General features: G+C 38.5%; 1 protein-coding gene and 2 pseudogenes across 5 annotated transcripts; 2 read left to right on the top strand and 1 right to left on the bottom strand.

Moving 5' to 3' along the window:
• The first annotated feature begins 285633 nt into the window (after positions 1 to 285633).
• On the top strand, positions 285634 to 286572 carry LOC129135918 (survival motor neuron protein-like; annotated as a pseudogene).
• A 13336-nt stretch (positions 286573 to 299908) lies between these two features.
• Positions 299909 to 573852, bottom strand: MLLT3 (MLLT3 super elongation complex subunit). 5 transcript variants are annotated; one of them, XM_016960673.4, is made up of 11 exons: positions 572934 to 573852; positions 571337 to 571517; positions 410663 to 410745; positions 402094 to 402237; positions 367673 to 368380; positions 319595 to 319670; positions 317415 to 317544; positions 314690 to 314789; positions 308776 to 308847; positions 307494 to 307565; positions 299909 to 300855 (listed from the first exon to the last, which is right to left on the bottom strand). In XM_016960673.4, exons 1-11 carry the CDS (start codon positions 572943 to 572945, stop codon positions 300724 to 300726), a joined length of 1710 nt encoding a protein of 569 aa, XP_016816162.2. In that variant the 5' UTR covers positions 572946 to 573852; the 3' UTR covers positions 299909 to 300723. The 5 variants fall into 5 exon arrangements, with proteins under 5 accessions (XP_016816162.2, XP_016816163.2, XP_054513951.1 ...); XM_016960674.4 differs by lacking the exon at positions 572934 to 573852 and adding an exon at positions 572456 to 572832; XM_054657976.2 differs by lacking the exons at positions 571337 to 571517; positions 572934 to 573852 and adding an exon at positions 537751 to 537877.
• Positions 486189 to 487009, top strand: LOC134807701 (large ribosomal subunit protein eL8-like; annotated as a pseudogene).
• Positions 573853 to 576716: the final 2864 nt, after the last annotated feature.

Genomic DNA, 576716 nt, shown 5'->3' with positions numbered 1-576716 from the left:
CTGTGCACAATGTGTTCGGGGGGCAGTAAAAGGAGAAAGTGAACACTCAGAGTTCAAGTGAACCTCTATAGTCTTCAGAATGAGAGAAAAACAGTTTGCAAGCTAAGAAGCAGAGATGGAAAGGAAACCGACTCTGTGGTGGGACACTGCCCACTTTTTCACAGTGGCCCTTACTCATCTCCCTTTACCCCCAGAGAATCTCATTAGCTATTTGATATTACTTATTGCCTTTCAATTTTTTAAGCAAAGTTTTTCTCTCCTCTTAAAACTGTTTTCTTCCTAGTGACCCTCCAGGTACTGCTTCTTTCTATCTACTTACTAATAAGACCCAGGATTCTTTTTTTTTCCCTTTTCTAAATTCTTCTTTCCAGTGTCCAGATGGAACAACCAGGAAGACCACTTAGGGATCCCTTATTTTTACGGGACTACTATTCCTTTCCCTAATTATATAACTATCTAGCTCTTTGCACTAGAGTTTGGGAAAGAGCCGGGTTCAGCAATAGCCTATCAGGACCAGAGACTCAGAACAGCATCTGTCCAGCCTGAGGTTACAACAGGTTACAACAGGTGATGTTGACATGAAGGCCCAAGGGAACTGGCAACAGGACCTAGCATTTGAGAACACCAGCTTTGGAGTCAAGTTGCCTGGACCTAAATTCTAGTTCTGCCACTTTCTAGCTATGCAGACTGTTTGCTCAATCTTTCTAAACTTCAGTTACTAATAATAAAAAAGGGAGGGTTATAGGGTCTACTGCATAACATTCAATAAGATAATACTTATAAAGCATTTAGCACCATACCTGACAAAGGTCAGAGTCAGGTTAAATGTCAGCTATTTTCATTATTAAGATAAGGGGATGAAAAGCAGTATCTTATTCAGTTTGGGGTGCTATAACAAAATACCAAAGACTGGGTGGCTTCTGTACAAAAGAAACTTATTTCTTATGTTTCTGAAGGCTGGAAAGTCCAAGATCTGCAATGCAAGATGGCCCTCCATGAGGAAGTGGGCCCTCACCAGACACTGAATCTTCACTGTGTCTGGTGAGAGCCCACTACCTCATGGAGGGCCGCCTTCTCATTGTAAATGTACATAGAGGAAATGGGGAGCTAGCCCTCTGGGGTCTCTTCAATAAAGAAACTAATCCCAACCACGAGGGCCCTTCCCTCATGACCTGATCACTTCTCCAAAGCCCCACCTCCTAATACCATCACCTTGGGGGTTAGGATTTTAACATGAGTTTTGGGGAGACACAAACATTCAGACCATAGCAGGATGAAGGTTAAAGTAGGTAGGTTTGTTTGTAATAGGTAAATAATAGTTAGTAGTAGATAGATAATAGTAGTCGTAGGCAGATAAAGTAGATAGGTTAGTAGTTAGGTTAAAGTTAATATGGGAAGCCAGTAGAAGCAGGGTCAGGATCACATGGCATATATACATATCCTATCCTATCTTGATTCTTTACAGCAGGGAAAACCCAGGATTGGGATGCAAGACAGCAGATTATTAATAACAGCTACCACTTATTGAGCATTACTACATGCCAGGAACAATGCTAAGTGTTTTAAATAACTTGTTTAAATACAGTCCCCTTAGTACTATGAGTGTCACTGTTACAACTCTGTAATGCTTAGCACACTGCCTAGCACATAGTAGGCATTTAGTAAATAGTTGTTGACATTAAAACATTTTGCAGCACTCCTAGTTTATCCCTTTTCAATATACATAATTTGCTTGATAAGTCAAATGAGAAGGCAATATTATTGGCACTTGACCTTTAACCACCTGAAGCACAGTAGAACATATGTATGTGATCAAATCTATTACTAGGATATTTCTACATTGGCGAAAACACTTTTCTACATTGGTCTAGACTGAAAGAAATCAGCCCAAGCCAATGATGTGTCAAATGGGATATTATTGAGAAAAACTGCTTCATGTTTTACAGGCTCACAAAGCTAGACTGAAAAATATTCTTCTTGGCAAATGTATAACAAAGTAATTAAAGGAGTCAACATTCAAAACAGGGAAGTGAAAATCTGAAACCGGCACTGAGACAAATAAAATAAAAGTATACCTTCAGCTGGGTGGGGAAATACCAATTCATTCAGCAGTCCTAAGAGGGAAAAATGGAATTCCATCAAGTAATTCCTTTTAGTACATTAAAAAAAATCTCAATATTTCCAGTGTGAAAAGATTTTATAAGTAGCAAAATCAAAGTTTAAAAAAAGTTTAAAAATCTTCCCAGAAAAATTTAGATCCAGGCCTTTCCCCACCCCCATCCTATTTTTAACTATTAGTATTTTTTTTCTTCTTTCCGCTTTTTTTCCTTTTTATTTATTTATGTATTTTTTATTTATTTTTATTTTTTATTATTATTGTACTTTAAGTTTTAGGATACATGTGCACAACGTGCAGGTTTGTTACATATGTATGCATGTGCCATGTTGGTGTGCTGCACCCATCAACTCGTTTTATCAGCAATCCAAAGTGTTGGGTGACTTTAGAGGACAAGTATCATTAAAGAGCAACTATATATGGAAAGGGCTTCCCTTGGCTTATCTAGCAACAGACAGGATATTAAGATGGGCAGCAAACTCTATTTTCTCTCAGAGAATGAGGAAGTAGCCCAAACAGGAAGGGGATTCTTTTCTATTTTGTAATGGTTATTGTACCAGAACCATCACATCAATCCATCAATGACTCTACGTTTGAACACCTATGAAAATGTCCATATAATTCATAGTGTAACACTCCACTGAGTGAGCGCATTAAGTTATTGCGTGACTCCAATGAACTTTTTTTTTCTTGGAGTATCTAGCTAGCTAAACTAAATAGTTTACTAAATAGTATACTAAACTAAATAGTTTAGTTATCATTTTTGGATGTGCATAGGAAGCCACAGTCACTATAGTAGGTGACACCCTACTTTAATTCACCTCTAAATACGAACACTGAGACACTCACACACAACTAATCACTCACATTGTTTCAGTCATGGTCAAACTAGAAAAAGCTACACTAAGTATTTACAAAAGAAAACATTTAATCCAGGTGACTGGTAACAAAGATGATATATATGTTAAGTATTAAGTTAAATATGTTAAGTATTAAGATAAAATAAAAATTTTATCTTAAGTATGATAAAATACTTAAGAAATCACATAGAAGGGACATAGAGGAAACCAAAAAGTTTAGCAACATCAGGAAGCTGTTGTCACCCATAAACTACAGGGATTAAGGTAAGTTTTGGCAGCAATCACTGGGTAGAAGCTAGAAACGCACTGCATCTGTTACAGAGGAAGTTAGCACAATGGAACAGACACGGCCACTCAGGAAGATGTGCCCACATACGAAGAAAAAAGGGGAAAACAACCTACTTCTTCCTCCCCTCTGCCCATAATCTTGCTGGTGTGCCACATTGGTTAAACCTAGCAAGAAACTAGGACACAGGGAAATACAGCTTTCAGGTGTTAGTCACCGTATGGACTGGAGCAGAGCAGGAAAATGGTATGAAATATATCTGTTATCAACAAGCCAAGAACTGCTCCCCACCGCCCCACCAAACATACACACAGAGATAACTTGGTTTCAACATCAGAATTGTCACTCTCTGAATTTGAAGCTAACTGAATCAGTGTAAAATAAATGAAACCAACCAGCCTGGCCAACATGGTGAAACCCCGTCTCTACAAAAAAAAAAAAAAAAAAAAAAAAATTTAGCCGGTCATGGTGGTGCATGCTTGTAATCCTAGCTACTTGGGAGGCTGAAGCATGAGAATCGCTTGAACCTGGGAGGTGGAGGTTGCAGTGAGCCTAGATCGCACCACTGCACTCCAGCCTGGATGACAGAGGAAGACTGTGCCTCAAATAAATAAATAAAGCCATCCATTAGCAAGACAATTTAACTTTCCAAGTCTACTTGACTCTAAGAATCTATGATGTCTTTCAATATGGTGAAGGTTAGAAAAGACAGAGGAATAGAGACCTCATGCTTATTATATGTTAGAATCAGTGTTTAATGCTTTTTGAACATCGTATTTTTATCCTCACATCAACTCCATAAGTTTATTACAGGGTTCAAGGTTATAAAGATGTATCAACTCTATTTGATAGGTGAAGAAACTCAATGACGTGAATACATTACCCAGCATAGTACAATAAGCAAATATTGGAGTCTGGTTTTACATAATGTTGGGTCTGACTTAAAATTTTCACTAACAACACAATCAGTGATGCAACTAATATAAAGCTGTAGCCTAATCAATTGCTTTGTGTTTTACTGTCTGTTGTAATGATGTCACGATTGGAAAAAGGCGAAGAACAACTTGAACTAAAAAATAATTAAAGGGGGCCGGGCGCGGTGGCTCACGCCTGTAATCCCAGCACTTTGGGAGGCCGAGGCGGGCGGATCACGAGGTCAGGAGATCGAGACCATCCTGGCTAACACGGTGAAACCCCGTCTCTACTAAAAATACAAAAAATTAGCCGGGCGTGGTAGCGGGCGCCTGTAGTCCCAGCTACTCGGGAGGCTGAGGCAGGAGAATGGCGTGAACCCGGGAGGCGGAGCTTGCAGTGAGCCGAGATCGCGCCACTGCACTCCAGCCTGGGCGACAGAGCGAGACTCCGTCTCAAAAAAAAAAAAAAAAAAAAAAAAAAAAAAAAAAAAAAAAAAAAAATTAAAGGGTGATGATGACTTCCAAATTAACAGAAGAAAACTAGAAAAAAGGTTAAATAATCAAAATAAGGGAATAAAAGATAAAATACGTAAAAGAAGAAACGTTAGAAGGTACATAGTGAGATGGTAGATCTAAGCCCAAATATATCACTAATTATATTAAGTGAACTAAACGTACCAGCTAAAAGACAAAGATTGTCAGACTAGATAAAAACACAAGATTCAACAATATTTTGTTAACAAGTAACACAATGAAAACAGGATATCATTTAAATATAAAAGAGTAGGAAAAGATATACCATGCTAACACTAATCAAAATAACAATATTAATATCAAGCAAAAAGTTTACTGAAAACAAAGAGGGTCACTTCATAATTATAATGCTTTAAATCATAGTAAAGATTTATTCAGACTAACTTTTGGTAGACCTAACATAAAATCTTTAGAATATATAAAGGAAAATTGACAGAAGTAAAGAAGAAACAGATAATCATCATGAAACTGGGACATTTTATATATCTCAGTATTTGATAGAACAGACAAAAAAATCAGCATGGATAGACAAGATGTCAACAACATGATTAGCAAACTTGATATCATGGACATACAGAGAACAGTACTGCCAACAACTGCAATATGAGTATATTCTAGTCAAGCATACATTGAAATTTACTAAAAATTACCACATAGTGAGCCATAAATTAAGACAAAGGCATTCTCTATCTTTGTTACTGTGTTTCTGTGATGTTTTTTCTTTCTTTTTCTTTTTCTTTTTTTTTTTTTTGGTGCTTGCTCCCAGCCCAACCTTCCATTTGCCTGTCTTGGTCTGTGTATATCATTTCAAAGATTTTCTGAAATGTATGGTGCTCCTTGGTGAGCTGTTAATTTTTAGGACTCGAACACTAGTGAGCTGGTTTCAAGCTCCAAGCATAGGAGGCAGGGCTTTCATTGTTCACAAGGACCCCTAACGTCACTGTCAATGGTCTTTTCTCTGGGCTGGTTTAGTCTTACTGAGAAGAATCCTTTAATCCCCCGTTTTCTCATATGTAAACTCTGGATAATAATTGTTTCTAGCTCGCAGGACAGTGTAAGCATTAATGAGATAATCCATATCAAGTGCTTAAAATAGTTCCCAGAACATTGAAACATTCAATATGTATTAGCTATTATTATTCAGAACCTTCAACTACCCTCATGGTTTCAATATTGCTGATTAGATATGTTGATTATGCCCAAATTTATATATTTAATTGCTTCCTTAACATTTCCACTTGGATATAGCTCAGCCATCTCAAACTTAACCACTCTTCTCTCATCTCAGTAAACAGCATTGTCATGTTTGCACTTGCTGAAACCAGAATCCCAACTCCCCTTCTATGAGTTCATGGCCTTTCTCCCCCAACTAAGATGGAAGCTACTAGGTGGCAAAGACATTCTCTGTCATCTTCTCCTTTGGCGTTATGATCAGTGTGTCTCTGCAATGGCTGTAACTGAACCAGTGTATAAAATACAATGAGGCACTGAAATAAGGAACAATTGCACCAAATTAACACTGTAGTTGTAAAACTGTATTCTTTGAAGGTTCAATTTGTTTCTAACTCCTTGATCTTCTTCTGTTCCCATTTTTTCCATGGGTTTTCTTTTTCTTGCTTCAACCCATCTTCAGTTATTTTCAGATAGAGCCTCATTCTCTCCTCCATTTGGATTTTGCTTCATTTCATTTTATTTCCATTTCCTCATGAAATTGCTGGAGAGGACTCTACCTATTCTCCAATTGTCATGCCCTGACTGCTGTTTCCTGGGATCCTGGGCATCATAAGATATCCTTGGATTCTTCACAGCAGACTGTTAAATTTGGAAATGTAGACTCTTATTCAGATATTTGTGTTTTTTTCTTTCAGACTGCACTGTTAGGCCTTTAGGACTTGATGTTGTTTATTCTTAGAGACTTCCTGGGGCATCAAAAACAGCTTAAAATAATTACTATGTGCGCACTGGCATATATGACATCCAATCGCCCTATGTTAAACTGAATTTCAATGAGTTTTCTGTAAATGAATCAGAAACATATGGATTTCATCCTCTCTATCTCCACTTTTTTAAAAGCAGGAACTCAGTATTTGGGTTTCATTGAATATAAAATATTTGAAACTGACTGAGATATGACAAATCAGGGAAGAGAGGCTTTCCTAATTTGATAGCCATCTTGTCTCTAATATTCTAGTTAGTAATGATGTGTTTGTTGATTTCTCGTCAACTTCACTTTCCTCTGCTTGCTTCTAAGTTTTCCTTCGTTATTCTAAATCCCTATTTATCCTTCTGCTTCATCCAGCCATCCTATAAATAATTATCTGTTGACCACTACTCTGCCTTGCCTGTGCTACCTCCCTGGAGGGCTATATAACCAGAGATTTCCAACACACTGGGAAAGTGCCACAATAGAGGGGCATAAAACAAGCTTTGAGGAGAGGGTAACTTTTTATCCATTTTGCATTTTCCTCCCTTTTGTTTGCCTTTCTTTTCATTCTCTTCACAAAGATGCTCTCTGTTTTACTTTATTTCCTTGCTCTGATCTTCGTTTCTAGTCTTTTTTCTCCTTGCTACCATGAATGTTTGTGTCTTCCCCCAACCCTGAAAATTCATATGTTGAAACCAAAATCCCAATGTGATGGTATTTGGAGGTGGAGTCTTTGGGGATGATTAGGTCATGAGGGTGGAACCCTGATGAATGAGATTATGACCTTATAAAACAGACCCCAGAGACCTCCCTTACTCCTTCCATTATGGAGTTTTACAGCAAAAAGATGGCTGTTTATGAACCAGGAGGCAGGCCTTCACCAAATAACAAATCTGCCAGGGCCTAGATCTTGGACTTTCCAGCCTCTAGAAATATGAGAAATAAATTTCTGTCGCTTAGAAGCCACCCCGTGTATGGTATTTTGTAATGGCTGCCCAAACATACCAAGACACTCCTGCGTTTTCTACAGCCACATTAGCTGCTTTCCAATTCCCCATTGTATCAATGTTTAGGTCCACCTGGCACTGCATGTGCATGAGCAGCTTAGTGCTTTCCTCTACTTCACTTTTATCCATTGTCCTGAATGGAATCCCCAGAGTCTGAGCCTTTTGCTGCTCTTAGTCTGTGTCAGTTTGATAGGGGTCTTTATTTAATTTTAATTTTAATTTCAATAGTCTTGGGGGAACAGGTGGTGTTTAGTTGCATGGAAAAGTTCTTTAATGGTGATTTCTGGTTTTCTTTTCTTTTTTCTTTTTCTTTTTCTTTTTCTTTTTTTTTTTTTTTTTTGAGATGGAGTCTCACTCTGTCATCCAGGCTGGAATGCAGTGGTGTGATCTTGGCTCACTGCAACCTCTGCCTCCTGGGTTCAAGTGATTCTCCTGTCTCAGCCTCCCAAGTAGCTGGGATTGCAGGCACCCGCCACCACACCTAGCTAATTTTTGTATGTTTAGTAGGACAGGGTTTCACCATGTTGGCCAGGCTGGTCTCAAACTCCCGACCTCAGGTGATCCACCTGCCTTGGTCTCCCAAAGTGCTGGAATTACAGGCGTGAGCCACTGCACCTGGTCGTTTAGTGGTGATTTCTGAGATTTTGGTGCACCCATCGCCCAAGCAGCATACACTGGTACCCAAAGTGTAGTTTTTTATACCTCACCCCCCTCCCATGCTTCCCTCCTGAGTTTTCAAAGTCCATTATATAATTCTTATGCCTTTGCATTCTCATGGCTTAGACCCCTCAGTTTAGAAGAGGTCTTGAGAGAGCAAAGCCACCTCCTAATAGGGTAAAGCTGTGTGAATGCATTGAAATCTCCAATTGCACTGCACAAAATATGTGGCCAAGACTAATACAACTCTAACATGGTGAGGAATTAGTATGAAGTGTTAAATTACGTAAGTAAATAGATACCCAGTAGATAGAACAGTCAGCCACTCTGATTAATGTTGTCTCCTCCACCTTCATAATTGCATTAACTTAGTAGTGATGCTTTCAATCATAAAAAACAAGTGAAGACATAATCCTTCAAATAGTTTTCCTTTAACTACTTTGGTGAATTAGTGTCATTCTGTTTACCTGTACCACATTTTGAAGCATTCTGCTAAAGACAATATAATCCTATCAGTAGTGAATATGACAAGCAAAAAAAGGAGATATTTGAGGGGCAGGAATGTATAGTTATGAGCATTCAGACAGGCTCGAGTGCTCATAAAGCTCCCTTCCATCCACCTACACATCCCCTTGCTGCGTCAAGACTTTTACCATCCCAGAATGAACCAGTTAAATAAATAGCTACAGATCTAGTGCTCTCGTGGGAGCACAAAAAAAGTCTTTACTTCTGCAAAATTTTTCATTAGGTAATTCACAAAACTAAAATTTAGGCAAAATTGAAGAAAAATACATGATATAAGGGAGAAATTATGTTTTATTTTAAACATTTTATCTAGTAATCATAAATATAGTGCTTAACTACTTGACAGGCACTGTCCAAATCATCTTATAAATATTAAGTAAGTATAATTTTCATGACAGCTGTTTAGTAGGGGGTGTAAATTTCATAACAACTCTTCAGTAGCTATTATCTGTAACTTTTAGATGAGAAAACTGAGCCACAGTAAGATTAAGTGATTTGCACATGGTCACACTTTTTTAAGGGGTAGAATCAGGATTTGAACTTAGACATACCAGGCCAGGCGCGGTGGTTCATGCCTATAATCCTAGCACTTTGGGAGGCCAAGAACGGAGGATTGCCTGAGCTCAGGAGTTCAAGACCACCCTGGGCAACATGGTGAAACACCATCTCTACTAAAAATACAAATATTAGCCAGGTGTGATGGTGGGAGCCTGTAATCCCAGCTACTCAGGGAGGTTGAGGCAGGAGAATCGCTTGAACCCAGGATGCGGAGGATGCAGTGAGCCAAGACGGCACCACTGCACTCCAGCCTGGGTGACAGAGTGAGACTCTGTCTCCAAAATATAAAAAATGAAATAAAAAAATAAATAGACATACCAGCTCCAAAGCTCATGTTCTTACCGCTCCACTATACAGCTATGCTATGATAGAAATAGAAGATGTGTGGAGTATTTAAAAATTTAGAAATTGAAGTTTACCTACAAATTCTAATAAGAACCTAACATGTTCTAGAAGACATCTGCCTCAAAAAGATCATATGTAAAATGGTAATAGTACCTATCACATGAGAAGTTGTGGGATTTAAATAAGCTTATATATTTAGCAAGGAGCCTGGCATTTGCTGATAGTATCCATTGTTCCCAAGAAACAAAAGGCAAATTGAGCACTGCGTGTGTGTACATGTATATATTCATGAATAAATTGGTGGATGGCTGTATAGAAGACTATTATAAATAAGAAAATCTATAAATGACTATATTTTTCAGATTCAAAGGGAGTGAAAAGAAACTCCCCTATTGAGGAGAGGAAATCAAAGTCACATTGTTAGACAAGGATGTGGGATGGGAGATATCGTGACCATCTGCAAAATACAATCTACCACAAAAGGTTCTATTTCTAATCCTGTGAATGACCAACAAATGTTTGGATTAATAATCTGAAGTTCTTACAGTGTTGATCATCTTGAGTACACAGCTTTTCTTAATGAATTAATTACGTAATAAGCACTAGAATTTTATTTTAGCTCCTCAGTATCAAAAAGTTTTCCTAACCTGTGTGAATTCCCTGTTGAATAACTCTCAGTGGAAATCAGATTCTAACCTTTCACTATTGCATCTGCTGGCAACCAAAGCAAGGGCATATGACCTGATCTCTGCCACTTCAACCCCCTTTTGGTCTCTGAAGCTTGATTGCATGGCATCAAGACCAATAGATAGGCAGATGTGGCCACAGGGCTGCAATCCAGCAATGTAATGTGAGGGAAAGTGATACATGCATCTCCATGCTCTTGAATGACACTAAAGAACAAAGGAGTTATATTTTTCTTTTGCCCCTCCTTTCACAAAATAAAAATTTTAAAAACCCCTCTCTTTACACCATTGCATTCTCTCAATCATTTTAAATTGTTTGGAGAGAGATATTTTCCTTAACTCTTCTTGGGTAATACTGGGAGAAATTCTGTCTCCCTAAAGCATTAATTTTATTTCAAACCCAGAGTGGAAAGTACAGACATAATTTTTTAAATCCCAAGTAATTTTTTGTTCAGTTGATTGAACCCCAAGTGGGTATATGTGTGTGTGTGCATGTGCACATGCACACATCACCTATATATTCACAAATATTGGGCCAGAAGATTCATATTCTCAGTGAAATTCTCTCTGAACTACTCATGCTATCCCTATAACTATCATTTTTTTTAAAAAAAGCTAAATTTGAGTGTGTGATGCTCATTATGTTATTAAATAATTCTTTCTAAATATTAGCAACCCATTCCCTAATCTTTTGATGTACCTGGCCAAGTATTTTGTTTTACTGATGTAAACTATGCACTTCTGACCTATCAATAAAGGAGCTTGTGTCTTCAACTCCTTTCTCCTGCAGTAGGGGTAGATTTATCATATTTACCTAGTCCTTCCTAACCAGACACCAGTTATTTGTGAGATGGCTGGTCAGAGTTGGAGCTGTGGCTAAAAAATGGAGAGAAAACTCCACTTGCTTACATGGAGATAAATAGAAACAAAATGTTCACATTTGTCCCATCAGCCTCATGAGCTATGGGATATTTGAAACCTATCAAGCCGTTGGATGGAGTACTTGTTCTCACCAAATACATTCATTCTTAATAATGAAAATTTACATATGTGCAATCTATTATTACTATTCAAGATGCAGAGGTTCCTCTTCTACTTGTAAGTAATAGTAATCCATCTCATTTGTTTAGTACGTTACACTTTTCAAAGCACATTCTAGTAACTTAAAACTGTGTGAGGTAGATATTATCTTCATTTTACAGGTGAGAAAACTGAGGCTCATAGAGAATATTTGACTTTTACAAGGTCAAGTTGTAAGTATCAGAACCATGATATGAAACTACATCATCTGACTGCAGTTCAGTAGGCTATCAAAACTATTCCCATGTTATTTTCCATTGGATTTTGTGGTCATCCTTCAGAAGCCCTTTCTTTGGTAAACAAACAAACAAACAAACAAAAAACTTTAAAATAAAGCCTAACAAAGGAGTGTCAACATTTAACATTGAACTCACTGGTCAGAAACTTCCTGGCTCACAACTAGAGATTTCTAAATGATGGAAAGAGGGCAGTTAACATGTTGTGATGTTCTTTCTTTCAGCCATAACTTTTCTTGTAGGTTTATAGTTATGGTTTGGCTGTGGAGTACAAAACCATAAAACTTAATTGAATAGAAGTCAGATCAAGGTCTTTCAAGCTAGACATAATGTAAGTCACACAAATAAAGATGAACAAACAAATTTTTTAAAATTCATGACAAAGACCCCAGTGGAAAACATAACCCTAATTTATAAAATCTCCCCACTGTGAAGCATATTTTGTGTGACACACAGAGGAATAAACCCATAACTATTACTATTGGGAATGAAAACTATATCATAAAACTTATATCCGGAGGCTCAAAGTATGCTTCTGATACAAACCCATGCCCTTCATACACACACACACACACACACACACACACACACACACACACACAGACACACACACACACAGACACACACACACAAATATTTGGGAAAGACTCAGATTTTTTCTACATTGGAGCATAAGTAACAATGACTCCCCCATGTAAAACCTCTTGCCAAGACGCATTAAATACAACAAATATATCAAATACAGGCTGCATGTAGAGACTCACGTCTGTAATCTTAGCACTTTGGAAGATCACTTGACCCAGGAGTTCAAGGCTGCAGTGAACTACGATTGAGTCACTATACTCTCTTCTGGGCGACAGGGTGAAACCCTGTCTCTAACAAAACACATACACATGCATACATGCATACGTATGTATGTACAGTTTTCCACCCTGATTTCCATTGTCTTGTAAGTTGAGTCCCCCTTTTATTCTGATAGAATAACATCCATCATTCAGTTTTGGAATGCTTCAAAATGCTACTTTGATACTGTGTTTTTCCCCCATGCTGTTGTAGTTGCACACTCTTCTCCCTATTTCTGAGTTAATCCTGTCCTACTGTGCAGTTAGTGAGTGCATTGACTGTAGATAAGTATTTAAGGCAAGACTATATAGTTAATATGAGAGGCTGAATAATGGCATCCTAAAGATGTCCACTTCCTAATCCCTGGAATTTGTAAATATCTTCCCTTAAAAGGTAAAAAGGGACTTTACAGATGTGATTAAGAATTCCAAGACGAGAAGATTATCCTGGATTATCCAGCTTGGCGAGCGTATTCACAAGGGTCCTCATAAGAGGGAAACAAGAGAACATTTAGAGAGAAGATCAGCAAGGATAAAGATAACTTGAATAATAGTATAAACCAGCTAGACTTAATAGACATACATAGAAAACTCCATTTAACAACAGCAGAATGTACATTCTTCTCATGTCTATATGGAATATTTTCCAGGATGGACCATATACTAAACCATAAAACAAGTCTCCATAGATTTTAAAAGATTGAAATCTTACAAAATATCTTTTCCAACCATAATGGAATAAAACAATTAGAAATCAATAACATAAGGAAAACTGGAAAATCCACAAATATGTAGAAATTAAACAACATACTCTTTAAATTGGGCAGAAAATAAATCACAAGGCAATTAGAAAATACTTTGAGATGAATGAAAATGAAAACATAGCATACCAAAACTTAGGAGATGCAGTAAACATAGTGCTCAGAGTTAAATTTATAACAAGCTGTAAATGCCTATATTAAAAAGAAGAAAGATCTCTTGCAAATTGAGAACCCTATTTTACACCTTAAAGAACTAGAAGAAGTTCAAACTAAAACCAAAGCTAGCAGAGAGAAGAAAAGAATGAAAATTAGAGCAGAGATAAGTGAAATGGAGACTAGAAAAACAATAGAGAAAATCAACAAAATCAAAAGTTGGTTGTTTGAAAAGATTAACAAGTTTGCCACACGATTAGGTAAGTTCACTAAGAAAAAAGGGAGAGAAGATGCAAATCACTAAAAGCAGAAATAAAGATGGAGACATGATTACTGACCTTACAGAAATAAAAAGGACTATAAGAGAACACTATGAACAACTGTAAATGAACAAGTTGGATAACCTAGATGAAATGGACAAATTCCTGAAAACATACAAATGATTAAAATTTGCTCTTGAAGAAATACAAAATCAGAACAGACTTATGACAAGTACAGAAACTGAATTAGTAAAAAAAAAAAATCCACTTAACAAAAAAGAGCTCAGGACCAGATGGCTTTGCTGGTGAATTTTACCAAACATTTAAAGAAGAAAAACATCAATCCTTTTCAAACTCTCCCAAAAAATAGAAGAGAAGGGAACATTTTCTAACCCATTCCAAAAAGCCAGCTTTATTCCTGATACCAAAGTCAGACAGAGATATCACAGGAAAACTATAGTTCAATATTCCTCATAAACATAGATGCAAAAATCCTTAAAATATTAGCAAACCAAATTCAGAAACATATAAAAAGGATTATTATTAACACCAAGTGGGATTTGCCCTAGGAATGTAAGATTGTCTTAATATATGAAAGTCAATTACTTTTATACACCGTTGTAAAGTAGTAAAAGACAAAACCCAAATGGCCATCTAGTAGAGGCAGAAAAAACATTCAACAAAACCCAACACTGATTCATGATGAAAATCTCTCAACAAACCAGGAATAGAAGGGAACTTTTCCAACTTGTTAAAGGGTGTCCATGAAAAATTTTTGGCTAACATACTTAATTGTGAAAGAAAACTGTGCCCCTAAGAAATTAAATACAACCAGATTAGAAAGAGAGAAGTAAAACTATATTTGTAGGTGATATGTAGAAATTCTTAGGGAACACACACACACAATGTGGAGCTACTATAACGATTTTAGTAAGGTCACAAGTTGCAAGATCAACATGCAAAACTTAATTGTATTTCTATAAACTTATAGCAAATAACCAGAAAGTAAATTAAAAAAAATAATTTCATTTACAAAAATGAAACAGAGTAAGATACTTAACTGTAAATTTAACAAAAGAAACTCAGGATTTGTATACTGAAAACCACAAAGCATTGCTAAAAGTAATTTAAAAATACATCCATAAATGGAAAGACATTGCATGTTTATGGATTATAAAACTCAAGGATTATAAAAATTGACAAGATAATTTTAATATTTAAATGGCAACGCAAAAGACCTAAAATAAAGCAATTTTGAAGAAAAACAAAGTATACTTACTATAAAGCTACAGTATCAAGACAGTGTGGTATTCATATAAAGATAGACCTATATGGATCAGTGGAACAGAAGTCTAGAAATATGTCTTATGTTTATGGTCAACTGATTTTTTTTTTTTGAGACAGAGTCTCACTCTGTTGCCCAGGCTGGAATGCAGTGGTGCACGATCTTGGCTCACCACAACCTCCGCCTCCTTGGTTCAAGTGATTGTCCTGCCTCAGCCTCCCAAGTAGCTGGAATTACAGGCATGTGCAACCATGCCCAGCTAATTTTTGTATTTTTTAGTAGAGATGGGGTTTCACCATTTTGGCCAGGCTGGTCTTGAGCTCCTGACCTCAAATGATCCACCTGCCTCAGCCTCCCAAAGTGCTAGGATTACAGGCATGAGCCACTGCACTCAGCCAGTCAGTTGATTTTTAACAAAAGTGCCAAGACAATTCAATGAGAAAAGGATAGTCTTTTCAATAGATGGTTGTGCTAGCACCACATACAAACTTTAATTCAAAATGGATCATCAATCTCAATGCAAGAATTAAAAGTATAAAACATCTGGAAGAAAATACAGGAGAAGATTTGTATGGCCTTTGGTTAGTCAAGGAGTTCTTAGGTTAAAACCAAAGCACAAGCCATTAAAAAAAAAATACCTGGTAAACTGGACTTTATAAAAATTAAGAGTGCTTCAGAAGACACCATTAAGGAAATGAAAGGGCAACCCACGGAGTGGATGAAAATATTTGCAATTCATATATCTGATAAAAGCCTTGTATCTAGGCTGAGCATGCTGGCTCACACCTGTAATCCCAGTGCTTTGGGAGGCTAAGGCAGGAGGATTGCTTGAGGCCAGGAGTTCAATACCAGCCTGGGAAACACAGCATCTCTCCAAAAAGAAAAAGAAAATACCCAGGCGTGGTGGCACATGCCTGTAGTCTTAGCTAATATGGGGGCTGAAGTGGGAGGATCACTTGAGCCCAAAAGTCCAAGGTAGCAGTGAGCTATGATTGTGCCACTGCACCTTAGCCTGCATGACAGAGAAAGACCTTCTCTCGAAACAATAAATAAAAATAAAAGACTCAGTAACCAAAACAGCATGGTACTGGTACCAAAACAGAGATATAGATCAATGGAACAGAACGGAGCCCTCAGAAATAATGCCACATATCTACAACTATCTGATCTTTGACAAACCTGAGAAAAACAAGCAACGGGGAAAGGATTCCCTATTTAATAAATGGTGCTGGGAAAACTGGCTAGCCATATGGAGAAAGCTGAAACTGGATCCCTTCCTTACACCTTATACAAAAATCAGTTCAAGATGGATTAAAGACTTAAACGTTAGACCTAAAACCATAAAAACCCTAGAAGAAAACCTAGGCATTACCATTCAGGACATAGGCATGGGCAAGGACTTCTTGTCTAAAACACCAAAAGCAATGGCAACAAAAGCCAAAGTTGACAAATGGGATCTCATTAAACTAAAGAGCTTCTGCACAGCAAAAGAAACTACCATCAGAGTGAACAGGCAACCTACAAAATGGGAGAAAATTTTCACAACCTACTCATCTGACAAAGGGCTAATATCCAGAATCTACAATGAACTCAAACAAATTTACAAGAAAAAAACAAACAACCCCATCAACAAGTGGGTGAAGGAAATGAACAGACACTTCTCAAAAGAAGACATTTATGCAGCCAAAAAACACATGAAAAAATGCTCACCATCACTGGCCATCAGAGAAATGCAAATCAAAACCACAATGAGATACCATCTCACACCAGTTAGAATGGCAATCATTAAAATTTCAGGAAACAACAGGTGCTGGAGAGGATGTGGAGAAATAGGAACACTTTTACACTGTTGGTGGGATTGTAAACTAGTTCAGCCATTGTGGAAGTCAGTGTGGCGATTCCTCAGGGATCTAGAACTAGAAATACCATTTGACACAGCCATCCCATTACTGGGTATATACCCAAAGGACTATAAATCATGCTGCTATAAAGACACATGCACACGTATGTTTATTGTGGCACTATTCACAATAGCAAAGACTTGGAACCAACCCAAATGTCCAACAATGATAGACTGGATTAAGAAAATGTGGCACATATACACCATGGAATACTATGCAGCCATCAAAAATGATGAGTTCATGTCCTTTGTAGGGACATGGATGAAATTGGAAATCATCATTCTCAGTAAACTATCGCAAGAACAAAAAACCAAACACCGCATATTCTCACTCATAGGTGGGAATTGAACAATGAGAACACATGGACACAGGAAGGGGAACATCACACTCTGGGGACTGTTGTGGGGTGGGGGGAGGGGGGAGGGATGGCATTGGGAGATATACCTAATGTGAGATGACGAGTTAGTGGGTGCAGCGCACCAGCATGGCACATGTATACATATGTAACTAACCTGCACATTGTGCACATGTACCCTAAAACTTAAAGCATAATAATAAAAAAATAAAAATAAATAAAAGACTTGTATCTGGAATATATAAATAACTCATAAAGCTCAATAGTAGAAACACAACCCAATTAGAAAATGAGCAAAATAACATGTGAATGGCTAACAAGCACATTTAAAAGTGCTTGACATCATTACTTATTAAGGAAACTAAAACTACAGGGAGTTACCAATGCATATCAACTAAAATGGTATGTGAAAAAATGGTATCCTTATCAATTACTTGTGGAAATGTAAAATGGTACATCCACTACCCAAAACAGCTTAGCAGTTTCTTAAAAAGTTACACGTAAACTTACCAAATAACCCAGCCATTCTACTCTTAAGAATCTACCTGAGAAATAAAAACATATGCATAAAGATTTGAACATAAGTATTCATAGCAGCATTACCATAATAGCCCCAAACTAGAAATAACCCAAGTGTCTAACAATCTGATAAATGAATAAATGTGGTATATCCATATAGTGGAATATTTGTCAGCAATTGAAAGGAATGCAAACACTGATACATGTTAAAATATGGATGGACCTCAAAAATATGGTAAATGAAAAAAAAAGTGAGATCCACAAGGATACATACTGTATGATTCCATTTATAGGAAATGCACAAAAATGCATATTTATAAAGACAGAGAGTAGATCAATGGTTGCTGGGGCTGGGAGTGTGTGAGTGGGTATTCATTGCAAACAGATTTGTGAGGAACTCAGGGAAAAGTTCTAAAATGGAAATGTTCTAAAATCAGATTGTGCTTGGGGTTTGCACATCTTTATAAATTTACTTAAAATTATTGAATTATAATTTACGGTAAATAAATTATTGCCCAACAAAGCTGTACATTTTTTATTTAAATTTTTAAGGGAAAAAAAAGCCAAGAAAAAAATTTAGATAAGGTTGTTATTTACACAGGCTACTGTGCTTACTTTTATTGTAGCACTTAATTATACTCTTCAAATCAGCTATTTCTCTGACTTTCCCATTGGAAATGTAAACAGGATCACAACTGATGGATTTAATAATTATCCTTTACTGCATTAGGTATTTAGATGGGGGCTACCTTTCTTGGCCAACTGACATCTCAAGCACCCAGTGCTGAAGCTGAAAGAAGAAATCAGGAAGAGCCAGGAGATTAAAGAGAATAAAAGGCATACAATATGCATATGAATCCATGAAGACATGTTTCATGGAACTGGTCAATGCATCCAAAGAGCCCAGTGTGAGAATCCCACTGGAATGACAGATGATGTGCCTGCCAGTCACCCTGGGGCAGGGAAGTGATACCAGCCTAGAGGAGAAGAGGAGGGACAGGCAGGTGAAAGTGAGTAGTGAGAACAAAATGTGAGCAAACAACCTTCATTACTGGCAATCCGTGTGATTCCAAAACTGGTATCCAACCGATGAGCTGCTGGAGACATGTGTTTGTATTCTCAAACCCCAAACGTTTGTTTCATGGTCCTAAAACAATGAATCCTACAGCTCACTATCACATTTCATAGCTCTGGGGAAAACCAGAAAAGGACAGATTGGTCAAGGGTTCAAAGAGGAAATGTCTTCTGCCAAACCGAGTGGCCCCACTTCCTCTCTGCGTAAGAGTGGGGTCTGAGATAGACCCTGCTTCCAGCAGTCTTCCAGACAAGACAAAGGGTCTCACTTGTGAATCAAAGTTCACTGCAACAGCACAACAGGCTGGGACAGGTTCCCATCTCATCCAGACTTTCCCCATAAAAGGCAGAGGACAGAGTAAAAATGCCAGTCCCAATATCCTGTAAATGCCTGTGGATTTTGATGTGGACTGGACAGAGGAATGGAGAGAGAAAGGGGAGGTGACCCTCACAGGAAGCTAACGTTTCTCAAGGGCCCACATGACAAGCACTATTAGGTACTTTTATTTAATACTTCCAGCAACACTGTGACATGGGCATTGTTATAACCTATATTGTTATACCTACAAGAAACTGGGGTTCAAAAATCTTTTTTGCCTGTAAAATAGCTAATATTATACATTATACCTATATACAGGTAAGAATCTAAGGCTTAAAATCTTAAGTGACCAGTGTTACACATTTGGTAAGTAGCAGATATGGGATTTAAATTCAGGTCCATATGAACCCTGAACCCCTGTTCCTTTTTATTACATATGCCACACTGTCTAATCATGTTTAAATAGTTTAAAAACATGTTCAGCCTTTTAGCTTAGGCTTTCTGATTTCTTGTTTCTGGATGATAATAAGCCAGCCAAAAGTCCTCCCGGGAATTCTTTTCTCCCCAAGGGCTGGAAGGATAAAAACACACCACTGTGCCCTTGAAGCTTCACTAACAATCACAACTATAAAGGCTGGAGTCAATGCTGAGAGGATATTATTAACAAATGGCTTTAGAAAACCTTCAGAGGGTTTGCAGCCACCCACATCATTTGTAAAATCTTAGGGAAGAAACCTGATCCAGTAAATGACTGGGAATAAAACAAACCCTAGTATCAGAAATATAAAGGGAGGAGGATCATTGCCTTTAGACAATTTGCTTTATTGTGAACAATAAAAATGTTCCAGTTGATTCAACAAAAAATAATAAAAAACAAGGCTATTTTTAAAAAGGCATTTATAGCACTGCGGTTTCATTTCCTTTGCCTTTAGATCTTCAGGCTCTCATTCTGAGCAGCAGATGCTGTCATATAAGGAAGACCACCTGCTTTCCAGGGCATCTCTGCAACAAATAGCTTTGAGGGAGAGAGAAGAAAGATCACAGGATGAAAAGGAAAGAATTAGAAAGGGGGGAAACGGGAAATTAAGAAGTTGGCTTAATGCACATCTTCTGAATTATTCAACTGCTAAAAAGCCGACAGATTTCTTTTGACACTTGACTGTCTCACTCTGTGTCTATATCCATATTCCACTTTTTAAGGACCTACTTTAAGAGAATTCTGTCCATCTGCACAGCCCAGCTTTATGACATATTTATCTTTCTTTGCAAAATGGAAGCATAAAAAATTTATGGAACATGGGTATTAATTAAATGGTATTTTAGTTCAGGGAAGTTGCCCAGCTTAAAAAGGACTACTAGGAGTGAATCCTTTGTAAAGAAATATAGTTTTGGAAATAAAAATAGCCCACACTCACTCACTACCTCCCCTCAGCAAAATGACTTAAGCAGTGTTTCTGAGTCCCCAGGTTTCTAAAAGCTTGTTAAACTCTTATTTAAAGCAACAGGTAATGACTTGTTTCTGTTGAAGTGACCTCAAAGGCTAATTGTTTGGAGTGATCTAGGTCCCCACATGCAAGGAAAAGAAGACATTAAGGAAATCATTCACATAATTCCAACCCATTTAACACACTCACCTGAAACATATCAATAATAAAAGTGATAACAGGAAAATGTTTACAGTTTTGAAGTCTCAGGAAACAATTTGTTCTAGATGGTATTTTTTATATATCAAAGGTTTCTTTTTATTAAACAGATGTTATTTTAGATTTTAACAGGTTTTAAAATCTTTGTCAAATATATTATTCATTTCTTTGCCTTCTTAAACAGTGTTTACTTAGTTATAATGCATTCCATTAAACTTCCAAAAAAGGGTTTCAGAGAACTATTACATGATATTTTAAACATAATTTGAACTCTTCATGATGTCCCAGGATGCTTGCATCAAACACTAGTGACAGGATGGGGCTAAAATAAAGTAAGGCCCTTAGGACGATAAGAAGACTTGGTCTTCATATTCTGTGGTGACCATATCCTCCTGTGTTATTTTAATTCTATGTCTGATTTTTAAATTTTTTTCAACTTTTATTTTAGATACAGGGTGTACATGTGCAGGTTTCTTACATGGGTATGCTCCCAGGTAAGGAGCACAGTACCCAATAGGTAGGTTTTCTACTCACACTCTCTCTCCTTCTCCCATCTAGTAGTCCACAGTATCTATTGTTCCCATGTTTGTGTCCAGGTGTACTCAGTGTTTAGCTCCCACTTGTAAGTGAGAACATGCAGTATTTTGTTTTCTGTTCCTGCATTAATTCAGTCAGGTTTATGGCCTCCAGCTTTATCCATGCTGCTGCAAAGGACGTCATTACATTCTTTTTTATGGCTGCATAGAACTCCACAGTGTATATGTACCACATTTTCTTTATCCAATCCACCACTGATGGGCACCTAGGTTGATTCCATGTCTTTGCTATTGTGAATAGTGTGGCAATGAATATATGAGCATATGTGTCTGTTTGGTGTAACTATCTATTTTCCTTTGGGTATATACCCAGTAATGGGATTTCTGGGTCAAATGGTGGCTCTAAATTCTTTGAGAAATTTTCAAACTGCTTTCCACAGTGGCTGAACTAATTTACATTCCCACCAACAGTGCATAAGCATTCCTTTTTCTCTGCAACCTCACCAACATATGTTATTTTTTGACTCTTTTTTTTTTTTTTTTTTTTTTTTTTTTGGAGACGGAGTCTCGCTCTGTCACCGAGGCTGGAGTGCAGTGGTGCAATCTTGGCTCACTGCAGCCTCCGCCTCCTGGGTTCAAGCAATTATCTGCCTCCATCTCCTGAGTAGCTGGGATTACAGGCACCCAACACCACGCCTGGCTAATTTTTTGTATTTTTAGTAGAGACGGGGTTTCACCATCTTGGCCAGGCTGATTGTGAACTCCTGACCTCGTAATCCACCTGCCTTGGCCTCCCAAAGTGCCGGGATTACAGGTGTGAGCCACCGCACCTAGCCTTCTTGACTTTTTAATAATAGCCATTCTGACTACAATTTTCACCCAATTATTGTACCTCTTTGAACCTCTTGGCTCTAAATCTGCCTTGTTGGGTTCACAGATCCTAACATATTATGATTGCTACCCAATCCTAATCAAGCCTCCACACTGAAAACCCTGCCTTAAACAAAACTCTAAAACTCTTGCCTCCTGAACAACTGGTAACATTCAAGCTAAGTCTCTCAATAAATGCTCTGGGGATACTTATATTGCCATAAATTAGAAATAAAGTGATTCAGTGGTATTCCCTGGGAGTTGCTCTTGCTTGGGGGTGCTGGATGATGTCTCCGTGGAAGTGTCATGACCCTAAAATACAGGGGATTTGTTTCAACTGTCTGCCCAAATTAGGGCTGAAAGGAGGTAGCAATGGCCATGCTCTTTCTCATACTAATATGGACAAGTTTTGAAAATGAACTGATCCTGCTGTCAGCCTGTTCATCTTCTCACGGCCCTACTCATTTTTCTGGTTTCAATTTTTCATGTTTATTCTGATGACTCCTAGTTCTTTATTTCCAGTTCACAGCTTTCACTGATGCATCAAACCTACAAATATAACAGCTGATTACACATCTCCATTGGATATCCCAAGAGTGCAAGAAACTCAAAATGTTCCAAACTATACTCATCCTCTTTTCACCTCCCAAAACTACTCTTGTTTTTCCTACTCCAGCAATGATCCCAACATACGTTTACTTTGATAAGCCTCTTATCCTTGACTTTTTCTTCTCCCTTATCCAAGCAACCACCAAAATGTTTGATTGAAAACATTACATTAAAATTATGTAAATTCAACTCTACACACTTTGCTGAACTTAGTAAGGGATGCTTTCATATGCACAGAATTACATCGTTTTATTAGCTTTTAAGAAATTTTTATCAAATGTAAATTTTCGCCTCCTATATTGATTTAAATTTTCCATAAAGTACTGCTTTAGTATCAATTGGTCTTTCAGTAATCTTCCCATGACAGCACTTATAAGATAATACCATATATAATTGGCTATTTAAAAAATATTTTTATTATAAACTATAAACATGCAAACAGAAAGTGTATAAACTTATATGTACAGTTTAACAAATTGTCCTAAAGCAAATACTTGTATAATTACAATGCAGGTCAACAAACAGAACATTGCTGGCACCCCAAAACCATCCAGGCATCCTTTAAAGATCACAATTCTCTTTCCCTCCGAAGGTAGCCACTATCCTGATATCTACGGAAATAATTAGTTTCTTTTATTTTCAGCACCTATGTATACATCCTTAAGTAATACAGTTCAGTTGCCTTATGATCTTCTTTTTACATTTTATAGAAATGGCACTATGCTGTTCGCATTATTTTGTTCCTGCTTTTTACTCAACATTATATTTGTAAGATTCATCCATATTATTTTATGTAACCAAAGTTTTCTTATAAATGACTATTTACTTATCTGTCTCCTCAGTGGACTCTCAGTATCTATCATGTCCCTTCTATTCACCACTGTATTTCCACCACTTCCTAGTATGTGTTCAGAAAATATTTGTTGTAAAAACCACAACCATCTGTATCTACACAACTTACTGTCTACATTAACATGACCTTATTATGCCACCGTCTTCATCAGTATGACTTTATTATTCCAGGAAAATCTTTGACTTTTTTTATTATTTATTATTTATTTCAGAAACTTCCTTTAAAAGCCCTTTAAATGAACATTAAATTGTCCAACTCTTTAATCAATGGCATCAAACAATTGAAACAACTTCTCATTCTCCGAGATTCTTTGAACCTCTTGGCTCTAAATCTGCCTTGCTGGGTGCACAATTCCTAACTTATTATGATTGTTACCCAATCCTAATCAAGCCTCCACACTGAAAAACGTGCCTTAAACAGGACTCTAAAACTCAATAAATGTCTCGATTTTGCTCTCTGTCTTCTGAGATGCACTAAGATTCTGTCAAGGTAGTGGCTGGCAATTGTACAAGTATTTGCTTTATCACCATTTATTACTCTTATCATTGTAAAAATAAGCTCAGCTTTGTCTCATAAACAGGTTGTTTCGATTATATTTTCAGGGAGCCATCATTGTTCATATGACTGAGTTTGTAAATGAACCAAAGAAACCGCAGGCAGCATATTCAGGTTAGAAAGGCGGTGTGCTTTGGCACAGCACAGCATTCCTGCTAACTGCTAAAGCATCTAGGACTTTGCACAGAATAACAGCAGAGGCAAAGTCTTCATGAAAATCAGTTTATAAAGGCCTGCTACTTAAAGATTGTACTTTATGCAAGATCATTAGGATAACCTAAGAATAGACCCTCAGAACAAGGTAGGATTAATGCTCAAAAACCCTCTAAGGATTTACAAATAGACCTTCAGAACAAGATTGATTAGCCCAAACCTTATGCTTTCTAAGAAAAGGTAGAGAGAATACTCCCAGGGTGTCTGTACAAATATTTGCCATGGCCAGTGATATGGTTTGGATCTATGTTCCTGCCCAAATCTCATGTCAAATTGTAATACCCGGTGTTGGAGGTGGGGCCTGGTGGGAGGTGATTGGGTTATAGAGGTGGTTTATTATAGTTTAACACCATCCTCCTTGATGCTGTTGTTGTGATAGTGGGTTCTTGTGAGATGTTATTTAAAAGTGTGTAACACCTCCCCATTCTCTCTCTTCTTCCTCTTTGGCCATGTGAAGTATCTCACTCCCTCCTTGCCTTCCACCATGATTGGAAGCTTCCTGAGGCCACTCTAGAAGCAGAAGCTGCTATGCTTCCTGCACAGCCTTCAGAACTGTGGGCCAGTTAAGCTTCTTTTCTTTATAAATTACCCAGTCTCAGGTAGTTTTTTTTATAACAGTGTGGGATAGAATAATGGAGCCAGCAAGTCTGCCAAAGCCTTGAGCAGAAAGAACTGAGATATTGGAGTTCCATTCATTAGAAGAGGTAGGGGATTCAGGGTTTCCATTCATTTCCATCATTACTACCATGAACAATGCCTTACTCTTCTCTCAAAGAATTGTCTCATGATCAAAACAACAGTGCAATGGTGAGACTTTGAGCTCGGCATGGAGGAAATGTATTTTGCATGTGCAATGGATGTGACTCTTTGAAGACTTGAGGGTGACTGTGGTAGGATGAATAATGCCCCCCAACATGTGTCCATGTTCTAATCCTCAGAATTTATAAATGTTACATTATATGGTGTTTCAGGAAAAACTCTCTCAAACCATGTTTTTCCTCTGCTCATACCACCAGAACAATTATCAACACAGAAGATGACTAGAGGGGAAAACTGGGTGGTCTTGTGGAACCAAGCCCCCAACCTGTGGAATCCAACACTATCTCTGGATAGACAGTTTCAGAACTGAACTGTGGACACGCAGCTGGTGTCTACTGCAGTCGCAAATCTGGGCCTCCAGAACTTCTGACCAGTAGTCTTCAAGTTGGGGTTCCTACAACCTCCTCTTTGGGTTTAATTTGCTGGAGCGGCTCACAGAACTCAAGGAAACACTTACTTTGGCTGACTGATTTATCATGAAGGATATTTAAAAGCATACAAATAAACAAGGAGATGAAGAGATACAGACGGCAAGGTCTGGAAGGGTCCCAAGCACAGGAACTTCTGTCCTTGTGGACTTAGGGTGTGCCACCCTCCTGGCAGGTGGATGAGTTGTTCTTTACCTTTCTGCCAGCCTCCACGTGCTAAGCTCTCTGGAAGCTTCCCAAACCCTGTCCTTTAAGCCTTTCATGGAGACTTCATAGGTTATCTATGATTGAAGCATGGATAATGGTGTCAAAATGTGATTGGACAAGAAGTGTATGATGTAAACCCAGCAACGCCTATCTGTTTAGATCCTTCTTGGTCTCTCTGTGCAACATTCCTTCCTCCAGAGTATGGGGCAGGACCCTCTGTGCAATGAGGGTCTTATGACCCACAAGCAGATTAGAGTCTTGCCTTGAGTGGGTGAAAGGAGGACAAGAGAAGGTCAGAAAGATTTTGTTTCCTGAAGCCTGCTTCTGAGGCCTAAAGTACCCGAGGATTATAATAAAAGACTGTAACTCCCTGTTATGGGAGTTCTTATCTAGGAACTATGGACAAAACCATATATATGTATATGGTTATATAGCGATCTATATAATATATTGTGATCTGTATATAATATATAATCATAATATCACATATCAAAAGAGACTTTGCAGATATGATTAAGTCAGATATCTTGAGATGGGAAGATTATCCTAGATTATCTAGTTGGCATGATGTAATCGCAATGATCTTTTTAAGAGAGATGCAGGAGGAGTCAGAGTCAGAGGAGAGGGTAATGTAATGATATAAGTAGAGAGTAGAGTCTCACCCTTTGAAGATAGAGAAAGGAGCCATAAGCCAAGGAATACAAGAAGCTGAAGAAGGCAAGGAAACAGATTCTCCCCTCACAGCATTCAGAAGGAAGCAGACCTGCTAATACATTAACCTTAACCCACTGAATCTGATTTTGGACTTCAGACCTCCAGAACTGTAAGAGAATAAACATGTTTTGTTTTAAGCCACTAAGTTTGTGCTGATTTGTTATAGAGGTTACAGGAAAGTAACACAGAGACATCACACACAGCCCCACTCACTAGATTAAGATACATTATACACAGCCCCACTAACTAGATTAAGATACAATTTTTCTATGGTTGTATTACAAATGATCACAAATGCTATGACTGAAAACAATACATATTTATTATCTCAGTTTTTGTAGGTCAGGAATTCAGGCACAATTTAGCAGGGTCTGCTGTTCAGGTCTCATCAAGCTGTGATCAAGCTGTTGTCTGGGGCTGGAGTATCATCTGTGGCTTAGGATTCTCTTTTAAGCCATAGTTATTAGCAGATTGCATCTTCTTCAAGCTGTAGAAGTTATGGTGTTTTGGGGAGAGGGTCTCTGGCTTCTTTATCTTTGACCTCTAGATGCTCTGTTTAAAGGGCTCATCTGATTAAGTCAGACCCACTCAGAATAATATCTCTTTTAATTAATTCAAAAGTCAACTGGTTTGGGACCATAATTTCATCTTCAAAATCTTTTCACCTTTGCCATATAACATAACCTAATCACAGATATCCCATTCTATTCATAGATCCCACCAACACTTAAGGGGAGGGAATTATACTGGGTGTGTACATCAGGGGGTGGAAATATAGGGGACCATATCTTAGAGTTTTGCCTAAGTTTTGACATTTTGCCTAAAATGTCATTTATTATATGTAATGTACCATTTTAATGTTTTCAGAGATATTAATATGTGTATATTTAACTTCCACAGGTCTCGTTAAAACTCATTCACCATTTCCATTTTTTCCATAAAGTCTTAGGATCTTAAACTAAAATTCTCATCCTTCTAGAGTTTGCAGAAAATCTAATGGAGAAAATTATTTTTCTATATGCATATATGTATACATTGTGTATGTATATGTGCATAATACTAATACAAACTTCATATATGTGTGTATATTTGTGTGTGTATATGTGCGTGTATATATATATATATATATATACACATACATATATCCTTGTGGGGAGATATATATATATATATATGTATGTATATATACACACACATATCCTTGTGGAGAAAATTATTGTTCTGAAGATTAGGAATCTTAGAGAAAAACAAGTTGAGAAACTGAGCTACCCAGAATTATGAAAAAAGCAAGACAGTAGAAGCCTGGCATCAAAATCCAGGTCTCAAGAATTCTCATTTGAAGCTCTACCCACTGGTCCATCATATTATCAGTATTTGCTTCTCAGAAAACACATTATAACCTCTGTATTAGAATTCTGATTTATATGCCATTAATGCCAATAATTTCCAGCAGGAGACTGTGGTATGAGTCCTCACAAATGATAGTGTTTTTCCTTCACACCTCCAGGGAAGCTTTCATTTTCTAACATTATCAATTAAGCACTAATACTCTGTTCTCATTGCTTTGTGTGTGTGCCTAAGAAATTGACATGGCATCATTGCTCAATGCACACATACTGTTTATAAGGCTCACATCCTTGCCACTTAACCATGGAGTCCAACAATTTATTATCTGTTTCATTTAGGACAATTAATGGTATTGCTGGCAACCATTTTGCAGCTATAATTTGGCAGTTCTTATTAGGTCATGCCCAGTAGCCTCATGGAAATAATAGGAAGAGAAGAAGGCAGGAAGGAAGGAAGGAAAGAAGGAAGGAAGGAAGGAAGGAAGGAAGGGAGGGAGGGAGGGAGGGAGGGACGGGAAGGGGGTGAGGGGGAGGGGAACAGCTTTTATTTTGTAGTTGCTTTATTCAGGTCTCTTTCTGGTAGAAGACACACGTCAATATAGATCAAGCTGCTATTTAATATGCTGCCCCTATAGTGCTGGCAAGGATCTAGTAAGATTAGAATATTAAAATATTTTCTAACATTCTAAATTATAAATAATGCTTCTATTTTTCTATTATCATTTGCCTTCTCTTGGAAATCAGGTTTCCTACTGCAACAGACAAAACTCTAGGATATGAGCTACAGGGGCTATGGCTTGTAGTCCTAACTCTGCCTCTAATATGTTATGTGATTTTTGACAAGTTTCTCTGAACCTTGGTTTCTGCATGTAAGAAATAATGGAAATGTATAAGCTCCATTCAGCTCTAAAATTCTGATTTTCTGTTGAACTAAATCCAAATGAAATTCAGTATCTTTTTTATGTAATATTTTTTCATGTCACTACTTTGGCCTTACTACTTTTATTGCTTTTTAACAGCCTGGAAATAACTCATATTAACTGTTAACAGCAAAGTAGAAATGAAATTGGGAACAGGAATAATGATAAAACTGTCAGCCAGTGAGCAATTAGTATGTGCCTAACACCATGTTGAGTGCTTTACATATTTTATCTAATCCTTGGGACAACTCTCTGATAGGATTATTACCTCCATTTTACAGATGAGAAAATGGAGGCTTAGAATAACTGGATAACCTTGCAAAGTCATATTCCTAAGCTAGTTAGCAGCAAAGTTCAAATGTGAATCTGTGTCACTGGACTCCAAAGACTGTAATTTTAAGCATTAGGCTTTTACATCACCCCTAACTTGTGGATGGCCAATCAAGCCCAACATTGTTAGACTGTAGGGTGACCCAAAGGGGCAATGTGGACTGCAATTCACACCTCACACTTCCCTCCTTCACCCTTTTTATAGGCTATGAGTAGGAGATCAGATGGCTTGTAGGTGTGGGTTCACTCCCTTCTGCTTTTAAATTTTACACTCCCCAGGGTCTCTGTTTGTTAGCATTCTCCCATGGCTTGCTTGAACAATCGGGGGGATACACTTGCACTACTGCATCCCCAAATATTCCCCTTTACTAGTAAACACTGCTGGAAAAAAATTGCCTACTTTCTACCACCACCCGCCACCCATTTTAAGAGAAATTGTTGTAAAATTAATACAGTCATCCCTCGGCATCCATGAGGAATTGGTTCCAGGACCTGTCTCAAATAGCAAAACTCATGGATACTCAAGTCCCTGATACAAAATGGTGTCGTATTTGCATATAACCTATGTACATCCTCCTGTATACTTTAAATCATCTCTAGATTACTTATAATAGCCAATACAATGCAAATGCCATGTAAATAGTTGTTACACTCTATTGTTTAGGGAATAATAACAAGAAAAAAGTCTGCATGCTTTCAGTACAGATGCAATCATTCTTTTTTTTTTCTGAATATTTTTGAGCTGCATTTGGTGGGATTCACAGATGCGGAACCTGTGGATACAGAGGGCCGGCTACATGATACATAAAAATTCAAGACTGAGCAAAAGAGTCAAAGCAAAAAGTTCCCTAGAATTTCACAGTTAGATGAGCATTAGAAATCATTTTTAGTTCCTAGATGATAAAAAACTAGAGAGAGCTACCTAGTTTATAAAAGTCACCCATCTACTCAATGTGATAGGAATGAGATTGGCACCCAGTTTCTTGACTCTCCTGGTGTGATGCTTTTCCTACTGCCAGGAAGTTCTGATTACAGAAGACAGACACATGAAGGGAGAACCCCTGTGACAATGGAGGCAGGGATGGAAGGAGGCCAATTGCAACTGCCAGCCAAGGGATGCCAAGGAGCACCAATAAACATCAGAAGCTGGGAAGAGGCAAGAAAGACTCCCCTTCGGGATTCAGAAAGAGTATGGTCTTGTGACACCTTGATGTAAGCCTCCAGAACAGTGAGAAAATAAATGTTAAACCAACTGCTTTGTGACACTTTGTTGTGGGAGCCCTAGGAAATGAATACAGAGAGCTAAAGGGAAGAGCAAGTTCCTGGGCTGGGGGATAGGGAGCCACAAAGGGGCAGGTGGAGAAAAGTACCAAAAAAAAGTAGTTAGATTGTTTCCGTATCTTGACTATTGTGAATACTGCTGCAATGCACATGGGGACACAGGCACATTGATAAGAAAATGTGATATATATATACATATGATATGTATATATATATATCATATATATACATATCATATGTATATATGATATATATACATATGATATGTATATATATATCATATATATACCACATTTATATATATTTGTATATATATTATATAATGAAATATTATTCAGCCTTAAAAAGGGGGTTCTACCATTTGCCACAACATGAATGGACATGGAAGGCCTTCAGCTAATGAAATAAACCAGACACAGAAAAAAAAATTGCATGATCTCACTTATATGTGAAATCTTTTTAAAAAAAGGTTCAAATAGAGAATAAAAAAGTGGTAATCAGGGGCAGAGCGTGTGGTGAGGAATAAATGGGGAGATGTAGGTCAGAGGATACAAAGTAGCAGATATGTAGGGTGAAGGAGTCTAGAGATCTAATATAGAACATGCAGACTACTTAATAAATTGTATTGTGTTAGGGATTTTTGTTAAATAGATTTCAACTGCTCTTGCCAAAAAACAAAAAGTAACTATGTGAGATGATAGCTATGTTAATCTGCTTCACTATAGTAACTATGTTACTATCTACATGTATCATATATAACATTCCTTCATAAACCTCAAATATACATAATACAATTTATTTCTTAAATAAAAAAAAGTTTTAAAATAAAGTAGCTAGAATTCCAGAGGCACTTGTGTTCTACCTCACAGTCGGCGCTCTACAGTGTGGGGCCCCTTCTTTAGTCCCAAGAGAAGACCAGCTTTCAGATGAGCACCTGCTGCTACTGGCTGCCCCCAGCTTTCTGGGGAGCTATTAGATGGGGAGAAGCTCAGAAGTGCCTCTAGGGTCTCATACTAAACTTGACCAGAATTAATACCAAGGAGTTAATCATTCTTTGCACCTTAAGAATTTAGAAGAAGAAACCACTATTTACTTGAGAAAGCTCCCAAGAGCATGTGATAGTTGCAAGCTTGACAACTCTGATTCCCAAGTCATCCTTGGTAATCCTTTCTGGTTTTTTGATTGTTTATTTCTTCTCAGATAACCCGCAATAGTGAAAAAAAATAGGGTGACTTTTCTACCCATTTTATCTGTAAAACATCCCTTCCCAAGTGACAGGAAAATATATCATAGATGCAAACTAAATTAGAACTATATTAGAACTAGAGGTTAGGCTCCACTAAAGAGAATATGTAGGGAATGTGCAGATGCTGGTGAGGAGGGGCACAGGGTGGGCACAGGGCTGGCACAGCTCTGGGATGGGGTTGGGGGATACTTTCTGGTACTGGTTTACACTTGGTCTTTCAGTAGCACTTGAGAAAAAAATGCTTGATTAACCTATAGGCTGCCCCTTTTTCTTGGAAGAGCACCAACGCAGAGAATTCCCTGAGAGGCTTCAGTGCCAGACTGTGCACTCCATAGTTGCTGTAGGAAGTGGGAGCAACTCTGAGCAGAACCTCCTCATGAGCTTGTTTCTGTTGCTATTAAAGGACTGCCCAATTCTTCCAGCCTCCCCACTTCCCCACCCCCACTCCCCAACCCCCAACCAGAGCAGGTGCCAGAGAAGTTAACTAGAATGGCGGCATCAGCTGAGACTGCCCTACCCACTTCAGAGCCTGATTCAGTGGTCAGCATAGGTTTCTGGGGCTTTTGACCATCTCCCCACTGGCTGAAGTGAACTGTGAGCAGTACAAGAACAAGATGGTCATGTTTATCTTGTCTCCCTTCCACCCTTCCACAAACCAGAAATAGGCTTCAATAACTGTAGCTGTGTGAAAGCCACAACAATCCCACCCAGGCAGGCCATGACTGTGGAGAAGCTGCTTCCAGAACCATTCCACCCACCTCCATCTCCCTTCTGGCTACTCCTTCAGCTCTAAGCTGGGCAACCATCCTCTTTCTTATGCCTTCCAGTTTAGCTCTGACCTTTCAGAGCCGCCTCTCCAGGTTGCCGTAACCTAAAGAATCTTTCCTCCAAAAGAATGCCTCCCTATCCCAATCCTCATCAAAAAGCATTCCCTATGGCAGCCCTCAATCAATACTTAGGAAGAAAAAGGGACATAGATAAATAGAAATGAAGAATTGTATGTGCTTTCTAATAAGCTTTGTATAATTATACTTCCTGGAATATTCATGTCTTAAAACACTAGTAACTTTTTGTAGTGGATTGAATGGTGACCTCTAAAAGAAATGTTCGTATGCTAACCCCTAGAACATGTGAATGTGACCTACTTAGAAAAAGAGTCTTTGCAGATATAATTAAGAACCTTGAGATAAGATCATCCTGATTATCCAGGTGGGCCCTAAATCCAATGATAATTGTCCTTACAGCAGCCAGAAGAAGGGAAAACACAGACACAGCAGCAGAGGTTGGAGTTATGCAGCCACCAGAAGCTGGAAGAGGCAAGGAGGGATGAGAGCCCTGCTAATACTTTGGTTTTGGACTTCCAGCCTTCAGAACTCTGAGAAAATAAAGTTATGTTGCTTTAAGCCACAAAATTTATGGTAATTTGTTATGACACCCCTAGGAAAACATACTCTTGTTAAAGTTGCACAGCCATGCAACTACCTCTCTGAATGTAAACATACACAGTTTTTTGCATTACTTTTCTTGCAATTTTCTGTGCAAATATAAACATACATATGCTTTGCTTTTCCTTTTATTTAATGCAAATGAAATACTATTTTGTTTTCCCACTTATTTTTTCCATTTAATATGTCATGGACATACTGCACATTGGCCACAAACATGTTAACTCCTCCCTGTAACAGGACATTTAGTTTGTTTCTGTTATTTTGCAATTTTGAATAACGGAACAATGACAGCAGTATACATACATCTTCATGTACTTGGCAAGCACAGTATGTCTGTGGGATAAATTCTCAAAAATGGAACCTGTAGCAACTGTGAATGGGAGTTCACTCATGATTTGGCTCTCTGTTTGTCTGTTAGTGGTGTATAAGAATGCTTGTGATTTTTGCACATTGATTTTGTATCCTGAGACTTAGCTGAAGTTGCCTATCAGCTTAAGGAGATTTTGGGCTGAGATGATGGGGTTTTCTAGATATACAATCATGTCATCTGCAAGCAGGGACAAAGAGAATAAAATACCTAGGAATACAACTTACAAGGGACATGAAGGACCTCTTCAAGGAGAATTACAAACCACTGCTCAATGAAATAAAAGAGGATACAAACAAATGGAAGAACATTCCATGCTCATGGGTAGGAAGAATCAATATTGTGAAAATGGCCATACTGCCCAAGGTAATTTATAGATTCAATGCCATCCCCATCAAGCTACCAATGACTTTCTTCATAGAATTGGAAAAAACTACTTTAAAATTCATATGGAACCAAAAATAAGCCTGCATTGCCAAGTCAATCCTAAGCCAAAAGAACAAAGCTGGAGGCATCATGCTACCTGACTTCAAACTATACTACAAGGCTAAAGTAACCAAAACAGCATGGTACTGGTACCAAAACAGAGATATAGACCAATGGAACAGAACAGAGTGCTCAGAAATAATGCCGCATATCTGCAACTATCTGATCTTTGACAAACCTGACAAAAAGAAGAAATAGGGAAAGGATTCCTTATTTAATAAATGGTGCTGGGAAAACTGGCTAGCCATATGTGGAAAGCTGAAACTGGATCCCTTCCTTACACCTTATACAAAAATTAATTCAAGATGGATGAAAGACTTACATGTTAGACCTAAAACCATAAAAAACCTAGAAGAAAACCTAGGCAATACCATTCAGGACATAGGCATGGGCAAGGACTTCATGTCTAAAACACCAAAAGCAATGGCAACAAAAGCCAAAATTGACAAATGGGATCTCATTAAACTAAAGAGCTTCTGCACAGCAAAAGAAACTACCATCAGAGTGAACAGGCAACCTACAAAATGGGAGAAAATTTTCACAACCTACTCATCTGACAAAGGGCTAATATCCAGAATCTACAATGAACTCAAACAAATTTACAAGAAAAAAACAAACAACCCCATCAAAAAGTCGGCGAAGTATATGAACAGACACTTCTCAAAAGAAGACATTTATGCAGCCAAAAGACACATGAAAAAATGCTCACCATCACTGGCCATCAGAGAAATGCAAATCAAAACCACAATGAGATAACATCTCACACCAGTTAGAACGGCGATCATTAAAAAGTCAGGAAACCACAGGTGCTGCAGAGGATATGGAGAAATAGGAACACTTTTACAATGTTGGTGGGACTGTAAACTAGTTCAACCATTGTGGAAGTCAGTGTGGCGATTCCTCAGGGATCTAGAACTGGAAATACCATTTGACCCAGCCATCCCATTACTGGGTATATACCCAAAGGATTATAAATCATGCTGCTATAAAGACACATGCACATGTATGTTTATTGCGGCACTATTCACTATAGCAAAGACTTGCAACCAACCCAAATGTCCAACAATGATAGAGTGGATTAAGAAAATGTGGCACATATACACGATGGAATACTATGCTGCCATAAAAAATGATGAGTTCATGTCCTTTGTAGGGACATGGATGAAGCTGGAAACCATCATTCTCAGCAAACTATCACAAAGACAAAAAACCAAACACCGCATGTTCTCACTCATAGGTGGGAATTGAACAATGAGAACACTTGGGCACAGGAAGGGGAAAATCAGACACTGGGGCCTGTTGAGGGGTGGGGGGAGGGGGGAGGGACAGCATTAGGAGATATACCTAAGGTTAAATGATGAGTTAATGGGTGCAGCACACCAGCATGGCACATGTATACATATGTAACAAACCTGCACGTTGTGCACGTGTACCCTAAAACTTAAAGTATAATAATAATAATAATAATAAAAGAAATGGAACCTGTAGGTCAAAGGGCATGTGTTACCTAATTCTCTTCCAAATGAATTGTTCCCAGTGTCACTGTCACAGGGTTTGAGAGGACCTCAACAGATGACAGCCACAATTTTAATCATTACTGGCCTATATTTTTCATATTCCTCAGATATCATTGGGTGGGGATGGAAAGAGAAATTTCTATGCCTGAATTTATAACCTAAACCCAACATAAATATTGTAATTAATGTTATTTCCCTAACCTAAGGGAAAATTTCCTCCTCAGATGGATTGTATTGTAGCTTTGTTCCCTCAGCCCTGATATGTACTACTGGGTTAATTCCAGCCATCCCTCATCACCTTTCAGGGGATTCTCACTCTAACCTGAAAAATATTTTGACTTTTGAAACCCTGGCTTGATGAGGTGAGTGAATTTCATGTGCTCCATCAATCTTATGCCAAATAAATTTGTCCATAGCATGAGGTAGCTTAAGTCTCTGTTCCAGTTGACTCAGATTTTATTTGGTGATTACTTGACATTAATTGACAACATTCCAGGAATTAAGAATACAAACTTGATACCCTCAACCAGAGTGCTTGTCTGAGCAGGCTACGGTATTTTTTTGGGATAACTCACCCTTATTAACCCCAATTTTGTATGCCTGTGCATTGTCTCAGTTGTGTGGGAGATCCAGGTCCTTATCTTCTTTGGCTAATTCCTCTTCAGGAAAATCACATGGAGAAAGTGTTTTGGAAGGATCCACATGACCCTCTTCTCCAAGTTTATTCAATGTCTATTTGCAGAGTTCTGTCAGTGATATTCAAGGTAGCGGATTTGCTGTTCTCCAAATCCACTATTCTCATCGCATCCTTGCCAGGAGCATGGTGGCCTGTGATCCCACCAGCCTCCCATGCTCTGAGGTGGTTTTCTCTCTGCATGGCTGCTCTGAGGCACCATCACCAGCTGCTGCCTGTCAGCAGCGTGAGATGTAAATGTTCTTGTGCCTCCAGCCCTCCTTTACCACTTCTTGACATTTTGCTGTAATCTGGAAAGGAAAGTGGAAGATGCTCTGTGCTTCCCACCTCTATTCCCCATGGTGGGGGAGCAAGAGAGGCAGAGATTGTAGCTTGGAATTGATTTCAAATTATTTCTAAAAACAAGAATTTTATATTATGTGCAATTTACCACAGGAAAAACAAAAACAAACAACAACAAAAATTAAGACCTGGAAGCACTCCATTATCTTCCTTTCAAAAAAGCTACCCAAATAAAGCATTTTTAATATAAACAGTGTCTCTCTCCTCTCTGAATTATTCTGTGTCTCAATAGAGAAACACACAGGCAATGTGCCTTTCCTTGGCATGAATGCCCTGATTTCCAGGGTGCTGATAAACCATTCAGTGTCATACTACAGTGCCGGGGACATTAAGCATATCTCCTTGTATGTCTCACTCAGGCAGCACATGATTCAGTGAGGAATTCAGAGCTTCCGAAACTTTTGTTTCAACCTCAACTTCCACTGTACCTTATGTGATTGGAGTACGTATACTCAGGGGAGAGACATGATGAACAAAAGTGCATTGCCAATACCTTTCATTCTTTTTAGCCTCTCAGCCTAGCTACTTGCTCTTTGGGGCTTCAGGGAGGACTCCCTGCATCTCCAGTTCCACCTTCCCAGCAGTTGCACTGCACCTTACAACTGACCAAATGAGCAAATGGAAACAAAACAGTGGACACCATGCTTTTCATGTCATAGACCAGGTCTGAACAGGGACCTGAAAAAAGGTGGAAATAAGTGAGAGGTGAGGCAGAACGCCACAAACTGGCTGGGGGTCAAAGTTGGAAGCAAAAATAACCATGGTGAAGGATTTCAATCCCAACAATGTGACTTCATTACCGTGCTTCTCACATGCTGTACTAGAGATGCATTAGCAGCGAATTGCCATTCAGTCAAGTCTGCCAGTGTCTGGAAATCATTTTAAATACCATTTAGTAGCATTTAGATTATTTTATGATAACACAGTACCCATTGAAAGGATTATTAAGCTCATATTTGCAGTGGCCAGAGAAAAAAATAAAACATCTCTTCGCAAGATGACTCCCACCATTGCCCCCTCAGCAATTATTCATTTAGGGGCCTCTCTGCCTACATTAGAGCCTGATATAAATTGGCATATGCTAATGCAGGCCTCTACTGTGGGTTTCTCCTTTAGGAGTTCAGGCTCTCATTACCTACCAATTGATGCACAGGATCCCAGACCCCGTTTCCTCTAGTTTGATGTCGCTGTTACACTGTTAGCTCTGAGCCAAAGTAATTTCTTTTCCTTTCCATATACCTATTGCTCCTTTGGTAATGGGTTTCCAGAGCAATATTGCAAATAATAACCCAATGGTCAGAGCTTGCTTGCTTGCCTCCAAAAATAATACCTCATTAGGCAGCAGATCTTGGCTTTTCACTGTGGAGCAGGAGATTTACAAAAAGCATCATTTCTCACGGCCCACAGAAGCCTGTAACTCACTTAAAGAAGATAGTGTTGCCAAGTTAAACCTGGTGAGCTTCTCAGCAGGTACCTGAAAGCTGAATAACTAACATTTTAATTACACAATCATGTTGTTAAAACAAATTTTCAAGTAGCATACTTCAAGTGTAGTGGTGTGCTACAGTTGATTTGTCCTGGCTAGGGAGAGCCAATGGTGTCCATCTCTTCCCCACTCCAGGTTCAACGACCTGATGTCAGCTTGGGAGGCTGAAATTGGCCATAACAATTGGGAAACACTACAAATCAGAATTCCCCTCCTTTCTTCCTTTCTTCCTTTCTTCCTTCCTTCCTCTCCTTCCTTCCTCTCCTTTCCTTTCCTTTCCTTCCCTCCCTCCCTCTCCCACCCCTCTCCCACCCCTCTCCTTTTTTCTTTCACAGAACTTTTTATTAAACATTCACCATATCCCACCACCTCAGTGGACTCTCCAGAGTGAGACAGTTCCCCAGACACCACTGGGTAACAAGACCTCATTCACTGCTGGAGGCTGACCATGAAAGTAGTCTGGCTGTTCCCTGGGTAGCACCAACTCTGACCCCAGGCTCATTATTTCTATGCAACTCATTCAGTTCAGTTTCTACACCTTCAGCTTCTCACATATTCCCCTAGATCACAACCAAGGGGCTTTAACAATGAAAGTACCATGAGCCTGATTATGCTCAGTTTTGAAAAAGAAAAAAAATTCTTCTTTTCAGGAATCTAGTTATGAAAGATATTAAGAGGTTGTGTGTACAGTTGAGGGTTTTGAGAGCTACAGGAGATTGGGAAAGGATTGCTTCTGTTATTACATCTGTAGTTTTTCTGCAAAAGACAGGGCAAGTCTCAAGGTCTGTTTTGTTTGTTTTGCTTTGAGACAGGGTCTCACTCTGTCACCTAGCCTGGAGTGCCGTGACATGATCACAGCTCACTGCAGCCTCAACCTCCTGGGCTCAAACAGTCCTCCCACCTCAGCCTCCAGAGTAGCTGGGACTACAGGAGAGCACCACTATGCCCAGCTAATTTTTAAAAATATTTTTGTAGACACAGTATCTCCCTATGTTGCCCAAGCTGGTCTCAAACTCCTGGGTTCAAGCAATCCTCCTGCCTCAGCCTCCCAAAATGCTGGGATTACAGGCATGAGCCACTGCAGCTGGCCTCAAGGTCTGTTTTGAATTATTTTAGCTTAAGGCTTTAATTATTAATGAATAAAAATTTCATTATGCAAACTCTTATCAGCACTTACATTCTAATATGAAGGATAAAGGTTTTGATGGGGGATGTAAGATCTAGAGGAAAGAGAGTCAAGAGAATGATGCTTCCAAATAGAAATGTTCTCAATTCTTCATTATTTCTAGGACTAGCCTAGACTATAATAGCGTTGTTTGACTAACATTTTAATTACATAAGCACGCTGTTCAAAATATTTAAGTAGCATGAAGAGTACAAAATGGAAAGTAAATTTTCTTTCTACTCATTCAGTTCACCATCTCACTGTTACAGCTAGTAAATGGCAAAATTTTATTGTATTAATATATGTTTCCAATTTACAATAGTGTATTTGAATGCTAACTATGCTATTGTATTTGATTATTAAATATTCAGTATGAGCCCATAATAGTTTCCAAAATTTTTTCAAATATGCTTTTGCTCAGACATACAGACATCAAACAATGCTCATTAGTATTAAAAACCTGACTTGTTCACTACATTAATTTTTTTTAAACCTGTGTTTTTACTGCTTTCCCTTTGAAATTTTTTTTCCCTCCAATTTAACCTGAATATAGTCGAGCAAATGCATGGAAAGTGAGAGTCCAGAGTTGATTTAACTTCTATTGGCAGGATTTTCTGCCCAGAAAGATCCATGCTCCCTGCAAATTGCACACTGCTTATCTCCCATGTCCTCCTTCATCAGAGCTCACTGGATGCATAAAACCAGATGACTCTGTTGCTCCTCCCTCTCAGAGAAACTCTTTGTTAGAGTCAAGTCCATCAAAAATCTCCTAATATGTTCATAATGGCAGCCTTTGAACATCTCCTCTCCAGCAACACCAAGGACCCAGATTTGGTCCCTGATATTGCTGTTGTTCTGTATATTGTTGGTGTTCTCAAATAGCCCATCCTCCCCATTCTCCACTGTTTCATTTATTGGACCACATGGCCCATATTTCCAGTGCACCTTCTCAGGGCTGCTCACCCCCGTCTCCTGGGACCCTGAGGCTCGAGATTCATTGCATAGCACAGGACTCACCTTGAGCCCCCAGCCTCCAAACCCTAATGTGTTTGTGTTTGCCTATTATGGATTTCTGACTAAGGAGCAAAGGGTAGAATCCTGATCTTGTTATAGTGGCCTTTGCTGTGTCACTTCCTTAACCACTGGCCTCTGACAGTTCCCTTGTCAAGAGAAGTGGATGTGCCCAACCAAGTTTTTTGATAAACACTACTCTGGCTGTGGGGTCTCCCCTCACAGGTTTTGTTTTTATCGTCACAGTCTGAGTCTTGTCTCAGCCTCATGTATCTATTTCTAGGTCACTAACCTTTGCTCCTCTGTTGCCTCTTTTTGGTGTGCCTCTTAGTTTCTTGTACCACTTAGTTCCCAAAGCCTAGGAAATACTAAGCTATTTGAGAAAATTATTATGCTTTTCTTTTTGTTCCTGCCCGTGAGAACCTTCTCCCAGAGCATCTGGAGCAGCTGAAGAAGACACTCACTGGTGTTGCAGTTATATGCATGAGCCTTGTCTTGAGCCACACTTACAAGAGGTTATTTGAGTTTTTGACACACAGGCCCCTACACATATTCCCATCTATGCTCTTCCCTAGAATGATGTTGCAAGGAAATGACCACCTTCCTAAATAGAATACAACTCAGATACTTCAAAGGTGGCTGTGAAGATTATATTTTCCATGTGGAAATGGCAGCTGGACCATATATACCTGGCTCTTGCCTGAATTCTGTGCAGAGCTTTATCCTTTCTCCCCGCTCTTCCCCTCATGCTAGTCTGAGGATTGGAAGTTAGAGACAGACATTAGTTCATTCTGGTCCCAAATGTGGACATTAACTAATTAATTCATTAATAAATATTTATTGAGCACCTACTATATGCCAGACATTGTTCTAAACCCTGATGATACTGGGGAAGATTCTTGATCCTCTTCAGCTTTTCTATAGTACAGCTAAAACAAGAATGGAATGTTTACATAAGAATAGATATTAACAATAGGAACGTAAACAGAAGCCAAGAAATCTAAATGATATGGTTTTCAAGATACACTTGATCTCTGGGGCTCATATATCAGGCCTCATGTGAAATCTCAGCCTCAAAATTAGACTCACCACTCAAGAAATAATTTGTGTAAATCTGCTCTCAAAGTATAGATCCAACTGCTCAAATCTCAAAGAGAGATAATATTTCCTCTCTCTACCATGAAAGCCTGTCTTGTTCCACAGGAGGCAAAAATTATATAAAATTAACATCTATTATTTGGATGTTCTAGAGCTGGCCTTTCTTTTTTCCTACTTGATTTTAGCAAGATCAAAACAGATGTGTTGGAGGCTGACCAAGATGGCTGACTAGAAGCAGCTAGTGTGCACTGCTCTCATGGAGAGAAACGGAAGGAGTGAGTAAGTACAACACCTTCAACTGAAACATCCAGGTACATGCACTGGGATTCATCAAGAAAACAACCCAACCCACAGAGAATGGAGAAAAGCAAGGCAGGACGACCACCTACCTGGGAGCAACATGGATCTAGAGGAGCCTCCCCTACCCAGGGAAGCGGTGAGTGAGTGAGCGATCCAGGGACCCATGCTTCTCCCACAGGTCTTTGCAACCCCAGGTCAGGAGATCCCCTCGTGAATCCACTCCACCAGGACCTTCAGTCTGACATGTAGAGATATGTAGAGTCTTGGAAGAGAGGCCTCTTAGGTTCACATGGAACCACAGGAGCTTTAGATACCTGGGCTTCCCAGGAAAAGCGGCTGCAACTCCAGCAAATCAGGAGGTTAGACCCCCATACATACTCCTAGGAAAGGGGCTGAATCCAGGGGCTGAGCAGCCACAGGCGGTAGGCCGCACTTCCATGGCATCTCACAGGATAAGATCCACTGGCTTAGAACTCTGGCCAGCCACAGGTAGCAGCTTTACCTCCACCTGAGATGGAGCTCCCAGAGGGAGGGGCAGGCTGCCATCTTTGCTGTTTTGCAGCCTTAGCCGTTATTGCCTTTGGGCTCTAGAGAATCAGAGGCAACTAGGGACTGGAGCAGTCCTCCGACACAGTGCAGCAGCTCTAGGAAGACGTGGCCAGACTATTTTTTTATGTGGGTCCCAGATCCTATTTCTCTTCACTGGGAAGAATTTCCCGGCCTAGGTCTACAACCATCCCCACCAGGGTTTTCCAGTCAGCAGCAGTTCCAAACTTCCTGGGACTGTGTTCCCAAAGGGGAGAATGGGCCACCATCTTCGCTGTTTTGCATCCTTAGCTGTTGTTGCCTTTGGGCTTTGGAGAGTCCACAGTGACTGGAGGTTGGAGCAGACCCCCCATAGCAATAAAGCTACTCTACAAAAAAAGGGGGCAGACTGATTTTTTTATGCAGGTCTCTGATCCCATTCCTCCTCGTTGGGCAGGACCTCTGCATCAGGGTCCCCAGCCTCCCCCACTGGTGTGTTTGGGCCAGCAACAAGTCTGTAATTCCCTGGAACAGAGCTCCCAGAGGGAGAGGCAGGCTACCATCTTTGCTGTTTCACAGCCTTCACTGTTGATACCTTCAGGTACTGGAAAATCCAAGGTGACTAGGGACTGGAATAGACTCCCACCATATTGCAACGCCCTAAAGAAAAGTGGTCAGACTATTATGTGGGTCCCTGATCCCATAGCTTCTCACTGGGTGGGTTCCCCCAGCCTGGGTCTCCAGCCATCCCCTGCTGGGGCTATTGAGCTAGTAGCAGCTCTGCAACTCCCTGGGATAGAGCTCCCAGTGGGAGGGGTGTGTTGTCCTCTTTGCTGTTTCACAGCCCTTGCCCTTGCTGTCTCCAGGCTCTGGTGAGTCTGCAGGGACCAGAGACTGGTCTGGACCCCCAGCACAGAACACACACCTCATGGAAAAGTTACCAGATTGTTCTCCATACAGGTCCTGGTCCCGGTTCCGGTCCACACTTCTCACTGGGGAGGGCTATCCAACCTGGGACTCCAGCACAACCACTCTGCCTCTGTCTGATCACCACAGAGGCAGACCAGCATTTCTCCAAGGAGGAAATCTTAGAGTCAAACCACAACCCCTGTGCCACTGCAATTGCAGTGCTACTGCCCTAACAGCTCTCAGCCTGGGGAAAGGATAAAAGGCACTACCCAGGCACCTCCAGCACACCATAGCCACCATACAAAGAGGAGTCCAGCCCCTCTTCCCTGGGAACCCCCACTCCCACTCTTCACCAGGCAGGGCCCCTAGCTCATGACCACAGAACAGTCACCCCACCCAGAGTGAACATGCCCATTAGTAGTGTCCCAGAGTTTCCCTGGGGAGAGGCTCCCAAAGGCATCTGACAGCCCCCCCGCCACCCCCTGCCCACCACTGCCACAGTAGCAGTTCTATCCCTGCTACCTTTGGCCTGAGGGATACACCTATGCTTACAGCACCCCACAGTCACCAGAACTTACAGCACACCACAGCATACCACAGAACACCACAGCACAGAGAGGAGACCAGTTTCTCCTCCTAGTGAGCCCTTGACCCCCTGCTCCCCAACAAGCGCAACCCCAAGCTCACACTGGTAGTGCAGCTACCCCTCTCCACTGGCTGAATACTCCCAGTAACTGCAGCTCCGTGTTTCTAAGACAGGGCCCAAGGAGGAACCAAAAGCCCCTCTGCCCCTTTCTCTGTGTTGGTGCTACCCAGCTATCTTCAGACTAAAAAAGGAGCAAAGGCCCTAAGTGCCTTATCCACACCTCCAACAAGCAGCAGCTGACCCAAGGAGAGGAAGCCACTCTGTCTCCCATGGCTCCTACCCACACTCCTGCTCATTATTACCAGGAAGGGAACCCCTGGCTTAGGCCCACAGCACAGAGCCCCCATCCAGGGCTGATTGTACTGAGTGATTGCTGACCTGAATCTCTCTGGGGTGGAGCCCCCAGGAGACAAGAAAAAACCCTTGGCCACAACCACTTCTAAGGTTCCTTTCTTTGCTGCTTCCAAGTTGGGGAGGGCACATAAGCCCTGAGATCACCCCAGAGCTGTCGTGGGTAGCCTGGGAGTGCCAAGTTGCGATCTACAGCCAGCACTCAAGTGGGAGAGGAGCCCACGCTTTCAGAGCATTGAGAGGGAGCACGATTGCAATTGGTGAAGAAATATAGGGGTACAGGGGAGCCCCACGCCTGAGCAAGAGTCTACCAACCGACCACTATAGCTAAGCGTCACCTACTGGATCACACCGTCAAACCAAAAGATTCAACAGCAAAATTACCTAACACCCCCACCCCCAACCCCCGCCGTGAAACCAAAGACAAGGGAGCTACAAAGACCCTGCACAAATCCTTGGCCCTGTGAAAACATCAAGAAAAGAAGCCTACTGACTATAGTCAATCTATATTGCAGTTAAAGGAACACCCACATATAGAGATGAGAAAGAACTAACGCAAGAACTCCAGCAACTCAAATGGCAAGAGCGTCTGATGTCCTCCAAACAACTGTACAAGTTCTCCAAAAAAGGTTTTTAACCAGGCTGTGTTGACTGAAATGACAGAAACAGAATTCAGAATATGGATAGGAATGAAGATCATCGAGATTCAGGAGAACAGCAAAACCCAATCCAAGGAAACAGAATCACAATAAATGATACAGGAGCTGACAGACAAAATAGACAGTATAAAACAGAACCTAACTGATCTGATAGAGATGAAAAACACACCACAAGAATTTCACAATACAATAGCAAATATTAATAGCAGGATAGACCAAGCTGAGGAAACAATCTGAGAAATTGAAGACTGGCTCTCTGAAATGACAGAAAAAAAAAAGAAAAAGAAAAAAAAAGAATAAGAAAGAATGAACAAAACCTCCGAGAAATATGGGATTACATAAAGAGGTCAAATCTATGAATCATTGGCATTGCTGAAAGGGATGATAAGAAAGCAAACAACTTGGAAAACATATTCTGAATGTCATTCATGAAAATTTCCCCAACCCCACTGGAGAGGCCAACAGTCAAATTCAGGAAATACAGGGAACCCCTTGCAAGATTCTATATAAGAAGATCATCCTCAAGTCATATAATCAGATTTTCCAAGGCCAAAATGAAAGAATATTAAAGGCAGCTAGAGAGAAAGGCCAAGTCACCTATAAAGGAAACCCCATCAGGCTACCAGACCACCTCTCAGCAGAAACCCTACAAGCCAGAAGAGACTGGGGACCTATATTCAAAATTCTTGAAGGAAAAAAAAAATCTTCAACCAAGAATTTTATATCTACTAAACTAAGCTTCCTCAGTGAAGGAGAAATAAGATCCTTTCAGACAAGGATAAGCAAATGTTGAGGGAGTTTGTTACCACCTGGCCTGCCTTATAAGAGATCTTGAAAAGAGCTCTAAATATGGAAAAGAAGGACCATTACTAGCCAGTACAAAAACACATGTAAGTTCACAGACCAGTGACATTATAAAGCAACCACACAATGAAGCCAGCATAATAAACAGCAAAGACATGGAATCAACCTAAATGACCATCAATGGCAGATTGGATAAAGAAAATATGGTACATATATACCATGGAATACTGTGCAGCCATTAGAAATAACAAGGTCATGTCCTTTGCAGGAACATGGATGGAGCTGGAGGACATTATCCTTAGCAAACTAACATGGGAACAGAAAACCGAATACCACCTGTTCTCATTTATAAGTAGGAGCTAAATGATGAGAACACATGGACACAAAGAGGGGAACAACAGACACTGGGGCCTACTTGAGAGTGAACAGTGGGAGGAGGGAGAAGATCAGAAAAAAATAACTATTGGTTACTAGGCTTAGTACCTGGTGATGAAATAATCTGTACAACAAACCCCCATGAGTTTACCTGTGTAACAAACCTGCACATATGCCTCTGAACCTAAAATAAAAGTTTAAAGAAAAAGATGTGTTAATTGATCATTTCTATTCTTTTTCTTTCAACTTGTATTTGTATGCTAGCTTTTATTTTAATATGTAATATAAGCTTGTCCAAACTGTGGTTCATGGGCTGCTTGAAGCCCAGGGTGGCTTTGAATGCAGCCCAACACAAATTCATAAACTTTCTTAAAACCTTATGGGATTTATGCATAGACTTTTTTATATTTTTTTAAGCTCATCAGCTATCATTAGTGTTAGTGTATTAGTGTTAGGGAAGCCAAAAGATTGGACACCTCTGCTACAATATATTTGGTTCATAAAGGTTTTAGACAATAGTTCCTTCCTTTTGCTTTTCTTATTCTGATTAAAAATATTGACAAAAATTGTTTATATTCAACGTGTACAATGTGATGATTTGATATATGGATACATTGTATGCTTATTACCAAAGTCATGTTAATTAACACATTCATCACCACCCATAGTTACCATTTGTGTGTGCAGGGCAGGGGGATGAGGACACAAAATTTGCTGTCTCATCAAATTTCTAGTAAACAATGCAGTGTTATTAATCATGGTCAGAATGCTATACATTAGATCCCCAGAACTTATTCATCTTAAAACTGAAAGTTGAACTCATAGAAGAAGAAAGTAGAATGATGGTTGCCAGGGACTGGGTGGTAAGGTGAATAAGGTGATATATGGCAAATAGTTTCTTTTTTATAGAATGAAATCATGGCCAACATAAATAACTGCCTTAGTTCTGTTTAATGATTTCTTATGTGAATTGTATTTATATAATATTTTGATTCTTACTTTATATTTTCAGGGTTTTTTTGTTTTGTTTTTTGTTTTTTTTAGACTGAGTTTCGCTCTCGTTGCCCAGACTGGAGCGCAGTGGCGCAATCTCGACTCACCACCACCTCCACCTCCCGGGTTCAAAAGATTCTCCTGTCTCAGCCTTCCTGAGTATCTGGGATTACAGGCATGCACCACCACACCTGGCTAATTTTGTATTTTTAGTACAGACGGGGTTTCTCCATGTCAGTCAGGCTGGTCTCGAACTCCTGACCTCAGATGATCCACCTGCCTCGGCCTCCCAAAGTGCTGGGATTATAGGCGTGAGCCACCACGCCCGGCCTATTTTCAGGTTTTTGAATACATTTAGTCTCCTTTTCTTTTTATCTTTTTTGAGTTACTCTTTTTTGTCTGTCTCTTTAAAATAGTATATACATGAGTTTGGGGTTTTGATTCTCATGAAATATTTGTCTTTTAATAGAGAAATACATTTACCAAAAATATGTAAGACTTCTTGGGTCATAAACTTTATCTCTCAAAATTTCTATTGCTCCATTATATTGTCACATTTATTATTATAGAGGTAACATGTTTTATTCCTTTGTAGAAAACTGTTGTTTTTCTGTTTGGATGCTTACAGAACAATGGTTCTAAAAGTGTGGTCCCTTGGGGATTGTTAATGGGTACAAAAAAGTAGTTAGAAAGAATAAGACCTAGTATTGCTAGCACAATAGGGTGACAATGGTGAGAAATAATTTAATTGTAAATTTTAAAATCATTAAAAGTGTATATGATTGTAACACAAAAGATAAATGCTTGAGTTGATGGATACCCGATTTACTCTGAAGTGATTATCATGCATTACCTGTTTGTATCTCATGTAGCCCATAAATATATACACCTACTATGTACTCACAGAAATTTGAAATTAAAATAAATTAAAAATTTAAAAATAAAAAAATAATGTGGTCCCTGAGAGTTTTCACGGAGTCTATGAGGCCAAACCATTTTCATAATACTAAGACGTTATTTTCTTTTAAGGTGTTGATATTTGGACTGATAGTCCGAAGCAATGATGCCTTAACAAGAATCAAGACAGTGACATTAAATTATACTATATGTCATTATATATTCTATTTGACAAATGGGAAATACTCATAACACACTTCTGCATCACATCACAGAAGAATGACTATCTTGAGGAAAATCACATGGGCAACTGTTTGAGTTGCAAGCTAAACTAACCACATTTTTCTGGAAAACCCTTTTTTACTTGAAAGAACAACTAACAGATAAACTATGCTAAATTAAACAATTATTTGTCAGATGTTTTCTTTAAATGAACTAAATGAGCCTGTCACTACAACAAAAGGAACTGCGAGTATTTGTGGTCAATGATAAAATTTAAGCTCCCACATGAAAAACAGAATTTTGGAAAACTATTAACCCATGGTGAGCTTGTAAGCTTTTGAATAGTTAGACTTTTCTAATGAAGTTTGCAATGAAATTAACAAGTGTGATTTTAAAAATTTGTGAAAACAGTATAGCAAAAAAGAAAAATCCCCGGTTACTGATGTACTAGATTTGTGTATGTCTTTTGAACAGTTCTAGTTTCACCTTACACAGAATAATCAGGAAAAGTGTAAAAATTCAAAAGTGAAATAAAAATTTTATCAGTTAAAAAAAAATTTGTATAACTAAATGTGTCAATATTTGGAAGATCTTAATTATTCAGGGAAACAATGTATTTCCAAATGACCAATGTATGATGTTAAAATATATAGGTAAAGATCTATTTGAAATGGTAAACCAGTGGATTTTACTGCAACTAAGTATGAAAAGTTATTTAATATTTCAGTTTTCATATTCTAATCAACCTTTCAAAGTTACCACTTTTCAAGTTTGGGTGTAGTAGTTTTAAAATATTAATAATTATCTGAAAAAGCTATCAAAAAGCTACCTTTACAACTACATATTTGTGTGATGACAGATTTTTAAATATACTTTAACCAAAAAATATTAAAACAAATTAAATGTAGTAGATATGACTTCCTGTTTTCTAAGCCAAACATTGAAGACATTTGCAAACTGGAAAAAAATCCAATTTTTGTTTTGTTTTGGAATAGTTTTTTCATTAAGGTATCCTATCTATGTTAACATGTAATGGACTTATTACTCAAATGAACACATATTTTCCTTAAATTCTCAAATTTAATTTCTAATATGGTAAACATTGATGAAGATAACCTATGTAAACAAAAGTTATTTGGAGCCTGTGATGGTTAATTTTATCCGTCAACTTGATTGGGCCACAGGGTGCCTAGATATTTGGTCAAACATTATTCTGGGTGTTTCTGTAAGTGTGTTTTGGGATGAGATTAATATTTAAATAAGTAAACTGAGTAAAGCAGATTGCCTTTTCTATTGTGGATGGGCCTCATCCTATCAGTTGAGCCTGAATAGAACTAAAAATCTGAACTTTCTCCATGTGAGAGAAAATTCCCCCTGACTGCTGGGACATTGGCTTTTTTTTTGCTTTCAGATTCAAAGTGAAACATTGGCTCTTCTTGGTTGACCAGCTCACTGACTCACTCTGCAGACCTTAGGACATACCCACTTCCACAATTGTGTGAGCCAATTCCTTATTTTTATGTATCTATCTATGATATCTATATTAGTTCGTTTTCATGCTGTTAATAAAGATACCCAAGACTGGGTAATTTATTTAAAAAAAAGTTTTAATGGACTCACATTTCCATGTGGCTGGGGAGGCCTCACAAGCATGGTGGAAGGCGAAAGGCATGTCTTACATGGCAGCAGACAAAAGAGAATTGAGAATCGAGCAAAAGGGGAAACCCCTTATAAAATCATCAGCTCTTGTGAGACTTATTCACTATCACGAGAACAGTATGGGGGAAACCACCTCCATGATTCAATTATTTCCCACTGGGTCCCTTCCACAACATGTGGAATTATGGGAGCTACAATTCAAGATGAGATGTAGGTGGGAACACAGCCAAACCATATCTGTATCCATCCATTTATCCATCCATCCATCTATCCATCCATCCATCCATCCATCCAACCGTCCGTCCATCCGTCCGTCCATCCTATTGATTCCTGTATGGAGAACCCTAAAACAGAATCCTCAGTAATTTTTAAGAGTATAATAGCATTGTGAGACCAAAAAGTTTGAAAACTGTTGTTATAGAGTATGCAACCTTGTATCATAGTATTACCAGGTATCACACAAAGTGAGTCTCTTTTTATTTACTTTAACTCAATGAGCCACCTTAATCTATAACTCATTCTTTCTCTCAGGAATATCTTCTTATATGTATCACTGATTATTGATTTAGTCTCCTATAGGGACACCTATTATCCACATGTTATTGACTCTCCATTCCCTGTTCTCCATGTCAGTTATCTTTCCTGTCATCGGTTTTTTCTTTTTACTTTTCTGTATGTTTCAATTCTGTTATACTAATCTTTCTTTATTTTACACATCTCTCATTGCAATTATTTCTATTGCCTTTTTATCTTGGCATTTTATCTCTGAATCTCTTTCTGTTTCATAAAGGCAATGGGTTCTACTTCTCTATTGCTCATTCCAAATAATTTCCTGGTTGTTTCTTTCGGATTTTACAAGAAAACATTATTTTAGAAAGATACTTTTCTTCTCAGTTTTTTCTTACATTGGAGTTTTATTTCTTTGGCTTGGATTGAATATTATTCTTTTTTTTAATGTTTCTCTTTGTTAATCCTTTAGTTGGGAAATTCTTTACAAATTTTTTTGTTATTGTTCTGTTGTTTTGTTTCGTTTTGTTTTCAGAAAGCACTGTGGTTTGGTGAGGTAATTTTGGCTCTGTCACTGCCTCTTGTGTGGTGATTCCTCTTTTTCCCAAATCTACACTTGCAAGGCAGAATGACATGCAATGAGTTCTAATCCAATTCCCAATGACTTTCACCTAGTTCAAACTTACTAAAGAAGTAACTTCTCTTTTCCCTACAACCTGATTTTCAGCCACTGTAAATCAATATAATACATGATAAACAATTCTTGGCTTACACCTATAATAAATATTCCTCCAATGTCCACCCTACACCCTATACTTGGGGATTACAGCTATGAGAATTAGCTCTGCCATCACCATGATTCCCTACCTGCCTCTTGCCCGGTTCATTTTGTTGGCCTCTATCTCTGTAGATATAATAGAATGATTGGGAGCAAAGCTGATGGACAGAGTACTCCAATTGCCCCATAATTCATCATACCTTGAGGTGAATTCTGAGTAACTTGTTTTTAATACCCTTCAACCTGCTTTATATTATAGTCTGCAAAGATGCACCACCAGACAATGGCATTGAGTTATCTAACAAATTTAGTCTTCAGTATTGATATGAGTCTTTCTCTTACTCCTATATCTTTAAAAATATTGTAGTTGGATGTTGGGAGTCAATGTAATGAAGACTAATAGACACTAATAGTCACTTTGAGATCTCTGGTGATATTAAACCAGTCTCTAAGTTATTATAACTCTGAACCCTATGACATGAGTTCTACTGAGAATACAAATCAAACTTCTTACAGGTTGGACTGGGTATCTGATTCTCCCTTTAAGGTCACTAAGACAGTCCCAATGTGGTTGCTGACCAAGTATAATAATGTCGAGATTGGATCAAGGGTTTCAGAATCTTAAATAATTTTTTTTTTTTTTTTTTTTTTTTTGAGACGGAGTCTTGTTCTGTCACCCAGGCTGGAGTGCAGTGGCGCGATCTCGGCTCACTGCAAGCTCCGCCTCCCGGGTTTACGCCATTCTCCTGCCTCAGACTCCCGAGTAGCTGGGACTACAGGCGCTCGACACCACGCCGGGCTAATTTTTTTGTATTTTTAGTAGAGATGGGGTTTCACCATGTTAGCCAGTATGGTCTCGATCTCCTGACCTCGTGATTCACCCGCCTCGGCCTCCCAAAGTGCTGGGATTACAGGCGTGAGCCACCGCGCCTGGCCCGAATCTTAAATAATCTTAAGAAGATGGTACCAGGTATAAAGTATATATAAAGTATAAAAGCTGGGGGAAAAGACTCAAGGGTCAAAGTAGAGAAGGTTACTTAGCTATCAGGTTCTGAAAATAATCAAAGGAACAGATATGACTAATAACTGACTAATAACACTCAAGGTCATTCATTTAACAACATTTATTCATAAATATTCATTGATATCAGACTATATTACTAGTGCTCAAGCCAAGGAAATGTAGAACTCAAACAGGAATCCATAATAAGATGAGTGGGGAGGTCTAGAACTTTTGTTAGAAATAAGGCTATGATGCCCAAACTCTTTTCAGGTGCTGGGTTTTTTGATTTCAAAGAAATAGAATCAAGATAGATACTAAGAAATACTTCTATGGCATTATATACTTCTTATCTTTCCATTTGATCTCCTTTCATTACCCTCTAGGCCCAAACCAAAGGAGCCATGTTGTCCTTTTGACCAAAGAGGAAACTGGCCTTATGCTCCAAACATAAGAAACTCAGCATTAGGCCTAAGAGACCTAAAGGCCTTTGGTCAGCTTCCCAAAGATACTAACTGGCCACTTGCCCTTTGTCCCTGAAGTGGAAGGAAACATTCAGACCCATCATATCCCTTTAACAAGCATGCCAGGTTATAAGCCTGTATGCAAGTGATTTCTGGAGAATCCATGTTTCACTTGTGACTGTCTCTTTGTAAAACACAGGACGAAGGGAAAGATATGGTTAAATCCAAGTCAAGCTCCTTTAGGGAAAAATCTCTCACAGTTTCTTTACTGGTACAATGAGTAACTCTGGTCTAGTATTTTCAGAGGTGTTCCTAGCTCATTCTCTTAGCTGTTCTGCCACTGATTTTAGACCCTGCTCTCCTTTCAAAGTATTGATTTAGGATATACACAACTTACTGAAAAGAAAGCCAGCAAAGGAATAAAAGCTTTAAAACACATCATTATGCAGATGGTAATGTATTTGCTGCCTCCACTGCCAAAAGAACAAAAAGATAAAGGTACATGTAGCAGCAGACAAATTTAGGTTAGTCACCGGAGGAAACTAGACATTACCCATCAAAGCATGATAATAACATGGCATAGGTTTCCCAAGGGAGATTGTATAGCTTCTTTAGTAGGCTTTTGAAAGAAATGGTTGACAATGATATTTCCTGAAACATGTTAATATAGTTCTATCCAGAGATAGGAGAAAGTACTTGATAATGTCCCCTGCCTATCCTTGCCATTTGACGGTTACAAATCATATAACTGTAATAACTCATTCATCTGGAAAAGGGCACTTACTTTTCTTTCCTTCTTCTTTAGGCAACAAAACCATTACCTCTTCTGAACTGAAATCTGCTCACAGGTTGCTTTTTGGTACTGACTTCTCTCTTTGTTCACCAGACTGATGAAAATGTGTATATCCTATACGTTCTTATAGTTGTAATGAAATCCCTGAGCTCTTCCTTCAAAAACAATTTTTAACAAAAAAAAGTAGGTTCCAGGAGGATAAAAGGAAGACAAACTGTTCTGTGCTTGTGTTAAAGGCCAGGCTCTAAACACTTCCCAAAAATCCTTTTCAGGCTCCTTCCAGGGGATGACCAAACATCAACCCTACATAAAACAATCAGAGATTCAAGCTGTAGTTCTTCCTGCCTCCAAAGTAGACTAACAAGACTTAACTGCACTTCCTAGGTACCTCAATTCTATAACTTGTTCCATTTTATTTTGTAGAAAATAGCTGCAATACATAAGGCCTTGGTAATGGTAGAATGTCAATAAGGATTTTTTTTTCTCCAGCCCCCTTCTACTGAAATATGCCCAAATCCCACCACTCATGGGAATTTCACAAGTCTCTTTTAATAACCACTCACCCATGAGCATTTCATGAAGACTTTTTGTGTCATGCTGACTATTTTTATTACTCTCTCTTATTATGAGGCTTATATACTTTTCTTCTCCTATTCATCTTTTTTTTTTTCTTTTTTAGACAGGGTCTCATTCTGTCACCCAGGCTGGAGTGCAGTGGTGCAATCGACAGCCTCGTCCTCCTGGGCTCAGGTGATCCTCCCACCTCAGCTTCCCTGCCATAGCTGGGATGGCAGGCACATGCCACTTGGCTAACTTTGTGTGTGTGTGTGTGTGTGTGTGTGGTTTTTTTTGGTAGAGACAGGGTTTTGCCATGTCGCCCAGGCTGGTCTTGGACTTCTGGGCTCAAGCCATACACCCACCTTGGCCTTCCAGAGTGCTGGCATTACAAGCATAAGTCCCTATGCCTGGCCTCCTACTCACCTTTTAGTTCTCAGCTTAAATATCTCTTTCTCAGGCAAGACTTCCCAGATGTTCCATATTAGGTTAGATACACTTACTACACAACTATATACATCTGAACCCAGGTGCATTTCTCTTGCACATTTCTCATCATGAGTGCAGATATTTGTACAAGGTCTGCTTCTCATTAGACATTAAGTTCATGAAGATGGAAGGCTTTCATCAAGTTCACTACTCTATTTCCAGTATCTAACACAGTGTCTGACACTTAGTGTTCAACAAATGCTTTAAATTATGTAATTCATTAATAAATTTTGAATATTCCAATGCTACTACTGATACTTAAGAAAGTTAAAAATATTTATTTTTACTACAACAGATTCAAGTTTTCAGTCTGAATATTTCATTTCACAGTATTTATTTAAATTCCTTCTACACTGATTATTTTCTCTTTTTAAGGATAGCTTCTGGTTTTTTGTTTTGTTTTTTCCATCCTCCTACTACCTGACCCCCTGGCCCTTTTATCTTGGAAAGAAGCAAATTTCTTACAGACATTTTCTTCCTACAGGTATTGTGGTCTCTCCAGAAGCAGACTTAGAAACAGGTATAAATACACAGTGGTAACTTGTGCAAGTAGGCAAGGCTAACCTTCCTTGAAACTATGGTCTCATTTCCAGAATTTTGCGGAAACCCTGCCTTCACCCCCACATCTTTCTGGTGATGATAATTCCATTAGCAAGTGGGGTGCTGAATTTCACAATCAGAAATGTGGTTTTAAATATAAATCCTAGAAAGATAAATTGTAATTTTATTTAAATTTCATTTAAGGTCTCAATGACTTCTCATCTGCTTTTCTGTAAATATGTCTGAAGGTCGGCAACGACGCCCTGGGCAGGCAGAGCCAAGGCAGATGCTGGAGGAATAGAAGTGCCCCTGCATCAACATTTTGCTGAGAGTTGGACTTACTATTCAAGTGTAACCCTCAGAGCCTTTGTTCAGTACCTTGCTGTAGTGCAATAACATGAGAAGCTGCCGTGAAAAAGTGCTGGTACTTTCTATATAGTGTCTATTAGTGGAAACTGTTTGCCTTGGGGCAGATCTTTGTTTTCAGAAGACTTATTAAAACAGCCTCCTTAGTTAAGAAATATTAATATATAGACATTAATTGTTCTTGTAGAATAGTATGAGAGAACTTTTGTGGCTTCCTAAAGGCTGCCCCACCCATACCTCTTGGAAGACTAAACTCAGACATCTCTGGGGTGGGCAAATTTACAAACCAAGGAGGCCAAGGAGTTTCCTGGGAGGAAAAGGAATGGAGACCTGACGTTTCCCTTTGGGAAAGTAAGGACATTATAACTGCTGATGACTTGAAATGGTATCAACTCAGGTCTGAAAAAAATGTTTTTTTTAAGGAAAAGAAAAAAGAAAGATACCAAGAACTGCCACTGAGGAACTTACCTTAAGGGAAGGGAGGGTACCAGTATAAAGAAGTGATCCCAATGGAAACTGTGCCCTTACCATTGAAAGCCTGCCTAAAGATTCACAAACACTGGAGCCTAGGCCTACAGTGACATGGGACAAACACGTCTGAGCTTAACAGTGGAGAGAAAGATCTCTTTTTTCTCTTTCAGTGTTCCTAGGAGCCTCCTTTATACCGAAGGACAGGGACAGTATCATTCTGTGCAAGCTCTTGTGTTTACAATGAAACACCCTGTGGTAGCCACAAAAACAACATGATCAAACCTTGGGTACTCACCCATGGCCAGATCAGAGTCCCTAGTTCTCCCTATTTCTATAAAGAGTTGGAGCCTAAACCTATATTCTGTGGATTGAGTAAGCCCATGGAGAACTAAGGTTTCTGGGGTAAAAAGTGTCCTAAGAGAGAGACTAGATTTTCTACTAATCTAGGCAGAGATATGAGTAAAGAAAATGTGGCACATATACACCACAGAATACTATGCAGCCATAAAAAAAAAGTATGAGATCATGTCCTTTGCAGGGACATGGATGAAGCTGGAAACCATCATTCTCAGCAAATTAACACAGGAACAAAAAACCACACACTGCATGTTCCCACTCCTAAGTGGGAGTTGAACATTGAGAACACATAGACACAGGGAGGTGAACATCACACATTGGGGCCTGTGAGGGGGTGGGGGGGGAAGGGGACACACAGCATAAGGAGAAATACCTAATGTAGATGACGGGTTGATGGGTGCAGCAAACCACCATGGTACATGTAAACCTTTGAAACAAACCTGCACATTCTGCACATGTATCCCAGAACTTAAAGTATAATAATACTTTTTAAAATGCACTGCAAAAAAAAAGAGAGTTCAAAAAAAAAAAAAGAAAATATAAACAAGACTGGCAGCGAAGATGGCCGAATAGGAACAGCTCCGGTCTACAGCTCCCAGCGTGAGCAACACAGAAGACGGCTGATTTCTGCATTTCCATCTCAGGTACCAAGTTCATCTCACTAGGGAGTGCCAGACAGTGGGCGCAGGACAGTGGGTGCAGTGCACCATGCGTGAGCAGAAGCAGGGCGAGGCATTGCCTCACTCTGGAAGCTCAAGGGATCAGGGATTTCCCTTTCCTAGTCAAAGAAAGGGGTGAGAGACGGCACCTGGAAAACTGGGTCACTCTCACCCTAATACTGCGCTTTTCCGATGGGCTTAAAAAACGGTGCACCAGGAGATTATATCCCACGCCTGGCTTGGAGTGTCCTACACCCATGGAGTCTCGCTGATTGCTAGCAAAGCAGTCTGAGATCAAACTGCAAGGTGGCAGACAGGGTGAGGGAGGGGCGCCCACCATTGCCCAGCCTTGCTTAGGTAAACAAAGCAGCTGGGAAGCTCAAACTGGGTGGAGCCCACCACAGCTCAAGGAGGCCTGCCTGCCTCTGTAGACTCCACCTCTGGGGGCCGGCCACAGACAAACAAAAAGACAGCAGTAACCTCTGCAGACTTAAAAGTCCCTGTCTGACAGCTTTGAAGAGAGCATGGTTCTCCCAGCATGCAGCTGGAGATCTGAGAACAGGCAGACTGCCTCCTCAAGTGGATCCCTGACCACTGACCCCTGAGCAGCCTAACTGGAAGGCACCCCCCAGCAGGGGCAGACTGACACCTCACATGGCCAGGTACTCCTCTCAGACAAAACTTCCAGAGGAACGAGCAGACAACGGCATTCGTGGTTTATGAAAATCCACTGTTCTGCAGCCACCACTGCTGATTCCCAGGCAAACAGGGTCTGGAGTGGACCTCTAGCAAACTCCAACAGACCTGCAGCTGAGGGTCCTGTCCGTTAGAAGGAAAACTAACAAACAGAAAGGACATCCACACAAAAAACCCACCTGTATATCACCATCATCAAAGACCAAAAGTAGATAAAACCACAAAGATGGGGGAAAAAACAGAACAGAAAAACTGGAAACTCTAAAAAGCAGAGCGCCTCTCCTCCTCCAAAGGAACACAGTTCCTCACCAGCAACAGAACACAGCTGGATGGAGAATGACTTTGACAAGTTGAGAGAAGAAGGCTTCAGACGATCAAACTACTCTGAGCTACAGGAGGAAATTCAAACCAAAGGCAAAGAAGTTAAAAACTTTGAAAAAAATTTAGATGAATGTATAACTAGAATAACCAATACAGAGAAGTGCTTAAAGGAGCTGATGGAGCTGAAAGCCAAGGCTCAAGAACTACATGAAGAATGCAGAAGCCTCAGGAGCCGATGCGATCAACTGGAAGAAAGGATATCAGCGATGGAAGATGAAATGAATGAAATGAAGTGAGAAGGGAAGTTTAGAGAAAAAATAATAAAAAGAAATGAACAAAGCCTCCAAGAAATACGGGACTATGTGAAAAGACCAAATCTACATCTGATTGGTGTACCTGAAAGTGATGGGGAGAATGGAACCAAGTTGGAAAACACTCTGCTAGATATTATCCAGGAGACCTTTCCCAATCTAGCAAGGCAGGCCAACATTCACATTCAGGAAATACAGAGAATGCCACAAAGATACTCCTCGAGAAGAGCAACTCCAAGACACATAATTGTCAGATTCACCAAAGTTGAAATGAAGGAAAAAATGTTAAGGGCAGTCAGAGAGAAAGGTCGGGTTACCCACAAAGGGAAGCCCATCAGACTAACAGTGGATGTCTCAGCAGAAACTCTACAAGCCAGAAGAGAGTGGGGGCCAATATTCAGCATTCTTAAAGAAAAGAACTTTCAACCCAGAATTTCATATCCAGCCAAACTAAGCTTCATAAGTGAAGGAGAAATAAAATCCTTTACAGACAAGCAAATGCTGAGAGATTTTGTCACCACCAGGCCTGCCCTAAAAGAGCTCCTGAAGGAAGCACTAAACATGGAAAGGAACAACCAGTACCAGCCACTGCAAAATCATGCCAAATTGTAAAGACCATCAAGGCTAGGAAGAAACTGCATCAACTAACTAGCAAAATAGCCAGCTAACATCATAATGACAGGATCAAATTCACACATAACAATATTAAGTTTAAATGTAAATGGACTAAATACTCCAATTAAAAGACACACTGGCAAACTGGATAAAGAGTCAAGACCCACCAGTGTGCTGTATTCAGGAAACCTATCTCATGTGCAGAGACACACATAGGCTCAAAATAAAAGAACGGAGGAAGATCTATCAAGAAAATGGAAAACAAAAAAAGGTAGGGGTGGCAATCCTATTCTCTGATAAAACAGACTTTAAACCAACAAAGATCGAAAGAGACAAAGAAGGCCATTACATAATGGTAAAGGGATCAATTCAACAAGAAGAGCTAACTATCCTAAATATATATGCACCCAATACAGGAGCACCCAGATTCATAAAGCAAGTCCTGAGTTACCTACAAAGAGACTTAGACTCCCACACAATAATAATGGGAGACTTTAACACCCCACTATCAACATTAGACAGATCAACGAGACAGAAAGTTAACAAGGATACCCAGGAATTGAACTCAGCTCTGCACCAAGTAGACCTACTAGACATCTACAGAACTCCCCACCCCAAATCAACAGAATATACATTCTTTTTAGCACCACACCACACCTATTCCAAAACTGACCACATAGTTGGAAGTAAAGCTCTTCTCAGCAAATGTAAAAGAACAGAAATTATAACAAACTGTCTCTCAGACCACAGTGCAATCAAACTAGAACTCAGGATTAAGAAACTCATTCAAAACTGCTCAACTACATGGAAAATGAACAACCTGCTCCTGAATGGCTACTGGGTACATAATGAAATGAAGGCAGAAATAAAGATGTTCTTTGAAACCAACGAGAACAAAAACACAACATACCAGAATCTCTGGGACACATTCAAAGCAGTGTGTAGAGGGAAATTTACAGCACTAAATGCCCACAAGAGAAAGCAGGAAAGATCCAAAATTGACACCCTAACATCACAATTAAAAGAACTAAAAAGCAAGAGCAAACACATTCAAAAGCTAGCAGAAGGCAAGAAATAACTAAAATCAGAGCAGAACTGAAGGAAATAGAGACACAAAAAACCCTTCAAAAAATTAATGAATCCAGGAGCTGGTTTTTTGAAAGGATCAACAAAATTGATAGACCTCTAGCAAGACTAATAAAGAAGAAAGGAGAGAAGAATCAAATAGATGCAATAAAAAATGATAAAGGGAATATCACCACTGATCCCACAGAAATACAAACTACCATCAGAGAATACTACAAACACCTCTACGCAAATGAACTAGAAAATCTAGAAGAAATGGATAAATTCCTCGACACATACACCCTCCCAAGACTAAACCAGGAAGAAGTTGAATCTCTGAATAGACCAATAACAGGATCTGAAATTGTGGCAATAATCAATAGCTTACCAACCAAAAACAGTCCAGGACCAGATGGATTCACAGCCGAATTCTACCAGAGGTACAAAGAGGAGCCGGTACCATTCCTTCTGAAACTATTCCAATCAATAGAAAAAGAGGGAATACTCCCTAACTCATTTGATGAGGCCAGTATCATACCGATACCAAAGCCGGGCAGAGACACAACCAAAAAAGAGAATTTTAGACCAATATCCTTGATGAACATTGATGCAAAAATCCTCAGTAAAATACTGGCAAACCGAATCCAGCAGGACATCAAAAAGCTTATCCACCATGATCAAGTGGGCTTCATCCCTGGGATGCAAGGCTGGTTCAATATATGCAAATCAATAAATGTAATCCAGCATGTAAACAGAACCAAATACAAAAACCACATGATTATCTCAATAGATGCAGAACAGGCCTTTGACAAAATTCAACAACCCTTCATGCTAAAAACCCTCAATAAATTAGGTATTGTTGGGACATATCTCAAAATAATAAGAGCTATCTATGACAAACCCACAGCCAATACCATACTGAATGGACAAAAACTGGAAGCATTCCCTTTGAAAACTGGCAGAAGACAGGGATGCCCTCTCTCACCACTCCTATTCAACATAGTGTTGGAAGTTCTGGCCAGGGCAATTAGGCAGGAGAAGGAAATAAAGGGTATTCAATTAGGAAAAGAGGAAGTCAAATTGTCCCTGTTTGCAGACGACATGATTGTATATCTAGAAAACCCCATTGTCTCAGCCCAAAATCTCCTTAAGCTGATAAGCAACTTCAGCAAAGTCTCAGGATACAAAATCAATGTACAAAAATCACAAGGATTCTTATACACCAATAACAGACAAACAGAGAGCCATGAGTGAATTGCCATTCACAATTGCTTCAAAGAGAATAAAATACCTAGGAATCCAACTTACAAGGGATGTGAAGGACCTCTTCAAGGAGAACTACAAACCACTGCTCAGTGAAATAAAAGAGGATACAAACAAATGGAAGAACATTCCATGCTCATGGGTAGGAAGAATCAATATCGTGAAAATGGCCATACTGCCCAAGGTAATTTATAGATTCAATGCCATCCCCATCAAGCTACCAATGACTTTCTTCACAGAATTGGAAAAAACTACTTTAAAGTTCATATGGAACCAAAAAAGAGCCCACATTGCCAAGTCAATCCTAAGCCAAAAGAACAAAGCTGGAGGCATCATGCTACCTGACTTCAAACTATACTACAAGGCTACAGTCACCAAAACAGCATGGTACTGGTACCAAAACAGAGATATAGACCAATGGAACAGAACAGAGCCCTCAGAAATAACGCTGCATATCTACAACTATCTGATCTTTGACAAACCTGAGAAAAACAAGCAATGGGGAAAGGATTCCCTATTTAATAAATGGTGCTGGGAAAACTGGCTAGCCATATGTAGAAAGCTGAAACTGGATCCCTTCCTTACACCTTATACAAAAATTAATTCAAGATGGATTAAAGACTTACATGTTAGACCTAAAACCATAAAAACCCTAGAAGAAAACCTAGGCATTACCATTCAGGACATAGGCATGGGCAAGGACTTCATGTCTAAAACACCAAAAGTAATGGCAACAAAAGCCAAAATTGACAAATGGGATCTAATTAACCTAAAGAGCTTCAGCATAGCAAAAGAAACTACCATCAGAGTGAACAGGCAACCTACAAAATGGGAGAAAATTTTCACAACTTACTCATCTGACAAAGGGCTAATATCCACAATCTACAATGAACTCCAACAAATTTACAAGAAAAAAACAAACAACCCCATCAAAAAGTGGGCAAAGGACATGAACAGACACTTCGCAAAAGAAGACATTTATGCAGCCAAAAAACACATGAAAAAATGCTCACCATCGCTGGCCATCAGAGAAATGCAAATCAAAACCACAATGAGATACCATCTCACACCAGTTAGAATGGTGATCATTAAAATTTCAGGAAACAACAGGTGCTGCAGAGGATGTGGAGAAATAGGAACACTTTTACACTGTTGGTGGGATTGTAAACTAGTTCAACCATTGTGGAAGTCAGTGTGGCGATTCCTCAGGGATCTACAACTAGAAATACCATTTGACCCAGCCATCCCATTACTGGGTATATACCCAAAGGACTATAAATCATGCTGCTATAAAGACACATGCACACGTATGTTTATTGCGGCACTATTCACAATAGCAAAGACTTGGAACCAACCCAAATGTCCAACAGTGATAGACTGGATTACGAAAACTTGGCACATATACACCATGGAATACTATACAGCCATAAAAAATGATGAGTTCATGTCCTTTGTAGGGACATGGATGAAGTTGGAAATCATCATTCTCAGTAAACTATCTCAAGAACGAAAAACCAAACACCGCATATTCTCACTCATAGGTGGGAATTGAACGATGAGAACACATGGACACAGGAAGGGGAACATCACACTTTGGGGACTGTTGTGGGGTTGGGGGAGGGGGGAGGGATAGCATTAGGAGATATACCTAATGCTAAATGACGAGTTAATGGGTGCAGCACACCAGCATGGCACATGTATACATATGTAACTAACCTGCACATTGTGCACATGTTCCCTATAGCTTAAAGTATAATAATAATAAAATTAAGGAAAAAGAAAACATAAATGAAAATAATTTTTAAAATATATAGTCATGTGCCATGTAAAAACATTTTAGTCAACAATAGAGCACATATACTGACAGTAGTCACATAAGATGATAATGCATATTTTAACTGTACCTTTTCCATGTTTAGATGTGTTTAGATATGCAAATGCTTACCACTGTGTTACAACTGCCTTCAATATTCACTACAGTAACATGTTGTACAGACTTGTAGCCCAGGAGTGACAGAGTATTCCATACAGCCTAGGTGTGTAATAGGCTATACTGTCATCTAGGTTTGGGTACGTATACTCTCTGATGTTCGCAGACAATGACAAAAAAGTCCCACATTTCTCAAAATTTATCCTTAAGTGATATATGACTATGTATGTAACCTCAAATCTAATGCAGACTAGTGAATGAGATTATGCAGAAAAAAATTAACATAGCAAGCCTGAGACTGCTACCCTCAGAAAGACCTGCTTGCAAGCTAAGCCCCTGGCTGGCATCTAGGGACTTGAATTTCAGGAATGCTTCCACGATCCTAACTGACAAGAGTCGTTCATTGTGCCTAAACTGCAAATGGCTTATGCCGAATACTTGCTTCCCTTCTGCAAGTCTCAAGCTTTAGTATATGCTAAGTAGAGAGTGTGTATGTGACCAGCCCCCAGTAAAAATCCTGGGTGCTGAGTTCCTAATGAACATCCCTTGGGAGATGACAGTTCACATGTGTCATCACAACTTGTTTCTGGAGGAATTAAGTGTATCCTGCGTGAATACTGGGAAACTTTTGGAAACTTGCTCCTGGTTTCCTCTGGAGTTTGCCCATAGACCTATTCCCTCTATTGATTTTGCTTTGGATCCCTTCATGGTCATAAATCATGGCCATGAGTACAACTACATGCTGAGTCCTGAGAGTCCTCCTAGGTAGTTACCAAACCCAAGGGCGTTGTCTAGAGGAACCCAACACACAAGGAGAGCACACAAATAATACCAACCAAATTTCTTTCAGTCATATGGGATGCCACTTTTTCAACTTGATTCTGGAATTTTAGCTGGATATTTCCATTAACATTTTTCTTTAAAGATTTCCTCATGTTTATGCAGTTATTGTCTTCTTTTTACACAAAGAAACTGTGTTCTTTTTTCTTACATATATACAGGGTTATGTTAATTTTTTATCATATTAAAGCTTTCTATTTCAACGTCAAGTAATCTGAACTGCAGGGATTTTAGAAGAAATCTAGTACTACTCACCCATTTCATGAAGAACCTGAGCCCACAGCGGAAGAAATTTAAGGCTTCAACTGGCTTTAGAAATGAGCCCTCTGGATATGTGGGGTTTTGTAAACCATTTAAACCCTAAACATAAGGTCACCATATTATAGAATTTTTAGTTGCTATATTAAAGCAAGAAAATAATTGACATGTAGTATATTTTATAGCAGGAAATTTTGCTTTTGCTCTGAAGTTGACCCAATTGTGTTAGGAATTCAAGAAAATCTGTTGATATGTGATATCATCAGTCTAAAAGCTTCTGTAAATAATCAAATCAACGCCATAATAAAATCTCACCCAAAGTAGTCCAACTTCCTTCACTAAATGCACTTTTTTTCACTCTTACACTAACTTAAGTGATTATAACAATCAAAGGCTGACTCTGTGTACTTTAATCATATTAGAGTTTTACCAGTCTGCTCTTCCTTTTCTTGGTCTCCAAACTACAGGAAGGCAAGTCTTCTATGCCACCCAGAGTCAGTAAAAGTGTGGCTAAAAAGTACCTATTGTTCCTATGTCTTCTCTTTGGTGAATTGTCTTGACTCTTATTGATATTAGAATTAAATTTTAAATTATTTTAAGGGAAGGAAAAAAATGTTGATCCAATGAAAATTCATTTTGCATCCAATCATTTGAAAAATTATAGTTTCATAGTGATCTTTCCTTCCTCTGGTTTTGAACAAGATTTACGAAAAACACAATACTATATTTCACCAGTTCTAAGACTGAAATATGTTTTTATCAAATTTTAACATCTGTCAAATGAGGATCCATTTTACAATCAATGGCATGTCATAGGTTTAATTGGCAGCACTTTTTTTCTTGGTAGTATGTTTAAAAAATAGCATCTTATAAATATACTTGATCATAAGGTGAAATATGGTAGATATGTTTAAAGCACCTGTGAATTCAAGTAAAATGTGCTGCTGGATATCTTCCTGTCACCCTTCTAGCTTCACTTTCCCTTTTCCATCTTGCTAGTAGCCCTGGGAAGCTGACTTATGGTGGATGGCATCAACCTGGTTCCCTTGCCCTACTGCATTTGGTTGGATTTGGCAAATGGGAGGCACCGGTAGGAGTGGGAGAGCAGGAAGAGGGTGACAGAGACATATATTCCTGTCCCTCACCCATTAGCTTCTACAGGGTCATGGAGGTTAGCCAGATCTCCCTACTGAATGCCCAGGCTTTGCTGTCAATCCAGCTATCCCTCTCCAGGTGTTAACTGTTCTCTCTCCTTGCCTCTTGAGATCTAGGGTTAGTGCCCTCTCCAGGTGTTATTAGCCTAGAGGCACTGCACCGTCTCATTGCTTTTCTAAACAATGTCTGCATATTTATAAATAAGCCCTTTATTAATCTCTTCTCAAATTTCCAATTTGAATATGCCATCTGTTTCTACCAGGGCCCTAACTGATACAAAAGTGCTTTAATCCTTTCTTCTCATGGAGCAGCAGCATCTATATCAGCTGAGAGCTTGTTAGAAATGTAGACTCCTGGGCCCCTCCTAGACCTACTGAGACAGAATCTGCATCTTAATAGGTTCCCCCAAAGGACTGGGATGGACATTAAAGTTTGAAAAGCACTGGTTTAACACATCAGTAGATGTAATAAAATCTAGCATCAGAATGTTAATGGCTTATTAAGAGACTATTATCTGGTCCCCATTGTCCACTGGGGGATGCTTCTCCAGCCCTTCTTTCATTATTTCAACCAAAAAGATTAAAAAAAAAAATCTAAAATGAAAATGTTCTTGTTTGGAAAAGTTGAAGAATCTTGTGTAAAGATTTGTTGATTTTCATCTTCAAAATAATTTCATTTTAAAATCAGTGCACATTTGGAAGAAACAGAGGAAAACCACGCTTCCAGATATAGTTTTGAATAATAACTAGGTCCACCTATGCCAAACACCATTAAGAAAATGAAAAAAAGTAGAGCTAACTGGACAAAAATCTTTGTCATATTGCATAAAATTATTGGTAATTGGAGCCTCATTTGTTAGCACTAAGCTATTCATATTGATTTTTCTATCTCTGCAAACTGGAAGTTTGGGACACAGAATGAAGAAATAATTGTAAACAAGATCTCTCTGCCTGAAGAAAAAAAAAGAACATTTCGTCAAAGTAAGAACACAATCCTCGATAATTTTCGACACTTGTCTGGCTGCAGAAAGCAAGGCCGAATCTGCAGGAGGCTTTAAAACCCTGTGAATTTGCTGGTCTGTTTAAAACACTTCACACATTATTCAAAGGAAAAATCAGATGTGCTATGTATGCAGATAGACTTAAAGCCTTCCTTCCAGGTTAAAGAAATTTACGGGAATGCAGTTTCAGTTATTCATCCTCTTTACCATATAAGATTACCTCACTTTGCACCAGGTGTTCTTGAAAATAATCTGAAACTTCCCCATATTAAAGGAAAAATGTTTGATTTATAGCTTGGGTTTAAACCTATCATGAGGCATTCCATTCTGAGTGATCTCATATACTCAAAGCAATAATAACCCCAGGGTGTCAGTGTACGGGAAGCCCTGCCTAGATGGACATTCTGTAGGGTCTGTGTCAGCCCTTTTTCTCCCTGCTCAGATTTGCTGGGGAGTGTGGTTCCTGGGGACCCGAGAGGTGGCTTGTCTGAAGGTGAATCACCTAATTTTTAGTGTGTCAATCTTGAACAGCCCCCATGACTTCTACCCTCACCAGCCACCCCCCACCTCCCCTGCCCCACCACCATCTTTCTTTTATCTAGTTGGTAGAGTACAAGAAAACAAAGTTAGGTCTCCCATCTCTGAACGTCAGACTAACAATCATGTGGTGAGAGACACACGGTTAGGGCTGGAAAAAACAAAGACACAAGTGAAGCAAGTAATTCTGGTTCTCAAGTGAAGCAAGTAATTCTGGGTTCAACTTGTGGCTCTGTTACATTAGCTGTTTGGCTAATGTGACATGCCTGGCAGCCACCCTACCATGAGTTCCATCCTCAGAGTTTTGGGGCATAGAACCCTCTTTTGCAATGCAGTATCTCCATGTCTTTTTGCTGATCTTTGGCCAAGTCATCTGGGGCTCTCCCCCAGGACTGGTCAAGAAATCACTCCAGGTCTTTCAAACCCCATAGTTCTAGGGAACTAGGCAGCATGGCATGGTGATGAAGAACAGACTCTATGCCCGCACTCCCTGGAGCCAAATCCTGGCTGCACCATTTACCAGCTGTGAAAAGTGACTTCAATTCTCTGTGCCTCCATTTCCTCAATGGAAACAGAATTATTACTGTTCACAGGATTGTTTGAGCATTAAATGATTAATAGTAAAAAGCACATAAAATAGTGCTTGGCAAGTAAAAGAGAGCTATTTATATTTGTTATGATGATGATTATTATGTTCATTAAAAGTAGATTGCCAGATAAATATCTTGACATGCTGAAACTTAGCTTCACTAGTTTTTAACTGAAATGTCCACTTTTTAAATTTTGGTTAATATTTCTATAATTATTCTATATTGGTCATAAAAATTTGTAAAATATGGCATTATTAACATTTTGGTATATTTGCTTTCAAGTCATTTTTTTTCTCTGAACACGTTGTGAAATGCATACATATGTGTATCCATTATATTAAACAGCATATATATACTCTTGCCTTTTGCCTATTTTCAATTATTCTTCATAAACTATAATGCTTTGATGAATGGTCTTCTATATAAATTTTTATGCACTGACTTCCTCTTTCAATCAAGATGGAGTAACTGCATTCAGATTCACATTTCCACATAAAACAACTAAAGCAATCAGAAAAAAATATAAAACAATAGTTTCAGCCACTGAACAACAGGCAGCTTGGGATAGCAATCCCTGAGAGAGGGGAAACAAATGAGGTGAACCCTATGATTGTCCCCACTTTTTGCCTGGAAAGTGATTCCAGACCACGTCGTAGGAAAAGAGAATACAGATGGCAGCCAGTGGTTTTCCTGGTTTGAAGAGACAGGCTTGGGAGTTCTGAGAGGCTGAGGTTGATTGAGTCTGCATGGCAGTGTTAGAGAAGAGAGCTGAACAGAAAGAGTGGTCCAAAGATCTGCGCAGGAACCCCTATTTCCACTCCCAAATAGCACGTTTGTGTGAGGAAACTATCTGAGGTCAAGGAAAGAACCACTGCAAAGGGGACAGATGAAATAATTCATGCAGCTCACACAGGGCCAGGAAGAGTCTATGTTCTCTCTACCATGTGGAAAAACCTTATGACACCTAGGGTATCAGGAAGAGTGCTTATCAGGTAATCACCTCAGTTGTGGAGCTAAACTAGTCCTATGCTAAAGGCTGCTGCGGTCCCAGCTAGTAAAGCCTAAAGCAAGATGTAAAAGGACAAACTGTTTCCAAGGAACTTCATGACATTACTGCTAATATTTTCTTATAAATGAAATAAAGAAAATACCCAAGAATAATGCAGTACACCATCCCAAAAGTTCCAAGGAGAAATATTTGGAAGAAGAGAAGCCTATCTTGTCATGGAGGAGGGGATATTCTGGCCCAATAATGTTAATTAATTCATTTATTCATTCATTCATAAATATAATGAGTATCTACCATGTGCTATGAATCTCCACGCATTTTAGCACCAACCAGTGGGGTCACACCCTTCTCCACATTCCATTCAGAGAGCTAGTGCTCAGTCACTATTTGAGGAACCAGGATATGGCCCGATTCCAAAACACCCTCTGGCCAGCCTCTCTGTAAGATGCTGTAGGGACAAAAGAAACTTTCCTTCTACCCCTGAAAGCTTGAGAATTTGATTCTATAAAACAAACTGACAAAAGACGGACTGACAGGGGAAAAGACATACAAATTTATTAAAATGCAAGTGCCCAGAAGTCACACAAAGTATGAAACTCAAAGAAAGGCCAGAAGGTTGAAACTTAAATACCCTTTTCATAGAGGAGAGGAAAATGGGGGTTGTGGGAAATTTTAGAGGAAGAATCAATTAATTTTAGGGGAAATTAATGGGCCCAAAGAACATACAATAGCCTGGGACAAAGTTCCTCTGGGCTCTGGGGAAAGTGGCAGCAAGTTATGGGAAGGTGAGGGGCAGAATTGCACTGCAAACAAAGGTTATCTTATCATGCAGATAAAGTGTCTCAGGTAATGTCCCTCAGGAGAATAGATGAAATTCTGCCCAGATTGGTAAAGGGAGAACTTTAGTTTCTTCTTTGGTGATGAATCTTCCCTTGTTAATGGAGATTTCGGGCAGGAGATTGAAGGCAATTGTGTTTCTTTTGGAAGAACTACCCTCAGTCAGATACGGAAACGTCAAAGAGAATTCTTTCCTGTGCTTCTGGGGAGAAACAAGGGAAACTTAGAAAGACCCTGATTCTGAGGCAGTTTCCAAGGCACCTCCAATTTCCTTTAATTCAAAGTACCCAGCAAGCCAAATCATCACACTTTAGGGTATTGTTTTCTGAGCCCCAACAATGCCTGTACAATGAACAGAAAGAAGAGTATCCAATGAACACGTCAAACTTGATTTCTTAAGATATGATCAAATTGTGTTTCCTTTGAAGGCTTGATTTATGCTAAGCCAACAAAAGGATCTGCCGGTGAAGAACACCCTGTTATGAAACTCACTGACACACTGTGTCCAAGGCAGAATACATTGAGAGCTCTGCTTTTCTCCTGTTCCTGGATCACACACTCAATAAATGGACTATCCGTAGTGTGTTGAATTTCTCCCATCTTCTTCTTTCCAAAATTGGCTATTAGATGGTTTCAATTTGAGACAATTTTAAGCAATGATTGCATCAGACTAGAATCTAATTGGGGCAAAGTAATTTTTGGCAAAATCCCAAGGCAAGAGATTTTTTTATCTGAGAAAATTATATACTAAGGCTGCCAACTCACAATGGAAATCTTAAGCAGCATTAAACACAATTCTGCCATTGCCCATTTCTATTAACTGTATTTGGTGAGAAGCCACACAGGACAGGGAAGAAGTTACTGGGAATTATTCTGAAGTTGTCTCAAGACCAAAAAGTAAGATATGTGCCATTTGAAAGAAACTTAATAATAGACTCTAGTCCATTTTCCTAATTCAGGAGCCCAGCATGCACCATGAGTCTGTTCAAACAGCTCTCACACCAGAATGCCATTCTCATAGCTCTAAATGTATCCAGACCTTTGACACTTCACTTATTCAAAAGCTTTTGCTGTCTGCTTAGTTCCTTATGGATCTTCCTCTTCTCTGAATGCCTGCAGATCTTAGAACCCTTAAGCACTTTATGAGGTGTGGTTTCAAAGAAAGCATTCATTGTTCTCTGGGCGTTCTGATAGAGGGTGCCCAGAAAACAAGACCAGGTCCTATGTTTCTCTTGAATTCATCACATCATCCATCGTAACAATGGATTCAGTTCAGAGGCTAACTTCGCTCTTCGTAGTTCTCCAATGGGCTTTCATAGCATCCTGTGCTTAATTCTTTCTCAGCACCTACCATACTGTGCCGTCTTTTCAATGCTTCTCTCTTTCAATTACTAAATGAGAGTTCCTTTAGGCCTGAGATCATGCTAGGATGTATTAATATTCCCAGAACATACTGCAAAGTAAAAATTCAATGCATACTTATGGAATGTGTATAAATGAGAGAATGGATGCATAAAGAAATGAATTCTAGAAGCTCAGTAACTACTTATTGATCAGTTCATTGACTCTGAGGCAAGAGAGCAGAAGAAGAGTTGTTTCTGCGCTTAATGAAAGTTGAAGATAATAGGTAACTTAGATCATCCAATTGTAATAAAGGAGAGAAATGAGAAACAAAAGCAGCCACAGTCAGGTTAAGCCCTGTTAATAATCAAACATAAGATCAGTCTTGCAAGCATACTAGCTTTCATCTTTTGAACAATTGTATGATCTTTCTACTCAACCCCCAGGAAATATACCTCTACTACTTTGGAAGGAAATCCAGTCTCTCACCTTCATTTCATCTGGCAGGATTAGGCTAGTAATGTATTTTGGCAGTGACTGAGAGCCCCACCGACTACGCCATCATCATGCCCAGCCAAAGATAACATCTCCTTCCCTTGTAAGCAGGTGTGGTCAGACAACTAGGTTCTGGCCAGTGGGGTATTAGCAGAAGGAAGGTATATGACTTCTCGAAAAATTCCTCAAAATAAAGAAGTATGTTCTTTTCTTCCTTTCTTTCCTGTCCCAGAAGTTGCAATGTGGAGGAGGACAGAGCAACAGCATGGAAGGAGACTGTATCTCTGATATCAGGCTACATACTAGCCTCTTACATGAAAGAGATAATTCTGTCATTTTTTTCATTTCATGGTCTTTTGTAACAGCAGCCTAGCTATGTCTTTACTATGACAACAAGAAACCAGCTGCCACGTTTGTGTGTAATAAACCTGCTAAGAGAGTACTGGAGAAAAGATGAGGAAGAAAATTCACCTTTTTAAAGTGTCTAATGTAAATGCTTTTAAAAGTGCCTTGTAGACAATAGGCAGTATGCTAAATGACAATCTAAGAAAGTACTTATTATGTTTGTCACTTTAAAAGTGAGGAAACTGAAACTCAGAGAAGTCAACTAGCTTGTACAAGGTCATATACCTAGTAAATGGTGCCAGGTCTGTTTGATTCCAAGGTCCATACTATTTCCCTTTTACAATAGCAATAATAGTAATTGCTAACATTTACTAAGGGCTTATGATGTGTCAAAACTTATGCTGAGCATTATACATGAATTACCTCATTTAATTCTCCTGAAAGTCTTTGAAATCAGTATACTATTACACTAATTTTACAGATGAAGAAAGAGGGCATCAGAGTTGTTATTAATATTACAAATAACTCCCAAGGTTATTAAGCTAGTAAGAGGCAGTGTCATACTTTAAGCAGAGTCTGACTGACTCTAGGGCTCAAGTCTTACCACCTTCAGCTTAACTATGAGCACATCTTTATATTAAATTATTACTCCATTATAGAAGGAATGTCTAGTGCCCAATCTGCCTTAGGATAAAGAGTAAGTCAACCTTCTGAACCCAAGAGTTTAATATGCATATTGTGGCTCATAGGCGACTTATCTACCCCTGTGTAGAGCTGGTGAGAATCGAAAGAAAAAAGAAACTTTCTCTTTAATTATTTATTGCACAAGAACTACACAATAAGACCCAACTGCCACTACCAGTATGTACCTTGCTGTTATCAGCTGTTAATTTACCAACCCAGATCAATCAGTCATTGCATAGAAGTTGAAGGAAATTCATTATACATTTCTGAACAATTTAAGTTTAATTCTGCTGAAATTCTACCAAGAAACTAGAAACATTATGAAAGATGAATAAAAAAAGACATAAATGAATAAAGCTTCCAGGGGCCCCTGACTGATGCTTGAGAGATAACCAACAAGTTTTGTTGGACATTGTGCATTCACTTCTTATATTTAAAAAACTACTGATGCTGTTCTTAAGTATTTTTTTAATTTTTATTTTACAGCCTAGGTTTTACCATCAAAACCTTAGGTATTTATATCTACAATTCAACCTGGTATTTATTTCTGAAAAATCAGTTAAAAGTAAAAAAGAGGAAAAGAAGCATATGAAAATGAAAATCATTTTCAAAAGTGACCTATGTAACTCTAATAACACAACCTGATAAAGACATTAGAAGATCAAAAATGATAGGCTAATATCTCTCATGAACATAGATGCTGTGGTAAACAAGTATAGGGTAGTCTTGCCTCCTTGTGTTCATGCCCTGATCTCTTCTCCCCTCCCTTGAGGGCAGATGGGTACTGTGACTTGCTTCTAACCAGTAAAATATGTCAAAGGTGGTGAGATGTCACTCTCATGATTTCATCACATTATTTAAGACTATGTCTTGCTAGGAGACTTACTCCAGAGAAATGTCTTAGCTGGCTTTGAAGAAGTGGCCATGTTGGGAGGTCCACATGGCAAAGAAGTGAGAGTGGTTTTAAAGAAATGAACGCAGCCTTCAGACAACAGCCAGCAAGAAGCTAAGGCCCTCAATTGTACAACTGTAAGATAATTATACTAATAACCTAATCAAGCTTGGAAGCAGATCCTTGCTTAGTTTAGCCTTCCAATGAGAATATAGCATGGCCAACACCTGGACTGTAGCCTTGTGAGACTCTAAGCCTAGGATCCAGTTAGACTATGGCCAGCTCTTGACTCACAGAAACTGTGAGGTAACCCATGTTGCTTTAAATCACTACGTTTTTTTTGTAATTTGTTATGCCGATTATAAAATTTGAGTAAAAATATATTCTCAACAAAATTTAGAAAATCAAATCCATCGATATATAAAACAGGAATTCCAAAAATGCAAAGTTGGTACAACATTCAAAAATCCATCAGTTGTTTTCCACATTGGTAGAAAAAAAGGAGGTAAAGTCATAATCATCTCAATACCTGCAGGAAAAAAACACTTGACAAAATTTAATACTTCCATGGTAAACACTCTTACCAAACCTGGAAAAGAAGAGAACTTTCTCAATCAGATAAAGAGCAACCATAAAAAGCCTACAGCTAATATCCTAATGAATAGTGTAAGGCTGAATGCTTTCCCCAAAGATGGGAAACAAGACAAGAATGCCTGAGCTCATCTTTTCTGTTCAGCATTGTACAGGAGTTCCCATACAGTGCAATAAGGAAATCAAAAAAGTAACAGTCATAAAGATTAGAAAGGAAGAAGTAAAACTGTGTTTATTCAGAGACAACAAAATTGTTTACATAGAAAATCCTAAGGAATTGTATTAACTTTATATTTCTGCTGTGACAATTTTGACAAACTTAGAGGATCGGAACAACACAAATTTATTGCCTTCCAGTTTTGTAGGTTAGAAGTGTGACACAAGTCTCACTGGGCTGAGATCAAGAGCATCGGCAGGGCTGTGTTTCAATCTGTTCCCTTGACTACTCCAGCTTCTAGAAACCACCCACATTTTCCTTCATTTGTTACCCTCTTTCTTGATTTTTAACACCAGCAACATTGTATCTCTCTGATCATTCTTCACACACAAGTATTTTTTCTCATCTGTGGCTTGCCTTTTAGTTTTCCACTATTTTGAAAAATAGATCTAAACTTTGATTGGGTAAATGTATCAGATTTTTACTTTATGGTTAGAAATTTCCTATGCCCTATTAAGAAGCTTTGCCTCTATTCATAATAGCAAAGACATGGAATCAACCAAGATGCCCATAAATGGTGGCCCAGATAAAGAAAATGTGGTACATGTACACCATGGCATGCTACATAACCATAAAAAAGAATGAGATCATGTCCTTTGCAGCAACATGGTTGGAGCTGGAGGCCATTATCCTAAGTGAATTAATGCAGAAACAGAAAATCAAATACCACTTGTTCTCATAAGTGAGAGCTAAACATTGAGTATACATGGACACAAAGAAGGGAAAAATAGACACTAGGGCCTACTTGAAGGTGGAAGTTGGGAGAAGGGTGAGGACTGAAAAACTATCTATTGAGCACTATGCTGATTACCTGGGTGACAGAATTATCTGTATATCAAACCCCATGTAACATTTACCCATGTAACAAATCTGCATATCTACCCTCTGAACCTAAAATAAAAGTTGGGGAAAAAAAAGTAAGGAAAAGCAGCAGCTTTGCCTAACCCAAGGTTGCATAGCTTCTGGAGATTTTATAGACTTATGATCACTTTCAGATTTATTTCAAATTAATGTTTTGTATGGTGACAGGGATCAAGGTTGGTTATCCAATTGACCCAGATGCATTTATGAAAAATAATATCTTCTTTCATTGAATTTCCTTGGCATCTTTATTGCAAATCAATTGATTGTATATATATATATAGGCCTATTTGCAAACTATACTCTATTTCCTTTATTTTTTTTGCCTATTCTTTAACCAATATACATGCCTTAATTACTGAACTTTTATAAGTTTTGAAATTAGGTACTATGGCTCCTCCCCAACTTTGTTGTTCTTTCTCAGTCTTTTTTTCAAAATTGTTTCAGGCATACTAGATCCCTTGTATTTAGAATCACCTCCTAATTTCTATAGAGAAGCCTATTGGGATTTCAACTGAAATTGAATTGCATTTATAGGTCAATTTGGAAATAAATGGCATGTTAGCAATATGAAGTCTTCCAATCCATGAACGTTGTATAGCTGTCATTTACCTAGGTCTTCTTTATTTTTCCCCAGAAATATAATGTGGTTTTCAGTGTAACAATCTTATAAATTTTTGTTAGATTTATTTGATGCTATTATAAATGAAAATTTTAAAAATACCACCTTGCAAATATTTGTCCAGGGGTTGGAAAACTTTTTTTAAAGGCCAAAAAGTTTATGGGAAGATCATGTGCATAATGTTATTTAACAAATAGATTAAAGTTATATTTGATTTCCCATCTGCCAACAAAATTTGGCTAAGAACCTACTATATGCAAAGCTGTAGTTACCCAGGAATACAAATTTGATCACATATAAATGCTCTAGAGGATTTCTGAAGAAACGTGTTATAAGTGCTTACCAGGAATGTCCATTTTTTCCAGCAAATTTATAACTCAGTGGTTCTCAATCCTCATTGCACATTAGAAAGACATGCAGTGTTTTAAGAAAACACCGATATCCAGACCCTACTCAAAGCCACTCCTAAGCAGAAATTTGAAACTTCTCTCTAAAAAAGTTATTCCAAAATATTATGGTCCTTAACACATACATCTTGGACATGGTGCTGTTATTTTTCCTTCTTAAAAAAATATCCAGACCCCTTTTAATTATATTACTTTCATCCCTATACATCTAGAGCTTTACACATAGCATGCATTATACATAACTTCAAGGAATGAATGGAAGATTGCTTGCTAACAAAAACAAAAGGAAAAGAGAAATCTGCTAATGCAGCATTCCAAGACATCTCCTGCGAATGTGTTCATTGGACTGAGGGCATTTCACTGAGATGAGCTGGGGCCACCAACAAGACTGGATACATAATTTGCTGGGTTAAGTACAAAATGAAAATAAGGGTCTCTTGTTCACAAGTTACAAGAATTTCAAGACAGTGTTAGTAGAGCATTTAACCAAGCATGGAAACGTTCTAGGCATAAGGCCCTGTGCAAATGCACTGATTAGTTGTCTATTAAGCCCGCCCTTGTTTTGAGGACCAGAGTGCTCCCTATTCATCCGATAGTTCTGCACACTTGCTGACAATCAGGCATACAAGGGAAAGCAGTTGATTGCATTTCGATCCCAATGTGATGAATTTGTGTTTTTGTTCATTTAAAACATTACCTTTTAGGCAGGGCATGGTGGCTCACACCTGTAATCCCAGCACTTTGGGAGGCTGAGGTGGGCAGATCACTTGATGTCAGGAGTTTGAGACCAGCCTGGCCAACACGGTGAAACCCTGTCTCTACTAAAAATACAAAAAATTAGCTTGGTGTGGTGGTGGGCACCTGTAATCCCAGCTACTTGAAGCTGAGGCAGGAGAATTGCTTGAACCCAGGAAGCAGAGATTGCAGTGAGTTGAGATTGCACCACTGCACTCCAGCCTGGGTGACAGAGATAGACTCTGTCTTGAAAAAACAAACAACAAACAACAAAAAAAAACTCTACTTCTTAATTTTTGACTTATCCCCTCTTTTGACGCCTAGAGAAATCATTTGAAATTAAATCATCCTGTCTTCTTGCCCTTGTTTTGGATAAGCGCACATATTTTTAGTGTTGCAATTTTTCTTTTTTGACCAATTTCCATAAAACTTGAAAATCTAAAATGAGGACTTAAATCTCAGTTCAATTTTTACTGAGAGCCAGTCAATAAACGTCATTCCTGGAGATTTCAGCTCTTGTCTTAAAGACCAGCAACATCTACTGATCACCCACTAGATGCTTTGTTTTCGACTCATTCTATTCAGGATGCTATAACTAGACTAGATGGCTTATAATAGACTAGATGGCTTATAAATAACAGGAATTTATTTTTCACAGTTCTAGAGGCTAGGAGGTTCAAGATCAAGGCAGATTCAGTATCTAGTGAAGACCTCCTGTCTGGTCATAGATGGTACCTTCTAGCTGTGTCCTCACATAATGGAAACTATAAGCTAGCTCTGTGGGGTCCCTTTTATAAGGCAAAATCCCAATTATGAAGGCTTTACCTTCATGATATAATTACCTCCCAAAGGCCCCACTGCCTAATACTATCACCTTGAAGGTTAGGATTTCAACATATAATTTTTGGAGGGCATCAACATTCAGATCAGTTTATTAATTTTTCTCCTCATAACAAAATGATGAAGGAAGAAATATTTTATCTACTTTTCAAATGACAAAGCGAAGATTCAGAAAGTTTAAATAACTTGTCCAAGTAGGAGGTACAGAACAGTAATCAAGATTATAAACTCAAAATCAGGCAGATCTAGCTTCAAATCTTATATTTGTACTTATATGAATGAGACTTTGAAAAAATACTGAACTTTTATCAATTACATTTTCTATAACTGTACAATAGAAAAAATAATGTCTGCCTCATAGGATTGTCATGTGGACTGAGCTAATATAAGCAAAGTGCCTAGAAAAATAAGATAAACAATTAACAGTGGTAATTATCATTAACGTCACACATCTAGTAAGTAACAATGCTTTAATTATTTCTCCTTCTCTAAAAATGGCATTGGTAAATTTTCCACTCTCTTGTTTTAGATAATTTCTGGATTAAAGAAAAATAGTAAGCATCAACTATCTTCAAGTTGAGCTTGAGGCTAGAACAAAAAACTATTACTGCAAATATTGAAGAAAATGCAAAGTATAGTGCTCACTAGCATTTTGAAAATACTATACCTAACTGTTCAAAACCTTGGCTTTTTCCCTATTCCTGATTATTAGGCTTAAAATACTAGGAATATCTTTATCTCATAGAATAGCATGAAAAGTTGTTTTGTGAATGCACTGAAATGAGTTAACAGCCTTTCCAATACTTTCTATTCATCCTTGATACAATGTTGGACACCTGGCATATGTAACTCCTTTTATAATTTCCTTCTCAATACATCTCCTGAGCATAACTATACGATTCCTCCCAATATATCCTGTCTTGGCAAACTGCCATGTATGTAATAGACAGGAGGATATGGTGTTTGATTATAGTAGGAAAGGGAGAAGGGCTTCACACTAGAATATTTTCAAGGTTCCCAAAAGCTTAAAAAAAAAAAAAGAAGAATCTGATTCTGTACCATAAACCTGTAGAGAAAATAGGCAAACATGTTATTTTAAAAAAAAAGAAGAAGAAAAAAGTTTTGGTATCTTTTTCATTACAAAAGCTTGCTCATTATAAAAATTTTGAATACAGGGAAATTTAATGAAAAAAAATTCAAGTTTCCACCGTCAAAGCCAACTGCATTTTGATGACTTTTCTTCAGATGCCATGTTGCTGCTCAGTTTCTGCCGACATCTTTCTGTCCCCTTTCTTCTTTCCTTTGTTATGTACCTAGTGCCTTCATGCTAACTTTCATTCATTCCCTCACCTACCCACTTCTCATGTGTTATGAACCAGTGTGGAAATCTGGTGTCCTATGCACTAGACTTTTCATAATCCTCTCACTCCATAAAAGTTTAATGTGCCCACAGTTCCCTCTCTTAGGTCTGTGGCCCTCTGCCTAAACTAATCTGGCAACACATCTGCTTATAGTCAGTAAGTATAATCAACAGAGGCTTTATTAGTTTCAGAAGAGAAAACAGAGGGTAAGAATATTGGTTAGCCCAAGGGAAGATTCATTTATTGAAGATAAGACCATCAAATGCATAAAACAAACATATGCTGAACACAGCTGGAAGTAGCACCTTGTTATGGTAGAAAGAGCATGGACAAACAATAGATCTAGATTCAAATCCAGATGCTCACTAACAGGCAACTACCTTAACTTCTCTGAGCCTCAGTGAAGTGGTAAAGCCAACTGCATAATCTTGCCATGAGGCTTTAATGAATAACAAGTACAAAATGCCCAGTTCATGAGAGTTCCTTTAAAAAGATTAGTACAAGGTGCTGTGAGATTTTTTTTTAAATGAATCAGATATGATTGTGTCCTCATGGAACTTACTATCTAGGAGAATAAATAATACATACATAAAAGTAATCATAATACTCAATTTTTAGAACTCTTATTATGACCTGGATATATGTATTCATTTTACAGATGAGGAAACTAAGGCTCAGAGAAGGAAAGTGACTTGACTAAGGTCACAAAAGTAGGAAACTGCAAAATTAGAATTTGAACCTTTATCTGCTCAACTGCACCTTGCATTAATATAACATAGGCACTTATTTTTAAACCTTTAAAAGTCTTATAGTCAGTAAATATACTCAACACAGGTACAGATTTAAAACTTCCTATACATATAAGACTATAAGACACCTATGCAAATTTTATAGTACAGGGTCAGGGGAAGGTGATGCCAGTACTCCCTTAGCTGCCCCAGCTGGTGTCTCAGTAGGTCATGTGTCCCCTCAGTCCACTGGGCCCAGTTCAGCACTAGGGACTCACCTATGAGTTGCAGTCCTTGTGGCCTAAACTATCTCTCAAAGTTTATTTGGGGCTCCAGAGCACTCTAGCCCATGGTGGTGAGGGTTGTGGAAACTCAAGTTCTGACTGTGGAAATTGGCAATTCCCCTCTGGCTAGGGCTGGTTTAAAAGCTCCCTCCATGGGTGTGTGTAAGCTGAGTTTGGTTTGGTTTTCCTTTCTGCTCTAGCAGGACAGTACTGAGTTCAATTACTCACAATTGCTGTGCTCTCCCTCTTTCCAGCATACAGAATTGCTCTCCACACCACTCTGCAGCTGCCAGAGGATCTGGGAGGGGAGGGCTGGTGCTGGCTAGTCAAGACTGTTTTTCCTGCCACTTCAGGGCATTATTCAGTGATATGAAGTCAAAACCAGGTACTGTGAGTGCTCACCTGATTTTTGGTTCTTACAAAGGTGTTTTTTTTGTGTGTATAGATAGTTGTCAAATTGGTATCCTTGCAGGAGAGATGATCGGTGGAGTTTTCTATTCTACAATCTTGCTCTGCCCCAAAGTCCTCTGCCTGCATTTTTAATTTTTGCCAAGCTAGTATGTGTGAAAACATATCTTTCTTTGGTTTCAATTTGAAATATCTTGAGTAGTTTAAGCATTTATTTACATATTTATGAAAGTGTTCATAGTTCTTCTATGAAAACCTGATCATGCCTTTTACTCATTTTTCTACTAGGTTATTCAATGACTTACTGACTTTTAGATTTTTTTTTTCTAGATATTAAACTTCTGTCAGTTAATTGCCCTTAAGCTTCCTACTTCCACTAGTTTATCCACGGCAATCAATCAGCAAGGTTAATTTTCTGTGGAAACATCACCATACATGCCTACATAATCATCCATAAATTCTTTTTAGAATTCAGCACATTAAATTTTAAAAATACATTTGAATACAATTGACACAATTGAACATATTTTTCTTTCATCCTTACCCCAAAGTTAGGGAAAGTGCCGGAAATGAGTGAGGCTTTAAGGATCAAAAGTTTTCAACAAAATCTTAGAAGAGGAATTTTGCTCATCCACCACTGATCTTTGTGTTTTCAGTTTGACAGTACAATTAAACACACATATATTTTATGTTCATGCATATCCTTAATTCCCTTAATTATACCAGTCCTGAATTGTAGGCAGAAACAGAATGTGTGGAGGAGAGGGGGAGAATGTAGTGCCAGAGGCAGGGAATTTTATTGGTGTTGCCTCTGTCTATAGGGTATATCATATTTTTAGGAAGAGGAGAAAAAATACATTCTGAACTGGTTTCAGTTACTTACATAACAGAGGGAATAGCCATGCCTAGAACAGCTTTCACGGATTTGTCAATTGACATAAATTAAAACCAGATCAAACTTCATTTCATCTCTTTTTTTCTATAGATTTTTCTTGCCTTCTCCCCCTTTTCTTTACCCCACCCTAACCCCTCTTCTCTTCATGTCTTTAAAAATATTTTTGCTTTGTCCACATTTTCTGTTGTATCCAGACACATTTTCCCAATGCTCTGGTTCCCTTTCTGCCTGAGGGAATGTTTCCTCTCTCCTTCATTCCTTCATTCTAATCCTCTCAATTATCTAAGCCTCTGCCCAGAATCCCCAGCAAACATTCTGAAAGAGGGAGGGGGCTTCATCTTGCTGATTGATTTTAATATTTTTTTGAAACCAGGAAACTTTAGTTTAACCTTTTCTTTTATGAAAACATCATTTTTATATTAAGGCAATTACTTACATGTTTTAGTTATTTTAACAACAATGGAGAGAATTCTTTAACTTCAGAAAAACTTCTAAGCACAAAAGCTTACCCAGCTCAGGAGGTGCAAAAATGGAAAAAATAAAGGATACTGTCTTCAATAAGACCTGGGTTTAAACCCCAGTTTCATCTCTTTCCAGGGATGGGACCTCTCTGTGAGTCTGTTTCCTTCTCTGTAAAACATTTAATGTGCAGGTATATTGCAGAGATTTTCAATGAGATAACTTGAGGAAAGACTTAAGTCATTGTTCCAGTTAGGGTTCTAACTTAAGATCAAGGACACTTATGAGAAGGATAAGAGACAGACGGGAAGGTTAGGGAACAGTCATGGCAAGAAGCGCTAACCATGGTGCTCTGGAGGGCACGGAAGCAGCAACTAGACCAATGTCAGGCAGTAGGCATGAATAAATTACTAGCATTTTTAGTCTTGTGGCAGTTTCTTAACTAGAGGAGAGATGGTCACTCTCTTAACACCCAATTTTTTTTCCCAATCAAATAGCTGATTTTCCAAAGAAAATGAAGAATTTTTTTTTAAGGGAAAGTGGGTGCAACACAGCCCAAAATCAACCAATGCCTACTACGTAGTAGCATTTCTACTATGTAGGAATGCCAATTCCATTCCTTAAGCCTTTTGGTTTTGCTTCATGTTCCTGGGCTTTAAAATGAAATCGTGTAATTTCAGATTGATTTCAGGGGTCCAAGGTCAGCTGCTTAAGTCTTTATGGTGAAAGAAAGGGTAGGAAAGGCAGATGGTTTGTGTGTTTTAGAAATAAATACATACTATAGTCCACCTAATTTTTCTTCTCTTCTCTGTCCATCATTTAATTTTTAGGATTCTGAATGGACTGGTGAGGGAAGAGATATCATCTTCAAATGTTGCCAGATGAGAGACACAGGCCCTGAGAGAAACATTAATCTAATATTTATTGTTGGATCTTATGTCTTAAAAGATGTTAAGATTCATGTAAATAGAGACTGTATATAAATCCTATTACTGTTACTGCTAATAATAATGCTAATAGCATCTAAGTAGATTTTGATCTCAAAACTAGAGTAATTATAATTTTAACTATTGGGCTGCATTACTCTAATGTGTTAAAACCATATTAATCAGAACAACATTCAAAAGAGAGCCCAGAATTTTCAAAGGTCTTTTTCCCCAGGATCTCAGAATATTTGTAGTGTGAAGTTAAGATTTTTTGCAGAATTAAGAATCCAGAAACAAATCCTACATTTACAGTCAACTGACTTTCAACAAAGGTGCTAAGAACGCTCAATGGGGAAAGAATAATCTCTTCAATAAATGGTGCTTGGACAATCAGACATTTACATGCAAAAGAATGAAGTTTGACCCTTACCTCATACCACATACAAATTTAATTCAAAAATTAAGTGAAAAAGACATAAAACTCTTTGAAGAAAATATAGGGGTATATCTTCATGACTTTGGATTTAGCAAAGGACTCGTACATATGATGCCAAGAGCATGAGCAACAAAATTAAAAATATATAAAATGTACTTCAAAAGTAAAAACTTCTGTGCATCGATGGATACTATAAAGAAAATGAAAGACAAGTCACAGGATGGAGAAAATATTTTCCAATAATATCTCTCATAAGAGCCTAATATCTAGAATATATAAAGAACTCATAACTCAACAGCAAAAAAAACCAATCAATCCCCTTTTGAAATGGGCAAAGGACATGAGTAGACATTTCTTCTGAGAGAAATGGCCATACAAGTGGTCAGCAAGCTCATGAAAATATGCTCAATATCATTAGTTATTAGGGAAGTGCAAATCAAAACTATAAATGAGACACTTCACACCCATGAGAATGGCTATAATTTTAAAAACACAGAAAAGTGAGTTGGTGAAGACAATATGGAGAAATTAGAATCCTCAAACATTGCTGGTGGAAATGTAAAATGGTGCAGCTGCTGCTGAAAACTGTTTGATACATTAAACATAGAATTACCATAGGACCCAGCAATTCCACCAGTAATTTACACGAAGAATTAAAAACAGAAGTTCAAACAAAAACTTGTACACGAATATTCACATAGCACTATTTACAATAGCCAAAAGATGGAAACAACCTAAATGACCACCAGCTGATGAACAGATAAACAAAATATGGTATATCCATATAATTGAATATTATTCACTCATAAAAAGGAATGAAGCACTGATACATGCTACAACATGGATGAACCTTGAAAAGATGCTAAGCAAAAGAAGCCAGGCAAAAAAAGACCACAAGTTTTGTGAATTGATTTATATGAAATATCCAAAATAGGCAAATCCATGGAGACAGGAAGCAGATTAATGACTGCCAAGGATTAGAGATGGGGAGGAGAATAAGAGACACTGCTTGAAGAGTGAAAGGCTTCCTTTGGTATTCAGGAAAATGTTCAGGAACTATGTAGAGGAAATGCTTGCACAGCATTGGGAATGTGCTAAATGTAACTAATGGTAAATTTTATATTATGTATAATTTACTACACACACACACACACACACACACACACACACACACAGAGGTTAAGATTTCCTAGAAGGTAGTTTTGGCCTGCAATTCTATTTCTTCTGATCTGAAGCTGCTATTTAGAGAGTCTTTCCCTTTGAATCTAAAACTTAATCCTCAACCACACACCTTTGTCATCTTTATGGCAACCCAGTTCTCCTGTGTATAATTATAAGACTAGCTAATAATTGTATGCCAGGAACATTTTATTTCTTAAATATGTGCAAAACTCCAAGTATGTGGTGACCATTGTCTTAGACACTGAAGATACCACAGCGAATAAGACATAAATATCTACTCTCAAGAAAGTTAGCTCATTGAAAAGAGACAAGAAATAAATGAATGAAATAGGTAATTTCACAAGCTCTCGGTGTTATGAAAAAAATAAAATAGATGGCACGATGGAAAATAATAGGGAGAGAGGGGGATCTAGTTCAGCCTGGGTGGTCAAGGAAGGCCTCTCTGAGGTAACATGTGAGCTGAGATCTTGCATTCAGAAGGATCTCAGGGGAAGAGTCTTCCGGGCAAAGAACACCACACAAGCAAGAACCTAAGGCAGGAAAGGCTTTGGGTTGTTCAAAAAAGGCTAGATTAGCTGAAGCAGAATTAGGAAGGGTAGAGAATTTGTTGATTTAATGGGAAATGTAGGAAATAGGAAATGGGAAATGAATCAGAGCCTGTAAGGCCTGTAAGTTTATGAGGGAAGCCATTGCAGAGTTTTAAGCAAGGGAAAACATGATCTGATTACTATTTGAAAAACAGCACCACTCTGGCTGCTAAGTGAAGAATGTGTTGTAGGATGCAGAGCAGGAGACCAGTTAGAAGACTGTTGTGTTAGATTGCAGATGCAAGGCAATGGTGGCCAGAGCTGTGTGGGAATGGTGAAGGTGGAAAAAATCATCCAAGACTCCTTACCCTTTCATGGCCCACTCCTGCTTTTTGGACATCACATAGGATACCCTGCCCAGACCCAGCCTCAGTAACCTGTCCCAGCATGACTTTCCTGCCCTTATCTCCTGCATGGGGGCTGGAGGGACAGCATTCACAAACCACAATGACGAAAATAATGAAGAACATTAGCCTGAGATTTCTTCTATTTTCAAGAATGTGGGCTCTGTAACAAACACCCAGATCCAGAAACTTCCTGTTTATAAAAGGGGGTCTAGCAGTTCAAAGCAGGGCTTGCTTTTCAAGGAAGCAATACGCGCCCTGTGCACACAAGGAGAGCAAAGACTCTTAGCCCTGTGGGAGGAGATCTCCAAAGGCCACAATATCATCTCCCCTCACAGTAGATTATTAATCCCATTGTCAATGTAAGCCCAGACAGGGCGCCCAGATTCCAGGCCCATCTGTGTTTCCCACTGTTCATGCTTGAGGACTAGCATGATGACTGGACAAGAGGCAGATGAAGTGGACACAGAATCCAAAGTAGACAAATAATTTGAATGCAGGGATAAGCACACCTGTCAAGATATACCTTGGAAAACAAAACTCCTTCACACTTCAAATTCCTCAGGAAAGGCCCAAGGTCTTAAAGGAAGATGCCCCACACAGATTTCCTGTTTAAAGGAAAATATAGCTTTGTTGTAGCAAAAGTGAAAGGCCTAAGAAGTAAGATTCAGGAGCTTTCTTGTGATGAGGGAAAGCTGTGAGCCATAGGAGGCTTTTGAGTATTCTTATTCCTGTGGGTTAATAAATTGGAAAAGAAGAAAAGCTGAAAGCTGGAGAGCTGCTATAGATGACTGCAAAAGGTTCAGGGATGTGCTGGGCATATCAAACACAAGGGTCCCTCTAAATTTTCTTAATTTATAAGCAGATGACAAGGCAGCATATGCAGGCCATTGAGCAAAAGCAGCAATAATCTAAAAGGAATGAACACACAGGTTTAGTGTCATAAGAGAATAAAATTTATGGCCAGGTTAATCTGATGTATGTAGCTAATGGGGTGCATAATTGTGACTGTGCTTTGGGAATAATTAGGCATAAATGGTAAACAGTTTATGTAATTAAGTGTAATTGTTGTGCTACATAACTGAACACATTTTAGCTTTTTCTTTTCTCACTTTAAGTTTTCTAGTATCCATACTATTAATACTGTAAATGTGGCTATTTTTTTCTGATACTAACACTGAATTAGCATCCTCATGAGGCAAACCCAAACCAGTTAGCATTTGAATTTTCACAGTCTGTCCCTTCTACCTACTCCTGTCTTTAGATCTCCCTGTCTTCCAAGGACGGTCCTCCTTGGTTAGAACAGTTATTTGGGCTTCACCGCGCAGAAGCAGAAAGGGGAAAAGAAAAATCAGCACACCCATTGGAACCGAGAATTAGAGAAAAGTTTGCTGCAAGAGTTGCTGATGTGCTACATGAAAGAGTTAGATGATAGAGACAAAAGGAATTCCTTTAAATGTGTTACTGTGATCCACTATTGCATCAAGAAATGCAAGTAAAACCTTTAGGTTATTTTGAAGTTTCTGTGGTTGCTGGATTTTTGCTTTTTGAGTTTTTGGGGTTTCTTGGGGCCATGATACAGTTCGGAGACTAGACTACATGGGTCACATTATAAGTGTTTTAACCATTATCTCAGACACTGATAAAAATATCTTTTAAAGACCTCAAATCTCACTCCCCAATGGCGTGGATTCCACTTTCACTAATTCTCATGCTAGATCTCAGGACCCTGGACTACCCAATTCCACTCTGCCAGTCTGTCTGTCAATTTTTCACACCTGTGCAAAGTTTCATACACAGAAAGGATTATTTAAAGCTATTTGGTTAATCGTAACTGCTAAAATTATAAATGCTAAAACTTAGGTTTTCTTATGTTTTTAGGTTCAATTTATAAATTTTGTTATTCTGTTTTTAAAAATCTCAAAAAATATAGCTTTTACTTTTAGTATGTAGTATGTTTAACTACAAATGTAGCAGGTTAGATCTTACTAAGTGGTATAACCTATTTAAAAATTAAATTAATTAAAATATCAGAAACATTTTGTGATGGTGTTTTGATTTGTCAATGTGGCTAGGCTGCAGTCCCCCAGTTAATGAACCAAATTTCAATCTCAGTGCAGCTATGAAGAGATTTGAATCCTTATTCTGTTCACTTTAACTAAGGGAGAGATTATTCTGGGTGAGCCTGACTTAATCAGTTGGAAAGCCTAAAAAGTAGGGCAGAGGATTTTCCCTTCTAATGGCCTGCCTTACAGACCTCAGACTTGCTTAGCCCTTGCTTTCCAAAAGCCAATTCCTTGTAATAAATCATACATGCATGCATGCGCATGTGTGTATACACACACACACACACACACACACACACATCTCCTAGTGGATCTGCTTCTCAGATTAAGCTCTTGACTGATACACATTTACACATTTCAAATTTGGTATAACTGATTCTTTCAGAAACATAAAATATCTGACAGGGCAAACTTACAAACAATATAAGCAAAATTTTTATAAATCTAATAGGATACATTTTAAACGTTAAAAAATCAGTTTTTCTTAAATATGCAACACTGCTTATAAAACTGTATTCTCACTTTCAAATTAAACACAAATAATAATTAAGCATCGCAAATTACAATCACAAAGCTAATATGCAGTTTCTCGAAATTGTCTATTTTTCTCGATATTTCAAATGTCTAAAATAACAAACAAGAAAGATTAAGATAATTATTCTAATCTATCTTCTGAAAACACAAAAGTTTCATTGCCTTCATTATTTCTCTATTTATTGGTATACATTGCCAAAGTTACTCAACATCCCTTACCCAACTCTTAAAAGCCATAAAACTGAATTTGAATCAGGGTAAGTGGTTTAATTCAGGAAAATAAAACAAACAACTGAACAGTAAGCTCAGCCTGCCTAAGATATAGTGAAGAGATTTTATTTCACAAGTGGGTCAGAAAAAGTTTTAAAAGACAAATACCTATGAGAAGTATGTGAATATGAATTCAGTTTAACTTAATAAGGTGAATTCTATTTGAATCTTTCCTGTTTTGACAGAGGGGAAACTTCCAAATAGCTGGAGGTGGCTGAGTCGAAAAGAAGGAGGTGTTAGTGAAAGAAAACAGGAGCAGACCATGGAGGACAAAGTTTAGGGAACTAACCCAACGATGTACACATAGATTCACAGCTTCATGAAAACTATGATATCGATGAGAGCTGAAGCTGTGGATATGCACAGCCAGAAAGATACTCAAGAAAGCTTCCTATAGAAAAATTGGCAAAGCTTGCTGAGGCCACCTGAAAGGTCTACCATGATTTGAGAAGCAATGCTTCAGGTGGATGAACTGATTCTAAATACTGCCTATTACAAAGATAGATATATATCAAAGAAGAAATACATATAACAAAGTTAAGGATTTTTGTTGTTGTCATTTGTTTTAAACTTCTCAAGGAGGGTTTCCCTTAAAAAACAAAAACAACAATAACAAAAGAAATCTACTTCCAATGAGAAGGGAGGAAAGGAGACCTGGAGTCACAGAGGCCAGGGCAACTGGAGCCTGAAGGCCTCACAGCAACTTCCAGCAGAGTTGAGGCCATTGGGAGTCCAAGAAAGGAAACCGAAAGAGCCTTCAGGTTAAAGAGCCTAGTACAATTTTGCATAGTTTTAGAATAGGGATTTAGAGATTGGTAGGAATGAGAGCAACTGAAGATGTAAGAAAATTGGAGGCAAGAGAAAGAGGAAAATTTTGAAAAGTGTTATTAGAGTCCCATTAGTTTTCTTTGAAAAATTCTAATAAAGGCTGGAACTATATTTTAATTACTTTTGCTTGCTGGACTGTGTGTCTAACTGCACCTGGGCCACTAAACAGTCTACAATTTATTCAGATCACATATATTCAAGTGATTCGCTAAATTCTGCTATGCAGAAATGGAAAAGTATACTTTTTGTTGCTTGCCAAAGTACAGATATCAACTACTTCTCCAGCAAAGCAAATCTGCTTTCCAAAAAGTCATCTTTTTTTCTTATATTCAGGGACAAAAAAAATCTATCCACCTTTTGTAGGTTTATGTATTTCTCAGGCACCACATTATGTGAGTTTCAAAGAAAATGTATAGTGCTGGTGGCAGGGTACATTTATTCAATAATTTATTAAGCAGACATCTTTTTAGAAGCCTCCATGTGCCCAGCATTGTGCTGGGTTCTGAGATCAAGGGATAAGACTCAAATCCTTCAAGAAATTTGCAGCCTGGTGGAGAAGACTGAATTGATTCTCCCAATCCTTTTGGAAACTGATTTAGCAACAATTATTTTAAAATCAGACAAATTTAAATTCTAACCCAATAAATCTATTCCGAGAAATTCGACCTGACAAAATGATTTTTATTTTTTAAATTTAATTTTTAATTACAATTTAAAATTTTAATTTTTAATTAACTCAGTAATTAAAAGCCAGATGTCAGTTCCAATCGTGTTTCTGCCACTTATTAGACTATTACTTAGCTTATCGTGGGGTAAGTAATTGCAGCGAGCACTTAGCTATCTGCAATATGAAGATAACGATTCTAGCACACGAGGTCATTGTAAGTATTAACCGCGATAACATACATAGAGTTTATCACTGTGCCTGAGTTGTGGAAGATGCTTAATAAACAATCATGTCTCCCCTTAAGTGATAACCACAGAGGGGTTACAACTACACAGAAATCTATAAACATGTGAATGAGGCTGAAAAATTATGTGCTCGAACTAGTTTTGCTTATTTTTTTTTTTAATTTTAATTTCTGAGAATGCATTTCTGTGGCTGAAACTTCAAGCTCCAGGCTCCAAAATATATTCATATATTTCGTGGAGTTGGACAATGTGTTTTTCCTTTTCCAAAGACAAGACACATTTTGAAACATAATGAAGAAAGAGCAAGGCTTTTTCTTGATTTCCACTCAAAATTGGTGTTGGACATTCAGCAGCACGACTTAGCCACTCATTTATTAGCCACTCAACAAACATTTACTGAAGATCTACTATGTGCCAGATACTAGGCTGGTGGCTGGGCATTGGGAATGAAATGACAACCCCTCTTTGCATTTGAGGGGTCTATTTCTGGTATTTACTGACAAATCTATTATTATAGAACAAGTAAACCCCACGACAGAAGCCTGGAAGAGAGGCATCTCAATGATGCTGGTTAGTTACAGAGTGCTTCCTGGAGAACGTAGTGCTTAAATTGAGTTTTAAAGGAGGAGAAGCAGTAGCTAGATAAAGCTAGAAAACATATCTCATTCAGTATTGATGATAACTAAGTTTAAAAGTTAGGGAACAGAGTGAACAGTCAAGTTTTCAGCCTATCTGCCAAAATGAGTACTAAGAGGATTCAAGAAAGAGGGAAACTGAGACAAAGGAGCTGAGAAGGAACATGCCCAGAAGAAAGAAAAGTATATGCAAAGGCAAATAAACAGGATAAGTGACCAAGGGCAACCCAAAAAAATCATTCCACACTTAACACTTAGATTGTACTCTCTGGAATTGTTCTTCAGATTAATTTAAACCATTTTTCACATTTACCAATTTTTCTCACAAGAAAGGAAGCCTTAATGTTGAAATTGCCCCAACATATTTACCACTTTGCCCCCATACTGAGTGAAAGATAGCCAAGGGAATCATAAAGTTTGCAATAAATTGACCACAAATTATTTTTTCAAGAAACAGGTCTCACTTAGGATTAATGATAACTGATCACAGCTTCTAAGGAATACATAACAATAGCAGTGATTCAGAAAAGTAACAAAACAGAGCATCCCCTAAAACACTTATTTTCTCAGCTGTCTTAGTTTGGCAGAAGATGGACTTCCTCAGAGTGACCAACAGCACAGTATTTTTACCCAAAATGTGTCTAAACACGTTTTCTCTTAATACCACCTTTTTAACCTTCTAACAAGGACTTTACACCGCATTAAAAGCAAGCAGTGGAGATGGGCAAATTGAGTATGACTAGCAAAAAGGGTGTGTTTATGCTAATTAAGAGAGATAATGCTCTCTGATGTATCAACATTATATTAAATGGAGGCACATCTCACACAAGGTTGGCATCTGAAGTTTGGATATGAGGCACATAGTAAGTATGGTCGAAAGTACTGTTGAACATCCCATAAGCCACCCACAAAGAGTCACATACATGTTTTGTGTTGAAAACCCTGTTCATTGATGTGTGTGCAAATGAATAATGCATACAGTAATAAAAGCCTATAATAAGAGGCACCTATGCAAATGAAATTTAAGGCATTTTCATGGTATTTAAAAGATCACTTGCATAGTTGAATTTAAAAACTTTAATATATGATGTGTCTCCACTGCTCAATACTTAATGCCAGCGGAGGAGTCTAGGATTTTTACAAGTCTAAGGAATATATTCTGGCAGAGAGAGCACTGAAGTTGAAATTGGAAGAGCTAGGTTCAAGCTCTGCTACTATGACTTATTGAAAAAGAGGGCTTACATCTCATGTCACATCAAATCTTTATAGTTTTTGTCCAAAATGTTAAGATAGTCTTGGAAATACTTGTGTCTGTATTTTGGCATGTGATATGTTGACATTGTGAACTAGATATGAGAGTAAAAGAGCCCTAGGCCACTGGGCCAGGAACTCATGGCTTCTATTCCTTTCTATGCTTAATAATAAAAATCAATCCAGGACCTTTTTATTTACCTTGGGTATCTTTACTAGTTCTCTTACTACACTGCTCAATAAATGTTTAGGCTATTTTTAGAGCTACAAACAGTAACAATATTTTTAAACAGAGTCAAGGAGGTTTCCCCCAATAGCCTCACATATTGAATGAAAAACAGCCACAGGAATCATAATGTTTGCAATAAATTGACCACAAATTATTTTTCAGAAAACATATCTCACTCAATATTGATGATAACTAAGTTTAAAAGTTAGAGAACAGAGTGAATAGTCAAGTTTTCAGCCTATCTGCCAAAATGAGTACTAAGACGATCCAAGAAAGAGGGAAACTGAGACAAAGAAGCTGAGAAGGAACATTATTCCATTGTCCACAGCCCTGAGAGTTAAGGAAGTTATACATGTGGTCATTGCCCGGGTCCACTATCTTTGGAACCCATCAGAACTTAGAAAACCAAGATAACGTTTTTTTAATCCTAACCTCTATACACTCTAATGGAGACAGCCCTTTGGATATGAAGAGCTAAATTTGATTTTTCAAAGATGGTTGGTAAAACTAGGCTTCATTTAGGATTTCCCAGGTATCTAGGGACTATTTTCCAAATAATGCAAGCTCAATAAAACTGCCAAATGTGCTTTGTCATTTGATTTTTTTCAGATATGAGTAATTTAATCCATATGTTGCTCATTCATAAAAATCTCTACAATGCAGTTTAAGATTTTTAAGAGCCATTTGTTTTCCCAGGAGGTCCTGGAGCTTACTTATTACTTTTCTAGAAACTAGTTTTTAAATCAAATTTCAATACAGGTGACTCTCTTTTCCTTATGAAATCTGGATCCTGAAATTTTAGGTTACGTTTGAAAACAGATTCCAAAATGTTTTGCCTATTATTTTATTTGCAGACTATTTGTTCTGAGGTCAATTTTTGTGGGCATTTACCTCAGCTTTGTATGGAACTTAAAATCTTAGGAGTAAGCGATTCCTCCTCTATCCCAGGATCTCATGGAAAGATTCTAAATCTCCTTGCTCACGTAGGAGCTGTATTTTCTCAGGGAACTAAGGTTTCATTTATAAAATACCTTTTTCAGGGTTCTTATTGTTCTATTTCGCTAGAAGGTTAACTCACCTCATGCAGACAGGAGGTGACATGTCTGTGTCGGAAAGAAGAATCCTCCCCAGTAGATGAGGCTGAAGCTCCAACCTCAAGAAGTCATTTCGCTCTCAGGCGAAGGCCTCATTGATGATGCCAATTCAAAGTCTCTGCCTTTCTATTTTCCTTATTTCAACTTCATCTTCAAAAAGATAAAATCTGCCTCAAAAACAGCTTAGAAATCTGTTCTCACCCCCACTCCTCCCCGCCTCATGGTCACCCTCCACTTTCTTTGGTCTGAAACCAATTGTGTAAATTAATTCACTTCTACATTGCTAATTGCTACGGAAGCTGAGAACTCAGAGGCTGCAAATACATCTTTGTGGTTTTTTTTGCCATTTTGAAAGTACAGCTAGTCTTTTAACTGCCTTGGGGAAACAACTCTACTACCCAAATGGAAAAGGCCTCTGAGAACTGTCTATTATGTAGTGATTAAATGCAGGGCCTCTGGAGGCCGACTGCCTGCATTAAAATCCCAGGGCTACCACTTACTCCCTTTGAGTCCTCAGGCAAGTCGCTTTAGTCCCTCTGTGCCTCAGTTTCCACACCCATAAAATGGGGATGGCAGCCATATATACCTAAAAAGACTATTGTGAGCAATGAATGAAATTAAGAGTTAGAACAAGGCCTAGCATAGTGTAAAGCATTAAAAACATGGCAGGTTTACCGGGCTCTCTCCCCTTTGACTAGCTCCCTCCTGGGCCAGCACACACTGTACAGAGAATTCCAAAGCACTTGATTCAAGATATAGACACTTTATGTGTGCCTTTGCCTGCCATCTATTCATTTATTCCACAAATATCTATGAAGCTATGTGCAAGATGCTGTGCTGTGTGCTGGGGTATTATTTTGTTCCCATAAAAATATAGACCCAAGACTCACTTTTATCAAATGATAACAAAGGAAACAATGCAGGAACCAATACTCTCCTCTGCCCCTATCTGCCTCCTGTCTGAATCCACACACTAAGACTGGAGAAACAAATTTGTCCCAAAGGGTTCTCACACACCAGAGAACCATTAAATTAAAAAGCACTGATGCTTCTGGGAGGAAAAGACTGAAGGCTGTCAGCACTTTGCATTAACAGCTTCTATCCAGCAGGCCCACGCCCCTGACCCAGCTAAGGAGCCCCTTTTGCATGGAAACAGCCCATGCTGCTGAATGAGACTATGCGGTGCGTTCCCTTCCAGGTGCCCGGGGACTGATGCGTGCTGCTCATTAGTGGTAAATGGTAGCTACATGTGGAAATCCCAGCACATTGAAAAGAGAATACAACCCTAAGGAACCATAAATCACTTGCATTGATTCTAAAACTGACTGAGATGCGGCGAGAGAGTTGTTTGTTCAGAATTTAATTTGATTCATCAGCCATTGGACAGGCCTTTATTTGCTGTTAAACTGCTACATTTCCAGCTACTGAAGCTGACTCAGGTGTTCCCGAGTTTTTGTCTTTTGTCGGGGAGGGAGGCAGATCTGTACACAGAGAAAGTGGAATGCATTTTTGTTCAAACCCTGCTTCTGCCAGCGTTGAAAGCACTCGAGTGAAAGGTAAATCACACTGATCAAGTGACATGGTAGATTTGGGTGCCTGCTGCAATTGGTGTGCCATAGCTGGGCACAGCTGCAAGTTGGTTGTGTTTGGCATCTTCTGATGGTAAACTTTCTATTCTCTTGTGAAGACTCAGGCAGACTGGAAAGTATAGACCATAGTATTTACAGCTATTGGATGCAGTTCTTAAGCAGGCAAAAAAGAAAAACAAGACCCCCTTATTTCTGGCTCTCAGTTAATCAGCCATCTGAAACCCTGACCTCAGAATTTCTCACCTCCTGTTCTGCACCCCCTGAATTTCCCTTCCGTATTAGCTGCTCACTGTACTAAACTTAGCCTGAGCCATCCCATGATAATGGTCCATCTCCAGGCTCTTGATGTTATCCACCCACAACCCCCCACTTCTCTCAAAAGGATCCTGGTTTGGACAATACATTATGATGATTGTATTTATAATGTGTGAGTCTGCTGCTAACTTGCAAATATGTCTCCATTGCCTTAGAAACAAAAGTCCTGCCTTTCCAAAATTGAAAATTCCAAACTCTTTCCTCTACCGCTCACCTGCTTTCCCTCACCTCCAATTCAACCACCACTCAAATCAATCTCCTTGTCTCGCCTCCTGAAAAACTGAGGCTACTAACCATGAGCTCCTTTATCATCTCTCCTCTCCTCCTCAGAAGATTTCTGTATCATCATTTATATTTTATGGCTTTGGGAGCAGCAAAACCAGGGTTCAAATGCCTGATCCGCCCACCATGTAGTGGCTGTGTAAGCTTGGGCAAGTTTCCATGTCTACAAATTGAAAACCACCATTTCTATGCCACAGAACAGCTGGTATAATTAAGAATGAATACAGCACTTGATGGGGCTCACCTGGTAAGAGATAGAGGCAAGACAGCTGTCTTTCCTCTATCTCTTCCATGTCTTAGCAGCTTCCCCTGCCTACGCTCGCTGTCTTATTTCTCTCTACTCTGTGTAGGGACTTGATCCTGCAGTTAGCCCCCCTTACTCCAAGACCATTTGTGGTCCTCTCATTGTTGTGGTTTTACCCTTAAAATTTATCAAGCCCCTAATTCTCCTATCCCAAATAATCCCTCTTGAGCTACAACTCTCTTGGCTTGGTCTCATATTTCACTTCTGAAATGATTGTGAAGAGTCTTCTGCTACCAGCTGACGGTATGTCACAGCCTAACATCTCCTTAATTAACTGTAATCTGGCTGATATTCTGATCATTCTATAATACTTGAGAAAGCCCTGCCTCATGATCTAGTATATCACCACCACACACCCTTTCTAAGACATCTCTTTGATACTTGAATCATGATGTTGCCCTTTCTAGCAACGACGCTACTGCAGGGTAGCGTCCTTATGCTCACTCAAGCCCTTCCATCACCCCAACCTCTCTTTCTGCACCTAATATGCTATAAAGATAAGATTAAAATAATTTTAAAAGGCGGGCCACGGTGGCTCACGCCTGTAATCCCAGCATTTGAGAGGCCAAGGCAGGTGAATCACTTGAGCTCAGGAGTTCAAGACCAGCCTCGCCAACATGGCAAAACCCCATCTCTACTCAAAACACAAAAATTAGCTCAGTGTAGTGGCAGGTGCGTATAATCCCAGCTAATTGGGAGGCTGAGGCAGGAGAACTATTGGAACCTGGGAGGCAGAGGTTGCAGTGGGCCAAAATTACACCACTGCACTCCAGCCTGGATGACAGAATGAGACTCTACTGAAATAATAATAATTATTATTATTTAAAGAGTTCGATGATGAAATAGGTGGAGAAGACTTTGCTTACTATTTCCCTTTTTAGAGATTCTTACTGTATGTTAACAGATTAAAGGCTCTTCGAAGAGTTCTGCAGGAAAGAATACTTACCTGCTCAATAATTACTGATTGATTAGTAACACCCATGAAGTACTTACTTTTATTAATATTTGACTTTTTATTGTAAAAATGTCTCTTCAAGTTGTTCCTAAGCTACTAGCAAATAAAATTTGTTACATATTTTTTGTTTGCCTCCCAAAGCCTGTTTTCAGACATGGACATAGTATTAATATATATCCATTATAAACCAGACTGCAAGGTCACTTAAATATTTTTGTTTTTTAAAAAATTAATTTACACTACATTTGTCTGAAATGAACAGGAAAGAAATGAACGATAAAGTTTCTACGACACAACTATTTTCTTTGGCTCTCTCAAATGCCTCATTTCTCCATGTCTTTTTTTATTTTTATTTTTATTTTGTTTTTATTTTTTTGACATGCAGTCTCACTCTGCAGCCTGGGATGAAGTGCAGTGGCACAATCTCAGCTCACTGCAGCCTCCACCCCTGGGTTCAAGAGATTCTCCTGCCTCAGCCTCCCAAGGAGCTGGGATGACAGGCACCTGCCACCATGCCCAGCTAATTTTTGTATTTTTTGTAGAGACGGGGTTTCACCGTGTTGGTCAGGCTGGTCTCAAACTCCTGACCTCAAGTTATCCACCCACCTTGGCTTCCCAAAGTGCTGGGATTACAGGCATGAACCACCGTGCCCGGCCTCTCCATGTCTTATACGACCTGAAGAAGGAAGGAGGTCATCTGCTGGAGCCAGGGGCCATGTTCGCTCCATTCAATGCATGATCACATGTAAGCTTTACAACCCTGTGAAACAGATATGACTATACACATTTTTACCAATTATAAACTGAGGCTCAGAGTCACCCATCAATGAAATGACAGAGTCTGCATTCAAATTTAGGTCTGCTGATTCTAAAAATCTGTGATTTTTGCACAAAATGGCAGCCTTTACCAATAGTGAGGTGAGTGGAAGTGACATGCAAATGCAGCAGGTGGGAAAAGAGAGTGCCCAAGAAGAGAAAACTATTTGTCCAGTGGCTGGAATGATGAGCCTTTGCCAAGAGCATTGTGAGGCAGAGAAATTATAGCTACCAGCTGCCAACTCCCAATCTTGGGCCATAGAGAAAAGAGGAGAAAAAGATACAGAAGAAAAGGAAGACTGAACAAAGAAACAAAAAGTAATATGCTCAAATTGCCTCAGCTGCTGCAAAGCTATTTGCCCTAGGGAAAAAACAGACTGTTTTTCCTGCCTTGACTTAGTGCTGATCACCTGGTGTCATGAAAATTCGACCAGACTATGCCAGGCAGTTTGTCTACTGCAAAAGATAACGAGAGAAAAAACTGTAAGCTTCCATTGGAGCCACAGACTGTGTTTTATACTTTTCTCCCATGTCTGTTTCCGCTTCCTAACAATTAAATACATGAGTGTTTATTGAATGCCATTTGAATGAATGAATGAAAATAGGTTTATGTCAGAGAGCTATTTAAATTCCCTACCACTCCTTAATTAGTTACTGCAGCCACAAAACCTTTGAGAAACAAGGCAGGTATACATTTATAAGTAAAATTATTTCCAAATTGGTATTCTGAAAAGAAGAAATATATTAACATTGCTTGTGGGTGGTTTAGTACATCCATCATCAAAATGTCAATATTTATACACATATGACTCTAATATTTTGATGGTGCATTATCATAACATCTAGAATTCACTCAACACTGCCGTGCGTTCCTGACCTCTACAGCAAATCAAACTATATCTTGTTGATCTATGTTGAGTGCAAGCTCCACTGATGGAAATAATCTCTTCCTCTACAAGACAGGGGTAAGGCTTCCTATATGTTACATGGTAAGTAAAAATCCAGTACAATGGGAAGCAAATGGCTTGGTGACCACTCTTCACTAGACAATAGGAAGATAAGGACAGAAATAAAAGAAGAAACCCTTTGTTCTTGGTGCTTTTCACAGAGGATTCTTGGACCCTCTGTGAAAACCCAACTCTCTGAGGCTTTTTCTGTGAAATCACTGGCAGATAGGAACTTTTCAGCTAGCACATGTCAAAGCTTCTGCCAGGAATGTAAACTGTACAATAATTTTTTTATGTCTTTAGACACCTAAAACAGAAACCTTAAACACCCAAGTGTCAAAATAAGACAGATAACCCAATAAATTTGCTAGAGCAGGGACAGAGAAAACAAACACAGCCTTCTGTTATACGGATGTCTGTTAACTCGCTCCGACCACTAGCCTGAAACCTTAGCCTGCCACACGTCTTTCCTGTCGGGCTGTTTATTTAGACTCCCGTAAAGCCTCTCGGCACCCATTTTTAATTTTCAGCTTGCTTCTTGTCAGCTTTCTGAAAAGCATAGCAAGATCCACTGTTTAACAAAAACACACACAAATCAGAGGAGGAGGAGATGGATGGCAGAGGGTAGTGGGTGCAGGCATCCCCCAGTGCACTGTGGGGGGACCACATTCCTGGTCCCATTTGTTTGTAACGGAGGGCAAGGGTTGTCAATCGGGGTCATTCAATCTTGCATGCTTGGATTTAACTATACGGCTGTCCTCATAAGAAAGGTTTGCCTCGTTCGGTGCTATATTCTGCATTCATTCATAAAACACTCTGTAAATGCTCTTTGGAAATGTTAGTTAAAAAAAAAAAAAGAAAACTTCAGTGGTGCTAGTTCATTTCATTCTGATAGTTTTCTATTCTTGATTAGATGGCTTGAAGAGGCCTCAAGCAATAATCCTGTCCTTCCAAAGAAGGATAATAGACTTTTGAGTTTAAAGATGATCATCAGATATGTTATTTTCCTTAAATGCACCTGATAATCCACGGAGCAGCAACTACTTATCAAGTAATTGTTACAGGCAAAGTGCTGTAGTTACACCTGAGTAGAGAAAACATATTTTGTGAACCAAAAATTGGAATTCAGGATTTCATATGGAATAACTGTGGCAGATTCCAACTCAAGAGGCAGTCAGGGAGATGCAGTATAGGAGCCCCCAATACTGGAATTTATAGGCATTTTGATAACTTCAGCAGGGGCAATATTAAAGACTATTTAAAAGCGGGCTCCTTGCTCTGTGAAAGCAAGCCTTATGGTCTGCAAAAGTAAGGGTTATAGTGGGGGATATAACATGGGGGATATAACATTTTTTCATCTCTTCACTGTCTCTCCACTTTTACCCCCATGCATTTGGAAGCAATCTCTCAGTTTCCTAGAAGCCCATAGGATCAATTTATACTTTTTTAGTAGTCATCGATCTCAACAGTGAATAGTAATTTATTCTCGATTATAGTGATTTTCCTAAGAATGTAAGATTTTCAGGAACTGGTGGGCAAAGAAAGAAAAGAAAGGAGTTCTTTTTTTAAAAAAAAAGTAAATTGCTCCTATGATTCCATCACATGTATGTGTGTGTGTGTGTGTGTGCACGTGTGCACACACACACATATATACAGGAAGAGGCAAAAGTCCCAGGTCACATCCAACATATACAATCCTACCCCTTCCTCAGGGATAACCACTGTTAACATATAAAAGCACTATTTTCCTGGATTTATTCTGTGCTTAAATTTGATATACAAGCACATATATGTATATGTGTATATGCATATATGTATACATCATATACAAATAGCCATACATACATGTATTTCTTTTTCACAAAGATGGGATTCTGCTATATATATAGATATAAAATTTGTTTTTATAATACAATTTGGTTTTATATTAACATTTTATTTTGTATATCTTGTCAAGTCAGTACATATTTTTCTATGCAGTCTTGCTAATGGTTGCATAGTATGGCATTAAATAATTATAATATCTTTTATTTACCCAGTCCCCCAACTGATGAACACATAGCTCATTGCCAATCTGGGGTATTACAAAAAGGCTGCAATTAACATTCTTGTGAATATATTTTTTCACTGATTTGTGTTACTATTTCTATAATGTAGAGTCCCAGAAATAGTGATCCAGAGAACTGGGACTTGCCTGAGTTATTAATACATCAAAAGAAAGAATGTAAGGTGGAGGGGCAAGGGATCATCAGCATCAGAAGCAGAGAGAGTCTGGAAGGCAAATGTTGGTAGGGTCTGTCTGAGTCGTGTTGAGAGAAAAGGAAGTCTGAGTCTCTGACATCAGGTGTCTTAGTTCCACCGGCAAAGTATCTCTCTGAGGGGAGCAAGTGCCACCAGCTCTCTTAGGTGAGAATTTTAATTTTAGGTGATAATTAGATAATTTATTATTGCCTAATTCCTGTAACTTATTCTGATCCTGATTCTATGCTCACTAGGCAACATTATGAATACAATATGGTTTCCCCAAAGATCTAACTTGAGAAAGTTGAGTATAGGGGAAAATGTAGGCAGTAAACTCTCTGCCAGTCTGTGTAATGGGTTTCTGTAAATCCTCCGTGAGATATGGATCCTCTCAGTATAGTGGTAAAATTGGTTTGTAAACCTACAGGATAGCCACCCTGTGGGGCCTGCTGAAAGACACCCTGTCATCAATATGATCAACACCTCACCTCCATTCTGTATTTTCAATTCCAAATGCAGGTAACCCGTAAGCTTCTAGAAGGCAAGAGACATCCCTGATCTGGGTTTGTCATCCCCACAGCTGGGGGACAGTTGCAGAGTCGGCATCCATTGCCAAGTCAATTTCTCAATGTTCTTCACAATTCTCACCTCCACTCCCACTGCGACTCCACTAGTCAGGCTCTCATCTACAACATCAGTACTGCCCTCAGCTGACTCCACCGTCTCCACTCTTGCTCTCCTTGATAGCATGTGATGATAGTGTCCTATTATTTAAAGAATAACCTACAACCCCCTGTGAGCTGGCCCTAAGACCCAAGGTCTGGATCCATCATACCTTTGCAGTCCAATATCTTACTACACCTCTTCTCCCATCTCTGGGCCTCTGCTTATATTTTCCCTTCCATTCCCAATGACCTCTTCTTGAGAAATCCAAAATAGATTTGTAAAATAGAATACATAAATGTTTTGCTGAAGAGCAGGGGCTTCTGTCATCAAGCAAAGGTTAATCTGGCTGGGTGACATGGGGAGGGACGGGGAGAGTTGTGGACTCACCAGTCAGGAGGACCTATCTGCCCCTACCCGACCCCATCCCCAGCTCTCCTTTTGAGTTATGGTGCCCACCAAAGAATAAGGTTCAAAGCTTGCATTGTTGCAAATCCATATTAATACTTTAATAGGCAGGAAAACTAGAAATTGTTAATGAATATAAAATGTTTATTATATAGAAATAAATTTTTGTTATTAAATATTGTTCTAATGTAAGGCAATTCAAGATCTGGACATTTTTCCCAGGAAGATGCTTATTTTACTATAATACATGGAACATTCAATGCTTTCCAAGTTTCAAGGATAAATTCTTGTCAAAAAGTTGTCCTGGTTTACTGTTTACCTTGCTGCTAAAGAACAGAGAAATGCCTGATCACGAACTCACCACAAATGAAGTACTGACTTGGGTTTGGATACCTTTCCTGGCATTCAGTATTGCCCGGAGAAAGGTTACAAAAAGATCCAGGGCAGCTCTCTCCTTTGAATCGGGGGCCCAGTCCTCTGAGATTTGAGATTGCCTCACCTCCAAAGTTAGGATCCCCAGGTCTGCTAGACATGTAAAAATGGTAAAAATTTCACAGGGGAATGAAAACCATGTGGTAATGTGTGAATATTGTATAATACCGTTTTGAGACAAAAATAAATGGGCAACATAATTATGCCTTGATTGGTTTTTCATGTCAAGGTCTTGATGTCTGAAAATTTCTGTTTCATATCTTATTTTAAAAGAAATAAAAATTGGGCCAAAGCTAGAGAAAAGAGCTATTCCTGAGTTTGGCAAGTGCCCAATGTAGATATGCCGTAAATTCTTGATCAAACAGACCCCAACTCATAGGCTTCAACCCTTAACCTGACTTTTTTTCAGTATTCCACTTTCAGAAGATATGTTTATTACAAGAAAAGAAGATCACATTGAGGATTCCCTTCTGAAATAAACTCACAAATTTCAGAGGATGGCCCGTGGTATCAACTCTACCTATCTTGGGAAGACAGCATCACAAAGGGGTGCAACTAACCAGGGGCAAAGAGAACTAGACCTAATCTCTTCCAAGGCTTGACTTCCTCATCCAAGTCAGTTAGTCTTTTTGAGTTTCAGTTTTCTTATTCATGAAATGTGGATAATAACACTTGCCTTCTCAGTCTCAGAGGAGGACTGGGAAAATTAAATGAGGTAATATATAGGAGAATGCTTTACCTCCACAATGCATTATTGTCATTGACATCACTTTCTATAATCAGTCTAAAGAATCTCCTGTGTTCTAGAGTCAGATGGGTACTATATGGGCAAGACAACTGTATATCCTAGCTTTTCCTGGGTGACCTGGATTTCAACAGTTCTGCCTGACTGTCCAGATAAGTATACTCTTCAAAGTGTGCATTTTTACATAGATTTGAAAGGGGAAAGGGTAGCCACTTAATTTTTAATGAGATATGTAAATATATATCATATAATTAGAAATCTACACACAATATTTTAATAATAATCACCTCCCTCTGAATGACATAGAATGGTCAATGATTAAAAAGTCTTTTATAAAATAAAACTAAGTGCAAAAAGAAAAAGGACGCAACATGAAACTATCTCAGGAAAGGAAAGGAACAATGAGCTATCAGAGGTGTCTGTTTCCAAGTAGGTAAAACTTACCCTTTGAAATTAGATAAAACGCCTCTGTACCTTTGACTATGGGCATGAAGTCAAAGGAGGCATTCCTCCAATCAGAGCTGGATGTGAGTTATGACTACTTTAAAAGAAAATGCCTTTCAAGGGAAGTCTTTGGCAGCTGTGTAGCTGGATTAGAAAGGAGTTAATTTAAGTGCGCAAATAAATGGAATCTATATACATGGGGATTAGAGGATGTCATTCTTGACATTTCAAAAGAATGGATTTTGACCTCAGTTGGAATATGCATGTGATGTGCCTCTCATTCCATCCCTAGCATTACTAACTGGTGTATTATTATTTCAACACTAAACAAAGAGAAATAGCACTTGTCCCTGGACCAACATGTTAGTTTAGAAGTCCCAGTCTCAACACAAGGAATATTTTGACAGTGGATGGAGCACATACCCCTTGAAAACCCCACATGGCACAGCTGGTAAGTCACCCAGAAAGCCAATTCTATTTAAATGCTTATGAAACATCTAAGGAGAAATTCAAAACATTTTTTAAAAATCACAGTTGTAAGTGAAATACTTCCAGCAGCAATAAGCTGGGAAAGTAGATGGCAAAACTCGGGGGGGGTTTTCTTCAACTTGGAGAGCCAATCTTTCCTTCCTTTTTAATGTATGTATGAATGGATGTATTTTAACAGGAGGCAATGAGGGCTTATGTTTGTATCCAGGTTGATTATGAAACATTGAGCAGATTTGTATAACAAATCCACAAGGAGGTGAAAAGTCCTGGTGAGAAACTCATCTAGTCCAGCTTCCAACTGCAATATCCAATTCAGGCAAACTCCTGGTAACTCTAATGACTTTCCTCTCTAATCTCAGTCCAATTTGGCTGTTGGGATTCAGTTCTCATCACTCTTCCATCTATGGCTCAGGCACAACCACTGTAATAATGCACACCAACAATGAGGAGACTTTTTGTTTTTGTTTTGAATACATTAACCTGAATTTGATAAAGTTAGCAAATAGTAACTTCCATAGGGATGATTTTTTTTCAGGCAGCCATATTGAAATGATCCTAATTTTCCTTAGGGTCATGTCTAAGATCAGAGATTGGCAAACTTTTTCTGTAATGGGCTCGATGATAAATATTTAACTCTACAGACTATAAAGTTTCCATTGTGGCTTCTCAATTTTGCTACTACATCATGCAATCAGTTACAGGTAATATATAAACAAGTTAGAATGGCTGTGTTCTAATAAAATATTTTATGAACATATATTTGAATTTTATATAATTTTCATGTGTCAACAATATTACTTTCCTTTTGACTTTTTCCAACTATTTAAAAATGTAAAAAACACTCTTAGCTAGCAGACCATACAAAAACAGGCAGCAGGCCACATTTGGCCCACGGGCCAAAGTTTGCTGACCCATGTCTGAGAAACTCAGTAGCAAAAAATTGCCAAGGGACACTTTCAGGAGTCACTACAGAGGAGGTTAGCTATGGATACAGTCCCTTCCTCAAAGGTTAAAGGCCAGTCACGGGTGATAGTCATTAGTGCTGTCCACTGAATATTCTCTGTTCTTTCCCTAGGAACATGGTAGCATTGTCTCTTCCCACACCCTTACAGTCACTGTGGCATGTGACTATAGGAGATGTGAATAGAAACGACATGTATTCCTTCCAGGTGAAAAATTAAAGAGTAAAGACATGATTTATCATATTCCCTTCTCTAGGTTATAGTACTTATGAATGGGCGAAGTACCCACAACTGACCTGCAGGTCATATAGCTTGAACAAGAAATAAGATTCTGTTGTGTTAAACCACTGAAATTTTGGGGTGATTTGTTCACAGGTTAGCCCAGCGTGTACTAAATGCAACTGGATTATTACAGACTATGATCAGAGGATGCCTGTGGTTCCTTAAAATGAAATATTTATTCTTACATCAGCAAGAGACAGCCACTTGGCCAACTGAAAATAGGTTACCACATATATCATGGATTTATTGTTCTTCAATCTGTGACCTATCAAGAAAACTATATATAGTAGATAATTTGTAATGCTACTATTCAACGCATTAAATGCATTGAATAGGTTATAAGACAGGTAGTCTCATATTCTGCAGATGGAAAAGTAAACTGCTGGAATCTTTCTAGAAAGCTAATTTCCTATGCCCACCAAGGTCTTTTATAATTTTTCAAACTCTTTGACTACAAACTCTATTTCTAGGAATCTAGCCTAAAAATATAGTCAAGAATCCAGGCAAATATTTGTGAATAATGATATTCATTCTTGTCAAAATATCAAAAAATCCCTGGAAATAATTATATTCAGCTTTATGAGAAATAGTAAAAATTATGGCATATTCATATAATGAAAAAGTTATAGAACTATTTAAAATTAAGTTTATAAAGAAATTTAATAATGAAAAATAAATTAAATATAGTATGATTTTTACCTATATTTACATGTAATATATAGAGAAAGAGACAAAGAGAAGAACTGGAATAAAACACACTGAAACATAAACAAATGGTTATTTTATTCCATTGACATTTTTATATTTTCCAAATTTTCTACAGGGAATATGTATTACTCTTACAGTCAAATAAAGCAATAAAAGTCATCCCAAACCAGCCAGCTTTAGACTTATCTCCTCAGAGCACCCCAAGTCTGTTTCTGCTTTCCATAAGCTATGAAATGCTCAAGAATCCTCTGTAGTGAAGAAACTCCCCACTTTCTAACATTTTTACTTAGAACCCCTAATTAAGTTATCAGCATAAAACCACCCCAAGAAAATGACTCATAGAAGTCCACATCAGAAAGAATGGGCCTTCCCCTCTTCCCAATGTTGGCATATATCAATTCAAAGCTTATTACTATTTAAATTACTTTATTATCATAACTCCTGTGAATGACTTGCTTTGGGAGGATTTTATAGATCTTTTAACCTACCCTTTCAGCCTTACCATCCCCACTATAATGCCGACTTCCATAACAACAGCAAATAATCTCAGTGGCTTAACACAATCAATCTTGTTCCCTTCACAGTCTGTTCAGGTATTTGGTGCATGGCCTTCTGTTCCATGGTTACAGTATCTTGGCTTTTCTTTTATGGGACCACCATCTGTAAGGGCTTCCTCAGAGGGCTTTGCTAGATCCTCTGCATTCAGTTAGCCAAACAAGCCAGGCAAGAAAGTTAGGAGAAAAGGCATGCATCACTCTACCTTCATTCCATTTGCCAGAGAACAGTCACATGACCCCACTTAACCACAAGTGGGACTGAGGAATGTGGCCTTTCTGTATGTTCATAAATGGGAGGCAAGGGTGGGGAACGTCACCAGTCTCTGCCTTACCCACTATAGATAACTAAGAGTAGCTCTCAGCTCTCAATACTGCATATTCTGGTTTACTTTCATCTTTGCTAAAGGAACTCTCCCACTCAGTTAATCTTTCCCCTACTAGATTCCCCAAATTGGTTTTGAATCTCACCTCCAATAAGTTGTTTTAAATGCCCCAATCAAAAGAACTCATTCCTTTCTTTATGGACCTGTTGCATGAATTTCTATTATAACTATTCTCGGAGTCTGGGGCTTATATTAGTGGAAATTGTATGTTTTTCCTTCATCAAAGGTAAGCGACTGAACCAGGTATTATTCTTCACCATCTCCCATGGTATCCAGCCTTGGGTTTTCACATGCTAAGCACTCAGCAAATATTAATTCCCTTCCATTGCTTTTCCATCAACATTTGTGAAAGCTAACAGAACAAAAATACACCAGCCTAGTGTTTCACATAAATGCTGCCGGTTTTAGCTCTCCCTCTTAACAAATATTATATGAAGAGCATTTATAAGAAGGTCCAGAAGAATCATCCAAGAAGCATATGAGCTTTAAAACCTCTTTGGGGATTGATTTAAGAACCAAAGGATCTAGCATAAGGTTTCGTATTCCTCTGATAATCCTACGTATTTTGCAGACTTTAAAACTCTCTGTGGACTTTTCCTTTTCCTGGAAAATCCAAGTTCTTTAGTAAATCAACTTTTCAGCCCAGTGGGTATAAAAACAGACTGTGTAGTAAATGTGCTTTAGCTTTGCTGAGTTTGCAGGCAAATGGAAAGAAAAGCAAAGAAATAAAGTAAAAGTGAGACGTGTGAACTTTCCCCATCCATCTTAATGGAGTGCTAACCTTCTTGCCTCAAGGTGACTGTTTGAATTCTAGAACTATTAAACAACAAGCTGAAATCCAAACAATCAGTCTGGGAGTGAAATTGCCTTGAAAAAGGACAGCTGTGTCCAGTTTTGACTAGGATGCAGGCTTAAGAAACAAGTACACCCCAAATAAACTGATTTTGGCTGTCCTCTGTCAGCTTTAGACTCTGTAACCTCTCCTCCTTGCTCTGCCCTGAAATGTTCACTCCTTTTGAAAGCTGGATTGGGTGTAAAATGGGGCCTTGCTTTTAGGGATGGCATCTGAGAATGGGCACATTAAGTGAAAGGCACTATCTTTTGTCAAAGAGTGCCTCAAAACTCTTAGAATTTGGAGTGTTAGTGATTGTTGATTTTCACCATTTGGAGTAATTTGTACAGTGCCTAGTACTAGGGGTTGTACAGAGGGGAAAGGCAGAAAGAGGCTAGAGACCGACAAACAGAGCTTAAGTTAAAACATTTAAAAGCAACACATGCTTATATAGAAAATTTAGAAACCTCAGACAAAAAGAAATAAGCAAAAATTACCCAAGTCCCTATATTCCAAAACAAAGCTGTTAACATTTTGATGTTTTGCTCTGTAACAATTTTTCTCTGCAAAGGGTTCAGAAGGAATTTTTGTTCTTTGGTTTGAAGCTATTGACCAGACCAGAACTGAGACTGTAGGAGAAACTGAATCCAAAAAGAGCAAACTCTAGGCCTAATTTCCAAAGCATCCTTCTTGATACTATCTTCATTTATAAAATAAAAGGACTGGAAACAAACAACTCCCTGCTGGGTCTGATGTTTGGTAATTGGGTAAAAGCATAAGAGAAAAAAGAACACCTGCTTTGAAGTCAAGTCAGACATGGACTTCATTTCCAGCTTTAGGACTTACCACGTGTTTCACCTCAGGCAAATTCTTTAATTTCTCTGACCTAGGTACCTCATCTTTAAAATACAAATAATAATATGACTTCATAATTACAGTATTTTGAAAATGAAGGGACATCATCTTGAAGATAATAAACAATCAAATTTATAATTATTGTTCAATGATTACTATGGGCTCAGGAGGAGTTTTAGGGAAGCTTTCCTAATATAACACTTCTTCAGTTTCTCCTATAGTCTCAGTTCTGTCTGGTCAATAGCTTCAAACAAACGAACACAAATTCCTACTGAAACCTATGCAGAAAAAAAGTATTGCAGGGCAAAACACCAAAATGTTAACTGCATTGTTTTGGAATATAGGGACTTGAGTAATTTTTGTTTATTTCTGTCTGCAGTTTCCAAATTTTCTATATAAAGCATGTGTTGCTTTTAAATGTTTTAATAAATATTTTTGCTGGAAAAAAGAGTAAATATTCAACAGATACTGTGTGATGAGTAGGCTAATTATTAAGCAGCTCTTTGCAGATTGCTATTGCATAAATTGTGCAACTGTATACCCCAGATTTCATGGGAAAGTTCTAAATATGGATATTTTGTTCCATTGGTTCAACTTAGTCTAGTGTATATGGTTACTGTATACTGTTACTCTAGTTGTTTGATTTAGTCTGATGTATATGATTACTCTATAAATGAGATACAATAGCAAATTAGGGAAAACATACATTATTCCACCTATCTAGTGGAATCATGAAAAAGACCTGTGTGTATACTAAAATAATAATAAAATCAAACTATGTGATGCCTGAGCAGAAAGCAAGCACAAATTGTAAGGTGACAAATGGGGAAGTCACACTGGGTACTGACAGCCTGGTGTGTTTAGACAGAGAACTCTTCTGGATTCAATGGAGCACTTCATGTTGATTGGTGGGACAGATGAAAAAGGAGGAGAGAATCTGGGGAAGGTTAAAATGCAAACTAGAAATGGCTAAACGGTTTTCACTAGATGTGAAAGAAATGCAGTGGAGATGGGATTTTAACAGCGTTTTGGAATTACAATAATTATAAAGAAATCCATGGGTCTTAGGCTTCCAAAAACGAAACGTGTGACTCTATAGGTATCAGTCAGGTAACATTACGTAAGGTGTGGTTATAACCATGTCAGATTCTTTGCCAACTCAGTGTTTTCTAAGGTTAAAAAAAAAAAATTGGATACCCACTTAATAAAATGTATTGGGCTCCATGTAACAGAATATAAGATTAAAACTGACTTGAAAAATTGAAGCCCAGAGGTACAGTGATCTCCAGGTTGATGCACTAACTCAACAACCTCAGGGATCCAGACTTTCCAGATGTGTTTCCCCCTGCCATCCTCTGTGTGTCACGGCCCTCTGCATAACCCAAGATGGCTGTAGCCATTCGAAGCATCATATGCTCATACAACCCTGGTGGGAATGGGGCAGTTAAGGCCAGAGGGGCAAGGAAATTCTCCTCAAGCATCTCGCTATCAGGGAAAAAGAGATTTCCTGTAAGTTCCTTCAACAAATTTCTTCACTGATATTCCCAATATCAATGGTCATCATTGGGTCAAATGGCCATCCCCATCAAGGAAAGTAGGAAGGCAAGGGCTGTGTTTTTACTTTCCAACACAGGCTGTGGTCTCTGCCCACCTGGAAAAAAAAAAAAAAAACTAGGGTGGCAATTAGCTGTTATGTAGAGAATTAACAAGGAGCATCGTGAGTGTTATATTTCAAACAAATTAAAATGCATGCCTTCTTAGCCAACAGCGCTTAAAATAAAAGTACCTGTATTCCTCATACCACCTGTCCACCATCACCTTTACCCTTGCCTACACTCACGTATACACATAGAGAAAGCAAGGACTCCTAATATTGGACTGACTTTATTTTTTCTCTTTACTCTTCCCTTGGCTGAATTTATAGAACAAGATCATCTTACAATTACAGAAGAGATCATTTATTTTTTGCCTCTTAGGTATTTGTGGATTTTTCTGTTTGTTTCAGATGTAACTAAAGGAATTATAACAACAAAAAACAGAAGCCAAGAATATGTGGTTTTTGTGAATGTTTATGTTTTCCTGCAAAAATTGAAAGAAATATTTAATAAGCATTTTAAAAATCATACAATAAATGATAACTATTGTATGTCCTTAGGCATGGAAAGAAAATTAAGCAAAATAGGAGTTACACAGATATAAAGGGCATAATTGAAGCAGCTTCTATTAACTCTTTCAGATGCCATCAACATAATTTTAAAAACCAAAGGTGAATACGTATTCATCATAGTTTAATTTTAAGTAAATAAAAATTGTTTCTGAATAGTATTTGAAATCAAAATCCACCTATCCTGAATGACTTCAAAGTAATTAAAAAGTAAAACTAAAAATGGATGACAAATTACTATCTGCTTTGTTTGGCTTTTCAATAAAAACTAAATGCAACACAAAATAACGACAGTAATTTAAAATTGTCATGCATTATAATAATTTATTTGTAATTAGAGTACTTCATCTTTTATAAAAGCCTATTACTCTACCTGTGTAGTGTATCCATCTGCACAAGTTTTTCTGAATTCCCTCAGGTAATTAGTTTCATGAAATATTGCTGGATGGCATATTCTCCCTCACCACTACTCCTGAGATTTTATAAAATACAAGCACTCTTACCACAATGTTATGTTGAGAAATGTAATTAACAGAAAATATTGTATGATATTCATGTCAAACATCACTTGGGCAAAATACATACAGACTCTAAGTATTCCTAGATGACCTAATTAGGCAAAACAAATTTATCTCACAAATCTTGACACTATATTCCTTCTCTGGAGCAGATATTCAAGGCCTTGGGAAGCATTTGATTCCGGGTTTAACCTCCCAGCTGCCCAAGACCTTATACCATATCACACAGTGAATCTATGAAATGACCCAGAATAATTCCTTTCAGCTCCATTTCAGTAAAGTCCTCATCTCTCTAGTCTATTGGCCAGCCCCACCTTCCTGCTGGATCCTATTTGCAACATCTTTATTACTTGCCATTTTGGAAGTCACAAACTGTCTCAGATCTTTTATTCATCAACTCTTCACCCAAGGCACATATGTTGCTAAACTCTCTCCAGTAATTCAGAAAAGGGGAAACTTAATTTCCTTTTGTTAAACAGTGGCATCCTACTGTTGTCTTTGCCTTTCCTGTTTATACTGAATCCTAAACAAGCTTTTTCATCTACCAAATGTTCCACCAATGTCTAGAGTTTATCTGTGTATTAGAGTCTTGCACCCTTGCACTGTTCTCGTGCACTAAGTATAAAACAGCTATTTCCATTTAAAGGTAATTATTGCTGCAGTACTGCAACACATCAATTAACATTTTTCCAAGTCAATAGTACAAAGATCCAAGACAAAGGTAAAGGAAGGAGATCCTTCTGTTCACCAGACTCAAGTTGTAATTGATTTTCCAATTAAGAGTGGTTATCATGAGAAATTATTGGTTCTAAGACTAGAACGTTTACTAAAGCCACAATAACTTTGAGCCAAAGCAATAAGACAAGGCAAAAACCATTTAAAAAAAGCAATTTATTATAATTTGTATATTAATTCATTTGTTGCACATCTAGTAAGTACTCACAACTTTGAAAAGTAAGTGGGGAAGACACAGAAGAAACACAAAACACAGTAAATTTGTTAAACCATAGGAGTGTTTTCTATTAAGGATAATTATGGCCACATGAATCAATCTCCCTACAAACTGGAGGATCAATAAGAGGGAATAAATAAACCACACATGACCCACACATTTAGCATCACCTGAAAAAAAAGCCACGAATTTCAAATTACCCACAAGAAATAACACTAATTGTAAAATTTCTACAGAGCTCCATTGGCACTATATTCTCAGAGAGTGGAATGAAAGACTCTGTCTTTGACAGACTTCATGAAAAACAGGGGAAGAGAACAGAACACATGGGTGAAACAGAAAAAGAAAACCACCCTCGGAAAGATAAAATTCAACATTAATTGCTAAAATACTGAGCACATATCTGGGACTTCATATTTCACAACTACACTTATAGGAAAGGGACTTTAAAGTGAGAGATACTGGAGGTTGCAACCAGTAACTCTCAAATACAGACAAATACAGAAAAACTGTACTTTCTGTTTCCACAAGAAACCTTGTTTCTGGTGGAGAATCAGACAAATACAGAAAATACAGTATTGGAGATGTGGCAGTGAAGAGAAAAAGAGAAATAAAAAGGAAAAATATGAAATTATTAATCCTACAGAAATTAGAGAAATAAAATATACTCACCCCTCTCCGTTTCCATCACCATTAGCATCATCTATTAGAGAAACTGTGCTTCGTGATACCAAGAAAGAGGGCACCCTTAAAACTAGAAATCCTGTCCACAAAATATCTATGAATCAAATCTAAAAAAGCAACCCAGTGCTATGCAAAGATCCTATAAGAAGAAAGTAAGCAAACAAAAACATGAGTTTCAGTTGAAAGTTCTCTCCCAATAAACCATACAGCAGAAGAAAACCATAACTAAACTCCAAAATAAATTAATATTCTTAAGCAACCATTTAGAGAAGTATCTTTTAATACATAGAATCAAAAATTTAAAAACTAAAAAATGGATATGGAAAGAAACAGGAAGAAATGCAATAAGAATGGCCGAACTCAGGAAAAAAAATGAATAAAAAGACAAAACCATCTCATAAATGAAGGATGAATTATAAGTTGCACAAGGAAGAATAGATTAAAATCAAAATTTAATAAGAGGTTACACAGGTCTGAATGTTTGTGTCCCTCCAATATTCACGCATTACAGTGTAACCTCCAAGTTTATGGTATGAAGAAGTGGAGGCTTTAGTAGGTGATTAGGTCAGGAGGGGTCCACCCCCATGATTCAGATTAGTGCTTTTATAAAAGGGCCTCAGCAAGCCTTTTTGCCCCTTCTACCCCTTATGCCATGTGAGGACACAAAGAAGGTGCCATTTATGAATAACAGGGCCGTCATCAGACATCAAACTTGCAACTTCCCAGGATCTTGATCCTAGACTTCCCATCCAGAACAATGAGAAATACAATTCTGTTGTCTATAATTAATTACTCAGTCTATGGTATTTTATATTAGCAGCCTAAAAAGAATAAGACAGACATATTGAAAAAAGGTAGGGAAATAACTGAAAGAATAAAAAATGAGAAAAGAAGGAAGTAAAAGTGGTCAGAGAGAAAACAAGGCAAAGAAGGCTTGGTGCACTTATAATGGGAGTCTCTGAGAAAGGAAAAACAAAATTATGGAGCAGCTGTGCATATTTAAACTATAACTAAATAAAACTTTCCAAAAATAAAAGGATCCTGAATCTATGTTGAAAGGGCCCATTATATATCTGGGAAAACTGAATTAGAAATATTCTAATCAAGTCCTAGACTATCCTAGTAAAACTACTGTTTTAAAGACAAAGAAAAAATATCCTCAGAGATCTTCAGACAAAATGATCAAATTATCTGAGAGGGCAAAAATATTAGGCTTACTTACATTCGAGTTCTCAATAGCAACATAAAACAAAATATGGCCACTGAGAGATTGAATTTTCAAGAAATTTAAGGAAAGGAAGCACAAGTCAAGATTTATAGCAAGGCAAGCTTCACTTCAAGAATCGACTATATAAAAAAATCTTCAACGTGCAGTAATATGTGGAATATCATACACACGAGCCATTCCTGAAGAGTCTACTAGAGCAATATTTCTCAACTTTTTTCCCCCATTACTGCCCCTCTTAGGAGGCTTTTCAGACCTGCCTACACACACATCCCATCATGATGAAATTTTAATACCTTGCATATACAGTATCTCTTTATATGCTATGGTCTTTTGAAAGACTACACACCATTGTAACATCTAAGAATTTTTTACCCTTGGCCCCAGAAACCAATTTTCACCCCATGGATATATTACAGAATGAACATCTTTTAACCAATATATAAGTAGAAATTTATGGAGATGGACTGATGGAGCATATAACAGATTTGATTGCGGTAAATGATAGGGGTATGGGAGGAAGAGTAGTATGTGTGACAAAGCAGAAAGAATGTTCTTCCCCAAAAGTGAGAAAATGAGGAAGGAGAGAGAAAGGGAAAAGTCAAATAAGATGATTTATCCTTGTATAGGGAATAGGTAGATGTCAGCAAATAACATTTATTTAATATCAGCAGATCAGATAATAAAAGATTAAGTAAAAATGGTGACTAAAGACAATAAAAAGCACAACTAGATATAATGGTAACCACAAATGTAACAAAAATACAGGTAGTATTTGGTATTTTGTATTTGATAAATACCAAAATAAAGTTTAAAATATACAAAGAAGTCATGCCATCTGAAGAAATAAGCACAGTAGATATAGCATAATAGGCACAGAAATTATAACAATATGACAATTGATACAGAAATATCAGTAATAATAAGTGTGGATAGGCTTACCTTGCTTATTAAAAGAAAATATTTTCAAATGGGTTTTTAAAGCAAAATATAGCTCTATGCTGAATATAAGACTCACACCTAAAACAGTAATTCATAAAGGGCAAAAATAAAGAAGTGGCCAATGACTTACTAGATAATGGAAATCATAAGAAAGCTGAGGTTGCAATCTTAATATCAGATAACATAAAATTCAGACCAAAATGCATTTTTAAAGGAAGCAGAAAATACTTTATAGTGATAAAAGCTGCAATTGTCAATGAACATTTAACAGTTATAAATACCTGTGTCCCAAATGACACTGTAAACACCTATGTAAAGAATAATTACTCATACCTCAAGGAGAAACATAGAAAAACACATTAATAACCGAAGACTTTAACATACTACTCTCATACTGACCTGTCTTAGGTCAAGTGGACAAAAAATAAGTAAGGTTATAAAAACTCTAAAAAACATGATAGATATCATAAATGTATGTCAAGCATTACACACTTAGAATAGAAAATATATCTTCTTCTCAAGTACATATGCGGCATTCACAAAAATTGATATGGTAGTTTATAAAGTATCAATATGTTTTATATTGTACAAATATGAACACCAGTTAATTTTTTAACTATCAATTATTAATAAATCAAAAATACCATTTCATGTAAAAAATTATAAAATATTCTGTTAAACAACTTGTGAGTGAAAGGAAAAATCAGAAATTACAGAATTTCTGAAAAATAATGATGATAAAAACCTACATATTAGAATCTATGGGATACATTTAAATAACAGGTAAGAGGAAAAGTGATAACCTTAAACATCTTGAATAATACAAATGAAATGTTTTAAAAATAATTATAATTTCTAACTCAAAAGCCTAAAACAGAAAAAAAAGCCAAAAGAAAACACAAAAAAGATCAGAGCAGAAAATAAAGCATAAAGCAGAAAACCTGTAGATTAAGTTAATATATCAAAATACTAGTTCCTTAAAACAGAAGTCAATAAAATAAAAAAACTACCAAATAATTTAATTTAAAAAATGAGAAAACATAAATGTAGAAAATGACATGACTTGGAGGAATTACCTCTTGATACGGATAAAACTTCTTTAAAAAATTATGAAATACTGTTATATACACTTCTATACAATTAAATTTGAAAACTTAGATGGAATGCATAAACTCTTATGAAAATAAGCTTTGACAAAACTGACATTAAAAGAGATAAGAGGCTTTAAATGACAAATTTCTAGAGAAGATACCAAAATTATCAATGAGCTATCTCATCAAAATCACCAGGCTCAGGTGCTTTCATAGAGGAATTCTAATAGATCTTTAAAGATGAGATAATCCCAAAGCTACACAAATTGTTTTAGAGCACAGAAAATTAATTAAAAAATCTTTCTGAAGTAAGTGTAACATTGATACAGGAACCTGATTTTTAAAAATAGCACAAAAAAGAAAGTTACAGGCCAATATCACTGATGAATATTGATGAAAACTCCTACATAATATATCAGCCAACAGATTCTAATACCTCATTAAGAAAATATAATCAAGTGAGGTTTATCTAAGGGATGAAAGGATGGTTCAATATGAGAAACTATATTAATATAATTCCCTATAATAAGTCTAAAAGACTTATTAGCTCCTTAAATCCTGAAAAAGTTTTTGACAAATTTGACACCCATTCCTAATAAAATCTCTCCAGAAAATAAGAATGATGCATATTTCTTCAGTTTGGATATTTAATTTGATTTCTTTGACATGAAAACATGAAGATACACACACACACACACACACAAACATCATACCACACACATATCTATGTATCTACATATATATCTTACTTAATGAGGATATGCTACATTCCCAATGGGAGTTGGGAAAAAGCTAGAAAACCTACTATATTCACTACTGTTTAATATTTTACTGGAAATACTAGCTAATGCGATTACATACAACAAAATAATTAGATGCATAAGAATTGAAAGACAAATAAAAGTCTGTCTATATGCAGATGGATAACAGTATAAATGGTAAACTCTGGAGAATCAATGATAAAACAAATAATTCGACAAGATAGCAAGATATAAAATTAACCTATAAAATTCAGTAACTCAAACTTGGCATTGTGATGTGAACCTGTAGTCTCAGGTATTCCAGGGGCTGAGGCAGGAGTACTGCTTGAGCCAGAAGTTTGAGGCCAGTTTCATAGCTATGTTATTATGCAACATAGCAAGACGCCTCTTAAAAGAAAAACAAAATAGGCTTCATCTACACAAACATAGTTAGAAGATATAATTCAAAAGAGAAAACTTCATTTATATTAGCAACAAAAATAAAATGCCTAGGCATATATTTACCAAAAAAAGTTCTAAACTTGTATGAAGCAAATCATAAAATACTCTTGAAACACATACACCCTCCCAAGACTAAACCAGGAAGAAGTTGAATTTCTGAATAGACCAATAACAGGCTCTGAAATTGTGGCAATAATCAATAGCTTACCAACAAAAAAGAGTCCAGGACCAGATGGATTCACAGCCGAATTCTACCAGAGGTACAAGGAGGAACTGGTACCATTCCTTCTGAAACTATTCCAATCAACAGAAAAAGAGGGAATCCTCCCTAACTCATTTTATGAGGCCAGCATCATCCTGATACCAAAGCCGGGCAGAGACACAACCAAAAAAGAGAATTTTAGACCAATATCCTTGATGAACATTGATGCAAAAATCCTCAATAAAATACTGGCAAACCGAATCCAGCAGCACATCACAAAGCTTATCCATCATGATCAAGTGGGCTTCATCCCTGGGATGCAAGACTGGTTCAATATACGCAAATCAATAAATGTAATCCAGCATATAATCAGAACCAAAGACAAAAACCACATGATTATCTCAATAGATGCAGAAAAGGCCTTTGATAAAATTTAACAACTCTTCATGATAAAAACTCTCAATAAATTAGGTATTGATGGGACGTATCTCAAAATAATAAGAGCTATCTATGACAAACCCACAGACAATATCATACTGAATGGGCAAAAACTGGAAGCATTCCCTTTGAACTGGCACAAGACAGGGATGCCCTCTCTCACCACTCCTATTCAACATAGTGTTGGAAGTTCTGGCCAGGGCAATTAGGCAGGAGAAGGAAATAAAGGGTATTCAGTTAGGAAAAGAGGAAGTCAAATTGTCCCTGTTTGCAGATGACATGATTGTATATCTAGAAAACCCCATTGTCTCAGCCCAAAATCTCCTTAACCTGATAAGCAACTTCAGCAAAGTCTCAGGATACAAAATCAATGTGCAAAAATCACCAGCATTCTTATATAACAATAACAGACAAACAGAGAGCCAAATCATGAGTGAACTCCCATTCACAATTGCTTCAAAGAGAATTAAATACCTAGGAATCCAACTTACAAGGGACATGAAGGACCTCTTCAAGTAGAACTACAAACCACTGCTCAATGAAATAAAAGAGGATACAAACAAATGGAAGAACATTCCATGCTCATGGGTAGGAAGAATCAATATCATGAAAGTGGTCATACTGCCCAAGGTAATTTACAGATTCAATGCCATCCCCATCAAGCTACCAATGACTTTCTTCACAGAATTGGAAAAAACTACTTTAAAGTTCATATGGAACCAAAAAAGAGCCTGCATCACCAAGTCAATCCTAAGCCAAAAGAACAAAGCTGGAGGCAACACGCTACCTGACTTCAAACTGTACTACAAGGCTACAGTCACCAAAACAGCATGGTACTGGTACCAAAACAGAGATATAGACCAATGGAACAGAACAGAGCCCACAGAAATAATGCCGCATATCTACAACTATCTGATCTTTGACAAACCTGACAAAAACAAGCAATGGGGAAAGGATTCCCTATTTAATAAATGGTGCTGGGAAAACTGGCTAGCCATATGTAGAAAGCTGAAACTGGATCCCTTCCTTACACCTTATACAAAAATTAATTCAAGATGGATTACAGACTTAAACGTTAGACCTAAAACCATAAAAACCCTAGAAGAAAACCTAGGCATTACCATTCAGGACATAGGCATGGGCAAGGACTTCGTGTCTAAAATACCAAAAGCAATGGCAACAAAAGCCAAAATTGACAAATGGGATCTCATTAAACAAAAGAGCTTCTGCACAGCAAAAGAAACTACCATCAGAGTGAACAGGCAACCTACAAAATAGGAGAAAATTTTCGTAACCTACTCATCTGACAAAGGGCTAATATCAAGAATCTACAATGAACTCAAACAAATTTACAAGAAAAAAACAAACAACCCCATCAAAAAGTGGGTGAAGGATATGAACAGACACTTCTCAAAAGAAGACATTTATGCAGCCAAAAAAACACATGAAAAAATGCTCACCATCACTGGCCATCAGAGAAATGCAAATCAAAACCACAATGAGATACCATCTCACACCAGTCAGAATGGCAATCATTAAAAAGTCAGGAAACAACAGGTGCTGGAGAGGATGTGGAGAAATAGGAACACTTTTACACTGTTGGTGGGACTATAAACTAGTTCAACCATTGTGGAAGTCAGTGTGGTGATTCCTCGGGGATCTAGAACTAGAAATACCATTTGACACAGCCATCCCATTACTGGGTATATACCCAAAGGACTATAAATCATGCTGCTATAAAGACACATGCACACGTATGTTTATTGTGGCACTATTCACAATAGCAAAGACTTGGAACCAACCCAAATGTCCAACAATGATAGACTGGATTAAGAAAATGTGGCACATATACACCATGGAATACTATGCAGCCATAAAAAATGATGAGTTCATGTCCTTTGTAGGGACATGGATGAAATTGGAAATCATCATTCTCAGTAAACTATCGCAAGAACAAAAAACCAAACACCGCATATTCTCACTTATAGGTGGGAAGTGAACAATGAGAACACATGGACACAGGAAGGGGAACATCACGCTCTGGGGACTGTTGTGGGGTGGGGGAGGGGGGAGGGATAGCTTTAGGAGATATACCTAATGCTAAATGATGAGTTAATGGGTGCAGCACACCAGCATGGCACAAGTATACATATGTAACTAACCTGCACATTGTGCACATGTACCCTAAAACTTAAAGTATAATAATAATAAAAAAAGAAAGATATGAAAATAACACGGAAAAGCCTACTACCTTATTCTTCATAAGAATATCTCAACATCATCAGGATGTCAGTTCTCTTTGAACTAATTTATAAATTCAATTCAACCCCAATAAAAATGCTACAAATTTTTTTTTCCTGCAAACTAGACAAGTTGATTCTGAAGTTCATTTGGAAAAATAAACATGTAAAATAGCTAGGAAAAAAACTGAAAAGGAAGAGCTATGGGTTGAGCGATGAGCCCTACCAAATATTTAAAAGTACTAAAATGCCTCTATAATTAAAGGTGTGGTAATGGCACATGACTAGAAAGATCAATGAAATAGAACAGAAACAGAGCACTCTAATGTGGATATTTAGTATGTAATAAAGTGGTATCTCAAATGACTGAGGCAAACAGAGAAATAAATGATGTTAAGACATTTGGTTAGACATTTGAAAAAAGAAAAAAATACAACCATTGCCCCCACCACACACAAGAATAAACTCTAAATGTATCAGGGATCAATGTTTTTTTAAAAATTAAGTTGTGTAAGTACTATAACAAAACCTAATTAATGTGTCTATAACTTGGGTAAAGGAAAAAGGCTTTCTAAATGTGATTCAAAATCCAAGTGTGAGAATGAAAAGATTGATAAATTTGATCACATAAAAGTAAAAGGTTTTTGTATAAAAAATAAACACACCAGAAACAAAAACAAATGACAAATTGGTAGCAACATTTGCAATATATATCACAGAAAAAGAACTATTATCCCACATGTATAAAGAGCTTTTTTAAATTGGGCAAGGGGGATGGAAACATGAGACATCCTATAGGAAAATGGAAAAAAGACAGGAGCAAAAAATTCACCAAAAACATGTAAAAATGACTTTAAACATATAAAAAAATTAAACTACATTTATTATAAGATTGACACAATTCAAATGACATAAATATGATTTATCACCCATCAGATTGGCAAAAATTCAAAAGTTGACTATAATCTGTTGGCAAAGCTCTGGGAAAACAAGCACACTCACATTGCTGGAAGGACCGCAAAATGATACAGCTTCTATAAAGGGGAATTTAGCAATATCCAACAAAATTACTATGTAGCAATCCCAACTCTATAAATCTATCTTGAAATTAAACTTTTAACAGTATGAAAATAAATATGCATATGATTATTCATTACAGCATTACTTGCAATGGCAAAACATTGGAAACTATCTAAGTGTCCAAAAATAGGAGGACCAAATATTTACGCATGTTCATATTCAGGTGGGTCTTAGGAGGTTGATTGAACAAACTAAAGCATATCAACAACATCTGTTATGCAACTGTAAAACATAAGGAGAAGATCTCTATAAATTGATAAAAATTATTTCCAGGATACCCTATTAGGTGAAAAAATAACAATGTACAGGAGTATATATGGTATGTTTCCTCTTATGTAAGAAAGAAAATGCAGACATCTGCTTATTTTTGCAAAAAGAAACACAGTAAGTTTAAGCCAGAAAATAGTACAATTGGTTACTTACAGAAGGTATGAAAGAACAGGGATAAAAGGAATAGTAGAGGGAGGATACTTCTCTGGATATACTTTTATGTATGGTTTTGACTTTTGAAATGTGTTAATGTCCTTCATATTAAAAAGGTAAAATTAAATCAGTAAGGATGGCAGTAGAAAAAGAAAAAACCCTAACACCAAATGCAAACAGAAACATATAAACTCAACTGAATTTATTTTATGTTACCCGGGCTAGAACGCAGTGACACGATCATAGCTCACCGCAGCCTAACTGCCTGGGCTCAACCTATCCTTTCACCTCAGCCTCCTGAGTAGCTGGGAATACAGGCGCACACCACCACACCCAGCTCTTTTTTTATTTTTGTAGAGGCTGGTTTTGAACTCCTAGGCCCAAGCAATCTATAAACATCAGCCTCCCAAAGTGTTAATACTACAGGTGTGAGCCACTGCACCCTGCAATCCTACTGTATTTCAAATGAATGTTGTAACCACACTGAATGGGAAAAATAAAAGGATACATTTAATTAACTTTTGAACAAAAGACTTTGACTGTATACATTCTCAATCCAGGGGAAAAAAGAATGGCAAGCAAATCTTGAACTCTTTCATACATTTGTTTTTATAATGGTATGTCTGTGTAGCGATTCTGAAAAAAAATTTTGTGTCTTTTAGGTTTGAGAAAATAAGTAAATGTGTTTGTGTTGTTGGAAGCTGAAGTTCTTACTGTGGAGAAAGGAACATACAAATATGGAATGGGGGAAGGCAAGAAAGAATCCTGTGGTTTCAGCTGAAATTGGCAGCAGTTCAAATCTGTGATTTTACAAATAGATAGATAGATATAGGTAGGCAGATAAAGACCTAGAAGCAATGACACACCAGTAGCAATGAGCACACCTAGCACCCAAATCTTGGTTTCTAAATACCGTTCCCCAGTAAAGGATCAGTGTTCCTTGGACAAATGATTGATTCCACTGCTAAAGCAGGCAAGGTATAAGGTGAGACTAGAACATCTTGTTGTGCCAATAAGTATGTGTAAGAAATGTTTCAATCATTAGTAAAACAACAGAGGTGAATTATAATACAAGATACTGGGTCTCACCTTTTCACGCAGGCTGGAGTGCAGTGGCATGATCATAGCTTACTGCAGTCTCAAACTTTTGGCCTCAAGCAATCCTCCCACCTCAACTTCCCAGGTATCTGGGATTACAGCCATGAGCCACCATGCCCAGCCCTATTTTTTTTTTTTTTTTATCTGACTGCTGGCAGTTTTTAGGCTTTACCTCTCCCTCTTGCTGTTGTGTTGTACCTGTCAATAGCTGGAAAGAAAGCCTTGGCACTCTTTCCTTGTTTGACACTGATCGGGGTTTCAAACCACTGAAGTCCCATAGGATCATTATGCATGCAAACTACTCTCAAATGGTACAGAAAAAATGTATTCAAATATATGTATATGATGTGTGCATATATCTATCTACATATCTACCAATCTATACTTATGTATATCTATCTGACCTAGATAGATAGTTATAGAGGATTGAAAGAGAAAGATTACACAAATGTGGCAAAATGACTAAAAACTAGTCAATCTGATAAAGAGTATAATTGGACATCTCTGTATTATTCTTTCAGCTGTTCTCTAAGCTTAAATTTATTTCAAAATAAAAAGCTTAAAAAAGTATGGGATATGACACCAAGATAACAGGTAACAAAATAAAAAATAGATAAATACAACTTCATCAAATTATCAGTTTATCAAGATAGCGAAAAGATAACCTACAGAATGAAAGAAAATATTTAAAAATCATGTATCTGCTAATTAATATCTAGAATATATAAAGAACTCATTCAACTCAACAAAAAAGGAAGTAATCCAATTCAAAATGGGCAAAGGACTTGAATAGATATTTTTCAAAAAAAGATACATAAATAGCCAACAAGCACATGAAAAGATGCTTAATATTATTCGTTATTAGGGAAATACAAATAAAACTGCAATGAGATAACACTTTACATCTACTGGGATGGCTAAACTAAAGAAGAAAATGTAAAATAACAAGTGTTGACAAGAATGTAGAGGAATTGAAGCCCTTGTGTATTGCTGGTGGGAATGTAAAATGATGCAGCCACTGTGGAGAACAATTTGGCAATTCCTCAAAAAGTTATAGAACTACCACATGACCCGGCAGTTTCACTCTCAGGTGTGTATCTCAAAACAATTGAAACCAGGGATTCAAACAGGAATTTTTTCACCAATGTTCATACCAGTACTATTCACAGTAGCCAAAGATGTAAACAACCCAATGTCCATCAATAGATGAATGCATAAACCAAGTGTGGTATATACACACAATGAAAAATTACTCAGTCATTAAAAGAAATGACATATTGATACATATTGCACAATAGGTGGGCATTGAAAATATAGTATAAGTGAAATCAGCCAGACAAAGAAGGACCCACTGTAAGATCACACTTACATGAAGTGACTAGAATAGGCAAATTCATAGATAGAGAAAGTAGAATTAGAGATAATCAGGGGCTGAGAAGGAAGTTAGTGTTTAATGAGTACAGAGTTTATGCTGGGATCATGAAAAAGTTTGGAGTACAGATTTAAGAGGATCATGACAGACAGGAGTAAGTGCTAGATTGCAGCTCCCACTCAGATGGACAGAGCAGCATGTGGAGCCTTGTATCATGAACTTTTGCTCCAGGACTACTGCAGGAATAAATCAGGAAAGTGAAGAGAACTCACAGATTCTCTGAAGGAAGTGGATTGCTCCTGCAGGACCCAGGAGACACCTCAAATACTAGCAGGTGTGGAATCCAGGGCTGAGAGATCTGCAGACAGTTCACATCACAGAACTTTGTGCAGACAACCCCCAGTGTTAGCCTGAAGCCTGGTAGACCTGCTGGGTGATTGGATCCAGAAGAGAGATAACAATCACTATAGCTTGGCTCCCAGGAAGCCACATCCCTAGGAAAATGGGGAGAGTACTACATCAAGGGAACACCCCATGAAACAAAAGAATCTGAACAACAGCCTTGAGCCCTAAACCTTCCCTGACATAGCCTATCCAATTGAGAAGAAACCAGAAAACCAACTCTGGTAATATGACAAAACAAGGTTCTTTGACACCCCCCCAAAAAATCACACTAGGTCACCAGCAATGATTCCAAACCAAGAATAAATCCCTGATTTACCTGAAAAAGAATTCAGAAGATCAGTTATTAAGCACAACAAGGAGGCACTAGAGAAAGGCAAAGCCAGTTTAAAGAAATCAAAAAAGTGATACAAGAAGTGAAGGGATAAATATACAATGAAATAGACAGCATAAGCAAAAACAATCAAAACTTCAGGAAACAATTGGCACACTTATAGAAATGCAAAATACTCTGGAAAATCTCAGCAATAGAATTGAACAGGCAGAAGAAAGAACTTCAGAGCTCAAAGACAAGATTTTCGAATTAACCCAATCCAACAAAGCCAAAAAAAAAAAAGAATAAGAAGACATGAACAAAGCCTCCAAGAAGTCTGGGATTATGTTAAACAACAATACCTAAGTGTTTGATATAAAAATACTTCTAGGCATAAATGCTTAGTGCCACAAAGTGAAACCAGCACTCAGGCAAAAGTTGTCTCAGCAAGGCAATTTACTTCTGCAGAAGGGTACCACTCACATCAATTAAGATTGCAAGAGCACAGACAGCAAAGGAGACCAGGGGTTTTTTATCTCCTTAACACAATCCCTACCTCTGTGTCCCTCCCCCAAGGGCTGGGGTCAGACGCACAATCTGAGCTGAGCCGATTGGCTACTTGAAAATATTTTTCTAAATATGAAAGGCAAGGGGGACATGGGGTACAGTGGCAAAGCTTGTGATATGTTCAGTTTTGGGGGAAAAATGGGTGCAGGTAACCAAGGGAACAGATGTGAATTATTGATTAGAGCTGATGGGAAGGGGGTAGGCTGTTTTACAGTAACTAGGGGCAAGGAGAAACAGGAAAGTTGAGTTTGAGAACAAAGGACAAGGAAGTTAGCAGACTAAATCTTTGAAGAGAAACTCAGAGAAATTCATTGTATCTCTCATAAGAATAATCAGTGTTCCTGAGGAAGAAGAAAAATCTAAAAGTTTATAAAACATATTTGGTGGAAGAATAGAGGAAAACTTCCCTGGCCTTGCTAGAGACCTAGTCATCCAAATACAAGAAGCTCAAAGAACACCCAGGAAATTCATGCACAAAAAGGTTACTGCCTAGGCACATTGTCATCGGGTTATCTAAAATTAAGAAGAGGAAAAGAATCTTAAGAGCTGTGAGACAAAAGCACCAGGTAACCTATAAAGGAAAACCTATCAGATTAACAGCAGATTTTTCAGCAGAAACCCTACAAACTAGAAGGGATTGGGGCCCTATCTTCAGCCTCCTTAAAGGAAACAATTATCAGCCAAGAATTTTGTGTCCAGCAAAACTAAGCCTGATAAATGAAGGAAAGATATACTTTTTTTCAGACAAACAAATGCTGAGAGAATTTGCCACTACCAAGCCAGCACTACAAGAACTGCTAAAAGGAGCTCCAAATCTTGAAACAAATCCTGGTAACACATCAAAACAGAAGCTCTTTAAGCATAAATCTCACAGGACCTATAAAAAATACAATTAAAAAAAACAAGGTATACAGGCAACAAATAGCATGATGAATAGAATAGTACCTCACATATAAATACTAAAGTTGAATGTAAATGGCCTAAATGCTCCACTTAAAAGGTACAGAATTGCAGAATGGATAAGAATTCACCAACCATCTGTCTACTACCTTCAAGAGACTCACCAAACACATAAGGACTCACATAAACTTAAGGCAAAGGGGTGGAAAAAGACATTCCATGCAAATGAACACCAAAAGCAAATGGGAGTAGCTATTCTTATATCAGATAAAACAAACTTTAAAGCAACAGCAGTTTAAAAAGACAAAGAAGGACATTATATAATGATAAAAGGCCTTATCCAACAGGAAACTATCAAAATCCTAACTATATAAGCACCTAACACTAGAGCTCCCAAATTTATAAAACAATTACTACTAGACCTAAGAAATGAGATAGCAACACAATGAAAGTGGGGGACTTCAATGCTCCACTGACAGCACTAGACAAGTCATCAAGACAGAAAGTCAACAAAGAAAAAATGGATTTAAACTATACCCTGGAATGAATGGACTTAACAAATATCTACAGAATATTCTACCCAACAACCACAGAATATACCTTCTATTCATCAATGCATGGAACTTCCTCCAAGATAGACCATATGATAGGCCACAATACAAGCCTCAATAAATTTAAGAAAATTGAAATTATATCAAGCACTCTCTCAGACCACAGTGGAATAAACTTGGAAATGAACTCCAAAAGGAGCCTTCAAAACCATGCAAATACATGGAAATTAAATAATCTGCTCCTGAATGATCACTGGGTCAACAATGAAATCAAAACAGAAATTAAAAAATTCTTCAAACTGGACAATGATAGTGACAAAACCTCTGGGATATAGCAAAGGCAGTGCTAAGAGGAAAGTTCATAGCCCTAAATGCCTACATCAAAAAGTCTGAAAGAGCACAGACAATCTTAGGTCACACCAGGAACTAGAGAAACAAGAACAAACCAAACGCAAATCCAGCAGAAGAAAGGAAATAACCAGTATCAGAGCCGAATTTAATGAAATTGAAACAAACAAAAACAATACAAAAGACAAATAAAACAAAAAGCTAGTTCTTTGAAAAGATAGATAAAATTGATAGAACATTAGCAAGAGTAACCAAGAAAAGAAGAGAGAAATCCAAATAAGCTCAATTAGAAATGAAACTGGAGATATTACAACTGACACCACAGAAATACAAAAGATCATTCAAGGCTACTATGAACATCTTTATGCACATAAACTCGAAAACCTAGAGGAGATGGATAAATTTCTGGGAAGATACAACCCTCCTAGCTTAAATCAGGAAGAATTAGATACCCTGAACAGCCCAATAACAAGCAGTGAGTTTAACATGAAATAAAAAAATTACCAGCAAAAAAGAGTCCAGGACCAGATGGACTCACAGATGAATTCTACCAGACATTCGAAGAAGAATTGGTACCAATCCTATTGACACTATTTCACAAGATAGACAAAGAGGGAATCCTTCCTAAATCATTCTATGAAGCCTGTATCACTTTAATACCAAAACCAGGAAAGACATAACTACAGACCAATATCTTAATGAACATATATACAAAAATCCTTAACAAAATACTAGCTAACTAAATCCAACAACGTATCAAAAGATAATCCACCACGATCAAGTGGGTTTCATACCAGGGTTGCAGAGATGGTTTAACATAAACAAGTCAATAAATGTGATGCACCACATAAAAAGAATTAAAAGCAAAAATCACATGATCATGTCAACAGATGCAGAAAAAACATTTGACAAAATCCAGCAACCCTTTATGATTAAAACTCTCAGTAAAATTGGCATACAAGGAACATACCTCAATTTAATAAAAGCCACCTGTGACAAACCCACAACCAACATAATACTGAACGGGGAAAAGCTGAAGGCATTCCCTCTGAGAACTGGAACAAGACAAAGATGCCCACTCTCACCACTTCTCTTCAACATAGTACTGGAAGTCCTAGCCAGAGCAATCAGACAAGAGAAAGAAATCAAGGGCATCCAAATTAGCAAAGATGAAGTCAAACTGTCACTGTTTGTTGATGATATGATTATATACCTAGAAAACTCTAAAGACCCCTCCAAAAAGCTCCTGGAACTGATAAAGAATTTAGTAAAGTTTCCAGATACAAAATTAATGTACACAAATCAGTAGTTCTCGTATACACCAACAGTGACCAAGCTGAGAATCAAATTAAGAACTCAACCCCTTTTATAGTAGCTGCCAAAATAAAAAATTAAAAATTAAAAAATAAAACCTTAGGAATATACCTAACCATGGAGGTAAAAGACTTTTACAAGGAAAACTACAAAACACTGCTGAAATAAATCATAGAATACACAAACAAATGGAAACATGTCCCATGCTCATACATAGGTAGAATCAACACAGCGAAAATGAACATACTGTCAAAAGCAATCTATAAGTTCAATGCAATTCCCATCAAAATACCACTATCATTCTTCACAGAACTAGAGAGAAACAATTCTAAAATTCATATGGAACCAAAAAAGAACCCACAAAGCCCAAGTAAGAATAAGCAAAAAGAACAAATCTGGAGGCATCACATTATGTAATTTCAAACTATACTAGAAAACCATAGTCACCAAAACAGCATGTTACTGGTATAAAAGTAGGCACATAGACCAATGTAACAGAATAGAGAACTCAGAAATAAACCGAAATACTTATAGCCAGCTCATCTTTGACAAAGCAACCAAATACATCAAGTGAGGAAAGGACATCCTATTCAACAAATGATGCTGGATAATTGGCAAGCCACATGTAGGAAAATGAAACTAGACCCTCATCTCTCACCTTATACAAAAATCAACTCAAGATGGATTAAGGACTTAAATCTAAGACCTAAAATTTAAAAATTTCAGAAGATAACGTCGGAAAAACCCTTCTAGACATTGGCTTAGGCAAGGATTTCATGACCAAGAACCGAAAAGCAAAAGCAATTAAAACAAAAAAAAGATAAATAGCTGGGACTTAATTAAACTAAAGAGCTTTTGCACAACAAAAGGAACAGTCAACCGAGTAAACAGACAACCCACAGAGTGGAAGAAAAACTTCACAATCTATACATCTGACAAAGGACTAATATCCAGAATCTACAGCAAACTTGAACAAATTAGCAAGAAAAAAAAACAATCCCATCAAAAAGTGGGCTAAGGACATGAATAGACATTTCCCAAAAGAAGATACACAAATGGCCAAAAAACATATGAAAAAAATGCTCAACATCACTAATGATCCAGGAAATACAAATGAAAACCACAACGCAATACCGCCTTATTCCTGCAAGAATGGCCATAAACAAAAATTTAAAAATAATAGATGTTGGTGTGGATGCTGTGAACAGGGAACACTTCTACATTGCTTGTGGGAGTGTAAACTAGTACAACCACTATGGAAAACAGTGTGGCAATTCCTTAAAGAACTAAAGGTAGAACTACTATTTGGTCCAGCAATCCCACTACTGGGTATCCACCTAGAGGAAAAGAAGTCATTGTAGGAAAAAGATACTTGCACACACATGCTTATAGCAGCACAATTCACAATTGCAAAAATGTGTAATCAAACCCAAATGCCCATCAACCAGTGAGTGGATAAAGAAGCTGATATATATATATTAGTTTCTGAAATATATACATATATATATATATATATATATATATATATGATGGACTACTACTCAGCCATAAAAAGGAATGAATTAATGGCATTTGCAGCAACCTGGATGATATTGGAGACTATTATTCTAAGTGAAGTAATTCAGGAATGGAAAATCAAACATTGTATATTCTCACGCGTAAGTGGGAGTTAAGCTATGAGGATGTGAAGACATAAGAATGACACATTGGATTTTGGGGACTCAGGGGGAAACGTGGGAAGGGGGTAGGGATAAAAAACTACAAATTGGGTGCAGTGTACACTGCTCAGATGATGTGTGCACCAAAATCTCACCAATCACCACTAAAGAACTCATTCATGTAATCAAACACCACCTATTCTCCAATAACCTGTGGGAAAAAAGAATTTAAGAAAAGAAAAAGTTTGAGGTATAGATAATGGTGATAGTTATACAACACAATGAATTACTTAATGCTACTGAATTATACACTTAAAAATAGTTAAAATGATAAATATTATGCTATGTATATTTTAGCATAGTTTTTAAAAAATCAAGAAAGAAATATATGTGGGAAAATTATTATATTACTTTAAATACAATGCAAGATACACTAAAAACCATCAAAGTGCTCTCTGTGGCTTGAATACAAAGAACCTGTCACACACTTTCTATAAAGCAAACAAACAAATATTAAAACCTTAATATTTTAGGAGAAAGAAGACTCTTAGTTTTGAAATAATGATAGAATTTACAGTGTGTTATTACTCTTTAGTGATAATCTAAGTAAACTGTAAGTTCCTTTAGATTGAAAATCACCAATTCACTTACCTTTGTGTTCCAAGATCTGTTATTAGATAAATAACTGTATGATGGAAGGATGGAGGGATGAATTAATTAGACTGAAGGTTTAAGAAGCTTTGTGGGTTAGAGAAATACTAAGGTCTGAAAAAGCCAGAGAAGAGATCATGGAGAGGGTGTGAGCTGAGCTAGGAAGGATGTGGAGGATTTGGAAGGGCAAAAAGATAAAGTGAGGACCCGCTGAGAGAGAAATAGAGAGGTACTGACCAGTCTCATGCTTCCATGAAACCGTAACAACACTTGGGCTTTTTCGTTCGTTCTTACCTTAGAGGCACATGCTAAAAGCTAGGTTTTTCAGGTTTTCGGTCATGGTTCTAGGCTACGGTTCCATGAAGCTCAGATTTGTTAGGTGATCTTGAGGCTTAAAAATGAAATAGTGAGTGTTTTCTTCTATTTGCCCCAATTGAGCCATTTCTGAGTATAATATCTTCTGATTTAGTTCATTTTACTGGAAAAGGTCAAATGATTTATGATTTATAAAATTATAGCTGCGATTTCAGTTAGATGAATCAGATAGTAAATCATAACCACAGAAAAAGAATCAACAGCCTTGTAGATCAATCAGAGAATATTCTACCTGAAATTTCCAGTATAAAAAGAGAAGTCAACAAAGGTTTTGGAGAGTAATAAAAAAACTTTTTCAGAAATGTAGTCATTAAAATAACTTCCTATAATCACCCCCACCAGAAATAAACTCTGAAAGGGACTGGAAACAGCAATGGCTGGAAACACAGTGTACTATCTTGCCGATGAGAAGTGCCAACCATAGACACTGATGAAGATGCATAAGTTTTATTTCCAGGAATTCAGCCAGGGATATAAATGAGGAAGTCAGACATTGGTGACTATGGGTCTTAGGTCTACTTTGCTTATAAACATTGACTTTCACGTCTATTTTTCCCTTGCTAGTTTGAGAAAATATAAATGTATTGAAATGTAAAGATACTAAATACAAAAAGCAAGTTGAAAAATCTGCAAATAAGCCTATTAAATATATGCTTATGAATAAAAGCTTTAGAATTCTGAGAAATATGCACCAAACTTCTAACAGTTATCTAAAGTGTGAGGTGGGTGGGGAGGATTGAGAAGTGTGGAAAACTTCCTTACTATCTATTGTTCCTTATATGTTTTAATAGTAGCAATATTTATTAACACAGTTTTTACTATGCACTCTTCTTAGTCTTTGATTCACAGAAATGTCTATTTTAAATTATTAGCATGGTTATTTTGACCATAGGTCTCCATAGCAAATATTAGATTAGCTGACATTTATTTTTACTCATTTCTGTGAAGTTTTTTACTTTTACTTATTATCATTATTCTTGATATGGGCCATTTGTTAAATATCTGTGTGTCAATTTAAGTTCATATTTGTAATATGACTTTTTATTTAAACTTTCAAAAGTAAGAAAAAGGCCTTACCAGGCCAGATTTCCTGATTTCTGATTTTAAAAATGTTAATCCAAACCTGTTATTACCGTATTTACTTCGCCTTTTTTCCTGCCCCAACCTCTCTAGAAAGAAATATCCTTTTCCTTCCTCTAAATTATTTCTCCCCAGCAGTTACTTTGTCTTCTTTGTTGCAGCAGAAAAATACCTACTCTACAGGCTGAGGTCAGAGACACCAAAAGAGTACAAATGACCCTTTTTCTGAGCAGCAGGAATTTAGGTAGAGGTGTTGACCCCGTTAGATGATCTGATCAAGTCTTGAGAGGAAGTGAGTGGTATGTTTGGAACATATAGAGTCAGATGCAAGATTGGGGAACCAAAGTGTATCCTGGAGTAGCTATAAGTCCTTAACTGATCCTTTAGGCTATGGGTGAGCAAGAAATTAAATAAACAGATTCTAAAATATAAGTAGATTAAATAGATTCTAAAATATAAAGAAAACAAGCAAGACAAGAAAACTAGTATCTATTGAGAGTTGACTATACCACATACAGTATACTATTATACTATTTACACTATTATGTCAATTTTCACAATGACTTTGAAAGCAAGAAATAAGCATCTCTCTTTTGAAGATCAGGAAAACTGAGTCACTGAGAAATTACAGAGATTGCCGAGGGGACATGCTCAGTAAGTGGAGAGCCAAGATTTGAACCCCTATCTATCTGCCTCCTTACTTTTTTATACTATACAATAATACCTTAATTCAAGTCAATATTCAACCTCACCATTCTAAGTAAATGACTGTATCACTTACAGCATCTGCTATTAACTATAGAGTCTGAATTGATAAGGTTCAGTTTGTTCCTTTAATATAAGTGTAAATATTTTCAGCCTTACAAGTACAGGTAAAAAGGTTAATGATCTGAACTGTTCAGAGTGAAACCATCTTCACAGTACTTCTTACAAACAAAATCACATTGGCTTTCCTAATCCAATTTCAGCAACAGAAAATGTTTCTTAAAAGACAGTAAGTCATGGTAAGGTCCTATAACCTATCAGCTGTTACTGTCCTTTGCACCTCCTGTCCTCGGGTGCTAGACTGCTGTCTGCCTCCCCAGTGCAGTGTGCAAAGGGCTTTATTATTACCAGCTGAGAGCCAAGGCAGCTGAAGGGTACACTGTCACTACAGTTTGCTCCCCCACATGTCAACATATTCTGAAAGCTACTGACATCTGATTTTAACTCCTTGCTGCCTTCTGTTCCTCTGACTTTGACAGATTTTAATGAGACAAATGCTAGCTGTGGGTTTCCTTTTTCCACCTTCCCCTACCTCACCCCTCAGGAACTCACTTTTCTGCTGCCATCCTTTGTGAAACGGCAAACTAAATATGAAAAACTGCTGATAAGGAGGAACAGACTTATGCCCAGAGGATAAACTTAACAGAGCTCACCTAGCCTGGCTGGCATTGACCCCTGCCTCTACATTTTTAGTACATGTCTCATAAAAGAGAAACTGCCTGTGCTTCTAGGATTCTTTTATATAAGTGCCAGGAGATGTGTCAAGTACAACTTGCTTCTCCAGCATATTGATACATTTAGAGTTTTTAAAGAAAACTCAAGTGAGTCAGCAGGTATACTCTCAAGCCACATACCTAGGAGGATGCTCAGAATAACTACCCTTTACTGAGCACCATACTACTATGACTCCATAAGACCAGCTTGGGCTCAGAAAGACCTGTGTCCAAAATCACACTTCAATCACTTGGGGAATCTTCTTCAAAGAGTTTGAAAAATTCCCTTGCATATGGCAGACCTCCAGCTAGGTAAAGAGAATTACTGTGACCCCCTCTATCCCCTCATTTCCCACCAGGTTTTCTAATATCTCAATTTAGAAACTGAAGGTTGGGGGCAGCTGGAAGAGAAGACCGTAGAAATCTTGAGTAAGTGGAAGACGACTCTTGGGGCCCAAGGCGACTGTGCCTTGCTTGTCTGGAAAACAACCACTCAGGCATATTGCCCTTCAGTACAGAACCATGGGATGTCTTCAGGGCAAGGGTTCTGAGGTAGTGCACACCATACCCTATAGCTTGACCAAAGCACGCTAGAGAATGAGAAGTCCCACATGCCCCAATCAGAGAAAAAAAGGAATGAAATGTCCTGGTGTACGGACAGGTGGTCCAGAACATGAGATCATCATGACTGACGGCGGTGATAAAATATTCAAACATCAGCAGTTGCTGGTCCATGCCCAAAGGCCAGATGGGACCCATTTCATCACCAGCAGAGACTGGACAAGGACACAGAAGCTAGGGAGCCCTCCTCCTGGAACCACGATGTTGTTTTTGAAAGCTTCCCTCTGTGCACAGATGTCTTCCCAAAGAAAGGAAGAAGGAAAGGGAAGGGGAAGAAGTCTTCACAGACAGTGCTTTATCCCAAAGTGAATAGATTGAGACTGAGATAATAACATTTAAATTGACTAGAAAAAAATCAGCATAACAAAATGGAGTAGAATAGACTATATGCTCTAGGACAGACTGACGGTTAAGTGCAAAACTAAATTCAAATATAGAAAAAGAAAACAGTTACATTTTGAATTGCAGAGTGTGCTAGTATTACCTGATAAACATATTGCTTCTATTTCTCTCTAAATATTGCTAAAAATTATTGAACAGAACTGCACAAAAGGGAGTTTGGCATACTCATGACCAAAAATTTTTCCTAAGATGACATTAAACCACAAATCAATATCCACTGGTTATATTGGTTCAACCAGCAACCAACACAGTATATTTACAGTCACCCATTGTGCTCCAGATGTCCCATGAGGACATCAGTAAAGATTTTGGCCATTGCCTGGCTAAAATCAACATACACAAAATCCAGATAGAGTGTGGTATAAGAAACAAGTGTAGGTTGTGGAGTTAGAAAATCTCTCTTTAAATTCCACAATTTACTAGGAAGATTGTAAAAATTTACTTAACTCCCCTATGATTTCTTTTTTTTAAAGTTTTCTTGTTTGTAAAGTGAGGGACAAATTCACTAATAACACCTGATTCAAGACTTGCTATTATGATCAGCTGAGGTTACATATTTTATAAATATTAATCACCATATAGATATTGGTTATTATCTCTTAATAAACGGATGTCTTATTTAAATCTCATTATTTTAAGAAAGAAATGGTGTGTTTGTTACCCGTCTTTGTAATAAACTCATGTTGACTTCCAGTGATCTCCATTTAATTTTTCAAGTACTTATAAACCATCCATTTTTAAAAATTCATCCAAAAATTTTTCCAAGGGAAGTTTCAGAAATCCTTTGTCTTTCCCACTACTTTTGAAAATAAGGACTTTTTGGCATGTCTCCAGTTCTTAATAATTCCATGGAGATTATTGGCATGGCTGAATGATCACATTTAGAATTATTTTAAGTTTCCAGATACATTAATAATTAGAGCCTAAAGACTTGGGCATAAGTTTCGCTATCTGGTTCACTCCTCAACTAACCTGTGCTTTTCCTACATCAAGGGAAACACACAAACCTCCAAGCCATGTAGGTTTGCTCCTCTTCAGTTTAAAGATAATATTCCTTAACACAGAAGAGAAGACAAATGGAAAGTTAAGAGCTTTGCTTTCTCTTAATTTTCTTGTAATAGCATAGCTTGCCACTAAAAGTGAGCTGTTTCTTCCCCATTTCTCTTGCTTGCCCTGAACTAAGCTTACAGTGGGCTCTGTCCTTTCTGACCCTGACACCTTCTTGAGAGCAGGGCTCCTCTTTGGCAGCTCTCTTTGGTCATGAGCCCCTCCTGCCACCTTCAGCACATGTTCATGTCAAAAAGAAATTGTCTTCAGAGACAGTCCATGCAGAAAAATTCTTGGCATTTGAGAGAAAACTCCAGGTACCAAATTGGAGCCCAGATTGTTAGGGATACTGACTAATAGCTTTGTAGTTAACTAGTCTCAAGTTCAAATCCTAGTTCTTACAATCTACAGCCGTACATCCTTGGGAAATAAAAATATCTCTCTAAGCCTTAGTTTTCTCATCTGAAAAAAAAAAAAAGAAAAAATAATGCCTATATCATCAAATCATATAGGACTAAATGTGATGATGTATTTTAAAGTCCACCAGCACTGTCATCCTGCTCTGGCGGAAACATAAAGAAGCGTGGTAGATGACTTCAAACTATACTACAGGGTTACAGTCACCAAAACGGCATGGTACTGGTACCAAAACAGGGATATAGACCAATGGAACAGAACAGAGGCCTCATAAATAACACCACACATCTACAACCATCTGATCTTTGACAAACCTGACAAAAACAAGAAATGGGGAAAGGATTGCCTATTTAATAAATGGTGCTGGGAAAATTGGCTACCGTGTGTAGAAAGCTGACACTGGATCCCTTCCTTACACCTTATACAAAAATTGACTCAAGATGGATTAAAGACTTAAATGTAAGACCTAAAACCATAAAAATGCAAGAAGAAAACCTAGGCAACACCATTCAGGACATAGGCATGGGCAAAGACTTCATGACTAAAACACCAAAAGCAATGGCAACAAAAGCCAAAATTGACAAATGGGATCTAATTCAATTAAAGAGCTTCTGCACAGCAAAAGAAATTATCAGCAGAATGAATTGGCAACCTATAGAATGGGAGAAAAATTTTGCAATCTATCCATCTGACAAAGGGCTAATATCCAGAATCTACAATGAACTCAAACAAATTTACAAGAAAAAACCCCATTGAAAAGTGGGCAAAGGATATGAACAGACACTTATCAAAAGAAGACATTTATGTAGCCAACAGACATGAAAAAATGCTCATCATCACTGGTTATTACAGAAATGCAAATCAAAACCACAATGAGATACTATCTCACACCAGTCAGAATGGCAATCATTAAAAAGTCAGGAAACAACAGATGATGGAGAGGATGTGGTTAAATAGGAACGCTTTTACACTGTTGGTGGGAATGTAAATTAGTTCAACCATTGTGGAAAACAGTGATTCCTCAAGTGATTCCTCAAGGATCTAGAACTAGAAATACCATTTGACCCAGCCATCCCATTACTGGGTATATACCCAAAGGATTATAAATCATGCTACTATAAAGACACATGCACACCTATGTTTATTGTGGTACTATTCACAATAGCAAAGACTTGGAACCAACCTAAATGTCCATCAATGATAGACTGGATAAAGAAAATGTGTCACATATACACCATGGAATACTATGCAGCCATAAAAAATGATGAATTCATGTCCTTTGCAGGAACATGGATGAAGCTGGAAACCATCATTCTCAGCAAACTATCACAAGGACAGGAAGCCAAACACTGCATGTTATCACCCATAAGTAGGAGTTGAACAATGAGAACACATGGACACAGGGAGGGGAACATCACACACCAGGGCCTGTCAGGGGCGGGGGTGCTGGCAGAGGGATAGCATTAGGAGAAATACCTAATGCAAATGACGAGTTGATGGGTGCAGCAAACCAACAGGCACATGTATACCTACGTAACAAACCTACACGTTGTGCACATGTACCCCAGAATTTAAAGTATGATAAAAAAAGAAGCATGGTAGAAAAGAAATGAATTCACATTCATGTATAAGTATAAAGGCAGAAAATAAAACTTCATGATAAGAACCAAAATGGTAACCATAGGTATACATTGGGCCACAATCTTTTTACTTGTCTGAATGTTCTAAGATTCCTTTAAGAGGCAACTATTCCTTTTAAAGTTGATTTGTAAAAAGAGTTTAATAGTTCAGTCCTCTCTGCAAAAAGATAAGGCAGGATTTTTTTTAACTCTCATGTTTTAAAAAGTCTCTTAGAAGAAACACTCCCTGGGGAGACCACAGTTTTGAACTGAACCTAAAATCTAGATCTACCTTAGTGGCTCGTACCTGGACTTGGGAAAAGGAATTCTATCTTCACGGGAGCATTTACTGAGCTCTGATTGTGTAATCATCCCAAAGATAGGTGTGGGGAGAACTAAGTATAATAGCTGATTCCTGACCTCAGGGAGTGTTTGGCACAGCTGGAAAGAGAAGATTAACCATAATATAAGTAAGTGCCCTATTTTGTATTATGGATCATAAATATAAGAAAGAAGATCACAGAAGTTGTGATGAGTGCAGAGTGAAGCAGGATGTCCTCAAAACTGCTTTCTACAGAAACACAGCCATGTTCCTTTGGAGAGTTGCTTACTGGCAACTAAACTATATTGCTTACTTGCATGTTGGAGGCTCTGAGAAGACAGCAGAAAAGGAACCTGCTTAACTTTGAATAACAATTATTTCCTAAACATACTTGACAACAGAAGCTCCTTTTTAGGGAATGCTTTTAGCAACTTGTAGAGTTGCCCAACCTCAGAGCTAATGCTAGCAAGAACAGATTCATGCAGGATATGCACTTGCTCTGGGCCTTGAAGAATGGGTAACTTTTAGGTGAGCAGAGGATGGAAGAGGCTTCAGAGGATGGAATCATTTGGGGGATGAAAGCATAGACTCAAGACATATCTATGGTCAGGACTGATCTTGAGAGCTAGAGGTAGGCCTAGAGGGAGAGAGGGAAAGGGTCAAGTAGCCCCAGATTATAAGGTTCAGAAGAGTGTAGATCAATGGTTTTCAAAATGCAAACCTTGTATCACCTGCATCAGAATTTCACTGGTGCTAGTTAAAAAGTACTCAGCCCCATCAAACTCAAAAGCTTCTACATGGTGAAGAAAACAATCAACAGAGTGATTGAGAGAAATACAATTACAGAATGGGAGAAAATATTTGCAAACCATACATATGATAAGGGGTTAATACGCAAAATGTGTAAGGAACTCAAACTACTCAATGGTAAGAAAACAAATAACCCAATTTAAAAATGGGCAAAGAACCTGAATAGACAGTTCTCAAAAGGAGACATACAAATGCCCAACAGGTTCATGAAAAAATGCTCAGCCACATTAATTATCACGGAAATGGAAATTAAAACTACAATGAGATATTACCTCATACCTGTTTGAATGCCTATTGTCAAAAAAAGCAAAAGATAGGCTGGGTGCAGAGGCTCACGCCTGTTAATCCCAGCACTTTTGGAGGCTGAGGCGGGCAGACCACGAGATCAAGAGAAACGAGACCATCCTGGCCAACATGGTGAAACCCTGTCTCTACTAAAATTACAAAAATTAGCCGGTGTGCTGGTGGGCCCCTGTAATCCCAGCTACTCAGGAGGCTGAGGCAGGAGAATCACTTGAACTCAGGAGGTGGAGGTCTCAGTGAGCTGAGATCACGCCACTGCACTCCAGCCTGGCAACAGAGCGAGACTCCATCTCAAACAACCGAACAAAAACAACAACAACAAAACAAAACAAAAAACACAAAAGATAACAAGTGCTGGTGAGGTTGTGAAGGAAAGGAAGCCCTTGCATAGGCTGATGGGAATGTAAACTAGTACAACCATATGGAGAACAGTATGGAGGTTCCTCAAAAAATCAAAAATAGAACTACCATATGTGATCCAGCAATCTCACTGCTTGAGTATATATCCAAAGGAAATGAAATCAGTATGTCAAACAGATAACTACACTCTCATGTTCACTGCAGTGTTATTCATGATAGTTAAGACATGGAATCAACCTAGTGTCCATCACAGATGAATGGATTAAAAAAATGTGGCATATATACACATAAAATACTATTCAACCTAAGGAAATCTTGTCATTTGCAACAACATGGATATATCTGGAGGACATTATGCTAAGTGAAATAAGTCAGGCACGGAAAAACAAGTACTCCATGATCTCACTTACATATGAAATCTAAAAAAGCTGAACTTATGCAAGCAGAGTAGAATGGTGGTTATCTGTGTTGAGCAGGGAGGGATGTTGGGGAGATGTTGGTCAAAGGATACAAAATTGTATTTAGAGAGGTGGAATAAGTTCAAGAGATCTATTATGCAACATGATGACTATAGTTAACCGTGTATCGTATTCTTAAAAATTACTAAGTGTTCTCACCACACAAAAAGTATGGGAGGTAATGCATATGTTAATTAGCTTGATTAGGACATTCCACAATGCATCCATATTTCAAAACATCATATTGTACACAATAAATATATACAATATTATTTGTTAATATAAATAAATTTTAAAAAAAGAAAAAACAGGCCAGGCATCGCGGCTCATGCCTGTAATCCCAGCACTTTGGGAGGCCGAGGTGGGCGGATCAAGAGGTCAGGAGATCTAGATCATCCTGGCTAACACGGTGAAACCCCGTCTCTACTAAAAATACAAAAAATTAGCTGGGCGTGGTTGTGGGCGCCTGTAGTCCCAGCTATTCGGGAGGCTGAGGCAGGAGAATGGCGTGAACCCGGGAAGCAGAGCTTGCAGTGAGCCGAGGTTGCGCCACTGCACTCCAGCCTGGGAGACAGAGAGAGACTCCATCTCAAAAAAAAAAAAGAAAAGAAAAGAAAAGAAAAAACATTACTCAGCCCCCAACCTCAGATCTACTGAAGGTGGTCCTGATAATTTGCATTTTAAAATAGCCCCCAAGGTGACTCAGGCACTCTAAAGTTTGTAGAGACTGGAAGCCAGGTAGGGAAGGGGGTAAAAAGCTAGATTTGATTGCAAAATGAAGCTTAATTGGAAAAGCAGACACCCCCACACTCAGGCATTTATTTATCTGAGATGTACTGAACTCCAGCTGTATGCCAGTCCCTCTCCAAGGTCTCAGTTTGCTTTGCTTTTGTGATTGGAAGAAAACTGGTTCCTGGCCTCTTGGGGCTTACACCAAGTGGTCAATTAAACTACATGTATTGTTTAGGAGCCTTGGAGTTCTGTCTTGGGTGCCATGATGAGGCTTCCTTAGCTCACTTTCTGAGGAGGGGGCCGGCCTTAAGAATAATGAGTCCACTGTGAGCACATAGCATAGTAGGGGGGACTCTTTAGGAGCTCCAATGGCCCCTGACCATTTGACCAGTCTTGAAAATTTGATGTCCACCTTGTTTCTGAGGCTCATCTCTACCTAGTGCCATATTCAAATAAGTAGATTTTTGCCCCAGTCGATTTCCCTGTGCCTCTATCCTGTTTAACCTGCTTATCTCTGAACACTTATCTCTGTAGTGTCTCTTCTGACCATTCTGACTGAGATATTCTAACCGGGGCCCTACTTACTGGCTGGCTTACCTCCCTGGTACGGACTCTCTCTTCACCATCTGTCTTCCTGGAGCCACATGGATGGCTACTCCCAGATTCTCAACCACTTTGCCTGGACCACCTCCCTACTCCAACACATTGAACTCATCCTTTGCCAGCTACCTACCTGAACTACAACCTACTTTTGCTGTTGATTCAGGTGATTTTGTAGAGTCAGCTTTATGGTTAAGCATTCCCAAGTTCAAATCCTAATTTTTACAATCTCCAACCGCACCTCCTTGGAAAATGAAAATATATCTTTAAGCCTTGGTTTTCTCATCCGAAAAAAAAAAGAGGAAAAATAATGCCTATCTCCTCAAATTATATAGGATTAAATGTTATGATATATTTTAAAGTCCTAGTACAAAGCCTGGCACAGAGTAAGTATTTAATCAACGAGAGACATTCTTATTCATCTTGGGCATCTTTACCCTCCAGATTATAATTTTCCTTTAGCAATTACATCCATGACTGTTTCTACAACTTCATTCTGACCTTTGGGCAGGGGTGTGGGTGGGAGTGGAGCATGGGGATCAAGTTCTGAGTCTTGTCCCTATGCACACTCTCCAAAAATGGCATCTCTATGAAGATTTTTTAAAGTAATATGCTGACTAGACTAGAAAAGGCATTTTGAGGGAAAGCTAGGCCTGGAGACAGTGCTCCCTGTCTCATGAGCCAGCAGAGCTGGTCCTATTCTCCCCCATCCCCATCCCATCCCATCCATGCACCCAGGCTTATTTCCAGTGGTGTCAGAACCTGGCTTGGCCCCTAGCACCACTCTATAATGGAACAGATCTTGGCTGACCTCAAATATGGCATTGTTTTGATATGCCCATAGGTTCTACATAAGACCTACTTTTTAAAAACAAAGTTTTTTTTTATCATTCACTTAATTACCCAGTAATTTGCCAATCAAAACTTGGTGGACATTTTTCAGAACAGATAGTAAAAGAGAGAATTCTCTGCCTTTATTTTCTCCTTTTCCTGACCCCCCATTGCTTACTCAACCAAATCCAAACTTCTGAGCCTGGAGTACAAAGTCCTGAATGATCACACTCACTTTGCCTACCTCAACAGCCTCATCTCATGCCCTTCCTCTATTCTTCAGCTCTCAGCTGCAGTCATGCTTCAATTCTTGCAGTTCTAGAACTTCCTCTCTCCAAATCTCTTTGTTCATGCTGCTCTGTCTCCCTGCCTACTTTCTCTCCAGTTCTTTACCTGGAAAACTTTCAATCAAAGTTGAAGACTCTGTCCAGGGGTCACTTCCTCTAGGAGTCATTCCCTCTCCTTCTCCCATTCTTAGCTAGGTGCATTCCTTTGCACCCACGACATCTGAGCATCTTGTGGCAATGCACTTCTCAGACCACACCATAATTAATCATCTGTTTATGGTCAGTCTCCCCTAGACCCTTGCTACTCAAAGTGTTAGAAATGCAGAATCTCTATGCCCACCTCAGACCCACTGAATCAAAATTTTAATTTTATCAGGATCCCACATGATTCCTCCGCTCATGAAAATGTGGAAAGTCTGCTTTAACAGTTAGACTGTGCAGATCCTCAGGAGGTGGGACTGTCTTTCATCTCTGAAGCCCCAACAATAGCACAGTACTTGGCACATCATAGGGCTGAATTTGGCATCATGCCTGTGTCCTGATCCCCACCTGGCCTCTTGGATTGGTTTTCTATCCCTGTCAGAAGAGGATTAGAGTCAGAAGCTCTTTTCAAGGGAGGCCTTGTAGAATTTCTGCTACAAACAGTGTCCATGCGACAAGGTGCATCCCCAAATTAGAGAAAACTCTCCACTTCTCTTCCAGGGATCCAGTGCTGCTGGACAGTGGACCCCTGGTTTCTTTGGAGTTCCCATCTTGGGTGCCATCATGAGGTTTCCTTAGCTCACTTTCTGAGGAGTGGGCCAGCCTTAACAATAGGGAGTCTGCTGTGAACGAATGGGGTGGGTCAGGGGCACCCATTAGGAACTCCAAGTAACACCTTAGGGATCATTGCAGGAGCCTAAGGTCCTGCATGAGCAAATGAGAGCAAGAGTAGTGTGGTAGGCAGAATAATGGCTCCCCAGCTACATCCACATTCTAATTCTCAAAATCTGTGAGTGTTACTTTACATTTATGTATATGGTGAAAAGGACTTGAAAATTTTATTAAGGATTTTGAAATGGGGAGAATAGCCTGAAATGATCTTGGTGGGCTTGATGTAGTCACAATGGTCCTTACAAGAGGGAGGCAGAAGGGTCAGAGTCAGGTGAGTTGGGGAAATGACAACAGAAGCAGGAGCTAGGATGATGGGAGAAGAAGCCACGAGCTAAGGAATGAAGATGGCCTCTAGAAACTGGAAAAAGCAAGGAAACAGACGCTCCCTAGAGCTGCCTAAAGGAACGAGTCCTGCTGGCACATGGATTGTAGCCCAGTAAAACTGATGGTAGGCTTCCAGCCTCCAGAAATGTAACAGGAAAAATGTGTGCTGTTTTAAGCTACCAAATTTGTAGTAATTTGTTACAGCAGCATTGGGAAATTAATACAAGTAGGAAATCTGAGTTATTCGTATTAATGTGAGTTCCTTTGTTTACACAAGCTGTTATAATATCTGGGTTACCCAAGCTAAACTCCCACAGTTCTAGACTGCCAGAAATTAGGGTGGCTTTTTTTTTTTTTTTTTTTTTTTCCAGTTTATTGGCTCTTAGAGACTTCCAGGAAAAAACATGCTTCCTTGGGGATGTTGGTTGGGAAAAGCAAGAAGTTGGTTCGATCTCAATTTTCAAAAGATCCAGTGTTTTTAAAGCAGATTTACTACTCCACACAAGAATGCTCTCCCAAAGGCATTTCTAGCCTAAAACCCCAAGTAGTTCTTAAGAGCCAGAGTTTCCAGAGAACAACAACGAAGTCGTCATCCTGTGTTGATAAATCGACTGCTGGGAGCTCTGGAGGCTTGGTGGGGAAAGCCAGTCATCATAACTGGGTAGTGAAAGTCCCTGGGGCCATCAATGCCGAAAACCAGTAGCTTCTATTAATAAATCAATACCTTCCCATAAGAACTTTATTTTTTTGTTATTGTTGGTTTATGGAAGAAATCTTAAAGAAAGAAAGTGTGGGGAGTGGGCAATGTCAGATCTGTCTAGACCATGAAATCCACCTGACATTATGATTCTTAAGGACCATTTGAGCTATCCCCTTTGAAAGATCTCATTAAAAGTGGAGCTCTCAACAGCTTTGAATTTCACATGGCATGAGCCTCCCTTTGGAGAGCTAACAATGGTCTAGATGCCAGAGAATCCCAAATGCTGAGCAGTTTCCTTGGTGTCCACAGCTAAAGCTACTTTCTCAAGGTCTCTGCAAATCGCATTACTTTAGCTACGGATTTCTGATTATGATCCCCCTGGAAGAGGTTTCTCCTAAGTTTCCAGCCCTAGAAACAAGTGGCAGTGACTGCACAATTCTGCCTCTGAAAGGGAATGCTCATCTTACCTGCCTGGAGCAGCATTCTCAGTCTAAGGGTGCTGGGAGGGGAGGGGAGATGGGCTATTCATTCAGACTCTAAGACAGCCAGAGTGGGACTGATCCAAGCATCCAGGAGGAATGACAGCTTAATTCCCGGCACCCCACTGGGAAGCCATGGCAGGGGTTAATTAATTTCCTCTCCAGCGGTTCCCTGGGAGAGTTTGCATTGGTTCATAGCTGTGTGAACCCACAACACTCCCTGCATGAAGCCTGGCAAAAGAGGCGAAATGAGCTTGTATGTGGTTGCTCTGCTGGTATCTTTGTTTCTCCATTTCTGGAGATAAGTCAGGTAACTCATTGACTATGCTTGGAAGGGACTATGCCAGGGCAGTCTTCAGGGAAACTGCAAAATAGCCTAGGTTTTCCTCTGGCTTGTCAAGACAATCCTTTTAGGGCCCATCCTCCTACCTCTCTCAGATCTTTGCCCTACCAAATTAATAAAGGTAAAACTTCAGATAATAATTTAAAAATTTTAATCATCTATTATGTTTTTCAATAAACATATAAATGTCTAACCTATGCCAGAAGCTGGTAAGAAGTGATGTAATAAGGGAAGTAACATTTACTAAGCATCTAATATACATCATATATTGTGCTCATTTATACTCATAACTCTCTGGAGAATATAGTCCTACTAGCCCCATTGTTTAGAGAAAAGTGAGGCTCAGAAAGGTTAAATAATTTCTCCCAGCATCATACAACTAGTAAGTTATGGATAAATCAAGAATTTGAACCTGGTCTGTTGGACTCCAAACCTGTGCTTTTTCTGTATTAGTCATGAGCTTGAAATCTGGAATTAAAAAATAAAAAATAAAAAAATCCCTAGATTTAAATTCTGGCTTTGCTGCTTAGCAATTGTATGACTTTGGGAAAATTATGTAAATTCTCTGAGTGTTTTCATCTTTAAAAAGGGATGACAAAAATGGTACCTACTTCACAGGATTAATGAAGATGAGATAATGTTTATACATTGTTTAGTACAGTACTTGGTACATAATAAGTTCTCCAAAAGTGTTAACTGTACACAAATATTTTTCCATGCTCTTCTCAAGGAGTTTACTCTCTAACAGCAATTTCCACACTAACATTCCTCCCGTCTCTAAAACTTCAATATTTGTGAATTGACTTTGAAAGATTGTTTCCCCTGCAGCAAATATCTCAGATAAAGTGCTCTTTGAGTCACTTAGGGTCATAAAATTGGCCTAATCAAGGTGTAATCACCATGTTTTCCGGACCTTTTTTTTTTTTTTTTGCAGGACAGACAAGACCTTTGGATCTCTTACTTCCACGCATAAAAACATCTATTATTGCTTTTAGCTTATAAAATATCATTGATGATCTCCTTAGTAAGTATGTAGTTCATATACTTACTGTTTCTGCGGACATAAAAATATCTCAAAGGGTTTTGCACAATCACATGCAACTTCAAGATCCTGATACACTTTTTTCTATAAATAAGTTCATAAATGGTGCCTTCCCGTGCCAGCATGATTTATGGGACCATAATCCTCACCAGGGATAAGTACACTATAGGAGGTGAGTGCCTAAGACCAGAAGTGAGGTGTAACTGCACAGCTAGTCCAGAGAGCATTCCGACAGTATCTGGAGAAACTAAGAGAGTTTATTCCCTATGGCTAGGTAATTACATTCTCTGGCATATATCTAAAAAAAATATCATATGGATCCACCCAGGGCCACCTAAGAGAATGTTCAGTGTGGACTCATTGTGGCAGTAGAGAATTCAGGGCAAACTAGATATCCATTAAGAGGGGAACAGAAGAGTAAAATGTGGTGGTAAGTGCCCTCTAAGGGATGCTATGCAGTGGGAAGATGAAATGAATTTGATTTAATTTTAGTTGTGTGGATAGATCATAAAAGAAATCTGAAGTGAAAAAAAGAGTGAGGTTTCCAGCACAAAACCAACTATACTTGAGGCAGCATGTCTTATTTTAGGAGGGTACACACATGTTTATGAACAGTTCAAACATATTAGAGGATCCTGGCATTGACCCATGAGGATAAGATGCTGTGCACAGAGGGATAACACGAACTCAACTTTCTGCAGCTTAGCTCCAACCAAACCAAAGCAAATAAGGGAGAGATGCAGATCAATTGCAATAGGCATGTGGAGGAAAGTGTGAATATCCTAATTTTAGAAGATCAAACAAATTTTCATGGAAGTGTTGGAATTCTAGCTGCTAGAAGAGCAGGATTAGGTGGTTGAAGATGGGAATGGTCTATGAAATCAGAGGTAACTGCTTAAGCAAAGACTCTAAAAGAAGCCAGAAGTTAATCAGGAAAGGATGCAATGAGCATGGTAGACAGAGATTGGGATGAAGTAGGTGAGAAGGCCAAGAAGATGGACAAAGGCTGGGGCTGGGGAGGCCTGGAAAGTTGCACTAAAGACTATTTTGTAGGCAAGGGGCAGCCAGTGAATGTTTTAAATTGGGAAGATATATATATTTAAGAAAGATATTCTGAGAGCTGAGTTAAAGGTGGATGGGGAGAGAGATGACTACAGTCAGATACATCTTGTAGAGGAGGAATCATTAACATCAGAATCACATGGAGACTTGTTAGAAATGCAGATTCCTAGAGCCTAATTCAGTCCATTGTATCAGAAGGGATCCAGATAGAGCCCTGGAATCTATATTTTTAAACCAGCCTCCAGGTGGCACTTAGTTCAATTGGGATTAAGAACTATGTCATTATTAACCTCAGCTGCATATTATTATAGAATCAGTTGGGAAGACTGTTAAATTCCTGATACTGGGGCTGCTCATCAGACAAACTGCATTGAAATCTCTGGGCCTGGGGCCTGGGCATCAGCATTTTTTTGAAGCTCCTTGAGTAATTCCAACATGCAGCCAAGGTTGAGAGCCACTGCACTGCAAAGAGCCTTTCTTAGAAAACTCAAGAGCCAGCAAGACTTCCCCTCATTCTATCTTCATTTAATCTCCAGCTAATTTGATTCTCTACTTAATTAGATCAAAGCCTCAGGGTCTAAATCACTTATATTAAAAATATAAATTACCCAATCTTTTATTTGAAGAACCCCCCAGCACACAGTATACTGCTTTTCCATCCCTAGTCTTGGGCAATTGACATTGATTATCATAAAAGGGCTAAAGTCAGAATTAAATAAAAGTAGCAAGATCCCTGTTCTAGTTTCTTCTGGTGAAAAGAAACAATAACAGGTGGTAGAACAGTCCACATGCCTTGATATTGAGTATACCTTGAAATCATCTACATTCAAAATATTGGATGCATATATCAATTAAGGTGACAGGAATGGGTTTGAAATAAAGTACAAACTGGATTTGTAACCCTGAGTAGCATTAAGGCCCATAAATTATGCCTTGAAATTTTATTATTTATTAGTCAGTGAACAGACTTCTGTTTTAAAATGGTACCTGGCTAGAGTCTCCTGGGGTATTCTCCCAGCTTCCCTTTAAAATTTCTAAGAAGAAGAAGAAAAGCAAGAAAACTTGAAAGCTCACACCACCCAAAAGAAAGATTATCAACCCAGTACCAGAATCTGGGAAGACTTTCCCTTAAATAGAAATTATATATAATTTACTTTTAATATATGTAATGTATTTTAACACCCAACTGACATCCCCTAATGAAATGTAGTTGATCTTTTAATACATAAGCAAATGTCTATCAATATAGATTCTAAAATTAATACTGGATGCTGAAACTGATAAAAAGGATAGTTTAAAGATGATAAATATTTAGGATGTTGATTTTTAAAATATATAACCCAATAGAGAGACATACAAAAAATAACTGAATAATTAGAGACACTAAGTTCTTAAACAGAATATTCTGTGTATCTACTGAAAGTTATTTGTAAATTCAATGACTTATCTACAGAAGTCCCAAGAGGGTTTTTGTTTTGTTTTGTTTTTAAATATGGCAAAATGATCCTATCGGTTGAAAGAATAATCAAAGGGGCAATGCCAAGAAAATACTGACAAGGAAGACTTTCCCTATCAGACTTTGAGATTTATCAAAGAATTATAGTAATCAAATAGAAGTAGCACAGGAATAGAATCAATGGAATAGGATAGAGTGTGTGTAAATATGAAAATTTAACACATGGTTAAATGAGGTATTTCAAATTATCAGAGAAAGATTGAGCTGGGTTTTTTTTGGGAAAACAAAAGTAAGCACTCCTTCCATCTTTCCACTAAGTAGAACTCTGGACAAATCAAGGATTTAGATGCTCAAACATGATAAAATGTCTTTTAAGCATGTCATGAAAACCAGAAATCAAAGAATAAAGACCAATAAATCTGATTACCTATAAGTCTTAGACTTCTGTATGGAAGAAAGAAGAGAAAATACTGCCATAAACCAATATCTCTGGGCATCAGGTAAGGCACTATTCTTTAGAGACTCAAATCCATTTGACTGAAGCCCGATTCCAGATCCTTTAGGTACTCTTCATCCCCTCTCCAAGATTACTGTACACATTCAGAGGCTCACATGCTCATGGCCATTCCTCACCTTTCTCAAAAAATCCTTGTTCTAAATTAATTTATAGCTTGGTTACTTTTCTTTGATTTTCCTAAAATCTCATTCAAAATATTTATTTAACAGAGTTTATTGAAGGTTTAGAATGTGAAAAGAAATGCCAGCAATATCAAATTGAATATCAGGTAGCTTTATCCTAAGAACTCCTTTGTATAGCCCATTTGGAATATATTATTAACAATATTTTTCTGCAGGCTTTAGTTTCTTGCCATGTTGTCTATCCCTGTCTCTCACAGTATTTTTTTTCACATCCTCTCATTTCTCTACTTTTTCTAACTCTCCACATTTCTATTTGATTATTAAATGCAGAAAAATAGAGAACACCTGGATCAAGTAAAACAGCACCATTGACATTTTAGGAAACACACACAGACAGACACACACAGACAGACACACACACGCATGCACACACACACTACATCTTTTCCCATCACAACCACTACTCCACTGCTAGAAATAAATAATATTCTAAGATTGCTAGTAACTACATTCGTGTTTTTCTTTATAGTTTTATTACCTAGGTATACATCCGTAAACCATGTAAGTTAGTTTCTTTTTGAACTTTTTATTGATGGAATATTGGATATGTTCTTTTTGTCTCAGTTTTCTTCCCCAGCTCATGTTGATAAGATTTGTCCATGCTGGAACATGTAATTTTAATGTATTCATGTTCGCAGCTGTATAGTTTTCATATTACAATTATTCATCTATTTTACTGTTGATGGCTATTTGCATTGTTTCCAGTTAGGGGAAATTATAAACAATGCTTCAATGTATATGACTGTATATATACCTTAATATAATAACTATTATTTATACACACATTTTTCTGTGTCCCTACACTAGGCATTTATAGTCCAATCAGTGATTTAGGAGAATTTCTGATATTCCACATCTTCAAAAACATTTCGCATCAGCAAACATCTAAGTGTGTTTTTACTGATGTTTTAATTTATATTTATCTGATTACTCATTAGATTTTAGGAAATTTTCGTGTATTTATTGGCCATTTGGATTTCTTCTTTTGTGAAGTGTCTGTCTAAATCTTTTGTCTGTTTTTTAAATTGGTTGTCTGCCTTTTTCTCTCAATTTGTAAGTTATTCATATATATACTCAATACTAATCCTTTATCAATTATATGTATTGCAAAAATCTCCTACTTTTCTCTTATTAGTGTGTCTTCCATTTAATGTTTTCCAGCCTGCCTATGAGTTTGGCTAGCCCTTTGCTTCACAGTTTCCTGATGAACTGCTCCCTCACTCTTTATCATCTAAGTGACTCCTCAAGATATTCTCTGAAGCAAAATTAATTTCCCACTTAAAATAGTCTCATGGCATACATTATAATAACAAAAAAACCTTACCCATTATACAAGATTAAAAGACAAAAAAAAATTTTTTAACTTAGTTCATATGATTGCTACTGTCCATGGTATACAAAAAAAGGTTATATAAAACCATAAGAAAAAGTCAGAGACAACTTAAAAATGGGCAAAAAACATGAACAGGCAAATAATAAAAGAAGAAATACCAAAGGTCAATAAACATACAATATCTGTTTAATAGCATTAAGCAAATATAATATAAATATAATTTGATATAAACGTTCATCTATGACAAAGCTTGACCAAACTCTATACTTATGATAGTGTGAAAAACAAGGGCTACCATGAACAGTTAATGGAAGTAATGCATTTGAACTTGCTGGAACACTCTTTGACAATATGTATAAAAAATCAATGTAATCTTTGAATCTGAAATCCATCTTTTTACAGTTTACCTTAGGGAGATACCTGCCTAGCTGTGAAAAGAAATAAGTAGAAGGCTTTCACTGCAGCATTATTAATAGTAATGAAGTGAAGTGAAATGCCCAGCAGCCCCCAAGGCTGGTGACTGTCTCCACAGGACTGCACTTGCATTTTCTAACTAGTGAGTTTCAAAATAATGCCACATAGGCTGGATATTTTGCTTGCCCAACATATGTAATTGATTTTTTTAAATGTGAATTTATTGCCTTTATTTAAAAATCAGTGGATTCCACTTTAAAATCTGGATTTAGGACTTCTCCAGAAAAATCAGATTCAGTGGCTCTGAGCCATTTATATTTTCTCATAATAACAATCAGCTAGAATTAAATATAAACTCCCCTACAGTTTGCCATTTTCTTATGTCAGGCCTAGCTAATACACCACTTTAGTTTATAGTGCATAGGATAATAATTCATTACATTCTGCCAAGGAGGCCTGCAAAGGATTTGCATTTTCCCGCCTTTTAAAATAACTTTATTTTCCTAATTATAAAAGTAAAGCAAGCTCACTGTGGAAAAGTTGAAAACATGAAAATGCATAAAAAAACAAATAATAGTAACATCATCCCCTCCTAAAAACAACACTTGTGGAATTGGTATATATATTCTTTCAATTCCTTTGTCCATGCATATATGCCTTGTATAAAGTAGAAATCATGCTTATATTCTGGTATTTTCTAGCATTATATAAACAAGGCATTGCATAATTTTCATTTTTAATGACTACATAACATTCCATTATATGGATGTAACATAATTTACACAGCCCTTCTTCTAATGTTGAACATTGGATTAGGTTGTCTCTGTTTTATGTGATGGGGGGATTGTTTTTGTTTTATTGCAGTAAATAGTTAATAATACTGGAATGAAGATCTCATACTATAGTTTAGAATTTCTATATTACTTGGATAAGAGATTTCTAGAAATGAAATATCAGAATGAAAGTATATGAGCATTTTTAAGTTCCTTTATATAGAGAGGATTGCCAAATTGTTTTCTAAACTTAGTTGGATCAATGTATATTCTCACAATAGGAAAAGAGTCCCCCTCCTAAATGTATATGTTTTCCCATAGACATAAACAGTTTAGGGCCATTTTCACCATTGTAGTTTCTAAAGCCCATTTAATTCTGCTAATTGGGATGATGTATTTTCTCTCTCTCTCTTCTTTTTTTTTTTTTTTTTTTTTTTTTTTTTTTTTTTTTTTTTTTTTTGAGACTGGGTCTCACTCTGTTACCCAGGCTAGAATGTAGTGGCACAATCACAGCACACTGCAGCCTTGACCTCCCAGGCTAAGGTGATACTCCCAGCTCACCCTCCCGAGTAGCTGACACTACAGGCATGCACCACCATGCCCAGCTAATTTTTGTATTTTTTATAGAGACAGGGTTTTACCGTGTTGGCCAAGCTGGTCTTGAACTCCTGGCCTCAAGTGATCTGCCCACCTTGGCCTCCCAAAGTTCTGGGATTACAGGCATGAGCCGAGCCAGGCCATAATAGGGGTGATTTTTCATATCGACAATAACATTACCTTTGTCAGTGAGGACATAAACAAACAAAAAGCCAGATCATCAAACAAACACAAGCAGGATTGGTTCAAAGAGACCAATATCATTTCTCAGGTTAGACCAACAGTCACTCATGAATGTAAAGGTGAAAAATGAAAAGGTACCTGAAACACTAACCCTGACATCACTGTCCCTGCAAATCCTTATTGCACAAAGACGAGAGGGCTATCTCCCAAGAAAAAGATGCTGAAGATTTCCCTTCCCCTTGGCTGCATCAAACAGAGTAAAAGGTGGTTACAAAACACCCCACTTGTAAAGGCGGTCATTTCCAGATGTTGTAGCCCCAGGTACCAAGGCTCCACACCAGATGTGATCCCCAGGGATTGAGGGGGTGAGAGAGCTTGGAGCACACAGCTGCAGATGATGAGGTCATCAGCACAATTTGGGGAAAGGATGAGTTCACTCGGGAAAGGGGGAAAAAAGCATGTCACTTTTCTTTTTTCTTGTTTGAAGTCACTAAGCTTCAGGGTTCAGGAGTGAATTGTTGCTCTGACTTTATTCTTTGGAGGCGGGTGGCTGCCTGCCAGAGGCAGCTGCACACAGGTCATTTGCATTGCATGCAGTCTCTGGTTTTAGAGGGAAGCTCTTCCTTTCCTTAGATCATCTGCTTCTTTAGAGTCAGAGCCACTGCCTCACACAGACTGTATTCGCCCTTTAATCTTTTCCCTACCCCTCCCTTTCCCTGACTTACTCCGTGCAGTTTAACAAGCTTCCCAGACAGGTCCAGCAGGCTCATCCCAATAGCTTTGAAAGCCAGCTGGCGGACAAAGGAGGAATTATTTCATATACTCATGGCTGGGTGGGTGTTGGGGAGAGGCAATTTGTGGAACACATGGGGTCCCCTCGCATCTCTCTCTCTCTCACTCTCTCTCTCTCCCCACCCTCACCCCCTTCTCTCTCCCCAAGCCATCCACCCCGAGGTGCCAATACCTAGATACTTAGTAGCCTGGGTTTCGGCTGGGTCTGACCTTCTGAAGCACAGTTAAGATTGCTAAACTTCCAACTGGCTCTGGCAAACCTGGTTGTGCCATGAGAAATCAGTTTCTCAGAAAGAGGAGCAAATTCTCTTTTGTGTATGGGCACATTCTTGGAGTTTCACCAAGGTGATGCCGAGGCTAAAAGGGGTGTGGATCAGGCTGTCCAATGTGGGGAAACTTGCTTTTAGTTAAATGAGGCACCTCTTTTTTTTGGATGGTGCAGGAAAAATAGAAAAGAAACAGAAGGTAGACTAGGTAGGGGACAAGGATGTATGGACCTTTTTCTGCAGAGAAAAAGTTGTTTCTAACCAGCCTATTGCTTATTAACTAACAAGAATGTTTCAGGTGTCATTTTATTTTATTTTTTTTCTCTCTCCAGTTAGCGATGATTTCAGCCATTACTTTAGAAATGATACCAAATGGAGAGCAAGTGGTCCATTTCAACTTCATCTGTGAAACTCAGGCTGGATAGAGTCCAGTCTGAGTCTAGAAACCAATAAAAAGAACAATTAGAGAGGTGTATTAGTCACTGTTGAGCACCTATGTGCTGAGACAGGCACTGTATATTACTAAACCCAAAGATGTTCTTCCCATCCTCAGAGAGCCTAGCAATCAATAAAGCAGAGAGCGGCTTAATAATATCAGATGGACTTTGCTTCTTAACCATTGGCATCTGGGGGGTGTCCTAATTCTTATTACTAATGTTGCTATGAGGCATCTTGAGAGTGTTTTAAATTTTTAATCATTTTAGAGTGGGAGAATCTCTATCAACTAGAATTCAAATAGCAGGATTTTCAATATTTTTCAATTCACTTTGAGAATAAAGAAAAAAGGAGAAAAAAGTAACAATAGGTTTTTTAAAATAATGTTTCAAGAGCTATCACAATCTCCCAAGCATTCTGATATTCTGATAGCTGGGTTTCTTTCTTTTTTTTTTTTTTTTTTTTTTTTGCTGACAGAATCTTGCTCTGTTGCCCAAGCTGGAGTGCAATGGTGTGATCTCAGCTCACTGCAACCTCTGCCTCCCAGGTTCAAGTGATTCACGTGCCTCAGCCTCCTGAGGAGCTGGGATTACAGGCACCCACCATTATGCCTGGCTAATTTTTTTTTTTTTTTTTTTTTTTTTTGTATTTTTATAGAGACAGGGTTTCACGATGTTGGCCAGGCTGGTCTTGAACTCCTGACCTCAGGTGATCCGCCCACCTTGGCCTCCCAAAGTGCTGGGACTACAGGCGTGAGCCACTGCGACCAGCTGATATCTGGTTTTCATAATGAATATAGTCAGATCCTTCAAATAAGAAACAAAAATACTTTTCCTTACCAACCATTTATACTAGACACCGGTTAACACTGACACATACCTTATTGTGTTTAATCTTCATAATAACCTTAAAAATATAGATATTATCTCCATTCCACAGAGTAGCCTCTGGCTCCACACATTTCAAATCTGGTTTCTCCTCCACTGCCCACATATTTCCAGTGCCAAACACTGCGGGAGACTTTCATGTGGAGATATTGGGAGTCAACTTCTGGCTCTGCCTCTTTCTGTGTACCTTGCCAGGTGGGTCAGCACACTGAGCTGTAGGCATGGACCAAGAAACCATTCCTATACTGATGGCCAGCAGTAAAGTAACTGCATATGGATGAGACTTTGATTCTCACAAATTTATCCCGCTAAACCCACACTAAATGTATCTCTAACTCAACTGCCTTGGATCACTCCAACCCCGTGTAACGGAAAGGGAAATCGAACAGAGGGAAAGTAGAAATAGAGAAAGCAGTCAACTCATTGGGCTTAAAACACCTTACTTTTATAAATTTTGCAACAAAAATACAAACATGGGGACACATTGCTAGCATCCTTCTTGGGGGTCTCAAAAGAGGCCTAGAAGCTTCAGCTTTATTAGCTTCATGGTAAATTGGCCTCTGCCCAGGGACGCTGCCATTGTCCAAAGCATTTGGCATTGACTTCAGAGCTTACTTCATGCATGTCTGAATAGCCTCATTGGTAGCTGTAAGGGTTGATTGGATTTTTGGAAGCAACCAAAGTCTTTTGGACTGTAGTGTTATGGTTCAGGTAATTGGTCAAGCTGTGGAGTCCTATTTGGAGGTCACAAGTGTGGTAGTTTTGTTCTGTAGCTCATTATATTTGAGAACAGTTCTCTAAAACAGGGGTTTTACCCTGCAAATCACAAAATACAGCCCAGGATTATTCCAAGGTCCTTTAACAAAGAAGTGGCAGAGTCCAGTTTGCATCTCCCAGTACCCAAAGTCCAGACTGTAACTCAGCCAGTTGTCTGTCTCCTTCAAGTACACAGAGTGGGACACAGAGCTGGAATGTCTCTTGGCTGCATGCTCCAGACACTGGGGATTTGCTTATCCTCACAGCTAATAGCTATCATGAGCTCTGTCTTTGGGAAAGGGTTTTGTTTTGCCCCAAACTTCATCCCATGGCTTTAATCCCACTGCATTTGTCATCTTCAGCCTCACTGAATACAGAGAAAGGGAGGCTTCAACCAGCTTGCCAGGGAGGTAAATAGGTTTAAACTTCACCACAGATGGCCTCATCTCACGGTGCCAGATTTTTATCAACAACTGGTGTGGCTACTGACATGGCAAAAAACCATAGCTAGACCTGGCTCCTGTCCACTTCTGTGATAACAGAGACCAAGAGGGGATAGAAGAGACAGTAACAGCTCGACAATTTGAAATAGAGAAGGGAAAAGAAAGAAAGTGAGAGAATGAGGAAGAAAAGAGAGCTCTCATGTTACAAACTGGGAGAAGTGACTTAATAGAATAGGTATAGAAATGAAAGCATATTGAATTTGTCTGATTTACTTATTTAATGCCTGCCTCATTCCACAAAGAGTCCTTTTATTTTTATTTTTAATTAGCCCTTTTATTTTTAATTAGGGTTTTATCAAGATGGAAACAGTTTTTTAAAAATTCTCTGCTTTGAGTTTAGAGAGAGGAGAAAAGTAACATTTTTAAATTGTTCATTATTTCGAAATTTCATTCTGTCTCCCTGTGCAGTCAGCTGCCACTTTCCCACCATTTTCAACTTCTTTTCCTCAAAAACGTGGCAATTAGGGTGAGTATGTATTTGTCATTGCTGTACAGCCACACATCAGCAGTTGACTGGAATAGTAAGAAAAATAGAGAGGGAATCACAGAAAAAAAGAAAGAAAAAAGGAAAAACATTACTTGGCCTGTAATCTTTGGGAAGTCGCCAGAATCTTTTTCTAGCCAGCCAATCCCATTTCATGGTGTGTGTGTATCTGTGTGTGTGTGTGTGTTCACACTCTAAACCTGGGTAAGCATGGAACACTCAGATGCCCACAAATTGCTGAGATATATGAAGCAGAAGAAGTGCTACTAGTGGCGGTCATGGTCCAAGTGATTATCAAAGCCCTCCTCTCCTGATCAGGTTTTGTGCAAAACACGCCAGAGAAAGAAAGGAAGGACTGAGGACTGCTTGTTTGGCATTTCTTTGCAGTCGGGGCCTTTTCTTCCCCTGAGGTGATTGTTGTTGTTAACCGAAGTTGTGTGAAACTCCTTCTGTGCAAAAACTGGAGCTTCCTCTTTGAAGCCAGAGTGTCTTTGTTCTTCACCTAACTTGGTGCCATTTTCGACAGGCGCATTTGTGTTGAAGTCTGGTTAATGCCTGCCACCCAGAATTCAGTGAGGCTGTTTGCCAGGTGGGAAAAAGCAGTTATGGCGGGGCCTGAGGGGATAGTTGTGGGTTTCAGGGAGTGGAGAGATGGGCAGGAGTTGCCTACAAATAGAAAGACAAAAGAAGACACTGTAAAAGTTGGCTTTGATTGGTGGCTTAGAGCTCACAGTTCTCCTTTGGGATTTAAATGCTCCAGAAAAGAATGTTCTGGGACTTGGAAGAAGAGGGGAGAAAGGCAAGTCGGATATATTGCTGGATTACAGAAAAAGAAAAGGAGAGAAGGGTAGAAGTTTACAAAATGTAATTATAATAAAACCTCTTAAACCCTGGCTTTGAAACCAGGAATGGGCTTAGTAGGTATTAACATAGAAAGCAGTAATTTCCAGAGTTTCCCCAAAACACTTAATTTTACTTTTTGAAGTTTATATTCAAAATTTTAATTTAGCAAACACTCAAATGTGTTAAATACTAAATTTTTAATGCATTGGAGTAAAGTAGATTTCCATCCCACCAGAGTTAGATTTCAAGGTTGGCAAATATTGCTTATTAGGAAAATTGGCTTGAATATCCTTAAATCCCCCATTAATTAACACACATCCCTGAATAATAATTCTTATCCACACTAAAGTTGGAGAACCACCGACTAAAAGGAAAAAAAAAAGACTGGGTTAGCATGTCATGATTTTCTTTAATAGCTTAGTTACCAAATCTAAGCTGTGAACAGGGCAAGAGTGGAAATCTCCAGCGTTTCTGCTTGGCAGTGGTTTTACTCCCCTCCCTTTCAGCATGAAGCTCCTATTACCTTAATACACACCATGATCTTTTTGTTGTGGTGGCAATTAAACTAGATAATGCAGTTCTTCTTATGGCAGGGAGTTGCCCTGAAAGTTAGCATGTGAATTTGCTCTTAATTCAGCTCCACGGTATACCAAAACATTAACTTGTTGGCTCAGCCCTATCATTAATTAGCAGGTGAACTCAGGCAAGCAGCTTAAGCTCTCAGGACTTGCACGTATCAGAGGACTAGATGACTTCTAAATTCTCTCCCTTACTAACAGTCCATGCTACTAATTCAAAACCTCTTATTGGCCAGTTGCACTGGCTCACACCTATAATCCTAGCACTTCGAGAGGCCAAGGCCAAAGGGTCGCTTGGGGCCAAGAGTTCAAGACCAGCCTGGGAAACATAGTGAGAGCCTGTCTCTTAAAAAAAAAAAAGAAGAAGAAGAAAGAAGAAAGAAGCAGCAGCAGCAGCAGCAGAAGAAATTAGCTGGGTGTGGTGACATAAACTGGAAGAAAAAATACATCCCAACCCAAACTCTGTGGCAGCGGTACCTTTATTGTTCATGCTTGCTGGGTTCGCCTATGGTATGTGCATATCAGCAGACCCATAATGTTGCATCCCTTCAAACAAATATTCTTTGAGTATTTATTCAACACGTATTTAGGGTAGATGGGTGAAACTCTTTTCCTAGTAACAAAAACTGTTTTCAGAAACAGAGTCACATTACTCTCCTTAACTGAATTATACTCAGTATATTAATACAAAAGAAAATTCAACAAAATATATTAAAAACACATTCAGAGTTTAAAGATAAAGGACTAAATATGTTAAATTCAGATGTAATGAACTCCTAAAAGCCAAAAATTATTGCTTATATATTTTGAACTATAAATGGGTAAAGTCATTGAATTGCATTAACTAGAGAAACACATATATAGTAACTGAGAAATAATAAAACCTTGTACAGTTGAATTGCTGAATGCCTGCTGGAAGAAAAGTCAGTAAAAGAATTCACAGCATTGCCACCTTCAAAGTAACTATATTGAATTAAAAATTTAGCTGGAAAAAGAGACTGCGTTGCCACGTCTTCTGCATAATTTTACTTTTGCCTTATAAACAGAAGAATCTACAAGCATGGCTATTTTGCTTGCATTTGTCCAGTATCAGAACCAACTAATCATCAAAGAAGATTATTTTTTATGTGAATGCTTGACAACACACACAAGTGGTGCTAAAATATTCAAAGTGTTGAATATTTCCTTAATCTATTGACTTATCCTGGACCAACTTTGCTGACGTCGTACTGGTGTTGCAAAAGCAATGGGAGGTAAAGCTGCTGGCACCTTGGCATAAATCATGGCAGTAGCACCAAACCATGCCAGTAGTTACTGTATTCTGCATCACTACATACTTACAATGAAACAAATAAAAGCAAAAACTTGTTTCACTTAAGAATACACTTAATAATGCAATAAAAAGTATAACTTTTTTTTTTTTTTTTGAGACAGAGTCTCATTCTGTCACCCAGGCTGGAATGCAGTGGCACAATCTTGGCTTACTGCAAGCTCCGTCTCCCAGGTTCACGTCATTCTCCTGCCTCAGCCTCCCGAGTAGCCTGGACTACAGGCACGCACCACCACACTCGGCTAATTTTTTTTCTATTTTTAGTAGAGACGGGGTTTCACCATGTTAGCCAGAATGGTCTCGATCTCCTAACCTCATGATCCACCTCCCTCGGCTCCCAAAGTGCTGGGATTGCAGGCGTGAGCCACTGCACCCAGCCAAAAGTATAATTTTTTTTAAACACGACCCTTCAGTTGAATTGCTGAATGCCTGCAGGATGAAAAGTCAGTAAAAGAATTCACAGCATTGCCACGTTCAAAATAACTTGTTGAATTCTTAATAAACACACTTTTTAAAAAACTGTATGAGAAAATGGGGAGTACACGCAAAGCATTTCTCCCTATTGAAGCATGATGGGGTTTTTTTCCTGGATGTCTTGAAGAAAAGTATCTGCATGATTGAATTGCAAGCTGAACTACTCAATCTTTTCATGGAATGCCATCTTTTATGTGAAAGAATGACTTACATAAAAACTAAGGTTAGGCCGGGCGCAATGGTTTACACCTGTAATCTCAGCACTTTGGGAGGCCGAGGCAGGCGGATTACAAGGTCAGGAGATCGAGACCATCCTGGTTAATACAGTGAAACACTGTCTCTACTAAAAATACAAAAAAAAATTAACCAGTCGTGGTGGCGGGCTCCTGTAGTCCTAGCTACTCAGGAGGCTGAGGCAGGAGATTGGTGTGAACCCAGGAGGCAGAGCTTGCAGTGAGCCAAGATCACACCACTGCACACCAGGCTGGGTAACAGAGTGAGACTCCATCTAAAAAAACAAACAAACAAACAAACAAAAAAACACCTCAAGTTATTCAGATTTAGGTATTTAGCAGATATTTTCTGGAAGATGACCGAAGTGAGACTGACATGTTAAAGAAAACAACTGACACTATTTGCTATCAGTTATGAAAGTTAAACTTTCAAGCACAAGCTAGAATTTTGGAAAACTCATCACCATGACCATGACAGCTTCTCAGTGCTTAAAGCCTCTTCTGATGAAGTCGACAATGATATTAATGAATTATCTGATTTTTATTGTTATTATATTTATACTGTATTTATATCATGATTTCATGTTTTATAATGAAATGCATCTGTGGTTCACTCGGTGAACCAATGTTTTCCAAATGACTAATACCTAATGTTACAAAATCATGTCTGGTTAATAAATCCATTCAGAGTATAAGATAGACCAATAAATTTTTATGTGACAGAGTATAAAAAGTTTATTGATTGGTTTCAGATTCCCCATTACAACTAACTTGTAAGAAACTACCACTTGTCAACTTTTGGCATCATGTCAAAGAATACACACAATTATCTGAAAAGTCTATATTAAAATAATCTCCCCATTTTAACTACATAACTGTGTCAGGCTGGATTTTCTACATGTAGTTAAATCAAAAGAGCATATTACAGGAGAGTGAATGCATAAGCAGATATGAGAATTCAACACCTATTAAGCCAGACGTAGAGACTTGCGAAAATGTAAAACAATGGCACTATTCTCATGAATTTTTTGTGAAAGAAAAATAACGGTAAGATGCAGTAATTTTCCCAAAAAAAGTTACGTTAATACATAATTGGTTTATTATTATTATATTATTATTATTTTGAGATGGTGTCTCGCTCTGTCGCCCAGGCTGGAGTGCCGTGGCACAATCTCGGCTCACTGCAACCTCCGCGTCCCAGGTTCAAGTGATTTTCCTGCCTCAGACTCCTGAGTAGCTGGGATTACAGGCTTGCACCCAGCTAATTTTTGTATTTTTAGTAGAGACGGGGTTTCACCATGTTGGTCATGCTGGTCTCGAACTCCTGCCTCATGATCTGCTCGCCTCAGCCTCCCAAAGTGCTGGGATTACAGGCGTGAGCCACTTCGCCTGGCCGCTTTATTACTTTTAATTAATAAATCTTTTTTAAATTTCTGTTTTAAGTTCTAACATAACAAAAACTGATGATATATAACCCTCATAAAAAAAAAAAACTAAGTTGGGGGGGGCGGTTACGGATCTTCATAATATTCCAATGAATAAAGAAGTCCTAAGGCCAAAGTATTTGAGAACTGTTGACTTATGCCATTATGCCATTATACTTACTCCATATTTACCCCCCTCACATGATTAAACTCCTTGAGGGTAAACAGTGAATTTTCATTGAACCTGTAACCATCCTCAGTACCTAGTATTTAGTAAATACTGAGTAACATTCACTGAAGGAATAAATAGGAATGAATGAATGAATCTTTCAACTTTAATATCTGAAATTTTCTTTCATTCTACAATGCAGACTTTAGTATCTGAAATTTTCTTGCATTCTGAAACAGCCAAGAAAAATTCCAGCAATTACAATGACTAGGTTGTAGAGAAAAACATAAAGGAAAGAGCACAATTCTTTCACATGCCTTTTAAGCTTATCTATGGCTTACCCTTGTAGCCTCACGACCACTACTCCTTGCCTCATGCCTCATGATTCAGCAGCATCAGACTGCTACTAAATCACACTCTTGATCTTTGTCCTTAGTACTCAGAGTTCATTCACTCACACACTCTATACAGGTCTAATTCTGAACCTTTAAGATTCAAATTAGGCTAAGAAATGAGGCAACTCTATTCACTGTCTCCTGTAATACTCTATCCATATCTTTTTCATTGCACTGCAACAATTTGTCTATAATTATCTTTCTATATCTGTCTTCCTTTCTAGACTGTCTCACACCTTTTTGTATCCTTAGTACTATGCATAGAGTCTGACACTTAATGGGTGCTTTAAATGTTAGACTGAACTGAAATGCTTTATATCCATGATGCTAAATCTGAGGTATAAGTCACCCAGGGCCATTCAACTTCATTCACTTTCATTCAACACTTACATGTGTCAGCCACTACAATGGGCATTGGGGATTACAGATATTTACGTCAGTGAGCTTATGGTCCAGTGGGGGAGAGAGGCATCTATAAATGGCAGAAAATAATAAACAAGCTACATGCACAAGTTTCTACAGAGTTTGTGTTTTTTTTTACTTTAATAATTGAAGAGGAGAAGCACATTCCTTCAATATTTACAACACCTATGTCTAGCAAGACACTTATTCAAGACACAAACAGAACCTCTGCCTTCAGTGGACTTAAAGACTTGTAAAGGAGACAGGCATTAAACAAATATCACACAAGTAAGTATATAAGTGTAAATAGTCAGCAAGATTGGGAAGGAAAAATAGTGATACATCATTATCAGGGAAGGAAAAGGGATCAGAAATGGTGCCCCTTAGGAAATGTGTGCAGGCGGGTAGGCCACAGGGAAAATGCTGAGATGAGCATTCCAAGCAGGTTAACGTGGCTGGGGTAGAAGTCTTCACAGGAAAGCAGGCATTTGCCAGCTTTACCAGGCTTGAAAACTGGAGACAGCAAGGGCTAGAGGAATGGGAGAGGGGCTCACATAGCACGGCAAAGGCTGAAGCAGCCCAGAGCTAAGCTTAAGTGCTTCATTTTCCTCTTCTGATATGCAGAACCATGATTCCAGGTAGTCTGTATTCATTGCACATAAGCCTCTAAAGATAAATGGAGACTGTTTCCTCAAGTAACTACTGCTAAGAGAAAAGTTTTCTTCAGATGTATTTCTCCATCAGTGCTTTTCCCATAGGGCACCTAAAACCTTGATTTATCATAAATGTTTCACCCAGCATACACATACAGTAATACAAATGTGGCATATTTAAATGCACCCCTCAGAGAAATTTGCTGGCAGTGCTCATGACCCATAAATAAAGGAAAAAATAGCCCAGCTATGGTTGTTTCCAGAACGAGTAGATAGACCCCCATCTAGGCTACTGCCCAGAAGCTGAAACATAACTCAAGAGAGTCATGACCGTGTTACGGGAAAACCCGTTCTGGAGCTGGGACCTACTCCTCCTTAATGGCTGGCTCCAGAAACAGGAGGAATATTAACAAAGCTCTGTAGATTTCTTCAGCTGGTTTGTTGGACATGGGGAGCAAGGAAGTGGATCTGGCCAGTCAGCAACGTGGGTCTAGTTGAGTGACTAAGGTGCAGTGCCTCAGTTCAAACTACGGCTCAACTGCTTACTAGCTCTGTGATCCCAGTTAACTTATTTACCCTGTCACTCATATGCCCTCTCTGTAAAATGGAGACATAAGTAGTATCTGTTTCATAGACTGCTGTGAGCATTAAATGTGATGATGTAACTCAAGGCTTAGCAAAGCATTCATTAAATGTCACCTATTACTATTATGATTGCTCACAGCAGTCAATCAGCCAAGAGCATTTCCAGGTCTCAAATCAGTCAGGCTTCAAGACCAGCTTAACTGACTGTTTTATTCCCATATGTAACTACTTGTTTAGCATGTTAAGGACACAGTTTCTGTAATGAATCACCCTGTTTTTAGTCTTCTTGCAGATAACATTCATTTTATGAAATTCTAGCCAAACAGCCATGCAAGAAAACTACTTGGTTTTTTATTTCCCTTCCTTATTGCTCATAACCTCTGTGTCCTGTAAAAATATTCTAAGAAAGCCCTCTCTATTAAAATCTGAAACACAGTGCTAAATAAGCTCTCTTCCCCGAATTTGCCAACTGCTTCCTTTACTACTCTGAACAGACACTGCAGTTTTGAGAATAGCAGTTCTCTCATCCTGTCACTCACCAACACCCCCAGACTGGGGGCTCTTGAATCCCCATTCAGACCTGAGAGCTTTCACAAGTCCTCATTTAACATCCAGCAACGCCTTGAAACCAAACGCCAGCCACACTCACCCTAAGACTGGGTAAAGCATGAAGTAATCACAGACTTTGATATTTTTCCGACCACAAACCCCCTCAAAGTCAAATGTGTCCATGAAAGAAAAGTGGCTCTTTCTTACCTAATCCACAGTGGAACAGGAATCAATAGAAACCACATCAAGATTATGCTTGGTAAAAAATAAGAAAGACTTTCAAAAGTATACATTTGGTTTAAGCACGCCTGAAATATGAAATAACTAGAATAACACCATCCTTCTTGACCTTGATCATAAGGCCTTTCATAGGAATCTCTCAATACCTCAAGTGAAAGAAAGTAGTTAGAACCTTGAAACACTTTTTAAAACCTGCAGACAGCTTAATTGAAGGGGTCTTGTGAAGGGTTCGTTGTCAGGGGTTTCTAGCAAGTGTTATTTCTTCCTGAAATCCACGAACCAAGTTCTCTGAAGTTTACATTCACACAGGATGAACAAGCCCACTGTGGTGGGCTTTAAAAGGGATAAAAGACCTGATGTGGTTTTCTTTGGGGGACAGGTTTAACACCCGCACCTACACACCCAGACCCAGCACCTGGCAGGATGGCAGAGAAGCAGGTGGCCTCCCACAGTTACAGCTTAAACTAACATCATATACATTTAAAGCAAGTGCTGGTAACCAGAAAAGTAATTTCTGACAGTAAGCAAATGGCTCTTAAATAATAAAATAAAATCTGTCAGGTGGTAGAAAGCAGTGACAAAAGACAAACATTTGGATAAATAGCATTTAAAGAGAGAAGAAAAGATGGACAAAATCATCATGCAGAAGGCAGAAGGTTTTGTTTTTGTTTTTGTTTTTGTTTTGAGACAGATCTCGCTCTGTCCCCCAGGCTGGAGTGCAGTGGTGCAGTCTCGGCTCACTGCAAGCTCCGCCTCCCGGGTTCACGCCATTCTCCTGCCTCAGCCTCCCGAGTAGCGGGGACTACAGGCGCCCGCCACGACGCCCGGGTAATTTTTTGTATTTTTAGTAGAGATGGGGTTTCACCGTGGTCTCGATCTCCTGACCTCGTGATCCGCCCGCCTCAGCCTCCCAAAGTGCTGGGATTACAGGTGTGAGCCACCGCGCCCGGCCACAGAAGGTTCTTGTGCACTTGAACGGTGCCAAGGGATGGGGCTTGTAAGCAAGGAGAGGGGAGAGGAAGAGAAATTTCACATGTGATTATCATCACAATCACACTGCTGTTGCTGCCCGCTTCAGTTCTACCTTAGTCTGAACAGTCAATATAAACCTTTTGGATCTAGACTGTGTTCTGGAATAGGCAGAACTTTAGGTTTTAGAAGGACAAGACTGCCTTTGGCATTAGAAAGAAGAGGAAAAAAAGATCTTTTTATTATTGCCATTAAACATACATCAGATAAACAGCTGCTGGAGCTAATGGCAAAAAAAAAAGAGACAACGTTTGAATAAGCATTTGCTATCCTGATTGGTGTTAGCACTAGTCTTTCCTATCTTCTGGAAAATATCTGTTTCTTTTTGTAATTATAAAAATAATACATGTTGGCCAGGCGCGGTGGCTCATGCCTGTAATCCTGGCACTTTGAGAGGCCAAGGCAGGTGAATCACCTGAGGTCAGGAGTTCAAGACCAGCCTCATCAACATGAAGAAAAGCCATCTCTACTAAAAATACAAAATTAGCTGGGCATGGTGGCACATGCCTGTAATCCCAGCTACTAGGGCAGCTGAGGCAGGAGAATTGCTTGAACCCAGGAGGCAGAGGTTGCCGTGAGCTGAGATCACACCATCGCACTCCAGCCTGGGCAAGAAGAGCGAGACTCCATCTCAAAAAATAATAATAACAATAATAATACATGTTAATTGCAAAACTTAGAGACTTGGAGTATTGAAATCAGCTAGACATGTATGTAAATCTATAGTAATTGTAATAAATATGGTTGCAAAAACAAAAACTGTCAAACATTATTCTTAAAAGATTAGAAATAAGGTGTAAAATAATAATTTTAGCAACAATAACAAGAATCTAGAACTAAACCCCCAATTTATATTTTCAAAAATTGTTAACGAGGAAAGGGAACATAAAAAATTATAAGGCTATTAAACTGTTTGTCTTAAGTGAGGAGTCTCAAAAGATTTGTGTTTGTGTTTGTTTTTTACTTTAATAATTAAAGAGGTATTGGTCAAAGAACAATTTTTTACTTAAAAAGAAATAAAATTAAGACAGAAAATGAACTTTCTAGAGCACTATAGAAGATAAAAGCCAATAAATTATAGTTTATATGTGTGCGGGAGGGACTGGAAATAACAAGGAAACCAAAAGAAAATAATTAATATATCAGAAATAAAATCAAATATCGATAAATGGGTTGAACTTCCCTATTACAAAAGAATTCAAAATAAATTTTAAACATTCAGTGATTGTCTATGACAAGTGATAAAAAGACACAAAAATATTAAATGCATCTTCCCAAAATAGACATCAAAATATTAACATCAGTAAAAAGGAAAATTCAAGACAATAAGCACAAGACAAAAAGTATAATTTCACAATAAGTGGTTCAATTTATAACAAAGATGTGAGTTAAGAAATTTTATATACCAAAAACTACCTGCTTCCAAATATACAGAGGAAAAAAAAATTTTTAATCTGAGATGAAAGTGACAGAAATAAAATAGGATTGGGGCCAGGCGTGATGGCTCGTGCCTGTAATCCCAGCACTTTGGGAAGCCAAAGCGGACGGATCACTTGAGGTCAGGAGTTTGAGACCAGCCTGGCCAACATGGTAAAACCCCATCTCTACTAAAAATACAAAAATTAGCAGGGCGTGGTGGCACTCACCTGTAATCCCAACTACTCGGGAGGCATATGTCCATCTATACTATGTATATATATGATAGAATTGGTAAATAAACCAGAACCCTCTCTGTTTTAGAAAGATCAGTAATGCCAGGGATAAATAAGGAAATAAGAGAGCTGAAAGATAACAATAAGTATGCGTGATTTACTAATTATCTATAGATGTATCTCTGAAACATTGTAGCCTATGTATAATATTTTTGGTTCCCATGAAACAATAACAAGTATGTATATAAAATTTGTGTAAATACACATATTTATAAAAATATATATGTATACCGAAATACAAATGTTTTCAAAAAACAGAAATTTTATCAATCTCATTGACCATACCGTTTAAAAAATTAATATCCTCAGCAATTCAGTGCAGGAACAGAAAACCAAATACCACATGTTCTCACTTATAAGTGGGAGTTGAAAATGTGAACACATAGACACAGGGACGGGAACAACACATGCTGGGGCCTGACGGAGGGTGTGTGTGGGTGGGGAGGGATAGCATCAGGAAAAATAGCTAATGCATACTGGGCTTAATATGTAGGTGATGGGTTGATAAGTGCAGCAAATCACCATGGCACACATTTACCTATGTAGCAAACCCTTACATCCTGTACTTGTATCCCAGAACTGAAAATAAAATAAAGTCAAAAGAAAATAAATTCCACCCATTTGGAAGTTTTAAAACACTCCTTTAAGCAACTTTTCATTTAAAGGAAAAGTAAAAACTGGATTTATACATTATTTAGAAAGTAAATAACTATCACAACCTATAGGATGAAGTCAGATTACATCAGATAAAAATTTATATTCTTAAATGTTTTCATTATTAAGCAAGAAAAACAAAATATAATAAACATTAAGTTTAAGAAGCCAGAAAAGAAACAAAAATTTTTAAGAAAAACTGATACAAGGGATTAATGAGGATAACATAAAAGATTTACAAGCCTAAAAGGTAAAATCAATAAAAATGTATATTCACACATAAAATAATACTTTTGAAAGTTATTACAATTTACCAACCTTCTCTGCTTAATCTGAAAAAGAAAATAAATATTTGGAAGAGAAGATATAGATAACCACAGCCATGGAGCTTTTTAAATTGAATAATACTCTGTACAATTTTGTGTTAATATAATAATAAAGTGAACAATATTCTCAAAAAAATAGATATTACCACAATTTGCTCAGGAACTTAAAAACTTATGTAAACTAATAACTAGAAAATAATTGGGAAAAGTTGCCAAAAATGGTAATAATATTTGTAGTGCCTATTATGTGTTCTGCTTTACACTAGGTGCTTTATCTATTATCCCTGACATACAACACTGTAAGATAGGTGTTATGATCTATATCATTGTATCTCCATTTCACCCTGTGTTTCCCTTATTACATGCTCATGTAAGCGGCATCATGCAGTATTTGTTTTTCTGTGACTGACTTATTTCGCTTTTCATAATGTCTTCAAGGTCCATCCATATTGTCGTGAGTGGCAGAATTTTCTTTTTTAAGAGTTAAAAATATTTCCTTGTAGGTATATACCACAATTTATTAATTTATCTGTCAATGAACATTTAAGGTGTTTCCACATCTTGACTACTATGAATAGTGCTTCAATGAACATAGTCAAATTCATAGAATCAAAGAGTGGCATCATGAGGCGATAGGAAGGTGGGGAGCTACTATTCAGTAGGCATAAAGTTTCAGTCTAGCAAAATGAATAAGCTGTGAAGATCTGCTGTACTACATTGCACCTATAGTCAACAATGTTTTGTGTACTTAAAATTTGTTGGCCAGGCACAGTGGCTCACACCTGTAGTCCCAGCACTTTGGGAGGCTAAGGCAGGCGGATCACAAGGTCAGTAGATCAAGACCATCCTGGCTAACACAGTGAAACCCCATCTCTGCTAAACAATACAAAAAAAATTAGCTGGGCGTTGTGGTGGGCCCCTCTAGTCCCAGCTACTCGGGAGGCTGAGGCAGGAGAATGGCGTGAACCCAGGAGGCACAGCTTGCAGTGAGCCGAGATCATGCCACTGCACTCCAGCCTGGGCAACAGAGTGAGACTCTGTCTCAAAAAAATAAAAAATAAAAATAAAAAAAATGTTAAAAGGGTAAATCTCATGTTAAGTATTCTTATCACAATAAAATGATAATAAGTTTGTTACATTCTGCTGTTATCATTTGTCTTCCCTACTAAATTCCAAGCAGTACAAGTACAGGGACTGCGTTCACCATAAGCATCCTCATATTCCTAGAACTGACATTCACATAAAGCTTCTCACATAAATGTAACTCAATAAACAACTGATTGAAGGAATGAGAACACTGGGAGTAACCATAGTATAATATAACATAGAAAAATTACCGTACAGTCTCACTTATGTATATAGATATGAAAATCCTATCTAATGCAAATATCCCTGTACATCTAATCCTACCTAATGCATATATCTGTACATTCATTCAGGCTGCTATAACAAAATGCCATAGACTAGATGGCCTATAAACAACAAAAATTTATTTTTCACTGTTCTCAAGGCTGGGAAGTCCAAGATCAAGGCGTTGGCAGATGTAGTGTCTGGTGAGAGTCAGTTGCCTGGTTCATAGATGGTGCCTTCTCACTGTGTCCTCACATGGTGGAAGGGGATAGCTAGCTCTCTTGGGTCTCTTTTATAAGGACCCTACTCCCAATCATGAAAGCTCTGTCCGCCTCACCGAATCACACGCCAAAGGTCTCACATTCAAATACCATCACCTTGGAGGTTAGAATTTCAATGTATGAATTTTGTCGGGGACAAAAACATTCAGACCATAGTACTAAGAAACCTCATATTATCGAGAACTATGTTATAAAACAATTCTTTCAATGGGTAGAATGAGAAGACTCACAAGAAAAAAGTTACCTTCCTGAAAAAAAAGTTTAATAATTTTTAATAGAAAAAAAAAGTCTAGCTATAGCAAACAAATACCCTGAACAAATGTAGCATTTGATTATGGTACGTGCTCAAGTAAAGCCTTTTCCTGTGTCTTCCAGCACTGTCACTAGCCCAGGACTTCTTATATACACTTACCAATGTTATCGCCTTTGCCAGACCACTTTTCCTTTTTTCTTGTACTATTTCTATCAGTAAGCTGATGACTTCAGCTGTCACCCTTGTAGTACAAGGCCATGGCTTTTGTCTGCCAGCACCTCCTCTGACCCTTTTTGGTAACAGATCCACCCCTGAGGTAGAGAACCCATGATGCAGGCTGGGCCTGTGAGATTACTCCTGGCTCCAGCCACTATGTTTGGTCCAAGGAGTGAGCACTAAGTGAAAATAAGTGAGTCCACCACCCAGAGAGAAAGCATGCAAGCGTCTCATGCTAGTTCCCAATCCTGAGGTCTTACTGTACAGCCATTAATTCAAGTCTGTGATGTTCCCAATAGCCTCTCAATAAATTCTTTTACTGTTGTTCAAATCAGCCTGGGTCTCCTTCTGTTACTTACAGCAGGAGAAACCCATTAATTAATAGATCTACTATTTTGTGATAAATCATAAAGCCATTCAAACCAAATAAGAGGGTTTTTTCTCCTTCTCTATTTCCCTTGCAATGTTAGTTCCTGATATCAGTGGTGCCTTGGGCTGTCAGTCTAATGCAAAATATGTTTCCTAAATAATGCACCAAGCTGTATCCCATTTGCCTCAGGAAAATGTGTGCTGCATTAGAGAAATACCAGCACTAGATGAAAAGGACGACCTGTCAGAGATTAAACTTAATTTTGGTTTATTTCTCTGTCTCCTCTTCCAAATGACAGTGAGAGGACATACATATTCTCCCTTGGAAAATGAATTTCTTCTAAAGCAGAAAATGGTTGGAGGGAGCTAGGAAATAGGCATATTTAAGATACTTGTGTTATACAAATCTAGGACCCCATTAGGTAATAAAGCTCTTACTGTCTTTATCAGAGAGGAGATAATTGTTAGATGTTTCTGTTAAAGTGTCAAAATAAAAAGGAGTATGATAGGTGATCTGGGGGCTTTCAAAAGACAATTCTGGTCTCAATCATGGGTTCTGACCCTCTTTTATTATCACTCCTGGGGCAGTGATGATATCCAGTGTCTCATTTGTGGTAGGTTAAATGGACAGATACTATCACTCTATTCTTTGTTAGTATCAATGAACAGAAAGCTATCTCAATTTTTGAACAAATGTTTCTCAATGAATGTTTTTAAGCATTACATGTCTCATTTGTTGTAAAAAATATTTCTGGGAAAAATATACAAATATTTCAGTGTGCCTTAGTTGAGATTAATAGTTAGTAGTCACGATTGGTTGTTTCCATCTTTTTCCCAAGGCAGAGAGAGAAAAAAATATAATTAAATGTGTCTTAAACTTATGGAGGGTTCAGGCATATAAGGGGAATTTGGAGAAGGTTTGTCCCAAAAGACTCTTAAAAGCTGGTTAGAACTGAATCAAATGTATACATTTGCTCACCAAAAGTCAAGAAGAAAAATGTTCATGATACCCCCAAACAGAAACAATGCAATGCCCATCACCAATAGAATGAATAAATGGATTGTGGTATAGTCACACAGTGGAATACCATACAACAATAAGAATGAAAAATCTGTACCTACACTCAACATATGTCATACTCATAAATATAATGTGGAGTAAAAGAAGCCAGACATAGAAATTGCCAACTGTATGATTCCATATATATAAAATTTAAAACCAGGCAAAACTGATCTATGCTGTTAGGATTCAGCTTAGCAGTTACCTTTGCAGGGGATGAGTAGTGATCAGAAAGAGGTTACAAGGAGGGTAGTGGCACTTCTGGTGTCCAGGTGATGTTCATCATCTTAATGCAGGTACTGGCTACACTGATGTGTTCCCTTTGTATAATTGATCAGTCTGGAAACCTATCATTTGTGCTCTTCTCTGCATGTATGCAGCACTTTATTATAAGTTTTTTTAATTGACAGGAGGAATAATGAAGAACAAGCTGGTGCTGGGAGCAGGTTAGTCTTCCTAAAAAAGGTTGGGGGTCCCAACCTTTTTTATTTTATGGCACACACAGGCCATGATAAAATTTGAACACATCGGGGGGTAAACAAAGAGGTTGGTTAAAGCCTGAAACTGCACTAGAGACTCCATTTGTCATAACAGCGCTACCCAAGTCTCTCACTACACTACTGCTTTCCAGATTGCTTTTTCCTGGAGAATATCTGTTTCAAATTATTGTCCCCATGTGTTTTGGCTTCCTTTACTTCAATTTGAGTCACATCTGGCTATCTCCTGCCTATATTCCTGATCCCAGTTTGCTTTTGTATTGCTTTTCTATCTTCACTGGAGCTTTCAACACCTTTCACTTTTGCATCCTCCAAGCATTTCATTAAACCAGTTATATGCATTTTCCAATGAACTCAAAGAAAACAGTCAACTAGTCATTAGAAACCCCAGATTCATTTCTGGCTTTAAGCAAGTTATTTGCCTTCTTTGGGTATGATCTGTGGATTGGGGTAACCATTTTCTTAGCTTCCACAGAGGAGTGCCTGCAGAAAGGTAAAGACATACACATATGTTGAGCCTTGAGCTTCCAAAAGGTATAAAAGAGGAAATTCATTCTGAACTAGGAAGGCACTTCAGGCTACCATCATCAGAACTTAGATCTCGAGATTCATCCACTTATTTGCTCCTGTTGGTTGTTACATCAAAATATTCATGGGTTCTGTCCCTCACATTTGTCTATCCAGTCATTTGAGTCTTTGATTTGACCTCTGTAAAAGAACTCTTGCTATGTTACTGGTCTATAATTAGACTTTTCTGTTCTAGCCTACAATCCTTTGGATTTCTAGTGCTCCATCCAACCAGTCTGGCTCCATAAAACACTTTCCCCACCACCACAACCCACACACACGTGTGTGTGCTTGTGTTGGGATGTGTGTCCTTGTGTTGGGAGCACTAAAACCCACCCTGGAAGAGTCTCTACTCTATATCTAGAATGTTCTTAAGTGAGGGGTTTCTAAACTTGAATTTTATGAATGAGAAATTTATAACAGGGTAATTGTTGTAAGATTGTTCTTTGGAGTGCTAATGTCCTGTGAAGTTCTAGTTCTGATGTTGAATATGGTAGTCATTTATTCAAGTTCATACAGGACTGAGCCAAAGAAAGGTGCCCATATCTTTTAATGCCTAGTTATGTTAGTATTCTCTGCTATGTAACAAATCACCACAAATTTAGCAGCTTCAATCACACATGTATTTATTATATCAGTTTCTATAGGTCAGAAGACCAGGGCCAAGCTTAGCTGGATTCTCCACTACCGAGTCTCATCAGGCTGCAATCCAGGTGTCTGCGAGGAATGCAGTCTCATTAGAGGCTCAGAGTCATTGGGAACCCAAGCAGAATGATTTTGTGTATGCAGCAATCCTATTGATGAAGTGCTGAGGGCTTAATTCACTTTAACAAAATCAGAGAGTCAGAGGATTGAGAAAGGACAAGAATTAGGGAAATATATGATCTCTGTCATTGTATGTGAGGGTGAGAGAAATAGGAAAGGAAGTAAATGTACAATCCCCTATTTTTGAGTTACTCAGTGGAGTTGGGTGGCCCTCAGTCTTCCCATTAGTGGATGGTTTCAGAGAGAGACACTGTTAACACATGTGGCAGAGGCTGTGGAGAAGGCTGTGTATACTTGCTAGTGAGATGAGCTGAGGGAGGACTCACTCCTACCAGCAGGCAGATGCTGACAGTATAACGCAGGCTTCCATTGAGATGTGGGAAGTGCACTAGAAGTCTGCAGCACAGAGATCTGTTCCCAATGCCAGTGCTGGAGTTGGACACTGACTTTAGAAGAAAGCAAAGAGTGAGACCTTCTGAGTAAATCACCTAGGGCTGAATTGTACTTCTACAGCCACTTTGGTATTGCTTCCTCAAGACTAGGCCAATCTTGGAGATTATAATAAAATGTCCTCGGCTGAATGGACCCATTCTGTGCCAAGTTTCTCCTAACTGGCAGGTTGCGCTTATGTTAAGCTATTCTTAATAGTGCCTTCGTTGGTAGATTATTAAACTTTAGGTGAATCAACAGTAGCTCTTCCTCAGGAAGATCAATGACCGTTGGCACAGGATAATTAACTCAGAACACTTGTATTTCCTGTTCTGCATCTGTGTGGCCTTTGGACGGTAGCACATTTGGCAGGGCACATGAAGAAATATTGAGAGCCCAAGACTGAAAATTTACTAGACTTGCTCATGGGTCCAGCTGTACCACAATTAGCCCTGTGATATTTGTTTGTCAATAAACAATTTCATAATTTCTTTCCATCTCAACTGTAAAATTAGTATTCATATTAAGAGTGATTAAGTGCTCTTCATATATCCGGCACTATACTATACACAATTCGAGCTTTGGAGAGTCTATCCTACCTACCATACAGGGTTGAAAATATCTAATGAGGTGGCTTCTATGCTTTGAGAAAGTGTAACATGCTATATAAATGTAATTTATTATTCCTTTTACTGAAGAAATAGTTCAGTATTATTTACTAAAGAATAATTCCTTTTACATGCTGATTCCTATAGTTAATTTTTTTTTCTCCTCACAACATGATGTCTTCCAAGTATTTCTCACTGATTTACCATCCCAAGGAAATGTCTGGTTGTTTAGGTCAATGACTGCAAGCTATAACATTGTCACATAGAGAAATGGAAGTCATTCTTTCCTTCTTTGTCATTCTATCTTCCCAGACTCTGACTACTTTCGACCCTCATTAAAAGGGCTTGGTGGAAAAGTAATACGTTTGTTTCATCACCACCTCGGATGCACCCCCGTGCTGACTCCAAACAGCTCATGTTCACTAAAATTGAGCTTTCCTCTTATTCTCACATATTCAATCAGAGCTCCATATGGGTAAGCAGGAGATCCCAGATGGCCTGACCACTTCCTGGATCAGAAAGCTTCTCAGTATATAAAATAGAAATCTCTTTGATGATCCATGTATTTGTCAGGATTTGTTACACAACACATGTCCCAGGGAAGTCTCCTGTGATTTCCAGCACCTCTATCATAAACCCAGAAAGGCAGTTGGTTGGTTTGTTTGTTTATTTAGCTTTCACTTGGGCAGTTGGTTGCAGAGTTTCCTATTTCTTTTTCTTCTGCATGTCTCATCTCCTAACTTAGAACGCTGTCACGATGGCCTTACTTTTAAAAACACGTGAATGCTAAGATCCAGGATGGAGTGCTGATTCTCTACAGTTCTTCTTTGAGATATATTTCTCATCATTTTTTAGAGTTCCCCAACCCTCACCTACCTAAATGAAAAATATCAAGTCTAAAGAACTTTCACCTCTAAAGGAAATGACCAATACTCAATTAACCTAAGCAAAATTTATTCTTCTTTCTTAAAATATATGTATTCCTTTACCAAAAATGTGCTGAATTCTTACTATGTGTGACACTGTTCTAGGTGCTTAGCCTACAGAGTTTACAAAATAGGCAAAAAATTCTGATTCTTCTAAGCATTCTTATCCTTATCACCAGAGCTTATAGAGTGGTGAGGAAGAGAGACAGTGAACATAATCAGAAGCAGAATCAGAAGAAGAAGAAAACATTTTTTAAAGATATCATGCTAATTGCGATAAGTGCCATGGAGAAGATAAGAGTGACAGGGAGTGTCAGGGTGGGGGGTGCAATTTGAAATTGTAAACACTAATAATAGACTGTGGGAGACAAGTGTAGAAGCAGAAAGCTAATCGTGGCTTAGGATACAGTGACAGCAGTAAGAGTGATGAGAAGTGGCCATTTTCTGGGCTTATTTTTAAGTTAAAACCAACAGAACTGTTGGTAAGTTGAATTTGAGAAAAAGAAAAGAAAGTTACCATGAAAGAAACTAATTTAGGTGAAAAAAAATAAAACAAACAAACAAGACTTGTTTTGAATGATGAGGACAGAGGAGTTGTCAGATGTTAAGAGGAGAAGGTATGACATAATAAGTTAATGGTGAAAAGGGAAGGAGAAAAGAAAGATTTAAAACCATACTAAATGGTAGTTATCTAAAATTGAAAAAATGTAAGTTCTCAGATTGGAAGTGCATCCTCAAGTCTTGAACAAAATATATAAAAATAAATCCACAACTAGATACACTGTAACAAACCGGCAGAACATCAAAGAAAATGGAAGATGTTTAAAGCTCTCAGAGAGCAGACTTTTCCTTAACTACAGTCAGTGCCAAAAATAACAGAATAATATCTTCAGTGCTGACAGGAAGTAACTGTCAACCTGCAATTTCATGTCCAGTCTTTCAACTGTATTGACAAAATAAAGGTATTTTCTACCCAGCAAAGACTTTGAGTATTTATTGCCCACAGACACTCAGGAAGGAAATTATTAAGATTTACCTCAATTAGAAGAAAAGTGAACCCAGAAAAAAGAAATGAAACAGTGAGAACAGAAAATGAATAAAAATAATTAAGTATTTTGAATTTTTGAAGATACAACAAAAGCTCTAAACAAAAAGCTGGAAGTGGGGGCATTGCTCATTGGTAGTAAAAGTAGGCTAAGATCTTGTTATATCTGGCAAGAAAATATAAATATTAAATAACGAAATAATGGTAGAAAATATATGGTTAAATATTTTGTTAAACATGTAAGAGTGACAACTAAAATAATAGGAAAATAATCTAGCTTATGAAACAGGAGGAAGGAGAAAAGAATGTAGAAACTGTATTGGTGTACCAGAAGAAAGGGAGTCAAAAAAAAATAAGCAAGAATAAAGAAGACCAATAGAAAACCTAAAATGAAAGGATAGAAATAAACTCAAATATAGCAGAAAACAATCAACGTAAGTATTTAAGCTTACCTAATAAAAAGCAAAGTTTAGTATTGACAGTGTTTTGTAGGCAATTAAAACTAGATTTTGTTTTGGTATCCCATCTGGTAATTTCTGTTTTAGAGAATAAAAGACAAGGCAAATATCCAACTAATTTTATATCAATGTTTGTATCACATTGATTCAAAACTAGACAAACTGTTAAAAGAAAAGGATATATTTACAAACAGACGCAAAATCTTAAATAAAGTACTAGCAAATGATCTGGCAGAGTGTAAAAACCAAACGAGGTTTATCTCAGGAATATAAGAATAGTTCAATAGAAGAAAATCTATGCCATACCCCTTAAGTACAGATTAAAGGAGATTAGTATATAATTATTTTAGTAGATGCAAAAAATGATGAAATGTGATATTTATCAAGATTTTTAAAAAATCACTGCCAACTAGAATTATAAATGATAAAGGAACTTCCTTAACACCGTAAAACTACAGCAAGCATTATCTTAATAAAGCATTTCACCTGCTGTGACAGCTTCACTTTAATACGGTAATGAAGTCCTAACTTATTAAATAAGAGAAAAAAAAACAGCATTAAACTTGGAAAGGCACAAGCAAACCTCTACTTATTTGTAGATGATATGATTATCTAGGAAATAAAAAAGAGTCTATACAAAGTTAAAATCAAAAAGAAAGTTTAAGGTTTATACAAAAATCAGTAGTGTTCCTACTGATTGTGGATTAGCAATAACCACATGGAAACGTAATAGACAAAAAAAGATGCCACTCTAAACATCAATAAAATGTAAAAGACACCTGGGGTAAATCTAAGAAAAGATATACTATAACTTTATGGAAGAAGCTTAAAAACAGCATTGAAGTACATAGAAAAACACCTTAATAAATGAACATAAATACCACATTCATTGATGGAAAGATCCAATATCATAAAGATATCATCTTTTCAAATTGATATATAAATTCATTTTCAGTAAAAGCCGGGCTCACACCTCTAATCTCAACACTTTGGGAGGCCAAGGTGGGAGGATCAATTGAGGCCAGTAGTTCAAGACCATCCTGGTCAACACAGCAACAACAACAGAAAAATCCCAACTGAAATTTCCATGTAATTTAAAAAGCTGATCCTAAAATGTTTCTGGAAGAAAACTGAGAAGAAGATCTTGAAGAACAAAATGAATAGTTTGGTGCTATCAAATATAATTTATCATAAAGCTTAGCAATAAAAGAGTATGCTATTGGTGCAGGTGAATAGACAAATAGATCAATGGACTAGGATACAAACACCTAAAAACAGGCCAGTGTACATGGGAAAAATGGATATATAGTGGATGTGGCTTACAAATTGGTAAGGATAAGACAGATGATTATTTAATAAATGGTGCTAGAATAATTAGTTATTTAGGTGGAAAACAAAACAAAATTATGTACCTGTATTAGTCTGTTTTCACACTGCTATAAAGAGCTACCTGAGAGAGTAATTTATAAAGAAAAGAAGCTTAACGGATTTACAGTTCTGCATGGCTGAGGAGGCCTCAGGAAACTTACAATCATGGTGGAAGGCGAAAGGGAAGCAAGTACCTTCTTCATGTGGAAACAGGAGAGAAAAAGTGAGAGAGTGAGGAGTGAACTGACAAACACTTTAAACCATCAGATCTCATGAGAACTCGCTCACTACAACAAAAACAGCATGAGGAAACTGCCCTCATGATCCAATCACCTCCAACCAGGTCCCTCCCTTGACACATGAGGATTACAATTCAAGATGAGATTTGGGTGGGGACACAGAGCCAAACAATACCTTTTCTATACCAAGAAAACCTCAGAGATGAGTAAAGCTCTAAATATGACAAACAAAAATTTAAAATGTTTAGAAGAAAATAAGGTAGAACGTCTTTATGTCTTCAAGCTAGATAAGGATTTCTTATCTAGTTGCGAAAAGGAAATCTCACTGAGCCACAAACACGATGAGTTGCCCAATTTGAATACTATCAGAGAAATTCAATTTACAACAGTAATAACACATCCAATCATAACCATAAGTTTGGCAAAAATTAAAGCCTGAAAACACTGACAAGGAATCAGATGGAAGTCATAAAACCAGAACTCTCATACAATACTGGCAGAAAAAATAGATTGATTAAACTGCTTTAGGAGCCATTTGGTTATATCTGCTATTGTAGAAGTTCATAGTCTAGCAAGTTGCCTTCAAGGTAAATCCTAGAATAGTGTTTTTAAAACTGCAGGTTAACAGATAATGCAATCAATTTAGGGGGAAAGGGAGAAGAGAAGAGGGGAGGGGAGGAAAAGGGAGAGAAGAAGAGGGAGGGAGGGATGGAGGGAGGGAAGAGAAAAAATACCAGAATGCATCACCAGTTGGAAGGTGTAGTCCATGCTGTTGGTGCCCTGCCCAGATCATTTTCGTGGGGCTAATGGATTCACCCCTAACTGCTGTATTAGCTGCTAACTGCTCACAGCTGCCCTCATTTCCACAGCTTGCCCTTGGCTGATGGGAGCTACTTCAACTAGAAATGTCTGGGAGCTTGCACTCTTCTCTTGACCCCACCAAGCAGCCAATGACTACAAATAAGAGGTATGAAAGTCGGGGGCCCCCTCCTCCACAATTTCCTGAGGGATCAAGCTGAGGCAAGACCTCAGAGGAAACCACATCTTTGCTTAGCTCTTTCCTCTATTCTGTCCTGCTCCTCTTTCTTCCTTACAGGTTTTCCCTAGCACAAGAAAGTCTGTCTCAGGCTTTGCTGCTAGGGAACCTGACCTAAGAAAGAAGGGTACATATTTTTAAGTGCTTGTGTATGTATATTGAGTTATAATGTAAAATGTATTTTTAGAAGTTTGAATGCTTCTGCTCTAGGGAGAATCTTTCAAACTTACACAAGGAAGCATGTATAACAATGCACATTGTTGTGGCAAAAATTCGGAAACAGTCTAAATGTCTATCAGTAGGAGCATGGATAAATGGGTATGGAAAGAATAAATCCTACTCTCATAACTACTTATGGGGAGGAGGAAGGGAATGAAAGTCAAAGGGGATATGCAGGAATTTTCACTTGTATCTAAAATATTGTCTTTATAATTTTTCTAAGAAATGTGAAAAAATTCGACTTTATTAAAGCTCGGAAGTGAGTGGGTACATTAATGTTATGATATCTTCTATACTATATCCATATATGTATATAATTTCATTTAAAGAAAGCAAGATGTGAGAGCTCTAAATCCTCACTCAAACCCATTCTGCTTATCTCCCTGATGCACTTCTGTGGAATACACATATATGAGGAAGTCATTTGTTTCCTCCTTTTTGATAATAAAAAATATGTAAGTTGTATTTCCTTTCATTGATCTTTATTCCAAAGATAGTCATGGAAGAACTATGTTAGATGTTAATAATAATAAACCATATGGGTCTTTATGGTTAGCTTGTGCTCTCAATGGCCATGGGTCTGAGGATATTGTTTCCCAGCATTTGTTCCTCTTGTTTACTCTCCCAAATCCTTTAGAAAGTGAGAAACCTAGTATGTACATACATAGGAAGGAGAGAAGAAGGGAGGAGAGAGAGAGGGAAGAATGAATAAAAGGAAAGTGAAAGTGAGGGAAGAAAGAAACGGGATCATACAGTTTGTCAATGAAAACCCTGAAACTGTGGAGATGGTTGTTCCTTTCAGTTCCTAAGGATGAATCAGAATCAACCACATTGGAGAAAGTTCCAGCAGCCAATTATATTCTAGTTGTGGGTTGTTTCTTTTTTTCTATTTGTTTTATGAATATGCAAGGAAATTGAGGAAAAGATAGTCTTCTTCCATCTCCCATTGCAGCTCCACACACCATAGTTCCATAAGAAAAGGCTTCCCATTTTTCTGTCAAAAGCATCCAAAAACCATGTATTTTCTTCCAGCTCATTTTGGCTTAAGGTGAAGCATATGGGAAATTTGCAGATCAAGTCCATCAGCCAGACATCAGTCTGTAATGATTTGTGGCCATGTACATATAAAGAGACCATAGTTGTCCATTAACTGCATACATATGGCATCTGGGAATGTAAACTCACAGCCTTTACCTTCAAAACCACATGCTACCCGGGGAGGTAAAACCGTGGTTCACAACATGTGGGTTGTGACCCTGAGTAGTCTGCCAACATTTGGCAGGTGGGCGGCCAGAGATGAATTGTGTGCCTACTGCAATTTCCTTTCTTTGGGGCTCCCTTGGGTGTATGTGTGCACATATTCTCTTGGCTATAATATAGACCTGACATGGAGCTGGAGCAATACCTGATGAAGACCTGAAACAATACACATTCATATTCCTGTCTCATCATCTAGTGGGCACATTCTTCCATCTGTCTTTATTTTAAATACATTACAGATATATGTTTACATATTGCATGGGCCTCTGCAACTTTTGTAATCTCTATCAATCATGAGTGTGTATTACAACCCCTACGGGGAAACCTGACTGTTTGCAAACAGAGATACATCCAGCCAGTGAAGTAGGCTCTGACTATCATTAGGGAAATAATTTAGGACTAAAGTATTTGTCCTGATTTGTGCTAACAGGGAGGAGCCTAACGGTAAGAACGTACTTGAATAGCTGTCTTCCTTGTCCGTCCCAAATCCTTTCTAAGGGATTAATTGCATTGATCATTCTCTAAATCCAAACACTGGTGGTAACTTTATCTCAGTGTTAGTAACAAATCCCTTTTAGACTGTTTATGCTCTCGTTGGTTCTGAATGGCCTTGAAAGGTTGCCTTTTTGAAAATGGTCAGATTTTCCTATCTGCCATGACACACAGGGTCAATTGTTTTAAAATATGAATATGATATGTTGACTCTGCTGCTGGAGTCAATGAAATATTTTAACTATGGTTTGCCAATGAAAATCTTTGATTTGTTTATGGTTTCTTTGGTATGTGATGGTGTGTAACCTCACTTTTCTTCAGAGCCATGATCCTGTACTAACTTGGCAAGTGGTCCATACTTACTTGCATCATCTTTGTGGTGTTTTAATACCCAGTTGGCCTCAAGAATATTTAATGATAGCTCAACCATGTGAGTTGAAGCTCTCATGGAGAACTAAAAGCATAATCATACACATTTCTAAAGAAAAGGCTTACACATTTTCTGAAGAAAAGGCTCACACATTTCTAAAAAAAAAAAAAAAGGCTAAGCAGAATGAAGATGACTGGAGCTGTGAGGCAACTACATTTCTGTAATGTACTATTAATATAACAAAAATAGTGTCTCTTCTGCCCTTCTATGCCCTGCTATCAGCGTGGCCTTGGGGTATTTCAGAACAGTCTAGGCAGCCAACTATGTTCAATAGCCACCTGAGCTCAGGCTTAAAGACTGAATCTCTAATGTTATTGCCTAAAGTTTTCCCATGTCTATTGGGATAATTGCCACCAACAAGGTCACACACACACATCTCCCAACAACTACCAGTAATATTCAGAGACTAGGTAGTCTGAAATACATATTTTTTTCCCAAAGGAAATGTAGTCACAGAAATTCTGCTCTATCCACAATAAAAACAACCTGTTTCAGTTTAGCTTCTTGGAGGCCAAGTCTGGACTCTCTTCCCTCCAGAATAGAATCTTCATTTTCTCTTTGCAAAATCAAAGGCCCATTGAGGTCATTCTTCCATTAAAAACAGGTTCTATTTTTCCGCAAATCCTCACCCCTTATAAAACAAACACTAGAATGTCAGAAACTGAAAAAATCCTTCACTTGCATATTCCCAGTTTACTAAATTTCAAATATTATGTTTATAGAGCTTTTTTGTCACAGGATTTGAGAATGGAATTTGGAAATGCTTTGACCTAAATTTCCTCTTAGTAGAAGAGACTCTAGACAGTGGTTTCCAAGAATCAGGGCTCAAGGTCAAAGTCCTTGAACTTCCTTTACTTCTCCTTTTCAAAACACAAGCTCTGTTCCAGCTCTCACTTAAAAGTACAGAGCGCTCTGAGTTGGGGGTCACAGACTGTCAGCTCCCAGTTGCACTCACATACACACCCAGAGAAGGAACATTGATGATGGAGCATGAATTCCCAAGTAAGAGAGTTGGCACCCCAAGCTGTCTTTTAAAAAAGAATCCAAGCGGAACAAACATGAAGATGGAAAATGGGGAGGTGAAGTTGACTCCAAGTGGAAGGGAGTAGACTGGCTTGCTGTAGGGTGGGTGCATTGGAGTAAGTTTCTTCAGAAGTTCTCTGCTATTGCCCTAAGAGAGAAGAAGGGTGAACGCCCCATTGTCTCTGATCCAGGAAGAGGTCAAGTCCTAGAAGAAAAGCAAAGATTGTGATGACCCTTAGGAGGGTATAACCAGTGTGGCACCCAGTCTCCAGCCTGTGCCTTCCTACTCCATGTGTAGCTCAAAGCATGTGGAAAAGGAAGGAGAGAGAAAAGCAGAAGAGGCCGGAGCTCCCAGCTGAGGAAGGAGAGCTAAGGCTGTTCACTCTGTAGAAGGGGCACAGACACTGGTAAATGGAGGGTGAAGCATGGTGGTGGCTGGAGGATGCAGATTCTTCTAGGAGTCCTAACGACCACCAAGAAGGGTCAATCATCCCTGGCAATAAAGGCCTCTGGGGGAGGAAAGGGACTTAGTGATGCTGCAGAGGCTGGGAGCTGGGTGTGAGGTGTGACATAACTGTGTTATTTCTCTTTTGCTGCCTTGTAACCCCCAGAGTGCTGATTCCTGAGGGGAGTACATGCAATCCATTTTCTAATTCCACTTGTTTTTTCCATTCATCACAGCTCATCACATTCCTACAGCCTGATGGAGAGCTCATTTCCTCCTGAGAAGCAGTGTAGCTCAGTGAAGACAGGTTATGGAGTCTGATGCCCAAGGTTCAAATCCAGGCTCTGTTACTTAATAACAGTGTGACCTTGATCAAGTGCTTTGACCTGTTGTGCTCTGGTGTTCTTCTCTATATAAGGAAAGTATGGTATGAATATCTACCTCATCAGTTTTTGAAGAAGGAGTGAATAGGCTAATATATATAAAGAACTTACAACAGTGCCTGGTCTGTGTTAAACACCCAGTAGACAGTGTGTACAAGCTTTTACTTGTTAAAATTAGAGACTCTTGAGTAAAAAGAGCCTCATAGAAGACTATTTCATTTATACAACAGAGTGACAATGTGCCAGACACTAAGCAAGGGCCTGGGGATACAAAAAGTAACATTACTCAGTCCATACATTTGTCAACGTTTCCTTTAAGCTTCCCAGTCTCGGGTCCCTTATCACAGGCTCTCATTATACTATTACTTTTGCATCAAAGCATTTATCACAGTATATTCATTTATATTTTGTATGATTATTTTTCTATTTCTTTTTTTTAATTTTATTATTATTATACTTTAAGTTTTAGGGTACCTGTGCACAACGTGCAGGTTTGTTACATACGTGTACATGTGCCATGTTGGTGTGCTGCACCCATTAACTCGTCATTTAGCATTAGGTATATCTCCTAATGCCATCCCTCTCCCCTCCCCCAACCCCACAACAGTCCCTGGTGTGTGATGTTCCCCTTTCTGTGTCCATGTGTTCTCATTGTACAATTCGCACCTATGAGTGAGAACATGTGGTGTCTGGTTTTTTGTCCTTGCGATAGTTTGCTGGGAATGATGGTTTCCAGTTTCATCCATGTCCCTACAAAGGACATGAACTCATCCTTTTTTATGGCTGCATAGTATTCCATGGTGTATATGTGCCACATTTTCTTAATCCAGTCTATTGTTGTTGGACATTTAGGCTAGTTCCAAGTCTTTCCTATGGTGAATAGTGCCGCTATAAACATACGTGTGCATGTGTCTTTATAGCACCATGTTTTCTAATCCTTTGGGTATATACCCAGTAATGGGATGGCTGGGTCAAATGGTATTTCTAGTTCTAGATCCCTGAGGAATCGCCACACTGTCTTCCACAATGGTTGAACTAGTTTACAGTCCCACCAACAGTGTAAAAGTGTTCCTATTTCTCCACATCCTCTCCAGCACCTGTTGTTTCCTGACTTTTTAATGATTGCCATTCTGACTGGTGTGAGATGGTATCTCATTGTGATTTTGATTTGCATTTCTCTGGTGGCCAGTGATGATGAGCATTTTTTCATGTGTCTTTTGGCTGCATAAATGTCTTCTTTTGAGTAGTGTCTGTTCATATCCTTCACCCAATTTTGATGGGGTTGTTTGTTTTTTTCTTGTAAATTTGTTTGAGTTCATTGTAGATTCTGGATATTAGCCCTTTGTCAGATGAGTAGATTGCAAAAATTTTCTCTCATTCTGTAGCTTCCCTGTTCACTCTGATGGTAGTTTCTTTTGCTGTGCAGAAGCTCTTTAGTTTAATTAGATCCCATTTGCCAATTTTGGCTTTTGTTGCCATTGCTTTTGGTGTTTTAGACATGAAGTCCTTGCCCATGCCTATGTCCTGAATGGTATTGCCTAGGTTTTCTTCTAGGGTTTTTATGGTTTTAGGTCTAACATGTAAGTCTTTAATCCATCTTGAATTAATTTTTGTATAAGGTGTAAGGAAGGGATCCAGTTTCAGCTTTCTACATATGGCTAGCCAGTTTTCCCAGCACCATTTATTAAATAGGGAATCCTTTCCCCATTGCTTGTTTTTGTCAGGTTTGTCAAAGATCAGATAGTTGTAGATATGCGGCATTATTTCTGAGGGCTCTGTTCTGTTCCATTGGTCTATATCTCTGTTTTGGTACCAGTATCATGTTGTTTTGGTTACTGTAGCCTTGTAGTATAGTTTGAAGTCAGGTAGCATGATGCCTCCAGCTTTGTTCTTTTGGCTTAGGATTGACTTGGTGATGTGGGCTCTTTTTTGGTCCCATATGAACTTTAAGGTAGTTTTTTCCACTTCTGTGAAGAAAGTCATTGGTAGCTTGATGGGGATGGCATTCAATCTATAAATTACCTTGGGCAGTATGGCCATTTTCACGATATTGATTCTTCCTACCCATGAGCACGGAATGTTCTTCCATTTGTTTGTATCCTCTTTTATTTCATTGAGCAGTGGTTTGTAGTTCTCCTTGAAGAGGTCCTTCACATCCCTTGTAAGTTGGATTCCTAGGTATTTGATTCTCTTTGAAGCAATTGTGAATGGGAGTTTACTCATGATTTGGCTCTCTGTCTGTTATTGGTATATCAGAATGCTTGTGATTTTTGCACATTGATTTTGTATCCTGAGACTTTGCTGAAGTTGCTTATCAGCTTGAGGAGATTTTGGACAGAGACGATGGGGTTTTCTAGATATAAAATCATGTCATCTGCAAACAGGGACAATTTGACTTCCTCTTTTCCTAATTGAATACCCTTTATTTCTTTCTCCTGCCTGATTGCCCTGGCCAGAACTTCCAAAACTATGTTGAACAGAGTGGTGAGAGAGGGCATCCCTGTCTTGTGCCAGTTTTCAAAGGGAATGCTTCCAGTTTTTGCCCATTCAGTATGATATTGGCTGTGGGTTTGTCTTAGATAGCTCTTATTATTTTGAGATACGTCCCATCAATACCTAATTTATTGAGATTTTTTAGCATGAAGCGTTGTTGAATTTTGTCCAGGGCCTTTTCTGCATCTATTGAGATAATCACATGGGTTTTGTCTTTGTTTCTGTTTATATGCTGGATTACATTTATTGATTTGCATATGTTGAACCAGCCTTGCATCCCAGGGATAAAGCCCACTTGATCATGGTGGATAAACTTGTTGATGTGCTGCTGGGTTTGGTTTGCCAGTATTTTATTGAGGATTTTTGCATCAATGTTCATCAGGGATATTGGTCTAAAATTCTCTTTTTTGGTTGTGTCTCTGCCAGGCTTTGGTATCAGGATGATGCTGGCCTCATAAAATGAGTTAGGGAGGATTACCTCTTTTTCTATTGATTGGAATAGTTTCAGAAGGAATGGTACCAGCTCCTCTTGGTACCTCTGGTAGAATTTGGCTGTGAATCCATCTGGTCCTGGAGTTTTTTTGGTTGGTAAGCTATTGATTATTGCCTCAATTTCAGATCCTGTTATTGGTCTATTCAGAAATTCAACTTCTTCCTGGTTTAGTCTTGGGAGGATGTATGTGTCGAGGAATTTATCCATTTCTTCTAGATTTTCTGGTTCATTTGCGTAGAGGTGTTTGTAGTATTCTCTGATGGTAGTTTGTATTTCTGTGGGATCGGTAGTGATATCCCCTTTATCATTTTTTATTGCGTCTATTTGATTCTTCTCTCTTTTCTTCTTTATTAGTCTTGCTAGTGGTCTATCAATTTTGTTGATCATTTCAAAAAACCAGCTCCTGGATTCATTGATTTTTTGATGGGTTTTTTGTGTCTCTATTTCCTTCAGTTCTGTTCTGATCTTAGTTATTTCTTGCCTTCTGCTAGCTTTTGAATGTGTTTACTCTTGCTTTTCTAGTTCTTTTAATTGTGATGTTAGGGTGTCAATTTTAGATCTTTCCTGCTTTCTCTTGTGGGCATTTAGTGCTATAAATTTCCCTCTACACACTGCTTTGAATGTGTCCCAGAGATTCTGGTATGTGGTGTCTTTGTTCTTGTTGGTTTCAAAGAACATCTTTATTTCTGCCTTCACTTCATTATTTACCCAGTAGTCATTCAGGAGCAGGTTGTTCAGTTTCCATGTAGTTGAGTGGTTTTGAGTGAGTTTCTTAATCCTGAGTTCTAGTTTGATTGCACTGTGGTCTGAGAGACAGTTTGTTATAATTTCTGTTCTTTTACATTTGCTGAGGAGTGCTTTACTTCCAACTATGTGGTCAATTTTGTAGTAGGTGTGTTGTGGTGCTAAAAAGAATGTATATTCTGTTGATTTGGGGTGGAGAGTTCTGTAGATGTCTATTAGGTCTGCTTGGTGCAGAGCTGAGTTCAATTCCTGGGTATCCTTGTTAACTTTCTGTCTCGTTGATCTGTCTAATGTTGACAGTGGGGTGTTAAAGTCTCCCATTATTATTGTGTGGGAGTCTAAGTCTCTTTGTAGGTCACTCAGGACTTGCTTTATGAATCTGGGTTCTCCTGTATTGGGTGCAGATATATTTAGGATAGTTAACTCTTCTTGTTGAATTGATCCCTTCACCATTATGTAATGGCCTTCTTTGTCTCTTTTGATCTTTCTTGGTTTAAAGTCTGTTTTATCAGAGACTAGGATTGCAACCCCTGCCTTTTTTTGTTTTCCATTGGCTTGGTAGATCTTCCTCCATCCCTTTATTTTGAGCCTATGTGTGTCTCTGCACGTGAGATGGGTTTCCTGAATACAGTACACTGACGGGTCTTGACTCTTTATCCAATTTGCCAGTCTGTGTCTTTTAATTGGAGCATTTAGTCCCTTGACATTTAAAGTTAATATTGTTATGTGTGAATTTGATCCTGTCATTATGATGTTAGCTGGTGATTTTGCTCGTTAGTTGTTGCAGTTTCTTCTTAGCCTTGAAGGTCTTTACAATTTGGCATGTTTTTGCAGTGGCTGGTACTGGTTGTCCCTTTCCATGTTTAATGCTTCCTTCAGGAGCTCTTTTAGGGCAGGCCTGGTGGTGACAAAATCTCTCAGCATTTGCTTGTCTGTAAAGGATTTTATTTCTCCTTCACTTATGAAGCTTAGTTTGCCTGGATATGAAATTCTGGGTTGAAAATTCTTTTCTTTAAAAATGTTGAATATTGGTCCCCACTCTCTTCTGGCTTGGAGTGTTTCTGCCAAGAGATCAGCTGTTAGTCTGATGGGCTTCCCTTTGCGGCTAACCCGACCTTTCTCTCTGGCTGCCCTTAACATTTTTTCTTTCATTTCAACTTTGGTGAATCTGACAATTATGTGTCTTAGAGTTGCTCTTCTCGAGGAGTATCTTTGTGGTGTTCTCTGTATTTCCTGAATTTGAATGTTGGCCTGCCTTGCTAGATTGGGGAAGTTCTCCTGGATAATATCCTGCAGAGTGTTTTCCAACTTGGTTCCATTCTCCTCGTCACTTTCAGATACACCAATCAGACGTAGATTTGGTCTTTTCACATAGTCCCATATTTCTTGGAGGCTTTGTTCATTTCTTTTTATTCTTTTTTCTCTAACCTTCTCTTCACACTTCATTTCATTCATTTCATCTTCCATTGCTGATACCCTTTCTTCCAGTTGATCGCATCAGCTACTGAGGCTTCTGCATTCATCACATAGCTCTCATGCCTTGGTTTTCAGCTCCATCAGGTCCTTTGAGGACTTCTCTGCATTGGTTATTCTAGTTATCCATTCATCTAATTTGTTTTCAAAGCTTTTAACTTCTTTGCCATTGGTTTGAATTTCCTCTTGTAGCTCAGAGTAGTTTGATCGTCTGAAGCCTTCTTCTCTCAACTCGTCAAAGTCCTTCTCTATCCAGCTTTGTTCCGTCGCTGGTGGGGAGCTGTGTTCCTTTGGAGGAGGAGAGGCGCTCTGATTTTTAGAGTGTCCAGTTTTTCTGCTCTGTTTTTTTCCCATCTTTGTGGTTTTGTGTACCTTTGGTCTTTGATGATGGTGACATACAGATGGGTTTTTAGTGTGGATGTCCTTTCTGTTTGTTAGTTTTCCTTCTAACAGACAGGACCCTCAGCTGCAGGTCTGTTGGAGTTTGCCAGAGATCCACTCCAGACCCTGTTCGCCTGGGTATCAGCAGCAGTGGCTGCAGAACAGCGGATTTTGGTGAAACGCAAATGCTGCTGCCTGATCGTTCCTCTGGAAGTTTTGTCTCAGAGGAGTACCTGGCTGTGTGAGGTGTCAGTCCACCCCTACTGGGGGGTGCCTCTCAGTTAGGCTACTCGGGGGTCAGGGACCCACTTGAGGAGGCAGTCTGCCCGTTCTCAGATCTCCAGCTGCGTGCTGGGAGAACCATGCTCTCTTCAAAGCTGTCAGACAGGGACAGACAGGGACATTTAAGTCTGCAGAGGTTACTGCTGTCTTTTTGTTTGTCTGTGCCCTGCCCCCAGAGGTGGAGCCTACAGAGGCAGGCAGGCCTCCTTGAGCTGTGGTGGGCTCCACCCAGTTCTAACTTCCCGCCGCTTTGTTTCCCTAATCAAACAGCTAACTCGGCAATGGCAGGTGCCCCTCCCCCAGCCTCGCTGCCACCTTGCAGTTTGATCTCAGACTGCTGTGCTAGCAATGAGCAAGACTCCGTGGGCGTAGGACCCTCTGAGCCATGCGTGGGATATAATCTCCTGGTGTGCCGGTTTTTAATCCCATTGGAAAAGTGCAGTATTGGGGTGGGAGTGACCCGATTTTCTAGGTGCCCTCTGTCACCCCTTTCTTTGACTAGGAAAGGAAATTCCCTGACCCCTTGTGCTTCCCGGGTGAGGCAATGCCTTGCCCTGCTTTGGCTCACACACAGTGTACTGCACCCACTGTCCTGCGCCTACTGTCTGGCACTCCCCAGTGAGATGAACCCAGTACCTCAGTTGGAAATGCAGAAATCACCCATCTTCTGCGTTGCTCACGCTGGGAGCTGTAGACCGGAGCTGTTCCCATTTGGCCATCTTGGCTCCAGGCTATTTCTTTCTTTTTTAAAATTAATGTTTGTCTTGAGCCTCACTGTAAGCTTTCCAAGGACAGGAACTGGGATCCATATACTGTTGTACTCCCATTATGCAACCTAACATACCATAGTAGAAGCTCAATTGATGTTTGTTGAATGAATAAATAATCCAAGAGAAATAACTAGATATCGCTTTATAGAAGGTTTCATTAGAACCCAGCACAGCAAATGAGATAGGTGGTGAATTTTTAGTAAAGTATCTATCAGCAGCAGTCAAGATCTGCTTTCTTAGGGTAACATGTGTCTCTGTGCTAAATAAATCATTTCTCCAAAAGAGAACATGGAATCCCTGGTACTTTGTCCTTAGTTTGTTTTCTCATCTGAGATAGGAAAGCATGGCACCCTGACCAGGCAAGCAAGCAGTCCTTAATTTTAAATATTCAAGACAGATACATACAATATTATCTGAGTGGGGGAAAGGTGAATCTAAAATAAATGTCTTTCATTATACAGAAACAGCTGTTTATTGATTTCCAAGAATCGTTGTGTGAGTGTTGGTTTGAAAGGGAGGAGGCCATCATGAAAGTAAGCATTCCATTTGTATTGGCTAGAAGCGGTGTATCAAAATTTTTCAAAGATAAATTTTCCTCTGTACTTGATTCTCTGTCAAAGGGATGTCTATTTATCTTGTCCATGTTACTGTCATGTTTGAGAGACATACTGAGCAGGTTGGATCTAAACCAATCAAGTCCAAGCTTTAGGACCAGCAAATTCTGAATTTACAGTTGTGTACTCAGAAACCCCTGAATAATTGAACTAAAAAAGACACTAGTATCCTGAATAATTAAACACCTTCTGTTGCATAAAATCAGCCTTCCCCAGCCCTGAAAAGTAGAATTGTTTTCACCTGCAGTGGGTGGAACTGTTTGCATAGTGGACTACAGCAGCAAGCTTGTCAGGGCACTTGTACCAGACATGGGGGTGATTATGCTATCTGAAAGGTATGTGCCTGTGATTTCCTAATTATTGCTGCCTACTTGTTTGGTCCTGCAGGAAATCAGGGATGGTTACAGCAAAACGTGACCCAGATCAATGAAGGATGGAGGGGGTGGGGACAGACAAACACAATAAGCAAGCAGAAGCCAGGTGTGTCGCACACTGTCAGGCTAAGCTGGAGCCAGAATCGCAAACACCAGAGACTCAAAAGAGCATCTAATCTGGGGGCTCAGGGCAAGATGGAACCTCCAGGTTATTCCTTGGCTATCTTCTGCTTTTTGTGAAACTGTGAAATTTGCAAAGGGAAACTTTCAGATCGTATTTCATTCATTCATTTGTTCTTCTTGAGCATAAAGCATACTTCTATATGTATTATATATAGTAAGCATCATCCTTGATAATAATGGCCACCATTTAGTGAGCACCTTCTAGGGGCAGACACTGTGCTAGGTAAAGGTAGGTCGTAAAATTCACTGTCAAAAAAGAAACAGGCTGGAAAAAGTTAAGTCTGTTACCCATGATTACTTAGCCAGAAGATGGCAGAGCAGTGTTGGGGCCCAGGTCTTTCTGACACTAGCATTCATGCTCTCTGCATCAAAGTAAACCACCTCTCTCAAAGCTGTTCCTAGCGATTGCTAGGGAAAGAAGAAAGGAAGAAACTTGGAAGGATACTGAAGACACAGACTAGAGAAGGTTAGAGAAGCCCTGAGCACACTGGCGTGCCATCTGGAACTTAGGAATGATGTGCATTTCTCTTTTTATGTTTTGCTATTCATGCTCAAGAAAGAGCACTCACCTGGCACTGGAAAGCACTCCGATTTTTTTTTGTTTTTAATGATTCTTAGTAAGACTTGATCTGAGCAGTCTTAATAAAGTGCAGGGGGATAATTCAGGCCTCTGTTGTGGTGGGTTTCTTAGCCCTATCTTCATAGGCAGAGTCCTCCTTGCCCTCTAGATAGAAGTAGTCTCCTCATTTCCCTAGTATTGAGTCATCCATTTTGAGTTTGCCAAGTTAGAGTCAGATAGTTCTGGAAGGCTATATCCCTGTTTTCATTTACTGAAATGTCCCAGAAGGCTTGGGTGGAGGTGACAACCACACTCCATGGTGCAGGACCTCCTAATTTGGAGTTCCTGACTTGGAGTCATCTTGGCTTCTCAGAAGACGTAAGGACCCTTGGGCTGGAAACTGACATGTGGGTGGTCCAGCTGAGCCTCCACAGAAGGAAAAGCCCAGGTCTGTTCCTGCCTATTCAGATTCAACTACATTTATGAGGCCTGACACCTGCCAAGTACTTTGATACTTTCACGTGTTATTTCATTTCACCCTCACATCCACTCTAAGAAGCTGAAGTATTTTTCACATGTTATGAATTTTAAAAAATGGGCCACAGAGAGGTGCAGTGTCTTATGCATGATCAGGCACCTTTTGCACAGTAAAGCCAAAAACTCCAACCTTCACACACATAGGCTGAAAAACCAATTTAGCCATCTGCAGCAACATTTAAATTTCCATTAGAGTGGAACTCTGAGTAGCTTGTTCTAGCACCCACCATACCACCCCAGATCGAGGAAAGAAAGCAAAGGGGTTCATGCTTTATGAACTGAATTGGCCAAGGAAATTATGATTGAAAATTAAGTTAGTCAGAAAATACAGCAATCAATGCTTTAAATGGGGCCTGGGGAGCAGGTGCACCCCTAACAAAAGTATAAATGGAAGTTCCCAGTCAATCCCTATTTTCTCCCTCTCTGGGCTGCTTCTAGCACTGTGAGGGGCCTTGTTTGCATGCTTTGGGACACCCCAGAGTACATGTCTTAGCTTTGTGTACATCTGTTATCAATCAAATGTTTGTATTCTTCCAAAATTCATATGTTGAAGTATTAACCCCCAGCATGACTATATTTGGAGATAGGGACTTCAGGGTATAGTTAAGGTTAAACGATATTATAAGGATGAGGTGCTAACTTAATAGAACTAGTGGCCTTATAAGAAGAGGAAAAGAGAGATCTCCTTCTCTCCCTATTCCTGTCTCTTCTTCCTCCCTCCTAGTGACCTCAGAGAAAAGGCCACGGGAGGGCACATCTAGAAAGCAGCCATCTATAAGCCAGGAAGAGAGCTCTCACCAGAAACTAAATTGGCTGAATCCTTGACCTTGGACTTCTAGCCTCCAGAAAATAAATTTGTGTTGTTTAAGCCACTCAGTCTGTGGCATTGTTACAACAGTCTGAGCTGACTAATACAACATCCTATCCAAATAGCCACTGAGCAGAAGCTCACTTGGTCCTGTAAGTGGACTGAGGCTAGGGTTGCCACAAAACACAAAACATAGAGGATTCCCAGTTACATTTGAATTTCAGATAAATCACGAAAAATTTTTAAAGTATTAACTATGTGTTAACCATTGCATGGGACATTATAATAAAATTTTATTTGCTATTTATCTGAAATTCAAATTTAACTGTGCACCTTCTATTTCATCCTGTATTTTTACTTGCTAAACCTGGCAACCACAACTGAGGCTCTGGTCAGGGAGCTCCAGGGACCTCAGTGTTCAGAACATTGTCTAATGTTTAAGGGGGCCTGGTCAGGGAGAGTTGGGCCTTGGATAGGCACAGCCCTTTGTTCCCCAGACTCTACCTCATGGGGAGGGGCCCTCTTAGGCTTGAGGCCTAGGAAAAGGGCTGCTCTTGCCCAGGTCTAAGGGCAATTTTGGTAGCAGATAGCTTGGAAAGGAGTACATGAGAAGAGCTTGAATTTAGGAATAAAGAGACCCAGGATCCATTATAAGACTTGGGCAAGTTACTTAATCTCTCCGAACTTTAGATACCTGAACTGTATGTAAAACAGAGCTTTACATGGAATAATATTTGTGAGAAAACTATCCCCATGCTTAACACATAGTAGCACATAGTAAGTCTCAATACCAGCTGCTTCTATTGTCAAAGAGAAAGAGATATGGTATGAAAATGCTTTGAGTTTCCTTGCCTTCTGGCTTTTTTTTTTTTTTTTTTTTTTTTTTGTCACGGAGTTGATTCGAACCAGCTGTGAACTGGAAGAGGGTGTTAGGTATTTCAATTTGCCCATGAATGGGTTAGGAAAGGGTTACCCTGTCTAGTGGTAACCATCCCGGAAGCTTAGCAGTAGAGACTAGGCTAAGCATTTCAGGAGAGGTGAGAGAGAACTTGATCCCTTCTGGCCCATGAACTGATGTGTCTCCCTCTCCCCTACTGTTATTCACATGTCTCTGGGGCCTGGTGGGTAGGTGAGGCACTGTCCTTTTCAAGAAGGCAGGGAAAGAGAGGTGGAGGAGAGAGAGCAGAGCAGCCACCCTACCTGGGCAGAAGATGCTATGAGATATGTAAATATTCTCTTAATTCACCTATTTGTTTTTCCATCTTCAAAGGAGCCTGCCTAGATGAGAACTTAATCCCATGGGTTGTAACTCAGGACTGTGAGGATACACACAAAGGGAACCCAAGGAAGCTGGCCCTAAGGCTAAGTGCTGAGTGTTGGAGGAAATATATAAATGAACTTGGAACCTCATGAAAGCTCAAGACTCTTCTCTCAATTTCAGTCTCATTCCCAAGCATCACGCTGTGGGATTTGACTCAGGGTGTTTCCCTTGTTAAAAGTCAAGAGTAAGAAGTAGGGGGTGAAGGCAAACTGGCTTGGGGCCAAACTAAGCAGCTTCCTTTTTAACTTGGATGTATTAATGGGAGTAGAACTTTTTTGAACTCTAAGATTGGCACTCAGGTTCCTTTCTTTCACAGATTGTAGCAGGGTTTTAAATGACTAGGAACTGAAATGACTATGAGGTTGGTCATTTCAGGGGGGTTTTGAGGCCCTAAGGCTAGAGAAGTACTGCATTTAGGGTGAGCAAAGGGAAGGAAAATTCCAGGAAGAGGGCTTCTAAGAAGAGGTTACCTAGAGTACAAATGGACATCGATTGATCAATGTGACCATAATATTTCACCAGCCCCTTCTGCACCTGGGAAGGTCTCTCATAACCAGTTACAGAGTCTCTGCCCCTGAAAGGCTACTGCATCAATAGATTCTCTGCCACACACAGATGAATTGAGGCACAGTTTCAGGAGTCTTAACTTCATAAGAAGAGGCTTTCTCTTTCCTCCTCTCCTCCCTCAGATCCACTCTCCTCCTGGAAGAAAGCATTTCTCATTCTGTTTTAAATTACAGTAATGAAGATGTGATATGAAATAATACAATGTAGGTACCTTTACCAATGAAACCACGTGTCTTCAGAATCTATCAACACCTGCACAGACACCCATCCAGTGCTCACCTGGTGTTAACACTGAAGTTTTCTTACACTCACCATATTAGGACCCAAAAGAAATTACTCCCATAGACTTATATGAAAGTTTTAATCTGAATGAGTTCTGAAGTCAAATAATTAAGCACCTACTGTGTGCAATAAAATAAGCACAATACAAATTACCAGTTCAATTCAGCAGGTGTTTGTTGAGGGTCCACTAGGGAAGCATGTAGCATAATGACGGCTCTGAGGTCATCGCTTATGTCTCCATCTGTACCTCACCATCCACTAGTTGTGTGACTTTTTGAAGGTGATTTTAATCCCTCTATGCCTAGACCTCTCAGCATACAGACTATGAGAGTATTACTTAATTGGGCTGTTGTGAGAATTAATTATCAAGCCTTCATCATAGTGCCTGGCACAAAATAGTTGTTTAATAAATAGGTCAAAGGATGCAAGGATGATTACATGATCTCTGTCCTCAAGAAGCTTACAGCCTTGAGAGAAAATAAAGATAAATTGCCATCTGTCCTAGGAGAGGGGTGTGCCACAGTGCTAAAGGGACCATAAGCCAGTAATCCCAGCCTAAGGCTGAGTAGAGAGGAGTGGGAGGAGGTTGGGGGTGCAAGCCAAACCTGGGAAGATTATCAACCCGGAGTTAGCCAAGCTGAAGGAGCAGGAGGAGCAGAGATGCAAGACAGTATTACAGCTTCTAAAAAACATGGCTGCAACATCAATCGCCACCTTGTTTCACTTCCACCAATGCCTATTCCTCTCTAAAGCAAATCTAGCTGCCATCACTTTTAAAGTTCACCTTTTCATTCTCCTCTAGAATCTTCTCGAAATTCTAATGACCTGCCAGCCTCATTCACCGAAAGCATCTCCTGTTTTGAGCATCCTCTCCACCATGCCCATCCTATGGACTAACGCGCCAGCAGGTGCTGGCCCAATACTCTGGCAGCCGCTGGCCAAGCCACAGGAGATTTAACATTCTTTTTCCTGCCCCCCACAGTCCCCAACATTAACTTGACTAAAACACTTCTTTGCCTCAGTCTACCAGTCCATAAAATAAAAGCATGCATTCTGACCATTTAGGTAGAAGGAGACTTGTAAATTACAAAGGCTTGTGGAGTCCTGAGAAACAGGGCTAAAGAAACACTCGCCACTTAAAATACCTAACTAAAGAGGAAAGACTTCCTACTCGATGCATTACTGGGTTAGTGGGTTGATTTTATCACATCCAAGGTTGAATGCTTCCTATCAATCAACTGCAAACGAGGAAATCCAGAGCTTTGGCTCCAGTAATGTGCTTCATATGTTCAGAATTGTCCTCCAAATCAGCAACTGACTGTAGTGGTCCAATGGGAGAAGACAGCTGTTCCCAAGTCAGGGCCCCAGCTTTCAAGGCTGTGAGTGCAGGGAAGGGCAAGGAGCCGTGAGGACACTCCTGAAAATTCCAACTTAAGGTGGATGTGTCGGATTTTATCTTCTCTCACCAGCTCTGACTCCAGGATGCAACACCTGACATGAGAAAGAGCCTCCTCCTAAATAGCTGCGGTTAAAACCTCCTAATGCTAATTAAAAATGGAGAGCTTAGCTAAAGTGGAAGGAAACATTGCTCCATTAATGGCTTTGTCATTTGCTAAAACCTTATTTCTTTGCTGCCTTCAATTTGGTTAATTAATCTTTCACTGTTGATCTAGTGCTGTCAGCTAGGCAATATATGCAAACCACATCTCTAACTCCAGCCTGTTCTTCAGCCTTTGAAAAACTGGGGGGATGGGTGGTGATTAAATAACCAATCTACAAGCCACTTGCAAAACGAAAAGTTTCATTTCCCGTGCATAAGGTGCCAAGACCTTTCTTCAATAACCCAGCAGTGTTTTATTTCTCAGCTGGTGGAATTTCAAATTAGTAGAAACTTCCGTGGTTTCTTACAGACCTCCTTGGTTACAGACGAAAGGACTCCACACCCACCCCCCATATTGTGGGTGTTTTTACTACTCCTTTTATTGCTAAGCTCGCACTTACATTCTTTTTACTTTCTTTTTGCACAATTTTTAAAAAATTATAAATTAGCACCTTCATTCCCTTCATGGTTGGCATCTGCTGTATTTCAAGTGAGAATGCATAAAATCCTCTTCTCATGAGACTATCATAATCAGAAAAACACATAAGCAGAATGCTGACATACCAGCTCCTTCATTCTGCTTTTGTGATTCTATTTATGAAATATTTGATACATGCAATGAGGTGTTATTTATAAAAATTTGCAGCATACTAAACAGTATATAATATTGTTTGTGGATACATATATACATGAATAGTAAAAATATTAAAGCATGTTAGAAAATTATAAGCATCATCCTCAGTATTTGAGGGTATCTTCAATCTGAGATCATTTTACTAGCCAGATTGTAACACGCTTACACATACAGACACACACACTTACATGTACACACACATTTGCTCTCAATTTTGTTATATATATGAACAAAGCATTCTAGAGTTTTATTACCAGCCTAGACAATGTCTTAGAAGACTTTTAATTTTTCCTTTAAAATAAAAGGAAAGCAGAGCAAATGAGATGTGGTCAATGGGGGTGATGCCATATGACCTCACTTTTTGGGGGTGTTTGACTGCCTTCCAGTAGCTTGCCTCCTGGGTCCATTTTTGAGGCAGGTTCTGGCTTGGCTCCAGGCCAGCGTGACAATCAAGGCCTGAGAAGTCTCTTCTTTCTGAGATAATTTCTCAGGTTTCTTTGTTTTATTGGTGGATAGAAGGAGGGACCTCGAGAGGAAGGGAGTGGGGAGGAGGGGGATCAGGCAGAGATTTCTAAACTCAAACAGGAAGTCCGGCTGTTGTCCCAGCCTGTGAAACTGTGCTGGCTTCAGCAGGGCAGCCCATGCAGGATGGCTTAAAGTTAATCCATGGAGTCTGGGCCACTTTGGACTAATTCCTTTGAGAGTCTCCAAGCCTCCAAGGAGCATCTCTGACTCTGGCAGACCATCCAAGGTAGTTTTGAAGAAAAATAAACTCAGGTAAAAAAGAAAAGAAAATATAAAATATCCGGTTAAAACGTGTGCCTTTAAACAGCTATGGGCCAGACACTAAAATGAGTTTACAAGATCCCAAGGAGACAATTAAGGAAAGTGAGAACAAGTGAAAAATAAGATGCTCATTTCAGCATTGTAAAGAGCAGGAAGGAGGGAATATTATCAGAAAGACAGCCTTTAAGCCAGCACTGAGGGATAAAAGAGACCAGATGGCCCTCACCCCCAGGCCAGGCAGAGGACCCGCCCAGCCCCTACACACTGCGCCCTGTGAAATGCATGCGTGCAGCCCTCAGATCTGTCAGATTTATGCTTGCCTTTGCACCACTCCAAGAGGCGCACCAGTGCCGAATGTCTTTGAAATTCTGTTGGATTCCAAGTGAAAAATCGTTCTGCCTTCAAAGCTAAATGGAAGTTTGGTAGATGCATGTGCTTTTCCCTTAGGTTCAAAAGAGAAATTACTCTCCTCACCATCTTTATGCATTCATAGTTTCCTTTTTCAAGCAAAAAGGGAAATTATGATGGGGAAGCATCCTGTAAAAGCAGAAGGTATTATACAATAACAGTACTGCTTCTTTATAGAAGCAAATTTTTCTACATTTTCTTTAAAACAGAAATGTAGTTTGCTTTCATCCAATGCAGTATGTTTACTTCTCTTATTTAAAAAAAAAAAATCTGTGGTTTTGATACAGTGTCAGCATCATTATTTGCTCACATCTCATTTTAAACATTTTGCAAATGTCTGAAATAATGTACATAAACCTTTCAATGAGTTAGTGCTAGATGCAGAAAGTACAGGAAATTGTCACATCCTAAGTCATGTATTCCTGTGGAGGTTTTTTAGCGGACATGAGAATATGTTATAATGGGAAAAATTTTAAAAAATTATTGAACTGTGATTATGCATTAGGTAGGCCCTAGTGACACAGAAAATAGACAAAGATCTTACAATCCATGGTTCCTGCCCTCAAGGAGTTGATATCTAGTGGGAGGAGGGAAGAAGGTGGAGAGGGCAAGTAAACAAATACCTGTGATTAATACCAAGTGACAGGTGCCATAACTGAGTTAAGTGTCAAGTTTCACGGGTTACCAACAAAGGAGCAATTATTTCCACAGAACTGTGACTGTATCAAGGAAACCTACACCTAGATGGTATTGGTGAGACAAGACAGGTGAGAGGATCCCAGAGAGAGGCAAGAAAGCCAAAGAGAGGTGGAAGTCTATGATGTTTTCTGGAAGCCGTAAGGAGTCCAGTATGGGTAGAGCATGGCGACTGGGAGTGGCAACGAATGGCTAATGATGGAATGGAAGTGTGGGTTTGGAGTCAGAAGCAGTTCATCAAAGGCTTAGATTGCTGTACTAAGGAAGGTGGACCCCCAAGCCATGGTGAGGAGAATAAGCAGAGCTAAGAAAGAACACCTTGGTCTTCAGATGTTGTGTTAAAAGGAAAAGGGAATTGAGATTTTTGGACTATGGAAGTATTAGGATGAACACAATGCAGGGAGAGATGAAGTCACATTGGATCTGGAGAGAAAAAGTAGATGGTAAACTCAACAACAAAGTTTAACTTAGTCAGAAGAGCACTTGGCTAAAATAGGAGATAATAGTAGCTAACTTTTACTGTGTGCTGTTATATCCAGATCCATGCTAATCCTTATTGAACCTTCAAGACTACCCTATAAATTAGGTACTATTATTATAGTTGTTTTACAGGTGAGGAAAATGAGGCAAAGAGAAATTTAGTGAATAGCCTAAGGTCACCAATTAGTATAAGGGGTAGCCAGGATTTGAACACAGGCTGTCCAACCTCCCCAAAACTCTCTATGTATACTGCTCACAGAGAAGGAAACATGCTCTGTAAGGAAAAGAAATAAGATCCTGTGTACATAAATTTTCAGGTTGCTGCAGGATATCAAGGTAGAGATTTCTAATAAATAGCTAAGAATATAGGTCTGGCACTCAGAGAAAGATGCATTCATTCAACAAATATTATTTCCTGAGCACTTATTTTGTACCTGATGCTGTATCAGAGCTGGAGTTATAGCATCATCTAAATATTAATATTTATGGAGCACTAACATGTGAAACATATGTACATGAAATTTTGGTAAAGCAAAAATTTCCATCACACAGCTGAACACATACTCTTTAACTCAGAGATAGCTCCTTCTGCAAAACAAATAATTCATCCCTTAAGCACCTGTTTTTGCAATTTCAGAATTACCCATATTGGATTTTCTTAAAGCAAAGCACCCTATAAACATGCAAACATTCGGTCAGGAGGAAAAAGTTCATTTTAATTTTATGAACCACTCAGCACGTGTGTTGGGCTTAGGAAATAATAAAATAAATATATCTCAGTCATTTGTGTTGATAGAATTCAATGAGAAGACTACAGTAATGACAAGTTACTCACAGGTCAACAGAATGCAGATCTCCCTCAAGAAAAGAGGGAAAAAATTCAATCACAAAGTTCAAGATCATGGGAAGGAAGGGAGAAGCCCCTGACATTTGGCCTGCCCTGGTCTGTGGGCCTTGGAATCCTTCAGCAACTGCAGTTGTACTGTCTGCCTGTATAGCCAGGCACATGTGTAGCCAGGCCCAGATGTAGCCTGACAGGAGCACCCATGAGGGTTCCTTCCATCTACACTAGTCCCAACTGAAGCTGCCACCACCACCCTATCTCCACTGCCAACACCAACGCAGCTACTGAGTGAGATTTGTTCTACCTTAACTATGCAGAGGAGATAGCACCAGGATCCCTATTTATTTCTGTGCTACATGACCATTATACAGTGTGTTGCATTATTTGGAAGTGAGACTCCTTTCACAGAAAAATAACATGTGAGACCACTTATATCTTGAGCTTAGATAGCACCTTCTGCTAAGTGCCTCTGCTTACTTTCAGATATTATCTCATGAAATCTTCACAGGTTTCTATATTGGAAATATTTTTCAGCAGTGGCATAAAAGTCAGGGCATTTCTATGAATATATGCCCTAACTGAGGGCATTTCCTGACATCTCCACCCACTGAAGAACCAACAGATTATTTTCTTTTCAAGCAAATCCCATGGTGGTGTCATCCTTACGTAAGCATCAGCAGGCCCTCACCAAGAACTCCAAGCACATACGGTCCAGCCTTGCCTCTCCCACTGCTGTGGTCTGAATGTGCATGTCCTCTCAAAATTCATATGTTGAAATCCTCACCCCTAAGGTGATGGCATTAGGAGGTAGGGCCTTTGGGAGGTGATAAATTATGAGGGTGGAGCCCCAATGGATGAGACTAGTGCCCTTATAATAGAGAGTTGAGAACGACTCCTTACTGCTTCCAACATGTAAGATTAAAGTGAGAAGTCAATTGTCTACCAGGAAGCAGGCCCTCTCCAGACACCCAATCTGCCAGTGCCTTGATCTTAGACTTCTCTGTCTCCAAAACTGAGAAATAAATTTCTACTGTTGGTTAGCCAAAAGCCTATAGCATGGTGTTATGACAGCCCAAACAGAGTAAAATACTTTGATAATTTTCACGATCAACTGTTTTCCAGAGTTGGAGCCTTTTCAGGCGACCATCACAAAGAACCAACAGGCCACATAGCATAACAGTTTAAGAGCATGAGTTTGAATTCAAACTTATTTACCGTGCAAACTTAGGAAAGGATTCTAACCTCTATGAGTCTTAGTTTCTTTAATTGTGAATTGGGAATAATAATAATACCTCCTGCTATGCTTATGAGAATTGAGTTATTACATACAAAGGGCTTAGAGCATATGGAATGCCCTCAATAAATATTCTTGATTATATCCACCTGTCTGTCCACACATGTATAAAGCAAAGAGCATGAAAGTGGATGTCAGAAAATCCAGATTCCAGTGCCAGTTCTCCTGCTAAATAACTGTGTGTTCTTGTTAAACTCAATGCCTCCGAGATACAGTTTCTGATTCCTGAGTTGGAATGGATTATTCCAAACAGCTGACTTTTTGGGAGGCAGCTGCAGCTGGCACTGATAGTGAATGCAAGGAACCCTTATGGGAGCTCCCACCAGATCTCCAACATGGATTTTATACATCAAGAATCTTTGTGCCTTGGCTCAAGGCCCTAACAGGTACTAAAGAAAGATTTCAAAAATAGAGCACATCTTATTTGGTTCGGGCTGCTATCACAAATATGCCATAAGCTGAGTTGCTTAAGCAACAGAAATTTCTCACAGTTCTGGAGGTTGGGAATTCCAAAATCAAGGCGCCAACAGATCTAGTTTATGGTGAAGGCCCTTTTCATGGTTTTTAGATGCCCATCTTCCTGCTGTGTCCTCACATGGAAGAGAGCAGATAAAAAGGGGCAGGCTCTCTTGTGTCTCTTTTATAAGGGCACTAATCCCATTAACGAGGGCTCCACCCTCACGACCTGATTACCCACCAAAGGCTCCACCTCTGAATACCATCACATTGGGGATTTAGACTTCACCAGATGAATTTGGGGGGCCACATTCAGTCTACACCGAGCATTTCTCCAACGCTGCCTCACAAATAGAATTCTAAGGATTCATTTTTCATCTTATCAGGAACAGAGTAACTATCCAACTGCAAATCCTGGCAATGTACAACTATATTGTTAGCATTTACTTCTCTGGGGCACCCACATGGCAGACCTCCTACAGGGCACTTAAGGACAATAAGAGAGTCTCTAAATAGTTGTTTCCTCCAGAGAGATATTCATGGTTCTTCCCGGTCCTGGTCTCCCTTTCTCCCCCTGGAAGTTGCTGAATGTAGACCACAGCCTGCACAGGCCAGGGAGCCCAGTGGACACAGCAGAGGCTCAGGCTGGCCAAACTTATTCTCAAGACAAAGACGATGAAGTAAAGCAGATTCTGGAATCAGCCTGCCTGCCTATGGTCACACAAGCTGTGTGACTTTGGGTAAGTTGATTAATCTCTCTGGGCTTCAATTTTTCATGGGATAAAAACATGGATGATAAAGTATATAACTAACCTGGTTGCCTCAAAGAGCAATTGAGATAGTTCATGTTGACCTTTAGTACAATGCCTGGCATATTGTGAGTGCTCAATAATGTTAGCTGTGATTATAATTATCACAGCTCTGCCATTGTATAACTGTGAACCATGGACAGTTTACTTAATTTCCTGAGCCTCAGTTTTCTCATCTGTCATCTGGGGACAATAATACTTAACTGTGGGTTTGTCATAAGGATTAAATGAGATAGTCCATCTGGGCCCAGCGCAGTGGCTCATGCCTGTAATCACAGCACTTTGGGAGACCAAGGCGGGTGGATCACCTGGGCCAGGAGTTCAAGACCAGCCTGGTCAACATGATGAAACTCCATCTCTATTAAAAACACAAAAAAAGTAGCTGACGTGGTGGCGGGATCCTATAGTCCCAGCTACTTGGGAGACTGAGGCAGGAGAATTGCTTGAATCCAGGAGGCAGAGGCTACAGTGAGCTAAGATTGCACCATTGCACTCCAGCCTGGGCAGCAGAGTGAAACTCTGTCTCAAAAAAAAAAAAAAAAAAAAAAAAAGAGACAGTCTGAAATGTCATGTAGCACTGAGTAATAATATCTGCTATTATTAAAATTATGACTATTATTATTTATAATTGGAAGTGAGGAAGGAGTGGTCACAGCAGCTGAGCTGACTCCCAACACTGACCTCTTGCACCCAGAAAATAAGCCTTACACATAGACTCATCTGTATAGATTCTCCTCCTGGTTTCATAGTCAAATAAAAGAAAATATGTACAATTTCCAAAGTAACTCAGAATCTAAAACAGAAAATTTACATTTATAAATTGTCTTGGGGAGGAACTAATTTTCAATTTTTGCTAAATAATGAGCAGAGAAGGATTTTAAACCAAGTCAATACATGAGAACAACAATAGCAAGACCTGTTATGATTATCCCAGTCTTTCTATGCATAGCATCATACTTAATTCCCATAGCAGCTCTGTAATGTAGATAGGGAAAGGATCACTAAGCCCACTTAGCAGGTGAGGAAACTTGAGACTAGAATAATAAATCATCCTGCTCATGCTAGGCTATGGTAGAACCAGAATTAGAACTCAGGTGGCCTGGCCCACTGTTTCTCCGAAATCATTCTGGAAGTCCTACAGGTCTTCTCCTCAAAATGTTTAGTGGGTGACCTTTAGACTGCAGATGACAATGAGCCCCTATCTGGTGTTCATGACAGACATCACCAATCAACAGCTCTTTCCTAATGAGCCCCGGAGTCTTCTTTAACAGATCCCTTCAGGAGCCATAACCACTTGATCATATCTGGCAAGTGAAATGAAATCTCTCTGTTGTTCAGGCACTAGACCTTAAAGAATGAAAACTCAAATCTTTATAGCAGGGTCCAGGCTGGTCATGGATATAAATAAAAGAGTGGGAATGTCAGTACCCATGCACGCCTCATGTGAGTGTGCTGAACACAAGAGCCTATGTCATGGATTAAGGAACAGCCAATTCACCTCCAGCTAACGTTTTACTATGCTGAAGTGAAAGCTCAACACTGTTATATCTTAATTTAAAAAAAAGAAAGAGAAATCTAAAATCTACATGGTATCCAAAATTTCCCAATTATTTAAAACTATATAGCCTAAACAGAATGACTATATGGGTCACATACACCATCAGTTTGCAACCTTAACTATAAACCAAGTCTAGTGATCCTTCCCATTCTCTGAATTCTGAGCATCCATGTAAGCTTGACAGCCTGATTCCTGGAAGCGCACTTCTCACCTCGATTAATCAGATCACTGAGATGCATTTAGATGAGCTACTCAAAATATGCAAGGCGCCAGCTGGCTCCAGTGTTCGCTTCCTCCAGACAGAGGGGTCAGATTTTGTCTCTGCTGGACTCAGCCCATAGAGAAGAAGGCAGTGAAAAAGGAAAAGCACATCTTCCTTTATATGACAAGGAAAGCCAGCAAAAGACACAACCAACCTTTGGGAAAATCTTGAAGCCTACATTTATCTCTGAGAATTTTCCCTCTACTTCTCTACTACTTTCTCCTCCCAAGCCTCTCATACTCTTAGGTATTTCCTCTCAGCAAGGTCCCCCAGGTTTGTCCCCACCCACCCTTATCCCCTTCTTAGTATCCTTTATAGAAGCAGAATGAGTCTAGCAAATTCCTTCATGAGCTTTCTCATCCTCTTTGCAAACATTTCAAACGAGTAAACTCAGATTAAAGCTATGCTAACACCAAGGAAAAAAATGACCAAAATAATAGTCATAACTTTCTCTAAGTAGGGAGGCTATGTACAATTTGCATTTTCTTCATTAAACTTTTCCATGTTTGCTCAATCTACTGACATTAACAATCATCACTTTTTAATAGGGAGGACGGGAGCTATTTTTTCACAAAGAGAAAGCGTTAATAAGATAAAGTAAGTATCAGGAATTACGTAATAAACTGGTCAAGTTACATGGTATATCAGTTAAGATACCTTTGGCTGCAGCAATTTTTAAAAATCTTCTCCAATTGATTCAAACAAAAAAATATTTCTTTGAAACCAGAGATTTAGAAGAAAACCTCTCCTAAGATGGTTCCAGGGATGGGTGATTCAACAGCTCAATGATTCTCCATGATCCCTCTGTCACCCACAACATATCAGTTGTATGAGTCAGCTTCCCTCATGGACTCAAGATGCTGCTGCAGTTCCAGGTATTATAGCCATGCTCCACAATGTCCAGAGGTAGAATGGGATTGGCCTGCCTCTGTATCCTTACTGAAACACGACATCTTTCCCAGAAGCTTAAGCCAGACTTTGCCACATGCTTCACTGGCCAGGACTTGGGTCACCTGCCAATTCCTAGACCAATCACTGTCAAAGGGAATGGGATCTCCATGAATAACACGAGAGAATTATTTCAGTTGGAACAGATGTTGGGAAGCCAGCCACAAAGACTACAAGACAATGTGTTCACATTATGAATGAAAGTAGACTGCTATGGACAATGAGAAGATCATTATAAAGCTCATTTTGAAGGGCTTGGAGTCCACAAATATTCCATCCAAAGGGTATGTCTGGAAAGGCATATGAGTTTTATTCCTAATATTGCCTTAGATTTATGTAGCAATTAATAGTTTGTATTGTACTTTCCGACAAACTTCCCCAATGATATTTCATGTATTCGGGGAGACACTGTAATTATTATCCCATTTCACAGAAAAGGAACCAGCTGAGCACTGTGTCTGGTGTCTCATGGCTAGCAAGAGATAGAGGTGGGACAGGATGCCATGCTTTTTGACACTTAGTTCACCAGTCTTTCTACTACACCACGTGACTTTCACTATGAAAATGCTCAACAGGGATAGAGCACTTGTTTCCAAAGTACACACACACCATGATCTCACTTGATTCCCAAAACAACATTATGAAACATTAGGCAAGGTGGAGTTGTCTTCATTTACAGATAGGGATATTGAGGTTCAAGCAGGCTGATGTTAAGAAACTCAGGTTTGGATGAATTGAACTGGTTTTATTTGTTTTGCTTTTTACTACCAATTGGCAGTTGTTGTTGTTGTCTTTTCCCCTGGCTCCTTCTCAACACCTGATCCTAAATCAGCAAGCATGTCTCCAAAAACATGCGATCCCCACTCCAAATTTTCACACTCTAGGACCCCTTCTGGTACCAGACTCTATTCCTGTCTGTTATGCCTAACTAAGTAGCTGGTGCTTCCCTACAAGCTCCTGACATCGCCCCTTTCATTGTTGCCTCAGGCTTCTCTGACCTTCCAATGGGATCATTAGTTAATCTCATCAACTAATTTGCTAAAGAAAGACTCCAGGCTCTTCCTTTCTAGGGAAGAATAGCAATGGCGTGTTAGAAACAAGGCACCCACTTTTGTTGCCTATCCCAAGGCAATTACCCCTGTAGTGGGAATTTTAGGACAGGCTAGAGGGAAGTCTTGACTGTTAGATAGTTAGGAGCCTGGTCTCTTAACTCTTCTAAAGCAGAGCAAAGAAAATGTTATAATGCAGTAGAAAGAGCACTGACCTGGGAGAAGACATGCCTGCTATATGATCTTAGTATCTAAGCTCCCATTTACAAAATATGAATATTAGCTCCAGCCCAGCTCACTTTCCAGAGTTTTTATAAGACTTTATCAAAGCATTCATGAATGCACTTTGAGCTCAACAGATGTGTAGTTATTTTATTAAACAGTTGCATCTAGGTGAGTGCATACCTTGTAATTTGGCATTACTTCAATAATAATTGTTTGTACCATCTTACTTCCAAGTGTAACAGGTAGATAAAAGGAGAGAGACCAAATCTCACTATTGTTTATCCAAGGCCAATGATCCAGGGCAGGGTTCTCAACCTTGGCTCCGCACTGGGATCATCTTGAGATTTTTATAAAATGTGATGTCCAGACCCTACTCTGAACCAGTTAATTCAGAATCTAATCTCTGGGGAAGTGGGGCCCAGGCATCAGTACTTTTTATTAGCTCTCCAGGTGATTCTCTGTGCAGCCAGGGTTGTGAACTGCTGCACATGAGTGATCCAGTAGCAGAGAGATTAACTGGATTCTTTTTCTTTCACTCATGCAACCACACTTGGAGGACAGAGTGACACAGTCAGTTCACAGGGGGTCAGAGCATCCTTGGTTCTCTTTCTTGGCACTGGGTCAGGTGTATGTCATGACCCGTTCTGGGCACTGCAATTACTTCTTAGAACCACTGGATGCTTCATACCAAATGCTTTACAAATGTGACTTGGGGTTGGTAAAGGAGGACCAATGAGGGAGAATGGTGTGGAAGAGAGGGAATATGAGGTTGAAATAAAGAGATAAAAGCAAAGAGAGTGACAAAGACAGGCAGGGGGTGGGGTGCAGAGAAGCAGAAGCAGAAAATAAAACTGCTGATAGTAGCTTTCAGAATTCAGACCTGCTTTCAAACCATATGGCAGAGATATTAGCTTGCCTGTAATTACTACAACATTCTCAATTGCAGAATGACTTTCATTAAAACCCATGGATTGAGGCACTTGGAATTTGTGAATAATTCTTACTTTGAGCTCTGGCTCTATTATGCCTCTGTTTGGAGTTGATGTTTCTTAGGGAGGGTGAGACGCCACTTGTTCATCAAGCTGCTATTTTAGAAATAATGCCATCAAAATCAATTTAATGAGCATTTGTTTAGCACCCACTGTGTGCCAGGCACTGTGCTAGGAGCTGGGTACTGGGAATAGATATCCCTTGGCTACATCCATTCAACAAATGTGTTCAATAGCAACACATGCCAGGCACTGTGTGCGGTGATGCAGGGGCAGGATATCCCTAGCAGACTGATAAGAATACAGGCAATTACTTGTGGTAGAGTCACTGTATATAACAAGTTGTACCTCTATTAATCTGCTTCAGGTGGTGAAGGGAGGAGAAGGGTAACTGCATTCATCTTTGACCAGGAGGGCACCTAGACTAAGTCCATAGTGACCACCACTTAGTGGCCCATGAAAAAGGCAGAGGTGACAACTTCTAGTTTCATGACACAATCAGATTCCAAGCAGGTTCCTGGATGGGGGCTGTATTAGTCCATTCTCACAATTCTAATAAAGAAATACCCAAGACAGGATGATTTATAAAGAAAAAGAGGTTTAATTGACTCACAATTACACATGGCTGGGGAGGCCTCACAGTCTTGGCGGAATGTGAAGGAGGAGCAAAGATACATCTTACATGGCAGCAGGCAAGAGGCATGTGTGTGGAAACTCCCCTTTATAAAACCGTGAGATCTCCTGAAACATATTCACCATCATCAGAACAGCACAGGAAAAATCCACCCCCATGATTCAATTACCTCCTACAAGGTCCTTCCCATTACACATGGAGATTATTACAATTCAAGGTGAGATTTGGGTTGGGAACACAGAGCCAAACCATATCATGAGTTGTTATTCTACCTCTCTGGAATGAAATGTGACCAAAGTTCAGGGTTTAGCATGTCTAATATCTACGCCATCATCCTTAATCACTTACCACTTAGCTGAGAGATGACAAATGGTTTCATTTTACACATTATCTTTGATGCACTGGTAATGACTGCCTAGAGTACTGCTAATAAGATTTCTGGGCTCAGTGAGATAAAAAGTTTTGCCATGGGGTGGCATTAAACAGTGTAGTTTCCAGCCCTGATTTTGCCCAATCTCCTTTGTTCTAGTGCTGTATTGTTCCACAATAAGCTACCCTCAAGTTAGCGGCTTAAAACACCAGTTCTTAGTTTTCCTTGTGAATCTGCAGTTTGGGAAGAACTCACACAGGACATAGCTCATATCTGTATACATGGCATCATCTGGAGCAGCTCATCTGAGGCAGGAGGATCCACTTCCAAGTTGACTCACTCACATTGTCTGAGAGCTCAGGTGTAGCTGTCAGCGAGGGCCTCAGTTCCTTTCCACGTGAGTCTATCTAAGAGGCTGCTTGGACTTCCTCACAGTATGGAGAGTGGAAACTAAGAAACAGCAAGTGGAAGTTCCTTAGATCTTTAGAGTTGGTCCTAGAAAATGGCCCGACATCACTTTTGTCATATTCTACTGATCAATGCAGTCATAGAACACATTCAGGTTAAAAGGAATAGAAAGTGTGTCAAAGAATTCATGGTCATACTTAATCTGCCACATCATTCTTCCATTTTGTGAAGCAAGTTGAGCCCAGCTCCGATTGTTTATTGTCTTAGTCCATTTGTGCTGCTATGGCAGAATACTACAGACCGGGTAACTGATAATGAACAGGAATTTATCTGCTCACAGTTCTGGAGGCTGGAAAACCCAAGATCAAGGGTCTGGCATCTGGTGAGGCCATTCTTTATATATAATCCCATGGTAGAAGGGCAGAGAGTGAGAGAGAGCAAGAGGATTCTGAACTCATCCTTTCATATCAAACCCATTCCTGTGATAAGAGTATTAATTATTTCACTGCCCTCATGGCCTGATCATCTCTCATTAGGCCCCACCTCCCAACACTGTTGCCTTGGGGATTAAGCTTCCAAAGCATGCCTTTGGGGAGACACGTTTAAACCATAGTATTTGCTAGGGTAGTTCATAATGAAAAGCATAAGGGAAGCTCAAGACTAATGGCTTGAAAATAAAATGGTGTAGAATGTGAGACCTCTAGTTGCAACCAGCTCTGCTCTGATGTGTCCTTCCTGCTAAGCCTCTGCTCTTCTGGGAATACTCAAGAACTCCAAAGGCTACACAATGAAGGCAGACAGTCCTGCCAAGACTTTGCCAATCATTTCAGGAAGTAGAGTGTCTGGGCCTGCACTTCACAATTTTTTTTTCCTCTCTCAGTTACCAACTGGGGCTTGCACTTTCTATGTTGTGTTTCCTGCCCTACTGCTACCTCTTGGGTAACTGTCCCAAGGGTTCTTTTCTTCACCTTTCTAATCCTTACATGCTCTGCCATCAAGCATTATAAATGCTGTGGGATTCCTAATCCAACTGTGCAGTTCTTAGGTTCAGGGGAGAGGTTGGGATCAGATTTTCTAGAGCCGTGCATTCAGTGAGGGCTTTCTGATACCCTGGAGATGATTCATCTACCAAACCTAGACAGTAGAAGCAACCTCTGGAGGTAATGAATTGCAAGCAAACTTGTAGTTCTTTTTACTCTTTTTATTTGCTCCTGCCATGCCCATTGAGCATGAAATAGTCCCCAAGGGTAGAAAGAAAGGAAACCAAAAAGAAAAAAACAATAATAAAACTCCAGCATGTATATACACACACACACACACACACACACACACACTTGCCTAAAGTGAATGAGCATGCAGAGCCAGTATTATTCTCTTTGCACAATTAAAAGATTCTTGTATTTGCCTTTGGTTACTGAAAGCTTAATCATTTCAGAGAATCAGAGACTTCAGCACTTTCAGCTCGTGTAAATGAGAGGCACTATCAATCTGTTTTTAAATTGGTTGTGGGTCTTCTGAGGTCTACTATTTCAGCTTATACCCAATGCCTAGAAATTTTCCAAAGTCCCTTGTTCAGCAGTATACACAGCCAGACTGGTTTGATCCCAATTGCAATTAGTGATAAATACATCATAAGATTAAAAAATATTTTTTAAGGCTTAGAGATTTAGGAACAAATACACTCCAAAAAACAAGAGAAACACTCAATCTCTAGAAACATCAAGGTCCTGAGTTAAAATCTACCTCTTTATAGTTTTCAGTCAAATTGTAAGGCCTGGTGCACTTTCTTTTTCTATAGTTGACTTAATTCTGTATCTGTGGTCCCAATCCTTCTGATCATACCAGATTCATTAGTACTGCAGAAAGGAAAAGGCACTGGTGTTAGGACTGGTGTTAGGATTAAGCTCCTGCCTTAAACTAGTGGCGTGTCATTGGGCCTCTGGAAAGAAGCATGTTTATAAGTACAGAAAGAGAGGTGATTTTAAACCAGACTGAGTAGAGTTTGAATCCCAGATCTGCCGGTTATTGACTTTTATTAACTAGGCCAGTTTCCTTAACATCTCTAAATTTCTTTCTTCCTCATCTGTAAAATGAGAGCAAAAGTACCCAATTTATCAGTTTGTTATGACAACTAAATAAAATAATATATGGAAATGACCTGGCACATAGCAAACCCTCAATAAATAATGGTTCCCATCCCCTGAGCCTCTGGTTTTTCTAAAACGAGTGGGCTCACTGGCTTGACATCACCATACAGAAACAGTGTTTTCCATGACACTGGCATGGTCCGTTAGCTCATGGGGTCTGTGTGTAAATAGCTAAGAAAAGGGGGCTGTCTAAAAATATCCTTAAGACCTAACTAGGAAGAGCAAGGTGAGTGCTGAGAATAAATCAATAGTGTCCTTACCTTAAAACCTTTTTGCATTATAGATTTCCTCTCCCTAAACTCCTCTCCCAACCCCCTACACACACCCCATGTGGTAGGGAGAATAATGACCCAAAGATGTCCAAGTCCTAACATCCGGAACGGTGATATGTTACATCACATGGGAAAAGAGTCTTTGCCAATATGATTAAATTAATATGTGTGATTATCAATTTTGGCTGTTAACTTGACCAGATTAAGGGATACCCAGATAGCTGGTAAAGCATTAATTATTCTCAATGCTTCAGTAAGCACTGAGCCCATCCCTCCTCTGTTGAAAGAGAAACACAGGTGGTTTGGCATTTGATTAGAATGATTGGGCTGCCCCAGGTTTATCTTTGAGGGTGTTTTCAGAGGAGACTGGCATGTGGGTCAGCAGACTGAGTGAGGAAGATCCACCCTCAACGTGGGTGGGTGCCATCCAACAACTGGGGGTCTGGATGGAACAAAACGCTATAAGAAGGGCAAGTTCCTGCTGTCTCTTCTGGAATCAGGACACTCTTCTCCTGTCCTCAGACGTCAGCACTCTAAATTCTCTGACTTTGGGCTCTGGGACTCACACCAGCAGCCCATGGGCCTTTCAGCCTTTGGCCTCTGACTAATAATTTCACCATGAAGCCACGCTATTGGCTTTTCTGGTTCGCCAGCTTGCAGATGGTCTGTCACGGGTGTTCTCAGCCTCCATTATCTTGTAAGCCAATTCCCTAATGAATCTCCTCTCATTTATCTATCTATCTATCTATCTATCTTATCTATCTACTTTATCTATCTATCTATCTATCTAATGTCTATCCATCCATCCATCCATCCATCCATCCATCCATCCATCCATCCATGCTACAGATTGTGTCTCTCTGGAAAGCCCTAACTAAAACATTAAGTTAAAGGCTCTGAGAAGGGGAGAGTATGCTGGATTATCTGGGTGGTTAAAGGGACTATTAAACATGGAAGAGGGAGACAGAAGGAGAGAGTCAGAGGGAAATGAAACCTGGGAAGAATAGTAAGAGAGATGCAACACTGCTGGCTTCCAAGATGGAGGAAGGAACCATAAGCCAAGGAATGTGAATTGTTTCCAAGAATTGGAAAAGACATGAAAACAGATTCTCCCCTAGAGCCTCCAGGAAAAATTGACGCCCTGCTGATACCTTGATTTTAGCCCAGTGAGACCCATTTTAGATTTCTGACTTCCAGAAGTGTAAGATTAAAAGATTATGTTATTTTAAGCCACACAATTTGTGGTAATTTGTTGCATCAGCAATAGAAAATTAATGCACATAGATATTACTATAACCATTTTGATAAAATCACATCACCCCAGCCCTAGAGAAAATTCTTTTTAATCATACTGCTATGTGGGAGGATTAAATTTTATTAAGCAAAAAAAAATTAGTTTGTTTTTAATATATTTATCACACTCGCCCTACCCCGCCCAGCCAAGATAGGAGATGAGCAGTGGTTGAAGAAAACCCCTTGGAAGCTCCTCAAAGAATGAATGAGTTATATGCCTACTGTTTGGGACAGAGTCAGAGACATCAACTGAAACTTAATGATCTCAAGTCTCTGGAGAGAGACTTGAGATCCAAATAGTCCCCAGTAATCATCTCAAGTCTTAATCATCTCAAGCCTCTGGAGAGAGACTTCAGATTCAAACAGTCCCCAATAGCTATGATTTGAATGTTTGGCCCCTCCAAAACTTGTGTTAAAATTTAATTGCCATTGTAACAGTATTAAGAGGTAAGACCTAGCAGGGCACAGTGGCTCATGCCTATAACCCTAGCACTTTGGGAGACCAAGGTGGGAGGATTGCTTGAGCCCAGGAGTTTGAGACCAGCCTGGGCAACATGGCAAAGCCCCATTTCTACCAAAAATATGAAAATTAGCTGGGTGGCATACATCCGTAGTCCCAGCTACCCAGGAGGCTGAGGTTGGAGGTCACCTGAGCCTCAGAGGTTGAGGCTGCCGTGAGCCGTGATTGTGCCACTGCACTCCAGCCTGTGTGACAGAGTGAGACCCTGTCTCAAAAAACAAACAAATAAATAAATAAAAGGTGAGGCCTTTAAGAGGCAATTAGACCACGAGGGCTCCAACTTCATTAGTGGGCTTAGTGCCATTTTAAAAGGGCTGGTTTGGCCCTTCTTGCCCGCTCTTGCCCTTCTACTTCCTGCTATGGAATAATGCAGCAAGAAATCCATTGCCAAATACTGGCATCTCAATCTTGGACTTCAAAGACTCTAGAACTTGGAGCCAATAAATTTCTGTTTATTATGAATTACCCAGTCTCAGGTATTCTGATACAGCAGCAACAGTGGACTAAGAAGCCAGTCATCCAAAAGAAAACTACTAATTAAGAAAGTTAATGGGAAATAATAACTTTTTAAAGTGAGGTGTAGAGAACCTTTTGTAACACTAGGGATCTTGGCTTCTGGGTAGCTAAATACAATTAGATATCAATTTTCAATTTCATTTTATAGAAATCCATATGACATAGGTCAGGATTAAAACACTGTCTTAGTTCATTTTGTTCTGCTATAACAGAATACCACAGACTTCGTAATTTCCTTTTTTCCATCTCCATTGCTTTTTTTTTTTACTTTTATTATTTCAATAGGTTTGTGGAGAACAGGTGGTGTTTGGCTACATTAATAAGTTCTTTAGCAGTGATTGCTGAGCTTTTGGTGCACCTATCACCGGAAGAGTGTACAAGTGTACACTGTACCCAATGTGTAGTCCTTTATTCCTCACCACCCCTCACCCTTTCCTCCGAGTCCCCAAAGTCCAATGTATCATTCTTTTTTTTTTTTTTTTAAAGACGGAGTCTCACTCTGTTGCCCAGGCTGGAGTGCAGTGGCGTAATCTCAGCTCACTGCAACCTCCGCCTCCCGGGTTCAAGCGATTCTCCTGCCTCAGCCTCTCGAGTACCTGGGACTACAGGCACCTGCCACCACACCCGGCTAATTTTTGTATTTTTAGTAGAAACGGGGTTTCACCATATTGGCCAGGATGGTCTCGATCTCTTGACCTCGTGATCTGCCCGCCTCAGCCCGGGCAGTACAGTGCTGGGATTACAGGCACGAGCCACTGCACCCGGCCCAATGTATCATCCTTATGCCTTTGCATTCTCATAGCTTAGCAACCACATATGACTGAGAACATACAATGTCTGGTTTTCCATTCCTGAATTACTTCACCTAGAATAATTGACAGACTTCATAATTTTAAAAAAACGGAAATGTATTTAGCTCATGGTTGTGGAGGCTGGGAAGTCCAATATCAACAGGCTGACATCTAGTGAGGGCCTTCAGGCTGCATTATCCCATGGTAGAAGTGCAAAAGGGAGGATAGGCCAGCAAGCATGTGTAAAAAGAAGAGTGCCAGGGTCAGACTTGCTTTATAACAGCCCACTCTCTCCAAAACTAACCCACTCCTACAATAACAACACTCATCCATTCATGAGGGTGCCGCCCTCATGACCCAATCACCACCTGGTAGGCCCCACCACCCAACACTGCTGAATTGGGGATTAAGTTTCCAACACGTGAATTTTGGGGGATGCATTTAAACCACAGTACTATAATAATTGTATTTTCATTTTTCTATAAAGTTTACTATCTTCTACTGGTAAAGTAAAGCCTGGCCATTTTGAAAATTTGTAGAAAACACCAAATCTTTTTTTTTTTTTTTTTTTTTTTGAGACTGAGTCTCGCTCTGTCACTCAGACTGGAGTGCAGTGGCACGATCTCCGCTCACTGCAAGCTCTGCCTCCCAGATTCACGCCATTCTCCTGCCTCAGCCTCCCGAGTAGCCGGGACTACAGGCGCCCACCACCATGCCTGGCTAGTTTTTGTATTTTTAGTAGAGACAGCATTTCACCATGTTAGTCAGGATGGTCTTGATCTCCTGACCTCGTGATCCGCCTGCCTCGGCCTCCCAAAGTGCTGGGAATACAGGTGTGAGCCACCGCGCCTGGCTACCAAATCATTTTTTAAATAACTCCATAAACAAAAGACAACATTGCTAACATGTTACATTTTCTCTGTACAGATAGGAAAAGGCAGCCCCAAAAAGAGAAATAATGCTGTAATACTATTATTCTCTGACCAAGCTTGCTTCCAGCTTACTCAGGGTTTTACTTATAAGCAAATAAAACTGACATCACCAAAGGAGAAAGATTCCACTGGGGTTGGGCAAACATGGTTTGAATCTTTGTTTTGGCATGTCCTACCTATGTGACCCTGGCAAATGAGTTATTCCCAGCAGCCGAAGTTTCCTTGTCTCTAACATGAGAATAATCAGACCTATTCCAGGCTATACATGAGGACTGAAGACCAAGTGCCTAGCACAGTGCCCAATAAAGGAAAGTGGTCATTGTTGACTCACAAGTAATTTTTTCAGGAATTCTCTGGCAGAAATTTTTTCAGGATTTCTAGCAGCTTTGCTGGCCACTGGCACCTCAGAGCTAACCATAGCCCTGCTGCCTGCGTTAAAAGCACATTTACCTCAGCACAGCCCAGAAATAACCTCTAATATCTACAACTGGAGAGGTGCTTATTTTCCATTTATGAAACCTTATCATGAGCATTATCTCATTTCATATTTGGGCACCAGCCTGTATAAAATGGAAACCATCAGCTGAATTTGTTTAGAATCTGCCATCTGGCTGCTTCCCCCTGGCTCCCTGAATGAACTCCTTCTGCTGGAATGTTCTCACCCATTCTCTTCCCACTCTCTGCCCCTCGTCACGCCCTCCTAGGTGTCTGCACTGAAGTTAGTACATTTTTCCACTGCCATGTGGGCCTTTCTATTCTGCAGGGTTGGTTTTGAATCTTTTCTTTCCTAACCTTGAGAACAGGAACCATGGCGTTTTACTCTTCCCAATGCTTGGCAGAGCGGCACTTGGTAAATGTCAGTTAATGTTCCCTGACAGAAGAAATAAATCAGGGTGGAATAAATAGGTAGACAAATGGAATAGGTAAATTCATGAATTGTCCTCAATCCACTGGAGCCTGCACCTGTGCTATCACTGGGTGTTTCTTGTAGCCCAATACCTAACCCATTTCAAAACTCATGTGTACTTTTATGTTTCTTCACTACTGGTTTGTTCTGAGGTTAACCTGGAAGGATAGTCAGCAATAAAATTAACCAAGACCTGGATGGAGGAGACAGAGAGAGAAGAATCCTTTTCTTTTTGGTGGAGGTGGGGGTGAGACAGGATCTCACTCTGTTGCCCAGGCTGGCCTTCAGTGATGTGATTATGGCTACTGTAGCCTTCACCTCCTGGGTTCAAGCAAGCTGCTCACCTCAGCCTCCTGAGTAACTGGGACCACAGGTGTGCACCACACCTGGCTAACTTTTAAATTTTTTGTAGAGACTGGGTCTTACTATGTTTCCAGGGCTGGTCTCAAACTCCTGGAATCAAGCAATCCTCCCACCTCGGCCCCCCAAAAGCGTTAAGATTACAGGCAGGAACCACTGCATCCATCAGAGAAGGATTCTTCACATGCTTTCTAGTGAAAAATTAGGAAGCTAGCAAAATTCCATGGGCACCTTCACACTGTGCTTCATGTGAATAGCAGTCCTGAATCACCATGCCCTACGTGTTTACATGAATGATGCTCTTTGTAGTAGCCAGCACTGCTAGCTAGCACTAACTTTACCCTATAGTATGTGTTCCTTTTGGAAGACTTGCAATGTTCCTTGGTGCCACTGGGACAAAGCCCACCCTGAACACTTCCATTGTTGCAGGAAGTAAACCTGCTTCCCCTCCCCCTTGTGCCCTCTTGGATATCCCACCCGCCCCCCCACCCATTAAGGCTCTAACACAATGAAGGCTTTAAGTGAACATCATGTCTGGCTGGGCAGATGCAATCTCCTCTCTTGCTCAGAAGTTTGGATGGTTTCCTTTCTTGCTCTGCACCTCTGAGCTGGCCCACGTATCTGGAATAATTAGCTCTTGACAAGAGAGACCCAATGCTTCTTCCTCCTGCCAATCTGACTTCTATTGTAGTCAGCCCTGAGGGCCCCCATCCCAAGCAACACAAAGCATTGCATGAGTCCAGAGATGCTCAGGTGTAACAAAGGCAGTTAGGAGCGAGGACACTAAAGGAACAACACCTCTGTTGAAATGTCAGTTCTGACACAACCTCTCTGCACTTCAGTTTCCACACCTATAAGGTTAGCATAAGTATCTACTTCACAGTTCCCTTGAGAGGAGGATTACATGAGTTCCTGCTTGTAAAGTACTTGGAACAAAGTAATCCCCTTTTCTCAGATAACTCAGTTCATCTCATCCACAGTGGGCAGGGCCACCAAAAAGCCAAAGGTCAGGACAGCTGCCCCTGCTTCATGTGTTGCAGCTGAATTTGCCCTTCTCCAAAGATTCTCCTTAAGAAAACATCAAGTCAAGAACTTCTGAAACAAATCTTTTCTTGGTGGAATGGTAGCATGACAAGAGGTGGAGCTCAAGTATCAAACACAATTGGCATTCAATTCTGTGTCCATCACTTACTAACTATGGAAATTTGGACAAAAGACAATCTCAGTTTTGGGTTCCTCCTCTGGAAAATGAGAGCAATCAATCATATCTAAATTATATAGTGTCCTTGTGATATTTGAGATCATATGAAAAATAACCTGTGGTAAAATATAGGTGCTTAATATTTGTTTCTCTTTTTCCTGACCCTAAACTTTTTGTTTTATAGAAAACAGAGGCCTAAAGGAGTTAGGCAAGTTACTTAATCCCTGTAAAAAACAACATGCCTGTAAAACAGAGAAGGTGGTATTAATGCCTTCCGGAGGTCTATCAGTTCTAAAATGTGTAATCTCTGAGTTCAAGATGGCTCAGGAGTCACTGTTGGACTGTTGGAGAATCCTAAGCCAACTCCGGCAATGAGCACAGAGGCCTATCTAGGATTCACCCGTGCTCCCAGCCCTGGTACATTTGAGTCTATTAGCATGGGTCTTTTACCACCTGAGGATACATCCAGGCCAGCTGGAGAAGCAGCCTCCTGGTAAATGGCTCTGCTCTTGCAGCAGGCTACAGCGGGAGATCCATATCAATGGCTGCCTGCCTGCACTTCTGGAGCCTTCCTCATCATGTGAGGATTAGAAAGGATGGACATCTATGGCTTCTGTCAGAGCAGCCGGCAGTGGGTGAACAGACACAGTCTACTGTGTGGATTCCTGGTAAAGGCAGGGTATCCATGGGCCTGGGTTGACTGTCATAAAAGGGAGCTGAAGAATAGTCACCGAGTTGTTGCGGGAAGTCAGGGACGCCAAACGGAGGGACCAGCTGAAGCCATGGCGGAAGAACATAAATTGTGAAGATTTCATGGACATTTATTAGATCCCCAAATTAATACTTTTATAATTTCTTACGCCTGTCTTTACTGTAATCTCTGAACATAAATTGTGAAGATTTCATGGACACTTATCACTTCCCCAATCAATACCCTTGTGATTTCCTAGGCCTGTCTTTACTTTAATCTCTTAATCCTGTCATTTTCATAAGCTGAGGAGGATGTATGTTACCTCAGGACCCTGTGATGATTGCGTTAACTGCACAAATTGTTTGTAGAGCATGTGTGTTTGAACAATATGAAATCTGGGCACCTTCAAAAAAGAACAGGGTAACAGCAATGTTCAGGGAACAAGAGAGATAACCTTAAACTCTGGCCACCAGTGAGCCAGGTGGAACAGAGCCATATTTCTCTTCTTTCAACAGCAAATGGGAGAAATATCGCTGAATTCTTTTTCTCAGCAAGGAACATTCCTTAGAAAGAGAATGAGTCCCTGAGGGTGGGCCTCTAAAATGGCCCCCTTGGGTGCGGCCGTCTTTTATGGTCGATCTGTAGGGATGAAAGAAGCCTCAGTCTCCCATAGCACTCCCAGGCTTATTAGGACCAGGAAATTCCCACCTAATAAATTTTTGGTCAGACCAGTTGTCTGCTCTCAAACCCTGTCTCCTGATAAGATGTTATCAATGATAATGCGTGCCCGAAACTTCATTAGCAATTTTAATTTCGCCCTGGTCCTGTGGTCCTGTGATCTCGCCCTGCCTCCATTTCCCTTATGATATTCTATTACCTTGTAAAGCATGTGATCTCTGTGACCCACACCCTATTCGTACACTCCCTCCCCTTTGAAAATCACTAATAAAAACTTGCTGGTTTTGTGGGTTGTGGGGCATCACGGAACCTACTGACATGTGATGTCTCCCCTGGACACCCAGGTTTAAAATTTCTCTCTTTTGTACTCTGTCCCTTTATTTCTCAAAACGGCTGATGCTTAGTGAAAATAGAAAAGAACCTACATGACTATCGGGGGCAGGTTCCCCAATACCCAGTCTCTGGGTGTTCCCTATAGCTCAAGACCTAACTCATTCTCCAGATAACTGCTCTTCTCATAGTTATAGTTCTTAGACCACGAAAAGCCCTTCGATAACTGCTTTTCAAGTTTCCACAAAGACCTCAGTAATTTTTTTTTTGGCACATCTGCTAAGCACCTAATAAATGTTTCTTTCCAGGAAAATTCAGGGACACACAAAATTATAAACAATGGCATCCCAAAACTTGCTGAAATATCAGACCTACATTTCACAACTTTATTTTTCTGAAAATGAGTCTAGGTTCTACATAAGCAAGTTTGAAAATCTCTGTATCCTTGGAGATTCACGGTGCACTTTATCAAAGTGGAGACACTGAGCAGTACTGTAATTAAAAGGAATTGATGCCAGGTGCAGTGGCTCATGCCTGTAATTCCAATACTTTGGGAGGCTGAGGCAGGAGGATCACTTGAGGCCAGAAGTTTGAGACCCACCTGGGCAACAGAATGAGACCCCATCTCCACAAAACTAAATTAAAATAATCAGCTAGGCATAGTGGAACACATCTGTAGTCCTAGCTACTTGGGTAGCTGAGGCAGGAACATTGCTTCAGCCCAGGTGTTTGAGGCCAGCCTAGATGACAGAGCAAGACCATCTCTTAAGAAATGAAAAAAAAAAAAAAAAAGCTGGTTTGGTTTAACTGACAAAACAAAAATTATCATAAAACAGAATACTTTTGAAACAAATTTCTGTGAAGATACAAGTGTTCTTCAGACCCAATTTGGAAAATGCCAACCTATAATATTTTAAGTGGAGATTAAATTAAATGGCTTCTTTAATCACAAAGATATTTACATCATATAGCAAATCTAGTTTTCACTATAACCATCACCATCCCCACCCTCTAACCCCCACACCAACTCAAATTTGTCCAGGTCTCCTGGTAAGTTTGGAATAAGAATATGGCAATTGCTTACCCGGATCCCCCTGAAAACTCACCTTCAGGTCAGTGAGTTCAGAATGCTGGTGTTTCCTAGTGCTTCTCTGGCCAGGACCCCCGAGTGCCGCCACCACCCCACAGCTACACTGTCCTGTCAGGCTCTTTGGTGGTAGGAGAAAAATAACACTCTGAAAAAGGGGTTCCAGCCTTTAACAGAGCCTAGAATAGGCGCTCAGGGAAGACTCTAAGGAGAGGCATTGGATGCCTCACCTTTTCATGGGCTCTGATAACACTTTTTGAGTGCACATTCCCCAAGCCTAGCACTGTGTCTGCCACATAGTAGGTGATCAATAAATGAATAAATTGTACTTGGCATATTGCAGGACTACATTCCATTTAGAGAATGTTTGCCTCTCATTTATGAAGTTGCCAAGAGGAAACACAATTTTTTTTAATTTCATGTGTCAAGTATCTATAAAGGGCCTGGTTCATGGACCTAAGAAGAGTGGGTGAATGAGTCAACCGTGTAAGGAGTGAATGACTTTGAGCTTTCTCATTGGCCCTTCCTACTGGGTGCCAGGAAGTGAGAATAGGGCCCTCAACCCTCTCTCAATTACCTTTAACCTCCCCATCCCACTGGGTTGCCTGGCCCCTACTTTTCTTCCTCCACCATGATGTTTCATGCACTTCCTGCCCCATAGCCAGGTTATCTGCTATTTAGCTCCTTTGCCTTAAGGAGGGAATGGGAAATGACTAGCCTGAGGTGCAAGTGAACTACCTTAGCCACATTGGCTTGAGAAGATTAACACTCATGTGGGAAGCATGGCTTAGGATTCACTCCCTCTCACGCTCAGGTGTGAGTTGTTGACAGTACATTGAAAGCTGACAATAGGGAGGAGCAGAGGAGAGGGCGCTCCCTCACAGCCAATAGCCCCATGGTCTTCTTCCTCTGCATCAGGCCTTATGCCCCACTGCTATGGTTTCAATGTCTCCTCTGAAAGTCATGTTGAAACTTAACTCCCAACATGGCAGTATTGGGAGATGGGGCCTTTAAGAGGTGATTGAGTCATGTGGGCTCTGTCCTTGTGAATGGACTAATTTACTTATGGATTAATGAATTAATGGGTTAATGGATTAACGGGTTATCATGGGAGTGGCACTGAAGGGTTTATAAGAAGAGGAAGAGAGATCTGAGCTAGCACACTCAGCTCCCTCACCATGTGCTGCTTTGCACCTCCTCAAAACTCTCAGAGTCTCCACCAGCAAGAAGGCCCTCATCAGATGCAGCCCCTCAGTCTTGGACTTTTCAGCCTCCATAACTGTGACAAATAAATTATATAGCCCAGTTTTAGGTATTCTGTTATAAGCAACAGAAAACAGACTAAGACATCTACTTCTTCAGGCTTGCCTCTCATGTAAAGGATTCAGGCATCCTTCCAGGGCCTATTTGAATATACTCAGTTCACATATTTTCCCATTTGTCCCAGACTCATTGCAGGCAGTCTCTGGCCCAAAATAAATGGTATGTGTGTGGAGGAACTATGAAAGAGAACTCTTAAGGGAGTACCATTCTGGGACATTCAGTTTTCCACATTCAGGGATATCATCTTCAACAGCCAGCTAACAAGAGTTGAACCCACTATGGACCCCTTTTGCAGCTAAGGATTTTTGTTATTGTTTCTTAGAATTATTTTTAGGTACAATTTGGCAGTTAAGGATGCAATATTTCCTGCTTTGACAATTTAAAAGTGACCTCAATGGATTTCTGGGGGTGGGGAGTTACTTGTTTTTTGCCTGAAGCATGAATTTTTATGCCCCACCTAAGTTGGTGTGCAGGAGGGAGTCTTAGCCGTGAAGGAGTCTAGACACTCAAAATCTCAAGTTTTGTGGCTCTCCCTTAATATAAATGCATATGAATCTTTCCAGTACTCTGGAGGGCAGGTGTTTTTATCCCTGTTGTATAGGTAAGAAAAGGAGACGCATCCATGATGTTGGAAACTGGGGATATGGCTATCTCAGGAATATCCCTACTATACCATGGGTTTGAATCCAAATCCCCAGTGCCTCATTCCTCAGCTCTTCTCCTCCTCCCACCCATGACTCTCCTGAACTTCCTTTCATTTCTCTGTTCTCAGCAAGTAAAAGCTTCAAAGGCAGGTGGGGTACAGTAAGAAGGGGCACGAGTGAAAGGAGGAGTGTTCGGGGTGTCTCTCTTCATTCCCAGCAGCTCCGTTTCATCTGCTTTTCATGTACCCCTGATAGCAGATGTCCTTTAATATCCAGATAAGAGCAAACCAAACCCCTATTCTACAACCAAGGAGAAGTACAACCTGCTCCCCCGACCCTCACCAAGATTTTTTTTCAATTCCTTAGAGGCTTACCTTCTGGTAGTCACCTCTATCTCATACTTTGTTTTTACTACATTTGTCAATCTGAGTCATATGGCTTCTTTGTTCCTTTTGTTTTTTATCTTCTTCTTGGCATTGACCCAAACAAAGGACTTGACCGCTTTCTTGTTGATACCTGGTCTTAGTCTGTTTTGTGTTGCTATAACAGAATACCTGAGCCTGAGTAATTTGTGAGAAAAGAGGTTTATTTAGCTCACAGTTCTGCAGGCTAGGAAGTCCAGGGGCATGGCCCTGCCTTCTGGCAAGATTTTTCATGCTGCATCATAACATGGTGGAGAATTTCAAAGGGGAAGCAGACGTGTGAAGAAGGAAGACTGGAGGGGCATCTTGGCTTTATAATGACCTACTCTAGCAGGAAATAATCCATTCCTGCAAAAAATAATCCAGTCTTGTCAGAGAGCGAGCTCATTCACAACCACCAGAAGGGCACCAACCTATTCATAAGGGATCCAACCCCATGACCCAAACAGCTTCCACTAGGCTTCACTTTCCCAACACTGCCACACTGGGGAATCAAATTTCAACATGCATTTTGGTGGGAATAAACAAACCATAGCACTGCCCTTCCATATCTCACACATAAAGGAGATGTCTAGGCTATATTTTTTACTGTAGAATTGGGAATAATGGTAAGGAGTTTACTGTGTACCTCACAGGATGTAATTTAAGAGAATTAGTCATAACTATTCATGACAAGCCTTGTTACTCAGCCTCTCCATCCTTCTTCCTCCCTTCTCTTTGCAACCCATCCCCACCATCAAATTCAAGTTTATTACTTACAAAAAGCCTTTAGCTGTTTCTTGGTTGCCTTCTCCCTGAAGGTGATTTAGCAAGGTATTTCCCTAAAATAAAGTGCTTTCCCTAAGGAGCTCTGGTCTCTGCTAGAGAGATAAAGATCTTTCCCAGCCCAAAGGCATACCTACTCATTCATTCATTCAACAAATATTTATTGAGTGCCTGCTATGTGACAGACTCTGGGGATATAACAGTTAACAATGGGACAAAAACCCGTGTCATCATGGAGTTCACATTCTAGTGGAACTTTGCATAAACTTTATTTTAAAAACAAAAATGTTTTTATACAATAAAAATTTGAAAGCTAATGTCTTAGAATATTTTTCAGAAAGCATTTAGAATTCTACTATTCCTGCCTAGTCTTCTTAAATAAATGGGGAACAGAGGGAAGAACTTGCCTTTGTTCTTTGGAATCCAGTTTCCTTTTTTATCTCCCTCCTTTTTAAAAGGACCATTTTCTTCTCTGTTCCCCAGGTTGTGCTAGCCTCCTGTCTCTTGCTTAATCCTCCCTGAAATACACAAAGCAGCACCATCCCCTTCACTCTATCTTACTCTCGCTTTAAGGTTATTGTCTCCAAGGAGTCCTTCCCATAAAGGGCTCCCATAGAGCCCTTTCCCCACTCACCCACCTCAGCACCCTCTCCTCTCCCATCTAAATTAATTCTCTTGCCCTATTTCGAAGATGTTGTCTGTGCTGGCTGGATGTGCTGCTTTGTAGATCATTAAACTGTCCGCCATATAATTTACAGATCCCTTCAATGATGCATGTCTGACTGTAGATGTCACCAACAGATGTCTAGGGAGTTACATCCTACCCAGAATATGCTCTCCTGCAGTTTCAAGAGTAAGACTGTGTGTCTTTATTCATCCTCTGCTCCTGGGCTAGTGGGTTTTGCCAGATATATGCTGCTGCTGCTTTCTTTTATGGGGTTTCCTTTTTTATTTTTTCTGCTTATACTCAACAGATCATCTCTGAGAAATCACTTTACAAATGACTGAGATTATCAGCACACAGAAGGCTCTCTCACTCACAACACTGCTAGGTGCAATAGACAAATGATATCAGATGTGTTTCTGCAACTAATTTTATTCCTGAAGCATCTTAGGAAAGAAAAGCTCAAGCAAGAGACTGACACAGTTGTTGAATTTTTTTTAAAGCATCTACAAGCAACACACACTATCCAAATATTTTGTTATTTTATTTTACTTGGACTCCGTTTTGTTATTAAAGAAAGGTTTGAATGAGTTTGCAAAATGCATATAATATATAAGGAGGAGCAAAAAAGGATAAAGAAATTCAACTAAAAATAAAGAAAATTAGATTATCCATTTGTAAGGATATTGCAAAAATTTGTACTTAATCAGATTTGGTGCTGTGCCACCTAACGGCCAAAGCAAAGAGGAAAACATGATCAGCTTGAGATGCTGCCCATATGGAGGGTGAAAGGTTAAACTATTAGATCGCATTCACTTTTTCACAAGAACTTGGGGCTACTTCTCACATTTTGTGGTTGAGGGTCAGGAAGGATAATTATCCTGCAATGCTTCAGTCCTAAATAATTGGCCTGCCTGAAATGCCAAATTATACACCTTTGAGAATGGCTGACTTGCATAATTCTTAGAGCCTAAAAGTTAAAAACTCAAGAATAAACCAGTAATTTGGGAGAAGCACCAGCACTAAAATTAGAAAATGAAGTCCTTTTTGAGACCGCCTAAAAGGGACTCAGTAGTATAGCAAACATCAAGATGCTCTAACAGATGTCAGAGGGAGATTTCTGTGATCATTCCTACCATCATCCAGAGAGAACTGCTGTTTCAGAGTCTCATAGTTCGACCTGTCCCTTAATGTGGCAGTTCATCCTGACAAGTGTGTTTAGCTCAGGCTCCCTAATTTTTTATTCCAACTCCACAAATGTGAGCTGAGTACTAGGTAGTGTTCTAGACTCTACCCTGACACCCTGAAGGTTGGAAGATTAAACAAGACCCTATTCTTCTCTGAATGAGATGATTTTGTAATAAGGTCATCGTCTCCTCTAAAGCAAGTTGGAAAACTGAGAAACTAAAACTCCATATTCTGTAATATAACTCTCGTATAAACATACAAACCAGTCTTCAAGGTAAACCAATTGACTGATCAGGCAACTCAAAATAACAAAAAGAAGAAAAGCATAGCAGCCTAAAAGTAATGGTATCTCTTGTTCCAGTCAAGGTTCCTTTGGTTGCCAGCTCTACAAATCTACTCTGGCTCCCTACAGCAAAAAAGAGGTTTATTAGGAGATTATCAGAGGCCCACTGAGAATGCATGGGAGGCTGAAGCCAATAGGAACAGCACTAGGGGATTCCCGATGGAGCCCAGCGGTGATATCCTTAGGTGTTGCAAGTAAAGGTTAAGATCCCTCAGTGTGTTCTTTACTGGATCCTGATCCCAGGCTAGGATTCATTTGGCCAAGGCAAGCCTAGGTCACATGCCCACATCCTGGCTGCCAGGGTCTGGGAAGAAGAGGATCTACCATCAGTGACTTCCACAGTGTGAGGCAGACTATGTGTCTAACCAATACCACACCCAACAGAGGATGTGGACAGCCCAAAACCATGATGCTTGTCCCTGATGGAGCACAGGACACACTGCCCCCAAAATATGGCTTCTTGGAAATTGAGAAGACAGCGTAAGCAGAAAGGTCACCCTCAGACACTGCCCCACCTTTTTGTGTGAAAGCTAGCCATAAAAGAATTTTCTGACCTGCTTCCCCTGAAAGTAAGTTATAAAACCCTCATGCAACAGATATCCTGCCTTATTCCCAGAGAAAAGAAACAAAGACACAGAGATGCCAAGAAGAATCTTAACAAACAGCATCCAAAGTGATATGATTTGCCTCCATGTCCCCACCCAAATCTCATCTTGTAGCTCCCATTACTCCTACTTTTATGGGAGGAACCCTGTGGAAGATGATTGAATCATGGAGGCGAGTCTTTCCCATGCTGTTCTCATGATAGTGAATGGGTCTCATGAGATCTGGTGGTGTTAAAAACGAGAGTTTCTCTTCACAAGCTCTCTCTTTGCCTGCTGCCATCCACATAAGACGTGACTTGCTCCTCCTTGCCTTCCACCATGATTGTGAGGCCTCCCCAGCCACATGGAACTGTAAGTCCAATTAAAACCTCTTTCTTTTGTAAATTGCCCAGTCTCAGGTATGTCTTTATTGGCAGTGTGAAAATGGACTAATACACCAAGTTTCCCCAGTTTAATAGTAAACCTTACCCCCATCTGTTCAATCATATTTCTACACAACTATCCATTCTCCATCAAACCTAAGCATAAAAAGGACAGTTTTACCCATTTCTTTGGGTCTTCATTTCTGAAGGTTCTCATGTTAGATACAATTTAAATAAATCTGTTAGGCTTTTCTCTTGTTAATCTTTCTTTTGTAATATGGGTATCAGTCATGAGCCTTGTGATGGATGAGAGAAAGATATGACTTTTTCTCCCCTCATCCCCAATACCTACTGATGTATGTCTCCACTCATTCAATCAACAGATGTGTGCTAGACAGTGTTCTGAGCACTGAGGATATAAGAGGGAATAAGCCAAATTTCCTTCTCTCCTGACACTTATATTCTAGTGTGTGGGTGGGTAGGAGGTAGACAATGAACAAATACATAGATAATGATGCCAGCTGTTGTGGCTTCAAGGACTACGGATATAGCCAAAACAGGGGAGGGGGACCAGGAGTGCTGGGGGCCTGCTCTTCTACATAGAGTGATTGTGGAGGAGATCATGTGGTTATCTGGGGGAAGAGGTGAGGAGCCAAGATTATGAAAGGCATTTTAGCTCGCATGAAGGACTTTGACTCTAATTCTAAATAAGATAAGAATTCTTTAGAGAGTTTTGATCAAAAAAGTGTCCTGATCCAATTAATATTTTATTTGGGTAATTTTGGCTGCTGGATTGAGAATTAGCTTTTGAGGTGCAAGGGAAAAAGAGGAGGGACTATTGTCAAACTCAGGTCTCTCTCCCAACTGCGATACTACACTGTGGAGTCAGAGAGTTCACAGGTAAAGGGAACCCTGCAAAGGCTCTAGTCTAACACTATGAAGAAACTCAGAGATGTGAAGGAAACACTGCAGCTCTGGGAGGGCTAGGCCTCCTGCCTTGTGCCTGGGCTATCTTCACTGATTTACAACGATGACAGAAGAAGCTTTGTCCCTCTTTGTCCCCCAAGGATAGTGGACCATGGCTTCCTCATCCACCGAGATCTCTTGGGGATGAAGAAACTCTGCCCTTGTCAGACCCCTCTCTGCACTGTGGGATGAGCATGCCACGGTGCAGAAGCTTGGGTGGTGGTAATAGACATCAGTCACTGTGCCTCTCCCAGCCACTGTCTAGCCGGAAGAGGTGACCCTTAGTGGCCGCCTTTTGTGATGCATGACTTCCTCCCTCAATCCCCACCTCAGTCAGACCCTAGATGACAGGATTAGGGGTGGACTCCTGATTCAAGGCAATATACCTGAGGCCTGGCCAGGGAGCTATGATGATGCGACCCAGCAGGAAGAGATGAACACAGCCAGTAGGATTCCCCTTCTGGCATCTGAACTAAGACATAACAACAGCAAGAAGTTCTCAGCAGTGGGGCCTGAAGCTAAAAGTAAACATAGACATAGAGCTCAGTTAGGTTATGGCAAACAAGTGAGGAGAGAGAAGACCTGCAGAGAAAAGAAAAGAGGACTTGAAAATCATGGTACCAATGAAGGACACAGGAAATGGCTCACTCACACTAATGCCAGAGCACTTGCAAGAAAAATCACACACTCCTGCTCAAATTCCTAGAGTTACCTTGCCCTGAGGCCTGGTGGTTCTATTTTTTTGTGAAAATGTGTATAGATACAGTGGCATCTGCTCCTAAATGTTTAGGCTTTAGAAATATCTACCTCTGCTCAGCTAGTCTGGCTTTCAGGCCACCAACAAGAAGATCACACCTAAGATAGCACCATACATTCCTCTTCTTAGACACCCACTCACCTCCCAGCTCTGATGAGGCCTTTTTCCTCATGTCTCTATATCCAGGGCAAGTTTGTAGACAATCTCATTTTACTCCAATGATATGTTGATTGAGATATAGCTATAGTGATCAACATCTTTGAAATTCTACATGTGTATTTGTCCAGTTTCATACGGCTATGAAGAAATACCCAAGACTGGGTAATTATAAAGAAAAAGAGGTTTAATGAACTCACAATTTGATGCGGCTGGGGAGGCCTCACAATCATGGTGGAAAGTGAAGGAGGAGCAAAGGCACATCTTACATGGTGGCAGGGAAGACAGCACGTGTGAGGGAACTCCCCTTTATAAAACTATCAGGTCTCGTAAGACTTATTCACTATCGTGAGAACAGCATGTGAAGAAAACCACCCCCATGATACAATTACCTCCTACTGGGTCCCTCCCATGACACGTGGGGATTATGGGAGCTACAATTCAAGGTAAGATTTGGGTGAGGACACAGCCAAACCATATCATTCTGCCCCTGGCCCCTCCCAAATATCATGTCCTCACATTTCAAAATCAGTCACGCCTTCCCAACAGTCCCCCAAAGTCTTAACTCATTTCAGCCTTAACTCAAAATGTCCAAAGTCTCATATGAGACAAGGTAAGTCGCTTCTGCCTATAGCCTGTAAAATAGAAAGCAAGTTAATTTCTTCCTAGATACAATGGGGATACAGGCTTTGGGTAAATGCAGCCGTTCCAAATGGGAGAAATTGGCCAAAACAAAGGGGCTACAGGCCCCATGCAAGTCCAAAATCCAGCTGGGCAGGCAAATTAAAGCTCCAAAATGATCTCCTTTGACTCCATGTCTCGCATCTTGGTCACACTGATGCAAGACTTGGGTTCCCATGGTCTTGGGCAGCTCTGCCCCTGTGGCTTTGCAGGGTACAGCCCCACTCCTGGCTGCTTTCATGGGCTGGCATTGAGTGTCTGTGGCTTTTCCAGGTACATGGTGAAAGCTGTCAGTGGATCTACCATTCTGGGGTCTGGATGATGGTGTCCCTCTTCTCACTGCTCCACTGGGGAGTGCCCTAGTGGGGATTCTGTGTAGGGGCTCCCCCTTCACATTTCCCTTCCACACTGCCCTAACAGATGTTCTCCATGAGGGCTCTGCCCCTGCAGCACACCTCTGCCTAGACATCCAGGCATTTCCATACATCCTCTGAAATCTAGGCGGAGGTTCCCAAACCTCAGTGCTTGACTTCTGTATACCTGTGGGCCCAACACCATGTGTAAGCCACCAAGGTTTGGGGCTTGCACCCTCTGAAGCAATGGCCTGAGCTGTATGTTGGCCCCTTTTAGCCACTGCTGGGACACAGGGCACCAAATCCCAAGACTGCACAAAGCAGCAAGACCTTGGACCTGGCCCATGAAACCATTTTTTCCGCCTAGGCCTCCTGGCTTGTGATGGGAAGGGCTGCCTTGAAGTTCACTGACATGCCCTAGACATGTTCCCCATTGTCTTGTCGATTAACATGTGGCTCCTCATTACCTTTGCAAATTTCTGCCGCCAGCTTGAATTTCTCCTCAGAAAATGGGGTTTTCCCATTAAAGCCCTAGAAGAAAACCTAGGCAATACCATTCAGGACATAGGCATGGACAAAGACTTCATGACTAAAACATCAAAAGCAATGGCAACAAAAGCCAAAATTGACAAATGGGATCTAATTAAACTAAAGAGCTTCTGCACAGCAAAAGAAACTACCATCAGAGTGAACAGGCAACCTACAGGATGGGAGAAAATTTTTACAATCTACCCATCTGACAAAGGGCTAATATCCAGAATCTACAAAGAACTTAAACAAATTTACAAGAAAAAATCAAACAACCCCATCAAAAAGTGGGCAAAGGATATGAACAGACACTTCTCAAAAGAAGACATTTAGGCAGCCACAAGACACATGAAAAAATGTTCATCATCACTGGCCATCAGAGAAATGCAAATCAAAACCACAATGAGATACCATCTCACACCAGTTAGAATGGTAATCATTAAAAAGTCAGGAAACAACAGGTGCTGGAGAGAATGTGGAGAAATAGGAACACTTTTACACTGTTGGTGGGACTGTGAACTAGTTCAGCCATTGTGGAAGACAGTGTGGCGATTCCTCAGGGATCTAGAACTAGAAATACCATTTGACCCAGCCATCCCATTACTGGGTATATACCCAAAGGATTATAAAACATGCTGCTATGAAGACACATGCACACATATGTTTACTGCAGCACTGTTCACAATAGCAAAGACTTGGAACCAACCCAAATGTCCATCAATGATAGACTGGATTAAGAAAATATGGCACATATACACCATGCAATACTATGCAGTCATAAAAAAGGATGAGTTCATGTCCTTTGTAGGAACATGGATGAAGCTGGAAACCATCATTCTGAGCAAACTACCACAAAGACAGAAAACCAAACTCTCCATGTTCTCACTCATAGGTGGGAATTGAACAATGAGAACACTTGGACACAGGGTGGGGAACATCACACGCCAGGGCCTGTCGTGGGGTTGGGGGAGGGGGAGGGATAGCATCAGGAGATGTACCTAATGTAAATGACGAGTTAATGGGTGCAGCACACCAACATGGCACATGTATACATATGTAACAAACCTGCACACTGTGCACATGTACCCTAGAACTTAAAGTATAATAAAAAAATTAAAAATAAATAAAAAGAAAATGGGTTTTTCTTTTCTATCACATATCAGGCTGCAAAATTTTTGAACTCTTATGCTCTGCTTCCCTTTTAAATATAAGTTCCAACTCCAGACCAAATCTTTGTGAATCAATAAAACTGAATGCTTTTATGAACAACCAAGACACATCTTGAATGCTTTGCTTCTTAGAAATTTCTTCTATCAGATACCCTAAATCATCTCTCAAGTTCAAAGTTCCACAGGTCTCTAGGGCAGGGTCAATATGCCACTAGTCTCTTTGCTAAAGCACAACAAGAGTCACTTTTGCTCCAGTTCTCAACACATTCCTCATCTCCATCTGAGACCACCTCAGCCTGGACTTTATTGTCCATATCACTATCAGCATTTTGGTCAAAGCCACTCAACAAGTCTCTAGGAAGTTCCAGACTTTCCCACATCATCCTGTCTTCTGAGCCCTCCAAGTCTTTAGGAAGTTTAGACTTTCTCACATTTTCCTATCTTCTTCTGAGCCCTCTAAACTGCTCCAACCTTTACCTGCCCAGTTCCAAAGTCACTTTCACATTTTCACATATCTTTACAACAGTACCCAACTCTACTAGCACCAATTTATTGTATTAGTCCATTCTCACACTGCTAACAAAGACATACCCTAGACTGGGTTATTTATAAAGGAAAGAGGTTTAATTGACTCACAGTTCCACAAGGATTAGGAGGCCTCAGGACACTTACAATCATGGCAGAAGGGGAAGCAAACATGTCCTTCTTCATATGGCAGCAGGAAGGAGAAGAATGAGAGCAAAATGGGGAAAAGCTGCTTATAAAACCATCAGATCTCATGATACTTATTCACTATCATGAGAACAACATGAAAAAAAAACCTACCCCCATGATTTGATTTTCTCCAACTAGGTCCCTCCCATGACACATGGGGATTATGGGAACTACAATTTAAGATGAGATTTGGATGGGGACACAGCCAAATCATATAAGCATATATTGTTGATTTAAAACCGGCCAGACATGGTGGCTCATGCCTGTAATCCCAGCACTTTGGGAGGCTGAGGCAGGTGGATCACCTGAGGTCAGGAGTTCAAGACCAGCCTGTCCAACATGGTGAAACCCCATCTCTACTAAAAACACAAAAATTAGCTGGGCATGGTGGCGGATGCCTGTAATCCCAGCTACTCAGAAGGCTGAGGCAGGAGAATCACTTCAGCCCGGGAGGCGGAGGACGCAGAGAGCCGAGATCACGCCATTGCACTCCAGCCCGAGCAACAAGAGTGAAACTCTGTCTTAAAAAATAAACAAAAAATAAAAATAAAGGCTATTTTTTAAAAAGCTATGTTGATGATATTGCAAGTCCATCAACAATGTCTAACCAAGAGGTCTGGACAGCTCTTCTGCTGGACTAATAGTTTACTTGACTTGCAGAATTAAATGCCAAGGGATCATACATTCTTACTGTCTTGTGTAAAGCATAATTAGGAAGATAAGATTACATGTTAAGGGGTAGAAAAATTTTTCCTTGGGTTACTGAACTGATCATTTCACCTCCACCATTAAAACAAGTGTTCCTTCCGGTGGTTTGCAGGGCTGGTCATAAGCAGGTCTCCAGGTCTCAGGGACACACTCTCATTGTTATCGATGATGTAGATCTTCTAAGCTGAGTATTTATAAAATTTGTCAGTAAAACCACTGAGGATCAGGACTTTGAGATTCAGCTTACTGAATGGTCCCATCTTTAAAATTCTCACATAAGTGCCCCTGCCAAACAAATGAAGGATTCTAAGCAGCAGGGTCTGGCGGGAAAAATAGACTATTGCCTATGGCAGAGGCATTGTCTTAGTTTGGGTTCCTAAGAAGCAGAGTCTGAGATGGGGATTCTTGAAAAAGTAGTTTATTAGGGGAGTGGGCTTGGGAGAAACGGAGCAAAAAAGCTGAATGGGGCTCCGAAGAAAGTTAAACGAAGATGTGGCTCAGGTGGCTCCAGTGTGATCCCACAGGGAGCCCTGGAATACAAATTACACCACAGAGGGGGTCCTATCTTCAGGCAAGGTACCATTTTTTTGTACCCCTTGTTAGTCATCGGCCTTCAGAGGGAGATGAGGAGATGGGTATATAACCTCTAGATTGAAGCAGCTTCCATCCGACTAGAGGCAATTCTCTGCAGAAGAGGGTGCCATGAGCTATTAGCAGCCAATACAGCCCTAGATCACAGGGGGCACCAGCCTGGTAAGGGAGGTCTGGGCTGGGCACCTCAGAAGTTGCCCTGAATGATTGTGCAAGAATCAGTGGTGACCTTTGTTACTAAAGAGGAAAACATCTCTGGTACTGGAGCCACATCAGGTTTTGGGTTTATGGTTTCGTTTTTGTTTTCATTTATGAACTTGGGCCCCTGTACTAGGTCAAATTGTGGGCTACCGAAAGACACGTCCACATCCTAAACACCAGAGGCTATGAATGTAGCCTTATTGGTAAAAGGGTTTTGGAAGACATAATTAGGTGAAGGATCTCAAGATGAGATCACCCTGGATTATCTGATTGGGCCCTAAATCTAATGGCAAATGTCCTTATAAGAAACAGAAGACACAGATACAGAGGTGACAGCCATGTGAAGGTGCAGACCATGCAGCCAGAATCCAAGGGAGGCCTGGAGCCACCAGAAGCAGGAGGAGACAAGGGATAGAATTTTTCCCTAGAGCATCTGGAGGAACAAATGGTCTCTCTCTCTGTCACCCAGGCTGGAATGCAGTGGCACTATCTTGGCTCACTGCAGCCTCGACTTCCTGGGCTTAATGGATCCCCCAACCTCAGCCTCCCAAGTAGCTGGGACTACAGGCATGAGACACCATGCCTGGCTGATTTTTGTATTTCTTGTTGAGACAGGGTTTCACCATCTTGCAAAAGCAGTTCTCGAACTCCTGGGCTCAAGCGATCCTCCAGCCTCAGCCTCCCAAAGTGCTGGGAATACAGGCGTGAACCACCATGCCCAGCCCAAGCATGAAGTTTTTAATAAAATATAACTACAACAGCACTCTTTATCTTATTTATACTTTTTAAGGAAACTATAAACTTTTTATACTTTTTATTGAAGTATATACTTTTCACATATATTCAAATATGCACATATCATTAGGATAGAGCTTGATACATTTTCACAACTGAACACAATCATGTAACCAGCACCCAGATCCAAAACGGAACATTACCAGCACCTCAGAAACTTCCATGTACTCTTTTCTCGGTCACTACTCTCCCACAAGAAAAACCATGATGCTGATGTCTAATCACATAGGTTAACTTGGCATATCTTCAAACTTTATATAAAGGTAATCATACAGTATATATTCTTTTATGTGTGTCTTCTTTTGTGCCACATAGTGTTGGTCAGATTTATCCATAATGTTGCATGTAATGAACTGCTCAGCATCATTGTTGTATAGTATTTGATTTGGGGAATATCTCATAGTAGATCCATTCATTCTACTAATAATGGACATTTGGGTTGTCAATTTTTAGCTATTACAAATAGTGCTGCTATAAAAATTCTAGTTTATAGCTTTTGGCAAACATACATATAGAATAACCTGGGGAAAATTGATATCTCTACAGTACTAAATCTTCCAAAATATGAACAACGTACATTTATTTAAGTCTTTTTAAAATTTCTCTCAATATTGTTTTGTAGTCTTTGTTGAAGACTGGCACATTTTTCATTAGATTTATTCCTTAGTGTTTTATATTTTTGATGCTATTATAAATTGCACTGGGACTCTGTGGGATTTTAAGGAGATGGAACATTTTAATAGCCTGAGCTTTATTGCCTTTCTAGACAAGAATCCTAAAATTTTCTTTTATTAAAATGATAGGAGGAGAAAAATTATTTAAATATCCCAAACTATTAAAACTGACAAAAGGGAAAACAAATAAGACCAGAGGCTGCAATTAGCCAATTAGAGTGCCAACTACAAATTCCAGTTTTCACTTCCAACAGTATCTAATAGGCCCCAAGAAACCTTTTCCCAGAAAAGGATCCAAAAGAAATAAGTTGAAATTCCATGGTTTGTGTAAAAGAAAGAAACTCTTTTTTATTGATCTCTGGCCAGAGAGTGAGTACTTTTTCTAATTTCAAAAATTTGAAAGGGAGACAAAATCCAATATTTATACATATATATTATGTGTCAAGTGCATTTTACACAATTATCTATCATGACAAACCTACACACTGTTTGCATTTATTCAATTTTCTAGTTGAGGAATCTGAAATGCAAGAGATTAATGCCCCAGATCATTCTCAATCAGTGACAGAAATGCAAATTCAGGCCTGACAGATGCCAGCAGCAACCCCGCACCCCCATCTTTAGAAGTAACACGAATTGGTATCTTTTCAACTATTAAAATTAAAGTCATGTTCATTACAGAAATTTTGAAAAATATAGAAAAGTATAAAGAAATGATTTTATAGATATACATTGATTTTTTACTCAGTATCACTTATAATATCCTCACGAGTTTATATACTCTTGAACATTATCATTCTAACATCTGCATACTTTTTCATCAGTTAATACACTGTAATATTTAAACCAAATACCTTTCATGTTGGACATTTAAAACTATTTCTATTTTTCATGTAATACATGACTCTGCAATGAACCTTGCATCTGTATCATTGCAGCTTTGCACACACCTCTGATTATTTCTTTATGATAAATTCCTCCAAGTATTATCCTGAGTCAAAGGGATAGAAACATGTTAAGACTGTTAATACACATGGTCAAATCCTCCTCTTCCCTTCCCTCCCATCTCCCAGATAAATCACAGTTTCTTCCTATCTTTAGCAAGAGAGAGGGCCATCTGCTGTGTCTTTGTCTGTGCTGGATATTACCACTTAGAAAAATATTTCCCAATCGGATAGGTCGAAAAAATCATATTTTAATTTACACTTCTTTAAATACCAGTGGTTTTGAGCATCTAGTTATTGGCCATGTGTATTTGTCCATTTGGATGTTGGCGTTTCTCAACAAATGCTCTCTGGATCACTTGCATTAGAATGCTTATGTGCATAGGAAACAGGTCGATTCCTGATTCCCAGTTCAGACTACCTAAAGTGATCCCTGCATGGGGGTTGGAGGGAGGAAATCTGATTTTGTTAGCTCTGCTGGCAATTCGTATGGACTCTAGATTTTGATCATCACTGTCCTCCTCCAGTCGGGCCTCTGCAGATTCCAGACCTAGAAGCAGCAAACAAGTCTACATGTTAGCAGTGGAAGAGACTCGAATTACCCCGACTTATGGCCGGAATATCCATACGGGTCAGTAGCAACTTCAGTCCTTGCCTCTTCAGAAGAAATAATTCAACTGAGGGGCATAAAGCAGAAAAAGAGACTGAAGCAAGTTCCAGAGCAAGAATGGAAGTCTATTTTAAAAGACGTTAGAACAGGAAAGAAAGGAAAATTCACTTGGAAGAGACCCAGTGGGCACCTGAAGGTCCAAGGGAGAAAAGAGAAAAAAAAGTGGGGGGGGGGCCTTTAATCTTGATCCTAGAACTTTATAGGCTCGCCTCTTTCCCACGAAAGGTGTAGGATTCCCACATGCGCAATGCTTTTCTTGCCCTCTGGAATTGAGCAGGCAGCGTGTTTAGGGAGTTATACGCATGCCCATCTGAGGCATTTTCCTTTTTCCGGTGGCGTGTGTTCCCGGAATGTCATACTTCACCATTTTGTCTCTTAACATGCGTGCCCAAGAAGCTGCTTTTCCCTGGGTTCTACATTCAATGAACATTTTTAATGTTAACAGGTGTGGACCATCAGTGGCTTGACTCTCCGTGGCTGCCGAATTATCATTTCTAGAGAGGCAATGCGATAATTGCCGAACTATCACCCGACATTTCTAGTGGGTGGGGGAGAGCCCCCTCCTGCCCCACTCATGCCTAACTACCTGTAACGTACACAGCCACGGACTTGATCCCTTTATAAGTCAAAATCACTGGTGATCCTCACATGAAGCTTTTGTTTGTCTATATAATTCAAATGTGTTTTCAGGTATTTTTTTTTTTAAAGAGATGGGGTTTCACTCTGTTGCCTAGACTGGAGTGCAGTGGTGTGATCATAGCTCACAGCAGGCTCGAACTCCTAGGCTCAAGCAATCCTCCAGCCTCAACCTCCCGAGTAGCTGGAACTACAGGCAGGCACAACCATGCGCAGCTCAGGTACATTATCTTAATAACTGCAGAGAAATCTCTGAGATGTCATAGTTCAACCCCTCATTTAGCCATGTCAATAAGCTTAAAACACATTTTTTTTGTGGTATAGTCAAGCCAATGACTAAAGATTCAACATCTCTGCCCAGCAGGATTCTAACTACATAGCAAAAGAAGAGATTTTTTTAAAGAGAATAAAATTTTTATTTTGAAGAGTTTAAGAAATCCTGCAAGAGCTGTGAAACTAGTAGAGTTTCACAAGGAGAGAACCAAGCACAATAAAGCACCATTCAATCCTGGATTTCAAGGAGCCAGATGAAAAGCCTAGTAGGGTGGGGTCCTCAGCCTCTCCTATCTTATTTCCCTTCACTGATTAGGCCCTAGCAAATAGAAACAAAAGGATTGTTTTCCTGAGGACAGCATGTACATGTTTAAAGACATTCAGCTTCTGTAAATGCCTTACAGGGAATTTTAAGGACATAAAAGCTACAATGATATTGTTTGAGAAGCAGCTTTTTTCTTATGCCTTTGCAATTCAAGCAAGCCAAATATAATTCTATTAGCAGTTTTTAAATGTTAAGTGTAAAGATTACCTAATATTTACTACCAGCAGGCCAAAATGACGCAAACAATAGGCCAGAGCTAGCAGGGTGGGCAGGAGGTGGCACGTCATATTCATGTGAGGAAACCTCTTCCCAAGGAAATAGGTAGAAGCATCCCTGTTACAGACTGAATCATGCTGCCCTCCAAATTCATGTTGAAGTCCTAACATCCAATGTGACTGCATGTGGAAATAGGGCCTTATATTAGTCTGAGTGCTCCAGAGAAACAGAACCAATAGGATGTATATATAATATGTTGAAAGAGGTTTATTATAAGGAGTTGGCTTGTGTGATTATGAAGGTTGGCAAGACACTGATATGCAGAGTGAATTGGCAAGCTGGACACCAAGGAAGGCAATTTAATTCTAGTCCAAGGCTGAAGGCCTAGAACCAGGATGAACTGATGTTTCAGTTTGAGTCTGAAAGCAGGAAAAAAGCTGATGTTTCAATTCCAAGGCATCAAGCAGGAAGAATGCTCTTCTACTTGAGGGAGGGACAGGCTTTTTGTTCTACTTAGGCCTTTAACTCATTGGATGAGGGCCACTGATATCAGAGAGGGCAAGCTGCTTTACTCCATCTACCAATTTAAATGTTAATCTCATCCAAAGTCACCTCACAAATGTACCCAGGATGTTTGACCAAATTTCTTGGTCCAGTCAAGTTGACATACAAAATTAACTATCACAAGAAAAGTAAGGTTCAAACATTACGATCATAAGGGTGGGGCCCTAATTCTATATGACTGGTGTCTATATAAGAAGGGGAGACTGGGACACACAGAGAGACACCAAGGAAGGACATGCACAGAGGAAAGGCCATTTGAGGACACAGCAAGCAAGTGGCCATCAGCAAGCCAAGGAGAGAGGCTCAGGAGAAACCAAACCTGCCAACACCTTGATCTTGGACTTCCAGCCTCCAGAACTGTGAGAAATAAATTTCTGTTGTTTAAGACACCCAGACTGTGGTATTTTGTTATGACAGCCTGAGCAGACTAACACAGTCCCCTTCCCAGGAAGGAAGAGAAAACAGCTTTCCTGTTGCAAAGCATCATATATGAAGAACTTATGCCTGCACTGAGCTATGCATTTTTCACCCGCTGCTCTCATTTATCCTTATGACACTGTCCAGAGGTGGGTGTGCATATCTTTGTATCAGTTAGAAATAGGTTTGGTTGCACATAATAGAAAATCCAAGCTACCATGGCTTGACCAAATGAAGGCTTATTTTTCTCATATTCAATAACTACAGAAGAAAGCAGACCAGGGCTATGAGGCAGCTCAGGGAGATGATGTGGCAGCTGTCACATCCAGGCTCCATCAAGCTTCTGCTGTTTAGCTATCCTTCATGCATGGCTTTTGTTCTTTGCTTATTTCCTTGTACTAACAAGAATATAACTCCATCTCTGGCATTCAGGTAGGAAGAATAGTAAGGATGATGAGCAAAAGGCACAGGACAACTCAGTTTCTCTTTTAAAAAAGGTTTTACAGAAAAGCAGAACTCCTGTTTACAGTTCATTAGATTGCTCTATGTTATGCTGCAAGGGGGGGCTGAGATCTGTCATTTTAGCAGAATAGAACTGAGGGAGAAGGAGAGAATGACTACTGGCAGGCAACAGCAGTGTTTGCCACCTTCCCCTTGCACGGAAGAGTATGGATAAATTATACATGTCGGTTGCTATTTAAATCATGACACTTGGGGAAGGGGATGCTATTGATAATAATGCCAGGACAGCAGGCACAAAACAGGACTCTCCTGAACAAAGTGTTTGGATGCACTGCAGAGGAGGCCGAGAAAGGATAGTTAACTTGTCCAAGGACACATTGAGGATTCCAACCCTGCTAACTCTTACCCCAACACTCATCCTCCTTAACAATTGCACTAGAATGTTATGATTATAAGGATGTAGATGTAGATTATTTGCTTCAGAAACACTAAAGTGCTTGCTAAAAATACTGATTCCTTGACCCTACCCCGGGGCTTTGGATTCAGTGAGTCTAGAGTAGAGGCCCAGAGGTCTGCTTCCTAAATAAACATGCCAGGGTAAGTCTGATACAGTGAGCTGCATTCCAGGAAACATTGTTTTAAGACAACCAAACCTGTATAAATAAGCACAAATCCTCCACCATGCTTTAACTAGGAGAAAAATGACATTTATTCAACTTCTGTGACTCAGCGGTTTAAAAGGACAATGGGACATTTCTTGCAGGACCTGGTCCTCCTGATGAGGACTAGCCATTACCTAGGGAATCTGGGAACCAGGCAAACATTCATCTCATTGGGGAGAGCAAAGGTGAACAGACCCATGGGAGGCTGCAGGAGGGTCATTGCAGCCCAATGGCCAGAGGTGTGTCTCTCCTCACTCCTGCCCAGGTAACTTTTATATGCTGAGCCTATCAACTCCCCTGGGGTGAGGTGGGGTGGGTTGCAGGAAACCAGCTCTATTCTGATAACCACAGAACAAAAGGGTTGGTAGCCTCTAGAAAAAATACCCAAATAAGAGAGAGCAAGTATAGACTTTTCACTCACACAACGAACAGTTTTTTAACACCTACTCTGTGTCAGATTCCTAGTGCTAGGGATATGTTGATGAGAAAATACACAAAATACGTGCCTTCACAGAGCTTTCAGTTGAGCAATGAGGCAAATCCTACACCAAAGAACCTCACTGGTGAATGCATACTTAACACATTGCCTCTGTTGATCTGAAGGAAGCCTCCAGAGCTCCAAGCCCTTACAGAGTGCCAAAACCACATCTCCATCTCTTCCAGTTAATTCTTCAGTCTCAGTTCATACCATGCTCCCTTAGTCCAGGTCAAACTCCCTGATATTGGCTGATACTCAAATATCTGTTAAATGCACATATGAAGAAATAAATGCTCTAAGTCCATTTATTACAAAGTTTTCTCAATTTTTACACATATTGATTGCAAGGTATACAAACAATTTGATAACACTTTCTCTTTTTTTTGGTTGGGAGTGGGAAGGGAGGAGTTAGAAAAAAAACACACACACACATTAAAATTTCCAGACCATAAGATGCATCTAAATTTTGTGAGTTTGAAAATACAGAGAGAAATGAGTTTTAGAAACAAGGAAAAGCAGTACTTAGTGACTTGCAACCATCATCTGCTCATCACCTGGGCAGGGGCAGGGGAGTATACATTAGTACATCAGTATTTTCTGCATCTGCCTGTAGGAACCTCAAGGCCAGGGAAGGTCAGACTTGGTGTAATGCAAGGGTTCATATGGCAGTTTGTATTTTCCAAAGCCTCTCATTCCTCATGTTCGTCTTATAAGGTGGCATCAACACTCCTCCTACCAAGAAGTAAAGTCTGTTCCCTCCTCTTGCATCTAGAGGATGAGTGCATGCCGGGGGCGGGGGAGGTGGGGTAGTGGTAGAGGAGGGAATGGGTAACTTCTCCAAACTATAGAATACAGTGGAAAGGGCCAGGTGCGGTGGCTCATGCCTGTAATCCCAACATCTTGGGAGGCTAAGGCAGGTGGATCACTTGAGGCCAGGAGTTTGAGACCAGCCTGGCCAATATGGCGAAACCCTATCTCTACTAAAAATACAAAAAATTAGCAAAGCATGGTGGCACATGCCTGTTTGGAAGGCTGATGCACAAGAATCACTTGAACCTGGAAGGTGGAGGTTGCAGTGAGCAGAGATTGTGCCACTGATGGAGTGAGACTCTGTCTCAAAAAAAAAAAAAAAAAGAATGCAATGGAAGAGACACAATGCAACTTCCAAGGCTACGTTACCTCTCTGCCTAGCTCTGGCTGTCTCTTAGGATGCTCATCCTCAGTACAGTTCAGCTGCCATGCTGGCAGGAAGCACAGGCCACATGAAGAGGTCATTTGTAGGTGTTCCAGCTGACAGCATCAGAGAATGTCTCAACTGACAGCCGGCATCAACCACCAGACAAGTCCCTGAGTCAGAGCCTTCAGATAATTCCAGCCACTAGATTTCAGTGGCTGGAATTATCTTCAGCCACTGAAGATAATTCAGTCACCCCAGCTGACATTAAGTGATGCAGGCAACCTGTCCCTACAGAGCCCTGAGCAATTTGTAGATCTGTGAGCAAAACATAGGTCATCATTAGTTCAAGTCACTAAGTTTAGGGGGCAGTTTGTGATACACCCATAGTAACTGAAACAGCATGCAAATGCTTACTGCTTCTTTCTTAGCAATAACCACAGAAACATGGTAACAGTTAAGTTTTATGTCCTGCTTTAGAGTTTGCTTCTTGCACTCTTTCATTTCACCAATAAATTATTGTAATCACCTCCACTTCACATGCAAGGAAATTGAGACACAGAAAGACAAAGCAATTTGTCCACAGTCATACCTTCTTCTCCATGGGAACAAGACAAGGGTTAGTGGAGTTATTAAGAGGAATTAAAGGAGTGCAGTTTTGAATGCCGGCTCTTCCCCGTTTCTTGCTGCCTGCCTTCGGATAAGTCATTAACCTCTCTGAGTCTCAGTTCTCTCATTGTCAAATGCAGATGAAAATAGTACCACTTTGTGGAATTTTTATTCAATGTTTAACTACACAAGCAGCACTGAAGACAAAGTCAGGCCCAGAGTCAGGTGCTCTTTTGTCTTGTGTCTCCAGCAGCACGGGGCCTTTGACAGGGCTGGCACTCCATGAACATTTCCTGGATGAATGAACAAATGAATTGAACTCCCATCTACTGGGCCCCAAAATGCCTCCTCCTGTTATATCAGAATGCCACACTTAGGGCTTATAACTAGCAGGGTTGATTTTCCTTGGCAAATACTAAATGGAAACTGTGTAGTGGGTTGGCACAGAATGGAAAAATTGGAATTTTTTCCTACGCTTCTATGAATCTCCCATTCATAGAAGCATTCAAAAATTCAGAATTTAAACACACAGCCACACACACATTGTAGCATCACACAGTGCTCATAAATCAGGGCTGGGATGCGCACTCCTTAAGGACTATTGCCCCAACCTTGGCTGAGCTCTTGCCCTCTGAGCCAGAACAGTGGCTTACAGGTCTCTTCGCCCTGCACCCAACCCCAACACAAACCCACCACTTCCCCAGCTCGGCAGAGTGGCACTAGCTATTCTCTGCTGAAAACAAGGAACAGAAATCAATTTCGTTCTAGCCATACTGAGTGCAGCAAGCAGGACAAGGCTGAACTCTGTCAAACAAACAATGTAGAAAACCCGATTTAATACTAAGATGGACCCAATTCTCTGACAGGCGTGTTAAATGTGATTAAAGCTGCACAGCATTCCCCGCATACCCATCTGCCGTGTTGAGGAGCCCACAGCTGTTCTGATTTCTGATGTACAGTTTCTTGTCAGTTGTTTCAAATGTATCTCATCTTGCCTGTAATCTGGGCTCTCCCTCCCTCACCCCTCTTCAGGCCAGCCTTGGCCAGCTTCTCTAAGCAGTTGCTGATATCCACATGCCTTTGGCCGCGGGTCTGTAGAGGCATGTGTGAGCTCTGGCTGGTGCAAAATGTGTGATCACAGAGAAAGCTTAGCGCTTTAGTGGCTGGAATGAGTCTCTTGGATCCTAAGCTGTTGTGACGCCACCACCTGCAGCTCCTGCAGGTTTTTGCTGCAGGGTGAGGGGAAAGAGCAGGGACAAATAGTTTTTGACGCTACAGAGAGCTGTTCCTGAGATGCCTACATGCTACCATGGAAATACAGTCTGAAAGCTGTGGAAGTCCAGTGCAGGCATACTTTGGGGTTGTGGAGAAAGGCAGAGGCAGAAATGGAAGTGGGGTTCTTCTGGGCAAGGGATGGAGTCCTCAGAGGCCATTGCAACCTTGTGGCCAGGAGGCACAGATAAGGTAGAGGACAGCTGATTTCAAGAGGACTGGACCACCTAGCATTGACCCATATGGCATCTTCATGAGAATTTTTTAAAAGTTGGAGCTATGGCCCTGCACCAAGGTACACAACCTGGCAAGCAGGGCATAGGCTGGATTTCAGCCCCACTCACCCTCTCGACCAGGGGTCCTTGTGCAATACACAACATGTACAACCACACATATCAACAATGAACAGAGGAAGAGCTCCAAGGAGCATACGGAAGTCATGATGAGAAGTAGGGGGACAAAATAAGTGAAAAATGCCTGCCCTTAAGCAACTGAGAGCAAGCAAGGCTAGCAATATGGACGTGGAAAACACAGGAGAGCATAAGAGAAGGGCCAGGAGAGAAATAGAAAAACAGAGTGCCAAGGGATTCAAAGAGGAGAACATGCTTCTGGTTGGGGAAATCAAGAAAGGCTTGCAGAGAGAGATGGCATTTGAAATGAAAAGGAGAAAGGTACACAAAGACACTTCAAACGTAGAGGCATGAACAAAGAAATGGCAGAGGGGAGATCAGGGCCATGTAATGGGACAGTCCATAGTCCAATTTGTCTGGAGCTTAAAGCGGATGCAAGAGATGACATCTCACATCTCCCTCGGGCTCCACACAAGAAGGATGCTATGGCAGACACCTTATAAATGGAGAATGAGGCTCTGACCCTGACTCCCTCTCCATGTGTCTCTGGCCAGCCCATCTTCACCCTTATGATGACCCCCCACCGCTTGTGCATTTGCTCATCGTGGCCTCCACTGTGCCATCACCTTCTTGTTTTGTTTCCTGGACGTTGGAGCACTAAAATAATTTGGGAATATATTATAGAGGATCTTGAATGACAACTATGGAGGATCTTGAACGTAACAAAGATGTGGACTTTGTAGCAGATCTAGGGATCAAGAAGAGCCACTCGCCATTTTTGACATGATTCATGGTCAAAGCAACATGATCAGAATGCACCTAGGAAAATCACCCTGTGGAGGAAGGACTGGAGAGGAACAAGGCAGGATGCTATGCTCTGGGTGGGGAAAATGGAGGGAGTGAAGGGGGCAGGAAGGAAAAGCAGGGCCATTTCAAAAGCCAATATGCAGACTAGAAAGGGTGTCAGGTGGAAAATTGGATCAAATCATTGAATTGTCAGAATTAAGTCCTGCCAGCCTGCACTGGACTCCTGGATGCAAAGGCTGGTGTGTTGTGTTTCTACACACCCAACCGCAACACAGCAGAGGGTACTGACAGGATGCTGGAGCCAGCCAATCAAAAAACGACTTGCTTGTGCAGGGGGAAACTGACTGCAGTACATCTGTCTCCCAGATAGTTGGTGTCTTCCTGGGGAATGATACAATGGGAATAGCAGAAATGAAGTCATCAGACTGGAATGTTATTACAGAATCAATCACTTTCATGGAAATCTTTATTCCACTAATAGTCTCGTTTTAAGTATAAGATTTTATCTGTTTAGAAAGAAATGTAGGAGAGGGAAAAAAGAAGGTGAAGAGAAGAGTAGGGAGAAAAGATGAGGTAAGTCACATATATGCCTTCTTAAGTCTCCAATTCACTTGAGAACTTAAAGTCATAATAAATAGTTCAGAAACACAAACATACTGATTCTCCCTTAGCTATCTGTATTGACGTGCTGGGGCTGCTGTAACAAAGTACCACAAACTGGGTGGCTTCAACAACAGAAATTTGTTGTCTTACGGTTCTGTTTTTTGTTTTGTTTTGTTTTGCTTTTGGGATAGTGTCTCATTCTGTCACTCAGGTTGGAGTGCAATGGCACAAAGAGCTCACTGCAACCTTGACCTCCTGGGCTCAAGTGATCCTTTTATTTCACTGGGCCACAGGCATGCACCACCACGCCCAGGTAATTCCTTTATTTTTTGTAGAGATGGGGTCTCCCCACCTTGCCCAGGCTAGTCTCAAACTCCTGGGCTCAAGCAATCCTCCTGCCTTGGCCTCCCAAATCCCAAAGGGATTATAGGCATAGGCCACCACACCTGGCCCTGTCTCACAGTTATGGAGGCTGGAAGTTCAAAATCAAGGGATCAGCAGAGCCAGGCCTTCTCAGAAACCTGTAAGGGAAACCTTCCTTGCCTCTTCCTAGCTTCTGGTGGTTTGCTGGCAATCTTTGGCATTCCTTGGCTTGTCACTGCATAACATCAATCTCTGCCTTGATCTTCACATGGCATTTCCCCTGTGTGTCTCTCCTGACTCTTCTTATAAGGACATTAGTCATATTGGATTAGGGACCAGTCCTACTCTTGTATAAACTCTTCTTAAATAATTACATCGACACCAACTCTATTTCCAAATAATATCAAGTTCTGAGACACTAGGGATTAGGACTTCAACGTATCTTTTTAAGGGGACACAACTCAACACCTAACACTCCCACATTTCCCTGTTCCTTCTCCCAGAAAGGTAGGGTTGGCTGCCAAAGAGGGCCTCATCTAAGAGATTCCTTCCCTGACCTCTCTCATCTCTTCACACCTAGGTTTCCACTCTAGGAATTCCTCAGGGAGGCAGAGTGGATTCGGTGTCATTGTAGGGAACCCCTATGACTGGTCCTTGGGATCAAATCCTAACGGCAAGATTGGCTGGCTGTGGCCAAAAAAGCCCAGGGGCTCATTTGGATCCTCCCCTACCTTGAGGTATTCCTAAGGAAGCACTGTTATTACCACCCTCACTCTGGTCAAAGGGGATGGCAGAGCCTTCTTGGCCTTCTGGCTCAAGTATGCACATACCCTTCACTGGGTGGGGTTTCCACACAAATACACAAGTATTATCTTTGCTCATCTCCTATGATCTATGACACTCACTATGAAACTCCAGAGGTTGTCAAGAATACCATCCCTTCCCCAACCCTTCTATTTTCTGTTGTCAATTTGCTTTTCTACAAGGGGTCCTCCTAGAGATATTTGAAGACATTTATTTAGTACAGTGTCCACTCCCACCCCCTTAGTCCTTTCTTCAGCAGAGATCAGTCCATTTAACTTCACATAGTAAGCCAACCAAATCCTCAGGCTCCACACAAGAAGGATACTATGGCAGACACCCTGAGCATGGAGAATGAGGCCCTGACTCCCATTCCGTGCATCTCTGGCCAGCCCATCTTTACCCTGACAAGGACCCCCACTACTTGTACATTTGCTCATCATGACCTCCACTGCGCCATCTTTTCTCCTAGACCATCATCTTCTTGTTTTGTTTCCTGGACTTTGAAGCACCTGCTTCCCTCCTGGAATGGCACATCAGCAGCCTGCTACCCTAGGCACAGCCACACCCTGTAGAGCAGTACAGATCCCATACCTGTAGGCTGCACCCTGCTGGCCTAGTCTCCCATGGACCCTCTTTCCTGAATGCAGAGAAGCCATGAGAATGAGTCAGGCACAACCCAACCCTGCCACATTTCTCCACGTGACTTCTCATCATGGTGACAATGGTAATATTGGAATACCTCCCGTCCTAGGAAGGAATTATTTCAAAGGGGCTGATTGTTGCTTCCCAACTCCCCATGAGGCAAGCTCGTTAGCTTGCTCCACTCAACTAACCGGCCTGGGCAGAGCTGCTGCTGCATTCTAGGAAACGTGGCATTCTTGCTTGTCTCAGAAATAATTCAAACTCTTCCCTCAAAGCCCCAGTTCTTCAGTTCTGCTGACTCAATGCTTTCTTAAGATACATGTTGAAAATGACAACTCTGTATTGCAGAAAAACTTGAGTATAGGCCCTTCAGTTCTTTTAAAGACATCAGAAATCACTTAGTGATTTCCTTACAGAAGAAACCAGTACTAATTAAAAATGAAGTTGGTTTAATTCAATAAATATTTGCTGGCAAAATGGTATTTCAGGCACAAAAGACAAAACAGAAATAAGGCACCATCCTCAACCTCACGAGTGCACGTTGGTGACAGAAGCACAGTACAAATGGCCACCCGACATTGGTATAACATCAAAGGTCATGTTCCTACAAGCCTGAGCTCTTCCTTTCCCAAACCTCAGGTCACATTTGTACCACTCTCCTCAGATACTGGCAAAACTCAAATTGTCATTTACTAAGCACACCCATTTTAGATCAGGTATAAATAAATAAATAAATAATAAGATAAAACCACAAAACATATCTGTATCTGTGCATATATATATATATATATATATATATGCACACATACACACACACACACACACACAAACATACATAGTGTGTATTGCAACCTCAAGAGATACAGTCACAAATGCCACAATCCAGAATGTCAAAATCCCTAAAGATCAAAATCCCTAAAGTCTAAAATTCCTAACATCTAAAATCCCTAATCTCTAAAATCCCCAAAATCACAATCCTGAAAGATTAAAATACCAAATGTTGAAATCTTGAAAGCAGAATCCTAGGGGAGAGATTAGTATATTTTCAGTTGTACACAGAGCTGCATCAAATTAGTTTCATCATCTTAGGCAAACTATTATCTTGTTAGTGTCTTTGTTTAGAAATTAAGTATAGTTTAAGGGTGCCAAGTGGACAAGGAGTGGATTTGTGGACTTAATTTTAAGTACTAACTTGACAGAATTAAGGAATACCTAGAAACCTGGTAAATCATTATTCTGGGTGTGTCTGTGAGGGTGTTTCCAGAGATTAGTGTGTGAGTGTGAATGAACTAGGCAGGAAGATGTGCCCTCAGTGTTGGCAGGCACTGTCTAATCAGCCAAAGGCCCTGAACAAACAGATACAGAAGGTGAACTGGTCTTCCACTGAAGCTGAAACAAATATTTCTTCTGCTGCTTTGGACATCAGAAATTCAGGCTGTGAGCTCTGGGACTTACACCAGTGGCACTCTGGGTCCTGAGGCTTTTGACCTTGGACAGAGAGTTACACCATCTGCTTTCTAGGTTCTAAGGCTTTTGAACTTGCACAGAGCCACACTGCCAGCATCCCAGGGTCTCCAGCTTACAGGTTGCCTATCATGGAACTTCTCAGCCTCCATAACTGCATGAGACAATTCCCCAGTAAATCCCTTCTTATATATCTAAATCTATATCCTTTTGGTTCTATCTCTCTGGAGAACCCTGACTAATATAAATTTTGTATTGGGGAAATCAGATATTGTTCTTTCTTACTGCATTCCTTACAACATAATGGAAGAGATCTGTGAAAGTTGTTCCCTCTAATTTAATTATGTGAGGCTACTTAATGGTGAAAGATAAAAGTTTAAAACTAATTATTATTGGTGCTGCAAAAGCAGAAAATCACCTAATTGCAATAGCCAAGTAATATCCAGACTCTCAGATGGACGGCATATACTTACGAAATTTATAGACCACAAGTACTCGCCAAATAAAAGTGCAGCGAGTGTTTCCAAACTCATAGATGTGAAAACAAATGAAAAACACAAGAAATCTCCCCTGCCAAATTATTCTATTGTATACAACTTCTGCCCCTTCACACATAGTGCTAATTGGCTATGCTGTGAGTTTTATCTTTGCATCATTTCTAGTACTGGTGATATAAATTGCACAAAGACTTTGAGAGAGCTCTAATTCATTTTAGACATTTTTTATAAAAAATGGACACCAAGAAAGTGCTTTATTCACAATGTTGACTTTGTGTGTAAGCACTGTGCATGTATGTAAAAAATGTTGAAACTTCCTCAGTAAATGAAGATGTAAAGAATTTATCTTTCACAACGCAGATGTACAAAAAGGACCTCTCTTTGCACATCTGCATTTGTGAAAGATATGATTTCTTGAAGTCCCAATTCTTCGGGTGACTGCATATGCAGTGGTGACCCATTGTGGTTTTTGTTTGCTCTCGTCAAAAGATTGAGGTTGCCCATCATGGTATTTCAGATGACCACAGTTATAAAGCTGGGTGTACAGAATTGCCAATCATAGTGGTATGCATTTATAAATTTCACTTTCTGACCTATTTCTTCATGTATATAGTTCATAACTGTTATGCTCTCATGACTGTTGTTAGTACACCTGACTGTTTATGCTTGCAAAAATATGTATGTTATTATTAACTAGTCTGTTCTGTAAAGCAGTCTATGAAGTATGCTGTCATTCTTTTATGCTTCTCAAATAAATCCCCCTTTTAAAATGTAAACAAATTTATTTTACAGAATTTTTATTTTTTCCAGAATTATATTTTGGGGATTTTGGACTAGGAATTTTGATCTTTTGGGGTTTCAACATTCAGGATTATGGTGTTTGGAATTGTGTCCTTTGCTATTATGACCTAAACCCACCAACAAGTGGCAGAGCAAGGATTCAAACCCAGGTCTGTCCCATTCCAAAGAACATCCTCATGACCAATGTGCCAGTCAGACTGTCCAGGTGCTACTGTGCTCCAGGAAAACCTGGAGGGAAGGTTACAGATTGAGCCTCAAAATCCAGGTTAGGACCCAAACCTGGATCAGCATCATCCATTTTACACATTAACCCTGATGAAGGAGAGAAACTAGACCTGAAGACCAAAGAAGCAGATTCCAGGGGTCAGGGTGAGGTGGCCAACAGGAAACGAGGCTGCAGTTTGAAGGCCAAGCGGATGGAAACCAGGGGAAGGTGGGATGGGAGGAAGGAATATAAACTGGCCCTGAAGAGGGGTTTGGCACGTGGACTGTAAATGAGGAAAGGGTCTCACTCTGATTAGTCACTGGCCAGATGGGTGGACCCACCTGCCTCAGGGACAGTGACAAGTCTGGGACAGACCCATGGCAATGGCAGCCCCCACCTAGGCAGCTGCCAGAAATCCTGTGCAGAGTCCAGCACTGCTGACTCTGTCCTGTGACAGCTCTCAGATGCAACACGGGTGGATCCGTGGGTGCTTCCTTGAGGAGGCTGAGCACAGTCCAAATAATGCACAGCAGACTTTGATGGCCCTCCCAACCAAACCTTTTTAGGTTACAGACAGTGCTGTGTTTATACTCCCAGGGACGGAACATCCTTTGCTCACAGCCCCACGCTCCACCCCCACCCACCATCTCCCCAACTTTGGCAAATGCCTAGACTCTGAGCAATCTGTGCAGACATGTTGTGAATCACTGTCAGTTCAAGTACACAATATTCCCTGACTTTAACCCTCCTTGGCTGGCTTGGCTTGCATGCTCCCACTCCAAGCACTGGTGGAGGCAAACTCCATCAGGAAGCAGCACCCCCAGGGCTGTGGAGCAGGGAGCAGGGAGCAACAGCAGGCAGGACAGCCACAGAACTAGGTGACTGATACCCATGAAGCTCAGACAGTGCCAGGCACAGTCCCAGAGACTTTACATTCCCACAGATCTGTGAGCAAGTGATTATTATGTCCATTGTGAGTGTGAGGAAATTGAGGTTCAGAAAGATTAATTTTCTTTTTTATTTTTTTGAGATGGAGTCTTACTCTTGCCACCCAGGCTGGAGTGCAGCGGAGCTATCTCGGCTCACTGTACCTCCACCTTCCAGGTTCAAGCGATTCTCCTGCCTTGGCCTCCCAAGTAGCCAGGATTACAGGCACACGCCACCATGCCCAGCTAATTTTTATATTTTTAGTAGAGATGGGGTTTCATCATGTTGGCCTGGCTGGTCTTGAACTCCTGACCTCAGGTGATCGGCCTGCCTCGGCCTCCCAAAGTGCTGGGATTACAGGCGTGAGCCACCGCACCCGGTCCAGAAAGACTAATTTTCATACACACTAAAGTGAGAGAGCTTAGATTTAAAACTAGATATGTTCTTCCTGATATACAATGTTCTATCTCAAATCATCATGTTTCCAATGATTTCTATTAGCAGCCATAATAGTAATAGCAGCAGCCTGTGGGCTAAACACTACACTAAGTGCTTTGTATGTACTAAGTCATTTAATCTTTCCAAACAGCACTGAGGAAGATACAAATACTATCTTCATTTTAGAAATGAGGATCTGAGGCAAGAGAGTTGAGCAGCAGGAGAGAGGTAAAAAAGTAGTGAGTTATCCCCTATGTTCTTCATTTCCTTTGCCCTTCTGCTTACTAGAGCCCACTCAGCTAGTTGGGGCAGACCAAGGCTCATATGACTCCAAGTTCTTAATAGCTCATCTACAGACCTGTGCTGAACAGGGAGGATCCTAGAGGACATGCGGCCATGGAGGGTCTGAGAGATGGTTTGGGGGTCGGGATGTATATACAACAGTCCCATAAAATCATTCCCCAAATAAAGCAGAGAAGGACAATTTGAGGTCTTGAGATAAATAAGCAAGAATGGCTAGATGGGAAAGCTTGGAGGCTTCTGAAGATTCATAGAGAGGGAGCAGGAGCAGGCAGGGCAGGCCCATTAAAGGAATAATAAAAATTAGCCCTTTCGTGCACACAGCCCTGGGTCCCAGGTCACAAAGGATCTTCACAGATGTGAATACCTATTTTATTTAGGGATTCAAAGGTTCCATGTATGAGGCAGCATAGCATGTGGGAAAGGAGCTTGGGGACATGAAGAAGGATAGAGTTCTCGAGCAGGTGGGAATACACTAAGGGTGGTCCCAAGAAGGGCTGTTCATGCCAAGAAGTGGATTGACAGGCTCTGGAATGAAGTGAATCCAGGAAGAAGCCAAAGCAGCATCAATCATTTCCTGCCATGCTTGTGATGCCCATCGAACATGATCACTCCCTTGAGGGGGCTCCAATGTCTCATTTGGGAGTGTCTCTACCCCAGTTTGTTACTTTGGCTATCATTAGCCAGGAAGGGGAGGTTCCTTATGGATCCATTGGACTGCTGATTCCTGAAGACCCAGAGTGATCCACGAAGGACTCAAGGACAATCCTCTCCCTATTCCTTACCCCCACTACTAGGACCAAATTCAGGTTTAACTTGCCTTCCCTGGTCACCTACTAGGCACTATGCTAAATGCAATTCTAATTTTGGAGACAAAGAAACTTTTTCAGGGAGAAACTTGCTCGATGTCACAGATATCCATAAGTGGCAGAGCCAGGATCCAAACTTGGACCTCTTATTCCAAGTGCATTGCTCTTTTCACTACATCATGCTGCCTTCTAGAAAAATCAGCTAACTCTGTGCTTCTAGACTCTACACAGTATTCAATAACTCTGATGACTTTGAATTCAGGAAATATCTATCAATTGGACCAGGATCTGCTTTTTAAGCTTATCTTTATTTCTAGTGCTTCCTGAGAAAGAGTAAAGTATTCTGAAATATAGAAGATGGATAGGTAGAAAAATGCATACGTAAATACACAGATGATGGTTGGATAGATGGGCAGACAGACTTTTTAAAAATTTTTGTGGATACATAGTAGGTATATATGTATTTATGGGGTACATGAAGTGTTTTGATACAGGCATGCCATGTATGGTAATTACATCTTGGAAAATGGGGTATCTATCCCCTTGAGCATTTATCCTTTGTGTTACAAACAATCCAATTATATCTTTTAGTTATTGGACAGACTTTGAGTTTATTGGACAGACTTTAATTGAGCTCCTCCATCAAACTTTGTAACTTTGAAAAATAGTCACTTAGGTTTTGTTTGTTTGTTTTCTATAAAATGGCCTTGTCAAAGCCCTTCTCATGGAACTATTGTGAGAAACTACCTCTAACAGTGCCTGGTATACCCATAGACTCTTACTATTCTCCCCTTTGTGTTAAAATCATGCTTCAGAATTATGTCCAAATTCTGCAGCAAGGACCCAATTCAAATATTGTTTGAAACATCCAGAATGTCTGTTTTTGACATCAAGTTGGCCCATAGATTTGACAGCCTGGTACCCATAGAGTCCCCACCCAAGAACATTTCCTTCAAAACAAGCTCCTGTTACAGAAACAGCCCTGGTTTTAAATATACTCCCTTCTCTCATAAAAATGCCCCAGCCAGATACAGTCATTCTATTTAAAAGATTTAATTAATACCTTCACAGAGGTCTGGAACTTATTAAAGACTCTTGGGGACCATGTCTTAGGGGCAATGCTTTGTTCTAAGCAGCTCTATGTGTTACAGATAATATAAAGTGCTGGAATGTGCTTTCTATTAAAAGCAGGGACATTTGCCTGCCTGCTGTTGCAAACCCTTTTGTCATCATCGTGACACATTAAGGCATAATCCAAGTACAACATACACACACAAACAGTGTCAATCCATCCATTTAGTAAAAAGAGTCCCAGGAAAACCACAAGAAAGGTCTGGTGATCAGACGAGGGGATTAAAAACTGGAGGAGCTCTTCCTCTACCTCTTCTCCCACCTGAAGAGGCCACAAAGGCACATTGCTCCCCAAGCAAACAAGAGCAAAAACACAAAGGCACACACTTGGCTCTACCTCCAGTATCTTCTTGGCTTCTCAGCCTTTGGCAGGTGAAAGAAACATTGGGTAAAAGTCCTACCTTCCAAGCAAGTAAACATGCTCTTAGTCCCCCTTTGTCTCACAGGCTGAAGACTGGCAATTGCTTCACATCCATTGTTGTTTGGGGAGTACATTTTTTTTCTTATTATAAAAATGGTATAGGTTCAATCTTGAAAACCTTGGAAAAAATGTAAAAGAAAATAATTATTTTAACCATAACCCTACCACCTAGACATGACTTTGCTGCATTTCTCCCCTTCTATGTGTATAATTTCACAAAGCTGTCATTACCACACATTTACCCTTTTATTTCCAGCTTCTTTTCCCTTAAAGACATTGGGGGAAATGCTCAGGGTATCACAGTAACAGATGAAGACTTTAAAAGAAATTAAAGCCTTTTTTTTTTTCAAGCAGTTTTAGGTTTACAGCAAAATTGAGAGGAAGGTACAGAGATTCCAATATACTCCATGCACCCCCACATGCAGAGCCTCCTCCATTATCAACATCCCCCACCAGCGTGGTACATTTGTTACAACTGTCAGCCAATGTTGACACATCATAATCACTCAAAGTCCATGGTTCACATTAGGGTTCACTCTTGGTGTTGTACATTCTGTGGGTCAGAACAAATGTATTAATGACAGGTATCCACTATTATAGTATCATTCAGAGTACTTTCACTGCCCTAAAACCCCTCTGTACTCTGCCTATTCACCTCTCCCTCCTCGCTAAACCCTGGCAACCATTGGTCTTTTTACTGTCTTCATAGTTTTGCCTTTTCCAGAATGTCACAGAGTTGGAATCATACACTATATAGACTTTACAACTGACTTCTTTCACTTAGTAATATGCATTTAAGTTTCCTCATGGCTTGACAGCTCATTTGCTTTTAACGCTGAATAATATTCCATTGCATGGACATACCACCGTTTATTTATCTATTCACCTATGGAAAGATATCCTGTTTCCAAGTTTTTGGCAATTCTGAATAAAGCTGCTATTAACATCTGTGTGTAGGTTTTTGTACAATTTTCAGCTCCTTTGGGTAGCTACCAAGGAGCTCAGTTCCTGGGCTGTATGGTAAGCATATTTTTAGTTTTGTAAGAAACTGGCAAACCGTCTTCCCAAATGGCCATACTGTTATATTTTGCACCCACACCAGCAATCAATGAGAGCTCCTGTTGCTTCCCATCCTTGTCAGCATTTAGTGTTGTCAGTGTTCTGGGTTTTGGTCATTCTAATAGGTATGTAATGGTATCTCATTGTTTTGATTTGCATTTCCCTAATGACAGATGATGTGGAACATCTTTTCATATGCTTATTTGCCATCTGTATATCTTATGTGGTGAGGTGTCTGTTGAGATCTTTGGCTTATTTTCTAATCAGGTTATTTTCATATTTTGGTGTTGAGTTTTTTTTATACTTTTCTTTTGGATAGCAGTCCTTTATCAGACTGCCTTTTGCAAATATTTTCTCCCAGTCTATGGCTTGTCTTCTCATTCTCTTGACTATGTCTTTCACAGAGCGGAAGTTTTTAATTTTAATGAAGTCTGGCTTATCAATTATTTCTTTCATGGATTGTGCCTTTGGTGGTGTTGTCATTTATTTTTAATTGCCAAGGATGATACCACTGTGGGGCTGAACCAACATTAATATAACCAATTATTTCCCATATGATCAACATTGAGGTTGAGATTTTCACTACTGTAAACAATGCAATGACAGCATATTGATAATTGTGCACTTTTTGGATTATTTCCTTTGGATAAATTCCTAAAAGAGAAATGGAGTCTCAATCTTGTTAGAGTATCTGATATATTTTGCTAAACTTCCATCCCCAAAAGTACCACTTTACCCTCTTACCTGCATGTGACAATATCCATCTTATCACACTTTTAAAAATATTTTTTACTAAGATACATAGATATATCTGTATTTTTTTCTTTAAAAAAAAGGAAAAATTCATCATAAGGCTGCTGCCCTTTTTCATGCATCACGGGAGTACAGTTACTATCCCTCTTCTTACCCTTCCATTTACATTAAAAAAGAATCCTGAGGGGAAACAGGGGCCTCCAAGGGGTACATCCCTCCTCCCACCTGAGTGAATTGGGAGGGAAAATTGAAGGTCTTTTACAAAATCCTAACATGGTTGAGAGCAAGGATTTAAACTTTGGCCCCTGTACTTCAGCCAAGATCTTGTAAGAGTTTATTTATTTTTCTCTATTTTTCCCTTTGATAATCAACAAATTTAACGTATTCATTTTAAATCCCACATGTCTGTTCCCTTTCCCAGGAGCAGAATGAAGTAATCTAGTTCCCACGTTCTGACAGCATAGTTTAAGGGCCACAAAAGATGATAGCCCCCAGCCCATACAGCCAGGGATACTTCAAATAACTGGAGGTTTGCTAAAACAATCAAGCAAGAGACATTTGCACCAGAGCCTTGAAGATCGTCCAACCCTTAGCTGCCCAATTATTACCTCCTTCAAGAGTAGAAGTCTTTCCTCCACCTGACTGTAGCCATATCTTGAAATTTAATTGAACTTTGCCACCAGAAGGGTTCATTTTATTTTTAATAGAGACACAGGCAATGCTTTTCTTAAGTAGGGACACCCTAGTGGCAAAACCTCACCGTGTTCCTAGTCTTTGCATCTTATCTGAAGCTAACATGCAGACAGGGCAGGGGGCTCTCAGCTCAGTGGGTGCTGTGCATCTTATGCTTTGGAGGTTTGGATGGGGCAAGACTTGGGAAGAAAGTACCTTCAGCCTTATGGTCCCTAAGTGACAGTGACCACATAAGGTGTATCCAAGTCCACTGAGAATCTCAGCTACATTTCATGACATAGCTATAAAACAGTTCCAAGTACGAATTCGTTAGTCTTGGGTTTTATGCTGAGTGACTCTGAAATATCTGATTAAAGAGTCTAGCTTCAGTTTCCACTCTGAAAACCTGGCTTGAATTTATTGCTGCCTCACACAGGATTGCCTCAAGCTGGGTCTCTCCACTTCAGTGGCAGGCAGGTTAACTACTTCACTGCTGGATGCTCTGTCCCTCACTGCCAACCCACCCCCAGCCCCCTTCCTAAACTCTCATCCCACAGCCCCAGGAGCAGATTCTGCAAAGGGCTTATAAAGCACAGAGGAAAACTGACCATCTGGCCTGAGTGATTTTTTTGAAGGGTAAAGAAGATATTTAGAAAGAGTCCATTGTAATAAACACATTTTCAAAATTGTTTTAAAGTGCTTAAAAATACAGAGATAGAGATAATTTTCTTTTTAAAAAAAAGACTTTTAACAGCCAAATAATTCTCATTGGTATTTTATATAAAACACATGCGTAAGTTTGGAAAGTTTCAATCACACAGAAAGGTACAAAGTTAAAGGTATAAAAATAATGTAAAGCCTACTTTACCCATCAGAATAAACATAAAACCCAGTATATGCTTATTCTTATAGGTAAATTACTCTTGATTTAAATATGTACGTTTTGTTTGAATTATGCTGGGTCTCCAGGAACACAATCCTTATATAAAATGAGATAGCCCTGTACTATTTTCACTTTTCTATTTAATAGAGGAGGAAACCAAGCTAGAGAGAGAAAAAACAAGTAACTTGCCTAGAGTCTCAGGGATAATAAGCAGCAGAGCAAGGACATAGTCCTAGGTGGGATCCCAGAGACACGTATGAGCTCACCTGGGTCACGGCAGTAACTGCCCAGCAACCCTACTGCCGGTCTCGGTGTCTACCAGCCCACAATGAGTCTTATGATCATACCATGCCTCTATCCAACTACTTAAATGACTCCCCACTTCATATACCCACACTGGAGAGTGGATTGGATATGGAAAACACCATTTAGCACAAAGTTATTTAAAGACATGCATGTTAAAGTAAGTGGATTTTACCAAGTAGGATAATACCATTTTTTTTTTTTTTTTTTGAGATGGAGCCTTGCTCTGTTGCCACGCTGGAGTGCAGTGGCACAATCTCGTCTCCCTGCATCTCTGCCTCGCAGGTTCAAGTGATTCTCCTGCCTCAGCCTCCTGAGTAGCTGGGATTACAGGTGTGTGCTACCATGCCTGGCTAATTTTTGTATTTTTAGTAGAGATGAGGTTTCACCATGTTGGTCAGGATGGTCTCGATCTCCTGACCTCATGATTGCCCCCCTCGGCCTCCCAAAGTGCTGGGATTACAGGCATGAGCCACCGTGCCCAGCCGATAATACCATTTTAATAGTTACAAAGGAGTCAGTGTAGATGACTACCTATCTGTTAAAGGCTTTATAATAGCAATTAACATCTTTAAAAGATTTAGGTCAGGAGGTAGCAATAATAGCTGTCATTTTTGTCTTAAACTCTTCAAAATGGGAGGGGAAGGGAGACTGATCTCTAAGTAAATAAAAATAGTTACCCATATTCAGTATCTAGAGTCTAGCAGAGACTATGCTAAGTATTTCACATACGTCAGCATATTTGAGCATATAACTCTGCGAAGTCAATAGCATTATCCCAATATATAGATAAGGACATTGAGGCTCCAAGATGTCAAGCAATTAACCAAGACCACCCAATGGCAAGAGGCTGAATTGGTTTGCCAGGGTTGCCTTAACAAAGTACCATAGACTGGGCAGCTTAAACAACAGAAATGTATTTCTCACAGTCCCAGAGGCTGGAAGTCTTGGGTCAAGTTTTGGGCAGGGTTGGTTTCTTCAGAGGCCTCTCTCCTTGACTTATAGATGGCCATCTTCTCCCTCTGCCTTCACGTGGTCTTTTCTCTGTGTGTCTGTGTCCTTTTTTTAAGGATACCTGTCATTCTGGATTAGAGCCTACTCCAATGACTTCGGTTTAAATAACTAACCTCTTTAAAGACCCTGTCTCCAAACACAGTCACATTATTCTGAGGTACTAGGGGTTAAGACTTCAATGTATGAATTGGATAGGGACACAACTCAGCCCACAGCACTGGCTGAGCCAGGATTCTGACACAACTCTGTGATGTTGGAAGCTACCCCATGTTGCGTTGGAATTCAGAATGATTCTTTAACTCCTTTGGCCTGTTGCAATGAGATTTAGAAAATAACCACGAAATTGGCAACTTCTATTTACAATCACTATAGTTCTTTTAACGATAGTGAACAACAACAACAAAAAAAATGCAAGGCAAGGCCCAAAGCAAAGCAATTGATTTGTCTCTACCACAGGCAAATGTAAGATGCTGAGCCTTTATATAGCTGTCTTGCTTAATTTTTTCCCAAAAGGTTCCACAAATAGAGAAAGACCCAAAGGCTTCTGCAAACCTGTGGCTGAGATTTACCTGCACATTCTTGCCTGGGGCTAATATCCACCTCCATCTCCTGCCTGAGGACCCTCTGGTGGGATTACCAGCCCAGAGCCAGGGAGGTGGCACATCCACTAATTGGGCAGGGCCGTGTTGGGTGTCTTTGTGTCATCCCATGAATAATATCACAGCTACACCCCTTTACAGTCCTTAATGTTATTTTCTTTTTTTGTTTGTTTTTATTTTGAGACGGAGTCTCACTCTGTCACCCAGGCTGGAGTGCAGTGGCGTGATCTTGGTCCACTGCAACCTCTGCCTCCTGGGTTCAAGCGATTCTTCCACCTCAGCCTCCCAAGTAGCTGGGATTACAGGTGTATGCCACTTCACCTGGCTAATTTTTTGTATTTTTAGTAGAGACGGGGTTTCACCATGTTGGCTAGGCTGGTCTCAAACTCCTGACCTCAAGTGATCCTCCCACCTCAGCCTCCCAAAGTGCTGGGATTACAGATCTTCATGTTATTTTCTTAGACTGACTCATCTTCATATCACCCTCACAACTTCTACCATATCTGCATTCACCCTGTAATTTTACCTACTATGTTTTAAATCATCTTACGTTTTGTTTACATCGATCTTTAAAGGGAAGGTTTATATAATTATCTTAAATGGAAAATCTATATCATTTGTCACAGATAGAAAGTAACCATAAAAAAGTACACACACACAAAAAATTATTATTAAATTCTAGCTAGGTACAGCTGTTTGCCACCTCTTTCTCTGCTTTTAAAAAAGGGAGATTGGGACATGTAAATGAAGTGTTTGAGATATAGTAGTCCTGAAGTGAGACTTTCTTACAAATTAATCAGAAGCTGAAACAAACTTGAAGAGAGAATAACTTCTTCACTCTGTGATTCGTATTCCCTAATGCTGGGACTTTGTCCTCCTGAAAACCAATTCCACCCACATTTGGGAAAGGCTGCTTTCTACTTTTCAAAGCACTTTAACAACAACCCTCTAATATAAGCAGAGCAGACATTTTACACTTATCCTCTAAATGAGAAAATTCCAGCAAATTGTAGGCATTGTGAGAAACTCCTAAACTCCAAGCAAGCTTCTCATTTGGCGTTTAGAGTTAGACAACTATACTTGGGGTCCAGGAATGAGGGGTCGGCAGGAAATACTTACTGCTTAAAGAGATGACTTTCTATAGTTGGCTCGGCCCCTTTGTTGGTCTTCAGCCAAGTGCTACACAACTGGAAACCAAATCTAGGCTCAGAGACACATGCTAGACCCAAGTTTCCGGGACTCAGTCCCTGACCAGCTTGCAGAAGGTGCTGGGATAACATCCGCTTACTCCCAGGGAAGGAGGGACCGCGGCTCTCTTTGCTCAGCTGCAGCAATTGATTTGACTACAAGATTTACCAGGTCCCTCTCATCCTGCCTTTGTTCTGCAAATAGCTGATGCAGTTCTCAAATCAAAGGAACCTCTAAGCCCTGGCTCTTAAAGCGTGGCCACCAGCAGTACCTGGGAGCTTGTGAGAAATGCACAATCTCAGCACCCCACCCCACACCACAACACGCCCCCTGCCCCACAACAGATTAACTGCACCCTTGAATCCAAATCTCCAGGTTAACAAAGTCTCCAGGTGATTTGCAATGCACATTAAAGTTCAAGAAGCACTACTTTAAAAAAATTGTGATCAGGTGGTCATCCTGGACTGCAAGCCGTGGATCCTTCAGCTGTGTGGTCCTTATGCTCAGAGTTGGGAGCTACCACTCTAAATGTTGCAACCACTTGGAACACCGTTCTAATCCAGGGTCCCCTAATTACCAGCTGTGGGAACTAGGGCAGATCACTCAGCCCTTTGGGTCCTCTGTCAGTGCATCTGTAAAACAAGGAGAGCAAACTCCTTCTCCCAGAAGTATCTGGAGTAGCCCTTGAGAACGTCTATAGAGCACTGCATGCAGTGCCTGGCACACGGTGAGCGGCACAAGGTGCTCAGTCAACAAACATGCATTGATGATCTATAATGCCCGGACTCCGGGGCTACAGCACTGAAAAGATGGACAAGGTTGGTTGGAAAGAAATAAAGAATGAGGAATTTCAGTAGTGATAAGGATCCTGAAGAAAATAAATCATGCAAGCGAGTAACAGGAGTGGGAGTAGGTACCATTGGCAGAGTAGTCAGAGATGCTGGGTCTGAGGAAATGACATTCAAGCCAAGGCCCAAATCAGGGAAAGACGCAGCCACATGGAGATCTGGAGGCAGAACATTCTGGACAGAGGGTACACCAGGCAGAGGTGCAAAAGCCCTGATCTGGAACAAGCTTGCCAGAGAAGAGGACGAGAAAGAAAGGTCAGGATGGCTGGCATATAGGTATTATAAGACAAGGCTGCAGAGATAGGTGGCTTCATTTCTATCACATCATAACTCACCATCAGCGCTACAATCATCCACATCCACCATTGGCTTTAGTCGGAAAGCCATTCATATTCTCCCCACGACAGACGGCAGAGAGATTTGGAGACCAAGACTGTGCCTTTGTGTCCCAGTGTCCAGCTTCACGGATGTTTACCTGCCTGAGTTCCTACTGACGAAGGAGGCACTTCAGACCCAACACCAAGTGCTTTGGAGAAAGAAGCAAATCTCTCCTCTGTACGGAAGCCACGTGCTGTGGCTAGAGGGAATTGATGTCTCCCAGCTTGGGTGGATTTTCTGCTGATTTTACAAATAAGCCAGACGTGGCAAATCCTATGGGAAGCCAGCCCAAAGCAGCCAGCAAGATCAGATTTGGAGTCTTCATCAAAGGGTTAGGTGGTGCTAGCTATGAGCCAGACCTGGTGGCTCCAAAGTTGCCCTTAAATATATCAGCCAGAATTCAAGGAAGTTGTAGGCAGAGGGAAAACAGCTGGCTTGTCTCAGAGGTTTAAACCTCGTTTGCGGTATCACACCATGCTATGCATTCAAAATCACAGTTTACAAATAACTGAGGCTTGCTTCTCACTTGAGCCTAACAATCCTGGGAGGCAGGGTAAGTCTTACCATCCCTCTTTTGCAATGAGAATTCTAATGCTGTGAGAGGGGGTAGGTTGAGGTGGTAAAACCAAGACTTCAAAGCAGACTTTCTGGCCTTTGACCAGTGGCCTTTCCACTGGATCAGCCATTGCCATTAGCAATGTACCCATTTTCCCCACAATCTTCTCTTCAAGTACATCTTTGTTACCACCATCCCTGCCTATTGTCTGTCCCCTCCTATGACTACCATTGCTAACTTTGGGTAAACCTCTCCTTGCTATCTACATGTCATCCAAAAGCATAATCCACAATAATTCCCCTGATCAAAAGTCATCTGATTAGCACCTTAACTCCTCCTGCAAATTCAATGCCCCTCTACCATGTAACCCAACAAACTCACTTCCTGGGAATTTGGATGTGGATATCTTTGGAGGGCTGTTATTCTGCCTAACACATGCAGTCTGTCTCTGAGCAGCCATTTCTTGGCAAAAACTTTACACTATGTAAGATTAACTGCATCACTTATCAAGTCATCACTATCATCACCACCTTCATAGTCTCTAAACACTCAGCCAGGTGTTTCTAGTTTTGGGTTACTTAACCCTTAAGAATCTTTATTTCATTTTGTAAACTCTACATGCTCAATTCTTTTTTTTTTTTTTTAAACCTCCTGCATTGGAAGGAAGGACTTCACAGTCCCACCCCTTTTCCGCTCCATAATGTTAAGACTTAGAGAAAGTTAAATTCCACTTTGGGTGGAGCCCAAACATGAAAGGTTCCATTCCAGAGGAAATATTTACTGAGAACATCTCTGCTAGAGGAAGAGAAGCCATTTCACAGTCTTAATTAGAACAAGCCTTCTTTGACAATCAACCTAGACAATGTTTATAGCTACACAGTCTCTGTACAGTGTGTCAGTATCTCACCTCCTCCCAAATGGGGCGAGAGGCCGTACAAATTCATTCAACTAGTTGCTTTACTAATTACATTACACATACCAGAGCTACCAAGGCTGGCTGAATCTAATTACATTAAATGCATCTACATGAAGATTTCCAATACACCCAGAAAAATGTTTTCAAGATTTCAAGCCTTGGAATAAAGGCTGTAATGAAGTCGGACCACATTATTCTGTTGGTCTGGGGTAATGTAAACACAAGGCAGGGCTCTGTGTATCTGATTCTTCCTGCTGTAAACTCTTGGAGGGGCCATATGGAACAGAGGATGCTTTCCACATTGGATGGATCCCTTCAGGTAATTCTTTGCTGAGAGTGCAAATATCTCTCAGCTGTTTGGGTGCCAAGGAAAAATTCAAGACTCTCACCTGCCCCCTTTCATTTCAGAAAACTTTACTGTGCACCGGGCCTTATCAGGAACTCTGGGAGATGATACACGGAAAACAAAGATGAATGAGACAAGCTCAGGGCAGTCCAGTGGATGAAGAATCCCAAGCAGCCTAATTATTCGGTACTATTTTAAAAGAATGTTCTTTAGCTATTTGTTAGATATTTATTTAGTGATGGTGGGAAGTAAATGATTTAATAATCATTGTATGCAGCAGTAAATTTACCTACTTTACCTCCATTGGTTGAAATAAAATGTTCAAACAACTTACGTTCATTTCTAGAGCTCTTGTTTTCTTCCCTGTTTTAAATTGTGGTTTGTTTTTAAATCAGACCACTTCTTGGACAGGAAATGTATTAAAGAGTTTTGAGTTTAGGCAATAAAATAATTCAATAATTGCCAATAAACAACACTCTACCAGCCTTATGTGGTTTCAGAATTGTGACTGACTACCTGATTTTACAAATAAGCCAGCCATGCCAAATCCTATGGGAAGCAAGCCCAAAGCAGCCAGCACGATCAGATTTGGAGGCTTCATCAAAGGGTTAGGTGGTGCTAGGCCACAGTCCCCTGAGTGGTCTCAGGAGAGCGTGGCCGTTGGTTCACTGCAAATTGCATGAGCTTGTCACAAAAACTCTCAGCAATGTTCCTTGGACCCTGGAAAGAGGTGCTTTTCATTCCAGGGTGCTATCAACTACAGCAAAAGAAAAACTCCTTCCTGCTTTGCCCTTCATGTAAGGGATAATATCATGTAAATGAGTTAATTGGTACATATACATTATTATATACATATTATTTCATTTATTCAACAAATATTTATTATGTGCCCACTATGTACCAGGACTGTTCCAACTACTGAGCCTATTTCAAAGAACAAACTACATAATGTGCCTGTTTATGTAAAGTTTACATTTTAATTGAGTGTGGGGTAAAATAATAAACAACTAAACAAATCTATGGATTAATTTTAGATAATGATAGGTTCAAAGGAGGAAATCAAATAGGAAGATGTGATAAAGAATAAGAATGCTGGGTATTCAAGAGCTCAAGACATATGCCGTTTTCTGACCATGGGAGGGGGAGCTGATTTAGATTTTTATTTGTAATTGAGCTGAGAGCTGATTGTTGAGAAAGAATGGCCCAGGCAAAGACTTGGGGGAAAAGTAGCCCAGGCAAAGGCAACAGCAAATGGAAAGGCCCACATAAATTTGTGGCGTCGAGGAACAGACAGAAGGCTGGCAGGGCTGCAGTGGAGCACCCAGGTAAATCATAAGGGAATGAAAGGGCAGAGAAGAGAGGCAGATTTTACAGGCTATGATAAGAAGATTACATTCTATTCTAAATGTAATGGAAAACCATTAAAAGGTTTAATAAAATGAGTGACATGATCTTATTTGCCCTTTTAAGAGATTCTGCCAGTTAGTATGTAGAGAATAGATTATTATGAGAAAAAGAATGGGAATTGGACGAATACTTGAAACATATCACAGGAATCTAAGCAAAAAATAAGGGTGGCTTAAATGATGATTACAACTGTGCAGTGGAGGTGGTGAGAAACAGTTGGAATCCAGATATGTTTTGGAGGTGGAGGCTACAGGACTTGCTGTGGTGTGGTGTAAGGTGTGGGAAAGAGTGGAGTCGAGAAGAACTCCAGGTCCATTAGCCAAGATGAGGAAAATGGGGGGTGGGAAGGCAGCAACAGATTTGGAAGCACAGGAAATCAAGAGTTCTGTTTTAGACATGATCCATGAGATGGTGTGGTCTGAATCTGTATGTATCAAGTTGGCGGCTAGATGTACTTGCTTAGTGGACAGGTCAAAGCAAGAGATATAAATTCGGATCACTTTCTTGTAGACAGTATTTAAAAGCCATGGGCCAAGAGAGTGTAGACAGAGATTAAGTTCACTGATATATTAGTATCCCTTTTAAGATCAATGCTTCTGGAAGCTGCTTGACTGGTCCACTTCTTATCAAGCTCTGAACACAGTGCCTGCTTTAAAGGAGCTCACAACCTAAGAAAAGACAGGCAGATGGCTAGAAAACAGTGTATTGTGTATTATATATAATGAAGGTATGGGCTGGGCATTGTGGGAAAACAGAGGAGAGGATGACTAATAGCTTGAGTCATGAGGAAGACAGCATACAGAAAATGGCATTAGAAAGGGTCATGAAGGATAAGGACAGTTTTCCCACATAGCAGAAAGGAATTAACATGTGCAAAGGCATGGAAGCAGGCCATATTGGTGAGGTTCTGTGAAACAAAATATATATATATATCATATCCCAAAAACTAGGGCCATGCTTAATAGGAAGACATAGTAAACATTCTCATTAAAGTCAGCAACAAAACAAAGGACTTCCATATTCACTACTACCTTTTAACACTAGTCTAGTGATACATGCCAACACAATTAGGAAAGACAAGGAATTCACCAATTCAGAACTTGCCAGGAGGTCTAGTTATCAGTATTTGCAGACGATATGATCACATATTTATGGGGAATAATAAAAGAGTAGGAAAAAATATTAAAATGAGTAAGAAAACTTAAAAAGTCAGCTATATACAAAATTAGTGCCAAAAAGAAATCAACAGCCTCAAATATAAAAACAACAATCATTTGGAAAGTAGAACAGTTCCCGTTTCCAACAGCAACCTAAAGGATAAAATAACTAGAAATCTAAGAAATGTGATTTCAATGAAAACACTGACAGAACTTTTTTCACTAAACAGATTTTAAATCGTATATGGTAAATATATAGCAATGAGAATATTTAGAAAAATTCTGAAAAAGAAAAGTAAGAAAGACAGACTGGATGTACCAGCTGGTATAACATAAAGCTAGAGTAATTAAAACATCATGGGCCTGATTTAAAAAATAAAATCCAGAAGCAGACTCCAAAACATATGAGAATGTAAAATATGACAGAGGTGGCATTTTGTATCAGTGGTGAAAAACACATAGTTAAGCAAATGGTGTTGAGACAACTAGGTAGCCATTTAGGAAAAAAATAAAGCAGGATTACTAAATTTATCCATCAGACCAAAGTAAATTCCTGATGGGTGTAAGTCACTAGAAAAACACGGAAAAATATTTTATAATCTTAGAAATGGAAAGACCTAAGTATGAGAAAAAAAAATCCCAGGAACCATAAAGAATAAAATGTATGCAACTCTACAAAAATTAAAAATTGCCTACAAGAAACACACAAAATTCAGACAGACAATGACAACACACTTGGGATACCATTTGTAATACATGTAAGAAAGGACTCATTCTCTAAATATATATAGTCACCAAAAATCAATTAGAAAAAGACCAAAAACACAACAGGAAAATGGGCAAAGGACCCGGATGGACATGTCTTTCTCTGTGGCACACACTCCCCCGACACATACACAATCCAAAAGGATTTAAAACACTTAAAATGACATTTAAAAGAAAGCAAATAAACTACATTTCTTATATTGCAAATTATCAAATATCAAATCCTTGAATGGAGCACTATTGGGAGAGTAGAAACAGCTATTCACTTGAATTGTTGCTAGGCTTATAAATTGATTCAGCGCAGAGCAACTGAATACTCATATAAAAATGTATAGCACATGTTTTTTTTTTTTGTTTTTTTGTTTTTTTGTTTTTTGAGATGGAGTCTTTCTCTGTTCACCAAGCTGGAGTACAGTGAAGCGATCTCGGCTCACTGCAAGCTCCGCCTCCCGGGTTCACGCCATTCTCCTGCTTCAGCCTCTGGAGTAGCTGGGACTACAGGCGCCTGCCACCCATTCCCAGCTAATTTTTTATATTTTTAGTAGAGACGGGGTTTCACCGTGTTAACCAGGATGATCTCAATCTCCTGACCTCGTGATCCACCCGCCTGGGCCTTCCAAAGTGCTGGGATCACAGGTGTGAGCCACCGCGCCCAGCCCTAGCACATGCACTCTTTTACCCTGATATTCTACTTTGGAGAATTTATTCTATAGATATGTTGGCACATGTGCATAAAGTTGTAGCCACAAAGATATTCCTGCAGCATTGCTTATATTAGCAAAAGAGTGGAAGTAACCTCAGTTATCATCAATAAGGCAGTAGTTTCACAGATAATGACATTTCCTTACAATATTTCAGCAGAAGCCATTCAAAGATTTGCTCTCTGTGCTAACCACCACCAAGACACAGTGTTACAATTTTTATAATAATGTGAAAAGTCATCTATCACTTCCAGAAAAACAAAAGGATACACACATTTATGCTTGTATATGTAAGAAACCAGCAACAGTGGTTGCCTTTAGGGGAGAAAGGATGTGGTTGAAACACAGAGATGTGAAGGAGACTTACATATACCTGAACCATGTCCCTGCATCACCTGTTAAAAACCAACTACGTAGCAGAAAGTTGAAGATCATAGTCATTTTACATTGTGGCTTGAGATTAGGACGTGTGTTAATGGGGAAGATGCGGGGGCAGAGATGACAGTGAATAACAAAATCAATCTTGTGGAATTATGAGCATTAGAAAAATGTTCTTAACACTTAGCTACTGGCCTGTTGTAGGTGTCCAGTAAATGTTAGCTATTATTACCCACAGATTACATAACACGAACACACATCATTTAGTGAAGTGGGAGGTTTGATTTGCAGGTTTAACTAGGGTAGAGTGAATTCTCCCATTACTCTTTCTGTTGCACACCCAGATGGTAAGTTCTGGTGAAGGCCACCTGTGAGTCCCTGCGGGCCCTGACTGTGAGGTGAGAGCCAGGTGCTGGCCTAGAGCCACAATTCCTACCCCAGCCTCAGCCCAGAAGGCATCCAACCCAGAACACACCTTTTTTCTTGGGGAATGAACCCTACAATAACCTCTGCCCTTCATATTTTAAAATCTCCCTTTCCATAGGGGTGGGCTCCCAGCAACCATCCTGGTCCTGTGTGCTCCCTCCACCACCATAAACACAATTGATTGGATTAGGTGTGGACACCTGACTCAAGCTGATCCAATCAGATTTTCTTCTTTGGGCAATTTGGAACTTGAACTTGAACCAAGTCAGCCTCTATGCGGCTGGAAATATGAGACATAAATATGGGAGATGTGAATCAGAGCAGCAGCAGAAAAATCCAGTCCTCTAAAAGATAAAAGAGAAGAATGAGTCACAGAAGGCTTCCAGTTTCTGGCTCTAATCCCCTCCACAGGCACAGTTACATTAGTGCCTTTATATTTTGTGAGATGTTTCTGGGTTCTTAGAATTTATGCCCTTTTTCTTTCTTTTTTTTTTTTTTTTCGTTTCTTTAAGCCAAGTTGACTGGTTTCTAGGTTGTCAGTTTTTTGTTTTGTTTTGTTTTGCAATTAAAACATCAAAACCTATACAGACACTGAAAACATGGTAAATCTCAACCTCCTATTGATTGTAACAGAAGAATAAAGGTGAGGACAAAGCAACTGCTATCAAGCTTGAGATCAGCTTCGATACCTCTCCCCAAAGCAAAGCCATGTGCAGGGGAGAGGATGTCTATTACATGTGGGTGACCAGAGTACTTAGGGCAGCACAAAGTGGTAGTGGAGAGGAGGGGAGGGAGAGCTGGATGTAAGAGGCTCCCCCAGATAATCTGCCATGGCTGTTGCATTCGTTTCTGCCTTCATCCATTTGGTGTTGCCATAACAGAATTCCTGAGACTGGGTAATTTATACAAGAAAGAGGTTTATTTAGTTCACAGTTCTGTTAGCGGGAAAGTCCGACAGCATGGCACTGACATCTGCTGAGCTCTGGCGAGGGCCATGGGCTGCTTCACTTTCAGTGGAAAAGCAGAAAGGCCAGTGGTCACACACAAAGAGGCAGGCAAGAGGGGCTGGGCTCACCTATAACAATCGCTCTCTCTGGAACTATTCCCTGCATAGTGAGAGAGGTGATAGCAGCGTTACCCCAGGACCCAAATGCCTCCCTCTAGGCCTCTCCTCCCAACGCTGCCATCAGGGGAATCAAATGTCAACATGAATTTTGGTGGGGGCAACCCACATCGAAACCATGGCAGTTTTCTAGGACTGACATAACAAAATGCCACAAGGTAGATGGCTTAAAATATTAATAATAGAAATGTATTGTCTCACAGTTTTAGAGGCAAGAAGTCTGAAATCAGTGCCACACGGGACATGCTCTCTGAAACCCAAAGGGGAGGATCCTTCCTTGCCTCTACCTGGCTCCTGGTGGTGGCCATCGATTCTTGGCATTCCTTGGCTTGCAGCTGCATTGTGACAACTTTTGTCTGTGTCATCAAATGGGGATCTCCCTGTGTGTCTCTGTCTTCCCATGGGTGCTCTCCTGTGTCTAAATTTCCCTTTTCTTCTAAGGATTCCGTCATTGGATTAGGGCCCACCTTAATGACCTTATCTTAACTCGATTACATCTGCAAAGATCTAATTCCCAAAAAGGTCACACTCACAGGCACCAGGTGTTAGGACTTCAGTATTTTTTGGAGGACACAATTCAACTCACAGCAGTGGTCACAGGGAAGAGGAACTACTGCTACTCACTGCGACGCTTATCATTCATCCAGGAAAACAGAAATCATGCTGAGAGTTTAAAGCAGTGGGGATTTGGTGCAGAGAAGAGGTAACAGGTGATAGGGAGGCTGAGAAGCCAAAGAGGAGGCAGCATACAACCCAGAGATTAGCAAGAGCAGAAAGCTGCTGCCATGCCTCAACTGCACAGACAAATTGAATGTCAGGGTTAGGCAAGACCTGGGGCCTGGGTCACCTACTAAGTGGAAATGAGGGCCATGGCAGCTCTGTCAGGAGGAAATTGGAGCCAGGCAGGAGGAGAGAAAGAAGATAGAAATACCTGGGCTTCTTTCATCCTCCCACCCTCCAATCTCCTGCCAAGGCCTCCACAGGCCAGAGATCTGGCTGACACCGGAGATTGCAGGGATGGCCTCCTGACACACAGAGAGAGCAAGGATTGGGAGAGAATAGAGCTGAGGGCAAGCAGCCCAGGCCTGGCCTAATATCCACTGTGCATGAGTCTTTAAAGTCTCACAACAACTTAGGATGTGAGAATTACTGTTCTAATCTTAAAGAGATGCCGAGACTGTGAGAGTGTCAGTAGCTCACTCCAGAGCACCAGCTCTGAGCTCCATTCCATCTTGGGTCTGCACATGTGGTGGCTCTAGGGGCTGTGGCTTCTTCCCCTCCACATTTGTAGGTTCCATTCTGATTCCTTCTTGCCTCTATCTGTGCTGTCCCTAAATACACAGGCCCCATACAAACAAACCACATGAGGGAAAGCCCTCCTGTAAGGGACCCAGTGGACAAGGACAGACTCAACAACCACTGGGACACCATCGATATTTCCTCTCTTGCCCTTTGGGCTTTTGCTCAGATCTCAGGCCATGCCTGCTCCCTCTCTGACTGCCCCTCTCCCTCTGTGACCTGGCCCTGTAAACATCCTAACCCTGCTTCCCTGGCGAACTTCTTTTTCATCCTCGAGACCTTATGCTAGTCATCACGTTTTCCAGGAGGCCTTCTCTGGCCCCTCAGACCAGCCCACCATGTGCCCCTTGGCTGCAGACAATTCCTCTTTCATTATCCTCATGCGCTTTGTGATTTGGGGCCTGGTGGGACAGTCTGCTGAACCATTCATTCATGGGTGTTCTGTTGTTCCATTTCTTCATTTCTACCAGGTGCCTGGCTTTGCATTCCTTTGCTGCAGGGATTTTTCCAGAGAGAAAGTGGAAGCTGAAGGAAGACATTGCTCTTCATGTAAAACACCCAGTCCTTTGCAGGCAAAGCAAAGGGTGAGAGCCCTTCCTTCGATGACAGGAAGAGAGGAGAGAAATTCTCAAGGTGGATGGCGGTAGACAGATGCTGAGCTTAGCAGAGACCAGACTGAAATGTAACCAAGTGTTAGTGGAATACTTTTCCCCTCAATACATTTACTAAAAATTCAGCCTTTTAAACAATTTTTTTTTTTTTTGAGTTGGTGTCTTCCTCTGTCACCCAGACTGGAATGCAGGGACACAATCATGGCTCACTACAGCCTCAAACTCCTGGCCTCCAGAGATCCTCCCACCTTGGCCACCCAACATGCTGGGCTTTTTAACAATTTTAAGTCATATGTTGACATGGCTGCTGTTAAGAATATGACAGATGATAGAGGAAAGAAATTGGACAATAAGTGCCCAGTCTCCTATTAGAAGTTGGACAAGAGTACCTACTCCCCTATCATCCAAGGGTGGCTCAGGCCCTATTCTGCAGACCACCCCCTCCCCTCCCTGGTTAGAGCCTGCCTGTGTCTCCGACAGAAGTGTGCCCAGGGAGCTGTGAATATTCCTCAGAGAGATGGCCAAGTCGTGCACCTGAGGACGCCAGGGCCTTGTCATGGACTTTCCAGCTCAGGTGGAGATTCATGTACCCACAGGTCACACTGACACAGCAGAACACACTGAGCTGCCTCACATCTTGGCCTGCTTGCCCATCTGGAGACTGAGGTAAAATAGAGATGTTGGCAGCAGCTGTGATGGACCAGAAACCAGAGGCCCTTCCTGTGTTTTCAGAATCCTCGTGAAGGCCCTGGGCTTCTGGTGCAAAACTAGGAGTTGGAATTTCCTGCTGCCCTGGCAGGATGAGAGCTTACAGTCAGCTTTGACTTAAAGAAAACAAACAAAAGTGTGTATTTTTGCACGTGAATTGTTGACTGAGGTTCATGCCCACACGATTTGTTTAACGTGTGACTTTTCCAAGTCCCTGACAGCCAAGACTGCCTGAACTCACGGCCCAACGCCCCAACGCGTAGTAAGTGCTCAGTCAATATTTCCTGAGTCGAGTGAATGGGTAGTTTTGGAAGTCAAATCTTGGAAGAGCATTTCTCTGTTTCCTCCAGGCAGACCCTGCAGGCATCAGCTCCAGGAGGCATTCGTCCTGACGGTCCCCTAAACCCTGCTGACACATGAGCAGACACTGCACAACTGCACTGGCGGTTTCTGTCCAGGCAGGCACTCCCTCTGTGGTGAGAAATACCTCTGAAGTTGCCTAGCATCTTGGGGCTCCTTGCCCATCTTTAGAATTTTCAAGTGCCCCAAGCTATTGTGAATGTGTTCAATGTTTATATTCCAAGCAGCTTGAATCTACGCCTTGCAAAAATGCAAGTTGGAAAGTTAATTCATTCCTTTATGTCAAGGTAATTGCAATTTCACCCTAATCCTCTCTTGTCAAAGACATTTCTACAATGCAGGGAGTTATCTTTTACAAGAGACACTTCAAGGTGATTTAATAACAACACTTGCTATGAGTCACATTTTCCCTGTAGTCATCTACTCTTCAGCTTGGGAGAGCAGGGCTTCAAGTACAGAAGAGAGAAGGCATTTGGCTAGTCACATAACCCACTTACACACGCTCAGCCAAATGTACACCTTCAAGAGAAAAAGAAAGCCCTAATGAGCACTTGTGGTAACTAAGGTGCTAAACGAGATCTTTCAAAGCAATGCTATTTTTGTTTGTTTGCTTTAGGGCAAGCTATATTCACTCAGTGCTTTGAAACTTAAGACACGTATGAATTTCATGACTGCGGACAAAGAGGAAATTTGATATGGAGATTAATTATTAATTCAACATTTACTGAGCCCCTACTATGAGCTGTGCTAGGGGCTTGGCTACGACAGCACACAGGCTTGCCTGCCAGCTGCCCTCGCCAAGCTAGTGGTCCAGCAGGACTGCAGATGTTAAACAAATAACAAAGGCCAAAGATGTCTCTTTCTCTCTCTGTCTGTGTCTCTTTTAAATGCAAAACTATAAATTTATTTTATATACTCCTTTTTACTTCATCTGCATGATAAAAGGAATACAGATGTATTTTTTCATGTAACCAAATTCCCATCTCACTGCACAGTAGGAAAAAGTCTACCCACTCCTCACAGTTTCTAGTTCTCCCCTCACAGTGGAGCTCATCAAAAGGCAGAGGACATTGGCTGGGACGTGACCAGGTTTCAGGCAATTTGGGAGTGAAAGGCCAGCAGGCAGCTTTATCTTGAAGACTGTTCAGCTCCACAGGGTGACAGATTCTCCCACCAACCATGTCTCTGTCAGCCTCAGCCCAAGAGAAAATTGAGCTGAATAAGAGAGGTCTCAGTGGAAATTATCTTGGAAAGACTCACCATAATGGCTTCCTGAAAAAAATACATAAACAAAACACATTTTTCCATCCAAATTAAACAAGTAGGTCAAGAGGGCAACTTTGCCAAGTGCCACTTACTCCCACCTCCAGCTGGAATTTTCTTGGCATGCCAGCACTGGTGTTACTTGCCGTAGGCAGATTCTCTACCCATACTTACAAAAACCCACACCAGCTACTTCTGATGGAGTTCTTAGCGTGCCTCTTTCAACTGGATTTCTAAACAAGGAACAATGTAATTGGCAGGTAATAACAGGTTAACAGGATTGTCTTAACAGATACTGGTGCCTTTTCAGTTCAGACTTCCACCAGCCAAGAGGTTTTATACAAAAGATCCACACATCAGAGCCATGTGATGAGAGGCCAAAACACTGGAGAGCTGTAACCCTGAATGAAGGAGTCAGGTTTACATATTGATTCAAAAAAAAATTGCTACTCTTATCCCTGTGTGACATCATGCTTTGAATATGATCATTTAAGATGTTACTTGGAGTGCAGCTACCTTGAACCCTCGGTGAAATGAAATGGGATAGAAAGGAGTAAGATTGTTGGAGGCTTTAACTACTGTTCCACACTTTTGAAAGTTAGAAAAACAAAGAGCAACAGCAGCTGCCTCTGTGTTGGTAATCATATTTTCCACCAGCAACTGGCTCCCATTGGTTGGAGCCAATCCTTTGCTGTAACATAGGATCTAAGCTGCCAAGAGAAGGTCCTCATGTTCAGATAGAGCAATAGAGCGGAGCATTTGAAATGAGGAGCTTCACACCAGTCCCCTGTGGGTCTGAGTGCCTGAGGCTCCCTGCAATGCGTGCACACAGTCATCATGCTGCTCCACAGAAAGAGATGGGAGCTGGATGAGTCCTTCCCTGATGACTTGTATGAGCTAATGATCCTACCGGAAATAGAAAAAAAAAAAAAAAAGAAAAGAAAAAACACTAGTCATGTGATTTCAAGACAGTGACAAAAGCTTAAGCTGAGGTTGCCACAAAAGGTTGTGGGAAGGGGTGTGGTCTATAGGCATGGGTGCAGCCAGGGCTGAGAACGACTAGTTAGCTGAAAACAGCTGCTTTTCTTCACCAAAATATATGGGTGAATAATGCACCCTGTTTTCCAGGGGGATAATGCAAACAAGTGCTCTGTCAAGGTAATTTTTGTATTCCACAGGGATGGCGGGGCCATGTGGGGAACCACAGCTGTGGAGTGGGGATGTAGTATTGCTTAGAGCCAGGTGTGTGGGTCCCAAAGCAGATGTCAATGCTTAAAATTAATAGGAATGGGAGAGCCATGCCTAGATCTTTGCTCTGAGATATAGTCGTAGTACCCAAAAAAGAAGTTCCGGCAGTGGGAAAGGTAGATTTAGAGCTGGGCTGTTTGACGGGAAGGCAGGGAATGGCTTATGCACCAGCAGAAAGCCAGTTTCCACCTTGCATATCCAGTGAGGTTGCCACAGGGCCATGACCTTCATTCCTGGGGTGCCCTGCCCTCAGCTCATTGGGTGTCTGTGTGGCTAGAGTTTGGTTCTGTGTATGAGAAGCAACTTGAAGGGGGGAATGGACTTTAGCTCAATTCAACCAACATGACTGTATATTCGCTGGGCATCAGGTACTGGGATTTCAAAAAACTGGACATTGATGTAGCACACTAATAATGGAGCCAAAATCTAAACCACTCTGGAAAATCCAGGGTGACCACTGCACTTAAGTGCCACAAATAGCTATTTTGCATAATCAAAGCTTTGAGTTTGAAGGCTTTGTTCATGCTTTTGCTGCTCACTCATGACCTTTCTCAGGAATTAGTGCTGCCATATGTTGGAGATTTACCTGTATTAGATTTTCACATGCATGAGACTCGATCCTTGGCTTCAACTCAGCAAATGTCTATCACTCTAGGGCTTCCTATCCAAATCTTTCCAGTCTTTCAAATGCCTGTCTGGGAGAAGAACAATTTTGGACTTTCAAAACAGAAGCTAAGAAAGGCCTAGTGAGCCCCAGTGGTATGATCCCATCCTGTGCTCATTCGCATTCTACTCAGACCTTCTGCCATAGCAATCTGTTTGTTGTAACCCAACCACACTTCTAGCAAAAGGTAACATTTGGGGACCCTGCTCTAACAAATTTAGAGTAACCCAATTCCATGTTTTCTGCACTGAGCAACATGTACAACTATCACCTTGAAAATTATGCTGGATCTCAGTTACTGAGTCACATCTGTCCAAGATTAGTAGCCCCGAGGGCTGGGATGCTTAGTGCTAGTTTCATATTAGAATCATCTGAGAAGCCTGAAAAAGTGTTGGTACCTGGCACCCCACCACCAAAGATTCTAATTTAATTGTTCTTGGTTGGGACAATGTTTTCTTTTAATCTTTGCTGGGCTTCATAATATTACTGCTAATCAGTTTTAGAGAGTGAGTGCTTATAACCAAACTCCCAGCCTGGTTTACTACAGCCCCTGTATTTCCTCCTTGATGCCATTTAGCAATGACCCATGGACTTTTGATGACTGGACATCTTTAGTTCTCTGGATGGAAATCTGAAGATGAAGGAGACCTTCTGTGCCAAATAGAAGCCTGAGATTTTTAGTGAAACTAACATATGTCATCTGGTCTTCGTGAAACGATTCTGAGGTTTCTAAGAATTTCCCACAACACTGAAGATTGGTGGCTTAGAGTTTATTGACCCCCAAAGAAAAGGGTATGTTTGACTGTGAGATACAGTTGTCCTTGCCATTTTCCAGATATTACCCACTGTCTTTGTATTGAATTACCTTAAAAGTATTGACTCATAGAAGCAACCCACATGGTTAAACCCAACTTTAATCCAAAAGTCTTGGTCATCAACAAGGTTTTCTCCAACTATAGAAAAATGTGCTCCCCAAATTTGCCACATTCTCATTCTCTCCATCTAACAAAAAAGAAACAAACTCTTCATTGTCTGGCCCACTTGGATCTTTTTATCTCAAATAATTTTTTAAAAAATGCTTATGTTGGCTTGGCTTGGTGACTCATGCCTGTAATCCCAGCACTTTGGGAGCCCAAGGCAGGAGGATCATTTGAGTCCAGGAGTTTGAGACCATCCCGGGGAACATGGCAAAACATTGTCTCTAAAAAAAAAAAAAAAAAAAAAAAGCCAGGAATGGTGATGCATACCTACAGTATCACCTGAGCCTGGGAAGTTGAGGCTGCAGTGAGCCAAATCGCACCACTGTACTCTAGCCTGAGTGATAGAGTGAGACCTGTCTCAAAAAAATAAACAAACAACAACAAAAAATCCAAAAACCAGCTTATTTTGAGGGTTGGGGGAAATAAATGACGAAGGCTAGATTCATTTTGGACTCAATTCTAGCTCCTCAGGGAACTTTGAATGTATGCCATTCTTGATATTTATATTTAATCCCGACTAGGAAAGAGGGAAGTCCAACATTGCTGGATTTTTCTCTCTCCATGCCATTTAGGAATATCTCAAGACTCTTTCCACTGGAGTTGAAAAACACCAGGTCCCAGTTCTGAGTTACTTCTGATACTGAGGTGTTCCTCCTAGGTTTTCAGTACATTTTGTTTACATCTCTACGTGTTTCATTGTCTTATTTTTGTTAGCTGGGTTTGTTTCCTGTCTGCCTCCCATGAGGTCCTTCAGGGCTGAGGCTGAATCTTTTCTTCTAAATGCATCCAATCTGAACCCAAAGTCGGTACTCAAATGTGTGACAATAAATGAACACACAAATGAATGATGTATCAACTCCCCCCAAAGCTAGCTGCAAGGAGCCTAGCTGTAGGACAAGAGGGAAAGGCCATGGTCACAAGGGAGTAACCATGCGCGGAGCCTGGACTACAGAGATTTATTGCTAAGGCTTATGTTTTGCCTCCATTTGCCCACTGTTGTTTTGTCAGTCAATATCTGTAGTTGTTGAATAACATTCATTTATACATTATTTAGTAGGTGTAATCAGTCAAAGTCCCCATGATCATGGCCCTGCTTTTAAAACTTGCCTCTTATCTGTAAACACATTTCCTGAGCTGCTCTATCTTTTCATCTTGTCTAGGTGATCTATAGCAATATCCTAGAACCTGCCTATTTTCTTTTTAATTCCCTGATGGATTATAAATAGCCTCTTCTAAACCTCCCCAAAGCTTTGACGGCAAATTCCTGCTTTCTAAATTACTATCCACCTCTTGCTCCGCACTCAGACCCCTTCAGGAGGCTGTCCTCCTTCCCCAGGGCAGACACAAAAGCCTTCTACACTTCCCTGGCCTCATGCTAAAGGAACACTATGGCAACGACCAATGTTTGGAACGATTGCAGCCGAACACACACATCGCTCACTGCTTCAAATGCTTAATAGCGGTGATTAAAGAAGAGAAATCTGGCATAAAAGAATGGCGGGAGAAGAAAGCAAATGAGAGAGAACAATGAGTGACAGGAGAAAAGGAAGGAGTGAGGAGAGACCTGAGGGAGACCTGGGAGAACAGAAATGAAGACAAGAAGGGAAAAGGGAACAATGGGGAACAGAGTGCACCCCGGCCTGCTTTCTTTGACCTTAGGCCCTGCACATTTGCTGAAACACCCAAGTCTGTCAAACCACCACTGAAGCAAATGCTGTTAGAAGAGGCAACGTGGCTGGAAAGAACTCGGTGCTCTGTGATGCCCCATGGATCCTTTCTATTCTGCAGATAAGAGAGAGAAAAAGCCCCATTGCCTAACTTCCTGGATTGCAGAGAAACTGCTGGGCACATGGTGGATCCGGGGACCCACCGTTCTCAAGAACTTGCTGTAATGGGCACCTTGGATGTACACTTACGAAGGATTGTGTTTCCAAGACACTTCCTCCTCCACTCAAAATTTGCTCATACTTGCAAACAGGAATCATCTTCTACCCAAACCCCCATGACCATCTCTCAGGCCAGAGTTGAGCAGCCAGGTTGCCCTTCTCTGAGCTTGACTCTTTCTGTGTATTAATTTTCAATTTCAAGTCACAACGTAATCCATTAAGAAGCACTTATTCTCAGCAAACCTCTTGAGCAAGCTCTCATTTGCTATTTCTCAGTATAAACTCATTCCTACCTTCCGGTTCAGTGTTGACACTAAATTTGGCACAGTGGCTCAGCACCCACCTTCATCCCTGCATCAATCTCCCATTGGTTTTCTCATGCCTCCACACCATCAGAATCAGCCTCGGCTTTTCTGAATCTCCATGGGGCTTAGCAGATGGGGTGGCACTTCATAAATCCAGTCTATGCAAAGCTGTTAGCAAAAATGCACAGAGGGCAGCCCCTCGGCCTTCTGTGGGTATGCTCTGAGCTGCTCCAAAGGTATCCTTAAACATGGTATCATTTTGAGCCTCTAAACTCTAAATAGCTAAGCCTTCTCTACAATTTACGCCCCTTGGCATCCCTGAAAGTGGGTAAACCGCACTGGTTTTGAGTGAACATCCTTTAAAAAAAACTCAATTTCTTAGCATCCAAGTCTATATGATTGAAGGACACAGAAATGTACAAACGTGTTCCCAAAGGCTTGATGCTGTGTAATTGTAGGCCCCTCTTCCCTGGAGCTAATCTTTATTGTGAGTTTACCATGTTCCAGGCATTGTGCTGATTTTCAGGCATTATCTCATTTGATCCACCCCCAAACTCCAGAATGATCTTTAAAACAGAAATCAGATGATGATGCTTCTCAGCACAGAACTCTCCAGTGGCTGTCTCACTTGGAGGAAAAGTAAAGTCCTACTGTGGGCTGTCATGAGGCCCCTGTGAGCTCTCTGATGGTGCTTTCTAGAGAATCACCTTTCAGTTCTGCACTCTAGCTGGTCTTGCGGTTCCCCTCATTTGTCAACTAACTCCCCTCTCTCCCCTATGCTTGTCTTTTTTACTCTCAAATGTCATCTTCTCAGGGAGAAGATGGCTGCCAAGTGTACACTGTACCTCATCTCCTCCCCACATCCCATTTGTTGCTCACATTCTCTTCATTTCACCCCCACTGTCAACCTGCTACATATTTGTTTACTGTCTCCACCAACTAGAAAGTAGCTGGAGAAGGACAGGACTTTTGTTCACTTTGAATCCCCAGGACCTACAAGAATGGTGTTTTCAATAAAACATTTTTTAGTAAATAAATGCATTAAAGTATTCTTCTTATCTCCATTTTACAGTTGAGAAACAGGTTTAGGGAGGTTAATTAACTAAGGTCTTAGAGCCAGTAAGTACAACTAGTACTATGGGCTCACCAACCGCTATTCGCAAGTTCAAAATGTCTTTTTGGGAAATATTTTTGCCATGCTCATTCAATTGGGGGTGATTTGACCAAAGTGGGAAGCTGAGATGGAACAAGATGAACAAGAAATCACTGGGAAGCTGGGTCTGGAATCTGCTATGCACACTCACACTCCTCCAGACTCACTTATCTTGTAGGTTCTCCTCACCTCACTCTTGACATCGACCAAATTCAATCCTTTATTAAATATACACCATAGCATTAAAGTGCAGGACAGATAAGATCATATAAATTTTTTGACCTTTTGAGGAACAATGTGACACTGCTGTTAATATTTGTAAGTATCTTGGAACCATTTACTAGATGCAATGTTTGTGTAAGGGTAAAGATTATATAAAATGAGACAAATCAACCTCAAATACACTAGTCTGTAAACTCCTAGAGGGTAGCTACTGTGCTATATTCACCCTGATTAGCACCAAGAATGATCTATTGTAGGCATTCGATAAATGTTATTGAATGGATAAATATCTTTGGAAATGAAATTTTAGTTTTGCCTGCAAGAGCAGATTTGGATAGTGGCATCTTTTCTGGGCCAGGCAATGACACACAGTTGTATGAAAACAATGCCAGGGCAGGGTCAGTTACATTTGAAAGAAAGTCATAATCCCAGTGGAAAGTTTTACAAATGAAATTTATAGTTGCATGGAATATCCTGTTATAAGAGAGAAACCTGGACAGAATCTGCCACCTCAATGCTGGGAGGGAATATATGTTGTTGAAATGTGGCCTCCAAATAGCCAGTCAGGAGGTGGGTTGCTCTCCAGCCATTAAAAACATCCCAGAGGCCAGGCACGGTGGCTCATACCCATAATCCTAACACTTTGGGAGGCCGAGTTGGGCAGATCACTTGAGGTCAGGAGTTCGAGACCAAGCCTGGCCAACATGGTGAAATCCTGTATCTACAACCCCATCTGTACTAAAAATACAAAACTTAGCTAGGCGTGGTGGTGGGTGCCTATAGTCCCAACTACTCAGGAGACTGAGGCAGGAGAATTGCTTGAACCAGGGAGGCGGAGGTTGTAGTGAGCTGAGATCACGCCATTGCACTCCAACCTGGTCAAAAGAACAAGACCCTGTCTCAAACAAAAACAAAAACAAAAACAAACAAACAAAAAAAAAACCCAAAACCAAAACCAAAACCATCCCTGAGGGAAAGACAAATGGCCATGATTTACAAGCAGAAAGTTGAATTGGTGAAGCCATAAACAAGCAGTCTAAAAAAATCCCAGCTGAGACTTTTTCTCTATATAATCTCTTCTTCCTGCCTCATCAGGCCTCAGAGCTCTGCCATATTTCCCTTCAGGGGAGGAGAAGGAAGCCCCACTGAGGAACAAAATTTCCACAAGTACCCCTGCTTCCTTGGGTTTGTCCAAGTGCCTGGGATATCAGGAAGTGCCTTCAGGTATCCAGCACTTTTGGTTCAAGAAACAATATAATTCCTTATCCAACCACCAAACTCCTAAAGGGAGGAAGGCCAGCCTTCAAAGTGGACAGCCATCCAGATGACATTCTAGATTCCTCCTACTGACATGGCAACACAGGGAACCTCTACTTGAGTGAGTGCAGGACATCGTGACTAGCTTCCAATAAACACAATATGGCAAAAGTGATGGGATATTATTTCCATGATTAGGTTATAAAAGACTATTACTTCCATCTTTCTAGCAGACTTTTTTTTATTTTATTTTTGAGACAGAGTCTTGCTCTGTCACCAGGCTGGAATGCAGTGGCGCGATCTCGGCTCACTGCAACCTCTGCCTCCCAGGTTCAAGTGATTCTCCTGCCTCAGCCTCCTGAGTAGCTGGGGCTATAGGCGCGTGCCACCACATCCACCCAATTTTTATATTTTTAGTAGAAACGGGGTTTCACCATTTTGGCCAGGGTGGTCTTGATTTCTTGACCTCGTGATCCGCCCACCTCGGCCTCCCAAACTACTGGGATTACAGGCATGAGCCACCGCGCCTGGCCAGCAGACTCTCTTACTGGCTTTAATAAAGCAATCTGGCAGTTTGGGAAGCCCAGGTGGCAAGAAACTGAGCGTGTCCTTCAGCCAACTGCCAGCAAGGAACTGGGGCCCTCAGTCCAACAGCCCATGATAAAACTGAATTCTGCCAACAATCACTAAGCGAACTTGGAAACACCATGCCCCAGTTGAACCAGTAACTTGGTTTCATCCATAGGAAAGGCCCTGAGCTGCAAGATCTAGCCAAGCCATATCTAGATTACACAGAAACTGTGACATAATAAATATGTATTGTTTTAAGCTGCTGACTTTTGAGGGCAATTTGTTACACAGCAATAGATAATCCAATATAATAAAAATGTAATGAAAACTCAGTGAGATACACATGCAAAGATTCTCCTTAAAAGTGTGAAGCTTGGGATCATAGGATACTTACAGTAGATACTCTCTGGAGGAGAAGTATGGGGTCCTACTTCACAATGCAAAGCTGTTCATGCTATTCCAACCTCCACCCCCACTATAGCTGCCCATTTATCCACTAAATCAAGCACGAGTTCCTTAGTCTAGCAACAAGGTCTGACATCATGTGGTCTCTGCCTATTTCTCCAATTTTATCTCCTGCTTTCCTACCACTTGCACTCCGCCTTTAAGTCATACCAAACTACATGTAGTTGCCCCAAATGCTGTATACTTTTCTCTTTGTCCCTACTGTTCCCGCTGCCTAGAATGCCTTCCTGTACAGGTTCAGTTACAAGCATCTTTGGTGCTCTGTAGAACTCCATTCAAATCCTTACACTGTCCTCTCAACTCTCTTATACCACATGTCCACCTGTCTTATAACCTTTGGTTTCTTTGTCTAATACCTCTCTAGCTGTAAGCTCTGTATTGAGCCTCTTCTTCAACCTGGGATCCTCAGAGCTAGTTTGCAGTCTGGCAAATCACTTCAGTCAACAACTAACGAAAGAATAACTGTGGGATGGGCCTGCCAGAAGGAGAAACAATTATTTATTGGCTTAACTGTAATTTATACCATGCTATTGAAATAATAGGCAGTGTAAAGGACCTACATTCAGGAAGGTTAGTAGCATACAAAATTAAAAGCCACATAGAAGGATGAAAAAGCAAATCTGCCAAACAGTAGGCATATTTGTCACAATGAAGGATTACATTTCATCCTAAGTTTGCCATCAGACAAGCAAGAAAATTCCAAGGAATTATGAATTTGCCTACACCTTCCAATTGGGTTCATCCTCAAAATTCCTCCATTAAGACAAAAGAAAGGCTTCCACATGGTTTGTCAAAATTATTCAGGTTTCCATGCTATATATCAGTTCTGCTCACCTTCCTGGTGTATCAAATCAGTTCAAAGAGAAAGAGGAGGGGATTTTAAAATGAATACCTTATTTTTATGCCCTTCAGGAAATCTGCCTTCCTCCCCATTTGTTACCAACTAAAATTGACAAACTGACCCAGAGTTAAATCAACTTAGGGATCACTCAAGGAGTGAAACCAACCACCTTTTCATAAAGAAATGCTCAGAGAAGAAGGTAGCAATTACACTTTATCAGAGAAAATGTCTTTCTTACAAAGTATAGCCATCAAGTGGAGATGTTTGATGATCCTTTTAAAATATCTTTAAATCAGAAGTAACTTAGCATGGATGCCCTTCATTTTGAAGAAAGAGAAAATATTTGATGATTTGATGATTCATCAAAAGTTTGTTTCTATGCAACAGGCTTATTGTTATGAGGGATTTCAATGCAAAATTAATAATCAGCCTTGGAAAAGAAATGCCTTGAATCCTATAAAACTGAGATGACTTAAAAAGTTCTATTCCTGTTCAGTCAACTTACTGAAAACCACCATCATCTTTGATCAACAGAAGGGAATATATCCAAAAGCTAAGCTAAAATCTCTCTTTCTTTAGGTCATAAATCAACTCTGCAATCAAGACTATGGAGAGTCCGTGCCACGCAGATGGCTTCGAGTTTTATAAATTGGTTAGGTGTGGGGACATGATCAATAGTTTGATGATTTGACTAAGTAAAATGTGCTGAAAAAAATCACCTGTAGGGAGGACTCGGATGACTCTGCACAAACATTCTTGAACTTGAAAATCCAAACTGTTAGTCATATTGAGACTAACAAAGTTAATATATGCCACCAAAGGAGAAGGCTATATCATCTCAGGGAAACAATTTTTGACTATGCTTAGTATTTAGGAAATAATGCATTCATTGAAAGGTAAAACTGGCAGTAGGCTTACGATGGCAATGGGCAGTGCCAGCAGTGGCTGTGGCATCCTGGAGCAGGAAGATTTGGTGCATTTCTAGTGCAGCATAGGCCAGAGTGACGTTTCTGACATTTGGGATGCTACAGCACTGATAGAAGTGGATGATAAAGCTGTGGCTTCTTTTAAACAGGCTCTAAAGAATGATGACATTTGTGAAACCTCAGATAAACCAAAAAGCATGCCTAATAGAAAACCTGCTAAGAAGAATAAAAGCCAAAAAAAGAATACTGTAACTTTCTTGAAGTAGTGGAAAGTTGGGGACAAATGTCCTGCCATTTGGTCAGAAGACATCTGCATTTACTCTGCTACCATTGCTTCAGTTGATATGAAGAGAGAAAGCTATGTTGTGATTTACACTGGATATGGAAATAGAGAGGAGCAAATCTGTCTGATCTACTTTCTTCAACCTCTGTAGCTAATAATATAGGACAGAATGCTCAAAAGAATGAAAATGAAAGTCAAGATTCAATGGATGAAAGTGAGAACTCCAGGTCCTGGAAACAAACCATTTAGCATCAGGTCAGAAGCTACTCCGTGGAATTCTGAGACCACGAAAGCCAGGTCAGGTCTAAAATTCAGTAGCCCACCACCCACACCACCCTGCTTCCCCTCATGCTTGCTGCCTCCATTTCCTTCAGGACCACCAAAAATTCCCCCACCACCTCCCACAGGTCTAGATTTTCTTGATGATGTTAATGTTTTATGGAGTATGCTAATCTCTTGGTACATTAAGTGGCTATCATACTGGCTATTATACAGGGCTCAAGCAAAATTAAAAAGAGGGAGAGTGCTCACGTTCCAATTAATGAGTAAATATGCCATTATTATAAAAGTGAATCTTACTTTTGTAAAATTTTATGGTTTGTGGAAAGCAAATGTTTTGGAATATTTTTAAATTTAAAATGTTAAAAAGTTGAAAGGTTAATGTAAAACAGTATTAAAGACATTCTTATACCAAAACTATTAGATAAAAGGTTGAGCTACATCCCTACTAGAATTCTCATGGTATCAAAGTATCACCTCACCAAAAACTTACTGGTTGGTTGTGTGGAAAAAAATATACTTTTACAATAAAGAGTTCCGTAGGCTCTGATGACATTTTACATCACTAGTAGTCAGAAAAAACAGACATGTTTTCTGACCTGCGATGCGGTATGACCTACGCATACTGCATTGTACACTCTATGACCTGTGAAGTGCTCTGGTCAAAAAACTTTAACTGAAATTTAGTCGGGCCTTTAGATCTAATTTCCTGTTTGCAGGAGATGCTAGGGATAGAGCAACAAGTTAAATGACACCACTAAAGAAACGATCAGACAGATCCAGAATATAGAATGTTATAGAAGATAACTGGCCTCATTGCTTCAAAATATCAGTGTTGCCAAAAATAAAAATAAAAAAAGGTGGAACGGGTAACTCTTCCAGATTAAAAGCTACTTAAGAGACATCATAACCTAATGCAATATGGAATCTTTGATTAAACCTAAGGGGGCTGAGAAAATTTGAATATGGACTAGATTTTGAATACTAGACCCTTATTGCTAATTTTATGAGCTGTGAGAAGGATGTTGTAGTTTATAAAAGAATGCCTTCATTTGCATACTGATTTAAGAATGAGGTGTTATAGTGTCCCTTAAAATGCTTTAAAATGGTTTTGCAAAATGCGCATGAAGCATATATGGCAAAATGTTAATGAATCTAACTGGTGTGTATATGGGAGTTCAATGTGCTATTTTTTCCTATTTTCTGTATGTTTAAAAGTATATATATTTTTTTAAATTAAAAAGGCAACACTGAAACAAGAATAAACAGTTTTCTTCTTATGCTAGAATTGCTACAAATTTGATTATGTAAAAGAAACTTTAAAAAGTTATACTTGGTGTGGGTTTGCTGAATCAGGACAGACCAAAGCTTTCAGTGCCAATAGTTGTCTTCCTCAGAGAAAATTCGACTGGTGCATTCTTCTGGTTTACTGTTATCCAGATTGAGTTTTATTTGATTTGACTTTTTCTTATCAACAGTGCTTTAGAGGACTTCTTCATCTTTTTTTATTGATAACTTACCAGACAACCTAACAGGGAACTATATCTACTATCCAGGAAGCCATCAACACACAGAAAGGCTGAGGAGAATCAATCAGGGACCAAAACATTCCGTGCCACCAGCATATAACCTTGCCCTTCATATACTCCCAACCCAGCCTCAGGAATACTGGCCACAAGGGAAAATCAGCCAAATGCTGGAGCTGAGAATGCGGGTTAGTTTGCTCTAAGTAAGTAAAGGCACAGCTTTAAGTTCTTTGTAGCACTCCACTACACAATGTTTCCTACAACTCTCTGATAAGAATTACCTGAAGCATGTGTGTTAAGCCTGTAGCTTTCTAGGGACAGCCCCCAGAGTCTGGGTCAGAAAGCCTGGAATGGAGACAGCCCTCAGAAATCTACATTTGTGACAAGGAAAACAGAATCCTGATAGCTAAAAGTGCCAAAAGATTGTTGCTAGGATGGCAGCCCCCAAACATAGCTGCACGCTAGAATCACCAAAGGAACGTTCACAATTCAGTAGGACTTACTGAATAAGGATCCCTGGCAGTGGGAACCAGGACTTTATTTTTTACACTCCCACCTTGACTGCATATTAGAATAATCTGGGGAGCATTTGAAGATGCCAGTATCCAAGGCCTCATGCAAAACAACTGACTCAGAACCTCTCAAAGAGGAGTAGTTTGTAAAAGCTCCTTAGGTGATGAAACCAGACCACAGCTCAGCATATGGAAAACACTGAATTGAGTGCTTTAAGATGAAGCTGGGATTATCAGCTTTTAATCTTTATTCTCCAAGCCAGAGCAGCAAAAAGGAACTATACATCGACTTTGGGACCCACTTAGCTGGGCTGGTGCTCCAGGCTGCTCGCTGTGCATAACTTTAAGTTGAACCATTGATTCAGGTCTCTCTAAAAAGCCTATGAAATTCAGATCAAATTAAAAAGTGTCCCATCTGTAATGGGAATAAGGAGGCTGGGAGCCCAGAAATGGTGTTCAGTCCGTCTGCCAGTTAAGGATTTCCATATAGCTTCAAAGAAGTTCTAACCACATGATGACATTGTTGCTCAGGAATGAAGAGATTCTACTACCAGCAAAATGGAAAGGAAATACTCTGGACACAGCAGCTATATTTTCACAGGGTCCTCAGGATAGTGGTCGGCACATGGTAGGCACTCAGTAAATATCTCACGAATGATTCCCATTACCATGGCTAAAACATGAGTCTTTTAAGATGTCTTACGGTGGATCTGTCTCCAACTTCGGAAGAAATTGCCACCACAGTCATCATCATGAATTATGTTACTATGAATAACTGGAACTAGCAGCAAATTGCTTTAATTTTAATGTGGGCCAAATAAGTTCTGCTTAGATATTTAAATAGACTTTACTTAAACATTCTGAAGGATGGAGATTTCAAAGCTGGCACCTCCCTACCTGTGAGGCATAATAATGGTTCCCCAAAGATGACTACTTTCTACTCCCTAGAACCTGTGAATATGTTACAGTACCTGGTAAATGAGCAAAGTTAAAGATTTTGAGCTAGGGAAATGTTCCTAGATTATCTGTGTGGTCCCAAGATAATTCAAGTTTCATTAGAAGATGAAAGAAAGACTGCATGGTGGCTCATGGCCTGCAATCCCAACACTTTGGAAGGCCAAGGCAGGAGAATGGCTTGAGGCCAGAAGTTCAAGACCAGCTTGGGCAACATGGCAAGACCCTGTATCTACAAAAAATAAATTAGCGGGGTGTGGTGGTGCATGCTTATAGTCCCAGCTACTAGGAAGGCTGAGGTGGGAGGATCGCTTGAACCCAGGAAGTCGAGACTACAGTGAGCTGTGATCATGCCACTGCATTCTAGCCTGGGTGACAGAGCAAGACCCTGCCTCAGGGGGAAAAAAAATGATGGAAGACAGACACAGTTCAGACAGAGAGAGTGGAAGAAGCTATGCTTCTAGCTTTGAAGATAGAGGAAGGGGCCATGAGCCAAGGAATGCAGGTGGCCTCTAGAAGATGAAAAAGGTAGAGAAATGGATTCTCCCCCAGAAAAGACACTGGAAGAAATGCAGCCTTGTTGACAGTTTGATTTTAACCCAGTGAAACTCATTTTACACTTCTGACCCCTGAAGTTGTAAGAAAATAAATGTGTGTTATTTTAAGCCACAAAGTTTATGGCAATTTGTTACAACAATAGGAAACTAACACATCACACAATATTTAAGGGAAAAAAATAATTCGGAGAATAATACTGACTACATTAGCATTTCTTTGCGTTTCAACATAGCAAAGGGCTACATTTGTATCCTCTATAAGATGATGTGGCTAGCCACATCCCTTTCAAAACTGTGGTATGGCTTTTAAGAGTATAATGGTGAAATAAAGGTTACTGAGATGCTTGTTATAAATAAAATCACAGACTATACAATAACAATGACCATTTCTATGTGGTATATGTGCCTTAAGAAAAAGTGACATCATTCTAAGGTCTTGTACATGGTAAATAAATGAGTAGAACGTCTGGCTAACCAAGATCACAACTTGGGCTTACTCCAGTGAATGCCCAACACTCTCTAGAGAATGGCTTCCCACGCAAATACCACTCACCAAAGGTGTAAGGCACTGCTGCATAAAGATGACAGTGATGCTCATACTGCATACCCACCCTTCTCCAGAAGGCACTATACAACCATGTTTGAAAGGGTGTGCTCTCACACTGTCCTTCCTATGATTCAGGGCACCATTCATGACATGTTTGTGTAGGCTCAGGAAGTGTGTAGTCATGCAAGGGGGCAAACCAGTGGGTTGAAAAGAGGCTTGAACCTATGACCTCAGCTTCACCAGTGTTACCTCTAGCAATTGAGCTCATCAGGTGGAAATGGGTTCAACTCTATCTGTCCTATGTGGCCCAGCTCTGAGGCAAGAGACCTGGCTCCCTTTCATTCCAATGGGCTGAAAACAGCTTTGAAGGAGCAGCAGTCAGTTACATAGCTGATGACTGCCCTGCAAGAATGTGCACCTGAGGAAGGGCAATGATCACAACAGGCTGAAGACACTCGGGGCTGAATGGCAAACAGTACCAGTGTAATCCTACATATTGGCAAAATTCTCCACCAACTAGAGAATAGAGAATTGTTTCATCAGACTCCAACAGCATCATGACTACCATTTATTAAGCACTTTACTGTGGACCAGGCACAGTGTGCTAAGTGTGCTACAAACATCTAATTTTAACAATCACCTTAAACAGAGGTCCATTGTTCATCTCATCTCACAAATGAGAAAACCAAAGTTTGGGAAAGTATGTTGTTTTAAGGTTATATGGCTAGGAGTGACAGACCTGGCATTCAAAACCAAATCTTTCTGCCTCTAATGTTATACTACCTTTAATACAGTAGCAGAATAAGACATACTTTTAAGGAAAGAGGCAGCAGAGAATTGGCATCAAGGTAGCAACTTACTTGCAAGCCAAGGAAGATATTTATTTACGGCCATTTATTTAATTGGTTCATCATTTTGTGAGCATTTGGTCTACGCTAGGAATTGTGCCCATACGACTTGGAATCACCAAAATATCAAAGGGTATCAGGTAGTAGGACTTGGAGACAGAGTGAAAACCTACAAAATTCCAGAACATGCTCTAACAGGGAGAGGACCTGCCAGCTGAGCAATTCCACCCTGGACATGGCAGCGGCAGCCAGAATGACTTGGCAGGTGACAATGAAGAGGTAGCAACTCAAACAAAGGTGTCAAGTTTGAGGAAAACAAACACAACCTCAACATGCAACAGGCTCAGGAAATGGGGCCAGAGACCCCAAATATGGAATGCGCCCTTCTTGCATGCAGGACTGATGTTCAATACCGGCCTATTCACCTGTTCAACTGATAGGCTAACACGAGGGCGGGGGTGAGGAAGGAAGGGCTGGCTTGGAGACCACATCACCTGCAAAGCCTCTTCAGCAACACTGATAACGCCCTTTAAACCCTGGATCCTGTGGGCCTACCCTTACTATGAGGGAGATGCTCAATTGTTACACACAAAGCAGCAGCTGTCAAGGTTCAGAACACAATATCCCAAAATATGGCGCCTTGGCATACTGAGTATTTTAAACTGAAGGAAACTGACAAAACTCAGAAGCAGAAAGAGCACTCTTTTTGCCACATTTCTCCCATGAAGATTGGTCATTTAAAAAATTTTCTGTGCTGGGTGTGGTGGCTCACGCTTGTAATCCCAGCACTTTGGGAGGCCGAGGCAGGTGGATCACCTGAGGTCAGGAGTTCAAGACCAGCCTGGCCAATATGGTGAAACCTCGTCTCTACTAAAAATATAAAAAGTTAGCCGGGCGTGGTGGCAGACGCCTGTAATCCCAGCTATTCAGGAGGTTGAGGCAGGAGAATCACTTGAATCCGGGAGGCGGAGGTTGCAGCGAGCCAAGATCAGGCCATTGCACTCCAGCCTGGTCAACAAGGCGAGAGTCCTTCTAAAAAATTTCTGACTTACCTCACCTGAAAGGAGGTCAAAAAGATCCTCATTCCAAAGGAGTCCTGCCCTATACCCTGAGGTCAGAAGAATCTGAACAATCAGGCCTTGCTAAGTGCCCCCAGTTTATTACCATTAGGTCATACCGCCTTTATGGATACTTCGGTATGACTGTCCATTCTTCATCAAAGTTAAGCATAAAAATGGAGCTTCCTCTGGGTCTCTTGGACCTTCATTTCTAATGGCTCCCATGTCACATAAAACTTTGGTTGAATCTGCTCTGCTTCTCTCTTGTTAATCTATTTTTAATGTAGGGGTATCAGCCATGAACCTTGCAATGGGTGAAGAAAGATATTTTTTCTACCCTACACAGCCCAACCAAAACCATATGCATCATAAGTGCGTATGATAAAAGTGATGGAAAGAGAAATCTGAAGGTATACTTTCAGTTCCACATGTCCCAAAGTGTTTTCCTCGAAACTACAGTGACCACATGCCCTGATTTGCCAAAGACAGCTTTGATTTATTCATGTTGTCCTGGGATGATTATTAATAGTGTCCCATTTCCTTCTCAAAAATGTTCCAGTTTGCCAGATCTAGTGGTATGGACCTGTAGTCCCAACTACTTCTGAGACCAAGGCGGGAGGTTCACTTAAGCCTAGGAGTTCAAGGCCATAGCATGTTATTACGTGCCTGTGAATAGCTACTGCACTACAGCCCTGGCAACGTAGAGAAATCCTGTATCTAAAAAAAAAAATAAATAAATAAATAAAAAAATTCCAGTTTGGCCAAAAAGTTAGCTAATCCAGAAAACCACTTCTAGAGATAGTAATAGCTGTGCTGTCCTTCTCTGAAACTGTGCTACCCAAACTATGTTATAAACCTTGAAGAATGAAATACAGTTTAAAAACGATTTTGAGGCCGGGCGCGGTGGCTCAGGCCTGTAATTTCAGCACTTTGGGAGGCAGAGGCAGGCGGATCACAGGGTCAGGAGATCGAGACCATCCTGGCTAACACGGTGAAACCCCGTCTGTACTAAAAATACAACAAAAAATTAGCCAGGCGTGGTGGCGGGCACCTGTAGTCCCAGCAACTTGGGAGGCTGAGGCAGGAGAATGGCGTGAACATGGCAGGTGGTGCTTGCAGTGAGCCGAGATCGCGCCACTGCACTCCAGCCTGGGTGACTGAGCGAGACTCTGTCTCATAAAAAAACAATAAAATAAAATAAAAACTATTTTGATAAAGAAACATTATTTTAAATGTCAAACAGCTGTTATTATCTTGCATAACTACTATTGTGTTACATACTGTTTGGGAAATATTGCATTAAATAAAGTTAAACAAGTTTGGCTATTGGTGGAACATGTGGCTTTCCAAGATTTAATATTTTAGCATGTCATGAATTGCCAAGAGGGTCATATACTGGGCAATTTTTCCAAACTTAAACGCAAAACCATTTCTCATGAAATGTCAAAAGAGGTTCATGTTCCACAAAATGCTCCCACATTTTCATTTGATAAATAGAGGTGTCTCGTATGTCTTGGACTTGTTCTAGGTCCTGGAATCAGCAGTGAACAAACCAAACTTCTTGCCCTCAGGTGCTTCTGTTCTAGTGGGGGAGACAGATAATAAACATAGAAACAAATAAATATTGTAATTTGGAAAACAATGATTTATCCCCCAATTGATTCAAAGTCAAAACTCCCGACATCTAACAATTCTGAGGGATATTCATGAAGCAGCCTGTCTTCAGATGTGAGTTGGCAATGATTTGTGTCTCTCAAAAGCCATCGTTGGGCATCGTGTTTCCTGAATAAAAGAAGCTTCCCTTAACAAGTCTCCGCCTTTGAACTAAGCGTGCTTCATTTGGCATTCTCATTAGTATAAATGTGCTTTTGGGGGAGTCCACCTTTATTTGGATTGCTTGTGGACCGTATTCATGTGTACCTTTAATTTAATGCTATTTCCTGTCCTAGCTAGACTGAGGTGTTATTTAAAACAGTGTCCCTTTCAAAAGAGATGTTAATAGGTGCTTAGCACCCAGGGAATACATTCCAACAAATGAAGAGTTATACATTCTATGCCACACATCCCATCCCCTAGGGCTGGGGTGGCAAGAGACAAGAAGGTTCTTACACACACACACACACACACACACACACACACACACACACACACACACTCCTACCCTCTGATTGGTTCTGTGCAGAATAGAGACTCACATTTAAATGAATAAGCCAAGTTAAAACTTTCCATCCTGGAACAAAGCAAAAGGAAAGCCTCTTTATGTTGCAGGGACTATAGATGCCACGGGCTGAGCCTGTCCCAAAGCTTCCCTCCACTGCTCAAAAACTAAGCCATCTTGCTGCGTTTAGCACTTCTCACCAGACCACCCACCCAGACACGGATACACAAACCACATGTGTGAGGAATGCTGTTCGGCTAGGAAATCAGTATCAGTATTTCAACCTTATTACTTGCACAGACGGCCCTTTTAGTGCGACTCATTTGTTTTATCTTTTCAATAGCTTTGATTATTTTCTTTTAATGGCCTGGATTTATCCTTTTCTACCCTTTTGAAGCCTCAGAACTCTGTGGTGGGGACTGCATGGGGTGGGAGACATGACTACATGATTAAGGGGAAAATGAGCAAATAACTTTGTCTTTACTCACCATCTATCTCCCACTCCTTGTGGGCACCTCCCATTCCATGCGGACTGCCGAGTGCCCTAGTAGTCACCCTGAATTGTTATAAAAGTGGACTCAAGGAGCCTTCTCATTCAGGTAGAAGACTATTTGTGCTGTTATTTAAGAGCCATAGGGCCCAGTTATCATTATCAGAGTGTTTTCTGGTTTGTGCCGTATATTTCTCTCACTAGCTCCTAGGGATCACATTGGTTACCCTTCTTTAATTAAGGGGAAATTAAGACCAAGAGGCTAAGCTGAGAGCCAAAGGCAATTTAACAACCTCTGGAAAAAATGGGAAACGACTCTACAGAAGGGGACCGCATAAACAGGAAGGTATGGATACTATTACCTGGCAGAGAAAGCAGAAGCTTTGAAATGTGCTCCGTGTTTTCTATTTGGGTGGTATCCCTGGCAAGGAAACCAATAAAATACCCTTAGTTGTTCTACTAATCAGAATAAAACATGACCACTAGTTTTGGAGACTTATTTCCCTGAATTAGCAACCAGAGAGGTCTGGGGGTCAGGCTTGGTTATCTGTCATCTCTCTCCAGGTTTCCTTGCATATCGAAATGGGGCCATAAATTGGAGAGACAGGAAACAAATTATTGGGGAAAACCATGTGGTGCAGTGCACCCCTGGGTGAGTGTGCTTCAGCAGGGCCTGGGGCTGATCTTGACCCTTTCTATACAGTGGAGAAGGTGTAAGGCCATTATTTTAAATAAAATTGAGTATCTATGCCACAACAAGGGAATAGATTAGTCCAATCCAAGTATGATCATTAGAAAGTTCTACTGCCACCCCAACCCATCTGGGACTGATGCTTCCACACCTAAACTCAGTTTCGGGTTGATAAGAGACAAAGCAGTCCCCTCTAATCCCCTAAATGGCTTGTCAGCCTCAATGAAGATAAAGTCAGTTTCTCAAATTTGATGTAAATCTCCTTACTATTAAGTAAGAGCATCACATCCAATTCCTTGGTTATTTACCAAACTGAATGTATTTTATTCTCTTTGTTGTAGTAGTTGTTCTCCTTCCTGTCTAATCAAGGTAGCAGTTCTTGCTGTGAAAGTAAATGCAGGGACTTTGTAAGATCGACTCTCTCTGGCTATAGGACATTGTTTCTGAACAAAACCCTCCAAAGAAATAGGGGGGAAAGAAAAAATACCGGGCATACATAGCCCAGTTTATGCCAAAAAATGTATCCCACCACTTCTTGTTCCAATCTTTGCAGAGTTTTAAAAATATTATATATATACTGGCTTTAGGACACAGAAGATGGTGTTAGACATGAGGGACTCCTAAAATGAATGAGGCATGGACTCTCTGCCTTCAGCTGGTTTTGGACACATTGTCCTTTCTCTGGATGCCTCAGATCTCCCCATCTATTCTTCTTTAGAAACAGCATCACTTCTTGAGAAAAGGCTAGGGGCTAATTTTTCCTGTATGCAAAATAAAACCAAACTTTGGTCAAATGACTCTCAGCAAATCAGTACAATTATACATTTTAAAAAAGGTGCTGAAACAGATTATATGAGTTTAAGTAAAACACCTATTTCTATCAATCTGTACTTACATTTCAACATGGATTTTAGAGAAGGGAAATACATCTTACAGTGTGCCTTGAATTCACACAAAAGCATGTACACATACACAATGTATCTTTCAACATAACTACACATACACAGTCCATTAAAAAGATACTGACAGATTTATAAAATGTATTGGCCTTGCACTGTTAATCTCAATAATACATTTTCACTTAATTTATTTTTGCACTGCATGGTAGCTCTGGCCACCATTAAGGATCTGTCAGCATTTCCATCATAACTCTATTTTCAGAATACTGGAGTACAAGTGCCAGAATACATATTTACAGTTTACAGACAGCGGTGGCTTTGTCTTCCTTTTAAATTGACTTCTTCAATGCATCTTTACAAGGAATATTCAGGGATGGCAGTGCCTACATAATAAAAAGCATCATATAAAACAAAAGAGGTCAAAAGATGTAGACTTCCAGCCCGAGACTAAACTAAACCATGGGAATTGACTCCTTAACATTCACTGCAGCTGTAGTAGTCTCTACATCATAGTCATAGTTTTAGAGCAACAGTCCAAAGCAAGATTACTCTGATAATATATATGTGTATATATATATATGTATATATAAATATAGGAGCAGTACATAGCATTAGTACACAAAACGCTAAAGGTGGAAAGTAATAAGCATACAGCAAATTACTCCAGAGCAGATCACTTCTACAGTGACAAAAATAAACACGAGCCACCAAACAGACACTGACCGTTTCCAACACTGGACATCCAACTCCATTAAGTAGGCAAAGTTAAAACATTTAAGAGTAAAGTCTCTCTTAAACAAATATATTAACTACATTTGTGGAGCTTGAAGTAGTAAATGGGATGTTATACAGGCCTAAAATTGTTTCTTCTCTTTTTTTTAAAGATTAGGTGGGCCTGTAAAAGATATCGGCAAAAAAAAAAAAAAAAAAAAGAAAAAAAAATTTTTTTGAAGAAACTTTTTAGTGGAAGAAAACCAATATTACTGGCTCTTCCCACCAAAAGGTGAATATTCAGATTAGAGAGATTTAAATTGCCTAGCAATTTAAAATGTTTAAGACACTCTCTTTAGAGATATTTTTTTCCTGATCTGAAGTTTTTATAGTCTTCCCTACCTTGACACTATATGAACGCATTTATAGACATACCTATTTGTCTGTATTAAGATTGAGAGAGAGGCAGATTATGGTGAGGATCGTGAAATAACTGCAAGATATTGTTGCTAACATGACTGTTACATCCGAAGACAGAAGGAACCCCAAACCCACCAACACACATCCTGCTGCAAAACCAGAGGCAAAAGCTAAGTTATAAGGGGGTAGAGGGGCAGGAGCTCTGTACATATATTTTTTCCCCTGGCTGATCACTGAGGAAAAATTTTTTAAAAGTTTATCATACTCTGGCTGGTTCAAACCATATTCACATTTACCCAATTAATTTTATTTGAAACATCTATTTATATATGTACACCAAAGAAATTAAACCCTGCCATTTTCCCTTTGTGCTTAAGAAACCAGAGCCACTGTTAGGGTACTCACACGTCAAAGATATTCTTAATAGGCTTCAAAGTTGGGTGTATATAAATGTGACAGAACTGAAGGGGTTACTTTAAGAGAGGTATTATAACTACTTGAAATTAATTCAAAGGGATCTTTTTATTTCTGTAGTTAAAAATTAGATGAGAGCAAGATTACCACTTCAAAAAAAATAACGTAACTCTCAGTCTTAATTTTGTGAAAAACTTATTTTGCTATCTTGATGAGTAGAAGATGGATAAGTTTTTCTGAATTTTATCAATTTACAAACTTACATTTTAGGATATTCTGAAGAAATTAACTTTATTACCTAATTTTCAAGTCTAAAGTTTATCATATAATAGCTGCCCTTCTTATCATTATTTTTGTTTGGTCATTTCTTATCTTACCTAGCTTCTTGGTTAGTAACTTAAGGGAAAAAATTTTTACATTGGCAAATCATATTTTTTGCCCCACAATTTAGTTACAGAAATAAAAATGGCCCAAACTACATATATACGTTTCCAGTTAAACTACACAGATATATTAAATCTCATAAACTTCTGGCTTGATCAGAATATGTGTTAGCAGTTAGAAATTTTAAAATATTTTAAAAATTTGCAACATTTCCATATAAACATTACCCTCCCCTTCCAGCTATAAAGTTAAAAACAAAACGCAACTGAAACCACACAATTCATCAATCACCTAATGTCCAAAATGACTCAAAGTTTCTCTGCACATCAAGAAGTGGACAATACAACAAATGCTTCAAGTACGGTTCATGCCAATCATCATTAAGAATCATAACATTATTGAGAAAGTACACTTGTCCTCTGGAAGGACGCTTCAGAGAAATAATTTACAAGGAGCATGGCTGTATTATAATTTTTTAAAGGAAAAATAGTTTCTTTGGATAGAAAGAAACAGTGTAAAAAATCCCCTTTTTAAAATGCAGAAATAACTCCATTATCAATCTGCATTTATATAACTGCCCAAAAGAATGGGTCTGGAAAGACCATTTTCTGTACAGACACTAGTTAATCTCTGTATGAAAAGACAGCATCTGGCATGGGAACAAACAAGGGAGATACTGGTCTATTAGCACACATAGAGACTTTCTTAAGGCTGATCCAGTGACGAACCTTTGGATCCACAAGTATTTCTTCATTTCTCTTCTTTTCGGCTGAATTTCTAGTAAAAACTTTGAAGATGAGCTGTTCTTACTTTTCATTTCTCCACTTATGGAGAAGATGGAATAATGACACCAAAAGTACTTTGGTTTTTTTCTTTTAAAAATAATTTGCTTTCTTTTGCATGCCACAGGACAGATTTCTAGTTTCAAAATAAGGGTACAACAAGAACAAAAAAATCCCCCCATCCCCAACCGTCTTTCACCAATACAAGAAATCCTTCTGGAAATATTAGCAAGCAACTAAACAGGTATTGAACCACTGAATCTACAAGTTAATACATAATCTGTTATGGCAGAATAACCAAGAATTTTCCCCCAAAGAAAGATTTTAATTTTTTCAAATATAAAAGTGTCTAAGAGAATCATATGTGAACAAACAAAAATCTCTGATTCCAGATTTTTAGGATAAAGATGAGTAACACACTGGCAGCTGAAGAAAGCTGAAACTCTGACTAATAAATAGATCCAAATTAAGAATTTCTACAACAGTTTTTTTTTTTTTAGAAAACAGGACCAGAATTCTTTTTTTTTAAATGATGATCCTGTGGAATGCCTTTACTTCCATATTCACCTAATATTGTAACAGTAAAACAGACACAAGAATGTTGATGACAGCTCAACAATGCTGGATTCAGGACATTTACAGGTACACTTTTGTTTAAAAGTCCTACAAGTTTATTGACTAAGGCTAGACAGCAATTCATATGATCCTATTTGGTGCATTTTCTACCATGGTCCAAGATCATTACATGGATACAGCCAAGGACTGGGCCCCAACTTTCAGGAAAAAGACCACAAAGAAGAAAATCAAGGTGGCTATTTGGTCCCCCCAGTTGATAATCTGTGTCCTGGAACTGGAAAAACAAAAGGTGGAAAATACAGACTGCAACGAGTTAAAGGACTTGGAAAAAGTTGGTGGAGAGTGGCACGGTATACGAGTAAGGTCACTGGGCTTGGGATGGCAAGGGTGCTGCATTGAAAGAGCATCCACGGGACCAAGTACTTATAATGTCTGATGGTGTCATTCCCTCAACGACTTAGAATATCTGTATGCGATAATAAATAGATCAGTTATGTAATAAGGCAGTGTGTTGAATATGCATTCGTCCTGTGGAATGAACCACCACAGAGAGATACATGATACCATACACATTCTTTGAGTTTTCTTGTGTTGTGTTTGATTTGTTTGTTTTCAAGGCTATCCAGGCTAACTCTTCCCGGGGATTTCCTTGGAGAGAAGAGTGGTCCGCTGAGGCTGGTTTGCTTTAACCTCTCCTTTATCAAGAGATGATGACTGGCTTTAAAGAAAAATAAAGCTGAAGGTTGTTTGATTTTTATTTTTTCCCTTTTGGTTGCATCATTTTGAGTGTTTTCATATAAACAACAAGAACAAAAAATCACAACCAAAAAAAAAAAAAACCAAAAAAAAAAACACAATAGTTCTTGATGCATCCAGTTGTTATATCCTCAGGATGTTCCAGATGTTTCCAGGTAACTCTGTAGTTTACGGACTGTGGTTTTGTCCAGCGAGCAAAGATCAAAATCAAATGTTGTGTTTGTGATATGAAAGTGTCCAGTTTCTTCTATAAGGTTCACGATCTAGAGGAGTGAAGAAGAGAAAGTTTGGGCAATACGCAGCAAACATCAAAAGGCAAAGAGAGAGTAATGGAGGGGCGATCAAATATGGAATCAAGTGATAAATATTCGTATTTATAGCAACAAGGTCCCATACCACGAATAGCATTAAACTGTCTCAGTCAACTTGATAAGTCAAAGGTATATTAAGCCTTAGAAATTCCCAGTGAGAACCTGTCTTGCTTTTCATACCCTTTAAACTGATTTCTGCTTTCAAGTCATGAACAGAATATTTAACTGTGAGTGAGCAGTTAGGGGGAGCATTTCAAGACTCCTTTAAAAATTAGTTACTGACTCAATAGACAGTGATTATACTTAATAGACATAAGAAAAATCCAGCCGAGAAATAACAAAACTACTTTTACTTAAGTACAAACACATACACACACACACCCCTATATAAAATCATTTTCCTTTATCATTATATAATTGTTAATAATTTGGAAAATACAGGAACTCACAAAAAAAAAAAAAAAAAAAAAGGAAAAGAAAGAAACTGTCTACAATCCCACCCCCTTAACAGGTAGTGACCAGAGGGGGCTCAAGGGAGCCTTCTAGAGTACTGGAACTGTTTTGTTGTTTGACTTGGGTGCTGGTTACATAAGATGTTGTCACTTGGTGAAAATGCATCTACCTGAATGCTTTGTTATACTTTAACATATAAATAAAAACATATTTATTACTTTTAGTTGTGTTCACTTGATTCCCCTGAATATTTTGGGGAGACTTTAAATATTTAAGGTATTCAATTAAATAGAAATATTATCTAGAAAAAGAAAGGATGCCTTTGTCTTGTCATTTGGAATAGTTATACCTCATTTCGTCTTGTATTGGCTCCAACTTTCAGAAAAATGTTAAATGACAGAGATGACGGTTACTATTACTCTTGCCCTGGCTTTCAGGAGAACACTTCTGAAGTCTCAACATTAAGAATGAAGGTGATGATTGGTTTGAGAGATTCTTTTACCATGTAAAGTATCTTCCCATTCCTATTCTACTAATAATTTTATTGGACATGGATGCTGTATCTGGGCAGTGTATTGGGCACTGCGTTTTTTGGGGGAGGCAGCAAAGTTAGTATCAGGGCAATAAAGAAAAATTTGCAGAGTAAACAGCTGACAAACTTCCACCTGATTTGAGTTGTCTGTTATTCTCTTTCTATCACTTACCTCTGATTCTCTTTAGGTCAATAATCTTAAAAAAGAGAATAATTTTAATTATTCAGCCTATCATTTATTTAATGAAGTTTTAGATTACCTAATGCCACGCTGAGTAACAGCAGAACTGAAACTTTTAACCTTCTCTTCTTACAATTAGCTTTCTTTTAAAAAATACAGTAAATTTGTGAACTACTCCCTATAGGTCAGTGGCTCTTAATAGAAAATGTGCTCCCCATTCCTGACATATTATTTGACTTTCACAGAAGCATGACATATTAACTCAATCCAATTAACTGCTCAACTCCAGATTGAGCTGTTATTGTCTTACCCAATCTCTGGAACTATTTTTTAGGGATATAACTACAGCCTTAATATTAAAATAAGCTACTCTCATAGTGGATGCAATAACAGATGCTGCAAACTAACTCCCTAATATCGATTTATTCCTTAATTTTTTTTTATTAATGGAAGGCCATTTTTCTGAGAGCTGCCCAACTACAATGCTTGCCTCCCCAGACCTACTTGCAGCACTTGTCAGATGCTGCTATTTACAATTTATTTGTCAGAACTCACTGTTTTCAGGAATATTTCTGAAAAGGGTATGGACAATGGGTATGCATCTTTTGCCTTCTTTCCTTCTTCCTGTGTGCAATGGGAATGCAGTGCTTGGAAGTGCAGCAGCTGTCTTCCCATTAAGAAGACGAATACAGCATAAGAAAGATGGAAGAAAAGAAAGACAAGGAGCCTGTGTCATCAGTGGCATCTTTTAAGCCACTATCTCGACCACGGATTACTTACTTCCAGGCTTACTGTTATAGGTGGGGAGGGAGTCAGAAGAAAACCTTACTTGCTTAAACCACTAGACTCAAGGTTCTGTTACATGCATCAAGAAATTCTTAGAAGGAGTGTACCCAATTATGGTTAAAGTGCTACATTTATGTAAAAATGTATCCAACAAGATCTTATTAACACTAAAAGATCTAAAATGGACACGCATTTGTTTTATTAGTTATTAGTAACAGAACTTTCAACAAGTCTTCCACACATATCCACACACATACAGAAACACAAACACACAGCTATGCCCACAGAGGCTTTTCATGTCAATCATATACTTACTATATAATTAACATCAATTGAACTAAGACTATGTATTTTCTGGAATAATTTTTTTTTTTGCCATTTTGTGCAAAAATACTATGAATCTAGTGAAAATGTGTAAATTTCAGGATGGAAACAAGTAGTCTCTTTGGAGCTATTATAATTTCAAATTTATGCAATGGAGGCAAATAACAAGCTGACCAGAATTTGACTCCTTTCCTCAGCGAGCTGCCCAGTAGGTAATTGACAAAGCATTCAAAATAGAGTTCTGGATCTGGCATATCAAGTTCTGACTCTGCTCACTTTTTCAATGGTATTAGACAGAACATCATAACTTTTGAGCCTCAGTTTCCTCATCTGGAAAATGAGAGTAATGCTACCTGTTCTACTTGTACAAGTTTGGGCAGATGATCAAATAAGGTATCATAAATAAAGCTTCTTATAAATGGCAAATTGCTACCTAAGTCAGGATAACATGATTATGATTACCTTATAAACTGATCCTTAATTATCTGGGAGGTAACTAAACTGCACATGAATTATAGACCTGATGCTTTTTCCTCTCGCCCCCAATGAGTGTTAGCCATTTGATTAGCACTAAAATAAATGAGGCAAGAAAATGCAGAAACTAAAACTCAGAAAGGCCGGCTTGAATTTAAAAAAAAAAATTGTAACTCATTCTTTTAAGAAAACAGTTTTCCACGACCCAATATAGTTGTTCCCTAATTATTTAATAACAAAAAGAAAACTGGGCAATAAAAAATCCCTTCTAGAAAAAAAGCCACTTAATTTTAAAGCATATAAACACTTTTGCCCACTAGAAACGTCAGCCCGGGCATTTCTCATGCATTGTGCTATCTTGCAGATCTCCAGTACTTCCATCACCACCCCCTACCTCCTCTATCACCATGTTGTGCCCGGCCTGCAGCCACACATGCACAACAATATAAAGGGGATCTGATAAATCTAACTAAATGAGCCCCACGTTTTTATGAGAGCCCACAAGAATACATCAAGGTAGATGCAGAGAAACAGCCTTAAAGTAGTAGCAGTGGCAGCAGCTGGGGAGTTGGGAATTATTTGCCAAAGGGAATGGCATTAATGATTTGAATTATTAGAGCATGTGCCCACATCCTCATTTAAGTAAGGGCTCCATAAAGAAAAATAAGTGTGCATTGCTTTCCAGGAATCCTGATAGTTAGAACGTCAGAAACAACATTAACATGCTTTATTCCATTGACACAGGCCACAAAGCCTGAACACACCCCATGAGTGCCTGAAGAACTCCACTGTGCCTTTCTACAGTAATACCCTCTTTGCTGATGCAGTGTGGCTTGACCTTGACGTCATTACTCTGCATCATAGTGCGATAATTAATGTCTGTCCAAAATAATAATAATAGTAGATAGAGTGACTGCAGATAAGAAAAACAGGCAACCAGGTACATATGGGTAGTGGAAAAGGAAGAGTGTGTAAACTGCTTAACTCATTCTTCAGATGATGGTTGTTGTGAAAACATTCATGATGGATTATTTCCTGCCACATCAGCCTTTCAAGCGGTACTACGCAGGCTGTTGGATGTCTCATTTTGTTTTAAACAGGGTAAGATCCACTTGTCAGATCTGTGGCTCCCTTCCCCAATTTTTAATTATAAAAAGGTAAATGCATTGATTTTGGTCTGATTATAATTTCAAAAACCAGGGTTCTTTCCATGTGAAGCAGCCTCTTCGCTGTGTGGGGAGTAATGAACAGGCTTTACTTTAACTGCTTCTCTATGGAGTAGAGCCAGATGTGGGATAACATAGGTCTTCCTGTAGCATGGCCTCTACTATGGTCTGGAAAGCACGGACAACCACCACATAAAAATGTGTGCCCTACCCTTGGTTAAGGGGTAGTCCATCAGGCTCCAATCCACAAGGGGTGCTGAGATATGACAAGTAATTTCCCAGGATGGAGAACATCATTTTCATCAGAACATTTCTCAGGGAGGGTTCTCCGGGTTCTTAGAAGGAATATTCTAATACACCACAGATTCCCCATTCCCTGCAGACAATTCGAAAAGAATGATGGCTGGCTTCTAAATTGCTAAACTACCCTCTTAGGAAACCTGGTTTCCCACAGAGTTTTCTTCCCCCAGACGTGGATGCAAATCCAGGCTTAAAGCTGAATTGCTGGGGAGGTTACATATGTTCAATCTCACTTTCCAAATAAATGTGGAACATGTGGTTTAAAGAGGAATCAAATTATTCATCAGTCCTAGGTAATCACTTCTCTTGGTTTGACAGTGTCTACTCTACTGTATTTATACCCTTTGAAAAAGTGGCTTAGGAACACAGGCTCCTTGATCCAATGCTGTCTGTTCATTAAACTAGCTGCCGAGTCTCAGGACTGCATGCCCCCAGAGGAAAACAAAGTTATTAACCGCTTTTTGTGAGCCAAATAAAATCGTCAGGCCAGATTTTTGGATAGGATGCATTTAACAGGAAAGGACCTAGATGTGATCCTGGGCCCACCAGAAATTCTGCTTCAGGTGTTCAAGTCTGCACGGCAGAGAATACGTAGACTTTGTGGAATGCATTCCATGAGATGAGCAGCCCTCAAGGTGGAGAATAACATTAGTCCTCAATAGTGCTATGTTTTACAAAAGGAATTAATTAAGCAGTAAACCGTGACAGGACATGCATCATGGTATCATAATCACAAGCCTCAGCTGCATTACAAGGCAAAAGGCCAAAGACTGAGAGCTTTCAACCGGCCTGGGAATGCAATTAGGGTGAAATGCTGTGTGCCCTGGAGTGCCTTTATGCCAGGTTAAAAATTCACAGATATTACTCTCTCCCTCTAGAATACTAAAATAATCCACTTGGATGGAGTTCTCCAGTAAGCCACCTTTCTTCGCAATTCTTATAAGGTCAAAATAAAGGACAACATTAAATTGGGAATGCCAATGACACCCCAAGGTAAGATCTGCCCAATGGTCTAGTATCCTTGACTCACTGGTAGGGCTTTCTTTGTGAAGATGTCCCAATCCTGCACAAACATCTGTCCCACCCTCCTATGAGACTCACTATTTGGGCACAGCTTGGGCATTAATAGCTTTATTGGACAATTGCTCCACAGTGGTTCAGAGCTGGTGTTTGGGAAGAGACGAGAAAGATCATGCAATAGATCTGCAATCAGCATTATGCCAGCCCCAAATATTTGGAAAATGACAGGTAAAACAACGTTCTGTTCTTCAACAGAGGCCTAAGAAGAATATTAGCAAAGTACTAGACCACCACTTATGGTAGGCCACTCAAGTCCTGCTTCCTTACCCATACTAACTAAAAAGAAACTGCAATAAATGCAACTTATCTGCAATTAAGAATCATAGGTCTGTAGTCTTTTGTTCAAATCTAAAATTCTACAAGGGTTAAAAAGCTTATCAGGCCAGTCAGGAAACTTGGCAAGTTTGAGAGTATATATTTATAGATGTAAGCAAAAATGTACACAGAATATAAATGTGACCACCAGCCATTAAATGTTAAAAAAAAAAAAAAAACCCACACACAGCTGGGGTAGATTAAGTACTAACGTCAAGTCATTTGAAAGTAGTAAAAAAAAAAAGAAAAAAGAAAAAAATTCAAACAGCGAAACAATCTACATGTCTGCCCTGGAATTTAGAACACACATTCTTCTCTTTGGGTGTTAAAAAAAATTACCAATAGCTGCTAGTAGTGCAACAGAGGCATACATCATTAACTGAATGAAAATGAAAAACCACCCTTCTTATCTTCTCAAAACATCAAATTATACTATAGAAGTTTCCCCACTCTACAAGTATTCCACTACAAGTATTCCACAGTTGAGTTCATAATAATAGAATGTATGTCATACAAGATAAGGGAAATGAAGAAAATATTTATTTTCCTTAGAATATCATTGGCAAAGGTTACTAAATTGAATCACAAATGTTTACAACACTTGACTCAAATTCTTATCACTGTTTTCCCATGAAACCAGAAGCCTGGCCCCAAAGCTTTTTGCATTTCTACTGTCCCCTCCCTGAGCCCACATTACACCAGCCATCTGAGGGATCACTACAATCCAGTATCACTTCCCAAATTGCCCAGTTCTCACCATCCACTGCACTAGAGGAGGGAGAACAGTTGCCATAGAGCTCCAGAGCAGACTTCTAGGTGGCCTCAGAAATGAGAACCCTTCCCAAATACATCTACAGGTGGCATTCGCCAGGTTCCGATAGCGTGGGGCTGCAGTGGCCTCCAGGTGCTATCACGCTACTGCAGGACAAACCAAGTCTTGAAGTTTCTGGAAAGGGTTGTGCTAAAAAGCATTTCTCACCTGCTGCAGAATGTGTCTTTCTCTCAGTGTCATTAACCTTCTGTGAAGCTCTACCAGTTCATCTAGGTATGCCTGAAAGAGAAGAATGTCCCCGAAAAGGACAAGCACTTTAAGAAGTAGTTCAAAAATAAATGAATATGTAAGTAAGAACACACAGGCAACAGCAGCTGGAGGTTTCTCATTACACCACTCTAGCCCAGGCTGTGTGCACTCAGTGCCCAAAGGCCTCTGCAGACCAAGGCTGTCTCGGACCAGTCATTACCTTTATCACACCAACTTCAAAAAGGGAGTTGGAGTGAATTCTTGGACTTAATTGCTCTTATGAAGATTCAAGTCAGTAGACTCACTTTCCTCCAACAATATCTCTACAAAAGGTAGGGAAATTAAATGCTAAATTGTGAGTTTAAACATATTAACAAAGGCTACTTTCATTTTTTTTTATTCTTGAATCTCAGAAGGTTTCTAAGAGAAAAAAATTCTAAGTTTGAACATGGAAACAAGAATGTACATTACCAATTAAGTCAGGGGAATTTTGTGGGGTTTTTCCTGTTTGTTTTGTTTTTGTTTTAAAAAGGCTTCCTGGTCATACCAAACATTGCTAGTAAGCAATGCCAGCAAGTGACAGAAGAACACAAGAATGTATTATGAAAAACAGGGATCACTATCTAATTATCATCTGATTTGTGAAGAGCTCCCCTGAAAGGGGAGAGGGGGTACCTCTCTTTTCATATGCTCAGACTCACGAGTCTGTGTTAGTGTAACTGCATGGGTGCCCCCAGCACCATTTGCGATAAAGGCAAATGAAAGATTTGTGAAGCATTACAGAGGTCTGCCCTGGCCCTACAGAGCAGGGTTAGGGCTCTGCCCAAACCAGGTAACTTAACCCCATCAGGTGTTGTAGTCAGATTTCAGAAGCATGATGCACACTCTGGGAAAGCACACTGCACTAGCATCAGATGTCTTGCTCATCTACGTCTGAGATTCCTTAATATTCTATCTCTACCACAATTCTCTTAATTCCCAATTCAATGTGCCTGAAATCCCTTGGCAATGTAGGCATCATGGCAAATGACAGCATAAGGCCAAGCTTAATACTGAAGATATAAACAACACATGGAAAACAAACTACAAAGCACTGGGATGAAATACTCATCATTTGGGCATCTTGGGCACTTTGATGAAGAAAATGAAAGGAGAATCAGCAAGGATGATCAAGGGGAACACAAAGAAACAGAAGGCTTGTCAGTGTTGGAGCCCTCCTAGTAACAGACTGGAAACCTACCTTGTCACATTCACCATTCTTTATTTGCTTATCTGATTTGCTTTGCTTTATTGGACTTTTCACTTCAAGAATCTAGGGATCAAAGAGAACGCTGTGTTAAATTTTATTTCAAGCATCTCTTAGCTAACCAGCCACATAAACAAAGGCATCCACTGAATGAAATGTACAGTAACATTTGCTTTCCAAATAGCATTTCTTTTCTATACATTTTCCTTCTTCTCTCTAATCTTATTTTCCTTGGAAAATGAATTACTTAGATCTGAAATGCTGAGTCAGAAAAGTAGAACTAAAAAAAAAAAAAAAAAACCACAGTTGATGATAAGGAAATTGATCTAAGCTTCCAAGGCTGCTTCTCTTTTGCGACAACACTCTCACCATATGTATAGCAGCTGAGTTATACTGAGATTATAGTTCCCTCTGGCAAGAATTTTTTTCCTATTCATTCTGCTGTTTCAGCATGACTACTAGTGCTCAGTATGCTAGGGATGATAAAAACAAATACTCAAACGCCCTTTTTAGTACCTAACTTTCACATTCTAAAATTACTCATATGCACAAAACTGATACAGCTTTGGAAATGAAGATGGCCGACAATCTTCTGTGTTTTAAGAAATGATGTGTTTACCCTTGGTAAAACGCCAAGTGCTTTTCCTTTTATCTGGACTGATTACAACTTAAGTTATGAATAGCTTTACATACTGTATAGAAGCTTTGGTGGGAAGCTATGTTTCTACTTAATAAAAAGGAGAAGCAAATTATTATTTAATAAATGCAGCTGATTTCTTTGACAGCATCTTCAAAACTGAGGATTAAAAGGGAAGTATTTTTAAATGGCCCTCACTTGAAAAAGCTTGAAACCACTAAATTTATAAATGATGAGTGCTTACACATGTGTATAAACACAAAAAGCAAAGTAATTTGTCTTTTTCATTATAACTCATTATGAAGTGAGTTGTTATAATTGGAGACTAATATTAAAGGAGGAAAATGCCAAATAAAGGACCTAATTTATCTTAAGAGGTTTTATATTCCTACTGTTCTCTTTACCCATTCTGTGCCCTAACTTAGTAACAGTTCTGTCCACAAGTTTACCACATTCCGTAACATAAAGATTTTAAGAATGAGTCCACTTTTAATCTGTAGTGGCAAGAACACTGATTAGGCTCAGAAGCCCAAGTTCAAGTCCCAGCCTTATTATTTAATATTTTTGGACTGCAAAGGATGAAATGGGAGCGATGAACAAGATAACACCCAGATTCCCATTCAGCTTTAACATTTTTTATTACTAATAAACATTTTACTGGATGAGGATAGGAACATGACATCCTGGAAAAGACCAAATACTCCTGAAGGGGCATATTTTTATTTTAATTGAGAATAATGCACGAGTAAAAAGTGTCCTTTTAACAGTCTTTCCTGACAATCATGCTTTTTTTCATCATTTTTAATATGAAGATAACCAAATGACTAATTTGACCAGGCTAACTTAAAATACAATACTTTTGGCAACACAAGGAAACTACTTATTAGCAGGGCAAGGCAATCGTTTTTAACATGCTCCACTGTAAAGGAAACCAAATACTCCACTACATTCAGAATTTCCTCCTCCATTGTTGTTGGAAGTGAGATCTCAAGGGAAAAATCAGCGCTGAGACCTAGGAGTAAGTAGGTCAGTAGATGGCACTCCTCGCCAACTCAGATACTGGGCTGGGCATGCAGAGACAATCCGCTGAGATTTCAGGCAAGAAAAAAAGAAAAAAAAAGTGCCTGCCTGCTTGACTTGTGCATTACAGAACTGAATTTTGTTCCCATCATATCCCGCTGCCTCCCACGATCCCCTCCTCCAACTCCTGTACTCTGGGTGTTGAAGTGACTTGAGGACGCTGTATTTGCAATAGAACTTTGCTAACTAGGTTTAGAGAGTTCTGCCACCTTTTCTTCAAAGCAGAAAATAGAACATTTGGACGCTGAAGTCCCACCCCACACATTCCGTAAGTGCTACAGCACAGAAGGCCAAAATACATTGAAATCCTAGTTTCTTTCTTCTGAAGTTGCAGTGGCAGGAACAAAAGCTCCGGGTGTCAGTGACCCGCCTCAAGTTACTGAGTGGCTGCCCAGAGAGGGCTCAGTTAATCTTCCTTCTTTGATCTCTCCCTGCTCCAAAATAAACAGCTTTGTCAAAACCTCATTCTGAGAGAGCTGAGCCCTGCTGAAGACAATTGTTTTATTTATGATCATTTCTTATCTTTAGGGAAACAACTCCAGAATAAAAAAGTACAACACCTTGTCTTCCACAGGCTTATTTTAAACCAGTTTAACTGGATAGATTCTTTTTAATTTCATTCAACATGCCTTGCAGGCTGATAGGTGATTTATGATATTCTGAATATTAACCCGGGTCCAATGGATCACTTCCTTCCTTCAAGTCCTTTCTCCCCTCCCTCCCTGCCAAGCTTCTGGCTAAAAAAGATGTGGTATTTTGTTTTTGTTTGAAATTCACATAAGGGAGGTTTGGAGTGAAAAAACCATCTCTGGTTGAAATGATGCAACACTCTTTATTATTACCTATTAAATTGTACTGAGAGAAGCAGAGCTACCTAGACTGCCTAGCTACTCCATTTATAGATACAGCAGTCTCTGAAAATAGAAGAATTGTGGTTTAGTAGCACTTTTGTCTTTAATCTGAGAAAATGTCTTGACAAACGTTCAAGATTATATTTTTCTGTATCACTTTATGAAGAATGACAACTCAGTTATTCACAGATGGATTCTCTACTGATACATCTTTCATACTAATGACAGTAGCTCCCAACAGTACTCAGGTTAATTACTTGCTTGGTTGACGTGCGACTCTATGTTCACTTTTATTCAGTATGAAAATATTTGACTCCATTAGTACTTCCCCTCTTCTCTAGTCCCTGGAAGATTTGAGAAAAGGCAATGGACATTTCAACTTTGCCTGGTGCTTTATCAAACTCAGAGATCATTATCAATTCATAGAGAGAGAACAGGCAAGGAGTATGGAAGAAGGAAACTCAGAGTGTTCCCATATCAGAGTTAGTCCTTCCAAGTATGTTCTCAACTCTTTATTAATCGTGAAAATTCAGATTCATACTCTTTCTCTATCCCTGTCTCTCTCCCCCTACTTTTCTCCCTCCCTCCTGCACACACACACACACACACACACACACACATTCAAATACGACTAAAAAGTCATTCCAGAGTGAAATTTAGTTGACTTTTAGATTTTTAAGAAATTTTTACTCTCTTATACCATCAACATAGAGAATTAAGATATACTAGTAATTTTTTTTAAGTCCCAGAAGCTTGACTTAAAGGGATAGCATCACACCTGACCCCAGTGGAAGTGATTTGAGGGGCTAGGAAACCAATACTAAACAAGGTTTAAGAAATCTTTACTTGTCCTCTCGGCTCCAAGACATAGCTCTAAGAAGGTAAGCCCTCCTGTGGTATATATATTTCCTAACCCAGACTAGCTAAAAGTGGAAGCATATGGACTTTCTTACCATGCTTACAAGTGCATGGAGAAAGCTACACATAATAGAGTATTATTGGCAGACTGATGATTCACATGTGTGAAGCAACATTTGCCAAATAAACACGCCAAGGAACCAGGGGTATGCTACTTAATCAGATAAGGTAACTTTTACCCTCTCCAGATAGATGATACTATTCGTTTTTGGTTTTGTTTGCTAGACAGGTAAAAAACAGTCTGACAAAGAGTCTAAACCTTTCCCTAAAGCCAAGGTCTGTTCAAGACTGCCCATTCAGGAAGGGCTTAAGTGAAGCCATAAGGTTTGAAGGGCATGAAAGGTGCTTGCTGGAGTTGCATTCCCTAGCAAGCCCACTTTTCACTACGATTAGGAGAGATACTGAAGGAGATTAGTGAGGGGCACAAAAGCAGAGCCTAATGCCCTACACTCCTGGCCCTGCCACTGCTGTGCCCATGACGTATTGTAGCTCTCATATACCACCCACTGGATACAGAAATCAAGCTGAAATATGCCTAAGTTGGATTTAAAAATATCATCGGCTGGGAGCGGTGGCTCATGCCTGTAATCCCAGCACTTTGTGAGGCGGATGATGAGGTCAAGAGATCGAGACCATCCTGGCCAACATGGTGAAACCCCGTCTCTACTAAAAATACAAAAATTAGCTGGGCGTGGTGGCATGCGCCTGTAGTCCCAGCTACTCGCGGGGCTGAGGCAGGAGAATCGCTTGAACCCAGGAGGCGGAGGTTGCAGTGAGCCAAGATCGCGCCATTGCACTCCAGCCTGGGCGACAAGAGCAAAACTCCATCTCAAAAAAAAAATAAAAAATAAAAAAATCTCACCAAGGTTCAAATTCTATTCTAATGCTAGTTCTCACTGAAGCACAAATTTACAAAAGGATCCCAAATTTTCTAGTTAACCAGTCCAGTGTTCTCAGCTGATTGGCCATGATGCATATGTCTTTCCTCTTTTTACTTTCCTCTGAAATGCCTGACTTGTGGTGGCAGGCATCCACACCAGAGGTAAAAGACGGCTGGACCATGAGCACAGCTGGCCCTGAAGATGGGGAAGAGCCAGGATATGGAAAAAGAAGTAAATAACTCGCTGAATACCCCATCTATAAGAGATAATGAGGCTGGACTTTGATTTTAATGTAGGACACAAAGAAATTGCAGTTGAACTGTAACTGGTACAACAAAGAGTACTGGTATCATTCCTACTTAACAAGAACGGATTTGCATTATAGACAAACCTTATAAATGAGTAATTTTAAACTATAAGAGATCTTTGCTAGTGCTTTAAATAAAATGCAAAAAGAAAAAGTCTTCAGCTATAAACTAACATTTTCCAAGTAACACAAAGACCACGAATTTAAGGGCAAGACTATTTAAAATTGAAGGACACCTGTGAAACAGTATTGTCAGAAAAACACAGTTGTTTAGTTTTCAAGTTAATATTCGTACAGTAACTTGAATTAAGCAGTTATTGTAGAGGTCATAGGAAATCTGTCGACACAAAAAGATAAGAAAAACTTATGGTAATGAGAGTATCAATTCAATGCTCAATGAGGCTTTTACATTATTCATGATACTGAAAATAGTTTATTTTAGTTGGTAAAGAAAATATCCCGATTTAATTTATTTAACAAATGCTCTTTATCATAGCCTTCAAAGTTCTGCCTAGATCTTATCCAAATAGTTATATTTTGAGTTGACTATCAAATTAATAAGCTTTCCTTTAGCTCAAGTTGTAACAATGATAATGACCATTATTTTCTCAGCATTTTATTAATTATTCCTTAAAATCCCAAGTAATAATCCTTCTATCTTGGACGAGAAAACTGAGGCCGAACACCTATAATAATAAACTACCATCAACTGAGTGCCAAGTAGGGGCTGTGCACTGCCTTTTGCTCTTTACATATATTATTTGTCATCTTCCCAATAACCTAAAAGGTACTGTTAATGTCATTTACAGATAAGGAAACTGAGAATCAAAAGCTAAAAGTTAATTTCCCACCAGTAAATTACCAGTGGTAAAGAACCAAGCTTTATACTAGGCCCAAAGGTCATATTCTTCCTAATTAAGGCACCTACTTACTGCTGAAGTGTAAAGTATATAGAAATCAGGAGTAAATGGTAAATGGGCAATACTTTTTGTCACCCTCTCTTATTGTACTAACTTAATTAACCCATCTGGTGGAACATATTCATCTTCTCATGACAGCAGAACCTCTTATACCCTAACTATGTGTTTATTCCAAAGGCTGTGGCCTCCCTCCCATCTATTTGGCATCAAGAGGAAGTTTGTTTAAAATTCAGGGATGAAAGTTTTGCATGCTTTGTAAAAATGATTACACCTAGCTCTGCAGAGTCTTGCAAAGTGCAAACCCCACAATTTACCTGGTTGTTGTTGGTTTTTAATAAGGGTGGTGGAGGTTCGTGATGTAGGGGTGAAGAAGCAGAACTGCTTTCACTATCGCTGCCATCACTTAAGCTAACTCTGAAAAGAAAGAGAAAAGTTATGCACATCATTACAAACAGATGATTCTTGAAATACCCATAGAAATAGGCGTGGAAAGCACAGAATCCAAACACTAACCCTTGACAAGTTCATTTTAACTCACAACCGCTAACACGTATTGGTGCTTACTTTGTAACTGGAACTGTGTTAAGTGCTTTACCTGCCATTTCTCTTTTCATGATCTCCTGTTTCACAGACGAGTAAACTGAGACTCAGAAAGACTGGGTCACTCATCTAGGGTCACATAGGTAAAAATGGTGGCTCTGGAATTCAAATACAAGCAAGTGGCCCAAAGCTAGTGCTCAGCCACTATACTTTACTGGGGTCATTTACTCATTCATCTCCCTTCTCCTGCTCTCCCTACCTACTATGATCAAGCATGCTACTCAAGCTTACAGAAGGTTAGCAAAATTAGTTTGTTGATTACTACCTTTATTTTCCTTTCCTCCTCCCTCTCTGTTACAGATGAAAAAGTTACAAACATGTCTAGAATACACGCTGCAGGGGAAGAAGCAACCACATAAATGAAACTTCATAAAGAATGTGGAAGACAGCCCTGCACCACTGACAGCACAGAGTGACATCTAAGGATTGAACATGTGGAGCCCGGCATGCTAGGACCATTACCAATCATTTCTACCGTGTCATTATTCAAGGCTGTCTCTAGTTCTGAACACTGATACAACAATTCATTGGAAATACGCTTCAACAACACAAAGAAATGGTATGTTTGGGATAACCGCTTTGGAAAACGACAATGATATATTTTAAAAATTAAAGAACTAAAGACAATCCACACCACCTCCTCCCCATTTTTTCTTTTCAGAAGAAAATGGAATTTTCTTTTATCCACAATAGGAGAGATTTATTTATTCTACTGTGCTGAATGCAGTCCTCCCTCAGAGATGTCCTCTTTCCGTATTTGCTCCCCCCGTCTCTGGTTATATAGCACCTAATGTAATATGCTTCTCAGAAACAGAAACTGTTTTAGAAATCAGGATAGTTTTTCTTTCACTCTGAATAGGCAATCACATTCTAGCTCTATAATGTATTCAGACAGACAAGATACAAGATAGGAAATGAAAAGGATACACTGGGACATCCTTTTAGCAAAAACTGATAGAACTTGTTTTTCTTAACTAAATTACATTAATGAAGTGTTCAGTTGAAGCGCTGTTTTAAAATGTGTCTTGAGTGAAGTGGAAGGCTGAGTATTTAAACTGATTAAACAGTTGAGACTTCACAAGTGCAGTGAAGATCAAATGTTACACTGGCACTGCCATGCTAACACAGCACGTCAGGCAGGGAACGAGAAAAGCAGCCCCAAAAATGTGTATCTGTATCAGATGACTCACAAACCTATATGATGACCACACAGACTCAGGGGTTGCAGCAATAAGCAAGTGGGCAACAACTAATCACAGAATATCCAGATATTCTAAATAACAACTTGGGAAATCATCTAAATAGGTCATACATTTTTCATCAACTAAATTTGAGAGCAGCCACTGGTCAGGATTTTGGTTGGTGTAAGTAAGCTACTTTAAGTTTCAGTCCATTTTGAGGTCTTTTTTCCCTATCAGTTTCCTTTTTATCAGACAAAAGACTTCTAAAGGGAAATGTTATAAGGCCATGGGCATATTAAAGAGGTTATATTCTCCTATTTAAAAGGAATGCTGACAGGTTAGTCTGAGAGACAAGGAGAGAAACAGGGGTTGAATATGACCATAAAAAACAGTCACTGAGATATCTAATGGGGCACACACCCTGAGGCTCTTTTCAGAGGACAAAGCATTGGCAATTAGGAAGCATCGGTCTCTCCAGTTTGGGTTAAGACTGCTTTTTTTTTTTTTTTTTTGAATCTTAGGGTCTTCTACATAGTAATGGATAACAGGGAAAGATTTAATGCAATATATTATAAATGTAATTGGATCTTAAATTCAAGTAGATTCGTATTTTTTCCACTCAAGACAAATTAAAGTAAGCATGCCTATTTGTTTTCTTCATGATAAAGAAATAAAATCCTCAGGGCAATTTCAAGTTGAGTATTAATTATAAGTGACATGAATTACCATCTTATAACATGGAATTATGCCTCACAGCATTAAAGCTACTTAAGGCACTTAATTGTCAGCACACTTAAAAGGAATTTATTTTCTGGAAAACACACAGGTGATCCTAGTTTTAATTAGGTCACACACATAATTCACTGGAGCCAATTATGTATTTCTAACTAGAAACAGCAAACACATTTCTGCAAATTCTGAGACTATCTCCAGCAGTGGATCAACACAAACTCTTCAAATGAAAACAGACTTTAGTTCAACAGTCAGTCCTGCCACTTGGCATACTTTTCCAAGGACAAGGACATCTAATGTGACTTTTTCCTATAAAATTTTTAGAGGAAAAGCCTCTTTCTGAGAAAAAGGAGAAATAGTTCCCTGTAAAGTATGTGTAGGCATACCAAGGAGACCCTGCATCAAATGGACGTGACCATCTACTGCCGTTTTTGGTGTTTCACACCTTTGCTGTGATTATCCCAGCAGGGCTTGTGAAAGAGTCTGACTTCATCACAGGCAACCCCTTTCCTTCCAAGATACTCACCTGCGACTTCGGCTGCCTCCTCTATTTACAGGCCTCTCCATTTCAGAGTCATTGTCGTTATCCTCCACTTCATCTGATTCCTCCTCATTGTCATCAGAATGTAGATCTTTCATTATAGACCTCAAAGGACCTGAGTAATGACAATGAACCACAGGCAATCAAACATATACTCAAACACACTTAGCCATAATAGAAACAGGGGGATGCTTACCAGCACTGAACACCGGTTAAAAATAATCATCATATATATTTATACAATCTACAAGGCAAATTTGGTATAGTTTCTAAAATGCAATCTCTGCCAAAACACTATTGTTTTCATAATCGATTCCCAAAATATTAATTAAAGAATCTCTATTTTCTAGGAATTTTTTTCTGTGTATTTTTCTTCCCTAAGAAAAATTATACATAAAAAGAAAAAGAAAAATCTATCAGTAAATTGAATGTTTTGTTAGGTTAATCCATGTATTGAAAAGTTGAGATTAATAAATCACTGTGGTTGTAACTTGTTCTTGGCAATGCAGCCTTTGTGTGGTACTTTTTGATCTATTAAGGTTTAGCTGTTCCTTTTATTTCAAGGTCAATTTCAGGTCAAGCAAGCATTTCAGTCAAGTTCAGATTATAAAGTATTTCAATTCCATGGTGTAATATCCTACCTCTGATCTTCATATTGATCTTGGACACAAGGTCTTGTTGCAGCAATTTTAAGCAGCCAATTTTCATTTTACTTTTTAAGAAATTACTGGCACAATACCAGCATGTATAAACATAAATAAGACCATGCAATAAATCAGGTACACAGAAAAATCAGCACAGTATCCAGTATCAGACAGGAAAAAGAAAAAAATCAAACTCTAATTTTATTCTAGGACAGGACAGAAATGAAAACACACACACAAACACAAATTCATTAGTGTGGCTTATTTTCACTTTACTAGGCTAAATGTGATGAAAAATAGATAGTTTTAATCTTAACAGAAGAGGTTATAAAGACAATGAAGAAAGAGAGACACTTTCATTCGGGATTAGGCAATTCCTAAAGTCTCATCTATGACAGGGATATCTGAGCTATTACTATCTTGACTCCCTACAATCTCACATTCTGCAAAACCCAAATTTTTCTGCTTTCGTAGTGGGCTTATTTCTTTGGAAGTCAGTGAAACAAGACCTCTGAATAGCCAAAACGATTACTGTCTTTTATTTTATTTTTTTCCTGGAAGCTTAGCCTTAGTCCAAACACACACAACAATTTAATCCTTTTCAAAACATTCAAAGCCATCAGGAATTCAGTGTGGTCATTGAAAAAGGTAATGTTCAATACTATGCTAAAACACAAATTCTACTTTGATACCTATGCATTTTTCATGTAAAAAGAGTGTATATTTGAAGATTTTCCACATACACAAAAATGGAAAATATAATTAGTTAAATATTCTAGTTTAAATGTCTTTATTCTGAATTCAAGTTAACACTTGATCATGAGTAGAGAAAAATATATATTTAAAAGACAGCCAATTAGTATTGCCTTAAAGACTATTAACATGTAGGAAAAAAATATGTCCAGGAGGAAAGATGAAAACCTATTTCCCTATGTCAAAGCCTCTTAAAGCTTTTGCTATTGTATTTCCTTTGGGAACTCCCTGGGATGGGCTGTGTCTATAATCCTTTTGTAGCAATGAGAATCTGATGGCAGGGACCGGAAAAAGGGGAATTTCTAGAGCCTTGCCTCGTACATCAGAACAATACTCAACTGTATTCCTAAGGGAAATAAATACAACTGCATAAAAGCCAAGTTATGATTCGAATAATAAAACAGTATAAGGTGATAAATCAAGGCATTAAGATGGTTTTCTTTTGTTTTGTTTTGTTTTCTTTTTTTTGAGACGGAGTCTCACTGTGTCACCCAGGCTGGAGTGCAGTGGCGCGATCTCAGCTCACTGCAACTTCCGCCCCAGGTCCAAAGGATTCTCCTGTCTCAGCCCCCCGAGCAGCTGGGACTACAGGCGCATGCCACCACACCTGGCTAATTTTTTGTATTTTTAGTAGAGACGGGGTTTCACCGTGTTAGCTAGGATGGTCTTGATCTCCTGACCTCTTGATCCACCCGTGTCAGCCTCCCAAAGTGCCATTAAGGTGTTTTATGAGAAAAGCATCTCCTAGTTTGCATGAGATGTTGATACCTTGTTGCCTGGTCTGGGATGGTGTGAAGCTGGAGCTGGAGCTGGAGCTGGAGCTGGCAGGACTGGGTTGTTCAGACTTTAAAGAAGAATAAAAAGGCACCATCAATAAATTTACGGGATACCACACATCTAAAGTTGAAAACAGTATTGTTGCTCAAACCATCCTCTGCAAAAACCGTGATGCATTTCATTATGTCAAATTACTAACACAGGAGAGTCATGTTGCCTTTTGTTGTGCCCACTTTATTTTTATTAGATGCAGAAACAAGTATAAAAACTTGAGGAGATAAACACTTGGGTGTTACATGAGAAAAGGGCCTGGCTTTGATTTCACTCCTATGTTTACTGCTATACAGGTCTCCCTCTTTTCATCTTAGATATAAAATACTTCTTTATTATACTTTAAGTTTTGGGATACATGGGCAGAACATGCAGGTGTGTTACATAGGTATACATGTGTCACGGTGGTTTACCGCACCCATCAACCCATCATCTACGTTAGGTATTTCTCCTAGTGCTATCCCTCCCCTAGCCCCTGACCCCTGAAAGGCCTTGGTGTGTGATGTTCCCCTCCCTGTGTCTATGTGTTCTTATTGTTCAACTCTTCACTTATGAGAACATGCAGTGTTTGGTTTTCTGTTTCTGTGGTAGTTTGCTGAGAATGATGTTTTCCAGCTTCATCCATGTCCCTGAAAAGGACATGAACTCATCCTTTTTATGGCTGCATAGTATTTCATGGTGTACATGTGCCACATGTTCTTTATCCAGTCTATCACTGATGGGCATTTGGGTTGGTTCCAAGTCTTTGCTATTGTGAATAGTGCCACAATAAACATACATGTGCATGTGTCTTTATAGTAGAATGATTTATAATCCTTTGGGTATATACCCCGTAATGTGATTGCTGGGTGAAATGGTATTTCTGGTTCTAGATCCTTGAGAAATCCCACACTGTCTTCCACAATGGTTGAACTAATTTACACTCCCACCAACAGTGTAAAAGTGTTCCTATTTCTCCACATCCTCTCCAGCATCTGTTGTTTCCTGACTTTTTAATGATCGCCATTCTAACTGGTGTGAGAGGATATCTCATTGTGGTTTTGATTTGCATTTCAAAAGAAGACATTTATGCGGCCAACAAACATATGAAAAAAAGCTCATCATTACTCGTCATTAGAGAAATACAGCTGTCTTTCTAAGAGATACCTTGATTACCCTTTCTGTAATGTTCGATTGACTCAACTGGTTAAAACATAGTGGTAATGAGGCTAAGGTCATTAGTTCAATCACATTATGAGCCAGTTAATTTAACTGTGGCCCAAGGCCATGACCCAACCCTAACCCTTTTCATCCACAGTTCACAAATGGAGGCCAATATTCATAACAAGACCCAGATAGGTCCAAATGAGTCAAGGGAAAATGTCGCCATTCTTTTTTTGTAAATTCTCTTTAATTCCACAACCTATAAGTGGCAAGGAAAGAGTGTCATACATACACCCCAATCTCTTACGCTCTATGAATTCTCCTTATCCTTTTATAACCAGAAAGTTCCACATCCTCTTTGACCCACCCAACTCGGTTCTCTTCCTTCTCCAAAACCACTGAAATATAGTGGAAGTATCATGTTTTCTTGTTAGAGATACAACAGTATTGCACTGCCTCTGATGTGTCTTTGCTCCCCAGATAGTCTGTAGACTGCCAGCACTTGAAAAATTAGGGGTCTGTCTTGTGCTTCTTGTAATCCTCTTGTACTTAGCATAATGCATTGTATACAAGAGGCACTTTTTATCGGTGACTAAAGACAGCACATTAGGCCCTGCGTTCCACCTTCTGCCACAGTTTTTTTGAAAGATTCCATGGCAGGTAAAGACAGGCAATGCAGACACATGGACCTAAGTGTGCAAAGATACCAATCATACCAACAAACTTGAATTTTACATATTTAAGGCTAAATTTATTTCACAATAACTTAGTAATGTTCTTATAACCAAATTTATTTCCATCCTATTTTTATTATGCTCATAGTCTTAACTACATATTTGAGAATATTTGTGGTTTCCTGTGTATAGAACAAATCTTTTTACTTCAAGATGACCAAATTTGAGGACAAACTAAGAGCACAACCAGAAATCACTAAATGAGGATGAGAATCTCAGTCAGTTTATATTTGTTTCTCACCAATGCTTTGTTCATCTCCCTTTCCAGCACTGAATTCTCACCCCCTTCTCCCAAGGTAGCACCAAGCTCTACCAACTTGGACACAAGGAAACACTTTCAGACATTCCTAATGCACAATTCACATCCTCAGGCTTGATGGGAAAGCAGGTGCCAGCAATCTAGCACTCATTCTGCAGGAAAAGAGCCAGACACGATCTCTAATGAGCAGCAGGCGGCCTACCAACCCTTCAGCACTGTAAGATTTACTTGAGTACTGTAGCACAATGTCTTACACATTGCTGTTTGTGGGTCACAAAGAAAAGTTGGTTTACACGTACAAATGCTCTATAAGGTACTCTTCATTTCTGTTGAGTGGCTCTTCTACTGTTGAGCCCCAATGGCGAGTTACACAACTGAAAGAGCATTCAGTTGGCATTTATGTGCACTGCCCAGCTGTAAAACATTTCTCCCAGAGTTTGCAGAGTACTCCTCTTCCTCTCCAAGTTGCTCTTTTCAGCCATGAAAAGTGCCTGCAAATGATATTATTTTGATAGCTCTGGAAACCATCTGGGAGCCGAAAAGGAGGTTTCCTTACAGTGAGCAGAGAGAGCTCTAATTCCTCATCTTGCCTGGCCAGTTCACATTGTATTGGACTTAAAGGAGCCACTCTGCCAGAGCTATTTGCTGAGAATGACATTAGCTAGGATGACAAGAGAAGATGGTGGTCATCTCTCCAACTACCCCACATGAAACATTACTCATCTGTCTCAAGCATCATGTCAATCTCAGAACCAAACCAGGAGGCAGGCTTCTTTTAGCTTCTTACCCATAAATAAGGTTAATAATTCCACAGTTGCTGATCACCAAAAAACCCACAAATAGGAACATAACACAACAGGAAAAAGGGCTTTTTATTCATCATTTATGATTAAGACCTTGCCTCTGCCACAAAGTATTTGAGAAGTTTTACAACAAAAGACATTAATTCTACAAGGACATTAAAGTAGAAAGTTTAAAGCAAAAGAGCTGGATAAAAAAGGATAAAATGCTGAAGAGTGGGCAACAAGGCAATGTCCTGAAAGCTTTTAGTAGTCAGGACAGAACAAGCGTTTGTGGAAGATGAGACCTTTAAAATGATCTAAGGCAGTGAATCTCACACTTTGGTGGACAATAGAACCACAGGAGGACTTGTTAAAACACAGCCTACAGCCCCACCCAGGAGTTACAGATTCAGTAGGTTGAGGGACATGGGTGAGTGGGACAGGACCCTGGAATTTATAAAACATCACAGGTAATGATGATGCTGCAGGTCCAGGGACCAACCATGCTGATGAGAACCACTGATCGAGGACCCAGAGACCGATAATCACAGAAACTCAACAGAATTAGCTGGGAGAAGCCCATATATGAGGAGATTCTGATTTAATAGGTTGATAGTGGAGATCCAGGCATGTTTATAAAAAGCTCACAAGAGATACTGGTGAAAACTACAGGATGAGGCCACTGATTCTATATTAGTCTGCCTTTCTTCCTTAAACACACACACAAAAACACATTTTTGAAAGAATTTTAAATTTAAGGAAGCATGACTATATACATCATGAGAAAAATTAGAAAAATACTGACTTACCCAGAGGCAGCTTGAAAGAACGCAACTGCCACTCAATGAAAACATTTATGAAGCATGTACCACCATGTTGTGGGGGAGACACCTTAAACTAACTTAACCTGCCTAGTACAGAATTCACCTGCATGTTAACTGCTCAAAGAGCCACTCTGCCACTAGAGGAGGCTGACACTGTCTTACATTTCATCAAGCCCAACCAACAGAATTGCAGTTCACTGTGAGTTATGTATTTTATTTTTAAAACGTCATATTTATCTTCCAAAAACAAACCAAGGATGATTACATAAACTAAAGAAGGTCACTTGCTTTACACACAAAAAAATCATCATAAACAGGGTTATATGAAGATCTTTATATGAAGATCTTTACAGGCCCTAAGGATTGCAAGATATAATAATCTCCTTTCCCCACCCAACCCCATAAGAAACATTTTAAATATGTGCTTGTCTGTATACATGTAGGGCGTGCACATGTGTGAATGCTAAACCAAAAATTCAGAGAAGTCCAATGAGGTTCTGATTTTTTCCCCTTGTTAATATAACACCTGTTTGTAAAATATCAAAATTCTCACCACCAAAAAAATGTTTTACTACTTCTTGCTGATCCTCTAACCACATGCTTACCTGACCTACTGGGTAATGAAACACTATGCATGTAGTTTCTTTCAATGGTATGTTCTACAGTGATAAAAGCATAGACATCCTTTGCTTCATCATGCCATTTTTCCAACAATTTGTGTTCACTTCATGTCTCTGCATCACATATTGGAAATTCTTGCAACATTTCAAACTTTTTCATTATTATTATACCTGTTATGGTGTTCTGAGATCAGTGATCTTTGATGCTACTATTGTAATTGCTTTGGGGGCACCACAAACCGCACCCATGTAAGATAGCAAACTTAATCAATGTTGTGTATCTCTAACTGCTCCACCAACCTGTCAATCACCAACTCCCTTCTTCTCCTTGGGTCTCCCTATTCCCTGAGATACAACAATACTGAAATTAGGCCAATTAATAATCCTACAATGGCCTCTAAATGTTCAAATGAAAGGAAGAGCCACAAATCTTTTTTTTTTTTTTTTTTTTTGAGACAGAGTTTCACTCTTGTTGCCTAGGCTGCAGTACAATGGCAGGATCTCAGCTCACTGCAACCTCTGCCTTCCGGGTTCAAGCCATTCTCCTGCCTCAGCCTCCCGAGCAGCTGGGATTACAGGTGTGCACCAACACGCCTAGCTAATTTGTATTTTTTTTGGTAGAGATGGGGTTTCGCCATGTTAGCCAGGCTGGTCTCGAACTCTTGACCTCAGGTGATCCACCTGCCTTGGCCTCCCAAAGTGCTGGGATTACAAGCGTGAGCCACTGCACCAAGACACATCTCTCACTTTAAATCAAAGCTACAGATGATTAGGCTTAGTGAGAAAGGCATGTCAAGAGGTGACAGGCCAAATGCTAGGCCTCTTGCACCAAATATTTAGCCGAGTTGTGAACGCAAAGGAAAAGTTCTTGAATGGAATTAAAAGTGCTACTCCAGTGAACTCATGAATGATAAGGAAGCAAAACAGCCTTATTGCTGATATGGAGAAAGTTGTAGTGGTCTGGATATAAGATCACACCAGCCACAACACTTCCTTAAACCAAAGCCTAATCAAGAGCAAAGCCCTAATTCGCTTTAATTTTATAAAATCTGAGAGATGAGGAAGCTGCAGACAAAAAGTTTGATGCTAGCAGAGGTTGGTTCACAAGGTTTAGGGAAATAAGCCATCTCTGTAACATAAAAGTGCAAGTTGAAGCAGCAAGAGCTGATACAGAAGCTGCAGGAAGTTATCCAGAAGATCTAGCTAACAACATTGATGAAGGTGGCTACACTAAACAAATTTTCTATGTAGACGAAACAGCCTTCTACTGGAACAAGATGCCATCTAGAGCTTTCATAGCTAGAGAGAAGTCAAGGCCTGGCTTCAAAGTTTCAAAGGATAGGCTGACACTCTTTTTAGGGGCTAATGCAACTGGTGAATTTAAGTTGAAGCTAATGCTCATTTACTATTCTGAAAATATCCTAGGGCCCTTAAGAATTATGCTAAATCTACTTTGCCTGCGCTATAGGAATGGGACAACAAAACCTGAATGACAGCACATCTGCCTACAGCATGGTTTACTGAATAGTTTGAGCCCACTGTTGAGACCTACTACTCACAATAAAAGATCCCTTTCAAAATATTATTGCTCATTGACAATGTACCTGGTCACCTGAAAGCTCTGCAGGAGATGCACAAGGAGATTAATGTTGTTTTCATGCCTGCTAACACATCTATTCTGTAGCTCATGAATCAAGAAGTAGTTTTGGCTTTCAAGTTTTACTATTTAAGAAATACATTTTGTAAGGCTATAGCTGCCATAGATAGTGATTCCTCTGATATATCTGAGCAAAGTAAATAAAAAACCTTCTGGAAAAGGATTCACCATTCTAGATGCCATTATGAACATTCATGATTCACAAGAGAAGATCAAAATATGAACATTAAAAGGAGTTTGGAAAAAGCTGATTTCAACCTTCATGGATGACTTCGAGGGGTTCAAGACTTTAGTGGAGGAAGTCACTGCAGATGTGGTGGAAACAGCAAGATAACTAGAATTAGAAGTGGAGTCTAAAGATGTGACTGAATTTTTGCAATCTCATAAAATTTGAATGGATGAGGAGTTGCTGCTTATGGATGAGCAAAGAAACTGGTTTCTTGAGAAGGAATCTACTCCTGGTGAAAATGCTAGGAACATTGTTGAAACGACAATAAAGAATTTAGAATATTATATAAATTTATCGATAAAGCAGTGGCAGGATTTGAAAGAATTGAGTCCAATTCTAAAAGATCTACTGCACTATCAAACAACCTCACATGCTACAGATAAATCTTTTGCAAAAGTCAGTCAGTCCATGCAGCAAACTGCATCGTCTTATTTTCTTTCTTTCTTTTCTTTTTTAGATAGAGTCTCACTCTGTCACAAAGGCTGGAGTGCAGTGGCACCATCTCGGCTCATTGCAAGTTCGTTCACGCCATTCTCCTGCCTCATTCTCCTGAGTAGCTGGGACTACAGGCACCTGCCACCACACCCGGCTAATTTTTTTTTTTTTTTTTTTTTTTTTGTATTTTTAGTAGAGACGGGGTTTCACTGTGTTAGCCAGGATGGTCTCGATCTCCTGACCTTGTGATCCACCCGCCTTGGCCTCCCAAAGTGCTGGGATTACAGGCATGAGCCACCACGCCTGGCCTGCATTGTCTTATTTTCAAAAATTGCCACAGCCACTCATATCTTCAGCACTCCAATTGATAAGTAGTCATCAGCATCTGGGCGAGACCTTCCACCAGCAAAAAGACTATGACTAGCTGAAGGCCAAGAAAATTGTGAGCATTTTTGGCAAAAAGGTATATTTTAATAAGGTAATATATACTGTCACACTTAATAGATTACGATATAGCATAAATATAACTTTTATATGCACTGGGAAACCAAAAACTTCACATGCCTAATTTTATTGTGCTATTTGCTTTATTACAATTGTCTGGAACCTAACCTGCAGTGTGTTGAAGGTATGCCTACATATGCTGAAGTATCTTAATTCTACTGCTTGATAGTATATTTTGGGGAAGATTGCTTAAACATTAGTTTGCTCATAGAGTGAGGGCACTGAACCTCATATAGAAGTGATTATCTGAAATTGATATAATAAAGTAAAAACACCAAGCACACTGCTGTTCTAATGGCAGCTAATCAACATTTGATTGCTACTATCATTTACAATAGGTCACATACTCCTCTACTGCCTAATACAAGATATATCTTTACTACCAAAACAATGGGCCTACCAGGATTTGCAATACAATCTTCAACATTAAATGGCTATGCAAAATCATTTTGTAATGGATTTTCTACAGAGTATTACTTTTGTCCAAGACAAGTAAGAAAAACCACATGTTTACAACTAGAAGTGTTTCAAAAGCGAGCACCTGTCAAGGTAGATCACAGGGGAGGCCTGCATAAGCTGGCACTGATCCTGTACCAAGAGCATACTTCCTCTTTAGGTAACAGATGTCAAAAGTAGTTCTGTCTTTTCTAATTGGCAACTATATTTATGAACAGAATTTTGGTGACTTGATCTTTAAAGCAATCAAAATAAAAACAGTGAAAAGGGAAAGAGTACAGTATAACTAGTTAAATAGAAATTATTTCAGACACATTGCTACACTTTTCATAAAATGTAACCTCATTAGTTACATTATGAAAATGTAACTTTTCATAAAATGTAAACCTCACCTAGAAACAGAACACCTAGAGCCTGCTATAAAGATTATCTCTTCTTTCACAAATATCCAGAAAGACTGTGGATGAATACTAATGAAAGAAGAAAACACAAATATAGGACACTTTATTTACTTCTCTGTTCAATTTTCATTATGCCTGACTGAAGTACTAGGTTCTTCTCACAGTTTTGGTCCTTATTTCATTTAAAAAAAAAAATCATCTTACACATTATATAGCTTTTCTTTTTGCTTAACATAAAAAAAAAAAAAACACTTAAAAGTCCACCTCATTTAGTTTCTCCTCTGTAGGAAACTGAAAATAATCCACTCAATTTTTAAATGTACATTTAAAAAAATAACATAACAAGCTAGGTGCAGTGGCACATGCCTGTAATCCCAGCACTTTGGGAGGCCAAGGCAGGAAGACTGTTTGAAGCCAGGAGTTCAAGACCAGCCTGGGCAACACAGTGAGATCCCCATCTCTACAAAAAATAAAAATATTAGCCAGGCTTGGTGAAGTGTCCCTGTAGTCCCAACTACTTGGGAGGCTGAGCCAGGAGGATCCCCTGAGCCCAGGAGTTTGAGGCTGCAGTGAGCTACGGCTATGCCACTGCACTCCAGTTTGGGTGACAAGACAAGACTCTGTCTCAAAATAAAAGACATAACATCCATGCCAAACAATTGTGGAAAAATGCTTTCCATTAGATGAGTGAAATCTATGTTACCAATTCCCATTAATGGGTAAAATATTGAGATAGCTATGTCAATAAAAGGTAAGGCCAAATTTAAACAAAGAAGTATTGAAAAGTGATAAAACAATATTCTACTTATGTTAACCTAACAATCTATGCACTAGCGAATTATTAAAAGCCAGAATCAAGAGAAATTTTATTATCATTTGGTTTTACATTAGTAACTGCTTCAAAAACATGCTAAAAGAACAAAACTTTGTTATATAAAAAGATATATAAAAATGAGATTGAACAAACATCAGTAACTCTAACCTCATAATGTATTTTTGTGTAGCTCTATCATATTCCTTATTTCATTTGCACCACCACTAGTAAGGCGAGTGATAGGAATTATGCCCCCTCTACCCCAAAATTCACATGTTGAAGCCTTAACCCCCAGTATCCCAATACGATAGTATTTGAAGATGGGACCTTTGCAAGGTAATTAGGTTTAAAATGAGGTCATGAACGTAGGGCCCTCTTGATGGAATTGGTATCCTTGTAAGAACAGACACCAAAGAGCTTGCTTCTTTTCTTTCTTACTATGTGAGGACACAGCAAGAAGGCAGCCATCTGCAAGCCAGGAAGAGAGACCTTACCAGATTCCTTGTTGGACTTCCCAGCCTTTAAAACTGTGAGAAATAAATTGCTGTTGCTTAAGACACTCAGTCTACTGTATTTTGTTATGGCAGCCCAAGCTGACTAAGATAGCAGGGTGCATTTTTGATCAATATTTTTCAGATGATAAAACTGAAGCACACAGTAAGATTAAGTGACCGGGGGTAATATTTAGGTGAATTAGAACCGGATTTTCTGACTTCTAATCCAATGCTATTTGTACTGCAACTATTAACTTTGAAAAAGGGCAATTAATTTAAAGCAGTGTTCTGAACATACTAACACCCTTTTATAAATTAGGGACAGGGAAGAAAGTTTTGTCACTGCAGAAGATGTAAGGAATATCCTTTGTCCCCAAGGTACATCTTCTGATCCACACCCAAAGCAAACCAGTGGTAAAACAAAACACTTCATCCCAGGGGAGTTAATGTGTCTGATCCATTGCTTCTAACATTTGTCCAATCAATATTACAATGAATCCTGGCTAGGAACCTCGCTATTTCAGTAATTTTTTTTTTTTTTTTTTTTTTTTTTGAGACAGAGTCTTGCTCTGTCGCCCAGGCTGGAGTGCAGTGGCGCGATTCTCAGCTCACTGCAAGCTCCGCCTCCTGGGTTCACGCCATTCTCCCGCCTCAGCCTCCTGAGTAGCTGGGACCACAGGCACCCGCCACCACGCCCGGCTAGGTTTTTGTATTTTTAGTAGAGACGGGGTTTCACAGTGTTAGCCAGGATGGTCTCCATCTCCTGACCTCGTGATCTGCCCGCCTCAGCCTCCCAAAGTGCTGGGATTACAGGCCTGAGCCACCGCGCCCGGACTTCAGTGAGTTTTATAAAGGAAAACAGGGAAGTTTCTTCTCTGAACTGCCCTAATCCTCTTGAGACTGGCATTAATAGGACCAATGAGCACATCAGGCAACACAGTAAAATCATATATTTTATTTACCTTCAAGTGATCTACCCTCTTTTCCTAACTCTTCAATATAAATCCCATAATATCCAAGAAAAAAATACCATTTAATGCTTTAAATAAGCTGTTAACAGCTCTTTCTTTCAAAACAAGGTGGAACTGGGGAAAGGACACTAGAGTGCAACCTTTATTGCTAGACACCTACTCAAGTCTGTAACCACAGAGAAGACTTCTACAGCTCTTTTTAGTAGATGCTCTCCATTTGTATTACGACAACTTGAATGAATTTGATGTTAGATTAGAATCATATTTAGCCTCTTGAGTTCTTATGTTATCAAAAGCTATTGTTATACCCATCATTTTCTGATGATAGAGCAAGATCCTGAGAATTACCCTCTCAACTGTTAGCAAAACAGGAAACGTCCTTATTTCTGTTATATTTTCAACTTACAGATATAAAATCATCCTGGAAGCCAAGATAATTGGCTTGCATTGAGGTGCCTGTTTTTACAATTACATTCACTTTCTTCATTATTATCATTACCTTTACTATTACTATTAAATGCTGTCATTTGGACTTATCACTACTTGTCTGAGAATAGAAAATGTCATTAGGAAATAAAATGGCCTCGGGGAGCAGGGGTCTATAAATCTCTCCACAAGACCCTTTTCCACACTTAGGGATGGCTATCATTTTCTTTCAGTTTCCTCCCTTTCAAGCAGAAGAGCCTCAAGTCTTTTATCTCTCATCACCATTTGTACTTTAAAGGCTGCTACGATTGTAGCCAGAACATGTGCTCTTTCAAAAAATCCAGTTGTTGCAAGATGTGTTCTAAGATCACTGGCTGAAGGATCCTTGTTAAGAGCTTTGAGAATGAGAAATCATCTGAAAACAGACCACTTACAGTCACACCACCTATAAACACAGTACTATTTTTGAGCAAAGCTCACATGTATAGAAGTTGAATTTCACAACTGACCTTTAACTACACCACTTAGTTGTGATGCCAAAGACATATGTTTTGGCTGTGTTTTCTCTTTCTCTTTTGTGTGTTTTGAGAGTGACGGGTAGAGAAAGAAAAATGTTACAAGTGAGAGGCCTCAGAGCTGTAATTCCTCACAGAAGAGAAACAGGAAGGAAAAAAAGTTTCCTGATAGAACTGGCCCATAATTAAGTGTTATTGGAGTTGACCAATGAACATCGAAACACCACTACTTGTCAGTTTACAATGAGATCTTGAGATTATTGTCAGAACTATTCAGTTACTTGTGAAGTAACCCTCCTGTGCAGAGCACAAGAAATTTAAAATAGTGGAAAATCACTTTTATCTTCTCAACATTTATAATGGCAACAATGAACTGAACACTGAATTGAACAAAGTCATAAAAAGTACATTATGGCTACAGGGCTCAGTATTGGATTATAAATATTAAAGTATATTTGGGATTATAAAAAAGTATAAAGTAAATTAAATAGAATGAATTCAGGAAATAAAGGTGATAATGAAATGAAATAACTAAAAGATATATATCTGAAGAGATTATTTTGACAAGACATTTAACTACATTTCCTTATTAACTTTAACCTTTTAAAAAGTGTGTTACTTTAAAATGTTCATAAAGCATTTGATTGACACCAATATAATCTTTACAGATTTACACAGATGTCAAGAAGTATTAATTTTAATCTTTGGACTATCTTACAGAATTTTCCCGATTAAATGTGAAACCTGGATTTACTATCATGGCAGTGGCATTAAGAGTTTATTTTATTTGCTAAGAACTTATGTCCATGGTAGTTTGACTTTTAATATAACCAAAATCCACTGGGGAAAAAGTGTTGACTTAAGACTACCTCATCTTCACCAGGTCAAAAATGCAACATTTTCTCATTATCAGCTTATAAAACAAAGACTACTGATAGTTGCAAGGGTTATTTCTCTACAAGCCTTATATCTTCCTCAATAGAATTAGAATACTGGAGCTCTTTCCTCTATCTAGATCAAGGAACTCCAAAGTTCTTTGGGTGTGGGTATGAATGTATATGTTTACATAGATGTGTGTAAGATAATACATAGTAGTAAAAGAAAAGAACAAGACCTCTTTTCATATCAGTCTTTTACTTTTAAATTTTCAATTTTTTGTATGTGTTTTCTTGTACATAATATGAAAGTACAGCATAACTTATTCTTGTACATAATATGTTGGCTTACTATAATTTGGAAATGTACATACATTGGGGATACAGGTTTACAGGGAGAGATGAGTTGTAATACCAACTCTGTAAGTTTTAATTCTATAATTTACCTGCACAAATCTTAGTTATCTCACATGATTTCAAGCTCCGGAGTGATACATGCTAAATAAACAGGACAGTCTCATTATAACTCACACAGAGAGTATCCAGATTTTTGCCATTTTACAGTATTTTATAACAATCAAACTCAGAGCTTAAAAGTTTACTTTTTATATTTATACTGTACCCAGAGTTCCTTATTGAAGAAGAGGTAACACAAACTTATTTAAAAGATTTTGAAGTGCACATAGCTTTCCTTAAAAACCCAACACAAAATACTTTACATAATCCCCCTAGAAGTTTGAAATTATCTGTGGCTCTATTTTAGAGTTTGCTTTTATAGTGTTTACAGAAAATTATACAATATTAAGTGAAATTGTTTATAATCAGTCTAAATGTGCTATACTTACATTCACTTCTATTTAAAATGTTAAGTCCTAATAAAAAGTTTGTAAAAATATATCTATTTTAAGAAGTCCCTCTATCTTAATGAAAATGAACTAAAGTAGCAAAAACATGCTACATTTACAAGACAGCCCTCATGTGAAAACTTAGGAGGTAGATTCTTCTGTTTTGTTCTCAATGTAGCCCCTTTAAAAATGTGGTATTCAGAATCACATATTCCTTATTAGTAATATTAGATTCCTGTCCAGAATAGGAGGAATGCTGCTGCTTATAAGGCTCTAAAGGAACCTGCATTTCCATGCACACATCTTATATAAGCCTAACAGTTGCTTTTCTTCATAAATCAATCTATTGTTGCACTTCATAATGAGAAGGCAGATTTACTGCCTTTTACCGCCTTTTCTCACCATCAGAAAGATGCCTATTTGGGTAACAGAACGTTTCTCTTCTTCAAGGGTATTTGGGATTAGGGAGGCAGGGGCAAGAACCTTTAACATCTGCTCCCTTCAAATGAATGACACCTCTAGTTCTCACAGCCTGGACGTTGAAAAGCAAATACTCTAACTTGATAAAATTCTCTAACTTGAAGAAGCACAACACTTTAAATACACTGAAGTCCCATCTCTAAAACATACATTTGGGATTTAGAGGTTATACCACAAAACTAAAGAACACAGAATTTAGATTGTCACCCAAAAGCTCCCAAATCATCATCATAGTGAGAACAATTGGAATTTAGAATAAAGACACTGGATTCATCATCTTGAATTTTCTCTAGCCCTAAAAACAAATCTAAATTACTGGCTAGTAAGACTTTAATCATTTGAGTCTCAATATTGTGCAGGAATAACAAAACAGTTTGCAATATAGACTTAACATTCCTCTGTTTTTATTTACTTAATTTTTCCCCTTAGGGAGAAATATTTAAGAATTACAAACTTTAGATTTTAATTTAAAAACAATAAGAAGGTACTTTTCAGCATCTAATTCCTAACCATCTGCCTTTTAAAAATACACACACACACATACTCACCCATTCACTCCAGTTAGGCTTAACATTCTTTACAAGTAAGTAGATCTTGATGGATCTAAACAGAAGTTTCAGTAATCAGAGTCCCACTTTTGGAAACAAAGCTATCTTTAAACAGGCATCATGACTCCTACTAGCAAAAGCAGTTAACCATAAATTTAAAACAAATAGACACCATCCAAAACAAATAAATAAATGAAGTGAGGCAGGTACTGGATTCAAGAAGAATCTCTATTTTTGAAGAAAACTAAATTACATCTCCTCGTTCATGAATATGTAGTATTGCCCAGTGAGCTAACATTCTTGTTACTTCAGGCTATCTTTTGTCACTTAAGCAATGGTTTTTGACAGTTTTACAGGCTGTTATCCCAAAGACTTCAGTATTTATGGCCTTTATTCACTTGGGCTTTCTACTCTTATCCACTGGTTACTAATCACTAAATAGATTTTTTTTTAAATGGGACTGAAATTAGCTCACAGGATGTCCTTCAACAATGGCAGCTCAGGACAGCACCGGTAAAGGTCTTCTCCTCAGCCTCTTCCTCTCTCTCTTCAATCTTCTCTTCCTACAGACAAGTTAGTGAGGGTCCAGATCCACACTGTTCAATTAGAACAACAGCACACATGATTTACAGCATTCTTAGGGGATGGTTAGGGATAGTTTCTGAACTGATCCTCAGAAACTCATTCAATTTCAAATATCTCAAGAATGATTTAAAGGCCTAACTTGTTTTTAATCTTCATAAAACAGGAGCAATTCCTACTCGTGGAATCATTATTCAGGAATTATTATTCAGTTCTACAAACCTTACTATCCACACACAATTGCACGTACAATTCAAATATGGATGCTTTTAAAACTTCAACACATTTAGTTGTAACCTGCCATTCCAATTTCTTCCTATGTAGCAAAGGCTGCTTATTACCTTTTATCCACTACACTTAAACACCATAGGCCAAAAAGCAAGGAGAAAACACAGACCGTTCTTTTCACTTAATTTCATCTGACTTAAACATCTCCTAAGAGATTGGTTTTTATCTTAGAAACAATGTGAAATGCGTAACAGAGTACATTCTCTTTTCTAGCTGGCTGCTGGAAACTTGAAAGTCCAATTAGACTGGAAAGTGCTATTTTCTTATAAACTAAAAATGTGAAAGAAAGCCAGAAATACTGATGTTATTATTCTCATGATCTTCCTGATGAACTGAGCAAATTGCAGAATTCTCTGAGAATGGGCTGAGCAATGGCAGGAGGAAGGGGAGAGACAAGCTTCAAAGAAACACTAAGGCTCCACTTATTGCTCTAAAATATACTAAATATGACTCTTCGTAGAATAAAAGGAACTTATTATGATCAGCTTCTGTTTTCTCTGAAATTGTGCTGAAATGAAATCTCAAAAGAAAATGCTCCAACAAAGTATTTTAAACCTTTAGATATTTCCACATTTGGGTAGAAGCAACATGTTTTAGTGCATCAGAAAAACAATTTTATCAGGATTAGCATTCATATACAACATTTACATATAATATTAACTATTTGGACATCATGTGACTGCATTTAATTTATAGAGATCCACATGACAAATTCTCCTTGAATGTAGTTCCAGGAAAATTTATTTCTGCTGAAGAATGTGCATGCTTTCTGATATTCCAAATATAAAACTCCATAACTGTTATATTTCTCTAGGAAAAAAATGGCAGAACTTATTGCCTATGTGTAAAAAGCACCTAACTCTGAACAAATGCTGTGTTCTTTAAATTTTGTAACTACTTATATTAGATTATATTTGCCATGTATATTAACCTGTAAACCAATCTAAATGCCATTCAGTCATATAACTATTAAACAAGTTAAAAATGAAATACATGTACTTGTATGAGAATTTACATAGCTATATTTTTAATTTAATAAAACAACATTTTAATGTATAATTAAGGGCTAATTTTTACCAAATACCCTAGTGGTTAGATAACAAGGGATACTCTGTTATTTTTCTGGTAAGTTAAATCTTGCAGTGTTTACTTTTATATTTAAAAATATGTGAATGGATAAAATCATTTTGGATGAACGACTTTCAACGTATGATAAGCTATATAATTAAGAAAAATGTAAGAACAATATTATTCTGAAAGAAGATTCATTTCAGATTAGTAAAATAATTAGAGGTCTAATCCTTAGCTTCTCTCAGAAAATAAGAGAAATTATTTAATATGATAATCATGAGTTTAAAAATGCTTCTATTTCTTTAACATGCATTTAAAAATTCACTGGTAGATAAAATACTTGTAAATGTGCCGAAGTCAGAGGAGAAGGGTATCTTTTTTCCTACTTTAAATCACTCTGGAGAACAAATGCACACCGGGGCTCCTATTTTAAAACTTTTTCTCTATTTTTTTCTTAATTAGATGAATGCATGTTATATGCACATTAATCATCTAAAATTGTAAGATTTTCCTGAATTTTTCTATACATCAAAACCTCCTGTGGCTTTTACTTGTTCCATCCCTCTCACCCCATTTTTCATTACCTTACATAATATCCCAGAAGCTATCTTGCCTATGAAATTACTACTCATAGTAAATAAACTTTACATATAGTTATCTTTAAAAATTAGAAACACAGCAAGCAAAGAAATTGTTCTCACCTCTTTCAAAAGAAAACGGTGTAGCCCTCAGGAAAACAGAAGTGCCCCTAAGTTCATGTGTGTCAGCAAGGAATGGAGAGCTGTTAAGAATGATCTTCTTGAAAAGAAAGAAGTCTCCTTAGGCACCCACATGTATATTTAGATTAGATTGGCAGTTTAAATGACAGCAAACACATGGTCATGACTTCCCAATTGCTCATTCATCTAACACATACACAGGCTAATCAGAGGCAAACATCCACCCCGAATTGTTTTAGAAACTAGCTTCTCCCATCTGATACTACTGCATGTGTGGTAAGCAGACATTCTTCTAGAGAGATCGGATGTCAAATGCTTAACCATCTCTCTTAGTATACCAGGATCTTAAATCACATTGATTTAGAATTCCAGAATGTTTTTGTAAAGTCAGTTTGACATCAACTTACATCAACTCCTTGCTCTAGCCTGCAGGGTTTTATGAAGTACAAAGTAAAGAAATGACTATGTAAAGATTGCAGGATCTATTTGTCTTATGGGTATTTTTAACTGTAAGACCTGCCCATCCTATCAGTAATAGCACACACTCCTATTCTGTAAACAGGGTAAAGTCAGTACAGAGGATCACATTTTCTTGTGCAAATAAAAGGTGGTAGAGTTAAAAGGTGGAGATACTGAACATGAACTTTAAGCCCCTATTCATAATTTGAGCTTCAGTAACATTTTCCAGTAAGTGAGAAACAAGAGAAAACACAGATGGCACTGTTTGCTGGCAGCTATCAACTACACCTACAACACTATTGTGTTGTATATATGCATACACATTGAGATTTATATATATTAAGATGTGTTGGTGAGGAGCAGAAAACAAATGCAGCTATCAGCTCTATGATGGGGGGTATGTTATTTTAAAATGTCAAACAATTTTAAAATAATTATATTTTACTTTTGACATGAACTTTGCATTTTAATCTTAATGTCAAATATTTTGAAAAACCTAGATTAGTATGAGGGTGAAAAGAATGAAACACGATAATAATTTGGTGCTCAGGTTCTGAAAACATCAAACCTGGTTTGAATCTCAGTTCCACCACTTTCTAGCTATGTGACCTTAGCACATAACATTATCTCTCCAGGCCTCAGTTCCTTCATTTCTAATGGGGAAACGTAAGTAATAGTGGTACCAATTCATATCGCTAATGTTAGAATGTTGACAGTGCAAAGCAGTTAGGACAGAGCACTGAATAAATGATGACTAAATATTAGTTACTATTATCATCAATAGGAATAAATATAAAATTATGATATTAAAAAGTTACGTCTGAGTCCATTTGGCTTGTCCACCCTCTCCCCCTATGATAGTCTTCCCTGAAAAACACTTGACACTTCAAGAAATAAGGTAACTTCCTTTAGACTAATCCAAAATTTATTTTCTCTCAAACTTCTCCTGGAGAGGGCAGCTGATAAAGTACCTAGTTCAATGCCCAATATATAAGACATTCTAGCAAGGACTTCTATACAAACAGAATAAACGAAGATGAGAATTAAAAAGTGATTGTTAATCTAAGCACAAATCATCTATAGGTAAGAACTGCCTGGTCAAGTAATATTTGAGAATTCATAGAAAAAAGAAAGTGAAACTTATTTAGGGCATCACATTGTTTGAGAAGTTTTTCCTTTTGCAGAAAAAGTGGGCCCTAAGACTCTCAAGAAAATGATCCATTTAAAGAAAATAATAATATCATGATACTGTTCTTAACAGTTCATCTCAATTTTGTAGACTTACATGCTTCTGCCACATGTTAACTTGTCTTGGTAGTAAAAAGACAAAAACAGATGGATGCTGATTGCTTAATGGCAGAAATATTTGTCTGTAGTTTTTGCTACTTTATAAAATATTACAAAGGAATACAGAGGTGGGCCAAAACCTCAAACTTAATTGAAACTCTCTAGTGTTGTCTGACAAATTAAGATTGTAAGTCACTTTATTATATAGCATCTGGTCATGTGGTATATCATCAATGCCAATTATTTCTTTTTTCTTTAGAAACTACAATCACTACATATACACAGTTCCTGCACTTCTAAGTAAGAGGTTTTGTTATACATAGAAGTAAGCAAGTTTAATGTACTCATTTCCTAAGAAATAAGAGAATTGTCAATGTTAATGTTATCCAAAAACGTGTTCTTAATGCTCAGTTTGTACCTATCATTAAAATTTAATATAATCTAACACAATTATCATCAATGCGATGCAGGTGTTGGATAATTATATTAGTATCAACACTACAGTCAAATTAAGATTTCTTCCCATGTGATGGAGTTCTGATAAATATCAATTCGTTGGTTTACTGAATCCTGAAGATCAAAAGGCCCTGCATATGGCACTAATAAATCAAATAGAGTCATCAAATCTACAGTCTGTTTTCTTTGGCTAAAACTGCAAAGTTTTACTTACAGAGACTGATCTACTTCTAAAAATTCTCTGCCAAACCAAATTTGACTCACTAAGTGTACAGAAAATATAGCACTCCCCAGCTGCACCCTCCTGGGGCTTCTGAAGTCCAGAGACACTGTTATGTGGTGGTCTAGATTATCTGGTTTTTCCCTCTTCTTTGCCTTTTTAGATCTCATAATCAACTAAAAATTCTTGCAGAAAAGTAAAAAGTTACCTCTAGACTCAGACTGAAAAGTTACAAAATATTTTTATTTATTAATAAATCCTACCATAAGTAAAGGTACTTGATAAAAATCTCTAACCGATTAACATACACACTGAAAATAATAAAGGGGTCTACAATACTTTTTCCTGAGTCTATTTAAATATCGGTAAGAACTCCTAAAGCTGGAAATTCTACTCAGGTATTTATAGTATAATTAGTCACGTTCTGATAAACTGACCCTAAACGTTGTGTGACAGTAGTATTATTTGAAAGAGAAGGGGCTACGGAAAGATAATGTAAGCAATATTCCAGGAAAAAATCCCACTTTCAGTTGATTTACTTAAGGAGACTACTCTGATAAACCATCTGTTCCATGATATTTTGAATCTTGAAGAAAATGTACAAATGAATGGTAGGATTATGGTGCTTTTTATTTTCTTCTTTATAAAACAATTCTGTACCTTTCAAAAATTTTTACAATAATTATGTTTGAAACATATGAATAAAAATAACAAAATGTCTGTTTTTGGTTCAATCGAGAACATCCTAAAGCAATAAGAAATACTTTTCCAAGTCCAAAAAGATTTTAGAAAGACTTAATAATTTGTCCTAAAATGTTAAAATCTCAGCTGAAAATTTTGGCTGACACCACTCCCACTCCCAAGTCACAACATTTAAAAATGTCTCCAGATAGTGCCCAATGGGGTGGGGTAGGGGAGACACTATCCTAGGATAATGTTTTCTCAAGAAGTTACCTACAAGAGCCTCATATAATTATATACCACTAATTGACAGATGATTCCATTTTAATATTGTTCTAATCTTAAGACCATTATGAAATGATACTTTTGGTCTGATAAGATCCATTTCAATGGTCTCTCTCTAGCATTGATGCTAAGGTGTATTCTGAAGTAAACTGCAATCTGCCTTCTGAGATATTTGTGTTGCATCTCTCCCTTTAGTGAAGGGGACCATCACTCCACTCTGGTTCTGGTGAGACAGCCCTGTTGTCCCTTAGGTTGAAACTGAATTCCCATTTCCAATGGGCACTGCCATTTCTGTATTTCATATACAGAACATGTAGAGATGCCGTGCCATTTGGTTAACAGGGTCCAAAAAGTACCATGTGAAAGCACATACTTTACATAATGTTATCTGAAATGAAAAAGAGTTTGCAGTTAGAGTAAGTAAATACAAGAATGGTGTTACCAGTCAGTTTATGTTTAGGGCAAGTGTTGTTCTGTGCCTGAAGTGGCACAAAATAATGTTTCAAGGAGAGTTTCCAAGGCACAGCATGTTGAAGAGTAAGGAGAAGGGTCATTCATTCAAATACCTCTCTGGTCAGCAGTCCCAAGCCTACTACCTTAGAAGCCAATAAACCCGAAGTCTGACAAGTTAGCCTCTGAATTATGTGTGGCTTTTCCTTCGTGGCTGTAGCTTTCCTAAAGAAAGACCAACAAGCAGTTGATCTGGCTCCTGTCATCAAGCTTTGTTTGGAGGCCCAGTCGCTGGAGTAATGAACATTGCAGAATTGGATAAAGCCTATTGACAGAAGCTTTCAGCTGTCACAGTCATCACTGGAAGTGACAGACTCCATCCCATGGATGCCCCAAACTCCTATTCTAAAGATGTGCTGGAATGAGACACCCAAGTGAATATGTGACTACATCAAATATTCTAGACCCCCAAAAATTCTCAGTAAGAAATGCTAACCGGCTTTTATGGCCATTAGTATTGGCCAGTCTGCTCCTATGGTAAAAACCAGGCTATTTTCTGGATATATATAACATTCTGAACTAAACCTAGATAATAATAAGTTATAGGCCTGTTATTACTATTTTATCCAGATATCCACTGCTCTCCAATATAGAAATTATTATTCTAATTGTCTTAATATATTAAGTTGACTTTTCATATCCTTTTCATACCTGGTAAAATTCTACTATTCTACTTTTTGCTTTGTGTGTAAGTTATCTAAATATTTGTATTAGCCACTTTTCCCTGCAGTCACACTAGCCAAAGATAAAGATGAGGACAGAAAATACGTCTTTCTTACTTCGGATCCTCTATAGCAAGAGTTGGCAGGCTTTTCCTATAAAAGACTGAATAGTAAATGTTTTAGCCTTCACAGGCTGTTCAGTCTCTGTCAGAGCTACTCCAGAGCTCCTCAACTCTACTCTTGTAGCATGAAAGCAGTCGCAGACAGTATGTAAACAAATGGCATGGCTATGTTCAATAAAACTTTATTTACAAAAACAAGCAGTGTACCAGATTTGGTTCACAGGCTGTTTTTGCTGATCCCTGGCTCCATGGGTACTTAGTACAGCAATATCACACTTAAAGATGTTAGGGATTTGGTGAACTTTGTTAAATCAGATTTCTCTGATTTAGTTTATCCTATTACTGGTCTATTTTTGTTGGAAAACACAATTTTGGCTTTTTTGTTTTTGCGGTCGTGGAGGGGAAGCTTAACTCCTTCACTACCCATGCAGTTTTCCATTCCTTAAAGACACTCTGTCCTATGGCAGCTAAACAAATTTTATCCTGCAAAATAGCAGTGTTCTGACCTTGTTGTCCAAGTTTCTCAGAGTTACTGTGGAAGACACAATTGTGATATATTATCCTGAAGAGTGAGTTTTCATGCCAATTATATTGTTGAATGTATACAAATGAAAGTCTCATCAATAAACTATAATAAATTACTCTCTACCAGATAGTTCCTTTGATACGGCAACATCTTAGAAAAGGCAGTTTGAGAAAAGTTACAAACAGAATTCTCAAGCCACCACAGGAAGGCTATCTAAAGGTCACTCGTTTAGCAAATGCAACTCATTGTTTCAAAAATTCAGGTATTTTAAATGGATAAGTTTTAAATATCTGGAAGTTCCAGTTCTATAAACAGAAATACAGGCAGGACTGGCTCATTCAGGAGGGCAGCGGAGAGTGGGGGTTAACATCACAATTGCCCCCCAAAAATACCTAATCAAATGAAACAATCACCTGTGCTTTATGGCCAATTTGATGTTTATGAAGATCAGTATTTTGATTATTACCTAGATGAAATTTTTCACACTAGAATCTGTAACCAAATTGATTCTTGCATAGACCTCAAAACAAAAAGGAAGATCAAGTATTGATTTAGAAAATATGTACTTGATTGTTTCTTTTGAACACTTATTCTAATAAACAACAAAACTAAACCATTAGCTAAAAAGTAAAATCAAAGGTTGAGGAAATTTGAAGATGATAGTAGAATTTGTCCTTTTTTGTTTATAAAGAAAGCTATTCTCTGGCCGGGTGCGGTGGCTCAGGCCTGTAGTCCCAGAACTTTAGGAGGCTGAGGCGTGCAGATCACGAGGTCAGGAGATCAAGACCACCCTGGCTAACATGGTGAAACCCCGTCTCTACTAAAAATACCAAAAATTAGACAGGCGTGGTGGTGGGCGCCTATAGTCCCAGCTACTCAGGAGGCTGAGGCAGGAGAATGGAGTGAACCCGGGAGGCGGAGCTTGCAGTGAGCCGAGATCGTGCCACTGCACTCCGGCCTGGGTGACAGAGTGAGACTCGGTCTCAAAAAAACAAAACAAAACTATTCTCCAAAAGAATCTCCCATTAAAAAACAATAATAAGGTAATTGTCAAAAACAAAGAATAAACAGGAAGAAAGGAAAAAAAAAACACCATGATTCCAAAAGATGGGATCCTTCAAGACAGTTTCTCACGAAAGTTATATGCCAGCATATTGGGAAAAAGAGTGATGTCACCAAGAATAAGAATGTGGGTGAGACCATATAGTTTATCTTGTTTTTATGTCTGTGGTGAAAATATTGGTAATAACTGACCTAATGTGACATTCCAGTGGGGAGAAAAACAACCCAACTCCCTCAACATATATCAGAATTCTTTCAGCCTTCTCAAGATGCTCTGAAGAGAAATAGAAAATTACATGAACAAGAGTGTCAGAAACTGTGAATGCTGCAGTAGGATCAGAAAGTAATGTTTCATCAGTAACATATTATGTAAAAAAACACTGAATCCACAAAAACCTGTTTTCAGCCATTCACGGCAGCATTATTCACAGCAGCCAAAAGGTGAAAACAATCCAAGTGTCCATCAGCCAATGAACAGAAAGGCAAATTGTGGTATATCCACACAATGGAATATTACTCAGACATAAAAACTAATGAAGTTCTGGTACATGGTACAACATAGATAAGTCCTGGAAATACAATACTAAGTGAAAGATGCCAAGCACAAAACATCACATATTATATGATTCCATTCATATCAATTGTCTAGAACAGGCAACTGTACAGATAGAAAGTAGATTACTGGTTGCCTGTGATTGCCTAGGGCTAGGGGAGATAAGAGAATTGAGAGTTGATAGCTAAAGGGTATGGGTTTATTTTGGGGCCAGTGAAATTGTTCCAGTATGTATTGTGGGGATAGCTGCACAATTCTGGAATATACTAAAAACCACTTTAGACCAGGCATGGTGGCTCATGCTTGTAATCTCAGTGCTTTGGGAGGCCAAGGTGGGAGGACTGCTTGAGGCCAGGAGGTCAAGACCAGCTTGGGTAACACAGTAGAACCCCATCTCTACAAAAATTAAAACAAACAAAAAAAAGCCACATGTGGTGGCATGTACTTGTTGTCTCAGCTACTCAAGAGGCTAAGGCAGGAGGATCACTTGAACCCAAGAGTTCAAGGTTACAGTGTGCTACGACCACACCGCTGACTCCAGCCTGGGCAACACAGTGAGACCCTGTCCGGTAAGGGAAGGAAAGGGAAATGAAAAAGGAAGGGAAAGAAAACCACTTTAAATGGGTGAACTGTATTTAAACAAAGTTGCATTTTAAAAGTTACATTGAACATATATTGACAATTGCTCATTAAATTTTTTCTTTTCTTATTTTGTCCAGTAAGGCAACTTGATTCAGTTCCTATATTTTAAAAGGTTAAAATGTAATTAAGTTATGTATACTTTAGGGCATTGTGTAGTACATTTGGCCCATCAGATTATTATGGAAGTTCCTAAAATGGAAACGTTATGAGAAGCAACCAAGGGAAGTTAATGATGAGTATGGTGGCAATCTTTCCAATGAACTGAAGATAAAATATGAAACATTAGCCAAAGAAAATAGTAGTAGATTTGATAGTGTTACATTAAGAAGGATATAAATTAGAAAAATATGTTGAGATATTTGGAGGAAAAAGTGGTAAGTTTAAATAGAGATCTTAAAAGTAGGATATTAATTTTCCCCGAGATTGTAAATATAGTTAGGGCTTTAAAAGCAAAACTTAAAACTTTGTTACATACAATGAGATCTACCACCGAAAAAGAGAAAGTAGCACTAATGTAAAATGAAGATGGATCTACAATTGTATAAAGATCAGATAAAAGCACTGATCCCAAAATAATCATAAATTAATTCCTTTGTGTAAAACATCAGCAAATTTTGTACATACAAAAATTGTATGTTATTGAATGCCTACTATGTGTCTAGAAATGTCTTAGCACACTGGACAAACAGTGCTCAACAACCCAGATATGATTCCTGACCTTAGAGACTTTGGAGTGTATTTTATTGTTTAAAGTTTAACTGCCTTTGCTTCAATATTTCACATATACCAAGAACTCTGGCAAATTGACTAACACTCTTCAAATATGAAAACTACAACTTCTCCAAAATACTTACATAAGAGGGAGCATTAAAGTTTCTTTTTTAAAAGCTGAGTTAGAAGTACAAATTAACATTTGGAGAAACAATTTCCTTCTATAATAGTAAGACAAATCAGATATCTTATAGATTAAATTGAGGTGTGCCAGGCATGGTGGTGCAAGCCTGTAATCCCAGCTACTCAGGAGGCGGAAGTGAAAATATCACTTGAATCCAGGAGTTCAGGACTTGCCTAGGCAACATAGTGAAATCCCATCTCATTTTTTGAAAAAAGGTTAAGTAAGCAAATTGGGGTGTGATTTACATGCTTGCATGTAGTAAAATGCACAATCTAGGCATACAGCTCAATTAATTTTACATATTTCTACACCCATGTTACTGCCACCAGATCAAGATACAGAACAGTTCACCTGTTGGCAATTTTGGACAATGGTTTGCTAGGTGATTTGCTGGATTTCTTGCTTGGTCCTACCAACTCCCCTGGGGAATTGGGTAGGAAAAAAATTTTAAGGCAACTCAATTGACATCAATCAATCATTTTGTAGAAATAAAATCACATCTAAGTGACTGAATATCTGTGTTTAGAAAATCCTTGCTAATTTCTAGGACAGGGAAAAGCAGAGGGAAAAAGAAGAGAAGGAAGTGGAACAGGTGCCTGAAGATTGTGATCAACAAGGTAAACAAGATAAGGTAAACAAGGTAGTAACCCAGGGGGAACTGTCCTCATTCTTCCCATATTTATTTTGTAAGGAAGGCTGACAGTATGAGGGAATTATTACATTAAGGCATGAAACCAGAAAGCCCTCAAGCTAGATCTAATAAGCAACATAAAGTGAGCCTAGGCGGATCAAAGAGCAGCCTGAAACACAGGGAATCATCATCTCATCTCACCTATCCATCTATTTATTTACTGAATATTTTCATGAGAAAATATGCCAGCCTATGTTTATCTGTTCCTGATCCACTTTCCGTATTTACCTCTTGTAAATCTAATGTTATTGCATTTAATATTACTTCTATCAACTACCATGTTTTTCCTAAAACAAGACAGGTTTTAAAAATACACAATTCTTTGTTACTATCAAATGTACTTCTCTAAAGCTTAAGTTAGTAGAAGGAAGATGTGTATGTGATAAATGTCCATCTAGCAGCTAGAAATTATGCAAGTTTGTGAAAGTTAAGGTTTTAGTATGTATCTATGATTTCTCTAATTTTATTTTACTATTAATATAATAAAGCCCAGGTGCTACATAAGGTTAAAGACAGAAAACAACTAAAGAAAAAGACAAAACTATATGGAAGTCAATAGGCTTTCTAAGGAGCGTTGTATCACTGGCGGCTTGCCACAAGAATCAGCTCACCTTGTCGGTAAGCGGGAACTTCACCGGAAAAATAACCTTCAATTTGCTTATCCGAGGCCTCCTGAGCTCCCTGAGTTACCAAGAAGCCAAATCTACTGTTAATCAGAACACTCTGAGAAACTTCTAAGAGCACTACTTCCAAAATAAAGATAATTACTATGTGTCTTCCCAATCTCACTTCCTCAAACCATACCTGGTAATTGTAAGAACCTTCAGGGTCCAGAGATTGCCCTCTGAACTATATTTCTATTTTGTCAGCTCTTTAAAATGTGACACCAAACATAAGGCCCAGATGCAGTCTGACGGGAGAAGATGATAGAACTGTAATTTAATATGACTGACATACAATTTTTCTATTAATACAATCTTAGATTGAAGTAGCTTATATAGAGCTGACAATCTACTAAAATCCCCAAGATCCTCCTCATCTCCGTATAAACTGTCTCTAAGGCCCATCTCCCTTTTCCTTTACTAATCAAAATAATTACTTAATTTTAAATGAAGAAACTTATATTTATCTTTGTTAAATTTCACTTTCTTGGGTTTACCCTAGCATTTCTACTTGATGAGAATTTTTTTCTTATAATTCTGGGGTTAATGGAATACATTATCCCTCTCAGCTTTGGGTTACTGGTGAACACAGCTTCCGTATCTTTATGAAATTTGCAATAAACATAACAAATAGGACAGGACAAAAGGCAAAGCCCTGTAACCCTCTGCAAGAGATCTCTTTACAGGCTGACATGGACTCTTTAAATGCATTTGTAGAGTGAGTACAAATCCATCCATCTCAAGAATCACCAGGTCCTCTTCTACCTTATCCTAAGGTATCATTAAAAGACTGATGACCTGTAATCCCAGCACTTTGGGAGGCCAAAGCGGGTGGATCACCTGAGGTCAGGAGTTTGAGACCAGCCTGACCAACATGATAAAACCCTGTCTCTACTAAAAATACAAAATTAGCTGGGCATGGTGGCACATGCCTGTAATCCCAGCTACTTAGGAGGCTGAGGCAGGAGAATCGATTGAACCCAGGAGGCTGAGATTGCAGTGAGCTGAGATCATGCCATTGCACTCCAGCCTGGGCAACAAGAGCAAAACTCCATCTCAATTAAAAAAAAAATGCTGATGAGGATGAGCCATTGCATTCTCTAGTCAACCTTATAAAAAATAAAGAAATTAGGATTGTTAGGTATAATAACCAGGTAGGACCTAGTGACAACCACAGTCTTTTCCAAATGTTCCTTAACTACGTATTTCAAATTCAATTCCAGAGTTTACTGGGAAACACTATAGGACTTACCAATCGGCAATTTCTGGAATCTGAGGATTTTTCAGGACTACTCATAGAAGATTATGCTCACTTTATCACTGGATGCTGATTGTTGCATTTCAAAGGCTAAATGCTCACATTACTCATTTAGAACGCTATCTTTAACTGTAGCACTATATCATCTACAGTAGACCTTGCTATAAAGATTTCCCTTCGATTTCAAAAATATTCACTGATATAATTAAATACAGGTCTGAATGTTTTAGGTTACATGCTATGAAAAGGTCAGTGCCTGAAGACTGTAAATATGTGCAATGCCTCTCTTCTTTACTCCAACAGCTATGCCTTACATAACCACTTTTTATTGCGTGATAAAAGTAATGCTAGTTGACAGAGGAAAAAAGTCATTATTGGATTTTTTCAATTATGTAGTAATTAGTCATGCATTTTTTTAAGTGCCAATCTAACAAGAACAGGTAAAACTATTTTAAGAGCATAGAAAATTAAGAGTAACAAGAGAAAGTGATAACTGTAACTTGAGATATATTTATAACTAGCATTACCAATTTTTAAACATATATAATAAATTGGTTCTGATTATTTGATACTTTTCTTAAAAGTACTTCATCATTGATAAGATTTATCATTCTTGTAAAGCTTCATATCTAAAAAAGATTTACAGCCATTTTAATTATCCTTCACAACAACTCTTTCAAATCATTCAATGCCACCATCCCTGATTCTGATTCTTTCCAGATGAGGAAAATGACTCATATGCAGTTTATAGAATTTTCACCTGTACAACACAGCAAGGAGCTGGCTGGATTCTCATATAGGCTTCTGGATGCAGGCTGAGACACCAAACACAGACACCCAAAGAAAAAGGTCCAGGGTTGGGGGGAGCATTGAGGGACAAGTACCTCCTCCAGAATTAGAATGAAGGTTTCGGGTATTTGCCACTTACGGAGGCAGGGAGGCAGAGCAGTTCTTCCGATCTGAACACAAAACAAGACACCAGCTGTGCAAAAAGAAGATGAGCCGCAGCTTTAAGAAACCCAGCTATGATTCTTAAAGCTAGACACTGAGCCAATTAGTGACCTGGCCCTGAGTTAGAGAATTAACTGTTTAAGGCTACTACAGTGTCTTAGTTCTGATAGTGCAGTAAGGAGGGGGAATTAGGGATGGTGATAAGGTAACTTAACTCAATATTCCCACTAGGTAAATTTGGGGTCCACAAAGGAGACATCATGTCTGGGTGTACAACTTTACTATCTGGAGGCAAGAATTGATCTACTCAGAATATGGAACTAGTTGTAACTTCCACCACAGAGATATCACCTTTTCTGGGGGTTACCTTTAGTCACAAAGTGTTAGACACTGGCTGTAAGATACACTTTGTAACAAACATGGAACGTATTTTTAAACTCTTTCTCAGAAAAGAAAATAAGGAATAAAATGCTAGAGAAACAGTTTGGAGAAATAAGGCTTCCACAAAAGAATGACATGCCAGTAAACAGGAAATCTTGGCTTATTTCAACTTTTTTAAATGGGCCCATTTAAAAAGCTGGGCCCGCCCTCCCCCACCAACTTCTTTTTTGATGGAGGGAGGTGTGGGAAGAGGTTTCCGTCCAAGGTGACCCATGTGAGAGAAGAGCAGGTGAAAGAAAGGTCCCACAAGAGTAAGGAAAGGGCATAATCTCCCCTATGTTCAATGGTCACCACCTGTGAAGCTAAGAGTCAGAGGAACTAAACCATAGCGTCTCCCAAGGCAACAGATGGAGCAAATGAATTAGTCACTGCCCTTCCCAGGATGCTAGGCACAAAGCACTTTGGAGGGAAGGTGGTTAAGCAGCGCATCCTGCTGAAACAAACCTGACATCTGCTTAATCTTCTCCCCTGGCCTCCAACTCCATACTGGGTATTTCAAATGGGTAACAACTTGAAAGCTCCATGTGGACTTCTCTTTCATTATTATTATTTCAAACGCTAAATGTTATCTACTTAGGATCTTACTTTGGCTTCATGCCCTGGCAGAAGGCAAGATTTTTTAGCTAATAAGGGCCTGGAGGCTTTACAAGACCACAGGAGTTTTCAAAAATATTCCTACATATTCATAATAGTCAAATTAATAGATCTGATGCCAGATGTAAAGTGGCATTTTATGTGTAGCTTTAAAAGGTACTAATGGGGTAACTTTTAAAGCTACTTTAAAACATGCAGCTATGAATCTAATGCAAAACTGTGTTTCCCTTTCATGTTGGCTATGTGTTTACTGCTCTGTAATAAACTCATCAGAAAAAACTTGGCATCTTTCTCCCTGGATAGATAGTTGGCATTCAGGAAAGAAATTTAGGTTAAACACCTTTTAGCTGTCCTTTCAGTAATAATTAAAAGCTTTTCCTTTGACTTAGTGACATGGTTCACAACCACATATAATGAAAGCAACATAAATCTTTCCTGTGTGGTACATTACATGCCCTCCGATAGATTAAAACATGCCAGCCAAGTCTGCACTTTTATAGGCTTTAAGCTGTTGAAGAGCCAACAAAAGTACTGATGGCAGAGCATCAGGTAAACAGGATGAAGGAAACCATCGGTAACAACTGTACTGTAGAATTTTCTGAATGCAGGATCCTGTGTTCAGGACAGCATAGGCTTGTTCTTGGAGAAAGCAGAATCCCTACCTTTAAATTCCCAGTTCTATTCAGTAGACAAGATGAAGCATAAAGGCAAAAGTTAACTAATACATATGAATACAGCATCTATAATGGCAATGTCACCTCATGAACAGAAACTATCAACTAAAAGGATAAAATGCCTACTATAAACCATATTTTCAGGGTTTTTTTTTTTTTTAAGATAAAGTCATCTCTTTTAACATCTTGTGAGTAGCACTTTAAACTTTGGGAACTCTTTTACACATATAGTCCCCCTAACAATATGTGAAGTAAGGCATGGAAAGAAGGAAGGAGGGAAGAAGGAAGGAAACTAGAAATATTCAGGTTCTACTGGAATTTACAGACTACCAACTATGTGCCAGGTACTTTTTACTACCCTTTGATTCACACAATTTTGTGAGCTATTATTCACATATCAGAGATTATAAAATTAAGATTCAAAGTTGTTAATAAGTATTTTGCCCCAGATCACAGAGCTAGTTAAACTGTCAGACCTGGGGCCCTTTCCCAGGTCTCAAGAGTCTTTCTGGGGTGTTAGTTTTTCAATTGGTTTATAAAACACAGTTTGTGATCCTCACCAAAATATGGACAATCTGCTTGCCTGGGCCCAAAGTGCTATGGTTCCAAGCAGATTCCTGCACCACCTGGCATATATTTACAGGAGCACACAAGTTCAGAAGGGAAATGCTGGTGGGCGTAGATGCCGTCAAAGCTGACAGAATCTACAAACTCATCTAGAAAGAAATGCATGCAGGAAGTGAGGTATGTATGACACTGTCATTGATAAAATGGAATAATGGAAGAAAGAAAAAGCAACAAAGGGTGTTGTTGCTGGAGTAAGGCTTATCCTAACTCAAAAATCAAAGAAAAAAGAACCACAATCCAAGGTGAGGCACAATCAAGATTTCTGGCTAGTGGAGATCTGTCAGGTGAAAGATCCTAGAACTAGTTAAACACACACACATACACACACTTTATATATTTTACTTTAACTGAAAATTTATAAATACACATTAATCAACCAATCCTTTGATGCAGAATCAAGCAGTTTTCTGTAGGGTCTGAAAAATCTTTCTTACATAAATCACACTCAATGCATTATCTACGATCACCATTTATGAGCAAGAAGCCAGAGACTTGTATAGCTGTTAGAACGCAGGAGTCCTTCTAGAGTCTGATAATTTTTTCTGCCTTGGTGTTTTATACCTTATTTGAAAGCATATTTTTTCAAGGGATTCCCCATCAGGTTTCAACTTAGTTTTCATAGAAACAATTGCTTTTTGTACATTATTGTTTTCTAAAACATTTAATTAACATAATTAGAAGAACAACTGATACATATCTTTGGGAACAACTATATTGGCTTCTCAGTGAGTATAACATTCAACTTTTGGGAGCAGAAGTACACAGTATAAGCTAGCACCCACCAGCGATTGGCAACAGTGAGTGTGCTTTTCAGGCGATTGGAGAGAATTGTTATCAGTGCAGGCTCATTACTTGAGCTTCTTTTGACTGCAGAACATGTAGGGCCCTATAAAAGCTGGGTAGAAAGGCAGCTCTGCAGGACCCATCAGCATGCAAATTACAACTTAGGGGATCTCCAGAAGTGAATACAGGAGGCAACCCATCAATCTCTATTTACCTAAGTTTTAGGGTGTCTTAATAAGGTTTCAAAGTACATGTGCTGAGGCTATGCCTTTCCTTAAGAAAAGAGAAGAAGGTTGTGATAACATCTTCCTTTCTAAAATGATGACTGCTGTCTTTAGAGTTCATTTTTTTCTCTTAATAATCTCAGCATCCCACAGTGATAAATTATATTTGGGTATAATTTTTGTCTCATAGATGTAATGGCTCTTTTAAAACCACTCTTTGAAATGCTACAGTGTATCCAATGAATATAATTAAATATATATGTATTTCCAAATACAAGTGCCAACAAAGACACAACTAAGACCCTAATTTTTAGGGGAACTAACTTCATCTTCCACATCTTGTTTCTGTCACTATGTTAGTGTTCAATATAACTCTCTTTCACAATACTTGCCCCTTTTAGTTAGAAACTTACATCTTTTGCATTTTTTCATTCATTCTTCTGCATATACAATGAATATTTTTCATTTTTAATTTTTTTTTTATTTTTAGACTGGGTCTCACTGAGGCCAGAGTGCAGTGGTAACAAGGACAGCTCATGCAGTCTTGAACTCCTAGGCTCAAGTAATCCCTCACCTCAGTCTCTCGAGCAGCTGGTGTGTGCCACCACACTCAGCTTATTTTTTAGTTTTTTTAGAGAGTCTCCCTTTGTTGTCCAGGCTGGTGTCAAACTGCTGGCTTCAAGCAGTCTTCCTGCCTCAGCTTCTCAAATGTTGGGATTACAGGCATGAGCTACATGGCTACAATAAACATTTAATTATACGGTTGTAGTTACTCAGATGTGATGGTTTAATAAATATTTAACAGCCAAATGAAGCTTATTAATTTAAAGCTATTCTGTCTTGACAATTATGCAACCTGAGGAAACAGAAGTTGGGGGGGTGGGGGAAGCAAGTCCCTTTTACACGGTATACAAGTGGCATTTTACCCGTTCCAATAATTTCAAGAGCACTGTAAACATTAGAGGGAATATAATCATATTTCATGATCACAAAGACAGCAAAAACAAGGTGGCCATATAACTTTCATGTTATCATGCCTCTGCACAGCCCCTATAGGAAATAGGGAGGCAGAAATTTCTTTCACTGCAACATCCTGTTATTGAAATTTCTCTGAAAACTATTTGCTTTTTTAAAATAGAGAAGCAAATGGTTCGGAATTTTAGACTCTGACATCCCTCTGCTGTCTCAATAAAAGATTAGTTTGTGGTCCTTGCTGCCCCTGTGTTATTTTTGTGGTTTAATACCCTTCACGGTGAAATCAGCTAAAAAACAAACAAACAAACAAAAAAAACAACTCTCTTCTCTTTCTGTTGGCGTTTTCAAGAGCTACACACTCCTTGGCTGGCTTATGCACTCCAACACAAAGGCAAGGGGCTGCGAGGGCAGGTAAGAGTGAAATCCAATTTATACAACTTGCTTACTGTGACCTCCAATTTATCCTAGGATTTTGTTATATAAACTTATTTGCATAAGGGTGGCTTACACCCTGTACTGTGTACCTCTGAGAGGGCCAAGACTTGTCTTATTTGTACAGGGAGTTCTCTCACTCATGTGACCTGTCTAGTCCACCTCCATAAAGAAGACAGACCAAAAATTCCATCTCCAGATTCCACAGACATATTTATAGTTAAGACTCCTCAACTAGGCATGCATCAATTACTTAAGAGGAGTCTTAACTATAAATACATACACATATATTAACACATCTTTGCACTATTAAACTCAATATTTGTTGAGTGCCAATTAAGAGCCAGGGACCATGCAAAGAGCTGTGAGATTAGAAAATTAAGAGACAGGGTCTGCCCTCAAAATAGTCCACTGGTCAGGAGAAAAACACTTTAATATGACGGAAAAACAATCATCATCAAAGTATACATAAACTGTATACATGGTAGATGCACAAAGGAGGGAGGGGTTAGTTGGGGTGTGGCAGATTATTTAGAAAAGTTTCAAAGAATAAGTGAAAGTTAACTAGGTCATAAAGGACTCAGGGTAATACACTGGGACATGAGACAGCATGGAATAGTCAAGGAATCACGGATTGCTAATATTTTACGATGACTAAAGTATAGGGGAGATGAAAGAAAGATAAGGATGAAACGGTCAGACTGGAGAAGGCTTAAAAGCAATACTTAAAATATAATTTGAGGCATCTGAAACTGTTCGAGGCTGCTAGGGAACCAAAGTCATACTTTTGAAAACAAATAAATGGAAAGAATCAAGCACTGTGTTTTACTTTTCTATACAAACTACTGCTGGTTTGGGGGGAGAAAGTAGATAAGGGGCAGTTTTTCTTTATAGGTGAACTCTGACAGATAAATGAAGAAAGAACGATGGAACAAAAATATCAGCATTTCACAATCCCTAATGAATTAATGCTTATACAGCAATGAGCATCAATGGTTGCTAACATCATTGAAAAAAAGAGATAATCTTACATTATAGGCCTCCTAATAAAAGAATATATCTACCCATGAGATGGTCTGGCCCAGAAAAACAAAACTAAAACAAACAAAAAAACCTAACATGACTCTGACCATGATTCTAACTTTGACTATTGACTTACAGAAAATACACCATGAAGATACTGTCAACAAAATCCAAAACCAGAAATTCTATGACAACCGAGTTTTTCTCCTCTTGCATCTTCATGTGAAAAAAGAGAGATGAGGGAGAACCTATAGATTAAAGAAATGTAATACTTTTACAAATTGCAAGATGTGAACTTTATTTAGATTTCAATTCAAACAAAATGTAGAGAGAAAAACTTACGATATTTTGATTCCATTGGAAATTTGTCCAGTGGCTAGATATTTGATGATATTAAGATTTAACTAATTACTTTAGATGTGATCATGGTATTTAGTTCTGTTTTTTAAAAAAGTCCTTATCTTTTAGAGACTCATATTAAAATATCTATAAATGAAATAATGTATCTTGGATCTTATTAAAAATCATACCAGGCTAGGAGAAGATGGCACTACACATGAAACAAAACTGACCATCCATTAATAATTGTTGAAGCTGAGTGATGGTCCATGAAGGGTTTACTATTTTGTGTATTTCATGTATACTTGAAAATCTTCATAATGAAGGATTACAAAAAGAAAAAAAAAACATGTTAAAGAGAATTTGGTACTTAGTCCATACAAGTGCTGCAGTTTTGAAACTATGGAATGTTTCATTAAACTGCCAATTGTGAAGACAGTATTTTGAAAGTGACCCATAACACCATAATTTTAACTAGTTGATTTATATCCTTTTGCATATTTTCTTCTAGAATTTGTATTTTAGAAAGTTTTGTAGAGAAGAACCTGAGAAAGGAAAGAGACAGGAGATAGGAAGAACAACTCAAAATCTCCAACCTCATTTGAGTTAATGTGATAAAAATCCAAACTAAGCGCTGAATAGAAGAAGCAGGAGGAGGAGAAAAAGGGAGAGTCACAGACATTTTTGGAGCAAACCTGATAAGGAATCATAAGCAAATGAAATAAGATCTGAGGGGAAAGAAATAATTTTCACAGCACCAATCACTACCTAAAATTATAGATTTCCTTTTACATGAAGGTAAAGCTCTGCTCCTATCTTAAGCATTGTATTATCCCCAGTGCCCAATAACCCATAATAGACAGTAAGTATTTTTTGAAAAAATATGTTAATAACTGATTTTCTAATTTAGGTTAATAAAAATAGATGGAATATATATTTACCTAATTAGAAAACACAGGAAGGTGTTTTGGGATAATGGGTACAGCTAAATCAGTTAGGGAGTATGCCCACCTGGTAGTAATGTATACATCATGAACTAACATTGTTTTTTTCATTAAATGAGAAACCCAGTATGACAGACAGGATCATCATGGCAGCTCTACAAGGTCAAGAATCAGGAATCCAGCCCCTTCCTGTCTTTGTGTTCCTCCATACTTTGCATATGCTTCTAACAACGTGGCAGCTAGAGCACCGGTCATCACTTCCAAGTTCCAGTTCCAGGCAAGAAGCAGAAGAGGGAAAGACAAAATGGTACCTGCCAGTGAGTCAGCTTCTTTTTAATGAACTTCCCTGTAATTCCCACCTAATAACTGCCATTTATATCTCATTAGCCAGATTCAGTCACAGAATAATGTCTAACTGCAAGGAAGGCTGGGGAAACTTTTTTGTTAGGCATGTTACTTTTCTAATAAAATAAAAATTCTGTTAGAAGAATAAGAGGATAATGGATATTGAATAGATAACTAGCAGTGTCTGCAAGAGATACTTTAGAATATGTTGTACCTGGGTATCTGTTCTGTTTCAAGTACCTGTTGATCAGAATTGTCCAGTTGGTAGCTTTTGAGAATAGTTGGCGTTGAAGAAGATGTAAAAAATATATTGGTAACAGGTGATTGTCCAGGGACCGACTATATAATAGAAAAGGAGAAACTGAGAATGGCTAACTTAATGGTGGTAGAGGAAGGTCAGCAGGTAAAGGAGACTCACACAGAGTGAGATCAAGGTAGGTATAACAGAGTCAAGGAATCAAGCAAAAAGTAAGTCAAAAGTGCCAGTAAAGTCAAAGTCAATGCTTAGGACATGGTTTCTACATTAGGATCTGGAAGGCACTAGTGAACTTTTCCAGCGCTAGTTTTAAGAACAGTTTCAAGAGCAAAAGCCAGACCACAATGGGTTGAGGAATAAGGGAGCTTTTGAGATGTCCATCAGAGAAAGAAAGGATATGAAGGTGCCATAGTCTAAAAAGCACCAGAGTTCACTGGAAAGTTGCAGGGAGGTATGTTTGGTCTGAAGGATGACTCATTATATTTGTAGATAGACTAAGAAGAACAATCCAGGACAGAGTCAGATACTGAAGAACCTGGAGGGTGGAACGGAGGAGGATCTGGGTTTCGTCCGCTGAGAACAGCAGTTTGTCCAAGTAAAGGCTTCATTTACACTGGAGTTTTTAAAACCTCTTTCCATGTTTTTATTATGAAACAATACTGAGACTTTTGATTTGCCAGATACCTAAATGTGTCATTTTCTGTTTTGCCTAGTGATTTTTTTCCCCCCTGAAATACATCAAGTCATGATTATTCTGGCTGGCAATATCCCAGAGACAATAAAGGATGACCAGGACACAAAGTCTATCAAAATTCTCACCAATTAACTTACATGACATCCTTTGGGATTTGCACCCTACCCTTTTTTAGACAAGACATGAAGCACTGCAGGTGGAATTCAGCTGGGGATATGGGATATGAGGTTCATTCATTCAACATAGGGGCACAGGCTGAGATGCTGGACCAAGAGGCCACATTGGCCGTACGCCTGACAGGCTTAAATAAGTGTGTAAGGGCTAGTTTTTAAATGGTAACAACTCACTAGGAACCACTTTAAAATGTTCTAGAGGAGGAGAGTTTGGGAAAGTGAGTGAAGGATGTGCGAATCACTGCAAACTGGAAATGATCGACAATGGCATGCCAACTGGGGGCCTGCATCCGAGGGCCCCCTTTAAAAAAAAAAACAATGAGACCCCTAGGATCTTGGGCAAGTTATTAAACTTGACTTCCAGTTCTCTTCTGCAAAATTCAAGTTGTTGAATGAGATTCCTGAAGTTTCTTGTTCTAAAAACTCTGTGATTATCTAACTCATGAAATAAATGCTGTATAAAACTGTATGTGATTTCTAAATTTGGTCTTAAACCTTCAAAAAGAGTACCTAAGCCTTGAGAGGTTTTCTAAATACAGAAGAGAGACCACAGAGCTGTTAATGTATCTACAGGCCCAATGAAGATAAAGAGATGGGTGGCATATAACACGCAACCTCCCTCCTTCAAATCTTGTTTTTTGGAGGAGGTAAACTATTAGGCTTATTGGTTTATTATACAAAACACAGAGGACTATGCATGACTTATCTTTAAAGGGGAGGAAGTGACTTGTTACAAGTCTCTGAAAGTTGATAGACAATGACAGGAGGCTTGGTAAACAACAGTAAATGTGCTAGCCCTGTCTGATTCTTAACTAAGATCATCAGATAACTTAGCACTTTAAAATAACCCACCACAAGATCAACAAGTCTGAGGCTCACTTTAAATTAAAATAATGCTGCAAAATAATGTGAACTAGGATACTTGAAAATAGAGTGAATACTTTATATTACTAAAAATGCCCTAGAAATTAGGTTATCTTGAGTAGAATTTATCAGATACTATACTTTTTTTTGTTTTTCAGAAACAGTGTCTCACTCACATTGCCCAGGCTGGAGTACAGTAGCACAATCATGGCTCACTGCAGCCTCAACTTACTGGGCTCAGATGATTCTCCCACCTCAGCCTCCCAAGTAGCTTGGGACTACAGGTGTGAACCATCACACCCGGCTAATTTTTGTATTTTTTTGTAGAGATGAGATTTCTCCATGTTGCCCAGACTGGTCTTGAACTCCTAGACTCAAGTTATCCACTCACCTTGGCCTCCCAAAGTGCCAGGATTATAGGTGTGAACCACCGCGCCCAGTCAGATACTAAACATTTTAAACTAAGGTGGACTTTGAGAAAGATTCTGCTTTTATTCCCAACAAAATGAAGCGTTAGGCCAAATAGGAAATGACGTTTTAGAAATATATGCAAGAATAAAAACACATTCTGTGATCATGGATTATAAATCACTAGGTTCCTAGACTGCAGCTTTGCCTCCCAATCTTTACAAGAACCCCTGCCAACATCAGGTCTTCACATAATGCAATTGATAAAATTACCTAACAAAAGCTGTCTTCATCTATGACATCATTAATATTTTGCTTGAACTAATACCTGAATGGCAATTTGCATCTATAATAAGGTGAGCATTACTAATTATTAAATCCACATTTTATGGTTCTCTACTACAAAGCTAAACCTGTTTAGTTTTAGTTTTTGATTTTGAAACGGTCTCACTACATTGCTTATGCTGGAGTGCAGTGATGTGATCATAGCTCACTGCAGCCTAGAGCTCCTGAGTTCAAGCAGTCCTTCTGCCTCAGCGTCTCAAGTGGCTAGAAGTACAGGCGTGCACTACCACGCCCAGATAATTTTTAAATTTTTTTGTGGAGACATGATCTCACTATGTTGCCCAGGCTGGTCTTGAACTCCTGGCTTCAAGCAATCCTCCTACCTTGGCCTCCCAAAGCACTGGGATTATAGGCTTCAGCCACTGTGCCCAGCCTGTCTAGTCTTTTTATTCCAAGTGTAGACTCTTGTACCACACTTCCTGGACCACTCCTCCTGAGCCCACAAAGATAATTGACTGGCCAGGTATGGCTATGTTCCAGGACACAGAAGCCCTACCTTCCTTCCTCAGATCCTCCATGAGCGCAACCTTTATTTATTTTATTATAATTTTTTTTCTGACATAATCCACCTGGAGATGCATGAGTGCAACCTTTAGATAATACAATATAATATCAATACAATAGGTTGGAGCCCTCGTAGTAACACTGGCCATGTCCTTGGTCCTAGAAATGAGATATATGAAACAACCTAATAACATTAGGGAAAAGTTCCCTCAGATAGACTCTAAGGTACCACAGCTTTTCAGTACTTTCTGCAATTCTGCTTCTCAGAAAATGATATTAGGTTACATAAAGCAAGACTCAATCAGCATTTTAGAAATCACGCCAGAGTCCATTACTCACACCCAAGTTTCCAAGTACTGTGGCTACATTTTATTTCTTACTCTTCCCTTTTCACCAGAATGTGGCACCACTACCAGATGGTCAGAGGATGTCAGATGATGGGAAAGTTAACAGTACTAAATTTTATTTTCTCAAAAGTGTTTAGTCAATATCACAGTGGTTTTAATTCGACATGACTTCCCTCTGAACAAGGTTTAATCATCAGTGGTACAATACAAGAAGCATGAATTTTGGCATTATTCAGACCTGGATTCGAATTCTTGCTCTGTCACTTCCACCTGTAAGATGAGAACAAAAGCTATCTTACCTATTGTATAGATTAAGTAAGAAGATATAAAATAAAAGAGTCCCACACATGTCTACCATGGAGGGAGTAGAGTTCAATAAGGTTTCTTTCATTCCCAGTAAACCAGTTTGATAAATTAACTGCAGGAATTTATTTATGAGATTCTTCTTCATTCTCAGAGAGGATAACACAAACTATTTACACAATTTGTCATCAATTGTTTGTGTTTTTTTCCAAGTTGTTTCCTCTTATCAAGAATGCCTTCTGGCCGGGTGTGGTGGCTCATGTCTGTAATCCCAGCACGTTGGGAGGCCGAGGAGGGTGGATCACCTGAGGTCAGGAGTTTGAGACCAGCCTGGCCAACATGGTGAAATCCCGCCTCTACTAAAAGTACAAAAATTAGCAGGGCATGGTGGTACGCGCCTGTGATTCCAGCTTCTCGGGAGGCTGAGGCAGCAGAATCGCTTGAACCTAGGAGGCAGAGGCTGCAGTGAGCCGAGATTGCACCACTACACTCCAGCCTGGAGAACAGAGTGAGACTCCACCTAAAACAAAAAAGAAAAAAAGAAAAAAAAGCCTTCTCCTGTACCCCCAGCAGCTACTTGGGAGGCTGAGGCAGGAGGATCACTAGAGCCCAGGAGCTTGAGACCAGTCTGGGCCATATAGCGAGACCCTGTCTCAAAAATAAATAGAAAGTCTTCTCCCACTGACCCCACACCCTCATCTCTACTAATTCATGCCTCTTTCCTTCAAAGACCAGCTCAAATTCTAGCTTTGTACTATCTGGACCACCTCATGCAGTGCCCGTACATAGGAAGTACCTACCACATACATATTTTTAAGCGTTACTGAACATTATTAGAGTAATCAAAGAATATTACAAACCATTAAACACATCTAGAAGAAAATGTTTTTAATAACTTAAAGTGACATGATAGTTTATCATACTTAAAAAAATAGGAGTGTCACATAATAAAGCAAAGGTCAGCAATTTATTTTTTAAAAACCAGTACCGTGATTCTAAGCACTGAGGTCTCAAACCAGGGCCACTCTAGTAATTTCTTTCTTTCTCTATTTATTTAAAGTAATACCTGAGGGACCCATATATGTATTTTCCTTCTATGACCATGAAAGGCAAGAAAATTACCTTTTCTGTATCACAGATTCTGAATATTTCTTCCTATCCCTGTACTCCCACATCCCTAACCTCTATATTTTCAGAATTCAAAGATAAAAGTGTTGTCTTCAAACATTTTAGTAAATGCTTCTCCATGTTATCCTGCTTAATAGAAGGATCTTTGACTTTATCTGGGAATATATCACTGCACAATCACCTTTGGTGACCTAAGGAAGCTGCTTAGGGGTGATTTTTCTTTGTGGACCTTGACACTGCTTGCAAAGTTTACAGTCATAAATTGTAACCCTCTGAGAACAATTTCTCAAACTTGGTTAAATAATTACATAGACACCAAAAGAAAACAACCCTCTGTCTACTCCTACCATTGCATTATCTTGTCTCCTAATTCAAAGAAAGCACAGCCTACATTTTGAATAACTTAGAGAGGTTATAACATGAATTTACAAAATGTAACTAGGAAATTCAGAAAGGAGTCTCCAAACTGGAGGACACCATTTGTTATTTGGTGGCATCTTCTGGGAAAGGTTGATATTGCAGCTCAGCTCTGTGAAACATAAATTCTCTTGCAAAAGCACATGGGAAAAACTCTGGAAACAGAAAAATAGTCCTGATGATATAGTATAATAAGGTGCAATCTAGACCCAAGAGAGTCAGTTTTATTTTAAGTGAGGATGTGTAAGAAGCTAGAGGCTCCTGGATGTTTCACAGCTCTTCCCTCAATCCTGGCTCTGCATGCCAAATCCACCTATGAGGACAACCTGTCACCTCCTGAAGGCCACTGGTAAAGCCCAAACCAATAGGTCAAAGAAAAAGGATTCATATGGGGGACAACATGAGATATTCAAGGCTTTCCCAGCAGCACTGCCAACTTCATGAAGCACACCTCTACAATTTTAGTATGAATCCAAGGAAGAATAAGATTTGTTTTACCACCAACCTCCTCTTAGGTAGGTACACTACCTACCAAGTGGGTTCAAATCCTAGTTCCATCACTTTTAAAGATGGCAACCTTGGGGAAGATTCTTCATCTTGGAGCCTCAGCTTTTTCATCCATAAAATGGCAATAATAATAATAATACCTATTTCACAGAGCTGTCTCGAGGGGTGAATGAGTTAAATCATGTTAAGTACATAGAAGGGTGACTAACACAGACTAAACACTCAAGTTTAGCTATGGCTATAAGGCATCTCTGTGGTATGGTAATGCTAGTCTTGCAAAGGCCATGTTGAGTCCCATTGTTGGCTTTATGTCTAAAGATGACAAATGGGATAATTCCATCAAATGCATAGGTCATAAAGCAAGAAACAATAATGCATTGAATAGGTGATGTAGCTCTCTTAAAGAAGGCTCACAGAATTTATTGGAAGAGAGATTCTGGCTCAATACATGTCAGTGGAAATGCTGAGTTTTGCTAATTGTTGATGACAACCAGCTTTGCAAAGATAGAGCCCCTGTGTATTCACAACCTTCTGCTACCCAAGGGCTTCTAAGGAATTCCTTAATTTAAGAACTGAGATACCACACTGGCCCTAGTATGTACTGAAACATGGAAACAAAAAGGCCTCCAACTGTTTTTTTTTAATCTCCTTTTTAACTGCTTTTTTCAAATAAACCAGGAATATGGATGAATAAATGAACAGCTGGTTGGCAAGGCTGCCTCCTCCTCAGTGTGATCACACCCAACACAGAAAAAAAAAATGCGTTAGAAAATAGGGACAGGTGAAATATCTCCATGCACCCAACAAAGTTAACTTTTGTCTGGTAATTTCAATTAATGTTCCACATTGAGCAGAATTTACCAGAGGAAGAACTGTAACCGTTCAGGTATTTTTACCTCCAGTTATAAAACACAGAAAACAGGAGCCTCCAATGAGAACCTGCCCCCTGGAGAGCCGGGGCAGCCCTTTAATGAATGGCCTCTCCAGCTGCTCCCTCACCATACTTACAGACTTTACAGCTCTTGCATGTGCTGGAATTACAAGTCATTAAAAAGCCACTTTGAAAACACAATAAAGACCTTCTCTGACTGCAACAACCTTCCATCACATAAAAACCTAAGGCCAATGCTTCAACAGCAGGACGTTTACTACCAGCTCCAGACAGTTTAAGCAGGGCAATGAACAGGGTGGGGCGGGAGGAAATGAGAAACAACAAAAGAAGGGAAGTTTTTTTTTTCCCTCTTTTTTTCTTTTTGAAAGAAATTTCTGGTAAGGTGATTTAAAGCATTTATCCTGCATCGGAATCACCATCCACCCTTGGGAAAAATGCTGCCATCTGATGAGATTTTGTTTTTCTCCTTCAAGAAGGTTTTCTCCAAGAAACCCCCTGGTAAGCTCCAACTATCAAAAGACATGACTGAAATCTCTCTTCTCATGCTGCAGGCTGAAGGATGTAACATTTTGCCAAATGTAATTTGTCCATTTTCAGGGAAAGATCATTAAAACTTTTTACTTCTTCACTTTAAAATTATGATTAAATCCTCAAAGTAAGGCAAGAAAGAGGAAGGCAATGATAAGAAAATTACCACCATAACTGAATCTGATCATACATGGTTATCTCAATTTTCATTTACTGTTTTTTTCCTCCTCTGCTGTGAATACTAAACTTCTTCATATCAGAAGACAAGATCAACTCTATACACTTCTCTTCAGGAGCAAAATTATATGAAAAACAAAAACAGGAATTACAGAAGAGGTGAAAGATATTTGGTTTTTTCCCTATTATCAATTAAAGTTTAAGCAGGTTAATAAAAAATACAATTATAAACCTTTAGTTGACACTGATACACTCCCTTTGCAGCTGTTAGTGTCAGTCACCAGTCACTTACCTACTAAACAGTAAGTACAGTGGAATATCATGTACCCCAAAGAGATGAACTCCTACACCAGGAACCACTGTACTCTAATGGGAATACCCTCAGTTCTTGAATGTAAAATATTCTTAACAAAAACATTCCCCTATCATGCTTTCTGTATTTGCTAAATGCTCACCCACTATAACACAGTCCTTCTGCCTGTCTACCTTATCCAAGCCCCTACCAAATTCTTCTGTAGGGGAAATTTGTTGACAAACTTTCATGTGACAGTATTACATCTCTTTATGAGAAACATTTCAATAATCACAAAATGTATTTAAAAATTATTCTTTCAGTTATATTGACAGTAACTCCAAGATAAATCATTTCTTAGGATATTTTAACAGCAACAGCAGAAAACAAAAATGAAAAAACAAAAATCTACCAAGTGCCTACCCAGTGCAGTACTTGGTATGTTCTTGTCCTTTATCTCATTTAATTAAAAAGCTGAAAGATTTGAGACACTTTGGCTTATCTTTCAGCTTAAAACTTAAGACTTTTTATCTTGTATTTTTACATTGATCATGTAGCAGAACCATATCAACATCAAGACCATACACCTTGTGACGACAAAATTCAGAGCAAAGTCACAAAAGACAAAACTCAAAACAAAGTGGCTTAGAGTACCAAATATTGCAGCATATAAACCCACAACCTTGAAAAAGGACACCAGAGTTCTGCAAGAGAAAAAATCTTGAGTTTGAAAGAGAAAAAATCTCTTTCAAAGCTACAGGTTATATAGGTACCCAGAAGACAAGTCATACATAGCAATAGCTAACTTACATTTTTTTTATTAGTGTGTTAACGTTTCACCCACATTGATTTATTAAATTTTCAACAATAATCCTACAAAGAAGATACTATTATGATCTCCATTTTATAAAAGAGGAAACGAAGAAACAGAGAAAGTTAAATTATTTGCCCAAGATCCCTAGTGGCACTGAAATTTAAGACACAGCCTGTCTGATACCAGACAGCAGAATTCTAATTACCTATCTACCTACCTTTCACTTATCAACAAATAAGTGATCGATCCCTCAAACACCAGCCAGACATACAAACCATGGATGTCCAACTTCTTTCTCTCTTCTCACATACAAAGGATACGAAAATCCTACCAAAAAGGACCATATCAATTAATAATCTAAGCTTCCTAACCCATCTTAATACTACTGACATTTTTATATAAAACCTGAGTAGAATTTGATTCTAGAAGAGGTTCTTTAAAATGTTCATCTTTTTAAACTATAAGGCCTATACTGAGGCGAGATGTTTTCTTTATAGACATACTAGACAAATAATCATCTTCCCCAGCCTTCCTTATACTTCGAATTCTTCTGATTTATTTGTGTCTTTTTTCTGTTTCCAAAGTCCATGATCTCTGCCCATTATGTCTAAAATCACCCATCACCCCATGTCCCACAAATGAATACAAATCTGGCTCATATTCAACTAACAAAGCTGGAAAGGACCTTAGAGAGATCAGGTCATCTAATCACACTTACTCAGAGGCAGACACACAACTAGGACAATGTGCACAGTCACCCCTGAAGTTGGGCCTGCCCCAAGCCACCAAGTCAATTACTGGCCAAGGTAACAGGGGATACTTGTAATGGAGAGCACTAGCAGTCCATAGCAGTCCATAGCTTAGTGTTCTCCATTACAAGTGTCCCCTGTTCCTTTTGTCTTGCTGGCAGGAGGGATGCCAGGTAGGACAGGTAGGAGACAGTCCAAACAAAGCCTGTCTTTTCTACTGGATAAATGGAATTTCAATTCTCTCTCACCTTCCTTTGCTCATAGAAAGGCCTTTGGGTTCATGGTTTACATGACATCACTTTTGTTAATTCTCTTCTATTACGCTACCTACTTTTCAAGTATTGAACCAATAGCAACAACAATAAAGCCATTACTAGTACCAGAAGACTAATAAGGAAAGTACGGTTGTTGGGTTTTATACACAAATAGTACCTGAAAGTCTTTACAGGCTTTCTCAGCAATGCTATGCAGAGTACATTACAAAAACTACTATTGTAATCATTGGATTTGTGGCTCTAATATGTCATATACCATTTTGAAAATTTACTACCTACTGTAAAGTTTTCCAATTCTAACTCTTCATTCCAGAAGACTTTTCAAGGTATACCTTTGAATAAATACATCAAATTGAACAAGAATTTTATTAAAAGGAAGACATACTTTATAAATCATATATAAATGGGAGGGAGCAAGAGGCAGACAAAAGGAGAATAAACAAAATTACCTAAAGAGGAAGACCATCTGTGTTTCATGTAGAAAGAGCTTTCAATGATGCTTTATGAACGCCATTTGGTCTTCTCATAAATCGGCAAACATTCTAAAAAGGTGCCTTTCAAAATTTTGACCACTATAAGAAACACACACACCTTCTCTGAAATAAAATTTTCATAAGCCATTACTTACCCATACTAATTATAGTTTTCTGATTTTTTTAATGCTAGTGATATGTTAAATTTATTTCATAGCTCACTAGTGAATCACAACCCATGATTTGAAAACCTATATACTAGAAGAATTGCAATGTGTTAGAATATAAAATGGCAAAGTTGCAAAATTTGACAATTTTGATTGACTAATCACAACCCAACAGCATTTCAGGGTGATTTGAAACAAAAGTCAAACACACAAAAAAAAGGTCCAAGTAACATCTGCATTAAGAATAAGCTTCAAGTTAAGAGGAAAGGTAAGAAGCAAAGAAGGAAAAATAAATACTTGAGATATTGGAACAAACACATTCAACTCTCATCTCCATTTCATAAATTATGACTATAAAGCCTTTACCAAATACTGAAACAAATTTTCCCAACGTCCAGTATTTTATATGCTACTGTCCTAATCTGATCTTCTACTAAAATTTTGAGATTAGCTATAGAGAGTAGGGAGATCTGTGGACCACTGGGGATCAGTGTCAGCACCATGTCCTGACCCTGACTGGCTTTCTACCCAGAACAGTACAAACCCGGCACAGCAAATCTGCTACTATGCCCTCCTAGCCTTTGCCAGCATTTAAACTAGAGACATCTGTGGGCAGCCCAAGGGACAGAAAGAAAAGTGTTCTAAGATTGCCAGTTATTTTTAGCCAGATAGCTTCCTTGACCATTGCCTAGAAATACGGTCAAGCCAATGTAAGGAGATTATTGGGACTGATCCTTACTAATAAGTAACTGAAAAAAGGCCAAAATTAGAAAAAATAGTGAAGTAAGGAGATAACTTCAAAGTAATGTTTATTCTTCAAAAACCTTATCAAATACTTTTGAATTAGTAACAACCCTGTCACTAGAAGTGTAAGGTTTACTACAGAGGTTAAAATAGATAATCTGAAAATCCCTTCCACTGCTGAAAATCTGTAATTATAAGTTTAAACCCCAATATCAAAAAACAACTTTTAGGGGAATTAGATGGTCAGATGCTCTCTTAGGCATCCACAAAGGATAATCCTACCCATTAGCAAAAACTTGTAGTGAAGATCACATACCCCACCCCTTCCAAATCAGTGGCTAAACAATGAAGAAAAATATTAAATATTCTCTTTCAAAATGCTACTGCCTGGTTTTACAGGTATACACAAATGTTAAAATTTATCAAATTATACATTTTACATATGTGTAGTATATTGTTACATCATTTTGCCTCAATAAAACTGGTTAAAAAAATACTATCACCAGCCTTCTATCAACATAAACATGTTACTTCATTCCAATGATCAAAACATCAACATTATAGCCCTAATATTTTCTAAGTTTCTCTTTTAAATTTATTTTCCCTTGTATTCAAGTTTTATTATATTCTTCTCACTTTCCTAAGCCATCACTCATTGGAAAGCATAGATACCAAGCTTTGATGAGCAACAAAATTTTCTGCTGCTATTCAAATGACCCATTATAATGCTATGGAAATATCTTTCCTTTAACAACTTAAATAACAGCCTAAAAATCTGCAGATTTCTTAATGACTTCATTTCTTCCTTCTCATTAGTTAAGGAAATGCATTTCTAGGCCAGATCCACCTCTGTGCTACCATTTTATGGCTCAGCATTCATTTTCTTCCCTCATGCTTTATTACGAAGCTATCCAAAATAAAATCTGAAAATAAGGGAAAGGAAGAAAGCCAGTAAGAACTACTCACATCAGATTTAGAGGATATATTCTCCTCCACATCTGAATCATTGGGATCCACAATATCATCAAATGGCGGTAACGTTGATTTCTTCTTCTCTGATGTCTCACTTTCAATTTTGACCTTTCCCATCTTGACATGAGATTTATCTTTTATCTGTTTTTTGTCAGCAGAACAAGTGAGTATCAGTGGTGGTGCGCTAGAAAAACTTTTAAATAAAGCCTCTGAGCTACTCTTTTTCCTTTTTTTGGCTGAGAGTTCTTCAGAATCTGAAATGGGCGGCCTTTTACTAGGAGCCTTCTTATCTTGTCCACTGGTGATGGTGAGTAAGTTACTGTCTGGTTTTGGCTCTTTTGACATGGGTTTAGGTTCCTTGAAGGCCATCTTAGGAACTATTTTCTCTTCTTTCAGTGGTTTATTTTCTTTGGGTTTCTTAGAGGATTCTTTGGAAGATTTGTTGTGATCCCTGGAAGGTTCTTTGAAGGCACTTTTATGTTCTCTGGAGTCTTTAGAAGGTTTTTCCTTGTGCTCCTTCATTAATTTGTGAGGCTTTGAAAAACTGGTACTACTGCTGCTGCTGCTGCTGCTACTGCTGCTACTACTGCTGCTGCTGCTGCTGCTGCTGCTGCTGCTACTGCTGCTGCTGCTGCTGCTGCTGCTGCTGCTACTGCTGCTGCTGCTGCTGCTGCTGCTGGTATGAATACTCCTATTAGGGTCCTGCAAAAAGGGGAGAAGAAAATGAAACTCTCAAAACTAATTAGCAATGAAGAGTCAAAAGAGATCTACATAAAATGATCCTTCTTTGATTCCTCTCAAGCTATCATTAAAATACCAAAAATATTTTAATATAAACCAAAAACCACAATATAACAGGTGAGAATAGTGTATGTGAGAAACAGGTGAGAGTAGGTTATTATCAAATAATTTAATGAGGAAAGCTGTTTTCTTAATCATCTGAAGCATGGAGTTTTAAAACATTTCAATTCAACAAATGTTAACTACTGCTTGTCCTAGAAGATACAAGGATGAATAGCACATGGCCCCCACCCTTAATAACTATGACGTATCTATGATTGACAGTCGTTGACAACCAAAAGATGGGAACTATTTAATTCTGTTGGGAGCATGGGGCGAAGAATAATTCAAAAATTCATAAAGAAGTAACATCTGAATTAGGTCCTGGAGGATAAACAGGTAATTACTAGAATGAAAAGAATGGAAAGGTACTTAAGAGACCAAGGACCAGAATAAACTAAAACAACAGGGAGCAAAGCACAGATTGTATTTGGGGAACACCCAGCTATAGAACAAGATTGAGAAGGAGGGAGAAAAATAGCCCAGCTTCACATAGTAAGGTCAGATTACATTAAATTTCAAATGGCTTTGCAATATAAGGAATCATAAAACCCCCCCAAAAGAAATAAAGTAATTCTCAATTTGAGATAGAAAGCAATTATTTTTATGCTGTATAAAATTTCATCAGTTAAGAACTGTATCTCTCACCCACTAGGAAAAATAAAAGGAAGTTAATAGAACAAAGATTTCACCTAACCATCAAATGGACTAGAAAGTCTTTAGCAATTACTGTATTTTGATCATGAGAAAAGACGTAATTGCTGCCTATTTCATTTTAAATATGATCAATTTTTCCACTCATATAAACATATCAGAATATATAACCTATATATAATCTTTCTGTTTAGGAACAAAATCTAAGTCCATACTTACCATATTTGTGAACCTCTACCATTAATAGTAAGAATAAGAAACAGAGAAGATCCTGGACATGCAAAAATCCACATCAATACTAAAAGAAGAGCTCTTTCTTGCTTACTTCCACTTCCTAATGGAACCAAAGACAAATAAATGTCCAGATTTTCAACTAGAATTTACATCTTCAGGCTTGCTTATTATCTTTCACCCTAACTCACCCACTTAAGCCAATGATATGTAAACCAATCCTATATTCCTTAAATATCTAGCATGACACAGGACAGTAAGCAAGCAGGGGCTATGCTTTTCACTAAAATGAACAATCTACTTATTGGGTATATGCAAAAACAAAACAACAAAAAATATATACATAGGTACATGTATAAGCATCACAAAGTAATATCCAAATGAAAACTTATTGTTCTATATTAGTAGAAATATATTTTTTGGTTTCTTAATAAATTTTTTTTGGTCTCATTTGCTCAACAACAAAATGACATATAACAAAATTATTCCATTTATTTTCTGGAGTGGTTTCAAAATTCTAAACTGAATGAAGTTACTAAGCAAAGACTTGTTTTTATGCACTAAATTAGATAATTCCTTAGAAAACATCATAATCTGAGATTTAAAAGGAAAATTCTAAAGATAGGATTCATATTACTAAAATTTCATTATTTTATAAATTCTATTACATTTCCTGTCATGTTAAGCAATACTATGAATAATTAAAATAAAGTATAATGGACAAACCAAATTAAGGAACAACATTTTGAAACCTAATATCCTTGAGTTTTTTTCAATTGGCTTGTTGACTTACTGAATTTTGAAAATTTGCAATCAGTATTCTAATTATGGCTCTAGAATACTCAAGTATCACTGTTTAATATTCAACCTATATGAAGTATTATACACATATTTTGTAAATAAGTTTTAAAAGCATACAATTTTTAACCTACCAACATATTTCTAATGTTAAGTATTAAAAAACAGCAACACTCCAGCACCAGGAAGGAAAATAAAACTTCTGTATAGATCCTTCCATGATATATTTTTAAAATCCTTCTTTAGAACCAACTGGAATTCTTTAATTCAGGGTACACATTGGTATCTGACACAGCTTCTTGTGTCATAAAAAAGTTAAGTTCCTTTTTTAATTACATGCATATAATGCTAGGTACAAAACTCTAGAAATATGTCTTTTTATAATGTTTTACTTCTCATGTTGGTCTGGGTATTGAATGTCTACTGTTACCTTTTTATCCACTCAATAAATCTTGGTACAAGCAAGTGACCCAGACATTCTTGTTCTTTCCTTTTTTGTAATTACCACCTCAAAAATCTTTAAGCTAAGAGAACAAAAGAGGACAAACACATTCCATAACAATGTCTTAAATAAAATTTAAAAAATAAAAGGAGAGAGAGCAGTTTTTAAGGCAGCATTTTCTTTGGCCTGGGCCCATGACCAATGTCAAAGTTCAAATATATTGTCACCAGTCTCCATGTTTGTTCATGTAATACATGTAAAACAGTGGCTCAGATACACAGCCAGACATTAAACTGTCACTGACACAGAATAAAAGCTTTCACCGATTTTCAGCCTATCTATCTGATACTTATATACATATTATATACATATGGGGGTCTTGTCACCAGTCTCCATGTTTGTACATGTAATAAATGTAAAACAGTAGCTCAGATACACAGCCAGACATTAAATTGTCACTGACACAGAATAAAAGCTTTCACTGATTTTCAGCCTATCTATCTGATATTTATATATATATTATATATTATATATATATGGGGGTCTTGTCACCAGTCTCCATGTTTGTACATGTAATAAACGTAAAACAGTGGCTCAGATACACAGCCAGACATTAAACTGTCACTGACACAGATTAAAAGCTTCCACTGATTTTCAGCCTATCTGATATTTACATATATTATATAAAAATATATATATTATATATAAATATGTATATTTGATATATATATAATATACATGGGGGTCTTGTCACTGGCTTTTTAAATTTTTCAATTAACCATTAACCTCAACATTAAGTACCACTGAGCAGCACAGACTAATTAGCATTCAATGTAAAGTTTACACATGTGTAATTCAAATTCTCTTCGCCTGAGGCTGATTAGGACAAACTGAATATCAAGCAATCTAACACAGAGAGCACGTGTGCATAATTCAAATCTCAAATATTTAAGGCAAATGATTGTTTAAACATAAATATACATATATTTGCACTAACTTTACAACCTGTGACTATAGGATACAATATTTTCTCTCATCTATTCAGATTGCACTGAATGCTTCCTTGTTTTAATTTTTTGGAACAGAATGGGTACCTTTAATGTTTAATCTCTTCTAATACTACTTGTCAGCAACTCAAGTGGAGGACTTAAGAAAAAAATCAGAACTACTGGCCAGAATAAGGTTCTCTGATTATATGTGGCTTTCAGTTTCCATGTTATCTCCAAGTCTACTTCTAAGAACCACTGACAACTCATAGCTGATTCTTGGCTTCCGTTTCTTCCCGCTGGCTATCCCTCTTATTTTTGGTCTCTGTTCTACTTTAACTGGCTTCTGTCTTGTGAAAGATTTTCAGATCAATCATATTTTGTTCAATGAAATTTGCATATAGACAAATAAACTCTCCCAGAAGAGTTTTACTTATCAAAACCAACAAACTCTCCTAGAAGTTTATTTGTTCAAACTGCATTTTTACAAGGACACTTCCTGAAAATTGTAGTGTGGTCCAAGAGGTTATGCATATGTAGGGGTAGGAAAAACCGTGACAGTCAAAGGTAAGGTTCCAAAATACAAGTCTCCTCTAAAATGTCAATAAACACACAATGAATAACACAGAGGGATGACAAGCCATCTGAAACTACAAATAGCTTTGTGCAGTGGCAGGATCATAGCCAATGAGGTTTATGCGAGGCACAATTACTGCTAACTGAAACTACGAATGGAGTATTAAAATTCAGAATTCTGGGGTCAGGGGAGGCCTTGAATTTGATTTACTTTTCCCACTTCAATCCCAAATCTAACCCCATTTACGTCTCTTGAACTAGTTAGCTCTGGGGGCAGCAGGCAGTGGCCTGAAGAATGTGGCCACGAGCTAATGGGCATCTTGAGAAAAATAATTGGTGCAGGATTTGCTCTGCTTGACCCAAAAGAGTTTATTTGTTTTTTTTAGAGATGGGGTCTTGCTGTGTTGCCCAGGCTGGAATGCAGTGGCTATTCACAGGCATGATCACTACATGCTACAGCCTGGAATTCCTGGGCTCAAGTGATCCTCCTGCCTTGGACTCCCAACAAACTGGGACGACAGGTGCACGTGCCACCATACCCAGCTTCCAGGAGAGTTTCACGCACACAGGTATGGCCAGCCTTCCCAGCACTCAGAAGGCACTTGATACAGGAGGAGAGTCTGCTCTTAGGGCTGCAGAATGTAAGGAGATCAGAAGGAAGGCACAGAATCCTCTAGGTGTATAAACAAGAAATAGATAATATGCTTGCTGCTACTGTGCAGGTTGAGATGCCTGTACCTTTCATCACTTATAGAATTACAACAGCCTAAAGTCCCCTAACAGCTCAACCTCAATCCCAATGCACATATAAGTGACATACTTAAGGGTGGGAGGAAATAGGAGGAAGCAGATCTAACAGATTTTCTGGAGGAGAAAGATGAAATATTGAGGTCAAAAGCAGTATGACTACTTAAGGAGAATCCAGTGAAGTATAAAAAATAACTTCTAGAAAAAAATGTTTAATTAAAAACTAAAATTTAAATATTAATATTCTCAAGCTGAATAATTCAGTAGATAAAGTAGAAGATCGATGCTAACTGGCAGTATAAAAGATCAAATGAATGAAATTTCAAAGCACAAAGTAAAAATACAAAGCGATGAAAGTCGTAATGGGAAAAGAGAAGAGCCTTGAATGGATCAAGGAAACCTAACATACAGCCATAAGAAGAGTTCCAGAAGGAAGAAAGAGAAAAGACAGAAGAGGTAATAATTAAAGTAACATGGAAAAAAATTTTCATAAACTAAAGAGAGGGCTGAATTACAATCTCACAGAGCTCACTATACTTAAAAAAAAAAAAGGAAAGAAAAAAAAAACCTGACAAGTATCCAGAAAGAATAATTACTTAAAATTGAATAATAATTAAACTCATATTGTGCTTCTCATTTGTAATACTGAAATCTAGAACAAAGAACAGTAACATCCAGACAGCTGGGAGAAAAAGAAGTAGAACCCAAATATCCCACACACACAGTCCGTTGCAAAAGAAGTATTTGCCAAAATTTAAGAATTCAAATAGCACATCAACCACTGTCCCCGCCAAAGGAAAGGACTTGAGAAAAGAGTCTAGTCAAACAATAACTGAACCAGAAACGTTTTATGTGTGGGAAGGGGAAGAAATGAGGGGTAAAATGTATCTTGCACAATATACAGATTTAAATCTAAATGAAAAAAAACTGTAATATAAGTCCTCAACATGAATTCCTGACACAGAAAAGTCTAACAATCTGGACCTAAACAACTAAATTATTTCCACAGAAATTTAAGAATGAAAGAGAAGGATTAGGGTGTCAAGGTGAAAGAAAGTGCTGGTATCTTTTTTCATGTTAAAGTGGAATAAAAATTGGATTATGAGCAATTAGAAAGGAAGGTGGTCATTTATTAAATGGAAAAGTGCAGAACTGTCACATAAAGGGAAAATGGAAAATGAATATCAACTTGAAAATATAGGCAAAATTAAGAAAAGTGAAAAAAGTCACAAATATGAATAATGAACAAGGTGAAAAGACAGTAATAAGATCAAGTATAACTTAGAATAAAAATGAAAGAACTGAATTCTCCCTCTGGAAAATAAACTGTCAGACTGGGCTAAAAAGACAAAGATCAGATAAAGGCTGTTACAAGAAATACTTTAAATCAATTGATTGAAAAAAGTTTAAAATAATGGAATGGGCAAAGAAATATCAGCTAAATGCCCCCAAAAGAAAGTATGAGTGCTAGATTAATATCAGATCATGTGGAATTCAACGTTGAGAGTACCAAATAGGATAAAAAATGTAAAAATCTAAATTATATAAAGCAAAAAGTATTTAATAAGAAGATTTAAAAATACTTAGTTAAATGAGAAATCAATATATCTTTGTCATAAATTGACAGACCTCATAAAACACAATGAGTACAGACACAGTATAATTGACCAAAACAACCCACACGCTCATTTAATAATTATACATAGAATTTTTCTATCTCGTTTTTTTTTATACTTGAAGTTCTAGGGTACATGTGCACAACGCGCAGGTTTGTTACATATGTATACATGCGCCATGTTGGTGTGCTGCACCCATTAACTTGTCATTTACATTAGGTGTATCTCCTAATGCTATCCTTGAATAAAGTTCAGATGTTTTATATGTATCCATAGAACACTGATAAAAATCAATCATAAGGTAACATAAGCTTTAAAACACCCCTTTTAAAATGTTTGTATAGATTACATTGGCTACTCTACTCCAAGAAAATTAGAAAATTAGGCCAGGCACAGTGGCTCACACCTGTAATCCCAGCACTTTGGGAGGCTGAGGCAGGTGGATCACTTGAGGTCAGGAGTTCAAGACCAGCTTAGCCAACATGGTGAAACCCTGTCTCTACTAAAAATACAAAAATTAGCCGGGCCAGGTGGCAAGCGCCTGTAATCCAAGCTATTTGGGAGGCTGAGGCACGAAAATCACTTAAACCTGGGAGGTGGAGGCTTCATTGAGCCAAGATTGTGCCACTGCGCTCCAGCCTGGGCAATACAGCAAGACTCTGTCTCAAATAAATAAATAAAATAAATAAATTAAAGATAAATAAATTAAAAGAAAACAATGAAAATAGCACTTCATATAAAAAAAACTCTGGAGGCACAGAAAAACGTGCTCCAGGGAAAATTCATAGCCTTTATTGAGTTTGTTTTTTAAACAAAAAAGAAGAGGTACAAGGAGAAGAGAGAAACCAAGTACAAAGCTAAACTTAGTATTCACTTTGAGAAACTGGGAAAAGATCCAGAAAACATGCAAACATTATAATACCCAACATAATGAAGAAAGTAAAAGAAACAAGTTTCACCAACATCAGTGCTTTAATTATATAATTGTATAATGTCCTGACATATATGTTTAGTGTTCCAATCCTAAGGAGAAATTTGCCAAGTTAATTCTGACTTAAAGAAAATTTACAATCTACTTCTCTACATTAACTGAAAGAAGTGAAATTTCTTGCATGTAAAATTTCTTCAATTAAAAACTCAGCTTTTCCATAAAAGGAATAAGATTAATGAGGAGACAGCAATTTAGAAACATGTCAAAATAGGTACTTAAATACCAAAAGAATCAACCCATCAGTTGGCAGAGAAAGAGAGAGAGAATGTACTAAGGGAAAGAGTGAAGCGAAATGGACTGCTGATGCTTTTTATAGGATTTTTAGCAAGATATGAGTTCATATTGTAAATGTTTTATTAAAAATTGTTATAATAAAATTATAAAACAGAAAACACCTTAACAATTGGTAGGATTAATGTGTTTTAAAGAATCAAAACCTATTTAAACACCGAGTCTAAACAGAGCCACTGAGACCCAAAATCTAACATATCTCAGTCAATGGGCAGAAGACTAAAAGAACATGCCACAAGTGGAAGAGAAATGGCACTTGAGAAGCGCAAGAGTCTTTCGTTCAAAACAATATATGTGGCCAGTGCACAAAAAGGACAAAAAATATTTATACACACTCAAGAAAAAGAAAGGTCTCCTGTTACGAAACACAATGCTTTGGAAGGTTTTACTTGTTTCGACTTTTGAATAATCTCCCATTTTTTAAGGTGACATTCAACCAGAAAGTTAGAGGCAACTCTACAATATATCCTCGCAGATCCAAAATAATAAAGCCATTTCTAGACCTGACCAGGGAAGAGCAGCAGTTTTACAAAACTAAAGAATTACATCCTTAAATTCCTCAATTTACCCAGATCTGTAAAATAACCAATATAGATATAACCACACTTACAGAAATACAAATAAGTCTGGATTTTGCACTAATGACAAAAGATACAGCAATCATCCTAACAGTTAAGCAAGAACAAACACATAACATGAAAGAGCAAAAGATGATGCTGACCGTTCAAAGAGAGATTCGAGAGAATAACAAAAGATTCCCCTCAGCCATACCTGACTATGAATTCTGACAATTATTTATTAGGAAAGACAGGCCTTAATAGCAGCCGCAAAGAGTAGTGACATCTGGGAGTAGTGACATCTGGGAAACAAAAGAAACCCACCTGAAAACTTTAAAGAGGAGATCAATATTAACTAATCACTTTAGGAAGGTCATCTGGTAGCAATGTGGGACAGTGATGGTGACAATGATGGTGACAGTGGTGGCAGCGATAATAGCTTAATGAATGCTTACTAATCCAGACTGATGTAGTTTTATCATTATTAACTCAACAATCTTGTGAAATAGCTATTATTAGCCCCAATTTATAAGTGAGGAAACTGAGGTACGAATATCAATGTGCCCAAAGACACATATATAATTAGTGATAAAACTGACACTCAAGCCCCCAGTTAGTCTGACTTCTTTTCTTTGGAGATGGTCTTGCTCTGTTGCTCAGGCTGGAGTGCAGTGACCTTCTAGGCTCAAGTGATCCTCCTTCCTCACCCCTTGCAAGTAGCTGTGGGACTACGGGCATGCACCACCACTGTATTTTTATAGTCTTAACCACTACATTTTTATTTACACTTGTAAAGTCAGTGGGTTTCAAAATCAGCTGTCAATCTTGCCAATATAACCTGGGCCAGAAATGAAAGAAGATATAGAATGGGGGAGAGGCTCAATGACTGTAAAAGAACATCATCAAAAATATGCCTGTTGTCTAGGCAGAACTATACAAATGAAGTTCTATTTATTTCCAGTAGAGGGGGTAAAATATTATTTTTTGGTAGGTGATTAAAAAATGCAATGGGCCCCCCTGGCCCCCCATATCCAAGGGTTCTGTATCCACAGATTCAACCAACCACGGACCAAGAATATTCAGGAAAAGGCCAGGTACAGTGGCTCATACCTGTAATCCCTGCATTTAGGGAGGCCAAGGAAGGAGGATCACTTGAGCCCAGGGGTTCGAGACCAGCCTGGGCAACACAGTGAGACCCTATCTCTACATTAAAAAAAAAAAAAAATTAGCCAGGCGTGGTGGCATGTGCCTGTAGTCCCAGCTACTCAGGAGGCTAAGGCGGGTGGATATTGAGCTCAGGAGTTTGAGACCAGCCTGGGCAATATAGTGAGACTTCATCTCTACTAAAATAAAATTTTTTAAAAAACTAGCTGAGTGTGGTTGTGGTGCATGCCTGTAGTTCCACAGCTACTCGCGAGGGGTGAGGCAGGAGGATCACTTGTGCCTAGGAAGTCACTGCACTCCAGCCTGAGCAACAGAGCAAGACCATCTCCAAAGAAAAGAAAATATTTGGGGAAAAACTCAAAATAATGCACAATTTTAAAATACAGTATAACAACTATTTACATAGCAGTTACATTGTGTTGAGTAGTATAACAAATCTAGAAATAATTTAAGGCATACAGGAGGATGTGCATAAATTATATGCAAATACTATGCCATTTTGTACAAGGGATTTGAGGATCCATAGATTTTGGCAACTGAGAAGGTCCTGGAACCCATCAATTCCCCATGAATACTGAGAGGCAACTGTAATTTATTTTAAAATCAGAGGCTCTTCTTGTATACATTTCAAGTGGGTTAAACTTTGAGTCTTTTGGTACTAAATAAATATTTTTAAGTTGATAAACTTATTAGTAGAGTTGTGTTCAGAGGGCTCTTGTGATACTGAGAAAAATCAGCCTCTCCTATAATGCCCTGGCAGAGCACATGATGCTTCCAATTATTTCAAAGGGTTTCAGAAAACTGCAAGATACTTCTCATCTCACATTAAATGTTTTCAAATTTTGAAGTCATAAAAATTTATAGTGCTCAAATCACATAAATAATCACCTCCAAAAAGGATGAGGCGGGAGAGGTCACTGTTTTAAGAAAACTGGAGAATCTTATAAGGGCCCCTATAGGCTGTCATTAGGAAGAGAGAGAATTTGACATATTTTACACAAAAACAGGCAGCAATAAAGAAAACCAAAAGCTACAAAAATATATGGCTGTGCAAGAAAGAAAATCTAACATTTTAGCTGCAAATAAACATTCTACCTAGTGATAACAATAAACAATATTCACTGATTTTCAACTTTTGGAAACTAATCTACTCAGCTCCACCACTTGCTAAGTGCCTTAAATTTTCTTGTCAGTAAAATGAGGACCATAATATTACCACAATATTACCTATACCACAAAGTGAGCCTAATGATTACAAAAGCTTAATATATGTAAAGTACCTATGTCTGTATATGTGTGTGCATTATAAATAACATGTATATGCAAAGTGGCCGGGCACAAAGCAGGAACTATGTGAGTGCTTTCTATTACTACCACCACCACTACTGCAGACAAGCACAGAAGACTTAACATTTTATTACATAGCACAATGTTATCAACCCTTACAGTGTAAGTGTCTGACAGAAGAGAAGGGAGATAACTTTAGGATAACCTGAACTTGAGAATCAAGGGACACTGTCCATAGTTGGTGAGCCAAGTAATATAGTTCTACATTAAACATCTAGAAAGTTATAAAGGTATCCAAGAGATCAATTTAAAACGGTGTCATATTAGGTGTCATTAAAATGGTATAATATGGAGCAAATGGGTTAGATTCTCATGTAAAAATAGCAGCATAGCATATAGTTAGGAAACTCTGGGCATTCACCTTAGAATTTAAATATAGAAACAGTTAAAGTGGTTCCTTCCAGAAAGTCGGAAGGAGGTTCAGGAAGATTAGAACATAGGACTTCTACTTTTTGTTAAACACTTCGCTTTTTTTTTCAGCCATGTAAATATCTTCGACTTCACAAATGTACTTTATCCTCTTCCTTTTCATGCACTCATTTGCACTTTAGAGACTTTGTGAAATACATTTTGCATTACAAAAATAAAAAGATAAATGATTCAACAATGTGACTAGTATCATTCTATGTTTTAAAAACACTTCAATTTTCCTTCTGATGTCATTTGTTATCTTACTGTTTTCGAGCAAACTACAATCAAGCATCAAGCTACAGACGTAGCTTCTTACTAAGATTGCACTTTGAGTTATATATATTTAGCTTACATCATTAATAAGATAAAAACATCTACAAATTATATTTATAATTGAGAAATAGAAACACATGAAAAAATTTATTTCAACTATGAAGCGAAAAGAATAAGTAGTAAATTTTCATTTGCCCAGCCTTTTGTTCTAAAGAATTTAAGGTAAACCCAATAAATATTTTTTAATATTAAAAATATCCTGAAGTACTGTATTTGCACTTAAATGAAGCTTAAGTGTAAAGTACTGATTGGCAAAAATATTTAATATTTTACAAAATAATATTTTAAATAGACAAAATATATAATGCCCTTTTTTCCTCAAATGACTATGACTTGTTTCAGCTATGTTGTATGTGCTATAAAATCCTTTTGTTTCAGAATCCAATTTCATTTAAAATTCTCCTATTTATATATACTCCCTGACTTGCTATGGCTTAAGTTCTAAATCATAGTTAAGTACTACTGACTGTAAGTTATATTTAGAAGACTGTAGTTTCAAGTAAACTTCTGCCTATCTTTGTGGTTTGAAACTAAAAATTTGAAGTAATATTTATATCACTTCTCTTTCTAGGTTTTTGTATATTTAGCTTTGTACAGTTCCTGCTTTATTAAACGAGCTTAAAAACACATTGGCCAGATCATTCCAGCCTTCTCTCTTAGTACTAGCTTGATTTCTGATAATTAGCCTTGATAAATGATCGTTAAATAACAGAGAATAGCCAATCTTCAGATTATATTACTAATCACAAATAATGGCTGGAAGTATAAAATGAAAAACAGTACCTGACACACACAAATTTAATAAATATACTGCATAAATAAAAGCCCAAAGAGATGCAACTGAACAATGGGAAAATATAATCAGGTTTATGCTATCTTGTTACCTTCTCTCAGTAGTTATTTTATACATATTTATGAGGTCTCCAGCATACGCAAAGGAATATGCTGAAACTGTTAAATACTATGGCTTCGCAGAAAACAACTCGTCTAATTTGGGCAATATGGTGGACTCTTTGGGAGTTCTTACTATGATACAACTAGATATTAGATAATTACAACAAAACTTCATTGCTGGGCCTTTAAAAAAATAAAGAAAAAGTTCAAGAATCAAGAGTATATGAAAGAGAAATAGAAAGATAAAAGGCAGGCCATAAAATGTGAACTACAATCACTCATGAAAGATGGGGTTGCCCTAAAGGACACATGCATGACTGTGTTCTCCTGGGTCTCTAAAGACCAAACCTGGGCCCTATAGCACATTTGGAGACCTAAACCTCAGGGTCTCACAGAAACCAAGAAGAAGCCTTTACAAATCTGCTGTTGGGGAAAAATACTCTGAATTCAGGTCTCAGGATTCCCAATGTTCACCTAAATCAAATACGAATTCGCAATTTAAAAATATTCCTGAACACAAAGAAACAAGCCACCATGATGTGAGGTAAAAGGACCTTAAAGACTTACTATAGGGAAATCATCAAATGCAGACTATAAATAACTATATATGAAGTATAAAAAGGAAAAACACTGGAATCCAAAAAGCGACCAAGCAATAAGAAATTAATAAGAATGACTGGGCCACTGAAAAGAAACAAATAAGACTTTAAGAAATGAAAAAAAAAAACACTGTTGGAATCAATATCTCAATGGACTAGTTAAACAGCGGACTGAACACAGCTGAAAAGAATTAGTGAACTGGAAGATAAATATGAATAAACTGCCATAATACTCACAAAGACACAAGAAAATGGGAAATATAAAAGCTATTAAGATACATGGAGAACAGAATAAAAATAACAAATATCAAATTAGAGACCCAGAAAGAATAAAGAACATAGGGACACAATGGTGGGAATTTTCCAAATATGATCAAAGTCATGAATCTACAGATAAACCAAGTATAGTATAAAAATAATATACATAAATTAAAAGGAATTTAATCCTAGACACATTGTACTAAAAATGAAGAACACCAAAACAAAAAAACTATAAAGACAGTAAGAAACAAGAGATCATGTATTAAAAAAAGAGCTAGTGGTACACTGGTGCCAGCTAATAGAGGCTTGACTCGGAGCCAGCTGTTAAATTTTTAGGAATTTTTGTCAGCCAGTTTTTAAACAGTAAATGCACTGTATAAATTAAACAAGACTATTATTTTATATAATATAAAATTGCAAGCAGAGAAATATTAAAAGCAGTGGTAATTAATAATCAAAACTCAGCACTTTCTAATTAGTTTACTACATATTATTATTTGCTGTTTTCTTGAGGTAATTCTCTCTGTTGTATAGGATGGCAGAAATAATTCATAACTGTATGTTCTTTCCAACTTTGCAATAACTGATATAATATGGTGATAGTATTTCCACCACAGAAATAAGTAAACACTAAAAATCATGACTTTTTCCCTCAGAAAGATAGTTGCTAAACATCAGAAAAACCCTAAATCAGACTTACACCAGACTTCACAAAAACAATAGAAAAATATTTTCAAATATTGAAAGGAAGTAAGTAAAAACCTAGAATTGTAAAACCAGAAAAAACACTTTCAAAATAGGGGCAATAATCAAAACTTTATAGATTAACACAAACTGAGTGTTTACTAACAGGAGCCTTTTAGTAAAAGAACATCCACAGGATTTATATCAGGAATAAGGAAAACTAGTTTAAGAAGACATTATGGTAATATAATTATGCTAAAATTTAAACACGTTTTAATGTTTTCAAAAAAAACTGTATATATTTGGAATTATAAATATATACTTCAATAATTTTCAGGTTAAAGAAGAAATTAAAATAAAAATTTTCAACTTCATCACATTGAATGTTAAAGAAAATGCTACATTAATTTTGTGGAATTAAAACAGGACTTGAAAAAATTTTAGCCACCAATCCTCGTCTGTGAAGAAAATAATGGATGATAAATGAACAGAAGAATAATAAACTCAAGCAAAAGAAAGACTATAAAGATTTTTGTAACCCTAATAAAACAGTCAACAAAGCCTAAGGAAAGAACTTTGAAAAGAACTAATAAAATTCACAGTCCTCACTGAAAGACTGAATTAAAACAAAGGAGAGAAAGCGTAAATAAAGCATAGGAAGAAAAAAATAAGAAAACATCTACAAGTATAGCACAGATAAAACAGATAAGAATATATCATAAATAATTTTATTGCAACAAATGTGAAAGCAAACCTTGGGAAAAATGTAACTTACCAAAGCTGACTCCCCCAAAAAAATAAAAATTAGGAAGAATCCTGTATTAATATCAGATAAGTAGTTTGAAATCTTCCTACAAAGAAAACATCAAGCCCACAGGGTTTTAGAAGCAAGTTCTAGGAAAAGATAATTTTAATGTTAAAGAAACTCTTCTAAAGAATAGAAAAGACAGGCAGGTATGGTAGTTCATGCCTGTAATCCCTGTGGTTTTAGGAGGCCAAAGTGGGAAGAGTGCTCTCTTGAGGCCAGAAGTTCAAGACCAGCCTGGGCAATATAGCAAGACCCCACTGCTAAAAAAGATTTAAAAATTAGCCAGGCATGGTGGCACACACCTATAGTCCTAGCTAATCAGCAGGCTGAGGCAGGAGAATCCCTTGAGCCCAGGAGTTGGAGGCTGAAGTGAGCCATGACTGCACCACTGCACTCCAGTCTGGGCAACAGGGTGACACCCTGTCTCTTAAAAAAGTAATAATAATAGAAAAAAGGAAACATATTTTATTTCCTGTGGTTAATATTATCAAAGCAACAAATCCTACCAAGAAGAGTAAGAAAAAGAAGCATATGGCCTAATCTAACTCAAGAATATAAATGCAAAAATTTTTGAATAGAATATTAGCATAACTAATCCAATTGTAGGGGGGGAAAAAAAAGGAAAAAAACCTAATAGACCAAAACCAAATTGGGTTTAATCCCAAAATTCAAGAGTACTTTGGCGTGACAAAAATGCTTGTCAAGCACTACATTAACAGATTAAAGGAGAACAAAACCATCTGTTCATCTCAATAGATACTGAAACGTTTTCTGATAAAATCAAAAATTCATCCACGGTTTTTCAAAAAATGAAAACAACAAAATTCCTTACAAACATGACTAGGAGATAAATTCCTTAACTTGAAAAAGAGTAGCTACCAAAGTCCCATGGAGACAGCCTTCTAAATAGCAAATTATTAGAATCAGTCCCTTTGTAATCAGTTTTTACTGGTATTCCTACTAACTCAGGACTGCAAAATGCACTGGGGGGAAAAGGATAGGAAAATTGGAAATAAGACAGATATGTGTCATTATTCACATTTAATTGTCCACACAGAAATACAAAAGGATCTGTAAAGAATTAATAAGTTTAGTAAGATGTTAGAAGTCATATCAATATCCTAAGGTAGACTGCATATTTACACATCAGGAACAAACAGGAAACATTTAATATTAATAATAGCAAAACAAAATATAAAGTAGCTAGGAATAAATAAAGCATAAAACTACACAGATACTTTAAAGACATTAAATAACATTTAAATAAACTCATTGAGAAACTAGGTTCATAGATGAGAATATTCTTCAACCACAGATTCAATGTAATTTCAATTCAAATCTCAACAGTTTTTCAGAGAACTTACACTGATTCTAAAATGTATATGAAGAAAAAAATGATCTACTAGAACTTGTTACATTATATAGCCAACCTCTTTATGAAATGATAGTAATTACAACATTGTAGTATTGCTACAGAGATCAACCAACTGATCAATGGAACAGAAATGTACACCCTTCCAAACAGACTCACAAATATTTTAAAAGCTGATGCTTGACATGGCGGATCATTGATGAAAGCATGGACAACGCAATAAAACATGCTGGAGCTGGTTTTCTATATAGGAAAACATTTAAATTAGACTCTTACCTCATACATACATAAAATCAATTCCAGATATTTGAAAATATTTCAATGTTAGGCAAAACTTCTAAAACTTTTCAGAAAATTCAGGAGAATATCTATATGACCTTGGCATTGGAGAACATACTAAATGGGACATTAAAAAGAACTAACTATTTTAAAAATCTGATCACATTAAGAATTTGTTTATCAAAAGATACCATAAAGTAAAAAAGCCACTAACTGAGAAAACTAGGAAAATATGTCAATAGTAAATATAAACAACAACGAACTCCTATCTCCAGGATATTAAAAGACCTCTAATAAGTAAATAGAAAAATAAGTGGAAGACATGAACAAACATTTCACAGAATAAGAAACATGAATGGCCAATGAAATATATGTTCAGCTTCATTAATGAACATATAATCACTGCAATGCAAAATAAGAGAATAATGATACAACTTTATGTGCTTACTAAATGTGCATAGATGAACAAGTCTGACAAGAAAATAGAACAATGAGATCTCTTTTACATGCTGACATGAGACTCTAAATTGCTGTAACTATTATATAAAATAAACCAAGGCTAAATAGGTGACTGCTCTATGACCCAGCAATTTTATTCATAGGTATACAATATAAGACAGCATTTCTCTGAATGTGGTCCGCAGACCAGCAATATTAGTATTACCTAGATGCTTATTAGAAATTTATATTTTTAGGCCCCACCCTAGACCTACTAAATAAGAATATCTGCAGCTGGGCCCAGGAGTCCTCATGTTTCTTAATTCTCCAGGTAATTCTCATGTACCCTAGAGTTTGGGAACCACTGAGTTACAGCAGTATTATTCAAACAGAACTGGTTTAGTAAGGCTGGAAAGCAATATAGTAGACTCCATAATTGTTTATAAGTCAACCAGTACAAAATTAAATAGACTGAATTCCATGTAGTAAAGGTTAAGCATGACTTATGAAACTTTTGTCTCATTTGTCCATGCATATTTATTTATGTATACGGGTACTTGATCATTATGGAAAACCTGTTTCTTACTATGGGTCACGGTCATAAAAGTCTGAAATCTACTGCCCTACGGAAACTCTTGCATGGGTATACTAGACATATGCACAAAAAGGTTCATAATTGCAAAACCAAATAAAAAGGGGTAATCTAGATATCTATTTAACAAGACAATGAATACACAACTCATGATATAATCACTCTTTGGACTACGCACAGCAGTGAAATAGACAATAATAAAGACAAATCTTATAATGCTGAATAAATAAAGCAAGTCAAAGTCATAAAAAATACATATACTATTATACCATTTTCATAACAATAAAAAATAAGCAAAGATGAGCAAACAAACATACATTTATGGTAAAACCATGTTTAAAAGCTCAAGAAACTTTAGGAAGGTAATTACATCGAGGGAAGGCAAAGGAATAGAGTGAGAGGCATATACAGATAGTTAGAGTGGTTTGTAATATAACATTTTTATTATAAGAAAAATAAAAAATTCCTGATGTCAAAATCTTCTAGTCTAAGAAGAGAAATTCACATTCAAATTCAGCAGATACTTATTTATTAGCTGCTATGAGCAAAACACAAACACAGTGTCTCATTTAATCTTCTTAAAGAGTCCTGTGTGGTAAGTACTTGATAAAGAATAGGCAATCAAGTATGTGCTGAGTGAATAAATGCTTGAATAATTTTATAATATTAAAAGAGACAGAGTTTGATTATATAGTATTATAGTTCTACTGACAGGAGTTAAATGAAATAACATAACTTTAAAGAGTTACTAATATATTCTTACCTTTTTTTAATTATATTACTTATTACCAAAAGTATAATGAGAAAAATATTCAAGTCAAATCACTTTTTTCTATGGAAGTATTATATTGCTGGTCAAAGGTGTACAAACTAACAAACTGTAGGGCAGAATTAGCTAATACGTAACTTCTACAATACCCCTTTGTCCTAATACGTGGAGTTAGCTATATGTGCGGCACATACAGGGTGGGGGAAAAAGCAGAGCTGTCCTAATATAGAAAAAGAAATCACCAAGGCTGGAAAAAAAATCGCTTTTTTTTTAGTCTATGCACTTTAATAAGAACAACAGTTTAAAAGTGCAAAATCAAAATCTTTTCGTTCATTGAATACATATCGGCATAAACAAACACACTTGGGAAACGGCTGCCTTACAAAATTATTTCCATCCTTCACAAAAAACTATTTCCCTTCACAGAGCTCCTACATATGTATGCTTTTGTTTTTAAATTTTGATTCACTGTTGTATCTCTCCAGCACCTGGAATAATGGCTGACCCTAAAACGCACATAATAAGTATGTGCCTGTGAATGAATGTATACATTTATTGAGTATTTACTATACAGTAGGCACCGGGGGATACCACATCAAATATATTATAGTCCCCATCCACTCGGAGCTAACGCAAGTGATTAAATTATGCCTTTTTGCCCCCTTAACAATTCAGTCCAAAAGCTCTTATGTCGGGCCAAGCAAAGTAGGCAACAGTGGGGAGGAATGGTTACAGGTGGAGAAACACCCGTACAGTGGCTGGGAGCCACTAAAAGGGCCTGCTCTTCGGAGAAATGCTGAATTCAGAGCAGGGACAAGAAGTACAAAATGAACTTGACATATCTTTTTATAGAAAAAGGTTAAAAAGTATGCAAAGAAACCAGGTTAAAGGGGCTCCCACTGGCCAAGTCAGGAAAATTAAATTATCAAAATAAATAATGATAGTAATAGGTTATAACCCATTGAAAAAATATATACCCATGAGTCCATGATGATAAAATAAACATAAGAATAAACTTAAGTCTGAGGAAAAATGGGATATTTACATCTTCTCAAAGTACCTTCCAATAAAACACTTATTAATTACAGAGAGAAACTGTACAGTGGAGAAGCCTGGAGGATGCCATTTGAATCAAGTAATGGGTGTTAACATCAACAGTAATGTCTCAATGGAAATCAGGATGATGTGATGTGGTTCAATGAGAAGAGCGCAGATATTCCTACCAAAGATGCATAACATGAATCTAGTTGCAGGGAAATATACATAACCAAGTATGTATATCTACTAAATAACTGGCCTGAAGTCTTTAAAATCTTCAAGTTCATGAAAGTCAAGGAAAGACCAAGGAACTCTTTCCAGTTGATGGAGGCTAAGACATGACAACTAAATGCTATGTATGATTGTAGACTGGATCCTTTTGCTATCAAAATAAAGGACAGGGCCAGGCATGCTGGCTCACACCTGTAATCCCAGCACTTTGGAAGGACGAGGTGAGCAGATCATGAGGTCAAGAGATCGAGACCATACTGGCCAACATGATGAAACCCTGTCTCTACTAAAAATACAAAAAAAAAAAAAATTAGCTGGGTATGGTGGCACGCACCTGTAGTCCCAGCTACTCAGGAGGATGAGGTAGCAGAATCGCTTGAATCTGGGAAGCAGAGGTTGCAGTGAGCCAAGACGGTGCCACTGCACTCCAGCCTGGTGACAGTGTGAGACTTCATCTCAAAAAAATAAAAAATAAAAAAATAAAGGACATTACTGGAACAATCTGCAACAAAACTGGAGTAGGATCTGAGGATAACAAGTTAATAATGTATCAGTGCTAATTCCTGACTTGGATGGTTGTACTGTAGTTATATAAGAGAATGCCCTTGTTTGTAAGAAATAAATTCTAAAGTATTCAGGGACAACGGAGCATCAATATTGGCAACTTACTCTCAAAGAAAGAAAAGTTCTTTGTACCATACTTGTATTACAAGTGTAAATGTGAGATTATTTCCAATTTTTTTTAAATTATAAAGTAAGTAAATAGTATTTGGGGAAGCCCCACATCTCAATCTATGCACAGTGGACTAAGGGACTCTGGGAAGGGCACTGAAATCAGAGGATGTCTTCAAGGGGCCTTCAGTCTGTTTCAATTTGCTCCACTTGGCTGTCTCTTCAAGGACCCATAACATACTGTGCAGACCTAAATTGCACCATATTATCCTAAGAGGAATCTAAATGCCATCCTGAAAGGAACAAAGGCTTCCTTATACAAATTAGTTGATCTGTTAGCTAAATCAAGCCTTTTCTAATAAAAGGAAAGGCAGTGGTTTTCTCTCAAAAATGCCAAATGAGGTTGTTCTTCTATCTATATCACACACAAAAACAGAGCAAACAAAAAACAAGCATAATCTGAAGCCTTCAGTTCATCTCCTCTCAACTAAAATATATTGTCTCGGTTGCAGAAAAAAAGACAATAAACTTGTAATATAAATTCAAAGGTGTATTTGGGAAAAACATTTCCACATCTTGTTGGGAAAATCAGCTTCACTTAGTAGGATTTGTTGTAGAAACAAGACAATTTTACACACATGCACTTTGATCATCTAATGATTTACACAAAAGATCAGCATTCTTTAAAAAAAATGTTGTTTTTGCCATCCTTAGTCTTTAGAGACTCAGAGACTGCCTGGAGTGGGATGGGGAATGGAGTCCAATAAAAAAGCTTCTGGCACCCCACTAAAAGAAGCAGATGTCTGAGTACCACAGCTTTTTCTCCTGAAAGCACATGAGGGCGGCCTGGACTGGTGGCTGTGAATTTGTTTTGTTTTCCTTCTTTCTTTCTTTTTTAGAGACAGGGTCTCAGTATGTTACCCAGGCTAGACTCGAACTCCTGGGCTCCAGCAATCCTCCTGCCTCCGCCTCCTTAGTAGCTGGGACTACAGGTGCTCACCACCACACCCAGTGTTTTTTAAAAAAAGAAGAAACTGAGCTAGATTATTCCAATCCTCTTAAAAGATGAGAATTTATTATCCCTTAAAAGTTGACCAAGGGTTAAGGCTTGATAGAAAGCAAAACAATTCAGTGATCTTTCACTATATGCCCAAAATCTGGCATTAAGTGTGGCCCACAGTAGGTACTCAAATACTTCAAGATGAAAAGTATTTATATGTCCTCCAGATAAGGCAAGCACTAAGCTAAAAAATGCCTCTTGGAAGGACACTTTTATTTTTGTTTATTTATACACTCCGAGCTATGTAGGCAGAAAGTGGGAGGTGTAAGGATGGTATCTGAAGGAAAAAGGAGTACGGGAAGACTTAGGAAGGTCCTCTCGAACTTGATTTTCAGAAGCAAAAGAAATTGGTTTTGTATAGGGAACTTCAATCTATGAAGCAGAAACAAAAGAATAAAAATCTTCTGCCAGAAGTCTTCCAGGACTTGAAAAGCATCTTGGATTTCCTGAGCCTGTCTTATCGGTCCTAGATTCAAATATTCTCAACCATTTTTAGATCATAAATGCTAAGGACTGTACACGCGTGGCGGGGTAGTGGAATATGACTATAAAGAGGCCAAAGTATCTCCCCCAGAGAAAAGGTAGCAAAGTCAGCCACAGTAAACTGATTCTATTAAAGGGTATTACCATCCTACTTTCCTACCCTGAGCGGAAAATCTTTTAATATCTAAGCACTCAAAGAATCACAATACCCCATGGCTTATTTGTATCTCTACTTTCAAAACCCTGGTAGATTACAGTTATTTCTTGACTTTATGATAGGCTTTTTCGTATGCTGATTAATGTTGCATTAACCATTTTTAGACCACATATAAAGTCATGCATAACCTTGCTGTTCAACTGAGTAAAAGAAAAACTCCAAAAATTATGATTGCCTCTTAACTTACAGAAAATGCAAACTTAACCAATCCCCACAGATAGGTTGATGCTGGCTTTAAAAAGTTTAGGGGAAAGGGATTTCTAATTATCATATTCTCCACATAAATTGTATTTTCAGAAGCAAGAGAAATACAGGAAACTTTAGTCTACAAAGCAATAAACAAAAATATGAAGTCCGTTGCTGCCAACCAGTGAACTGCTTCACTGGCAGTTTACCCAAGTTGTCTTCAGAAAGGAGACTCATGCAAGATTGCTCCATTGGTCCTAATGCAACTAAGAGAAGTGGCCCTGGGGATTTTTATTTTTTAATTCTTTGTCTTCTTTTCATTGCATTTCCAAAAAGAAAGCTAATATCACTATGTGTAACCGTAGAAAGAATATGCAAGAACAATGAACAAAAACCCTGACTCAGCTATCTCTTGCTTGACTGATTTCAGTATTTGATGCCTTAGTTTACTCACCTGTAAAATGGTGACCTTGACCTATTATATCAAAGAATTTCATCAGCTACAAAACTGTATGATTTACTCATTTTATAGCCAAAAAAATACACCCTGATCCGCATGCCCAGAATCTAAATGTATTAAAAATAATGAAAGTGTTCATGGGTTTTTCCTAAACAGCAGTCACTGTGCTAATCATTTCTCATGCATTATCTCAAGTCATCCTCACAACTACTATATCCTGGTAGATGGTACCAACACCTCATTTTACAAATGAGCAAACAGACTGATAGAGATTAGTAATGTGCCCAAAGACACACAGCTACTAAGCACCAATACCAGCATTTGAAAAAAAGGGCTGTGCTATGAGTCTGCCTTTCTAACTGTTATGCTGTATCCATTGCATTAAAAAAAAATCAGGATCAGTATGCAGAAAATGGAGCAGTGAGAAAGTTACTACACATCTCAATTTCTATAGGTGTCACTATTATCTTTAAGGCTGATCAATCCAAAGTAGTTTAACCTAAGACCTGTGAGACATTCACATTCTATGTTGCTCTGCAGTACAGAGGCACATACATCTGATGTCAAGCTATTTTCATTTTAAAAAGGTAAATCAGAATAAAGGTTTAACTACAGCTTTTTTTAATTAAAAAAGAAAAATAAACTGAAGCCAAAATTAAGTGTATGTATATAAGCCACAAAAATATCTTCCAGAAAAAAATAAAAAAGAAGAGATTTCAGATAAAATGATCCCAGGGGTTGGTGTGTATAGAGAAGTAAAGAAGCTCAAGAAACCTGACCCTGGGAGAGCGTGTAGTGGACGAAAGAAGCCAATCCCTTCTCTCAAGAGTAGGAACAGAAATCTAGGAAGAAAAAATACAAAGGGGACGTAAGAGAAATGACTCAACTAGAAGTAGTTCTAGCCCTGGCCCTGAGACCCATATGAAGAGCCAAATCAGATAAAGTACATCTTAAAACTGGAACATAGTAGAAGGTATTTTTATTAATGCTGATCTAGAATATTCCTGATTTAGAGCTCACTGATGATCTCTTGGCAAAGTATTCAGAGCTCAAAATCATCAGAAAGGAAAATTCCACTTCACTTAATCTTTACTTTAAAAAAACAATAAATAACTATCTTTTGTGTGAAATTCCCTACAGCAAGGGCTACATTATTCAGCTGGCCCTCTAGTTTTTGTAGCCATGTTCTTTCAAAGGATTAGCTTGGTCTCATAGTCACTGGCATTTGAAACCCCTGGTTTAGCAAAACAGTCTTATGAAAAGTTTTTGCTCCCTATGCTTAAACCAGACCTTTATAGATATCTATGAATGCTGGACAATAGCGTTATAAGCTAACAGCACAAAGCAGAGTGGCAGAATGAGAGGTCAAGCTAAACCTTTGAAAGAACATGACTATTCAAAACCAGAACACTCTGATAACAAATTTTCAAGAAAGATGTATTTATTATTTCTCCAGATAACTCTGTCTAGACTATATCAAACAAGATAGCTTTAACATCAAAATCACCTTTTTTATGAACCTATAAATAGTGCCACTGCAAATGGTTGTCCAGATGGTACCCTGCATAGGAAGTGTGGCCAATGGGATGAGGATTAGCTGAAATTCAGCTACACTCTATGCTAGCCATGCCATGCTCCTTGGGCTGGGGTGTTATAGAGTGGGGAGAGGTAGCAGCACTTTACTTATTTATTTAGAGACAGGGTCTTGCTCTGTCACCAAGGCTGGGGCTGTAGTGCATTAACAGAAATTATAAGTCACTGGAGCCTCAAATTCCTGGGCTCAAGCGATCCTCCTACTTCAGCCTCCTGAGTAGCTAGGACTATAGAGGTGTGTCACTACACCAAGCTAATTTTATTTTATTTTACTTTATTTTATTTTTTGTAGAGACAGGTCTCACTCTGTGGCCCAGGTTGGTCTCAAACTCCTGGCCTCAAGTGATCCTCCTGCCCCAGTCTCCCAAAATGCTGGGATTATAAGCATGACATTTATTTTTAATTTGCCCAAAGACACAATGGTCACCATATGCAGGGACTTCTGTCTATATTACCCATATAAATTCCTATCTTAAGTCACCACAAGTTCATGTAAAGGCTGATATTTGTAAGGCCAACTAAATTTTTATTTTACTTCATTTTACTCTAACTGTAGTTGATTGGACCAGTTTGTTTCATGAATAGGGCATCCTTATCTCACTCAATCTGTCCATTATTTTACCATTTCACACTACCCACAGGCCCACAATGTACCCTATAGTGAAAGGGAAGGTGTGAATCATATTTTCAAAGACAAGCTGCAAAATCTACACCTGCAATAATCTGTATTAAATTACAAATCTTAGGCCAGGTGCGGTGGCTCACATCTGTAATCCCAGCACGTTCGGAGCTGAGGTGGGCAGATCATTTGAGGTCAGGAGTTCAAGACCAACCTGACCAACACGGTGAAACCCCGACTCTACTAAAAAAATACAAAAATTAGCTGGACGTGGTGGCGTACATCTGTAGTCCCAGCTACTCAGGAGACTGAGGCAGGAGAATCCCTTGAACCCAGGAGGCAGAGGCTGCAGTTATCCGCGATGGCACCACTATATTCCAGCTTGGGTGACAGAGCAAGACTCCATCTCAAAAACAAAAACAAAAACAGAAACAAAATATTTACAGATCTTTCCAAATAACTGATCTACGGACTAAACAGTCATCAGGAAAAAAAAAAAAAAAAAGCTAGTACATCATACTTCTGTATTGTCAAAACCATGAAGAGAAAATTTCAAATTTGTGCGAAACGGTTCTTTTGTTCTCAATGTTAAAATTTCTGGGTCTTAAGCCAGTAAGTTTAATTTTGAGAAGCAGAGCACCAGAAAGGGGAGTGGGGGGATGGGGGAGAAAGAAAGCAATAGAACACATTAATGGTAAGTTCTCAACAACCAGAAAGTTTATATCAATCCTCTGAAGTGTGAGGACATAGAATAAAGTCATATATGTTTAAAATCTATGCGTTATGTTTAATATATTAAATGCAAAATATAGATTTTCAGTGGGATCTCATCTACATAAAAATATAATGTGAAATACTGACAGAGGTTATAGTCACCAGAAAGATTACAATGATTTATTTTCTTCTTTTTTGCTTTTCTAGATGTCCACACTTTCTAAAATTAACACATACTTATTTCAAAATCAGGGAAAATGTTAGATTCCTTCTTGAAACTAAAATATGTTCTTTCTGGTAGAACATTATTATTATGTCAAATCCTTGTAATGGAAACCTTTTACTTTCACCATTCCAGATAACAAAAAATTATGGTTTAACCAAAAATATAATAAATCTGCAGAAAAAAAGTCATGTCAATAAATAAACTAATTATCTGCTGACTACTTAACTATGTACCAGATTGCATTTAATAATCTCAAATGGGAGAAAGGAGATATTATGCTTATTTTAGATTTATACAAACCTAAGCCCAAGGTAAATTAGCAGCAGATCCTAGAATTGAATTTGTGCCTTCAGATATCAAATCAAACATTCTTTCTGTTATACCATGGCTATATCCCCTGTGGTAATGAAGGTTATTATATTAAGCCACCTACCATCTATCCTCAACCCCTGAAAATGAACCACATATGCCTACTTCGAGTCTCAGACACTTGTTTCTTAAAGTGTTACCTTCAGATCCTGATTATTGTAAGGTTTTCTTACAACTCATGGAACAAGAAAACAGGCAGAAAACAAAATGTTAATCATAGCCCCCGTTCTCCTCCTCAATTTCCCCTAAAATTGTTTTCACTTAATATTATAGAGTATGAAACTCAAAAATATCTGGCGGGGACAGTCAAAATAGGCATCTGCGCTCACAGACAACTCCCTTACCATCCTAGAAGAGAATGAACTCAGATAAAGTATTAGATACACTTTGTATGCATCCTTGAAACAAGTACATAAAGAGCTAGTACCTAAGCAAAGACGAAATAGAGAAACAGAATCAACAGTTTTCAACTGCAATATTTTTGTATTTAAACAAAGAAACAATTATTTCTTAATCTGAAATTTCTCCCAACATTCACATCCTTTCATATTTTTCCTCTTCTGCTTATTTCTTATTTTCTTGGCTTTTTGTGCAATTGGGGACAGGAGGTAGTAGCAGGATTAAGTGACAACTTTAAGATATCACAGCATTTCCTTTCAAAACTAAATTACGGTTACTATATTAAGAGTTTCGTACATACAGTCAGCTAAACTGCTACTTCGGGGAGGTCTGCAGAAAGAAATGGGGCACACCTTCCAATACTGACAACTAAACACTCAAAACAACTTTTCTTAGTACACATTCTAGGAACATCTCCCTCTCTCCTCTGTTTTTCTTTCAGTCTTTGCTTAGTTTATGCAGTAATGGCGTTTGAGCTTTCAGCAGAGTGGAAAGTTTGCTCCTGTTTTTTTCCTTCTCACTTAAAAGGTAAACAGGTAGTTGGGAAGGAAGGAACAAATGAAGACACGAAAGTTGTTTTATCACACAGATTTTTCTGGTACATTTTTTCAAAAGTCTGTAACCGTCCTGCAATCAACGTGTGTGACTTTAAGAAGACATTAAATCATAAAACCACTAAATAGGTTGAGTGACATAAATAACTTTGTACTATCATGACCATGCTTTCCCTGAAATAATTTATGAGATCGACATTACATTTGGAATTAGGGCTCACAATTTTGACTTTCTACTTAACATTTATATGTATGTTCCACTTTCATAACTTAATTTTCCAGGGTTTGTGGGGGGAGGTGGCCGACAAGGTTATAGAAAGAAGGAGAAAATGCCAAATATGACAGAAAATTAGCTTCTAAGAAATAACCACACAAATGAAGCAGCCTGCTTGGTCTTACATTTATTTAAATAAACCACCTTTTATCAGTGCCAGTAAAAAAGCAGCAGCATTCTTTTATCGTTTGAAGCGACAACTACAGAATTATATATATCAGAAAATAATAAAAAAGGTACTTATTCCAAAACAAATATCCAAAAATCCAATGAAGCTGTCCAGTGACAGCCACTAAAATAATCTTCTCTGTATTATTTTCTTTGAGTCATTTTTAAAATAAGCAGCCAGCTATCCATCTCTAGGCACTGTCTAGATGAGTTTGCCACAAAAGCCACTTATATTTTTAGAAGCCAAAGTCTTGACAAATCAGTTCCTAAGAACATAATTTGTTACACATCGAAGAAAGCCTGAAAACACAGACCTTGGTTAAAGAGGCTTCCGTATCTTTTTGTAACCTTTCCAAATGTAAGTATGTGGGAAGAGTACCCATAAATTTAAGTTGAAACCGAAACACTTAGAATATTTCCAATTTAAAATACATTAAAATGTGGTCTTTGAAAGGAAATGAAAATGGCTTTTTAAGCATATGAAAAGTTGCTCACCATCACTCATGAGAGAAATGTGAATTACAAATGAGATGCCATTTTTCATCCATCAGATTGGGGGAGAGGGTAGTTTAATAAATCATCCTGTGGAGAAAAAGGCACTCACGTACTATTTGGTGCAGGCATAGAGTAGTATAACCTCTTTGGCAGGAAATGTGTACATGTCTACCAAAATTTAAATTTCACTTTGCCTTGGACCCACAATTCTACTCTAAGGAATTTATCCTACGGACATATCCATGTGCACAAAGAACTATGTATGAGTTTATTTACTACAGTATTACTGGTGTCCTAGAGGAAAACTTAACTGTATGTCATGCTGCACTGTGTGTATATTTACCTATTCAAAAAAATTAAAATTTGAGGAGAAGAGAATGTGATCCATACAGTTGAGAAATTAGAAGTGTTCTGAACTCCCCTACAAAGGAAACACTAAACACCCTACACAAGATTCATTCCAAATCCTTGTAATAAAATGCTGTGTTCAGATGGCTTGACACAGCTGCATTACTGAAAGCTCCTTATCCTAAGATCCTTTTGGCCCTTTAATAAGCAAAACCCCTCGTTGGAGGTCCACTGTGGACCTGAATTTCACTTGACAATAAGCAGCATTTCAGAAAGATTCCAATTTATTCCTTGTGAAAACAGATCATATATAAATGTAACTGTCACTCTCAGAAACAGGACTGCATTATGCTGCAGATTTAATACAGACTGGAAGCATGTTCCCCATGTCTTCTCCAGCAAATCTTGCCAAATGGGCGTCTGAAATGTCCTACTGAAACAGGTGGTGTCTGAACAGAATTGGATTTCTGCCTATAGAAACCCTAGTTTTAACAACTGCTGTGGTTAGTTTTAATTTTCAGTCCTCAAAATTAACTGCTTGCCAGTGATTCAGAAATAGGACTGAACAACATGTTTAGACTTTGCCCTGTTTAATTGAGGAAAGGAAGGAAGGAAGGAGGGAGGGAGAGAAGGAAAGAGGGAGGGAAGGAAGAAAGAAAGGCAGCAGGAACAAACAAACACCCAACACCCTACCACCATCCCATAAAAAACAACAGAACCAAAGCAGGCCATTTGGTTTCCAGGCCAAAAAAAAAAAAAAAAAAAGAAAAAAGAAACTGCAAAATAAACTTGATTTTCCAAAGATGCTTGCCTATTTTGTGCTTTCTTCGTAGAAGCACAAGGATCCAGCTACCTTGCTGGTCATATATGTGAACTCTTCTAAGGAAACACACAGCCTTGAGAAGCCTTTAATCCGCTAAAAATTCAGAATTAAGAACAATGTTAAGAATCCATTTTTCTAATGAAAAGTTACATCTTACAAAATAATATTCCGAGCCCTTTACACAAGCAAAATACAAACAAGCACTTCATACAAGCAAAATACAAACAGACTGCCAACACCTTGAAGGAAGAAACCACGGGCTAATCTTTAAACACAACACAGATCTATCAATGCGCTGGTTACACTAACTCGGTGGTAAACATGTTTTCCTGTGAATAAATGTTGAGCAGCTTACACTAAATAGCAAATCTTTTTCACCATACCTTTAAGTGTCTGATATAAAGATGGTTAAACATCTGTTGATATTCTAAACTAGTAACTGAGGGGAAAAGAACTAAGGTATCTACTATGTGCCATACACCATGGTTACACGTTCCCTATGAGGAAAACACTGCCATATCCGTTTCACAGCTAATAAACTGAGATGCAAAAAGATGCAATGGTTTTTCCCAGGGTTACCCAGCTTGAAGATGATAAAGGTTTTATCTAAACCAGCTTGAATTTAAAACTTTTCCAATTGTATCACACTTCTTTCCAACCAGAAATTCAGAAAGACAAGTTAGTAGAATAATAAATTTTAGTTCCCCAATATACAATATCTAATATACAGTATATGTTTACTTTGCCAACACCCCAAAGAAAAGCTCATCTTCTTTCATCTGTCTTACAGTAATAGATGACAAACTCTTCTGCAATGTTTTCAGTATGACTGAATTCCAACTACTAAAAAGTGATAAGTGAATACAGAGAAAATTATCTGTCATGATCATAAGCCTTTTAATCTTAACATCCTAATGAGCACAATTTGAGAATCACTGATCCAAAAGTGATCAATCAATTCATTCTTTAAAAATGGGAAATAAATAGAAATATCTCAGCAAATAGGGAGGTGCTTCTCCACAGAGTACACTTGGTCCTTTTGCTTAAAATTAAAAGACATATTATGCTTGTTCTTGCCCTCAAAAGTTTACTGCTCACTGCTCTCTTCCCTCTACCAATCAAAGAATAAATATCTCAAAGGAAATATCCTCCCTTAATATAATAACATACAAAAATTATATAATAAATATTAATAATAATTTTTAAAGTAAGTTCTCAAGTTGTTCTTTCTCATTTCATAACCCCTACCCTCTTTCTCTTACTTAAAGCCTTACAAGGGGCTGGACGCAGTGACTCACACCTGTAGTTAGAGCACTTTAGGAGGCCGAGGGGGGCTGATCATTTCAGCTCAGGAGTTCAAGATCAGCCTTGGCAACATGGGAAAACCTGTCTCTACAAAAAATACAAAAATTAGTCAGGTGTGGTAGTCTGTGCCTGTAGTCCCAGCTACTCAGGAGGCTGAGGTGGGAGGATCACTCGAGCCCAGGAGGTTGAGGCTGCAGTGAGCCATGACTGCACCACTGCACTCCAGCCTGGGTGACAGAGTAAGACCCTATCTCAAAAAATAAAAATAAAAATCTACCAGCCTAGGCAACACAGTAAGACCCTGTCTCTACAATTTTTTTTTTTTTAATTAGTAAATGTGGTGGCGTGCATCTGTAGTCACGGCTATTTGGGAAGCTCAAGTGGGACGTTCATTTCAGCCCGGCAAGTCAAGGCTGCAATGTACAAAAATCAAGCCACTGCACTCCAGCCTGGGCAACAGAGTGAGACTCCATCTCAATTTAAAAAAAAAAGTTCGTCGGGCTAGATCTTAAATCAAATCCACAATTTCCCCAGCAAGCTCCCATGAGCTGTCTAATTTAGAGGAAACTACTTTCACAGTCCTATAAAGTAAATCACTCTGTATTCAATACTCTCAGAAAATAATGTTTGAATCTAAATGTGCCCTGCCCACAATACTTCTTCTTTTATAACAAGAATATACTTAATATTAGGGAGCCATGTCACAGAAAAACACAGGGTATATTTCTTCCAAGAGGGACATACACCAAGTTTTGAGACTATTTAGGAAATAGTATGACATTGAAATTAAAAACAAAATCCAGTGAAAAAAACAGAATGTTATTGACCCCTCTCCCAAAAAAGTTGTTATAGGCTTATAGATTATGAGGTAGAAAAAATCTGCAGTTTTTCAAGATTCTCTGGCAAAAAGTTCTTTGGAATTATTTTCTTCTAAGAGCTGAAAAACATTTGTTCCAAGATGCTCCCAGCTCTAAAAACAACCTTTCTGATCTCTTGAAAAGCAACACTCAACTTTTAATAGCTCTATGTACTTTTAGTTTAAAAGAAAATAATAAAAGAGAAGGAACCATAGCCAAACACTAAGTTTACTCCACCCATGCCTTAACTTATATATTAAGATGAGAAGAGAGGTTCAATTATTTTTTCCTTTTAAGGTAGAATATATAAATCTATGTCAACACATAATTTTTAAGTATGAGGAGGAAAGTATCCTCTCTCCCACCACAAAACCCAGGCCAAAAAATAATAAGAAGAAGAAGTTTATCTGAAGACACAATCGTGAACTCATTTCTCATTAAATCAGAATGGCTCATAAGTTAGTAACACCATGATAGGCTGCATTAATACTAAGATAAGACAAATGGTTAAAGCCAGGTATCAATAATATAAGGCAGTCAAAAATCTAGGTAAGCCAAAAGATGTTTATTAGTCTACTGATTTTTTTTACATTTCTATAGAAGTTTATTTTAATCTTCCCATACGAAATAGACAGAATCTGTGGAATTATTATGATTTTTAATGAATTTTTAAATGCTTATTTTACTACAAAATTCACTGTGATTAGTCCCTTAAGTAACTTGTAATATTTCAAATAGCATATGCCTGGAATAGTTCACATTTCAACTTATTATTTTAGAGTTGTCAAGACACAATCTAATTCTAATAGGAAAATATCTGCTGGCTTCAAACAGCACTTAAACACAAAGAAGGAAAGTTAGAAGTCAAGAAGAATCATTCTGAGATAAAGGCTGAGTAGAGCACAAGATGAGAAATCAACTAGAGACCTTATCAGGATGCAGTGCTGCACTTCGCTGCATTATCACTGACTGTAACCTCTCTTCTAGCTCACAGGCAACCCTCGACTTCTCTGGGACTAAGTGGTTGCTTTAAAAAGTTCTTGTGTCATATTTATGTTTTCCTACGACCCTTATCAGAAGCATGACGTACTAAAGTTACATAATTTGCACTCTCCAATTTACCCACCCAACTACACAACCCAAGAGAGAGAATCAGAAATGTAAAATGCCAAATTCATTAAAAAAAGAGATTGATTAGGATTTTAAATGGACCAGTTAGTTGATTGTTAATGGCATAGCCATAGGTAAATAGCATCAAAACTATACTCCTGATAACTATAAAAGGAGTAAAACAGTTACTTTTCCAAACAACTTCTTTAATAAAATTATAATAAGTTCCTAATTTTAAAATAAGTTGTGTTACAAAAATAAATACATTTCTTCATGAAGCTGTATTTCTCCCATAGAATACTCTAAGTGGCATTTCATTTCCAAAGCTGGCTCAATACCCATTTAAACCATAATCTATTGACATATATATGATAAGGAATGAAATATGGTAAAAGTACTTGCAATGCTTCAAATGCATATTCATAATTCAGGTAAAAGGACAGCAGCCTAGCAAAACAGAACTCAAAAAATGGGGTCCACATCACCCAGAATAGTCACACAATTATATACATGGGCAACTTTCTCATAATAGGAACAATAGCTTTTCTTAGGTTCTCAAAGTGGTTGTTCATGTATCCAATAAAGAAAACTGTGCCACAAAAAAACCACCTGCTTCCTACAAAGCCCTCAGGTAGAGTTTATCAGTGATATAACACATCTTGATGGGTAATGGTCTACAAATGCATATAGAAAATAACTTCATAAATAGAAAACTGCACAAAAACCTTCCAGAGAAACTAACTGATGATGATCCTGGAGAAAAGAACACATTTCAAAATAGATGGGGTGTGAAGTGCCCACATAATATGACACATAAGTTCATGTGAAGTAGGAGCTGATGATCCCAGTGACACTCATTGTCAAATAGATTTTGACCAATCAATAGTGTTTGTACAGCTGACCCAGCTTCAGAAGCAAACATACCAAATGTTTATGTTTGCAAGAGGTACCACTTAAAATTCTTTCCCATACTAGTCAAATCACAAGGGCAAAAGTTTACAACACTTTTGCTACCATTACTTTAAAAAGGAAAATCCATCTTTTATCAACATAAAATTCAAACAAATAAAAATGTGTATTTAAATGACCCAAACATGTAGTATGAGTGAAGATACCTTTTTTATTAATTGTGATCAAGAAAATTTGGATTTCTTTTTATATAATGTTTAATGTGACTTGCAACTTAACCCAAAAGTTTCTATAACTGATATAACACAGTTCAAATATTATTCTTTTCTTAAATGAGAGTTTATTGCTTGTTTGTTTTGGGGTTTTGTCATAATTAAATTTGAGCTGCATAGATCTTAAGACTGTTTTAATAAATAGTGTAATTTCAAACTTAAGCCTATCTAAAATATTATTGTCTACCTGTTCATCTCAACACATGAATCCACAGCTAAGCCATTAAGGTACATCATTTCTTTTACCTCTCCCAAAACCTTATACTTTTTAACACATCAGGAACTAGTTTGTTTGTTTGTTTTTGTTGTTTTTTTTTTAATAGGAATGCTTTTCACAAGAGAGTGCCACTTACCCCTCCTGCCTTCAGCAACTTTCTCCTAAAGTCCTCTGTGGGGTTGTTGAAAGTTAGCTTTTCACAGCGGAGGTGATTCACTGGTGGATGGCCTTCGAGATGCAGGAATAAGTCATAATCAAAGCGGACTTTCCTAGGTTCTTCCTGGAGGTTAACAAAAATTATGACAGAAAAAAGAGAGTCAGGCATAAGTGAAATTTTAAAAGCAAAAATTTACTCCTCATAAGAAATAGAAAAGAACTAAGACATCTAACAGCTAAACTGTCAAAGTAGTACTGGGGAAAAAAAAGTATCATGGAATCATCAGTGAAACAAAATAGAAATGTCTGACAAATTAGTTTCTTGTGTTAGGGGAAATGAAATAAGAAAAACTTCTCTTCTTCCCCATGATCTTTCAGGTGACAGGATACCAGCAACATAGCCACCCAACTAGAAACCAAGCACATTCCTTCCTCTTCCCCACCCCAGTACACTCACCATCAAAGGCTGCCATTTTCTCCATAAATATTTCTTCAACAAGCCCTCTAACTCTTACTACTAGGCTTTTACTCATGGCCCAAACTATAAACTCCCTACTTTGGGATATATTCTCTTCAATTCCTCCTCCATTCAGGCCTAAGATTATCTATATGAAACAAAAATCTAGCCATTTTCACTTCCTAGTTAAAATTTCAACAGCTTCCAATAGCCATTGGGCTAAAAATCCTAATCTCACTTGAATGTCACATAAGGGCCTTCATAATCTGGCTCTTGGCTTCATATTCCACCATTCCCCTTCTGTCCATCTGATGGCCTAGCAACATCCCATTACTGGTTGCTTCCCAGTACCTACTGTGTTCTAGGTTACCTCTGGTTTCATTCTTGCTTTGCATTACTACCTTCACTGCCTACCTCCATTTCTCTACCTACTGCTTTACCTAGATAACTTCTCACCATTCCTAACTCAAGATTTCACTTTTGGAAAACCTCCCCTTAACTCCCGACTCCCCACTGCCTCTCCTCTACTGTGTGTGCATCTTTCTCTCACCCTTGCCACGTCTTAGAATAATTGCCTTCTTATTATCACCATTTACCCTGCTGGATCAAAAGATTGTTGAAAGTAGGATCAATGTTTGAATCATCATTGTACCCTCAAAGACTAGTTTATGCCTATACACAGTAGAAATGCAATAAGTATCTGTGAGATTAATAAGAATGGAATTTTTCTGCATAAATAACTAGGACAAAATAGCATCCTATGCAAAAGAATACAATAATTAGAATTTCCGATACCCAGGTTCAACTCTCAAGCTGTTACTTAAGTTGACTGAACATTTATCCCTCTCTACACATTGATCTTTAGCCACGCGAGGTGAAAATACAGACTCAAGAAAATAATGACATCTCATTTAATTCTCGCTGCTCTGTTTGGGGCAGGTGTGAGCCTTGTTTTATTGTTATAGTACTAATAAATGATGAAACAAAATAATTTGAATCCATTTCTTTTGACTCAAGGGTCTTTGCACCTGAAACTCTCAGAATATAGGAATTAACTACTCAAAATTCATGGTTTCCACCTCCTCACCCAAACTTCCCAAATCATAATCTCCACTCATTTCCTCAGTACCCCTTCACTTCCACTACAATCTGACATGAAATCTACTTTTTCTCTCTCTTATCAGGATGCCATTCTCTCCTGGTTTTCCTCATAGTTTACTGGCTATTCCTTCTCAATCTTCTTCAAGGACTTTCTTCTCTTTCTTCACTGACCTTAAATGTCCTTTACCTTTCTGCGAAGTTTCCCAAGGAGATGACACCCATTCACAAGGAGTCAGTTCCACCTGTGTGACAGTGACTCCCCTAAGTGTATCTCCAACCCAGCTCTCACTGACTGCCATATACATGTGTCCACAGGTTGACTTACGGCAGCATCCAATTCATGCATTATATTAAACTAAAGTTACCTTCATATGTGTCTTTTGTCCTATCCTCTGTTATCTTGGAAAACAGCAATTCTAACTGCTTGCCAAGGTTAAATTACACAAAAATCATTCCCAACTGTTACTTCTTCCTCACTCACTACAGTCAAATTTTCTCTAAGTTCTATTTAGTATTCGTCCTTATGAACTTTCAGATCTACCTATCCTTTCCTCTAAGGCCTACTGTCCTAGCTTAGACCACCACCATTCTTCATTTGATGTCCTCCCTGATTTTGAACTTACCTCATTCTACTTCCCACAGTGACCAGAGAATGATCTTTCTAACACAAAAATCAGATTACAGCTTTCCACTGATATAAAAGCCTTTAATGGTTCATCATTTTCTGCAATAAAATCCCACTTGCTTGGAATAACCATAGCAGTCTCTTACTACCTTTCCTATATTTCTTTTGATTTCTTACTATACTGTTTTTCCACAACTTTGAAGCATCTGCAGTTCCCCAATACTTCACATTAACTCATTCATTTGGCCTTTCACAAGTAATGCTCCCCACACCTAAAATGTCCTCCCTCCCAGCATAGCTTCCCCTCTATTGCCTAGTTAATGCAAACTCATTATTCAAGACCCAGCTAAAGCATTAATTCCTCTGAAAGTCTTTCTTACTCTCCCAATATAATCTGAATTAGATGTCCCTCATAGCATTCCTCTATTAATGTAATTATCACATTTAGTTATGATCATTTTTTATTTATCTGTCTATCCTCTAAGTTATAAAACAGAAGATGTAACTTTAGAATTAATTTTAAAAGGAGGGCAGTTTTCTGCCATGTAACTGGGAGCATAAACTGGTAAAGCCTTTTTGGTAGACATCTTGGCAATATCTATCAACATACCAAATATATATGATGTTTGACCCAGTAATTCTACCTCTAAGAATCTCTTCCATAGAAATATTCAGATATAAGTACAAAAATATACTATTAAATGTTCATGGTAGCATTGCTTAGAATAGCAGGAAACTAAGAATGATCATCATTACCACATAACACCATTCAGGTGTTTAAAAATACTGACTTTGAAAGGCATACTGCTAACTGAATTAAAGGCAAGTCACAGAAAAATATTAAATCATGCCCCTGCCCATCTCTACGCTGACACACATTTTATCTATGCAAATACATGGAGGGAAATCTGGGAAGACTGTACCAAATAGTTAACAATCATTAAATGTAGTCAAAAGACTAAAACTCCTAAGTTCTATTCCATATACTTTTACTAGGAAAATATATACTCCTATACACTTTCTTAAAGAGAAAAACATATTGAAGAATACACATTAATTACCAGCATAAAAAGAATGAGTTAATATCAACATCACTTTATAGTCTACAACAGTCTAAAACAGAACAAAAAACATCACTTTCCAATAAAACCAATGGTAAGCACCACAGAAAATGACTCTCTGAATCCTGCGTATGATTTTTTTAAAGATTTTTTTTAAGTAAGAAAAAAGTACTCATCAACTTGTGCTCTGGCCAACTGAATATCTTCTCTTAGAAGGCAGACATCGACATTATGTCAGTCTATGCTCCTTAGAAAACATTCTTCTTCAAAGTTCAAATGAGAAAGCATGTGCTTGCTCTCTATATATAAATAATACATTTCCTAGAGGTGGAAATTTGTTTTTGGCAATATCAAGCTACCCTCTCTCACTCTGCAGAAGCTTCAGTACTTGACATTTACTCTCTCTTTTCTGAGATCAGATTGAAAGAAAGAAGCCTGCGATCCTTTCAAACATAAATTGATTATGTTTCAGTGTCCCTGTTGGTTTAGAGTTTCTGAAACACACAATTCTCACAAATAGGGTTGTTTTGTTGAGCACAAATACAAAATAAGACAGCATTAACATATACAAACTCAAGAGAAGTACTGACACTCTACCACCCCTCTTGACCCTGACAGCTCAAATAAATGAGCAGAACTGAAGACGAGCTCATTAGAGAAGCAGGAAAAACACAGGATGGGAATGTGACCAAGGACAGGATATCTTTAATACGTGGAATTAAGACTCTTCCATCATTACCTGGAATTATTTTTTCTGCTTTCCCTCATTCCTGTGAAAACTCTGAACAACACTTTTTCATAAACCATTTGATATGGTTTGGCTGTGCCTCCACCCAAATCTCATCTTGAATTGTGGTTCCCATAATCCCCATGTGTCTTGGGAGGTAATTAGATTATGGGGGTGTTCCCTCATGCTGTTCTCATGATAGTAAGTGAGTTCTCACAAGATCTGATGGTTTTATAAGGGGCTTTTCCCCACTTTGCCTGCATTTTTCTCTCCTGCCACCCTGTGAAGAAGGACGTGTTTGCTTCCCCTTCCGCTATGACTGTAAGTTTCTTGAGGCCTTCCCAGCCATGCAGAACTGTGAGTCAATTAAACCTATTTCCTTTATAAATTACCCAGTCTCGGGTATTAATAACAATGTGAGAAGGGACTAATATGCCATTACTATAATGGATGTTTATTCTTCAAGACAGAGTTGAATAAACTCCAGGGATAAATAAAATAATAAATATGCAAAAGAAAGAAATGAACACTCTGAAGCAAGAGCCTAGACCTATTAAATTTTTACCAATGGATCATTTCAGTAACATGAAAAATAAAAAATATATCCAGCTGGACCTTGGGGAATAAGCCAGACTCAGAAAGATGAGTACTGTCTGAGTCCACTTACATGAGATATCTAAAACAGATATCATGTAAGATTTTAAATTCATAAAATCAGAGACTGGAATGGTGGTTACCATGGGCTGGGGAGAGTGGAAAATGAATTGTCAATCAATAGGCATTAAGTTTCAATTAAGTAAGATGAATAAGCTCTAGAGATCTGCTGTGCATTGCAACTATAGTCAACAATAAGGTATTGTACACTTAATACACTTAAAATTTGTTAAAAAACTATATCTCACATTAGGTGCTCTTACAAGTTAAATTAGAAAAAATAAAGAAACAAATATACCTAGCTCAGAGACCTAGATCAGACTATAGCAAATATTTGGTTTCTAAGACATCCTAAGAAAACAAAAAAGTGGCAAAGCAATAATTCCTTTTTTAATTAAGAAATTAGTAACATATAGAAAAGTACTTAAAAATGCTATATCCATGTGCCTTCTACTGAGATTAAACAGATAACACTTCCAGAGATTTGCTTTATCTTTTTCTTTAAAGAAATAAAATTTGGCCAGTCGGGGTGGCTCACACCTGTAATCCTAGCACTTTGGGAGGCAGAGGTGGGCAGATCACTTGAGCTCAGGAGCTCAAAATCATCCTGGGCAACATGGTGAAACCCTGTCTCTACAAAAATTACAAAAATTAGCCGGGTGTGGTGGTGCATGCCTGTGGTCCCAGCTACTTGGGAAGCTGAGGTGGAAGGATCACTTGATCTCAGGAAGTGGAGGCTGCAGTGAGCTGAGACTGCGCCACTGTACTCCAGCCTGGGTGACAGAGTGAAACCCCACCAAAACAAAACAAAACCAACTTTATATATGTAAGCTTCTTCATTCCTCTCCTCCAGTAACTAATGCCCTTAAGTTCCTGTGTTGTCATTCCAACATATGCTCTTATACTAAATACATACCTCTCCAGAACACTATTACTCATTTCAATAATTTCTTTAAAAAATGCACAAATGATATAACCATGCACATATATTTCTGCAACTTTTAAGTCATTATTTTTTGAGATTTACTCATGTTGCCACATTAAGTACTGTACAGAATTCTATGGATTACATAATTACCATTTATTAATCCACATCTCTACATAGGGCCAATTAGGTGTATCCTACTTTTCTATATTACAAACACTGAAATATATATGTATTATTGTGTACATGTGAAAACAGCAATCATTATTATGTATGAAATTTTAAAGAAAGCCTAAAACTAGAAAATAGAAATAAGCTAATCTATACACTAAACAGAAAATCTACAATGTTCCAAATGTGTCTATTTTATAATGGCCACAAAGGAAGAGATGTTTTTCATCTCATATGCTGCTTTCTTCCTTTATATTTTAAGAAAATAAAATCCCTCACAAAATGAATATATGTTTTACAGTCATAATGACTACCCAATGTGCCTTCATTATATCTTGCTTTTATTCTGTTCTATGAATTTCAAGAAGACTGAAGTGTGTGTGTGTGTGCACACGCATGCGTGTGTGTGCGTGCGTGTATGGTAGGGAGTGATACTTGCTGCCTCTTCATCCTTTACTTGTTTTCTTCTTAAATCTGGCATATGGGGAAATTCCAGTTATTTTTGTAAAGCAGGAAACTGAGAAATTCATAAAACAGATTCCTCTGTTCAACTCAGAGCTTGTACAAATGACCAGAAGAGTTAAAAACAAGAAAAGAGAGAAGATACTTCATTGCATCATTATTTCAAAACTGAAGTCAATGCAATGTCAAACTAACTTTGCTGGTGGGAAGACAGTGATATAATCATAACCATTATGGTCTTCTCATAAGAGATCATAATTGCCTATTCTTTAATTTCTTTGAGTTAAGAACTTTGCTGGCTTGAAGGGCTAGATTCTTCCTATGGTGTAGCCCAATCCCTAGATGAAATTAAAACACTGGCTATGAGGATGTGACAAGAGGGAAGAAAAGCACCATATGATCTTCATCACTTAAACTTCTAACATATTAAAACGGTAGTGGGGAATATGGGAGATAGAGACAGGCTCTAAATTCCTTCCCACAAACATACCACTTAAATTAAAAATACACTGAAAAGTGAGCAAAATGAGATATGAACAGTCTCTTCTCCAAAAAAAATAAAAATGAACAACGAGCACATGAAAAAATGTTCAAACTCATAAATCATCAAAGAAATGCACATAAAACCAAAATGAGGTATACTTCACATCTACTAGGATGACTATAATAGAAAATAACAAGTAACAAGTATTGGAGAAATTGGTAGTGAAGGAAAAACAGAAGAAATAAAAGAAAGCCAAAAACCATTTTCTTAAGGGAAATTGAACTTGAAATGAGAAAAATGAGCACTTCAATATGAAAGTATATCACGTCAACAGACATAAATACATCTCGACAAATTTGATTTGATGACAAATATGTCAACGATTCAGTGGTATCACCACTACGAAAGATAATCATTATTCTAGCAAAGAGTTATTGCTAGAAGGCACAGAAATTAGGAGCATAGCCAATGGAGAGAAAGACCTAGATCACGAATCTCGTTTTAACACTTTGTAACTGCTGAATTGAGGACTGAGACTGCTGTAAGTTAAAAAGGCCAGTGTGACACTGTTCCAGTGGAAGGGATTGCACATTAAGGAGTGGCTTATCAGTGGTTCTCTTACTTACTGAGCATCAGAAGGACTAGTAAATATGCAGATTCCTAGGCCCTGCCTCCAGAGATTCTGATTTGATACATCTGGGTAGAATTTGAGAATCTCATTTCTAACCTGTTCTTAGGGTAATGCTAATGCTATCCCAAGAACCATATTTTACTGAGCACTGGTTTGGATAACATGACATTCTATTTGCTCAGTTCCTTAAAAGAAAAAAAAACCAATTACCTGACTTTTCAGCAGGTTTTAGAAATTATGATATCTCTGGAGGAAAAATAAGGAATATGATATAATAATTAGCATTTTGAAGTGCTTATCTATAAGTTACTATTCTAAATACTTTGCATAAGTTTATTTTATCTAATCCCACTAACCACCTTATGAGGTAAGTACTCTTATCTCCTCATTTCATAAATAAGGAAAGTAAGCCCCACAGAGGTTGACCAATTTGTCTGGTATTATACAGTCTGTGTGTTATGCCACATATCTACTGCTAAAAACTTTTTTTTTTTTTGAGAAAAAAAAATGGAGCCTCACTCTGTCACCCAGGCTGGAATGCAGTAGTGCGATCTCGGCTCACTGCCATCTCCGTCTCCCAGGTTCAAGTGATTCTCTTGCCTCAGCCTCCTATGTAGCTGGAATTACAGGCATCCACCACCATACTCGGCTAATTTTTGTATTTTTAGTAGAGACGAGGTTTCACCATGTTGGCCAGGCTGGTCTTGAACTCCTGACCTCAAGCGATCCGCCCGCCTCGGCCTCCCAAAGTGCTGGGATTACAGGTGTGAGCCACCGCGCCTGGCCTGAAAACTTTTAAATCCAGCAAAATCCATGTATCTGAAGTTGAAATAACTATATACATGTATGGTGTGGGTACCAGTTAAAGATAAAATGAGATTATTCTTTGCAAGCCTCAAAAAAATTCTACAGACATGAAAATGAGAAAAGAAGCATTTTACTGAAAAACTATAATTCTTCTTTTCTATTTTACAAACATATTTATCTTTTCCAAAATGGTAATCACTCCTCTCTTTAAAGGAACACTTAATGAATTTCACATAATCTGACTTCATATAATTAAAATTATCTTCTTCTAGCCACTTCCTTGATAATTAAGGGTAATGATAGCCAAAATTCCTAGAAGACAAATTTAACTTTTATTTTAAAATCATCTAGTGACAGAAGTGCTTATGAGTCAAAATTATTTTAAACATCATTTGGCTAATGGTGGATCGTCTACTGAAAGATTAATGGGTAAAGATTACATACCTTGTTTTTAAAATAAACCTCAATTGGCAAAATGAAACCAGCATACCCAGATTCTTCTACTTTGTAAGGTGGATCTTTGCACACTGCAACATTAAAAAAGAAAATAGGTAAGATGAGAATAATAGACAAAAAGACATTCTTCTTTAAAAAAAAAAAAAAATCCCATTCTACCATCTAGATCACACGCAATTTTCATAGCCCCTTGCCAAACTCCCAGTTGAGTCTCCGATCTATCCTTTATTTCTTCTCCAGAAACTATAACAATAATTTCTCTTATGTAAAGCAGATATGTAAGTCATTTATTCAAATCTTGGGGGAGAATAGCTCATCACAGTCAACCATGATTATTAATGAGTGAACTTCACTTGTTATTACCCTGCCCAAAAGCTTTAGGGAAACTGATGATTGTTCCCTATGACCCAAAGTTTGAAAAGAACTGTAAGCTTCCTAACAAGAGTATTATCTACGTCTAGTCTTTGATGCAAATCACTCCCCACCTTAACTTCTGACTTGTCTGAGATGTCCTGACTTCTTCTTTTTTTTTTTTTTTTTTCCTGAGACGGAGTTTCACTCTTGTTACCCAGGCTGGAGTGCAATGGTGTGATCTCGGCTCACCACAACCTCCGCCTCCCTGGTTCAAGCAATTCTCCTGCCTCAGCCTCCCGAGTTAGCTGGGATTACAGGCATGCGTCACCACACCAGGCTAATTTTGTATTTTTAGTAGAGACGGGGTTTCTCCATGTTGGTCATGCTGGTCTTGAACTCCCGACCTCAGGTGATCTGTCCGCCTCAGCCTCCCAAAGTGTAGGGATTACAGGCATGACCCACCATGCCTGGCCTAGAGATGTCCTGACTTCTATGCCATCCTCTTTCCTTAGAAAATCCCAAACCCAGAGTTTCTCAATGACGCATAACCTCCCTCCTTCACCCACCTAAAAGGAATGTTTACTAAAATACCAATATACATGTAAACACTTAAGATCTAATCACATCATAAGAATACACAAGAAACAATAAGGCTTTTATTTCTCATGGAGTTAAAAGGAAGCAAGACTATTAGGCAAGCTCTTGGGGAATGAGAGACCCTAAGAACCCAAATAGGATTTCATTCCACTAAAATTTCAATTAAACGAAAATCATTCACAAGCCAACTGAAACCATTCTAGTTAAGACTGCATTTTGGTGGTATCACAAAGTAAACACGTACATGCCAAATATCAAGGCCACACACACTGATGCCCTGAGTCCTCTTCAGCAGCCCCAGTTTACCTGTCCTTTTGTCACCTACCAAAACCCCTCTGCTTCATTCCAATGCATTTCCCCCAAATGTGCCCAGCATTTCCCACCAGTGCCTTGTCCTCCTTCTATCCCTTCCATCACACCTTGAAGCTACTCTTAGTATCCTCTGCAAATTGAAATTCTACTTTCTTCACAAGATCTTTCTAAACCACAAAGCATTACCATCTCTTTTCCTTTTATCCTCCCAAAAAGTTAACTGCCTGAATCAGTACCTTGACACTGAACAGAGTTCCTTATGACCATATTTTGAAGGATCTTGTCTGCTAATTTCCTTTCACTTCTCAAGGACAGGAAGCACATTCACCTCAAGAAGATAGAGTGTCAAGGGCTCAGGCGACAGCAGCCCAGAATACTTGGGTACCAATCCATGATCCTCCTCAGACTAGGCGAGCTACCTCTGCAAAATTATTTCATCTTAGATCTCTGGGTTCCTCTTCTAGACAATCTGAAGACTGAACAAGGTGACCATTACGAACTGAATGTTTGTATTCCCCTAAACCTCGTAAACTGAAATCCTATCAGGAGGTAGGAACTTTTGAAGGTGATTAGGTCATGAAGGTGGAAACCACATGAATGGGATTAGCACCGTAGAGAGCTCTCTTGCCCCTTCCTGTATGTGAGGACATGGTGAGAAGACAGCAGTCTGCAACTCTGAGGAGGGCCCCCACCAGAATCCCACCATGCTGGCACTCTGATCTGGGACTTTCAGTCTCCAGAACTGTGAGAAATCCATTTGTGTTGTTTATAAGCCATCCAGTGGATGGTACTTTGTTAAAGCATCCTGAATGGGTAAGCACAGTGATTGATGTGTGTAAAAGATGCAGCACAGGGCCTGGCGCATAAGTTCTCAGTAAGTGACTGAAGCCAGGGAGGAAATCTAAACATAAAACACCCAATTGCCATGTAGCCTTTTGGATGAAAATAAACAGGATGCAGCAAGCAAGAGCCCTAGATTTGGGTCAGAAGACTCAGGTCCACAGCCCTGGATTGAATATTCTCTAGACAGCCTATATTTTCTCTCCCTTTAGAGAAGAGGAAACACCATCTACACAACTGAAGGCACAGCCATCGACATACAAGGAGACTATATGTAAGGAAACAGAAGCGCGAGGCATTTTTATTACAGAAATGATGTTGATAATGTACCTGGAAATTGGTTAGACATTCCACAAGCAAAAATATGGTTACAAAACGGTAAACTGAAGCCCACCTTAGGAAAATTGCCCCAAACTGACATCCGAAGAAGTAAATCAAGAATGAGGCATCTCACATGACCTTATAAGTTTCTCTAATAGAAAAACGAAAACGTGAAAAGATCCAGAGTGGCTTCAGTCTTGCATTCACTGACCACCTGTCAACCGATCATGAATATTCAAATACTGTGAACACTGGAGACAAGTGAGAGAGTCTCACTAAACGCATTGAGCAGCCCCCACCCCACCTTAGCAAGAAGGCTAGTGTTATGCTTATGACACTTCCAGGCTGCAAAGCCCCTTTTCAGAACAGCAATTTCAGTGTCAGGTTGCTTGGGATTAATCATGCCAATGTCATTGGAAGGTAGTTGATTTTGTGGGCTGCTGCACATGCCAGAAAAGTTATACCTGATCCTCTATATACCCTTTAGTATAATTCATTTTCTCTATTCTGAATGCAAATTGCTCCTATTAACAGAAACAGCTGTTAATGAGCACATCTTATCGTTGAGTATCTTTGGATTTTTTTTTCCCCACCCTTTAAAGGAAATGACTTGCTACGTACTAATATTGTATAGAAGTGTGATTAAAAGAAACTGTTTACCAAATCATATAATTATTTTTAAATGCAACAATTTCATCAATAACAATGAACAATGTCTGTAAACCCCTGAGTTCTTAATTAGAAGCAAACAATAGGAACTTTTTACACACAATAAACAGGCTAGAAAATCAGTAGCCATGTAAATAAAAACTTACAGTTCTAATCTGAAGAAAGTCAAATTAGGGGAAGTTGTTTATTTATTTGGATATTTTATGATCAGAATTAGTATGACTTTCTTAGTTCAAAAGAAACAGAGGTTAAAACTTAGAAACATTTTAGCCAGTAGGGATACTACATTAGATATAAAGCAATTCTTTTTTAAACAAGTAGAACCATGTTTGGGAGGGATCACCTTCTGTCACTTGCAACACTTCTTCATTGAGAGTCTCTTCTCTCACTGCATCAAGTTTATGATAGCTAAGCATTCTAAACCCTTAAACTAATTCTTCCTCTTGATTGTTCAAGAATCAGATCATCCTTAAGCTCTATGTCATAAAAGGCCAAGTTTCAGAAGCTACTGAAGGAATATTCACCTTTAGAAAGCCATTAAAATCTTTAGGTGACAATAAAATGGGATAATTAACATTTACTTTTTAAATTCTCATGTTCTATTATATGCATATGCATTCTCACATATTAATTCAGGCAAAATCATTAAAAGCTTTTTTCATCTGTAAATATCCAGCCCAGATGTTAGCTCTTTCAGAACATCTCCCTTGGCTCTCTTCCATAATCTTGTTGCAATGAACAGGTCAGAAGGTAAGTCATTTCCCTCTCAGACTCCTCCACTAGGCAGACCCCCTTCAAAGTCAGCAACCACAATCATTATTCATCTCTGTAAGGCCTGACACTACTATTGAGCCAAATAATATGTACCCAACAAATGTTTGTCAAATTTAACTTTTAAAAGACTCATGCTGCCCTTCACTGATTTACCACTGCCAAAGAAGTTGTTTTTCCAATAGAAGTGGTGAGTTGACAGTAACCAATCAAATTCTTCTCCAAACTCGCTACAATCAACATAAACTTTTAAAGCTTTTAAAAAATTGGCGCAGGTGATAGAAAAGTGTTGCCACAGAGGAAATTTTTCTTGAGTACTGTGGAACTGGTCCTAGTTCTGAGAGCACCACATGTTAAGCAATTGAGTTAATCAACTGGGCCAGAAGATCTCTAAGGCCATTTTGAAACTAATATTCAACAGCCGTAAATAACCGCTCCCCTTCTCCTCTCCATCCACACATTACTACCCATGTACTCCAAGACTCTAATTGGGAGAGGTTTTCAAAACTCTCTTTGTCTAATTAATCCCGTGTACCATGTAAGGTCTATTAGGATACTATAATGAAAATTCATGCCTGAGAGAAACAGACCAAAGTTTTTGTTTGTTTAAAAAGAAGTGTAATTGGGTTTAATTGCATTTTTCCCTGAAATGTCTTTTCAAAATACCAGACACAATATAGATTCAAATATATAATATGTAGTATGACGCTAACCATACATTGACCAATAACCTATTTAATTTTTAGTTGGAAAACATGTACACAAGGAAGAAAAACACATGGAAAGGGGGAAAAGAAAATGATTTGGCAAATTTGCAATAAGCAAGGACTTTTAATTAGTTAGAAATAAGTCAAACCCTTACTTATTAAAAGTCCTTACTGAAAATTTTAATATTCTCGTTTAGAAGTAAAAGATTTGACGAAGAGCTATGCTTGGTACAGAGAAATAAATGCTCTGTAAATGAATAAATATATTTGTGCTTATATAATAAATTATATATATTCAATAAATAAATGTAATTAATAGGAACTATTTTTTTAGCACCAAAAGAAAAAACTCTGCCAACTCCATAAGACCTTCATTTAAACTTTAGAAGTATTATTAGGCAACAGTTTTTTCCCGAAACCTCAGGAAAACAGCTGGTAGATTCCTCTCCAGAGCATCCCTTTACCCTATTTGTTTTGATGCTATGATTTATGGCCATCTGAATACTTTTGTTAAGAACATGGCCCAGTTGCCCATTGATAATTATTGGCTTTACTTTATTTACTGTGCAGAGAGCCCTTCAGGAAGGAAACACATCAAACTCTCTCTATATATAGACTGGTTATTACTACTGCTTTGTGCCAAATGTCCCTTCCAGCTTTAGTATTTTGGACTCCCTCACTTCCTGCTTCACTTCTACTACATCAGAGCCCCCAGGAATGGGGCAAACAAGATCCTGTTCAGCCCATCTCTCCGCACCCAAACTGTTCTGCACAAGCATCTGGAAGTCTAGAGCCAGCGTCTGAAAGTCTGAGCATCAGAGGGTAGCTTACCGCACCTACCACTACAAGGCTTTACAGTCAAGACATTTTGAAAACAAAAATCAACAGTTGAGTTTTGTTTTTATTTTTAAAAGCACACACAAAAAGATTCACCATTGATTTTATTCATCCCACTTCAAAACAGATTATTCCTAAAGAACAAAATTTTAAAAAGTTTTCCCTCTTTTGTGTTTTATTTCCTCCATTTCCTTGAACAAGAATTAAAGATAACATCAACAAATACATTGAGTTGTGTGTTGAGTTGTTCTCACCTTTTGGATCTTTTAAAAAATTCAAATGCAATTCTAAAAACCTAATTGCTTCCTATACAATAAGGAACTGTAGCCACCCAATATAACTGTCTAATTAACGTTCATAAAGTTTTAAAGACACAAACTAGATACAGTTAGCAGAGAAGATGCAGACCACCTGTCCACCTCCTCTGGACTCACCACTCAAGGCCTGACTCAATAGCACCACCTCTGGCGAGTCTTCTGCCAATACTCAAAACAAAAAATGGTCATTTCTCTCTTCTACCTTTTTCTCATTGCATCATATTAGCTAATCCTAATACATCTGCTACCATCAAGTCCCATCCTCATCTCTACTTAATTCAGAGCTTTCCAAAAGCTAATGCTGTTTCTCACACCTCCTCTCATTCCTTATCCCAGACCATCATTTATGAAATTGAGTAAATTTGTGAAACATAACTTTAGCATGAGTTTTAAAAGAAGGGATAGAGTAAGACTGACAGTTGAGGATAAAGTATACAAGGCCTGGGCAGCAAGCAGAAAGTGTGAACAAAGGTATCAGGAGAGTAAAATTCAATATAATGAGACAGTCGGTATAAGCAGAAACATTGAAAACAATGAAACAACAGACAATACAAATAAAGTTTACATTTGTATAGAGAACGTCATGCTACACACACTCAGAAATTCATGTCAAAAGTCCACGAGGGGAAAAATGGATTGCACTCGTAAAGGAGGGATTATTGAATTTGAAATGTTACAGAGAACCCCTAGATTTGGAATAAGAATTTGAGACTCCAAATTGGCTATATTGCAAAAATCTTAATGATGATACATAAAAATTACTTCACTTGTTAGTAATTTGGAATGTTTACTTATGTATTCAGTATATCCCTGGCTTCTCTTTCAAGGGGGTGGGGGGGAGGAGAAATTTTCTTTAACATACGCACAACATTTTCAGCTTTCTAAGGAGTTTAGTCATTAGAGTTAGCAAAGCCCATGTAGCTGAGGTTAAGTCAATACATTTCATCTTAAGGGAATATAACAGCTATGTTAAAACAGGACTGCTTTCACAATCATTTCTTCAAGGAACGTATAACAAATAAGCCAGCAAAATTCAGAAGTTTCCCAAAACTAGGTAATATTATTAATTGTTAGGAAATACTAAATATAATTTCTCAGGCTTACATCTTTCACTAAAATTGATAGTGCTTCTCCTAGCAACTTCCCCCAAGTTCCTTCAATATAACTCAGTATACAGAATTGTTTCAAATGATTAGCCTAGTGGAAACAGATGTCCAGGCTAATATGATGGGAAATAGAAAAACTGTATCTTCAGAGAAGGTTCAACCTAGAAACAGACCTAATTTTTTATTGAAAATTATACAAATGGAAAAATCTTGAGACTTGTATTCCAAGAATTATTATCATTTTCTTAAAGTTAAACCTTGGGCAAAATATTCATATTTCAGAAAGTCCATCTGGAAAAGCAACACTAGCTACACAGAAAATGATCTTCTAGGAAAGTAACTAAGAACTGTTCCCATATTTGGTGGGAACATTTTCATTTCAGTGTGTACTACTACATCATAAAAGTTGGTCATCTGAAACCCCAGTTCTTCTTGGTGGCTTTTTAAAATAAAATATATAAAAAACCATTGAAGAGTATCACTTCCTAAAACAATCACCTTTTGATTTCTGTAGGTAGCGGAAAAAACAAACCTTGGGACAGCCCTCTGGCATCAAAATTTTACCCAGGCTTCCATGTACTACTTCTGGCCGAGCCATTGCTAAAACTGGAACTGTTTTTTATTTAGGAAAAAAAAAGAATTTTAATGTGTTAATTTATAAAATTATACTTTTCATTAATATTAACGCATTTCTTCTCAATAATAATAGCCAAATTAATTAAATTCAACAAGCACTACAAAATCTTAAGGCTACAAAGATAAGACGAGTCCTGCTCAGTCTAACCAGAGACCGTTGCCTGCTAAGTACAAGTTCTATTCTAGGGACTGTGGATAGAGCAATAAACGTAATTGACAGGTCCCCTGCACTTAATAAACTTATATCCACTGTTGGGAGACAAAGGGAGGAAGTGGAGAGAAAGACAACATGCATATATAAAATACTGAGAAAGTACTGAGTGACAAGTGCTACATAAAAATAACAGTATAGAATAATAAAAGTGCTATGATAATAAAACAGACTAAAAGAATAGGAGCTCTTTTTTATCTTAGAATCATAGTCCCTCTTTAAGGAAGTGGCATTTAAGTTGAGACCTGAAAGAAAGAAAAAAAGGGGGGAGGGTATGTGTTGGCCTGGCAGGAAAAAATGACATTTATATTGGTTACAGAGGAAGATGTGCAAACAATCTAAAGCCTGTCCTTATACTCACCTCCAGCACTACTTAGCCCCTTACCTGATTTCTTCCTGTATAACTGAGGTGAAAGCCATTTCTTCCTTCCTAAACATTTCCTACTTGGGCTTCTCTTACATGAATTCACCATGTAATAACCCACACAGGTCTGGCTCTTATAATTTCATGATAATCTCGTTTCTCATATCTTAAATTCTCCTAAAGCTATAAACCCCCAAGAGCTTATAATGACTCTACATTATAAAGATTTTATAAGTAGATATAATTCTTGGGAATTTATATAACCTATTTTTTCTTTTTCAATCTGTCCCTTGAAATTCCAGAGTTCCTAAACACAATGAATGTGGACTAAGGAATACCAAAGCATAAAAAAGCAGCAGATTTTGAGTGCAGTTTAAGAAAAGGAAAGATAACAGGTGAAAAGCTATCTACACAAGGGAGGGAAATAGTGTTGCAGGAAAAAAAATTACATGGTTCAGGAGAGAAAGGGGAAAAGTACAAAAAGAGATAATGTTCAAATTATTAATATACAGTAGTTCTAATTTTCTCAAACGTATATTCACCTTAAAAGGATAATTTTCAACTGAAATAGATGGGTGTTGTTCTTTTAATAAATGCACTGTATGAGAGTTACTTTTAAATACTCTACACCCATATTCTCTTACCTAACATGAAATTTCATTTTTTATTCTGACCCTTTTTCTCCAAATGCAGAGGACAACAAAATTGTGTTACACACAACAGTTATCAATTGCAGTAGGGTGATAGAAATGGCAATGTGTTATAAAATAATCAAATATAATAAATCAAAATTAAAACCCATTTCTGAGTTTTAAAAAATAGCCTAGGAGACCATCAGAACCTAACTTGACAGAAACACCAAAACGTGATGGCTCAATATTAATTTTTGCTTTATTCCCTTTTCCAGGACAGGATCCAAAATTGTCCTAACTTCAGAGGAAGGATTAAGAACAAGATTTCTTTTCAGCATCTTGTGAGCTCTACTTTTTTTCCCCCCTGCATGGCATTTGGCATAGTGGTAGCCTATCCTAAATATCCTAATTGATTTAAACTCCATTAAACATTAAAAACAAAGACTGAATGAGGGTGATGTTAATATGATGACGACAGTTTATACAGGGTACATATAGGAGTATAGTTTCTGTTTAGGCTGACAATCTTTCAATCTTCTTCAAGAAACCAGGGAAAATCCAGTTTCTCCACTTTTCTCAAGCAAGGATTTCCAAACTGTGTTCCAGGAAACCCTACATCCTTGCAAGCTGTTTAGGTGATTCTACAAAAAGGGTATTTGTCCCAAACAATGAAAAACTGAACAGTGGAAGGACTCATCATAGTTTTAGATACAGGTTGAATATCTCCTATCCAAAATGCTTGGGATCAGAGGTTGATTTTGGATTTTAGATTTTTTAGGATTTTGGAATATTTGCCTATACTTAAGGTTCAGATTTTAAATGCAAAAATCCCAATCCAAAATGCTCCAGTGATTATTTCCTTTGAGTGTCATATTGGCATTCAAAAGTTTCAGATTTTTGAGCCATTTTGGATTTCCGATTTTCAAGTTAGGGAGACTTAACCTGCACAGTGTTAGTGTCCCCTTAACATTATGTGAAAAAAAGCCATGGCTAAAACAAAATCTGAAACCACTGTTCAAAAGCATGTACATTATGAAGTTTTAGCTACATCATTTAAGTAAACCTACTTTTACAGAGTATGGGGTTTTTTTGCTTGCTCCTATCAAACATAGTATCAGTTTACTGTTTTCTCCCTACCCTGACTATAGAAGTGAGAAACACACAGATCTCTCAGGTTTGTAACTCTGGCATGTCTTTGGGCTAAATAGATAACAGGATAAAGAACAGCTTTTATTCAACTCTGCAGGTCACCTTTTACAAAATACCTTCTGATTATCAAATGTGGTACTAATTGCATAGTATCTCTCATGGTCTCTGAATTGCAGGAATTACTAAGTAGGGGGACAAATATAAGAGCACAAACATAAATGAAAGAGAAATCAAAACAAACATAAAAACTACTAGTAGTCAATGTTATAGGAGGTTGCTCACAAACTGAAATGCTTAGGGAACAAACCAGGGAGAAGCAGAGACAGAGTCAGTCATTGGGGCTTAATATTAGTTTGTTTTAAAGGAAGCAGGTATGACTGTCAAAAGGAAGAAGAAAATAAAATTCTAATGAGCAGTAATGATTCTAGAAAAGCTTGGTATAAGTAGATTATAATACAAGCTAGAGTATATATGAAACATTCCACAGTAGAGCAACTGAATTAGGTATTTCTTAACAGTTCTTTTCAAACTAGAGACACTATGAAAATAAGAGGGAGGTTAAAAAACAAAAAGAGAGAGAGAGAACCGGATATTGGCAAAGAGTTTTTTTTTTTTTCAATTGAGACAAGCTCTCACTATGTTGTCTAGGTTGGACTTGAACTCCTGGCATCAAGTGATCCTCTCGCCTCAGCCTACCAACTAGCTGGGACTACAGGCTGCACCACCATGCCCTGCTTAAGATTTTAAAAGTCCAGGCCAGGCTCAGTGACTCATGCCTGTAATCCCAGCACTTTGGGAGGCTGAGGTAGGTGGATCACGAGGTCAAGAGAAGGAGAACATCCTGGCCAACATGGTGAAACCCCGTCTCTACTAAAAATACAAAAATTAGCTGGGTGTGGTGGCACGCGCCTGTAGTCCCAGCTACTCAGGAGGCTGACGCAGGAGAATCGCTTGAACTCGGGAGGCGGAGGCTGCTGTGAGCCGAGATCATGCCATTGCACTCCAGCCTGGCGACAGAGTGGCACTCCATCTCAAAAAATAAAATTAAAAAATAAAAAATAAAAGTCGATGAGCAGATTTAATCTTATTTAGGAGTAATAAAAAATCGCTATTTTGAGAATAGAAGCAAAGGTAACCAAATAATGCACAAAGCATATTGCCTATTGCCCCAAATAAACAAAGAGAACAGAGAATACAGAAAATGAAGACTAAATACGAAGAAAGAGGAGGAAAAAGGAGGCTGAAGGTTAAGATGCTGTCAGAAATTATGACTGTACCTCAAATACAAAAGTAGGAATTATCATGTATGCTGCTGAAGCTTACTGTAATAATTGGCAGGTGTTTTCCTCACTTAAATCAAGGGCTCATTGAAAACTTTAATTTAGCAACAGGCAGCATTTTGCGGAAGAGGCAGGTATGTATAACGTGGAGACAGAGAAGTTTAGTGGTCGAGAGCCAGAGCCTTTGAGAAAGATCCTTAGGTTGAGATCCCATCTTGGACATATTATGTTCAGTTCCCTCATTTACAAAGTGAAGCTAATGCTATTGCCTACTTCATATAGCTCCTATAAACTTTAAGAGATTATCCATGCTAGAAAGCATGAGATAGTCCCTTAACTTTTAAAACACTTTCTGAAAACTAGAAATCACTCAGTTATCTAATAGTAGTCAGATGCAAACCATAAATATTAGAGAATTTTTTGGACTTCTTCCCCCAAACAGTGAAATACATATATTTGCCATCAGTATAATTAAATATTCCTAAATTTGTTTTTATTTTTGCTGTCATAGCTCCTTGACAGGGATATGTGAAAAAAGAAAATGTTCCTCACTTGGAGTTCTTTTAGCTCAATCCACCACTAAAGGTACTATTAGCAGTGAGGCCACACTAATCAGCCCACCTAGAAACTCGTGAAGCCCAAGTGAGCACATATTGTGAAAAAGCTTTAAGTAAGGCTTCCGAGGTTATGTACTAAAGCAGGAACACTGAAATATTGTAATAAAACAAATGAGTAGAAAATGGAAATGTAATCTGAGTTTGAGTCCTGTGATGCAGTAAAAGAAAAATTAATGGGGAATCAGGGGACCTGGTTCTGGCTCCATTTCTATCACAAACTAGCCATTTGTCCTTTAACCACTTACTCTAGCCCTCCTCTGTCACATAAGAAGCCAGCTTCCATTTCAGAGGCTGCTTCCACATCTAAAATCCTAACATTCAAAGGACCAGTCATACATGTTACTTCTACTCTAACTTGAAAGCAAATGCATTTTTTCATTATCTTTGTTTAAGCATAAAACATTTATCAGCTAAACACCACATCTGCTGTTAACACAATCAGGAAACTGAGACAAAACAAGCAAACAAACAACAAAAATGAAGGGATTTAAAATCACACTTGAATTGTTTTAAATATATTTGGTAAAGCCATTTTTCTTAAAGAGAGAACAACTATATTTTTTATTAGACCATTAAATAAAGGAATACTAAATAAAACAGGAAATACTAAATATAAAGGAATACTAAATATTGCCCCCGTGCAATAAAAAATAAATTAGATTTTCATTGTTTCCATTCTTACTTGGGAGTCACCTTAAATGTGTCAAATAAAACCCTGTTTTACATGTATAAATCAAACCAGCAATTTGATTCCTCAGGAACTTGGTATAATTTAGTTAGAGTGGCATATGAACTCCAGTATTAAGAAATGAAACAACAGAACATACCTGGCAGCATTTATGAGAAACATCATGCCTTTAAAATGGTAAAATAGAAAATTAAATCAACTGTTTGCACATTAGGCATAGCACATTACGTAAAAAGCTCTTGAATGTTATGATTTTTCTATATATTGCACTTGTAACACCCTTGTTCTTAATCACATTGAAGCATATTACATTGCTTTTTAAACAGAATGCACCCTGCCACTATGCAGTCAATCTTAATAGTATTCCAGAACAGCGTGCCCATATGAAAGATAGGTTGATGAATAGGTTTATGCCCTATTCAAGGAGATGAAACAGCTCAATAGAAAGATTAAGGCTTCTGCCAGTAGTTGAATCTTAAAGTCAAAGAGAAGAACACAACTCAAACCAAATGTTACAGACAAAGGTCAAACAAGAGAATAATTGAGACCCTAACTTGAAGAACTAGCTAGTGTTCACTAATTCGGTGTAATCAGGAAAAAAAAAAAAATCTCTCTTCCTAAAGAGTGACCATAATAACTTTCACTGAGTCTGTTTTAAAAGATAAATTATAAAACTGAATGAAGGTGAGCTAAGTCCCAAATAATATTTACAGGGAACCATTCCTATTTTGAATCGACTGGAACTTAGGTACAACACAGATTAAAATCTTGCTGTCATATTGTAATTTAAAAATAAATTCTAGAACTATAAAATGTCAAATATTAACAGAAGTATGAATTTTGGTAAGAGCCTTCCAGTTAATTTTGTGTAGAATTCTATTATAGTCTAATTTATTTATATAAAAAGAAAAGAAATTTTATGAAGAAAAAAACAGCAATTTGTTTCCCAAGTATTATTTTTTGTTGACTTGAATGTCCAGTCACCAGTTTCAATCTCTTCTAACAGGGTATTTAACTAAAAGATGAACATATACTTCTCGCTGTGTACACATACTACCTTCAAAATGGAAATACAAACTTGGCTCTAGGAAAATGTGGAAAGTATAGAATAGTGCTAAAAGAATAGAAAAAAATGTTTATCACGTTAGTAGCAAATATTTGGGAGGCATTATAATCCCATCTTGAGAAGCCTGGTTTATTTAAATTTCTCATCGGACAACAGGTTCATTTGTGTTTTATTAAAAAAAATTGCTCTCCCTGTGTGTTGTCATTTCGTATGTTGAAAACCCACTATCTAATTTAATTTTCCCTCCTAAATAGCAACGTTTTTGGACAATGATGCTGATATCAGCTAATGAACTAAGTAAATCATGTGAATTAGTATACCTACGTCAATGCCATGCCCAGGAGTAAATACAATCAACCAGAAAGACTACCAAGAAACTGAATAAGCTTTACCTACCTTATCAATTCCTTTTCCTTGTTTTTCTGTTTTCATCAAGAAATGCTGGTAGATAAATTCCAAATCCATCTGACTCTAGTTTCTTCCTGGGATGTCAAGTACTATTGTTTAGCTTCTACCCTAAACCAAGGGTACAAAGGAGGGTAGGGAGGGAGTAATAAACTGAACAATAGTACTTAACACCACAGGAAGAAAATTTTAATATTTTAAAATGATGCTTTATGTATAAATACATGCATTTGCTCTCACACATACCCCCTTCTAAATAAACACATATCAAACATTGCAAATAAGTCATTTTCTTTCCTACTTGCAACAAAAAGCAGTGAGACATTTAAAGACAGCCAATTTCAAATAATTTCTTCCTTGGAGATAACAATAAAGGTATGATTTATTTAACACCTTTCACCACGTCCCTGAAAGATCACTGATGTCACATAAATCTATAACATAAGGAAATAAGTAGCTCAAGAGCTCTGCCAGCCACCCTTTTTTAAAGATGGAATATGACAACTTAAGCAATTTACTCAGAGGTCAGTGAGTTAATACCTAGCATTCAATCAACAGATATTTATTAAAGGCTTCTGTGTAGCACTTTGTGCTGGATGCTTATATGAAAAGTATTTTTTTCTTTTTGCTTATTTGGATCTTCTCATTTTTCTACAAAAACAAAAATTATTACTTGTAATAATAAGAAAAATCTTTAAAACAGTAATGCGATGTTGAGTGAAATTAAGAGGAATTCGGAGAAATGCAAGGTCCCTGGAATTTGAAATATTCAGAAAGTCAAGGAGGACTGAGGTCTAGGTCTTCCACCTATGCGTACTTTCCATTCTACACCTTTTCCTATGAAAATCACACAAGAAACAAGTTTATAAAGATATCAGATTTAGAGCCAGCTAAACTGTGTTCTTTGCTGCTCTGACATTTCCTAGCAGTAGTAATTAACTTTAGGTAGGTTATTTAACTTCTCTCTATCTCAGATTCTCCTATCCATAAAACAATGAAAGCATGGCTGTGCAAATTCAATGTAACACATTATTTTATGAGAAACTTGATTTGTAAATGCTAAATGCCTGCCAAACATTCGTCTTAAAACATATTTTGCCAACAGTTAGGCTTACTTCCACTAAATGGGGACAAAGAGAAGGTGCCACTGAGCCAAAACTTCTGACTAACCAAGAGATAGGTGTTAGAAATACTGAGACATAATTCTGCCCCTAAGGATGTCACCTACCTTTTTTTTTTTTTTTTTGGATAGAAAACTCTAGTAGGATGTGGATAATACACCTTTACCACCAACACAGCAACATAGCTGTTTCTTAGCTAAGAAATAGCAAGGAAAATGAAGATCCTAAAAGAATATATTATTAGAATAGCATAATACTGTTAAACTGTTAAGGTGAAATAAATGACATAAGTTTGGAAGTTCTTTTACAAATATGGTTTACTTGAACTTCATGTTTTAGTTTAATGCTCTTATTATCTCTCCATGGCTTTAATTCTAGCTTCATTTAGATAATGTGTTATAGCTATCAAAATATGTTTCTAGGGATTTGTTTTTATGTTAAAACCCAGATATTATTTAATTCTATTAGGATTTTCATTTGCCTTAAATTTACTGACATAACAGGAACTATATTAATAAACTAGTATGCAAATTTTTCAAGTTACCATGTATTTCCTGGGATAGGTTTATATTCTGAGATGGTTCCAACCCTCAATGCCACTGCCATCACCTATTTTCAACATATGTGTTGCCGGCCATTCACTTATTCCTTTCCCAAACATCGCACATTTATTATACACCAGGACTAAGAATGCAAGCATGAATGAAATAAGGGCTTATCCTCAAAAGGATCATAGTTAGGCATTTTCTGTCCAAGCATTTTAGATCCCAGTTAAGAATTTCAAGGACTGCCCACCCCCACCACTGGGGGTTGGGCATTAAAGAAGTGAAGGTGCCAAGTCTTTAGCAGCAGTAGTTGAACACCCTAGATTGAACAAACTTCAGATGGGCTTAAACCAACTATAAAGAAAAATATATATAAGCCCCTGCATGTTTTTGAAGAAACAGTTCTTGTTAACAACCAAAGAAAAAGCTTTTCATAAGCTATAAGTGCTAATACAAATACCAAGCAAACCAAATTTAGAAATATCTTAACTTCTAAACCATATCCTTTCTTTAATCATATTAGTTCAGCAACGTAATTGCAATTCAATCCTCTCCTAGTCATTCAAAAGTTGGCCACCCTCCCAAAGAAACTTCAACTGCTATTCTTTCCATTTATTTCTTTTTACTAGCACTATGCTAACAAACAAACAAACAAAAAAAAGAAAGTTTCTTAGCTAAGAGTCCATTAGTTTAATTACACCTAGAACAGTGGTCTCAGGATCAGTAACACCAGCATCACCTGAAAGACTTTTTAGAAATACCAACTTTTGGTCTCTACTCTAGATCTCTTAAATCAGAAACTCTGGGGTAGTCCGTAGCAATCTGTTCTCCTAAACCTTCCAGGAGATTCCGATGCTTGCTCAAGTTTGAGATCCACTGCACTAGAGATCTTCTCATATACTCACGTAGTGAAAGCAAAGATGTTTTCTCTTTGCAAATCACTTTTTCTTATTGCTTCAGTTACACTGCTATTTTTTCGTCCACCAAATGGTTAAGGTTACTTCTCTCATCTGAAAAATTACATCGTTTTCTAAAACACTTTTTTAAAGGAGCATGATGTACAATCATCCCCTAAAATTTCCTTTTCTGTATAACATTATTTTAATAATACAAAAATTGTTAATAATGTTGAGTTTCACCAAATGTAATTTTAAAAACAAAGAACAACAACAAAATAAAATGTTCAAGAGTAAAATTATGATCCTTAATGTGATAACAACACTAGAGGTACGTCTGTTTACTGTTCAAGCAATCACTGCCAGGAAGACATAGACATAGTCAGGGAAGGAATTTTCTAAACATCAGAGGCTAAACAACAGTTGCTTTTCATTGGTTGGTAAAGAATAGGACTGGGTCCAATATTCAAGCTTAATCCACCAGATAATACTCAAACTTTTCCCATAAAAACTGTCAAGAACATAGTAATCTCATAATGTCACTGCTATGAAAACCATTTAAAAAAAGCAAAAGACAACAAAAAAACTATGCTAATAAACTAAAAAAACAAAGTAGCTGCAGACTGCTTCACAATAATGGACTCAAAGCCTGGCTCATATACAACAATGAAGTACAATACATAAATAATTATTATGCAACTTGTAAATTACTACTGTACTTTCTAGTCACTGCACAAATAGAATTTATTCTACCACACTCTTGCTTCATGTCTGTTCCTAGAAGGCCAGAGATGATGCCCAATAGAAGTATCAAATGCCTACAGACTTGGAATAAAGTTGATTCCCTTAAATGATGATAATATAACCAGCCTCTCGATACTCAGGACACTGACCTTGCTGCAGCTGCTTTTGATTTGCAAGTGTCGGCTGGGAGTGTCTTTTTCGGTCTCTTGGCTCCTAGACTTACGATTTATCTTTCTGAAGCCCTAGACACCATTTCTATAACACTCTAATTATTGGACTGATTTGAACAAAAGATTCTTCAGTAATTTTGGCTTAAAACCACACAGAAATTTTTATAATAAGAAATGTGTAAAGAAAATTGGAGAAGATTTGAAGCGATGAAAGAGTTTATATCTGTTATGATCTAAACAGAACACCCTGGAAACTAGCTTGTGTAGATATTAATGTTCAAATGCAACTATGAATACTTACATTTTCAATGACTAGCTGACCCACAATTAATATTCATTATGTGAAGCCAATTACTCTCAAGGTATTGCTGTTAATATAAATGGACCTACCCTATCTTGTCATTCTGTTCCTATACACGAATCTCCTCATCCATATACTACAAGGCTCGGTTTATCACCAAAAGACTCTGCCTTCATTCTGCGGAGACCCTGAGAGACACCCTTCTATTCCATCCTAATTTGTTTTTTCCCACATACAGCCCCCTCTCTGATCTAGCTATTTGCTTAAGAAAATAGTGCCCTATAAGCAGTTTGACCAAAGAGGGGAAAAAAAAGCAGACCAAAGGGCATCCTATGACTATAATGTAATGAGGGCAATTTTCTCCCACAGCTACTAAGCTGATTTTGAAGGCAGCATCCACAGAAAGCACTTGAAAGAAACACACTCTTTTGCAAAAAATATGTTTTAATATATCTATTCCAAATCTCATCAAGACTTGAATATTTTTAAATAGCTAACAGGTAAAAGGGAGTAGTGTTCTAAATATTGGAGGACTTTATTACATATGTCCACATCCAGGAGTGAACTAGAGTAACTTAATGCTATGAATCCAACAAAGAGCTGTCAGCCTAGTACGCCAACCCATCAAGCCAAAGCTTTAAGGCTACTTGACACTATAAAGTAATGGCATGAGAAATGGCGGGGGGGTGGGAACTGAATGAATGAATGAAAAATCCATTGGCTTAAGAGTTGATTCATGCATTTTAAAGGTCAGTGTGATTTATACAACTTTAAAGGCTCAAGGTGAAGTTATTTGTGATGGGATGGCAGCTCTAGTAGGAAACTCAAATACAGCAGAAATGTCAGCGACTTGACTGTTAACAACTGTGCTTTCTGCAATAAATTTCTACAATGTGAAAGAGGGTAGTCAAACAGGTATCTCTCAATAATTCACCTAAAAAGACTTATCCCATCCCCTAACTCTTAACAACTTTTCACAAAGATACCCATCAAATCTCCCCTCTTGGAAGCTGTCCTGCACTTTATCTTAATGGTATAATTTCAAATTCTGATCTGCTGCATGAAAAAGAAGGCATAAATCAGCTTCAGTTAAGAAATATTTAAAATTTTGTTAACATATAAAGTTTCATACAACTTTCTACTATTAGGCAGCTGTATTGAAATAAGTCATGCATATATGAAGGACAATTCAACAGGATCAGAAATATATTATTTATAGCTGATTAAATATGGTATTTGGTGCATTTGTTTAAAACAAAACAAAACCTGGTTCAGGTCCCCGGGTCAGGAATGGAAGCTCCTCATTCTCACATTGGTTTTATGGGAAAAATCACATTTGACTTCCATTACATTGATTTACATTACCTAGCTATACCAGGATTTGGCACAATTTAAATACAAGAGCTTTTTACACACCAAAGTTGAGTCCTCCTCCAAAATACACACAATATTTCATTTCAATAGGTTGAAGGTAGAATATCAGTAAAGCTATTAGTCAATGTGTTATTTCAGTTAGCAACAAAATTGTCCTACTGAAACGAACTATGCGTTTCACTGATACATGTTTTTCTAAATAGCAAATATGATAATGCTACCTAAAAGTTTTCCCAGTTATTCCAAACTTATTTATTTGATTCAAAAACAGGAAAATTATTGTCTCAACATTAATGCGCTGTTTTTTGTGTGTATTTTTTTTTAAGAGATAGGGTCACATTCTGTCACCCAGGCTGGAGTGCAGTCACGCAATCATAGTTCACAGTAAACCTCAAACTCTATTTGGTGAAGATATTTCTAGATAAAATGCCATGTGATAAATATGGTTAATGAAACAGGAGGAGAAATAGTACTTGAGCAATGCATACACTCTTCAGATTTTGTGCCATCTTCCTACAAGACTCAAAGCAGGTCAGCAGGTTTGTTTTTTAAGCAAGTTAGAGGGACCCAAATCAGAGAAATACTTGTATACAGAGACCCTGAGACAGCAACTTCACTTTAATCAGGAGTTAAATATACTGTCTAACAAAGGTATCTCATAGATTTCAGCATGCCTTATCCACATGTTCCCTGTTCATTACAGTGTGTAAATTTAAGTTATATCAGTCACTTGTAAAATACTGCCAAAAAATTTATATCCTTAAAACAAATAAGTAATGTCAACTTAATTCAAAAATAAATGGTAATACATATAATTATAAATCAGAAACCAAACAAAAGCTTATAAAATTACACCAGAGGCTCTATAAATCATACGGTACCTGGTTGAGATTCCTTGGAAATGCCAATGAAAACCAACCTTCTAAGGATTTAAAATGAAAAACTTTTTACATTTGAAGACAGTATTTTATCTTGAAGCCCTTGAAGTCCATCTTAAGTAAGTGGAGTATTCATCCTAAAGACTGACATTTTCATTGAATTCTCAATATTAAATAGAAATTGTTACGAATGATTATAATCAAGAAAATTATCAACTAGCTAAAATGTCCTGATTTAAATTTATATCAATAACCATAGCATACGTTAAGGAATCTATCCTTTAAAACAAACAAGTCTTTTCCATCTGTGAATAAAGGCCAGGCTTTAAAACCTATGGTCTTTTGTTTTTTCCACCATGCTATAAACATGCTATAAATAGTTTGACAGACAGTTTCACCTTTAATTGAACCAACTCTGACTAGAACAGGGATATGGACTTTTGTCTCCTCCCTTCTCTGGGGCCCAGTGGGATGAATGCCGGAGGGATTCCACACAAGCTTTAGATGTCTTGGACTTAGACCCTATTTGTTTTGGAACCATGGGTTCCTTTCTTATTAAATTCTTCTATTTGCCAGGAGAAAACTGGAACAAAAATGAAAAAGTGTTGACTTTAAGGTTTGCTCTATTTGTCATGATTGGAAATTTCAAGGCTCTTTTTTCTTTCTTTGTAAGGCAACACACTCTACAAGTTGCTTATGCCCTTTGTTTTTTAAAGTAGTATTTTAGAGAGAGGAGTGAAACAACTGGAGTCTCTGTTTTATAATGGCATTTGACTAACAAACTCTGATGCAGCCTCTCTCACATCCCCAACTAAAAATCTTTGAAAGTAGACCCCAATAAGTTAAAACAAACCCTGCCACCTAAAACTGAAGCTGACAACCTATCACCTTTATGTGAGCTTACTGTCCTAATGACCAGAAGGATGACAAAACTGGATAGGGAAAAATTTAAATAAATAAATAAATAAATAAATAGCCCTCCTCTCCTATATGCTCTGGGGCCCAGGAAGAGTCACACAACTTCTCCCTGGGACTTAGTTTCTTCTATAAAATAAAGGCTAGAGCTAGTGACCTTTCTGGCTCTACAGTTCTCCTATACTCCAGGGAGATACAGAGAGGGTGCACAGTATTATCAACCTAATCCCAATGGTATGAGTTATTTTTGCAAGCTCACTTTTACCCTAAAATGAGATGACCAACACTGCTATAAAAGCAACAAAGAAAGTCCTAAAGAGAAGGAAATATTTTCTACGACGGTATGTTTCACAGATTAACCAATACTGGATTTAACAATTTAGGATTTCATTTTTAATTAGGTTGCAGAAGAAGCGCTATTCCAGCCTTTGCAACTTCATCCTCTATTTACAGCTGCCAAAGTAAAAAGTACAATAATTATCAGAGGTGGATCAAGAGAAACAAAGCCACCTTGAAATAACAAGTCCCCTAAACCCTGCCCTGGGGCTTAGTGTCGCTGTGTTTCAGGCATGACGAGAACTTGGGTAGATCCTTTGCAACTGCTTGGTGATCACAGATTCTCGGTGGACTGGCAGTGGCTGCACTGAGAAGCTGCATCTTATTCCTCTACCTCTGCAGTCTCTTCTCAGATATGTTAACTGAAGTTAACACGGCATTCTTTGCATACACTAAGGCCTTTATAAACATTTCTGGCTTTCACTAAAGAGCTACAGTGAGGAGAAGAGATGTAAGTTCTGTGAAAAGAGTTGTTCTGTCTTGTTTAGCACTGTCCCTCAGTGACTAAAACAATACCTGGCACAGAAGAGATGCTCACTAACCACAGACGGACTGACTAACATGCCTCTTGAAAGTAAGCCAGAAATATAACATAGAACATGGCTGGTGAACTGCAGAGTGAGACACTGTACCCCGTCAAGGAACAACTCAACCAACTGATCGTAGTCTTATAAAGCCCTAAAAGCCTAGGTTCAAAGATGACCTCAGATATCTCTTGCTCTGCACATGATCACTACGGTTAAGATGGAAGATATAGCTATGGCAAGGTGAAAAGAACACAGGACCGTGAATAAGATGACCTGGTTTAAATTCTAAATCCACTCCTTAATAGCTATGACCCGGGGCAAGTCATTTTAACCTCAGAGCTTTCCTCGTGTTTAACAAGGGAGTTCTACTTCATAGTCTAGTTGGATTTAGAAAAGAGGCCATGTATAAGAAATCACCTGGAGGGAAGGAGAGGAGGAGAGGAAGGGGAGAAAGGGAGGGAACTTCAGCAGAGGTGAAGTTCCATCTCCAGAAACTTCAACACGGAATTTTCCATAAAGGGCCTGGTGTACAATAGCAGCTGTGGGAATGCTCTTGAGAGACTTTACAAAGAATGAGATTGACAGGAACTGATGACAGTTTGGATTTGAAGGCTCTCAATTAAAGAGATCTTGGTCTGCCCTCATCTGGCAGGGCCTGAATTCCTTCTCTTATGTGATTCCCAACACGATGAATCTCTTTAATTAGAGAGGAGTGGGTAATTTGGAAAGAACGATTTAAAATGGTTTCCTTTACAAGTTTAAATGTTTCTAATATGACATAATCCTGCTGGCTGGTTTGTTTTTGTTTTTGTTGTTGAGGGGGTTCCTGGCTCTTTTTATGCTTTCAGGTTTCTTAGGAAAGTTGTTAACTGTGTACTTGTACCCCAAGGCAATTACTGTGAAGGGGTATCTTTTAAGCACTAGAACTATTTCTCTAATTAATTTGCTTTTTATATTGTTAACTGCTGTTGGCCTCCCTTCACATCTAGAGCAACCCTTTTTTTTTCTTATAGCTTTAAAAAAAAAAAAAAAAAAAAAAAACAGGGAAAATGGGTGATTTCCTTTCCTTACTCTAAACAAATCCTGAAAAACTAGTTTATCAAATTAGGGTCCAGTTCTAAGCTAAGACCTTTTCCATTTGACTCAAAGCAAGCTGTTCAGAGGAGAAAGGAGTAAGGCCTAGAGAAGTTGGGTACTATGGTTTCTAGTTCCAGCCTGCCACTAATTTCCTGGCCTGAGATTTCAGGTGAGTCAAAAATTTCCCATGACTCCGTTTCCTTAATCAGACATGAGTGATAGTATCTGTCCTAGCTTTCCTTCCTGGGATGCTGTGAATAATACTTGTTTTTAAGTAAAAATATTCTATACATAATAAAAATCAACATTTGAAACATCACACAGATAACATTCATTTGTATATATAACCAAATTTGGATAAAGACCATGAAATATTTTGCAGGGAAATAATGCATCACAATGGCTTATTTTCCATAACTCATAACAATGCCATGGTATATGTGATACAATAGCTGAGTTATGTGAAAGTGTAAGTAGAAATTACCTAATGTCCATGCTCTGAACCATTGCAACAGAGAGTTCCCATGATGCCGAGTTATGCTTCTGGTATTACTACAATATAAAATGTGAGCATATCACAGCCTATAACAAGGTACAGTCCTTTCTACAAATACTAGAGGTGTTCTATCTGCTATCTTTCTTTGCCAAACCTCATATCCTTTCTGCCATTGACTTATTTCTGGAAAGCAGGTTTAAGGCAAAGAAGTAAGCAAAATAAAAGTAAAACATGAGAACTGAAAATCAAAAGTTTGCAGAAAGAACGCATGCTGTCTTCTTGAGAGCCAAACTGTAAACTACAAACTTGTTGGGGCTTCCTAAGCCTTTCTATTTCATTCCTTCATTTCAGGGGGCCTAAAAATAAATGCATGAAATAGCTCTTTCATGGGCCCCAAGGCTTCCACTGCCTTATTCGTGGCTCCTTGCCTTTCATAGGAAGGCTTCCAGTTCTGGAAGTTTCTCTTCATGCAAACAGATCCACTTGAATAATTCCTGAGCTTGGATGAGCAAAGACAAATTTCCATATGCAAACTCAACAATGAAGAACTGACAGTTTCAGATGGAGCCAGCCTGCTGTTGACCTATTTCAAAACTGCATCTGCAAAGAGGGTCAGGATTCCTTTTCCTCCACGTATTGGAGAGATAGCCTAGGTCTTCCGAGCTAGGCACTTCAGAGCAATTTTGCTCTTCAAGACAAAAGTATGCTTCTGTTCACCCTAATGGAATCATGAAGACAATCAATTAATATTCATAGAGCACTAATGCACTGACTCACCGAACAAACCTTTGTACACTTTTGGAAGTGAGAAAGGGCCAACCACTGGGAACCCATTTATTTTAATATCTCAGAGGGCCTCATATAATGATAGGTACATAGTAGATGCTCAGTTCTTTACTGACCACCTATAAAATGCTAGGCACTACAAACACAAAGATAGCTAGGTCAGAGGGACCTTATTCAAAGGAGAATAAAAGGCAAACCTATAAATAAATAAATTGTCATGAGAACTATAATTTTAAAAGTAATGGCGAAGCGCACACACACACAAAAAAGAGTCAGGATCAGTTTCATAGGAGGTATTTAAGAGGTATCCCTAAAACTAGCCTTAAAAACTAAGTATTATTGGTAAAAATGTTATTTATGATAGGAAACTCAAGTAAAAGAGAAAACTAAGAATGGGTAAACTATTGCCAGTCCCACTAAAGCCAAGTTTTCCCTGATGAATTGTCTCAGAGCAGTGTTTGGGAACTGGAATATTAATGTACTTTTTCCTAATGATGGACTCACATATTACATGCAGACAGCTAAGAGTTATTTAATCTCCCATTAAGATTTTGGCCAAATCCTGATATAATTTCCCGATCGCTGTCACAGGAGCAAACATTTTCCTATTTTCCTCAGGAACCTGAAGGACCTCAGACCAAAAACAATTTAAGAGATGCCTAAAGGGATGGCCTCAAGTTCTACAATTATCTGATATGCAGTTGGCGCTCCATATCGCAAGTCCCACACCCCAACATAAGGACGGCCAACTGTACCTGACTTGAGCATCTGTGGATTTTGCAATGAGGGGATGGGGGTTCCTAGAACCAACACCTCTCAGATACAAAGAGACAACTGTGACTGAGGAACCTACTGGGAGTTAGGAATCAAATAGCTCCCCACCCACTTCCACCCCCATAGTACCCTGTACATCCCCTTGCTCTGCTCCGTTCCGCCTACCACGCAGATCCTTCAATCAATGACATATCACCAGTTAAAACTCCCTTCCACTTCTTAGGAATAGAGCATTGGAGAAAATTCAGTTCCCTCACATATACCTGACAGAGGTTACAAGTTACTTACCAAAGTCAAAATTGTGCCTAAAAAGCTAAAACCACATTTTTAAAAAAAGTCAACTAGAAGAGGAATACCTTACTTAGCATTCAAGAACCAGCATTGCCACTGATTTTGGCTAAGACCACACTAGTGGTCAGCTGGATACTAACAAATACAGAGAACCAAGGTCTCAAGAACATGCTGAAGAAATTAAGGAAATGTACTTCGAACTCAAGAGTCCTCTCCTACCTGTCTAGTTATAGAGACAAGGCACTTGTTTAGACATTATCTCCCAATCTAAGAAAGCCTGTCAAAAGCTAGACTCTTCATCCACATATTGTATTTCCCTATATTAGTCACTCCTGAATTTTGTTAAATAAAAATTATAGGAGGCCATAGTTTTGGACTAAGTTCCTGCATTAGACCAAAACAAACCAGACCAAACCAAATGGAATCACACATTCTAAAAGTCCACAGACCAGTTTCAATCGGCATGGCAATAAAGTTCCCTCTATCTTTAATCCTTACAACAAAATGTAACCTGATGTTAACCAGTTATTTTTCTTCTGTTCTGTTTCCCTGTTCCCACCTTACAAGGAAAGTAACTTTGAAATGGTCATCCACTTTTTCCTTTTTTCTGCTTTCTTTAGCTCTTGTCTACAAAATCAGTTTCCCCTTCTCAGGTCATTGGAACACTCATTCTACCTTATAAAATGAAGTGTTGCCCAATTCTAGAATGGCAAGTAAAATCAATTAAGATCTTTAAACTAGATTTTCAATTTTGTCTTTTGATAATCTAAAAGGTGATATCCTATACAACACAACATATGCTACTAGGATTTCCTACCTAATACCAGCCAGGAGGTTTAATAATAGATTATCATAAAAATACAACATTCCAATAAGTCCTAAAGGAGAGAGTGAATAATACTAAGATAATTAGTATAAGAGGCATTAGCGGACTGTTTTCATTTCTTTTTTAATCCAAGAAGAGTTCAAATGAGTGTATATTTATTTCTTAGGTAAAAAATCTCTCCCATTAGAGGGAACACCCACACATCTGTCCTTGCCATTTACTTACACCTGTTGTTTCTTATATAAATCATGAGTTTAACACATTACCCAATAACCTGTTAGGTGACTTTTATATCCTAGAAACATATCTTCCACCCTCTTGTCCTAGCAGTCTATCCTCAATTTTCTTTGCTGATCTTAGGATTGTACAGTACTACTTACATGCTAAGAACTGAACTGACAAATGACAAGTGATTCTGGCTTCTCCAGGTGAAAAAAAAACAAACTGTAGAAAAGAAAAAGACAACTATAGGCCAACTGTGAATCATTTCAGACTCTTAAAAGCTAACTAGAAATCCCACACCCAGTAATCCATATTAACGCAATGATCAGAAATGCTCCATTACGAACCATCATGGATATTCATTATATTACTACAAATTATTATTATTATTATTATTATTATTTTTGAGACAGGTTCTTGCTCTGTTGCCCAGGCTGGAGTGCAGTGGTGCAGTCATGGCTCACTATAGCCTTGATCTTCTGGGCTTGCTCAGGTGATCTCCCATCTCAGCCTCGCAAGTAGCTGGAACTACAGGCATGCACCATTACACCTGGCTATTTTTTTTTTTAACTTTAAGGATCTCACTATGTTGCCCAGGCTGGTCTTGAACTCCTGGGCTCAAGAGATCCTCCCACCTCAGCCTCCCAAAATGCCAGGATTACAGGCATGAGCCACTGTGCCTGGCCAATGATTACAATTTTTAAAAGGAGAAAATATGTGCACCTAATTTTTTAAAAGGAGAGAACCACCAGCAAACTGTTAATACCATATTTTAAGTGTAAGATGCCCCTGAATGTAAGACTCAATATGACTTGATGTTACACTAACGAGATAACACCGTCAGTAAAACTCTTTTTTTTTTTTTTTTTTTTTTTCCGAGATGGAGTATCACTCTGTCACCCAGGCTAGAGTGCAGTGGCGCCATCTTGGCTCACTGCAAGGTCCGCCTCCCGAGTTCACACCATTCTCCTGACTCAGCCTCCCGAGTAGCTGGGACTACAAGCACCCACCACCACGCAAGTCTAATTTTTTTTTGTATTTTTAGTAGAGATGGGGTTTCACCGTGTTAGCCAGGATGGTCTCGATCTCCTGACCTCATGATCCGCCCGCCTTGGCCTCCCAAAGTGCTGGGATTACAGGAGTGAGCCACCGTGCCCGGCCCAGTAAAACTCTTAATTTAGCATAGATTAGTAGATATATTCCACTTTCAGAGAGGTTAAAACGTAGATCTTAAAATATATAAAATACAATAGTGATATAACTACAGGTGATTAATTATTTATGGGCACATGAACATATAATAAGAGATTTGGCTAAAGATAATATGCACACAGAGGCAATCCAGTCAAGCCGGTAATGGAGAGAAATCTTACCAAATAAATTTTCCTACTAGTATCACTATATTTTCCATTAAGGTCTACTAAAAATTTTCATGAAAAAGTATTATCGGAAAACTGTAATACATCCTTCACCATGCTCTCCAGCTTATTCTTTTAACTTTGCCCTACCTCTGTCAGAACAATTGTTCTACCGTCATTACTACACTGCTGTAGTAATGCTGTATTGGAGGAAGCTATCTATCGCTTAATTTTTCCTCAATTGCCACACTCAACTGTGTGCAGTTTATAGAACCAGAAATATTTATATACTTTTGGCTTTTATTCCCTCAGCCCTATGAGATGCACCTACTACCCAACTATATGGGTAAACTTAACCCAAAAATTACTCCTTTTCTCTGGCCTGCCCCACCACATACTGCCATGATTTCTCTGCATCTTCCTCCTAAGCCCAAAATTACCAATTTCTCCCCTGGAATCCATGAAATTTGCTTCTTTGTCTCTCCCATTAGTCTGTAACCTGTAAAGTCTGTAAAAAGAACTGCCCTTCCCCCCAAGACAGTACCAGTGCCTAATATGGTGCTTAACCCAAAGTATTCAAAATGTTTAATGAAATACTGAAAATAAATCATGAACACAAGCACATGAACCAGAGAACAGTAATTATATAATCATAACCACATTTTGAACGCAGTTAAATATTTTCAAAAGATAAGGAGTATGTATGGTAAAGGTCTTTGAAAATATGAATCAAATTTACATAAGTCCCCTATTGCAAAATCTGTAATTTTATTTTTTTTTATTTTTATTTTTATTTTTTTTGAGACAGAGTGTCTCTCTGTTGCCCAGACTGGAGTACAGTGGCTCAATCTTGGCTCACTACAACCTCCATCTCCCAGGTTCAAGCAATTCTCCTCCCTCAGCCTCCCCAGTAGCTGGGATTACAGGTACCCACCACGACGCCCAGCTAATTTTTGTATTTTCAGTAGAGATGGGGTTTCACCATGTTAGGCACGCTGGTCTTGAGCTCCTGACCTCAGGTGATCCACCCGCCTTGGCCTCCCAAAGTACTGGGATTACAGGCATAAGCCACCATGCCCGGCCAATTATATTTCTTCACCAGATTTTAAAGCAAGAGCATATTCAAGTCTCCGTTAATAGTTTTATTTTACATGTAAAATATCTGTTTTATTAAAATTTCTTTTAATTGGTGAAAATCTCTTAGGGAACTATAAATTTCATACATTATTTTGAGACCACTTTTGGCTAATTGGCTCCTAGAATGATTGCTATGTATGAAAACCTAAACAATATATCTTATTTTCGAATAATACATTTACTATAATATCACTACACTTGTTTATTTCTCACACATTCCAAACATAAGAAGCCATGAAATGTCACCACCATAATAATATAATGCAGACACTAAGCCAAGATGTTTAAAATCACATTTAAAAGGTACACAATACATTGGCAAGTTTTTTTAAAAAATCACTACATTTTCTGCTTTAAATCACTCAATTTTAATAAAAGAATATACACATACACATATACACACGTGTGTGTGTGTGTGTGCATGTGTGTGTAATGTGATTTAATACATAAAGACTGGAAAGCTATAAAACAAAACAGTGATTTCTTACCAGAAGCAAATTGGGGAATAAGGTGAAATTTTTACACTTTGAAAATAATAAATAAATCAGTATCATTAATTATAACAGGGTTGAGCAAACAGACTTCACGTGGTCTAAACCTTGTACTATATACATATAGCACTTCTTGAATAATGTCTAAATAGTGATAAAATAATAAGAATTTCCACACAGAGATGCATGTATTGTATTATTTTTCAGCCATGAAGTAACACTTCACTCACACACGTTATAGTCAAGTCATCCATTTCCTGAAATAAAATTTGTATCTGTCAGTCACATGATAAACATTTTTTCTATTCTTTTAGCACTATTCTATACTTTCCCAGAAAGATTCTGGTTATAATACAAAAACATATAACCAGAAATAAGGTAATATACAAAAATATATAGCTTTTCCTACATGGCAGCAATAACTGCTTTCTGGAATAACTATTTTCAAAATACAACAGAACAAAGGGCCCCATTTATAAAAGCAGCAAAAACTCAATGAACTCAAGAAACACAGGTTACCTATAAAGTTATATAACTTTACTGAGAGATATAAAATAAGACTTGAATAAATAAAAAGATATAACATGATCTTAGACTGAAATGGTACACTATCACAAAAAGGCTAATTTTCTATACCTTTAACACAATTCCAACAAACATCCTATCCTCTACAGGCCAACATTAAAGCATACTAACTGGCAACCCTCCAGAAAAAAGCAGCTAGTAATACATGAAAGGATATTCCACCTCACGATTTTCTGAAAGATTAGCGAAAGTTTTTAAATAAGGTAAGGTTACACTCCTACAATGCAAATTGGTATCACCTCTTTGGAAGACACGTGGCAACAAACGTTTCCACTTATTCTCCAAGGGCCAGCTCTTGGTTAATATCTATGAGATTTAAACTGTCAGACAGACCTACTCTGCAGTATTGCATCGTTACTGTATTGCAGCCTTATTTGCTCACTCTTTCAGTGGATGTCTAAGCCTCCATCAGCTTGTTTATTCTCCAAAAGCAAGGGACATAAATTTTATTATCTTTATATCAGTACTTGTTGATTAACAGAAAATTGTGCTAGGGGAATCTGGGAGGAAATGAAAACCCACACTCATGACATTTTATAATAATAAAACCACCTTAACTTCAGAAATGTTATAGGAATGCATTTGTGATTAACAATTGTTGTGTGTTAAGATAACAAAATGCAATTATTAATCAGACTATAAAAAATCAATTATTTATCCATGTATTCATCTATGTTTATCACCTAGAATTATGGCAGAGAGGGCATTAGCTAAATAAAAAGGTCCTAAAGCTGCCGAATAAAAGTTGCAAAGCAGAGCTAGTTTAATATGAAAATATTCCTCACCTCATCTTTCATTTCTTCTCCTGGTCTGCTAAATGTAAGGAGAAAAAAGGGTAAAAGTGCTCCTTATAAAGCAATGGACTCTGTTTACCTTTAATTCTAACTATCCAAGGCTAAAATCTTGCTGCTGTCTAGCAAAATCATAGGACTTTTGCTACTAGGATGAAATTCTATTTATGCCCAACATATGATTAAGTTATTTACAAAATAAATTAACAAATGCAGCTAGAAACCTGCCTCTGGAGAAGCTTATGGCCACTCGTAAGAGAAAAAACCTAACCTACTTTCAACCAGAGCCATGCTTTCCCATGTCAAACGTCAGAAAATTGTTTTATACTCCCTAATCAGTACTATTCATCACTTTCTTACAACAAGAAAGATGGCCATTTCCCTCTATTTTAGAAGGGTCTATCTGTACCAATAATTTAGTTATCAGACAACATATCCACAATCCAAGTGGCACAATTTAGGAATAACTAATTCTTACCAAATTAATTTTAAAGCAACCTTGTGGTATGTGAGACATATTTATGTCAAAAATCAAGGCATTAGTGGTCTAAGAAAATAAGGGATTATTTCCATTGAATTCTAGTAGCCATAGACTAAACATTCAAGATGGTAAGTAAAAGATCTGAGGAAAACCAAACTGAAATTATATAGCATTTGAGAGAGATGAATATCAGTAAAACTCATAACTCAAAGTTCAAAGCTTTATTTTTTTTCTTCAATGGCATAGCACCTCTGTTAAAGACAAGTTATATTCATATATTCCAAATGTTCAAATACTGCACATTAAAAATAATCAAAAGTACACAAGGCAGGTAAGGTTACTTACCTTTTTATTGTGCCTTAGGTGCAATAAATTAAATAAATTAAATCTGATACCCATAAACCAAATCTTCCTTGAAGGATAAGTGCTTTTGAGGTAAAGATTACAGAAACAAATTAATTAAGTCACATTAATAGAGACAGAAAGTAACAAAGTGGTTGCCAGGGGTCAGAAGGAGGGGGGAATAGGGAATTACTACTTAATAGGTAGAAACTTCCAGCTTGGGGTAACAAAAAAGCTCTGAGGATGGATAGTGATAATGACTGTGCAACAATGTGAATATGCTTAATGCCACTGAACTGTACACTTAAAAAATGGTGAAAATGGCAAATCTAATGTTATATATTTTTACCACAATAAAAAAGAAAAAAACTAATAATCAAACTGATAATCCAAACCGAATGAAAAATTGAACAATGTGTACTCGTAGAAAAAGATTAAAAATTTGTTAGTAATTAGAAGACTTTAAATAAAGAGTGCGAATCATTTCCCTGATTAGAGACTAATGACATCAGTAAGAATGACAATTTTCTCAACAAATGAAGCAAATATAATACTTTAAACTTATTCTTGTAACATGAATAGATCTCCAAAAATAGTTAAAATTTAAAAAGCAATATACAGAATCTGATTCTTTCAAAGAGCTTCTGAAAGATTTGCTCTCCTGAAATGAAATTTGGTAAGGGAGGCTCCAATTCACTGAAAAGTGGTTAATGTAAAGGAACAAATGCCCCATTTTCCATGAAAGAAATTGTACTGCCAGATAAGGCTGTAAAACTCAAAGACCAGATAAATGGTGAGTGGACACTGCTGATCCAGATTTAGACAGAAAGGCATTCTTGAAAAGACTCACCATGTGAACGCCCAGCCAGCCTCTGCAATAAAATTCAAAGGCAGCAAGGCAAGCAAGGCACTTTGGCAAAAAGTGTTGCAACTACTCAGCACAAAAGAGTTATTTCATTTTATCTGTCTTCTTGGGGGGAAGATAGACATATTTTTAGACAGTATCTAAGTGTCAGAAAGATTCCAAGATATTAATACCATTTATGAACAAAGAGAAGTAACAAAGTGAACACTATTCCACAAAGTATATTAAACAAATTCCTTTTTTCTCCTGGCTTAACAAGGGAGAGCGGGTGGAAGGGTAGAGAGGTAGGGGACTGGCATGTCAATGGAATAGAAAGAATATCGGAAAAATAAATTTCGTAAAATTCTTTCAATGAATTGGTTCCTGAGTCAAATAGGTTTTTTATATCTACAGAGGCAGGCCTATGTAAATATCCTATAAACAATGTCATTAGAAGGTCTAACACCTTTTCAAAGATCTTGGCATCTTAAAGGTGAAGATTTATATTCTCTTTCTTGGCAGGTCTCTAATATGTCTAACAAAATCATTAAAGGGAGATTTAGTCAGATTTGTTGATCAGGAAAACATCCCCAGATGGTAAGAGAAACTGTGGGTGATTATCACCTTGCTATTGTCTTTGGCCAGTAGGTTCAGTATTTAGGGCTGCCACCCTGAAGACGTTAATAGAACCCTTCTATCTGCTGGAGCAATTGGCTAGCTTTATACTCAGCCATCACAATAGCTGTACTTACAACCTATCTTCAAATACAAGATACAGAAGACACGGCTAAGAGTACATAAAATTCCAACATATCCTGAAAAAGCACAAGGCAAAACAACTCAGGGTCTGTGCTCCAATGACAGTAAGTCTGTCGTAGCAGCTTCCTATATAAACGGCAAGCTATTTTATTTTGTGATTTGATGACAATCAAACCTAGGGGAAAAGTTAAAGGGAAACTACAAGTTGTAATTAATTTTCCAAGCAGGTGCCAGAGATACCAAATCAAACTCCTGTAATACTTTTTCTGAGTCAGGGAAAGAAAACGAAAAAAATAAAGAGAGAAATTACATTCAAGCTAACAACCAATGGCAAGTACTCAAATAAATACATGGCAAACTGTAAGGTGCTAAGGATACAAAAAGGAATACATGGTACCCACCTTCAAGGAATTTACTCTGTGCTCCTCTGATAAAGATGTGATTTCTTTCATCACTGCCAGTCACCTCCATGACTGCTCTTCACCATCACTGATTAAGTACCATGACAGGCAGAATTCTAAAGCTGCCCCCCAAAGATTCCTGTCCTCTGGCTATTTAACCAAACACTAATCTAGGTACTATTGTGAAGGGATTCTGCAAATATAAGGTTACTAATCAACTGACCATAGGATATGAAGATCATCCAGATGGTCCTAATCTAACCACATGAGACTTTAAAAGTGAAGAACTTTCTTCAGCTACAGTCAGAGAGATGGCGTACAAGAGAGAAGTCAGAGAGATTCTAGCATGAGAAGAATTTGTCACGCCATTGCTGGCTTTGAAATGTTAAGGGCCCACATTCAAGGACTGGAGAGATGCCTCTAGTTGCTGAGGGATGGCCCAGCTAACAGTTGGCAAAGAAACAGAGACCTCAGCCCCACAGCCACAAGGAACCAGATTCTGCCAACAACCTGAATGAACCTGGGAGCAGATTCTTCCCAGAGCCCAGCTGGCAACACCTAGATTTCAGCCTCAGGAAACCCACAGCAGAGAAACAAGTTGGGGCAGTCCCAGCTTCCGACCCAGAGAATCATGAGACAGTCTCATTTTAAGCCACTAAATTTGTGTTAATTTGCTATAGCAGCAACAGAAAATTAATGCGAGAACTTAACATATGCAAGTATTTGGACACAGGAACCCATTTAATTCTCACAACAACCCTGAAAAGTTATCATCCTCCATTTTACACATGAGGAAACTAAGGAATAGAGAGTTTTAAATAATCTGCTTAAGAACACAGAATCTAGGATCTAGTAATGACTAGAGTGGTTTACTGTATATTCAAGAAAACTAATTGGCCCATAATGGTTATAATATGAATTAAAAATTGCAGCTGGAATCTGACTAAATTTCACTCAACAGTGAAATACCTTCATTTTAAAGATCAGAAAACTTTAAATGGTTTAAAATGAAAAGGTTCTCTAAATCAGAGGGGTACTTTTTTATAATGTCCTTAAGTGACGTTAATATATCATATAACGTCCTTAAGTCAACCCAACAGGAAAAACAATATTACTAAAAATAAATTCAAACCTATGTAACTATGTACTTCTTCCTGCATACTCAAAAATCAAGAGCAATACTTTGTCAATCAAAGGCTACGTTTTAACATTAATTTTTTAAATTCTTATCCACAAAACCATTTTAAATATGGTATTATATGAAGAAAAAAATGAAAGTAATTTTTAAAAATCATGTGAGAGAGTTTTTTCAAGAAAGAGAAAAATGAGGAACTATATACAGTACCACACTATTTAGAGGAGATACATCCCTGCTCAAGAAAGCAGAAAAATCCAGATAAACGCAATAATATAGAAAGACATCAGGGGCAAAATACAAACCAAAAATGAAATCTAATATTTATTTTATGAGGAAGACAAACAGCCAGTCAATCAAATGCAATGGCTACAGAAGATGAATAAATGGCATTTCCTACTCCTCAAAGAGTTACTGCTAAAGATAGTAAAAATTTAAAAAGAATTTGAGTTTCTGTTAAGAGAGACTCAGTCAAAACTCAAGTGAGAAATCAACAACAGTTATATTCCAAAACAGTAAGTGGCAAAAAGTAAAAATGGGAGAAATAATATTTGGGGAGATGATCTTTAAATAACCACATATACACCTGGAGCTTTATTCATCAGTAGCACTTTCTTCTACTGCTGATGTTTTCTTGTGTGACTTTTCACCATGAATTGTTGACTTTCAGAGCATAGTACAAAGAAAGACTGGGGAACACAGAAGATCGTGCACTAAGGAATACCATGATATGGAATATGGAGTTTCTTCTCAAATAAACCAACCCTGGAATTCCAACCAGTAATGTGAATGTATGTTATTAAATGAACACCTATTTGTGTTTTGTGTACAGATACTGTACTCATGTCACTCTTAGGTTCAGTAATAAAACATTTATTAACCTATTTAGAAAAAAAGAGATGATTTCTAGCCTAATAAATTTAAAAGCTTAAATCTAACCATAGCTAATATTTTCTGTACTAATGTCCTATTTTTAAAACCTCCATCTTTGTCATTATTAATTATGCATATGGATTGATATCATTTATTTGCAGGTGTTCCTAAAGTAAATTGCATATATCTATTTAGATTTTTTCAAAGGCTGATAGCATACTAGTTGTAACTTAGAAAATGAAGGTACCAAGATCCTTTTTAACCTGTAAACTCTGCAAAACTGAATGGGCTAGAAAAAGAACTTACAGATAGTTTTGGTCATATCCTAGTTCTTAGGTTGGATGGTCATTTCAAGGATGTTCATTTTATTATTTTGTTTTACAGTTTATACTTTACATGCATTTATATGTTCCAAGTGTTACAGTTTAAAATGAACTCAAGAGGCGATATAATTTCTTGAAAATATAGTTATAAACATAAAAATAAAATCATGAAAACATCACTTCATTACTTCCCACACACATTAATTCTACCTAATTAAATTTCCCACATATATTAAGATATATATTAATGTACTAGATTTAATAGAAAAAAATCATTTATATAAGAGCACAAAATAGTTACTCAGAAATTAGCACCTGCTTCAAAACTAAAATCTCTAAACTAAATATCTAAGCTAAAGAATTTGCCTGAAAACTAAAATCTCTAACTTAAATATCCATTAATATGCTAAACTAAGAATTTTAGTAAGTACATAGAAAATATAGCTTATAGATCTGATCTTGAAAAACTTTTTCTCTGTCTATAAATTTAATGCCATAACACTCTCCAGCAACTAAAATGCTGCAGGCTAAATAGAAGTTTAGAGTTGTTTAGGATAGATTCATGACCTATCCAATTGATTGTCTTACCTTTAAATATTGGCCAAGAATGAATGTCACAAGTCAGTTTATAGACTGAATTGTGCACTCGTTTCCATTTTTTTTCTACTACAGGTAGTATTCCCATTTCCAATTTGTTTTTCTATTTGCCTAATGGATCATGCCTACTTCAATATTTTGCAGTAAAGAAAGCTCAGAGGATTAGGAGTTAAACATTATAAACTTTTTCTTATTATTAGAAACTTTATCTTCAAGTGTCTTCCTACTCTTGTTATTAGAAAAACATTGTTTAAAGACATTCGCCACATAAACAACTCATATTTCTCCAAAAAGCATCCTACCTATCCTATAGTAATTTATCAAAAAATAAGTTTCCAGCCTTTTCAACAGGTGTTTAAAATATGTTAAAGATAGAACCAGGTTAATCTGACCTATCCAACTCCAGCTTAGCTTTTAACACCTTGAAATAACATCCTTATCTTTTAACACTCAGGAAGGGTTAGTATTTCTTTATAAATAGTTCCTCAACTTCACAGACAAGTCTTTAAGGAAAGGTTTCCTATAAGAATGTAAATTTAAGTTCTAGCAAGCTATCTTAAAGAAAAAATCTTGACCACAGAAAAGCATTACACATAGATGCTCATTAGTATTATTTGTCATAGGAAGATACAAAGAATCCACTTAAATATCCAACAAGTAAAAATTATTACCTAAATGGCATTCCTCTTATAAATATAATGAGACATCAAAAACAATGTTCACCCCAAAACATGTATAATTACATGAGAAATACCTTATGTTAAAGAAACTACGAAAAATAGGATAATTACAATCCTAAAAAACTGAAAAATACTATAAAGTATGTTAAGTTTTTCACATTATTGTCTTTCTGCAAACGGTACACAATAGACATGCATAATTTTTTAAATCTGTAACACCATAGTTATTTTCCTACTACTCATTCTTTAAAATATGCTGGTACCACAACCATTTTAACACCTAGTCCCCATGAAGCACATACCTCCTTCCTCACTTTTCTGGAACGCACATTTCCAACATACTCAACCATCTGAAACGCAGATGAAAAATTCTCAGATAGAAACTAACAATAGACTTGTCTTCGGGAAGATGCAATCAATTCCTAAGTTTTCATTTATTATCCTGGATAACAAAGTCAAGCTGAAAACTATTAAAGTATCTTTGTCAAAAATATGTTTGACTATCTACAATCATTACAGCATATAAACACAGTTTGGCTTCCATGATTCCTAGGAATTCTTTTATCGGCCTGTGTCAGGATCCTAAGGAATTTTCACAGTTGCTAAATGACTTCTGTGGTCCATCATATCACTCTACCGAGAGATATAGCCATTTGGCTACAGCTTTTACCGTTCTTCAGGGGAGAAGAGGTTTATGCACAAATCCAGAAAGTTTTAAAGATGCTGATTTGCTCTGTTTTGTTTTTAATCGTCAATTTCACTATAAAGGGTCAACTTAAAATTAAGAAATAATGGTTTAAGAAATAAGCAAATAATTCTTTGAAGTATTTGAATTTATCTCTGGGAACATTTTTTCCTAACCTCAAATTCATACTGCAATGATATTTCCCAAATATAATCTAATTGCCTGAAGTTTTCTTTAAAAATATTCAAAACCTATCTATTTTAACAGCACGTGATGGCATTTTACCAGTGTTTTCAGGCTGCCCACTTTAAAAGGTAAAACAAAGTGGTGACAGCTAAAAAGTCTTTTCAAATTAATTCCCCATTTTCATCCTTGAAACAGACAAATTTCCCTACCACGGACATTTTCTCAATATTGGAATGCTGTTCAAAATTACTTAAGGTGGTCCTGAGTTTGTTATTTGAATACCCACGAGCAATTCATTTAATTTCATATATATTAAAACTGAAAAAACAACTATTTTATTAATTTTACAGGTACCAAATGGATCTTTCCAAGGCAAAGGAGTAAGCCCATAGTTGTACTATACATATATGCAAGATGATTTTTTTTCCTCCTAGGGTAATTTGCATCTGGATGAGAGGTTGGCTTTTAAATTGGCCCACTTTCATAAATTAAAAAATGTAATACATTTACAGCTAGTTGAACAGGAAATTTCTGTACTTCATTCCTGCCAAACTACAAGCAAGCTACTTAATTATGGGAGTCTGCCATTATCTTTTTGCCCTCAAGAGAAGAACTAGGCCTATATAAATCATTTTTCTCTCTGTCCATCATACTTACTGTAAAAAGTTTAATAATATGGGCAACCATACCCAGAATTACACTCAGAAAACCTACTCCCTTGCTTCTCAGTGTGCTCTGCAAATCAGTGACATCAGTATCCCCTGGGAGCTTGTTGGAACTACAAAATCTCAGACTCCCCACTGCAACCTACTGAATCACAATTTGCGTTTAACAAGATGCCCAGGTTATCAGTCTGCACATTAAAGTTTGAGAAGCACTAGTCTAGAGGTTAAGGTAGAAGGCAGAATGATATACTATCTCCTGCTTGCACGTTCTAAGTTGTAGAAAGCTGCAAAAAATCTACAGTCAGCAACGAATAAATCATTCCTAGAGATTATTGGTAAATCTTTAATTAAATGTGGCCTTTCCACATAGATTTAGAAAACATGTGTGGCTGATGCTCAGTGCCTATTAACAGCGTTTTCATTATACAACCGGAACTAGATTTTTTAATAACATACTGAAAATAGGTATATCTGCATTCTTACTAAAAGCATTCTTACTAAAGAATTGTCCTCTTTTTCAAACCTAAGATGGGTCTTGTGGATGAAATCTATTTTTAGTTGCTCCAAGTTAAAAAATGTTTTAACGAACCTTAATGTAAGAATTCTAATTGACCAATTTGAGGAAGCATTTACTTCACAAATTAATTTAAATATGCTTGAGACAAATACATAACCCCTATCATAGGCCCTGGGCTCATAGTAGACAGTCAATGTTATACCAGTAACAAAGGGTCCTCATAATTTCAAGAAGGATTTTCATAAGACAATACCAAATAACAGGCTCCTGGAAATTTGTAACACAGTTTGAGTCACAAAAGTACAATTTGCAGAACTTTCCATAGGTTTGCCCAATATGCAACATGTCACACTTGTACTGACCTGTGCTTAGTCCACAGAATTTTTAACAAGATGCTTTCTATAAGGATTTCAACTGTAACCTACCACAAAAGTGCTCTGGGAATAACTTTATCCCTCTACAATCATTGCCTTGTTCTAAACAGAGCCCTAAAGTAAATTAAATCTTTAGGAAAACACACTTTTTTGTTTGTAAAGAAAGAAACATTTCCTGAATGCTACAGAATGTTTCCTTGAGAAACTGTTTATGTTACTGTGTTGAAAAGGTGTTTATGTTGCTATAAACACCTTCCATGTAAGAGGGGATGCAGTCTCCCCATTGTTTATATTGTAATCAGCCCTGTTTCTGGAAAGATCTAGGCTTATAATTCATGCCTGGACTAACCTTCACTCCATTCTATCCCAATTAGATCACTCCAAATTATATTCTATATTTGTTCAGCATAATTGACACGTCACATGAGTACAGGGCAGGTTAGGTTCATAACACGCACTGTAAAAACACACACACACATTAAAAAAAATAAGCACTACAATTACAAAGCTCATTAATTAGCAGGATGTTGTGGTTTGTGCTGTGTTAGCCTGGTTAAGCTGAAACTACTTTTCCTAGGATCTTCCAGTATGGTTCTAGGTTAAAGTTGACATGGAACCAGAAAGTAGAATTTGCACAGATTTGGAAGCCAAAAATCGTCATGGTTACTATATTGACAGTCCACTATGCCAGTGGATTCAGGCTTATCTTTGCTCTTCCCAAATCCCTGTCCAACTTCCTCTACAGATAAACAGTGCTTTAGGCCCAACATACCTATACAGATGATAGGTACACTGAGGCACAGCTTCCCAGAGACACTTCCCCAAGAGCCTTTCTCAGACTAAGTGGGGACACCACTGATCCTCCAACTTCCCTCTTGGACTTTCACTTGTCAAGCTTCCACTATAAATGCTTAAGATTTAATTTCTATAAGAAATTCCTTATGCTAATAACTCATTGGAGTTCTTCTTCCATGATCAAACCACAACTGATTCTCAAAACGGTTTACTTGTGGGCTCTAGATTTAAATGGTTTCTTGTCATTAAAGACATGCTGTAATATCCAACAGTAAATGGCAAAGCAAACTTCACCTTCTGATATTCAGTTGACAGACAGTAGAATATGGCCTGGGGTCTGAACCCCTCTGACCTCCCAAACCTTCATTTTTTTCTATAACTTTTCAATGTTCTTTTTGCTCTATCTTTATTAACCACAATTGACATTAAAAATCACATATTTAAAGTAATACAATTTGATATGTTTTGACATAAATATATACCCAGGAAACAATCACCACAGTCAAGATAAGGAACATCCATCAACCCCTAAAAGTTTTCCCCGACCTTCATGATCCTTTCCCCTCCCTGCCCTGTCTAGGCTCCCATTTTCAGGTAACCACTGATCCACTTCCTGTTCTTACAATTATGCTGCATTTTATAGAATTCTGTATACATGGAATCATACAATGTGTATGCTTTTTCAGGGGTTGGCATCTTTCACTAAATGTAATTATTTAAATTACTTTGAGAATCACCCATGGTGTTGGGTATCAATAGTTCATTCCTCTTTATTGCTGAGTAGTGTTTTATGATGTGGAATTTCCACAATTTGTTTATCCATTCCCTGTTGGTGGACATCTGGGAGTCCTTCAGTTTGGGCCAATTACAAAAAAAAGTTCTTATGAACTTGTATAAGTGTGTACGTCTTTGTATGGATATATACTTTCAATTCTCTTGGGTAAATACCTACAAGCAGAATGATTGGGTAGGTATGACCTTAATGTTTTATGAAAATTTTTAAAAAACTGTTTCCAAAGTGATTATACCATTTTAAGTGTCCATCAGCTAGGTAAAAGAACTCTTCTATGGGTGCAGTGGCTCATGCTTGTAATGCCAACACTTTGGGACAGTGAGGCGAGTGGATCACTTGAGGCCAGGAGTTCGAGATCAGTCTGCCTAACATGGTGAAACTTTGTCTCTACTAAAAAATATAAAAATTAGCTGGGCGTGGTGGCATGCACCTGTAGTCCCAGCAACTCAGGAGGCTGACGCAGAGAATCACTTGAACCTGGGAGGTGGAGGCAGAGGCTGCAGTGAGCAGAGATGGCGCCACTGTACTCCAGCCTAGGGGACAGAGCGAGACGCTGTCTCAAAAAAAAAAAAAAAAAAGTTCTTCTAGCTGTTCTACCTTTACCAGTACTTGGTGTGGTCAGTCTTTTAAATTTTAGCCATTCTACTGAGAATGTAATACTCTTCTATTGGTTTTAATTTGCATTTTCCTAATGACTTATGATGTCGAGTATCTTTTCTTGTGCTTCTTTCACATCTGTATATCTCCTTTGATGAAGTGTCTATTCAAATCTTTTGCCCATTTTATAACTGAACCATCTTATTATTCAGCTGTAGGTTATTCATATAATCTAGATCAAGCTTGTCCAACCCGCCGACCACAGGCCACATGCAGCCCAAGATGGCTTTGAATGCGACCCAACACAAATTTGTAAACTTTCTTAAAACATTATGAGTTTTTTTGTGTGTGTGATTTGTAGTTTTTTTAGCTCATCAGCTATCAGTAGTGTATTTCATGTCGGGCCCAAGACAATTCTTCTTCCAATGTGGCCCAAAGAAGCCAAAAGATTGGACACCCCTGATCTGGATTCATGCCCTTGTCAGACATATGTTAACAAATATTTTCTCCCAGGCTGTGGCTTAACTTTTGTAACTTTTGAAGAGCAAATTGTTTTTATTGTTTCAATATAACTTTAAGCACTAAAGCATACTGCCTTAGTATTAGTGTATTAGATTCCTAGGGCTATTGTAACAAAATACCACAAACAGGGTGGCTTGAAACAACAGAAATTTAACCACTCATGCTAGAAGTCTGAAATCAAAGTGTCAGTAGGGCCATATTCCCTCTGAAAGCTCTAGAAAAGAATCCTTCCTTGACTCTCCTAGCTTCTGGAGGTTGCTGGCAATCTTTGAAATGCATTTCTTAGTTGTAGCAGCATAACTCCAATCTCTGTCTCCATCTTCCCACGGGCTTCTTCCTGCCTCTGTATCTTCATATAAAGTATCTCCTCATAAAGACAGCAGTCACTGGACTTGGGCCAACAGTAATCCATGATGACCTCATCCTAAATTGATCACATCTACAAAAGACACTATTTCCAAATAAGGTCACATTCAAAGGTACCTGGGGTTAGGATTCAACATATATTTGGGAGGATATAACTCAGCCCATAACAGGCATTTAGTGTTTAATATGTTTTTTAAACCCACTGTAAATGATACAGGGAGGCTATGCATGTGTGAGGGGAGAGGGTACACGGGATATTTCTACATCTTCCTCTCAATTTTGCTGTGAACTTCAAACTGCTCTAAAAACATTGTCTTTAAAAACAAACACACACTGAACAATAAATTATTTGACATAAGCTCTGACCTCCTTGAAACAGTCCATTTTTGCTGCAATAACTGTTCTCATAGAGATACCTTCGAAATCATTTGCAGAATTTACCCATGGTCTTATTTCCCCAAAATAGATGCATTCCTTGCAATACAATCAGCTCAGCTTAAGGGTCTACCCTGAGCTGTCCCCTTATTAACAACTGTTAGGTAAAGGTACATGAAGAAAAAAACTTGTATGACTGTTTCTTTTAAGATCTCTATTGTTCTGTCTCCAAATAGGGTGTAAAAATGTAGCATCCTCCTGTAGTCCCAGCTACTAAGAAGGCTGAGGCGAGAGGATTATTTGAACCTAGGACTTTGAATCCAGCCTGGACATCATAGCAAGAACCTGTCTCTTAAAAAACAAAATGTGGGGGAACAGGTGTTAATGCAGTGACAACTCTAAATCTGCATTCAGAGATGCCTCTTATTCCATCCCTGTCTTCCTTCAATACCACCTAACAGAAAATGGAAAAATGCTTCTCCAAAGAAACATGTTCCAATTATCTATTGATACATAATAAGTCACCATCAAGCTTAGTTTAAAACAGTAATAGCCATTTTACTTTCTCTGAGGGTCAGGAACTCAGAAAGGTTTGATTGTGTGGTTCTAGCTCAGAGTTTCTCATTTGGCTGCACTGAAATGGTGCCTGGAGCAAGAGCGGTGCAGGGCTACCAGGGCAAAGGTCTGGCTGCTTAATACAGTTGGTCTTCTCAGGGCCCTTGGTCTCTCCTCACAACACAATGGCCTCTGAGCAGCTGGACTGCTTACATGAAGGCTGCAGGTTTCACAACTGAACACCGTATTTCAACAAAGAAAGGAGCATCACCTTTTCTGATCTAGCTTCAGAAATCACATAGCGTCATTTCTGCACTACTCTATTGGCTGAAACAGGCACAAAAGCCAACCTAGCTTCAAAAAGAAAAGACAAAGACCCTACCTCTCAAAGACAGAAGTAGCAAAATCAACTGTAAGAAGAGCATGTGGGTGAAAGATAACTTTACGGAAGTCTTTGGAAAATTCAATTTGCCCCAGAATATATCCTAGTTCTCCCTGGGGCATCAAGAACTATTGACCACTCAGTTCAAATTAAATTCTAAGGCAAAGCTATACACTGACATGCCCAGGCTCAATATTTTCCCCATTCTTATTTCTCCCAATACTGTTTTCCATCTTGTCTACTACAGTTGAGTATACCCTATTGACTTAGGTCCTCCAGGTGTTCTGCGTTACAAAAACCGAATTCAGAAGTTACTTACCACAGGTCATATAGAGAAACTAATAGCAATCTCTTGATGCACAGCTGCATCATTTTCAACTCCCTCCAGTTCAATGTCTTCTTTAAGTTCAATGCCCAGAAACCTGGCTTACACTCTAGCCCTCCCAATAATTATTAAGAATTGCCTATAATTCAGAGTTTCAAATCATTCTTTCATTCGTTTAAAGTGAATTTCCCATTATAAAACACACAGATACACACACACACGCACACACATGTGCACCACTTTCCTTAGGTAAATATGATTGATTTTTGGATAATTTACCAATTATGGTTCATGGTATCCATTCACTAGTTAAAATGCCTAGGAATGATTATATTTCCCTTTCTGCTTCCATAAATCATGATGTCACAAATCTTTATTCAAATATACCATTTCTATGACACCTCATTTACTTTAAGATTCTCTCATTCTCCATAAAATGTAACGGAAAATAAATTCCACACAATAAATATTGATGGAACACTGAATACATACCATGCCTTCTGCTATGTGTGAGGTGACGAAGGCAAATAAGACAGTTTCCTTCCCCTCACATAGTTAAGGCATCTAACTATGAAGACAAATTTACCAACAACCATGATTATTACTTACAATATCCAAAGGAGCCCTCATTAAGACCTAGGAGACTCAGTTAAAACCACACCCAAGAGGCCAGGCGAGGTGGCTCAGACCTGTAATCCCAGCATTTTGAGAAGCCAAAGCAGGCAGATCACCTGAGACCAGGAGTTCGAGACTAGCCTGGCCAATATGGTGAAACCTCGTCTCTACTAAAAATACAAAGATTAGCTGGGGGTGGTGACACACACCTGTAATCCCAGGTACTGGGGAGGCTAAGGCAGGAGATTCACTTGAACATGGGAGGCGGAGGTTGCAGTCAGCCAATATGGTGCCATTGCACTCCAGCCTGGGCAACAAGAGCGAAACTCCATTTCAAAAAAAAAAAAAAGGCGGGGGGGGACTACCTTTTAAGGAAAAGTAGGTAAATATTTGACAATAATAAAATGAAGAGTACTGATTGTTGACAAAGTTAAAATGTAAGCAAAAATTCCAGAGTATACAGAATGCCTGGCTTGACAGGGCACCACAAATGAACCTGACTTGAAGTGTGGTTCCAGGTGCCTACCTTGTTAGCCTCATGACCAGCCACAAAGAGCCATATTTGTGTCTGATCATGAGACTAACAAGGTAGGCAAATGCCAGCCTGTGATGTTCCTTACATAGCACTGTAAGGAGCTGAATTCTATAGGTAATAGCTAGCCACCAAATATTTTTAAGAGGTGAAAAAACTTGCAGACAACGTGATCTTATACAGTTGCTTGTCTATATCCATGGGTTCCACATCTGTGGATTCAACCAACCACAGATTGAAATATTAGGAGAAAAAATTACATCTGTACTGAACATGTACAAACTTTTTTATTGTCATTATTCCCTAAGCAATACAGTATACCAACTATTTATATAACATTTACAATGTATTAGTTATTATAAGTAATCTAGAGATAATTTATAGTATACAGGAGAATGTGCATAGGTTATATGCAAATACTATGCTATTTTATATCAGAGATTTCAGAATCCATGGGTTTGGGTATCCACAGGAGGTCCTGGAACCAATCCCCTGCAGATACTGAGGAATGACTGTACACAAACAACCCTAACATCTCCATCAAAAAACTGTTAGAACTGATAAATAAATTCAGTGAAGCTGCAGGAAACAAAATCAACATTTTTCAAAAATCAGTAGCATCTCTATATGCTAACAACGAGCTATCTGAAAGAGAAATTAAGAAAACAATCCATTCACTATAGCAACCAAAAAGAACAGAATGCTTAGGAAAAAATTTAAACAAAGAAGTTGAAAGACCTGTACACCAGAAACTATAAAAGATTGATGAAAAAAACTGAAGACAACACAAATAAGTGGAAAGACATACTGTGTTCACAAGTGGAGAAATTAATAGTGTTAAAATGTCCACACTACCCAAAGTGATCTACAGATTCCCCAATCAAAATTTCAATGACATTTTTCACAGAAATAGAAAAAACAATCCTAAAATTTGTATGGAACCACGAAAGACCCCAAATATCTGAAGTAATCTCAAGCAAAAAGAACAAAGCTAGAGGCATCACACGATCTAACTTCAAAGTGTACTACCAAGCTACAGTAATCAATACAGCATGCTGCTGGTATAAAAAGAGACACACAGATCAATGGAACGGAATAGAGGGCCCAGAAATAAATCTACACATATACAGTCAATTGATTTTCAACAAAGGTGCCAAGAATGCACAATGGGGAAAGCACAGCCTCTTCAATAAATGGTTTAGGAAAACTGGACACCCACACACATAAGAATGAAATTCGACCCTTACTTCACACTAAATATAAAAATCAACTCAAAATGGACTAAAGATTCAAATGTAAACCTTGAAACCATAAAACTACTAGAAGAAAACATAGCAGAAATTCTCCATGACATTATTCTGGGTGATGATTCTTTGGATATGACCCCAAAAGCACAGGCAACCACAAATAAAAACAAAAAAATAGATAACTGGGATTACATCAAACTAAAGAGCTCTGCACAGCAAAGAAAACAATCAACAGACTGAAAGACAACCTACAGCCTGGAAAAAAATATATGCAAACCATGCATCTGATAAAAGACTAATATCCAAAATATATGAGGAACTCAAACAACTCAATAGCAAGAAAATAAAGAACCTGATTTTAAAAAGGGTGAAGGACTTGAAAAGACATTTCTCAAAAGACGACATACAAATAGGCAACAGGTGTATGAAAAAATGCCCAACATTACTAATCATCAGAGACATGCAAATTAATACCACAATGAGATATCACTTCACACGTGCTAGAATGGCTATTATCGAAAAGATGAAGATAGATTTCTGCAAGGACATAGAGAGCAGAGAAAAAGGATCCACTGTATACTGTTGGTGGGAATGAAAACTAGTATAGCCATTATGGAAAATTTTAAGGTTCCTCAAAAATTAAATTATTGACCTAGCAATTCCAAAACTGTGTATACATCCAAAGGAAACAAAACCAGTATTTCAAAAAGATACCTGTACTTCCATTTTCACTGCAGTACTAGTTACAATAGTCAAGATATGGAATCAACCTAAGTGTCCATGAAGAGAAGAATGGACAAAGAAAATGTGAAATATATATCCCCAATGGAATTGTGTGTGTGTATGTGTGTGTACATATATAATTATATTAAAGGCTGAATACTATTCAGCCTTTAAAAAGAAGGAAATCCTGTCATTTTCAACAACATGAATGAACCTGGAAGACAATATGGTAAGAGAAATAGGCTAGACACAGAAAGACAAATAATCACATGATTTTATGTGTATGTGTAATCTAAAAAAGCTGAACTCATTGAATCAAAGAGTAGAATGGTGGTGGGTGGGGGCAGGTGGAGAGTTGGGGAGATGTTGTTCAAAGGATATAAAATTTCACTTGATAAGAGGAATAAGTTCAAGAGATTTATTGTACAATATGGTGACTACAGTTCATAACAATGTATTTTATTTTGAAAAACATTAAGGGGATTTTAAGTCTTCTCACCACAAAACATGATAAGTATCTGAGATAATGCATATGTTAATTAGCTCAATTTGGCCATTTCACAATGTATACAGATTTCCACATCATGTTATACACTATAAATATGTATAATTTTTATTTTTCAATTTAAAAAATTGTTTTTTTAAGTAGAAAAACTTGATGAGACCCATGTTTTCAGAAAGGTATTTGTCCACAATGAGAAAAATGGTTTGACGGAAAGGAGCCCAAAAGTAGGAAAAATTACTAAGTTCAGGTGAAAAGAAAGAAGGGCTCACCATAAGTCAAAAGACATGAAGTGAACAAAACAGATGCAAGAACATCCAATTTAGTGACTGATGGCTTGAACCAGAACAGGGGGTGGTTGTTGGTGGTAATCAAAGCATCCTGTCAAAATGAGAATCTACAGAAGTTGGTGAGATGCATGTGTCAAAGTCAAATAGATCAAAAGCTAAGAGAGGAAATAAACCAAGATGACAGTGATTTTAAACTCACTTTCTGCAAGAAGCTTGGTTAATTTTAAAACATCATCCATAAATGGCATACTAAGTGACAGAATATGACCTCAACACATAATCACAAACTTAAATAGTAAGACTTTTCATCATGGTGATCACTTTATTTGCTAAATTATAAACTTTGTTTTCCTCCAACAAAATTGGAATGTAGAAACCAGAGTGCCTGAGATGTCAGAGAACAAGAAACTTTAAAAACAAAGTCATAAAAAATGAATAACAGAATAAAAATGGAATCTGTACAAAGTACACATATATAACAGCAAAAATAACAAGTGAGCAGAGGATAAGAATTCGAAGAGGTTGGCCTATAAGTTCTAAAATAAAAACTCTTCTATTTCAGTAATTCCTCATTCATCCTTACCTTGGCTTATGGCATTGTTTCCTATGCCTCACTTGAAGATGTCTGAAAGGACTATCGTGACACACATTTGTCTTGTTACAAAGAAGTGGGCTTGATTGCACCAACAGTTGGTAGGTTTTTCCTCTTCCTCTATGCCTGTATTGCGTCACCTCGGAAGGCTTATGTTACAGGTAAGCAGTAAGCCAGGCATGTAACATTAGAATATATCCAAGCATTAACTGTTCATACTACCACTAGCTTTAGACATCCCCTCAGTGTGATCCCAGCTCAGCCATTTTTCAGCCGTTGTTACGTGAGCTAAAATGTCCTTCATGGTCCAACTTTACATTCCCAAAGATGGTACAAAAAACATGCATTTCTGTCTTGCTATGTCTGAAAAACAAGGGACAGTTGGTCACTGACAGTAGTCACTGTTTAAAAGTCACCAGCCCTGCTCTTCCTTTTTCTCTCTCTCTCTTTTTTTTTTTTTTGAGATGTAGTCTCCAGTGCAGTGGCACGATTTCGGCTCACTGCAACCTCTGCCTCCCAAGTTCAAGCAATTCTCCTGTCTCAGTCCCCCAAGTAGTTGGGATTACAGGTGCACACCACCACGCCCAGCTAGTTTGAGACGAGATTTCTCCATGTTGGCCAGGCTAGTCTTGAACTTCCGAGCTCAGGCGATCCGCCCACCTCAGCCTCCCAAAGTGCTGGGATTACAGGTGTCAGACACCGTGCCCGGCCCCTGCTTTTTCAAGAGAACTGGCTGATGAGCTTCCTGGGACCACTGGTTAGACTGCTGGCTCTTCCTTGCCTCTGCAGCCTCTCCATCCTGAATACAATTCCAGAGCCATAACCGTCAAGTAAATGCTTTTTTTTTTTAACCTTTTAAATATTAAACAACTATACAAAGCCAGTCTTCAGTGAAACATGCTGTTAGTATAAGGATACAGATTTCTGGCGTTGACTCATTTCCAGTTATTATGCATTCCAAATCACATGCCAAAATTTTAATGAACTTTCAAATTTACATTTATGAAAACAGACCTTGGCACACACAAATAGGTTATTTTTCCATATCACTTTTCAAAAGGTGCCTTATAGCTAAAATGATTCTGAGCTGTCTTCTGTCATTCAAGATGAACTCTACAAAAGAACTTAGTGTTCTTACTTTTACACTAATTTATTCTACATTGATTTTAGTCAGCATATGGCAAGCATATGGGAAAGAGAAGTGTATCTGGAAGCTGTTAGAACTGCATGTAATCAAAATCTACCAGTAGAAACCTAATTTGATTAATTGAAAATTAAAGTAGTAGTTAATCACTTGCTATTTAAGTAGGGGTTAGGTATCACTTAAAAACGAATCTTTCTCAAACATGTAAAATTAATTCTCTTTGTTCCAAATCAACACTTACTATTCAATTGGCAGTATGAAGAGTGCAAGGCACCCCCTAAAACCTTTAACAAGTAGGTCCTGGCTTAATGCGAAAGTGAGTAGTAAATTTTCAAGACGGTGTCTACATTTGAAAGAGAACTGTTTCTTAAAACATCACTTTAGCAGTTAATTGACCTTTAAAAGAAGGGAAAGGGGACTAGCTGAATCCGGATCAAGTTCCACCAATATCTACCTCTTAAGTTTTGAAGCTTACAAATAATCTACAAATTCACATAATCTGTTAATTGAGCATCTTTCGGCAATCTACTTCTTACTTATAAGGCACCAAAAGAAAATCAGTGTCTGGGGAAGAGCTAAGGAAATATTTCTAAAGCCTAAAATTGCCTCCCCCAAGTTGACTGCAGCCTAGGCTCAAAACTTCCTTCATTTTTTTAAAATGAGAATGTTAACCCTACAAAAACATATTCACAAAAAGGTCCTAGTTTATATAACATTTCTTAAAGCTTGCCTTTAAAAAAGAGACCCTTATAGGTTTCCTCCTTTCCTCCCAAATCTTTGGTCTAACAAAGTAATCAAAACCAAAATTAATCTCATGTTCAAAGCCAGCAGATGATTTCTCAAGATTACCCAATTTCTTCCTGCCCATGCATGCAAGAATTTGCTTATTAACTTCCTCAAAGATAGAGCAGCAATATTAGAAGAAAATTAACCAATCACAAAATGTCATGTAGTCTATTCCCAAAATGGAAAAAAAAAAAACAAATCTCAAGCCCAGAAAAATAGATAAATCAATTGGCTCAACATTTTAATGTTAAAATCATAATAGAATAAAAGGAAAAGGAAAGGTACTCTTCACAATAAGAAGCTATATCAATCCAAATAAAGTATGCCTAAAATCATGATTAGGCATCAAAATATAACACATTTGTTTAAAAAAAGAATAAAAGCAGTTTACATGAGGGGAGAGGTAGCCATAATAAATCTGGAAATTAATTCAATAACATTAAGATATTCAAATGTATATTCCCTGCTGCTTAATCCAAAAGGAGAGGTTCTATTTCAATGCATCACAATAAAATAGTTTAGCATCTGTCTCCTACTAACCAGAATCACAGATTTCGAAACTGCTCTAAATTTAAAATACTGCAACTTTCCCATCATAATGTTCTTATTTATGGCCTCACAAAACTGCAGGTAAATGAAAAACCCACAGAACACTTGAAACAAGTAAGGATGACAACAGATCCATTCCCTTACCTCTCACCCCACATTCCGCCCTTCCCCTTTTATAAAGAAAAATGTCTTCAGTCCTATCAGTTTCCTTTCACAAACACTCTGCCTCATGTATCCTCAGGAGGCCCATCCACTAAAAGGAGAATGAAAGTGTTTACAGATGGTAGAAAGAGATAGGAGAGGACACTACCGCAGTGCCAACACTATCATCCCAGGATCTAGAGACCTAAAGCAGAAGAAATTCTAGTCAACAAAACCCCAGTCATAACTGTAGGGAGGAACTGAAAGTAAATCTTAGAGGTAAAGAATGAAGAAGACAAAAGATTAAAAATTCAGGCACAAGAAAGGATTCGACAGGTAAGAACAAACCACTGCTTTACAAAGTCAGACTTCATACAATTCAAGTAGACTAGCCTCGTAAATTAAAGAAACTAAACAGAACAAAAAGTAATAAATTCAAAAAAAAAAGTTTTAAACCCAAACGGCTAAAAAGATTTGACATGTTCACTAATGGAGGTATAAAATAAGTATCTATAAACCCCATAGGTCCAGCAAAAACAAAATATGGCTAAGCATCCCCATTTTACAATACTGAAAAACATTTCTATTTTATGGTATCACTAATTCATATGGCTGTCGTCTCTACATCCTCAAGGAACTCATAACCAAAAGAATATGGTATACGATTTCATTTTAAATAATTTCATTTTTAAAGTCTGGTGATTGTGTGTTTGGAAAGGGGTGGTGAAGACATGACAAGGAATTACAGGTCAATGTACATCAGTGGGAATCAGAAGCACAAGGTCTCTGTCCTTTTCATGCAAGAGAGGTATCTATTGTCCTAGGCTTCATATTGTATATGATGTATGTACAATGCCCACAACCGTTTACATTCCATGAAGATCTAATGAACTCCAGTTCTGACTGGGTTCTTCAAACTCTCTCCATTCAGAGTCCAGACTGGGTACCCAGAACATCTGGTAGCACAAATCACTGAAGTCTACCAAAGATGGCAATCTTTTTGTTTTATGGTGGATTCCTTTTTTTTAAGTATGTTCACCATGGACAGTATACTCATTAAAATATGCGCTGAAAGGTATATTTATTCTGTTCAAAGTTCGCTGAAATGTAGTGGGGGAAAAGCTTTTACTGTTTCTTTATAATTCTTTGTCTCTAGATAAAAATGGATCTCACTCTTTAGTTGTGCTTGTAGTGGCTTTAAGTCATTGAAACACCCAGGCGTTGAGTAAGAGGTGGCCCTTTTGAATTTGTTGAAGATGTGTTTCTCTTCTACCTTGGTCTTTCTCCTAAGCATTAATATCTACAACACTTGAGGTTTTGGCTTTTGTTTAAGCATAAATAATTGAAATACTGTATGATACCATGTTAAAAATAAGCCACCACGCCAAGACTGTATTAATAGCACAGTTCAAGTCACTGCTGTAATGTACATGGCACTGCATCTTTCACTAACAAACGAAATGTAACCTGAACTTTGTCTTACACATAGCCTTGAAAACAGATATTTCATTACTACCACATATTTTTGTTTTATATCCTGCCAAATGATTAAGTAGGTTTTATTGTAAAAGAACTGTCAGTCAGAGCACAGTATAATGATCAGGGTACAATTTTTTTTTTTTTTTTTTTTTTTTTTTTTTACATCTGATATCCACCACTTACAAACTTAGGCAGGCCAGTTGGCTTCCTGGAAGCTCAGGTTCTTCATAAAGATGAGAATATCAACATTATCTTAGCTGAATTATGTGAATCAAATGTGAAAATGTTTTATAAACCCTAAAATTCTATTTTTAAAACCATGAAGGAAAGACTGACAGGCTACATTAGATACATATTTAATATTTCTGCTTGGCGAAAGAGCAAGGCACCACCACTATCAAATGATAAACTAGAAGAAAATATGTGTAACACATCTGAAAAAGGGTTAATGTCTTTAAAGAATTCCAACAACTTGATAAGCAAAAAGAATCCAAGAAGGAAAAAATGAGCAATGAATAGGAGAAATGTGAATAAATTTAAAATATGTGAAAAGGTACTCAACCTTACTGGTTGGCAGAGATACACAAATAAAAGATCAATTTTGCTGCCAGGCGCGGTGGCTCATGCCTGTAATCCCAGCACTTTGGGAGGCCAAGGTGGGCAGATCACAAGGTCAGGAGTTCAAGAGCGGCCTGGCCAACATGGTAAAACCTCATCTCTATTAAAAATACACAAAATTAGCCAGGTGTGGTGGCGTGCACCTCTAATCCCAGCTACTCAGGAGGCTGAGGCAGGAGAATCGCTTGAACCCAGGAGGCAGAGGTTGCAGTGAGCCGAGATCGCATGACTGCACTCCAGCCTGGGCGACAGATCAAGACTCCATCTCAGAAAAAAAAAAAAAAAAAAAAAAAAAAGATCCATTTTGCAAAAACTTGGTGATTGTTAATATTAAGAGTTGGTAGTACTATAAGGAAATGTACATTTTCATACATTACTTGGGGGACGGGTTTGAAAGTTTCTACAATCTTCCAGAAAGTATTTGGTAAAATGTTATTATTTAAATTTTTTTAATTATACATCCTTTAGTCTAGGAATCCCACTTTCAGTGTTTATTCAACTGAACTAAAGCACCAGCATTTAAAGATATGTACTCAAGAATGCTTTGCCATTACTGCTTAGAAGAACAAAAACTGGAAATGTGGTTGCCATCAATACCAGAAAGGCTAAATAAATCACATTTGGTTCTCTCTATAGAATATTATGCAGCCATTAAAAATAATGAATTATATATCTGCATCTATTAACCTCAAAATAAGTCCAAGATATGTTTAAGTGAAAAATTAAAGTCAGAGAATAATCATGTGACTGGTATTATTTAATATTATAAAATTTAAAACAAATTAAAACATTTTAAACATGTCTATTAGAGCCTAATACTAGAGTGGTGGTGTATGTGTGTGTGCATGTTCATATGGAAGGATGCTTATTAATTTCTGGGGTGACTGAGTTATAAAACTTAAACGTATTACTTTTGTAATTTAAAAAAAACTTCAAGAAAAAAATAAATAATTAAGAACAAATGAAACTGATCAGACCTAGTATTGGAAAGAATATATGCAAATACAAACATATGCAAATAATAAAAAATTGCAATTGCAATACCTTTTCTTCCAACACAAAAAAATTAATCTACCAAGAAATTTTAAGTATAACACAATGAGTTACAAGCTGGAACCTTTACAGTACAATTCCTTCTCTCAAACTATTACCAGAAATAAAAGCAATAGTGAATTACATTATAAGATGGTAGAAAAGGTGTTATGCTATGAAGCATCATTAAATGTATCACATACATTGGGAGGCTGAGGCAGGAGGACAGCTAGAGCCCAGGATTTCGTGGCCTATGACAGAGCCTATGAATAGCCACTGTACTCCAGCCTCACAACATAGTCCCTAAGAAAATATGTAAGATTTTTTTTTAAACGCATCACATACAGATACACAGACATCACAGATACACATACATACATACATATGCGCACACACACGCACACACACACCCCTCTGCCTCTCTTTCCTCTTCAGCAAGTAAAGTTTAGAAGAGGAACACCTATAAGTGCTCACACTGAAGGCAGAGAAGGGCAACAGTAGCCACAGCAGACATTAATAATCTATCACAGCACTCTTCTCTGTGGAGCAGAGAGCAGCCTCAGAATTGCATTACCAGTACAGAGTTCTAAAACAGAAGAAGCCCATCCCTGAGTAGGAGAGGCATAAAGCCTAGTTGACCTTGCTGGAGCAATAAAAAGAAAAAAGCCCCCAAGTCTGAGCTGAAGATGAGACACAGACCTCTTCATGCACTTAATCTAGCACTTCAAGAGCAAGCTTTCAACAGTATTCCTTTAATAAATACTAACCTAAAATACTCATTCTTGATATGCCTCCAAGAAAGGCTGCAATGGTGCTGTTTTAGGGACTGTGGAACAACAGATGTCTCCCTATCTGGCTCCTGATCTGAAATTCCATTAGCAATCATATTTTCACTCCACAATAGATTTTTCTTAGATGTCTAATACAGCAACAGCATGCCACCATGAATCAGCAATATCAGATGCCCACCCACTTTGATAGGTTGGTATGTTCTCCTAACCTTAAAACAGTGGCTCTCAAACTGTGACTCCAGAACTATTAGCACCACCTGGGAACCTTTGGAAGTGCAAATTCTCAGGCCCCACCCCAAATTTAATGAATCAGAAACTTTGGGGGAAGAGTCTAGCTTGTTCTGATTCTGATAATGGCTATTGTTGCAGAACCACTGCCCCTAACTATACATTATAAACAGCATCTATGAGTACAAGTGTTTTTATCCTATACACCCCCTAAGTTTAATAGTTAACAATGCTGTTTCACTAGCATGCCATGTTATGTCATTAAGCAAAGTTCATTTATTGTTTTTGGTTTTTTAATGCAGCTGATTTTATTTTCAAGAAACTTTGTTCCCAGAAGTCAGTAACTGAAGTTACTAAAATAGCTATGACCATCACCACAACTGCTTCTAACTATACTGCCACAAAGCACAGTACATGACTAAACGCATCTCCACACTAAGCATGCAGTTTGCAGAGCCTGTCTTTTGGTTAGAACTCCTGTTTATGGCATTGCCCATTTTGCAACACAAGCTATAAAGTGACTAAGTAAACAATACATACATACTCCACGGTATAGGACAATTCAATAGAAATGATCAAACATCCACTACACATAAGACACCATATTAAGAACTGTAAGTGAGGCTCTGTTATATTTCTCTACAATTTGGTTTTGGGGGTATCTCTCTGGAGAGTAGCCATAAATTCTAGTCTTGCCCTGATAGGGCTCTAGGAAATATAGTTGTAGATATTTACAGTGTACCTTTCATGAGGTCCTTCTTCATCCTGGCAGACAGCCTGATGCCTAAGTGTCTGACCTGTGACCAGGTGTCCCTCTCACAGGAAACTGGTTTATACTGGCAGGTACCCTTGTGGCTCTTGTCTGACCTGTGTCCAGTTTATTCCTCCCAAGATAGCCACTCTCTGGGAGAGCTCTGACTAAGAGGAAAATTAGGTCTGGGTCTGTCAGTCCGATGAGACACAGAAACACAACACAAACATGTGAAATACCAGAAGCAACGTACGACAAATTGGTGAGAGGAGGAGTACCAATGCGGGCGAAAGACAAGATGGCAGGGAAATGCACTCAACCAGCAGATGGGCAGCCAGAGAGAAATGAGCTATGGGCCAAGGCCTTTATTGGGGTCCAGGGAACTAACCAAGCAGGTTTCCTGTGGGAAGTTCTAGTTGGTGGGTTTAGAGCAAGCAGGCAAAAGTTCTGTGGAGTCACACTGTGAATGAGAGTGGCTACCGTGGCGTATCTGCAGCAGTCCATGCAGGGTATGGGGGGTCAGTCAAGTAGGCTGTATCTGTATGTCCATGAGGGAGGTGGTTGTACACGGCAGATATCTGGCTCGACCACACTGAGGAACCGGGAGGAGGCAGGGAGTGGATAGTGTGTCAAGGATGACTGAGCCCTGCTTCTGTGTGAAACAAGTTACACCTAGATTCAGAATAGATGCTGAAGCAACATAAAATTATAAAAATTCACTGTAATTCACATCTTGGGGCCTGGGCACCAGTTTTTAAATGTCAGATAAGTGTAAGTCTGAGGGGTGGATGCGCTGACTGTAAGGAGAAAGTGGATTTGGTGGTCATATTCAGAGGCACAAGTCAGGAGATTCTGATGGAAAGTTGGAAGGGGTAGTAGGAAAAGACACCAGTGGGTAGGTGGTCCTCTCCCCTAGGGAGTAAGGGGTTGACTGATATGAGGCAGGTGTCTCCTGAGGAAAGCAACAGTCTCCATTAATTGTGTAGTAACTCATTCCGGATTTTCCTTGCAGTATGGAAGTGTAGGGGTGTACATTTGAGTGGAGAACAAGGAGGATACCAGGATCATGGGCTAAGGAAACAGTGGGTTCAGGAAGAAAACCAAAAAATGTCCTGTGTCCTGCTGAGTGGAGGTTTTAGTGTCCCAGGGGAAGGAATCACAGGGGCAAAGTCATCTCCAATGGAGAGGTCCTGGGTTGGGTGATATCATCTGGGATGTGAGACTGGGGTATGGCTTTTTAAGTGACTGCCCACTCGAGTTGATGCAGGCCTCTGGACTGTAAACCATTAAACACCCAAACCAGTAGCAATGAGACTAATATTCAACAAAATGATATGTAGCTGTACCATATAGGGGTTTTTATTTTTTTTTATTTTTTATTTTTTGTTGGTGGAGATTCAAGCTCAAATAGGTCCCCCATATCAAATGAGAAACTGCCTGGCCCATGGGACAATCTATTTTTAATAGGTCCCAGGAAAGAATGTGCCCTTGATCTAGCTGCCAGCCTTTATGGGATGGCAGCAAGATCACAAATGTATAAAGATATGACCTAGGGCAAGATAGAAACTGTTAGGGCTTTATTTGTTGGGCTGGGATTTGAAAAGGAGTCGTTTGAGGAAATCATTATGCCTCTCGATTAAATCATTACCTAACACCTGTCAGGGACATGAAAGTTCTACTGAAAGTATCTTCCAAGAAACCAGTATTGTGTTCTAGGAAGTGAAATGTGTTTCCTGGTTACCACCAGTAATATCTTCAAGGCAGGAGATTCTCAGTGTTTCTTACCTTGAAGGAACAATTTTTTTTTTTTTTTTTTTTTTTGAGACGGAGTCTTGCACTGTTGCCCGGGCTGGAGTGCAGTGGCGTTATCTCGGCTCACCGCAATCTCTGCCTCCCGGGTTCAGGCGATTCTCCTGCCTCAGCCTCCCTGGTAGCTGGGATTACAGGTGCCCGCCACCACGCCCGGATAATTTTTTGTATTTCTAGCAGAGATGGGGTTTCACTATGTTGGCCAGGCTGGTCTCAAACTCCTGACCTCGTGAGCCACCTGCCTTGGTCTCCCAAAGTGCTGGGATTACAGGCGTGAGCCACTGCGCCAGGCCTCAAGGAACAATTTTTAGGCAATGCTCCAATTGTTTATAATAAATGTAACGATGTCACTACTTGTAGGCCAGGGCATTCAGTGCTGAGGGGCCTGCCTGAAGTTTGGCCAAGTTTGTTTTGAAATTTTAAGTAATCTAGGACTGGCATACTTGCGGGACCTGGTGAATAGGGACTATAGGGTTTAAAGTTCCTTTTCTTTCCCTCTTGGGCTTGAAGCCAACACCATTTTTAGTTCCTATATCTGACTGATAGGAGAAAATGGGGGAGGAGGAAGGTATCTCTAGGCAGCAGCCTTTTCTTGGGATGGCCAGAGACTGTGAGATCATTAGTCCCTTTTTCTCCCCATACTCACTGTTTTGTTTTTTGTTTTGTTTTTTCTTTTTGGCAAAATCTTTTAGAATGGCTAGGCAGCTAAATAATTATTTTTCTTTCTTTGGATGTTTATCTGACAAGCTCCTGGGGTCCCATATGGCAACCATAGTAAGCGGCCACCTCTACTATGGTTGCCATCAGCCGGAGTCATAACAGGCAGCAGCCTCTTTTGAGGATCTCCCCATTGACCTTATCCGGATCAGGTTGTGGCCTTCCCCAAAGCTCAAGCACAGATCCCCTGATGTAAGACTCTGTGGCTGGGGAGTATGTCTGAAGAAAATTGAGTCAATATATATTCTGCACCAAAGCAACAACTACTTGCTTTTACACAAGAAAAAGACTCACAAGCAATGTTACTAGACATGTTATATTGTGTGCCATGGGAGCATAACACATAATGACAAAAAAATAAAAAACAGAAGCAAAGCCAGTTAAGTAAGAGATATCTAGATGTCAGCCATAAACCCTAGACCCAGCTCCAGGAGTCTGTGACTATGAACACCAGCACTGCCTCAGATATCTCCTGACTCCGCTAAGGACTCACCAATCCCACCTGTGACCCACATGAAGGAGGAGAAAGTATCCCCATCACATAAGCTTGGAAACAAATGTTTACACTAAACGGCTCTCTGGTCACAACCAGCACAAACGATATTGTGACTTTTTTTTTCTAATCACACTCCAATCTGATAGGCAGCCTCACAAAAATATGTAGAAAAGCACAACACTCTACATGTATACACACCAAAATACTTTAAATTACAGTTAATCACAGAGCTAGAGCTTCTACAGTCTTACTACTCTCATTTCTTGACTTACCTCCAAAACTTTCATTACCTGTCAGGTCTCCCTTGTTATTCCTCATTGTCTATGTCTCAGGAATGCTATTGATGCTATTGTATTAAATAACTGTCATGCCAAAGGCACATAATACTATAAAGTTTATTTGCAATGTTGAGCAGCAACATCTATTTCTTTTTTATATCAAAGCTTATTAGAATGCTCTATCATCTATGGAGTGTACAGAATCATTTCCAGATACTCTTGAACCAAAAAAAATCTGAGCCTCTCCTAACAAGTAGTTACAACAATGTAGAAAGATTACATGGGAATGTTAAATTGGTAACACATTTTACCTCAACTCTGTTTCCAAATATATTTTCAGTAAGTTCAATGGGCAGGCTAAAAAGTAAAATCTGTCCCTAGAAGGTATATTATTTTTACAATAGGATGAGATAATTTAAAATGTATTATAATAAATCCAACTCATGCATTTTAAGCATCTACTCAATTTTCAGTAATATGCTAGAAATTTTCAGTAATATGCTGGAAACTGCTATGCAGTTTAAGGATAAATGTTTTACTTTATTAATTAGCTATAGGAAATAATATACTTATGCAGTTTTTGTATTTTTTAAAAATAGTCTAGTTCCATTTTGTTCAATAAGCATTGATTTACTGTCCAGGTGCTACTATAGGTTGTTTCAGACTTCAAGGAGCTCTTAGCCTAGTATTATATAATATTTACTGTGTATTATAATGTCAATGGAATTTTGGAAAATTTCCTCAGAAAAACAGAAAAGGAAAAGCTATATTGAGATTTTTACAAGGTATTGGCCAACAGTTTCTACCTACTGTAGAGGGCTACAAAACCAACATCAAAAAAGAACAACACAAATCTCATAGCTCTATCCACTGAGAGGGACCAGAAGGAGTGGCATCCCAGTAACAATGAACACAAATGGCACCCAGATTGAGGTTTCTAAATACAATCCCCCAATAAAAGGAACCAAGGTTTTTTAGGGTCAGCCTAGTGACAGAGTGAGACTGTCTAAAAAAAAAAAAAAAGAAAATTGGTTGAACCCAAGATAAGGGCAGTGAAAATACAAGGTGTGCCTAGATCATCCTGTGGGGTCAGAAAATAAAGAAGCAGGGCCAGGCGCAGTGGCTCACGCCTATTATCCCAGCACTTTGGGAGGCTGAGGCAGATGGATCACTTAAGGTCAGGAGTTTGAGACCAACCTGGCCAACATGGTGAAACCTCATCTCTACTAAAAATACAAAATGAGCCAGGTGTGCTGGTGTGGTGCCTGTAATACCAGCTACTTGGGAAGCTGAGGCAGAAGAATTGCTTGAACCTGGGAGATGGAGGTTGCAGTGAAGCCAAGATCCTGCCACTGCATTGCAGCCTGGGAGACAAGAGCAAAACTCTGTCTCAGGAAAAAAAAAAGAAAAAAGCGAGAAATCAAATAAAACAAAATAGAGAAGCAGATGGCAAAAGAGATGAAGACTTGTCAGAAGGCATAGAAGGCAACTCACAAGAAATTACACTGGCCAAAGTTGGCGTAATTTAAACAATAAAATGAGCAATAATAGTATAACCAAAAGAATAAATATTCATGAAGCATAGTGCTATGAATGAATGAATGAATGGTAGGCTGAGCGCTGTGGCTCACGCCTATAATCCTAGCACTTTGGGAGGTGGAGGCAGAGGCAGGCGGATCACCTGAGGTCAGGAGTTTGCAACCAGCCTGGCCAACATGGTGAAACCTCATATCTACTAAAAATAAAAAATTAGCCGGGCGTGGTGGCACGCGCCTGTAATCCCAGCTACTCAGGAGGCTGAGGCAGGAGAATCACTTGAACCCAGGAGGCAGAGGTTGCAGTGAGCCAAGATCGCGCCATTGCACTCCAACCAGGGCAAGAGAGCAAAAACTCCACCTCAAAACAAACAAACAAACAAAAAAAGGCAACTTTTCCTTACAGAAGAATTATAATTGACAAATGCAGAAGAAAATAAGAGAAACAGAAAAACACCTTTAGAACACTACAGTGGTAACTGCTCCAGGCAAAATGCAAGAACGGAAACAAAAATAAGTGGGCAAAATTTTAAGCACAAACAAGATATCACGCAATCTCAAAGTATGTCTCCCAAGACATTTAGTAATTATAAAGGTAAAATAAAATTTTATAGTGAAGGATCCTAACAGATACCACCTTAAACAAGTGAACAAGGTTAACACCAGTAATACATACTGATATCATGTACCATGTACCCCTGAGGTGATGGAATGAATGAGAAGGGCTTATCGAATGTATGGAGTCCTTCTCAATAATGTAACCACAGTCTAATCATGAGAAAACATCAGACAAACCCCATATCAAGGGACATTCTACAAAATACCTGAAAAAGAATTTTCAAAAATATCAAGGTCATGAAAGACAAAGACAGACTGAGCAACTCACAGATAAAGGAGACTAAAGAAACATGACAACTAACTGCAATGTGGGATCCTGGTTTGGATCCTGATTTTGCTGACCCTGCAATACTCTTTAAATTAACTAATGCTTTCATTAATTAACAATGAGTTAATTCTTCCTTCCTATAAAAGGTAAAAAAGGAATAGTGTTTTTAAATCATTAAATAGAAAAAAGTTGGAAATACTTATTAACCAGAAGAAATTTAGATTACTCTTTAAATTACAGACTTTTAAAATAAATATTTGCTAAATACAATCAATGTGGTATCCTACATTAGATCTTGAAACACAAAAAAAAAGATATTAGTAGAAAAACTAGACAAATCTGAATAAAGTCTGGAAATTAGTTAATAATTGTGTGCCAATATTAGCTTATCAGTTTTTACAAAAGTTTTTACAAAACCCTTAAAGACTTTTAACAATAGAGGAAATCGAGTGAGGAGTATACAGGGACACTCTATACTATGAAACTTTTCTGTAGACCTAAATTTATTCCAAGATAAAAAGTTTTTTATTTATATGTCATCACTTTTAGGTACCTAATGATTGCCAGATGGAAGCATGTCATTATATTAGGCCATATTAAGAGCCATATATAGGCTTTTTTGACTATATGATATAAACATACAATGACGTACATAGTTAAACTCACAGAATATCACTGAATCTCACTTTTCAAAAGAATACATACATGTGGCCAACAATCATATGAAAAAAAGCTCAACATCACTGATCATTAGAGAAATACTAATCAAAACCACAGTGAGAAACCATCTCACGTCAGTCAGAATGCCTATTATTAAAAAATCAAAAAATAACAGATGCTGGCAAGGTTGTGGAGAAAATGAAATGCTTATACACTGTTGGTGGGAGTGTAAATTAGTTCAACCATTGTGGAAGACAGTGTGGTGATTCCTGAAAGAACTAAAAACAGAATTACCATTTGACCCAGCAATTTCATTACTAGGTATATACCCAAAGGAATATAAATCATTCTATTATAAAGACACATACACGTATATGTTCACTGCAGCACTATTCACAGTAGCAACGACATGGAATCAACCTAAATGCCCATCTATGGTAGACTGGATAAAGAAAATATGGTACATATATGCCATGGAATACTATGTAACCATAAAAACGAATGAGATCATGTCCTTTGCAGGGACATGGGTGGAGCTGGAGGCCATTATCTTTAGGAAACTTAACACAGGAACAGAAAGCCAAATACCACATGTTCTCACTTATAAGTGGGAGCTAAATGATGAGAATACATGGACACATAGAGGGGAACAACACACACTGGGGCCTGTTGGAGGGTGGAGAGTGAAAGGAGGGAGAGGATCAGAAAAAATAACTAATGGGTACTAGGCTTATACCTGGGTGATGAAATAATCTGTACAACAAACCTCTATGACACAAGTTTACCTACATAACAAATCTGCACATGGACCCCTGAACTTAAAAGTCAAATTTAAAAAAAAAAGAATATCACTGAGTCTCAATTGGAATAAATTGAGACAGTCACATAAACAGCTCACAAATCCTATCAATGAAAAAGCACTTATTTCGAGTCACTTTGTACCAGCTAAGTTCCATCCTAAACGCTGTGAAAAGTGATTTCCTTCATGTAACTTAAAGTCCAGCAAAATAGGAAGGCATATAAATAAAAAATAATGTGAAAAATAATACAAGAAAATGAATAGAGACTAATATGAATAACACCGCAATAAACACACACAAGGGTTAGGCACACAACAAAAATGGTTGACTGGGAGACAGTACAGACTTCCCTAGAGAGAGAGAGATGGTTGAACTGAGTCTTCAATTAGGAGCACGAGTTAGCCAATCCTAAGAAAAAGGGGACGTTCTCAGAAAGGAGGATAACATCTTAAAGGCACAGGGACAGGAAAATCCAAGGAACATTTGGGAATAGCAGAGCGTTAGAAGAGAATGCTGGCCATGGCCACGGCTGCAGAAAAAGCCAGAGATGCAGCAACTGTCCTAAAGCTGAGGGAAGACTAAGAGTGGGAGAAGCAGGACATGTGGAATAGTGGAAAAGGCAGGATTTCTTCTAAGACAAAAGAGTTGTAAACAGGCTGAGGATGTGGAAGAATTCACAGAATCTTTGAAATAATTTTTTTAAATTTAAATGAGTTGCACAGCTAAGCTGTAAACTTTTTTTTTGTTCTTTTTTTTTTTTTTTTAAAGAGAGAGAGTCTTGCTCTGTCACCCAAGCTGGAGCACAGTGGGCGATCTCGGCTCACTGCAACCTCCACCTCCTGAGTTCAAGCGATTCTCCTGCCTCAGCCTCCCTAGCAGCTGGGACTTCAGGTATGCACCATCACATCTGGCTAATTTTTGTACTTTTAGCAGTGATGGGGTTTCGCCGTGTTGGCCAGTCTGGTTTCGAACTCCTGACTTCAGGTGATCTGCCCACCTTGGCCTCCCAAAGTGATGGGATTACAGGCATGAGCCACTGCACCCAGCCTAAGCTGTAAACTTTAAACCAAATCAATTGAGAATTTGTTCCTCAAAAAAAGTCTCCTGCTCACTCTCTCTCGCTGTGTGTGTGTGTGTGTGTGTGTGTGTGTGTGTGTGTAAATAACAGAAAATGGATGTGAAATGAGTTCAAAACCCTCGAGAAAACAGAAGAAGAAATCATTTAACTGTAACTCAAACTCAAGCCTCTATGATAGGTGGCTTTTGATTCATTACCACATTATAGTAACTATCATAAAAGCAAAGTTTAAACTGACAAAGAATGTTGGATATAGATGCTCTAAGCAGGAAGAAATGGTAAGAAAATGTGTTCTCAAGTAATGCATGAAAAAGAAAATTCAGTGCTTTCTGTTCTTTAAATAGGTATTGAATCCTGGATTTAATGGAGAAAAATCCCTTATTGTTCATGATGCCATAAGCAATTAAGACCAGCTAGAACTCATTAATTGCTGAAAAAATAGCCGTAATATTCTCATTCTATTTATCCAATGCAGCTTAGTATTCAAGGTTAACAGCAGTCTAAAAGAAGAGGAAAGAATGAAGGAGAAGAAAACAAGAAATGTAATAGGAACTAAAGGGAGACAGCACGTGATATTAAAAGGGAAAATTATAATTAAGTTTTGACTGTCACAGGTTTTTTTTTTTTAACACTCTGAAATATGCGGTGGAAACTTTCCTCATTAAACTGAATGTAAAAATGTAGAAACACATTTATTTCTAGAGCCCAGAAACAAGTTTTGATACAAAAAAAAATTATTTAAAGAAAGATTCCCACTACCAGCACTAAACTGTTCATGTTTTTAAAGTACTACTGTAGTACAGAAACAACTTCCATAGAGAAGACTGTTAGGTAGTTTCCATTCCAAATAAGACAGCCAAAGTCATCCCTTCCAGCTTTGAAAGTGACCAAAAAAAAAAAAAATTTTTTTTTAAATTAAAATAGTTCTGCGCTGTATTTAAATGATAAATTGGATATTAAAGCTTAAACATTATTTGGAAGAAAGCAATTAACATATTTTAAAATTAGCTTTTCCTCTTCAAAATAATGATATAATCATTCTGGACCACAACAGTAATTATATCTTCTCGTAGATATAATCTCTTAGAACATATAATTATTGCCTGTCAATTTTTTACTACCCTTTTGAGGTCATATGTGATATTTATTCCCTCTTGTTTCAAATAGCTAAGGAAGAGCTTACTGCCCAGTATGCGCTTGGAGGGGAGGGTGGATACAGAAATCTGTAGTGTAGTGTAAGAAGAAAGAGTAGAGAAGAAAATAAACAGAATAAAAATAGTTGTTTTTTTCTAAATTGCAAGGGATGCTGTCAACAGAATCAAAAGAAAAGCCACAGACTAGAAGGAAATAAATGACATATTTGATAAAGGATATACAATATACAAAGGGCCCAGTGCAGTAGCTAACACCTCTAATCTCAGCATGCGGTGGTGCGTGCCTGTAGGGCCAGCTACTCTGGAGGCTGAGATAGGAGAATCATCTGAGCCAAAGGAGGTTGAGGCTTCAGTGAGCCATGACTGTGCCACTGCACTCCAGCCTGGGCAACAGAGTGATACCCTGTCTTAAAAAATAAATAAATAAATAAAAATAACAACAAAATATACAATGAATTCTTAAAACCCAAAAATAAACAACCCAATTCAAAAACGGGCCAAAGACCTTAACAGACAAATCACCAAAGAAGGTATACAAATGGCAAATAAGCATATGAAAAGATGTTCTACATTATCTGTCATCAAGGAAATGCAAATTAAAACAATGAGCTATTTCTACACACCTATTAGAATAGTCAAATTCCAGAACGCCGATAACACTACATGCTGGTGAGGATATGGAGCAACAGGAACTCTCATTCATTGCTGGTAGAAATGCAAAATGGTATAGCCACTTTGGAAGACATTTGGCAGTTTCTTATAAAACTAAACATACTCTTACCATATAATCCAGCAAAGGAACTTCTTGGTATTTACTCCAAAGAAGCTGAAAATTTAAGTCCATACAAAAACCTACACATGGATGTTTATATCAGCTTTATTCATAGTTGCCAAAACTTGAAAGCAACCAAGATGTCCTTCAGTATATGAAGAGATAAACTGTGGTACCTCCACCACACAATGGAATATTATTCAGCACTAAAAGGAAATGAGCTATCAAGCCATGAGGAAACTGAAATGCATTTTACTAAATGACAGAAGTCAGTCTGAAAAGACTACATCTGTATGATTCCAACTATATGACATTTAGGATAGGGCAAAATTATAGAGACAGTAAAAAGATCAATGGGCTGGATGGGGTGGCTCATGCCTGTAATCCCAGCACTTTGGGAGGCTGAGGAGGGCAATCGCTTGAGCTCAGGAGTTCAAGACCAGCCTGGGCAACATGGAGAAACCCCATCTCTACAAAAAAAATACAAAAATTTGCCAGGCATTGTGGAGTGTGCCTATAGTCCCAGCTACTTAGAAGGCTGAAATGGGAAGTTTGCTTGAGTTCAGGAGGTGGAGGTTACAGTGAGCCAAGATCATGCCACTGCTCTCCAGCCTAGGCAACAGAGCCAGAACCCATCTCAAAAAAAAAAAAAAAAAGCCACAGACACACACAGAGAGATCAATGGTTGTCAGCGGTCAGGGGAAGTGGCGGGGAGAAGGGATGAATAGGTAGAGCACAGTGGATTTTTTGGACAGTGAAACTGCTCTATGTGATTCTATAATGGTGGATAGATGTCATTATACACTTATCCTAACCCATAAAGTATACAACAGCAAGAATATACCACTCTGGTAGGGGATGTTGATAATGGACGAAGCTGTGCATGTGTGGGGTTGGGGGTTACATAGGAAATCTCTGTACCTTCTGCTTGGCTTTGCTGTAAACCTAAAATTCCTCTAAATTTTTAAAAAGTAAGTGTTTTGCTTCTTAAAATACTATTTGTATCAAGATACAAAATTAATATCCTTAACTCCGTTCTGGTATAACAATCTCTGCAAAAACTTCTATAAAACTACTGCATAGTAGAATAGAATATTGAAATGTTTCCACCAGATGAAATGTACTGTAATCAAAATCATCTTCCATACTTTTTAAAGCAGAGAAAAGGAATAACTGTGACTAACAAAAAGGAACTTTTTAAAAAAAAAAATGACAGGCTCTCGGGTTCTCATTGTGTTACCAGGTGAACTCAAACTCCTGGGCTCTAGCAATTCTCCCAGAAATAACATTTTTAAATAAAAATAGTAAATAAAAATTACTGTGGCACAGGGTAGCTGTCATGAATGACCCACCAAAAGTTTTACAAAATATCTCAAGTGTGATTATCACTCATACCTGTTCCCCATTCCCTTCATCCCAGCCCAGCAAATCTCTGAATGAGGTTCCTGCTGGGCACTGCTTGCCTGAAGGTTCCCCAACTCCACACCCCCTCTACCTTGCTTGTTTTCATAAATGTATTCCCAAAGAAGACAAGAAGTCAAAACTTGTCCTTCCAAAAGGAAAAAGACAAATGCTAAATCCTTGTGAGCAGCTTCAGTCAGAAGGGAGCAGGAACCCTGTCAGGCTACAGAGGGGGCTACAACATCCTCAGCATTCAGGAAGGCACCTAGTAGCTTGGCCCAGTGAGGGTAGAGGATAAAGGAGGGGAAAAAGAGGGAAGGGGAAGAAAGGGATGAGAAGTATAAGGAAGGAGACAGGGGAGAGGATATGAACAAGAAAGTAGAATTAAGAAGAAAGACTAAAAAAAAAAAAAACAACAGAGGCAGTGAAAAAAGTAGCTAGCTCCTCAACATTTATAAGTTCTACAAACAGAAAGACAAATTCAAGGCCGGGCAAAGTGGCTCACGCCTGTAATCCCAGCACTTCGGGAGGCCGAGGCAAGCGGATCACCTGAGGTCAGAAGTTTGAGACCAGTCTGGCCAACATGGTGAAATCCTGTCTGTATTAAAAATACAAAAATTACCGAGTGTGGTGGCACGCACATGTAATCCCAGCTACTTGGTAGGCTGACGCATGAGAATTGCTTGAACCCGGAAGGCGGAGGTTACAGTGTGCTGAGATCCTGCCACTGCACTCCAGCCTGGGCAACAGTAAGACTCTGACTTAAATAAAAAATAAAAAATAAAGACATCTTAGAGTTTTTTACAGTACTGAGGTTTTAAGTGAACTCTAAAGCTCTTGTTTTCATTCCTCCTATCAAATGTAACAGTATCCCCACTACACATGCTTCTTATTTCATTCATCTGTAAACCATTCCTGTCAACTCTCAAATGTAGGTCTAGTCAGTCCCAAGGTCACTGAGCACACATGCTTCTACATTTAATAGGTTTAGGATACAACCTTGTTGCTGTAAGATTTTTTTCAGCCCTTTTAATGTGTCAGTCCAGGCTTTTAATACCTTTCATCAAACTATTACTTATAACTGGTCTCACAAGACCGATTGTAGTCTAGGTTGAAGCCTGACCCTCTAAATTTACATGTTGTGACATTCTTTAAGAATTTATTGAAAATTATGGCAAGAACATTTGTACTGAGACCAGAAGAGCAATACCTGTTATAATTTTGGCTATCACTAAGAAAGGCTTGGAGTTTGACAAGGTAGAAAGGGTGGTGGGAAGCATTGCTTTGGAGAAGTTATGTATGTTCAAGATCAGAAAATACTGTAACATTTCATGGAAAAAAATTCCATAAAATACTAGGGTATAAAAATCACGTAAAACCAAAAGATGTGTTCATTAGGCACCCATGAGGTGCCAAACACTCTGCTAGCTGACAATAATGAACTTTTTTAAAAAGTAAGCTTATCAAAGACTAGTGTACATACATACAGAAAAGTGCAATAATAATAGGTATACAGTTTGATGAAGTTAAACTAAATCAACAAACCCAATAAACTACCTCCCAGTTCAAGAAATGGAACATTACCAGTTTCCCAGAAGCCTTCCCCAGTACCCACTAACATTACTACACCCCACAAACTAGACCTGCCAAAAGGTAGTACCATCCTGGTTCTGAACTTTTTATTAACAGAAGCATAGAATACACATGCTTATGTGTATTGCTTATGTGTATGGCTTATGCATAGAATAACACATGCTTATATGTATGGCTTCTTAAGAGTCATTCACATTACTGAGTATAGCAGCAGTTAGTTCATATTCACTAATATAGATCATTCTGTTGTAGGAACATTCTACAATGATTGACAGTTTTAAGCTATTATAAATAGTACTCTAGAAATATTCTTGTACATGTCTTGTACATGTACCCACACACACATATGCACATTCCTAGGAGTAGAATAGCTAGATCCTTGGGTATGTTTATGTTTAACTTTACTGGCAGTTTTCCTAAGTGCTCGCATCAATTTACATTCCCACCAGCAGAGTGAGAATTTCTGTTGTTCTACATTCCTGCCAATACTTCATTGTCTTTAGCAATTCTGGTGGTGGTGTAGTGAAATCACCTTGTGGTTTAATTTGCATTTCCCTAATGACTAATGAGGCTAGGCACCTTTCATATGTTTATTGTATATATTGGACACTTACGAAGTGTCTGTTGAAGTCTTTCATTCACTTTTTCTATTGGATTGGCTGCCTTTTCTGAATTGATTTGGCAAAATCCTTTATATATTCTGGATACAAGTACTTGGTCCAAACCTTTTAATCTATTTAGTATGAACATGATACACACAGGGAAAAGACAAAGAACAGTGTAAGATCAAAGGGTAAGGTTATGTAACCAGCCTATGAGCGTTCTAGGAACACCGAACAAGGAATAATCAATTTAAGGTTATTGTGGACAGAGAAGGATATAGAAAGAAGGGAAATCTGGAGGTGAACCATCAAGAAATTTAATACATTTATCAGGTAGAACAATATGCAAAAGCATAAAGAGCCATAAGCAGCAAAATTCAAGTCAGAATGAGCCTTATTCCTGGGTTAACATAATTTCCTTTCCTAAGGTTCAAATCTTTCCTAAGGTTCAAATCTTTACTGGGCACAAAATAGGTTGGATAAAAATGAGGGCAGATGACAGTAGTCTATGGAGTTTTGAACAGACCTTACTTAACACTTTAAATACTTTATCTCATTTAATCACCACAACCCTGTAGTATAGGTATTACCCTCATTTACCAAAGAAAAGTCACCTAATGTCACAGCTAATCAGCAGTGGAATTAGCCTAAGCACTGAGGTCTGCCACTTCTAAAGTCCATGATTTTTCCACTGAACAGTCTGTATCTCAACAAGCAAAATTGTAGTTCCCACTATGGTAGCTCCTGGGAACTGAAGACAAAAACAATAATTAAACTGGAACATTAAAAGCTTTAGAATTTCATATAGGTAATGTTTGGTCTTCTTATATAATGCATTTCAAAAAAATATGCTCAAATTGAATATCCAAGAGTCAAACTGGAAAAGTCAAACAACAGGCTTGCTGAAGTGCCACAATTCTAAAATACCTTTATTTCAGAATGACACCATTAATTCTGTAACATCTTAAGGTGAACACATTAAATGAGCACATTTATTACACGGTATCCTGATTTCAGAAATGAGGAAAGTGTTACACCTTAGAACCAAGAAAGCACAGTAAATGTTATGAGAGATTATCTATTCCCAGTGCAATAGAAGTTTATTAAAATCCCTAATTATCTGTAACGTTTTTAGAAACAATCTTCAACAAAATAGTTCCAGCATTTGGTACATGTTCATTAACTGTGTACTTCTGCCTCATCATTAAACACAGCTTAAATCTAATGAGCATCTAATTGAGGTTAAAGACCCATCCTAATGATTTCCATCTTTATCTCAATCACATTAAGATTATGGCTATACCACTGGGTGTGTGTATAAATATATCCATGTGTGTGTTCACACAAATACATAAAGCCATTCTCTGATTTCAACTTATTTTTATAAAATGGGATAATGCATTTAATCTGTTACACAAATATATACTGCTGTGTAGACAGGGATAGCACACCGCCAAAACCCAACTGGTAACAGGAAAGTGGCTATATTAGTTTCCTGTGGCTGCTGTTAACAAACTACCACAAACTTTGTGCTTTAAAATAACAGAAACGTATTTCCCCACAGTTCTGGAGGCGAGTAGCTCACAATCAGTTTCACTGCACTGAAATCAAGGTTTCATCAGAGCTGCGCTCCCCCCAAAGGCTCTAGGGTAGAATCTGTTCTTTGCCTTTTCCTGGTGGCCACGGACAGACATTCCTTGACTTGTGGCCCCATCACTCCATGTGTGTCGCCATCTTCACAGTGCCTTCGCCTCTGTGTGTCTGTCAAATCTCACCCTCATTTCACTAGGATACTTAAGATGACATTTAGGGAAAACTCAGATAATCCAGGATGATCTCTTTATCTCAAGATCCTTAATTTACCGCATCTGCAAGGATCCTTTTTCCAATAAGGTAAAATTTACAGGTTCCAGGTATTAGGATGTGGACACTTTGGGGAACCGGCATTTGGCCTACAACAGCAGCCTACTGTAAAACTGTTGAGTATTCTCATCAGTTAATATACAAGGCCCCAACTGTAGACAGGGTAGGGAATTTTAATGTGTACTGTATGAAAGTTCAGAGTTCACTGAAGGCCAAAATCAAGAAAAATCAAAGACTGCCAGTGTCATTCTACAGATGTCTATTAATAGTGAGAGCCTGGATCAGGGTTATCAACTCTGACTGAACATTAAAATCATCTTGGGACATTTTAAAACTACTGACTCTAGGGCCACACCTGAGACTACGCCTTACAATCTGGGTATGCAGCCTAGGTTTGGTTGGATTTTTTTGATTAACTCAGGTGATCCAAATGTGCAACCAGGTTTGAAAAACCACCAGCCCAACAGAATAACAAAATAGGATGGAGACCTTAATTATACAGTGACCTGTTTTTGGTTTGTTTTTGTTATTTTTTTACCAATTTAATGCAACCACCTCTTCTCCTTAGGGAGAAAAGATTCCTTTAAAAATCACGTTCGTAACTTAATTTGAAAATATGTTCAGATTAAAAGTTCTAAAAACTGATCCATGACACTTTTAGCCAAATCAGAATATGTTAGCAGAATGTCAAACCCAAACCCAAATACAGTACAAAATAAATGTCTAGTTCATAAAAAGGAACCGCCAGTTAGTTCATTTAATTGACCTTTCTCTAAAAGTATCAAATGCTTGTTTGGAATAAGCCACTCATGAAAATAATCATATTGAGATCATTTTAGAATTATACTTGCTGTTTCATGATTTTATTTTTATATCAAAGGCCACTACTAAGGCAAGAGAAATGACAAACAAAATTCAGAGACTGGAAAAGATGATTAATCCAATCCTTTTTTTTTTTTTTTTTTTTTTTTTTTTTGGTAGAGATGGGGTTCTCACTGTGTTGCCCAGGCTGGTCTCTAATGCCTGGCCTTTAACAATTCCCCTGCCTTGGCCTCCCAAAGCCGACAGGCATGAGCCATGGCATCCCATTGTAATCCAATTCTTTATCAACCAGGCCAATTATACAAACTGAGGGTTTTATTTTCGTGTCTCTGATTCCTCTTCATTCTTTCTGGGGCTGCACTTTTATCTACTTACCTAGGGTTGTTTACCACCTCCACTACTGAGAAAGAGAAGGGAAACTCAAAAGTCAGTTGATTCTATTTTGAAATGTGTATTTTTTGAAACGCCTCCTATTTCAAAGGAAAGCCTATACATGTCAACAGTTGGGCATAAATGTTAATGCTTAATTTTGCTTAGAAACGCCATGTTTTACTTTGATTAGCATGATGAATAACTGCAAAGGTGGCAAAAACAGTATCTCAATAAACTGATTTCACAAATGAAGGAAGATTAGACCAGGAAGTCATACAACGGTTGGATTTTCATTGTTACCCTTACTTCTCACTACATGGATAAAAAATTACCAAGACTAGAACACACACATATTTCAATATTGAAACTGTTAAGTAAGAGTTACTAAACCTTTGATTTAACATACGTATTTTATTCATATACAATGAAAGGCAAAATGTATGGCCAGTGGAAAAACCTCAAAGCCAAGTCACCTATCAAAATGTTCAGAGCTTAAATCTGCCAAGATAAAGGGGTTAAGCTGTCAGCTTCTAGATGACAGAGAGAGGAATTTATTCAGCAACTTCCCTTCAAGATGTGCAAAATGTTTTCAGAAATCCATACCTATATTATGTCTTGTTCTCTGGTAAATACATGCATAAAAACAGTTACTGAATATAAACAGGTGTTCAGTAAACCATGATTCCAAAAGTCCTGTATAAACTGCTTGCACATTTTGGGTTTTGCTTGCTCTGTAGCCCATCCTCTACATCCTGGGTTTCAATCGATTCTCCTGCCTCAGCCTCCCAAGTAGCTGGGAATACAAGCATGCACCACGACATGGATAATTTTTTGTGCTTTTAGTAGAAATGGAGTTTCACTATGTTGGCCAGCTTGGTCTCGAACTACTTATCTCAAGTGATCGCCCCACCTTGGCCTCCCAAAGTGCTGGGATTACAGGTGTGAGCCATCGTGCCTGGCGCTGCTTATACATTTTGAACAAATTGTGTATTACATATTTTATTTACATCTTTTTAACCTAATTTATCTACTTATATTTTTAAGATACTTCTAGTTTTTTTCCCAAAAAAGAAAAATCCAAGAATAATCCAGTTTTGCTTTTAGCTTTTTTTTTTTTTTTTTTTTGATACATTGCCCTTTTTCCCCTCTCTATCCAATATTCAGTTGCTTTTTTTTTTTTTTTTTGGGAAACATAGTCTTGCTCTTGTCACCCAGGCTGGAGTGTAATGGCGCGATCTCGGCTCACTGCAACCTCTACCTTCCAGGTTCAAGTGATTCTCCTGCCTCAGCCTCTGGAGTAGCTGTGATTACAGGCGTATGCCACCACGCCCAACTAATTTTTGTGTTTTTAGTAGAGACAGCGTTTCACCATGTTGCCCAGGCTGGTCTCAAACTCCTGACCTCAGGCCATCCACCTACCTTGGGCTCCCACAGTGCTGGGATTACAGGTGTGAGCCACTGTACCTGGCCTCCTTTCAACTTTATATTCATCTATTTTTATCTTTTTTAAAAGCACCACTTGCCTTTGTTTTAATTCTCTGTCGAGCAATTAATTGAGATTTCATCCTGCTGGCAACCACTCTAGTTCTGCAGCATCCTCAATGAGAAGCAAGGTCCACTTCCCATTTGTCTTCCTTTCAACTGTTTCTATTTCCACACTTTCACTAGCAATATTAATTTCAACCAATTTCTAAGACAAGAAGTATGCCACTGAATGTGTAACTGATCTTAACAACAGATTAACAAATTGTTGATTCCCTGCCATTTTCAAAATATCAAATACACAAGACAGTAATTTTTTAAAAATATTTTTTCATCTCTGAGGGAAAGGATGATTTGAAGACTCCTTTCAAATTCCCAAGAAAGCCTCTCAATATTATCTGTGTAAACTACTGATTCACAGGAATAAATATTTGTTATTTAATATAAACTAAAATGAAAATTTTTAGCTTTCACAGGAAAAGCTAAAAATTTTCATTTTAGTTTAGACTAAATAACAAATATTTACAAAACATTCACTATTCGTTAGCTTAGTGACAGACAGCACTATTCAAAAGCCCACAAAAATGACCAAATTAAATTGATTGCAAGTTGTTTTCACAGCTATGTTCCATTACAGATTTGTTAACAGCCCCTAAATGTCATGGCGTCAAGCAAAACATTAAACCTTATCAGCCATCATTTAATCTGTAAAGCGAAGATATTCAACTATGTGATAAAGTCTTCGCAATAATCTAGAAAATACTGCTTAGCCAAAGTGACCCTTGCAAACATTCACCAGCAATACTTTAAAAGATTACCTTTTGTTGTTAGAAATACAGTATGGAAAAATGTAAAAAAATAGGAAAAAAAAAATATATATATATATATATATAAAAATCACTCAAACCATCACCCAAGAGTAACAACTGTGAAAATTTGTGGAATAGTAAAAGACACCAAAATGTAATATGTTCACAATTGTAAAAAATTAACACAGTTGCAGTCATATAGTATATAATTTGAGCCTACATTTTCAACTTATATCATAAATTCTGTCCTAGGTCATTAGAACATTTAAGAAAATGTCTTCTTGCTCTCTCCTTCCGCCACCCAAGATTCCGAAAGGAAAGAAGGCCAAGAGAAAGAAGGTGGCTCCGGCCCCTGCTGTCCTGAAAAAGGAGGAGGCCAAGAAAGTGGTAAATCTCCTGTTTGAGAAAAGGCCTAAGAATTTTGGCATTGGACAGGATATGCAGCCCAAAAGGGACTTAACTCGCTTTGTGAAACGGACCCACTATATCAGGTTGCAGCAGCAGAGCCATCCTATTACAAGCGGCTGAAAGCACTTCCTGAGATTATTAACCAGTTCACCCAGGCCCTGGACCATTAAACAGCTACTCAGCTGCTTAAGCTGGACCACAAGTACAGACCAGAGGCAAAGCAAGAGAAGAAGCAGAGCTTGTTGGCCTGGGCTGAGAAGAAAGCTCCCAGCAAAGGGCACATCCCCACTAAGAGATCACCTGTCCTTCGAGCAGGAGTTAATATCATCACCACCTTGGTGGAGAACAAAAAGGCTCAGCTGGTGGTGACTGCACACAACATGGATCCCATTGAGCTGGTTGTCTTCCTGCCTGCCCTGTGTCGTAAAATGGGGGTCCCTTAACTGCATTACCAAGGAGAAGGCAAGTCTGGGACATCTAGTTCACAGGAAGACCTGCACCACCGTCACCTTTACACAGGTTAACTTGGAAGGCAAAGGAGCTTTGACTAAGCTGGTGGAAGCCATCAGGACCAATTATAATGACAGATATGATGAGATCTGCCGTCACTGGGTCCCTAGACTGTGGCTCACATTGCCAAGCTCAAAAAGGCAAAGGCTAAAGAACTTGCCACCAAACTGGGTTAAATGTACACTGTTGAGTTTTCTGGAAATAAAAATAATTAAAATAAAACAAATTTTCCTTCAAAAAGAAAAGAAAAGAAAAGAAAATGTCATCTTAATGGCTGTTTAAAAAATCTACCACCAGAATGTAAATTGGTACAGCCATTATAGAAAATAGTATGGAGGTTCCTCAAAAATTAAAAATAGAACTACCATATGATCCAGCAATCTCACTAGTGGGTATATGTACTAAGGAAATAAAATCAGTATCTTGAAGAGATATCTGCACCCCCATGTTCACTGTAGCATTACTCACAATAGCCAAGATATGAAAACAAGCCAAGTGTCCATCCACAGATGAATAAACTGTGATACATATAAGCAACAGAATATTATTCAGTCATAAAAGAGAAGGACATCCTGCCATTTGTAGCAAAATAGATGAACCTGGAGGACATTATACTAAGTGTAATAAGCTAGACACAGAAAGACAAACACTGCATGATCCACAGGTAGAACCTAAAAACGCTGAAGTCATAGAAGCAAAGAAAGGTTGTTGCCAGGAGCTGAGAGGTGGGAGAATCAGGGACATGTTAGTCGAAGGGCACAAAGTTTCAGTTAAAATATAACTTCTGGGGATCTCATATACGTAGCATGGATGGTGATGGATGTGTGAATTAATTTGTGGTAGTCATGGCACAATGTACACGTATATCAAATCATCAGGCTGTATAACTTGTACTCAATCCTAATTTGTCAATTAAATATTTTTAAGTAAATAAAAGTCATCCTTAAAAAAAAAGCTACCACCAGAATATTCAACAGTGATTATACAAAATAGGGATATTTCAAAAGAGAAATGTTTAGCAAATTTATTTCTAAAAATTTTGTAAGTCATGTCTTCGGAAAGTTGCTACCGTGGGAGAACTGACCCAACTTTTAAAAAGCAAGTCAAATAAACAGCAATGGCAACGATGGGAAAAAGTCTTCATTAGAAATGCATCTTTAGAGCTTTCAACATCTGAAAAAGAGAAAGGTCCAATTTAAATAGTGATCCTATGGCCCTATTTTAATCCTTTATATAAGCTACCAAACAGATCATTCCAAATCATCTAAAGCTTAGAAATAGTTATGAATTCATGCAATCATGTGAAAAGTTCTGAACTTCAGTAGCATTCCCCTTCATTTTTCACTCCGCTTTGTCCTCCCTGGATGAACAGAACACTGTGTTCTAACTATTCTCCTCAATAAGCTCACTAAACACATAAGCACTTAGAAAATTACAAAGAAAAGGCCAGGCGTAGTGGCTCACACCTGTAATCCCAACTTTGGGACGCCGAGGCGGGCGGATCACGAGGTCAGGAGATCGAGACCATCCCGGATAACACAGTGAAACCCTGTCTCTACTAAAAATACAAAAAGATTAGCTGGGCGTGGTGGCAGGCGCCTATAATCCCAGCAACTTCAGAGGCTGAGGCAGGAGAATGGCATGAACCCAGGAGGCAGAGCTTGGAGTGAGCTGAGATGATGCCACTGCACTCTAGCCTGGGGGACAGGGCAAGACTCCATCTCAAAAAATAAAATAAAATAAAATAAAAAGAAGAAAATTATAAAGAAAAAATAGATTAGGAACCAAAGACATGAACTAATCATGGTTTGCTCAAACAAGAATGAGCAGATCAAACTTCAAAGACTAAGTCTTTTATAGCAGGGGTCCCCAACTCCCAGGGCCTAATACTGGTACTGTTAGGAACCCTGGCCTGTTAGGTACCGGGCCACACGGCAGGTCAATGGCAGGTGAGCTAGCGTTACCGCCTGAGCTCCACCTCCTGTCAGATCAGTTGGTGGCATTAGATTGTTTCTCATAGGAGTGTGAAACCTACTGTGAACTGCACATGTGAGGGATCTAGGCTGTGCACTCCTTATAAGAATCTAATGATGAATTTAATCTGATGATTTGAGGTGGAACAGTTTCATCCCGAAACCATCCCCCTACCCCATCCATGGAAAATTGTCTTCCATGAAACCAGTCCCTGGTGCCAAAAAGGTTGGGGACCACTGTTTTTCCATCACATAATGTAAGAAAAGAAGTACAGCAGCACCACAGGGTCAATCAGGTCTACCCCAGAAAGCCCTGGTGCCAAAGAGGCCACAGCCAGCAAGCCTTTTTTAAACACAACATAACTTTTAATAGAAACCAAGAAAAAAGGAAATGCACAACCAAAAAAATCAATCATAAAATATTTGAGTAATGAGAGACAAAAAAATAGTTACTGAAAGAAAACCATATTCTATTCACTCAGCAGGAAGACACTCTGCAAGGAGCACATGTTTAGGATTACAATACGTACTGACCAGCCCTGAACCAGCAGGGTCTTGGTACAGCAGAGATGCTCACCAGAATTAAATTCAGTTCAGGAGACATTAGCTGATCCTCTCAACTCCCACATGTCCCACATCCTCAATGACATCACTGCAAAAACTGTTTGATACCGGCAAGTGTTAGGAGAAATAGGAAGATGCCCATCCATTTTTAAGCTAGAAATATCCAAACAATGCATAAATTAGACCCAATGAGGTTGCCTTTTAATCCACCAAGAGGCAGACATGACTATGTGATTTTATTACTAAACAAAACTTATAAGGACCTCCTGTACTTATTAAATATAAAGTAGCTTTTAAAAGTCCATCACAGGTATATTTCTGACTGTAATTTTTAAAGGGGGATTTTTTTTTTCTTAATGTAGTCAAGCAGGCAAAGAGCCAATCAATCCATTAGAAAAATCAAAGAGCCAGAAATCTATGCTTTGTCATTAATTCAGCCATGCAACTAGCATTACTACCAGCATCTTTAAAAAAACAAAACAAAACAAAAAAAACTGGACAGCAGGGAATAAATGGATAGCAAAACAGAAAGAAGAAAATGGCTTTGTGGTATTTATCCTACAAGTGAGGTAGAGCTCATACTTCTAGCTCATGCTTCTCCTTGGGAGTGAGCAAGTGTCCAGGGTTTTGGCAGGGTACACAGTAATAAAAGAAGACACCATGAGAAAGCCTTTTCTGACTCTAGATTTTGATGGGTATCATTTAGGCAAAAAGAGTATACCGGGATTATTCAACCCTTTCCCCCACTGCCTTTAATATTGAGCACGCCATAAAAACCAATATGCAATGCTAGCCCGTAAAATTAAAATGCTATATGCCTACTGTTCTCTCAGAATCAGTCTAATGAGCCAACTGTAGCCACAGTTAGCTTAGAAGAAAAAGTGAATCAAAGGGAAAATAGTAACATAGGTAAGGCATAATACTGTAATCAAAGTCCCTTCAATTTTAAATTGGATACTGATGAGTCTTCCTGAAGGGTAATCTTTGGTAGTAGTGCCTATTTTGTTTGTTTTAATAAAATCTACTGTGTGCATCTTTTAAAAATACAAAATTACTACAAACTACCTAGCCAAGACTATTTTTTCTCCACTCCAGTATGGGACGACTCCTGCAGGTAGTAGCTGTTTAACTAGAAAAAAAAAAAAAAAAAACTGCCAACAAGCACATACTGTGCAGAAAACATAAGCACTACATTTATAGACAGCAGCAGCTTTCCAGAACATCTATGATGGCAGCCTGAATGAAGAACAACCATCTGGTTCTTCATTTATAATGAAGGTTTCAGAAACACAAACATCCAGGACCATGAAACGTAGCTGCCCTGCATTGCCAGCTGTAAAACTATAGATGGGAAGTCCCAAAGTAGCCAATTATTTAAGGCCATATATGAGCTGTTTCAACATATGCATTCATATACACTTACCTTTCTCTTAACTACAGATATTTAAAATATTATACATTCTGAAATAGGTTGAAAAAAGCAAATGAGTACTCAATGTTATTAAAGCTGGGCAAGAAAGAGCTAAGGCCAAATCAATGCATACTACATACAGAATAGAATGTATTCCATGTAAGTGAGAATATTACATTTGTCTAGAGTAGGGGGCAGGGTTATTTTTTAATCTGTTATGGAAATGTAAAATTTACAGAAAATGATGTATTCTTTTTGTACAAGAAAATATATTTTAGATAGGCTTTCTTATCTGAAGAATGTTTTTATTTTCCTAGAGATGATTATCTCACCTTCATAAACATCTTGAGTCATAAGCTCCAGTGCATGATTTTCCTAATAAAAGAACACTTAACATTTTTCACCCATTTACACTTTAAAAAGAAGCGGGGGTGAGGGAGTCCTGCCAATTCACATGTATACATCTCAAACAAATCCTTGGTTCGAATGTGAATTTTCACATGGTTATTTTCAAATATTTGGAATAATTCAGATATAAAGCAATGCAAGCTATAAAAGCTAAATGTAATTAAAACACCAAGAAGAAGAAATTTAAAAGCACTACCATTAAATTTCTAAACTTCAGATCCTGCAGATGATTTATTGCCCTATGAAAATAAAGTCTAAGTTGCAAAATGTATTTGACAGACATGGCATATTATAAGCACTCCAACATCAAAGTATCATAGTTTATGCTGTTCAAATACATTAATCTTCATCTTAGCCTAGGTTTTAAACATATATTTTAAAAACTAATTACAAATCAGAAGACAAATGATAAACTACATGGCAGACTTATAATATTCCTTAATATAAATGCAAGGTTCATATAACTATTAAAAGATTTGGAAACCTCCACTGACTTGAGAAGATAAAATCTCCCATTATACCATCTGAGTGTTAGAATTCTTATGGAAAAAAATTATGTGTGCCCCATGTGTTCATTATTGCTGATGGAATTAGAAAGGTTAGTTTTTTTAGAACCTAAGAATTTAGCTACTATTCTCACTTTTATTTGTAAAATTCAAAGTAATAAAATATACCACATTGAAATAGCACTTGATGAGTGCCAAGCACTGTGTTTAATCCAATTAACTCTTGAAACATTTCTCTGAGGTAGTTTCTAACATTATCTTCATTTTACAGATAAGGCAATTGAAACAAAGGGGTCAAATTACTTGCCCAAAATTTATAACTAAGTAAGTAACACAGCTGAAATTCAAACCCAGGCAATCTGGCTCCAGAGTCTTAACCACATTTCTAGAGCATGCCATATTAAACAATCCCAACCTTCTTTCCTGGCTTCCAACCTCCACCTCAATATCAGGAATACCTGAGAAGGCAAACATTCCTATCTAAATTCATACCATCTGCAATTTCTTTTGAAAAACTAAATTCGTATACAAAAGTTGCTCCAAACATGCTTGAGATAAAAGAGAAAACAAGGAAATTCCCTTACACTTCCCAGAAAGAGAAAATGAATACAAAATGCAAAAATTTATAAACTATATAAAATTAAAGAAGTAAGGCATTACAAATCGAGTTTTTAAGCATTCCTATTTAGTCCCTTAAAAACATAAATAAAACACCAATGCTTTTTAAAAATCTGTACAGGCATACCTCAGAGATATTGTGGATTCAGTTCCAGATCACCACAACAAAGCAAATATCACAATAAAGCAAGTCAAGTAAATTTTTTGGTTTCCCAGTGCAAATAAAAGTTATGTTTATACTATAATATAATATACACATGTGCAATAGCATTATGTGTTTAAAAAATGTACATGCCTTAACTTTAAAATGTTTATTGCTTTAAAAAAATGCTAACAATCACTTGAGCATTCAGCAAATCATAATCTTTTCACTGGGGAGCAGTAATGCCTGGATGTTGATTGCTACCAACTGATCAGGGTGGTGGTTGCTGAAGGCTGGAGTAGCTGTGGTGATTTCCGGAAATAAGACAACAATGAAGTTTGCTACATGGATTGACTCATCCCTTCACAACAGATCTCCCTGTGGCATGTGATGCTGTTTGATAGCATTTTACCCACAGTTGAACTTCCTCCAAATTGGAGTCAATCATCTCAAACCTTGCCACTGCTTTATCAACTAAGTTTATGCAATATTCTAAAACATTTGTTGTAATTTCAACAATGTTTACAGCATCTTTACCAAGAGTAGTATATTAGTCCATTTTCACAGTGCTATAAAGAACTACCTGAGAATGGGTAATTTATAAATAAAAGAGGTTTAATTGACTCACAGTTCCATATGGTGGGAGAGGCCTCAGGAAACTTACAATCATGGCTGAAGGCTGAAGCCAAAGGGGAAGCAAGGTACACCTTATAGGACAGCAGGAGAGAGAGAACAAGGGGAGAAGTGCCACACTTTTAAACCATCAATTCTTGTGAGAACTCACTCACTATCACAGGAATAACATGGGGGAAATCCATACCCATGATCCAATCACCTCCCACTAGATACCTCCCCTGACACACGGGGATTACAATTCAACATGAGATTTGGGTGGGGACACATAGCCAAACCATATCATTCTTCCCCTGACCCCTCCCAAATCTCATGACCTTCTCACATTGTGAGATCAATCATTCCTTCATGACAGTCCCCGAAGTCTTAACTCATTCCAGCATTAACTCAAAAGTCCAAGTTCAAAGTCTCATCTGAGATAAGGCAAGTCCCTTCCTCATAAGGAAGGTCCCTTCCATATAGAAGCCTGTAAAATCAAAAACAAATTAGTTACTTCCAAGATACAATGGAGGTACAGGCATTGGGTAAATGCTCCCATTCCAAAAGAGAAAAATTGCCCAAAACAAAGAGGCTACAAACCCCAGGCAACTCCAAAACCCAGCAAGGCAGTCACTAAATCTTAAAGCTTCAAAATAATCTCCACTGACTTCGTGTCTCACATCCAGGACATGCTGATGCAAGGGCTGGGCTCCCAAGGCCTTGGGCAGCTCTGCCCCTGTGGCTCTGCAAGGTGGAGCCCCCACAGCTACTTTCATGGGCTGGTGTTGAGTGTCTGCAGTTTTTCCTGGTGCACAGTGCAAGGTGTCACTGGAGGACGATGGCCCTCTTCTCACAGCTCCACTAGGCAGTGCCCCAGTGGGGATTCTGTGTAGGGCCTCCAACCCATTTCCCTCCTGCACTGCCCTAGTAGAGGTTCTCCATGTGGCCTCCACCCCTCCAGTAGACTTCTGCCTGGACATCCAGGCATTTCCACACATCCTCTGAAATCTAGGCAGAGGTTCCCAAAACTCAGTTCTTGCCTTCTGCACACCCACAGGTCCAACATCACGTGGAAGTCACCATGGCTTGGGGCTTGAACCCTCTGAAGCCATGGCCCAAGCTGTACCTTGGCCCCTTTTAGCCATGGCTGGAGCTGAAGTGGGTGGGGCTGGAGATGGAGCAGCTGGGACACAGGGTGCCATGTCTTAAGGCTGTACAAAGCAGCAGGGTCCTGGGCCTGGCCCCTGAAACCATTTTTCCCTCCTAGGCCTCCAGGCCAGTGATGGGAGGGGCTACTGTGAAGGTCTCTGATATAACCCTGGGGGCATTTTCCCCAATGTCTTGGCTATTAACATTTCACTCCTCTTTACTAATGCAAATTTCTGCAGCCAGCTTCAATTCCTCCCCAGAAAATGGGTTTTTCTTTTCTACCACATGGTCAGGCTGCAAATTTTCCAAGTGTTTATGCTCTGCTTCCCTTTTAAACATAAGTTCGAATTTCAGACCATCTCTTTGTGAATGCATATGACTGTATGCTGTTAGAAACATCCAAGTCAAATCTTGAATGCTCTTTGCTTAGAAATTTCTTCCACCATATACCCTAAATCACCTCTCTCAAGTTCAAAGTTCCACAAATCTCTAGGGCAGGGGTAAAATGCCACCAGCCTTTTTGCTAAATCACAGCAAGAGTGACCTTTATTCCAGTTCCCAATAAGTTCCTCTTCTCCATCTGAGACCACCTGTCTGGACTTCACTGTCCATATCACTATCAACATTTTTGTCAAAACCATTCAATAAGTCTTGAGGAACTTACAAACTTCAACATCTTCCTGTATTCTTCTGAGTCCTCTGAACTGTTCCAACCTCTGCCTGGTACCCCGTTCCAAAGTTGCTTCCACATTTTCAGGTATCTTTACAGCAGTGCCACACTACCAGTACCAATTTTCTATGTTAGTCTGTTTTTACACTGCAATAAAGAACTACCTGAGTCTGGATAATTTATAAAGAAAAGAAATTTAACTGACTCACAGTTCTTCATGGTTGAAGAGGACTCAGGAAACTTACAATCATGGCAGGGAGAGAAGCAAGGCACATCTCACATGGCAGCAGGAGAGACAGCACAAAGGAGGACCTGCCACACTTTTAAAACTTCAGATCTCATGAGAACTCACTATCACGAGGCCCGCATAGGGGAAATCCGCCCCCATGATCCAATCAACACCCACCAGGTCCCTCCCCTGACATGTGGGGATTACAATTTGACATGAGATTTGGGTGAGGACATAGAGCCAAACCCTATCAAGTAGCTTCCATCTCAAAGAAACCACTTTTGTTGTTCATCCATTAGAAGCAACTCCTCATCTGTTCAAGTTTTATCATGAGATTGCAGAAATTCAGTCATATCTTCAGGTTCTACTTCAAATTCTACCTCTTTTAGTACACCTACCATATCTGTGGTGATTTCCTCCACTGAAGTCTTCAACCCCTCAAAGTCATCAAATTCTTCCAAAATCCTGTTCATGTTGATATTTTGACCCCCTCCCATGAATCACAAATGTTCATAATGGCATCTAGAATAGTAAATCTTTTCCAGAGGTTTTCAATTTACTTTACCCAGTTCTATCAGAAGAATCACTATCTATGGCAGCTGTTGCTTTATGAAATATGTTTCTTATATAATAGTAAGTGAAAGTCAAAAATTACTCCTTGACCCATGACCTGTAGAATGGGTGTTGTGTTGCCAGGCAAGAAAATAGTATCAATCTCCTCATACATTCCCATCACAGCTCTTGTGTAACCAGGTACATGGTCAATGAGCAGTAATATTTTTAAAGGAGTCTTTTTTTTCTGAGCAGTAGGGCTCAACAGTGGGTTTAAACTGTTCAGTAAGCCATGCAGTAAACAGATGTGCTGTCATCCAAGCTTTGCTCTTCCATTTCTACACTACAAGCAGAGTAAAATTAGCATAATTCTTAAGGAACCTAGGATTTTCAGAATGGTAAATGAGCAGTGGCGCTTAACAAGAAAGCCAACATGTCCTTTGAAGATTTGAAGCTAGGCATTGACTCCTCCTCCTGGATGGTATCTTCACCATTAGAAAGCTGTTTGATTTACATTGAAAATCTGTTGTTTAGTGTAGCCACCTTTCTCAATGATCTTAGCTAGAGCTTCTGGATAACTTGCTGCAGCTTCTACGTCAGCACTTGCTGCTTCACCTCGCACTTTTATATTATAAAGGTAGCTTCTTTCTTCAAATATCATGAAACAACCTCTGCTAGCTTCAAACATTTCTTCTGCAGTTTCCTCACTCTTCTCAGCCTTCAAAGAATTGAAGAGATTTAGGGCCTTGCTCTGGATTAAGCTTTGGCTCAAGGGAAAATTGTGGCTGGTTTGATCTACCCAGACCACTAAACTTTCTCCATATTAGCAATAAGCCTGTGTCGCTTTCTTAACATTTGACTGTTCACTGAAGGAGCACATTTAGTTTCCTGCAAGAAATTTTTCTTCACACTCACAAGCTGGCTAACTACTTGGTACAAGAAGCCTAACTTTTGACCTAACTCACCCAGCTTTTGACATGCTTTCCTCACTGCACTTAATCATTTCTAGCTTTTAATTTAAAGTGACAGACATGCAGCTCTTCCTTTCACTGGAATACACAGTTCAAGTCTTACATGGGTATGGCTTATGGTGCCCCCAAAACAGTTACAATAGTATCTTCAAAGATCACTAGTCACATTCCCATAACATATATAAGAATAATGAAAAACTGGCCAGGTGCAGTGGCTCATGCCTCTAATCCCAGCACTTTGGGAGGCCAAGAAGGGAGGATTGCTTGAGGCCAGGAGTTTGAGTCTACAGTGGGCTATGATCGTGCCAGTATACTCCAACCTTGACAGAAGAATGAGACCCTGTCCCAGAAAGAAGAAGAAGGGAAAGAAGAAGGAGAAGAGGAGGAGGAAGAGGAAGAGGAGGAGGAGGAGGAGGGAGGAGGAAGGAGGAGGAGGAGGACAAAAGGAAGGAAAAGGAGGAGGAGGAGGAAAAAAACTGAAAACATTGCAAGAATTACCAAAATATGGCATAAGAACACAAAGTGAGCATATGCTATTAGAAAAGTGGTGCCAATAGACTTGCTTGATGCAAGGTTACCACAAACCTTCCATTTGTAAACAATGCATTATCTGCAAAGCGAAATAAAGTGAAGCACAATAAAACGAGATATGCCCCTACAACAGGGGAATCAAAACTGTATAGTACTGTCATAAAGACAGACATATAAATCAACAGAACAGAATAGAGAACCCAGAAGTAAAATCTTATCGATATGGACAAATGATCTTCAACAAGGATGCCAAGGCTACACAATGGGGAAAGGATAGTCTCTCCAACAAATGGTGCTGAGAAAACTGGATTTCCACATGCCAGAAAAAGAAGTTGGATTAAGACCAAAACACAACACTTTATAAAACTCCTAGAAGAAAACATAGGGGAAAACCTTCAGAATATTGGATTTGGGAGGGATTTCTTAAGCATGACACCAAAAGTATAGGCAACGAAGCAAAAGTAGACAAATGGGACTATACCACGCTCACAAACTTCTATGCAGGAAAAAAAATGAAATGAAAAGGCAACCTATGAAATGGGAATAAATATTTCCAAATCATCTATTTGATAAGAGGTTGAACAGGACTTGAACAGACATTTCTCCAAAGAAAATATACAAATGGCCAAGAGGCATATGAGATGATGTTCAACATCACTAATTATCAGGGAATGCAAATGAAGCCACAATGAAGTACCACCTTTTCCATGTAGGATGGCCACTACTGAAAAAACAGAAAATAACAGGTGTTGACAAGGATGTAAAGAAATTAGAATCCTTGTGCATTGTCATTGGGGATACAAAATGGTAGAGCTGCTATGGAAAACACTATGAACATTCCCCAAAAATTAAAACTAGAATTACCATAGGATTCAGCAATCCCATTTCCGGGTATATATCCACAGGAAATGCAATCAGTATCTCAAATAAATATTTGTACACCCATGTTCAATGAAGCATTACTCAGTCAGGCATGGCTTATGCCTATAATCCCACCACTTTGGGAGGCCAAGATTTGAGGACAGCTTGAGGCCAGGAGTTTGAGACCAATCTGGGCAACAAAGTAAGATCCTGTTTTTAAAAAAAATAAAAAATTAGCCAACGTGGTGGCACACATCTGTAGTCCTAGCTACAGGCTAGGCTATAGCTGAGGCTGAGGTAGAAGGGCCATTTGAACCCAGGAGCTCGAGGTTACAGAAAGCCATGATCACGCCACTGCAATCCAGCCTGGGTGACACAGCAAGACCTATCTCTACAAAAAAAAAAAAAAAAAAAAAGCAGCAGCAGCATTATTGACAATAGCCAAGAGGTAGGAGGAGCAACCTAAAAGTTCATTGAAAGATAAATAAACAAAATGTGTTATATACATACAGTGGAATGTTATTGAGTCTTAATGAAATTCTGTCATATACTATAAGAGCGAACCCTGAGGACACGCTAAGTGAAATAAATCAGTCATAAAAAGACAAATACCACATGATCCCACTTACATGAGGTATTTACAGTGGTCAAACTCACAGAAACACAAAGTAGAATGGTGGCTGCCTGAGGCCTGGGGTGAAGGGGAGGGGATCCATTGTTAGATGGGTACAGAGTTTTAATCACGCAGGGTGGGTGGAAGGAGTTCTGGGGAACTGTTTCATAGCAACATGCATGTGGTTGGCAAAAGTATACTGTACATTTGGAAACTATTGGAGGGTGAGTTTTATGTTATGTGTAAAAGTTTTTTTGCCACAATAAAAACAATTAGTACACAGGAATGTATTACCTATATACAAAGTATTATTTAACAACCTTGTATTTTAGTCACACATCTTTAATCGTATTAGATTTAAATCAGCCTGAGCAGCAAATCTATTTGTTAAACATTCATATTAAATTATGAAAGGGGACCAGGTCCAGTGGCTCACACGTGTAATCCCAACACTTTGGGAGGTCAGGATGGGAGGATCCCTTGAAGACAGGAGTTCGAGACTAGCCTGGGAAATAAAGTAAGACCCAGTCTGTACCAAAAAAAAAAAAAAAAAATTAAAAATTAGCATCTCCAGTCCCACCTACGAGAAAGACTGAGGCAGAAGGATCACTTGAGCTCAAGTGTTCAATGCTGCAGTGAGCTATGATCGTGCCACTGCACCCTAGCCTGGGCAGCACAGCAAGATCTCATCTCTAAAAAAACAGTAATAAAAAAAGAAATTATGAAAGGGACAAGATTGAGATTATTTTCATATTCAACATATATTAAGCTAATATTATTTCCAGATGATTTTTATTTCTCTGACCTCTTCCAGAACATGAACTCCCAACACACAGGAATGTAGGAGTTTATCAAAATGCTTCCAAAGACACAGATTGTAAAAAGAGAGAATACAATGTTGCTCGATACAAATATAACACAATCTACACATGTAATTTAAAGTTTTCCCATGGCCACTTAAAAAATAAATAAATAAATAAAGGCAGGAAGATGGCTTGAGGCCCAGAGTTTGAAACCAGCCTGGGCAACATAGTGAGGCACTGTTTCAGCAAAAAAATTTTAAACTTAGCTGGCACATGTCGTGGCACATGCCTGTAGTCCTAGCTACTCAGGAGACCAAGGCAGGAGGACTGCTTAAGCCCAAGAGGTTGAAGGCTGCAGTGAGCTCTGATCACACCACTGCACTCTGGTATGGGCAACAGAGCAAGAACCTATCACTTAAAAAAAAAAAAAAAAAATCTACTGTATGGTAGACGAACCTGTGTATGGTAGACACACCTGACAGTGATAACTTAAGCATACCTGAGAATGACCCTGTATGGCAGATGCACCTGAATGTGCATTTAGAGTTCCAAGCTAAGGAATCCAGGAGAGGCCAACCCGGAGATCCATTCCTTAACTACGAGGAACATCCAAGTCCTTACCCTCTCTCACTCCCATCCTGTCCCGTGGAACATGCAGGGGCCATACAGGGGATCGAGGCTCTTTGTTTCGGGTTGAACGAAGGTTGCCAGGTGGAGACTGTTAGAGGAGGGTGCTAAGTAAAAATGCTACATAAACTGCGTGCCTTCTGCAAGCAGTTGCAGTTCTTCTGCCCCGCCTGCTGCCATTGGCCTGTGCAGTTACCCTGTCCAGCCTGCTGCCACTGGATTCTTCCCCGTATATAAGGCCCAGAAACACCCCAAGTCTTGTTTCCTGGCTCTGGGTCTCTTCTTTGGCCTCTTGAATCTGGTGCCAACCCCACTGGAGTCAATAGGAGTTTGGCACAACAGATACTGGTGACATTAACATAATATTTTATTTAACATACCAAAAATAGTTCCACTTTGTAGTGAATATTAAAAATTGAGATATGTTATATTCTTGTACTCATATACTTTTTTTTTTCCTGTGGAGATGAGGTCTTACCATGTTGCCCAGGCTGGTTTCAAACTCCTGGGCTCAAGTGATCTACCTGCCTCAACCTCCTAAAGTGCTGGAATTACAGGTGTGAGCTACCATGCCCGGCCCTCATACTGTCTTTAAAATTTGATACATGGCCAGGCATGGTGGCTCACGCCTGTAATCCCAGCATTCTGGGAGGCCGAGGTGGGTGGATCACCTGAGGTCAGGAGTTTACAACCAGCCCGGCCAACATGGTGAAACCCTGTCTCTATTAAAATGGAAAAAAATTAACTGGGTGTGGTGGTGGGCACTGTAATCCCAGCTACTCGGGAGGCTGAGGCAAGAGAATCTCTTGAACCAGGGAGGCGGAGGTTGCAGTGAGCCGAGATCGCACCATTGCACTCCAGCCTGGACAACAAGAGTGAAACTCCATCTCAAAAAAAAAAAAAAAGGTACATACGCTGGACAGTGGCTCACGCCTGTAATTCCAGCACTTTCAGAGGTGGAAGCAGATAGATCACTTGGGCCCAGGAGTTCAAGACTAGCCTGGGCAACAGAACAATAACTTGCCTCTACAAAAAAATAAACAATATTAGCCAAGTGTGGTAGTGCACACCTATAGTCCTAGCTACTCAGGAGGCTTAGGTGGGAGGATCCCTCAAGCCCAGGAGCTCAAGGCTACAATAAACTGAGATCACATGACTGCACTCCCATCTGGACAACGCACCAAGATCCTATCTCAAAAATAAAACAAAATAAAAGTTGATACACATTTTACACCTATAGCACATCTCAATTCAGATGCTAAATTTTCATTTGACTACTTGACTTGTATCGAGAGTCCAAAAAAACTTTACAGTTGAAAAGGTAGATTCACATACCCAAGTTGCTCTAAACATATATACAATTTTCCATTAATTGAATCAAGCCTCTTATTTAAGTTTAAAATTAAATGAAATTTAGAATTCAGTTCTCTAGTCTAACCACATTTCAAGTACTCAACAGTCAAATTTGCCTAGTGACTGCCATATTGGACAGCATATGTCTAACAGGAACAGGAAAAAGCGTCTATCTCATCAGTTGGTTCTATCTTCTCCAGTTCTCTGACATCGCGTTTATGATGGCTCTCGTAGTATCTAACTGGTACAGGCTGAGATTAACCTCCTCCGCAAGGAAGACATTTTTGTTTTCTGAAAAGCCATCAGCATTTGGAGTCTGAACAATGGTAAATGAAAATATTTTAAGTTTTGCAGGGGGGTGCTAAATACAGATTACATTTGACATCCCATTGGAGTACATACAGTAAATGGATTTTAATTGTAATAATTAATTATTGGAAACACCAAGGGTAAAACCTGCTTACCCTAATTATGTGAAATTGTTCTAAAATCCATTTGGAATGGCCCTGTTAAGAGTAAGATTGAAGAAAAGTCATCCCCTGTCCCAGGTGTAATCTCTTCTGAGGGCTCTGGGCAGCAGGCTGATAAAAAGGCAGCCAGGAGCTGCAAAAAGAATAAACTACTCACCTGAATGCCTTTGAAAGACTGATGGGCAATATTTGTTGGGAATTTCAATATTCTCAAACTTATCAAAACACACATTTTGCCCAAAGATTTGTTTTTTTTCCAAACAGGGTCTCACTGTGTCAGCCAGGCTAGAGTACAGTGGCACCATCACTGCATCCTCGACCTCCCCAGGCTCAGATGATCCTCCCACTTTTGCCTCCCAAGTAGCTAGGACTACAGCCATGCATCTCCATACCCGGCTAATTTTAGTATTTTTTGTAGAGAGGGGGTTTCACCATGTTGCCCAGGTGGGTCCCAAACTCCTGGGCTCAAGCAATCTACACAGCCGGGCCTCCCAAAGTGCTGGGATGACAGGCATTAGCCATCACGCCCTGCCTCAAAGATATTAACAAAAATAACAATAATAATAAAATGAGGCATTAGGAATAGTGCCTTCATTTGACAAGGCACAGGCCACTCAAATCGCTGATTAAATTATAAGATTCCTTGGCAACATCAGAATGAGAAAAGCCAAGTAGCTATAATTTGTGTGAGCCAAAACACTGGACACAAAGATAAAAACGACATCAGGCTTTGCTTTCTCTACAAAGAAACACCAACAATCATTGGTAACAATCTGTGTTACCAACCCAGCATGGTTTATAACAACAACAACGACTAACTCAAATAGTTCCTACTAATAATATTAGTAGTAATAATAATAGCTAACACATATATGCCATTTACTCCGTGCCAGGAACTGTCCTAAGCATTTTACGTAGTTTACTCGTTTAATCTGCCCAACAACTCTAGAAAGCAGGTACTTTATGCGACCCATTCTGAAGATGAAGAAAGTATGGAAATGACAGTTAATGGACAAAGGTCACACAGGCGACTGGCGGAAGACCTAAGGTTTGAACCTAAACAGTCTGGCTCCAAATGACATGCTTTTAACCACTACGCTGTACAGCCAAGACTATCAAATTCACCTTGGCTGGTTTGAGAATTATAAAGACCACTACCTACTCAGACCTTTTAATCCCACCCTGACAGAAATACAAATACATGAAAACTTCTTTCCACATTTACTCACCAAAGATCTTTGCGCAGTGATCCATTCACTGTGACCACCATCTCTCTTCTTAGCACATGCATGTAGAAAATCTAGTTCCAAAATGGAGTCAATCCAACCAAATTAGGAAATTCCCATTCTACTCCCCTCTGCACCTCAAGAATTTCATACAACTGAATGTTGATCTCAACAGAAATCTTGTGGCTCATCACTCATCTACAAGAACTGCTAACTAAGGAATTGCTTCTAATATCATGAACTCCAAACCCACTTCAATAATGGGGGCATGGACACAGGCATTAAAATCTCACCTACAATTCAAAAACTCACAATCCCATCTTAGACAATAGTTCTAATCCCATGTAACAAGGTTGATAATGAATTGCCAACTATTTCTAGTCTCTCTACTCTTACTTGCCCCAAAAGCTCAAAGCACTTCATGAGAGAAGTGACTTACAAATAATAATGACAGAAGCACCCAAGTAAAAGGGGAAAAGTAAGGACCCAGATATACAGCCCTTCCTTCATCAGAGATGTGTATTTAACCCTGGCTTTCCACCCTATTGTTCTTATTGTACAATTCCCTCTTTTCTTGCACTTGGATTTCTTCCTTGGTGCCATTTGTTTCACTGTGTGTGTGTGTGTGTGTGTGTGTGTGTGTGTGTGTGTTGTTGTTTTTTATTTTTGAGACAGGTCTTGCTTTGTCACCCAGGCTGGAATGCAGTGGCACAATCACAGCTCACCATAACCTTGGCCTCCCAGACTCAAGCGATCCTCCCACCCCACGAGTAACTGGGACCACAAGCACACACCACCACCACATGACTAAATTTTTTTTTATAGACAGAGTCTCACTATGTTGCCCAGGCTAGTCTTGAACTTCCTCGGCCTCTTTAAAATGTTGGGATTACAGGCATGAGCCACTGTGCCCAGTTGTGTGTATTTTTTAATATGTTAAAGCTTGTTTAATATGTTACAAAGTCTTCTTTATTTTATTTATTTAGTTTTTTAAGAGACAGACAGGGTCTCACTCTGTTGCCCAGGCTGGACTGCAGTGGCATGATCATAGCTCACTATAACTACAAACTCCTGGGCTCGAGCAATCCTCCCACCTCAGCTTCCCAAGTAGCCAGGACTACAGGCATGTGCCACCATGCCCAGCTAAATTTTCTTCATTTTTTTCTTGGTAGAAATGGGGTCTCACTACATCAACCAGGCTAGTCTCAAACTCCTGGCCTCAAGTAATCCTCCCACCTTAGCCTTCCAAAGGACTGGGATTACAGGCGTGGGCCACAGCACCCAGCCACAAAGTATTCTTTAAATGACCAATTCGGCTGAGGAAAAAAATACTCATCATGAAAATCAAGTAGGTCAACATGTTGGCTAAAATTTCCAATTGCCTTTAGCAGCCAGCATATATGAAAGTAAAAGGAACAATCCCAATCCTTGAGTTTATTTCTAGGCTCCCCAAGAAAGAATAACAACATACCTGGTTTAATTTCTCAAGTACTCCTATATTTGATAACTCACTGAGCTGCTTTTTGTGGCCTCTGTGACTCTTTAATCCAATGCATTCCACAAAGCAAAGATCACTTTAAAGCACTCTCCCCACCCCATCCTCTTCCCCACAAAAGGTGATGTTTCATTTTCCCAACTTCCTTTCGGTAAATTATTACATGGAGCTGCTTTCCCTGGGAAAAGTCCAGAAGCATATCTTCTAATTTAAGGAATGTACCAAACATTTTGAGTCCTACAGACTCTTCTGATTGGTCATGAATGTAACAATCAGCCTTTCTCCTGTGACACTTTTAATTCAAAAACAAACCCAAGGCAACCTTCAAAGCTGAAAGTGCTGAAATTCCAGAATCAGAAAAGAAAAAAAAACTTGCTCATTGATCAAGGTGACACAGTGCATGACTTCAGTATTTAATAGAGAGCTAACTACTGTACACTTAAATCAACTTCCATAAACTCCCAATGAGGATACAAACTATTTACCTGGAGGCCCCAAAACATAAAACCTATGACAGACTTTGATATTAATTTTTATTGAACATTAACATTACACCCTATAGACATGAACATATTACCTAGGATTTATGCAGCAGTAGACTTTTGTAACCTCACGAAATTCATGTTGTTAAGTCTTTATTCAACCCCCATCCCCCTATGTGCACAAATAAATACACAAACCTGCTCTGATAAAATCAACAATTACACTTGCTTCCCTCTCTGAGTTGCCAAGTCATCAGATCCACCCACCCGGATCCCTTTATGACTGTAAGGTTTATGGATTACTTATTTCTCATGGGTTTTTCTTCCTGACATACTGTAACCACTTTCCTTTTATAAAGCTCTGATCAATTCTCAGAAGCATATTGGCAGAGGACAGTGAGCAATAGTAGCAAAGATGTTTTTAGGATTTTCTTTATTACTTGGAGTCTTGTTTGCAAAGAACTTTACACTCACATTAGAGCCTTCTTACAACACTTTAGAAATGGAAGCATTCGTAATCCTATTTAACACACACCAAAAATAAGGTTAAGTCACTTGCAAAAGACCACCCAGTAGATACAAGGTAGAGTTCAGATGCAAGGTAGCAAGTGTTCCATCTACCCTTTTAATTTCCTCAGCCACCAAAATTCAAGTTTTTGTTTTTTAATTAAGGCTGACATCACTCATGTGAGCAGGATCAGCTCATCACATGCGGCACCACTAGCAGCTAGACTCTAGCTGCTAGAACATCTCCTTCCCAGTTTGTTGTTGTTATCGTTGTTGTTGTTGTTGGGGCAGAATAGACGGTTTGAGAGTAGAAGAGGCGAGAACAGAACCTATGAGCCCAGTGATAGGTGTGATAACAAAGACGAGTTTTGAGTTTCTGATAAGCAGTTTATTTTTAAGGACCCAAAATAATCTACCTTGACATTCCTCCCAAGTAATACATTCATGTTTTTCTTGATAACAATATAATTGTTATCCAAATAAACCTTAGATTTACTTAGGAAATAGTTTTAATAGAAAGTTTAAGAAGTCAAATGTAAGACTAGTATTACCATATAAAAATTCCACATAGAATCTACTTTTTCTCATCAGGCAAGGTCCCAAATAAAAAACCACTTTCAGTAATGAGCCTTGTAAAGGTACAACCTAAATGTTTTTTATATGCTTATCAAAAAGTTGCAAGGTAAAAAAATAAAATTTTTGTCTCATGAAAATTCAAAAACACATACAAAATTTGTATTTTTCTAATTAAGACTTTCCCTACATTGGACATCCAGAAAGTACTACAGAACATATGAGAATCTGATCTTTTATTATGAGTAATAGGTGTTTCTTCTTCACCACCAGAGGTCAGAATCCAGAATTAAGTCCTTATTTTTCTAAAGTATTAAAGTTTTATACTTTAACCTCATGAATCTTGGAGCAACTTTAAAAGCCACTTAAAACAAAACAAAAAAGCCCTCATTTCTCGACACTAAATGTAACTGTAGAAAACAGTTTCACAAAGGAAGAAGAGAGGGCAGACATTCTGGTTATTTCTTCCCCCAAAATACTCCAGAAGAGCTTATATGCATATCCACAAGGAGGTAATAGTTGTTGAGTTGGCCTTACATTTATTCGCAGATTCAACAAAGGACAGCTGACAAGCGTGTGCCAGGCATGGTGTTAGGTGCCCAGGACATGAGAGAGAAAAAAATCCCTCCACTTATGGAAGAATCTGACCTCAATTCCATCTGACCTCAATTCATCTGTAACACTCATTCAACAAACACACTGAACACCTCGTAGGGCCAGCAAGTTTGGAATGAACGATTTGTCTATATAAGATCCTGCTCATTATCTTGCCTTTCTACTGAAATAGAGTTTATCCCATGCCTATGACAGAAAATTCATCTCTAAATATTATTCTACTATTCACTGGACTTCCCCCAAAAGGCTGGTCAAATTACTTGACCTTTTAGACATTCTTATCTTACAGATCTAGAAGACAGGAAACAACAGGAGCTTGAATATGTAACTAAGTTTTTATAACTACATTAGAAACTTTCCTTGCCTGTACAAGACAAAAAATAAACAGCTTTTTTTTAAAATTTACAATACACAAATATAGACAATCACAACCCTCCTGGCAAAAGAAAATGTTCCCAGAATACTAAATACTAATTTGAGGAAAACTTCACATACTAAAATCACAAATCTCTGAGTCAGGTATTTCTCTTTAGAGAAAAGCAAATCAATTGTAATGGTCCAGCAGCTTTTCATACCCTTGAGAATGACAACTAATTTCTTCCACATAAGAATTTTCCTTTTCCTCTCTGTTCAGTTCCAAATACTGTTTGTTCAAACTGAATCAATTTCATATTTAGGATTTTTAACTGGATCACACTTTCTGCCTAACATTTTTCATATAACCCCTCATTAAAGAGACATTAACAATTTCAGTCAAACCAATTCCACTTCCTTACCCAAAAACTTAATTTCCTGTACAGTACTGCTTTCATTTCACCTTTAAAAAAATCTCAGTTCACAATTTTTTAAAGACCTCTGTTCTCTATTACTTAAGAAAATTCATAGTCTGGCAGAATATGCACCAATACAGGTTGTTACAAGTTTGGCTACTCAGTTTCTGATGGATCTTCTGGTACATAAAACCAAATTACATATTCAAGCTCCTGTCCCTACTTTAAATTCATTTTTAAAATTACTGAACACCAAAAATGGATGACATGAACAAAATATACTCACAGAATGTTACAATAGTCCATATAAGATGCAATAAGAAAGAAAATCAATGAAACAATATTATAAATTGCACAAAACTCTCAATAAAACAAAGTTCAGCAAAACAAAGCTGATTATATATACTTTAAACTTTTAACTGACTTCACTTACCTCTCAATCTGACAAAGATACCTACTTTCCCTCTGTAAAATACATGGGTGACACCCTCCAAAGAGTAAATGTATATAGCTATTAAGTACCTCTCCCATAATATACTTAGTACAAGGCATCTTGTTTGTTCCGAAACCTGGCTTTTTGTTTTCGTTCTTGACCATTTGCTCTTGTACTTAAGTAATTTATTATTTTGTTAACCAATAAAATGAGGGTGAAAAATGACTACTTTTGAAAAACTAAGTTAACTACTTTGCAGATACTCAAACGGGAGTGGCTAAATTAATAACTGCCTAATGAACGGTGGAAAGAGAATTTAAGTCTGTAAGAAACAATAATTTTAATCTTAATTTTAATTATTCCTTTCTAATTAATTAACTACAACTAGACCAAGTAGTCAGCTGGTGTCGAATTAAGAAGTGTTTCGTGAAACTAAACAAATATGATAAAGCATATGGTGGTGGCCACTCCCAATCATCCCCTTCCCCAGGGTGGCCAGACGAGTCTTCAGATAGCACTCCTCCTGAAGGTCATCTAACTGACCCCACAAATCATCTTAACCTAATCTTACACTGGATTCTCTGGTTTATTTTCATGCCGGAAATAGCATTTTGGTTGAAAACACAGTTTCCTCTGTAAGTATTAGCCTCCAACCTAAATTTTTAGAGCTGAAACTGAGTTCTATTTTTTTTTTAATAGAGACAGCATCTCACCATGTTGCCCAGGGTGGTCTTGAACTCCTGGGTTCAAACAATTCTCCCACCCAAAGTCCTAGGATTACAGGCGTGAGCCACCAGACCCAGGCTGCAACTGAGTTCTTGAACCCATAAAGCTGAGAAAACATAAAACTTAAAATCTCACTACTCTACTACATTCTACACTGATGGTCTTTAAACTGGGCTATGTATAACATTTAGGGCACATGAAAACTCTAAAGGAAAAAAACTATCTCTCCATCTTCAACTTCCTTGTAAAATAATATGCCTGAGAATTTCCCTTCTCTTTCCTAACTGCCTCTCACTTCCTAAAGTGGGCATACCTCTCAGCCACCACCCTCCCCTCATCTCACTAGGCATACTGCCCACGATTATAAAACCTCCCAGGCAACAAGGAGGAGACCCACTAGAAGCAAATTGGTCTTGATGCAAATAAATAAATAAGAAACATTTCTAGACGTCTAAAAGGGAACAAAATGCTTTTGCAAGTTGGATTGCTTCAAACAAAATTACAGGAGCATCCATTCTTTAAGCCATCTGCCAACAAATTATTAAAAATAAGTTCTGATGAGATTACTGTGTGAGTTTTGCCATATAACTTCAGAAAAACTCCAAACAATTGACTGGCACTGCTATAATACTCCCTTTTTCATTTTTGACAAGTTTTTTCAGTGCCTGCATCTTACACAGAAAAGAAAAAGGGAAAATAAAAATGATGCCAAATCTTTTCTCATCTAGTAATAAATGAATTTATAAAGAAAAAAACACCCATATATATGCAACAGATGAATGTATAAACAGAAATATTTTTATTTTTTATCAATCATTTATCAGAATTTGTAATATAATCATGTTATTTTGATCAACTCCATTCCACAAATGGAAATATTTATACAATTACTTCTGGATTAAATAATCCTTGAGGCATAGGATATTTTTAATTTTCAGTATTGATATATTTTTATTACATAAGTATGACATGATAATCCATAAAAGACTCTAAAATATGAACATGTATTATATTAGAATAAAAATTGGGGGAGAAGGCCAGGCGCAGTGGCTCACACCTGTAGTCTCGGCACTTTGAGAGGCCGAGGTGGGTGGATCACAAGGTAAGGAGTTCGAGACCAGCCTGGCCAACATGGTGAAACCCCATCTCTACTAAAAACAGAAAAATTAGCCAGCCGTGGTGGCGGGCACCTGTAATCCCAGCTACTCAGGAGGCTGAGCCAGAAAAATCCCTTGAACCCAAGAGTAGGAGGGTGCAGTGATCCGAGATCGCACCACTGCACTCCAGCCTGGGCGAAAGAGCAAAACTCCATCTCAAAATAAATAAATAAATAAATAAATAAATAAATAAATAAAAGTTGGGGGAGAAGTAAGATTACAAAAGAGTTCAAGTAAACAGGGAGAGATAAGTTTCCAATTAAAGAGCTTGTTCACTGATTTTTTTAATGAATGGTGGCTGGTATGACAATGTTAGATTTTTCATCAGCTCTACTTAAGTATATTACGTAAAAGGCCTATTTTTAAACGCCAATTTTTACAATATGCCCCAAATTACGTATTTTGAAACAACCTAAGTTATAACGACAACGTATGCAATCAGCACAAGATTTGAAGACCATAGAGCTATACCAGTAGCAGTCAGTCTGCATCCAATGACTATGATTCAGAAGAAGAACGCAACCTGCTGTTCCAGTCTTTAACTAACAACAGCTCCTCGGTTTGCACCTGCAGTTGGAGTCTCAGGAACATCATTTCTTCCAAAAGCTTTGCACTTTCCCACCTCCTGGCCCCTGTTCATACCACCAAGAAAACAGACCCAGTCCTCCTCAAATTCCACCATTCTTCCTTAAGCAGGGGCTTTTGGTCAGGTGCTGTGAACTGCTAATTTGGTAAGAGAGCAGAATAACATAGTGGGGTAGTGGGGTTGAGGGCATGGAATGTGGTAGCAGGTTACCTGGTTTCAAAATCTGCCTCTACAATTTACTAGTTTAAGCCAATTAATCTCTCTGTGGTCCAATTTCCTCATCTTTAAAATGGGAATTATAATCAACATTACCTGATGGGGGTGTTGTAAACTGAATGAATTAATATAGCTAAAACCTTTAAAGCCCTGCTTGACAGTTTTTGCCATATCATCGTTATTACCCCCACCAAAATTTCTACTACGGTGACTATCACCACACCTGGTCCAGATTTTTACTGTGTAGACACTAGCCCACATCTTTATAAATTGCTACTTCCTCACCTATTTCAGGGCACTGCTTACTTGGAAGGAACAAACAAGAATATCTATGAACCCCATTAGTCCCTTCCTAGAGAAAGGCACTAGTGAGAATATAATAGGGTCCATAAAAACTCTGTGTAAATCAACTAGGGTTAAGGAAGAGAAACACTAGCAAAGGTATTTTAATTAGCGAGTAATTCTACCCTGTTTCAGAAACAGAAAAATCTAGTGGCAAAAAGTACTGGGAGAGGGCAAGTCCTGGGAAGAAACTGCTGGGAGAAGGTCACACTTTCTATTCCCAGGGCTTCATTCATTCCTTATCTTGAATCAAGAGACAATACATGGAAAATAATTAGAGGGGGATAACCTATATTGATAACCAAAGAAAACCAAAAAATAACTGGATAGACGATTGATACAGACATCACTGCCTATTCCTCTCCTCTCCAGTTGTTCAGGCCTACAGTTGGCTGTAGTTCACTTTTTACAGTTGGTTGAAAAAAGAAAAAGAGGCTGCAGGAAGGAAGCCAAGGACAGTACTAAACAGCAGCTCTGGAGAACGTGGGCTGGCAGGTGTATGAACACAGAACCATTGATTTCAGCGACCACTACAACCATCCCCAAAATCATATCTTCAGGAAAGAATGTTTCTTTTTAACAAATGATTTGCCCTAATAAACATAGCCCCATATTTGACCTTCAGAAGCCATTTTTTTTGTTTGTTTTTGTCTTTGTTTTTGTTTTGGTAGAGACAGGGTTTCACCATGTTGGCCAGGCTGATCTCAAGTGCCTAACCTCAAGTGATCTGCCTGCCTGCCTCAGCCTCCCAAAGTGCTGTGATTACAGACACACGTGAGCCACTGCACCCAACCAGGAAGCATCTTTCTAACCCAAACTACAATATAACTTTTTCATTGCAATAAACCTAAACCTCACTTGTGCCTAAATGCAAGCCAGCATCACATCCTCAGCTGCCAAGTTGAAGAATAGGCTCTTATCAATTCAACAGCACCCAAAAGAATTAAACTCAGCTGAGATATTTGTGTGAAATACAGATTCCTGGACCCCTAGAGAGGCTGACTCAGTCTGGGGTAGAGATCAAGAATCTGCATTTTTAAACAAACCCCCAGGGAATTCTTAAGTACACTATAGTTTTATGACCACTGCCTGAAGGACATCCCTAGAATATCACTTAGCAAATGCAATTCATACTTACTTTGCCCACTATGAGAAACTGTTGGCATCATTTTCATCAGCAAGCTCTGTTTCCACAAGACTGGGACCATGACTGCAAACTGTTTCGGATTTGAAACTTGCCAGCATTACAAACAGAAAGGAAGGGGAGAGCATCTTTCTCATAGCTTCGTCACAGTCCTGGTGAAGGGTCTGAATCACCCTGATCGCTGCTTGTCTTTTTCACTAAAAGGCTGAATGATGAGGGTAGATTGTAGCACAATGGTTGTTTTATCCTGTTCCAGGTCCACCTTTATGGCCCAGGAACCCTGTAGCAGGAAAATGGGGCTTCATGGGATATGGTCTCTCGGGAATCATTCACTGAGCAGTTTTGCTAATTTGTTTTTACTAAAAATAATTTCATATAAAAGTAAAGTTATACTTTATAATACGATTCCATTTTAAAATACTGATATAAGTATTTTGGAATATTTGTGTTCCTAAAGAGAGCAAAGGATACTCCTTTGCAAAACATATGTATGAGTACTTTTAAAAGCTGAGACACTTTTAACTTTTGCTATTAAAAGGAAACATAAAATAAACAAAGCTTTTGTTAACTGGTTAAAGTAAGTGGTGTTCAAGTTGCCATTCCAGTTTCCAAGCTGTTTTTGTGAAAGCAGAGGGGTGGGGGCATTTTACATCAGTGCAAAGGATAAGAATAGCACTCCGGAAGAATAAAACTTCTCTTTATTTTGGCACTCCACATTAACTTATTTGATAAGTTGCTGAGTTTATTATATGGGGATATTTATTTCAAAGCCCAGGCAGGGGTAGGCAGAGGCATGGTGACCAATTTTACTATGGCAGAGCCTTTGGCCAAATCACTTCACCCCTTTGAAACGCATCACATGGCATCCTTTAATTTGAGTGCCTCCTCCACCTGAGTCATGTAGGATAAATTACTCTGTGCTGTCAAATGTTGTGTACCTGTTATCACCACTGCCTGAGAGAGCATAAAATACATATTTTATGGAATAGTCACTCCTGAATGTTCAATATGCACAACATAGTTTTGGTAAAAAGAAAGACTGACTTTCTGACAAATACAAGGATTTTGTAGCAGCAAGAGTACTAACACAGAAGCAAGTGACTATGTTCTTAACCCTACGTAAACACAAACCAGACTAGTCATTTTACTTTGGGCAACACCAGATACATTCTCTGTGCCACTGGTTTCTTCAGATATAAAATAAGGGAGACTTGGATAACATGATTCCTAAAAGCTCACACTATAAACCTGTACTTTTCAAGCAGTCTCAGGTCTTGTTTTCTGTACCAACAAAAATGAAACATATTGTGAAGTTTACATAGAAATTCATTACTGTCTGCTTATTCCTGCCGAGGGTTCTGGAATTATAAGCCTGGGAAATAGCAAAATAATAGCCGCCATGCATAAGTTGAAGTGAAGAAAAAAAAAATTAGAAATAACATCTGGATACCCAGACACCAGATCCCTTCAATACATGCAAACAGAAGGTATGTAGTCATTTTTAAAAGAAGGGGGCAAAAAGCCACAACTACTATTTTGAAAGATGATGTCTACGAAAATTAGCAAAAGAAAAAATATTATATCTTACATACTAAATAAGCATGATTTATACCAACTATACTATCATTCATTCAACACATATTTACTGAGCACCCATTATGAGCCATGAGTTGGGGAAAAGAGCAAAAACAAGACAAACAGTTCCTGCTCTTTGGAGCTAGATAAACAGCAAGGGAGTAAACCAAAATTAAAGAATTTTTACAAATGTGATGTTGATGCACAAAAGAAGTAGATATAGGGTGTGCCCGAAAACCTAATAGTAGAAGAAGCTGGGTGTGAAGGTCCTCAGGGAATAACATTTCATCTAAGATTTTAAGGATTGTGGGCAGGGAGCACTGTGGGCTAACAGGAGACAGCATTCTATGCAGAGAGGATAGCCTTACACTCTTATTAAAAATTTTTTTATTCTATTTTTATTATTTTTCTTTCATTGATACATAATATTTTACATATTTATGGGGTACATGTGAGTATTTTTTACACACACAGATTGTGTAACAATCAAGTCAGGGAATTTGGGGTGTCATCACCTTGCATGCTTATCATTTCTACGTGTTGGTAACATTTCAAAGCCTCTCTTCTAGCTACCTCGAAATATTTGAAATATTAGACCCTATCAAATGTTATATCTATAAATTGAGACAGTTTAGACAATTTAGGTATACTGTTAAATGTTATAACTGAAAAGCAAAGGGACCAGGGAACATGTATCTACTTTATTTTGTGTGTGTGTGTGCCGCCTCCTGTACTTTTCTCCAGGTTACACATGCATGCACGCACACACACACGTGTGTGCACAAGCACATGCATTTCATTTCTCTAGTTAACATGTATCTACTTTAGATCAATGGAGCACTGTATTAATAATTATATACACTGAGACCAGCAGGACAGAGCACTATACATATAGACAAAAAAATGAGGGAAATCATTGGCACACTTACATTTTTTTCTCATTTTAAAAATAGCAATCAAGATACTCAAACTCTTCATTCTGAAGACTATCCCCAAAATAATTAATCCCAAAATAAATTCGTGTAATTAAAACTTTTCTGATTAAGAAAAAACTCCAATCTTTTCCAGAGACCACCTGGGCAGCCTCAGAACTATTATCCTTCTATGCTAATGATTGCTGGTTTTAATCATCGTCTTTATGGCAAAAGACAATCATTGCATTCCAGTTGACAATTTGTGTTCCAAGTTTCCTTTCCAAAGTTGTCTTTAAAGTCCAAGGCAAATAAAAACCACCATACATAGTTGCTTACAGAACTGACAAGAGATCCTTGACTCCAACAGACCTGGTTGGCATCAATGATTCAAGCACATTATGAAAATCTCCACACGACTCAAAGTTTTTTAAGTACAGAACTGAAGTTTACATCCACAAATCTGTTTGATCTCTGCAGTTGCAAAACCATATGGCACACAGAGAAAAACAAATTATCTCTGCTTATGAAATAAGAACCCTCTGTAGGCTTTGGGACAGACCAACAGCTATGATTGTCCTACTTGCTGCATATCACTATAATTAACTTTCTCTGATCCTTTTGAAGAATGTAGAGTTTTTGGGTTTTGGTTTGTTTGGGTTTGAGGGGTAGAGGGGCAGAGATTAGGGAACAGAAGTAAGGACATCACCAAGGGGAGATGGAGAGAATCTTAAGCCTAACCTCAGACACAATAATTTAAATATTATCTTTCTATAAATATTTTATGTCATATTTTCATGCTTTATTTAATCCCATTTATACTGAGGAGATATATAAAGCCATGCATGTCAACATTTACCGTGTAAGGCAAGTTATGCTTGTGAAAAGGGCTATTATACTAAGTGACTCAGTAGCTTCCATAGTAAAACTAGTTTCACAATCACTATAAGTTTCCAGCCATTGGCTACACAGAACCAAAAGCAAAAATATACCATGACGGTAATTAAAAATGCGGTTGAATTCTCCTATCGCTATTTCCACTCCCACCACTACCTCTACCACCACCATCATTCATGCAATCCTCACCAAAAAAAAAAAAGTTTAGAAATAATTTACACTTCTAGCTTTGTACCTCAAAAGTAACATGTAAAGGAATTTAAAATTTGATCTATGACACTAACAGATTTTAATAAACTACTTCATAAATATAAACAACCCACCAATGGACCCTTAGCACCAGCAAAGATAATTTCAGAGACAATTTGGTTAAGCAAATTCAAAAGTGTAATAAAAGAAACTGCAAATGCAAAAAAAGAGTGACAAGAAAAAAAGGAGTAAATATGTTTAATGGCAGAAGAATCATTTCCCAGATACATGTGCAATTTTATACATTAAGTGTTTTTAGGGGATGACCAGGTAGAAATAATTTATCATTTTGATTTCCTAAGAGAAGACACTATTCTTAAGAATAAGAGGCTCAGTAGCCCTGCCTATCTTTCTGCCTGGTAAGACCAGAAAAATGAAAGTGTTTCCCTAATACTTTGTGTAGTATAACAGGTGATACAGTAGTTAAGACTGGCTTCAAGTCTTAACTAATCAGAGTTGTGAAATCTCAAAAACACTAGGTCCCAGAGCATTCTTTGCATTTTGTCTTTATTTTACTTATACTGTACCCAATGAAACACCTTCTAGCAACACCTACCATCCCCCATTCCCATCCAGTCACAGCTCACAACCCTGCTGGCTTGCTAGCTTAGATCTCATAAACCTGGAGCTAAGAGCTAAGAAGCACAGTAACCTATCAGAGCTGTCAGACATGCTGGGGAAAGTTTCCAAGAAGCACACTAGGCAGAATTCAAAGGAAAAAATTTATCCCTGCAGCTATGATCAACTCCAGATATAAATATCTTTAAAACATATGGATTACAAGCACAGTCCTGGGAAAATCAGTAACATGTCGTGGAGGAACAACATTAATGGGTTTACCTGGAATCTGATCTGCTAATATCTAAAACACTTTTTTTTTTTAAAGATCACTTGCTATAACAGGTGAACTAAGAATATCTTTTATTCACTATCTAATCTTACTGTCCTAAAGCCAGGTCCCTGCTGGGTAGGGAGGGGTGTTATATATTTGACAAACAATAATTGTAACAGCCTTTTCCTTTTCTTTTTGTTGACAGTCTATTCAGACAAACCAGGCTAAATACATTTCCGGATTCCCTTATGTGCACAAGGAGAGAACAGCTCCATAAAGGTCCACAGAGACATCTGGAACAAGCAGCATCTCTACCTGCTAAGCATAACTACTGCTTTTCTGCCTTCCTGGATGGTGCTTTTAATTTCTCTTACAATCCTAAAGCCTCTCAGCTGGGTTAGAAAGCCCATTGTTTTTTTCCCTTTATCCTTCAGTGAAGGCCTTGTCTACACCTCTTGGCCACAGACAGAGAGAACAAAGAGTAGTCAGACCTACAGATTTCTGTACTTGACCTTCTTTATGTGGGAAAGACGTTGGCGTCCAATACTGCTATAACAAGAAAAAGGAAAGTGAGTTGCAGGAATGACAAACAGAATCTGTAAAAGAAGAAAAAGAATCAGCCACAAGTTTTCATTATCCAACTTAGGATATAACAAAAGATGACTTTTAAAAATAAATAAATAAGCAAGTGAATCTAGTTAGGACAGAAATCCATTTGGCAAGTAAAATCCATCTCCAGCACAGCATTTTTATAGCAGCATGCTGGAGTTTTCATGTTTTGAAAAATGAGACACTGACTAATATACTTAGCCAAATATTCTAATCTGTCATCATTCTAAATATATGGGCCTATCTTTCAGCAAACAAATTAGCAGGTAATATATCATCCCTGAGTGCATACCCTTCCCTGGATGCTCTATAAATACAGAGTGATCAAGACTGGCAGTTACTGAGTGTAAAATGTAAAACACTACTAACTTCACTTAAGCCACACTGCAGAAGTCCATCATACCAATCAGAAGCAGGGTGTCAGAAAAGTTTCATGCACTTGAAATTCTTCCAGGGGAGGGAAAATGAGGAGACAGAAAAGAGATGGCTCTTACACTCCCTTTACTTGATCATGGAGAAAAGAAGAATGAATCTCTGGAAATAAATGACTCCTGTATTGTTTTTAAGTGTGTCTAGGATCAGATGAGCAAGCCTCGAATTTGGCAAAATTGCAAACTAAAAGAAAAAAAATAGCCTTTGCGTTCTCCAGCCTCACCTACTAAAAGTAATTCAAAGTACATAAGCTTCCCAATACAGTAAAAGCTGCAAAGCTAGCTATAGTCTCAGGTCCTCAGAAACAACTCATGCAGTTTCCAAGATTCTGATTTAAACAACAACCAACTATTTTCTGAGGGCAAAAGGGGAGTAAAGTTCTTAAATCATTTAATTCTGCCAATTAGTTCCGCAACTATGGCATTAAAGAACTATGGATATTTATCCACTGGAAGTGGATCAAAAAGTGGGCTCTCTTAATGCCTATTAAATAGTGCTGATTTTCAAGCATCACTGACCAAGGTCAAATCTGAACCAATGTGAAAACCTCCACTTCCCCATCACTAATCCCTTGAGCCATCCATTCTTCCAAAAGGCAAATGTTTTGTAGTCAGGGGGGAAATACCACACGGTATGGGTAGCACTTAATATGACTGGTTTCTACATTAAACTCAGCTTACATGTCTTCCATTTATCTGTAAAAAGTTAGAGAATTAAAACACACTGGAATCTTTCAAATATGATATCACTATAGTACTGGCATATACAGAGAATCAAGGAATTAACTGCTTTATTCCACATATATTAGGTAAAATCTCTGGTTTATTGACTGATATGTTTTTTTTTCTCGGTATTTAGTTTTCTCCCACCAATTGGAGGAATAAAAGGATGCCCCACTGAGTATTTGTTTACAATTGACAAGATTATCTTCTGTAAGTGTGTTACTGATCAAATTGTACAATGCACAAAGCTTCGGTTCCGCTAGGTTATCAGCTACACTTAGAGAAGTTTGGGCTAAGGAGTTGGGAGGGATGAGGAAAACACAGTGAGCTGTAATGCAACTGTGCTCTTGGTGGGGTGCGCACACTGCGAATAACTTACCAACTCACTGCCCAAAAAGGAAAACTTCTAGAGTAGCCCAGTGGACCCAAGGACCTAATTGTTCACTTTCTTTATAGAACCACTGCTGTAAGTACTGTCCCCACTCTCATAATCTAATACACACTGCTAGGTAATTCAACTTAATATTCCTATTGAAACAAAGTTAGTCACAGTCCAAGTCTACAGTTATCTATATCATGAGTTTTTAAAACGTGCCCAGGTTCACTGAAAACCTAACCACCAATTACGGTACCTTTTCAAAAATATTAAATATATTGAAACTAATATATTCCAAATCCCCAAAGAAAATATGATTGCATTTTACCTCTCCACCCCCAAAGAAAGAAAAGCTGTGGTGCCCTGAGACCTAGACTAGATAAGCTAGTCACTACCAAAACCCTGAACATAAAAAGCTACTCTGTCCGTCGTGGGCACATTCTAGTCCCTCTTCAGAAAAAGCCCACTCTCTATATCCTCACTTCCTCCTTCCTCCTACTCAAGGAAAAAAAATATATAAATATATATATAAAGTGTACTTTCATCACATGGAATTAACCACTTTCCCACTGTATTTTTAAACACTTTTTGGGCTAAGCATAGTGGCTCATGCCTGTAATCCCAGCACTTTGGGAGGCTGAGGCAGGTGGATCACTTGAGGTCAGGAGTTTGAGACCACCCTGGCCAACATGGTGAAACCCAGTCTCTACCAAGTCTACAGAGTGAGACTCCATCTCAAAAAAAAGAAGAGGGGATGTGAAGGACCCTCCTGCCCCCTAACAAAATAAACACCTTTTGTACCTATCACAATGCATGTTCTTTTTAATTGCATGAATAATACACGCTTAGGACCAGTTCAAACAATACGTAGGCATATTCAGTTAAAAGAGTCCTCTCCTCTCCCTCCAATCCCTGTTAACCATTTGCTATGTATCCTTCCAGCCTGATTTATATACTTAAACACGTATACATGCTTATCCGTTTACAGATCTAGCATATCTAACAGACTGTGCACTCTATAAGAGCAAGAAATGCCCTATTCACCTGTGCATCCAGTACCTGGCACCCTGCTGATACAAATAGTTGCTCAATAAATATTTACTCAAGCAATAATCAAACGGTTAAAGCCACAGAGAAGCAGGTCTTCTGGGGACTTCAGAAACAAGGAGAAACACATGTCTGTGTCCTTACATATGCTTGTGCCCATGCTCATCTGAGATTAAGAAGGAGGAAAAAGGGTAGAGGGCATCTGAACCTAGGGCTCCAGGTGGTACACCAAATGATCACTGTTTAGCCAGCACAAGGATACGGAGGAATAGCAGCATATCCATCTTTAAAAAATAATAATAATACTCAAAGCAACTGACCAAAGAGGGAGATCCATTAGGATTCTGCTATGTCCCTGATCTCAAGGGCAGTCCTATTAACTGTCTTAAAGGCACCGTCCAGCAACCGCATATAGGATTCTCAGGGTATCAACCTCAGAATAGATCATTTATGGATTAGAAAGTGGGTCTGAATTGTGTTTGAAAATTTATAACTCATTTTAGAAAAAAAGCAGAAACTTCAGGATGCAACCAAAAGCACAAGAGGAAATGTTATCACTCAAAGTCAAAAAAAAAAAAAAAGAAAAGAAAAGAAAAGAAAAGAAAAGAAAAGAAAGTTGGGCTGAAAAAATTAAAATTAGGGTGGGTCCCTTTTCTCCAAGAATCTAAATTAAACGTGTTTCTGTAACCAAAAGAAGAGCTGAAAGTAGTACTATATTCAGTAAAAAAAAAATTAACACAAACGATTTAACCAATTAATATGCAACTCAATATAGAAGTATAAATTCTTTAACTTTTTTAAAAGGTTATTAGCCTTGCTGTTGCAATCAAGCCACCAACTGATAGCCACCCCAAGCTATAGTGAGCCTAAACATAAAATGGCACAGGAAACTCTTCTATGTCAAACTCCGTTTTAGTAAATCTTCAGATTTGAACATTGAAATTTCATTTAATTTGGCTTATCATTACAGTTCTCCTTTTCCTTGCCAGAGTTCCAAGAAAGCGTAACTGCAAGATTTGGCACAAGAAACATTCCACAACTTGGTCAACAGCCCTGACTATATTATCATTACCCAGATTTATAGAATGGTCCCAGTGACCAAGACACAGGGTACATGTCCAACAGTAATGTATATTTTGAAATGAACAAATTGATTTATACATTAACCAAGCAGGTTTTTGGCTCAGAGTCAAGAAGGGCTACATACACTAACACTTGGCTTCTAACCCTGAAACTAACAGGTCTTCATTCCACTAGGGAGCAAGGGGTTTAAAAAAGAGAAAGGCCCATGTTTCCAGAACTCTTCTCTCCTACCCTCCACCCGACTCACCAAAATACTTACCTCCATCCCCGCCACCTACAGCTGCCTTCAGGAACAATTAAGATGTTGACTTGGAGTCCATGTTCTGTGGCTATTCAACAATTCCCAATTAATGAACCTTAGCTAAGAAGAATATGGTGACAGAAATAAGCACTCATAAATAAAGTAAAAGAGGGGTGTGTGTATGTGTGTTAGAAACTGTGATACATAACCCTTTAAAAGCATCCACCACTGAGATATTTATGGATTAAAAGATTTGATGTCTAGGACTGACTTCAAAATAAATTCAGTTGCAGAGAGGGAGGAAAGGAGGCTTAGATGGTGGTATTGATGACACAAGATTGTGAGTTAATAATTATTGAGGGTGAGTACTGAATACACAGAGAATTATACTATTCTCTCTACTTTTCTTAATATTTTTAAATTTCCATAATACAAGGCTGGGGAGGAAGGACTGAAAACTTAAAATAAAATGCTAATACCTCTTAATGGAGGGATTATGGATAATTTTATTCAGTATGCTTTTTGACAAGAATCATATTACTTTATGTTCAGAAAATATTTATAACTAGCATAATGATTCTACAAAACACTTCTAGATGCCTTTAGAAGCCATTCTAATACAAGCAAACCAAGCTGTAGCAAGATCCAAGCTTAAGAGAAAACTACAGTTCCCTGAGGGGTACACACCCAAAAATCCATATAAACAAAGTTTCCAGTGAGGATGTAACAAGTATAGAATGAAAAGAATCTGACAAAAATATCCCAACAGAAAGTAAGACAAGTTAATTTCTTTTCCTGAAGGAAAATATCATCTGTTTAACAAGGTTTATTTCCCCTTTCAGCTAATGTTGATTAAGTCCTTGTTATGTACAAAAAACTTGTCTGTATTTACATCTAATCCTCACTACAGTCCTGAGAGGAAGTTGTTACCTTCATTTCAGAAATAAAGACATTGAGGTTGAGAGAGTAAAAATAGAGTGGGGTTGGAGTAGGGATTCCAAGAATTTAAGAATCACATCTTTGTCTTTAAGATGTCTCAGAGAAAAAAAATAGGAGAGAAAATTCCCAAACACAAAGATAAAAATTCATCTACTTCAAAAAATTCCCAAAGGAAAACTATCCAGAGCCTCAGGTTCCAACATAACCCTATGTGAGGGTAACACTTACACCCCTCCTGTCCATGCTCACGACCAAGGGGAACAAATGATTGTAAAAGGAATACATCAAGAAGAATGAAAAGTTCCATAAGCCTCAATAAGATCAACAACAGCAGCCAGCATTTACAGAATGCTTACTTATGTGCCTCCCATGGTCTTATTCACATACACACTAAAGGAACTCTTATCGTTCCCATTTGATAAAAACTGAGACTCGGAGAAACCAGGTAACCTACTCCAGATACCTGCTAGTAGGCAAAAACTGTTTTCGAGACCCAGAAAGCCTCCATGGGTTACTGCACACACCATTACCCAATGTTGTACCTTGAAATCTAGGCTCATTCCCTCTTTAAAAACAGTTATAGCAATAATAGCAATCACCTATCTACACTCCCCAATTAACACCCCACAAAACAGTCACCAAGATGTCCCAAGACTTTTCAAAGTCTCAGAGCTGTTAGAAAGATTACACAGAAATCTACTACAACATACTTATAATATGCTTGATATTTCAAAAAGTACACAAGCCAATGATGACAACCTATAATAAAACTTCAGCAAACAAGCACTAGGGAAAACTCAGCGGTGTCCTTGGTATTTAGAACACCCAGTTCTAAAGGTTTGGAGTGAAGAGACCATTCCAAATCCCAGTTTCTCCACTCACAAGTTCTATGACTTTGGGCACGTCATCTCTTAGCTATTTCAGTCCCTGTTTAATGGAGCTAACATACCTATGTATACATAAAGCTCAGTGCTTGACACTCAATGTGAAGCAGAAGCTCAGTAAAGTCTTCTTCCCCACCTAATGCGCTGTGGTCTGTACCTGCAAACATCCTTTCTCCTCCAATAACCCTAGCAGAAAAGTGAACCGTTGGCTCCTCATTTGCCCCCAGCTGGCCCAAACTACATTCCCTCCACTCTGACAACACAACAGCATCTATTCTATAAATGAAAGATCCTCAAACTGTGGGGATTTAGCTCAGTAACGCTATTTTGCAATACTATAATTTTACTTTATTGGACTTTCAGATGGGCTTTGTTTGGCATTTGATTATTTCAGAGCCAATTTCCCACTTAAAATTCTAGACCTTGGCTTTGAAAATAGAGTATGAAAAATGCCAGGATATTATATTGTCTAAGGGACAAAAACTGCATGAGCAGCCAGAGATTGTTTTATTTATACAGTGACAACAGTCAGAATTCCAAAGAATCAAGTCATAGAATCTTAATTTTCTTCCGTCAGCATTACTAGCATGGTAGTAATAAACAACAACAGCAGAGTCAAAGTACTGTGTTTTTTCAAGGTTATTCACTAACACTTAAGAGAAATGAAACTAAAATTAATATGGCTAAACATAAACACTACACTTTCTAACAAACATGGAAATTATTTCTCCTACATGTATCACAGTTTTAACAATTTCTTAGGCTACTTACATCAAACTATTTTTGTTTAAATGAGATTTCTGGAATGTCTATAACAACAAAACAGATTTAGACATATGTACATTTATGACATGAGTAGAAAATGAATTGTGAACCTTACCAATTTTTGTATTTGTCAGAATCAAACATTTAAGCAAAATCAGAAATCCAAAGGTCCAACTTTTATGAACACTGTTAAACGATTAACTTTCAAATTACTTAGAAATTCTGGAAATTCCTAGCAATACCAATTGTTCTTCTTTAAAAAGCAACCCAATAAAATAAGAAACCTATAGGTCTGGATTAAGTCCCAACAAATTCCATATTTTCTTACTTTTTTTGACTCTAACTTCCCACTTAGAAAAGGCAGGGTTAAGAACTAAATAGATTCTGACCTTTAAGCGTAACTTGAAAAAGCCATAGCCTGAAGATGAGTCATACCTAGACTTTGTAAACTAACTACACAATTGCTAAACTGTATTTCATACAAAATTAAGAAGCCATGAGTAAAACTCTAGGCTTTATTACTCACTGAAAATAGAAGACATGTCTTTGTAGTATAGAAAGGCACACAGTGGCTTAGTTACACACAGAAAAAAACAAGGACCACCACGTGTACTCACACATATACATATCATTCCTTGGGAAACAAAGATTTATTTTCATATAATGCTGCAGGTGAGCTTATAACTTCCAACAAAAGCTTTTAACTTTCCAACAAAAACCTTTTAACTGCAACAAAAGCAAAACTACACAATGGGATTGCCTCAAACTAAACTTCTGCATAGTGTGCACAAGCATATGCACACACACACGCAAACAACACAGTGAAGTGATGACCTATTAATAGGAGAAAATATTTGCAAAACCTACATGTAATAAGAGCATAATATCTGAAATATATAAGCAACTCAATTCAATAACAATAAAAAAACCTGATTTTATGTATTTTTTACTATACTTTAAGTTCTGGGATACATGTGCAGAACATGCAGGTTTGTTACATAGGTATACACGTGCCATGGTGGTTTGCTGCACCTATCAACCCATCTTCTACATTAGGTATTTCTCCTAATGCTATCCCTCCCCTAGCCTCCCACCCCGAGACAGGCCCTGGTGTGTGATGTTCCCCTCCCCGTGTCCATGTGTTTTCATTGTTCAACTCCTACTTATGAGTGAGAACATGCAGAAAACAACCTGATTTTAAAATGGGCAAAGGACCTGAAAAGACATTCTAAAAGACAAAACAAACGGCCAACAGGTATATGAAAAAAATGCTCAACATCACTAATCATTGTGGAAATGCAAATTAAAACCACAATAAGATATCATTTCACTTCTGTTAGAACAGTTTTTGTCAAGAAAACAAAAGATAACAAGTATTGGCAAAGATGTGGAGAAAAGGAAATCCTTGCACACTGTTGGTGGGAATGTACATTAGTATAGCCATTTTGGAAAACAGTATGGAAGTTCCTCAAAACATTAAAAATAAAACGATCACATGATCCACCAATTTCACTTCTGGGTACACATCTAAAGGAAATGAAATCAGTATGTCAAAGAGACACATGGATGAACCTAGAGGACGTTATGCTAAGTGAAATAAACCAGACATGAAAAGACACTGCATAATCCCACTTGTATGTGGAATCTAAAAAGTCAAACTCATAGAGGTAGAGAGTAGAATGGTGGTTACCAGGGGCAGGGACAGAGGAGTGGAGGAATGGGGAGATGTTGGCCAAAGGGCACAAAGCTTCAGTTAAATGGAAGGAATAAGTTCTGGAGATCAAATAGGAAGCTGACCACGGTTAATAATAATATACGGTATATTTCAAAATTGCTGAGAGAGTAGATATTAAATGTTCTTGCCATCTCAAAATGGTATGTGAGGTGTTGGATATGTTAATTAGCTTGATTTAGTCATTCCACAATCTATAAAGCTCTCAAAATATCACATTATGCCCCAAAAATATATAGTTTGTTATTTATTTATATATTAATACAAAATATTAGGCCAGGCATGGTGGCTTCACACCTGTAATCCCAGCACTTTGGAAGGCCGAGGCAGGCGAATCACTTGAGGTCAGGGATTCGAGGCCAGCCTGGCCAAAATCGTGAAACCCCATCTCTACTAAAAATATAAAAATTAGCTGGATGTGATGGCAGGCGCCTGTAACCCCAGCTGCTTGGGAGGCGGAGGCGGAAGGATTGCTTGAACCCTGGAGGCAGAGATTGCAGTGAGCCGAGATTGCACCACTGCACTCCAGCCTGGGCAATGGAGCAAGACTCCACCTCAAAAAATAATAATATATAAATAAGTAAACAGTAACATCCAGATTTCTCAGTTAATTAGGTCTAGAAACAGAAAATTTCTGAACTACCTTTTTATTAGTTGAAAGAAAACTAAAATTAGAAAACCTCTCCTTGCTCAAAGATGTGTTTTCTCCATCCATAGATATAGTTTCTCCTTCAAAAAATTATACACTTGCATATAAAATGAAGTACCTCCAGATTACTGACTAGGAGACTTAATGAAATCATTTGGTTTATTCACCTGTTGATACTTTCATATCTCCCACCAAGTTTGAAAACTAGGTCAAAGTAAAATTATCACAACAGGAGAACTTTTATTTTTTTCGTTGTTGTGTTTTGTTTTTGTTCCTGTTTTTGTTTGTTGTTGTTGTTGTTGTTGTTTTTGAGACAGTCTCACTTTGTCACCCAGGCTGAGTGTAGTGGCGAAATTACTGCTCACTGCAACCTCAAATTCCAGGGCTGAAGTGATCCTCCTGCCTCGGCCCCACAAATAGCTGGGACTACAGGCACATGCCACTGTGCCTGGCTAATTTTCTGTATTTTTCATAAAGATGGGTTTCACCATGTTGCCCAGACTAGTCTCGAACTCCTAAGCTCAAGGAATCCACCCACCTCAGCCTCCCAAAGTGCTGGGATTACAGGCATGAACCACTGTGGCCAGCCACGAGGAAGATTTTAAAAACCACTAAGACATAATACAAATACAAAACTAAAATGGAAATGAATGAAGACCAGAAAAGTTAAAGAAAATGCAAATAAAGTTAATGTTTAAAGTAGATGTTAAAAAGCTTTAATAAGTTAAAAGATGTCTGAAATACAAATTATAAGATCTGAAGCAATTTAAGAGAACTAAAACCAAACCAGGTTGGGTATACGTCTCCCCTTGGTAAAATGGAATCATGTTGCTACCTCCAAAAAGGCTTTGAAAAACTGGAACATAATAAAAACAATGTTAACAGTAACTAATTATTGAGCTGTTCTTTGCACATTACATAAACCATCTATTGCATTTAATCCTCATCAAAACCCAAAACTATAAATTTTTCCATCTTACAGGTGAGAAACTGAGGTACAAGACAGATCAAGTTACTTGCTCAAAAATAAAATTCTGTTGCATTTTTGCTGTTTGGTTTCATTTTTTGGGTTTGAGAAAGTATAGAAATAGAAGAACTGGTGACTGGTTACTCCTATTAAGGAGAATAGTAAATCACTTCATATCCAAGTTCTTAAACTTGAAAATCAAAATCACCTATAGGGCTTGTTAAAATGCAGATTGCTGGGTTCTGGACACTACATCCAGGGTCTCTGATTCAGTAAGTTCAAGATAATGTCCAATAATTTGCATTTCTAACAAGTTGCTAGGTGATAATGCCCGGACTAATTGCAAATCACAATTAAGAGACCCACTGCTTTATACCAATAAAAAAGAAACATGACAAACACTTAGAGACACAATAAAAGAAGAATGAATCATGTTCAAAGGAACCTAATTCCACTGTCTGAATTTTCCAGTTATTTGATTTATACCACACATTTTAAAGAACAAAAGTTCTGTGAAAAGTCACTATGGTGTAAAGTACAATCATACCTATGAGATACTGCAAGTTCACTGCAAATGACTGAAATAAAGTGAATACCACAATAAAGAAAATCACACAATTTTTTGGGTTTCTGAGTGAATTTAAGAGTTACATTTACACTATACCATAGTCTATTGAGTATACAATAGCATTATGTCTTAAAAATAATGCATAGACCTTAATTTTAAAAATGCTTTATTGCTTAAAAAAATGCTAATGATCATCTGGGTCTTCTGCAAGTTGTATCTGCCACATCCATCCCCTCATTTTGCTAGTGGAGGGTCCTGCCTAGATGTTGATGGCTGCTGACTAATCATGGTGGTGGGTGATGAAGGTTAAGGTGGCTGTGGCAATTTCTGGAAATATGACAACAATAAAGTTTGCTGCATGGATTGACTCTTCCTTTCACAAAAGATTTCTCTGTAGCATGTGATGCCGTTTGATAGCATTTACCACAGTAGAACTTCATTCAAAACTGAAGTCAATTATCTCAAACCCTGCAGTCACTTGATCAACCACGTTATATGTAATGTTCTAAATCCTTTGTTGTCATTTCAACAATGTTCAAAGCGTCTTCACCAGGAATGGTTTCCATCTCAAGAAATCACTTGCTTGGCTCTTCCATAAGAAGCAACTCCTCATCTGTTCAAATTTTATCATGAGATTGCAGCAATTCAGTCACATATTCAGGTTCCACTTCCAATTCTACTTCTCTTTCCACCACATTTTTAGTGACTTCCTCCACTGAAGTCTTCAACCTTTCAAAGTCATCCAGGAGGGCTGGGAAAAAATTCTTCCAAACTCCTATTCGTGTTAATATTCTGACCTCCTCCAATGAATCACAAATGTTCTTAATAGTATCTAGAATAGTGAACCTTTTCCAGAAGGTTTCTAGTTTACTTTACCCAGATCCACCAGAGAAATTACTATCTATGGCAGCTATAGCCATAGATAGTAGGCTTGAATGTCAAAATTACAGATACAACTCGCAGAAGACCCAGATGATCATTAGCATTTTTTTTAGCAATAAAGCATTTTTAAAATTAAATTTTTTAAGGTTTGTGCAAAATTTTTATTTCCTGTGCATTTATAATGTATACATTCATAATGAATTTCTTAAATAACAAAACTTGAATGTCAAAATTACTCCCTGACCCACAGACTGCAGAATAGATGCTGTGTCACCAGGCATAATAACTACAGTAATTTCCTCGTGTATCTCCATCGAGCTCTTGGGTGATGAGGTGCATTGTCAATGAGCAGTAATATTTTGAAAGAAATCTTTTTTTCTGAGCAGTAGGTCTCAATAGTGGACTTAAAATATTCAGTGTGGCAAGCAGATATTGTAAGTAGATGTGCTGTCATCCAGGCTTTGTTGTTCCATTTACAGAGCACAGGCAGAGTAGATTTAGCATAAGTCTTAAGGACACTAGGATTTTCAGAATGTAAACGAGCACTGGCTTCAACTAAAAGTCAGCAGCTGCATTAGCCCTTAACAAGAAAGTAAGTCTGTCCTTTTAAGCTTCCAAGTCAAGCACTGACTTCTCTCTAGCTATGAAAGTCCTAGATAACATCTTTTTCCAATCGAAGGCTGTTTCACCTACATTGAAAATCTGTTGTTTAGTGTAGCCACCTTCCTCAATGATCTTAGCTAGATCTTCTGGATAATTTGCTGTAGCTTCTACATCAGCACTTGCTGCTTCACCTTGCACTTTTATGTTATGAAGATGGTTTCTTTCCTTAAACCCCATAAAACAACCTCCAAACTATTCTTCTGCAGTTGCCTCACCTCTCTCAGCATTCAGAGTTGAAGACAGTTAAGGCCTTGCTCTGGATTAGGCTTTGGCTTAAGAGAATGCTGTGGCTGGTTTGATCTTCTATCCAGACCACTAAAACTTTCTCCTTGTCAGCAATAAGGCTGTTTGCTATCTTATCATTCATGTGTTCACTGGAGTAGCTCTTTTAATTTCCTTCAGTAACTTTTCCTGTGCATTCTTAACTTGGCTAAGTGTTTGGCACAAGAGGTCTAGGTTTTGGCCATCTTGGCTTTTGACATGGTCTTCTCACTAAGCTTAATAATTCTAGCTTTTGATTTCAAATGAAAGATGTGTAATTGGCTTAATTTCAATATTGTTGTGCCAGGAAATAGGGAGGTCCAAGGAGAGGAGGAGAGATGAGACAATGACTGGAGCAGTGGAGCAGTCAGAACATACACAGCATATATCTAGTTCGCCATCTTATATGGGCACGCTTCGTGGCAACACAAAACAATTACAATAGTAACATCAACGATCACTAATCACCATAACAGATATGATAATGATGAAAAATTCTGATATACTGCAAGCATTACCAAAAGGTGACACAGAGACATAAAGTGAACACATGCTGTTGGAGAAATGGAGCAAATAGATTTGCTCAATGAAGGGTTGTGGCACAAACTTTCAACTTACGAAAACACAATATCCAGCCAGATGTGGTGGCACATGCCTGTAGTCCCAGCTAGTCAGGAAGCTAAGTCATGAGAATCACCTAAGCCCACGAGTTTGGGACCAGTCTGGGCAATATAGTGAGATCTCATCTCAAAAACAAAATCACACTATATCTGCAAAGCACCATACAATGAAGTATACCTGTACTTTATTTTCAAACCAGGATTAATCCTGCAACATTGTCCAATGTCTATTATCTTGACCTCTAAAAATCCCAAAACATATAACTCTTTCTACCTGTCTCTTCTAAAATTATATACTGTTCTGTGTGGTGATTTATCACCACACAAATTTAATATATTTAATAACTCCAGTTAAAGCAATAGTAGGACAAAATTTCAATTTAATATTGCTTCCCTCCTATTTTTAAGGCCCTGAATGTTCAGATGCACAAAAAAATCATGAAGTAGGCTAGACACTAACCTGATATATTCACGTGGAGTTAGGCTCTGAGATCTTTCAAAACAGAAAATAATAAAGTTTGATCCAGGAGTATAACCATTTGTTTTTATCTTTTCAGATGATATGAATCTGAAGAAATGCCCTCCAGAGAAGAAAACACAACTTTCATTTCACAGCGCCTGTTCTCTTAACCCATGTACCTTTTCAACATCTCTGTGAAATTCTCCCAGCAAGACAAAGAGCCCCAGGTTCAGCAAAGATTCACCTTGACCATCTCTCACTTTCATACCAATATACCAACCACTTGGGCAATTATCACGGACTTGTCCATTCAAATCCATTCTAGCCCCATTACTGCACAATAGAAGACAGACTTCTGCCAGACACAGCCATGACAGATTCGAAAGGTAGAAATAAACACTGTGGGGTGGGGCTGTGCTTCTGAATAAATCCTAGTGTTTAGTTTTCAGCTTCAAGGGAGAAGAGTGAACACACACACCATTTTGCCAGCTAGGCTTTAGGGTCTTGAAGTCTGCTGCTGTGATAATGGAAGACTGCTCATGTGTTCAGCTTCCTGATTACAGCAGACATAGCAGTTTTCCTGGCTGGCCAGTTCTATATTATTTGGGAATCATTCCTAGAAATTCAACCTAAAACCTGATCCTCCAGTATCCTCTGTAGTTCCCAGTATCAAATCTCTCCCTGCTAAAACTGGCTAAAGTGGTCTCTGCTATCAACAACTGAATCCAGACCTACATACTACTAAACAGAAAAGGATTCCTTTAAGTTCCTATCATTTGCAAAAGGAAATACTCCACCACAAAGGGAATTATTAGTATCTGGCATGATAGAAGAGATAGACAACAATTTGGAGGATCTGTACTATAGTCAGCTCTTCTGACCTTTACTAAATAAGAATGTAAGAACTGCTAGATAAACTCAAAAGAAGTCCAGGTAAGTCATCCCTTCCCTAGTCATATCTGGCACATAAGATGTATTAAAATTCTGAATCACTCTGAACTAACATCTATTCTAAGTATTATGGAAGCATAATGAAAAACAGGGATTGATTACTAATCCAGGGCTCAGTTTCATTATCTGAAAATGGGGCTGAACGTGGTGGCTCACACTTGTAATTCCAACACTTTGGGAGGCAGAGGTGGGAGGACTGCTTAAAGCCAAGAGTTCAAGACCAGCCTGGTCAACACAGAAACTACGTCTCTAAAAAAAAAGAAAAAGAAAAAGAAGAGAAGATGGGAAACACATCAAAGAAAGAATGACAGGTCAAGAACACTATGATATCTAATACAGCAACCACCAGGCATACGCAACTACTGAGCACTTCAAATGTGGCTAGTGCAACTGAGGACCTGCATTTTAAATTATATTTTATTTTAATTAATTAAAAATTTTAAAATATAATCAATTACTAGAAAACTCTTGAACATTATATTGGGAACAATTCAAGTATATGACGCTAACATTTTCCAAGTAGATATTTTATGAAATCTAAATACATACCAGATTCCAAAGGCTTCACCAAGAAAAGTGAAATACTTTATTAATTATTTATAGATATGTTAAGTGATATTTTGGATATATTCAGTTAAATAAATTATATTGTTAAAATTAAGTTTACCTGTTTCTTTTTACTTTTTCAAGTAAAGCTACTAGAAAACCTAAAATTGCAACTGTGACTTGCATTATATTTCTATTGTACAGTGTTGCTTACCTTAAGGAATGTAAAACATTTAACAATTTTTGAAAGAAGGGTTAAGAACAGGATAAATCAAGCCAGGTATGATAGCTCGTGCCTGTAATCGCAGCTCCTGTAATCCCAGGCTGAAGTGCAGGAGGATTGCTTGAGGCCAGGAGTTTGAGACCAGCCTGGGCAACACAGTGAGACTACGTCTCTAAACAAATTAAAAATTAAAATTTAAAATTAGCTGGGCGTATGCTTGTGGTCCCAGCTACTCTGCAGGCTCAATGGGAAAATCACTTGAGCACAGGAGTCAAAGGCTGCAATGAGCTGTGAGTAGTACGCCACTACATTCCAGCCTGGGCAACAGAGTAAGATTCCATCTCTATTAAAAAGAAAAAAAAAATTAAATAAGAAATGAGAAGAAATGAAAATTATATATATACAAAAGAACACAACAATTTGGTATCATCGAGAAACAAGAGGAAATGTCCTTCTACAAAGAGCCCATGAGAAGACTTTTTTAAAAACATCTCTCCAAATAAGATTTCTAAGTATCCAAATAATTTCTTCACAATTCTGACGCATGAATAAAAAAATATAAACTTTTAAAAAACAAGAAGTTGATGAGAGCCATTATGGAGGCACACAAAATTAATTTCCTATGAGAAAGTAAAGTATGGTATGAGGAAATGTGGACTTGTGGTTAGGGTAAAAGAGCTCTTTGCTCTAACCCCACCCTTTTTACTCACTACTAAGTCCAAATCAAGTTAGGGACACATACGAGAGGCTAGACAGGACATGGTAACAGCATAAAGGTGAGGCCTCCAGCCTGGTGATCCACAGAGGTCAGTATGGGATGCCTAGGTAGCAAAGAGGGAGAAACCTTTTGTTTTCTCTAGGGGGAGAGAAGACACTGGGTGAATTCAGACCCTAAAGTAGACCCCAGGCAGATTTTTGTAAGTAAGACTAATTAAATCTCACCAGACTTGTGTGAGGTAAATAGGGAGCAGTGAGGTCCTATCCCAGTTACACTAAACAGGCCCATTAAATAAAGAAAGCCATAGCTTCTTACCACCTTAGCAAGACCCAAGAGCTCTGGCTCAGCTACCACAGTCTCACAGTACAAAAAGTCTACTCATCTTAGTCATTCACACAGGCACAACCCCAGCCATGCTAATGGTCATAAATGCAAATGCTATCCACTACTTTACTCTTTCTTCCTTGGGAGCATTTAATTAGCATTAACTCTTAAAACAAAACAGAAAGGTTAAATCCCTTCTCTCCATTTATGGAAATTAATAATAATTTCCATTGCTGTAACTAGACAGTGATAAGAGTCCCATCTAACACTCTGCATGTTACGTTAGTTAACTTGACTTTTTTTTTTTTTAAGCTCGATTTCTTAGAGAAAATCTCTTGAAAAATACCCTTGCATAGACATGCTCCAACTTCTTTCAGTCTTGAATAAATTCAGACTGGGACTCACCATTGGAGAGCCAAGACTCTTCATAAAACAAGTTCTTAGACTCTCTTGGACAGTTTTTTTAATCCATTTGCTTTGAGCAGTTTTATCTGGAATCTGTGCACACTCTGCATATAATGGTTAGTCCTGAAGAAGACCAAGGCTGCTAATCAAAAAGTGACCAGGGATGGAATGACTTGAAATATAATATAGTTTTCCTTTCACATAGGCATGGCTTATCAATGTTTTCTTCACACACTCCTTCACAAACATGGCTAGAGGTAAAGCCTTGAAACAAAGCAGTCAACATTCATTTTTGTATAAAATATTTACTGTATTAGATGTAGCATTCTAATCATACACAGCAATGTGTAAGGAGAGCACCCCTCCCTCCAGTTCAGAGGCACTGAACCAGAACTACAACAATTTACACAGGGCTAACCTGCCTAACCACCTGAACAGAAAAGCTTCTGTCAACATATTTTGTTTTTAAACCTACATTATATTCCAAACAAGCAATGCATGCCAAGCTACACTGCATTTGGTAATTTGTACAAAAGGATATTGCCAAATTCCAATACAAAATGACTATGAACACACCCGTTTATTTTGGTGCTTCTTTAAATTCCATTTATCAGTGGATTCATTTATAGTTTAGGACTGATGAACGAACCTTTCAAGACCATGTTTCTTTTTGGAGGATAAACTCAATCTGTCTTAAATATAGCAAAGTTCAACAATTCAGACATTGCTGTTTCTCAAGTTCTTTGATACACAGGTGAGAGTGGTAAGTTAGTGTTTATTTTAGGATCATTTATGGTAAGTGGGAGTGGGAAGAGATTTTTAAGCAAGAAATTACATAAACAAAATTAAAGAGGTGTTAAATTCTTTCTTTCCCTTTAGAAATTTAATTTACATACTGACAATGTAAACACCATCCACAGCAGTACTTTGATCTGCTAATTACAAAACATTTTTATCTTTTCATTAAATGAGGAGTTCTAAGAGGCCACTTTAATGACTTAAAGGGCAACGTAAATAAGTCTTCCCTAATTCACACCAGAAATTCACTTGGAATTTTTTTTCCCTTAAACTAAAGGATCTATGCAATTCTTTAACTCTTGGGATGGTTGACTCCTGTATAGCTGATTAAAATATTCAACCTGTTTAGGCCCCTGGCAGCCAGTCAGAGACTGGACTTTGAGGATTCCATCCACAGTTGATGAAGCACCTTAAACTACCTCTCATATAAGATGCAGGAACACTATGCAGTTCTATCAGGTACAAGGAAAACATTTAAAATTCAACATTTCTACAGAGCTAACCCTTCAATTTGGTAAGAGGAATACCATTACCTCTGGCTATTTCTCTAAGTGATCAACAACAACAAAAATGCATTTAAGGCTCTATATCACTATTTAAGGAGAGCAACCCTCTCTCAGGTTTGAAAGAGCCTAATCTTTTCTCTCCTATTTTTGAAACCACAGAACAAAGTTCTATATCTGATGCTCAATCCAGCCGCAATGAAAAATATTTTTAATTTTTTATATTAAATTATTCTCCTTACAAAACTAAGGTGAATCCAAAATACTCTTTTAAAAAACCAATAAGCTGTACTTTTTAAAGCAGTTTTAGGTTTCAGAAAAATTAAGCAGAAAGTACAGAGAGTTCTTACATATTCCCTCTCCCCACTCTACCTGGCTCTCATTTTCCCCTATTATTAACATCTTGCATTGGGGTGGTACATTTGCTACAACTGATAAACCAACATTGACACACTATTAACTAAAGTCCATCCCTTACATTAGGGTTTTTTCTCTCTGTTGTACGGAAGTTCTATGGGTTTTGACAAATGTATAACGTCATGTAACCACTCATAACAGTATCAAAAAAAGTAGTTTCACTGCCCTAAAAATCCCACCATGTTCTACCTATTCGTCCCTTCCTTCCTCCCCACCAAACCCCCAGCAACCACTGAACTTTTTATTGTTTTCATAGTTTTACCTTTTTCAGAATGTTATAAAATTGAAGTCATATAATATGTAGGCTTTTCAGATTGGCTTCTTTCAAATGGCAATATGCATTTGTATCAGTCCTGTTTCACCCTGCTGATAAAGACATACCCATTTCATGCTGCTGGGAAGAAAAAGAGGTTTAATTGGACTTACAGTTCCATATGGCTGGGGAGGCCTCAGAATCATGATAGGAGGTGAAACACACTTCTTACATGGCAGCAGCAAGAGAAAAATGAGGAAGAAGCAAAAGCAGAAACCCCTGATAAACCCATCAGATCTTGTGAGACATACTATCGTGAGAATAACACAGGAAAGACCGGCCTCCATGATTCAATTACTTCCCCCTGGGTCCCTCCTACAACACATGGAAATTCTGGGAAATACAATTCAAGTTGAGATTTGGGTGGGGGCACAGTCAAACTATATCATTCCACCCCTGGCCCCTCAAAATCTCATGTTCTCACATTTTAAAACCAACCATGCCTTCCCAATAGTCCCCCAAAGTCTTAACTCATTTCAGCACTAACCCAAAAGTCCACAGTCCAAAGTCTCATGTGAGAAAAGGCAAGTCCCTTCTACCTATAAGCCTGTAAAATCAAAAGCAAGCTAGTCACTTCCTTGATACAATGGGAGTACAGACATTGGGTAAATACAACCATTCCAAATGGGAGAAACTGGCCAAACAAAGGAGTTACAGGGCCCATGCATTCAAATTTTAAAGCTCCAAAATGATCTCCTTTGACTCCAGGTCTCACATAGAGATCGTGCTGATACCAAGAGGTGGGTTCGTGGTCTTGGACAACTCTGCCCCTGTGGCTTTGCAGGGTACAGCCTCCCTCTCTGCTGCTTTCACGGGCTAGTGTTAAGTGTCTGTGGCTTTTCCAGGAGCACTGTGCAAGCAGTCGGTGGATCTACCATTCTGGGGTCTGGAGGACAGTAGCCTTCTTCTCACAGTTCCACTATGCAGTGCCCCAGTAGGGACTCTGTGTGGGGGCTCCGACCCCACATTTCTCTTCCACACTGCCATTAGCAGAGGTTCTCCATGAGGGTCCCACCCCTGCAGCAAATTTTTCCCTGGGCATCTGGCATTTCCATACATCTTCTGCAATCTAGGCAGAGGTTCCCAAACCTCAATCCTTGACTTCTGTTGCACCCACAGGCTCAACACCACATGGAAGCTGCCAAGTCTTGGGGCTTCCACCCTCTGAAGCCAGAGACCAAGATGTACGTTGGTCCCTTTCAGCCATGGCTGGAGCAGCTGGGACACAGGACACCAAGTCCCTATGCTGCACACAGCATGCGGACCCTGGGCCCAGCCCACAAAACCACATTTTCTTCTTGGGACTCTGGGCATGTGATGGAAGGCGCTGCCATGAAGGTCTCTAACATGGCCTGAAGACATTTTCCCCATGGTCTTGGGGATCAACATTAGGCTCCTGGCTACTTATGCAAATTTCTGTAGAGGGCTTGAATTTCTCCCCAGAAAATGGGGTTTTCTTTTCTATCCCATTATCAGGCTGCAAATTTTCCAACCTTCTATGCTCTGTTTCCCTTTTAAAACTAAATGCTTTTAACAGCACCCAACTCATCTCTTGAATACTTTGCTGCTTAGAAATTTTTTCTGCCAGATATCCTAAATCATCTCTCTCAAGTTCAAAGTTCCACAAATCTCTAAGGCAGGGCAAAACGCCACCAGTCTCTCTGCTAAAACGTAACAAGAGTCACCTTTGCTCCTGTTCCCAACAAGTTCCTCATCTCCATCTGAGACCACCTCAGCCTGGACTTTATTGTTCATATCGCTATCAGCATTTTCGTCAAAGCCATTCAACAAGTCTCTAGGAAGTTCCAAACTTTCCCACATTTTCCTATCTTCTTCTGAGCTCTCCAAACTGTTCCAACCTCTGCCTGTTCCAAAATCACTTCCACATTTCCGGGTATCTTTTCAGCAAAGCCCCACTCTACTGGTACCAATTTACTGTATTAGTCCATTTTCACACTGTTGATAAAGACATACCCATTTCACGCTGCTGGGAAGAAAAAAGAGGTTTAATTGGACTTACAGTTCCACATGGCTGGGAGGCCTCAGTATGATGGCAGGAGGTGAAAGGCACTTCATACATGGCAGCAGCAAGAGATAAATGAGGAAGAAGCAAAAGTGGAAACCTCTGATAAACCCATCAGATCTCACGAGACTTATTCACTATCACAAGAATAGCACAAGAAAGACCAGGCCCCAAGATTCAATTATCTCCCTCTAGGTCCCTCCCACAACACGTGGGAACTCTGGGAGATACAATTCAACTTGAGATTTGGGTGGGGGCACAGCCAAACCGCATCAGCATTTAAGGTTCTTCCATGTCTTTTCGTAGTTTGATAGCTCATTTCTTTTCATTGCTAAACAGTATTCCATTGTGTGGATGCACCAGTTCATCCATTTACCTATTGAAGGACATCTTGATTGCTTCAAATTTTGGGCAATTATAAATAAAGCTGTTATAAACATTCATGTGCAGGTTTCTGTGTGGACATAAGTTTTCAACTCATTTGAGTAAATACTTTGGAGCATGATTTCTGAATCATATGATGCATTAATCTGTTCAGGTTGCCTTAACAAAATACCATAAACTTGGTGGCTTAGTAATTTGTTTCTCACAGTTTTGGAGGCTGGAAAGTCCAAAATAAAGGGGCCAACTGATTCTGTTTCCGGTGAGGACTCTCTTTCTGACTTGTAGATGGCCAACTTCTCATCATGTCCTCAAATAACCGGGGGGCAGGCAGGCCTCTTTTCGGTCTCTTATTTTTCAATTGACAAAAACTGTACATATTTATGGTACACAACATCCTGTCCCTTCTTATAAAGACACTAATTCCATCAGATCAGGGTCCCACCCTTTAACCTCCACAAAGGCTCTATCTACAAATACAGTCGTAGAAGGGTAGGGTTTCAATGTATGAATTTGGTGGGGGGACAAAAACAGTCAGTCCACAACATACAGTAATAGTATGTTTAGTTTTGTAAAGAACCGTGAAACCATCTTCAAAAGTGGCTGTGTCACTGTGCACTCCCACCAGCAGTGAATTTGAGTCCCTGTGGATCCACATCCTTCCCAGCACTTGATTCTAAATCTTCACCATTCTAATGGTATGTAGTGGTATCATTGTTTCTGTTAATTTGCAATTCTCTAATGACGTGATATTGAGCATCTTTTCATACACTTATTTGCCATCTGTACATTTTCTTTGGCAAGGTGTCTGCAAAATACCCTTTTCACTGTTCTATTTCCCAATGTGGTCTCATGGTCATCCTGGAGCATGATCACCAGGACTGCTTATTAGAAATGCAGAAGATTGGGCTCCAACCAGTAACAATATATTAAGACCTTTCTAATATAGTCAAGAATAACAAACACAAAACAGACTGCTATAATTGAGGGAGAAACAGTGAATAAGAATCACCAATGGTCAGCCTGACTCTTACTGGATCGATTGGTTAGAGACCTGCAACCATTATCTTTTCCTCACGGGCTGCTGACTTTTCAACCAGAAAGCCTCTTAAAGAGAATAAATACAGGCCGGGAACAATGACTCACATCTGTAATCCTAGCACTTTGGGAAGCCAAGATGGGAGGATCACTTGCACTCAGGAGTTTGGGACCAGCCTGGACAACACAGCGAGGCTTCATCTCTACAAAAAAAATGTTTTAAATTAGCCGGGTGTGGTGGTGTGTGCCTGTAGTCCCAGCTACTCTGGTAGCTGATGTGGGAGAACTGTTTGAGCCCAGATGGTCAAGGCTGCAGTGAACCATGATCGTGGCACTGTATTCCAGCCTGGGTGACAGAGCAAGACCCCATCTCAGAGAAAAAAAAAAAGTAATATGGATGGGTACTGACATAATCAGGAAATCAAAGTCATTCTGTGATTGGAAAAAAAAAAAAAGAGATTGAAAATTGACATGTTTGCCCAAATCCCAAAAGTGATATCACTGACTTCGTACGTAACCCCTAGAAAATCACTGGGGGGCTTAGGTGTGGCAGTGGACTGGTTCTCCTTAAAAATAAGCTCAACTAACCTGCTGAAAAAGAGAGGAGGCAGAAGTTAGGTATGCAGCTGGGAAACTGAGATAAGCAAAATACCATGGAAGCAAATTATTCAAACTATGGCAGGTCACAAGTCAAACTCCAATTTAAAGCCCCTAATAAACCTCAAGGAGTTTTTTTTTTTTTTTTTTTTTTTTTGTACCTCTTTCCGAGGGAGGAGAGGAATGAAGGGAAAAAAGGTAGAGAAATAATGAGACTCACTGGTTAGGGAAGGGGGGAAATGGTTTCCCATTCCTCTAAGGAGCCAGCAGAGTGGAGCAAGTTGGGAGGAGAAAAAAGAGCAAAAATAAAAGAGTAAGAAAGAACTATTCCTAGTATAATACCCTTTTCAATCTATCTGCTACATCCTTTATTTTGTTTTTTTAAAAAATGAAACGAAACCTCAATCTGTTTTTAAAACAAAAGCATGATTCTTTCCTAAGTAGAAGATGTGATGAATTAATTTTCCTCAAACTTTCTAGGTAGGAGTCAGGAGAAGCCAGCCAATTCTTTGATAAAACAAAGTACAAAATAAAAGACTTGATTCTGCAGCTTAAAATAATGTTAATATACCAATTTCCCTTAGATTTTTTAAAACAAAAGTTTGATATTTTAATTTTTGCATATTTCCAACAGATAGCAGATAGCTAGGCCAAAAAAAAAAAAAACCAACTTCCCAATAGGTTCATATCTGCAAAGGGAACTTTCAAAGAAACCAATAAGACACAAAGCAGATAAAAATGACATATCATATAATCTTTTTCTTTATTCACTCCTATTATCACTATTCTATGAATTAGGTAGGGGAAGCCCATCTGTCTCTCTTCATTTTACAGATAAGAAAGCAGACACTCTTGGAAGTGACGGAAACTTTTTCACTGCATGGAGAGCCAAAATTCAAACCAAGGACTCCCACCTCCAACACAAGAGAGGGGCCCCCTACTCTTTCCACTTCACAATAATGCCTAAATTCTAAGACAAAAGAAAAAAAATACTCATTTTAACCATTAAAAGAAAAAAATCTATAATGTGGCTTTCAAGTACAGAGAAATCCTTTATTGAAAAATTTTTTATAAAAAAAGAATTTGAGAATTGAGGTATTCAAAAACTTTGTATTTCTTGAAAGTTTCTTCTATGATGGCAATAGTATCCCAGCCCATGGTTTTAATCGGCGATTTTTTTTTTTTTTGAGGCGGAATCTTGCTCTGTTGTCCAGGCTGGAGCACAGTGGTGCAATCTCGGCTCGCTGCAACCTCTGCCTCCTGAGTTCCAGTGATTCTTCTGCCTCAGCCTCCCCAGTAGCTGGGATTATAGGTGCCCGCCACTGTGCCCAGCTAATTTTTGTATTTTTAGTAGAGATGGGGTTTCACCATCTTGGCCAAGCTGGCCTCGAACTCCTGACCTCGTGATCCACCTGCCTCGGCCTCCCAAAGTGCTGGGATTACAGCCCGACCTAACTGGTGATTTGTAAGCAGCCCTCTGTGAAGCTGAGTTACCTGTCAGGAGAAGCCATTCTGTGGATAATGAACAGCCCATTTACAAAGTCATCTAGGTCAGTTGTTAGAAGTTGGAAAACCTTTTTCTACCTTTCCTTTCACCAACCACTCTAACTTAGTAGGCTTCTAGAGCTGTAATTACATACATTTCAATGGGCGTCAACTCTCTCCAAGCTTCTTAACATCCTAGAAGTCAGGGTAGATGAAAATGGCAGTTGTGCCTCCCTAGAAAGCATGAGTTCATGAGTCCCCTTTACATCAGTGCTACCCAGACAGAGTCCCTATACTTACTGCTGATATGGGTTGCATGTGTCCCCTATGTCATCTTGAATTGTAATCCCTATGAATCTCCACATGTGGAGGCAGGGCCCCAGTCGGAGGTGATTAGACCATGGGGGCAGTTTCCCCCACGCTGTTCTCATGATAGTGAGTTCTCACGGGAATTTATGATTTTAAAGTGTGGCGCTTCACTTGTTCATTCTCTCGTGTTCATTGTCTGTCTCTCTCTCTCTCTCTCTCTCTCTCTGTCACTCTCTCACCTGCCTGCCACCATGTAAGACATGCCTGCTTCCCCTTCTGCCATGATTGTAAGTTTCCTGAGGCCTCTCCAGCCATGTGGAGCTCTGAGTCAATTAAACCTCTTTTCTTTATAAATTACCCAGTCTCAGGCAGTTCTTCATAGCAGTGTGAAAATGAACTAATACAACTGCCATCTTCTTTTTTTTTCCTTAGTGGCATTGTCTTGCTCTGTTGTCCAGGCTTGAGTGCAGTGGCCTGATCATCATGCACTGCAGCCTCGAATTCCTGGGCTCAAGCAATCCTCTGACCTCAGCCTCCTGAGTAGTTGGGATGGATGATGGACATGCATCACCATACTCGGCTAATTTTTTTTTTATTATTATTTGATTGTAGAGATGGGGTCTTCCTACATTGCCTAGTCTGGTCTTGAACTACTGGCCTCAGGCAATCCTTCCACGTCAGCCTCCCAAAGTGCTGGGATTAAAGTTGTGACCCACTGTACCTAGCCTTGACAGTTTTTAGAAAGAACACAAGGGACATTTAGTCACATTAACCCACAATCCCAAATAAATTTTAGTATATACCTAGTGGCATTCTGAATTTATTGGACCTATTTTTTGAATCTAGTTTTATTGTTCTCTCCAATTTATTTAGTATGTTTTTTTCTAGTTTACTGGGGGCCTGACACTTAGGAAGAAGAATAAGTTCCTGCCACTACTGTACAGCAGAGGTGCTGCAATTTGGGCACTGGAGGTGCATTTAAAAATTCACATTCCCAGATTTCACTCTGAAAAGGTTCCCAGTCAATAGGTCTCAGAGAGTGTGGAGGAAGCATTTTTAACAAAATATGACTCGACTGTAGGGGGCATTCTGAGAGGTGTATTCAGCAAATGCAGCCACAGAACGACTCAGCCTGGCCCACAAAATGAACTTATAAACAGATATGTTAAAAACCATCTGTGAATTCTAGAAGCCTATAAAAAAGGAACTGATTATGAGTAGTGAACACCAAAGGAATTCCAGACTGAGGGGAACAACTTAGGCAGAGTTATCGAATATCATGAAATGTTTAGGGAACAAAGAATCATCTGAAAATTACCAAACTTACATGCAAACTGTGAACTCACCATTTAGGGAGCATCTTGAATGTGAAATATTTCACAGAAAGAAGACTTTAAGAGAAAGGTGTTTAAGCAGATAAGTGAATGTGTATCAAAAAAAAGTTTCTGTGACAACCATGTGAAAGATGGTTTCTAAGGAACATGAAACTAAGAACAGAAAATTAATTCCCAAATGGAAAAGAAAGGAAGAGTGTTTTTAAGAAATGTCAAACAGAATGAAGCCAGGTACGGTGGCACACTTGTAGCTAGTCACTCAGGAGGCTGAGGTGGGAAGATCGCTTGAGCCCAGGAGTTCAAGTCCAGCCTAGGCAACACATTTTTTTAATAATACAAATAAATTAAGAATAGAATGAATAAGAATTAGTGAGCCACCAACCTATATTATCATATTCTCATTCCCAAGTGATTAAGAGATCAGAAAAAGATAAGGCAAGCCTATGAGGAAACATTCTACCTATTCCAATCACATATCCCAAAAAATTAAAATGGAAGATGAAAAATTAGACTTTTAGCCTCACAATCCATCCTTACTTAACCCTATCATCTCCCCTACCCCACCTTAAATGTGGTTTTAGATATAAACCAGAATAACCTGCTTACCTATGCTTATTCCTTCACTAGAGCTGCTATAACAAAGTGGGTTTAAACAACCCAAATGGGGTGGCTTAAGCAGCAGGAATTTATTTACAGCTCTGGAGGCTCTAAGTCCAAGATCAAGATATCAGCAGGGCTGATTTCTTCTGAGGCTTCTCCTTGGTTTACAGATGGCTATCCTTTCTCTGTGCCTTCACATGGTCTTTTCTTTGTGTGTCTGTCCTAATCTTCTCTTCTTATAAGGACACAAGTCATATTAGATTAGGTCCTACCCCAATGACCTCATTTTACCTTAATTACTTCTTTAAGGATTCTATCTCCAAATAGTCATTCTTAGAACTTCAACATACAAATTTGTGGTGCATGGGAAGGGGGCACAAAATTTGGCACATAACATTATAGCTGGCTATAATTTTTATAACTTAAAGTAATCATTACTTCAAAAACTTTGAAAAAGTCCTAAATAAATACTCATAAGCAAAGGGAAAAACATACTCAGGTCTAACCAGATCCCTCCTAGAATGCAGGTGCACTTCAGCCATACGATTACCAGGAGGTCTATTCCAACATTCCAAGATCAAGAATCAGTTCTAAAACTATCCTGGGAATTTTAAGCCACTTCCTATGAGCAGCAAAATTTCAGACAAGTTCCTTTCTCATCCATCCCCACTGATAAAACTAAAGAAGCAATGAAAGAGAAGGCAAGGGCAGGTGGAGTTTATATAGTGACATTCCAACACTTGCTACCAAAGCTGTTAAGTATTATTATGGCATTTTTGATGCCCATGCCCAGAACTTAATAAAACCTCAAATTTTTCTGTACTGTAGCTAAATTTACTATAGCAGAAATTTCTTCTGAGATAGCATGACTCTTCAGAAGCCACAAGCATATTTAAAATCAAAAAACAAGGGCTTCAATATTGTAAATTTAAATGGCCATAAACGTTTGACTCAAATCCGTTTCTTCCCTTGGAACCACCTCCTCTCTCCTCAGATCTCAACATTTAAAAATTACTGGGTGTGTTCACTTTCTGACAGGCCCAGGAACCCCAAGTTATCCTGGGACCTAAAGAGGAGAGGAATGTACGCAAACTTATAGTATTTGAGGGTTTTTGAAACCCACTGTTGGGCTTAGCATCAAGAAAGTCTTATCTGAGATTCCTTATGAAACCATCAAAGCCAATTTTAAAAGCCTATGTGAAAAATAATTTTTCTTGCTGCACTTTATACAAATAATCACGCCAAGTATAATAAAGCAGATCAGTTTTACCATGATTTGTCTTTAGTAAAACTAGGACACTGGAGAGAGAAAAACTATGTTTCAACAACTATGGTACATCTGTTATTAGATTCTAGTCTCATTCGTTGTTTTTGAGTTTTTTTCCTGCAACTTAAACTAACTCTGCTTATTCCTGTGAACCAACCAGTGATCTCTGGCTGTGACTCAGAAGAAACAATAGGGATGGGTAATGTAAAACTCTGAGGCAGTATTTTAATTCTGGGCACGTACTGGAATCAGCCAGCAACTTCAGACTATCAGCTTGGTTCCAACAATTGCATAATTCATAGAAAGCCTTCTTATTATTTTACTTGGGATAACTTTGCTTATTTAGCTTTACTCTTGTAGAATATATTGTTGTTGTACTCCATGTGTAGGAATGCAGGATAAGCTTACTCAATGTTCTCATTTTTTTTTTTTTCTGAGAGGGAGTCTTGCTCTGTCGCCCAGGCTGGAGTGCAGTGGCGTGATCTCGGCTCACTGCAACATCCATTTCCTGGGTTCAGGCGATTCTCCTGCCTCAGCCTCCCAAGTAGCTGGGATTACAGACACCCACCACCACACCTGGCTAATTTTTTGTATTTTAGTAGAGACAGAGTTTCACCATATTGGTCAAGCTGGTCTCGAACTCCTGACCTCAAATGATCCGCCTACCTCGGCCTCCGAAAGTGCTGGGATTACAGGTGTAAGACACCGTGCCCAGCCAATGTTCTCTTAAATTAAACATTTATTAATCTTCTAGATATCACCTTTCGTTGGAACTCAAGAGTTACGAGGGGTCCTCGACATACTAATGCTTTCTGGCTGAGCTCCTCTCTACCCTGAATACAAGAGACCCTAATAGGCAGGAATATTATCACCTCTATTCAGCCTGAAGAAGTTACAGAAGATGGATCTTCATCCCTCTTCAACCCTTAGGATTAAGGGTTCTCTTATAAAAGGGAGGGGGGCAATATGTCAGAGGTGTTTGAACCAGAGCAACTCCATGTTGAATAGGGGCTGGGTAAAATAAGGCTGAGAATTACTGGGCTACATTCCCAGGAGATTAAGGCAGTCTTAGTCACAGGATAAGACAAAAGGTTGGCACAAGACATAGGTCATAAAGACCCTGCTAACAAAACAGACTGAGGTAAAGAAGTCAGCCAAAACCCACCAAAACCAAGAAGGCAATGAAAGTGACCTTTGGTCATCCTCACTGCTCACTATATGCTAATTATAACGCATTAGCATGGTAAAAGACACTCCCACCAATGCCAAGACAGTTTACAAATGCCACAGCAATGTCAGGAAGTTCCCCTGTATGGTCCAAAAATGAGAGGAACCCTCAGTTCCAGGAATTGCCCAGCCCCTTCCAATAAAACTCATGAATAATCCACCCCTTGTTTAGCATAAAATCAAGAAATAACCATAAAAATGTCCAAACAGCAGCTCATACCGCTGCTCTGCCTATGGAGTAGCCATTCTTTTGTTTCTTTACTTCTCTAATAAACTTACTTTCACTTAAAAAAAAAATTACTGGGCATGGGGGTTGCAGGGTGCCGTGGCTCACAACTGTCATCCCAGCACTTTGAGAGGCCAATTCGGGAGGACTATTTGAGCCAAGGAGTTCAAGACCACCCTAGGCAACAAAGTGAGATCTCCATCTCTACAATAAGAAAAAGAAAAGAAAAAATTAGCCAGGCATGGAGGTGTGTGCCTGTGGATCCAGCTACACAAGAGGCTGAGACAGGAGGATCGCTTGATCCCAGGAGACTGAGGCAGCAGTGAATCGTATTCATACATACCACTGCACTCCAGCCTGAGTGACAGAGCAAGACCCTATCTCAAAAAACAATAAAATAAAATAAAAATTACTGGAAAAATAAGGTTATATTACTTTATAATTTATATTATAATTTTATATTACCACATACTTCACTAAGTTATCCATAAAATCAGACACAGGAAACATTTGTCACAATATAAAATTTTGTCAAAACCATAAACAGGAAAAATAGAATAGATCCTGTATCTATCATTTGAAACATAAGCGTTATCAGAGAAGGAAAATCACCAATTTGCAACCCCAATAAAATAGTTAATTCAGGCTCATCAAAAAAAGATCAGCAGTAGATGCTAAGACCATTAGAGAAAAGATTATTGTAGCACATGACATTTGAAAGATACAAAGTGTCATAATGCTAGTAGCAGTAACCACAAAAAAAGAAAGACATCATTTTATATAAAAAGTCTTATCAGATTCTTTTCCTCTACTTTTTATCCCTCACAAAAGCACATATACTATCTGAATCCCACTGTAAAAAGAAGTCCTGGAAATCTGTTACCATTTCTCTACCTAGCTCTGTCCAATATGGCAGCCACTAGCTACCCATGACTGTTAAGTCCTCAAATGTGGCAAGTGACTGAGGAATTAAATGTTTTATTTTAAATAATTTAAATTTTAAAAGCCACATATGTCTAGTGGCTATTGTTTTAGACAGTACTGCTGCAGGGTATAAACAAACCTAGCCATGAAAGACAATATAAAAAGTCACAAGCTTAAATTATGGGCAGGCTTAAGGGAAAACTTGAAAAACTTATAAAACTATTTTATAAGCTTTTATCACCAGATAATTCTGTATCAGGAATTGCCTCCATTGAACTTTCTTATAGCATGTTTTCTTGACTACAAAAAATAAATGCTGAATAAAAGCTTGCAGAATTAAATTTATAAAGTTTTAAACCTACCCCAAAACATTGAATTACCAGGAAAACTATGGCATTTAATTAAATGTATAGGAGTACCCTGATTTAAGATGTCCCTATTTTCATGACTGATTTTTAAAAACTGATTTGCAGTTTTCATTTAAAATAATAAGCTCTGGCCAGGCATGGTGGCACACGCCTATAATCCCAGCACTTTGGGAGGCCAAGGCAGGCGGATCACCTGAGGTCAGGAGTTCAAGACCAGCCTGGCCAACATGGTGAGACCTTGTCTCTACTAAAAATACAAAACATTAGCTGGGCATGGTGGTGCATGCCTGTAGTCCCAGTTACTTGAGAGGCTGAGGCATGAGAATCGCTTGAGCCCAGGAGCTGGAGGTTGCAATGAGCTGAGATGTGCCACTGCACTCCAGCCTGGGCTGGGCAACAAAGCAAGACTCCATCTCAAAAAATAAATAAATAAAATAAAATAATAAGCTGCTTGAAAACATTAAAAATGTAGTCTCACTCACAAAATATTATTATGGGTCCCTTGCAATTACACATTAATTTTAAATCAGCTTGTCAATTTACAAAGAAGCCAGTTGGAGTTCTGACTGATAAGGATTGTATGTAACCTGAAGCAATTTGGGGGAGTATTGCCATCGTAATGTTAAGTCTCCCAATCCATGAACATGGAATATTTTTTCATTTATTTAAATAGTCCTCTATTTCTTTCAACAATGTTTTGTAGTTTCAGAGCACAAATTTCACATCTGTTTTGTTAAATGTGTTCCTAAGTATTTTACTCTTTTTGATGCTATTATAAATAAAATTGTTTCCGTAATTTCATTTTCAGATTGTTCACTGCAAGTACGTAGAAATACTATTTTTTTATACTAATCTTGTATGCTATAACCTTGATAAATTCATCCATTATGGGGATAGTACAGGTAGTACCTCAATTCGTAGGGATCATTAGACTAATAAGGTAATTATTGGAGAGTACCCAGTACTCCGCCTGGCACACAGTAGGCCACTGAAATACTTTTATTTATCTAGGCCCTTACAAAGGTGTCTTACTATAAAGTTGTTATTTAATACCACTTATGTGCAAAGGTCTGAGTAACACAGTGACTTAAAAAAAAAAAATCCTGTCCATAAGGAGCTAGAGGTCTTACTGCAGAAATAGATCATCCTTGTCCCACAAGTAATTTGTATAGACATCATATTAAAAATCTGAATAAGATTTCCTTTACAACAAATTTACCTTCATATACTGTCAAGAGCCTCAGAAGACCATCTACTTTTCAACCATATAAATGAGGTTCATCCCTCCTTCTTCTTACTATGTTTATTACTAGATTCTTCCATAACTCTTCTGAACACCAGTATTATTGCAGAGTGGTGTCATGTATTGCACTTGACCAATAAGATAAGAAAGTTTTAGCGTCTTGTAATTACTAGCTTTGTTTTTTTCTTTCTGTGAAGCCTATTTCATGCTTTTGAATTTTCAGAAGAGAAACAAAAAGAAATGGAAAATAAAAGGAGTAAGAGATTACAATAAGCAAGGTTCCTATAGAACTGCAGTCACCAATTCTGCCATTCTATAGAAGCTTACTAATATTTTTTAACTAAAACAATTTTTTTCCAAATAGTTCTTTAAACTTAGATATCTGCTTAGTGTTCCAAAGCACCATTTAAAATCAACCAGGTCCTGTTTCTGTCTCAGCAACATTTGCTTTACTTCTAAATAATTGTTAATTTACATTTATTTGTTGGAAGAAAGACAGCCACAACCTAACAAACCACAATTTGTGCCACAAAGTCTAATCTTAGCCCAGATCTATTTTTGGATTCATAACAGCTTGAGCTAAAGAAGAATTTCATTACATTGTTCAAGTTGGGTCATAAACAGTCTCTAAAAAGAGAAGCAAACCAACATAAAATGCTGTAGAAACCAAAAATGATATAAAATATGAAAGATTCAGGTTCAAACATCTGCTATATAAATGGAAACATTACTGTGCTCATCTTCAATCTCTACTTACCACTTTATGTTCCCAAAAAACTCCATTCCTACCAAACTATAACTTATTTAAATTACACTGAAATTTATCCACTTACAAATCTATCTCCCCTTCGCCCCACATATGTCTCTGAGGGCAGAGAAGCCATATGTCTAACTAGATGTGTAAATTTGGAAGAGAAGTAGGATGTGCAACATAAGGCATTTCCATCCCACCCCAATAACCATCCAACCTGTAAGTTCTCAAAAATGGCTTTAGTTTTGCTTTTATCATTCTAACAGTTGCCATTAGTCATTCTTTAGGTGAGGACACTACAGCCTTCAGTGAAGCACTGCTCAGACAGTATATAAGACAAATGACACAGAACAAAATAAAGTTATCTAATTACCAGAAGTGATGATCAGTAAATTGAATCCATCTAAGTTTTAGCTAATTTACCCGATAGACAGTACACTTCTAAAACTACCTTTCTGAAGTGCTGAGCTATTTAAGTGAAACCAAATAAAGGTGATTCACTCAAAAGCTGTCCAGAAAACCTGGTGGCAATGCTAATCAATTTAAGCAAATCACAACATAAGTTTCCAATTTTCTTTTCCAAATTAGAGTTACTTTCCTCAAACCCTATTCTGCTGCTTTAGGCTTCTGATTAGGTGAAGAAAGGGAAACAAAAATTAAAGGGAAAAGCACAATATTCAATGATTAAGAGATGTGCCAAATTTCCACGTATCCAGAGGACTCAAATCATTAGAATTTTCTTTGAGTAGGCCAGGCGCGGTGGCTCACTCAAGGCCTCAGAATCCTTCTCATTAGACCAACCTAAAAGTAGAGATATGACCTAGAAGCATGGTATAAACAGAGTAAAACAGTGATGAGCTTATGACTTGGAGTCAAAAGGCCTGAGTTTAAATCTTAGTTATGCCACTCTAAAAAAGGGTGACTATATAATCTATCATCCAAACAGCAATAGTTCTGACACCAACACAGGACAATAGGCATATACTTGGACTGTCCTCAGCAAAACAGGACATAGAGTCACCATATTCATAGGCCACATGGACCATGGGCAAGTTAGTTAATCTTCAGTCTTGGATGCCACGTCTGTAAAATAACAAGGTGTAAAATTAAACCTTCAGTAACTATAAATTGCTTAGCTTTCTTCTTTTTTCACCTACATAATATTATATTGTACGATGCTAACCCAGTGAGTTCAGAAATTGCAAGAAGACTGCACTTATACAGCCTTATAAAGAGAATCCTCAAAGAGATGAAAATCCATCTTTGACAGATTCAGGATAATTTTTTTAAATCCACACTGATTCTCTTTCTTATCAAACGTTTCACTTGCAATGTTGTCCAAAAAAAAAAAAAACACTTAGTTCAAATTCTGATACCTGGGCAGTACTAAACACTCAGAACTCTGTTTCCACAGCTTCATTTTTCATAGCTTCATAAAACCACTCATCTTGTTGTGCTGTTATTGTGTTTGTATGTGTGGAAAACATGCCTGATGCCAGACTAAGCATTTCCAGAAGGTAAGAACCACGTCTGTTTTGTTGCTATCCTCCGTGTTTACTGCAGTGCCTGGCACATAGATGGTGCTCAATGTTGGCTGAATAAGTAATCAATACTTTAGAAATACAACCCCTTCCTTAACCAACCCCAACTGGTGTACATTCTCAACCCATGAAAATATTCTGTAAGGATGTATCCTTCTTTTCCCATCTGAGTGTTCACACTCCTCAGGAATAACAGCAATCCAAATGTTTCTTCTCTATAGAGTGATGTCACCTATTTCCCGATTAAGGAACCCACCTTGAAATCCAACTAGATTTTAGGCTTTTGGGAGATTCCCATTTTAAATCCTTACTCAGAAGCTTCTGATCCTTCACACACCATCTTAAACCTTACTCTTCTTTCAAAGCCAGAACTGACTGCCTGAACACCCAATTATCTCCACCCATTTCCACTTCTTTTCTCCTACCCCAGTGAACTATTTTCATCCAACCATAACTATAGAGCGCCCCCCTAGAAAGTAAGGTATACATGACATAGATCACTCTACTTATTATGGGAGAATCAGAATCCAATGGGAAAAAATTTAAACCAAAGCAAATTAATACAGTCAAAATTCAACGGCACCTTCAATGGTAAAATGGCTTTAAATTGTGACAAAGCCCCAGGGGTCCCTAAGGCATTTCTAGGGTTCCTTTAAATTAAAAAAAAGTGTAGTCAATCACAGACATGTTTGCTTTTTCTCTGCACCGTTGCCCCCAGACTCAGATTGCTCTAGGGGCTGGGGTTTGGAGGCAAAACAATGAAGCATTTGACAACGTCAAAAGGTCAGAATGACATTCTGGAAACAGTCAAACTTCACTTTGGGCTACCCACTTAAGTAGAGACATACCATGATACACTGCCCACCTTTAGTTCAGAATATTCTCCAGGTGAGAGGAAAAAATAATTAAGGCGTTTTGTATTCAAAAAGATGTCTCAGGCTTCCAGATCAAAAATAGTCATAGAAAGTAGAAAGTTTATTCTGCGTGTTTCTAAAAAAACACATGAAAACTTACCTAGCAAAGTCTCACACTTCACTATAATAAATGATCTGCAACTGACTGTGGAAAATATGTAACTTTTATATGGAAAAATACTTAGCTGTAGCAACAGCAGACTGTTCTTACCCCAAGCTAAATAACAACAGCAATATGAAACTGTAAATGTCTACTAAGATAGAGTTGGAAACTTTGTGACTCCACTATCCCTCCTCCCCCAGAGTTTCTTTTGCTCCACAAAAATAATTTTAGTCAGATGGGAATAGGGAAAAAACTGCAAACAGAAAGAAGTGTAGTTTCAATGTGAGTACAATATTGAGTGTCCTGAAAGCAGACAGATCCTCAATAATGTAGCTTCAATAAAATCTTCCTAAACCCTTTCTTTTTTTGTTCCTTTGAGAAAATGAAGCAATTTGCATTTACAGCTTAGTTCCTGTTTCCAAAATATCCCTTTAACTTTTTCTTTTCTCTTTTTATGGTGGGTATAAATAGCACCAAATTGTCAAATCACAGCTATTTTGTGTGCTACCTATACAAATAGGTCTGATTTCTGGCCAGTCATAAAACAATTACTGCCGAATTCCTCTGGCTCTTTGATATCCAGCTTGTCCACCGGGCTTCAAAGCTAGACTCCAGGACTTTTCTTGGGGCACTGCTGAAAAACAACCTCAACAGAAACACAGAAGATAAAATGTTCCCACTCCTATAAACACACAAAGATATAATCCCAGAAGTAAAACAATTCAGCAGCACTGTGGTGGGTTCTTCCCCCTCACGATAATTTAAGAGTACAAGTATTTTAAATTATTTTTTAGCGATATGAATCAATGAGAACTTCTTCCCCCTAACTCGTATGGCTATTTTCTCCATTTTCAAGCCTCCAAAAATTAAGAATTACTTTGCTTTCAGAGAAATTTTCTGATTTACTAAAATAACTTATCCCATGGGAACTTACTGGGATGGAATGAAAGTTCAGCTTCTTAAGCACATAAATAACTATACAGCATATATTTATTCAATGTAGCAAAACTCATTCAAGCTAGAAGCTTTCAATAAGGTTAAATGTGGTCAGAATTTCAATAAAGGAATTGTATGTATGGGCAAATTATATGTTTTGACTATAAATTAACAGAACTTTACTCTCACATGGCTTATAAAAAAATCTACATTTGTATATGGGATATGTGGGATGGGCACATACACACACAAATACCTAACCCATATAGCACACGCATGTGCTCAGGAGTGACAGTCAAACTATTTCCTGTTATCCCACCGCAAAAGCAATACATTTATTACAAGGAAGTAAATGTTAAGTCCTCATAGAGACACTTAGAATTTGGCATCTTGGAGGAGTGGCAAATGTAACATGATTATCAAATCTCCTACTGCCAGGATCTTGTAACAATGTTTTATTAAGTTTGATATACACATACACACCCACACACACACACACACACACAGCATATGCACACGTATATTTATTTATCTCCACCTAAAAAAAGAAAGACATGTCACTTTTTAATTCCTCCTGCCAATAGCATCATGCCAAATCAATTTTTCCTTAACCCAGTATTTTTGGCAGCTTTATCATAATATGCCATAATTCCACAAATTCAGTAGTTGGCTAACATGTGGCTCTGAATTAAAAGTAGATATGATATAGTCTCCCTCTATATATGAAAGATCATTTTTAGATATATACATAAAATAAAGACTACCTTTGCACCCAAAATCTGCCTCTAATTTCTCCTTCTCACTTTCTCTTTACCATTAGCAAGAATCAAGCACTTTTGAAACATTAATCCAGATCTGATTTTGGCAGTCTTCTATAATCTTATCCAAGAAACCACTTGGACATATTTATCCAAAGACATATAGCCACATTGTTTTTCAAAATCTACATAATAAGCCAACTCTTATAAGTATATAGGTGAGCCTTCTATTTATAACCAGAAAACTTGGAGCCACCTGTTTCAGCTCTGATCTCAAGAACACCACTTTTACCGCTTAGGTCAAATCTGGCACCCGCAACTTAGTACTAAATTTCCTCAAAATAATGTGATTACATAATCTCTCAAATTTCATTATGTTTTTTCCTCTGAATTTTGTTAACTAAGGCCAAATGCATTAACATACAACAAAATTCTCAACGTGAGTGATAAAAATGCATTAAAAGTAACCTTTAATCTATGCTATTAACTGATTTTATTCTATTTTGGCACGTTTGAAGTAACTCATCTAAGGATTAGTTAGGCTTTTCTACACTTCTTTTTATCAGGACTCTACCATTCTTGATTTAGTTTTGAGAGAAAAGGGTTTGCAAAAACTATAATAATCTCACAGCTGGAGATGGCTGGAAAGTCCGTTAGTACTCATTGTGCCCTTAATTTGCAGGAAGCCTTTGTGCTCTTCCACTCCTCGTTTTACATGCTGAGCAGTTTTCACTGATAAAGTACTTATAGACCAGTTATTTTAGATTAATGAAAAGCCCAGTAAAATTTTATGTACAGTGGCTGTGAACTTTCTCTTTAAAATACTGAAATGTATCTTGAGAGTCTTGATTACATGAAAATCTTAACCCTGGTAATTTGCCTCAATAGTTTTCATGTGAATAGGCAAAGGCAGTCTTAAAATTGTTTAAGAAGTATTATTTTCAAACACAGAAGGTATCCAAAATTTCAGGCTATGAATTCAGATTGAATGGCTGAAGCCTCAGGGCAAACACACTGATTTAATCACGTAGCAGTGGGTTTCAAAATCTTGCCCTCTTCAGACTTAACAATAAAGTATTTCCCTGCCCTTTAAATCTGTAGCAATAATGCAAACACATTATACAGAAGGACCCAACATTGTTGAAATTTTGTTGGGATTTTTAACATTACGACATCAATTCCAGGAGTACATGGTATTATTCTAACTCTACACTTATCCAAGATGAGATTTTAAAGTCAATGAGTTAGTATTTCCTCTGAACTTCAAGCCTAAAAAGGACATTTAAATATCCAATTATCAAGGATTATAAGTCAAACTCAATTTTCACAGTTTTCTAAAAGTCTTCAGATACAAAAAACAAAGTCTAACTTTAAATAGTCTAAGTTGAAGTTTTTAAATCTGTCCCAATATAAGCAAAAATGTTGAGATTTGTTATATTCCAAGACATGAAAATATAATCATGTTAAAATTACTCATTTTCTGCTATACTACCTTCCTGTAAATCAGAAATTCAAATCATAGTCATATAGATTCATATCAAACACAGCTAGCATATCTGCAAAGTAGAAATGATAGTGTTTGAAACTAATAGGGTTAAACAATTTATTTTGTGAGGCCACTGGCAAAATCTACAGCAGCTGTCTAACTTTGCCTTTAACGATCATAGCAAAAGCTCAAGGAAGTGATCCAATGCAGCACTGGTCTTTAGTAACCAGATCGTTTCTATTTCATTTTCAGCCAACGGAATGGATAACGAAAACAAAATTATGCCTCAGTCAGTACGTTTACTTGACAAGCTAATTTTTAACAATGTTAAACTTTTATTCACATATATGGCCAGAAGTAAGTTGTATCTTTTTTCTGTGTAGATAATCTTAATAACTTTTAAATACTGGCTACACAAGATAAAACTTCAGATGGCTATCACTTCTTTAAACTCACTTATAAAAACTACTGGAAAACTTTTTAGCTATTCAAGAACATATTAAGCTAAAAAATAAAAGGCAAATGGTTAGTCATTGCTGTAAACTGTTGAGCCATAGATGTTTGATTCTTTCAGTGAAGAAAACTGCAGGATTTATACCATTTTATAGAAGACCTAAAACAACTGTATAATGATTTTTATAAAAGAAACAAACTCAATTCCTCAAGGATTACAATTTCCTACCAAAAACTACTTACACTGTTCAAAATAAACCAAAAATAGCTCTCTCATTACATATCATCATCCGGTTACTATCAATGTATCTGAGATACCTATTCCTACATTCTTTTCTACTTACCCTGTGGAAAACAGGTATTTCAGACATCTAGCTAATTGGGACTTATAAATATTTATTTATTTATAAATCAAGTGTCTGAAGAATTTGAATAATGGAAACAAAGTAATTTAAATAAGTGACCCAACAAAGTTATGCTTATTACTCTAGTTAATAACCACGGGTTCATACTAGAAAGAAGCTCCAAAATAATTTCAAACTAAGTTATGTGGGAATAGATATGACACAACATTCCCCATTTCAATATTTATGATGCATATGTAACTATATTGTCTTACTCAAGTAATTCGCCTAAAGAGCAATTTTAATCCAGTATTTAACATAATTCCAATCATGTTTACTTCCACAAAGGTTTGGGCCAGAACAATTTTAGTTAGATTTTAAGCTAGTATAACATTTATACTATATGCCATAGGTAAGAGATACTAATTGATTATAAATATATCAAACATACTTTCTGATTATGAGTCCTATATCATCATTTTATACTATCTTAAGTAGAAGAAATCTCACTTCAACTATTAAGCATTTGAAGACAATTACTAAGTGTTGGTTTTGTAAAGGAGTACAAATTACTTAACATTTAATAATTAAAGTATATGCACGAATGGATATTCCTAAACTGACACACTTATGAATGGCTTACTGGTTTTAAAAAGTAACTCCCAAATGCTGGGTTAATATGTTTCACTTTAGGGACTTAAACCATAACTTCTTCAAATAAAATTAAATAAATTAGTTCGCAAGTAATTAATGATGAGAATTCAATAACGTAAAACTATCCCTGCGTATTCTCTATGGCTGGGAAATTTAGCTGGTTATGTTCATATAATACACTTAGTGGGTCTTGGAGCCCACTGCCTGTAAAATCTCCCATGGAGATTCAAGACCACCCATTGAAAATAGAACATTATTGCCTCCAGCAAGAAGCTGGTACATAGGACTGGTTATTCAAGTCTTTTAAATACTATTTTATTGAGGGATTGCGGGAGGTGGGGGAGGGGTGAAGGCGGATTCATGAGTGGATGGGGGAGGAAAACTCAGAAAAAAACAGTACTTTCTAAAGCAGAGGTTCCTGCCGTACCCCCTTCACCCACCCGTACTTTTAAAACAGCTACATAAACAAAGTAATAAGTGCTCAATTTCAGAGAGAATTACATTATACTCCATTTGAACAGGCTACAAAGTACTTTTATTTGAAAAGCTGCTTGTGCTCTGTTATAAACAATTTTACTCTGCACCAATTTCAGACAAGAGAAGATGGCTAGGGAGTGTGGGAGGTGGAGTTAGGAAAAATTCACTCAGTGTCTTTCAATGCCTTAAACAGTTGATCCAATAAAGATCCTTTAGAGAAAACTTTAAGTCTATTTTTTTTCTCCAAGTAAGCAAATCATACAGGAGGGCTTTTCTTTTCTAGGGTACTGCACCCTGTCTCTTTAAATTCCAGGCCTGCCCCATTTCCCACGCATTCAATGAAAGCCCCACGTTTGCTGGCCTCCAGCCCACAATGTCAAGTAGTTCTCTTGCTATTGAATTTCAAGATTATTCTTTTGGATCATTTGCCCTTTAGTTTTAAGCACACCAAAGCAAAAATAATGTCTTTCTACAATAACATAAAGAAAACTCAGAGGTCTTTACAAGTCTACAAGTAGAGAACACCTTGTCCTCTGGTTCCTCTTTCACTGCAAAATATGCTCCCACTCCATATGCTCCAAATAAGGGCCATTTGTACACTATCGTCATCTACCATAGTTTTGTCTGTCCTATAACAAAATTTTATGAGTATTTTTATTTAATTTGGTGCCAATTTGGAATCTCTTTGCAATACTCAAACCAGGTCTTCGTATTGCTCAAACTCTCCACTCTTCAACTTGGTCTCTGGGGTATTTGGTTATAACAAGTTTTAAAACAATTACTTGATTTTAAGACTATTATTTTATTTTTGCAGTTAAGACATCTATATAAATTAACTTACTGATAAAAGTAGCAAATAAACATTGCCATCTGTACTCATTGTGCCAAAGAGTATATTTTCCTCATTCTTGTACACACCTTAATCCTGAAGAAGGGATTCCAGGCCATTATCAATCACATTTAGAATTCTCTCAAAAGGAATAGACATAGTTAAGCAGAAATTTGCCAGCAGAACTAAATTAAGTTCATGGAATATAATCTTATTCCAAATGCTGGCAAATAGAATTTAAAGTTGCAATTTTATTCAAGCAGCTAATAAGAAATACCCAGATCACAAACATCATTGTTTATATTTCACAAACATTCTAAGGTAGAGTTAATCTATTTGTATTTTATGGATTTTGTAAAATTATCTACTACCAAAGGGAAATTGCCCTTATTTTTATTTGACATATAGCTTTGCTATGCATTAGCGCACAGTACACTTTTAAAGTTTAATGTCAAAATGCAAATGTGTTTTCTCACGGACTATAAAATCATGGACTTAATTAGATAAATTTTAGATTGCAGAGAGACCCTTGAGACAACTAAAATTAACCTCCTCATTTTGCGGAAATCATTTTTAGTTATGCTTAAGGAATATTCATATCAATCTGCATTGTATATAAAACATAAAATTATGTACTAATTTCCCTTTGTAAAAACCTCTATTTTTGTAGCTTATATATGAAATATTAATAAAATCATCTTAGTATCAAAATAGTTTGAATTTATGGAATTATGCATGAATTCTCCATCCAAAATGGACCACTTCTTTCTCTGCCCTAAATCTTTTTTTCTCTATGCCTTATGTTTGGTACTTGTTTTGGTACTTTTTATTTCGTAAAAGTTCATGTTTAACTTCCAAATTATATACAAAGATGCACACACTGGAAATGAGTCTTTTATTTCCAATTATCAATACTATTTATTCTTCAACATAATCACCATATATCTAAGCAACATGATGACAGTCTTTTTATTTGTAGTTGATTTTTAAAGTCAGATGTAGGCTCTAGAAAAATTTTTAACACTACACAGCAAGATAGACATATTAATTATCAAAGTTATCAAAACTCCACAGGAAAAAAAGGCCAGAACTTTTCAAAACACTCCTAAGTACTACAAAAATGTATACTGTACTGATATATTACACATGGGTATCTTTCTGTTACCAAGACTATCCTATATGAATACACATTTATAAATCAGGTTAATCTCATTACTTTTATAACTTCAATACAAAATGTTAAGAAAGGTAAGAACGTTATCTACATGTCTCCCTTTAAAGCTTACGATCAACTTATGAAACATTGTGCAAATGCTCATAGTAACATTAAAGGAAAAGACTCAAAACGACAAGGTGGCAAAAATGTCAAATAGCAAAATTTGAAAATGTTTCTTGGGAAAGACACTCTTAATCATGTTCCAAATTACTTTTAGAAAAAACTAAAAATCTTATTGTAAATGTGCCCATACATACATTTAAATACTAGTTTTACTTTCACATAATATGAGTCATTCAAGAAAACTTGAAAAAGCCCACAAATTTTACTGACAACAACAAGAAGTTCCTGATATCCCACGTCCCAGAGATCACTTATATTAACATTCTACGATAGTATTTCTTCCCATCTTTTCAGTGATGTATTTTTATCTCTCACATACTTCTCAAAATGTGGGGTAAAGATGAACAAATCTAGCCATTCTAACACAGAAAATGAACTGAATCAATTATGTTAACCTAAAAAAGATACTCTGTCAAGAAGCATTAACTATAAGCTTTTGTGTAGCCTTTACAATGTAAGAAAATTCCTATTTATCTGCAGCTCTATCTTAAATGTCTGCATTTGTGTATTTTTGGATAAATTATCGGCTCTAGTCAATTGCCTGACAATTTCCTTTATAGAATTGGAATGCTAACTAAAATTATTTTTTCTTTGACCTAAAAGTTATACAGCATGTTACAACTGAAGAGTAGAAAAGTACTTGCTTTTCAAAACAACTTCAATTGAGCATTTGAATTATTAAATAGAAAACCCTATTTATTCTTATATGTATGTATGCAAGTATGTTGGATGATCAAAAATTTCATATACTTTCTTCTCATCTGTTCACATGATAATACGGACAGCCCTCAATTAGCTTATATGGGCAGTCCTCAATTATTACTCTATTGATAATAAAAACACAAGTAATATCTGGTAAGTGATACTTCAGAAAAGCAAATTAAGTGACACAATTTCCAGGTCTATTTTATGTAAAAGACAAAAAAAGCATGAAAAACCCAATGATCTAATGGCATGGTCAAGAGCCATGATTGAGGAAGACGTTTCCTATCAACACTGGGTGGTCTTCTGAGTTCTTGAAATGCTCCAATCTACAAGTAATAGTTGATGGTTGATGGTTGAGGTGAATGGCACCGATATGATCAGAAATTAACTTTTACAAGTGTAATTTAATCTCTTATTTGGTGAATTACTCATGTTATCTTCTACTTCCCTATTACTGCAGCAAGTCTTTCACCCATTTCACTGTCCATTCACCATAAGAAAGGATAAAATTCCAATACACTGATATTCATATATCGGTATTTTATTTTCTCAAAAATATCATTCTGCGAACTACTACTTAGGAAGAGTGAGAAATTAAATACTCCACCTGTCTATTGTCTAGCATGATAACTAATACAGGTATTTAATAAAGGGTAGTTATTATTTCATTGTTATAAAAACACTAGATCAATGACAATTGCAGAATTTATCCTTTTTAAAACTAAAGGAAAAACAGTATTTTCAGAGCTGCAAAAGCCCACACAGCTTATTCAGTCCAAACACATCCTTTCTACCTCCCAGGCCAGGGCCTTTCCTGCCACACTGCTAAATACTGCTCCTACCAGTTACTGGAATACATTAGACTCTTATTTTTAAAGCTAAAAGGCTGGTTGTATTTCATGGATTAGGTAGTAAAAAAATGATAGAGCTGGCCAAGTCCTTCAAGTTTGTGTCTAGCTTTTCTTTTTAAGCATCCAAAGTAAGTGAAGAAAGAATAAGGGAAAAAAGAGAAAAGAGAAAAATTCAGTTTTGCCTATTACAAATGCTAGAACACATTCTAGAAAATGTGATTCTCAGCAGACACAATGTTTCCTGCTAAATTCAAGTAGTGGTTCTGTTTACACAAAGTCAATTATTAGAGGTGCAGAAGAAATGAGTTTCAGAAATCTGAGTAATAATTTATAACTTACAGGAGTGGAAAGTAAAGTCAGGGATTCTAAAACCCTTTTTCTGACTTGCAATACCTGCCTTTATACGGTTGTCAAAAACTTCCAGTGTCAAGACATTACATTGATGGAGCTATAAGTAGTATCTACAGTGATAACATAGGTCCCATCCTTTCTGATGTGTAACTCTAATGCAACACAGGAGGAAAAAGAGATCACATATACAAAGAGAAGGGAGTGTTGGACTAATGAAAGCATGTAACACATAACACGTGCTGCTTTGGTGCTCCATAAAATGAGGAAAGTTAGCTTCCAGCCCACTAGTTCCTATTTCTGTGCATACAGAGAAAAAGTCATACAACAAGCATCAGACAATCTTGAACTGTGTCAACATTTTCAAATAACGTGTTCCACTAAATGCAACTAAATCTCAACAGCCCAAACCCCCCATTTTTCATTGACTCTATAATAAAATTTATTATAGAGAAACAGAGAAATAAGTAAAATGAAGGAAAATACTATGTGAAATAGAAGAATGTTTCTTCAATATAAAAAAGGTCGTAATTATTTAGCTTTCATTATTCATATTAATGAAGTATTTGTGGTAAAGGGTAAAGATGATATAAAGTCTACAATGAACCTGGTTTTTAAACACCCAAAGTGTTTTACATGTTTATCAAATGAATAGATACCTGGAATAATCAGACAGTATTCTATCCCCAGTACCATCCTTGGAGGGAGGCAGGGGAAATGGGACATAAAAACCTATCTGCAAAAATGAAAAGGCATCATTCAGACAAAATTTATATCTGAAAACATTAAGAGGCAAATTACCTCCCTACTCTCCAAGCCACTGCTATTATTATTAATACTTCAGGAAACTGTTAATATATATTTTGCTTTTAAAAATCAATATACACACACAGAGCATTTTGCCTGGTATTGATGAGGAAATAACTAATAATTTCTACTGGAAAAGAACAAAGAAAAAAAATCTAGTTTTGACAAAATCAAATATTCTAAAATAGAAAAAAATTAACTTGGCTTTGAGAATATCAACCTTCTAATATGTGTAATTAAAGGTAACTAATTATATTTATAATCACTAATGAACATTATTTTAAAGATAAGCCATAATTTTCTTTAATAAAAAAATGGTGACTTGATTTTATCCAAAAAGTTAATTGTTAACTGCTACATACCAACTAAATCACACCCAAATGCTAGCCTTATCTTTTTAGAAATTCTATCGTAATAGCCTTCTTCAGTCGTCAACCACTGCAAACTTATCACACTTAAGTCAAAAGGATTAAGTCATGCAACATTACTTCTTAAAACAACACTCTGCATCCTTCATGTAATTGCAATTCTTACCACTGGGTGAACTGGGGACAAAATATCAGGAGATAACTACCACCCAGCAACAATTTTTTCTAATGATTTAATCTCAAAGGAAAACTTTAATTCATATAGAGAATTTGATTTTGCCTGAAAGTAGCTATAGAACTTTTTCCTTTTAAACAGCATCTACCATGGTTACCACCACTTAATTAAATCCCAGATCATGTCTACAAAAGCAGCTATTGCTGAACATTTGTCTGCTAATATAAGTGAATTATTACTCAATGTTTTAAAAGTAAACATTGACCACCATTTATTACTAGTTATCTTTGCACAGGCATACTTGTGACTCATTGTGTCTACATGCAAGATTGCTCCACGTTTCTAGGCTTCTGATTAAAAGTAAAATCAAAGGGTAATCGAAGATGAAGAATCTCAAGTGTCCTTTCCAGCTCTAAAAAGACACAGCACACTGAAGGCAGGGACCTCCTCTTACTCTTATTTGTATCTCCCTCAGTCTTTCACTGTATCCTACATATATATTGCCTTTTGGTTAAGCACATTACTATGGCCACGAACTAATTTCTTAAATAAGACCCTAAGCCCAGAGAGGAAAACAAAACAAAATAAAGCACATCAATTTGACAAAATTAAAAGCTTGCATATGGCAAAAAGATACCATAAATCAAGATAAAAGAAAAAAATGAGGTAAGATATTTTCAACAAAAATAACAAAGGAAGAACATCCTACAAACAAGAAAATGACAAACATCCCAATCTTTTCTTTTAAGAAAAAGGATATAAAAAGAAGTCAATAAAGAGGAAATCAAAATAGTCAAGAAATATATATAAAATGCTCAATCCCACCAGGAACCAGAGAAATGTAAATGAAAACAAAAAGATACCAAATTTCAACTCTGAAAAATAGGAAATATTAAAATAGCCAAAATTGGCAAAGATATAGAGGAAAAATGGTACTCATTTTCTTGACAGAGTATAAACTGTCACAACCACTTTTTAGAGCAATCTGACAGCAGCTAGTACAAATGAAGACACACGTGCCCACAACTCAATAACTCAAAATCTAGGCCTATGTCCAAACCCTTGTTCATCTGCACAAGGTAACATGCACAAAGATGCTCACTGCACAGAACAGAAAATGACCTATTTATTTCTTAATAGGAAAACAGAAAAGTAAAGTATACAATATATTCCCATGATGAAATACTAAGCAGAAGAAATTAAAGAGAATGACGTGGCTCTTTATAGATGAAATGTGGACAGGTTCAGAAACGGAATTGAGTAGGGGAAAAAAGCAAGATGCAAATGTATTCACTCATAAAAATATTCTGGTATTAAATAATGGCAATGGTTACACAACCTTATGAATATACTAAAAACCACAGACTTGCACACTTTAAAAGGGTGAATTTTGCATGTGAATTATATCTCAATTGAAAAAAAGATTCACTAGCATGATCCTCTTCATGTTGATTTTAAGACACAATACATTATTATTTGTAAGCAACATATATGTGCAAAATAAATAGAATGGAAGACAGACTGAAGGGTTGGAAGAAAAGGCTGGGAAGCATTTTAAAACATTAGCTGCATCTATAATAGTTAATTCTCCAGAATCCAAACAAGGAATCAAATAAGATAATATGTAAACATTTATTCATTCTTGGTAGTGGGGATTTGAATGTTTGTTATATCATTCTCTGCATTTCCCCATGCTTTTTTTTTTTTAATTAAAAAAGCAGCCATGGACTACAAAGGACAAAAAAGGCACATCACAAAAGACAAACGGTAAATAAATACATAAAGAAAGATATGTGGCACTGCTAATCATATAAATGCAAACCAAAATGAGGTAGTTTTTCCACACAGATTGGCAAAGATTTTTTTAAGCTGTTAATTTCCAGTTTATATGCCTGAGGAAATATAAACTGGGACAATCTTTTTGGAGGAAAGTTTGGTAATATATAACAAAATTTTAACTCTGTATACCTTTTGACTCCACTACCTCCCTTCTAGAAATTTAACATAAACAAATTATTAGAAAAACCATTAAAATGAATGTCAAAGATGTCCATCACAGCACTATTCATAACAAATCAAAACTGGGAACAATCCAAAAGAAGTATAATAAATCCATATACAATGTCATGCCAGAAAAATCCAACAATTTTAAAAGATGATATGCCACAAGGGTAGGAATGTTCCTCTGTGCTTTATCTCCAGCTCTAAGAAGGGTGCTAGGGCCAGGCGCGGTGGCTCATGCCTGTAATCTCAGCACTTTGGGAGGCCAAGGCGGGAGGATCACCTGAGGTCAGGAGTTTGAGACCAGCCTGGCCAACATGGTGAAACCCTGTCTCTACTAAAAATACAAAATTAGCCGGGCGTGGTGGCGCATGCCTATAATCCCAGCTATTCGGGAGGCTGAGGCAGGAGAATTACTTGAACCCGGGAGGCAGAAGTTGCAGTGAGCCAAGATCATGCCACTGCACTCCAGCCTGGGTGACAAGAAGGAAACCCTGTCCCAAAATGAAAGAAGGAAGGAAGGAAAGGAGGGAGGGAGGGAGGGAGGCAGGCGGGCACGCACATAGTAGGAGCTAAAAAAAATCACACACTTGTTGAATGAATGAACGTTAATAGTTAATATTGATGTGTATGTGTATATATATAAAGATGTCTAACAAATATTAACTATGGTTATATATGAAAATTTCAGATAACTTGTCCATGGTTTGACTTTTCTACAATGAACAAATATCTACAAATTAGAAAAAAAAAACATTTCATTTGTTTAAAAAAATGAACAAGGTTCTTCATAAAAGCTACACCACAAAATTGTGCCATGTAATTTTCCAACTTCTATGACATCTCTTTTGAAGATTCAAAACAAGTTCTATATCTTAGAACTGTAAAAGTGATGTTAAGTAGGGGGGATTACCTGTAATAAATGACTAGAAAGGCAAGAAAGGGGTCAAGGTTGGTCCACGGAAGACCCATGAGAAAGAAACTTCAAAGAACCAAGAGAAGGAACAAAGGACCTTTAAGGCAAAATTATCAAACCAAGTGATATCCCTGCCTGGCCTACTTCATAAAGATAGGTAGTTCTACAAAGGGGCACCTACAATAATGAATATAAAAGACTTCTGCATAATTCAGATAATGCATCACAGAATGGACAGTGATAGGCCGGGCACAATGGCTCATGCCTGTAATCCCAGCAATTTGGGAGTTCGAGGCTGGTGGGTCGCCTGGGCCCAGGAGTTGGAGACCAGTCTGGGCAACATAGTGAAACCCCATCTCTACCAAACACACACACACACACACACACACACACACACGCACACAAATTGCCAGGCATGGTGGTCCACGCCTATAGTCTGAGCTGTTTGGGAAGTGGCTTGAGACCAGGAGATGGGAGGATGGCTTGAGTCCAGGAGATGGAGGTTGCAATGAGCTGAAATCACACAATTACAACCCAGCCTGGGTGACAGGGCCAGACCATGTGAAAAAAAAAAAAAAAAAAAAAAAAAAAGAATGGACAGTAATAGTAGCTATAAAATATGTCCAGAAAAACCCAAGTTTAAATTATCCTTTTCTGAAAAAAATTTTGTTAGGTAATCATTCACCGGAATTTAATGAGGCAAATACCTTGGAAGATTTACCTTTTCTCTTTCCATTAAATAAGTTTTTATTAGCAACAATAATAACAATCAGCTTCCATGTATTGGGCAATTTATGTGTGCCAGATTGTAGGCCGAATACTTTCTATCAGCAGTTCTCAGAGTGTAGAGTTAGGATCTCAGGATCCCTATGATCTTTTCAGGTGATTGGTGATGTTAAATCTATATATATAATAAAATCTATTAAGTTATTTGCCTTTTTCCTTCCCATTCTCTCGTGAGTGTGTAGCAGAGTTTTCCAGAGGCTACAGGACATGTGATAACACAACAGACTGAAAACAGAAGCAGGTAAGAGGACCTAGTTGTCTTCTATTAAAACAAAGAGATTTGAAAAAAAAAAAAGAAAGAAAGAAAAGTAAACAATGCCCCTCTTGTCACTGTTTTTAAGAAAATGTTTATTTTTCATTAAAATGTTACCTGTATGTTAACATGTAATAGGTTACTACCTTTAGACAAATTAATTTCTTTAAAATGTCTCCATTTTAATTTCTAATACACTAAAATTAAGATATAACTTACACCAAAAAAACTCTATGCATTCTTCAATTTGTAAGTGTAAAAGGATCTTAAGCCCAATAAGTATGAAAACAGTTGATTTATATTTCAACCTCAACTTATGAGGTAATAGTTCTATTTTATCATCATTTCCATAATGCAAATGAGAAAAGAGACACAGAAGTAACTTGTCCAAAACCACACAAGGAGTCTCTTAAACCAACATTTGAATACAAGTCTGTAATTCCTAACCCTAAATTCTCTTCATCTTTAAGCAACAATATCTACCCAAGATATTAAAGATCACTTTTAGATCTTTAACTTTTAGATAGCTACATTCTAATCCCTATTTTTAAAACAATATTCTATATTGGTTTTTTATTCTTTTTCAGTTTTAAAAAGTTATGTGTGCTCATTGAATGTTTTAAATATACAGAGTTAACTTTAAAAAAAAATCAAACACTACAAAAATAACCTCCCATCACCACCACAAGTAGCTACTAAACTACTAGTAAGAGTTTGATGCCCGCTAATGCAAATTTACTTATTTACAGACATGCACATGTATAGACATACATATACTTATCTGCACAAGCACTTTTTTGAAAAAATGAGATCACAATGATTTAGCAACTTGCCTCATTTCACTTAATTATTCTTGAAGATCTTCCTGCATCTACAAATAGATATACCTCTTTTTATAGATTATCATCATTTAATTGTATCCAGTTGAGGGCCCATATATGGCTTGCTTCCAAATTTTGACTATTACAAAAACAGTCACAAGAAACATGCTGTATCTTTGTGTACTTGTGAGAACATATTTGTCAGAAAATTCCTAGAAGTAAATTTGCTAGGCTAAACAGTATAAACATTAAAAATCTTAATAGACCTTGCCAATGTTCTCCAAAATACCCCTGCCCAATTTACATTCTCACCCACAGAATATGAGATTTCCACCAACAATTCAGCTTTTAAGTGCCTTGGAAAATTATACTTTATGTGCTTCAAAATGCACAGCAGTAAAACTGTTCTCACTGGTCATCTAAATTTCATACAGAACCCTACACAAATAACACTCGCTGAATCTATCAGAACAGTCACTCATCTTCATTTTGTTCCTTATATCTTTTAAATGACTCTGAAGAGAAAATATACCAGATGCACACAACATCTTCAGCTAGTAAGCCCTCAAGTATTAGTTACCTTGATAAAAACTTACCCAAATTATTTCAGAAGACCATTTAACACAAATCAAAACTATGCAGTAAAGCTGGCCTCATACACTTAAAGGAAAATTGTTAGAGTGGATTTATTAAGCTTTATCTGCCCACTCAAAGGACTAAGGCTACAAATAAAAAGCTATCAAATCATACCAGTGGCCAAATTAGCTTCCATAAAATAATAAGCAACAGATTTCATATCATAAATGTCAGTGAAACAAATTGCAATAGTAAGGATGGCTGTAACTGGAAAAAAAGTTCACTCAAATTCACATCATACTAAAAACAAAAACATTAATATTTTAAAAGAAATGTTTTGAATGTGACTATTCATTTCAGTCATATCAGACCAGTACAAATCTTTGGTACTAATAAATAAGATATTGTCTTTTTTTGCAGGTAAATAGTTTAAAAATGCATCATACTCTGACCTACCTGTTTTGTCATGGCTAATAGACATTCCAGGCTTCACCATTTCATCAAAATCTCTTTTCTAAGATTTTGTGCCAGTAGTTTTAAATTGAAGGTCTCGCACACATCTTTATGACAGAGTAAAATCTCATTAATTCAAATCCAATTAGCTCAATTCTGAAATGGTATACGTAATTCTCATTAGGCTACAAGTTAAAAATACTATAATTTTTTCTCCTACAAATTCTAATATTACTGTGAAGTAAAGGAAATCAACCTGAAAATCAATTCACTTTTCCAAACCAAAGATTTACAAAACTAAGGACTCTTTCATCTTTGTGGCTGAGCAGTTCATCCTCAGTCCTAAGGCTCATCTCTGTTTAGCAGCTACTGTATACAGTGAAAGTGATTTAGATTGTCACTATAGCCAACACAGCTTATTTATTATAGAATATGAGCATTTCTTTTAAAGATCTTATAACTCAGATTTCTCACAAATTCATATTTTCAGTTTCTCCAATTTCCAGTTGGTAGAATTTTACTCTATCACTTATAGATCTACAATATAGCTAACATAACACTTTAAAAGGTACTGGAAGTAGACATACAAATTCTTGGCATTCTTATTCTATATTTATTCTTATCATTTTGAAAGACTTTATAAGCCAAAAAATAAGTCCCAGGATTAAGTGGCATGTTTGGTGTTGCTTGAACTTACAACTATTCCCAATGAACAGAGAAACCTTCTCTTGCAATCTGAATCATGTGTAATTACAGTATGACAAGGTCTCTCCTGGGTGATGTAAGCTGGCACTTTTCCCAGGACTTGTCACATCATGGGAAGCACGCATACAAATAAAAATCCAAAAATAAACATTTTAAAACAATGGCTTATAGGCTGCATAGAGAACCTCCACAGTTGAGTATAAAAATTGAGGAATCCAACCAACAAGCAGACATCTCTCACCAGAGACCTCTGAGAAGTCATCACCGCTATCAAGCAGCTTACCACGCCTAGCAACAACTCCCAGGTGTGGCCTATGTGAGCAGCACCCTCATGTTCCCTCAGGGTAGACAGAAAATCATTAAGTATAGGAAATAAAAATAACATCAATGCACACATCCACTGAAGCAGAAAAACAATGGTAAAATAGAGGTTGATCATCTTCAATTTCATAATGCCAATTTGTTGATTGTCAAGGTGCCTAAACAAAGTTACCTTAAGAGCTACATCTTCTGCCAACTGAGTTAATTTTCCTAATAAATGTTGCTTTTTAAAAGCTTATTTCACCTTGAAGTGAACTGCAGCCAAGTAGTAGTAATAATGTGTACCAAGGGTCTTAGAAAGTGGTTTCTTTTGTTTAAACTCCTCTGCTCTACAGACACATGGAAAGGGAGAGAGAGAATCCGAGAAGCAGCATATCAACCTCATCAGCGATAGAAATTTGACATCGCTCATCCTTACCACAGTTTGGAGGAAATATGAAATATAATAATCTCTGACTATATTTTAACATAAAATGCTAACAAATTTCAAATGTTATTTCCTATAGGCCGTGCATATTTCTAGCCCTCTATAAGAAACTGATTTATTAACCATCCAACAAAGACCATCAAATTCAACTGTTCAAGTTTTCAGGAGGAGTTATAAACCAAACCACTAAAGGCAAAAAATACAATCCTACTTCCCATTACATGAGCTCTGGAAACAAAACTAAGCACCAATACAAACCTCTGCCACCTCTAAGGCACACGGCATTTCTCCTTTCTTTATTCAGCCCCCTGAATGTTCAATAATTTCCACATAGCTCTAAGCGGAATGGATTTATTATGATGTTACTCTAAGAAACGACAGGAGTTCTAGATGCCAATAAAGATTACGGATCAAATGGAAGATAACTACTAACCATTGTGTCGACTTAGATAAATAAACCTGCTCACAAACAAAGCACCTTATTGTATTTGTACTGTTACCTTCACTAATCCAACTAAAACAACTAGACATTAGTTTTCCAGAGGTTGAAGGGAAAAGAAATCGGTATTTCTCAAACCCTCTTTAAATTTCTTTCAAAATGACACTCCGTTTCTTTTTTCCAAAACTGTCCTGCCCATTATGGAAAACGTTTGGGACCGCAGAGGCCCAGCAGGATTATGCAAACTAGACTCCAAGGCTAAGAACCAAGGTGGGGAGGGACTAAAGCAAAAGGCTTCCTCCACATCGTTCCTCTTCAACTTAGCTTCGACCTTTGCAAGAACAGTCTCCCTGCAGATCACATCCGGCAGACACTTTGGAACGTTGCTCAGAATCAAAGGAGCAGTCAAGTGGCACGCGGGGGTGGGAGGGAGGAACGAGTAAGCCCCCCAAGTAAACATAAAATCCAGACTGGAGTGGGTGTGGCGGTGGCTAAGCCACAAAAAGAAAAGTCTATGGCAACTGGCACCTGGTGCCTCACACACAGACAGGAAAGCACAGAAGACCCTAAAGAGAACCGACTTGCCAAGACCGAACAATAACTACATCCAATACATTCTTTGCTAATAACACAGGTAAATCTTAATTTCTCTAGGAAAACACACACACACACACACACACACACACACACGCAAAGTGTTTATTCCCTCCAGCCCGATTCCCCACATCTCCAAACTCAACAACTAATTGCACCTTCCCCACAGAACCCGCGGCTAACCCCAGAGGACTGGTGAGGGCTGGCTTGGGATGAATAAACACTCGACACCTGACGGTCCTTTCTCTGCGGTGACTTTCACCAAGCCGAAGTGGCGCGCGCGCGGGCAGGCGGGAGCCGGGACCTGGCCCGCGCGGCGCCGCGCACCCGGATCCCGAGGCTACGCCGGCGAGCGCGGCGCGGGGGGCGGGGAGCGGGACAGCGGGACCGCCCGGGCCAAGCGATTGTTTCAAAGACATTTTTTATCAAGACCCTTTTGTATTCGAGCCCTACCTCTTTTTGGCCTAGGAAAGCTTTCGTGCAAGTGGAAGACGACTTTCTCCACAAAGTGCTGTATGTTACTGTGCTCCGGACCGCGTACGAACACCATCCAGTCGTGGGTGAAGCCCTCCACGGTGGGTTTTTTCCTCACCTGGGCGCGGTGCCCCAGCTCCAGCTTCACCTGCACGGCACACTGCGGGCAGGGGGAGGAGAGACAGCCGTGAATAACAGGAAGGCGACGTTTCGGCAGTGAACGTTGCGCCTGACATTTTTTTCCTCCTTCTTGAAACGCACATAAAAGGAAACGGCGGTGCCCTCTGCATCCACGTTTCACGCGCGTGGGCGCGCACACCCCACACCCCCAAATATACCCGCCCGCCCGGCCCGGCTTGGCCCCAGGCGCCCCGGGCCCCGCGTCTACATCGGACAGGATTGTAACGGAATGTTATCCCCAGTCGGGAAGGGGGTCGGGGAAAAGAGGGAGAACACACTCAGCCACGACAAGCACGACAACAAATGCATCGGAAACAAATCAGAAGGCGATGCCGGGGCGGTTTCCCGGCGTGGGAGGGGAGGTGGCTGGGACCCAGGGGGACCGAAGGGCTCCTGGCGAGCCCCCTCCCCGAAAGTACCGCGGCGACAGGCACACGCCGAGGAAGTCTTTGTGTACGTGTGTGTGCGTGCGTGTGGAGCGCTGTGCCAGGCGGAATGGAAACTACAGGCAGCCTCTGCTGATGGGCACAAACTCCCGTGCTCTTGCCACGGGGTTCGTGCACAACAAAAATGAGACGTCGTCATACACACTGAAACACACACACACGCCCGCAGGAAAACACGCCGAGGCATCCATAACTTAGAGCACCCTGCACCCCCCAGCGAAAAGCCCCACGCGATCGGCGAGGCCAGTCGAACCGAGCCCCCGCAACACACTTTCAAAAGCCCAAGTGGCTCCAAAGTATCTCCCACCTCCCCCCAAAAAATGAAATTCAGAAAGGCAGGGCGGCGGGCGGACAGCCGCCGAGCCTCGGCTCGCGCTCAGCACCTCCCGGCGCTGGGGCAAAGTTGCGTGCGGCCCCGCCGCTGTCAGCCCCGCACACTTCGGCTCACACACGCGCGCCGCGGAGAACGCACCATCGTAGCGGCCGCGGCGCTTTGCGGAGGTGCGGCCGCCGAGGCTGCTCGCCGCGTCCCCGGACTGTGCCCGCAGCTCCCGGCGGCGGCGGCTGAAATATGGCTGAGTTATTATTCGCCTCCTTCCACCGTGTGTGTGTGTGTGTGTGTGTGTGTGCGCGCGTGTGTGTGAGCGAGAGGGAGTGTGTGAGTGCGCTTCTTGTGACTGCAAAGAGGCGAGGAGGGAGGGAGGCGCGGGGGGTGGAGGGGCGAGTGTGAGCGTGTGTGAGTGTGTGTGTGTCTGTGTGTGTGTGCGCGCGCCGGGGGGGTGGGGGAGGAGGGGAGCGGAGGCTGAGGGAGAGGCGGCAGCTCCCTGCAAGCCGTACCAACCTTTCTCTAATTGGAACCGCGGAGCGCTGGCGCTGTCTGGGCTGCGGCGGCGCAGGGCGAGGAAGGAAAGTGGGGGAGGGCTTTTATTATTATTTTTGCGCGTACTTACCGAGCTAGCCATGCCTGGGGGCCCGGAGGTTTGCTGGGGTGTTGTGTGGTACCCCCCCCCTCCTCCGCCCCCCCTCAGCTGTAATTCATGAAGAGGCTGCTATGAATGAGAGCGCGCCCAGGAGCGGAGGGTAGATGGCGGACATTCTCTGCCTTTTTCCCCCCGCGCTCGCTTGCTCGCTTGCTCGCTCGCTTATTAAACTCAGCCCCAAAAGCAAAAGCAGCAGCAGCAGCAGCAGCTCCAGGGTAAAGAAGATGATTCCGGAGCATGCGCCGTGGCGCCTGACACCCGGGCTCCGAGCCTCACAGGGCGGAGGGAGGGCTTGCGGGCGGGGCGGAGCGCGCGGGGAGGCAGAGCGAGCGAGCCAGGGGGAGCTCGAAAGAGCCAATCACCTGCCACCTCCCGAAACCCCGGCGGCCCGCAGCGCCACACTGGAAAGCCTCGCTTAAAGTAACAGGTTCCTGCTGGGGGGGTGGCAGGGAGGGGACGCTGGAGTGGGGAGAGCGGCCAGCTGGGGAGCCATCCCAGCCCCTGTGTAAACTCGCTCGCCCTACAATAAAAAACGGATTAAAACTGCTGGAATGTAGCCACTGCTTAGAGCCCCCAGCAGCCGGAGAGGGGGCGTTAAATCAAGTCCTTAGCTAGTACGCACGGGGAGGAGGGAGTGGGCTTTCTTTTACTTTCCACCACGTATTTCTGTGGTTTTGTGCTGAAAAGACAAGAACTCACACCCAAACAAACTTACTTAAAGAGAGCGAGAGAAATGCCATCCTGCAAAAAACGAGCATGAAAATAGCAATCACTGAGGCTGTTCTAACCCGCAACGATCCCCTGGCCCCCTGCCCCATCCACTCACAGGCACCCGCCCGCCACCGTCACTCCCCGCCCTTCTGCCACCGCCACCGAAAATTTGAAAATGAAATGAACAAGGGAGAAACAAGGATGCTATTTCCTTGCAAGGGAACGCCTTCCGCTTTGGTAATCCCCGGCTGGGAAGCTTCATAAAGCGGTGCCCAGGTGAAAGCAAGACACCTGGGAGTGCCGGGTAGAGACCCTCGGGGACCAGGTTTGGAGTTGTTTTCTTCGGGAGGCTTCCCCTCCTGACAGCCTACTGAGTTGCATCAGAACGTGGAGGATTGTCCTCTGAGGACGCGCGGGGCAACCGGGAGTCTTAAAATAGCAGATAAAGTTAATACTGACTGTAATGTGCGTAAATTGGATTATAATCTTTAGGCGTATTGGTGACAACCAGCGTAATCCATCTCTGGGTATTAATCCGGTTAGACTCCCGGGTGACAACCAGTCGCAGGAGTGTTCCCAGAGTCGCGCCTCTGCAAATGTTCTCACTCGCGTTGTATTTGATCTCAGTGGCCGGAGATAGAACAGCGCGGCCACGCGTGGGGCGCGGAGAGGAGTATCAACTACTGGCTTCCTTTAGAAACGCAGATAACCTTTAAAAAGGAAACGGATAAGATCTAGACGATTGATTTGAAAGTGAAAGATGGATGTGACTTTGGTTCGTTAAAAAAAGATCCTTGCATCTTCCTAGCCCTTAGACCTCTTTTGCCTTCTCTTTACTCCCCTTTTTCCCTCGCCTTCCAACTTCTTGCTGAACCTTGATTTTTCCTTCTCTTCTCCATGCCTTTCCTCTTTGTCCCTCTTTCTTTCCTCTTTGTCCCTTTCTTTCCTCTTTGTCCCTTTCTTTCCTCTTTGTCCCTCTTCCTCTTTCTGACTGAACTTCCTTGCTTTCCTCTTTTCCCTTTTCTTCCCTTTTCCACAAAAGCAAGTTGTCTCGGCCCTTGAATTGAGGAGAGCAGAATAGCGGGGCGGACGTTACCTAGGGCGTCCTGTGTCCTCGCTGTTAATTTTCAGTTCTCCCAGCAGCTCTCAAAAAGATCCTGGGAATCAGATCGGACCACTTGGAAACAACCTTAGTTTCCAAACCAGCGGCCTTCCAACTCAACTTTTGATTCCCTAAAACTGATATTCCGCTGCCTGTCAGTTATAATCAAGAAACTTCTTTGGCTTGAGGTCCCCAGTTCTTCCCAGCCTTCTACAGGATTTAGCATAGAATGGAGCAAACGACTGAAGGTAGAAACATTTTAATCTAAATCCAAGGGCTTAGATTTGTCAACTGACACACATATACATAACTGCATATCATCCTGTAGGTATATGCGTCGCTGTGTCTGTATGTGTGTACAAGGACTACGTTTATATTCGCAGAGACAAGCTGTGTGGGTAGTATCTACGTGAAGGGGGGACCTATTTGCTGTGCATTATTAAACTTTTGATAAAATAATCAAATTTGAGAGCAGTCCTTTGTAAAATAATATTGGAAACTAAAGGTTATCTGGATATGCCATTAGTAAAGCCATTTCTTATTAAGAAGTAACCATTAACAGCGAGTGTAGCTCAGGACACAGGCAAAAAACAACAATCCCATTCCCCGTTTGAGTTCATTTCAGGGTTTAACTTCTTCCGGCGCCAGCCACCGGACTCTCTTGAGATTGTCTCCAAAACTTGTACCCGCACAACAGATAGAGGTCTCTTTTTTGAATTATGTGTTTGCTGAATTCAGATTTATTCCAGCAATCACTAATAAGCCATAGAGTCTGAAAGGGTATTTTCCCAGTACCCCTCCTTCCTCAAAGAATGCTCTAACAACCCAATGTAGTTACTCCCAATCTCCAAATACTGGACATTTAGATTCCGTCAGTAGATGGCGCACGGAGCTCTTCCACGGACGTCCTTACGTGACCCCTTCACAACAAAAAGATCAGGAAGGGGGAGAAAAGAAAGAAAAGAAAACACAAGACTGAATACTCTCCATTCAGCTTTGGACAAAGAAATTTATGCAAGTCTTTCAATTTATTAATTACAACCTATTTTAATAAGCTTGCCATTAAAAACAATTAAAATCGATTAATTTCCTGTGCAGATCTTCACACTTTTACGTGAGGTAAAAATGTGGAAAATAACCTTTTGTGTACTTGACAATGTAGTTATAGAAAATGTATTGTAAAGAAATTTTAAGACAAACTTCAGTGCTAAATACAGAAATAGTAATATAATAACTAAAATGGAAGTGGTGAGGGATAAAATCATCTACTTATCCAAAGAATAATTATCTTACCAAAATTCATACTGTTGTATATAGCACAGTATGAAGCACCATGGGGTTAGTTTGAAGATCAGAAAAGTAATTAACATATCAAATAAAAATCGTGATGAAGAATAAAAGAGAACAGTGTCTGTGACAGATCACTACCACCACTACCATCATCATTGCCCTACCACCATCATTTTGGCTCCAGCCTTTTTATTTGCAATTGTTTTGTTTAGTCTGGAAGCTAAAGCCAGTTTCCATGTTTCTGGCAGAACAAAGAGAGGGCCTTTAACGTGTAATTAGAGTGTTAAGGAGCACCCTAAAATAAACTTATCTATTTGTTGTGATAGATAATTGATGCACAAATTCAAATCAATAAAAATTTACCATTTATTTCCCGTCATTGCTGTATAGACTTGGGGCGAAAAGAGGAAGAAGAAGCATGGAAAAAACTAGAAAATGTGCCAGACTCTAAATAGACATTTTGCAAAAATCAGACTCAAAGTAATTAAGGATTCTTCTTCCATAATTGTGCACCTTTTTCTGTGTACTGCATCCGTGTGTTTATTCACAAAATCATTCCATGTCTCAGGCAGAGTTAGGCCCTAAGACTGTAAGAATGACAGGATTCCTGACATCAGAGTTTATAAACCAGGGGAGAAGTTTCGCCAAAA

The sequence above is a fragment of the Pan troglodytes genome, chromosome 11 (genome assembly GCF_028858775.2).
Source record: "Pan troglodytes isolate AG18354 chromosome 11, NHGRI_mPanTro3-v2.0_pri, whole genome shotgun sequence".
NCBI lineage: Eukaryota > Metazoa > Chordata > Mammalia > Primates > Hominidae > Pan > Pan troglodytes.
This window is presented reverse-complemented; position numbering and strand designations above follow the sequence as displayed.

Coding starts and splice junctions, on each gene's coding strand:
- MLLT3 (XM_016960673.4), bottom strand. Junction 368,381..402,093: donor AGTTGCTGAAGGCAGGAGGG/GTAAGTGGCACT, acceptor CCCTTTTTGCAG/GACCCTAATAGGAGTATTCA. Junction 307,566..308,775: donor AGAATGGTGAATGTGACAAG/GTAGGTTTCCAG, acceptor CTTCTCTTTCAG/GCATACCTAGATGAACTGGT.